This window comes from Sciurus vulgaris (genome assembly GCF_902686455.1).
Source record: "Sciurus vulgaris genome assembly, chromosome: 3".
NCBI lineage: Eukaryota > Metazoa > Chordata > Mammalia > Rodentia > Sciuridae > Sciurus > Sciurus vulgaris.
Window position 1 is genome coordinate 114188496 of NC_136463.1, and position 573807 is coordinate 114762302.

The window sequence follows — 573807 nt, forward strand, 5'->3', positions numbered from 1 at the left end:
TATACCAGGAAATAAATAAGTCAGAATGCTGTTCCTTTTAACTTAGCAGAACAACTAAGAGTAGAGTTTAAGTTCCTTACTTTCCAAAAGTTCTAACAAAGGCTTTCATATAACCTTCTTTAGATAACTTCCAGGCAACTAAACATTTGGACATATAATACTTTAAGATACTAAGTAGCTTAACAAAAACAGAAACCAAGCAAAAAAACAAGAATTTTTCTGTTAAGGAACTTTGGGAAATAGATGAGGCAGAAATACCATATTTGCAGACAAAATTACTCTCTGAATATGATGTGTTCATAGAAAAATATTCATAAAAATTTTATCTACATTTTCAGAAAGTTATTTCTAGGAATTAAGTAGTACATTGTGATGTAGAATATGAATATATAAAATGGATTGTTTTCTTTCGTCACTTTTAACTACCTCTGTAAACAGTCAATTTATTACATCATCAAACAGAAGCCAACTGGTAAGCAAATGCTCTGTGATCTAGTCTGTCATCTGGAACAAGTTTCAGTCTCTCCTATGTACAAGTTTACTTACCTGAAAAATGATGGAATTGAATTAAACTATTTTTCAAGTCCCTGTTAGAATTTTATAAACTTGGTTAAAAAACAACCTCCTGCAAATGAGCAAATAACACACACACAACTTAAAATGATATCTCCAAATATTTACCATGCTAAATTATAGATTTCTGTTAAATCTTTTAAAAATTTACTCTTTTCTTATTTATGCCTCGAGAGACTTGATGATGAGAAAATAATCCAAGTGTAAAGCACTGGTTTTCATACTGCTCAGTAAATAATCTATTCAGAGTATTCTTTTCCATCCAAAGGATTAAGTTTTTCTTTGCAATGCGATATCTGTGGGGAAGAGGTTATCCCCACACATATGAAACAGATATATGAGAATATTAAGGAAAGATTTAACATCTATGGATCAACTAAGCCATGAGCACAATACATGAAGTTAAATATTGACTACACTTAGAAATTTCTACCAAGGACTCAAAGGTTAGAAAGGTAAAAATAGAGACAATGTATGGTTAACTAATTCTTTTATTTGCAAATGCAGGGGCCCCAAAGAACAAGTAAGGACTTAAAGCTTTAACTAAGACACATAAATAAAATTTTAATTGGAATATCTAAGGCAGTTCTGGAAAACAACTGAGACCAATGCATAAGAGACTAAACAAATAAAGCAGAATAGCAGATAAAATTATGTTATTCTATATAAAATATGTAAAAATACTCAGAAGCCCAGAAAACAAAGAGTCTAAGTACTACATAATAAACTGAATAAAAACTCCCCTTTGCTTGGCCAGTGGCACATGCCTGTAATCCCAGCAGCTCAGGAGGGTGAGGCAGGAGGATCACAAGTTCAAAGCAAGCCTCAGCTGCTTAGTGAGGCCCTAAGCAACTCAGCAAGGCCCTGTCTCCAAATAAGGGCTGGGAATGGGGCTCAGTGGTTAAGTGCCCCTGGGTTCAATCCCTATTACAAAAAGAAAAAGAAAAGAAAAAAAGAAAAAAGTTCCATCCTCCCCTTTAATGGGGAAGAAGCAGAACTCACAGAACAGGGAAAACAACATACTTAAAGAAAAAAATGAGGGTAGGAGATTATGGATACCATGTAAAAATAGCTCGTTTTTTCTTTTTTTGTCCTGGTTATCCCAATATTAGGTTTGGTCTTTGGATATTAACTTTCCTGCTCAAAGGTTTTCAAAGGATTTATCTTAGAAATATACTGAAGTATAGAGGTAAAGACATATGTCAAGGATATTTATTTCAACTTTGTAATTGCAAAATACTAAAAATATGTTTCTAATAAGGAATTATTAGATTTTATATTTTCTATTATGCTGTTATGCCGCTGTTAAAAAATAATGAGGTAGATCTATATTAATGTATTAGTTAAGTGAAAAGAACAAGGTGGGAAAGAATATAAACAAGATCTCATTTGTGATTAAAAAATACACACACACACACACGAAACTGGGAACTGGTTTTACGTATTAGGCAAAGGGACCAGGGGAATTATTTTTCACTGTATATCTTTCTGCACCACTTGAATGTTCTGCCATGTGCTTGCGTTAATGTCAGTTAAATCAATAAAAAGGTTTTTAATAGTTTATTATTGCTAGAATTACCCTTGAAAATGCTTCATGGAGTTTCAGGGTAATTTTAAGTACTTCAAAGTAGGGGTACTGGTTCTGGCCCATAAGACTGTCACCTGCTTCCCTCAAAGTCTTCTTTTACATTTTTTACATTACAATTCCATGTGGGATTTTTTGAAAGAGGTCCATGCTTTAAAAAAGTTTGTAAACTAATGATATAGTGGATATCGGTGTCATTCCAATTCTTAATAACTTGCACAGCTGTTCAATGCTACATACCATGACTTCAAAATGTGAGTCTGCACCTTCAAGTATAAGTTACTTTCATTACTTTATTGTCTTTAATTCATAATTTCAAACCAATGTACAACTTACCTTCAAATTAGAATCACCTTCTAGGGGGTGATATATCATATTATCTATCTACTATTCCTTTTTCAATTTCCCTGTGACTGCTCAGTTCTTTCTTTTCTATCTTCACTTTTTAAAAGAATAGAACAAAAAAAGAATAGGAACAAAGTAATTATAGAATTCTTGCCTCTACTGACATTCATAATTAAGAACCTATCTGTGGGGGGGTGCAGGGTAACTAAATGATGAGTTTAAAGCACTATAATAAAACTATTATTTCCCTCACAAAATCTAAAAACTAATGGCATTGTAATCATCCCCTCCTTCCTTCCTTTCTGTTAAAATGGTGGAAGCAGCCTCCTTCATTCCCTCAGACTTATCTTTACACAACTCACAGGGAAGCCTAATTGCATAGCCCATTCCCACTCTTTTTCTCCACCTTCAGACAAATGGATTCTTTTCAGTTATCCCTCATCTTTAAAAACAAGAAAAATCTTGTCTTTGACCACCCATTTTCATCTAGTTATCTTACTTTTTTGTACTCTCATTTTCAACTAAGATGTTTTAAACTGTCTACATATATAGTTCGTACATTTCTATTCTGCTTTCACAATTTCCACTCACTCCAGTGTCTAGCCTTCTAAATTTATTTCCAGCCTTCTAAATTTATTTCTGCAATGCATCATTGTATCACTTTAGGGCTAGGATCCCGCTGCCATAACAAGAATTGAAAATTAAGCAAAATCCAATCAAATGATTATGCGACTCTGCCAGAAAGGAAGTCTATGAAAAGAACAGAGTTCAACTAGGAGGTTAAAAAAAAATTGCTGATACAAGTGGCACTTATCTGAATGGGGGACTGTAAATACCACTAAATGGAAAATTCCATGTAATGGTATCTTTAATCTGGAAGGCAAATCATAAAACTAGCCCCATATGTAAGGTGTGAACTTCAGGTCCCCTACAGGCAGATGAGCATGAGCATGTCCATCCTCCGTCATATATAATACACTGCCAAATCATCAAAATTTTACTTCTACCATAAATCTAAATTGACCCATTTTTCTCCAACTCCATAGTCACCATCGTGATCAATAGTCTATGGGCAGAGTACCTATTTCTGTAAATAAATTGTTTCCTTATATTAGTGGTGACTGCTTTTGCACCTAACAGTAGATTACATGTGTCAGACTATAATGTCTACAAAGACTAAACTATTATCTGATCCTTTAAGAATAAGATTGTCAGTCCTTGCTGTACAGTCCAGGCTGCTGCTAAGGTTCCTAACTGATCTTGTTTACAAATTTGCCCCAGTGTCCCTGTAATCTTTACTAAAATTCATTCTTCTCGAAGTAAACATTATTAAAAGCAAACAATGATACTTTTCCTGATTAAACACTTCAATACTGAAGATGCATTAAGATAAAATATAAAAGCACCAGCAGGATCCACAAGGTCCTTCCACTTACCTCTTTAGAATCATGGATAACACATACAGGCATGTGCTCTTTTAATAGCTCAATAATTCTGGCCAAATGAGATGAACATATCACTTAATGGGAAATTACAGACACACTTTTCATAAGCAAGATAATTGTTTTGCTTGACATTCTTATGAATAAGCTCCAAAAGAACTAAGAAAGTGAAAGATGAGTTTGAAGGTTAAAATGAGAAAGATGTTGGTCCTATTATTCACCCTTTTTTTTGTTTTGTTTTTTCAATGCTGGGGATTGAACCCAGGGCTTCATGCATGCTAAGTAAGCACTCTACCACTGAGCTATGTCCCCAGCCCTTGAATATTTATTTGTACTAAATAAATACAAATTTAAATTTGAATTAAAATATAGTCACCAAATCCAAATTTTCAGTGAAACAATTTTAGTGAAACAATTTTAGTGAAACAATTAAATAATTATTATGGTAGGCAAAATAAAATAAAAAATGAACTAGACATATTAAAAAACTTAATCAGTTCAAAGTTACTCACAGGGTCAAAAGAACAACAAATATAAGAATGATAAAACAACCAAAAAAATATGAATCAGTAGTTAAAAATTTAACATCATTATGGAAAAAACTGACAAAGTGTTTTAAACATGTACTACTAGTATTGGTAGTATTACTGCTGTTTATAACTTCAACTCACTACCACCACTGCCACTACTAATTTATTGAGAACTTCATATTTTTCATACCAAGTACTATGCTAATTATTTTCACTCCACTATTCTAATTATACTAAGTAAACTCCAAGTGTAACTATTATCTTTATCATTATTAATAATTTTCATAAATCAGAAGACAGACATGGAAAGAGTAAGTAACATGCTTTAACTTAAAAGGTGTTATTTGAGACAAAAGTTTGACTTCACTCTCTCCTTTAAAAGAAATCATTTTGTTATAACTTGTGTTAGGAGAGTATTAGAACATTATATTAAATTCTGGACACTGATTTTAAAAACCTTTAAAAATAAAAGGTGAAGCAGACAAGACACTGTGGACAATTAAAATGTGGTTAGTTATTTATATGCAGTGCTGAGAATTGAGTCCAGTGCCTCACACATGCCAGGCAAGTACTCTACCACTGAGTCACAACCCCAGCCCAAAGAAATAAGATTTAATTAAAAAAAAAAATCAGAGAATTTGGAGTGTGGCTCAGTGGTACATGTGCAAGGCCTTAGGTTCAATCCCTGCACACACAAAAATAATAATGAAAATTAAAAAGGGGGAAGGAATGGGAGGAACATAAAAATTCAGTTTCTGATTCCATCTTTTCTTACTTTTTCTAAAATACCATAAAGACCCAGAAAAAGGAAATAACAATATTTAGAAATAAAAGAGCTAAGAACCCATCAAAATCTGGAATAATTTCTATAACCCAACAAACAGGTTGGTTATATAAACTGTAATATTTATTCAAGTGGAGATCATATAACTATTTAAAAACTTACTTTCTAACACAAATACAAGAAAACATTCATGATATAATGTCAAGTAAAAAGGAAAGTACATATAACATAAATATATGATCTAATTTTGTGTAAAAATACAGAATATGAGACACTCCACATAAGAAGAAATATGATTGGTCAACAAATATATGAAAAAATGTTCAACATCTCCAGCAAGTAGAAAAAGGCAAACTAAAGTTATACTGAGATATCATCTCACTTCTGTCAGAATAGCAACTATCAAGAATACAAGAAACAATAAATGTTGACAAGGATGTGGAGAAGAAAAAACACTCATACATTGCTGATAGGACTGCATGTTGGTGCAACCACTCTAGAAAGCAGTGTGGAGATTCCTCAGAAAACTTGGAATGGAACCATCATTTGACCCAGTTATCCCACTCCTTGTCATATACCCAAAGGACTAAAATCAGTCTACTATAGTGAAGTGGACACATCAATATTTATAACAGCTCAATTCATAATAGCTAAGCTATGGAACCAATCTAGGCACCTTCAACAGAAGAATGGATAAAGAAAATACACGATGGAATATTAGCCATAAAGAAGAATGAAATTATGGTATTGGATAGTAAATGGATGGAACTGGACACTATGATGCCAAGTGAAATAAGCCAATCCCTAAAAAGCAGAAACATTCTGTTCTCTCTGATATGCGGATGCTAACTCACAATCAGCAGGGGTTGGCGGGTGGGAGGGAAAAACAAAAGTTCACTGGATTAGACAAAGGAGAATGAAGGGAAGGGAGTTGGGGTGGGAACAGGAAAGACAGAAGAATGAATCAGACATAACTTTCCTATGTTCATATATGAATACACAATCAGTATAACTCCACATCATGTATAACCATAATAGTGGGTTATGTATGTATGTATATATATGTTACGTATATGTCAAAATACATTCTACAGTCATGTATAAGTAAAAAGAATAAAAAATTTAAAAAATGTATGAACATGTATAAAGAAAAGACTTGAAAAAAAGACTGAAATACACTAAAATGTTACCAATGATTATCTCTGAATGGTGAAATTCAATAAATTGCATTTTTATACTTTTCAGTTTATTCCAATTCTTTATTTTTTGTGAAAAATTTGTACAGGGATTGAACCAAGGGGTGCTTAACCACTGAGTCACATCTCCAGTCCTTTCTTATATTTAATTTAGAGACAGGGTGTCACTGAATTGCTTAGGGCCTAGCCAAGTTGCTGAGGCTGGCTTTGAACTTGCGATCCTCCTGTCTCAGTCTCCTGAGCCTCCTATTCCAACGTTTTACGTTAAAAATATTTGCACAAAAATTAAATTCAATAATTTTTTATTTCCTACAAGGGAAATAACTAACCTTGGAATTTAAATTTGGCATATAAAAAATTCTTCATCATAACAAGATAAACAACCAAATAAAACCTGTCCCTGAAGATACTTCAGGAAGATGACTCACAAACATTTGCCAGGATGATCCAAGAAGAGATTAATTAGTCACAAAATCTGGAACTTCATTCCAGTTACCATTAACAGAAAGAATCATAAAATACAAAAAACACTAAAAATAAGTAATTTTTCACTAAAGAATCACATGGATTTTAAGAACCAATCTATTAGAGTTATTGGCTTAGTCTAATTTATTGTTCATTAACCAAAGGCAACAACAAATGATAAAGCCAATTTCCTCCTATCTGTATTTGTCTTCTAATAATGAATGGATAGCTTACTATACTATGGAGAGATTCATATTTCTTGGTTCCTAATATATAATAGGAATGAGTTGCTGATTATTTAAGTTACCATGAACACACTTGTAACAAATGGAAAAACAAAGTCTCAGCTGGGAAACTGAAGTTATAAAGAAGAACTAATGCAGATTTTAGAAATGGAAAATGCAATAAGTAAAATTAAAAACTAGTGAGTGGACAAAATAGTAAAATGAACTTGAAGGTAGATCAATAGAAATTATTCAATCTGAACAACAGAATAAACATTAATAAATAACATCAACTCAGGATCAAGGTCTAGCATTCATGTCAAGAGAATCTTGGAAGGAGAGGACAAAGGGTGTGGTACTGAAAAATTACCTGAAGAAACAATGGCTGAATATTCTCCTTTCCTGGTTAAAGAAACAAAAACCTAAAGATGCAAGAAACGAGAAAACTTCAAGCTGAATTAACTCAAAGAAAAATTTTAATTCTAGACAGCAACGGACAATTTTCATTTAAATATACTGATTTTGCCAAATGGATTCATGTTTTGCCTCTCAGGAACAGAGTTATTACCTTTGGGAAAGAACCAGAGAAATATCAACTGATTTCCTGAAAGTTATCTAAAATTTGGAATTATACTGCATTATTTCTCTCCTATTCTTTCTTTTTAGTGACTGTTAGAAACTGACTTTGTATGTTGTAAATGTTTTCCTAGATTTATGAAAAAACTTCAAAAATACTAGGATTTAAAATAATGTATAACAAAGTCCACATTTTAATTCTTTTTATGAGCATATTTACATATAACTAGGGACCCTCAACTGAGAAAATGTGAATCAAAACAGACAAAATTCATAGATGAAACATGTACAGTAGTCACATCTCCCTTCATTATACTTCTCTGTTCAAGCCTTAGAGAATAGCCTGATATTTTACATAAAAATACTACAGTAGCCCAAAACAGCAATAGAATCTGCCCAAACTTCTGTAAGTTTATTACTTAACATGCAGAATATTTTTTTAAAACTGGTTCTTTTTAGTTATATATGACAGCAGAATTCATTTTGATATAATTATACAAGCATGGAATACATCTTATTCTACTTAAGAGTCCTGTTCTTATGGACATACACAGTGGTGGGATTCACTGGGTACATGGGAAAATTATGTCAGATTTATTCCACTGTCTTTCCTTTGCTTATCCCCCTCTCTCCCCTCCATTCCCCACTGTCTGATCTGTTGCACTTCTAATCTTTTCCTCACTCCCATCCCTTATTGGGGGTTAGCTTCCACCTACCAGATAAAACAATCAACCTTTGGTTTTGGGGTGCTGCCTCACTTCACTTAGCATGATAATCTCCAGATCCATCCATTTGCTGGCAAATGTCCTAAAGTCATTCTTCTTTATGGCTGAACTAAATCCAATCTTACCATAATATAAGTAAAAATTCTCTATTATCTATTATAGCTATCTCTTGCTAAAGATAGCTATTATTAGTAGCTTTTTTCCCATTTTTTCCATACCCTGACTCGTCATCTAAATATTTCTTCTCTCCCCTTGAACTGTCTCTGAAAAAATATTTGTGATAGCACATACTTACTCTCCACTGCCCTTCCTCATATTAACAACAGAATCAATCCTAAACTCCTTAGGTTGAGCTTACAGATTTTTCTCATTTCTCAAAACTTGCTCCTCACATCCCCAACCAATGCTAGAGATTAAACTCATGGTCTCACTCATGCTAGGCTCACTGAGTTATACCCACAGCCCTCAAAATTTACTTTCTCTGTATGCTCTAATCAAACTCAACTAGTCATGATCTGGTTCTTATACTATACTTTCCCAAAACCTAGTCTCAATTTCTGTGGTACTCCTCTCCTTACAATGTTCTTTACCCCTGCCTGACATCTGCATATCAAATTCTACCTGTTCTCCAAACCCCAGGCCAACTTGACACTCCATTAATATTTATCTGATTACCCAAGCTAAAAGTCATAGATTCTAAACCCTTAGCACTGTAACTAATGATGATCTGAAGAAATCAAAAGTTCCAAAATCTTTTAAAAGCATTGTTATCAGTGTCTATTTCATTATACTTATCACACTTTATTCTGTATTTTAATTATGAACTTGTGAAAATATGCCTAACAATCTGTAAGTTTATGGGAATAGAAATCATGTATGCATTATCATATATCTCCCATACAGATCTGAAGGAACACTTCACACAAAGTAGTTGCTTACTGCACATCTGTTGAACAAATAAAAATGTGTAATATTTATGTGCCTTAAACTAAAACATCATATTTTAAAAGAAAAACAATGCCAGGCATGGTGATGCATGCTTATAATCCCAGCAACTCAGGAGGCTGAGGCAGGAGGATCGGAAGTTCAAGGCTAGCTTCAGCAACTCAGTGAGACTCTGTCTCCAAATAAAAACTAAAAAAGATTGGAGATGTAGCTCAGAAGCACCCCTGGGATCAATCCCCAGAATAAAAAGGAAAAAAGAAAAAATGGCAAGAAAAATAGCAGTGCTATTAACTATCAAGTTGAAAAATCCTGATATTGAGGCTAGTATCCTATCAAACCTATTTCAAAATTATCAAATTTTACATGTAAAAGAAAATAATTCAATTTAAAAAATGAATTTTGGGGCCCCACCCTGGCCTTTCCTGAATCTCCGAACCTGCTGTGAAGGAACTGACTGTGACCTGTGCTACCTGAGTAGGGTCTGGCAAGGTAATGGGGTGTTTGCATTCATAATTTAGTGCCTCCATAGAGGTGTGCATGTGTTCCAGGCCAGTTGCTTCTAGTGCCAGCTGCCTTCTTCTGCTCATTCTTCCCACACACACCTCTCCACCTCTGCTTCTCAGGCACTAGAACTCCTGAATACCACTTCTGACACTCTTCCCCCTCTCCCTATAGTCAAGGTTTTGGAACCACCCTTTCTTACAGTCAGATTATTTAAAGAGAGAAAAACAGAAAACATAAATCTGCCAAGCATATTGTAAAAACTGTAAATAACCTCGGAGTATTTTTGCCTTTATATAGAACAAGGTTTTTATTTGTAAAACATGAGTACCATTAGAAAATGCATAGAGCAATCTTAGAATAGTTTTTTTCAATGTTTTACAGAATTACATTTTTTAAAAAAGTTTTTATAATGAAGTTGTTTATTAAAAACTTCAGAAGCTATGTTCAAATGATAAAAACAACTTCTGAATGAAAAATACTAAATTTCATTCTGTAAAAACAAGGGTCATACCAACATTTTCAATTCAAACTCAGAACTACAAAATTTTTATTATATCTTCAATTTTTATATCTATAGTCTTCACTTTTCATCTATCAAAAATCTCAATTTTAACTTTCAGGACTCAACGCAGAATTAATAACTCATTTGATTTATGACATAATATCTAACCAATAACTTCACAAAAACAATAGTAACACTAACAAAACACAGAGTTCTTTCAATTCTCAGAATATAGTCCACTAGAGATATATAATTGAACTAGAATATTGAGAAGTCATTTTAAATAGTTTTTTCTTTGTGGTTAAACCTTCAACTGGATTAAAAAAAAAAATCATGTCGACTCAATACATTTCATACCAGTTTAAGGATCACATGTAACTAGACAGCAAGCAATTCTGATAAAACAAAATTGGTGTACCAAACAATATATAAATCTGCACTGTTCAATAGGGCATCCATTAACCACATGCAGAACCTTAAATTAATTACAACTGAGTAAAATTCCAAGTGCTAAAGAGCACAGCACTACTCTATAAAGTTCTATTGCACTGATGTAAATAATAATACCTTTTCTCACACACTGAAATCTTCTTGCTTAGTGAGGAAACCTGTTATATATTGAGTAACTAGACAGTTAAAACTGTTGAAGTATGAGTTGGTGGCGGTAGGGCAGATACTACCTTACTAAAGGAAGACTGATGTGCAAGAAGTTATCTGAGTCAGCAGTTTCCTCTATGAAGAAACTGAAACTATTTTATGCTGTGTTTTCTTCGATTACTATATTTACCATTACCAAAATACTGGGGATTTCCTTAAATGAATTGGAGATTATGTGAGTTTAAAAACTATTCATTTAAATGATTCACTCGGAAGATAACTTCAAATTATTTGTTAAATCTTTCATCATTTCTCAAAATTTCTCCACCAAAATATCCATCCTACAACTCAAGCCATTTGCAACATTGTAAGTCCAGTTATTATTAGCAGAAAGAGACCAGAAACATATACTTGGTATAAATGCTCAAAAAATTTAGAGAGAAAGAATTTAATAGGAGAAAAGGAAACAGAACATTTTTGCCTGGGTTTCCATTTGCCCTTCCATTATGCTGACGACACTGTATAGGGAGGATCTTTAAGAGTTAAGCTAAAGCCTTGGTATCCCACCCTTAAATAAACAGAACTCATATCAGAATTCTAGAATCTACTATTCATTTGGCAAAGCTAAAATTAATAACATACAGGACACACTGAAATTTTAAGTCCTTTTTATTTATTGAATTCTTTAGTCCCAGTTACAGGAATGTGTTAAAAATTGTGGGCCATGAAATTCACATAAAGAGACCATTTAAAAACTATTGAGATATTTGCTAAAGAAGTTTGAGAAACACCAATCTGTGGCTTCCCAGTAATTTATTTATAAAGAAACAAAGGATTTTACAATTCCTAGTCATTCTAACTGCAATTTTATAATGCTAGCATATGTATGTATACATTACATATATGATTATTACTTTATATTTACACACATAAAGATATACTAGTATATATATGCATACATACACACTAGTATATCTGTACACATTTGTCCACATATTCACATATATACACTACTTTACACTAGCAAAATCCAGGCCTTTTATAAACTTCATGGATGTGAGACCAGCTACACAAAATCTTTATAATTCCTGTAGGATTCAGGGGCCTATATTCTTAAACTTTCAGTCTGACTAAAAAACATAGATATGGGATGTTAAATTAGCTGGGCACCTGGTATGCAACCCAAATGCTAGTCTTTTCCTCTGTATACTCAACTCTCTTAATTAAGGATATTAAAGTTATTTTACCCAGATACTACAAGTACTAATACAATTATACAGAATTTAAGCAATTATGAAAATATCAAATGTCTGATCTTTCAGAAATGTTAGGTACTTGGGATATAATGAAAGTCACCTCAATGGTTTATATAGTAGGTTGGAACCATAGTAGAAACCTAAAAAAAAAAAAAGAAAATTGAACAGATTCTTACTTGCAAGAAATTGAGCTAAGTAACAGTCACCTTGGTACCAGATATTAGAAGATAGCATCAGGAGACAGTGGTCTTTTGAGGGGCTGCATATGTAAATGAGCAAGGAGAAATTAAGAAATTATGTTGGATAAGCAATGGAAAGATATTATATTTATTCCTTATTTTCTTAATGACGGGGTATTTACATTAAAATTTACACATTTTCTTATACTCAAAAAATATAAAAACATGATATGAAAACAATATTTATAAAATTATATTGTCATGTTAGAATACAATATTAAATACACATTTATAATTGTTTTATAATATACATAAATTTTATTCTCTAATGATTATATTTATGATTCATCTATACTTCTAAACATTTTTGCTTTTTTCTATATTTTTCAATTTTAATATCTACAGAGACCACTTGCTCATATTTCACCCCCATCCAGGAAGTAGGAAGTGCCACTATCCATTTTTCTTTCCTTGTTCTTCAATCATGCTTCCCCTTTATATCCCGGCTAATTCAGCACATAGGACTGCTTGTTCCTAATAAAATCCTTATTCCTTAACAGCAGGCCACAATGACCCCATCCCTGTGGTCGAAGATGTCTGAAACATGGGGACTGCTTAGAAGAGGTAATGGGTTCAATCTACAGTATCACACCTGCCTCAAAAAAGCTATCTGAAACAAATTTGATCTTACATATACAGTCAGAAATCTGTGCAATGTCTTATTTGCCTCTAAAAAGATGCTATGATCTAATCAGACTCTTTCTAATATAGACATTTTAACTGACAGAAACAGGGAAAGTTACTGCTGGGCTGGAAGGTCATTAAAGTTGTGGGCCTAAAGAAAAACTGATAGAAAACACATGTATAGGGGCTGGGGAGATAGCTCAGCTGGTAGAGTGTTTGCCTTGCAAGCACAAGGCCCTGAGTTCAATCCCCAGTACCGCGCAAAAACAAAACAAAACAAAAAAAAACACATGTATAGAGAAGCTAAGTAACCTAGACACACAGATCAGAATATAGTTAATCCCAGGCTTTTTTTTCCATTAGACCTGCCTTTTTAATTTTCCTATCTTCTATAAGACTTCTCTGTAAGCTTCCAAAAACCTATCCTTTTACTTGAGTTTTAGTGGGTTACTAAAGTGGGTTTCTACTAGCAACCTAAAGAGACTGGTAGAAAACTTCATTACAAATGTCATGTTTATTCTTGTCTATTCTCATCGTTCATTCTATTTATACTGAGACATATTCTGTTTTTTCTTCCAATAACCCAAATACTATAGTCCTTTAAATATAGACCTAACAGGCACTTTATCCATAAAGTTGTATCTGATGAATCTTAGGTCAGAACTTGCCATCTTTGAATTACAGAGTACTTTAGCTTCTACACAGGAAGCTGTTAATTACACTGACTTTTTATTGCTCTTTATTTGATGAATTCACTGCTTTCAGCACTCAGCCAGTATGTCTGTTGAGCTTTAGTTTCTGAATCAGTAAAATGGGATTAATTAAACTTACTTCTAAGAGTTATTATAAGACAGGGCCTAGCATACTTGCTTCTTGGGTATTTTTGTTCATATGAGTTTGGCCAGGAAACTAAAAATAAGAAAATACCTGTACTTTCCTCAAACTAAAGATACAATGTTGGCAAAATAGCTCAATAAAAGTCAACATTCTTTCAAAAGGTAAATGTTAGCAAAAGGAAGTGTAAAATGTCAAGAGGATTTAAGATTTCAAGCAGATTTCTTCCACAGGTAAACTGGAATTGATGTTTAAATAATATATTAGGCTATCCCCTATCAATCTGGCCCTCCAAAAATGTCATCTTTATTTCAATTTTAAATAAAAATATAATTTGAAGTTTTGTTTTTAGGTAACAGTAACATTTCTATTTTAGTTTTAGGTAACAAATATATTAAAACCATTTTCCCTAGATGTTAACACATGACTTTATATAACCTTCATTACTCAAGAAATTAATTTGTTCAGACTATAACTTCCTTTTCTTCAGTAATTTTGGGATCAATTTTTCTCCTTTTCAATATTAGCAATCTCCTCATATCCACTAATAATCACTACATTCCTTCTACTATTCTCTTAACTATAAAATTTAGTCTTTCAAATATGCCCCATTCATTTTTCTCAGAATCTATTATTTTCTGAATTGCATACATTTTTTCCATATCATACTGTACTGACATGCCCAATTAATCTAATACCCATAGTTTTCATTTGGAATAATTGAGACCCTCTGTGACAATACTCAGAGAGATATTATAATACACGGCCCAAAGTATCCATTCCAAACACGTCTTAACATGATCTCCATTAAATATATGAAAACATCATTTAACAATTAAATACAGTCATATATAGTAAGTATGAACCAGAATAATTCAATAATAAAATCATTCCAAAAATGAACATTGGAATTATAAAAAATAATTGTGTCCTTTACAAATACATTGCTGATTACTAAAAATTTAGTCTAACAATAAAAACAAATAGTAAGCCTACTGAAACTACTTCTCTTTCCTGCAGTCCTCCTCTGTATAGCCATCAGTACTTTAAAAGTTCAAATATTCCACTTCAGTGTTCAAAAGTTAAGAATATGTTGGTTCCTCAGAAGGCTAAACAAAAAGTTACCACATAATATGGCAATTCTATTCCTAAGTATAATTCTATCCCCTACTCTTCATTATATGCCCATGAAAAATGAAAACGTATGTCCACACAAAAATTTGTTTGCAAATGTTCATAGCTATTATAAATGGTAGTCAAAAAGTAGAAATGGCCCAAATGGCTATCTTCTGATGAATGAATAAATGAAATGTGTTACATGCATACAATAAAATATTATGCAACAATAAAAAGAAACGAAGAACTGACACATACTACAATACAGAAGAACTTTGAAAACATGCTAAGCCAAAGAAGTCAGTAAAAATAATCATCTGTTGCATGATTCTATTTATGTGAAATGTCCAGAAAAGAAAAACCTATATGGAACAAAGGTAGATTAGTGGTTGCTTAGAGCTCTGGGTAGGTTGGGGAAAATTGGGAAGTGACTGCCAATGGGTTCAGGGCTACTTTGGGGGATGATGAAATGTTTTAATTGATTATGGTAATGATTACCCAACTCTGTTAATACACTAAAAACTGAACTGTAATTTTTAATGGGCAAATTTTATTACATGATCTATGGAATGTGAATTATATCTCCATAAAACATTTTAAAAATTTTTTTAAAAAGTATTTGCATCTCTGATAAAATGCTACTTGACTTAAATTATCTATTGATTGCTGTTTCTAGACTCTAAATCCAAGACTAAATGTAGAATGTCTCTAGTATGACTTTTCATGTGTTTATATAATAAGATATTATGACAGGAAATCAAATTATTCACAAAACTCTCTCAGACACTCATCTCTATTTAATCTTTCAACTCCATGTTTATATATTTTTCTGTATGTTTATTGTACATAATGGGGGAATTCATTGTTATATATTTGTATATGCACATAATGTAACAATATAATGTACCCAATATTATTTCCCAGTTCCTCCTATCCTTCCCCTTTCCATGCTGTATATAATTTTTAAAAATTTTCTAACGCTATATTCACTTGGTATAGGACTAACAAGTTTGTCCAAAATATAAATACCTAAATTCTGGGTACAGTGGCATATGACTGTAATCCTGGCTACTTAGATGAAGAGGCAGGAAGACTGCAAGTTCAAGGTCAGCCTTGACAATTTAGTAACTCCCTGTTTAAAATAAAAAATAATAACAAAAAGAAGGCTGGGGAAATAGCTCAACAGAGCATCCCTGGGGTCAATCTCCAGTACTTGCCAGACTTGTTCCACAACCTCGTTCCAAAAGTCATGTGACGGACCAGATTTTTATAACAGAGGGACTTAATAAATACGCTTGAGATACTTAACATAAACTATTCACTCTTTCTGTTGATTCTGCTCCTTAACCATCTTCTCTCTATTCCTACAATTACCAAAACACAATCCTAAATCAGTTCTTATTGGAAATACTTTACGAGCCTCCTAAGAGGTGTCTCTACTTCTCTTTCCTGCTGTCTTCCTCTATATAGCTAATACTGATTCTGTTTTTTCAAGAAGGAAAAACCCTTTTAATACAAAAATATGATCCTGCCACTCCCATACTTAAAATCTTTTAGTGACTCTATATTCCAGTTCCTTGCTAAGCATAAAGTTCTTAATAAGTTTCTGACTTCTTTGTTCTCCTTTCCCACTCACTTCTCATATATTAGATGACTAAACTTCTTGTCATCCCCAAATATATTAATTTCCCCTGTATCAAGTTGTATGTTTGGTATATGATGTTCACTCTCTCAGAAGTCCGTCTCTTATTTCCTACCAAACTCCTATTTGTATTTTAGGCCTTATCTCAGGTAACACCTTCTCTCTCGAGAACCATTCTAATTTGTGAAGAAGGCTTAGGTACTTCTTTCCTGTTGCTCTTGTCTATTTCCTAACTAATGGACTTAAAACATTGTATTACATAGCAATTTTGTTTTGATATCTGGCTTCCTATCATACTGTGAGATCCTTGAGAAGTCTTGTAGCCTACAAGATCTTAGTAGAAGTCTTGAAATAAAATGCATGGTAATCATTAACATTTACATGGAACTTTATAATTTGAAAAAAAAAGTATGCACATATATTTTCATTTTATTCTAACAAAAATCACAAAATAGGTCAGGAATTACTACATTGATCTTACAGATGAGGAATTCCTAGTACATGTTTGTCATGGCACTGTTGCCGAAGACAGCAAAAATGACCCACCAATGGAAACAGCTGGCTTCATTGACCACGTGATTATCCTGAACCATCAAGACCAAGTCAGTGCTGATTATGCCCCGGTACGGAACATGCAGCTCACATTACTTGCAAGTCAGTTAAGCAGAAAGAAAAGATTGGTCATTGATAAGAAGCTGGAAAATGAACCTAAATTTTTGAAACCTGGTGATTGTGCTATCATTGACAGTTTTAGGCAAGCCCATGTACGTTGAGGGTTTCTCTGTCTTTCCCTGGTTCATCTTGTTACTAATGATATGAGACAGATAATTGCTATGGGTGTCATCAAAGCAGTAGATCAAAAGGTTGATGGAGCTGGCATGGTGACCAAGTTTACCTAGAAATATCAGGAGGCTAATTGAATCCCCAACACTGACACCTCAGTCTTAAGGAGTGGTGGAGGAACTGTCTCAAAACTGTTTGTCATAACTGATGATTTAATAGAAGTCTGGTTAATGAAAATAACGTATCATAAAACTTTCAGGAGAATGTTTTGTGGGTATTTGGATTTTTGTATCTGTGGCAATTTCATTAGTTTTATTAGTTTTTAAAATCAGTAACAACTTGATCAAAAATCTATCACAGAATTTTGAGATCCATTAAAACAAAGTTTAATGGAAAAAAAAATGTGGGCCAGTTTGGTCCATACATTTCCTTTATTCTCTTATTCCAAACTCAACAATAAATACTAAAGGACCTAGAAGATACACAGACAGGCACTTGGCAACTATAATCCTAATTTTAAATAAACTCTATATCTACTTGATTTTTCCTTCCTTTTGTCATTCCTACTTTTTATTCTTTCTTATTTTTCTAATTTGATGATTCTATTTACTGTTTGTGTATGGTTTTGGCTTTCCTTGATAATTTTTTTTGGGGGATGTGTACTAGAGATTGAACCCACGGAACTTTACCACTGAGCTACATCAGCAGTCCTTTTAATTTTTATGTTGAGGCAATAAATTTGCCTAAATTGCCTAGGCTAGTCTCAAACTTAAGATTCTCCTGATCAGTCTCCTTTATTGCTGGGATTACAGGCATGTGCCACTGTGCTCTGCCCCTTGATAACTCTTCTGATACCCTATGCTAACTTCATTGTTTCTGACTGCTTTGATAAATACCTCCCACATCTTTGTTACAGTTAGTAGAAGGGTGTGTGTGTGATGCTAGGGATCAAACCCAGGCAAATAATTCAATGATTCATAAGTTTGAGGCAGATGACTCTCAAGTTCCAGACCAGCCTCAGCAATTTAGTGAGATCATTCTTCAAAATAACAAATAAAAAGGACTGGGATGTAGCTCAGTGGTAGAGCGCCTTTGGGTTCATTTCCAGTACTGGGGGAAAATTTTTTCTATTTCACTTGGTTTTGGTCCCATAGGCTTTTTTTCTTTCTTTCTTTCTTTTCTTTTTCTTTTTTTTTTTTTTTTTAAACTAGGGATTAAACCCAAGGGCACTTAACAACTGGACCACAATCCCAGGCCATTTTATTTTTTATTTTGAAAAAGGGTCTCACTAAGTTGCTTAAGACCTCACTAAGTTGCTGGGGCTGGTCTCAAACTTGTGATTTTCCTGACTCAGTCTCCCAAGTTGCTGGGATTATAGGTGTGCAGCAACTTGTTCTGCCTGACACCTTACTTTCTTGCCAGATCAGCATTGTCATGATAAAAATGTTTTAAACTATTTTATCTAAATATTTATTTTTATCCAGAATGTCATTCAAAGTATTTAGTCCACCTCAATTCTGTGTTCAATAAACTTTTGAAATTTTACTTTTAACCAAGTGGAAATTTATTTACCAAAAGATTTCTCCAAGTATAACCTGTGGTAATCTCACTTTTGGTTCCTATACAGGTGTAGAAAAACTCTTTGGACTCAAATTCATTTAAGGCAACTTGCCTCAGAAGTTCTTCCTGACCAAAAAAAAAAAAAAAAAAAAAAATTTCATGAGTGTGTCAATATTCACAAAATGGTTAGCAGCTATTTCAAACTGCCTATGTATCAAATATTCTCATGTATACCCATTGATGAGAAATTTTAGAAGAACTTCTAATTTTCTAATTATTCTTTTTATTTCAGAACTTAATCTCTGATGCCCTAAATAATATTCTCATCGGGATGACCCATTATATCTGTCAGTATTGTTCAGTTCCTTATTGAATCCACAAGTATCATTCATTATTGGTTTGTGATATTATATATCTCTTCCAACAAAATTTGTACTGAGGTCAAAAGGCTTCCTTATTCCAATACTGCTCCCCATTTCTTGGATTCTAATGATCTTATCAAGCCAGTGAACCCTGCCTTTTGGCTTAGTGGTCTCACTTATGTATGAAAGCAACACTTTTCTCCTAATTCACACTAAATTCTAGAATTTATACTTTTAAGATTTATCACAAAAACACCAACTGAAATGCCTATAGTCTTCTCCCTTAGACCAAAAATATGAAATATTAACATATATTTAGGAAAATAAATTAATATGAAATAACTAAAGAGTGTACTGGGAATATTTTTCAGTTAGATATAATTGAGTGAATTTACTTTATCGTGCTCTAAAACCTACCAAAAATAAATATATCTTAAAATGAGGAGAATTACATTGTTTCATGAATTAACTGTGGAAACAATGATAATATCCTTCTCTAACAAAGTCTCTAGGGAATAAGATATCCAAATTCAATGATCATGTTCTATAAAATATTACAGCAACACTAGAATTATATATAACCACTTTACAAAGTAACACTTGCCCAGGGCAGTGGCACATGCTTGTAATCCCAGAGATTTGGGAGTCTGAGGCAGGAAGATCCCAAGTTCACAGCCAGCCTCAGCAAGGGCTGGTGATGTAACTCAGTGGTAGAGGGCCTCTAGGTTCAATATCCAGTAATGTACATACACATTCTTACACATAACACATATATCATTCAGCTTTTTCTTTCTTTTAAAAAATAAAATACCTGCTATGTTCTAAGACCAGTATTCATTAAGCTTAACCTTTTACATACTTCATATATTATAATAGAATAAGTTAATGCTTGATTCGACTGTTTTTTAAATTTTTTTTTTTTAGTTGTAGATGGACACAATACCTTTATTTTACTTATTTTTATGTGATGCTGAGAACTGAACCCTAGCCTCACAGGTGCTAGGCAAGAGCTCTACCACTGAGCTACAACCTCAGCCCCTGATTCAACTGTTATGTAAAATAGTTCGATGTTCCTCAAAAAGATAAATATAAACCTGGCATGTTGGTGTATATGTGTTATCCCAGCTACTTGAGAGGCTTGAGAAGGAGGATTGAAAGTTCAAAACCAGCCTGGGTAACTTGGCAAGACCCTGTCTTATAATAAATTTTGAAAAAAAAAGAATAAGGACTGGAGATGCACTCAGTGGCAGAACACTTGCCAAGCAGGTGCACACACTGGGTTCAATCTCCAGTACTACCAAAAAAAAAAAAAAAGGTAGAAACTTGAAAAATACTTAAGGAAGATTGAAAAGAAGCTCACAAACAGATAAATGAATAAATATATGTACATATATTTTGAGCTTTATTTACATATATGTAGTTGAATCATAAAAGGCAATGAAGTTCCAAAACACACAATATGGTTAGAACCTTGAAAACAATGCTAAATGAATTAAGTCTGACCAAGAAAAGGACAATACTGTATCATTTTACTTATGAAAACTCTTATAGGGACAAAAAGTAGATTAGAGGTTACTAGGGCTGGGAGGTAGGGGAAATGGGGAGTCATTGCTTAATGATTACAGATTCTGTCCGGGTGATGAAAAGAATTTGGAAATAGCAGTAATGGTTGCACAACACTGAATATAACTAATGCCACTAAACTGCACGCATAAAAGTGGTCAAAACTGGGGCTGTGGTTATATATAGCTCAGTGGTAGAGCACTTGCCTAGTATATGCAAGACCTTGGGTTTGATCCCCATCACCCTCAACCAAAAGAAGTTGAAATGGCAACTTTTATGTTATATTTTGTCACAACTTTAAATGTGAATTATATCAATCTATCTTTTAAAGTAATACTTGAAGTCCTTCGCTGCTTAAAAATTTTGCACTGGTTCCTTTTCCTTAAAAAAACAAAACAAAACAAAAAAAAACTTCGCCTCCCACTGTTATTCTACTGACCATTCTCTTACTGTCAATTTATAGCATTTTAGTTATTTATATCACTCATTTAACAATTAATCTTATCCTCCTTTTGACATCTCTGGTGTTTTAAAGTTACTGGAACACAATATTTCATTATGCTTTGCTTATAAAACTAGATTAATTGCTCAAATTATCAAATCAACAACCATATTTAATATTTGTTTTTACTTTGTTTGCCAAACTAGTAATAGCTCACATTGACAAATCAGGACTCAGTAGCAACCTACCTCTTCAAATTAACAAATTTTTTTTTTTTTAATTTTATGCTTGCACGAATATGTTAAATAAATTTTTCTAGTTAAGAAATCACATATTCCAAAAAAAATTAATCAGAATACTCATTCTCTGGGCATTCCAATTAATCAAGGATGCAATAGATTTAATTCAGTGTATTTTTAAAGACAGACAATAATGAAATACCTTAAACGAAGAAATTTCTAATTGACCAATCATTTTTCTTTTTGACTAAAGCAAAGAAACTATTCCAATAAATATTTTTAAATAGTGAGTAGTACACAAACATTTAACATACACACTAATATTTTCTATGCCTAAGTAGAAATATTTAGGGTATAAAATTGTAATCCTTAACAAAAAGTAATATGTGAAAATTACAGTTAGTTATAATAAAAATGACCGACTGAATTTTTCTTTTAATTAACTTAATGCTTACAATGACCTTAAAATAAGTTATACTTAAAAGAAGTTTTTAAGGTATGACAATGAAATAGAAGACTTTAGAGAAAATAATAGGAAGAATAAATACACTTTTTTTATTGTTGAAGTTCTTTGAAAAGACAGTATAAAATTTTTAAGGAAATGGCTGGGCACAGTGTTGTACATCTTTAATTCCAGTAATTGAGGCAGGGAGATCACAAGTTCAAAGCCTATCTCAACAATTTAACAAGACCCTCAGTAACTTAGCAAGACCTTGCCTCAAAACAAAAATTTTAAAAAGACTGGGGATGTAGCTTAGTGATAAAGAACCCCTGGGTTTAATCCCTGGTACCCAAAAACTTTTTTTTTTGTTTTTGAGAAATTAATCAAAACGTTGCCTTAAAGTTATATACTTACAGAAACCTAGGTACATAAAGCCTAGATAACTGCCCATTCCCAGAGTAAATGCTTTAAAATGACCTTTTAGAGTCAGACTACTTTAATCTACATCAGAGTTTTGTGTTTTGTATTTTTTTTCATTAGCACCTCTATTTTATAAAGTTTTGGAAAAATATTTCTTAACTGCTGTTGGATTTAAGTATTTTTAAACACATATTATAAATGTAAACGACATTAACTTACATGAAGATTAAGAAAATTATATTTTGATCCAGATGGCAAAAAGTTTTAAATTTTTCAAATATGGCATTGTTACATCAAAAGTAAAATTGCTTTAAAGAAAAACCATATTTATAATTCCTACTATAGAAGAACAACTTACATTCACTTTTACAATGAAAATACCCACTGGCATCTTAGAGATTATTACTTTTCCAGTCAGAAACACGGTTATTCAGCAAGCTCACTAGCCAAGCCAAAAAGGGAAGGAAATAAAAAATGGTCTCCAAGCTAGCAAAACATGAGTTAAGAATTATTATTTATTAGAAAGTTCTTACATGATTTATATTTTAGGTTTTGTAATTTATACATGATTCCAACAAGTTTGGACTGTTATTCCCAAAGTCACAGCATATTAGAAAAGGAATATGATGATGACAGCAACTGTAATTTTTTATAGCATTCGTTAAGCATAATACATTGAGATGGGAGCCAGAGTGGAGAGAATATCTGTACTAGGTAACTATAGTGAAAGCTGTACAAATGACTTGACTCCATGATTAAGAACCTACAGGGCTGGGGCTATGGCTCAGTGGTAGAGCAACTGCCTCACATGTGAGAGGCACTGGGCTCTATCCTCAGCACCAAAGATACTGTGTCCATCTACAACTAAAAAAAAATTAAAAAAAAAAAAAACCTATAAAATTTATGTCCCGAGTATCACTGTGCCACAATGCAGAACAAAAATAAATGTTCAAAAAGACCTCAAACAAAATAATACAAAAATTAACATCACATACCTTTTATATAAGGAACATCATCAATAGAATCTAAAGACATGGATTTAAATCCAGTCGTTAGCTTCACCTTTTTTTATCAATGATGTCAGGCAATTATTAATCCCCCTCACATTCAGTTTCTCTAAATATGAAATGAGAATGCTTATTTACCTTACAGTGCAGTGTTTAGGATCAACATATATAGAAGCACCCAGGTATGAGACTCATGAATATAGCAGTCACTGAAATACTCTGAAAATTGACTATACAGAACAATTATTTCTTTGATATAAACAACTTTTTCACTTTTTAAATCTTAATACTTTTCAAATGCTTAGATGGTACTCTAGTTAGCAAATACGCAAAGCCATGATAATGCAAAGATTCACTTAAGTATTATAGCAAATGCTCCTGAATTCCATTACAAACTATCCCTTTGAGTATATTCAATTCATTCTTCAATCTCAATTTAGACTGTTATCTCCTCTGTAAAACCTTCCTGTATCTCCACTTGCTTATGTACTAGACACTTCAAATTTACCACATCCAAACTGAAGTCCTGTTTCTATATCCTCATTCCAAATATGTTCCACCTGAAAACCAAACATCATCTAAGTTGCTAAGCCAGAACCTTATTCATCCTTTCTCCCTTTTTCTCCATCTCACATCTAGTCGCTTAAGAACTGGTTTGTTTTACCTTAAAAACATCCAGTTATTGGTTGTACTGGGGATTGAACACAGGGTGCCCTACCACTGAGCTACATCCTCAGCTCTTTTTTTAAAATTATTTTTTATTTTAAGACAGGTCCACTAAGTTGCCCAGGCTGGCCTTAAACTTATGATCCTTTTGCCTCAGCCCTCCTGAGTTAGTAGGATTGCAGGTTTGAGCTACTGCTTCCAGATAAATCATCCAAATTTTAACTTCTCCCAAGTCACTACCTTCTCTCACTTAAGATTATCATGAGAACCTTTTAACTAGTGGGCATTGCCTCACTACAGTATATTATCAGCATAGCAACCAAAGTGATCCTTTGTGTCAGTTCAGTTAAAAACATAAACCAGATATACAGAAAGCTATGTAAAGCTTCAGTGGTCTCTAAGATCCTCCCTTGTACTTTCCCTTCTCTCTCACTCTACTTCGAATCACAATGGCCTCCATTCATTCTGGGCGGACATACCAGTCATGCTCCTACCTCATGCTCTCTGCCTGGAAGACTCTTCCTAAGGGCATCTACACAGTTACTTCTTTGGTCCTTGCTCAGTATCACTTTATTTATTGTTTATTTCTACTTCTACTATACATTCCACAAAGGTAGAGGCCTTTGAGAGTTTTATTTACTTATATTTTCCATACACCTAGAAGAGCACACAAAAATGCAAGTATGTAAATAAAACAATACATTGGGTATTTCTCCTTTGTGCCACCATTAGCATTGTGTGCTTACCTCTTGTGTGAGTTATCACATTATACTGCAAGAGTTCTTTAATTTTCTGCCTCTTCGACCATTTTGTTTTGCTTTCTATTGTTATCACCTGTACTTCTTTATAGGGCCCAACACGGAGGTACTCAGCAATTTTTGATAAATTAATGAAAAACTGAAATCATCTAGATCAAAGATGTAAGCACCTTTACTATCTCCAAAATCTAAACACAATGCTTAAAGGTATGACACTGGAGACTGAGTTCTGGATTCTAGATTCTGTTAGTGTTTTTAGTCTGATTCTGGCGTTTATTGGCTAAAGGATCTTGATAGCATTATTTAAATTCTCTACAACCATTACAACCATTTCCTTATCAATAAAAATGGAATAATGGTACCTGCACGTGACATGATTATCATCAATATTAAATGATAGAATTAGCCCAGAAGTTTGCACATAGTAAGCATTCAATACACGGCATCTATTACTTGTTATTACAAATAGGTTACTCTAGTTAGTAAATATGTAAAGCAAAGATAATATGAGGATTATCATTTATTTGATAATTTAACTAAGCTAGAATATTCACTAAACATAATACAATCTCCTTAGAGTAACCAAGAATTTATATTAAAAATTACTTAAGTCACCAAAAATAAACTTGATAAGCATTTTGCAGAAGAAAGTAATTTTCAATGAGAGGGATTCTATTTACATAATCCCAGAATATTTTTAAATATTTTAAGATGTTAGGTTCTATAATGTTCTTCAGTAACTACTTCCAATTTTGAAAAAAATTTAAATGTTTTTTCTCTTATAGAACCAAAACACCTAACACTAGATATTAAAAATTAAAAAGGTACTATTTAGGTCACCTATACACATAGGCCAACAAGATATATATACTCTTCCTTCTACTCTGAACAAGCTCATTTTAAAAAATAAGAGTTTTGAGAAAAAGTTAAAGAATTCTAAGTAGATTTCTGATTTTTACTAAATTACCTCCAAGCTTTCCATTTTCCATTTTAGTCGTGTATCCAACTATATGTTTATTACTTGGATAACGTTTTACTAGGTTAGAGCAACGCTGGGAGTTCGAATTAAAAGGCTAATGTAATAGTGTTTATTTTAAAGCTCTAAAATTTTTCTGTTATTTCTGTTTACTATGGTTCTTAATGTTTTCCTATCTGCAGAATTACTTTTCTATTTTATAAAATACTTGGGAAATTTGTTTTCTTTTCTACTACCACAAGGAAATAGACATGCACATTTTACCTAAGCATTCATATGGGTAGTGGATCAAAAAACTGAGGTAAGCAATTTAAATGATTGTCCCAAGACTACAGATGGAGTGACTGCCAGCTTTAGGATTAAAGCTAAGAAGCTCATTATTACCTTCTTAAATTTTGAATACTTAACATTATTTTTATGTCATGATGATCTCTTAACTAAATTAAGAACAATAATTTAAGATAATAAAATGATTATCAACACATTATGACAATATCTGTAAACAGAATCATGAAATTTATTAAATGACATTACTTTATCCCAGTAGTTGCTGAAAAATATTAATCTGATTTACTCTATAAGTTATTTTGTAAAATTTTGCTTAGAGTGCCAAGAAAGTGGCAGCTTAATATATTTTATCATTCCAGTGTCTTTAAATACAGCTAACTTCTTTAACCAAAATCTATAGTAAGTATATGAGATAGCTGGATTTAAGAAAACAAACAGAAATACTTTTGCATTTTTAAAAAAACCCTACAAACTTAAAAACAGTTGTTTCTACTCTTATTACAAACTTCAACTTCAAGATATATTTGTAAGAGATCTATCTATGAAAAGACATTGATAAAAAGTCAAGAAAACACCAAATACTCTCGCATTCACAGGAGAAAGAGACAGTATAACATTAGCAGCTTACTGTGGAGAGTGGGTTTAATCAGGAAGTAGCCATTATCCTTTCGATTCAGAGCAGTGACAGCACTCCAAAACAACAAGCCGTGATATTCTTTCAGTTAAAAGGCATGAAAGAATACCTACTATTGTGTCCTAGCTTTGCTGACCCCAAAGGTCACCATATGTCTTTTATCAAAAGCTATAATGAAAACATAAACCAGCAAGCATTTACAATGCTCTATTTCTTGAAACACCTAAAATCTACCTAACACAACCTCTCTCTCTGTTACTCACAAAACATGGCTGTCTTATTCAGAGATTAGCAATTATTGTAATGAGATACTGTCGGAGAGGGTCAAATAGTACTTCCTGCAGTTTACACATCTTGATTTCCTGGTAAACAAACTGAAAGGCAGGTGGAGCACTTAGATCACCAGTAAACGTGAATGCTCACGTGACAAAACTGAGGCAGGTAAGGCTGACGTCTCAAGTAATTAATTTTATAAACGTCAAAACCGACAATGAGAAGAATTTTGTGATTCTTCCTTTTTAAAAGAGAGTTTATTCTTGACATGCAGTAACTCACTGTTTAAAATAAGAAATGCTGCTTTCAATAAGCTTTCAATAAGCTGCTTTCAAAAATTAGTTTTAGTAAATAAGCTGAAAAACAAGACAAATGCTAACAAATTGTTTTAAAAAACAAGGATTTTTTTTTTAAAAAACCCTAAAATTTAAAGACATGTCTTTAAATTTTAACTGCTTCAGGAAAGTAAAGAAATTTCTGAGTATTAATGAAAGACCAAAATTGAAATTCTTAGTCAACGTTCTACCTCCAAAATACTTTATAATTTATGTAGCAATCTTTGGAAAAAAAAAAAAACGAACTCAATCATATTAATCAAAAAGTTTACATAACTTGAAGCTATTCCTTGTATCATTTTAAACTTGTATTTCAAAAAGACAATAAAACTAGTTGACAGTGAGCACTTAAAAAAAAAAATGTTAGCTTGAAAACTTTCCTTTTCCTTAGTTTTTCTTCCCAAACTCCTCCTCTTTTGGTTCCCTAAATTTCTAGCATAGTTGAATGAAAGTTGATTTAAATTAATTATAGGTAAAAGACAAATAAAAACCTAATTCCATTACAATGATAAATTAAGTCAGTACTTTTAAACTATGTAGGTGTTTTTAAAAAATTTGTAAAAACTGCATTTCTTAAAAATTCTATATTTACTAACAACACACCTTTGTTTTATTATGAACATAGTATGCTTTCATTTTAATGCAAAGAGCTCTTCGAGACTATTTAACAATATAATCTTATGAAAACATTAAAATTATACTGCTGAGTTTTATAATAATCTGTTTGCAAAATAAAGTTCTAATGCACTAAAATAGAAAATACAACAAAATAGGATAATAATAAAATCAAAAACAAAAAGAACACCCAAGCAGATAAGACTCTGACAAAGGTACAGGATCTCTCATCACAAACACCTAGTTTATAATTTTGGAGGAGTATGCATTCAGGATTATTGATCATTGAAACACAAGTCAAAACAATCACTAATCACCACCTTTACTAAAATGACATGTGAAATAGTGAATTTTGAAAAAAATATGATTAAGGAGTTAATAGGTTCAGCTAAATTTCCTGGTCAAACTAAGTAACTTATATATCCTATAGTTACCTGGAATGCAAAAACACAATGCTTATTTCCACTATAGAAAATTTAAATTATAATTCCTATGATATTTGTTGGTTTGATTATCTAATTCTTATGCAAAAATAAAACAAAAATTTAAATTAGAAAATTATTATTTTGATTAATTCAAAAATCATGATTATCTTAACTTCCTACAATGGGTCAAAATTTAGAGAATGATGAAGGAAATGTAAAGAGGAACAGAAAATAAATATATTTTATTTTATTCAAGGTGGCTTTTATCAAGGGTAGGTGAGTTTGGATATTAAGAATTTATAGTTAAGACAAAAGGGAAGAGGAGTATATATAGCACCCTATGAGTTACAAAAAGACTCCTTCTCTGAGCTGACAAATGAGAAAAAGGAACCTACCCCTTCACCCCAGCCCCTTAGGGTACTTTTCAGGCACTCTTATGTAGAGCACATTGAGCAAAACTAACTGCACCTAATGCTTCTATAAAGGCAAAAAGATTCAGAAAAGATTCTTCTGCTCCCTGGTAAGTTCCAAAACCAAACAGTTAAGTCCTTCAATAACTTTAAAAAAAATAAGTTCACCATGTCAGTTGCTACCATGTCAATTCACATGCATCTGGATTGAACACTATTAAAATTTAACAATGCTTCACACTGAGATAAATAGGTAGTGGAAAATCAAATCTTCATTATAGTTGGGTGAGTTTCCTTTATCTCCCCAAATTGCTAAGCTTGTGTACTCTACCTCTCAGATTATTTTTATGTCGTTTCCTATTGCTTCCACCACACCTCATTATCAGGACAGGTCTCATCACCTGCAGGATGTTGCTTTCACAGAACCTGAATATTTGTGTCCATAAAACTTACTTTCTCTATGTGATTTAGTTTTATATTACTCTATAATAATTTGGGGGTCTCCTTAACTAGATCTTGGAAATTCTTCCTTTATATTACCCATTGTGAGAATAATAAAACGTTCAGTATGTAGCAAACACTCTAAATACAAATTAACAATATATTAATAAACTACTGCACCTGTGTATGTGTGTGTGTGTGTGTGTGTGTGTGTGTACACACATACATTTAACAGCTCGTGTTTGTTCAACACAGCCAAGATATTTATTAGGATTGCATTAAGTGAATCAGAAGGCATTTTTTACCAGACAATTTTTGTACAGTATAAAAATCAACTCACATTTAATCAAAACTTGGGCTATTCGATTTCCAGGCTTGTCAAAAAAAATTTCAAATGCAGGGATAATCTTTGAGAACACTATGAAAAACCAAATTGATTCTGAAAACTATTGTCAGACCTCAAAATGACTTAAATGACAATTGTGTCCAATATTGCTTGATCCATATTTGAACTCATAATAAGAATTATGCAGCCCGTTACTTTTTTTTTGCAATTGAATGAACACTTCCACTGTGTAACCACTGAAATTTGTTATTTCTGAGTTTCCTACTTTGTGAAAACTCAAATTTTTGCAATCTCAACATATATATTTTGCTATTGCAAAAGGTAGCAGTCTTCAGCTTTGCCATATGTACACTTGCTTAACATATTTTCTTGCAATAAGAAAAAACCACTCAACATTTAAAAATGTTAGCATATGCTTAAGTAGCACAAATTATCAGCTTAAATCAATCAAGATTACATTCTATTCATTTAAAAAGTTATAGGGTAATTACCATGCCTACATTATTAACTATCTCTTTTAGATGTTTACTTTAGAGAACAATAGTAGGAAATAAATTTGTGATACAAATTAAAAAGGCTTTTGAAGAAATTTAAACAAAATAATATAATTCAATTTTCCTTCTTTCCCTTAAAAACAATTTGTAAAAGTAAACCGAAGTCAGCTGAATGTATACATTTTCAGTAACTGCAACATAATAGATACAGAGTCTGTGAGAATACAATATTCATTTTGCTGCAGAAGAACAGACATTGCATAACAATGAGATTTGCTAATGAAATCAACCATCAACCTGAAATACATATGTATTAAACCCAAGACCTCAGTGTCATTTTCTTTTTGCATCGCTTGTTCTTTCTTTCATTTTTTCTTGACCTTTTCAGTATTTTTGTCCTTTAGATTTAAGAACTTATTGGTAAATCAGTCAAGACTCTAATATAGTGTGCTGCTTTTTATTCATCACATTTATTTTTAATGTAAATTCCAATTGTTCTGCTTCTATCAGCACTATTAATGTACCTTAAAAAAAAAAAAAAAAAAAATCAATGGATGCTACCAGAAGAAACAAAGGAGGTTTGTTTCTATATACAATTGTTGGACCACATCTGAAAAAATTTTATCAGCATTTGCCATAAATTCCATATGAAAACTCCTGTGAGGTGATTGCTTATTTAATAAGAAATAATAAAATGATAATAAATGTATTTTAAAGTCACTTTTGTAATAATATAAATCCTCCAGCACTTTCTACCACTGATAATTATTAATTGAAATAATGTAGGGATAATATAATAACTATCAACATAAAATTATTTTTTTTAAATAAAATCATATTTTCCCCCCAAAAATGTTTTACTGTCTTGGTCTAATTTCCATTTGTCAAAAACAAACAATTCTGAGAACTTTCTTAAAGATTTATAACCAAGTTATAATTTTCTGTAAAAGCAAAAAGACTTAATCAGTTTTTGATATTTATATTAAAGATAAGTATTAATATCACCCCAAGTCAATTTATATATGTTTAAGTTAACTACAGAGCTAGCTATCCTATTGGTTGTCTATTTACACATTAGATTTTCAATTCACCTGTGCTACAGCTGAAGTTAATAGCCTAACCTCTGCAGTATATAAGTGCAACTAATTCATAATAACAGCTTTACAAAAGAAACAAAAAGCAGTACTTACAACTAAAACAAAGTCAACTAGAAGATGTTTTTTAATTTTATTTTTATAATACATTTATGTCTTAAAAAATATCCTGCTAAACTAACAAAAGGCTAGATGAATTCTAGTTTTGTTAGAAAAGCAATTAAGAGGTTCCTTATTAATTTAAACTCTTTCTAAAGTTGTCACTGACAGTGTCATAGCTGTCAAGGTTATTATAAAAATCTTAGGACTAGAGGTGTTAGCTCAGTGGGAAAGCACTTGCCTAACATGCATGAGGCTTTGGGTCCTATGGGGTATGCTGAATGAATGAATGAATGAATGAATTGATATACTAAAGGATAACTTTAAGCAAAGAATCCCATAATCCCAGAGCAATCATTAATCCATAATCCACATATTCCCTAAAACTCAGAAACTTCTATTAAAATGGTAAAACACAGATCAGACTAGAGAATCAGACTGTTTAAATAAATGTCTACAGCAATACCAAAAATCAACTTTATTAGGACAAAAGATGCAATCCTAAAATTGAAAGGTCATCTAGATTCTTACTACTTAAAGTGACACACCAGCAACACTGAAATTATTTGTTAAAAATGTGAACTCTTAGGCCCCAGTCCAGACCTAATGAATCAGAATCTTTTGCACACTAAAGTTTAAGATGCTCTAACCTAAAAAATTCTTCAATGTACCAAATATCTATACACCAATTCCAGTAATCTCTGATATTCTAATAACTTCTCAAAACTCCATATTAAAACACCGAATCTTCATGGGACACACACACTTTTAATCCCAGCTACACAGAAGGCTGAGAAGGAGGATTGCAAGTTGAAGGCCAGCCTAGGCAATTTAGTGAGACTCCGCCTCAAAATAAAACATTAAAAAAAAAAAAAAGGGGGGGGGATGAAGCTCAATAATAAAGTGCTAAGGGTTCAATCCTCAGTACTGGCAGGGGGGGGTGGGTGGGGGTCAGAATATTCAGCAAACAAACTATTTGTTAAACCCAAAGTGCATTGTTTACCATTTGCTTCATCATTTAAAGTCTCATTCAATGGACTACTGATTTGAATTTAATGGTAATATAAGGAGTAAGAGGGCCAGAATAATACCTTTTTCATAAAAGTTTCATATTAATAGGTAAAACTGAAGTACTTAGTGCTATCTTGGCAAAAATTTCAAATTATTTTAGCATAAGAGTTCTTTCTTCAAACAAAATCTTGTGAAGAAGACCAGTACAGTAAAAAATAAACACAGAGCTGCTCTTTGTGGTTAAGAAAGCACCCAGCCAGCTACCAAGGTAACTCAAGAGAACCAACCAAGCCAGGTGGGGTGGTGCTTGCTTGTTGTTCCAGTTTCTTGGGAAGATGAAAAGCAGGATCCAGAGTATGGTCTGCTTTTAGAAAAGGTAACTACTTAAGAATCAAAAAACAAACAGAAAAGTTGTTCACACTAATCACACTTACTGTGTATTAAAGCAAGTCCTAAAGTTTACTCTGCAGTGTTTTAAGAATACCAAATTAAAATTATGTAATTATTTTTCCTAATTTGAATTTATTTTTAAAAAATAGGTCCAATTGATGAAGTTGGATTTAATTAATAATGTTATCTTTGACTAAATTATTGTAATTATTGAATACAAAGCCTATATTAAGTGTTATAAGACTAATAAGAGTTGAGTGGACAAAGTACTCAATTTCTTGGAAGGATAAGACAAATTCATGTAACATACTAAGTGCCATCAGAATGGTATAATTAAAGTACAATGGGAGCAAAAGGGAATGGAAGATGACAGAAGAGGATTCATGAAAAGGTAACATCTAAAGTAGGCCTTGAAAAGTGTAAGGCATTTGAATGGAAAAGATGGCCAGATGGTGGAACTAGGAAAAGAGATTTCTTAAGTGAAGGGGAAACATATATACCAAAAAAGCACTGAATATATTCAAAGATTAGCTTGCGGTGGTATGCAAGTTCCCTCATAGAAGAATCATGATTTGCACCAACAAAACAATGTCAATATAGCTGCACAGATATACAGCACTATAAGAGGTCATTAAATATCTATTATTTGAATACATCAATCAACAAATAAACAAAAATAATGCAGTCTGGCAAGTACACAGAGCACATGTAAAACTTGGTGGGAGGAAGATATGGCTGAAAAGGTAGCTTAGGATCTTATTGGAAACAACTGTGAATGCCATACTAAGGTTTTCAAAAGTAATGCTTCAAACAATGGTAGACTACTTGCATTAGAAATATTGATCTAGCAGTTTCAAGTGGGATAAGTTGGAGCAGGAAGAGATTTCCAATAAAGATGTTGCAATATTTGGTCTATGAAATAGTTTAAGAGCAAGTTTCTGTACTAAGGTTACACAGAAGAGTCACAAAGAAGAGATGAATATGAAAGCTATGAAAGCCAAAATGAATCATAATTGTTTTTATTTCTTGACTGGTCAAGGTAGAGCAAGAAATAAAGTATATTGTGGGAGTAAAATCTATTAGACATCATAGCAGGTTCTATAGAGGGAGAGAATAGAAAGGCAAAAATTAAACAGATGCCAAACACATCAAGAAATCCTTTTACACTGGTGGTGGAAACTGCTACAATACATGTAGAAAGATGTTAAGCAATATATAAAGTCAAAACTGCATGTAGCCTATATATAAGATAGTAATTCCATTTCTAGATGTCTAACCCAGAAAGAGTCCCATATAATATAAAAGGAGTTATGCATAAGGATGTTAATTGTGGGCTGGGGATATAGCTTAGTGACAGACCACTTCCCTAGCAAGCAAGAGACCCTGGATTTGATTCCCAGCACCATTAAAAGAAAAAGAAAAAGAAAAAAGCCAGGAAATACTAGAGAAAGAAAAAGTAAAACTACTGAGACATGTTTTTATAATGAAATTCTAGGTAGCAATTAAAATTAATGAACTAGAGCTATACATATTAACATGGATGTATCTCTAATATGCCAATACAACTTGAGGGAGGTGTGCGAATGTTTTGTTTGTATTTCTTCTAATCATTTTATTTAGGACAGGACAATCCTATAGATAACAATGAAGTTCACCTGTCAGAAGGAGATAATGACTGTATCTTACAAAAGATCAATGACACAAATCTCAGAATAAAGCAGAAGATGATAAAAATAAAAAAGCATGAAAAAAAAGTCTAAATTTAGTGAGGAAATGAAACTTTTTCACAGAAACGGCTGGGGAGGTAGAAGGAAAAAACCAAATAATACTTTTCTTCCACATTTTATTTTGAAATAACTATATTTTTTTGAGGAAGTTGAAAGAATACTACAATGAAGTCCAAGGTACCTATTAACCCAGTTTTCCCAATGGTTGTACCTTACATAATGATGTAGGTTCAATAATAAAAACCAGTAAACTAATTACAAATGTGTATGTGAGTTCATGTAGTTGTATTACATGTGTACATTCATGTAACCTACAATCAAGAACATCACCAGAAAGATCTCTCTTATGCTACTCTTCATAGTCATACCCCCTTCACCAACTCTAACTTTTAAGTGTGTGTTCAGTTTTGTATATCTTTTTTTAATAAGCTACTGAACTACTTTAAAGAGTGGTTGTACCACTTTATATTCCCGTCAGCAATGTATTAGAGTCTAGTTTCTCCACATCTTTGCCAGGATTTAGTATTGTGATTATTTTTGTTTTATTTTAGTTGTTCTGACAGGTATTTCAATGAACTGATATTTTTTCGTTTGCCTGATGGCTAGTGATAATTAAACATCTTTTCATGAGTTCATTTGACATCTATATATCCTCCTTGATGAAATGGTTCTTCATAGCTTTTGCCCATTTTTCTAATGGGACTGTTTGATTTTAAGTATTGAATTTTGAGAGATATTTTTGTATCCTAAATATGATTCCTTTGTCAGATATGTAGTTTTCAAACACTTCCTCACAATATGTAGTTTGTCCATTTTTCATCTTAATAGGGTCTTTTGCAAAACAAATACCCATTTAACTAATGTTTTTTCTTTTACAGATCACGTTTTTGTGTCACATATAAGAACTCTTCACTAAGTTGGTCTTATAGATTTCCCCATTTTCTCACAAAAATTGTGTAGTTTTACACTTAAATCTATAATCCATAGAGAAAATAGGGAAACTGATTGATCTTTTCAACTACTTACTGAAGTTAATTTGGGTATTCATTTAAGGTATTAGGCACTTAACACAGCTAAGAGGCACAGGATCTGGAGAGTGGAAAAAACACAAATACATATTTTTATTTCATTTTAAAAGTGTTTTTTGATAGATTTATGAGTTATACCCAGGAAGATCTGGAGAGTGTTCTTGAAGAAGATTACATCTGCTCTAAACCTTTAAGAATGGAGAATTAGGCTGCTCACAGAAGGAGGCTATGTCAGGAAGAGCTAACAGCAATGAATAAAGGCAAAAGGACTGTATATCCATTACCTGCTTCAAGTATAAAAGTGGTTTTAAATTTGGAGAGCATTAAGAATGGGAGATTGGGGCATAATTTTAGATGAAGGCAGGGGACAGATTGTGAAAGATTTCATATGCCCTGTAAATGAGATTAATTTTGGAGTGATTGAAAGCTGGTAAAGGATTTGAGTAGGTGAATAACTTAGTTAGATTTGTGATGTCAATTAAATCGTCAATGAGGATGATGAATATGGACAAGACTAGAGGCAGAGAAACCAGTTAGCCAACTACTGTGACAGTCCAGGTAGGACATGATGCAAACCTACATTTAGGCATCATGAATAAAGAAGAACGAATAGATTGGAGACAGAGAGAGAGAGAGAGAGAGAGAGAGAGAGAGAGAGAGAGAGAGAGAGAGAGAGAGAGAGAGAGAGGTGTGTAATCTGTACTGAAAAAGCAGAGAGGAAGAGGTATGTCCTTAATGAAAGTAGATAAAGTTATGGAATAGCTATTGTGGAAAGACCCTTTTAACCTGTAGTTAACCAAAACATGAAAAACACTAGTCTGAGAAGATGCTCTTTGAAGGAAGGATCAAGTAAGTTGGAAATTCACAAAACACATTAGCACATTAAAGGATACTCAGAAAGTTATTAAAACAAAACCTGTTTAACTTTGTTTAACAATAATCCTGTCTTCCAAATGTATTGAACCATGGAATCTTCTTTTCTTTTAATATTCCATATAAACAATGTTCTACCAAAATTACTTTGGGTACCACTGGTTTGACATATGGGCTTTAGTTAAGCTTAGAGAACATGGTTTTTTCAATCTTCTCTTAAAAAAAAAAGACTTAAATGCTGGTTATGTGAAATCTCTCTGGCTTCATTTATAACTTTTGTTCATCACTTACACAACTCCAGTCCAGTCATACTGGTTTCCTTACCATTATTATAATATGCCAAACACAATTTCCTCTCAGTGTGCTGACATTTACTGTTTCCTTGGAAAGAATCTCCACTTGGGTATCTGCATACTTTGCTCCCTATTTCCTTAAGATCTTGGCTAACCTATCATTTTATTAGAGAGGCCTTTGACAACTCTAACGAATGTTAACTTACACCCCCAGCACTCATGATCCTTAATTTACTTTACTTTTTTTCATAGTGTTGGTTGCTATCTAATATATTAAATATTAACTTATTTGTCTCACCTATAGAAGGTAAGCCCTATGAGTGCAGTCTTTTTTTTTATACTTAGTACTTGTGTGTAAATATGAACCTACTAATTAGTTGTTCAATAATTTAGTGATCATCATTTAACCTGTATCAATTAATTTATTCCATGTTAGAGTATTAGAGTAGATAATAGGTGAAATAATTACAAATCAACATATCAATCTGTAAGAATAGTAATTTCATTTATAATACGGTTCATACTTTTCATATCCACATTCTATATAAAATCTGATCAGTTTGGGGCTTTTGGTATTATTTTGTTTTGTTTTTGATACTAGGGATTTAACCCAGAGGCACTCAATCACTGAGCCATATTCCCAGCCCTTTTTTATATTAGAGACAGGGTCTCACTGAATTGCTCAGAGCCTCACTGAGTTGCTGAGGCTGGCTTTGAACTTACAGTCCTCCTGCCACAGCCTCCCAAGCTGCTGGGATTACTGGTGTAAAGCCAACACACCTAGCCAAGATCAGTTTTATTGTTAACCAAAATAACAACAAAAATTTATTTCAGGATTTTGGAAGCTTTCTGCTCTAACTTTCCAAAATTTTCTCTTAATCAAAAACAATCACAAAAATGTTTTGTGATTTTATCTATAGAAAATGCACAGACAACATTTTAGTATAACAATTGTTACAAATTTCTCTTTAACTGTACTTCTTTAGGCACTGGCTGGCAAAAAAACTACAACCTGAAGTAATGAATGTAGCAACCTTCATTCTCTAAAGCAAAGTGTCATCTTCTTCAATGCTGTAATGATTGATTCCTTTCTATAACTTTAGCAACTGTCAAGTGCTTGTAGTAGATTTTAGGAGTGTAATGCTTCCATTTCTAATTTTAGTGATGATGTTGTTCTTTAATAAATGTCAGCTATTCAGTTGAACATACATGATACCATACTCTTATAGGAACATAAAATCCTCTAAAAACGAATTCTGACACATGTAAAAAAATTTCAAAATATCTCAGTATACAATTTGCAACTATTTCTTTAAAAAAAGAAAACAATTAAGAATCAACACAGTATATACAAATGTTCCTAGACTCAATGGGGTTATGTCCCAATATACCCATTGTAGGTAGAAAATGTCATGAATAAAAAATGCATTTAATATACCTGAGCTACCAAATATCATTGCTTAGCAAGACAATACCATAGAGTACTGTTTTTTTATTCTCACGATTGCATGGACTGGGCGCTGTGACTCACTTCCAGCTGCTCAGTATCAAGAGAGTATATTACAATATATCAGTAGCCCAGGAAAAGATCAAACTTAATTTTCTACCGAATGCATGTCATTCTCATACCACTATAAAGTTGAAAAATCATAAGCAGAATCACTGTAAGTCAGGATCATTTATACTTCAATTAGTATTCATAAAATATACTTATTAAGGAATAAAAACAGTTTGGTCATATGTAACTTTATAATCCAAGTAATAAACCCTCCAGCAAAAAAAAAAAAAAAAATTCTATACAGCAGTCTACTGACCAAATTAAAATAAAAACCCTGAATTCTTTCCAATAAAATGATCTGCAATTGTATAGTAACTAAAAGACTAAAATTATCCACTATCATTATGCAGGTGTCATGAATAAGTAGATGTATTCTGTAGTATTCTAAGTTGTATTTAAAGTTAGTTTTACCTTCAAAAGTAAAGATACTTTTTAAGTACAAAAAGCCATAATCTAAAAATCATGAACTAGCTAAGTGGTCACAGTTAACTCATAGCCTCTGAGCCTTGGTCTCTTCTTCTGTAAAATAAGTGGGTTGTTTAGGATTTTTTTACACCCTTCCAAGCTTTAATATTCTGTGATCATAAAACAAATGTTTTCAAACATATATACTCCTGAAAATCAAGAGAAATATTTCTGATATCAAGAAATCCAGGTTCCCTTAAAAGCTTACTTCTCTGAAAATTAGACTATTAAACATATTTATACTTCTTCATAATGAAACACCTCAATTTGTACTAAAATGTGATGACTACTGCTTATCTACTTGAGGTGAATAAAAGCTGAGGACAATTTATTACAGCATAGAAAGGACTCTTGAATACTAGAAGGTCACAGCCTATGTACTGAGCTGCTAGCAAAACATCTATGTGCTCCAAAGCTACCATTTTTCTTCCTTGACAAAGACTCCATCTGCCACTGAGCCATTTACAGCCTCCAAGTCAGAATATCAATGATTTCCAACCATTCTGAAAGCCTGCTTTCACCTTGACATCACCTCTGTAAAACATCTACAGCAGATGATACATATATCCCCAAATATGAGCACGAAGCCCATGCTTTATTTACCTGATAGATATTTAAGCTGCCCTTAATGTAACATTTTTATTAATGCTAAGTTGCAAAAGAACTTTAAATGGTATATATTTCCTACAATTCCTGTTGCTTTACTTACATATTTTAAACCAGGTATATTCATAAAACATTAAAACCTATAAGATTATACAAGGTTTTCAATAGTGGCTTCATAACTAAGACAACAGAATTCTATCATATCTACATTTAATACAATCTGCTACAAAATTATTTTTCTGAAGTGCTGAGAATCAAACCTAGGGTGCAAGCTAGACAAGTGCTCTACCATTTAGATACATCCTCACCCCTCTAAATTATTTTTTATAAAACATTTTATTCCCTTAGAAATTGAAAACATTAAAACAATGAAAAATGTTGAAAAAGTTTCTAGTTTTATACTCTAGTCAGTGTTTTTAACATTGTAAACAAGTGAAACCAATTTCCCTAGCAGTAAAAATACAACCAGAGAATTTTTCAATTATATTTTTATTTCCCACTAATTTTGTTTAACAAAGCCTTGGAAATCAATGTTAACTACCAAGAACTATTAAAAACATATCTTCCATCCCTTTTAAACAAAAAGCAGTGTAATCCTTGGCCATTAATATCTGTACAAATGGAAATAAAATTTTATTTAAAATGTTACTTTTATCTGAAAGTAATTATTCTCTACAAATAAAGAGTGAATTAAGGCCTATTGATGTGTAAAATATTATGGGAAGTACAAAAGAGTAAAACAAGATTTTTGGCTTCAAGCTAGTGAAATAATAAATTTACTCATGAAACATCTAAAAAGACAAGGCACTTCACAGTGAGAGGAAGGGTTACACAAGAAAGAATTCTGGAATTAAGGGGTTAGAAGACTTAGTCGACTTACATTTCTACCCTGAACCCTTCAAATACTTTTAACCCCAGGAAACTACTTATTCAAAAGTAAGGATGAGAATAAATGACATCCAAATTCTTCTCCTCTAGCACTTTATGATAATTGGATACCATGTGTTCAGATGTCAAATGATTACAGATACTACCTGACTCCAGATTTTGCACACTGTACTCCCTTTAGGCCAGTATTGAGAAGAAAATAAGATTTGAGTTGGGTCTTGAAGGATATACATATACATGAAAAGGCAGTGAGAATTTTCCAGAAAAGGAGAATAACATAAACATACTGGTAAGAAAGAAATCATGATTTCAGATATGTTAATGTGGCAATGTTATCCACAATGAGTAAGAGGAGACATGATACTGGATACAAAGAAACTAGTAAGTAAACTAATACAACTATCTAAGCATGAACTGAATAGGATAGTAATGGGAATGAAAGGAAAACAAAGGCTGTAAAAGATATTGAAGACAGATCACGGGCACTTTTAAGTTTTGATTATCTGGAGCCAGAGAAAGACAGTAATCTAAAGTGATGCCAGGAGTTCATATCTTGATGTGGGAAATGGTGATACTATGAAGAGAAAGAAGACTGAAATGTGATCCTGTTTCTAAAACAATAAAAGAAAGGGAGAATACATTAAAAGAAAGTCACCTAATTTTCAGAAACAAACACGGAACTCAATTAGATCCTCATACAAGAGTCTCTACCTTAAACTAGCTGTTTAATACAGACCAAGTCACTCTGAAGTTTGGGTTTTTCAAAATGAAAATATAGGACTTAAGAAGCATTTTAAAATTCTTTTTAGCTTTATATGAACACATTATCTTAATTTTCCCACAAACCTGAAGTTACAATCTTTTAAAATAGTTTTAATCCTGCTGATTTAATGTTTTTATACATATGAAAAGTTGAGAAGTATATAAAGTTCTTTATTATAAAAAATAAGAATGATTACTTTAACCCAACAGATATGAGAAATGATACAACTGTCACAAAACTGAAGGCAGAATCTGCAATTTCAGAATTAACCTTGTACTCCTGATCCTGTGTCGGCCATTAACTGGTCATTCATTAAATATCCTTTAATAAGAACTAGGAAGAAGCCAAAAGAGATACAATTTCCATATTTAAGCATATCAAAACTTATTGGTGAGATAAAAGTGAATGCACATATAAACAATAAAAAAAACTTCCTTTTACTGTAGACCAAGCTACATACCAAGGAAATCATTACTTAACATCATTTCCAAGAAAAGGTAACTCTATACTGACCCAATCTAATTAGATCTAGTCTAATCTAATCTGAAACTGTGGTGAAAAGAAAAATGTATTATGAGGGGGTTTCCTAATTTAAAAAGAGGCCACATTCAAATTAAAAGTGTTCATATTGCATACTATTAATTTCACATAATGTTTCCCCATAATTCCAAATAAAAACTTCCTATGTATTTCTATGGCATCATGTCAAATATAAAGAGGATTTTAAAAGTATGATTCTGGAGGGATGTATAAAGCCAAAAAGGAAACCAATTTTGTTTTACAAAACATTAAATTATAATTTAAATTGTATTCTGAGAAGATTCTTACTCAAAAAATAGTTTTTAAATTAGAAAACAATTCTAATTTTCTATAAAATTCTAATTTTTAACAAACATATAACAGGGAATTTAACTTATGATAATTTATCTTATTTCTTTCATTCAAAAAGTGTGCTGATAATAAATTAAAATCATATGCCAGAGTTTATTACTTTTAATTCTGCAGTCCTAACTTAAAATTAACATTATGTTCAAATAAACACATAATTAAAATGGCACATGTTACAGATACTCAAGCTTGATAAATTCTTATTCTTTGGGAAAAAATATTTCTATGCATTAATGAAATTTTATCTCTAAAATCACTTATTTCATAGTAACATATACTTTTATTTGAAGAATATGATAATAGCAAACTTTATCCAACTAAATAAGTTCAATGTTCCCCATGCAGAACTGGGGTTGTAGCTCAGTGGCACAGTGCTTGCCTAGCATGTGCAATGCACTGGGTTCAATTCTCAGCACCACATATAAATAAGTAAAATAAAGGTCCAATGACAACAAATATTATTTTTTAAAAAAATATTTCCCTTAAAAAAACAATATTCAGCATGTAGAACTGTTATGGTATAGTATTTAAAATAAGACAAATAAAATGGATTAAATGTTTAGTGTTAAGATATGAAAATGCAAATACAACTTCATATAATGAATTCAGCTCTCATTAAAGATACAATATTTTCTATTATTAACATTTAACTAAAGTAAAACCAATTATTTTTCCACCTTTCATAGCAAAACCCTTGTTAAGAAGAGGTCTGGAGTTACTACAATTGTTTGATTCCTTAGCCAGTGTTAACTATAAGGTGGAAGTGGTTTATTGCTGCAATGGTGATTTGGTAATTGATTCCCAAGTCCTCATATATTAGTGACTTATTTTTAAATGGCACATTAGAAAACAATAATTTAAAATAAACTGAATTGCAGTATATAAAAAAATTATACTATACACAAATTTGTGGATCCCATGAGCAACTAACTATAAACACATTAAAAACCCATTCAATTAAACAAATATTTATTTAAACAAGTTTGAGGGCTTAAGTTCCAACCCTGAACAGACATGAAATATAAGGTAGTTTTGTCTACAAGGAGCTCACAATCTGATACTTTAAACAGAAACATCTCAAAGAGTTTCATAAAATGTTTCAAAGTATTCATATTTTTACTAAATGAGGAAATAGTATGTTTAATTTTCATTTTTAATAATAAAAAAGATAATACATTTCTTAGTAATAAACAAAAAACAGGCCTCTGAAGACTATAATGCATATCATGCGTAGTGGTAGCAATCAGATTAGAATACCCAAAGACTGTAAAACACAGGTAAACAATGCTATTAGTTTACATGATAGTTCTGATGTTTTTACATTTTTTAATTTATTGAAGAGTAGAAGCATAAGGTGTATTGACAGAGAAATGAAAGCCACTGAAGGATATAAAACAACAACTCAGCAAATTCACTTCAAGAAAATCTTCATTAAATTCCTCAGCTGTATTTATCCAAAGTTCTTACGTAGCACATTAACATGTCTTTGTTTGGGTTGGGGATATAGCTCAGTTGGTAGTGTGCTTGCCTCACATTCAATCCCCAGCACCACAAAAAAGAAAAAAAAAAAAAAAAAAGATGTCTTTATTCAAAAACCAATCTTAAAAAGAGGAGATGTAATGATAATTTTTATATGAAAAGTCAAATGATGTAATTCTTGAATGAGTATGAAAATAATAAAAACAAACCAGTTTATTTGATGACACTGAAAGAACTTCAAACATAGCATATGAAAGCAGTTTTTAACTTTTAAATGTTGCCATAATGTAAAATTTTAATCTATGCTTAATAAACAAAAGTAAACCATGATTTTAAAATATTGCGATTTTAAAATATTACATAATAGTGAGGAAATGGAAGTAACTCAAGGGTCCATTCAAAACTGAAAACACAAACAAAATTTGGAAAACACATACACACACAGGAATATTATTCAGCCTTAAAGAAATTCTGGTACAAACCTAGATGCCCTTCAACAGATGAATGGATAAAGAAAATGTGGTACATATACACAATGGAATATTACTCAGCCTTAAAGAAGAAGAATAAAATTATGGTATTTGCAGGTGAATAGATGGAACTAGAGAATATCATGCTAAGTGAAATAAGCCAATCCAAAAAACCAAAGGCTGAATGTTTTCTCTGAAAATCAGATGCTGATCCATGATGTTGGGAAGGTGGTTAGGGAAGAATGAAGGAACTTTGGATTGTGCAGAGAGGAGGGGTGGGGCAGTGGGGATGGGAAGGACGTTAGAATGAGACAGACATTATTACCCTATATACATGTATGATCACACTACTGGTGTGACTCAGCACCAAGTACAGAGGAATGAGAAGTTATGCTCCATTTGTATACAATATGTCAAGATGCTTTCTCCTGTCACGTATAACCAATTAGAACAATTTTTTTTTTAAATGAAGAAAATCTAAAAAAAAAAAAAGTAATTCTGGAATATGTTATGTGGATGAACCTTCAGGACATTACACTAAGAGAAATAAACCAGTCACAAAAAGATAATTACTATATGATCTCATTTGCATGAGGTACTTAGAGTGATTAAATTAATAAAAACAGAAAAATAGAGTGGTGGTTGTCAGGATCTAGAGGAGAGAAAGAATGGATGTTATTGTTTGATGGGCACAGATTTTCAGTTTTATAAGATGCAAAGAATTCTGGAGATGAATGACAGTGATGATCACACAACAATGTGAATATACTTAAGATCACCAGACAGGTGTTTCATTTCCCTAAGTCCAAGACTCAGTTTTATGCACTCCAAAGGATAAACTTTAGTCTTCTAGTATATGACTGAGGAACTGCTACCTGACCGTGTTAAAAGTGAAACAGATCTGAGGAAGTTAACTGGGTAAACACACTTTTCTTATTTAATGAATTTTAATAAACATTATAAATTTTCATAAAGTTTTGGTATGTAGAGTTTCACTTACACCAGTAACTAACCCCTTCTCCCCAGAGAGACCTAAAACTGCTCACTGCTGAGAGGTTTCAAAGATGTTAACTGTATTTTTCTTGGTTTGATCACTGTTAGCTGATTATTTAGTTATTTAGTTGTCTCAATCTGGTAAATCAATTAATACTCATTTCTCCAACTTCCAGAGTGTTGTTATTCCTCTCCTTTTTCTTTGATTATACTTACTTAAAAATCTTTTTCTATCAAACTAGCAGGGCCTTAGCAGTTAGTTGAGATAAACATGTACATTAAATCAATCATTTTCATCAGAAGTCTACCGTACTCTCCTTGAATCTCACAAAGGCTTTTCTATTTTGAAAATTTCCTGTAAGAAGAAGCCAGTTTCAGGGAAAAAAGTTCTGCAATTCACTTTAAAGGTTGAATATATATACAGGTTTGCTATCCTCACTTGAAACGATGCTGCAGTTGCTATTGCTGCTGTTATTTTTCTTTTATTGTATCTTTTTTATACTTTTTCTATATTAAATCCTTTGTATAATACCATACTATCCTTTTTACTAAAAATTTATATTAACTGTTAAGAAGGAAATGACCCTTTCTCCTTCAGTTTCTTCAGTTCTTTTAGCATACTTATATCCTAAATTATGTCATATCTTGACATGAGTTCACTCTGCCTTTATTTATAAGTTTGCACTCTCTTGAGGTCTCTGCCTAGAGTTCATACAATTTAACTTTCTAAACTCTTCCCTTTGATTCTCGGTCTATAGATTCATAAAGCACTAAAAACCAATGAATAAACAAATGCATGAATGAGTAACTGAATACAGGCACACCATATATTGATTAAGTTAATGAATAGCTCACAATTTCTATTGAGGGAATTTTTGCCAAGCAGAATCATTGAGAGTAAACAACTTTCCTTTTGATGAGTTGCTTCATGTCTCTTCTCTTAATACTATTAACCAAAGTATACAAGAACAAAAATAATAAGACAGAGATTGGAAGTGTATAAACTGGTTTAAGAATGTCTCTTACAAAATTAACTCAGGGCACACACTGTGTCTTAGTGGATTTTCCACTTCATAATAGAAGAGCACAGACTGGGTAAATTACAAAAAAATTACTCGGATCATGGTTCTGTAGGATGGAATGTACACGATGAAATTGCTGCATCTAATGAGGGTCTTCTTGCTGCATCACAACATGGTGAAGGCATCACGGAGAGAGTATGCATGTGTGTGGAAGAAGAAACAGTGTGGTAGGGGAAACAGTGAAACTCCCTTCTTTATAAATAAATTTCCATGTTAAAGGCCTTAATAAATGATGAGGTCAGTGCCCCATAACATAATCATCTCTTAAAGGTCTGAGTTCTTAATAATGTTACAATAATAATTAAATTTCAACATGAATTTTGGAGGGAACATTTAAACCATAGCACAATGGCTTATTCTTTTATTCCATATTATTTCTATCACATGAACAGCTAGCAAGTATTTATTCAGCATTATTGTTTCTGCTTCAAAATATATCTATCACATCTTGAACACAAAGTAGTTTTATATTCTCTGAGTGCACTACAGTAGAAACAACATGGTTTTTAGTTAGAGAAACATGAATTTGAATCCAAGGGTTATGGTCTAGGGGGTATCTTCCAAAAGCACATGTCTGAGACAATGCAGTAATGTTCAGAGGTAAAATGATTAGATTATGAGAACTGTAACCTAATCAGTTAATTGATCCATTTGATATATTTATAATTTGAAAAGACCACTGTACTAAGCAGTAACTGTAGACAGGTAGGGTATAGCTGGAGGAAGTCACTGGGGCATGCCTTTGCGGTTTATGTTTTGTCTTTGGTACCTTACTTGCTCTTTCTTCCCAGCTGTCATAAGCTGAGCAGCCTTCCTCCACCACAACCTTCCCCCAGAGCAATGAGCTGGCTGACCATGGGCTGAGACCTATGAAACCATATGCCCCAAATACACTTTTCCTCCTTAAATCTGTTGTCAGGGATTTTGGTCATGGTGATGAATCACTGACTAACACACCTAGTTTTGATCCTTATTAATTATGTCAATTTGGAACACAGTCACTGATTGATTGATTGGTACTGAGTGCTCTCCCACTGAGCTACATCTGAGTGCCGACCCCCCCCCCCTCCCCGCCCTGCTTTACTTTTCTTTTTGAGACAGGATTTCACTAAGTTGCTGAGGTTAGCTTTGAACTTTCAATCCTTCTGCCTCAGCCTCCTGAGTTGCTAGGATTACGGAAGCATGCTACTGTACCCAGCTGGACCATAATATTAGTAAGTCTAATAAAATAATACTTGGAAACTACCACATAATTAGCCTTTGTTTTAATTCTTTAGAGGGCAGGAACTGAAAGGTTGAAGAAATCCTAAAAGCAGATAGAATACATCTGTTGTAATAATCACTGTTGATCACTCAGGTTCACTAATTTAACTGAGAAGCAACAAGTCACAAGCAAAGATAAAAAAAATTAATATAATTGACTATATTTACAATGGGTAAAACCATACCCTTCAAACATAGTAGGTATTCAACTAATCATCTGTTGAAATAAAAAATAACTTACAGAAATTTCAAGCTTATGATTTCTTACATATTTTCTAGATTTGTATTTTTTAAGAAATGAGGTGGTCCAGATGTTAAATACGGACATTCTTGAGTCATAATTCTTGTTTTACCATTTACTCACTGTATGACCTTGAGAAAATTCCTAAATCTAAGTTTCAATTAAAGTTAGGAAATTGGGGGCCTAGGTGTAGCTGAGTGGTAGCATGTATATTTATAATGCATAAGACCCTGGGTTCAATACCCAGCATCAAAAAAACAAACAAACAAAAAAAGGCGGGGGTTATTGACAATTTAAACATACTTTTAACATTTCATATTACTGTTAGGGTTAAGAAAACAAAAATTCTTATTTTGGTCCTGTATAGCCTATATCTTCTAGTTACTGAATTCATACCATAATCTTTGCTCTCTGTATTCCAATGACACTGGCTTTGTACTCTTTCCTTCAACATTCTGTGTTTCCTCCATATTTACCTATGTAGTACACTTACTGGAGTTTTTGGTTTCTTCAGATGTCTTACGTTATCATCTACAGTTATTTCATTTTAGCATGAAGAAATCCCATTAGCATTTCTTATAAGGCAAGTCTACTAGTAACAAATTCCCTTTTGAAAATACGTTCAAAAAGCTTAAGGAAACCATAGACAAAGAACAAAAAAAAAAAAAAAGGGAAAGCAATGTATGAATAAGGATATCGGCAAAGAGAAATTTCAAAAGGAAATAAACACAAATTCTGGAGCTAAAGAAAAAATACCATACCTAAATAAAAATTCACTAGAGGGGTTATACAAGATGTGAGCAGGCAGAAAAAAAGAAACAGCCAATTTGAAGAGAGGTCAACTGAGATGATCTAATATAAAGAGCAAAAAGAAAAAAAGAATAAAGAAAAGCAAACGGAGTCCATGGAACCTGTGAGACACAAACAAGTGGGTCAACATGTTTGTTTTCAGTGTGCAGAAATGAGAAGAGACAAAGAAAGAAGCAGAATCAATATCTGAAGAAATAATTGGTGAAAACTTCCCAAATTAGAGGAAAGACATGAATCTACATATTCTGAACATAGTCAACAAACTCCATGTAGGATGAATTCAAAGTGATCCACACCAAGATACATTATAATCAACTGTTGAAAGTCAAAGAAAGAATCTCAAAAGCAGTAAGGGAGAAGAAACAAGGAATGTCCAATATTTATCAGTCAATTTCCACTTGAAATCAAGGCCAAAGGTAGTGGAAGACATATTAACAAGTGTTAAAAAAAAAAAAAAAAAAAAACCTACTAACTAAGAATTCCATACCTGACAAAATCATACTTTACAAATAAGAAATTAAGGTATCACTAGATTAATAAAATGAATGAGATTAATGTTAAAAGCATCTAGCACTATGGCAAAAAAAAGAAGCAGTGTGGCATAAAAGGAAAGATTTAGGCTCCATGTCAAATGTCATAATTTGAACCCAGAACGTCACTGACTGTCACATGACGCTGGGAAAATTGCTGTACTTCTCAATAGCTTTGTTTTCCTACGTGTAAAATGAGGATAATGATTTTACCTCCTCACGAAGTTATTAGGGGGACAAAATATGTTAAAGCAATAAACTCATGAAGGGGTTCCTGACACAATTAAGCACTCAAATGTTGACAATTGCTTATTATTATGTCTATCATCAACATTTTTACACAGTTCTAGAAATGTTAGTTTTTATTTCCTTGAATTTTCCATATTTCTGTAAAGCATACACCAAATACTGAGAAAGTTATGAAACAATAATCAACAATAATGAATTTTTGTATGCTGGAGAAATGTAGATTAGCAAAATCAAGAAAATTTATTTTAGATGTGTTAATTATATTGGCTCTATGTTCTATCACTTCCTTTAGCAAAGTCTCTTTTATCAGAGATGCCGAGTAAAAACAGTGATTTTTTTTTCCCCTTAAGATTGTCTCAGAAGGGCTGCTCAGTGGTACAGTGCTTGCTTAGCATGTGTGAGGCACTGGGTTCAATTCTCAGCCCACATAAAGAGAAAGAAAATAAAGGTATTAAACAAAATGACTGTCTCTGAGAGAGATGCTTATTCTTTACTGGGGTACAGATTTGTTCTTTTTATGTAAAAATCCACACAAAATTATCATCATATATAAAACAATTTGTAACAATTTTTAATACCAAATACATAGTGTACACATTTCTTTATAATATTTTTAATTTGTTTGTTTGTTTAAATTTGAACTCAAGTAAGATCCATACCTTGGAATTGGCTCATGTAACTCTAAAGTCTCTTTTAATCTGTAGGTGCTTCCATCTCAGCCCAATACTAATCTTTTTTTTTTTTTTTTCCTGGTGCTGGAGATTGAGTCCAGGGCCTCATGCATGCTAACCATGTAGAATACCACTGAGATATACCTCTATTTTCTTCCCTTAATTCTTTTATCAAAGACACTAGGTTTTAGAGTCTCCCACAGTTTGAATGTTCCTGATTGATATCCCCCACTACCATATTAAGTGATATCACTTAATATGCTCTTTTATTTATTTCTTGTAAATCAGGCTTGATCATATTTGTTTGTTTTGGTTTCTCTGGATAGCTTCATAATAGTGATATATACTTCTGTTAGCAAAGACATACTGTGTTTCTTAGGCAAAACAGGGACAATGATAATGTCTAACTCGAAATTAAGAGGATTAAATGAACCAAATGTCTAAATCAGTACCACACAAACAGTAAGCATTCCACAAACATAACTTCTTACTATAATCCAACTAGAGAATCAAGAGAATTTTATATAAGATTAGATGGAGTTTTTCACACAGTTGAAGATAACTAATGTTTTGCTTGAGTGGTTAAGTAAATGTTGATATTATTGATCAATATAAGGAATTTATAAAGAAGGAAAGGTTTGTGAGAAATTAAAAGAAAAGGAGTTCAAGTTAGATATGGATATGTTGAATTAAGTTGACTGTGGAATAGCCAGGTACAAATGCCATATAGAGAACTGGAAATAAAAGGTTCTAATCTAAAAGAGAGGTCTGGGAGGCTGCAAAAGGAGATCACAAGTTGAGAGGAAAGGAAGCTTAAGGAAGGCTGTAGCTATCAAAACAGACAAGACCATGAGAAGAATGTGTTGATAGTGGATAAGGAGAGGTAGTAGCACTTAAAGGAAAGGAAATGTATAGAAAAAGACATGCAGACAAAATCATCATCATCTTTGTGGCTGAAAAAAAGTGTTCTCACAGTAAAAAGATGTGTGTTTTAAAGTAAAAGGCAATTAATGTACATAGATAGGACAAGGCTAAAATGGCTCTGAAATTCAGGAATAGGTAATTCAATTTAAGTACAAAATAAGACATTAAAGAAGCCAACAAGACAGGTGATCATTATGTTTTAGAAACATAATACAAAAATCTACCATAACAGAAATAGAAAAGTAGAAAATATACTTGTTATATTATTCTAGAGAATTTTAATTTATGCCCGTTTTACCTCCACTTAATTGTAAAGGAATATTGTTGCCTTTGGGAAATATTCCAGAGGTAGGAGATGGTATCTTTACTTACTTTCCGTATTCCTTTCTGGTTCCTCCTGCCTTTTTCTCCTCTTCCCTGGGATCAATGCCTCTCAAATTGCTTTTAGTACAAAAAGTTACAGTTTTGTAAAATACTGAAAAAAGAAAAAAAAAGTTTCCTGGCTAATATGGGTGGAGTTCATTGTGCTGCAGAACTAGTAATACAAACATAAATGATCACAGATCACTGTAATGGATATAATAATTAAAAAATTAGAAAATATGAATGTGTTACTGATTGCTACTTTGCCATTATTTTCCAATTGCATTTGGGTTTAACATTGCTATAGTCTTGTGTGCCTTGAATGTTTATAGATCCCTACCATTTCTTTCTCTAATTAATATACTTTGATTTAGATCATTCTGATGTCATCAGGTCATCACTTGGTACAAGTGAACCATTTACATAACCAAATCTATCTTTGCCATTTTCTCAATAGACAGAAATAATAAAACAAAATATACCCTGAAAATGCTTAGTAATTGGTTATAAGATGGGCATCCTAGATGATCTAAGAGTATGTTCATGTTAATGTTGAAATTTTAAAATTCTTACCGAAACTCTCTTTCCCACTAAAGAGAATATATTTACACACTTAAGTTCAAAAACCCCAGTGTTGAAGAATATTACTATAACAAAAATATCAAATAGTAGGAAGGGAGAAAATGGTTGGGAAATTACTTCTAACTTTGGGGATCCAGAGGTTTTATGCATTATATTTTAAGTGAATTGTGACATTTGAATTTATTGTCAAATATATACAGTTTCTGAAATTTCCTTTCCATAAAGCTGACACTGAAAATATAAAGCTACTAGGGTAAAACAAAGACACACAGGGATACTCAGTGGTAAGGGCAATGAAGAAACAAAAGTCGTGAATTTCATGAACAAAAGTTGAAGGGTTTCTTTTGAGGCGAAAGGAAATCAAAGAATACAACTGCAAGCATTAGATATGGTATTCTTTGCACACACTAAGATTATACATACTCCCTTGCATTGTGATGGCAATATACTTATCGATGTAATTTTTTAGAATGCATTAAAAATGTATTTATGCCAGATGCGTGGCACACACATGTAATTATAGCTGCTTGGGAGGTTTAAGACAAGAACTGCAACTTTGGAGCAACCTGGGCAAGCTGGCAAGACCCTGTCTTAAAATGAAAGAAAAAAAAATCTGGGGATATAGCTCAGTGACTAAGTACTTGCCTAGCACATGTGAGGCCTGGGTTCAATGCCTAATACGAAAAGAGAAGAGAAGAGAAGGGGAGGGGAGGAGAAAGAGAAGAGGAGAGAAGAGGAGAGGAGAGGAGAGGGAAGGGGAGAGGAGGGGAGAGGAGAGAAGAGGAGGGGAGGGGAGAGGAGGGGAGAAAGGAAAAGAAAAAGAATGTATTCACATAAGGAAGCATCACACTTTTAAAAATATTTTTTAGATATCCATAGACCTTTATTATTAGTCACTTATTTATATGTGGTGCTGAGAATTGAACCCAGTGCCTTACATATGCTAAGCAAGTGTTCTACCACTGAGTTACAACCCCAGCCCCACTTCAGTAAACTTTTGATGCTATATAACGACAAAGAAGTTTTCATTTTTCTCAAAATCCTTTCTTTTCCAGTTATTTTTTTTTGTATATTTATAGAAAAAGAACAAAAATATCAGATATCCCATAGGACAGTCTACAACACCCATTTTCCCATCTCTATAAACAATTTCTGCAGACCACACTTGTGTTTTATCCACTCCTTGACTAACATTTCTATAAATGTATATCTCACAGCAAAAGTGTAAAGTGCACATTGGTGTTCTACAAAGCGTGAGAAGAGAATGATTTACTAGCCAGATTAAATTTCATATAGCCTTAATTTAGAAAATATTCTCCTCTATAAGAGTTTATATATGTGCAAGACTTTGTGCTGATTACAATAAGAGCCATCAAAGCAAAGCAGAGCTGGGTTTTCTTTTATATCCTCTCACACTTCATAATTATTCCTGGACCTGTTAATGTTTCTGTTTAGGGAGATATATTAAGTAGGAATTTATTTAGGATTTCAGATAATAAAATCATGTGACTGTGTAACATTAGACACTTTCACACATTCAAAGAAGTTTAATTTCTTTTGGGATCATTTATATCAGAGACCACTCATATATAAAATATTACATGAGCTAAAACTCCATTAATCATTAGAGGAGATAAGTAGGGGTATATGGAAGGTTTCTTTTATCCAACTAAACATTTTAGGAATAGCAATGTAAAATAAATCTATATAAAGTAATTAAAATGGTTGTTGCATAATTTTGAAGCTATTATTCAAAAAATTCAAAAGCAAAACATTTAAGACATATTTTATAACTTCATTAATATTTTTAATCTTTTTAGATTTATTGGTTTCCATAAAATACAGAAATGTATATGTAGACTTTTACTTTGGGCTTAGGCACTGTTGCTATATTTTGCCTAAGATATTTAAAAATTGACTATAACTTCACATTTGGTATTAGAACAGTAGAAAAATAAAGGTTAGCTAATATAGAATAGACTTGTTCTAGAAATGGTTGACTTTTGTACTTTTCAAATCATGACTTAACTTCCACAGAGAACATATTGGGAAAGACATTTAACCTTGCCAAATCTCAGTTTAGTCACCTAAAAATGTAATACTATGTCTTCAAAAATTGTTAAAGGTTCAAACAGAAAGCACCTAGCATCTTAAGAAGCAGTGAACAAATAAATGTTAGCTTTCTTCTTCCTTTCTCAACACTTGTATCAAAATAATTCTTAAAAATATTTAATGGAAAAACATAAATAATATTAAAATTATTAATATTATAAGAAAACATCACTAGGCACCTAGCACTTACCAAATATCATGGTTTATAAGGGGAAAAAACAAGGGTGTGTACCTCCTTCCTTTAAGGATACTTTCTGAACATTGCACACACACTACTTCTGCTTATATATCTCTAGTCAAAACTTGGTCACATGACAACTAGCTCTAAGAGACTGAAATGATGTTTTTATTCCAGATTGATACATTGGGGAAAAACAGAAGACGGGGGAAAGTCAACAGCATGGGGCAATTATCAGTTATTGTCACTTCTGGTTGTATCTTATCTACTCCTTGACTAACATTTCTATAAATGTACATCTTACAGCAGAAGTGTAAAGTGTACATTGGTGTTCTAAAAAGTGTGAGAAGAGAACGATTTACTAGCCAGATTAAATTTCATATAACCTTAATTTTGAAAATTAAGTAATTGGTAGGTAACTAGCATTTTAAATATACAATCTAACATGGGTATTCCTAATAGTGAGTATACCATACAACTGTATAGTAATTATCTCTAAATCTCAATTATTAAGTTAAATATTTGTATTGGTAAAGAAAAATGTTAAAAATTTATAAAATCTTTACAAAATTAAAGTAATATTTATAATAAAATTATCATGGAGAAAGGGAATTTAATAAAAACATAAAAGACCACTATAATTATAAAGATATTTTTGTAATAGATTATTAAGGATATAGCAAAATATTAAATAAGAACTTTAATTGTAAACAAATGGGATACATGTTGTTTCTCTATTTGTACATGGAGTCAAGGCATATCATTTGTGTAATCATAAATTTACATAGGGTAATGTTGTTTGATTCATTCTGTTATTTTTTTCCCTCCCCCCCACCCCTCCCAACCCTCTTTTCCCTCTATACAGTCCTTCCTTCCTCCATTCAAATAAGAACATTTTAAAAATAATATTACCACAATAGGCACTGTAGTGATGAAATTATATACAAACAAAACTGCATGTAAATAAATTGTATTCATACTTTTAGAGAAAAAGGATTTGAAGAGATTTGAGAAGAAAACTATGAATCACTTCATTATGCTTTCCAATAAATGTTGACTTTCAAAGAAATAAGAAATGATCACAAAATAGAATAGTAAAAATTTTAATACAATAAAGCAAAATGAGGTTCTCAAATTATATAATTATATAATTTTAGGCAAGTGATGATGGTATGATAAAAAAAGAATTCGGTATGTGCCATCCTCTGTAGTAAGTGCTTTATGAACTTTATTTCATTTAGTAAAGTTAAACAGCACTCCTGAGATACAAATATATCCCTCTTTTAGAGAAGAAAAAATCTTGAATCTCAGAATAACTAATTGACACAAGATTATAGCTGCTATACAACAAATAGCAGAGTACAAACGTAAAGACTATTATGCATACCACTACCCCTCTAGACCTTGGTTTTCTCAACCATTTTATAAGGGGAATATGTACAATATGAACTGTTTTAAAGTTCATTCTGGCCTTTCAAGAAGTTGGCACTCTAGTGAGGTCTGAATCCCTTTCCCCAAATAAAATAACATTACAATAGTTCTAATGGCCTCTTTGCTGGAACTTACATAAGTCAATAAAGTTATCACTAGTACATGTAATGTAGAAGGTAAAAATAGATTTACTAAAACTTGTACATGAAAGAACTACAATGTATAAGTATCATAAATTTGGATGTTTAGGAAATATCCCTGATCTTTATGGTTGATTTCATGCTCCTTGATGTATCTATGAAGGAGCAAGCCATAAAGTTTAAGAGTTAAGAGGGAAGAAAGGTAATGAACATTATATTTTAAATCTCATAACAGTCCTTTTAAATATATATAATACATCATTTTATAGGTGAAGATGCTGAGGTACAAAGAGACTGATATGCTTGAATCATATAAGTAGTACATAGTGGTATTAGTACTTAAATTCTATCTGGTTCTAAAAACTATGTTCCTTCCTATTTACTCTGTTTTCTATAGTTCAATCATGGATTTTCCTGTATAAATATCCTCCTCATTTAAATTTTGATACTGGAAAACTAAAGATGCTAATTGATTTAGGACTTTCTGTAGTATTGATGATTATCAACAGGCATTTGTTGAGTACAGTAGGAAGATGTATATTAAAATAAATATCAAAAACACTAGATATTTTTATCAGCAACCAAGAATTAATATAATTTATGTATGAACAAACTATTAGGGAAGAAGAATTATTTCAATTAGGATGATTATTTTACTTTTCAGATAGCATGTCCACAAGTTGCCCAGGCTGATTTCAAACTTGAGATCCTCTTGTTCTACCCCTCTGAGTAGCTGGGACTACAGGCATGCACTACCACACCTGGCTTCATTTAAAAGATTTTAATATTTTTATAGACTGTGACATAGAGGAAAAATAATAGAAATTTTCCTGACTTCCAAAAATTGAGAAAAATATGTATATATTACAGAATATATAAATACCCACTATAGCTTCAGCTCTATAATATCACCCTCTCTAACCACAACATTCTACCCTTAGTATGTCATCTCATTATCATAGCTGATCTCTGACTAGTCCTCTGACAGCTCCATTTTCTTTGAATAAATCAGCCCTTTCCTGGAATCATTTTTCTCTAGACCCATGATCAACATTTGAACAACTCTCATTAGCACCCTTAACCTCAATCTATGTTGAAATTTACCCTCTTTTCTTAACTCAAGGGGCTGGAGAAAGTCTCATAACCCTGCCACTAGTACAAAAATAAAGATTTCTAATATTAGTCATTTATAAACCTCTCAAATGAGTGCAGGCCATATAGCCCATCTCGTAGAGTACCTGCCTCTCATGCCGGAGGTCCGGGTTCGAGTTCCCAGCACTCTGGACTTGTGGAAATAACAAACAAAAAACCCAATCTTCCTGTAAACCTCTCAAATGAATATTCCCTAGACTTTAACTTATTTAATGTCTGATAATACTGAATATCATGTCTCTTCTTGGAATTCTTGGATTTCAAACACTTGCAATGAAATACTTTCCTCATATTACCCTAAAAATAAACTGCAGGAGCCAGCATTTTTAAATTGGAAAAAAAAAACAAACAACAAAAAAAGTTTTCATCTAATGATGACTTAAACGTTTTTGATTGTTAAGCACTAGATGCTAAACAGAAGGTGACTACACAAATATGTTAATATTTTGTTGTAAAATATTCATTAGGACAATGAAATTCTGATTAAGAAAAAACAAAGGCTGGAGTTATGGTTCAGAGGTAGAGTACTTGTTTTCTGGGTTTGACCCCCATCCAGCCTCTCACATAACAAACAAGCAAAGAGCTACAAACCAGAGAAAGACAAAATAACCCTGTAACAAAATAAATGAACATGCTATAAACATCAATGAACAAAATACAACAAAGCCTTTAATAATACTGCGAACATTCTCTCTAATCCTGCAAAATATTAAATTTAATAAAAGTTTTCAAAAGAAATATTTGAAGATAAAAACAAAGATCATCTACATGTGGATTTACACTTCTGATGATTACTGTTTCCATACTTATTGAATAATTAAAACAGGGTTATAGAAGTAGGTTCACTGAATACATAATTTACTCAAAACTTATTCTTCTGTTATATAATAAGATTTTTCAGAGATCCTGTAAAATCTCATGTCTGTAATTCAGAATTTACTAGTTAGAATTCTATAACAGGACTGAGGCCATAGCTCAGTGGTACAGTTTGTGCCCCATATGCTCAAGGCCCTGTATTCAATTCCTAATATTAAAAAAAAATTTTTTTTAAATTTTTTATAAAAAGGAATTTTATAGTAATGTGGATGTAGGCCTTGGAAAAAGTTTATTTTTCGGTAGCATATTTCCTTACACACAATTAAGAACACTTTTAAATAAAATTAAAGCGGAAAAGTATCAGCTACTTAAAGAGAACTACCCTTTATCAAACCACTCTTGGGGTTGGGGATATAGCTCAGTTGGTAGAGTGCTTGCCTTCAATGCACAAGGCCCTGGGTTCCCTCCCCAACACCCCCCCCCCAAAAAAAACACTCTTTATTAGGGAAATGCTTTATAAATCACTTGAATATTGATGAAAACAGAAGCAAGAAGCCTGAGAATTCTTTCAAGGACATGTTTCCATAATTATTTTTACTAACATGATAGTTTCAAGCAATTTTATTTTTATATCTTTTTCCTAATATAGAGTTACCTTACATTTTTGCCACATTTTACTAAAAATGAAAACTAAAAAATTATATGATGTTCAGAGTATGATTCATACTGAAATATACTAATATAATTAGGAATGTAACTTCAGTTATATTTTAAAATAATTTTTACTTTAAAATTTTAAAAATTCTTTTAAAGCAATATTATTGAAATATTTATTTAAAAGTATAAAATATTTCATTGAAAATATAAACATTCAACTGGCTGGTGAAAGAAATAATAATTTCAAGTTGTATATATCTTCTAATTCAATTCTTATTCTCAGAAAAAGAAAATCATCCTTAAAAGTCAAAGAATCATTTTTGGCCTTACTGTGATCAGCGTGGTCAATTTTGTGACATCACTGTTGAGTAACCTGAAACAGGAAGACAGAATTAGCAAAAAGCTGAATCATATTTGAGTAAGTAATTTCATAAACTAAAATGTTTGTTTAGAACTTGACTTTTCTTGGTGCCACACATCATATTTATGTTAATCTAAAAATCAGGAAGCATAATTGGCATAACATGAAATAAGCATAAAATATCTGAGGTTTATTTATAGATCAGTATTTGCTATAGTATAGGATGTTATATTTTTGTTTATAATCTGTGACTCCCTGGAGTGAACACAATATATCTAAAAATAAGCCACAGGATATTTGGGTTACAGATTGTATTTATTTTCAAGTATTTACTAAGAAGAGAATTACTCTATCAAGTATATCACAAATTGAAGATGAGTTTTGTTTGTAAATACATTTATCTCTATAATTAGCTGCTCAGTTTAGAACCAAAATGTCATATACTTAATACAGGAGAACTGGCACATGATAATCCTTATGAATAGATCAAAGACTGAAAATATAATTGAGAATAACCCAGTATACACTATAAACCCAGAGCAAGTTACAAATTAAGCTATTTTCTTAGCTATTAATGACTCCCAGTTTATCCTTGTAAAATGTGGCCTTTTAGAAATTTCTTTCATTTCAGGAAAAGAGATTTTAGTGAGAATTCATGACTTGAACACAAAACTGAGTTCCTTTTGTACCTTATACTTTCTACCCAATTCATTCTGCCAACTATTTTTCCTCACTCTGTCCTTATTTCAAAAACACTTATTATTGCTAGTTATCCTACACTAGTTCAAAATATTGCTATCCTATGTGACTGTTATAGTTTCCCTATTTTCTTTATTTATGGCACCAGGGAGTAAATTCAGGAGCATTAACCACTGAGCCACATCTCCAGCCCTTTTTATTTGTTTTGAGACAGATCTTGCTAAGTCATCTAGGGCCTCACTAAATTGCTGAGCCTGGCTTTGAACTTTCTATCCTCCTGCGTCAGCCTCCCCAGTTGCTGGGATTACAGGTGTGCACCTCACACCCAACGCCATTCTGTTCTTAATGCAGTAGCAGATAAATCCGATCACATCACTCTCTTACTCAGACTTCACAATGGTGTGTGTGTGTATGTGTGTGTGTTGTGTGTGGTGTTTGTTTTTGGTGTTTCTGTTTTGTTTGTGGTGCTGAGGATTGAATTCAGAGCCTCACATATGCTAGACAAACTCTCTACCACTAAGCTATAGATCTCCAGCTACAAAACTACATAATGGTTTTACCCTCACTTAGAATAAACCTCACAATATTTACTCTGGCTTATCAGGCTCTCTATTAGCTGGATGCCTAATTACATTTCCTACCACTCTCTCCATATTGCATGTAAATCAAAATGACCTTGAAAATCCCCAAACATTCCAAACTTGTCCCATTTCAGGGCTTTGACACTTGCTGTTCCTTCTTCTTGGTGCAAATATTATTGATATCTTTAGAAAACTAATTCTATCACTTCAACCAGGTCTTCAAACAAATGCCACCACCTCAGTATTTCCTTTACCACCAGACACTGTTAGCTATAAGTTCTGTAAGAAAAGATCAGAGAAGCACTACTTTAGAACTGGGACCCAATAACTACTCAGTTGATTAGTTGCTGAATGAATGAGTGAACAGGTACTTAGAATTACCCCTGCATCCAGTGCTATGCTCAGAGCTATAAAGGTCTAAGAGTATAAATAAAAAGCAATACTTAATACCTATTCAAGGAAAATAAGCTGTAACAACTTGGTGTACTTTTTATTTTTCAGTATTAGAGAATGAAACTAAAGGCTCACGCATGTTAGGAAAGTGCTCTACCACTGACTTACATTATTTTTATTTTTTAATTTTGAGACAGGGTCAAAATTAAAAGCCTCAAACCTAAGTAGCTGGGATTAGACTCATGCTCCACCACATACTGACAACCTGGTGTACATTTTTAAAAGCCACTACAGGAAAAGTTTAGGAAGCTTTAAAAAAAAAAAAAAAAAAAAAGCAGGAGGTCGTTGGAAAGTGGGGATGTTGAATTACAAATATAAGATAATGAGGGCCTGGATAGTTAAGATGAAGAATTGTAAATGGAATAGGAAATCTAAGACATATCTTAAATGTGGGAAACAAGACCTGATCCTAAATGAAGTATCAAGAACCAGGACAGCAAAGAATGAAAGATTATGTCTAAGATTCTAACATAATGAAAGAAACCTGAAGTGAAATGTTTTGAACAGTAAGGTAGATGTTAAGATTATGTCTAAGATTCTAACACAATGAAACAAAACTGAAGTGAAATGTTTTGAAAAGTAAGGTTGGTGTTACTATATGCCAGTCAAATGGAGATGCTTCCCCAAGCAGACAGAAATTTAGAACAGTTCAATATTTGAAAATAAGTCATGAAAACTATAGTTTAAGTCAAGAGTATGGGCAAGTTTACCAAGGTAACAGAAAGAAAAGAATATCCAGCAAAATTTGGGGGATACTTAAAAATAAGGGAAGTGGCATCACAGGGGTTTTTAAGTCTAAGAAGTAGGAAAATGGAAAATAACACTAATCAAAAGAAAAGATTTTCAAAGAGAATTTGTTGAGTAGCTTTAAATGATGTAGAAAGGAGTCAGAGAAGATAAGACTGCAAACATCTTCTCTAAACTAACTTATAACAAACAAATCAGATCAGAAGTGGCTAAGAAGGTGAAACACATTACTGAACTTTATATCCAAAGAACTGCCTTCAAGGACTACTTACTTGTTGAGCATTATACCCTCCATTTTTATTTATGCAAAGAGTCTTGTGATGGGTAAAGAGTCAGTTCAAGAAGTCTTGTGGGGGTTGGGGTTGTAGCTCAGTGGTAGAGTGCTTCCCTAGCATGTGTGAGGCACTGGGTTCGATCCTCAGCACCACATAAAAAAGATAAATAAAAGTATTGTGTAATCTATAACTAAAAATATTTTTTAAAAAAAGTCTTGTGGAAGAAATGACTATACTTTCTATAAAACTCTACAATTCAAAAAACAGTATTAAAAATTCCATAGTCACATTCAAACAACATTTTTAGCTAAATAAAAAGACAAACGTACCATTTTGCTTTTGATTTAAAAAAAGTAGGATGCTTAATACTAAGTCTAGAGTTAAAAATGTATACTTTACTTAAAGCCCTAAAGCTTGGAGTATAAAAAAATAGTAAAGTCATTCCTTCCTTATGGTAGCAATTTTTACACATGACTTACTGGGTACTGGTAATTGCATGAGGAAAAAAATTCTGATGAAACTGAAATGACTCTAGAGGATAAAGCCAGGTAAATATTAAAGCTTCTCATAAAATATCTAAGTGGTTTTTACAAGCAAAAGGTAATTCTCTAAAATCATGTTAAAACTAGGAAACGTATTCAAATTACATGAATAAAGAGTAATACATTTTATGTAAACGTAACTCAACTAATATATTGGTTATATACTATTTCTCCACAAGTCAGCATTTCAGTAAATACACACAGAGCACCTCAACTATATTTACCCACAGAAAACCCCTACCAATGTTTCCTACCTACAAATGTAGGAAAATAATTTTAAATTATGCTACTGAATCCTAGATATTTTTCTAGGAATTAGCATGTACTATCTTTAATTTTACTCTTACTTTGCCCCCAAACGAGAAAGTCTTTGTGTAATCAATTTTAGTATAGTCAAGTCTTAACCTTTACTTGACAACTCTGTTAAGTACCCATATGTACAAAGTAAGAATATTTAACTCTATCTAATCCACTGAAAAGACTGAAAGAAATGAATACTTTCCTGTTTTCCTCACTATTCAGTATTAACATGGAAAATATGTTAATTAGTCCCAAAATTCATTTAAAGCAATAGTCACTGTATTTGCTATGTTCTAGGCTCTTACGTTGTGGTTATAAAAAGACAAAACACAGGGATGGGAATGTAGTTCAGTGGGTAAAGTGCTTGTCTAGCATATGTAAAGCCCTTGAGTTCAATCTTCAACACCACAAAGCATTTTTTAAAATAATTTTCAAAACTTATATATGAAAAATAATTTCACAAATCATATGCTATTTGTAGGGTTAATAAAATATTGTAATCTTGGATTATGACATGGAAAAAATGTCGCAGACTCACCCCCCTCTCTTTTTTGGTGCTTGGATTGAACCTAGGGTCTCATTATACATGCTAAATAAGCTAGACCCCCAGCCTCATAGGATTTTGCTGCTGCTGCTTTTTTTTTTTTTTTTTTTTCCTCCCCTGTGATACTGGGGATTAAACCCAGGGTCACCATGCCACTGAGCTATAACCCTAGTCCTTTTTATTTTTTTATTCTGGGACAGGGTCTCACTAAGTTGCCCAGACTGATCTCGAACTTGTGATTCTCACGTCTCAGCCTCCCAAGTCACTGATATTACAGCTGTATACCACCACACCCAACTACAGCACACTTTTAATATGAATAATGTGAATAAGGAACTGACTTTTATAAATGCAGTATTTCAATTTAACAGTTACTTGTGGCTATCATATTAGACAGTACAACTATGCACTTTTTTTTTTCTTCCAGTTCTGGGGATCAGCCTTTAGGCATGCATGCTAGGCAAATGTTCTGATCATTGAATTTACACCCTTCAAGTCCCACAGTTACGCATTTCTCAAACAATACCAGTAATGAACTATAAAATGATGTTTCTAAATATTTGAAAAGGTGGGCTGGGGTTATTGCTCAGTGATAGTAGGCTTGCCTAGCATGTGCAAGGCAGTGGGTTTGATTCTCAGCACAGCACATAAATAAATAAAATATAGGTCCATCAACAACTAAAAAATATTTTTTAAAAATTTGAAATTTATTTTCTAGAGGTTGAGGCATAGCTCATTGGTAGAGTATGTGTATATGTGCAAGGCCCTGAGTTCAACTGCCAGCACAACCAAGAAACAAATAAATAAATAAATAAAAGGGAATTGTCTCTATTTTTAACAACTGGAGGGTGGAGGGGAACATCCTCAGCTTTGGTATAATACATTCATTTCATTAAAGTTCCAAATTTGGAGATGAATTTTTATCTTCAAATTACTTTCAGGTTTATGTCTGGCAGGGAAAAAAAAGTTATTTTACCATAGAACTCTTAATATTTATTTAATTGTGCTTATGTCTTGAATTTTGGAGAACTGAGTTTTATAGCTCTTCAGGTTAAATCACTATTGCCTGGTAATTAAATTTCATTTGCTTTACTTTGTTCAGCTCTGTAAGATATGCTTTAACTTCATTTACCGATGTATTGTTAAGAACTAAAACCTCAGCTGAACATAGAAAAAAAAGTAAGTATATTTTATTAATGATTTTAATATTCTTGATCATTGGAAACTTCATTTGCTACCAATTATTTTCCCTTTCTTATTTAATGTTTTAAGGAAAAAAGATGAGCAGCTTTAATAGCAAGACAGTTTTAACTATTTAACATGGTACATAAAAAAGAAGCCTGCTATCTCAGTTTAAAGCAAGCATAAAAATATTAGATCCTGGGGCTTAGGGATATAGCTCAGTGGTAGAGTAAAGGCCCAGTGTTCAATCCCAGCACCAAAATAAGTAAATAAAACTAAAATTAAAAAATAGAAGATATTATGAAACATAAATAGAAGTTTTGTTAATACTATACCAAGCAGTTTTATCAAGTTAGAAACGCACCACTTTAAATACAATGCAACCAAGTAAACAGCAGATCATTTCCGATCTGTATAAACGCTGATTATGTTGGTACCCTGGCTAAAAGTTGTTTACTAATTTCATGAGAAAAACTTCAGACAAAATATATATTTAAGAGTTCTTTGAGGGGCTGGGGATGTGGCTCAGTGGTAGAGCACTTGCCTCACACATGAGGCATTGGGTTCGATCCTCAGCACCACATTAAAAAAAATAATTAATTAAATAATATTTTTAAAAAAGAGTTCTTTGAGCAAAAGTGATTCACGAAGAAAGCTGTACTAAGAACCAGAAGAGGTTCAGACAACTTCATTGATGCAAACTGTATAGGCCAAAAGCGAAAGACAGTACATTTGATCACTGGAGTGGAAAATCCTTAGTTAGAAAGTAGTTGGCAGTGTCAGCAGGTAAAATCTCGAGTTTTGTTCTACAGTTTACATTTGAGCTTTGGTTTGCTAGATAGTAATTTAGAAGTGCTACATTTAAGGAAGGAAGACAAGCAGGTTATAGCTATAGGTTCTAATTCCCAGAAGGATTTTGGTGCATGGCATTCACTAAATGTTTCCTGTCCTTAAATCTTAACCGTCGGTCTAGGCAGGGTACGTGTAAAACATCAGACCAACTTCCCTTTAATGTTCACAGAGGCAACCAAGGCAACGGTTCCAATGATTACTACTACTTCAAATTACTCCCTGCTAAGACACAATGAAACTGATGAAAGAAGTTAGAGCCTGTACTCTTAAAACTGACAACTGACACTCTCATAAAGTTAAATAAAGTGCTCACCTGTAGAACTGACAGGCACCAACAGCCTTGAAAGCCATCAATTTTTAACTTTAACCATTTACAATTTTTATCAAGAAAAGCAAGGTGGGGGTGGGGGGAAGGGAAAAAATAACAGAATGAATCAAACAACATTGCTCTATGTAAATTTATGATTACACAAATGGTATGCCTTTACGCCATGTACAAACAGAGAAACAACATGTATTCCATTTGTTTACAATAAAAAAAAAAAAAAAAGAAAGAAAAGCAAAGTGGTTCTATATAATGGATACTAAATGGCTTTGGTGATTTCACAGGCTTTCTGGGAAGATGAGCACCTCTAATTTAGTACTCGCTGTTGGAGATAATTGAGAAGCTCACTATGTAGTCTAGAGATCCTCAAAATCAGGATTCCACTGTTTCCCAATGAATGTCTAGGAATAAAGTAGATGGCTATTTCTCAATTTTAAAATTCCTTTTTCATATTACAACTTAAAAGCCTAAAATCTTTTTAAAAAAATTTTTTTCACTTGTTGATGGACATTTATTTTATTCATTTATTCATTTATTTATATGTGGGGCTGAGAATTGAACCTAGTGCCTCACACATGTGAGGCAAGTGCTCTACCCCTGAGCCACAACCTCAGCCCCTAAAATCTTATTATTTTCTCCCAAAAGAAAGCTGCCTTAGGTACTAAACAAAATCAAGAGCAAAAACAAGCAGATGCAGCTCTTTTTCCAGCTGGAACCATGGAGGTTGCAGAAGGAAAAGAAGGTTCCTGCTGTACTAGAAACACTTAAGAAAAAGAGAAGGAATTATGCAGAGCTGAAGGTAAAGTGCCTGAGAAAGAAGTTTGTCCAAAAAAATGCTTCAAAAGGCAAGGAGGAAGCTTATCTATGAAAAAGCCAAGCATTACCACAAGGAATATAGGCAGATGTACAGAACGGAGATTCAAATGGCTAAGATGGCAAGAAAAGCTGGCAACTTCTATGTACCTGCAAAACCCAAACAGGCATTTGTCATCAGGATCAGGAGTATCAATGGTGTGAGCAAAAAGTTCATAAGGTGTTACAACTTCTTCACCTCCACCAAACCCTTAAACAGCACTTTCACTAAGCTAAACAAGGCTTCAATTAACATGCTGCAGATCATGGAACCATATATTGCATGGGGGAACCCAAACCTGAAGTCAGTGAATGAACTAATCTACAAGCATGGCTATGGCAAAATCAATAAGAAACAAATTGCCTTGACAGATAACGCTTCGATTATATGATCTCTTAGTAAATACGGCATCATCTACATGGAGGATCTCATTCATGAGATCTACACTGTTGGAAAACGCTTCAAAGAAGCAAATAACTTCCTGTGACCCTTCAAATTATCATCTCCAAGAGGAGGAATGAAGAAAAAGACCACCCATTTTGCAGAAGGTGGAAATGCTGGCAACAGGGAAGACCAGATCAACAGACTTATTAGAAGGATGAACTAAGGTATCTACCATCATATTTTTGTAATCTGGTCAGTTAATAAAACAGTATCTGCTCTCAAAAGAAAAAAAAAAAAGCACATGAAATCTCTTTAAAACTTTTTAAAAAATATTTTTTATAGTTGTCAATGGACCTTTATTTTATTTATATGCAGTGCTGAGAATTGAACTGAGGGCCTCACACATGCTAGACAAGTGCTCCACCACTAAGCCACAACCCCAGCTCTCTCTTTAAAACTTTAAAGAGATGCTTTATCAGGATTCCAATTGTTTGTCATTGGATATAATAAAAATATATTTGGTATCTGTAGTCATTCTTGGCACAGAACTCCTAAAAATTTCCTGAGAAATGGGAATGTCTATTGTTATTTATAACAAGCCTTTAAAATCGTACCTAAACTTATACTAATGAGATGACTTGAGGTCCCCATTCCAAAAACAGCTTTAGGATAGGGCCAATCAATAGAAAGAAGTAAAAGGTTGCAACTTTTAGTCCTACCCACTAATTTAAGGGGGATCAGGAGAGGGACTAGAGATTAAATGCTATAAAAACCAGGGAAGAGCAAGATTTGATGCATTTCCAGGTTGATGCCCGTATCCACGTTAAGAGAATGGCTCACCCCAATTCCATGAAGAAAGAAGCCCTTGTGCTTGGGACCCTTCTGGACATTATCCTAGGTACTTCATCTGGGTATTCATCCCTTATAATAATCTTAGTAAAAACTGGTAAACTTAAAATTTTGTCTCCTCATGTTCTGTAAAACATTCTAGCAAATTACTAAACCAAGGAGGGGGCTGTGGGAACCCCCAGTTAATAACTTGTTGGTCAGAAGTTGGCAGCTGGCACCTGAAGTTGAGGTAGTCCTGTGGGGCAGAGCCAACTTGTCAAATCTGGGATTTGACACTAACTCTAAGTACATTGTGTCCAAATTTGAATTAAATTGCTGGATAACCAGCTGATGTCCAGAAAGTTGAAGAATTACTTAGTGAGGAGAACGAATCTGGTGTCAGAAGTATTGTGAAATGTAGAGAAACAGTGTTTTTCTCAGCCACCTTTTTCGAACTAAACAACTCATTATCTATAGGTAAAACCAGAGAGAATTATAAAAGCACTTCTTATATGGCAATTTCCAAATTACTTAAAATGTATTAATAATTTTACTATGTTAATTGTGAACTAATAATTTTCACTAATTTCCTTTCTATAAAAAAAGACATTATTTCAAAATGTATCATATTCTTCATTTACACACAGAACAACAAGTGTTTTGTCCTTATTGTTCTGTGTGACTAAAACATCTCGAGGAAAACAAGTGTTTTGTCCTTATTGTTCTATGTGACTAAAACATCTCGAGGAAAAAAAGTCATAATTCCCATGGGTTGATTCACAAAATTAACAAAACAAAAGTCTCCTTACATGAAGTTTAATTAGAGCCTGGATGATAGTTTCATTGTTTTGCTGTTGATAAAAAATATGTAAATAAAGCACAACTGGCAGTTAGACTTGGTAAATAAAAAACAAAACAAAACATTTTTTAAGTACATATAAGCTGCCTGTTTTTCCAAACTTTACCACTCTATTACTTCAACACTAATTAGCACTTCTCAAAAATTTGACTCACTTGTTCATAGGTTTCCATTTTAAAGCCATAAATGAGCATTGAGCAGAGGAAGAAGGTTGGCAGCACTGCCAACTAGTGTTAAACATTATTGAGGTTATATCCAAAAATGAGCCAATCACTTAGGTGAAGTAATACAATGAAGTTTCATTTAAGAAAAATTAATGTTGTTTTAACTACAAGTTCCTTAGAGAATCAAATCATATTGTAGCAATACTCAGGACTCTAGGTTAAGATTATAAGAATACTATTAACTAAATTAAAGCATAATATTTGAATATGAGAGATTTTTATATCAAATTAGTTTATCTTAGTTCTGTCAACAAACATCAAATCCACAGATAGTTTGCCAGTCATAAGAATGCCTTAAAAAAAAAAAAAAAAAAAAAACTTGTTTGAACAAGCCAGCATCAAGTCAAACATAAGCTCATAGTCTTATAAAGTTTTTATATACCATAGCTAGGATGATAAAACGATGTTCTTCTAATACAAACCTCCAAAAATCCATTTTACACCATGGCTATGAAGACGATTGACTATTCTGCCATCTAACAATATACAGGTCAAAGAAATAACTAAAGTTATCATCACTAATAACAAACTCTAGATTCCAGATAATTTATACCTTTTCTCTTTTAATATCTCTTTGCTATGAATATTTAGGGATATTAAATAATGATTACTGCTATTTTTTCCCTTAGTTCTCTTAGAACTCTTAGAATGTTTTCATCATAAATGAGAAATCTAGTTGAATGTTTTCTGGTTTAATAAGGAAGTACATAACCCTGGTCCTCACTCAGAATTTTGTCATATATCCATTACGTACTCAGGCAATCTATCAGCACTTCAGTTTGCTATACCATAATTATCAACTTCACAGGGATATTGTGAAGTTGGTTAATTAGACTTATAAAATTTTTTGAAGAACACAGATGAAAGAGAGAGTGGTACGGCATACATACAATTAATTACTATGTACATGATGAAAAATGCCACTTAAAAACATCTAACATCTGAGTGCAATGCAAAATACCTGTAATCCCAGGGACTCATGAGACTAAGGCAGGAGGATCTCAAGTTCAAGGCCAACTGTAACAACTTAGTGAGATTCCCATCTCAAAAGAATAATAAAAAAAAAGAGGCTGGGGGTATACTTTAATGGTAAATCCACCCCTGAGTTCAATCAAAGGTACCAGGGGCAGGGGAAAAAGAAGAAAATCTAACAAAATGGATGAACCTTAAAAACGTTATACTAAGTGAAATAAGCCAGTCATAAAAGATAAATATACCATGATCCCACAAGTATAAGGTACCTGAAGTAAATTCAGAGAGAAAGTAAAAGGATGGTTGCCAGGGGTTGGGATTTAATGGGTACAGAGTTTCAGTTTTGGAAGGTGAAAAAAGTCTTGGGAATCCAATTACTTTGTATAACCATAAAACTCTAATTTAGAAAAAAGAAACAAAGTTCTGGAGATGGATGGTGGGGATGGTTGTACAATGATATGAATATACTTAGTTCCACTTAAATATGCTTTAAAAAGTCTAAAATAGTAAATTAAATGTTACATGTTACCATAATAAAAAAATTTAACAAGTGTGAAAGATTATAAATCATAAGATAATCATAAAACTTTCTTATTCGCTAATGCACTCATTGAAACATTAATCAAATCATTATTTTGTTCATTCAGTAAATATTTATAGAGTGCTTTCTATGTGACAACCACGGTGCTAGAATGGAGAATTAAGCAGTGAACAAGACAAATCTATCATGACAGAATTTACATTCTAGCAATGGGGACCTACAAAACAACCAAAAAGAAAATGTTAGTTTTTGTATAGTAATAAGTATATCATTAACAGGCAAAGAGATGGTGTAAAGGCAACAAAAGCATCCCTAATAAGAAAACTGTCCTGCAATGAGAATGAAAAAGGAAGAATACTCCAGAAAAAGAGAACAGCTAGTGTAAAGGCCCTGAGGTAGAAAGGCTTGGTGTTTTCAAAAAGTGAATGGAAGGTCCAGACCAGGTGCACAGTAAGTTATAACAGTGGGTAGAACAATTAGGAGAAGAACTAGGAGGGCCTGGAAAGTAGATTGGATGTTATTTCACATATGCTGAAAGTCACGTGTGATGTGATCTGACTTAAAGAAAACAACACTCTAGCCACTCGGTAGAAAGTGATCTTGAGTGAGGTGGAGGGAGAAGAAAATCAAACAGAAAAACCAGTTTAGGGACTATCATAACTCAGGTGGAAATAAGGTAACAACACTTCTAGGGAGAAGTTACTGGATATTTGGTTGCTGATAGAGTAAGAGAAAAGGCAGCATAATTAATAATGACTGTAGTATTCATGAGGTCCTGAATTCAATCTGGAGGAAGGAAGTCCTAAGTCCTGGTTAGATTAACTGAGTGTATGATATTGTCAAATATTGAGATTGGGAACACTGGGATAGGAATAGGTTTGGTGGTGGTTCTGGTGGGGTGGGTAAAAAGGAATCAGAGTTTTGGTTTTAGCAAAGTTAAGTACTCAAGTGAAGAGTTTCATGAAAGACAACATGATAAATTTCTGGAAAAACATGGAACCAAAATGCTGAGAAATGACCAGTAAATTTAGAAAGATAAAGTTCACTGGACCATGACAACAATGTTGTCAGTAGAATCATGAGGACAGAAACATGAACAGGGTAAGAAAAGCAGAAAAAGTATGAGAACATAGCTGCAGCATATATGGACAATTCATTCTTTTGCTATGAAGGATGATACAGAAATGGCACTGTAGCCAGGTGTAGTGGTACATACCTGTAATTTCAGCTACTCAGGAGGTTGAGGCAGGAAGATTGAAAGTTCGAGGCCAGCCTCAACAATTTAGTGAGACCCCGTCTCAAAACAGAAAATAAAAAGGGCTGGGGATGCTGGGAATGTATCTCAGTTTGAGTGCCTTAGGTTCAATCTCTAGTTCTGCACTTAAAAAAAAAAAAAAAGGCTGTAGCTACAGCTCCATAGTAGAGTACTTGTGGAGCACACCAAAGATCATGAGTTCAATCCTCGGTACCATTAAAAAAGGTGGAAAGGGGTGTGGAGTATTTAAAGTTTTTTTATATTAAAATGAGAGATAGTATAATACATTTATATGCTGATGAGATGATCTAGAGAAAATGATGATGTAAAAAACAGCAAAGCAAAAATTAATGATTACTAAGCACCTAATAAATGCATAAATCTGTCCTTGATGCTGGAAATGCAAAGATAATTAATAAATATGACATGACTAAATGATTATATGGAAACTATATTGAAAATCATGGGGAAATACCACATATAGATAATTAAATTAAAAATCTTTGGAAACAATAGTATTTTATAATAGAAGCTGTCATGTTGAAAATATTATGCAAAGCAATACTGACATATAATGTGACAGCAATGGCCTTCTAAACTATACACATGCAGCTGCACAGTATAAAAATATTGTCATGCACAGCTTTTATTTGATTACACAGTGGGATTTAAATAGGATCAACATTACACAGAGTAACAACAGCAATTTTAAAAAACATCTCCACTGTACTTTCCTTTTTCCTTCTTTAGTATCGACCCATTTCCACTTCCGGCCTTTTAGCATCACCCTATTCTTTAATTCATTAAGAACAGGAAGCTATTCGCTTATCAATCATTTACACAAATCTTCATCATATCCAAAGTCCCCTTTACTTTAGTTATTATTTCTATCATGTTTTCCTACCTCCCTAAAAAAGTTAAGAATTCGGAAATTATAAAGACTATAGACTAATTACATATTAGTATAGTTTAGATAAATTCCTAAAACACACACTGCATTTTAAACTTTTCCCCTCAAACTATAAGATCCTTTTCCATCTTGTGTATATTTATATCTTGTGCTATTCTAAAATATGAGGTAATTTACTAAGCTACATGTTATGGTGTAGATGTAAGGTATACTCCAAAAGCTCATGTGTGAGACAATGCAAGAAGGTTTAGAGGTGAAATGACTGGGATATGAGAGCCTTAACCCAATGAATTAATTCTCGGTTAGGGATTAACTGAGTAATAACTGTAGGCAGGTAGGGTGCAGCTGGAGGAAGTGGGTCACTGGAGGTGTGCCTTTGGAGTATATATTTTGTGAGCTGAAATGAGCTAATCTTAGCCTCTCTCTGCTTCTTGGTGTAATTTTCTGAGACACTTTCCTCCACTATATTCTTCCAACATGATGTTCTGCCTCATCTTGAGCACCAGGGAATAGAGCTGGCCTTCTATGGAGTGAGACCTCTGAAACTCTAAGCCCCCAAATAAACTTGTCCTCCTCTAATTGTTCTTGTCTTTCAGTCACAGCAGCAAAAAAGCTGACTAAAACAGTATATAATACAAAGAGAGAGAGAGAACTAAAAACTCTGAGTGTGAGAAAACAGTGACACAGGTAAGGCAGCTATCAAAAACACATGCCACAAGAACCTGAAACCTGTGAACCAAATAATGTCTTTTGAGTTTCTTAGTAATGGATGCAAAGAAGAAATAACTGTCATGTGCAGTTTTTATTTTTATATCCTTCATAATATTCATAAGGTAAAAATGTATCTTTTTTTGAAAACAGTAGTTTTTTTTTTTTTTAACTGAAAGCTGAGGAAAGCCATTTTAACTGAATTTTCAAAAATAGTCTAGGAATAAATACAATGAGTTAAATAGGATTATTTATTTGACATCTGTCAGAGATAGCCAGTGGCCTAGTGCTCGAGCATTTCAGCAGCAAAAAAAAAATATGACTCAAGTATGTCAGTACTTTAATTCAAGGATAAGATTTGAAATTTGCAGAGTAGTATTGTACATGTTTATGGTATATTCCTCCCTAAAATATTACAATTTTTAAATCACAATTTTTTGAGATAAAATTCACCATTTTAACCATTGTTAAGGGTACAATTAAGGCAGGCATCAAAAAATTATCTCCCAGATGAATTAAAACCTGGAAATGATCACATTTTTCTTTATGTGCAGATTAGCTAAGTTCTCATTTATGAGAAAGGAAGTCTTCCTATAGACTTTGAAGCTTAACAGCTCTCTTATTTTGAACTTTAAAGGAAATGCTAATTATGTATAACTATAATGCATTAATAAAAACAGTTTTCAAAACAGGAATGCCAGGTGAGGTGGCACACAGCTGTAATCTTAGCTACCCAGGAGGCTAAGGCAGGAGAATCACAAGTTCCAGGCCAGCCTGGTTAACTTAGCAAGACCCTGTCTCAAAATGTAAAAAAAAAAATAGAAAGGGCTGAGAATAAAGCTCAGTGGCAGCACACCCCTGTGTTCAATCCCCAGTACCATTAAAAAAAAAAAAAAAAAGGCAATGCCAGTGGCCAAGGTCATGTGCTTGAATTGCTCTGGAACTGAACAGGTAATGCTCTTTTGAAGTTCTAGGAATAGAAATAGAAGATACTAATACATGTTCAAACTAATTAACCAGATTCAGTCAGCAGCTGAAATGAATGATAAAAATGACAAAAAAAATTTCTGCATTTACCAATTATGATTCTGAAGAGCAGGAATTTAAAACAATAGTACAGAATTTGCTGGTAGAAGAATACAAGATCACAAATGTTGCCAAGCTTAATCACCTGAATAAATGAATTCTACTATATATAATTTTAGTTCTCTAGGTTTAATAGTAAATAAGTTTTAGTGTCCCATTTAGAAATTTTCCCCTTATATTCAGGTGTTCATAACTGATCTCTGTGGGTATGATCTCTGTTCCACCTATAGATGCGTGGGTAACATTAACTAACAGTTAATAAATGTTATCTATTCCATAAGAAATAATGTTGTGATTTATACTTCAATATACATACATTGGTGACATTACTGATGATACATAAGTTTTACATATTTACTTGATTCAGCCATGCTCTCAAGACAATCAAAAAGAGATGATATAAATGAAAAACAGATTATTATTGTTTCAAACAACTAGTGAATTAAACCAGCACAAAAGTGGAATTCTTTGAAGAGAATGGCTGTCTTCAGTTTCTTTAAAAAATAAGAAAAAAAAATGGGAGGTGAACTATTCAAGATGAAACACAACCAGGCTCAATGGCACACCTAAAATCACCAGCTCTGGAGGCTAAGGCAGGAGGATTTTGAGTTCAAAACCAGCCTCCCCAACTTAGTAAGGCTCTGAGCAACTCAGCAAGACCCTATCTCTAAATGAAATATAAAAAAGGGATGGGGATGTGAATCAGTGGTTAAACACCCCAGAGTTCAATCCCCAAAACAAGAAGAAAAACAGAACTAGTGATTGTTTTCGGAGCAATTCAAAAAATATCAATATAGTGCAACATGTATAGACTGCATTCTTCCTTTTCCTATTGTATACAAAGGAAAAACAGGCAAAGAAGTTCCAACAAAAATATAAAAACATTTAAAGCTGAACTTTTACAATTATCCAACTCACCAACTAGCAAGTTCTCTACAACTAAACAGAAATAATATAAATGATGCAAATATCTTTGTTATTTTAAAAAGTTGATTAATTTAGAATTTAAGAAATGATAATACATAAAAAGACTCATTTGTAAATATCTAGTTTTTGATTTCCAAATTTAAAAAGCATTTCAGTTTTCTAACTGCTTCACTGTAATATTTTTAAATGTACATGAATTTAAAAAATGATCATTTCAGCAGTTAATTCTCAGGGAGGTAAAATTTATTATTTTCTACCTTAATCCAAACAAGCCAGCTCAAAACATTAAAATGCCCAAAAAAGAGTTCCATTATAAAATAATATGCCTGTGCATAGTGTCTGACACACAGCAGGTTTTCAACACACATCTGTTAAACTAAATTGTATAAATTATCTGTACCTCACCTTCCTACCTCTGAGGTGTAACACTAGCGTGGATGATAAAGTGGTTTATTTTATTTATTTATTTTTGTATACTGGGGATTGAACCCAGAGGAGCTCTACCCACTGAGCTATACCCCAGCTCTTTCATTTTTATTTTTGAGGTAAGATCTTGATAAAATGCCAAGGCTGGCCTCAAACTATGGATCCTAAATCTCTGGGATTTCTGGCATATGTCCCTATGCTTAGGTGAGAATAAATATTCTTATGCTGGGTCTAGAAATTAAAATGTTCTTTCTCAGAAATCAATTTCACTTTAGAAAATGGATAGTTTCAGCTGGGGCTATAGCTCAGTTGGTAGAGTGCTTGCCTCGCATGCACAAGGCCCTGGGTTCAATATCCAGCACCAAAAAAAAAAAAAGGCAAGTCATACACAGAATAAAATCCATTCCTATACTTACCTATTCACTTTTAAAATAATAATGGTAATAATTATTAAACAATTAATGAGCATTTTTAAAGGATGTATTATACATACAGGACTATTTACTAGGCACTATCCCTGATGGAATTCACAAGGAATATGTTTTACAATGTCACCATTAAACATGCTGAATTTATGCAATACAACTAGTTAGTTAAAAAAAAAAAGAGAGAGAGAGAGTTTAAGAGTTAATTACAACAAATGAAACAAAAGTGGTCACTTAACAATTCAAGTATTCTATAGGATTGTGGCCTGGAATGTGTAAGCTGAATCTAATAGAGGAAACATCAGATAACCCCAAATTAGAAGTATTCTAATAAAAGGCTGGCAGGGGGGATTATTTTCTTCAAAAACATTCATGTCAAAGAAAGGAAAGAAAGGCTTTAGAAAAGTTCCACGTTGAAGGAAATCAAAGAGACATGATTATTAGTTGCAAAACTTGATCCTAGACTAGATCTTATACTAAATGGGGAAAGATACAAAGGACATTATTTGGTCAATTGACAAAAACTGAAATAATGGGCAGGAGATTCGAATTTTACAACAACTTTAAATTTTCTGATGTTGATAACTTATTCTTAATTACACAATGAACTCACAAAGAGTTCAGAACAGCAACAAAAAGTAGGTGAATTTGGGTAAAAGGATAAGTGCTACCCTATGTATTCTATTCTTACTGTAACTTCTATAAGCTTAAAATTATATTTAAATTAATGGTAAAAATTGTGCTTAATTATGTGTAAGCTGCATAAAGAATTCTAATTCATGACACTAAAAAATACAAGAGACTATTAGGATATAACTCTTGCTAAAGACATTTTTTTAACATAGATGTAATTTCAAAGCATTGTTAGCAAAACACACCTAAATTGTGAAGGATGTCAGTTTGATGCCTTTCATGAAACTGGAAAATATAATGAAGTCAGTTATATCAGGGAATTCTATAGCTTGGTCAGTAATTTTTGTTAAAATTCAATACTGGCCAGGCACAGTGACGCACGCCTATAATCCAGTGGCAAATTAAAGTAAAGGCCTGTGATAAAATTCAACATCCCTTTATAATAAAAGTTCTGAGCAAATTAGTTATAAAAAAATAAATAAATAAATAAAAGCTAAATATGAGAAAAGCATATCCAATATCATTCTGAATGGGGAAAAACATGAATGCATTTCCTCTAAGATTAGGAAGAAGCTAGGGTGTCCAGTCTTACTGTCTTATTCCAATACACTACTAGAAAATTGAGCCAGAAGATTAGGTAAGAGAAAGAAGTGAAGGGGGTATAAGTAGGGAAAAAAGAAGTCAAATTATCCCTCTTTGGCGATGATATGATTCTACTAAGAAAGTTGTAAAGGCTATACCACAAGACTCTTAGAACTGATAAAGAAATTTAGTAAAGTAGCAAAATACAAAATCAACATGCTTGTGTCAACAGCTTTCCTATACACCAGTACTGAACTCAAAACACCTAGGAATAAACTTAACCAAGAAGGTAAAAGACCTCTACAATGAAAATTATGAAAAGGTATAGAAAGGAATTTAAGAAGACACTAGAAGAAGGAAAGACGTCCCATGTTCATGAGCTGTGAGAATTAATATTGTGAAAAATAGCCATACTATATACTGAATCAACGTAGTCCCCATCAAATTACCAATGACTTTCTTCACAGATTTAGAAAAAAAATTTAAAAGGTAGCACAAAATACCCCAAACAGACAAAGAAATTCAGAGGAAAAAAAATAAGGATGGAGATACTACCTAATTTCAAAACATATTAGCCCTACAATAACAAAAGTAGCATGGTATTAGCATAAAAATAGGCACAATGGAACAGAACAGAGGACTCAGGAATAAATTCATGCATCAACAGCTAACTGATAGACAAAGGTGCCAAAAACATAAATTGGAGAAAAGACAGTCTCTTCAACAAATGGTGCAACAAAAACTGGATATCCACATATAGTAGACTGAAACTACATCCCTATCTCGCACCCTGTAGAAAAATGAACTCAAAATGGATAAAATACCTTAATGGAAAATCTGAAACTTTGAAACTACTAGAAGAAAGCACAGGGGAATTACTTCAGATATTGGCACAGGCAATGTTTTGGATTCCATTACCTCCATAACAAAACTAAGAACTGACAAATAATATTACATAAAATTTAAAAGCTTCTGTGCAGCACTGGGTATGGTGGTGTGACTCAGGAAGCTGAGGCAGAAGGACCACAAGTTCGAGGCCAGCCTCAGCAACTTAGCAAGGACTTAAGTCACTTTAGTGAGATCCTATCTCAAAACAAAAAATGAAGAGCTTTGGATGTGGCTCAGTGGTTATATACCCTTGAGTTCAAACCCCAGTACTTCCCGCTGCCCCACCCCCCAAAAGGTTCTATGCAATAAAGGAAACAACAGATTGAAGAGATAATCCACAGAATGAGAATCTGCTAGCTAGGCATCTGACAGAGTAATAATGATCAAAATACATAAAGAACTCAAGAAAGTTAAGAATATAAGAAAAAGTAATACAATTAAAAAGCAGGTAAATTGTTTTAGTCTGCTTTTGCATCATTGTGACCAAAATATCTGACAACTTGGAGGAAGAAAAGTTTATTTAAGGCTCAGAGTTTCAGAGGTTTCAGTTTATAGATGGCTGACTCCATTGCTCTGGGCCCAGGTGAGGCAGCACATCATGGGGGACAGGTCCAGAAGAGGAAAGCTGCTTAGCTCATGGAAGGGTCAGGAAGCAGAGAGTAGGAGAGAGGGGTGGGGAAGCAGAGAGTAAGACAAAGGGGTGCACCCTTCCAGGTATGGCCCCAATGACCCATCTCCTCCAGCCACATCCCACCTGTTTACAGTTACCACCAGATAAGAACATTCAAAATAGGATGGATTGATTAGGTTATAACTCTCATAATCCAATCATTGTACTTCTGAATATTTATTAACACAGAAGCTTTTGGGGGGGACACCTTACATTCAAATCATAACATGATTTGAATAGGCACTTGTCAAAAAGTAGAAGTACAAATAACAAATAAATATATGAAAAAAGTGATCAATATCTTCAGTCATCAGGGACATACAAATCAAAACTACAATGAGATTCCATCTCACCCTGGTCTGAATGATTACTGTATTTTTAAAAAATACAAAAAAATAACATGCTGGCAAAGATGTGGAAAAAAAGGAATACTTATATATTGTTGCTGAGAATGTAAATTAGTACAACCACTATAGAAAAAAATATGAAAGTTCCTCAAATAACTAAAAATAGAATTATCATAAGATCAAGCTATTCAACTCCTAGGAACACATCCAAAGAAAATGAGGTCAATATACAAAAGTGATACTTGTCTATTCACATTTAGTACAACACTATTCACAGTAGCTAAGATATGGAATCAGCTTAGGTTTCTGTCAACAGATGAATGAATAAAGTATGATATATATCTGGGTGCAGTGGTACACACCTGTAATCCCAGCAACTCGGGAGGCTCAGGCAGGAGGATCACAAAGACAATGCTAGACTCTAAGCAATTAGCAATTCTCAGCAACTTAGTAAGACCCCATCTTGAAATTAAAAAAAAAGGATAAGGATGTAGAACAATGGAATGATAAAGTACCCCTGGGTTCAACGTACAGTAGGAAAGGAAAAGGAAAAGGAAAGGAAAAAGAAAAAAAAAGAAAGGGAAAAATATGGTATATACAATGGAGTATTATGTAGCCATAAAAAATAAAAACATGTCATTTACAGAAAAATGGATGAAACTGCAGAATTTCATGTTAAACAAAAGTCAGACACAGAAAGACAAGCATTGCACATTTTTCTCATTTTGGGATACTAAAAAAAAAAATGAACAAACCAAAAAATCCTAAAAGTGGAAGAGGGACTATTAGGGAAAAGAATGGGAGGGGAGAGGGAGAGACAAGAAAGGGCAGAAGGAAGGGTATACATGATGAAGGTACAATCTATGCATTTATGGAAATGATACAGTGAAACCCATTAAATTGTACAATTAATATGTATTAACAATAAAAAATAAAATAGAGACAGTATGTGAAAGATTAATGAAGACGACATAGGAAGTAAGAAAAAAAAGGAAGGACAAATCTTTATCTCTGTCAAGAATACATAGCACATTTGAAGGTCATAAGTGCCCCAGGAAAAGTAAAGCAGTGAAGAATATACTTGAGCAATGGTTTGGTTGAAACGAAGTGAAAAATGAGCCATAAGGTTATTTGAAGGAATAGCAAATGCAAGTGTCTGAGGTGTGTCTGAAGTGTGTACAAAAAACAGCAAGGAGACCTGTGTAGTTGGTTCAGAGTGAAATAGAGGAAGTATACTGAGAGATTATGTGAGAGGGATAAGGATCTATGAGGAAGATCGTGAAGGGCCTTGCATGTCAATAACAGGATTCTAAATTATACGGGAGGGTTGAGCAAAGAAGAGATGTGATCTGATTTTGGTTTTAAAACAATCACTTTGGCAGCTATGTTGAGATAGATTCTTGGGAATAGGAGCAAGAAACCATTTAGAAGGTTACTATGAATAATCTAAGTGATGACAGTAACCTGTGCTATGGAGTACTGAATAATGAAGGTAATAAAAAGGGGTGAGAATTTGAATATATTTGGAAGAAGGGTCAATACAATTAGTTGATAGATTGCAAGTGCAATATGATAGCACTCAAAATATGGAAAAGAAGAGTTAATGTGGGAAAGAATCTTGATATGAATAAAAGGTATGAGCTGCCATTGACCAAGATGGGAAAGCCTATGGAAGAGATAGATCCAAGGAGAGTAAACCAAAAGTCTGACATGTTAAATTTGAGATATCTAGTAGACAGGTAAAGAGGAAAAGAGTCTAAATTGAAGGAAAAAAATCTGAGCTGACAAAAGCTTTCCTTTAAAAACATAATTAAGCAAATTTGGCAGTTGTCAGTATTTAGATGTCATCTAAACCCAGCAGATTGCTGTAAAAGAAAGAAGGAAAGAAGAGGGGGAGGGGGAGGAAGAACAACAATAAGAAAAGTAACCAAAAAGAAAAAGAAAAAAAAATTTTGAAAATAAAAGGAAATAGAATGCTTCAAGGAGGACAGAGTGATAAACTGTGCCAAACACTGCTAATTTTGTCAAGAAAGAGGAAAATGAGAACTGATCATGGGATTAAGTTTACTGACATCAACCAGCGACAATGAGAACACTTTTAGTAGAGCTGATATGAAGCAGAAGCATGAAAGAAGCAGAATCAAGAATGGTAGGAAAGGAATTAGAGGGAGTAAATACAATTCTGTTGAATGAAAAACAGAGAATTGGTAATGAGGGGAACAAAAGGACAAGAGAGATTTTTTTTTTTTTTTTTTTTTTTTTTTTTGTTCCTAGCATGTGGAAGGCTAAAATCCAAGAAATGGAAACATAATGATGCAGGAAGGAGAAATTTCATTTTTTTTTTATTGTAAACAAATGGGGTACAACTTGTTTCTCTGGTTGTATGTGAAGTAGAGGCATATAATTTGTGTAATCACACATTTACATAGGGAAATGATGTTTGATTCATTCTGTTATTTTTGGAAGAGGAAATTTTAGTAATATAAAGGGATTAGAGGAAAACACAAAGGATTATATTCATCCAATAAAACCCCAGACTGGAATATGGGGAAGGTAAGGGTGTCAAAGAAGACCAGAATAACTTCAGGGCAGACAGATCTCTTTGATTTGGTTAGATAATGGGTGTGGCACTTTTTAGAGACATAGAACAAAATATTTAATAGTACTTACATATTTCTCTCCCTTTCCAACAGACCATTATATTTTTAATCTCACTAACTGATTTACCTGCCTATTCATGTTTTTCCTTAAATTTATGAAAGCTAGTAGTATTTGACATTGTAATTATATAATTTAATTATTACGTAAACCAATTGAGTACAAAAAAAGAAAGGTTTTCCCTGAAAATTAAATACTTTTGAAAAACTCTAATAGCAGTTCTGTTTAAAATTAAAATTAGTGCATCAAATTATAATCTACTGTCATGTGTAACTAAAAGAATAAAAATTAAAATTACTGTTAAATTAGACATAAAACTATATATGAACAGAAAACATCATAAAAATGCGCACTCTGTACCCAGAAAGTTTTTATAAATAACCAAGTTCTTGTTTCCTCTAAAAAAATCTTATATAAAATTTGTATTTTGGAGGTAGGTATGCAAGAAAGACAATGATTTCCAGTTAGAGAATCTGTCTTCAAAGATTTTACGTGTTTATGTCCTCACCACAAACACATAAAATATAAACAAATGGTAAATCAATGTGAAAGTTTTAGTAAATGTTTACATTTCTATCTATGTGTGTCTTTTTAAAATTATTTCCCATTTTGACCTTTTTGTTTAAATGATTAGCTATTACCTCCAATTGCAATGGATAAGAAGTTCTTTGCTGTACATTTTGCAAATAATGCCTGGAAGCCATTTTTTTTTTTTTTTAATTTGAGAATCCAAACTGGTATCCTAAGTAAACTGGTTAACATAGTTTCTCTTCCTCCTTAAATAAGAGGCCTTTTTCCAGTAATCATCTAATAAAACCAGTCAGATATTTCATACATAATAGTTTTATAACTATAACATAGTGGTGTCCTCACTAAATGACTAGGATTTTGTCGCTGTTAAATGGCACCAGCGAGGCTGCTTTTGATTTTTTCAGTATTCTCTCCTTTTAGACGTCTTGTCACCTGTGATCTGCTGCCTGCCTAATGTTTACTTAAAAATAATATTTTCAAAATTATTAGCTTAAATAAATGACTCTTTTCTTTATATGTCCCCCTTAACCCAAATTTTTGGCAAAAGTCACTCCTAGGTTACTAATTCAAACGTTTCATTTTAATTATGAGTAAGGCAGATTTAATACTCAAAATTTGAGATTTAATAAGTCATTTTATATATGTTAAAAATGCAGATTAGGGCTGGGGTTGTGGTTCAGTACAGTGCTTGCCTAGTAGATGAGAGGCACTGGGTGCGATCCTCAGCACCACATATAAATAAAATAAATGCACTGTGTCCATCTACAAGTAAAAAATATTTTTTAAAAAATGAATATTTTATTATTCTTACCATATTTACCCCACAATATCATATTTAACATAAAACTTTACATTAAACCTAAAAGCGCATTGCTATTTAATAATTAATGGGATCTATATTTTTCATTACTGATATTATTAGAATTTTATACTGGGCACAGCAAAAAAGGATTCAAAAGATTTGTCTCAAGACTATGTTATTACTTAACCCTTGAAAATTAATACTTTTGTGGTGCCAAGGATGTAGCTTAGTATACGCTTAGCACTTAGGGGGAGGTCCTGTATTCATTCCTAGCACCGCCCCCCCCCCCGCCCCCGCAAAAAAAATACCTGCTTTCATTTTGTGATCCAAATAATTTTGTTTGCTTTGTTGTGTTTGTTGGGTTATCTGGAGGGGGGTGGGGGGTTGTTAGGCTACATTTATAAATCTGCCACGTAAAACTAATCAATTCAACCATTTTACATACAACTCAAATTTTCTATTAAGTTTTGCTACCAAGCTACCTTAAAAATGTTGTCAACTAATCTTTAATTGAACCAGTTTATCAACTTCAGGCTTATAATTTTCTTTAAAAAGAATTAAGAGTACACTAACTATTCTTTTTTTATACCCAAACATTACTGGTATAAATGAATCGGTCATTTTGAACATTAAAAACTTAATCAGAAGCTAGGCACCATGGTGCATGCCTGTACAGCAGCTCAGGAGGCTGAGGCAGGAGGATCACCCGTTTAAAGCCAGCCCCAGCAAAAGTGAGGTACTAAGTAATTCAGTGAGACCCTGTATCTAAATAAAACACAAAACAGTGCTGGGGATGCAGCTTAGTGGTCGAATGCCCCTGAGTTCAATTCCTGGTACCAAAAACAAAAAACAAACAAAAACCTTACTCGTATATCACTAAAGAACTATTAAAAATGTATTGAGAGAACACCGGGGCCTGCTCTGAGGAGGATGAGGAGGAACGTGGCCGCGTGGGTTCGGAGTGACTACACAAGAGCTACAGGCGGTTGCCAGAGGAGAAGCTGCGCAGCGAGCTGTTTGGACTCGGAACGACTGCTTCTGAATCCCAGGGCCTGCCCTGAGGACGAGAAGGAGGAAGAGGAGCGCGGCCACTTGGATTCGGAGTGACTATACCAGAGCTACAGGCGGTTGCCAGAGGAGGGGCTGCTTGGCGAGCTGTTTGGACTCGGACCACTTCTGAACACCGGGGCCTGCCTGGAGGAGGAGGAGGAGGAGAAGGAGGAGGAGGAGGAGTGCGGCGGGGCGGGTCGTTTGGACTCGCAGTGACTGCATTAGCGCTCCAGGCGGCTGCTCAGAGGAGAAGGCGAGTGGTGAGTTGTTTGGACTTAAAGTGACAGCTCCTGAACACAGGGGGGCTGCCTGGAGGAGAAGCGTGGTGGGTCGCTTGGTCTTGAGTGGCCGCACCAGAGCTCTGGGCGGTTGCCCAGAGGACCCGTGCAGCGGGTCACGTGGATTCAGAGCCACTCAGAGCGACCGCTCCTGAACACCCGGGGGTTTATCTGGAGAAGGAGGAGGAACGGGGAGGGTCACTTCGACTCGGAGTGATTGATTGCCCAGGGATACGGGCGGTTGGTGGGAGGAGGAGGCACGCAGTGAGTTTCTTGGACTCCTAGTGACCGCACCGGAATAATGGGCGGCTGTCTGGAGGAAGAGGCGTGCGGCCGGTCTCTGGGTCTCAGAGCGATTGTACGGGGCCCCAGGTGGCTGCTCAGAGGAGGGGCCGCATAGCCAGGCGATTAGGTGCAGAGCAGGGTCCCAGGATCTAGGAGGCCTCTTGGTGGAAGAGCCGCACAGAGACAGGCTTAGGGCTGAGCGAAGGTTCCAGACCAGCGGGCAGATTCTCTGAGGAGGGGCAGCCTAAGGAGATTCATCTGCGAAGGGTGAGGCTCCCAGGCCCAGGAGGTAGGGCCGGGGCCCTGGGAACTTTGCAGAGGAAGGCAGCACAGCACAGGCGGTAGCTGTAAATTGAGGGGAACCTCTAGGAAGGAACTGACCAGCGAGACCTCCCCACCGGGTGAGTCTTCACTGCCGGGTGAGGTTTCCCCACAAGGACGGTAAAATCAGAGACTCAGGCCCAGACAGGCCTGGCCTCAGCCCGCGGCCTAGGTCCCCTTTGGATGACCATTGGTTAACAAGTGGAGGCACCTCTGCCCACTAGCAGGGATTATACCCCACCTGAAGGCCACCACTCCTAGAGAGGCAGCTTCCTTGCGTTGCACCGCATTATCAACTTCCTCCAAGACTTCAGCCTACTGAAGGCTAAGGGAGGATATATATAGAAATCTTCAGGGACATTGTAAGTCAATAGAGGAAATCTGCAATATCTCAGCGGTCCACTGAAACCTGAACAATATGAGAAAACAAGGAAAGAAAATGCTGCAAACAAATCAGATGTTACATCAATAAAACCCAATGACAGCATGGCAGAAGAAATGACAGAAAAGGAGTTCAGAATGTACATAATTAAAATGATCAGAGAAGCAAACGATGAGATGAAAGAGCAAATGCAGGCATTGAATGATCGCACCAATCGACAATTAAAAGAGCAAATACAGGAAGCAAAAGATCATTTCAATAAAGAGTTAGAGATATTGAAAAAAAACCAAACAGAAATCCTTGACATGAAGGAAACAATAAACCAAATTAAGAACTCCATAGAAAGCATATCCAGTAGGATAGAACACCTGGAAGACAGAACCTCAGACATTGAAGACAAAATATTTAGCCTTGAAAACAAAGTTGAACAAACAGAGAAGATGGTAAGAAATCATGAACAGAATCTACAAGAACTATGGGATATCATGAAAAGGCCAAATTTAAGAATTATTTGGATTGAGGAAGGCCTAGAGAAACAAGCCAAAGGAATGAACAATTTATTCAATGAAATATTATCAGAAAAATTCCCAAATCTGAAGAATGAAATGGAAAATCAAGTTCAAGAGGCTTATAGGAATCCAAATACACAAAATTACAACAGACCCACACCCAGGCACATTATAATGAAAATACCTAACATACAAAATAAAGACAGAATTTTAAAGGCTGTGAGAGAAAAGAACCAAATTACATTCAGGGGGAAACCAATACGGATATCAGCAGATTTTTCAATCCAGACCCTAAAAGCTAGAAGGGCCTGGAACAACATTTTTCAAGCCCTGAAAGAAAATGGATGCCAACCAAGAATCTTATACCCAGCAAAACTTACCTTGAAATTTGACAATGAAATAAAATCCTTCCATGATAAACAAAAGCTAAAAGAATTTACAAAAAGAAAGCCAGCACTACAGAACATTCTCAGCAAAATATCCATGAGGAAGAGATGAAAAACAAAGAAGCAAATCAGGAAAGGGAGGAATTATCCTAAAGGAATTGTCAAATAAAGGAGGAAACAAGTTGTATCAAACAAATAAATAAATAAAATTTTAAAAATGAACCAAATGACCAGGAAACCAAATCATATCTCAATAATAACCCTGAAAGTTAATGGCCTGAATTCATCAATCAAAAGACATAGACTGGCAGATTGGATTAAAAAGAAAGATCCAACAATATGTTGCCTGCAAGAGACTCACCTCATAGAAAAAGATACCCATAGACTAAAGGTGAAAGGATGGGGAAAAACATACCATGCACATGGACTCAGCAAAAAAGCTGGAGTATCCATCCTCATTTCCGATAATGTGGACTTCAAGCCAAAGTTACTCAGAAGGGATAAAGAAGGTCATTTCATACTGCTAAAGGGAAGCATAAATCAGCAAGATATAACAATCATAAACATCTATGCCCCAAACAGTGGCTCATCCATGTATGTCAAACAAATCCTTCTCAATTTCAGAAACCAAATAGACCATAACACAATAATACTAGGTGATTTTAACACGCCTCTCTCACCACTGGACAGATCTTCCAGACAAAAATTGAACAAAGAAACCATAGATCTCACTAACATAATCAATAATTTAGACTTAACGGACATTTATAGAATATACCATCCAACCAAGAGCGAATACACTTTCTTCTCAGCAGCACATGAATCCTTCTCTAAAATAGACCATATGTTATGCCACAAAGCTAATGTTAGCAAATACAAGAAGATAGAGACACTAGCATGTATTCTATCAGATCATAATGGATTGAAGTTAGAAATAAATGAAAGAGTAAAACACAGAAACTATTCCAACATCTGGAGATTAAACAATATGCTATTATATGATGAATGGATAACAGAAGATATTAGGAAGGAAATTAAAAAATTCTTAGAGGTAAATGAGAACAAAGAAACATCATATCAAAATCTCTGGGACACTATGAAAGCAGTACTTAGAGGGAAATTTATTTCATGGAGCGCATTTAATAAAAGAAGTAAAACTCAACAAATAAACGACCTAACACTACAGCTCAAAGCCCTAGAAAAAGAAGAACAGAACAGCACCAAAAGTAGTAGAAGACAGGAAATAGTTAAACTCAGAGCTGAAATCAACGAAATTGAAACAAAAGAAACAATACAAAAAATTGACAAAATAAATAGTTGGTTCTTCGAAAAAATAAACAAAATTGATAAACCTTTAGCCACACTAATTAAGAGAAGACGAGAGAAAACCCAAATCACTAAAATTCGGAATGAACAAGGAAATATCACAACAGACAGGATTGAAATACAAAACATAATTAGAAGCTATTTTGAAAATCTATACTCCAACAAAATAGAAAATTTCGAAGACATCAACAGGTTTCTAGAGACATATGAATTGCCTAAGCTGAACGAGGAGGACATAAACAATTTAAATAGACCAATTTCAAGTACTGAAATAGAAGAAGTCATCAAAAGCCTACCAACAAAGAAAAGTCCGGGACCAGATGGGTTCTCAGCCGAGTTCTACAAAACCTTTAAAGAAGAGCTCATTCCAATACTTCTCAAAGTATTCCATAAAATAGAAGAGGAGGGAACCCTTCCAAACTCATTCTATGAAGCCAATATCACACTGATACCTAAACCAGACAGAGATTCATCAAGGAAAGAAAATTTCAGACCAATATCCTTAATGAACATCGACGCAAAAATTCTCAACAAAATTTTAGCAAATCGCATACAAAAACATATTAAAAAGATAGTGCACCATGACCAAGTGGGTTTCATCCCAGGGATGCAAGGTTGGTTCAACATCAGGAAATCAATAAATGTAATTCACCATATTAATAGACTTAAAGTCAAGAATCACATGGTTATTTCAATAGATGCAGAAAAAGCATTTGATAAAATACAGCACCCCTTCATGCTCAAAACACTAGAAAAAATAGGGATAGTGGGAACATTCCTTAACATTGTAAAGGCCATTTATGCTAAGCCCATGGCTAATATCATTCTAAATGGTGAAAAACTGAAAGCATTCCCCCTAAAAACTGGAACAAGGCAGGGATGCCCTCTTTCACCACTTCTATTCAACATCGTTCTTGAGACTCTGGCCAGAGCAATTAGACAAACCAAAGAAATTAAAGGGATACAAATTGGAAAAGAAGAACTCAAACTATCCCTGTTCGCTGATGACATGATTATATATTTAGAGGAACCAGGAAATTCCACCAGAAAACTCTTAGAACTCATAAGTGATTTCAGTAAAGTAGCAGGTTACAAGATCAATGCCCATAAATCCAACGCATTTTTATACATAAGTGATGAATCTTCAGAAAGAGAAATTAGGAAAACTACCCCATTCACAATAGCCTCGAAAAAAATAAAATACTTGGGAATCAATCTCACAAAAGAGGTGAAAGACCTCTACAATGAGAACTATACAACACTAAAGAAAGAAATTAAAGAACACCTTAGAAGATGGAAAGATCTTCCATGTTCTTGGATAGGAAGAATTAATATTGTCAAAATGGCCATACTACCTAAAGTGCTATACAAATTCAATGCAATTCCAATTAAAATCCCAATGACGTACCTTACAGAAATAGAGCAAGCAATTATGAAATTCATCTGGAAGAAGAAGAAACCCAGAATAGCTAAAGCAATCCTTAGCAGGAAGAGTGAAACAGGGGGTATTGCAATACCAGATCTTCAACTCTACTACAAAGCAATAGTAACAAAAACGGCATGGTATTGGTACCAAAATAGAAAGGTAGATCAATGGTACAGAATAGAGGACACGGACACAAACCCAAATAAATACAATTTTCTCATACTAGACAAAGGGGCCAAAAATATGCAATGGAGAAAAGATAGCCTCTTCAACAAATGGTGCTGGGAGAATTGGAAATCCATATGCAACAGAATGAAACTAAACCCATATCTCTCACCATGCACGAAACTAAACTCAAAATGGATTAAGGACCTCGGAATCAGACCAGAGACCCTGCAGATTATAGAAGAAAAAGTAGGTCCAAATCTTCACCTTGTTGGTCTAGGATCAGACTTCTTAACAGGACTCCCATAGCACAGGAAATAAAAGCTAGAATCAACCACTGGGATAGATTCAAACTAAAAAGCTTTCTCTCAGCAAAGGAAACTATCAGCAATGCAAAGAAAGAGCCTACAGAGTGGGAGAATATCTTTGCCAATCATACTTCAGATAGAGCACTAATCTCCAGAATCTATAAAGAACTCAAAAAACTCTACTCCAAGAATTCAAATAATCCAGTCGACAAATGGGCTAAGGAAATCAATAGACACTTCACAGAAGAAGATCTACAAGCAATCAACAAACATATGGAAAAATGTTCAACATCTCTAGTAATAAGAGAAATGTAAATCAAAACCACCCTAAGATTCCATCTCACCCCAATTAGAATGGTGATTATCAAGAATACGAGCAACAACAGGTGTTGGCGAGGATGTGGGGAGAAAGGTACACTCATACATTGCTGGTGGGGTTGCAAATTAGTGCAGCCACTCTGGAAAGCAGTGTGGAGATTCCTTAGAAAACTTGGAATGGACCCTCCATTTGACCCAGCTATCCCACTCCGTGGCCTATACCCAAAGGACTTAAAATCAGCATACTACAGAGATACAGCCACATCAATGTTCATAGCTGCTCAATTCACAATAGCCAGACTGTGGAACCAACCTAGATGCCCTTCAATTGATGAGTGGATAAAGAAACTGTGGTATATATATATATATATATATATATATACAATGGAATATTACTCAGCCATAAAGAATGATGAAATTATGGCATTTGCAGGCAAATGGATGAAATTGGAGAATATCATGCTAAGTGAGATAAGCCAATTTCAAAAAGCCAAAGGACGAATGATACTGCTAATAAGTGGAGGATGACACATAATGGTGGGGAGGGAAGGGTTAGTGTTAGGGTTAGAGTTAGGGATAGGGAGGGGGGCAAGTAGGGAGGAAGGAAGCACTGTATAGAGGGTAAAGAGGGGTGGGAGGGGTGGGGGAAGGGAAAAAATAACAGAATGAATCAAACAACATTACCCTATGTAAATTTATAATTACACAAATGGTATGCCTTTACACCATGTACAGAGAAACAACATGTATCCCATTTGTTTACAATAAAAAAAAAAACTATAAAGAAAAAAAAAAACAATAAACCCTTTCGAATTAAAAAAAATGTATTGAGAAATTAAAAATTATTAAATATATGAAAAGTTTTAATTATTCAACACAAAATATGCTTAGGTTTCATAATGTAAACTCTAAAACTAAATAATATAAATTTATGTATAAAAGCATGAATTTAGATTTTTCCATTGCCGTTTTCATCCTACAAGGTCCTGCATGTTTGAAGTTCACTAAGAAATTATAATGTCTGTCTCCTCCCTCAAGTATATCCTCCATAATTCCAACAGATACCTTTCTAAAATCAAAATATCACTAAATCTATTCATGTCTCTCCTCCATTTCAACAATATATAACAAAAATCTTTAATGATATCCCATCACCTGGAAGTTTCTTCATCATCTGCCTTAGCTTCATATTCCAAAATTATTTACTAAAACTTCTCCAATATGTGAACTTTCAGCCTTTCCAACTTTGCCAAACTGGGTATACTTCAATTAACTCTTCAAAATTTTTCTAAAATAACAACTTATGTATCAACAAATATTTATTGACTACAATATAAAACTGAAAACGGCAGTTTTCAGTTTTGTGTTGTAACTCTAAAAAGATGCATTCCCTGCTCTCAAACAGTTTAATAATCTTGATGGTTTTTTAATTTTTTTAATTAGAACTTTATAGTTATATATAGTAGTTGGGTTCATCTTGACAAATTCATATATGCATGGAATTCAATTTCAGTTCATTACCCTCCCCTTTTCCCTCCCATTCTTCCTTCCCTCCTCTGTTCTCCTTCCGTTATGCTACTAGACTTCCTTTCACTTTTGCTAGTCTATTTTTGTATGATTGGTTCTTCTTACTTACGCATAAAAGGGGAATTCTCTGTCGTATATTTATACATGCACATTTTTAAGAATTCATTATGCATTGCTTCCCCTTACGCATCTCTTCATTCTGCTTCTCGATTTCCACTTTCTACATTATTGATCTTCCCTTTATCTTTATGATGTCCTATTCTTCCGTTCCCCTTTCCTTTATTTTACATAGCATGATATTCTCCATTTCCATTCATTTCCTAGCAAATGCTATAATTTCATCCTTTATTATGGCTAAGTAGAACTCCACTGCATATATACACACCATAATTTCTTTTTTTGGGGGAGAGGGAGGTACTGGGGATCGAACCCAGGGACTTGTGCTTGCAAGGAAAGCACTCTACCAAATGAGCTATCTCCCCCGCATAATTTCTTAATCCATTATCTGGCACCTGAGTGAATTGTGTTGCTGGGTCAAACAGTGGTTCCATCCCTAATTCTCCAGTGTTTTCCAGAGTGGCTGCACTAGTCTGAAGCCTCACCAACAATGTATAAGTGTATTCCTGATCATTGCCATTCTGACTAGAATAAGATAAAATCTTAGTGTACTTTTGTTCTGCATTTCCCTGATTGGTAAAGATGTTGAATTTATATATATATTTATATAAAAAACTATTTGTATTTCTTTTTTTTCCTTTTTGTACTGGGGACTAAACCCAGAAGCATTTAACCTCTGAGCCACATCCTTAGCCCTTTTTTTTTTTTTTTTAAATTTTTAGACACAGTCTTATGAAGTTGCTGAGGCTGGCTTTGAACTTGCAATCCTCCTGCTTCAGTCTCCCAAGTCCCTGGGATTTCTTTTTTTTGAGAAGTTTCTGTTTAGTTCTTTTGCCCATTTATTAAATGGGGTTTTGTTTGGTACAAAGTTTTTTGAGTTTTTTATATATTCTGGATATTAATCCCTTATTGGAGGAATAGCTAACCAAGAGTTTCTCCTATTCTGTAGGTTTTCCATGCTCTTAATGGTTTCCTTTGCTGTGAAGAAGCTTTTTAGTTTGATGGCATCTCATTTATTGATTCTTGGTTTTATTTCTTGTACTTTGGAGGTCTTGTTAAGGATGTTGGTTTCCAGAACATATGTGACAGATTGTTGACCCTATGCTTTCTTCTGGCAGTTGCAAGATTTCTAGTCTAATTCCTAAGTCCTTGATTTATTTCAATTTGAGTTTTGTGCGCAATGAGCAATCCTGATGACTTTCTACACCTTACTCCTCTCTTGCTCATTTATATAAATGCTAGGAACACACTTCATGTAGTTAGCGACTGTAGATCAGGGAGATACACAAAAGCATGAGAGACTAAAGGCAGGGTGAAGTAGTAGAGCCCAGAAAGGAAATGTTTGTGAGAATCTAGTCTCTACATGCATATGCCAGAATTGAGCAAAATAATTTCTTCAAAAGTAGAATGGTCATGGTGTTATTTTTTAGAGAAAGAAATCATGGAGTCCAATTTTTTATCAAGATAAAGAAAAATTTTATTATTAGTATTTAATGTGAGGGTTGAGACTGCTACCAGCCATGGCATTGAATGTTAGGCATTTTATACATCACATATATATTCAAGCTATCTAGTGGAAGAGCATGAACTGTACACTGAAGAGAGGTTCAGAGAGGCATCCCAACTCATATGGGCAGCATCTTGCCCCAAATCTCCATTTACTCGTTTATTATAATCTGGATTTTTAAATTATATTAACTATTTTAAATAAACTTTCATAAAAAATGAGGGGCTTTAGAAAGATTCCTTCAAATGGTGAAGTGAGATAGACATCATTACCCTATAGGTACATGTATGACTGCACGAATGTTATGAATCTACACTGTGTACAACCACAGAAACGAAATGATGTGCTCCATTTGTTTACAATGAATCAAAATGCAGCCTGTAAAAAATTTAAAAGATAAATTTAAAAAATTTAAGAAAAGATTCCTTCAAAAAAATGGATTAAAAACACTTCTAGTTAATAGAATCTTAAGAAACAATATGAAATGTCAAAGCTGCTGCTTCTGTTTATCAGCCACACTATGAAGGAAAAAATGATGATTTTAGTAAAATATAATTGTGTATTTAAGAAGAAATTATTTTAATTACAGTAACTATTATTGTTAACCATCAACCTGTGTTCAATATACTTTGAGATACTGACTAGTAAGAATAAAAGGCCTTCAAAATTAGAAGAATATTTCAGGATGTTACTTATGACATCTTCTCTTATTCTGTATTTTCATTTAGATTTATTAGTATATTGCATATCCTCCATAAAATTACGAGTATTAGTAAACGTATAACTCATAAACATACATATATCAGTGATTCATGCTTTAAAATATTTTTACTGTCAAAAAAGCATAATCAAAATAGTTCAAAGACCATTATTATAAAAGACTTGAGTCTAAAAATAACTTAGGGTTGTAGGTGTAGCTCAGCAATAGAATACATGTTTACCATTCAAGAAGTCCTGGGTTAGAAATCCCCAGGACCAAAACAAACAAAAAAAAAACTAAAATAAAATAATAAAAACCATGAAAGAAGAATTTTCCAAAGCTAAGAGTGAACCACATTTAAGGATAACACCTAGCAAGAAATAGCTATTATTAAACCTATTCAAAGAAACATCAAGGCACATTATAAACATATAAAGGTACACAGTAGAGAATGGGTAGTGATTTAATCATTCACAGGAATGAAAAGTTCTTTCCTAATAGCTTCCCAGACAAATGAATACCTCTGAAGCAAATGAAAGTTAAGTTCTAGGTTTTTTGTTTTTGTTTTTAGGTACTGTTCAACAGACTTTACATTGCTGGCTTATTTCCATTAACACAGGAGTTGTAATGGGACATGGCAACTACAGTTTAGAGTTAGAATGCTCTTTAATTTCAGTTGCTGGCTGCTCTGTCAGTTCTCTAGTGCTCTTCTGTTCCTATGGCAACAAAGGTAGGATCAGAAAACAGAAGCGAACACTTAAATAACAGCAAAGTGAGGAGAGCAAATCTACTAAATGGCATATACAACAATTTAGTTTTAAGAAATTAAACCTTATAAAACACAAAAGAAATAATAGTTCATATAATCTTAAAGATTTTGAAAGTGAGAATGATCTTGCATTCCAACATATTTTCCTTTAACTTTTCTGAGAAAATTATTTAAATTTTACTTATAACTTTTTCTTTCTCCCTCTCTCTCTTCCTTCCTTCTTTCTTTTTTCCCCCCAGTGTTAGGGATTAAGCCGAGAGTCTAACACAGGCTAGGCAAGAGCTCTACCACCACTAAGCTAAATCATCAGCAATATTGTTCTAGATTTTGATTCCTAATATGGGTTACCAAAACAAAACAAACCATAACTCAAAAACCACCAAGTGACCAGATTTACTTTTTAGCAAAACTCAAGAGTACTAAAAAGCTTTTGAATATTCTATTTTATGATGCTATCAAGAACTTTATTGTAAAGTCTGACTTTCTTTGAAATAGTTGATTTTAATATGATCTTCAAATCGAGCCAAGCCAAGCAGCTACCTTTAAGAATAAAAACAAACCTTCTGTTAATACTGATATGAATCTTTCATATAGGTTTAACCTTATATCCATGAATTACATATAAGGTGCCTGGAGAGCAATCTTTCTAAATTTACTAAATATTTCTGGGGTTATATTAGGTCTATGAGTATCTAATATCATGGTTTTAACAGACCCTTTAAAATGTTTATTCCTTTTCAAGTTGCTTTATACTCAAAAAAATTTTTTTTCTTCCTCTCTCCCAATATTCTCATTCCAAAAAATTTCTCTGTCTCTTTTCTCATCCTCACTCTGGAGGAAGCAAGCTATAGTATCAGAAGGAGCACCATGAAATGACCATGTGACAAGGCCTCCCACCAACAGCAAGCAAAGAATAGAGTATCTGCCATGAACCATGTGAGCTTGGAAGCAGATACTCCAACCCAGTGGAGCCTTGTAATAATGACTGCTGTCCCAACTGGAAGTTTATTAGCAACCTCATAAGAGACTAAACCAAAACTACCTAAGACATTCTCAGAATCCTGACCCACAAAAAATGAAATAATATTTGTTAAGCTAGTTTTTAAATTACTTAAGTATTTCAATAAACACTTGGGTAATTAACAAAGTTTTCTACTTATTTTTTTATTCCATCCCACCCCAGCTCTAACAGAGTTCCTTCCTTGCCTTGAGTCCATATTTAATAAGTAAATAACATAGTAAAGTATTAAGATTGAGGATGCAAGCTGGGGGCAGTGGCACACACCTGAATCCTGGCAACCTGGGAGATGAGGCAGGAGGATCTCAATTCAAGGCCAGCCTCAGCAATTTTGTGAGGTTCTAAGCAACTTAGTCAGACCCTGTCTCAAAATTTAAAAGGAGCAGGGAAGAGAGGCTGGGGCTATAGCTCAGTAGCAAAGCATCCCTGAGTTCAATTCCTAATAGCACACAAAACAAAAGGTTGGTGATGCAGTTTACCCAAAACTCATACCAAATTGGCTTGCTCTACTTCTGACAGAAACAAAAAGTAAGCTCCCAACTCTGTATGACAAATAATATAATAAAAAGAAAATAAATGTCACTTAATAAAACACATGATGTGCCAATATGTACCATCAGAGAACAAAAAGTATTTCCAAAATCTGTATTTCTGCCTTTATCTATCACTACTTTCCACAGTAAACAAGTAAACTTTGGCTAAATTTCTGCATCTTATGCTTTGCTCACCAGGAATGTATTTCTATTTATTCTACCCCTCTAAAATTTTACTCCTCTTACAAAAATGTTCTCAGAGGAAAAATTATGAAAGACTTTAAAGAAGAAAAAAAAAAGCATAGGTCTTTCACTATTATTTTTTGGTGTGCGGTAAAATATATCTAATAAAAAATTTACCATTTTGCCCGGCGCAGTGGCACATGTCTGTAATTACAGCAGCTCAGGAGGCTGAGGCAGAAGAACCCAAATTTCAAAGTCAGCCTTAGCAGAAAGTGTGGCACTAAGCAACTTAATGAGACCCTGTCTCTAAATAAAATACAAAATAGGGCTAGGGATGTGGCTCAGTAGTCCAGTGCCCCTGAGTTCAATCCCTCGTACCAAAAAAAAAAAATTATTTTAACCATTTCTAATTATACATTTCAGTGACATCTGGTACATATACAATATGCAAACTCTACTACCATCCATTTGTTGTCTTTGAACTAAAGGCCTTTTGTTGTCTTTGAACTAAAATTCCCAGAAATTAAAGAATAAACTTATTTCAAATGTGCATTAAAAAGACAAAAAAAGGGGCAGGGGCTGGGGTCGTGGTTCAGTGGTAGGGCGTTTGCCTGGCATACATGAGGCCCTGGGTTCGATCCTCAACATCACATAAAAAAAAAATAAAGGTATTGTATCCACCTACAACTAAAACAAAATTTAAAAAAAACAACAACAAAAAAATAGGGCTGAGAGGGTAGTTCTGTGGTGGAGTGCTTGTCTAGCATGCATAAAGCCCTGAGTTAGATCCCTGGCACAGGGGGGAAAAACATCTTTTAAGCAACCCACATTTGCATAATAAATGCAAATCTTTGGCAAATGAGACTAATTTAATTAATACAATTTTTTAAAAGTTATAACACAACTGGTCATACATGCTAATGCTAACCCCTACAATGTTTACAATTATGAAACAAATTCCTATGTCCAACTAAATTTAACCATTATGCCGACAAATTTTTCAAACAGTATGTTTTATAGCATGGTAAATTGAAGATAATTTTCATGATCCTTAAGAAACCTAAAATCTTCGACTGACACTGAGTTTAATAATTATTACATACTTAGATAATTTCTAAGATAAATAACATTAATTACTAAACATAATTTTAAATTTATATACTGTTTCTTTTTTTAAATATTTTTAGTTGTAGGTGGACACGATACCTTTTATTTATTTATTTATTTTTATGTGGCACTAAGGATCAAACCCAGAGCCTCACACGTCAGGCGAGCACTCTACCACTGAGCCACAATCCCAGCCCTGTTTCTTACTTTTATATGCTATTGACAATGTATAGTTTTGGTTCATGATAACTTTTGTCACTTTATGAAGAATAAAAGAGGTGTGGGCCAGGTGTGGTGGCACATGCCTATAATCCTAGCGGCTCAAAAGGCTAAGGCAGGAAGATCGCAAGTTCAAAGCCAACCTCAGCAACTTGGCAAGACCATAAGCAACTTAGTGAGATCTGTCTCTAAATAAAATACAAAAAAGGGCTGGAATGTGGCTCAGTGGTTAAGCACCCACGAGTTCAATCCATGGTACAAAAATGAGATAAAGAAAAATGAGGTTAGCTTGGCTATAAAAAGTTGTGTTAGTGTCTTCACGAGCTCTGCCAATTGGCTAAAATGCTAGTATATGACCTGGTACTAAAATACCCACCTCTAACTTTTTTCTGTGAAATGGAAATTAGTTACTTTGACTACAAGTTATAATTAATATGAGTAGTTAAGACTATTCCAGGAGCAAAAGTAACAGAAAAGTACAACTTTGGTAAGTGCATTTCTTTTTTCAAAGAAAAAGAGCAGTTTTATCCTAACGAAGGAATTCTTAGGCTTTTTTTGGTTTCCTGACCTCTTTAGAATCCTAGAATCTGGTGAGGAATCCAAAAGAGTTTTTATTACTAAGAAACATTTTAAATCCTTATTTATAGATTTAATTGAAGATAATTATGATTAATGCATTATTACTACAAACATCTTATTGTTATGAAAACAGTTTTGACCTTGAAGATTCCCTTAAAGAGAATCACCCACCTAATATGAAAGCTGATAATGAAGTACCTAATTTTGGAAAGTATATTTTATTTGTCTAGCTTTTTAGCAGACAACTCTGAAAAAAAGCTATGAAACATTTTAAATTTTAGAGAATTTCATTTACTGTTAATTGGCTTGCTTCCTTAGGATACTGATTAATGCCTTCATCTTCAATATGAAAGGTTATTCTACACCTTCTGCGTAATGTGCCTAAACAGCAGAAATTTTGTGCTTCACCAGAATAATTTCCTGTGCTTTATAGTAACTTCATTATTAACTTGATTATCTAATGAAGAAGATTTACACTGCTGGTAGAATTATAAATTATTAAAACTACTATGGAAATAAGTTATGGAGGTTCCTTGATAGACTAGGTCTGGAATCACCATATGACCCAGCTATATCACTCCTCAGTATTCATCCTAAAGAATTAAAGTCATTATACTATACTGTTACATGCGCATACTCATGTTTATAGCAGCATTTTCACAATATCCAAACTACAGAACCAGTCTAGCTGTCCATTAATGGATGAATGGATAAAGAAAATGTCGTGTATATACACAATGGAGTTTTATTCGGTCATAGAGAAAAATGAAATTATGTCATTTGCAGGAAAACTAATAGAAATTGAGAACACTGTTAAGTAAGTCAAACTCAGAAGGTCAAGGGTTATATGTTTTTCTAATATGTGGAAAGTAGAGTTAAAAAAAAATTAAAAAAGGATCAGGGAGGGAAGAGGAGAGGAAATAGGGAGATACTGAGGAAGGATATTGGCCAAATTATATTCTTATATGGTCTGCATGTACAAATATGTAACAACAAATCCAACCTTATGTAAAACTATAATACACCAATAAAAAATATGGAAAAAATAAAGAATTTTAAAAAATAAAAAGGGGAAAGATTCCTCCAGCCAGGAGGATGCAGTGATGCCACACTTATAATCCCAACTGAAAAGGAGAATGAGGTAGCAGGATCCCTTGAGCCCAGGAATTTGAGGATAACTTAGGTAACATAGGTCATCTCAAAACCAAAATCAAAACCAAAACAAGTATTCTTAATAAAACAGCTAAGGTGTTATCTTCTATATTATTCATTTTTGTTACTTTGATTAAATACATGACCAAGTATTGTGTCTCAGGCACCTATAATTCTATTTTATTTTTATTTTTTGTATTTTTGCAATGCTGGGGATAGAATCCCAGGCCTTGTGCATCCTAGGAAAGTGTTCTACCACTGAGCCACACCCCAAACTTTACTTGGCATGTTATATTAGAGAACAATGCTCATTGAAACAGATGAGAAGCTACTTTTAAGGAACTAATGTTGACTTTGTAAGTCCTCCCTGGAAAACTGGCCCCTGGATTATAGGGTCTCAGTCTTAGAGGTGATAAGGAAGGTCACTACCCGTTAGGCCAAGAATCTTAAGAAATTTGAGGCACATTTAAGGGTACTACTGTAGGTGAAATCTGGTAGTTTCCAGGTTTGCTTTCCTAGTCTGGGGAAAGTGAACAACAATAGTTATTTAAGTGTCCTTGCTAAGATTCCTTCTGATTAGTTGTAAAATTAATTTTGTTGCTTTAATAGTTAGTACAATAGACTCCCTGTGTACAAAAATAAAACATTTTTAAGAGTAAAATGGAAGCTGGGCTCAATTATGCAGTGCTACAATCCCAGCTACTCAGGGAGCTAAGGTATAAGGATCTAAATTCAGGGGGGCTCAGGCAGAAGAATCACAAGTTCAAGGGTTGGGAATGTAGCTGGGGATGTAGCTAAGTAATAAGAGCATTTGCCTAGTATGCAGGAGGCCCTTTGTTTAATTCCCAATAACAGCAACAACAACAACAACAACAATAACAGTTTTTCAAAGTTCAGTGGCCAGTAGTGTAAAATGGTACAACTCTTCTGAGGGTATTTTGAGACTATGTGAAAGGAGCCTGAAAAACATGTTGCCTCTTCCAAATCTACTAAATGAGACAAAAAAGACCAAAACTACTGAGAGAAATGCTATCATCAAAGAAACTAGGGAAAATACCAACACTATAAACAAGACTGATTCTACATGCATATGCCCAAGACTGCAAGGTACAGATTTTAGGACATAAGTGAGACTATTCTGAAACACATAATTTGCAAAGTTAAGATTTAGGGTCATGGACTGACTAGGAGAAAATAGGGATTATAAGCTTGGAGCTTATGTTCACATAGCAAATAAGAACATCAAGAGCTACCTTTTGATTTCATCATTTTGATTTTTCTTAACATGTCATTGGGGTTGAAAAGAAGACAGGTCTTTTTGTTTTTGTTTTAGATGGGATCTCACTATATTGTGTAGACTGGCCTCAAATTTCTGGGCTCCAGTGATCCTCCTAACTCAGCCTCCAAACTAAGCTGGGAATAGAGGTCCAGCAGGAGGCATCTTTGAAGGTATTCAAATATGACTAAGCAATCATAAACTCTGATTCACTATACAAAACTCATAATCCAAGTATTATAGAGGGCCATTATCTCCCTCTTACTACCTACATTCTTAGGTGGGCCAGGTTCAGGAACACTGCTAAAATAAGAGGTCAACCCTCACATATAGGACCATAGAAGCCCCCACAGGAAAGAACATAACAGATTCAGAGAAAACATATCCAAGCTATACTTTCTGTAGCCCAATTCGCCTTCCCACTTGTTCCAGATGTTTAAACCATCAACATCAAAAAAAACCCTCTAGCATAAATCATAAAACAAACATAAAGGTTTGGGAATGTAGCTTAGTGGCAAACTTAGCATGCTCAAGGCTCTTAGTTTAATCCCCAGCACCAACATACAAGCAAACAAAAAAACCCAACAACAAAAAACACAAAACACTTAAATGACACTGAGGTAAACAGAGAAGGCCATCAAGAACTACCATGTTGCCCTTGCATTTAATAAAATTTAACTTCCTTTCCTCACTTAAAAAGTCTTAATGAACTAGAAATAGATATATTATTGTTGTATTGTTGATTATTGTTGTATTGTTGATTATTGTTTAATAAGACTTTTTAAATATGTATAATATATATAACAAAAAAGGCCATATCATAGATAAGATGAAACATCAGTATCATTTCCATAGTCAAGAAAAAGATAAGGATATCCAGTGTTAACACTGCTTTGCAAGTAATAGCCAACTTAATTTTATACTTTACACAGAAGAATAAAGTTACAAATATTGGAAACAAGGAAGTAAATGATCTTTATCTGCATAAGATATGACTAAGGGTTTGAAAAAAAACCTAGAGAACCAACTGAAAAATTACTAGAAAAAATAATTCAACAAATAGCACAAATTAATAATGTTTCTGGAAAAACTAGTCTTTTGGAGAAAAAAAGTTGATCACTTCTTTACTTACACTTAAATTTCATCTATGATAAAGATAAGCAAGACTGCCAAGAGTGGCAGCATATACCTGTAAGTCCCAGCTACTAGGGAGGCTGAGCCAGGAGGTATACTTAAGCCCATGAGTCAGAGACTATCATAGGCAATACAGTGATACACCATCTCTGAAAGAAAAAAAAAAAAAAAAAAAAAAAGATAAAGCAAGACAAACCTAAGAGCCATAAATGAAAAGAATGACATATTGGTTCCCTCCCATCCCCATTCTGGGAACCTAATGAAGGGCTTGGTATAGACTAGGCAAGTACTCTATTACTAAGCTATATCCGTAGTCCACACATTGGTCTTCCATATCCACACTTCTTCCTATATTCAACAACCTGGGGGTAAAAAGAAAAAAATCTACCATATGTATCAAAAATTGGAAGAAGGAATAGGAATAAGAAAAGAAGAGGAGAAGAAAAAATGTGCAAATAATCTATCAGGTCTACTGGAGCTTTGTAATAGTAGCTCCTAAGAGTCAGCAGTTGAATTTTTAGGAATTTTGTAACCTGGTTGTTAAACACAAACATTATTAATTAAATTACAAAATCTTATAAATCATTAAATTATATTTAAGGGGTCTGGAAATGTAGCTCAGTGTTAAGACATATATAACATGCGTGAAGCCCTTGAGTTCAATTCCTAGTGTCACAAAATAAATCAATAAAATAAAGTAATCAACACTTAAAACTCATCACTTTCTAATTATTTTACTATATGTTATTCTTATGTTGTGGAGCTTATGTTATTCTTATGTTGTGGAGCTTATTTTTATCTATTCTATTATAGTAGAAATATCATATAATGGTTGTGCAACTATATTTCTTAACTCTATTCAGTGTTATTGTTATTAGACTAAAATACAGGCCATGTGGGGAGTGTATGCACACAGAAGAGACACTACAAATCAGGTAACATTCAAACACACATAAGCCAATTGTTAATATTTTCCACTGGATATATAAAATATATTCAAATCCTTTGACCCTGAAATTCAACTCTAGGAATAAATGTTAAGGAAATAAATTAGAATGTGCAGAAGGACTTAGGTATATTCCGTGCTATATTAGTCCATTATACAATGATATATGGGTGGGGTGGCACATGCCTGTAGTTCCAGCTACTTGTATTGGAGGCAGGAGGAATGTCAAATTTGAGGCTAGCCTAAGCAACTTAGAAAAGCTTGGTCTCAAAAAAAAAAAAAAAAAAAAAAGAAAAGATAAAATTCAGTAGATTAATAAATTACAATACACTATTTGAAAATTTAAATACATAAAAATGCTTATGACAAAATCCAAATGATATTAAAAAATTTTAAATGCAAAACTACATTACAGCATTTTGTAAAAAAATGAAGAAAGAAAAAAATACATACTATTTACCCAGAAAAAAATAATGAAAAATAAAACTTGTATCATTCAAAAAGCAACGAAGAGCCATTTCTGGGTGAAGAATTTCTGATATCTGGAGTTTGAACTCTCTGATGTGTCTTTCCGTCACAGCTCCAATTTCACCATTTTAAACACCCATTTTCTCAACCCCCCTAGTTACAATGAAAGAAATACCTTTCCTTCTACTTAATGTCAGATCTAACATGGATCTGAAGCCCATTTCTTCCCCCTTATCAGAGAATCTCTACATTATATCCTCTTCCCCTGTATCTTCAATTACTTTTTCTTTTTTTTTCTTTCTTTTTTGGTATGCTGATTGAACCCAGAGGCACTTAATCACTAAGCCCCAGCCCCAGCTCTTTTTTGCATTTTATTTAGAGAGAGGGTCTTGCTGAGTTGCTTAGGGCTTCTAAATTGCCGAGACTGGCTTTGAACTTTTGATCCTCCTGCCTCAGCCTCTTGAACCACTGGGATTACAGGCAGGCAGCACCCAGCTGTATCTTCATTTTCTTTCTTTTTTTTTTTTTCTTTATTCTTTCCTTGGTGTTGGAATCAAGCTCAAGGCAAGCTTTCTACCACTGAGATACATCCTCAGCCCCATTCTCATTTTTTAAGAAAATCATCCTCAAGTTCACATTGCCTTTTTAGAAACTGCCTGATTTCTTTCCCTTCCCCTTACCAAAAACAAAACAAAACAAACTATTTAAATTCCATGTTTCTGTCTTCAGGTTTGTCTCAAACTACTCCACTGAAACTATTAGTGCCAAGGTCACCAATGTTCATATCACTTAATCCAATAGATTATTTATGTTCTTTCTTACCTGATATAATATTTCACCCACACCCATGTCCCTCATTTTCACTTTTTATAAGGGAAGGTTTATGACACTAACCTGCTGTTTCATTTATGTACACTTTCATTTCAATAAATATGCTTCAACACAAAAAACTAGTAATGCATATCAAGACTAAAAATGGAATTTCAGACATCTGAAATTTTATCTCGATGATTTGTTTTTAACAAAAATTATGAGCCTTTATAGTGAAAAATACTTCTGATTAAAAAAAAAACCCTCAAAGGACAATGAACATGATTAACCAAAAGAAGGAATAATTAAATGGAAAGTTGTAAAGCTATATATATGTGCTTTTATCATAAATAAGCAAATAACACAAATATGTTAATATGAAAATTTATTTTTTAAAGTTCCAAGTTATGTTCTCAAATAGTCTCAATTTAAATATCTAAAAGGTAACAGAATCACTGGGATAACCCTACCTTATCAAGGAAGATACATTTTTAGAATGCTCAGTAAATTTAATAAAACTGTAATTTTTAAGAAAGATTTTATCCCAAGAGGTTGAAACAAAACTACCACCAAAAAAAAGTTTTAAAAAGTTGACCTTTACTTATCCAGCTCAGCATTCTTATAATAGCAAGATTGTATACCTTATTGTACAACATAAAACATGAAAATATGGTACAGATAATAAGTCTTGATGGGAAGTTGGGTCTTAACATTGGCAGAAAAGAACATATTTACTAGCAGAAAGGAATTCATATATAAATACCATATAATAGAATAAAAATATGATAACTATGAAAACATAAGAGGGCTTTTTATAATTTTTTTTTTTTTGGTTGTAGATGGACAATACCTTTATTTTAATTTATTTTTAAGTGGTGCTGAGGATCAAACCCAGTGCCTCACACGTCCTGGGCAAGCATTCTACCACTGAGCCATAACTCCAGCCCCAAAAGAGGCATTTTAAGCCTAAAAATAGAAGAAATCATCACATTTCTATATACAGAATGCTAAAAAGCAAAATAACTTATTAAATAATAAAAATATAATAGCAAGTATCATTAATACTTAAATAATTTATATGTGGCTTATTATAAATACACTAAGATTCCAGTGCAAATAACAGGTGAACATCAAAAATAAATCACAAAAAAGAAATATAATAGGCAAGACACTAGAAAAAGCTCACTCTATAGAATGCAAATTAAGATAATCTTTTGGAATTGGCATGGGCTAAAAATGATTAAAATACCCACCCAATCCAATGAAGGTATGGTGAAGTGGTAAAATCGTTATATATTGTTTATGAGATGTAAATTCATACAATCCTTTCAAAAGCTAAGTTGGATATATGTATAAATAGGAAGTTAATTGTACTTCTGGGAATGAATCCTAAGTAAATACCATAGAACAACAACAAATAAATGCATTACAGGGAAAAAAGAAATGTTCACTGAAATAGGGCTGAGGGGTATAGTTCAGTGGTAGAACACATGCCCTGGGTTTAATTCCCAGCAAGCACTCAGCCAAAAAAAATTTCACCCAAGCATAAGGGAAGGAAGAAAGGAAGGAAGGTAGGTAGGTATATGCTCTGTCACTAGCCAGGACTATTGGGGCACAGGAAAGAATTAAGATAGCTCTGTGGGGAGATAGTTGTAAATATCTTACAAAATCAACTCTTCACAATGTTACTGAAAATGAGCAAGGGCTAAGGATGCAGCTGTGTTAGAGCACTTGCCTAGCATGTGTAAAGGCCCTGGGTTTGATCCCTAGCTGCCCAAAAGAAAAAAAGTAATTTTACCAAGCAAAAAGGTAAGTAACACTGGGCATGGGACCACATGCCTGTAATTCCAGCTATTCCAGAGAATAGGCAGGCAAACTGCAAGTTCCAGGCCAGCCATGGCAACTCAGCAAGACTATGTCTTTAAAATAAAAAGGGCTGGGGACTAGTACATATAATTATAATGCACTAATAAAAAAAAAAAATTCCTTCCAATCTTAAAAAAAGGAGGGTAATGCTGGGGATGTAGCTCAGTGATACAACACCTACCTAGCTTGTTCCAGGGCATGTGCCAAGCCTTGGTTTCCACCCCCATTATTCAGCCCCACCTCCAAAAAGGAAAGAAACAAGAATTGCTGACAAGGAACATCGCTTGCAAAATCACTGAGTTTAGCTAGATGGATACCTGTAATCCCAGAGACTCTGGAGGCTGAGTAAGGTAGGATGATAGCAAGTTCTAGGCCAGCCTGGGCAACTTAGCAAGATCCTGTATCCAGGTAAAAAATTTAAAAGTGCTAGGGTGTATCTCAGTGATAGAGCAACCCTGGGTTCAGTCCTGAATCTCTTTCACACACACACAAAATCATAGTCATGAAAATTTATATTCAATGATCCATAACAAGTACGAATCCATAACAAGTAAGGTATGTTCTAATACATTTAGAACATGCTATCTTCTATCACCCCACAGATTTTCAGAAACCAATGTTTGGCACTGGTATACCACAGAAGAACATAATTAGAGCAATTTTCCACAAGTGGAAATGCAAAATTATGCTAGCTGGATGTGCTTATTCATTAATGTGTAATGTGATTTAGTAAGAAAGAATTAGAAGGGTTAAAAAACACAAGACGGACTGGGAATGTAGCTCAGTGGTAGAGCCAGTGCTTTTAGCACACACAAGGCCCTGGGTTCAGTCCCCCTCACAAACATACCATAATAAATGAACAGGTAAGAATTTGCTTTAACCTATCCCCTCATGAGATCATATGATGTATTAGAAAAAAAATCTAACCAGTGGCAAGCAGTAAACTACAACCAATCATTGCAGTTCTCATTTTCATCATCTGAAAAGGCATAAATGTTCAATCACGTCAAATTATTATTACAATCACATGAAATCAATATGAATACAAAGTAACAACAATTTCCTAGCTCCCCAAATTAGCCCAACCCCATTCCTTTAAATTACTATGTCCCTCTCATTTATCCTTCTGAACATTCACACTATTAGCCTGATCATTACCACTTTATACCAAAATTTCTTTAATAAATTACTGGTCTCTTTTAATAACCCTCCTTTTTATACATTCAACATATTTCTTCTAAGCCTTTCTAAAACAACTTTTTAATCATATTGTCCTTATACTTAAAAATCTATTAGTGAATCCAAATTCCCTTTTCTAATTCTATCTTCCACTATTTAGGCACATTTTAGTTTTAGGGCTGAAATGATTGGGTTATAACAACCTTAACCCAAACAGTGAATTCATCCCTCTGATGGAATTAACTGAGTGGTGACTGAAGGCAGGTAGGATGTCGCTGGAGGAGGTGGTTCTTAGAGGTATACATTTGGTGAGCAGAGCTGTCTCTCTGCTTTCTGATCAACATGTGAGCTGCTTCCCTCTGCCCCACTCTTATGCCATGACATTCAGCTTTACCTCAAGTCCCAAGGAATGGAGCCAGCTGTCTATGGACTGAGACCTCTGAAACCAGCAGCCCCCAAATATACTTTTCCTCCTCAACAATTGTTTTGGTCAAGTCTTCTAGTCACAGAAGTGAAAAAGCTGACTAAAACAATAGGTATCCCTATTTCTTCTTTGTTCAGCTAATCTAAGCTAAAATATCTATTTTCTCTAAGGTCCAAGTCAAGTTTTACCATCTTTTTGTACCATTTTAATTGCAAATTAATTTTTTTAAAAATATTTGAGTAATATCAAGAGTAATACTTAAGCACAGAAACTATCCCAAACCAGGCCGTCTTCACATACAGTACAAACTCATCTTCTTAGAGTAAGAGTACATTCTAGTCAGTAGGTAGTGTTAAAATGTGATAAATATTGCATTTGTATCACAGTGGACACCAAATTACTGTCCCTCATATGTCTGACATAGCCAGTTTCACTACCAGCATTGAAAAAGATATGATTTATTAGTTGAGCCCCAAATATCACAAATGGTCTGAATTAGGAGCCATGATATTAAAAAAAAATGCATGCCAAAAAATATTTATAAGACCTGACTACTATACTTAGTGTAATATGCTTATGCTGTGAGATAAACTGTAAGGGAAAAAAAATTCCCTCTATACAAAATAAAATAAAACAATCTAGGGATGTAGCTTAGTGATAGAGCACTCCTGGGTTTAATCCCCAGTACCAGAGAAGGAGGGAGAGAAAGAAAAATAATTGTGGTGTACTTGAGTTTCCCTTGTCCCTACCCGCTCATTTTACACATAGTATAAAAACACTTACACATTCTCTAGAACAATTCTCTTTTGTGAGCTTTGGCAAGTACAACTAAGAATAGGCTTGCTGGAAGGGGAAGGGTAAAGAGAATTTTCACTCAAATGTCCAAAGTTCTCTTTCTGGACTAAACTATTTACTCTTTGCACTGCCCTTCTCTAGTAACCCTTCAACTATATACTTCAAATCCCCAAGGTAAGATTACAGATAAAAGTTATTTTCAAAACAAGCTGCTGGTGATGCACAGGAATTCAATGTTAAGATACTTAGAACACTATGGTCAAAAGTTCTGTAATGGGCTGGGGGCTGTAGCTCAGTGGTACAGCACTTGCCTAGCACGTGTGAGGTACTAGGTTTGATCCTCAGCACTTCACAAAAATAAATAAATAGATAGGTAAATGAATAAAATAAAGGTCCATCAACAACTGAAGAGAAAAAAGTTCTGTAGTAACCCCATTTTTTAAATAAAAAAGAGTTTGGAATCATAACCTCTCTTAGTTATTATTGCTTTACAGACCCTTTCATTAAGCATCTTGAAAGAACAATCCATAAAGGGAGAAAAACATCATCCTGTGACTTACAGGCTACTCCTGACTTTCTCAAATGTTCAAGATGGGTTTTGCTACTTCTTATGTCATCATAATGATTTATTTAAAAATTACATTTTTCCAAAGGAAGATCAGAAGTATATTTCAATAACCATGTCATCAGGGAAACTAGAAAACAGAGGAAGTATGGCTTCTCTGAAAACTTATCCTCATACAAAAGCAGCTGCCCCATCTTTTTGCTATTATTGATACTAGAACAATAAAAGTATATTAAACACCTACAATTCTCCTGTGTGGCACTGAGTCAATTCATTTGTAACAAACAAAATTTCCTAAGTATTTTGTTTTGTTTAGTTACTTATTAAAAATTCAGCCTATTAGCTCATCCTTCCTCTTTTCTAAATAAAATTATTTGTGGTAATCAGAACTAGAAAATATAGACAAAATCCTAAACTTTCTTTGTAGCAAAAAAACAAACAAACAAACAAACAAAAAAACAAAAAAAAAACCTAAGAACAATTCTCTATTTGACCAATCAAGAAGTGGGGAAGACAAGACATTTAGACTTCCTTTTATTTTCTTTGCTTATTCAGTGATGAGATGCTAATGAGTAAGGAAATACCTGAAAAGACAGTTGTCTAAAGGGAGAAAAAAGAAGTGAAAGGAATAAGTCACAAAATGACCAGTGTAACCTCAAATAATGGCAACTTAACTGTATACATAAAATTGTGATCCTGCGCAACTCAAACTGAAACACAACACCTTGTCCTTTAATAACCTTTGAATTTATTATTTTGAAAAAAAGTAAGGCCTACTAACAGTTAGATTAAACTTGGCCATATATTCTGTTATATTACCAACATATTCAGTCAATTGTGAAGCTAACAAAGAGTAAAATACACTCAAAGGACTGGTTCTCAACCTTGAAGTGCTGAGAGATACTTTATCATGCAGCATGGAGACAAACACATGCATGTACATGTGAACCTAACACTATGTTGTGTGAAAAGCTCAATATAAATGCATCATCATAAATCACTCAGGTATCCATTTGTTTTTAACATACACAAATCAAGGTACAGCTCCCTTTGATTCCAAAAAGGATATCTGAAATTGCATTTACCACTTTTTCCTCCCACTTTTATTGAAAACTTGGGAAATAAAGGTTTTCTCCTCTCTCCTGATAATTGCTACTGACAACATGCAGAAAACCAGTACAGCTGAATTAACTTACACATACCTTTTAAATACCACAAGAGGCCCCCAAAAGCAAAAGACTACTCATTAGATTCCTTCTAAAAATTTTAGATAGCTTTAGTATAGCAATATTCTAATCCAATTATAAAGTTCTATCAGTTTGCCTTTCTATCTTGGTTTACATTACTCATAAACGAAAGGTATTATCACTTTTATATATAACATTATTTTACCAGCTCACTAATCACAATCTGTTGTTAATGTTGCTTCTCAGAACTATATATGACTTAAAAAGTATAATATAATTGACAATATTTTCAAACAAGAAAAAATTAAATTTTCCATCTATGGACAAAATCATAAAACATTACTTTTCAAATATTACAAAATACTGTATAATCTAGGGGGTTTTTTTTTGGCTGGTTTTGACCAAGATTAAATATATGATAGATAAGACATGACCTCTTATACCTGTTTCCTTCAAAGCTTCTTCATTTTAATGAGAATTTAGTTTAAATTAACATTTTAAACTGAAGCTGTTCTGTGTTGCAAACACAGCTAAAATGAAGAGCTTCTGTAGCAGCAGTGACCAGATTTTAAATGCAGGTAGATCAATAAAAAAGAAAGAAAAATCACCAACAAGCACAAGCTTCATGTGTGAGTGGAACAGTTTATAATAGCTTGCAAATGACTATGCGCTTGCTGTAACCAGCTGTTCTTAAATTATGAATATGCAACCAATTCATGTTAAAGCCAAATCCCAGCACTATTTCTACAGAGAAATCCCAGTAGTTTTGCTTGTTCTACATGTTAGCTCTGTTAAGGATACAAATAGCAGTAAGCTTCTGAACAAATAGGACCAAACTATTGGCATTTCATGCACTAGGTCCATTATCACAGCAGGGAATGTCAATCACTGGTACATTCCTATAACAGCTCAGGCAATATGACGATGATCTTGTAGGGGAAAAAAAATCAAAATCTCTGCAGCACACTCAAAGTCCTTCTGACAACCTAAGGCTTTCTTACTATAGCCAATCAGATTGTCAGACCTGACCTACTAGAAGACTTGCACTAAGCTTCAAACATTTAAAAACATCAATCATAAAAACAGAGACAGGACACTGAATTATACAGTATTAACCTCCAGGGTTTGCATACAAAGACCATAGATTTATTTATGTCCCAGCGAGTTAAGAGCTTCAGTACACCGTTCTTTACACCAAACTGACTGCCAATTTGATGAACCTCTCTGCCCTCAGCAGGAGTGCACCATCTTTGATTAATGAGTGCATGTTTGTGGGAAAGTGTAAAGAGCAGAAAATAGAAAAAACCACACAATTACATCTACACATAGCTGAAGAACCAATGCAATAATTATCTTCAAACCAAATGCTCTTTTTTCTTACGTACACATGTATACACATGCACAAAGTTAGTAAAGATTTTTACCTACAAATTACTTTATTATTATCCCCAATACCAATTTGTATATAAGCCAAATTAATGCCAAATTTTATAAATTATAAAAAATGATTTTTAAAGCACTAATTTTTTTAAAAAATCTAAACTACACTATATAACAATTTATATATGTGAATGAAAGCTTGTTTTTACCTCTTATTCTTATAAAAGCTTATTAATTTGAAAAAGCTGATGTTTAGCTTACAAATATCTGGACTTTTAAAATATTTTACATCTCAAACTCTATTATAATTTGCCACAAATCAAGTAGAACTCAGATTTAGAAATCATATAAACTCATTTAATTTTCCTGCTTTCAGTAGATATCACCAATATTTTATAATTTCATATATAGTTACAAATGAACTAAAAATATTTATTACCCACGATTTCAAGTTAATATGGTCAACAGAAAAGCTTATTAAGTTAAACTTCGAAATTTCTGTTCAGAATTACCTTCCTATAAGAAACTTAATTCTAAAAATTCCCACTTAAATTGTAGGATATTTATTGGTGCTACTAAATTATCTCTAAAAATAGAATAAGCATTGAGATTTCTTTTAAAAATAGTTTATGTTGAATATGCAACTCAATTTACCATTATTTGATTTATATGAATACCTGCCTTGATACAAATATGCAATGAATAAATATATTTCTTAAAAACCAAATCAGTCTAAGGTAACAGTGATTTTCTTTTTAAGGAGCTGTGTAATTACTATACTAAAAAGGCTTGAGAAAGCATATTATCTGACTATAAATCTTACCTTTAGTCAAAGTAATATATGACCTACTTAAAAGGAAAGTGTCTGCATAAACATGATTTCAGGAAATCATAACTCTGGTATCACTCAGGGATATAAGTGTTAAAAGTTTGTTTATATTATATAGGAAGACATTTTAATAAGATTTGCCTCAGCAAATGACATTTTCTAACCATTAATTTCACCAACTTAAATATCTATTTTTTTAAACAGGCAAATTATTTTAAGTGTTATAAATAATATAAAGAATTATTAAATGCCTAATATACCTAACAATCTAGAATTTTTAAAAAACAATAAGCATTGGGATAGATCAGGTCTCTTAATATAGTAATAAAATACATTATATCATTACATCTTATCAATCTCATTTTTTGTGAATTTTTTAAAAAATGTGTTTTTATCAGTTATTATTACTCTTTATTCTTCCTTTTTCCTCTTTCCCATCTTCCCTCCCACCAACCAAACCATGCAGATAATTAGAAAAAGTACAAAATACTTAGGTACCAGTGGGATAATGACATCATTTTAGTACCACAGTTTCAACTCGAAATAAAAGTTATTAGAACAATAAAATATAATTTTAATTTAAAAGATTAAATTACTAGAATAATTTAGATAAGTGAGAATTTTTAAGTAATATTTTGGCCTCCTTATGAGAGAAAAATTAAAAACAAAATAGCTTATTAATCCAATAATTATTTCTCTTCTGATTATCTTCTACAACAAAAGTTTAAAGGAACACTAAAACAAATTAGTCAACCTTTATTAAATAAACTACAATATTTTTAAGACCTTATAAGATACTTAATTTTATCTAATCAAAAACCTCTTAAAAACCTAACTAGGTAATCTGATTAATCCCTCAGGAAATCAAGTATATTAAAAATCATTAAACCATGATGATAACAATTTCATTTAGGAATCAAAAATTACCCTATTATTTTAAGTTAAATCACATTCTTTCTTTTAGTAGTTCCAACAAGGACTAGTTAAAAATCTCAGAAACTACAACTTAAAATCCCTTTCTTTGGAAAATCTTTAAACCTACAAGTAATCAAGTTCTAACATATGCTTTCACTAATTCAAGGAGATAAGACAGAAATCCTGAACTTTCATGCAACTGTGATATCCTACATTTTGTGTAGTAACACAAAAGTAGCAACAAAGACATTAACAATTGCAGTTCAAGCTGGGAGTGACTGTTCTGTTTCAATTCAATGACACCACTAATGGCTTCTTAGCAGCTCCATGAAATCAACCAGCTGTCAAGTTGATGCATCAGAAGGAACAGTTATGCACTCCCATAAGAAAAAGCAACACATCAGGATGTTTGGCAAAACATCTGCTCCTTTACACTGCAGTTCTATAATAAACATGCAAACAAAGAAATGGGAGAAAGGGCAACAGAATTAAAATTCCAAGATTTTCATTACAGTCTATATGCATTTTAAATGATAGTTAATAAAAAAATAAAAACAAATTTCTACAAAGTTGAATACTTTGTTATTCTAATTTTTTGAAAACACTAAATATAATTAAATGCTCTTTTAGAAAGGCAAAAACTACATAAGACCCTTGCATTTTAAAAATTCAGAGTAAACTATAAAGTAAAATTGGTATCACAAAACTCAAAAATAAAACTAAAATACATCCTTCCTTTCCACTTAGTAAATGGTCCCAACAGCATTCTAACAAATGCATTTCCAAGACTGAACAGTCTAAAAATATTTTATCTTTAAGTGTTTCTAAGAGTAGAGGTTGCTCTAATTCAGTACTAATTTAACTTAAGACAACAATAAGGACACCATTATTTGGATCTTAAAATATGTACCTACTCTTATTTTTCTTTAAACCTTTATATGAACACAATATTAAGTTCTCATAAATAACTTCCTGTTTTCAAAGCATACAATCTGATTTTCTAAAAAGAAAAAAAAAAATCCTGTCATCATAGGCTTAAAATAATTTTACACTCAACCACTCATTGCAAATATTTGTAAAATCTGACTTTTTTCTACTTGAAATAAATATACAAGTGCCTTGATGTTATCTAAATTATTGATTATGAAGCATAGTGACGATAATATGTAGGGTTTACAATAGGTGTGAGACATCCAATGTACTTAACTACCATTTTCTTAAACTGCTTATCCTCTGTTGCTTGCCATTTATAATCTGCCAAATCTTCTAGTCCTTTGTTGCATGTATAATTTAGAACCATCTGTTCTATGTGCTTTTAACTATTTAAACATTTTTCACCTACCTACAATGCACATAAATGGCAGACATTCAATTCAGTCAAGCTTTCTCTATATAGCATTTTACATAAAGCAAATTCCTGGATAAATAGCAGATAACAGAAATTGAAAACATACAGAGATTACAGAAATTAAAAACATAACATTTACAAAGTAAGTTTTTACATTTTGGACCAACCTTTTTAACATATTCAGAATTATTTCTAATAGATTTTTTTTTAAGTTAATTGTAGCCAATGTTTTTCCCCAACCCAGGAGACAAAGAGAATGCAAATTAAATACAGACAGTTTCATGTCCTTGTTAGAAAAGATGTAAATATGCTGACTGAAAATGACTACAGGAGACAGAATTCCACTTTCCCATTCAATTTACAGTGTCTCTTATTTATACACTAGTCAGTGAGTGTATCATTAAGTTTGGTCATGTGACCAGCCCAACTTTTGTGAGGTGAAAAACTATGTTAGACAAGCAAATTAAAACTAGTTTTTACTGTACATCTTTTCATAATGGCTGACAACGAATTCGTAGCTAGGGATTATGAATTATCTTTTAAAATCTATTCTGCCTTTTACATACTAATTTTTGCTGGTGGTTTGACTTAGTATCTACTGAATTTTAAAAGCATTGAGTATCGAGATATTTTCAGTAGTTGTTTTATTTGGCATATAAATAAATATGCCAAAAAAAAACAGAGAACACTTAAGTTACAAAAGGGGAACTAGGTAATCCAGTAATGTATACATAAATATTAACTAAAAAACTAATTGAAATCTATAAGGAGGCAAATAAGAAAGGGAATATGTCGATTATAAAAGCATTTGAAACCTTTATAAAATAAGAAACACGAACACAAAAACTAGGTTAATGACAAAGACAATAAAAGTTTATATCGGTTTTTTGCACATAGTCTTCCACCTGTTACCAAAGAAAATGTGCAGACTTTTTCAGTTCATTTTGAGGGCAAAACACAAAAATAAGCCACACAACTTGTCTGTTAAGTTAAAAGATTCTTTGAAACGGGGAAATTTGAGCAAAAAATTTACTTTTGGGAAAAATTTCTCGATAGTTTACATGACGTCACTGGACCCCTGAACATTTTCTAAACTTTGAGCCTTATCCAGACACAGTTTTTGCTTTTCTAAGGTCTCCTTCCCTTCCTCAAAAATAAAAAAGGGAGAGAGAGAGAGAGAGATTTGGGAATAAAATTGCCCAAGATGGCGAAACGCTTGTTGTTTAGAGGGCAGGAAAAAAAATGGAGGATATTGTAATATACACAAAGGGATAAATTTCAACAACTCGGCCAAGGACTGCAGCTGCTTCTCTCTTTATAAGGAAGCAACACACAAAGATAAATACAGAGGGAGAGAAAAAAGAAAAGACAATCTCTCAAACAGCAGGGCCAGCTCTGGCTTTCAAACACTTCCTTTTCCAAATCCCAATCTGGGGTTCGTGGAACTACTTTAAGGGGAGGGAACCGAAAAAGCGAAAGGGGGGAGGGGGAGCGACAAGAAGATTACAAGAGGGGAGCAGAAGAGTTGAGAGCTGACGGCGGTTCCTGGGGAAGAACTGCTAGATGAGACTGATTCACAGACATTACTGTAGGGAAAGCAATGCTCCTCAAACCTTCTGCGTTCTGACACAGACCTTCCCAGGTATCCAGATCTTCTCCCAGTCCCACCGGCCCCACCCCCCCCTCCACCCCCGCTATTTTCAGTAAACTCCAGAGCCTCAAGCTACACAGGGAGAGAAAAGAGGCCCGAATTGGGGGGTCGAATGGGGGGCAGACGCAGCTAATCGGTACTAAAGGGAAGAAGGGGCGGAGGCAAAAAAGGGCAGCAGTAGGCGGACTGGGGTTGGGGGGGGGGGGGGATCTTGAAACTACCCCGGCAGGGAGTGGGGCAGGCAGTGTATATTCCGGGGTAGCAACGGCGATCGCAACGCTGCCAGAGGTTGTTTTTTAAGAAGCAAAACTGTTGGCGGCGACCTGAGCGCTGGAAGTCGAAGGGGAGGAGGAAGGAGACGCGAAGCCTGGGCGGCCGAGAAGGGCGGTAGGCACAAAGGAGGCGGACTCGCGGCAGCAGCGTCTGCCCCGGCCCGAGGAGCGCGGCCCGCGGCCCTACAAGCCCGAAGTCCCGCACTGGCAGCTAGGAATAAAGTTTACGTTCTCCTGAGACCGCACCCCCCGCCTCGCACCCAGGACCGCACATCTCCGTGTCCTCCTCCCCCAAACTCCACTCGGAACTCCGAGAATCACCCCAGCCTTCCAGCCAGCACAACAAAGAGACACACCGACCGGCGAGGGTAAACAGCGGCGGCAGGGAGCAGGGCGGGCAGGGCGAGCGCCTCCAGATAAGCAACTCCGGAGTCCTCCCTGCTCGCAGGAGCGTAGTTTCTCGTTTTCTGTTTCTGCCGGCTTCAAAACATTTGGAATTTTCAAGCTTCACCCGCACGCACCCTTCGCACCCGAAGATTTTTAACTCACCTTTACTTTCGAACTGAGAGTTGCGGTGGGTGGGATTTTTGCCTTCCCCAGATGGTTGAAGGTTAAGGTTTTTGGAATCCCCACCACCTCCTTATTTCTTTTATAATTTCTGCAAGAAAAGTATAAAGAGAGTTGGAGTGGAGGTGAGATTGGTGATCGGGAAAGCCCTTGACTCCCTCCTTCTCCGTCTTCCGCCTCTCTCTCTCTGATTAGTTCCTATCCAGCAGCAGATTGAAGCAGGAGATGATTCTTCTCAAGGTTTGTTCAGCAGCTTCACTTCTAGGCGAAGGCTTCATGAACCAAGTGACGTCAACCAACAAGGCTTCTCTCTCTCTCTTCTCTCTAACAATGAAAGTTGCTGTTAACAAGGGAAAAAAGAGAGAGAATTGTTTATACCATTTCAGTTCCAATAATAAATGACCTATCAGCTCCTAAAGGAACCAAGGGAGGGAGGGGGTTGCTGCTTCTTTCCTAGAATACTGTAGCTTCAAGTTTGCACCGTTCCTTGTCCCAGGAAAAAGTTTTGCTTTTAAAAGAAGTGAGGCCAGAAAACGGGATTGAAAACTTAATTTATAAAAAACATAAACTGATTAATAGATGGCATAGGTTAATCATCTCCACCTAAACTCTTTATATTCGCAAACTCAGAATTCTATTTAAGTCTACAAAGCCAACTAATTTAATATGCCAAGAATTAGTAGATGTTAGGATTCAAAAAGCAAGAGGCAAGATGGTACCACGGTAAAACGCTACTACCTTTATTTACATTGGCGAGTTAAAACTGGCTGTAATGTTTATGTACTGAGTTAAAATTATAATCAAAGATGTTAAAATAGTAAATTGTTTTAAAGGTTTGTACAAACTGTAAACAGTAATCTCGATCTTTCCCCCCCCAGTTTCTCGAAGTTAAAAAAAAAAAAAGATAGCTAATTGTAGAATTAAACATCTTTTTAAAAATCAGATTATGAGGAAAACTGGTAGCTCATTAACTCCATCTCTTCACTATACACCCGATTGGTCTGATCAGAATCTCCTCCAACTGTTTTTAACCTTCCACTCCCCCCATAATTCCCACATCCTGCAACCAATCAAGTTAAACTAAGGTAGTGCACCCTATTCCCTCCCACAACCCACTCCACAGCTTCCTAAAATTGATTTATTAAAGGAAAAAAAAAAAAAAAAAAAAACCTTACTCAGGGTAACACTTTATTACCCATGAAGGTATGTAAAAAAACTTCATTCATTGAGGTAATGTTTTTCTCTTAACATTAAAATCTCAAAGTTGATATAATTACAAATTGCATAATTTAATTTTCAGGATGAAGAGCAAGTAAAAATTAAGCCATCGGAGAATGATTTGACCATGCACATATATTTTATACATACATATGAGGATAAATGTATCTTAAAAGATGCTATTGTTTTATGTTTTCTCCTGAACCACTGGCTGTGATTTTAATTGTGCTGGAGGATCTTCATTAGTATTAACACATGGGGAGATTTCACAAAGCTGCTTCATTAGGGGGGAAAAAAAAAAGCTGGCAGACTAGGTCTTTTTGCATGCACTGAGAATGTCAGCCTTACCTCGGTCATTTGTAACATAATAAGTGCAAGTACAATGATTGCAATGCAGGAGCACTGGGGGAAGGGCAGAAATACTGCCTGTCTAATAGGGATATCTGAGAAGGAGGCTGTTCATTACATAGTAAAATGTATGCTAAAAATTAGTGAAGATGATGTCTCAGGAGACTGATGCTAAATAAATTAATGTGCTGATATGTTTTTAATTATTATTTTTGTAGTAGTTTATTTCATTCTCAGGATTCACATTGAGCAGCAAAGCTGTGCTACACTTATTGATTTTTTTTCCCTGCCACATTCCCGGAATACAGATTTTAATCATTTCACTACACCACACTCAGTAATTTCATTAAAAACTGGAATCTTCCATCCCCTGAAAAGCATTTAATTTCAATGACATACAATTCTCTTTTAGCAGCAAACTGTCTCTACAGTAAAAGCTGGCCTAAGGTTCAAATGCATAATTTAATCCTGAGTTTTCCATGCTCTGCATTCCTTTCAAGCTATAATTTGAGTAACTACCTAATAACTGTAATAAGGATAATAATTTCCTTATAATATATTATTAACTCATATTTAATTAACTTAGAGGCCAAGCTCTATACATGTATGATTGGGTCAACAGTTCTGCAATCTCAAAATTTACCTATAATGTTCCAGAAGAAAATAGATTAAATGTAAGTAGGAATGCTAACATTAGACTTCCATCCCAAGTCATACAAAAAAGTTCATGTATTATTGTATAATGGTGGTCATTACTCAAGTAATATTTTCAAATATTTGGAAGTAAACAGTGGGTTCAGTGATATTTCTGTAAATAAATAAAGTATTATGGTATTTTTTTTTTTTCTTTTTGTCATACTGGGGATTGAACCCAGTGCTTAGGCAAGTACTCTACCACTGAGCTATGTTCCCAGACCTTTTTTGAAATTTTGAGACAAGGTTTCCTGAAATCGCTGGTACTGATCTCTGACTTGCAATCCTCCTGCATTCAGTCTCCCAAGTAGCTGGGATTACTGGCACACAACCATACCTGTTAATATTTTAACATCCATTACTGATACTTGCTCTAATCATAAGCATTATTGCTGAAAATATTTAATTTTGAAAGAATAAGAAAACAGGGCTGATTTAAAGTCACCTTAATTTGAGTTCTCTTACATTTCTCTTGAAAGTGGCACACTATAACATGTATAACTTAAGAATTTATCTTTTATTTTGTTTAAATATCTCATAAAATATCGTCCAATTTTTTCTTCAAATAATATCTTTAAAAATATTGGTTTACAAGTTGACACATTGGTTTTCCAAACAATGGGTTTTGTCACATATGTAATTTCCATTGCCTGGTTTTTAGAAAAGAAACTGAGTGAAAAAGCTGTACTAAAATTCACTGATTTAAATTGTGGAAATATGCCTAATAACCAGGAAAAAAAAAAACGGCACATATATGAAAGTCATGTTATATAAGAATTTTTATCATTTCTTTGATTTTAGTACTATAGTTCAAATTTTTTTGAGTATATATAATTTTAAGTTGAATCCACCTACAACACAGAATTCTTTTTCTTGATTATATGATGAAATTCCTAATAACAAAATAAGTCTTGTCATTATGAAAAAGGTTGGAATAAAGGATAAAAATAATGGTGAAGAACTGTATTATAAATGTGCATCATTGCACCTGGCTCTTAATGTCCTTTTAAGACATTTGAAAACTATTTTTACTATCATTAAGGCACTTTGTATAGTTACAGTTTTGGAGTTTTTTTTTTAAGTTATAGATGGACACAATATCATCATTTTATTTATTTATTTTGATACTGAAGATTGAGCACATGCTAGGCAAGTACTGTCCCACTGAGTTACAACCCCAATACATGGAGATATTTTTGGTGACATTCTTAAAGGTGAAATAAAGTTAGATGGATATCAATAAATAACAAAACAGTTGATAAATGAAAAATGCACAGATATCTAAAATTCATAATTGAATTTCTGTATTTCAGTAATAAGAAAAGCTACAATTTTATATTAAAATAGCTTCAAAAATAATTTGGTGTTATTTGGTAATTGAAATACATTAATTAACAATTTAATCTATATTTTAAAATTAATTTTTAAAACAACAGTATACTAAAAATTTTTAAATTAGATTACTCCAAATATTTGATAGCCCCTTATTAAGAAATTATATTTAAATTGGTTTTTTTAAAATGATTTCTTCTTTTTTCATATTATCATACTTTATCATTTCAGAAATTAGATTAAAATCAGAGTTGAAGGGAATAATCAGAGTAAATAATTACTATAGTTATAAAATAATTTGGCTCCCATAGTACTCAAGTCTTCTATCCAAAATCATCCAAATCAGCACATCTAAATCATGTACAGAATTGTGAAAGAATTTAATGATCAAGCAGATCTTTTCTAATTTCAGTAATAATTCCATAACATATATGATATATACTTTTTATCCCCCACAATAAGTATGCCACTACTGTAGACTAAATTGTTGCACTTTCTTCTCTAAAGCAGCATCTGATTTTAGGACAAGGTAGATGAGAGATAGAGATGACTATATACCTAATTCATTACCAAGGATATTGTCAATGGTTCCTCAAAGAATAAGGATTTGCCATGCACAGAACAATGTCTTGGGCAGCTGACTGCAAACAAAAACAAATGACAGATCTTAATAGTATAACAAGCTGGCCACTGTCATATCTTGTTTCTGTTTCAATCACTACAGACTAATGAAGCTTTGTTTTCATTCAAAGAACAAACATTTGAATGCTTGCTATATGCTATATACTGTATCAGAGGCTGGAAAAACATAAAAAAATACTCACTTTCTGGTTGCTGTTGAAAGTGTGAAAATTCTAGGAGATTAAAGACAAATATAAATCACATTATAAAAATATTGGTGAGAATAAAGATGGGGGCAACTAATTCTGACTAGGAGAGTAAATAGGCTTTTTGAAAGACGTATCATTTGAACTGCATCTCAAATACGGAAAGCTTACCAGCAAAGAAGTTGGGGGCAGGGTGGGGGCAGAGGGAAGAGAAGTACTCTAAGAGGAAGAAACCCTAAGTGTAAATGTACAAAGTTACTAGGTCCGGTATCCATCCATTAGTGAGAAATTGAGTATAACAGGAATATTTAATGTGAAGGATGATGGGACGACAGACTGTCATGACAGGAATGAAGACCATTAAAGAAGGACGGGACATAAGAGTGAAAGGCCTAATGTGTAAGGTGGTTGAATTTATACTTAAAGCCAACAAAGGTTAGCAAAGGAGTTAACATGATCAACCTTGATTTGAGGGAATAACAACAACATAGGCAGAGAAAATGATAGACTATAGTATCAAAAGATTGCTTAATAGTCCTTTAGAAAGACAGTACAAGACTGGCATTGGAGGTTTAGAACTAGATATTATTTAAGTAACAATTCAACCTGGTGACTAACTGGAAACAGAGAATTCAAAGTGAAGGAGGAATAGAGGAATTTCTAGCTTAAGGAACTGGGCAAGAGCTGACATTGTCAACTAGTCTAGAATATGTAAAGAAAACCAAATCATAATTGTGTTTTATAGGCTTTTTTAAACATGGGATTATCAAAAAGGTCCAGTAGTTTATACCTACAAACCCAGTTAAGCTACTCAGGAGGCTAAGGCAAGAGGATCCCAAGTTTTTTCGTTCTTCCTTCCCTTCTTCTCTCCCTCCCTCCCTTTTAAAGATGCCTCTGATAAACATTTCTGTTTAAGAACACTGCCATGAGCACAAATTGATTATAAAATTTATTGGGAAAATAAAACAAGCACAGAAAGTCTTGAAAAAGAGTTGGGGGGGACAATCACATCAGATATTAAATTGTTATAAAGCCTTTAAAATGTCACTGTTGACAACTGGCACCTAAGCAAAACACCAGTAAAATGATAGAAAATTGAGGTGGTTACAAAAGTTTAACATAAATAAAAATGTAACTCAAAGCAGTGAGAGAGATGAACTTTTTAATAAGTAGTGTTCAGAGAGCTGGGTATTCACAAAGAAAAAGATAAATTGGGATCTGTTCCAAGAATGAATTTCAAAAAGATCACATATTTAAATGTAAAAATGCATCATACAACAAATAGAAGAAATTGTGGGGGAATTCCTCAATAATTAGAGAATGGGGAAAACTTTCCTTACATACTCAAAATCAGATATGATAAAGCTAAGTATTAGTAAATCTCACTACGTGAAGTAAAAGCCTTTTATGGTAAAACAATAGATATGCAAATTTAAAAAGCCACAAGCAAACTATAAGCACAAATGACAAATTATGAAAAAAAATATTTGACATGTAAGACAAATTGTCTTATATATAAAAAGTATTTAAAACTAGAGAAAAAAAAGATCAACCTGATACCAAATTGGCAAGAGATATAAACATATTTAACAGAAAGAAGAATGCAAATAAATGTCCCTTAAATAAAAACATTCATAACCTTACTCATAATAAATGCAAATTAATGATCACTCAGATACTATTTTTCACCCATCGGATTGGCAAAAATCCAAAAGTTCTACAACATAGCCTATTAGTGAAGCTCTTGTGGCAAAAAAGGCTCCCTCAACCTTCTTTTTTGATTTTTCTTTCTTCTTCTTCTTTTTTTTTTTTTTGTTGTTGTTGTTGCTGCTGGCATATAAAATGGAAAACCCTACCATGGGAGAATATAGCAGTATTTAACAAAGTTACACATGTATTTATTTTGTAAGTAGCAAATCTCATTTTAAGAATCTGACCAACACTGACAAAAATATGAAAATAGGTATTTAGAAAGCTATTCATTGAAGCACTGTTTGTTATAGAAAAAGTCCAGAAATAAGCGAAATGTCCATCATAGGGTAGTGGTTGAATTAATCAGAGTGTATCTACATAATAGAGTACTATGCAATTTTTAAGAAAGACTACAGGATGTATATGTATTATGAAGTACTAAATGGTGAACTCCAGAAAACATTGCTAAATGAAAAAAGCTAACTGGAGAAAAACATATATAATATGCACCATTCATCTATATATTTATCTACATTTTAAATGAAAGGATAAATTAAAACCTTCAAAAACATGGTTCCCTATAAAGAGAAAAGGAACAGGGTAGCAAAACTAAGAATAGCATGTGTGTTTATTATCAAATCTGCTTAACAGATATGATTTTAGAACTATATAATATAGCTTATATTATTATAAAATAAAATCATGGTTAAAAGTTACAACAAATTCTGATAAAAATGAAAGCTAAAGGAAATGAACTTAATTGCATATAGAATTTGTGGTATAACCATACAAAAAAGAAATATTCCAAGTAACTTTAAAATACAATAATTAGGCCTGGTTGTGGTAGCACATGCCCATAATTCCATGGACTCAGAAGGCTGAGGCAAGAGGATCCCAAGTTCAAGGTCATCTTCAGCAACTTAGTGAGACCCTGTCTCAAAATAAAAAGTAAAGGACTGGGAATGGAGCTCAGTGGTAAAGGGTCCCTGGGTTCAATCCCTAATACCAAATAAATAAATAAATCACAATAATTGGGGCTGGCGGTTAGCTGAGTGGTAAAGTATGTGCTTGCACGTGTGCAGCCCTAGTTTTGATCCCCAGCACCCAAACACACACACACACACACACACACACACACACTAATTTAACAATATATTCCTCAAAATGTAACCTAAAAAAAGAATTTTAAAGCAACGACAATAAAAGAGCAACTTAAACTGTCATCGGTAACCATATTTTTGTGCTATTATTGGTGGTAGTGGTGAAATACTGTTGCCTGCATAGTCTGAGAAAAAGTACATGAGTAAGCTGGTGTTGGGGTGAAATTAATTGTGTGGGATGAAAGAAAAAATCAATGAGTTACCTAAAAAATTCTGTGATCCAAAAATAGCTGTATTAGAATGAACTGATTACATATTTTATATTTTAAAATGCATATTTCTTAGGTCTGCTCACCATATATGCCTAGAAAAAGGGACCAGTGAAGTAGCAACAAGCACTGGGTATTGGTAGCACCCAGATTACACTCTCTAAATACCATCTGCCTGTGAAAAGAATTCCTTGAATGATTACTGATTACAAGTTTGGGGAAAAAAATCAAGATGAACTTGTCATACCATTAAGCATGAAAACTATCAAAGATTACTGGTGTCATGTCAAAAGGGCTCTGGGAGCCAATCTGAAAAGGATAACATGAAGTGGCTCCCATTGCCCAAGATGAGAAAATTTGGAAATGGTTAAGAAAAACGTTATATTGAAACATAACAAACATTTTTTAGAGTTATGAGTTAATTGTATTTTTTCTTTTTTTATTACAGCATTACAATTATACAGAGCATTTGGGTTCATTTTGACAAAATCATATATGCAAGGGATTTGATTTCAACACTCATTCTTCATCTCCTTTTCCTGCTCTTCACCCTCCCCCTACTAACTCCCTTTCTTGTATACAAAAATAAAGGTGAAATTTCCTTTGGTACCTTTATAGAATAAATGTAACATGGTTTTGTTAAATGCATTCATATTTCTTCCCCTTTGCCTGCCTTCCTCCCTCATCTTCTTCATCTAAGATGATTTTCCCTACAACTTTATAAAATCCAATATCCTTCCTAATGGTCTTCTTTCCCTTATTTTGCTTTAGCTTCGATTATATCAAAGAAAACATTTGACTCTTGATTTTCTGAGTCTGGCTTATTTTATTTAGCATGATTTCCTTCATTTCTATCCATTTACCAGCAAATGCCATTATTTTATTCTTCTTTATGGCTGATTAAACTCCCTTGTGTTTATATACCACAATTTCTTAATCCATTCATTTACAGATGGGCATCTGGGTTGATCCCATAATTTGGGTATTGTGAATTGTGCTGCTATAAACACTGAAGTGGCTGTATCACTACAATATACTGATTTTAGATCTTCTGAATACAAAGGAGTGGAATAGCTGGGTCATGTGGGTTGGTTCCACTCCTAGTTTTTTGAGGATCTCCACACTGCTTCCCAGAGTGGTTGTACTCCCATTGACCAGAGATGAGAAAATTATAACATAATTAAAAATAACTGCAATTAACTGAAACATAACAATTTTTTATTGATTGATTCTTTTTAGTTATAAATGACAGTAGAATCCATTTTGATATAATTATATAAGCAGAGACTATACCTTATTCTAGTTAGGATCCCATTCTTGTGGATGTACATGATGATGGGATTCACTGTAACAAAACAACCATTTTAAAATCTTGTTGTTTATCTTCGAATGATGCTAGGGAACCAATTCATTGTTTTCTTTCTTTTCAGTACTGGCTATCTAATCTAGAGCCTCCAACATGCTGGGCGAGGGCTCTACCACTAAGCCACATGCCTAACCTCAACTAATTTTGAAAACTATAAAGTAAGGAAGTAAATTATTTCCTATCAAATGTTGATGAGAAGTCAAATTTGAAATTGTGTATATGTATATGTATATAAGCATGTGTACGTGTATATATATATATTTAAATATATATAAGATTTCAACATAGTTTTAAGTTTAAAAACATCATTCATGAAAAAGGAAATATCATTAGCCTGCACCAATAATTACACGTAAAATTTAATACAATTTACCTGTGAATGTCAAGGCAGATAAAACAAAGAAGGAATGCGATAACATTCTCCATATCTGGTAAAAACGAAGATTACCAATTCATTAATACAGACTTTAAAAAATGGAGTAACGTATAAGAGAGAGTGATTGAAGTAATTTTACAGCAAGTATAAAGACTTCATGTGTATGGTCTTTCCTAAAGCAATCATCCATGAAAGCCAAGGTCATGGAAATCAAATGTTAAATTTTAGGAATTTTGCAAGATGCTGTCATTACTAAAAAAATAAATATTTTTAAACTTAAAGTATATTAAAACAAATCCTCAGAACTTATCACTTCTTATTTTCTCTCCTATTATCTATTTACTTGAGGTTAATTATGTTCATTGTAGTATAACCAAGGGTAAAAAAAACAAAACTATATAGGGATGTGCTACTGCCTGTTTCTTCCCAATTCTGTGTTCAGTGATGTCATGCAGGTAGCCTGAAATCAGCCATGGTAGGAATACTTACACCATAGAAATGTTTACATTATAATTCACCACATAATATTTTGTTGGTAGTCTAGACTTAAGAAAAAATGGGGAAAATACAAATAATGCAAATTAAAGTCACATGTAAATAGAATAATGAATGGGAAAATAATCTCACAATATTTGAAAACTATTAACAACTTAGCAAGAAGTTGCTCACATCAATGATAAAAAAAAGTGGAGCTCTGACATATACCTTTGTTGTCTCACTGTCACCCTATTCATTTATGTAAATAAAAATGTCAATGAACATTCATGTCAGAACTACTCTCCCTCAAAAACTGCAGTCACAGATTGACTACTGCTAGTACTACAGACAAGAGAGTTTGATAAAAATCAACTAAATATTCTATTTTTTATTTTGAGGCAGGGTCTCACTAAGTTGCTAGGGCTTCACTAAACCTTTGAGGCTGTCCTCAAACTTGCAATCTTCCGGCCACAGCCTCCCAAGTCACTATGATTACAGGTGTGTATACCCACTATGTCCAGCAGAAATGGTATTTTTTAAGAATCATGAAAAAAATATTATATCATATCTGATTTCAAAATTCCACATGACTACCTTCCCTCTTGACAACCAGCATGTTGTGAGTCAGACAAGAAAGCTTTATATTCACTGCCCATTCATTTTCACAGCATTACAAAAATAGACACTATTCAATTTTGCGTACAATTGTCACTACTTTTAACAAGTGAATCAAGATTAGAGTTCCAATGCATGTGATTAGAGCTCCATATTTCATGTGGTATGTTCTTCCTTGTCCTATAGCTAGTGCTCCATTAGTACTACTCCCGGGGCCACACACCATTTTTAGAAAACCTTTAGACTCGTAAGTTGGGGATGCAGCTTAGTGACAGAACATGTGCAAGACCCTGGGTTCAATCCCCAGTACCACCAAAACAAAACAAAAACCAGAACAAGAAGTTATCCAACACTTCTCATCCCTATATGAATTGCACATAGAACAAAATTTCCATAGACTTCCCAAAGATTTACTCCAACTGTAAAGCTATCTATTAGCATCAACACATTAAATACCACTTTAATACTATATGTGATTGATATTGAAATTTCCAAAAGTATAAAGTGTTAAAGAAATTTTTCTAACTTGATTCTGCCTTCACAACAGACATTAATATCTGTTATTTTACTGCTGGTTTAATAAACTTGGCAACCATGGGGTTTTGTATGTTTTTACTTCAAGTACAAAACCGAATAATACTTTCTTAAAGGCTTTAGTGTATTCCCCATCTTTGGAGTAAAAAATACTAGAAAGCATTATTTTTGTGTTTATTCTGAGAGAGATTCTACAACAGTTTTAAAAAGTCACAGAGTTTTATTTGAAAGGGAGTCAGTGACTAAAATATTCCTGGCCTGAATGAATTCAAATTATTTTTTATAACTTGTCTTCCCCTCTATATATTTAAAGAAAAGGGGGAATTCAAAGATAGAAAAATTATCTTTTAAGAAGCAAAACAAATGACAAAAATTCATCTGGCAATAAGGTAATACAAGCTGGACTTTTTAAAATGGCAAAGCCAAATGGCCACATTCTGATCAATTTAATATGTCAAAAGTAAAGTGGCAGGGCAATTGTGCTGGAACTTTGGGGCAAGTTTTATGGGGAGCAGATTTTCTGGGAAGTTCACCCTACTCCAGGGGGGGAATATATCTTTATTTCATAGGTAGGTGACCTTGGAATTTAGATCATTCCCTCAATTCAGGAGTCTACAGGCCTCTGCTTCTGCCAAGAAATCATCCTTAATCCTTTACTTTCCCAATAACTGTTTCTACTTTCACATATAAGAAAAATAAAAATGTAAGGAAACCTCACTATTTCAGATGTATTAATGATGAATATCAAGGCCACAGCTTTTGAGGAGTACATACAACACATCAGCAAATTTTCTCTCTCCTTCGTTTGCTATCATCTATTGAAATTTATAAGATTATATTAAGTTTTCCAGTTTTTTTTTTTCTGTTTTTGCAAAGTTGGGGATGGAACCTAGGACTTCAGGAATGCTAGACAAGTGCTCTATCACTAAGCTATACCCCCAGTTTTCCTACTTCAGTTTCTCTTTTGGTTGCTGCTGTTGAATATTTTGTTTTTTTCCTTTTTTTTCTGGTCTTGCTATTCTTAACTTCTTTTTTCTTTTTAGATTGTCAGAGTTCAAATCATTATGCCTCAAAGGAGGAAAATACTATAGCTTTTTTGTACCATCTTAACACAGAAGAGTCTCTTAATTAAAAACATGCTTAATTGAGCTGGGTTTGAAGGTACATACTAGTAATCCCAGGTACTTTTGAAGCAAAAGCAGAAAGATCACAAGTTTGAAGCCTGGGCAATTTATCAAGATCCTGCCTCTCAAAATATAAAATTTTTCAAAAAACTGGCAGCAGGGTGTGGGACTGGGGTTGTAGTTCAGTGATAGAGCACTTGGCTTAGCATGTGGAAGGCCCTGGGTTCAATCCCCAGTAACATACACAAACCCACAGAGTTTAATTGAAAACATGTTAATGACCTTTTAAGTCACATAATAATAAAACTAATAATCCAGAGAGTTTTTTTGTCCCTAAGATCTGGGCTGGGGAGGTAACTCAGTGGTAGGGTGCTTACTTGGCATGCATGAGGCCCTGCATTCAGTCCCTAGCATCACAATAAAAATTAATTTAAAAAAACCAAAATCCTTTAGTGTATTACAATACTATACCAATGTCCTTTATTTCATTTACTTATTTGTTGCAGAAATACTTACAGAGCATCTGTTATATAACAAGTATAATCCTAGATACTAGGAATGGAAGAGTGAAAAGAAATAACCTGTCCTACAGGGATTACCCTCTAATAAGAAGATATAGACAGTAAGCAAATAAGCAAATATATTGTATATGTTGGGGTCAACAAACATTTTCTGTAAAACAGAGTGAAGATTTTGTTTTGTGGCCTATTAATATTCATTGCAACAGCTCAAAGTTGTCATTAGAGTGAGAAAGCAGCAATATACAACCTTTTAAAAAGTGGGCATATCTGTGTTCCAAGAAAACTACAAAAATAAGTCAGATTTAGCCCACTGGCCACAGTTTGCATACTCCTCGATTATAACAAGTATTACACAGAAAAGGAGTTAAGTCAAAAATGTACAAGAAGTTCTACAGATAGTGAATAAGGGCCTTACTAATAAGATTACATTTGAGCAAAGACTTAAAATGGTGAAAAAAACAGAGACATGGGTACATGGTACAAGACCTTCCAGGCAGAAGAAATAATATGCACAAACATTTTACAACAGGAGCATATTTAGTTTGTTCAAGGAACAGTAAATAGCCTGATGTGATCAAGATGAACATCAATAAAGAAGTCAGTGCCACAGATATTGCCAGATTGCATAAGACTTTTTAGGCCATTATAAAGATTTTGAATCTTTACACAGTAGAAAACCAGAGTGATTTTGAACAAATTAATGATATCATCAGACTTATCTTTGAAAAAGTTCTCTCTGCCTTCAATGTTAAAAATAGACTATATAGTGGAAGGTGTAGCTCAGTGGTATGAGTGCTTGCCTGGCATGCAAGAGGTCCTGTGTTCCACTCCCAGCATTCCCTAATCCATGCAGACACACACACACACACACACACACACACACACACACACACACAGAGAACAGACTATAACAGAACAAGAATATAAGTTAAATCACTTTAAGAGTTACTAAAAAATCAAAACAAGAGAAGCTAGAATGAATGGTAACTATTAGAGTCTGAATGTTTGTGTCTACCAAACTCACTTTGAAAATTCTAACTTCCAAGGCAATGGTATTAAGAAGTGGAAAATTTTGGAATATGATTAGCCCTTATTCATGGGATTATAGTCCTTATAAAATAGGCCCAGGAGAACTCATTTGCCCATGTACCATTGAGCATAGGGTGAGAAGGCACTGTATATGAAACAAGAAATAGGCCCTCACCAGACAATAAATTTGCATATGCATCTTAATATTTGCCAATCTCTAGAACCACAAGAAAGATGCTTATAATTTATTAGCCACTGAGTTTATACTTATAGTATTTTGTTCAAGGAGCACCAAACAGACTAAGTAGTGATGAAAGTAGTGTAAAATGATTAGATAAAATGAATATACTCCGAAAGTAGGGGTAAAAGATTTGTTGAGGGATTAGATATATATAGTAAAAAGAAAGAAAAGAGTGAATGATACTCCATAGGTTTTGTGCTCATGAAGCAGAGGACTAAAACATTTATTTACATAGGGAGACTGCAAAAAGAGCAGCACTGGGTGAAGGAGTTGGGGTCTGTTATAAATTAATAGATTAATTTAGACATATTAGTTGAAAATGCCAACTAAGCATCCATGTGGAGTTGTTAGGCACAAATGCAGGTTATACAAATTAGAGTTAAGGGAAAAGGTTCAGGCTGCAGATTTAAATTTGGAAATTATTTGCTTATAGTATTTAAAGTCACAAAATAGGTGACATCACAAAAGATGAAGTATTGACAGACAAAATCCTTTAGTGCTCCAATATTTAGAATTTGGATATAACAGGAAAAACTAGGAAAGAAAATTGAGAAGCAGTGACCAGTGAAGTGAGTGAAAAATCAAGAACAAAGTTCTAGAAATTAAGTGAAAAAATGTTCAAGAAGGACATAGTGATCTATTGCATTGACTGTCATTGATAAGCTAAGTAAAATGAAGATTGAAAGCTGACAACTGGACATGGTAATACAGTTTGCACAGCTCTTTTAATGAAGTTGCTAAAAAAAAAGTATAAGAATCTTTTAGTTATGAAGTATGCCTTCATTAAGCCTTTTCCACAGAGCTTGAAAAAGATATTTTCCCAGCTCTTAAAAATCTAAAGAGGGCTGGGGATATAGCTCAGTTGGTAGAGTGCTTGCCTTGCAAGCACAAGGCCCTGGGTTCAATCCCTAGCACTGCAAAAAAAAAAAAAAAAAAAAAAAAAAATCTAAGGATATTCTTATATTCCTTTCATATGTGAAAACTCAGCAAATTTTTAAATAATTTTTATACATTAAAATTTTTATTTTAATTATAAATTTACAAATTATAATTGCATGTATTTATAAGGTATAAAGTGATATTTTGATTTATGAAAACAATGTATAAAAATTAAATCAAGCTAATTAACATTTGTGGTGAGAACATTTGAAATTTACCTTGAGTAATTTTGAAATGTACTATTTTTGAGGGGGTGCCGAGGATTGAACTCAGGGCACTTGACCACTGAGGCACAACCCCAGCCCTATTTTGTATTTTATTTAGAGATGGGGTCTCACTGAGTTGCTTTTGCCTCACTTTTGCAGAGGTTGGCTTTGAATGGGCAATCCTCCTGCCTCAGCCTCCCAAGTCACTGGTATTACAGTTGTGCGCCACAGCACCAGACTTGAAATGTCCATTATTTAGTACATTCAGAACACTATGCAATATGTCTTACATAAAAAATAAATCTCATTCCTTTTGTCTGAGGTTTTGTATCCTTTGACCAATATCTCCCCATTCCTCTAAATGCCCTGCTTCTGATAACCACCATTCTACTCTTTGCTTACGTTCAATTGTTATAGATTCTACATATGAGAATGTATGGTATTTGTCTATGCTGGTTTATTTCACTCAGCATAATGTTCTCCAGTTATCAAAATTGTAATAAATAACAAATTTTCTTTCTTTTTAAAGGCTGAATAATATTTCATTACACACATATATGATATTTTCTTTATCCATTAATCCAATGATAGATATTTAGGTTGATTCCATAAACTTGGTTATTGTGAATAGTTCTGCAATGAATGTGGGAATACAGAAATTTTTCCGACATACTGATTTCAAATCTTTTGGGCAAATACCCAGAAGTGGAATGTTGTATATAATATAGTAATACTATTTTTAGGAATTTTTTTTTCAGCACTGGGGATTGAACACAGGGCTTCACTCATGTTAGACAAGTATTCTACCTTGCTACATTCCTAGTCCTTTTTTAAAATTTATTTTGATATAAATAAATATTTTGATATAAATACAGGTATGTACCACCTTTTTTTCTTTTTTTTTTTTGGTAACTTCCAATAAAACCAAATGCCCTTATATTCCTATCAACAATGTACAGGTAGTCCCGTTTCTTTACATCTTCACCAACACTTTATTTTTTTGTCTCTCCCCCCCCCCCCCCCAATGACTGGGGATAGAATCCAGAGCCTAACATATGTGAGGCAAGTTCATCACTATCACTGAACTACATTCTAGCCCTTTTTAAATTTTTTAATTTTGAGATAGGGTTTTGCTAAGTTGCAAAGGCTAGCCTTCAACTTGTGATCATCCTGCCTCAACCTCCTGAGTAACTTGGATTACAAGTGTGCACCCTCAAAAGGTTCTAGGGTCTTTTTGATAATAGCCATTCTGACATGTGTTGTTTTGTTTTATGTAGTACTGGGGATTGAACCCAGTGCCTTGTATATGCTAGGCCAAGTGGTCTACTACTGAGCTATACCCCTTGCCCTTTTAAATTTTTTATTTTGAGACAGTGTCTGGCTAATTTGCCCAGGCTGGCCTTTTATTTTTGATCCTCTGCCTCAACCTCTCAAGTAAATTGGATTGTGTTTTGTTTACTATGGGTTGGGTTTTTTTTGGTTTTGTTTTGTGCTGAAGATCAGACCTACGACCTTGTGCATGATAAGAATATGTTCTACCATTGAGCTATAGCCATTCCCCTATGAGGTGTTATTCTGGAAATTTTTTGCTAGATCACATTTCTTGACACATCTTAGTATTTTTCCTCACAACTGCTTTACTCAATTACATTGACAACATCACCTTCACTAAGTTTCTGACTTAATATCTAGTATGACAACAGAGTTAGTACTCCCATGGTCAGATTTATTTTATTTATTTATTTTTTTTTTTTAGTTATAGATGAACACAATATACCTTTATTTAGTTTATTTATTTGTATGTGGTGCTGAGGATTGAACCCAGTGCCTTATGCGTGCTAGGCAAGCACTCTACCACTGAGTTACAACCACAGACCCCAGACGTTTCTTGTATAACTCCATTTATGATAGATACTAATAACCTTATCAAATTTTGGTTGTTTGCTGCACTTTCATTTTTGTGAATATATATTTCTGCCTCGGTGGCTGCAAGAAAACACCATAAAGCAGGTGACTTAAACAACAGAAATTTATTTCTCACAGTTCTGGAGTCTGAGAAATCCAAAATTTAAGGTGATAGAAAAGTCAGATTGTTCTGAGGCCTTTTCTCTTGGCTTATAGGAAGTTGCTATCTCTCTGCCACTTACATATTAAGAAGTGAGCTCTGTAATGTCACTAATCCTAGGTGAAGTCCCATCCTTATGGTTTCATTTAACCTTAATGACTTCTTTTGAGGTCCCATATTCAAATAGTCACATGAAGGGTTAGGTTTCAACATCTGAGTTTTAGGAGAACACAAACATTCCACCCATGGGCCCCTGAATCTCATATCCTTCTTGCATACATAATACATGCCTAAAAAGTCTTAACTCATTCTAGCACCAACTCAAACATCTAATATTCAAAGTCTCATCTAAATACATCTACATCAGATATGGATAAGACAGGGTACTATTCATCCTGAAACAAAATTTTTCTCCAGCTTTGGAACTGTGACACCAATTAAGTTACATGCTTCAAAAATATGATGGTGGGACAGGCATAGAATAGGTATTCTCATTCCAAAGGGAAAAAGAGGAAAACAAGGAAGAAGTGACAGGCCCCAGGAAGTCCAAAACTTAGCAAGAAAAATGCCATTAAATCTTTAGGCTTGAAAATAATCCTGTTTGGCTTGATGTCCTGCCTTCAAGGACAGGTGAATAGCTCTATAGTCCAATCTTATAGAATGGAGAAATCTGAAAGCCCTTATTCACTCTGTCCTCCATTCCCTCTCCTTAGTTTAAACTGTCAGTGTTTCTCTTGGTATAATCACATCTCTATTCCTAACTTTTGCTGAGATGGCTGAATAAATCCATGAGTTACACTCTAATTTTTTTATCAAATGGTTCTTTAGCCACTTCCTTAGTGTTCTTTATAGAACAAGCTTTCTCATTTTGCACAATTTGGGTAGTCTGAGTATTTTCTAAATCTCCATGTTCCATTTTCTTTTTGCTTACTAACACCATTTCTGTTCTCTCATATTTTCTTATAATCAGTAAGCAGGACCAAGCCATAATTTCAATAGCTTTAAAATTCCCTCTGATAAATGACCAACTTAATTTCTTCAATGTTCTACCTATTAAAAAGCTCTAGGTTAGGTGCGGTGGTGCACGACCGTAATCTCAGGGATTTGGGAAGCTGATCATAAGTGCAAAGCCAGCCCCAGCAACTTAGGGAGGAGGCCCTCAGCAACTCAGCGAGACCTCATCTGTAAATAAAATATTAAAAGGGCTGGGGATGTGGCTCAATGGTTGAGCACCCCTGGGTTCAATCCCAAACAAACAAAACCTCACTCTAGAAAGTAATTCAGGCTAGTTCTTTGCTACTTTATAATGATAATCAGCTTCCTTCCAGTTTCACTAACCCATTCCTTATTTCCATCTGAGACTTTATCAGAAAAGGGGCTTTGAATATCTAGATTTCTATCAACTTTCTGTTCACCATTACTTATGTATTCCATGTGAAGATGGAAGTTTCTTTCTAGGTTTCTTTCTGAACCCTCAACAAAATCATGTTGAATGTTACAACAAAATCATGTTGAATGTTATTTCTGGAATGATAGAACTAAAAACTCTTCCAGTCTCTACATATTACCTATTATTTCTAAAACTACTTTCACATTTTTAGGTATTGTTATAGCAGAGTAGTATCATGGAATCAAAATCTGTATTAGTTAGCATCCTCCTGAAAAACAGAACCAATAGGATGTACATGTATATAGAAAGAGACTTATTATAAGTAATTGGCTCGTGATTATTTAATAGTTTCAAGACCTGCAGCCAGCAAACTGGAGACCCACAGCCAATAGTATAGGTTCTAGTACAAAAGATGGTAGGCCTAAGACCCAAGAAGGTATGTTTTAATGTAAGTCTGAAGGTGGGAAAAAATTATGTCCCAGCTCAATATATTCAGGTAGGAGGTGTTAACTCTTACAGTAAGGTCAACCTTTTGTTTCAGTTAGGCTTTCAAGTGACTGGATGACAGTTATCCACATTAGGTATGATAATCTGCATTATTCACTCTATTAATTCAAATGTAAATCTCAACTAACACCCTCACAAACCCACCTGGAGTAATGACTGAGCAAATATTTGGGTCCCCAATGATTAATCAAATTGATATATAAAATTAAAAATCAGAATCAGAAAATTCCTACTTTTAATTATCTATTTTGGTAAAATGTCACAGACGTTTATCTCTGAAGGAAAAGGAAACATGATTTGCTGTCTGTTCATAAACTGATTGATAGATATGCAATGAAAAATCATCACCAGCATTGAAAAAGTCATGTCACTGGTCACTGATCATGTTATATATCTTATAATGATTTGTGGACTGAAGAGCTAGCAACAAATTTTGTATTGCATGGAATTACAATGAATAGTCTATGTTTTCAGGAGACACAGTGTGGTTTAATTGAACCATACTGACTAAAATTTGTGTATGTTTTAACAATGCAAAATGAAGACTTTTTTGTAACTTGTATGTAATAAATTGTACACATTTAAAGTGTGCAGACTACTTCTGTAATCAATATATATCTATGAAACTATTCATATAATCATCCATTACCTCCAAGTTTCCTTTTATTCCTTTATACAAAATGCTTCCTTTTTTATTCTTCCATGTTACCCAACTCCATGATTCCAAGCAACCAGTGATTTCCTTTTCATCATAATAGTTTTCATTTTCTAGGATTTCATATAAATGGAATTACACAGTATATTCTTTTGTGACTGATTTCTTCCATTTGTAATAATTATTTTCAGATTCTTTCATTTTGCTGCATATTTCAATTATTCATTACTTTTTTTTTTTGCAGTACTGGGGATTGAACTCAAGGACTTGGGCCCACTAGGCAAGCATTCTACCACTGAGCTACATGCCAGGCCTTTTTTTTTTTTTTAATTTTGAGAAAGGGGTATCACTTAGTAGCCCAAGCTATCCTCAAACTTGTGATCCTCCTACCTCAGCCTCCAAGAAGCGAGGATTATAGGTATGTGCCACAACACCCAAGTGTCTTTATTCCCTTTTATTGATAAAAGTGTATTCAACTGGAAATACTGGATTTTAATTATTCTATAGTTGGGTTGCTTCTACTCTTTAACTATTACAAATAACGTTGCTATGAACATTCATGTACAAAATATTATGCAGATGAAAGAAACTATTTTTTGGGGGTATTTACAAAACAACGGAATGCTAGATCATATCTTTTCCTTCATACCTTTTCAATATTTTCTCCTAGGATTGGTTCTGAACAATTCAGTGACGACTTATGTTAATGTAGTCTTCATGTTCCTTGGTTTTGGGTTTCACTGAGCTTCTTTAGTCTCTGAATTTTAAGATTTCATCAAATTTAGAAAAATTCAACCAGTATTTTTTCTCCCATTCCCACCTAATAGCAATTCAATCACAAATATATTAAGTTGTACTTGTAATTTAATACATGTTATTTATAAAGTTATCCCACAGTTTAATAATGTTCTATTCATATTGTAATAATTCACTTTCCTCTAAGCGCTTTCCTTTTAATGATTTCTATCACGTCTTCAAATTCATTAATTTTTTTCTTCTACACCATACAATATGCTGTTAAAACTACATCTTGAGTTTTTCAACTCAGGCATTGTAGTTATTAGGACTAGAAGTTTGCTTTAGCTTTTCTGTGCCTTCCATTTTTCTACTTAACATGTTCAATCTTTCCTTTAGCTTTGTTTTACATGTGGAATACAGTTGTAACAACTTTTGATATCTTCATCTGCTAATTCTCCCATCTGCATTAATCAACTGCATTTAACTGATTCATCTCCTCAAAACTGTGATATTTTCTCACTTCTTTGCATGTCTAACCATTTTTTACTAGGAGTCAGATATGTGAATTTAACCTTGTGAAGTGCTAGCCATTTTTTGATACAAATATTCTTGAGCTTTTCCCTGAAATATGATTGATTAGAAATAATTTGGACTTTTCAGGTCTTTCTTTTAACATTTTTAAAAGCAGAACCACAGAAGTAGTTAAATTTAAGACTAAGTCCTACTGAGGTAATTCTTTTTATTATCATATCCAATGCTCTAAGAATTGTGAGGTTGTGCAGTCTGGCTGGTGGGACCAGGCAGTATTCCTGTTATTTTCAGAACTTAACTGCTCCTTCCTCTTCTCTTTTAATGGCTCTTTCCATAGTCTCAGGTAGTTCCTCAAATTCATCAGCTGAATAGTGCTTTCTTAAAAACTTGAGGGGGGAAACTTTGCAGTAACTCTCATTGCTCCAGTATTCTACCCTGTAAATTTTAGTCATCCTGATCTCAGAAACTATGAGTAATATCTCCTCAAGTGAGGAGTCTCTGTGTTTTCCATTGTTCTTTTTTTGAAGGGGATGCACGCAGAGGAATTGAACCCAAAGCATTGTACAAGGAAGGCAAGTGCTCATGTCACTGACCTACAACCCCAGCCCCAGCCCCCATTCTCCTTTCTTGTGACAGGGCCTGAAAAGTCTTCCAATGCAGAGGAATAGTAGTGCTCACCCTGTTTGATATTCCTCTCAGGGAACAATGCCCTTTGTTACCAAATGCCTGAGGTTTTCAAAACACTTGTTTCACATATTCCTTTTCTTTTTTTTATTTCAGTTATTTCAGATATAAGGGAAAACCTTATCTGTTCATCCATCTTATCTAGGAAAATGTTTTAAAGTCCCTTTAAAAATTATAATAATTATAATCCCAGCACATAAGGCTTATCAAGGTGCTTCCTCATTTATGTGGAGAACCATGTATCAAAGAATGCAACACACTATTCCATCATTGTTCTTACATTATGAAGAGAGAAAAAAATGGGAATGGATTGGGGCAGTTTTATGGCCAACTCAAAAAGCACTAATGGAATGGTAAGAGCTCCTTCTGAATAATATGAACCCTGTCTCCATCAGGAGGATGCTAGGAGCTAAAGAAAAATTCTTTTTTTCTTGGTTTTTTTTTTTTGTTGTTGTTGTTGTTTTTGTTTTTGTTTAAATAACTGAGTCACATCCTCAGTCCTTATTATTTCTTTTTCTTTTTTATTTTATTTTATTTTATTAAAAATCATAAATTTACATAGGGCAATGTTGTTTGATTCATTCTGTTATTTTTTTTCCTTCCCCCCACCCCTCCCACCCCTCTTTTCCCTCTATACAGTCCTTCCTTCCTCCATTTCTTTCCACCCTCCTTATCCCTAACCCTAAACCTAACCCTAACCCTAATACTAACCCCTCCCACCCTCCATTAAGTGTCATCATCCGCTTATCAGCGAGATCATTCGTCCTTTAGTTTTTTGAGATTGGCTTATCTCACTTAGCATGATATCCTCCAATTTCATCCATTTGCCTGCAAATGCCATAATTTTGTCATTCTTCGTGGCAGAGTAATATTCCATTGTATATATATGCCACAGTTTCTTTATCCATTCATCAACTGAAGGGCATCTACGTTGGTTCCACAATCTGGCTATAGTGAATTGAGCAGCTATGAACATTGATGTGGCTGTATCTCTGTAGTATGCTGATTTTAAGTTCTTTGGGTATAGGCCAAGGAGTGGGATAGCTGGGTCAAATGGTGGTTCCATTCCAAGCTTTCTGAGGAATCTCCATACTGCTTTCCAGAGTGGCTGCACTAATTTGCAACCCCACCAACAATGTATGAGTGTACCTTTTTCCCCACATCCTCGCCAACACCTATTGTTGCTTGTGTTCTTGATAATTGCCATTCCAATTGGGGTGAGATGAGATCTTAGGGTAGTTTTGATTTGCATTTCTCTTATTACTAGAAATGTTGAACATTTTTTCATATATCTGTTGATTGCTTGTACATCTTCCTCTGTGAAGTGTCTGTTCATTTCCTTAGCCCATTTGTTGACTGGATTATTTGTATTCTTGGTGTACCTTATTATTTCTTATTATGAGGCAGGTCTCACTAAGTTGCTGAGGCTGGTCTTGAGTTTGTGATCCTCCTGCCTCAGAGTCACTGAGATTACAGATGTGTGTCAGTCACCATGCCCAGTATTACCTTTTTTCTAATGAGTAAAACTATTTTAATTTTATGAGGAGAAGCATGTGATTTTTGGTTTTTTTTTTTTTCCATTCCAACTCTTTCCTTAGAGTTAGGAAAAATACCTGGTACAATATCACAATTACTCTTCCGCCAATCTCCTATCCTACTACTTTGTTTACTCATTGGCCGTAATGCTGGTTTTCTACGTATTGCTGTATCTTCCAAAGTACATTTGTGGGATCAGCTGTGTCAGGTTGGTAGAACATACCATTTTTTGAGGTGCATTTTGTCATTAAAATATAACTGATTTATCCTAAAATTCATTGTTCTAAATTATATAATACAGGGGTTTTTAGTCATAAATTTAAAATTCATTTCCATGGTTTTTTTGATTTCCAGGAAATCAAGTAAGTTTTAGTGAAAGATAATGGGTGACACAAAACATATAAGCTATAATTCTTCCCAACCCTTCTATATATTCTTTTAAAAGAATTATAGAATCTCTGGGTCAACTGTGTATTATCTGAAATTATGTATACATTTAAACAAATTTAAAAAGAGTCTAATATAAATGTTATAGGAATTTTTAAAAACATTAATATCAGTGTTTATTGAGTATTTGTTAGGTAGAATACTTCCGGGAGTTTTAAATAAAGAAGTTAAAAAGAACATTTTAGCCAGATATACGGACATATACCCATTCCAGTTACTTGGGAGGCTGGGATAAGTTCAAGGTCAGCCACAGCAACTTAGCAAGACCATGCCTCAAAGTAAAAATATAAAAAGGGATGGGGCTAGACATGGTAGCACATGCCTGTAACCCCAGAGGCTTGTGAGGCTGAAGCAGAAGGATTCCAACTTCAAAGCTAGTCTCAGAAACTTAGCAGGGCCCTGTTTCAAAATAAAAAATAAAAAGGGCTAGGGATGTGGCTCAGCGGTTGAGTGCCCCTGGAACCAAAAGAAAACCATATGCAAGGTCCTGGGTTTGATCCCCAGCACCATTAAAAGAAAAAAAAAAAGACATCGTGCCTGCTTAATAGCATTACTCATAGAAAACTACAATAAGATGTTGCTTCTTTAGCTGTTGATTAATTTTTGAATGCTGAACCAACCTTGCATGCCTGGGATAAATCATACATGGACGTGGTATATAATTCTCTTGATACACTGTGAAATTTGATTCATTGATATTTTGTTGAAGATTTTTTTTTCATCTATGTTCATGAGTGATAATGATCTATACTTATTTTCTTGTAATGTCTATGTGTGGTTTTAGATTTGGTAAATGCTGTACTCACACAATCTGTCAGGAAGCATTTCTCCTGTTTCTATTTTTCTGCAAGAGACTGGGAAGCCTTGATATAATATCTCCTTTACAGTACTAAAATTTCTATTATTATTTTGTAGTATTATTTTGTAGTAAGACTTTTTTTTTTTGGTACCAGGGATTGAACTCGGGTACTTAACCAGGGAGCCACATCCCCAGCCCTTTTTGTATTTTATTTAGAGAAAGTCTCATTAAGTTGCTGAGGCTGGCTTTGAACTCCTGATCTTACATTAGCCTCCTGAGTCCCGGGGATTACAGGCATGTACCACTGTACCCAGCTCTATAATATGGCTTTGAAGACGTTTCCTCCAATATGGCATAACTCAGTGGTCAGCCAATGATGTGGCCAGATGCTGTGCTCAAATGTAAGCCAATAATACTTTCACCCCTTGACAATTATCAGTACACAGGTTGCACAACCCTCCAAAGTTGGAGCTAATTCTTTAGTTTCCTTTTCTCTTCAGATTTTGCCAGGTAGTCTTGGGTATTCGTTATATGTGTACAGTTTCCTAGTTTGCCAGGGATGTGTGGAACCCCTCTGTAGGTATCTCATTTTCAGGATCTCCCATCAAATATGTGCAGTTCCAAATGGAACTACAACCTCTGATTAACAAAGTTAGAAGTTTCTGCCATCATTTCCACCCCGATTTGACAATTTTAGTTGTCAAAGACATGGATTTTCACTCCCCAATCCTGAGCACCCTGTGACATCAAATGTGATCATTTTCATAGTAAGTCAAAAGCTGGTAAAGCTACTATTTTGGAGTAGGGATACAGGAATAGTTCCAAAGAAGAAAACCTTAGACTGTGATTGACAAAAATTGCAGAAGTTTTTCAGTAATAAATGTTTCTCAAGTGGGCTGGGGTTGTGGCTCAGTGGTAGTGTGCTTACCTAGCATGCGTGAGGCCCTGGGTTTGATCCTGAACACCACATAAAAATAAAATAAAGGTATTGGGTCCAACTACAACTAAAAGAACAAAAAGTTTCTCAATGTGTTGTGTATATACAACACATTGATTTAAGCTGATTTCCAATGCATGTAAATAGTTGTTTTGACAATTTTCTCCACACTTTATACTTATTTGTTTGTGGAAAGGAATTGTTAACCACTTCTAACCAACATAACAAACTCCCCTATACATTAGGCTATAATAATTTTGTATGTTACTTTATTCATTATGATAAAATTAATATAACATCCATTAACCATATTAAACATTTTCAAGTATACAATTCAGTGGCATTAGGCACATTAAAAGTGTTGTATACCTAACACCACTTTCCATTTCCAGGAGTTTTTCAAAATCCTAAAGAGAAACTCTGTATCCATATTCTTGCTTCTGGCATTTGATAACTTTTACTCTACTCTGTATTTCATGCATTTTCCTGTACTATGTATCACATACCTCACATAAAAGTGAACTGAAACAAGATTTGTCCTTTCACATCTAGTTTATTTCACTTAGCATAATGGTTTTTTTGTCTTTGTTTTTGTGGTATAGGGGACTGAACCCAGGGGGGTGCTCTACCACTGAGCTACCTTTCCTAGCCTTTGGTTGTTATTGTTTTTACTCTGAGAGAGGGTCTCACTAGGTTGCCCAGGCTGATCTCAAACTTGCCATCCTCCTGCCTAGCCTCCTAAGTAGCTGGGATTATAGGACTGCACCACCACAACCAGTCAGCATAATGTTTGGAAGAATTAATCATGGACTGTGTATTAGTACTTCATTCTTTTTCATGTCTGAATAATATTTTATTGTATTGATATATCATATTTATCATATCATCTTAATTTGATAGCACGGGGGTTATTTTAACCCTTGGGCTATTAGGAGTGATGCTTCTATAAACACTAGAGTATGTGACTTCTGTGGGAACATGTCTTCCTTTAGCTTGGGCAGCATATATTTAAGTGTAGAATTGATGGATTTTATGGTAACTCCATGTTTAACATGTTTAGGAAATTCCCAAACTGTTTTTGCACATTTTCCACTTCTATAAGCAGTGTATGAGGGTTTCAATTTCTCTGTTGCCTCTCCAATATTGGTTATTTTTAAAACTGTTTTACTGACGTTTACTGTACTGATGTACAATAACTTCCATATATCTCAAGTATACATTCTTTTAAAAACTTTTTTAGCTGTAGATGAGCACAATACCTTTATTTTATTTATTAATTTTTATGTGGTACTGAGGATCGAACCCAGTTCCTCACACATGGTAGGCCTGTGCTCTACCACTGAGCCATTCCAGCCTTCAAGTATACATTTTGATATATGAGTACACTAATCCCCAATCAGGATGTAAATATATGTATCACTTGAAATTTTTCTCATTCCTTTTGTAATCCCTTCTCCCTCCTGTGTCCACATCCTTGTCCTAGGCAACTGCTGATCTACTTATTACCACTACAGATTAGTTTGTATATTTTTAGAATTAAACATAAATGAAATGATACAGTATATATTCCTTTTTGTATGGATTTCTTCACTCAGCAGAATTATTTTGGGCTTCAATTATATTGTGTCAATTCTATACTGCTGAGTAGTATTTCACTGTATTGATAGTCTCACAATCTAATTATTCATTAATATGTGGGTATACATTTTAGCTGTTTCCAATATGAGAAACTAAAAATAAATCTGCTATGTAAATTCTAGAATAGAAGTCCATGTGAACATTTGCTCTTTTTTCCTTGGGCAAAGTGCTGAGAGTAGACTGGCTAAATCATGTTTAACTTTTTAAGTAACTACCAAGATACTTTCCAAGGTGGTTTGATAATTTTATACTTCCACTAGCAGTGAACAAGTGTTCCAGTTCCTCTATAATTATATCAAAACTTGATATGGTCAGGCTTTTAAGTGGTATCCATTTTATATGGTGTTTAAAGGAAACTCAATGTAAGTTTGTGTTCCTTTGCATGTGTTACTGTGAGAATTTACAGAACATAAAATTAACCACTTTAGGACTGGGATATAGCTTAATGCTAGAGTCATACTTAATATGTACAAGGCCTTGGGTTTGATCCCAGCACCACCAAAAAATAAAAGAAAAAAGTAATTGAATTAACAGTTTTAAAGGGAACAATTCAAGGGCATCTTTTACATTCATAATGTTGTGAAGTCACCATTTTATCTAATTGCAAAATATTTTCATTTCCCTGAAATAACACCCTATTCCTATGAAGCAGGTATTCTTTATTCTCTCCTTCCTCCACCAACAAAGCCCAGCTATTAGCAACTACCAATCTACTTTCTGTCTCTAGATTTAACTATTCTAGATATTTCATATAAATGGAATCATATATGTGGCCCTTTGTGTCCGATTTCTTTCACTTAGCATATTATTGAGGCTTATCTGTATTGCAACATGTATCACTACATCATTGCTTTTTGTTGGCTCCGTTGTATCGCTATATCACCATTTGTTTCTATATTCATTCAATAATGGACATTTAGGTTTTTTCTATACCTTCTGGCTACTGTGATTAGTGCTGCTATAAACATTTCTGTGTAAGTATTTAAGTGACTATACTCAATTGTTTTAGGGTAGATACCTGAGTAGAATTCTTGGGTTATATGTTAATTCTGTTTAAATTTTCAAGAACTGCCAAACTATTTCCCACAGTGGCTGAACCATTTTAATTTCCATAAATAACAAGAGAGTTTCCAAAGTTTCTCCATGTCTTCATCAATGCTTGTTTCATTTTCTGTTTGTTTTTGTTTTGCAGATTGAAAGACGGGCCCCATGCTTGCTAGGCAAGTGCTTTACCACCAATTACTTCCCCAGTCCTCAATGCTTGTTTCTTTCTTTCTACTTTCTAAAACCATCCTAGGGACTGGAGGTATAACCCAGGGTTAAGACTGCATGCTTAACATGCTGAGGCCCTCGGGTTCCCTCCCTAGTATGACAAATAACTAAATGAGTGGGAAGTGGTATCTCATTGTAATTTTTCTCTGATGGCTAATGATGTTAACTGTGGATTTTCAAGTAGATACTCTTTATCAAAGAGAACATTTCCACCAACACCTGAGATTTCAATTTCTCATGGAATTTTCATGAATATGTGTTGGATTTTGTCAACTGCTTCTTCTGCATGTTTTGAAATGATCATATAATTTTTCTCTTTTGTTAATGTAGTAAATAAAATTTGATCGTATTGAGGGTTGACTGAACCTTGCATTCCCAGAATAAATCCTATTTGTTTATGATTTTATCCTTTTACATATTATTTAATATGCAGCTGTGTAAATTATCTTTGCATTTATGTTCGTGAGGGATTCTGGTCTGAAATTGTTTTCTAGGTAATGCATTTGTCAGATTTTGGTGTTAAGGCCATTATTACCTAATAAATTGTGTTTAGCAATGTTCTCCTTTCTTCTTTTTTCTGAAATATTTGTAGATATTTTGAGATTTGTCTATTTCTGTGTCAATTTTGATAAGCTGTTCTCTAAAGGAACTTATCCATCTTACCTAATTTGCTGAATTTGATGACAGTAAGTTAAAAATATTCTCCAATATCCTTTTAGTGCCTGTAAAATCTCTTTCATTCCTTATGTCTATGGTTTTCATTTCTCCTTTTTTCTTGCAATACTGGGGACTGAACTCAGAGACGCTTTACCACTGAGCAACATACCCAGTTCTTTTCATTTTTAAATTTGAGACAAGGTACCTTCAATCACCATCCCCCACACACCATATTTTTAAAGTTTTATGTATTTTATATTAGTTTTATTATATATTTAAAAAATAAATACACTAAAAATCCTGAAGGACATTATAATTTTTGCTTAAGTATCATCCATTGATCTTTATACAGAACTTAAAAGGATAAATATATTCTTTTATTTTTATCCAAATATTTACCATTTCTGACGTCCTTCATTTGCTCCAGTAGATCCAACTTTTCTGCTAATATCATTCCTTTTTCACTTGAAGAAGTTCCATTATCATTTCTTGTAGTACAGGTCTGCTGAAGACAAATTTCTCTTAGTTTTCCATTTATAAAACTGTCTTAATTTTGCCATCATTCCTGAAAGACACTTCCACCACTGGACACAGAATTCTAGACTAACTGATTTACTGGTTCAGTTTTTAAGATGATATTATACTGTTCTCTGGTTTCTACATTTTCTGAAGAAAAAACTGCTGGCATTTGAATTATTATTCCTTAGTATGCAAAGCATTACTTTTTTTTTTTTTTTTTTTTTTAAGTACTGAAGATTGCATTCCGGGTGGTTTACCACTCAGCCACATCCCTAACCCTTGTTATTTTTTACACTGAAAAAGGGTGCTGCTGAGTTGCCCAGGTCAGCCTTGAAATTGCCATTCTCTCGCCTCAACCTCCTGAGTAGCTCAGATATAGGCATGTATTGTATCACTAAGCCTGGCTAAGCGTTGCTTTTTTTTTAAAATCTACTTTCCATATTTTTGTCTTTTTCTTAGGTTCAGACTATAATATATCCAGGCCTGCTTTACTAAGAACAGTCCTTAAGTTTTCTTAAGAACAGTCTAAATTGCACCTCAGTATGCTTTATTCCTTCATTTTCTGTCACGTCCAATGTTTCAGTCCTCTATATCTGCCCACCCCTTACTATATACTTTCTTTACTTATAAGCTGTCAACATTAATGTTCAGAATTACTGATTTGTAAGTTAATGTTTTATTGGGCCACTGGAGTTACTTAGCAATACATTAATTCTCCCAAGAGACCATTCCAAATAAAAAATGCAAGACATAGCTACATAGGATTTAACAAACTAACTCTTGGTCAGGTGACCATACCTATAATCCCAGCTATCTGGGGAAGGCAGAAGAATTGAGAGTTTGAGGCCATCCTAGGCAAATGAGAGAGACCCTATCTCAAAATAAAAAAGTGAAAAGGGCTGGGGATGTAGCTTAGTAGCAAAGTAGCTTACTTGTCATGTGCGGGGCCCTGGGTTTGATTCATAGTACTGCAAACAAACAACTCTTTCTAGAAAGTACTACCTCAAATTCCTTAAAAAGGGAATCTAGAGAGGAGATACAGATATAGATATATAGAGATATGTCCAAACATATTTATAAACACACATATATACATATGTTTACTTTTCATTTCATTTTATTTTTATTTTTTGGTGCTGGGTAACATACTCAGGGACTTATATAGTACATACTTTCCCACAGAGCTACACCCCCAGGCCTGAGAGGTACTTTAAAAATGAGTTCAGAGTGTTGGGTGTTGGTGGCACATGCCTGTAATCCCTGTGACAGGAGGCTGAGGCAGGAGAATCCATTGGGACCAGCTTCAGCAATTTAGCTAGAGAGACCCTGCCTCAAAATTAAAAATAAAAAGGTCTGGGGATATGGTTCAGTGGTTAAGCGACTCTGAGTTCAATCCCTGGTACCAAAAACAAAACAAAACAAAAACAAAAAGTTCACACACAAAATTTCCAATTTTAAAAAGAACATACAATATGGTAATTGGCTCTTTCATCAATTAGACAAAAGAAACAAATTGTCTAGCCCTGCTGAACTCCTCAGAACCATGGTCGATCTTCACATTTACTCTCTGCTCAGAGGTATCCAGGTTATTAGTCAAACTAGTAGAAACAAAAGAGTTCACATATTCTTAGTAAATGATCTGATATACTTATGTAATGAATACAAAAGACTGAAGATGCTTATGCTAATAGCCATTCAGATTTAGGAACATGTCTCCCCGCCCCACAATGGCCATTTCTCATGGATACAGAGTTTGTACACAGATCAATAAATTCTTTTATAAAACAACTAATCCAAATTATAATGTTGCTCCACAACTCAGAATGGTTCTCTTGGGAACTGTCCAAGAATAACATCATGCTATCAGACTTCAGAGTGACCTAAAAATTCTTCACCTTATTTTTATCATGTTGGCCCTTTGACATTTTTTCTTTTTGTATATGTGTGATCCTGTTATATTAAACATTATGATTTCATTTTCCACATAAATAGGCATTCTAAATTTTGGTGGACTGCTTTTCTTTCTTTTTTTGGCAGAATAGTTTTCTTATGGTAAGAAAAACAGTAATTTTGCTTTAAAACATAAAACTGCTAATAATGTATAGAAAATATCAGGATTTATGGTATACATTTCAAAAATGTTGAAAAGGAAATGATATAATAATTGTGTATGTACTTAAGAATTATAATTTAACTAATTTATATCATTGTACCACAAAAATACACAAGCTGTGGCCTTGTAATTGCTAAATCCAAAGGATCTCATCCTATATAAACAATTTTCAACAGCTGTCAATATTATCTTTTTCTTTCCAAGTGAGAAAGTAAGCTGAAAACAATTATACAATTTTGATTAAAATAAGAAAGCCAGAAACTAGACAATATTGCTTCCTGAACAGAATCCTGGGGCCTTAGAATCCTTGTGGGAATATAGTAGTCAGAGAGATCCTAATAAAAGTAAAGTTTTTTCCAGGGACAAGTTGTCTCTATTTAACTCTTTGGGAGGTAAGGAAGAGGTATAGATTCCGAACTCCTTCGGTTGCTTGAGACTCTGGGGAATGCTTGCCAACTAATCTTGAAACACACACTAGCATACATTTGGGAGTTTCCTTAGAGCAAGTGGGTTATAAAAAATGTTAAAGCTTGGGGTAGGGGCTGTAGCTTAGTGGTAGAGCTCATGCTTAGCTTGTGTGAGGTCTTGGATTCAATCTCCAGCACCAAAAAAAAAAAAAAAAAAAAAAAAATTAAATTCAAATCTCTAGCTTCCCTGAGCATTTGTTCAAATTAGGTCCCACATGTCCTTGAAACGTCCCTCAAAATTCATGCAAGCTGGGTACAGCTACTCTAGTGGCTAAGGCAAAAGAATTACTTGAGGCCAGCCTGGGCAACAGAAAGACACCCCCACCTCTACCCCAAAACACAAAGCTAGCTGTGGTGGTGCATGCTTACAATCCCAGCTATTCAGGAGGCTGAGGCAGGAGGTCAACCTTGGCAATTTGGTGAGAACCTGTCACAAAATAAAAAATAAAAAGAGCTGGGGATGTGGATGTAGCTTAGAAGTAAAAGCACCCGTTGATTCAATTCCCAGTACCACAAAACAAAGCACTTTTGCACTGGAGAAATTCTTGGACTGAATAGGGTATGATGACCATCATCACAAATCTTTTTCTCTATGGTCTACTCCTTGAAATTTGATAAGTGATTATTTAGCCAGTAACCATGAGGTATATACTTTTCTATTTTTTTGTAACTAGGATCAATTGATTGACTTACATATATAGGTATGATTTTGATGAATGGTTTGCTTGCTCTTTTAGAGCATCAACATGGCTTTTCACAGATTCAAATGATTCCAATTATTATAATAATGGTCCTTCCTCTATGAATCTGAATAGTCTAAATTTGGTCAATAAAAGCTCTTTTAAGTTGGCATTTTTGTCACAATTTTCAGATATCTTGAGAAGTATTCTCTCTGTTTGGGGGAATGGTACTGGTAACTGAACCTAGGGCTACATGTATGCTAGACAACTAAGCCACATCCCCAGTCTGGAAAGTGTTCTTTCTCACACAATAATGTCTTATAGACCAGCCTTATCTTCTCGTACTAGGAATATGGGAATAACTATTCTCTAAAGAACCGTGGCTCCTGTGAGTGTGTCATTTGGAAAAAGCCAAGAAGTAAAAATCTTAAATTCAGAGGATCTCAATTTCATTACCAAAATAAAACCTGCACATGCAATAATCTTTTACCACTTTAAGCTTATAAATCATGTTTTTAAAAAAATTGAAATAGATAACATATAAATTATTCTACTAATTTCCTTATATAATGTTTAGCTTGGATTCAAACAGGGTTGGGGCTGTAGGTCAGTGGTAGGAAGCTTGACTACTAGATTTAAAGCCCTTGGTTAGATCCCCCACACTTCAATAAGCTCACTGCTCTCATGAAAATAAACACCACAGATTAACAATATTAGAAGCCATTGTTTTGTGTGTCAAGCTGTTATCCATGTTCAGTCAGGGAGATATTTTGTCAGATTCTCTGGTAACTGAAGTACAGGGGTCAGACAGATAACCCTCTTCCTGGGCTGGGGATTGAAAGTGAGGTACTTAGCACACACAGGCTTTTAGTTGCTCTCCGGCACCACGGGAAAAAAAAAATACACCTTCTTCCTCTCTGAAACTGCACTTCCCCCAAAAAAGTATGCATCTTAGCCTGGTAGAACTCTCATTTGATGTGGGCTATACACTGCTAATAAGAAAAACTTTTTCTTTTACTTTACGTATTTATTTTACTTTGCTGTTGGAAGATTTTTTTATTCAACCATTGTTTCACTGTGACCTCCATCCAAAAAGTTTCCATCAGAACCCTCACTCCTACATCTTTCCCTATCTCTCCTATGTCAGTGACCCGTTGCAGGAAACAAAAATTTCTCTAGCTGTTTTAAGAGAAAGAATTTTTTTCACTTTGGGGGATTGGGAGGTACTAGGGCTATAACCCAGGGGCAATTTACCACTGAGCTATATCCCCAGCCCTTCTTATTTTTTATTGAGACACAGTTTCACTAAGTTGCTTAGGGCCTTGCTAAGTTGCTAAGGCTGGCCTTGAACTTCCCATTTTCCATGAATTTATCTTGTCATTATTTTTCACCCCTCCCCTCCCCTCCCCCCTTCCCTCCCCAAATACATCTCCAAAAGTGTAAAAATGCATATGTCTAAGTCATGAACTATTTACAAGTTATTATTTATAATTTCAGAACTGGAAAAATATAAATGTTAAAAATTTGGTTGATGAAAATATAGAATACCCATGTACTAAACATCATAAAGCTATAAAAAAAATTATGAGGACTGGGGATATAGCTTAGTGGTAGAGCACTTGCCTAAGATATGCGAGGCCTTGGGATTAGTACCTAGTACCACCACCAAAAAAAGAGATGAAAATCTCTCTGAACTAACAAGAAGTGATTTCCAGGATGTATGAGGTAATTTTTTTAAAAAAAATCTAAAGCATAAAAAATTATATATACTTAGTAACTCATTTCTCTCAAGGAAATAAGAAAAAGTAAGAATAAATAACTATATGGAAAGATATATACCTGATTATTTCTAAAACAAAGCAATACAAAACTATATCAATAAGCAAAGAAACACATATAAAGGCACAGATCGGGCTGGGGAGATAGCTCATTTGGTAGAGTGCCTGCCTTGCAAGCACAAGACCCCGGGTTCAATCCCCAGCACCACAAAAAGAAAAAAAAAAAGGAGGGGGGTCTAAAAGCACAGATGATTTCATTCTTCAGGAGCTTATTTTTCTAGATTACCTCATCTAGATTACCACAACATTTAAAAAGATAAAAACATGTACTTATATGGATTTATTCATGTTTTATTCTCTCTTCTGGGAATTATCCTCAAGGCTTTATCAAGTTACTTTAAAGCAGGAGAGAGACAAATGGTGTATTGTTTACATCCCCACCTAGTGGTCTTTAAATTTCTGTTCTGCATAGTATTAAAAAATGAATACTTCAAAAAATAAAAACTCAAGAAAGTTATTTAGGAACACATAAAATGACCAAACATTTATAGCCAGAGGGATACTATTACCTATTCTTGTACTATTATAATTAGGAAATTAAATGGCATGTCAGGGACTATGTCGAGTCACCAGAAAAATCATGGAGTATTTTCTTGGAGCATCTTCTTAATGCTACATACTTAGAACAGTTTTGTATCAAAGCAAACATTGTGAAATAAAATGCTTTAATTAGAAGTATTTTAGTTTGAGAAGCACAGGGTTCCCCAAACTTCTCAGTCTATAGAAAAATAATCTGATGACCCAAGCAATTAAGTTACTTGATCAAGGTCTCTCAAATAGATACTAATAGAACAGTGTCAATAATGCAGATGGCTTTATACCTGTTCCATTACAAAACACAAATCAAAGTCATGAGACATTAAACACTAAACCCTAATGCCAAAATCACAATCTATTGTTTTCTCTTTCATGTAAGGTTTCTTAGAGCTTTTATTCTAATCCCTAGAATTTTCTTTTCACTCCATATTACAGCATGCTTATAACTTGCAGCTAACTCAAAGTAGTATTCTACATTCTTTTAAAAAATCTGTTCAAAATTACATAACAACATCATGTACATTCGTAAGAATGAGACTCTAAATAGAATAAGATGTATTCCATGTTTGTATAATTATATCAAAATGGATTCTGCTGTCATGTACAACTAAAAAGAATCAATTTTTTTTAAAAAATGATATAACAAAATTGACTTTTGCGGGGATGGTAAATAGTTCTAGGAATTTAAAAACATATAGGGCTTGGAGTGTAGCTTAGTTGTAGAGTGCTTGCCTAGCATGCTCAAAGTCCTAGGTTTGATCCTCAGTACTGAAACAATAAAAACATGAACAGATTCATGTAACTACTACCACAATAAGAATACAGAACATTTCTATCAGCCTCCTTCTGCCCCACCAAATCCTTTGTACTACACTTTTATCACACCATGCCTAAAAACTGGTATCCACTAATCTGTTAAGGTTGGTCTTGCCAAGAATAGCTTATAAATGTAATCATAGTATACAATCTTCTGAGAAAAGGTCCTATTTATTATGCCTCTGAAATTCACTCCAGTTGTTTAAAATATCAATAGTCCATTTCTTTTCATTGCTGAGCAATACTCTATGGTACAGTATGTCATAAAGTATTAAAGTATGATATCTAAGGTTATATATATGTTCAGCCATTGAAGAACATTTGAGTTATTTCCAGTTTGGGGTGATTATGAACAAAAGGATCAATAAGCATTTAGGTCTAGGCTCTTTTCTAATTTTTAAAGGTAGGTGATTTACTATTATATGCCTTTCCTAATTTTGATACTTATATAGAATGTGATATGAAAGTGTGCTTTCATACCAGTAATTTTTTTTTATTTTGAGACAGGGTCTTGCTAATTTGACAAGGCTGGCCTTGAAGTTGAGATCCTCCTGGGTTAACCTCTGAAGTAGCTGGGATTATAGGCATGGGCCATTATGCCTGGATAAGAGGGATAATTTAAATAAAAACTTTCAATAACTAATGTGTTTTATCACTATTCAGGAATTAGCATTAATTATTCCCACTTCTATATGGAAAAAGTGAAATAAGATTGAAAAATCAAACTGCCTTCGCATAGGACATATAATTTACTTAAAAACTTAAGAAGGGAATGACCAATACTTGGGCCACTATTCCCTCTGTGCACAGCAAAAATCAACAACCATTCAAGCTGGGTGTGGTGATGCATTCCTATAATCCCAATGACTCAGGAAGCAGGAGGACTGCAAGTTCAAGGCCAGCCTCAGCAATTTATCAAGACCCTCAGCAACTCGGTGAAACCTTGTTCAGTCGTAAAAAATTAAAAGAACTGGGGTGTAGCTTGGTGGTAGAGTGTCCCTAGGCTCAACCACTGGTACCCAAAAAATAAAAACAAAAATCATTCAAGGCTCACTTTGCTATAAAGCTCAATGTGGCCTCAGAAAGCTCAATGCATAGACCTGCCTAATGCAGCTACTACTACATAATCAGAATTGGGACTTCTACTGTAACACATTTTTCATCCCTGACTTAGGAGAAATTATTCTTAGAAAACTCCAATGTCTATAAAAATTACTGTAGTTCTAGGGGGAAAAAAAAAGAAAAACAGTGTTCTATAGCATTCTTAATCCTGGATCTATTATGTTACAAATATGTGGATTTTTCTCTATTGAGCAAAGAACACTGACAGAAGGTTTAAACAGTAATCAGTCAGAATAAGAACAAAATCCAAAGTATCCAAGGAAAAAGAGTATAATCTTAGAAAAATGAGGACAAAGAGGGGAAGGACAAGAAGAAGGTTGCAACCTATTGAAAAATTTAAAGAAAAAAAATTGTTTTAATGTGCTGGGAAACCAACCCAGGGCTTTGTGCATGGTAGGCAAATTTTTTACCGCTAAGCTATATCCCAATTCATAAAATTCTTTGTTTATCATTTACCATATTAAGCTAACTCTTTGAACTTTCTATCTTGTACTTGCTGATAATAAATCTGTGCTTTTATGCCTTTATACTACCTATTTGTTAAACACCAGGATTCGACTCTAATAAAATAAGTACAAAGACTTACTTCCTGTATTTCAAACAGATAACAATGAAAGATACATTTTAAAGTAGAAAACCAATAGGTACAACTAGGTTCAAAGCTAAAATAAACATGTCTGTATACCAAAAAATGAAGAGTGATACAAATTAACAAATGGGGCTGATACCTTACACATCTTAGTCTCCAATCCAAAAACAGGAGGACATAGTGTAAAATTTAGCTTCTGTGGAATAACTCTCATTAAATATGTTATATGTGCTAATAAGGGACAGATAAAGACTCCCTGAAACTAGACACAGGCATGGAACAAGAATGAGGATATATTGGCTGTTAACCGCTACTCCAAAAGAAAGTTATAAAAATGCATTATAAACCTATTGCCTCAGGCTCCCAAGGAGATAGGAAAACAAAAATATAGTCTCAGGACCATGTCTTGGTGTCAGAACCAGCAATATCATATTCCCAAGTAATATTACAATTTAACAGTCCTATTAAAATGACAATTCAAAACCTATTCCTAGACTTGGCAGAGGCTCAGGTAGAGGTAACCTGAAAATTGCAAGGGAGGGATAGGTGAGCATATATGTAGTGGTTGGGAGAATAAAAACACAAAATCTCCCTCTACTTAAAATAAGCCTACTAAAAATGAAATTTCAAAACCCACAAGAAAATCTTAAGTTTAAAGAGTAACCCATCAAAATTAATCAGAACATTAATTTACTATAAGTAAAATTACTTTTATGTAAATCTGATAAAGACTTTAAACATAAGAATGTTTAAATAAGTGTGTTTAGGGGCTGGGGATATAGCTCAGTTGGGAGAGTGCTTGCCTTGAATGCACAAGGCCCTGGGTTCAATCCCCAGCACCATTGAAAAAAAAAAAAAAGAGGAGAGATCCAAGATGGTGGACTTCAGGGAGGCTGCATTCCTTGTCCCCCCATAACTCGGGTTTCAAGCAGAGGATATCTGTTTCTTGGTGAGGCAGTTTTTGCAGCTTATTGATCCCCTGCTGTTTACCCATTTGTCTACTATGATCACCTGCAGTCTGTCAGCATATCACTACTTTTTGAGTTCAGATTGCTCATTGTCTGGTGCCTACCATTCGCCATTTGCTTGCCTTTTGCCTGTCCATCACCTACCTTTCACCTACCCATCACCCACCAACCGAGGTTCACCTCCCGATCGTCTGACAGTCATCAGCAGACTGACCACAAACTGCCAGGGGAGCACCAGCTGCCTGCTGTTACCTGGAAGTTCACTGTCACAGTACCTGCAGGTTTGGTTACACATGGCTGCCACCATTTTGAGACAACAGCCAAGGCCAGTAGGATCCCTGGCTGGACTGACTAATCCGCCTCTCCAGGATCCCTCAGCCCAACCGATCACTCCTTGCCTCTGGTGCCCTCGCATCAACAAACTGCTCCCCACCACCAGCACCCCGAGACCGACTGCACCCTACCACCAGGACCCCCAGACTGACTGACAACACCCCACCTTCAGGATCTCCAGCCAATCATGCCCACACACTGAGCTCCACTCCCCATTTGCCCACATATTTGGAAGCCAGAGTGGCCATCTTGGATAATCCTAAAAGCCGTATCTCCCATCTTTAGGTAGGGCAAATCTCATTCTGAGACACCTACTGGAGACTTGAAGCTCATTGTCAGAAAAGGTTTTAGAAACATATAGGCTCACTATAAGCCTATAGGGAGGAAACTGCAATACCCCAGTTCTGCACTGCTAGAGGGGAAGATACTTGAACAACATGAAAAAACAAAGGAAGAAAATGATCCAAACAAACTTAGATTCTATATTAATAGAATCCAGTGACAGTATGATAGAAGAAATGTCAGAAAAGGAGTTCAGATTATACATAATTAAAATGATTCGTGAAGCAAAGACAGCAAATGCAGGCAATGAATGATCATACCAATAAGCAGTTGAAAGAGCAACTGCGGGAAGCAAAAGATCATTTCAACAGGGACATAGAAATTCTCAAAAGAAATCATGAACAGAATCTCCAAGAACTATGGGATATCATAAAAAGACCAAATTTAAGAATTATTGGGATTGAGGAAGGCACAGAGAAACAAACAAAAGGGATGAACAACCTATTCACTGAAATAATATCAGAAAATTTCCCAAGCCTGGAGAATGAAATGGAAAATCAAATACAACAGGCTTACAGAACACCAAATGCACAAAATCACAACAGATCCACACCAAGGCACATTATAATGAAAATGCCTAACATTCAAAATAAAGATAGGATTTTGAAGGCTGCGAGAGAAAAGCATCAGATTACATATAGGGGGAAAACAATACAGATTATCAGAAGATTTCTCAGCCCAGACTCTAAAAACTAGAATGGCCTGGAACAATATATTTCAAGCTCTGAAAGAACATGGATGCCAACCAAGAATCCTATACCCAGCAAAACGAACCTTCAGATTTGAAGATGAAATAAAATCATTCCACGATAAACAAAAGTTAAAAGAATTACAAATAGAAAGCCTGCACTACAGAATATTCTCAACAAAATATTCCATGAGGAGGAAATGAAAAACAACAATGTAGGTCAGCAAAGGGAGGAACTACCTTAAAGGAAAAACCATTCAAAGGAGAAATCAAGTTGAAAACCAAAAATAAGCCCAAATGACTGGGAATACAAATCATGTCTCAATAATAACCCTGACTGTTAATGGCCTAAACTCATCAATCAAAAGACATAGACTAGCAGAATGGATTAAAAAGAAAGACCCAACAATATGCTGCCTTCAAGAGACTCATCTCATAGAAAAAGACGTTCACAGACTAAAGGTGAAAGGATGGGAAAAAAAACCTACCACGCACATGGAATCAAAATCTCTGGGACACTATGAAAGAGTACTAAGAGGAAAATTCATTGCATGGAGTGTATTCAAGAAAAGAATAAAATGTCAACAACTAAATGACCTAACATTACATCTCAAAGCCCTAGGAAAAAAAAGAACATAACACCACCAAAAGTATCAGAAGAAAGGAAATAATTAAAATCAGAGCTGAAATCAATGAAATTGAAACAAAAGAAACAATTCAAAAAATTGACAAAACAAAAAGTTGGTTCTTTGAAAAAGTAAACAAAACAGACAAACCCTTAGCCATACTAACAAAGAGGAGAGAGAAAACTCAAATTAACAAAATTCATGTTGAAATATCACAATGGACACCACTGAAATACATAACATAATGAGAAGCTACTTTAAAAATCTATATTCCAAGTATGGGGGAAGGAAGGCATGTATAGAGGGAAAAGAGGGGTGGGAGAGGTGGGGGGAAGGGAAAAAATAACAGACTGAATCAAACAACATTACTCTATGTAAATTTATGATTACACAAATGGTATGCCTTTACAGAAAAAAAAAAAGAAAAAAAAATCTATATTCCAACAAAATAGAAAATACCAAAGACATCGACAAATTTCTAGAGACATATGATCCTCCCAAACTGAACCAGGAGGACATACACAATTTAAACAGATCAATATCAAGCAATGAAATAGAAGAAGCCATCAAAAGCCTACCAACCAAGAAAAGCCCAGGACCAGACGGATTCTCAGTCAAGTTCTACAAGACCTTCAAAGAAGAACTCATTTCAATACTTCTCAAAGTATTCCAGGAAATAGAAAAGGAGGGAACACTACCAAACTCATTCTATGAAGCTAATATCACCCTCATACCCAAACCAAAGACATATCAAGGAAAGAAAAATTTAGACCAATATCCTTGATGAATATAGATGCAAAGATCCTTAACAAAATCCTGGCAAACCATATCCAAAAACATATTAAGAAGATAGTGCACCACAATCAAGTGGGGTTCATCCTGGGAATGCAAGATTGGTTCAACATCCATAAATCAATAAATTTAATCCATTATGTCAACAGACTTAAGAATAAGAATCATATGGTTATTTCAATTGATGCAGAAAAAGCGTTGGACAAAATACAACACCACTTCATGCTCAAAACACTAGAAAAAATAGAGACAGTAGGAGCACACCTCAACACTGTAAAGCCTATTTATCATAAGCCCACAGTCAACATTATTCTTTATTTTTATTTTTATTTATTTTTGCGGTACTGGGGATCGAACTCAGGGCCTTGTGATTGCGAGGCAAGCACTCTACCAGCTGAGCTATCTCCCCAGCCCAACATTATTCTTTTTTTTTTTTTTGCGGTGCTGGGGATTGAACTCAGGGCCTTAGCGCTTGCAAGGTGAGCACTCTACCAACTGAGCTACTCCCCAGTCCCCAACATTATTCTTAATGGAGAAAAACTGAAAGCATTCCCTTTAAAAACTGAAACAAGACAGGGATGACCTCTATCACCACTTCTATTCAACATCATCCTTGAAATACTAGCGAGAGCAATTAGACTAAAGAAATTAAAGGGATACAAATAGGAAAAGAGGAACTCAAGCTGTCACTAATTGCTGATGACATGATCCTATATTTGGAGGATCCAAAAAAACTCCTCCAGAAAACTTCTAGACCTCATAAATGAATTCAGCAAAAGAGCAGGATATAAAATCAACACACATAAATCTAAAGCATTTTTATGCATAAGTGATGAAACATCTGAAAGGGAAATTAGGAAAACAACTTCATTCACAATTGCCTCAAAAAAATTAAAATACTTGGGAATCAATCTAACCAAAGAGGTGAAAGATCTCTACAATGAAAACTATAAAACATTGAAGAAAGAAATTGAGGAAGACCTTAGAAGATGTAAAAATCTCCCATGTTCTTGGATAGGCAGAATTAATAGTATCAAAACAGCCATACTTCCAAAGGTGCTATACAGATTTAATGCAATTCCAATTAAAATCCCTATGACACTTCTCATAGAAACAGAAAAAGCAATCATGAAATTCATCTGGAAGAACAAAAGACCCTGAATAGCCAAAACAATCCTGGGCAGGAAGAGTGATGCAGGAGGTATCACTATACCAGACCTTAAACTCTACTATAGAGCAATAGTAACAAAAACAGCAAGGTATTGGCAGCAAAATAGACAGGTAGATCAATGGTACAGTATAGAAGACACAGAGACATACCCACATAAGTACAGTTATTTCATACTAGACAAAGGTGCCAAAAACTTACAATGGAGAAAAGATAGCCTCTTCAACACATAGTGCTGGGAAAACTGGAAATCCATATTCAGTAAAATGAAATTAAACCCCTATCTCTCATCCTGTACAAAACTAAACTCGAAATGGATCAAGGATCTAGGAATTAGACCTGAGACCCTTCATCAAATAGAAGAAAAAGTAGGCCCAAATCTCCATCATGTTGGCTTAGGACCAGACTTCCTTAACAAGACCCCCATAGAGCAAGAAATAAAAGCAAGAATCAATACATGGGACAGATTCAAACTAAGAAGTTTTTTCTCCACACAAGAAACAATCAATAATGTGAAAAGAGAGCCTACAGAATGGGAGAAAATCTTTTCCACACACACTTCAGACAGAGCGCTCATCTCCAAGGTTTATAAAGAACATAAAAAACTTTATACCCAAAATACAAAGAACCTAATCAATAAATGGGCTAAGGAACTGGGCAGACATTTCACAGAAGAAGATAGACAGATGATCAACAAATAAAGTGCTCATCATCCCCAGTAATTAGAGAAATGCAAATTAAAACCACCCTAAGATTTCATCTCACTCTAATTAGAATGGCTATTATCAAGAACACAAGCAATAGTAAGTATTGGCATGGATGTGGGGAAAAAGGCACACTCATACATTGCCGGCAGAGTTGCAAAGTGGTGCAGCCACTCTGGAAAGCAGTATGGAGATTCCTCAGAAAACTTGGAATGGACCCACTATTTGACCCAGCTATACCACTCCTCAGTTTCTACCCAAAAGACTTAAAATCAGCATACTACAGTGATGTAGCCACATCAATGTTCATAGCAGCTCAATTTACAATAACTAGATTGTGGAACCAACCTTGATACCCTTCAATTGACCAGTGTATAAAGAAACTGTGGTATATATTACTCAGTCATACAGAAGAATAAAATTATGGCATTTGCTGGTAAATGGATGAAGTTGGAGAATATCATGCTAAGTGAAATAGGCCAAGCCCAAAAAACCAAAGGCCGAATGTTTTCTCTGATAAGTACATGACAATATATAATGAGGGGGGATGTTGTGGGGAAGAGAAGAATGAAGGAACTTTGGATGGTATAGAGGAAAATGGGATGGGAGGAGGTGGGGGTGAAAAGACAGTAGAATGAAACATACATTACCTTATGTATACGTATGATTACATGAATGGTGTGACTCTACATTGTGTACAATCATAGAAATGAAAAGATGCCCCCCATTTGTGTACAATGAATCAAAATGTGTGTGTAAAAATAAAAAAGATTTTAATAAAAAAATATATAATAAAAAAAGTTTGCTTAGGAGGTCCCAAGTAGGGGCCAATGGTGTGATTCAGTGGTAGAGTGCCTGTTTAGCATATGTGAGACCCTGGGTTCAATTCCCAGCACCAAAAAAAAAAAAAAAAAAAAAAGGCAAAGTGCAAAGTAATAAAGAAATCACATGTGTCAATAATAATTATAAATTACAAAACAAAATCCATTAGAAATGAAAAAATAGATGGATATGAAAAAGAAATACTTCAAAATGAAAAATATAGCCACTGAAATTAAAACCTTAACTGATCTAATGAATACCAGATTGAAAGAGGGATTTATTATATGGAAAGTTTTATCAGTTTGGATATTATACAGTTAGGGCGCCAGCAATTAAAACATACAGCATACTCAAATTAAGGCAATTTAAGAATGATTTAATAAAGGATGTAGAGAAACCATAAAAAATAATGCAGTTTTCTCAGGATAAATGTATGGGAGAGAACTGTGAAGAAGGGGGCTTTCAGTCAAAAGATGTAGCCAACAAATAATCCTGCAGGAGAGGAACTGGGAAATAAAATATCCCAATCTCACTCACTTTCTTCTCTTTGATCTCTTGCTCAGACTTTTTCTATTGGCCAAAGCACTGGACACCAGAGGGAAAGGCCACTAATGTTCATGCAGGTCAGCCACCACTAAGAGAAGTTACCTGGCACAGAAGTTTTTGGCTACCTATAAGAGAAGTGAGAGCTAAAAAAGAACACTTATTATCTCATATAATAAAGACAGAATTAGAACAGTTCTAATTCGTCTGCTCAATAATGGAATACCAGTTCAACTTTGCAGCAATTCAGTTTTCTTGGCTCCAGCAGTTTCAAAGACTACATTCTCTTGCAATTACTGCAGAAGAGGAACAATGAGGGGCTGTTTCTTCCCAGGCATCTCTCTTATACCTAGAACAACACACATACACACACTTTCTAGTAGTCTTCCCAGCAAATCTTCTCTTAAGCTGTCATCTTTTTGAGGGGTGGGTACTAGAGATTTAACCCAGGGGTGCTTTACCAATGAACTACATTCCCAGTCCTTTGTCAAAAAAAAAAAAATATTTTGAGGCAGGGTCTGTCTATGATTTGCTGGGGCTGGCCTCAAATTTGTGATTCTTCTGCCTCAGTCTCCCAAGTAGCTGGGATTACAGGTGTGTACCACTGCACCTGACCATTATTTTCTTTTTAAGCAAATTTTTACAATTTTTTGACTTACTCCCCATGAAGCATTATTATCTGTGCTCTATATTATTTCATGCTCTATTTATATAGAAGTTGCCATCTGTATTATACTCCTGACAAATATATAGATTTTCATGGGCTGCCTAAGGCACCCACCAGCATTTCTAATTTTGTTTCTAATGGCAGTGTGTTCTGAACAAAACATTTTTTAAGTTAGGTTTATTGAAGTATAACTTACATACAGTAAAATTAAAACTTAAAAATGTACTATTCTAGAAGTTACAACGAATACATATAATCATAACCACCATCAGAACCAAAATACAGAACAGTTCCATCACCTAAAATATTTCCTTGTGCACCTTTGTCGTTGTCTTAATTTTCTGGTTGCTGCTATAACAAACTACCAAACACTTGGAGCCTTCAAACAACACAAATATATAGTTCTCCAGACCAGAAGTGTGAAACAAACTTGATGGGGCTAAAATCAAGGTACCAAAAGGGTTAATTCCTTTTGGAAACTTTAGGAAGAATCCGGTCTGTACTTCTTCCATTTTCTGGAGCCCGCTAGTATTCCTTGATTCCTGGTATTACAGAAATCTACAATTTTGCCACCTTTTCTCCTATTAATCCTTTTGCCTCTCTTACAAGAACCCTTGTGATTACATTTAGGTTTCACTCAGACAAACCTAAATAACTGTCCTATCTTTACTCACATCTGTAAAGTTCTTCTTGGGTATCAGGTAACACTTTCAGGTTTTAGAAATTATGATGTGGATATATTTGGAAAGTCATTATTCATCCTGCCACAGGAGGCAACTCCTCTGTCACACAGATGCTGACCACCACTGCTTCCTTAGTCCCTATAGTTTACCTTTTCCATAATGTCACATAAATGCAGTCATTACAGTAGGGAGCCTTTTGAATCTGGCTTCTTAGCCTGATACACTTGAGATTCATCTACACTGTTGCATTTATGAATACAGCTACCCATTAGTATCTATGGGGGATTGATTCTAAGGATATCAAGATCACTGGATGCTCAAGTCCCTTATGTAAAACAGCAAGGTATTTGCATATAACTGACACATTCTAGTGCACACTTGAAATCATTTCTAGGTTACTTATAATACCTAATACAGTTTAAATGCCATGTAAAGAGTTGTAATACTGTATTGTTTAGGGAATAATGACAAGAAAAAGTTTGTACATGTTCAGCATTGGTGCAATTTATTTTTCCTGAAAAAACTTTTTTTCCAGTCCTAGGGATGTAACCTAGCATTCCACCACTAAACTACATCCCCAGGTCTTTTACTGAATATTTTTGATCTGTGCTTTGTTCAATCCACAGATACAGAATCTTCATGTATAGAGGGCCAATTCCATATGTGTTCATTCCATTGCTGAGAGCATTCCATTGTAAGATGTACCATGTTTTGTTTCACATGTACGCGATGAAGGATATTGGTACCATTTCCACTTTTTAACAAGTAATGGATAAAGCTCATATAAAAACTGATAGCAGTGCTTTATGTAAACATAAAATTATCATTTCTCTCGAACAAATACCTCTGAATAGGATTGTAAGTACATATTTAAGTTTCTAAGAAACCGCCAACTTTGGTCCACTGTGGTTATACCTCATGACTTTACTGAAGCACATGGTTCCCCATAAGCAAACTACATAAGCAAAGAAAAAGTGAGGAAAATACCTTTTGATTGGACAACACTATATACCATAATAAGATGAATTCTCTATAAACAAAAAAGATACAAATACGAAAATGCATTGATTCCAGCAAAAATTATTTTAGAAATAATGTAAAGAAAAGCAGAGGAGGAATACTGAATAGGTAATAGCTGAAATTTTCCAAAACTAAGGAAAAAACCATATATAGAAAATAATACACTCTAAATATCAAATAGAATAGTCATACCTAGATAATTTATGGTGAAAATGTGGATACTAAGAATGAGAGGAAGATCTTAAAACCTACCAGAAAGAACAGAATGAACTTAAGACAGGAGATGTTTCACCTGTAATAGGAAAGGCCAGAAAACAAAGTAATTTTAGAAATCTTCAACTTTTTTTCTGAAATATTGAAACCAGATGCATTTCAGAATTCAGATTTTTTTTTGAGCTATGAACGGTGGCACACACCTGAAAATCCCAAAGGCTCAGGACTCTGAGAAAGGAGGATCTTGAGTTCAAAGCCAGCCTCAGCAACAGTGAGGCTCTAAGCAACTCAGTGAAACCCTATCCCTAAATAAAATACAAAATAAGGCTAGAGATGTGTCTTAGTGGTTGAGTACACCTCATTTCAATCCTGGGCACTAAGAATTCAGATTTTTTGAGAGGAAGAAGGGTTTTAGAAGGAAATTGTAGTTCGACTCCAGAAGTGCCCACAGTGATATGAACAAATAGAAACATCATGGTACAGATGTGACAGAATTATGATAGAGACTGCAAACTACATTACCACTCTCTTGCAGGATTTTGTTAAGTTCTCTAAAGTGTTTGTGAAAAAGAGTATAAAGAAGTTCAAGTTTCTAGAACTTTTTCCTCAAAACTCGTCTCCAGACAAAATTCCCCTTCTTCTTCCAGAGGTCTACTTGGTTTTTAGTTTACTATCCCAATACTGTCTTTTTCAAACATTTTTTATGATTCAGACTCAAAATAAGAAATATAGTCTACATCACAATCCCGAAATCACCTACACTTACTCTCTCACATACATAAACACCTGGAATAAATGTGTAATAATAAGGGGCTAAAGGTAGATCTTCATGGCAGACTGCTTGCTTTGCATGTGCAAGACCCTGCAATTGATCCCCAGCAACACTACCCAATACAAGTTTTAGTACTACTAATTATTATGTACTAAAAAACTCTTGACATTTTTTATGTAACCTGAAAAAATGTTGGCTATTACCTACTAAATTGATTTTATGAACATCAATAAGTAGCAAACTGCAGATTGACAGTGATCTAGAAATTTTCTATGCATGTATAAATATGCATGTTTATCTTTCTATATAAAAATGAGGACTAGCAGTGTAGTTCAATGGAAGAGCACTTGCCTAGCATATATGAGGCCCTGGATTCTATTCCTAGCATCACAATAAGTAAGGGATCAGATCATTTGAACTGTCTTTGTTACACTCCAGCTATCCTTACTCATATTCCCTTTTATGTTATTTGGAAATATACTCTTTTTGTCACTAAAAGTTAAAGTATATTTATGTTCTCATTTACCTACTTTCCTTATTCATTCTTATATTCTAGAAGAAATAATTTACTTTCTACAATGGTTTGGTAGTAACCTTCTCATATGTCATAGATCAAAGAGGTGTTTTCAAAACCTTCCATAAGAAATGCTACATTTTCATACACAGAATTTCCTGCCAAACAGGACAAGCTGTCTACAACATGCTTATTCATGCAAGTGGAATATGAGGAAGTATCATTGCCTCAAAGTCATGGGTTATGTCTAGACCTTCCTTTATACCTCAGCCATACCCTTTTATGTATGCATGTTAAACTGCACTGCTTACTTTTTAATTTGTTATATAAATTTTATGAATTTAATCATAGTCCTCAATACTCTTCATAAGAGCAAAATATGACAAGGAGTTTCTATCTTATATAAAAAGTTACAAATAAAATATACAGAAATGTTCCACTGAGGTTGTAGTGTGATTTTATTATTAACTTCCAGTTATCAAATGAAGTATTAATATAATTTACAAAGAACAAGCATCTATGATTTTATAAAGGTAACATTTGGTAACTGCCATAATAGCTAACTAGAGTAGAACACTTAAGATTAACAAATGGATATGCCTCATACCTTTTAGCTCTTAATTTTTTTTAACTTTTTAATTTGTAATAATTTCAAATTTACATAAAAATACAAAATAGTACAAACCACCAAGTGCAAAGATCTTGGTTTCTAAACATTATTGTCTAATAAAAGGGACAAGGAATTCTTAAAAAATAGCTGATTATAGAACTGGAGCAGGGAAAATACAAGATGAAGCAGAAGCATCTTGTAGTATCAGCAAAGAAATGCTTAAAAAACAAAAGTATAGGTGTATGTCAAAGGACCTTAGAAATCTATCAGAAAGAACTCCCAATGGCCAATACCAGAATAATGTGGTTGTCAAAAGTAGCATATTATAACCCAAAGAGTAAATTAAATATACTCAAGTAATGATATAAATACATTATAGATAAGAAGAATCAAACCTTCCTTATAGGATATATAATATAGCATGTGTAGGAACTACTCCCTTCAGGAGGTGATGTGTAACTGCACTTCTCATTCCCACTCCTGCATTTGAGGATGGGCTGGATGTAGTAACTCCCTTACAAAGAATACAGTGTGGAAATTGGAACTTTATATTACAGAAATATGGTAGATAACTTCCTTAACCAAGATATCAAGGTTTATATCATCAGGATATCCATTTACCCCCAATATGATATTTTGGAAAGGTACTTCACCTATGTAGTAATCTTTCAAATACCTATAACCCCAGTCTACTCTTGAGAAATACATAAGGCAAACTCAAATTGGGAAATATTCTAAAAAATATTACCAGTACTCTCGAAACTGTCAAAGTCAAAAAACCCAAAAGGACTGAGAAATCGTCATAGACTAGAGGAGAGTGAACAGATACAACACCTAAATTCAATGTGGTACCCTGGATTGGATCTTGAAGCAGGAAAGGGATTAAAGGAAAAGTTAGAGAAATAAGGATAAAGTTAGAGTACTTTAGAAGGACATTAATAAAAAAATGGGTAAAATCCAAGTGGTTTGGAGTTTAATTAATAGTAATATAGCAATATTGATTTCTTAGTTTTAGAAAATGAAGCCCAGTAATTTTAAATGATAGCAGGAGAAACTCTAATTGAGTGAAGGATATCCAAAACTCACTGTACTAGTTTTTCTTTTTGTACTGGAGACTGAACACAGGTGTGCTTTACCACTAAGCTACATCCAAGTCACTGGGATCACAGGTGTGCTGCACCATGCCAAGCTACTGTTTTTTTCAGCTGTGACAAATATAACAGTTGGTTTTTGTCCCCAGTTTCTGACAAAGAACTTCTGTGAGGTGAGGGAAGAATTTCTGTTATTCATGGTAAGTCCCTTTCAATTATACTTAAGTTTATGATAATGAGTTTATGGCAATAAGGAGGCTGGTCACCAGAGGAATCAACCATGTGATTACATGACTAGAACTTTCAGTCTACCTCTAGATCTCTGGCAAGAAGTGTTAGACATATCAAAGTCACCTATGAACAATGATTTAATCAATCATACTTATGATTGATTAAAAACCCTAAATGAAGGTGTTCAGAGAACCTGATTATATCTACATGCCAGGAAGGAGGATGTACCCAAATGGTAAGAAGCTCCTGTGCTCAGGACCTGTATATTCAGTGTCCCCCAAAAGCTCATGTGTGAGGCAATGTAAGAACATTCTGAGGTGCAATAATTGGTTTCTGAGAGCCTTAATCCAATCAGTGGATTGATCCTCTGATGAGATTAACTGAGTAGTAACTAAAAGGTTACCACTACCACTACCAGCCTACTATAGGGTATGGCTGGAGGAAGTGGGTCACTGGGGGCATGCCTTTGGATATATATTTTCTATCTGGTGAGTGGAGGTTCTCTCTCTCTGCTATCTGATTATCATGTGAGCTTTTCATTCCTCCACCTTTTTCCACCATTATGTTCTGCCTCACTTTCAATCCTGAAGAATGGAGCTGGCTATGTATAGACTAAGGTCTCTGAAACTTTGATTCCCCCAAATAAACTTTTCCTCCTCTAAAATTGCTCTCATTGGATCTTTTAGTCACAGCAGTGAGAAAGCAGACTGAAATACAGTTTGAAGAAGGAGTCATGAAATCCCCTAATCCGGAGATGTACAGGAAACCTGGAATTTGGGATTAGTGGTTAGAATGGGGAGCAGTCTTGTGGGACTGGGCTATTAACCAGTGGGGACTGGAGCTCATTTTACCTAGCTAGAATCAGAATTGAATTAAATTGTAGGACACATTAGTTGGTGTCCAAAGATAACTGGAAAGCAAGGAATGTTCACTTAGCAGATAGGAGGCCCTGGGTTCAATTTCTAGTATTTAAAATTTTTTTTTTTTTTGTAAAAGAAAACAGAAAAACCAGAAAATTACTTGAAGTGGGAAACCTACATATTCAGTGTAACAAGTGTTGTGAGTATAAAGAAGAGAGGTTTTCTTTTATTGACTTTTCTAAATCATAAATTGTTGCAAAAGAAAATTTTTTTTAAAGTATCAAGAATTTCTGTAGACACTTTATTCAGATTCCCCAGATGTACCCACATCATCAGTCTTCTCCTTCCTCTATAGTTTTTTCTGATTTTAATAATAAACTGCTATTATCATTCCTCATTATTCCTAAAATTTCAATGTATGTTTCCTTTAAAAGTACATTTATTGGGCTGGGGATAAAGCTCAGTTGATACAGTGCTTGCCTTACAAGCATCAAAGGCCTGCCTAGGTTCAATTCCCAGCACTGCAAAAAAAAAAAAAAGTACATATATCAAAATAAGAAAGTTCACATTAATAGAGTATGATCCAATGAACAGATATTCACACATTTTGCCAACTATTCCACTATTGTCTTTTATACTAAAATCAGAAATAATTTTTAAAACTTTAAATTCTTTCTTTCCTGGTCCCTGATCTAATCCACATTCATATGTTGTATTTGCATGTCTCTTTTAGTCTTTTTTGGAGATGTAATAAATACCTCAGTCTTTGTCATAACCTTGACATTTTTGAAAAGTACAAACTGCTTATTTTGTGAAATGTGCCTTAGTTTACATTTGACTAGTTGTTCTTCATGTCTATTTTCAGATCATGCATTCTTGTAGATCTTGCACAACAAGAGAGGTGTGCTCTTCAGAGCCTACCAAAATGTATGAGGTCTATTTATCTCTTTCCTGATGTTAATTCTGACAACTTGGTAAAGGTAGAAAATGTCTAATGTCCTTTTTTTTTTTTTTCCTTTTTGTGATTAGTGAGCATCTTGTGGGAAAAAAAAATTGAGTCTGCAAAAATAACCTCATCATTAATTTTTCATGCATTGTTGTATTTGTTCTCTTCTCCCTGGAACGATTCTGGGTATTCTTACACAAACACACACACACACATACACACACACATATATACATACATATAAATTAATCAGAACTTCATATCAACTTGTCTAGCTCCATAAAAAACCATGTTGGTACTTTTATTCAGGTATTGAAATTATAAATTATCTTTTCCTTGGTTCAAATCTAATTGTGTATTTTGCTAGTGTTTAAAAGTTTTTCTAAAATAACCTATGTATACTCCTTGTTATTCCTAAGTATTTTATCTTCCATTTTGTTAACAGGGTTTTCCCTACCACTATACCCTCTAAATGGTCACTGTTTATATATGTAAAGGATATTGACTTCTAAATCCTAATTTTATAGTCTGCTAGTTACTAATTCTTTTATTGTTTGTGTTGTTTTATCATGGGTTCTATAGGTCAGGAGTATGAACACTTTTTTTTGGTAAAAACACCAGGTAGTAAATCTTTTGCTTTGTAGGCCAAAAAGTTTTTATTTATAACTCTTCAACTTTGCTGGCATAATGCAAAAGCACAGGAAATACAAAAATAAATATACATAGCTAGGTTTAGCTTTTAGTTTGTTGATCCCTGCTCTAGGCTTTTCCAAGTATACTATTGTTTTATCTGCAAATAGAGACAGATTTATTTCTTTGTCTAACATGAAGTATAATTCTAGATAGACTTGCCTTGTTCTTCACCGTAGTAGTAAAAATGTCCCTAGTGTATCCAGTTAAGTAAGAGGATGGATTTAGGACTAAGGTACATATTAGCACATTAAGAAAATATCCATCAAGGCTGATGCTGTGGCTCAGTTGTACAGCACCTGCCTAGCACGTATGAGGCACTGGGTTCAATTCTCAGCACCACGTAAAATGAATAAATAAAGGTTAAAAAATAATATTTAAAAAAAAAAATCCATCAATTCCTATTTTCTAGGAGCATTTTTTCCTACAAGATGTTGACTTTTGTTGAAATAACCATGATTTTCCCTCTTATTTATTAATATGATATATTAATGTGTTTCCTAATTTTGAACAAACCCTTTATTTCTGGAATAAATCCTACATAGTTATAATGTATTATTTTCTTAATATGATGTTAGAATTTGTTAGTTAATACTTTATTTGGCACTTTACATCAATATTTATAACTGATTGGTCTGTAAATATTTTCTTTTTATACACTCTTTAGGAACTGGTATCATTCGCTTTCAATGCTCTGCAACAATTTATGGAGCATTAAGACTATTTGATCTTTGAATGTTTCATGGACTATTGCTGTACAATCATTTAGGCCAGGTGCTTTTTTATGAGGTAGTTACGTGATATTTGCTTCTATTTCTTCTACAGAAATTGAACTATCTCAAATGTGGTCAATTCTTTACTCTCTCTTCTTTTTCTTGTCCTGGGGTACTGGGATTTGAATTCAGGGATGCTTTACCACTGAGCTACATCTCTAGCCCTTTTTATTTTTGAGATAGGGTCTTGTTAAGTTGCTCAGGGTCTAAGTTGCAGAGGCTGGCCTGGAACTTGCAATACTCCTGCTTCAGCCTCCTGAATTGCTGGGATTTACAGATATTTGTTACCTCACCCAGCTCAAATGTAGTCAATTCTGGAAAACTATATTTAGCTTGGAAATTATCTATTTTCATCTAGGTTTTCAAAGTTATTTTCAGAGATGTTTGCAAAGTAGATTCTTTCTTGTTTTTTTTTTTTTTTTCTTTTTTCTTTTTTCAGTGATGGAGGTTGAACCCAGGACCTTAGATGCTAGGCAAGTGCTTTACCGCTGAGCTATATTCCCTGCGTGGTCCTTACATTTTTTAAAATTGAGACATAATTCACATAACCATAAAATTTATCCTTTGAATATGTTATGTTTCAATGTGTTATGTCTCTCCAATCTTCCCTTTCTTAAATTCAAGTGTAGAAATCCCAACCTCTAGTACCTTGGAATATGACTATACTTGGAGATAGGCCTTTTAATAGAAATAATTCAGGCAAAACATTATGTGGTGGGCACTAATCCAATATGCCTAGTGTCCTTATATGAAAAGGAGGTTAAGATGCAGACAACACACCAACTAAAGGGTGATCATGCATGCATACAGCAAGAAGATGGCCATTTACAAGCCAAGTAAGAGGCTTCAGAAGGAAATCAACCTTTTGACATCTTGATCTTGGACTCTGAGCCTCCAGACTGAGAAAACAAATTTCTATTGTTCAAGCCACCAAGTATACAGTACCGTATTTGTTAGAACAGCCTAGCAAATGAAATACACAAATTTAGTGCTTTTCAGTGTATTGGAAAAGCATATTAATATATTCACAAGTTCATGAAATCATCACTACTATCTAGTTGCAGAATATTTTGATCATCCCAAAAAGAAACCCCATACTAATTAACAGTCATTCCTAATTTCTGCTTTTCCCTTTTCCCTGGCAAGCACTATCAGCACTATTTTCTATCTCTATGAATTTGCCAATTATGGATATTTCAAAAAAATGGGATCATGTAATATGTGACCTTTTGTGTCTGCTTCCTTCACTTGTGATAATATTTTCAAGATTCCTCCATGATGCAGCCTGTTATAGAACTTTATTTCTTCTTTTAGCTAAATATTATTGCATTATATGGATATACCACATTTTTGTTGATCCATTCATCTGCCAATGGATGCAGGTTGCTTCCACATTTTGGTTATTACAAATATTCATGTATAGGTTCTTATCTGATATGTGTAAATGACACTACTGAGTCACATGTTAACTATATTTAACTTCTTGAAAAACTGCCAAACTCTTTTCCCAAGTAGCTACACCATCTTATATTCCCAACAAATTTTCACATTCTCAACATGTTACTGTCTCTTTTTTATTATAGCCACATTAGTATGTGTGACCAATTATCTCATTGTGGTTTTGATTTGCATCTCCCTAAATGATTGATGATATTGAGCATCATTTCATGTGTTGATTGGCCATTTTTACATCTTTTGGGGAAAGCTTTATTTAAAATTAGGTTATCTATGGAATGGGAGAAAATCTTTGCTGGTAACTCTTCTGACTTCTGACAGAGGATTACTATCTAGAATATATAAAGAACTCAACAAACTTTATAAGAAAAAAATCAAATAACCCAATTAATAAATGAGTAATGAATTCAAATGGATACTTCTCCAAAGAAGAAATGAAAATGGTCAATTATATATGAAAAAATATTCAACATCATTAGTAATTAGGGAAATGAAAATCAAAACTACACTGAAATTTCATCTTGCACCAGTTAGAATGACAATCATCAAGAATATAAATAACAATAAATGCTGGAGAGGAACACTTACACTGTTGGTGGGATTTTAAATTAGTATAACCATTATGGAAACCCAGTATGGAGTTTCCTCAAAAGGACAGGCATGGAACCAACCACCATATGACCCAGCTATACCACTACTCAGTATTTACCCTTAAGAGTTAAAGTCATACTACATGTTTATAGCAGCACAATTCACAATATCCAAACTATGGGACCAGCCTACATGTCCATCAACAGATGCATGGATAAAGAAAATGTGGTATATATACACAATGGAGTTTCATTCAGTCATAAAGAAAAATGAAATTATGGCATTTACAGGAAAATGGATGGAACTTAAGACCATTAGGCTAAGTGAAATAAGTCAAACTCAGAAGGTTAAGGGTCATATGTTTTCTCTCTTATGCAGAGACGCTAGAGAGGAAAAAGGAAAAGAGAGATGGGGCAGATCTCATGAAAATTAAAGAGAGATCAGTAAAAGAAAGGGACCCGTAAGGTAGACGAGTGGGGAAGGGAGGGTAAAAGTGCTGGTGTGTGATACTGGCCAAATTACTTTGTCTACTGTTTATTATGTATATGTGTGCATATGTAACAACAAATCCCATTAATATATACAACTATAATATACTAATTAAAAATGTGGGAAAGAAATAAAAGAAGGTTATCTCAAATCTGGGAATATAGGTTAATGGTAGAGCACTTGCCTAGAAGGTGTGAGCCCTGGGGTCTATCTGAGCATTGCAAAAATACAAAAATAAAATAAAATTAGGTCTTTTGTTATTTATTTATTTAGGGGTACCAGTGATTAAACTCAGGGACACTTAACCACTGAGCCACTCCTCAGCCTTTTTAAAATTTTGAGACAGGGTCTCACTCAGTTGCTTAGGGTCCCACTAAAATTGCTGAGGCTGACCACATACTTGGGATCCTCCTGCCTCAGTCTCCCACCTAAGATTAAAGGCATGTAGCACCATGCCTGGCCAATCATTTGCACTTTTATTATTGAGTTGTACAAGGTTTTTAATAAATTCTAAATACTAGTCCCTTGTTAGATATAGAATTGGTAAAATTCTTCTTATATCATATGGATTGTCTTTGCTTAATGGTGTCCTTTCTTGATGATGTCCTTTGAAGCACAAGATTTTAATTTTATGAGATTAATTTCGTTTTCTTTCATTTGTTTATGCTTGAAGGTATCATATCTTTAAAAAAACAATGCTGAATATAAGATCAAGATTTATACGTTTTATTCTAAGAGTTTCATAGTGTCAATACTTGCATTTAGATGTTTGAACCACTTTAACTTCAACTTCATTCTTCACATGTCAATTTCCAATTGTCCCACATCATTGTCCCACCACTTTTCTTTCCCTATTAAATTGTCTTGGCATTCGTGTTTAAAATCAACTGACCATTAACATAAGGCTTTATTTCTGGACTCTCAAATCTATTTCATAGATATCCATGTCTATCTTTATGCCTGTTATTTGGGGGCTAGGGCAGCTGTTATAGGTATTTTAATCAAGTGAACTCTTTAGATTCTCATTTTGTACTTTTTTTTAAATCAATTTTTATGAACATGACTGGATATTTAAGGCAGTTTACAAGATTACAGTTCAAGAATGTTCTCTCTGCTTCTTTCCAATAGATAACATTTCCAGAAATAGGGCCAATGTTCCTAATAACTGCTGGACTTTCTGTAGGAAGTGTGGTAAGCACAATCCCACATAAGTTACAGTACAAGAAGGGCAAGGTTTCTCCATCTGCATAGGGAGAGCAGTATTATGATGGGACGCAAAGTGGCTATGGTTAGCAGACTAAGCTGATTTTCTACAAAAAGGCTAAAACTACAAAAAAAGATTGTGCTGAGGCTTCAGCGTGTTGAGCCCAATTGCAGATCTAAGAGATTATTGGCTATTAAGAGAAGCATTTTGAAATAAAAGGAACAAGAAGTCATGTGAGTCAGTTCTAAGCTTAATCTTTTGTTTTATTATGAATGACAATAAAATCTTGAGGTTATACTCATTTATCACTTCATTTAGATGCAGCTGGTCTTTTGGGAGAGATAAACTAGAGCCATCAATAAAATTTCCCTTGAGAAATTTGTGCTTCAAAATAGACAAAACCAGAATGCCCCCTGATTCCAGTAAAGTATGTTTTCATTATTAAATTGGATTTGGGGGCAAGGCACAATAAAAATATTTTTTCCTCTGATTTTTAAAATATGCTTCTATATTTCAGGATCCTAAACTTTTCCCTTTGTTTCCTTTCATTTTTGTTCCCCCACCAAAAGTGGTTAGTTTCCGAAGGGCATTTATTCTTTCCTTTCTTACCCAAAACTGCCTCCTTGAGTTCCACACAAATTTATAAGTCATTTCTCTACATATGCTGTGATCTATCAGTATTTCAAGAGAAACTTCTGTGAACAATTTTAGGTCAATCATAAACCTGTGACTAGCTCCCTTCTCCTGTACAGTTTTTCCCCCAGTTAACTTGTTCTCCACCAAAGCTTGTGCAAGGGACTGAATGGTGGCTGACTAGAATTTGGTATTATTTTTTTATCTACAGATAATTTGAAGTTGGAGAACTCTCTGTATTCTACTTAAGGCATGGTTATGTATAGATTTATTTGTTCTTTACTGTGTTTTAGAGGATGTATGGGGAGATTCCAATTAATGTATTTGCTGTTCCTTTAGCTGCCCAATCTTTTAATATTTTAAAATATTTTTGCAAATATTTTGTTTGTTTTTCCTAGATGAAGAATTGTCAGGTTTTTTTAATGGCATGGGATTTGTCTACTCTACCACTGCAATGGTGATACTATATGTGGATAATACTGATCAGATCATTTGTTAATATAGCATAAGATAAATTCTTTCTGAAGATACTGCACTTAAGTAATTCACAAAAATTATATATCTAATCAGTGATGACTATAGTAGAAACAAAGTTTAGGGTTCTCCATTACAAAAATTGTTTTTGTTTAAGCAGTCAGGTTAACTAAGTAGTTTAATCATTTGAGAGTATTTGATTCACAGTGTACACCAATTTTGCTTTTTTTCTGTTTTTTTGTTTTGTTTTATTTTGTTTTTTGGAGGGGACTGATCTCAAAGGTACTCTACCACTCAGCTAAATAAATCCCCAGTCCTTTCAATTTATTATTTTGAGATAAGATCTCACTAAGTTTTCCATGTTGGCCTCGTACTTATAATCCTCTTGCTTCAGTCTCCAATTTTGGCTGTTTCGATCTTTGCTTACAAGAAGAAAACCTGTGCAAAAAAACTAACAACTGTGATATTAAAAATAAAATATAGAATGAAATTACTATGTTCTTAAATATAAATCTTATATATATTAATCTGTATCTAACTGATTAAATTAAAATACTCATTTTATTGAACATAGTTCTTTATACTGCTGTGATTTTAATATCTTCAGCTTATTCTGGGGGCCACAATAGCATTCCTTAGGTGTCACTACACTGATTTCATTTTATATAGGAGTTAGAATTGATTAATGGAAATATGGAACTACTTGGTTTCCATCAGTTAAATAATATGAGATCTTAGGTAAATAAAGTGCCTCTCTCAGCTATGGTTTCTTCATATAATTAATTTAATCATACACAGCCATCATATATTTTGGAAGGTTTAATCAGTATTTATAAAATACTCTGAAATATCAGAATTGAAAGACTTAACACATATTACCAGAAATTATAATTTTTGCCTAGTATATGTTGCAATGCTAACTACCAGTGGTAGAACACTCATTGTGGTATCTTATGAAGCTCAGAATTCTCCAACAATCTACTCCTTTTCCTCAACATAAAAATATTTTATTATATAAGAAGGGTAGAGGTATAGCTCTGTGGTAGAGCACTTGCCTAGCACATGCAAGGTCTTGGGTTCAATTCCTACCACCACACACACAAAAACATATGTGTGAATATATATATATATATATATATATATATATATATATACACACACACATTTTTTTACTAAAAGGTACTACAATTTCAAATACATAAGACTGCTTACCCTTTCTAGAAAATACTATTTATTTATTTAGTATATAGTTTTACAGTTTGCTTTTCTCAATATAAAAATACTATAAAATGAACTACAGATACTTCATGTATTAAGAATGTTTAGAGTGGGAAAAAAAATGTTTAGAGTGGGGTACGGTGGCATAGTGGTGCACAATTGTGTACTAGGTGCACAACTGTGTACTAGGGACTGAGGAGGATGAGTCAGGAGGACCACAATTTCAAGGTTAAGTCTCAGCAACTTAGCAAGACCCTCTTTCAAAATAAAAAAGGCTGGGGAATGTGGCTCAGTGGTTAAGTGCCCTTGGGTTCATTCTCTGGTACCAAAAAAAAGAATGTTTAGTTCTTCCTATCATATTTTTATATAATAGTGAGTTCATTTTTATTAATCCTCTGAATCAATTCTTTCTTTCTCTTTCTCAATAGTTCTTAGGAGTTAAAACCTATTCATTATTGTATCCAAAGAACTAATAATAACTTTAATATTTCTCATGGCTATAAACATTTCTTACATAAATAGTATCTTGACTGAAGATTTCTTATCAACAAAAAAGTATTTACTCTGCCTTGATGAATATATTAGTGGACATGCAGTATTACTAGATTATTACCATTTAACTTTTTTTGAAAATATTTTTTTAGTTGTTGATGCAACTTTATTTATTAATATGTGGTGCTGAGAATCAAAGCCAGTGCCTCACACATGTGAGGCAAATGCTCTACCACTGAGCAACAACCCCAGCCTACCACTTAACTTTTTAAGCAACTAAAAAACAAACGACAAAACAATAACATGTTTGCTTATTCTGTCAACATTAACTGAATGCCTATACCTTGTAAGGACTGCCCTCTGGTAGTTTCAGACACTAGAAGAAGCATGTGGTGACAAAGCAAGAATATAGAATGGAGTTAATCATGTCCAGTACCCTCACAGGGGCTAATAACATATAACTAAGGACAGCTCAAGCTTCCCTTGTAAAACTGTGATGCCCTTTCATTGAACCATATAACAAATCAATGTCTAAGAGGGTCTAAGCACATCAACACTACTATTAAAAAATTAGAGTTAGACACAGACTCTGAATTTTCTAATTCTGTTCTTCATGAAGCAGGCAATAAATTTCATTGGGTGCATGCTCTCTACTATTTTTCTCTGCACCTTGATAAATCAATTACCCAGAATGTTACTTCTTACCACCATCTGAATTCTACCCCTCCCTTCTAGGCCTAGGTGTAATGCCATGAAGCCTATAATCCCAGGGACTAGGGAGGCTAAACTGGAGGATGGTAAATTTGAGGCCAGTCTCAGCAATTTGGCAACTGAGCAAGACCCTGTCTCAAAATAAAATAAAATGGGCTGGGGTTGTAGCTCAGTGGCACTCCTGGGTTCAATCCCCAGTACAAAACAGCAACAGTAACAGCAATAACAAAACCAAAACCAAAACCAAACAAAAAAAAAAAAAGAAAATAGACAAAACAACAACAACAACAAAAAAAAACAACAACCATACAGAATGTATGTGTTAAAATTATGGAACCACATAACATAGTAAAGGAGGGAATATAGCTCAGTTTGTAGAGCATTTGCCTAACATGTGAGGCCCTGAGTTCAATCTCCAGTACTGAAAAAACAAACATAATAAAGGCACAGAGTTTTCAAAATGTGTCCTACCAACTGAATTAAAATAATGTTTATTTGAATTTATTTTAATTATTTATAAAATTTATCTCAAATTACAAATGTAAGTAATCCCAAAGATACCTATTTGCTTTTTTTTTCCTTTCTTTTTTGCAGTACTGGGGATTGAACCTAGGGGCAATGAACACTAAGCTATATCCCTACTAGTCCTTTTTCTTTTTTCTTTCTTCTTTTCTTTTTCTTTTTCTTTTTTTTTTTTTTTTTTTTTTTTTTTTTTGGTGGTACTGGAGATTTCACCCAGGGGTGCTCTTCCACTGCTATACCCCAAGTCGTTCTTTACTTTTATTTTGAGACAGGGTCCTGCTAACTGCCCAGGCTGTTTTCAAACTTGTGATCCTCCAGCTTTAGCCTTCTGAGTCACTGAGGTTACAGGCATGCACCACCAAGCCCACTTCCTATATTCCTCTTAGACAAATGTTCTTTTAAAAAGCTTTAAGAAGGTTGGGGAGGGGTTGTGTAGTTCAGTGGTACAGTGCTTGCCTAGAATGTGCAAGGACATGGATTTGATCCTTAGCACCACAAGAAAAGAACAAAGAAAAAAGAAATAAAAAGCTTTGAAAATTTGGCATTAATAATCTATTTCTACACCATATTTTTAATATCTATGATTATTTGAGTAAAGTATGTGAAGTTTTATAAATATACTCTAAAAAGTCTGTGTTCTGTATTTTAAATATAAGATTTTTATAAACACTGTGTAACACTACCAAAAAGAAAAAAAAATACAATGCTAAATCTGAAAACATAAATTTGTGATAAAGGTTATTTTAAAGATATTTGAAATATGAAGTATATATTCAACTTAACCATTTAAATGATTTATTTAAAACTGGTATCTATAAAAATGTAGGTGCTATTTTCTTCCTTTTAAATTCAGGAAGATGTCATTTACCTCAACTGCTATTAAAATATTGAGAATAGAGGGGCTGAGGATGTGGCTTAGTGGTAAAGCACTTGCATAGCATGCCCAAAGCCCTGGGTTCAATACCCAGTACAATCAAAAATAAAATAAAAAAACAAAGTATTTAGCATAAAAAATGTTAATCATTTTTTATTTTACTTGTTATTAAAATATACTATGTATTTATAGATGATAGTTTCTATTACACTCGTTTTTTTTGGACACACTACCTTTATTTTTTTGGTACTAAGAATTGAACCCAGTGTGCTTAACCACTAAGCCACATCTCCAGTTCTTTTTTGTATTTTATTTAAAGACAGGGTCTCACTGAGTTAAGTGCCTTGCTAAGTTGCTAAGGCTGGCTTTGAACTTGCGATCCTCCTGCCTCAGCCTCCCAAGAAGCTGGAATTACAGGCATGTGCCACTGCGCCCAGCGACACAATACCTTTATGTTTTCTTTATTTATTTTTCATGTTGCTGAGGATCAAACCCAGTGCCTCACACATGCTAGGCAAGCACTCTACCACTGAGTTATAACTGCGGCCCCCTACTCCATTCATTACTGAAATAAAATCTGATCACTCAAACATACTATTTGATTCTTTTTTTTTTTTTTTTTTTTTTTTTTTTTTTTCAGGGATTGAACTCAGGGGCACTCAACCACTGAGCTACATCCCCAGTCCTATTTGGTATTTTATTTAGAGAAAGGGTCTCACTGACTTGCTTAACACCTTGCTTTTGCTGAGGTTGGCTTGAACTCGGAATTCTCCTGCCTCAGCCTCCTAAGCCGCTGGGATTATACTTGATTCTTATGTTAGTCCAGTTATACTGCTATAACAAAATACAACATGCTGTATAATTTTTAAATAATAGAAACCTATTTCTTATGGTTCTAAAGGCTAGGAAGTCCAAGATCAAATTGTTGGCAAGACCGGTGTCTGGTAAGGGCTGCTCTCTGCTTCCAAGATGGTACCTTGTTGCTGTATCCATGGATGGGGTAAATTGCTATATCCTCCTCACACTGCAAAGCAGAAGAGAGTAAATGTACTCCTTCAACTTCTTTTATAAGGGCTTTGACCCCATCCATGAGGCCTCTGCTCTCATGACTAAATTACCTCCTAAATGCCCTACTTCTTAATATATTACATTGGCCATTAAGTTTCAAAACAAATTTTGGGTGACAATGAGAACATAGTATTTCCCTAATAATATACTCAAAACTTACAAAACAATTATAAGAATAAATTCTGTCTCCTTATAAATTCCACTTAAGAGAATATTTTATACTAATAGAATGAATAATTTCTTATTCTCATAAAGTGTAATCTGTTTCTTAAAGATACTCAAGTAAAATTCACACTAAATTTCTAGTTATATATATTTGATAGTTAAATGTGTGATCTAATTATGCCTAATGTTAAAATTTACTAATGAATATTTTTGATTAAGGAAACTTACAAAACTTACTTTTGCTGTGCTAAATAAGATAATGGTTGGTCTCTAATAAAAAACTACAAAACAAAATTTCTCATCAATTACAGTCAAAAAGAATATTTTATTTTACAAATGAAACCTAAATGTAGTTAATGTCAGTCACCACGCTAAACATCACATTTATTGTAAAATAAAATTTACATACATTTTCCAGTGAAAATTTTAAAACAGAACATTCATTTATAGACACAACATGGACACTTTATTCTTTCTCATTAACTTTTATAAGTAATAACAAAGGCTACTCTCACAAGTTTAAAATATTAATTTTATTTTTAAAAGATATATCCCTTATATATGTATGCCCTTTTAAAATTTTTTGTTGTTGTTGTAGATGGACACAATAACCTGTACACTATTTATTTTTCTATGTGGTGCTGAGGATTGAACCCAGGCTCTCCCACTGAGCCACAATCCCAGTTCTATTTGTCTGTTTGATACAGGTTCTCACTATGTTGCCCAGAACGGTCTTAAACTCCTGTCCCAGTGGTCCTCCTGCCTCAGTCTTCCAAGTAGTTAGGACTTCAGGCACAAACCCTGCTACCTGGCTTGGTCTCCTTCTAAAGAACTGAGAACTTGTTTCTTTTGTTTTTGCTATCATTGTTTAACAAGTAAAGGTAATTTGCTCACTTATCTGTATGAACTGTGGATTGATAAATTAGTGTTATAAAAGATTTCAATGAAAATGGTTTTATACTACTAATTAAAATTTTACAATTGTGTGGGAGCGGACGGGGGTTACCAGGGATTAAAACCAGTGTCTCACACCTTCCATGCTCTACCACTGAATTATATTCCCAGACCTACCAAGTATTTTTCAATAGTTATCTGATTTTAAAAATTCTACTTTATATTCTATTTTTAAAACTGCTTTATCAGTTATTAGCAAGAGAGATTGGTAGCAAGGGACAAGAGAAGCCTAGGATTCATTGTGATCTGGTCTCCCAAGGCTCAAGAAACCAGGCCAGTTGTTAAAAAATAAAAGTACAGCTATCTGATCTTAGTGATTAGAACCATATAAGCAGAAGACAGAAAAAAAGACAAGATTAAAAAGAACAAAGGGCAGGGCAGCCAGAGACCTCTCTAGGCGGCCCTGCCCCCCTCCGGCCTCAGGCTTTTTCCACAGGGTGATCCAAGATGGCGGACTAGAGGGTGACTGCATCTCCAGTCACTCCAGAACCCAGGATTCAAGAAGGGAAGGCACTGAGAGACTCGGACTAAAACAGAACCATGGGGTAAGTCTCCCCCACCAGGTGAAGCTTGGCCAGGCAGCAGACCCGGATTCGGGCAGCTTGTTAGAGTAGGGCAGGGCAGCTAGAGTCTCCCCCAGGCAGCCCTGAGCACTCCGGCGGTGGGCTCCTCCCACAGGGCCAGATTATCTCTCCAGCTTCTCGGAGCAGGCCCCCAGTGACAGCCTTTCTGCACAGAACCCGCTCCAAGTCCCTGAGCCAGCAGCGAGCTCCAGCCCGCCTGCAGGTTGCTTCAGAGAACACAGGGCAGCCAGGGACTTCCCCAAGCAGCCCGGCTCCCTCCGGCGGGAAGCACCGTTCTAGGCTAGCTTCTCGGAGCAGACCACCCAGTGAGAGCCTTTCTACACAGAGCCAGCCACAAGTCCACAAGCCAGCGGAGACCTGCAACCACAAGCAGACTCTGGGACCAGGGCAGGGCAGCCAGAGACTTCTCCAGATCTCTCTCCCTGGAACCAGTAGCAGGCTAGGGGCAGCTTTCTTCGGAAGCACTGCATTATCAAGTTACTCCAAGACTTCAGGCTACTGAAGGCTGAGAGGTGATACCCTGGAAATCTACAGGGGCACTATAAGCCAATACAGGAAATCTGCAATATCTCAGAGTCCCACTGACATCTGACCAATATGAGAAAACAAGGGAAGAAAATGTCCCAAACAAACCTAGATACTATATCAATAAAACCCAATGACAGCACAGCAGAAGAAATGTCAGAAAGGAAGTTCAGAATGTACATAATTAAAACAATCAGGGAAGCAAACGAGGAGATGAAAGAGCAAATGAGGCATTGAAGGAGGAGATGAAAGAGCAAATGCAGGCATTAAATGATTGCACCAATCAACAGTTAAAAGAGCAAATACGGGAAGCAAGCGATCATTTCAATAAAGAGTTAGAGATACTGAAAAAAAAACAAACAAACAGAAATCCTTGAAATGAAGGAAACAATAAACCAAGTTAAAAACTCCATAGAAAGCATAACCAATAGGATAGAACACCTGGAAGACAGAACCTCAGATATTGAAGACAAAATATTTAATCTTGAAAACAAAGTTGACCAAACAGAAAAGATGGTAAGAAATCATGAACAGAATCTACAAGAATTATGGGATATCATGAAAAGGCCAAATCTAAGAATTATTGGGATTGAGGAAGGCTTAGAGAAACAAACCAAAGGAATGAACAATCTATTCAATGAAATAATATCAGAAAATTTCCCAAATCTGAAGAATGAAATGGAAAAACCAAGTACGAGAGGCTTATAGGACTCCAGATATACAAAATTACAACAGACCCACACCAAGGCACATTATTATGAAAATACCTAACATACAAAATAAAGACAGATTTTTAAAGGCTGCGAGAGAAAAGAATCAAATTACATTCAGGGGGAAACCAATAAGAATGTCAGCAGATTTTTCAATCCAGACCCTAAAAGCTAGAAGGGCCTGGAACAACATTTACCAAGCCCTGAAAGAAAATGGATGCCAACCAAGAATCTTATACCCACCAAAACTTACTTTCAGATTTGACAACGAAATAAGATCCTTCCATGATAAATAAAAGCTAAAGGAATTTACAAAAAGAAAGCCAGCACTGCAGAACATTCTCAGCAAAATATTCCACGAGGAAGAGATGAAAAACAACGATGCAAATCAGCAAAGGGAGGAACTAGCCTAAAGGAATAGCCAAATAAAGGGAAAACCAAATCATGTCAAAAAACAAAAATGAGTCAAATGACTGGGAATACAAATCATATTACAATAATAACCTTGAATGTTAATGGTCTGAACTCATCAATCAAAAGACATAGACTGGCAGAATGGATTAAAAAGAAAAATGCAACAATTTGCTGCCTGCAAGAGACTCATCTCATAGAAAGAGATACCCATAGACTAAAGGTGAAAGGATGGGAAAAAACATACCATGCACACGGACACAGCAAAAAAGCTGGAGTATCCATCCTCATTTCAGATAAGGTGCACTTCAAGCCAAAACTAGTCAGAAGGGATAAAGAAGGACATTACATAGTGTGGAAGGGAAGCATAAATCAGCAAGACATAACAATCATAAATATCTATGCCCCAAACATTGGCTCATCCATGTACCTCAAACAAATCCTTCTCAATTCCAGAAATCAAATAGACCACAACACAATAATACTAGGCGATTTTAATATACCTCTCTCACCGCTGGATAGATCGTCCAAACAAAAATTGAATAAAGAAACCATAGATCTCAATAACACAATCAACAATTTAGACTTCACCGACTTATATAGAATATACCATCCAACAAAGAACGAATACACTTTCTTCTCAGCAGCACATGGATCCTTCTCTAAAACAGACCATGTTTTATGCCACAAAGCTACTGTTAGCAAATACAAGAAGATAGAGATACTACCTTGTACTCTATCAGATCATAATGGATTGAAATTAGAAATAAATGACAGAATTAAAAAAAAGAAACTTCTCCAATACCTAGAGATTCAATATACACTATTATATGATAAGTGAATAACAGAAGACGTCAGGAGGGAAATAAAAAAATTCTTAGAAGTAAACGAGAACAAAGACATCATATCAAAATCTCTGGGACACTATGAAAGCAGTACTTAAGAGGAAGCTTTATTTCATGGGGCGCATTCAACAAAAGAAGTAGAAATCAACAAATAAACGACTTAACACTACAGCTCAAAGCCCTAGAAAAAGAAGAGCAGACCAACACCAAAAGTAGTAGAAGACAGGAAATAGTTAAAATCAGAGCCGAAATCAACAAAATTGAAACAAAAGAAACAATCGGAAAAATTAACAAAATAAATAGTTGGTTCTTTGAAAAAATAAACAAAATTGATAAACCCTTAGCCACACTAACAAAGAGAAAGAGGGAGAAAACTCAAATAACTAAAATTCGGAATGAACAAGGAAATATCACAACAGACACGAGTGAAATACAAAACATAATTAGAAGCTATTTTGAAAATCTATACTCCAACAAAACAGAAAACCTCGAAGACATCACCAAGTTTCTAGAGACATATGAATTACCTAAACTGAACGAGGAAGACATACACAACTTAAATAAATCAATTTCAAGCAATGAAATAGAAGAGGTCATCAAAAGCCTACCAACAAAGAAAAGTCCCGGCCCAGATGGGTTTTCAGCCGAGTTCTACAAAACCTTTAAAGAAGAGCTCATTCCAATACTCCTCAAAGTATTCCGTGAAATAGAAGAGGGGGGAACCCTCCCAAACTCATTCTATGAAGCCAATATCACCCTGATAATAAATCAGACAGAGACACATCAAGGAAAGAAAATTTCAGACCAATATCCTTAATGAACATCGACGCAAAAATTCTCAACAAAATTTTAGCAAATCGCATCCAAGAATGTATTAAAAAGATAGTGTACCACAATCAAGTGAGTTTTATCCCAGGGATGCAAAGTTGGTTCAACATCTGGAAATCAATAAACGTCTTTCACCATATTGATAGACTTAAAGTTAAGAATCACATGATTATTTCAAAAGATGCAGAAAAAGCATTCGATAAAATACAGCATCCCTTCATGCTCAAAACACTAGAAAAAATTGGGGTAGTGGGAACACTCCTTAACATTGTAAAGGCCATCTACGCTAAGCCCATGGCCAATATCATTCTAAATGGTGAAAAACTGAAAGCATTCCCCCTAAAAACTGGAACAAGGCAGGGATGCCCTCTTTCACCACTTCTATTCAACATCGTTCTTGAGACTCTAGCCAGAGCAATTAGACAAACCAAAGAAATTAAAGGGATGCGAATTGGAAAAGAAGAACTCAAACTATCCCTGTTCGCTGATGCATGATTATATATTTAGAGGAACCTGGAAATTCCACCAGAAAACTCTTAGAACTCATAACTGAATTCAGTAAAAAGGTTACAAGATCAATGCTCATAAATCCAATGCATTTTTATACATAAGTGATGAATCTTCAGAAAGAGAAATTAGGAAAACTACCCCATTCACAATAGCCTCGAAAAAAATAAAATACTTGGGAATCAATCTCACAAAAGAGGTGAAAGACCTCTACAATGAGAACTACAAAACACTAATGAAAGAAATTAAAGAAAACCTTAGAAGATGGAAAGATCTCCCATGTTCTTGGATAGGCAGAATTAATATTGTCAAAATGGCCATACTACCAAAAGTGCTATACAGATTCAATGCAATTCCAATTAAAATCCCAATGACGTACCTTACAGAAATAGAGCAAGCAATTATGAAATTCATCTGGAAGAATAAGAAACCCAGAATAGCTAAAGCAATCCTCAGTAGAAAGAGCGAAGCAGGTGGTATCGCAATACCGGATCTTCAACTCTATTACAAAGCAATAGTAACAAAAACGGCATGGTATTGGTACCAAAATAGAAAGGTAGATCAATGGTACAGAATAGAGGACATGGACACAAACCCAAATAAATACAATTTTCTCATACTAGACAAAGGTGCCAAAAATATGCAATGGAGAAAAGATAGCCTCTTCAACAAATGGTGCTGGGAAAACTGGAAATCCATATGCAACAGAATGAAACTAAATCCCTATCTCTCACCCTGCACAAAACTCAACTCAAAATGGATCAAGGACCTCGGAATCAGACCAGAGACCCTGCAGATTATAGAAGAAAAAGTAGGTCCAAACCTTCAACTTGTTGGCTTAGGATCAGACTTCCGTAACAGGACTCCTATAGCACAAGAAATAAAAGCTAGAATCAACCACTGGGATAGATTCAAACTAAAAAGCTTTCTCTCAGCAAAGGAAACTATCAGTAATGTGAAGAGAGAGCCTACAGAGTGGGAGAATATCTTTGCCATTCATACTTCAGATAGAGCGCTAATTTCCAGAATCTATAAAGAACTCAAAAAACTCTACACCAAGAATACAAATAATCCAATCAACAAATGGGCTAAGGAAATGAACAGACACTTCGCAGAAGATGTACAAGAAATCAACACATATATGAAAAAATGCTCAACATCTCTAGTAATAAGAGAAATGCAAATCAAAACTACCCTAAGATTTCATCTCACCCCAATTAGAATGGCGATTATCAAGAACACAAGCAACAATAGGTGTTGGCGAGGATGTGGGGAAAAAGGTACACTCATACATTGCTGGTGGGGTTGCAAATTAGTGCAGCCACTCTGGAAAGCAGTATGGAGATTCCTCAGAAAGCTTGGAATGGAACCACCATTTGACCCAGCTATCCCACTCCTTGGCCTATACCCAAAGAACTTAAAATCAGCATACTACAGAGATACAGCCACATCAATGTTCATAGCTGCTCAATTCACTATAGCCAGATTGTGGAACCAACGTAGATGCCCTTCAGTTGATGAATGGATAAAGAAACTGTGGCATATATATACAATGGAATATTACTCTGCCACGAAGAATGACAAAATTATGGCATTTGCAGGCAAATGGATGAAATTGGAGGATATCATGCTAAGTGAGATAAGCCAATCTCAAAAAACTAAAGGACGAATGATCTCGCTGATAAGCGGATGAGGACATATAAGGGGGGGTAGGAGGGGTTAGTGTTAGGGTTAGGGTTAGGTTTAGGGTTAGGGATAAGGAGGGTGGTAAGAATGGAGGAAGGAAGGACTGTAGAGAGGGAAAAGAGGGGTGGGAGGGGTGGGGGGATGGGAAAAAAATAACAGAATGAATCAAACAACATTGCCCTATGTAAATTTATGATTTTTAATAAAAAAAATCTGAAAAAAAAAACTGCTTTATCTGCCTTATATTAATAATTTCATACATTTCTTTCCAACTACACATTCTTTTCCTACATAAAACAAGCTAAGAATCCTGTAAGGGTGATCTGTGCCAATTTTGCTCTGAACAAAGTCTAAAATCCACATTTTGTTCTGCTAGGAAGAAAACAAAAGCCTTCTAAATAAGGCTTGTAAAAAGCTCCCATTCAAAGTCCGAGAGTTGTTTTTATTCCACTTTGGTTGATTTAGAAGCTAGGTGGTGTAATATTCTTACTCTTTTCCACATAATATCTTTTAATAAAAGAATAAATGCTAAGTGTGAATCTATGTAAATTTCTTCCAAGCATAAAGCTAAACACAACAATTTTTATTTCTGAACATTATTCAAGAAGAATTATTAAATTTAACATAAAACTCTTTACCAAAATTATTTTATTTTTTAAAAAAATTTTAAGAGACGTACTCTGCCTATATTCCCCAAGCTAGCCCCTTTATTTGTGTTTTAGTCTCCCAAACAGCTGGGAATACAGGTGCACGCCACTACATGTGGCTTACCCAAACTTTTTCCAGACAGATTTTTATCCACCCAGTTAAAAATTTAATGCTATTATTATTTTTTGGAGCTAGCGATTAATCCCAGGGCCTTGTACACACTAAACACATGCTTTTTCACTAAGCTATACCCTCAGCCCAAATGATACACTATGATTAATGCCTTCTTTATTCAGACTGAAAATTATTAATAAAGCCTATTAAAATTCTGATAAACTTTACAAAAAATTGTATTTTAGAAACTACTCTAGTAATTTGTATTATTAGAAGTAACCATAAAATTGATATAACAAAAAAACTGGTTATTAGTCTGAGAATAAATTCTAACACAAAACACATCAGTACATTTATAAAACTGTTAAAAGTTATGAGGAAATCAAATATTCATTAAAACATCTTTCGTATTTTCATTCATACCCTTGTATGCATATATATGTTTAAACCCTGGGTTCTGTTGTTGTTGTTGTTTTCTAGTACTAGGGACTAAATTCAGGCACTCTACCATTAGGCTACATCTCTAGCCCTTTTTTCAAACTTTTTGAGAGAGGGTCTCAGTAAGTTACTGAAACTGGCCACAAACTTGTCATCCTTCTGTCTCAGTCTTTCAAGTAGTTGGAATTACATGTGGGTACCACTGTGCCTGGCTACTAAACTTTCAATGCAAGTAAGTATTTGAGATAAACACAAGCTTAAAAAAATACTTTAATGGATTTGAAAACAATGAAATAATCAACTTCCCAAGAAAAGTCTTCCCACAAATAGTGCAAAATTAGCCCTAGGCAAAGAAACAAAAATGTACAAAATGGCCAGGAATGGTGAGGCATGCCTATAATCCCAGTGGGTGCAGAGCCTGAGGAAGGAGGATTACAAGTTCAAGGCTAGTCTCGGCAACTTAATGAGACCCTGTATTAAAATAAAAAATAAAAGGGTTGAGAATTTAGCTCAATGGACCTCTGGGTTCAATCTTAGTACCAAAAAAAAAGAAAAAAATTACTAAATGAACAAACTCTAAAAACCGAGAGTTAAAATGTAATTTTTAAAAGTGTAGGCTCTCAGTTTTGCAGAGAACAATATTCAAACCACAACAAATCAACAATCATCACCAAAAAGCTTATGTGTTATGCAAAAGTTAAAACTTATAAACATATTTTATGCTAAATATTTAAAGTATGTCACCACTTCTATACCATTTATGATGTTATAATAGGAAAAAAAAAGTGTGATTTCTTCTATATTGACCATGGTACAAATGCAGATTTGTTGTTAAGAGTGGCTAAAGCTCTATGGTAAAAAACTTAAGAGTTGACTCTGGGACAACAAACAGGGTTGAGAAACAAATTAATTTGATGCATGTGTGAATGCGTACATTTTCAAAAATGATTGTTATATACAAAAGTACTAATGAGGTGTTGTTAAATAACTGAAGTATATTCAATGGCTTTCACAACTTGCTGATGAAGAGAAATAAGAAAAGTGGAAAAAAAGGAATTAAGATAATTTTAGGCAGACTGCATTATTTAATACAAAAACCAGTTAGGCATATTGGGTGATTCTAGAGGACACTTAGTTACCATTGATAGAAAGATGACAGAAATGCAGAACAGTATTAACAAATGAGAAAGAAACAAAAGGTAGTAATTGGGGCTGGAGTTGTAGCTTAGTGATAGACCACTTGCCTGGCATGAGTGAGGCACTGGGTTCAATTCTCAGCACTGCCTATAAATAAATAAAATAAAGGTTCACTGACAACCTAAATTTTTTTTATTTAAAAAAAAGGTAGTAACTGTTTTTTGAATGGTTTAGTGCTTGTAGTATCAAATAATTTCTTTTTCAGAATAAAAAATCCAGAAATAAATTCAGCATAAATTTAAAAATTTAATATATGACAAAGGTGATCTTTCTAATCACAGAGAAATACTGAAGTATTTATAAATGCTACTGACACACCTGGCTAATTTTAGAGAAGACAAAACTAGATCCTATTGTTATTCTATATATAAAAATGAAAAAAAAATTTTATTTGGTTTATTTAGTTTTATGTGGTGCTGGGGATTGAACCCATTGCCTCACATGTACTAGGCAAACATTCTACCATTGAGCCACAACCCCAGCCTCTAAAAATGAAAATTTTTAAATAGCAAGATTAATCTTACCAGGCATGGTGGAGCATATCTGTAATCGCAGCAATTTGGGAGGCTGAGGCAGGAGGATTGCAAATTCAAAGCCAGCTTCAGCAGGTGGCTAATTTAGTGAGGCACTTAGGAACTCAGCAAGACCATGCCTCTAAATAAAATATAAAAAAGGGCTGGGGATGTGGCTCAGTGGATAAGGGGGAGGTTATGTGTTGGAAGTCATCCTTATTTAGCAGAATCAGACTAGGTAGAGACTCATGACATAGAGGTCTGACTTCCAGGAACTGGCAGATAGGGAAGTCTGTCCCAGATGGGGGAGGGGAGGGCCCTATTGTATGTGGCACTGTGAGAATGGTTCCCTGTCTGCTTCTGCAATAGTCCCCCTGAGAAAATGGCTCCTGTAACTCCACCCTATCCTGTTCATCACCGAAGAAGCTCCTCCCATTCAGGGTCCCTTTACCTGTGCATCTATAAATAAAAGAGAGTTGGGCTACTCCATGTTGTTTGAGGCCAGAGCTGGTATGTCCAGAATCATTTAAAAGGAGTATTGGCTCTTGTGTGTTTACTGAGTAGATAAGTTTATGGGGAATTGATTGATAACAGCCAGCATCATCCTCTGGCAGTTAACACTTTTCTCAAACACATGGGACCTGGCTAAGAGACTCCCAAGGGGGGAGGGTTCCGAATTACTTAATCTAGAAAATCAAGGGTACTACATAATATAATTCAGGCATAGTTAAGATTTTTTAAACCTAAACTAGAATCTAGAAGTTACCAAAAAAAAAAAATCACAGCTTTAATGATAAAAGTGTCTTTCTACAGCAAATGACAGTAAATGCAAAATCAACAGAGGTAAGAAAACACCAAGGCAACAGAATGGTAGTAAGAATTGCAAATTGGTATGAAAAGATAAACAACCAATTACAAATAAGCTTTCAGAGAAGAGGTACTATTGAGCAAAAAAAGATGAAGATACATGTTTTTGGTTTTATTTTTTTTCAGTGCTAGAGATAGAACACAGGGCCTCATGTATGCTAAGTGAGTGCTCTACCACTGAGTTGTACCCCAGCCCTAAATATATTTTAAATTTCATATTGTTTATAAATTGTAAAATAATCAATATATCTACATATGCATATTTTCTGTGTATCTATCTATCTATACACACAACATACACATACACACACACACATACACACATACACAAGGTTCTTTTAGGAGTATGTGATCATATAGAGGAAAAAAATGGAGAGATATACAGTAGTCTGTCAATGTACGTAGCAAAGGATCCAAGCAAGAGAGCCAAATTAAAAAGGAAGAGAGGAAAGAAGGAAAGAAAAAAGGAAAAAAAAAAGGAAAAGGACTACAATAAAATAATATGGATAACTGCTTACAACCTCTTTATAAATTTGTGTATTTATGGACACATGAAACAATTTTAAGATAAGAAAGGAGATAAAGAATCTCATTAGGAGTGTCCAAGGAATTTACACTAGTATCCTTTCCTGTTTCCAGTCTCATAAAATGTAGTCTGAAGTGGCCATGGAGGCCAGCTCGTTGTTATTTATTTATTTATTTATTTATTTATTTTTGGTGGGGGATTCTGGGGATTGAACCCAGGGCCATATGCATGCCAGGTAAGCACTCTACCACTCAGTTATACTCCCAGTCAACACAATTCTTGTTTATTATCATTGTGAAATCTCTATGTATATTTGTGTGGGTATGAATAAGTGAGCATGTGTGTGCATATATTTGTCTGGACTCCATTATAAGAAAAGGGGTTTGTTCAATCTGGTTTTATGATTTACTCCAGAAGTCAGCAAATTTTCTATAAAGAACCAAATATTGACTACTTTAGGATTTCTGTGTCATATTGTTTCTGTCACAACTACTCAATTCTTAATTGCAGTGAGAAATCAGTCATAGATGGGTGATGGTTAATTTTATGGGTCAACTTGGAAAGGTTATACTACCCAGTTACACAATCAACACCACTCTAGGTGTTGCTATGAAGATATTTTGTAGCTGTGACCAACATCTACAATCTGCTGATTTTAAGTAAAAGAGATTACTCTCAATAATGTGAATGGGCTTCGTCCAATCAGCGTTAAGAGCAAAAAATTGAGAATTTCCCAGAGAAGAAATTCTGTGGCTGTAGCACTGACTCCTATAAGAGTTTCCAGGCTGCCAGTCTGTCCTATCTATTTTAAATTTGCAAACCACCACAACCAGGTTAGCCATTTCTTACAATAAATCTCTGGAAAGATAATGTATATGATTAATTCTATTTTTTGGAGAACCCTAATCCACAGACAATACATAAGCTAATGAGCATGACTGTGTTCTAATAAAAGTATTTACTGTAACTGGTGCTGGGCCAGATTTGGCCTGAGTACCATAGTTTTCCAAATCCTAGTTTTATTGGTAAGATAGCTGCCTTATTAAACATTTCTTTTAAGGCAGTCTGAAAAGTACTTCACAAACAGAAATACGAACTAGGCCCCATACATTGGGAATTGTTCCTGGCCAGGTCAGATATTCTGGAAAAACTAAGAAATGATCTTCCTACTAACTTGTGAACTATAGACTGAAAGCTTACATAAAAGAAAGATTTCTCAGAGTTTCAATATGGTATTCTTTTCACATTTTTTTTAATCTTTTAGACTATTGTCTTTGAGAACTGAAAGTTTTGCTGCTAACCTACCAGACATTAACCGACAGAATGCTTTGAATGTTCATTTATTTTTATTATATTTATTTTTGCAATACTGGGAATCAAACTCAAGTCCTGGCACATGCTAGGCAAGTTCTCTACCACTGAGCTAGATCCTCAGTCCTGGATGTTCATTAAACAACTTTCAGTAACACTTGATGAGGAAAGTAAAAATTTCAAAAAGCACTAAATAGGGAGTCTATTATTTTTGACAAGAGAAATTCCTTTCATCAAAAATATATAGCAAAAGACTTTTAGGTAATATTTCTTAGAAGTAAGATTCCTCAATTTACCACTGGGATCTATCTAGAAGTTCAAGTAGTAGACTGTTAAGTTAGTTGAAAATATAAGGTTCCCTTCTCTAGGAATTAATAAGATTACCATTTAAGAATTTGGTATTCCTGTTTTCAACTTAGGGATCTCACCATTAGCACTTCTGTCTCATGGGATTTGACCTCCTGTTTCACAAAAGTTTAAAAATAATTTATAATTAAAAATGATACAGTCAGGTGACACACACCTGTCATCCCAGTAACCTGGGAGGCTAAACAGAAGGACAAAAGTTTGAGGCCAGACTCAGCAGTCTCTATGTCAAAATAAAATAAAATGGACTGAGGATATAGCACAGTGGTAGAATGCCTGCCTAGCATGCTCAAAGCCCTGGTTTGATCCCCAGTCCAACCAAAAAAAAAAAAAAAAAAAAGACATGATTTGCAACATAAAGAGTATCTATAGAATGGCCTTTGCCATAGAGAACTTTCTTAGAAGGTTAGTTTATAAAATGATTTTAAAAAGAGGGAAAATTAGAAACTTAAGATTCAATATCTAAATTATAAGTGATCAGATGAGGCAAAAAACGAAAAACTTAAACATAAGACTAAAGGGCTGTTGACCATGCTAAATAATGGACAAGTTTATAAAACAAAAGGGGAACAATTAATAATAGTCAATAGTCAATAACTTAGAATAGAAGCCATGTTCAAAAATGTAAAATAATATGAATGGTACTGGCAAGTGGCGAACAAAGATATTTAGATGGAGAAAGAAGTGCCAGAGTCAGTCATAAAGAATAAAAAGTTTAGCAAAGAAAGGTCAAGTCGGGGAATGTTATAGATGAAAGGTAACCATGGAGTCTAAATTGTTTAGAAAAGTTCTGATTTCAGATACTTTTTTTTTTTTTTTTTGCGGTACTGGGGATTGAAGCCAGGGCCTTGCAAGCACTCTACCAACTGAGCTATCTCCCCAGCCCTGATTTCAGATACTTGACTGTCAAATGATGTCCTGATTTAAAAAAAAATATATGTATATATTTTTTTTTTAGTTGTTGATGGACCTTTATTTATTTACTTACATGTGGTGCTGAGAATCGAACCCAGTGCCTCACACATGCTAAGCAAGCATTCTACCATTGAGCCACAACCCCAGCCCTGTCCTGATTTTAAGTTCAGAAAAAAAGGTCACTGTCATCCCTACTTGTATCCCTAATTCCTAGCAAAATCTCAATTTATAAGTTGATAATAACACAATAACCATTCTTAAAGGATAAAAACACATTAATTAGTGACCTTTACTTACTAGCATCAATAAAAAACTAAAATCTGGAATCCCTAGGGGAAATTGGTGCCACACTCACCTCTAATATTATCATCAGTGCTGGGAGGGGATGAAGCCATTATCTGCCAAAATCTGCAGCATTCTTGCCAGGTTTGGGAGTTCCACAGAAAAGTTCCCACTACCAGGTATGATTGCCATATCTCAGGAAAATGATGCTGACATTTCTCTTAGCGTTGAATAATCTTGAAAAGATGTTTAAGGGACCTATGCAACATTAAGCCCCAGAAACACAATATTAGTGGTAGTTTGGACATGGAATGTAATAGCTAATAATATTGGAATGCTTACTATGTTTTAGAAACTGACAGCACTATCTCATTTAATTCCTTTGACAAACTGTGAGGTATAGGTATTTTTATTAACCCAAATTTCATAGAAAGCTTAATCTTAGCAAGGTTAAAGAACTGCTCAAGATAAAGGTTAGTAAGAGGCATGACTGGGATTTGAACCCATGCAGCCTAATTCTTCAGGGTATGTATTTTTATTTAAACAACCACTGTGCTATATAGGGTCACTCAAACCGGCAAAATAATTTCTGTGTAAGTAACCTGGCAGTAGACATTTAATCTTCATCTCATACCCTAAAAGACTGGAATCTGTGTCAACTTTTAACATAATCAAACAGTAGCCAGGTGCCATGGCACACCCCTGTAATCCCAGGGACTCAGCAAGATGAGGCTGAAGGATGGCAGGTTTGAGTCCAGCCTCAGCAATTTAGCAACTCAGCAAGACCCTGTCAAAATAAAATAAAAAGGGCTGGAGATGAAGCTCAGTGGTACAGCACCCCTGGGTTCAATCCCCAGTACTGGGAAAAAAAAAAAAAATCTTCAAAATTCACAATATTTTAAAATATAGTGAAGGACAGTTAGTCTCCAAGACACAGTAAAATAAGGATGATAGAGCTTCATATTCCATTCCCTTCAGATGAAATGACAAGTACATATAAACATCATATTCCACTTATGGAATTTTTTTTTGGATCCAATAGATTGTTTTTAATAACTTAATAATCCTGCTGCCTTCAGCATGTGTCCAAGTTTCAATAAGTAACTGATCTTTACCATTAAAAAACCCGCTTCACACATTACTCAAAATCCACATATCACCTAAATCCACACGAATTGTGGCTTTTTCCTCTAGCCTATTCCCTCTATGCATCAGTACTTACAAACCTCTTATTTTACATTTACAGCAGTTTTGAAAGTTTCATCTAATACTTACCAACCATTTGTCACAATTTCCCTCCCTTTTTTCTAAATAAGTGAAATTTTACTGCAAAATCTGTAGTTACACTATCAAAGGATAATATGATTTTAAAAGAAACGATTGTGAAAGTACCCCACCACCAAGACTCCATTACCACAATGACACCACCTCGAGTGGACAAACCAAACCCTTCAGGGGTCTCCTTCAAATCAGTCAGGGAGCGCAGGGAGACAGAGGGGAGGAGGGAAGGCTGGAAGAAGCTGTACTTGATTCAATCCAATAAACATTCACTGCGCCACTTGCCAAGCGCTTTAAAAAAAAAAAAAAAAAAAAAAAAGTCAGGCAGTATTTCAAGCTGTGGGCCCCGCAGGTTGGTCCCAGGGACGAGAGTCTGTGGGCGGCGACCCGGGCGCCAGGCAGCGAAGGGGCTGGCTAGGAGCGCCCTGTCAGCCAGGGGAGGACGGCCAACCAGGGCCAGGCCTACAGCGCCCGCTCCGCGCTCCCGGACACACGCCCGCCCAGCCGCCAGCACGCCGGCGGACCAGCCTCAGCCGCTTACCCGTGGCGCCTCGCTGCCTCCCCGGGGGCAGCCTTCAACGGTTGCCGCAGTCAGAGCACCACCCCGCGGTGGGGTACGTCGAGCGCGCCGGCACCTCTCGGATCCCCGCAGCGCCGCCCCTCTCGCGAGAAGCCAGAAAGTACGCGTAGTGGGGCGGGGGGAGAGGAAGGGAGGGGCATTTAACGGTGGCTGCTGGTGCTGCGCCGGATCCGGGCGAGGGGCCGGCGCCATTGTACTTCGTTGCGGAAGACTCTGCCTCGCTCAGAGGCCTGGAACTCGGAGGAGGAAGGCGGCGGTGTGGTCGCTGCCGGCGGGTCGTACCCTGTACGGTTTCAGCTCGGGAGCTGGGTAATACGCTGCGTAGCTTGGGCTTCTCCGGGGGATCCAGTCTGAGGCCAGGCCGCGGGTGGGGGAGGGGAGGCCACCAAGTGCGGGCCTGGGGACCGAGGCTGCCACCTGGCCTGATGAGGGGCAGGACCTGGGTTCGGGCACAGGCCTCCGCCGCCAGTACCCTGTCGTCCGGTGTAGGAGTTTGTGACGGGTGTAGGGTAGGATTGTGCGTCTTTCGTATGGACGCGTGGTGGGCGCGGGGAAGGGGCTGGTGCCCTACTTTGGCCCGGGGCGGCCCTCTCTTCGGCTGGTGTCCGGAGGGTCCAACCGAGCCTTGCGAGTCTGGGGTGTCGCGAGTGAGGTATTCAGCGAGCGCGGTGTTGGCGGGGAGGGTTAGGGCTTAGCCAACCCTGCCTCGAATTGAAGAGACTTTGTCAGTCCCTTGGATTCGGTGAAGAGTCCTTAATTGACAGCGCCACTTGCAGAAAATCGTGACATTTTTTGTGGTAGATCATATATTGTTCAAATTGAAGTACGTGGTGATATGTATGGAAACAGACTTGTTGGCCTAAGAAGTAAAAATATGGAAGGCGCGAGTAGTAGGATACTCTGATTTTGATGAAACTGCGTAGTGAAGATGAACGTAAACACACATCAAGATACTACAGTAATACTTTCTCCTTTGTTCAAAAGTCAATATCAGTATGGGGGGAATCTCACTGTGGGTAATAAATTCATTATGACTGCTGTCTGATACTATTAAGTGTAACATATAAAATTGAATTTAGTAGGGGCCCAATTTTTGTAGGACTTTTTAGGTACTATTCCTTTTTTATAGTTTTAAATCTCCCCATTTCTGACCAGAACTGAAAGGTACGGCCTTTGAGATGAATTTTTTATTTGAGTCAAATAGAAACCATTATGAAGGCAGGTAACTAGTGTGACTAGTTATTTTTATGAGGTAACAAATTTGTTTCAGAAATTGGGTATTTTATTTTATTGCTCTTTCAGCATTTCATGAAACAACAGTGGTACACTAGAGTCAGAAGACCTGGGTTTGAGGCTTGATTTTTGTCATAATTATTTAACCTCTTCAGGTTTCTTCAGGAACATCACAGTTAAATTCAAGGTCTACATTACAAAGGTTTTTTTAGATAAGAACTTTTAATAACTATTCTTTTAACCTAAGTGGTCATCATGCATGTTCTTGGGTTATTTTCAGTGTCATGATGGGTCAGATGTCTTTATCCAATGTAGGATCATGTGCATGCCAAGCACCCACTATACCACAAAGCTTTACTCCTAGCCCAGGGTCAGGTCTTGAATAAGAACTCCTCCTATAATAAATTCAAGTGATGTCTTTTTTTCTGCCATGTTGACAAGAGGGCTTATTTCCCCTATATGTTCTACATGAAGGTGTCAACCTGGACATAAGTCATCAATGACTATTGTAGCCAATTTTTAAGCAGCTACATATCCATCTTTCACACCTCTTCCATCTTGTATATGTTCAAGGGTTGCCCACCTTTTAATATATTTTAGCAAAGTAATTTTATAGTGCAAAATTTATCAAGTAATGTAAAACACTTTGATACTGCGTCATTTATTGTCTGACTACTAGATTAGGGCTTCTTATTACAAGAATGAGTTTGACAGTGCTTCTCTCCACAGCTCACAGTTTAGACATCAGACTAATATATAAAGAACTATTATTATTGTCTTAGTGTACTTTGTAGTACTGTGGTAGCGTAAAGCAGGGGTGCTTAATCTTGGGGGGAAATTTTACAGGAAGTATTACTTGAACTAAGATGTGAAAGATGACTAGGATTTTGATAAGAAAACTGCAAAGTCATAATAGGGTCTGTTTTTAGGGAGTGACAGTTTGCTTCCCATAGCTGAAACCTAAGTTGAATGGGAGGTTAAAGCTTGACGTGAAAAGCTTGACGTGACTTCATTGCCATATTAAAAATTTAGTGCTCTGTGTTGTGGAATAGAAAGCTGCAGTGTCCTTACAACAAATAAAAGTGATTTTTAGATTCTTTGCTGATACATTTTTCTGTGACCACAGATAGTTAAGTACTATAAATAAATTTTTTTTAAAAATGAGAAAAAGTGAAATGCATAGGTTTGCATCAAACTCATTTCTAAACAAATTAAACCCAGTGTACCTTTTAACAGCTAAATAACACATGATTAAAATGAAAATGGAAAAGATTTTTGACTTCTTACCAAGATTACTTGAATTCACTAAAGCACAATTTCATTGTAGGGAATTAATTTGTATAATCACAAATAATTATTTCACAGAAACTTTAGTAAAGTTGCTTATTGTAAGATGAACCCAAAAAGGGTGGGTGTAGGGGAGAAAATGACTTTATAATTGGAGAGTTGGCTGAGTTTGGTTTTCACTGATCTTCATTTCTAATTTTTCTGCTCTGATATGAACTTATTGCCGTCAAAGCAGGTTTTTCTTGTTCTCAAATATATTTCTCTGCGACTGTACCGGTTAAACTAGATAAGTTAACACCTGGTTTTAAAATCACCTATTACTCTACACCGTTTTTGTCAACAGCTTTAAAAGAAGGCAAAATTTGAACCTTAAAAGCTAGTTATCATGTGTTTCTCGCTTTGCAGAAAGAACCCTAAAATGGTTTCCACTTACTGAATGAAGGTTGAAACTTGACACCTACAGAGTAAATTCACTTCAAGAACAGGTTATCTTTTAAAGACAACATCATAGTTGTATTTCCCCTGGGGATTTTGAAACTTTTACCTGATTTTTTTTTTTTAAGATTTGGGCATATTTTATGCCTTATATTTTATCAGCTAAAAATCAGATTTTATTTATTTTTTATTTTTTTTTTTTGTTTTAGTTTTGTGGACCTTTATTTTATTCATTATTATATGTGGTGCTGAGAATCAAACCCAGTGCTTCACACATGCCAGGTAAGTGCTTTCTACCACTGAGCCACAACCCCAGCCCCAGATTGTTTTTTAAGGACCCCCAAAATCCTATGCTTTCAAATTGCTTTCCCTCATTTGGCCAATGTTAGTTTCCGTGTCTCCCTGTTCACTGGGATCGGTAAAATACTAGGATATTTCTCATTAACCCCCCCCCCCCCAAAAAAGTTTTCTCCAAGATTTTTTTTTTTTAACAGAAGGATAAGCAAGTATAGATAAATAATGGAATTGTAACTCTTCTGGAAGAATCTCAGTATTGAAACAAATTAATGTTTTGTGTGAAACTCTGGCCTTTGTGCCACAAGTTTATCATATAGTAGTATTGTGGTCTTGGTAATTCATTAACAAACCTCCCTTGATATTTAAGATAGATTTTGAGTCACAGCTAGTTCAACCAGTAGAATCAGGTTTTTCATAGAGACTGGGCACATCAAGTTATGGTATAGTAATAGGAAGGTAAAAGTTAAACTATTAGGAAGCTTTTGTGCTGTTGATGCATAACAAACCACCTTAAAACCTAATGAATTAAAACAACTGTTTACTGTGTTTTTTACAGTTCTGTGTGCCTATTGGTCAGGTCTGGTTTTGTCTGGGTTCACTCATATACCAGCATTCAGTTGGAAAGTTTCCCCGGCTGGGAGGTCCAAGATGTTGTTATTCATATGTCCGGCAGTTGGTGTTGGTTGACATCTAGGCCTTGCTCCATGTGATCTTTTATGACATGGATGTCTCAGGATAACATCCCAAGAGTAAAAATGGTAGCAATAAAACTTCTCACAACATTTTCAAATTATTTAATAGTATTCACATTACATTGTCTTGATTACAGTGTCTCACAAGGCTAGTTCACATTCAGGGAGATGGGAAAATAAAGACTGCCTTGTCCAGGGCAACCATCAGGGTTGCATTGGCAAAGGTGTTTACTATTATGGTGGAGGGATTTTTTTAGCCATATTTTATGATTTATGGTTACACCATAAATGGTTACACCATTTTAAGGTTAGGGTTTTTGTTTTTTTTCCCTAGGGACTGAACCCAGGGGCACTTAACCGCTGAGCCCATATCCCTACTACTTTTTATTTTTTGAGACAAGGTCTGCCTGAGTTGCTTAGGGCCTTGCTAAATTGCTAAGGCTGGCTTTGAACTTGAGATCCTCCTGCCTTGGCTTCCTGAGTCCCTGGAACTATAGGCATGTGTCACCAACACCCAACAAGACTAGGCATTTATGTAATAAATGGGATTGCTTTAAAATAATATAGGGGGATAGTAAAGTAGACAAGATTGTTCAAGTGTTGATAATTGTTGAAGACTATTGATTGGTATGTGAAAATTCATTAGTTAAGTCATACCCCGGTAATCTAAACCCCACTTCATTAAGTGATTTTAATCTTAGCTCTCATTTGGTCTTTATTAGAACAAAACTAATTTTGATATTTGTGACTTTATGGCGTTTAGATGCCAAGACTGTAAGCCCACAGTTTAAAGACAAAATTATTCTCCTTTTAATACTTTAGAGAGATTTTACTTACTTATTTATTTATATATTCATTTTTGGTATTGGGGATTTAACCCAGAGGATTTTACCACTGAGCTACACTTCTAGCCCTTTTTATTTGAAACAGGGTCTCACTAAGTTGCTCAGGCCTTGCTGAGTTGCTGGGTCTGGTCCTTGAACTTGCAATCCTCCTGTCCTCAGCCTCCTGAGCTGCTGGGATTTTAGGTGTGTGCCCCAGGATCCAGCAAAAAAATGTTTTTGTTTTTTCTTTTATAAGTAACTATTTTTCTTAATTAACAAAGTAAGACAATTACATTAATGAAATTTTGGATGCCAAGTATGAAGAAAACAAAACATACCAATAATGCTGTCACACAGAGATACTGCAAATGTGAATAAAATGGCTGCAATTTCCAGTTTTTAAATGCATATAATTATATATGTAAGCTCTTGGAAGTTTCTTTCCTTGCAGTGACTATGCTGTACATAAATCTGAATGCTTTAAAAGGTCTTTTTATAATGTATTAAAGACAAATTTGAAATAGTGAAAAAGTTAACAATTTCTAAGTCGTTAATATGAAATTCTTAACATTGATGGTATTCCATAATAAACTAGTAATTGCAAAGCAAATGCTGTTTGTCAGCAGAGCACACATTTTACCTATGAAATAGGTGAGGAAATGAAGCATTAGAGTAAACCTAGAGTTATACCAAGTAAGTGGCCTACTTCAAAATTTGCACTCTTAACTATCATATGCTCATATGCTAAAAGTTAGGCAGTTTCTGTTGTACTTCCTGCCAAGCCTCCGTTTCCTATTTTGGAAAAAAATGGGAAATGGATTTTTATTAATGCAATAAATACATTTTTATTAATGAATACATTAAAATATAGGCAAAGACTTAGGAATTAGCATTTGTTAATATGGATAAGTTTGGGGGTTTGATTTTTCTTTTTGTAAAGTTGGTTATTTGGTTTGTGACTTTGACAGCTGAAGAAAAACCATGAGTATAGTAATGGAACAACAGTGATCTTAGAGTGATGAAAGAAGATACTTAAGAAAAGCCTTTGTAAGCTGAAGCAAAGAAAAACTTTTGGGCAATTGCCCTGCTCTTGCTCTCCTTTTAGGAATTCACAGCTTTCCAAATTTTGTAAACTAAAAAATCCAAGCCCTACATGATAAGGAACATTTGGTAGTGCTCAGAGAAAGCTGTACTTGTAGGGTAGGGTAGTAGGTGAAGTTTTGTTCCAAGTATTTTCCTACACTGAAGTTTTTGTTTCCTTTTTCATAGACCCTTAGTTTTACTAATTAGAGAATGACTTGGGAGAAGGGAGTGCTAAGGCTTACCAGATAGAAGGCATAGTACAAGCAAAAGGTAAAGAGGTAGCATATATGTGCCTGGAAATAAGTAAATAGATCAGTATGATTTAAATCTATCAGCCCACTGCTCTGCCACGTTTTCAAACTTTACTTCCAGCATCCTCTGGATTTCTGGCTCTCAGATAGCTCATTCTTTAAAACTAGCTTGTTTCTACTCCCAACCCCCTGGGGGAAAAAAAAGGAAAACATTAAAACGTTTGTTCTTTATCAGTATTTTAAATAGTTACTTCCCTTTCCCCCTAGTTAAAATTCTTTTCTTCTTTAGATGTACAAATTGAATCTGTCTTCTATCCATTTCCACTACTTGGAGCCCTCACATATTTGTATTAGAACCAGTGTTTCTCTTCCTATAAATTGACCAGGATACCAGTTTAGTTTTGGGGTTTTTTGTTTTATTTGTTTTTTAGTTTACCCTGTTTCAGAATGCTTAGTAGGTCCCTTTAGCCTATGGCAATATTTTGTTCTTTATGGTTCTATTAAGGCAGTAAAATTAATTATTGAGTTAGTTTTAGTATTGCAAAAAAATGCAGCAAGTTATATATGAATATATTCTTGAGGGTAGACCAGAACTGGATAATGCTTTGTTGGCATCCTAATTGTTTCTTTTTTGAATGCTGTAGTTGTTTGTCAGAAACATAATTTTTGAAGTCATTAAGGGAGAAAAATAATACCCAAAGCACTGGTGGTAGAGAGCTTCAGAGTCATTACCTTATTAAATTACTGTTGAGCAGAGGGAACAAGCACCTTTACAATTTGGATATAATCTACTTTCTGCATTTATTAGCATCCGTTTCCTGTGCCCTCTTCTGTGCTTTGAATCGCACCCCTTACAGGTATATTGTTTTCTATTTTTAGTTCTTAATCATGCTTTTAGCATTTTTATGCCATCTTGTTTTTCTAGTTTGTTATCAGAGGTCTGCTCAAATGTTACTGCTTCTGAAATCTTCCATCTTGTTGGAACTTTTGACTCCCCATTCAGTGTTTCCATAACATTGAAGGTTTTTTGTTTGTATTTAGTAAAGTGGTGGTTCAGCAGTCTGGTAGGAGTTATTTAAGTGTGAATTGCTAATTATTCTGGTTGGTATTTCTTGGGCTTCCTGACCTTTCATCAGTTTCAGCCAGTATTCCTTCAAACATTTTTTCTGCTGAAGCCTCCTTTCCTTTTGTCACTCCAGTTACATGTACAGTAGACCATCATTCTCTCGTCTTAAACTCTCTCTTCTGTATTTGCCATTGTCCTGTCTGTACTTCATTCTAAACAGTAGACTTAACAGTAGGGGTATCTTTGATCTGGTTCTCTTGGCTGTTTTATCTCTTGATTTTTATTTTTCCTTACATTTTTGTGTGTCTTAAAATTTTTTTGTTGACTAACAAATACTATAAATGAAAGAATAGAAACTGAGAAATAATATTTATGCCTTGATTAAGGTATGCTCTCCTTTTGCTTAGGCATTGTATGATGGGTTGAGTTGGTTTAGTCTGTAGGTAAGCTGTGTCTGAACTTATTAGTGCTTTATTTGCCTTCAGTGTACTCCAGTAAGATTGCCACTGCTCATTGCTTACTGTGAGACCTAGAATCCTGGATGATGTTTTTTTCAGGATGATATAACCCTCAAGGCTATCTGCAGGCCATACCCCACAGAGAGGTCTCTCAAGGGTTGTTGTACCTTCCTGGTCAGTAGACTGTTTTTGGTTCATATTTGAAGCAGAGCTGTGGTGGTGGTGGTGGTGGTGGTAGAGGCAGGGGTTCTTAATTTTATTGATTTTTGTCCAGTCTTGGGAGGCTCTGTGTTCTGATCCCCAGGTGGGATTTGCCAGCATTTCTGCCCTTCTTCCTGCCTTTTTATTTATTCTAGAGTCTAGGGTATAGGCAGTTTGTGCCTTCCCCTTTCCCGTGGCAGCTTATCTCTGCCTGTATCAGTGGTAGACCTTGGGCAGGTTGGTTTTGTAGCTTCTCCCTAGAGGCCACAGACCTGCCTTGTATCAGTACAGAGTTCTTGTAGTAACTGGTTTTCTTAACCTTATAGCAGTAGCTTTCAAAGCCTTGAACTTACTCAGGATATGAAACACGAGATGGGTTCTTCTCCAGGTTCTTAAATGTAGCCAGGTCCTTTGTGGTTAAGCTGCAGAGAGGGAGACTTTGCAGATCTTCTGCCTGCCCCCATTCTTTCTTGTGAGCATTAAGTGAGGGCCTGTAGAAAAAAACTCTCCTTATATTGGTTCAAGAGTTTCTTAACTGTCTCATTAAGAAATCTTTGGGGGCAAGGGTTGTGGTCCAGTTCATTCTCATTATGTTAGAGATGTTTTCTCTTTGACGTTATATAATGCATAGTTGAATCACTTCCCCCAATTTTGTTAGGTAAGTATACAAGATGAGAAATAGGGGAGAATAGTAAATTTAATATCCACATAATGGTTGCCTTTATTTACTAATAAATATTATGACACTGTGAAAATTCATTGCCCATTCCAACTTTCTGTTCTTTTGAACAACATCCAATTGAGATTTATACATTGCATTTGTTTTGTATCTTCAGTCTCAAACTCAGCATACTTACGTATTGTGTGTGTGTGTATGTGGAAGACTTGGACTTTTTGAAGACTTGAGACCAGTTATCTTATGAAATGTCCTCCATTTTGGATGTCTTGTCTTTGTGTTGTCATTTATTTTAATTTTGGTTATTTTATATATATAATATATATTTCACTTATTTTTTTTTGTCCTCTATTAGTAGTGTTCACTTTGAATTTTCCTGTTCCCTGCACATATTTTCAAGCTTCTCTTATTAAATGTAAATCCAGTTATATCTGCCTAAATACTTAATTTGGCACTTAGGCTACTTTTTCTCCCTGTGTGTCTCAATGACATTGTACATAGTGCCTTATTTCAGCATTTACTTAGTCATTCCCTGCTTCTTACTCTTGAAAAATAGTTTGTAGAAATATTTGAAACCTACCATAAAGGCATAGTCCTTCAGCAAATTTGTTGGTAGATTACTAGTTTGGGATTATCTTAAGCCAAATTCAGGTTTGAACTTCCATTTATATAGCAAAGTAACATCAATCTTGTATGCAAATCAGCACAAGAGTTGGTTATTATTGGAATAACTCTTAGTCGGAGGTTGTGGTCCTCTGGAGTCCACTTGCTGTGAGTTAGAGGCCTGTTGAATTTCTTACCTGTTTGTCCTGAGCTTTGACATCCTTCCATGGGACTGGCAAAATGAACATTTAAATCTGGGGCTTCATAAATGCCTTCAGGACAAAAATTGTTCTTGTACGTTCTTATCTATTTGGATTCCCTTTTGCCTTCATTATTGACCTAGTAATTTGTGTGTGTGTGTGTGTGTGTGTGTGTGTGTGTGTGTGTGTGTGTGTGAAGGAGAGATACTGGGAATTGAACTCAAGTGTGCTCAGCCACTGAGCTATATCCTCCAACTCTTTTTTTGCTTTTAGACAGGGTTTTGCTAAATTTCCCAAACTTGTGATCCTCCTGCCTCAACCTCCAATTCACTGGAATTAATAGGCATGTACCACTGTGCCCAACTTGACCAAATTATTCTTTCTTTTCGTCACTTTATTGCTTTTGAGAAAGTTCTTTATTGTTATCTAGTATTTTTCATTGTTTTAAGAAAGGATTGGTTTGAATGATCTGCCATCGTCAAGAACTGACAGTCTGTCTCAATAGCATTTTGTATATCTCTATTAGTCTTTTGTTGTATCATGTTTGTTTGTTTCATATGCTGCTCCCACCTATGAAATACAATTTCATATCATAAATCTTTATTATTACATTCCTAGAGTTGAGCAGCAAAACTCAGTACTGTTAGGTACTCAGTAACTAACTTAGAAGTTGAACTGAAGCTAGGATTTTTTAAGATGCCAATTGGAAATTAAATAGAAAAGGTAGATTGGTGTTCTGGGCTAAAGAATTTGAACTGAAGTCTGTTTGGTACTACTATGATTGGTAAAAATTACTGGGTAATTTTTAAAGAAGAGAGATTTATTTTTTTACAGTTCTGGAGACTGGGAAGTTCAAGGTTCAGGGGCTACATCTGGTTAGAACCTTTTTGCTGCATCTTCTTATAAAAGCAGAAGGGCAAGAGCAATGGATTGAACTGTCTCAAGCCTTCTTGTAATCAGCATTAACCTACTCATGAAGGTGGAGTCCTCAAGATCTAAACCTCTCAGGCCCCACCTCTCAACATTGTAGAATTGGGGAGTAAGTTTGCAGCATATTCTTTTGGGGGGATACATTCAAACCATAGCAGACTTCCATTTTAAGATGATGGAAAGCAAATAAAATTTGCTTGGGAAATACTGCTGTTACTACTTGGATGAAATACAAAAGAAAGTATGTGTTTGTGCATTCCGCTTTAGACATAGCCTAGTATAGGATATATTAGGATGTTTGTTTATCCTGTTATCCATGTAAAATCTTGTGTGATGAAATGGTCTAGGCTTGATACCAGGCCTAGGATAAGTTTGTGAGGTAAAGGTTCTTTAGGTGCAGTTAACATGTGATATTACTTGTTGAGTTGCAAGTAATATCAAGCACAGAACTAATTTCAGAATTCTGCATGTTGGTTAATGATGCAGAATTCCACTTGGCTTTTACCTAGACTCAGAGAAAGTTTAAGGCAAGATAATTTCTACAGAATAGATGCAAATAGATTCAATGCTGTTTATGATTAGAAATTTGTCTATGTATCCTTTGGTGTAGTATTCAACAGGCCACAAAAACATGAACTTGTTTTAAAGAGCTCTGCAGAGCTTTCTAGGATGCTGAATGAAATTACCTGCAAAAAATTAGTCTTTTTAGTAATTAAAGCAAACTACTGGGTGTGGTGGTACATGCCTGTAATCCCAGTAATTTGGGAGGCTGGCTAAAGCAGGAGGATGGAAAATTCAAGGCCGTCAGCAACTTAATGAGACTCTGTCTCAAAATGAGAAAGAGCTGGTTTTGTGGCTTAGTGGTTAAGCACCCCTGGGTTCAATCCCCAGTACCAATAAATTAACAAATCAGCAAACTACATTTGTAAGATGGACACACTATATAAATTGTGAAATTGGAACAAATGCCACTCTTATTGCTTATGTCATGCACTATAAAAATGCCTTAAGGTGAAGGAAATTTATTTTGTCGTGCTGGGGCTCAAACTCAGAGTTTCAAATATCGATCACGAGGTTTTTGTGGCTTTGCAACTCATAGCTATCTTTATGCATTTGAAGCATGTTCTAGAAACTGGAAAGTGTGGCCTCTTGTATTTGTTACTCCCCTTGCTGAGTCATAGACTTGTTCCTGAGGGACATAAGCATAGAATTCCAGTGAACCTATCATGCTGGGAGTTGGGAGTTCAGTGAGACTCAAAGCAAGTACAGGTTAGGTGTGTTAAAGAAGCTGCATAACAATCAGGTGTGCTATATGCAAATTGAGTGGTGAGATATGGTGGAGAGGCACGTAGCCTCTCCTACTGAAGCTCAGATTCCATTGTTTGTCACTTGTAAAACACAAATTCTAAGATAAAATCATAAAGAATTTCAGGATGTTGGGCAGCAGAAATTTTAGTCAAGTACAAGGCGCACCTCTGAAACCACCAGTGGTGATAAATTTTTATCTTGTCACCAAACACAAGGGAGATCTTGACTCTCCAACTCTGGGATCAAATCTGAATTTAAAGCTACATTATATAATAACAGAAGGAAACTTAAGAGATCATTGTGTTGAAAGATTGTACATATGAATGTTTTTTAATTTCTTTTAGTTGTCAGTGAATCTTTTAATTTTATTTATTTATATGTGGTGCTGAGTATTGAACTCAGTGCCTCACACATACCCAGCAAGCACTCTACCACTGAGCCACAACTCCAGCCCCTGAATTTTGTGCTGTGCAGTACTCAAATATTTATTAAAAATATTACATTTGAAATATCTTCCTTTACTATGGTTTCCTCTTTATTCTTCCTTATACCTTTTCTTTATAGTGCTTATAACTATTTAAATTGTGTAATTATTTTTGTAGTTTGTTTTTCACAGGACTACAATTCTTTGTAGATACCATATAATATTTTCAGTGGGACTCCCCCCACCCTCATCCTCTTGTGTAGTATTAGTTAACATTCCTAGCACATAGTAAACATCAAAAAAAAAAAAAAAAACTGTTAAATGAAATCAGCAAACTAAAAAAAATTGCCCTCGTCTGTGAGTCTAACCTCGTTAAGTGGTCTGGTAGAAATTTTTCAAGGACTGCACATTAATATTTATTATATTTTTGTGCTTTTGACCTACAACTTACGCAAACCAAATTATATAAGTTTTCGTTATAACAACCTACATTGTCAAATTCAATCAGTTTTTATGTAGAGGAGTTGCCAAAAATAGTTTCATGTGGTATCAATTAAATCTCTCAGAGGACTCTGCCTCTTTGCCTCCTCCCAAGGGATTTGTTTGAGCAGATTTCCTACTAGGTTAGTTTTCTTCTGCAAGTAGAACTGGGTATAAATATTGTTAATGGGCCTAATTAAGAGCCATTATTGTTTTAAAAGCAACTGTAGACATTTTCCTTTCAAAAGCATTTTGTCTCCCTGTTTAAATCCTCAGATCACAAATAGTCTTTTGTTTTAGTATTTTCATAGCCCTCTTATTAAAATAATGTCTACTCCTTGTTAAATTGTGGACTTTTTCTTTCTTGTAGGCTTTTGAATGTCAGTATTTAACCATGAATATTCTTTCTCCTAATATGTGCCTTCTTTAAATTTCCAAAATTCATCTCTCTTTAAAATGATTTTGTATGGCCTTATCAATATGCACATAACTTATAAAAAAAATTGATGCTAGAAAAGATTTCTAAGTTAGGTGACCACATGCTTTATCTTCCAAACCAGGACACTTGTAAGAGACAAGTGTAGACACTGTTTTAATAATTATCCTGGGTAATGAACATAAATTTGGTACAGGACATAAATTGGGACTATTCTAGGCAAATGCCAAAGTATTGTCATCCTACTTATAAAGAAAATGAAAGTCCTCTGCCCCACCCTTCACCCCACCTAGTTCCACTTTCCAAAGTTTTTTTTCAATGTTTTGCTGTTTCTCCAAGAATTTATTTACCTCCATATTTGCACATGATATGTTTATACTGTTATTTCATGGTTCTTAAATAATTTTAAATTATACTTTTTTTGTTATTTACCATTGTTCTTACTTTCCCTTCTGCCCTCCATCCCACATTGTATTTATAACAAAATCGATTTAGTAGTCTGTGTTCATATTATTATGACTGTAAATTTTTTGAGTTCAACCAATACAGTCATACCTCTGATCTTGAACAATGGCTCTATATTCTAAGATTAAAAAGTTGATTTTGCTCTCGGGTCCTCGCTTCCAAGATGACCAAAAAAAGAAGGAATAATGGTCGTGCCAAAAAGGGCCCGGCCATGTGCAGCCTATTCGTTGCACGAAGCATTGTAGACGCCGCAGCCGTTCAGGGTCATTTCCGAAGCAAGTGTTTCGACGCTTAGTACTTCCCAAAACTCTGTGTGAAGCTGCATTACTGTGTGAGTTGTGCCATTCACAGCAAGGTGGTCAGGAATCGATCTCGTGAAGCCAGGAAGGACCGAACACACCGAACACCCCCCACCCCGTTTTAGACCTGCTGATGCTGCCCCACAACCTCCACCAAAGCCTATGTAAGGAGCTGGGTCCTTAATGAGTGAAGAAAAGCTATCTTTCTGGAAAAAAATAAATGGGAATTATAATTCATATGCATGTTGAGTATATCTATAGGCTTTGTGTTTATACTACATATTCAAGTATGTGGTACCACAGTTTCATGGGGAACCTTAAGTTTTAATTCTTTCTAATTCATTCTTGGTCTTACTAATTTGCATAGCGTATGCAGCATGGAGGGTTTAAGTATATGGTGAGTGTTGAGTTAATTCCACCTGTATAAGTTTAAGTTGGCACCCTGAAATTGAGGAAGCAGCTGGGAGTTGGCATGTATGAGGCCCCTATGTTTGGTTTGATACCCAGAATCAAAGCCTGAGCTCTCAGCAATTTAGTGAACCCTGTCTCTGAATACAAAATGGGAATGTAGCTCAGTGTTGGTGTTCATGGGTTCAATCCCTATTACTGGGGTTCGGGCGTGACATGTTCATAGTCCCTAGTGGATGACTTTATTTGGAAAGTCATGATAAATAGCTTCAAACAAACTTGTGGGGAGTCAGGCATGGTAGTGCACTCCTGTAATTCCATGATTTGGAAGCTGAGGCAGGAGGGTGGCCATTTTAAAATATTAAATATGGGTTGGGGATGTAGCACAATGGTAGAGCCCTATAGTTAAATCCCTAGTACTATATACACATTTTTTGAAACTGGGTCTTGCTAAATTGTTGAGGCTGGTCTTGAACTTGGGAATTCTCCTGCCTTATCCTTCCAAGCTGCTGGGAATACGGGCATGCACCACCACACCCAGTTTACATAAAGCTTTTAAAACTAGCTGGGTGTGGTGGTGTGTATCTAATCCTAGTGACTTGGGAGACTGAAACTAGAGGATGGCAAGTTTGAGTCTAGCTTCAGGAATTCAGCAAGACCTTGTCTCAGAAAATGAAAGATGGGGTGGTAGCTAAGCAACAACCAAAGGTATCCTGAAGTGTCCCTAAGAAACAGCTGTAAACTCATGAGGTTAGGGACAATGTCTAGTTGGCCAATAACATTGTTTGACATTACAACCAGTGCTTACCATTTCTGGGTGAATAAGTAAACTCAGTCTATGGATAAGTCAAGAGATGAATGAATAATCTATGAATAAGAATGACTTGTACCATTTGAACAAAATGCCTAGAGTACTAAAGCCACACCTTCCAAAAAAATGATTCAGATTAGAGTCCAGGAATCTGTGTTTTAACAGCAATGTGACTGCTAAAATGGTCTGTAAATTATACCTTTGAGAAATATTGGGTCTTTTGTATGTATCCCCCAGCCCTGACAAGTCTTGCTTTGAACGTATTTCCTACCTAAGGCTGGAACTACAGGTACACAACACCATGCCTGGCTGTTTACTTTGAAAATACTAAGCAGTTAATCTGGAGAAAAGACTGATTTGTTTACTCTGGATGCAAATATAACATGTAAAATCATTGTGCTATTGCATGTCATGGTTGATTGGTGGTTCAAGTTCAAGGGAGAAGTTGAAAAAAAAAAAGGGGGGGGGGGGTTAGGGATGTGCCTCAGTATTAGGCACCTTGCCTACATGATGCTAGGCCCTGTGTTCTACCCCCAGAAGGGTGGGGGAGAGGCTGACAGGGTCTTGACAAGAAGGGCAAGTTCAGAAGGGTAATGGAAAGTGACTGAGTTTTCTTTTCTTTTTTTTTTTTTAGTGTAAACAAATGGGATACATGTTGTTTCTCTGTTTTGTACATGGCGTAAAGGCGTACATACCATTTGTGTAATCATAAATTTACTAGGGTAAAAAAAAAAAAATTTGATTTTTGAAAACTATCATTTGTTCCTAAGAGTCAGTGTGGTTTTTCCATTTGTACTATCTCTGCCACGTGCCAATGAAATAGTTTCCCCATGATGCAATTTTTTAAAATATTTTATGTACTTTACCATCCTCTTAAACTTTCCTTTTCGTCACTGCTTTCTAGGTTCTTTTACCTGATTATTTCATGATTACACTCCCATTTTCCTAGGACATGCCCTTCATTTAAGTTCCTATGTTGTGGGTCCTCTCACCCTCTTTTTGTGGTGCTGGGATTTTACTGGGCCTCATCCTTGATGTTCTCTACCCCTGAACTATGCCCAGAGCCCTTGTTTTGTTTTTGATTTATTGTGAGAATATGCAATTGTGTCCTGTTCTTTTCCCTCACACTTAGTTGCTAGATTGGAAGTCAAGGTAAACAAACACTTCTCACTACTATAGACAGTGTCTTGAATTTAATATTGTGAAACCATTTTTATTTACTTTAATTTTGTACAGGATCCATTTTTCCACTGGCAATTATAGGACCTTCCCTTTATTCTAGTTTGACATTTTAAAGAGGATGATGGGTTGGGGATATAGCTCAGTTGGTGGAGTGCTTGCCATGCAAGCACAAGGCCCTGGGTTCAAATCCCCCAGCACCGCAAAAAATAAATAAATAAATAAAGAGGATGGTGTTTTAATGTTGAACTTATTTTCTTGGATCTTGCTGAGTAATTTTTGTTGTTCTTTTAGATGTACTTGACAGTAGAGTGTATTTTGACATGTACATACCTGGGAGTATAACATATTCTAATTAGGATCCCATTCTTGTGGTTGTACATGATGTGGACTTTCACTGATGGTACTCCTAAATCATTGTAGAGATAATAACTTTAAATTCTGGAAAGATTCCTTTATTTTTTGATTTTTAAAAATTTAGTCATTAATTTTTAAGTTGTAGACAATTCTCTTAATTTCTACATTTTCTATTTTTTTCCTGCTTTCTGGATGTTTTCCTCAATTTTAATCAATATGTTGAATTTATTTCAGTGTATCTCATTTTAAAAGTATATCACACTTTGAATATCTACAAGGTCTTTTATAGTCTGATTGCATCTCAAGCATCCCTGTTCTTTATATGATTTTGATCTTTTGAAGAATAGTAATTGCCTCCCATCTCCCCAAATTTCTTCTCCCTGAATCATCTGCAAGCTTTTTTTTTTTTGCTTGTTTGGGTGGTGGGTTTTTGTTTTTTGTTGTTTGTTGTGTTGTTTGAACCTGTGTAATTGTTTATTTTGTTTACTTTCTCTTCCCCAAACTAGAATTATATTCATGATGGTATGGAATTTAGCACATTTTGTTCTTTGACACATCCCCAGCACCTGAAATTCTACCTACATCCTCAATAAATTCTACCTACATCATCTGCCCAATGAACAGATGAGTGGCTTTTTTAGAGAGCACTGATGTGATTTAAGGGGGAAAAAGTTGTTTTAAGGTGCACCAGCAGCACATATTGCTGGATGCGGAAGCACAGTCCATGAAAGAACCTAGATGGAAGATAAAGACAATTCCTAGGTTATAAAGCAATATGCATTGAATAGAAATGATAATTTTAGTTTCGAATCTGGATCTTTTCTCAGATTGGTTGTTGTAGTTAGCTTTTTTGCTGCCTCTTTGGTTTTTTATTGAGACTTCCCTTTTATACCCAATGATCTTGATACGTCTCTTATCCACCACAGGCACTGGAAATTGAACCCTGGGGCACTTTACCACTAAACTACATCCTTGGCCCTTTTTTTTTTTTTTTTTTTTTTTTTAAATTTTGAGGCAGGGTCTCACTACTTAGATTTTTTATCCTCCTGCTTCAGCCTCCCAAGTAGCTGGTATTACAGGAGTGTGCCACCATGCTCACCTTGATATTTATTAGAGAGAAGCACTAAACAGCTGATTAGAAATTTTTGGTATCTAGTGGACTTGACTGTGAGATAGGCTGGTCAAGTGGGAACACTCCCATTTCATTTCAAAAAATCTGTCAATGGTTGTTGTTTAATTATCCAAGAGTAGTTACCTTAGTTTCCTGACAACATTATAGAAACAGACCAAGAAAGAGACCTTGGGTCTCAAAATTTTAGTATATAACTTTTCTTTTATTACTTACACTGACCCTTGCCTGAACCCCTGCACAAATTGTGCATTGCAAGGGAGTGGGTTATCTATAATATCTTTTTTTTTCCAGTGAATACTCTGTGCTGGGGAATGGAGCTGGGGAAGAATTGGGATTCTGCTCCAAAATTTAGGTTTTAATCAGCAACTTGCTCTTTATCCCCACACATCATCCCTCCCCCCTCCTCAAATTTTTTTTATGTGATAAAATACATGTAAAATGAAATTTACCACCTTAACTATGGTTAAATATACAGTTCATTGTTTCATTAGATTCATAATAGTGTACAAACATTACCTCTGACCATCATCATATCTTTTTTCTTACATACTTAACATTTTATACTGATTAAACAGTAGCTCCCCACTCCCCTAGACCTTGACAACTTCCATTCTACTTTTTATCTTTGAGTTCACCCCTATAAATATCTCATAGACTCATAGATGGCTTATTTTATTTAATGTTTTCAAGGTTGATCTTTAATGGCATATGTCATATTCTTTCTTTTTCAAGGTCCATTACCACATTTGCTTATCCATTTATCTGTTGATAGACACTTGTAACTATCACCCTCTAATGTGAATAATACTGCTGTGAATATAGGTATACAAATATGTCCTTGAGACCTTATTCTCAGTTCTTTTGGGTATACCCATAAGTGAAATTGCTGGATCATAAGATAACTCTATTTTAAATTTTTTGAGGAGCCATCATACTGTTTTTCATTTTTATCATTTTAAAGCTTAATTCCCTTTTATGGTAGCTTCTATTTCTAAGTCTTGATCCTTTCATGAAACAAGACCAAATGCTTTGCTACCAGTTCTTACCTCTTTCTAGGTACCTACAGTTACATCCTCTCTGCTAAATTACCGTACCTCCCTTTAGATTTCCCAAATATACATTTAAATTTCTGTTTTGTTTTCTTTGGGGGGGAGGCAGGTATTGGGAATTGAACCCAGGGACACTCTACCACTGAGCTGCACCTCCAGATATCTTGTTTTTGAGATAGTATCTCACTAAGTTGCCTAGGCTGCCCTTAAACTTGCTATCCTCCTGCCTCAGCCTCCCAAGTAGCTATTTCGGGAATGTACCATCAAGCTCAACTGCATTTACATTTCTTGCTTTCCGTGTTCCTTTGCATTATTTTTTCTTTTCATGGTTAAAGCTTTCCATTCGTTTTGTGTCGTTTTATATGAACTTTAAGAGGAGTAGGCATCATTGATGCCTAAAGATAACCTGTTATGTTTACCTAGAAGTTTCTGATGAACTTTCTTTGTTCTAATGGTATCCTATAGTGTAACTTTTACTCTAGGTTTCTTCTTAGTTTCATAATTCTAATTGACACTTGGCCTGTGTTCATGTACCTTCCAGTACAGTATGAGCCTTATGTTTTGTTGATGTTTTTGCTTCACTAACCACACCTGCTTTTTTTCCCCTCAGTACTCAGGATCAAACCCTGGGTCTCACGTGTGCTAGACAAGTGCCATCCCGTTTAGTCACGTCCCCAACACTTTCACGTTTTATTTTGAGACAGGGTCTTGCTAAATTGCTCATGCAGGCCCACACATCACTTCCTGCCCCTGCCCCCTATCTTTCTGCCTCAGCCTCCCAGGGCTTGGTGTGTGCCACCATGCCCTACCATGTTCGCCCTTTTTTGGTTATTGACACCATGTTTTTAAGACAAAGATTATGGAAAAAGTAAATCTTCTGTAGTAACTTCAAGGTAGAAAGATGTGATTAATACAAACTTAGTTGATAAATCAATTCAGTTACATGCAGAAAATTATTAATAGATATTTTTAACTTAAGTGTTTTAAATTTGAATGTTTTAATAAGGTAAGTATATATATACTTGATCCAAGATATATATCTGAGAGGCAAAGTGCATCTGTTTGTATTTGCCTGAATTCTAATCTACTGTCAGAACGATGAGGGGATAAATAAGTTTTGACCTTGAAAATGGGTAACTGGGAGAAGTTAGGTTATTTTGATATCCACTTGTTTGTTTTTTGTTTTGTTTTGTTTTTGGTCCTCCTCTTTCTTCTCTCCTGAGTCTAGGCCTGCCTGGTCTCCAGAGGCCTCCTTCTAAATCTGTGTCCCAGAAAGTATTAAAAGTTTTTTTTGTTTGTTTTTGTGATATTGGAGATTAAACCCATTCCTTGCACGTTGCTGCCTAGCTATACCTCCAGCCCTTTAAAAAATTTTATTTTGAAATGATATTAGCACTTGCCCAGGCTGGCCTCCGTCATGAGATCCTCCTGCCTGACCCTCCAGAGCAGCTGGGATGATAGACCTGTGCCACCGTACACAGCAAGTTATTTTAATTTGGAAAGGTAATATCCTTATAGCAGTGCTGTTGGTAATGGCCCAAAACTAGAAATAATCCTTTGTCCAGCACATTAGAATAGGAAAATAATTATGTACACTCAAAAAACAGCAGAACACTTTATGAAAAATTAGTGAATTAACTACAATTATATGCAACAACTTAGAAGAGTCTCACAAGTATAATGATGAGCAAATGAAGCCAGAACCATTGTATGATTCCATTTGTGTATAGTTAAAAAATCAGGCATAGCTAATGGTAACTCTTGTTGTGGGTTGACAAACAGTGAAGAGAACAAATTATTAATCAACAGGGTGAAAGCATTCAATTACACATTCTATATAAATCACGTTTAACATTTTGTTAATTTTCTGAAGGACTTTCTTCCCTTTTTTCTAATTTTTTATATAATTAGAATCAATATCGTGTAATTTTATAGATTTTGTAGTTTTGTAGGTTGAGCTTTTCACTTAAAACATTATCACTTTCCATACTATAATAAACATTCTTTGGAAACATTCCAGGAAAACTTAGCTGTGCAATCATTTGCAAATTACTTAACCTCAGTGCCAGTTTTCTTTAAGTACGAATAATAGAATATCCCCACCCCCAGGGCTGGCTTGCACTAATAAATAACCAGAAGCTCCTTACCCCCAAGATTAGCATATGATACTCAATAGTAATTATCCGCTGTGGTTATTATTATTTGTTATAATAATTAAGAGATCCTGTCAGTGGTAAATAAAAATAAAATATATCATTCATTACAGTTTAGCTTGGTTTTGTGAGTACCAAGCATTGGTTTTATAATAACTTGAAATGATTCTAACCTAGAGAAATTTCATACTTAAACAAAGTACAGTATAAGGTAGTGTGATATCTTAATACAACTATTTACCTACTGGAAACAGAATAAAGATGTTTGTGTTTTAAACTGATGAGGGGGGGAATTGAATGGTGAATGTAGGGGCTTTCCAGGCACGTTAAAAGGCGTTAAGGGATATGAAAATAGTACAATAGGTTTGAGCATTGAACAGTAACCGTGAAGAATGGTAAGAAGGCCATGCCAAATTGATGTAGGACTTTATATGTTGAGTAAAGAGTCTAGACATTGGAAACTGTGTTTCTTAATAAGGTTTCCATGTTTGCTGCATTGTATGGACAGTTAGAAACCTTGGTTGGATCTTAAGATCTCTTGCCTTTAAGAAAAGAGATGGAGATAGTTTGCTTACTTTGTTGTATATATTTATTTTACATGGTTAGTTCTTGATTTGAGCTGATGATTTAAGGAAGATTAAAAAATAAATGCTTGCATGTTTCCAAAGGCAATTACCCCAAATTTGCATTTCACAGGAAACCTGAGGAATGGAGTCTAAACCTTCAAGGATTCCAAGAAGAATTTCTGTTCAGCCCTCCAGTTCCTAAGTGCTAGGATGATGTCTGGAAGCAGAGGAAGTAGTTTAAATGATGCCTATCACTCAAGAGACTCTTCATTTAGACTGGATTCTGAATATCAGGTAACATCTACTTTGGCATATGTGTACACAGTCATTTCCAAAAGTCTTTGAACCACATGTTGATTAATTTTTTTAAAAAGTTGCTGGATCTGATGTATCCTGTAACTGAAACATTATTATAGTACTAGCAAAGTAACTAGTGATTTTCAAACTTTTGGACTTCAGAATTGTGGATAAGAAATTATGACCTTACATAAAATATTTCCCAAAGACTTAGAAAGCTTTGTTAAAGAGCAAAACCTGAATTCTTTTCCTCTACATAGTATACTCATTCATCTAACTTTTTTCTTCATGTACCCAAAGTGGTCATGAAAAAAGGATTCTTATTAAATGTTATTTTCAAGAATACAGCTTTTAAGTATTTTGCTTTTAATGATGGGCAATTGTTTAACGATCTAGGTGGGAGTTTCTTGTCCAATGGTAGAATGTGTGATAGCCCTAGGACCTGGCTTCAATCCCCAAGATGCAAAGGGGTGGGGAATAACAGTCTGTCCTTTTATGAAGATATATGACAGCCTTTTTCATGAATTTTGGATTTTATTTTTGTAATTAATGACGTTTGCATTAAATCATTCATCCCAGTTTCCTTAAGACCAACAGCTTGTTTTTTATTTTAGTATGTTGATTTTTGAAAGGGCTTTTCAGTATTAAAATAGTTGTAATATAAAATGTGTGTAGATCTCGTAAAGCATGGTTTGTAGGTTTAATTCAGTTTATGTTGCTCATCTTTTAAATTTAAGTTCATTGCATTTTGACTGAACAGTATTAAGTAACATGTATTTTGCAAAAGTAATTTTAAGATAACAATCTAAAAAATCCATTAATGAAAAAAAATTTTTAGATGGTGTTTCTGTATTGTGTAGTATATGACGGTCTCATTTAATAAGAAAATTACTGCATAGTGTTCAGAGAAGGAATGAATTCATTTCTTTAAAATGCCCATATCTACTATCCATTTTTAATTGGAACTGTTCATTTGATTTCATTTTAAATATTGCATGATACGGGTATTTATTTTTCATTCTGTTGCTATAGAAGTATAAACCTGCCAGAAGTACAGATTCATATGTTTTGCATTCTGTAGAATGCTGTAGTGACTCATAAAAGGCAAAGTTGATTTTTCCCTGCTTATCTTTTAATAAAATTTTGACTACTCATCTTTAATTTTTTTATATAGATTATTAATGAGGAACACTGACTCTGAAACCAGTATTGAAGTCCTGTCTCATTACTTAGTGTCTGTATGAGCCTGAGGAAGTTAATGTTTTTGTTTTGTTTTCTCATCTTCTATATCATCTGATTGCCTGGTTGCTAACAGTTCAATGAATTAGTATATTGAATGAGACAAGTGCCTGGCACTTGATAAACTGTATAAATGCTAGCTATTAATGCATTTCTTATGTTGATTGGGGTTTTTTGTTTTTGGTTTTTGTTTGTTTGCTTTTTTGTTTTTGCAGGGGGGCTGGGGTGTTTTTGCACCTAGGATTAAACCTAAGGGCAGTTAACCACTGAACCACATTCCCACCCCCCCACCCCCCCTTTTTTTTTTTCTTTTTTTTTTTTTTTTTTTTTATTTGTTCCCAGCCCTTTTAAAAAATATTTAGAGACAGGGCCTTGCTGGGTTACTGAGGCTGACTTTGAACTTGCTGTCCTCCTACCTCAGCCTCTACAGAGCTGCTGGAATAACAAGTGTGTACTACATTAACCAGTAGTAGTAATCTTTATACTATTTTAGGGAGGTAAAGTTTTGAGCATATGTTTTTTAAACCTTTATTTGGTTTATTTAGTTTTATGTGGTGCTGGGATCGAACTCATTGTCTCACACTTGCTAGGCAAACACTCTTACCACTGAACCACAACCCCAGCCCCTGAGCATGTGTTTCTAAGATTTATTTATACTCTTTTTTAAAATTTTTAAACTGTTCTTTCCAGTTTGTTCTCATTGTTGCAGATTATTCCAGAAGTCATGTTTTTCATTTTGTTAAACCATTGTAGGGATATAAAAATTATTTAAATGACATTTAATTACTATAAAATGACCCCACCTAAAACACACTGGTAATGGCCTATTAATGTTGAATTCATCCTGTTCTATAAATGGTCTCAATTCTGCAATTAAAGAACATAGACTGGCAGAATGGATGAATTCATTTTGTTATAGAATTTTTAACCCCTGCTGCTAGTGATTTTGAACCCAGGGTAAGCCCTGTACCACTGAACAATACTCCCAATCCTTCTGTTCCAGAATCTTAATGTTAACAAGTACCAAAATAAAATCCAGAAATTACTTGCAAGCATCCAAAAAAACAAATGAAATAAAACTTTAAAAATGTTTATTAATTCTTAATATTAGTTCAGTAAATTTGGGGGTTTTCATTAATGCTATTTTCAGTTGCTTTAAATTGCTTACAGTCCTTTTCCCACCTCCAGCAAATTGTAGCTGAGCATGGTGACACACACTTTTAATCCCAGCAATCTGGGAAGCTGAAGCAGGAGGAGCACAAAATTAAGGACAGTGTGGACAACTTAGGAGTACTCTGTCACAAAAATAAAATAAAAAGGCCTAGAGACATAGCTCAGTGCTTACCTATCATGTGCTAGGCTTTGGGTTCAATCCCGAGTACCTCAAATAAATAATTACAGGAATAGTTCCAGTAATAAACCAACCCTCTTTATCCTGCTTTGGTTTTTTTTTGGCTTCAATTTAAAAACGCAAATTCTTTTCCTCTGCTATAAACTTGTAGTGAGTGGCTTCTTCATAAGCTATTAAGATTAATTCAAAGAAACAAGACCACAGGCACTTAAAACAGTAGCTCCTGGAACATAGGAAGAACCTCAGACATTACTAGTTATATTTATGATAATTGTTATTTCTATTACAATTGCTTTCTGGCTTTACATTAGTTTTAGTGGATAATATCTCTAGAGAGTAGTATGATATTATCCAAATATTTAAATTACATACCACATATTTTGTTTTCTTTGTCTGAAGATTACTCAGCAAAATTTATTTAATGAATGAGAGACTTTTTAAATGGCAAAGAAATCACTTTTTTAATTGCCAAGGTATTTTAAACAGCTATTCAATGCATAAAACTCCCCTTATCTCAACCACTTAGTGAATCTGAAATTTCAGAAAGGAGGTTCAGGTCTAGGGCATGATAGATCATTTTTAACTATGGGTATCATTTTTAGTTATGGATAGCATACTATGGAAACACTTTATATAGTTCTTGACATTTTATAGAAAAATTTTCACTTAATTTTAAATAGGATGAATATTTTCATTATTTATAAGTAAAGGATCTGAAATCTAGAAAGATAAATAAGTGATTTCCCCTAGTTAGATAATTAATATGTAATATGCTTAAGCTGAAGAATCTAAACCTTTGGGATAGCATTGTGTCTTTGGAGGTTCTAAGTGTAAGGGATCCCACAGAAACCACGCCGGATATGGGAAGTCACATAAGGGAGTTTATTAAGGAAAGAGTGAAATGAGAGGAAAAGAAAAGGAATGAGAAAGGGTGTGCGCTAGAGAGAGTGTGAAAGCTAGGAGGATAGAGAAAGTGAGGAGGAAAGAGAGACGGATGAGAAAAGATGGCAGGGTAGCTTCAGTAAAGCAGTTGAATTCCCCCAGGCTAACAGGGGACCAATAATGGAGAAGGATACTTGCAAGCTGACTGATGAACCAATAGCTAGCTAGGATGTTCACAGACTGACAGTAGTTGGGAGTCAGGGAAAATGGCTGCACCCAAAGGTGGGGGGAGCAGATTTGTGCATTACACTAAGTTCTGAAAAAAATTGGTTTCCTCAATATCTTTTTTTTTTTTTTTTTTTTTTTTTTACGGTACTGGGGATTGAACTCAGGGCCTGGTGCTTGCAAGGCAAGCACTCTACCAGCTGAGCTATCTCCTCAGCCCTTCCTCAATATCTTTCTTTTAGTTCTCAGCCACTTACAAGCTTTGGCTTCACTTGTTATTAATCATACTACTGATATTTTCATTACTACATCTTTAAATTTTTATCACAGTTTGGTTGAAAATTGTGATTATCCTCTCTTCTTCATAACAGAATTGTACATGTTTTGAAAATAAAATTTAATTCCTATAATTCATGTTGTTAAATATAAACATGGAGTATTCTGTGAATATTTAGTTTTGTGTGTTACCTTTATATATTTCTCTGCAACTTAACTGGAGCAACCACTAATGTAGCTGCAATTTCTTGTTTTGCTAAGAGGTTTCTTTAACTTAGAATAAAACAACAGGCTTTTTATGAGATTCTTGGTGTGAGTGTTGCTTTTTTATTTTATTTTATTTTTCTTTCTTTATGCAGTTTGGGGTTTAAACCCAGGGCCTTGATCATCATGCAAGGCAAATGCTCTGCCACTGAGCTATATAGATGCTTTTTAAAATGACTCATATTTCTTTTTAGTCTGTATATCAACTACCATTTGAAAAAAATTACATATTTTTGCATAGTATGTTTTCTCCAGGATTAAATGAACCAGTGGTTTGTATGGGGGGAGGTTGTTTTTTTTTACTCTGCTATATTCAAGTGTAGATTTTAAGGAACTAAATCCATATATATGTATATTATTACATAATATATTATTATAGTTATATATAGTATATATGTAAAATATTATTATATATATTAACAAGAAAATGAAAATCTTTGTGCACTGTGATCAGGAAAAATACCAAGAGTGGTTTAAAGGTTTTTTTAAAATATTTTTTTAGTTGTAGGTGGGCACAATATCTTTATTTATTTTTATGTGGTGCTGAGGATTGAACCCAGTGCCTCACACATGCTAGGCAAGCACTCTACCACTGAGCCAAAACCCCAGCCCCGAGTTAAAGTTTTAACATTGATAAGCATTAAATAAACCCTGCAGTTTTTGTGTTTGCTTGTTGTTTTTGTTCATATTTTTGTTTGGGGTTGTGGGGGATGGAATTTAGGGTGTCCTGCATACTAAGACAGGCTCTCTATCACAGAGCTGCACCCCCAGATATACATGAATGTTTTCAAGTTAAACTTTGAACCAGGATATTGCTCAGTGGTAGAGCACTTCAGTAGTATGTGAGTGGCCCTCAGTTTGATCCCTGGCACTGCCAAAAATTTAAAATTCAAAAAAGGTTAAATCTAATTTTGGGTATCCAGATGATCACAAGAAAATATAGCTAGCTTTATAATGTGTATTGTTCGTAAGGAAAGATATCCCTTCCTTAGAAGAAGCAAAGTTTGGTAATGTGGTCTGAGAGTGCAAAGTCCGATGATACAGTAGATATAGGAATTAGAATTCCTACAGTAAATGCATACTTAGTGAAATAGTTTTTTGGCAAATCTTAGTGTAAGCAAAAGACATGATGACAAAGTAAAATTCAATGAAAATAGTTTTTCTATACATTTTTTTTAGTTGTTGCTGGACCTTCATTTTATTTATATGTGATACAGAGAATTGAATTCAGTGCTTCACACATACTAGGCAAGCACTCTACCACTGAACCACAACTGTAGCCCCTGAAAATAGTTTTGTAAAGAGAAAACAGTGATCAAAATATTTTCCTTTCTGGTAATCTTCTGTGGATCCAGCTATTGTACCTACTTGTGTCTTGACTCCAAGTCCGTCTGTCTAGTGTAAACATGAAGTTTCTTACCTAGGTTTTTTTTTTTTTTTTTTTTTTTTTCATAAAGTTGGACATGAATGGATCCATATATTCTTTTGTGGGGGGTACTAGGGATTGAACTTGGGAACTTGACCACTGAGCCAGGTTCTCACTGAGTTGCTTAGCATCTTGCTTTTGCTGAGGCTGGCTTTGAACAGGCGATCCTCTTGCCTCAGCCACTGGAATTACAGGCGTGTGCCACCACATCCAGTTTGGATCCGTATATTCTTAAATATATTTTTTTACAAAAATTGAGAGAACTACCCATACTAAACAGAAACTAGAATATAGGTTTCTTCCACATTGGTACAGAGATGGATACTTTATCACATGAATTTTTAAAAAATAAAAAGCTCAAAGTTCTTAATTGTTGCTGGTGGATAAGATAATTTTGGTCTGGAAAATTTTCAAAGCAGGATTTATCAGTTGTTAGAGTCTTCATGGAAATGAAGAGCCCAGGAAAAGTATGCCATTCTTTGCTTGCTTCATTTACTGTGTCATTTCATTAAGAATCTTTTTAAAAATTGCTTTACCAAGTTACAATTTCACATTCCATGCATTTCGCCTGTTTAAAGTATACAGTTAAGTGTTTTTTAGTGGATGTACAAGAACACCACACCATCAGCACCACGGTTGGGTTTTTTTTGGGGGGGATGTGGGGGGGTGATGTTTGTTTTGCTTTTGGTAGTGCCAGGGATCTAAGCCAGGTCCTCATGCATGCTAGGTAAATCCTCTAACACTGAGCCACACCCCCAGCCCACCACAGTTAATTTTTGAACTTTTTATATCACCTCAGAAGAAATCCCATAGCCTTTAGCTATTGTTACACTGGGCCCCCTTCTCTTCCGCTAGTACTGAACAGCCATTAATCTAGTTCGTTTCTGTATATTTCCCTATTCTGGACCTCTTTGTACATAAGTAGGAACATATACTATATAGTCTGTGACTGGCTTCTTTTGCTTAGCATGTTTTCAAGTTTCATCTATGTAATAGCATATATCAGTTTTTTTTTTTTTGACTGAATAATATTTCACTGTATGGTTATTCCATATGCTTTGTTTATGAATTCATCTGCTGGTGAACAAGGGGCTTGTTTCTTTCTGGTGACTTATGAATAGTGCTGCTATAGACATTCATGTTCAGGATTCTGTGTGGACTTATATTTCCATTTATCTTGAGTATACACCAAGAGTGGAGTTGTAAGTCTTGTAAAATCTTAGGTTCAGTCATTTGAGCAAGTGCCAGATTATTTTACAAACCAATTGGAATATTTATCTTTCCCATGAGCAGTGTATATGAAGGTGAAGGATGGGATCTCTCCACAACTTCACTGAAACTTATCTTGCTTTTTTAGATTCTAGATCCCTAGTGAGTGTGAAGCAGTAGCTCGTTGTGGTTTTAGTTTGCATTTCCCTGGTGGTTAAAGATGTTGCAAATCTTTTCATAAGCAGTTGGCCTTTTATACATCTTTGGAGAAATGCCTGTTACCTGTTTTGGGCATTTTTAAATTTGGTTGTCTTTTTTATTGAATTGTAAGTGTTCCTTATTTTAGATTCAAGTTCCCTACCTATTATTTATATGATTTGCAAATGCTTTCTCTTTAAGGTTCTTTACTATTGCACTATTTTAAGAGCATTTGTGCTGAGAACATTTTTTTAAATATCCATTGAAGTAATTTTCTAAAGCAAATATTGATTAATACAATAGCAATAGCAAATTTTTTCACTGATTATTCTTCCAATAACCTTCTTGTTGGAAAGGTAACCTGAGTAAGTATTACAAAGGTAAAGATAAAATGTGAATTTCATTTTAGGTAGAAGGTAGATACTCCCTTTTTAATAAAATCTTTATTGAGTTAAAATTCATGTATTATATAAATTAATCTTTCATATCTTAGGTAGTCTTTTGAAGTGGAAGTAACTCATAGAAAAATGTTTACTCCAGGAGTCAAATCTGTTACATATTCTGGGTAAAGCTCAAAATACAGTAAGAAAAAAAGAGAATGCCATGAATCTCAAATGGAAATCTTATTTTTAGTGGGGTTTGTTTGTTTTGCTTTTCTTGTGGTGCTGAGAATCCAACCTGGGACCTTCCACGTTCTAAGACAAATACTCAACCACTGAGCTACGTCCCTAGCCCTCAAATGGAAATTCAATTACCTTCCATTCACTTCTAAATTTCATATGTGTACTCATAGGATGGAGACAGCAAAAGTAAAAAGAGTGGACCTCATCAGAATAAAAAAATTTGTGTGTATCGAACAATACCAAGAGAATGAAAAGACAGCCTACAGAATGAGAGAAAATATTTGCAAAAATGTATCTGTCAGGGATTTGTAACCAGAATAGAACTTTTATGACCAACAGTTAAAAGACAACCCACTTTTCAATTGGTAAAGAGCTTGAATAGACATTTCTCCAAAGAAATAGCCAATAATTATCTGAATAGATAATCACCATCAGTCATTAGGGAAACACAGAACTATAGTGAATACCACTGAATGCTCACTGGAGTGGCTAAAATAGGAAAGATGGACAATAATAAATGTTGGTGACGATAGAAAAATGGGAAACCTCATAAATCGTTGATGAGATTGTCAAATGGTACAGCTACTTTGGAAAATCATTTCATGTGTCCTCAAAATATTAAACATCAAGTTATTGTGTGATCAGTTATTTAACGCGAGAGAATTGAGTGCCATGTCCACCTAAAATCTTGTGCATGAGTGTTCATAGCACCTTTTTTTTATATATATACAGACAACGTGCCTTGTGTAGCCTGTAGTATAGTTCTTTTTTTTCTTGTAATGCAATAATTCATATTCATATATCACTTTAGAAAAATATATTCACCCTTCTCTTGTTTGATGTTAAAGACAATGTTTGAATTTGCCATAGCATCTCTGGATAAATTAGGGAATGGCTATTCTGTGGTTTATTAAAGATTTTGCCTTTGATCTTTTCAGCAAGATTTTCTTTGCAACTTGGGGTTTCAACTGTGATTTTTTTTTGTAATTTGGATTTTTTTTTTAAGAAGGAGATTCTTTTTTTATTTTTACAGACTGCGTTTTGATTCACTGTACACAAATGAGGTACAACTTTTCATTTCTATGGTTGTGCACAATGTAGATTCACAACATTTATGTAATCATACATGTACATATAGGGTAATAATGTCTGTCTCAGTTCATTATCTTTCCTTCCTCCACCCCCTCCCACCCCATTTCCCTGTACACAATCCAGAGTTCCTCCATCTGCCCCTGTAACCCTGGTTATGTGTCATCATCCACTTGTCAAAGAAAACATTCGGCCTTTGGGTTTAGGGACTTTGCTTATTTCACTTAGCATGGTATTCTCCAACTCCATCCATTTACCAGCAAGTGCCATAATTTTATTCTTCTTTATGGCTGAGTAATATTCCATTGTATATATATAAACCACAGTTTCTTTATCCATTCATCAATTGAAGGGCATCTAGGTTGGTTCCACAATCTAGCTATTGTGAATTGAGCTGCTGTAAACATTGATGTGGCTGCTTTACTGTAGTATGCTGATTTTAAGTCCTTTGGGTATAAACCGAGGAGTTGGGATAACTGGGTCAAATGGTGGGTCCATTCCAAGTTTACTGAGGAATCTCCATACTGTTTTCCAGAGTGATTGTACCACTTTGCAACTCCACCAGCAATGTATGAGCGTGCCTTTTTCCCCACATCCATGCCAGCATTTATTATTGCTTGTGTTCTTGATAATAGCCATTCTAATTGAAGTTAGATGAAATCTTAAGGTGATTTTGATTTGCATTTCTCTAATTACTAGAGATAATGAGCACTTTTTCATATATTTGTTGATCAGCTGTATATCTTCTGTGAAATGTCTGCCCAGTTCCTTAGCCCTTTTATTGATTGGGTTCTTTGTGGTTTTGGTGTAAGGTTTTTTAACTTCTTTATAAATTTTGGAGATTAGTGCTCTTTCTGAAGTGTGTGTGGAAAAGATTTTCTCTCGCTCTGTAGGCTCTCTTTTTACATTGTTTCCTTTGCAGAGAAAAAGCTTTTTAGTTTGAATCCATCCCATTTATTGATTCTTGCTTTTATTTCTTGCACTCTGAGAGTCTTGTTAAGGAAGTCTAGTCCTAAGCCAACATGATGGAGATTTGGGCCTCCTTTTTCTTCTATTTGGTGAAGGGTCTCAGGTCTAATTCCTAGGTCCTTGGTCCATTTCGAGTTGAGTTTTGTACAGAGTGAGAGATAGGGGTTTAATTCATTTTACTGCATATGGATTTCCAGTTTTCCCAGCATTATTTGTTGAAGAGGCTGTCTTCATTGTAATTTTTTGGCACCTTTGTCTAGTATGAGATAACTGTACTTATGTGGGTTTGTCTTTGTGTATTCATAGCACCATTGTTCTTTTTTTAATGTTTTTTAAAAATATTTTTATTAGTTGTTGATGAACCTTTATGTATTTATTTGTATGAAGTGCTGAGAATTGAACCTAGTGCCTCACACATGCTAGGCGAACGCTCTACGACTGAGCCACAATTCTGGCCCTGCACCATTATTCTTAACAGCCCCAAATTAGAAACAACCCAAAAGCTACTTTTTTATGCACAAAACAATATACTTTGAAGACATACCCACTGATTTAATTGGGCCTGAATAATTCTAGATAGCAGAAGACAGGAGATTTATTGTTACATGAATTTTCAATATTTTATGTAATTGTTAAAAGGATTTAGAGGGGATCTGGGCAAAGTGTTTACACTCCTGTCATCCCACTGATTCCAGAGACTGAGGCAGGAAGCAAGTTTGAGACCAGCCTCTATAACTAAAGAACTTAGTGAGACCCCCGTCTCAAAATAAAAAGAGAGTGTAGCTCAGATGTAGCAAACTCCTGGGTTTGGTCCCCAATGACACCAAAAAGACAAATAATTGAGGGGGCTATCTAATTACTTCAAGCTGAAAATTTTGAACAGTGAACAAATTTGAATTGGTAGGAACCAGGAAAAGGTTTGATTTTTGAATTTAAACCACTAGCAAAACTGGCCAGGATTTTCTCCCATTTGTGTACTGTAATTTTCTGTGTCTAAATCTATAAGTATAAATGTAGACTTCATAGGCTACCATTTGAGCTGACAGTCATGAAATTGTTTCATAAACAATGATTGTGTCTGTAAGCCTTTAGTGACTTCAGATTTCAAGTATCTGAGATGAAATGTTATTTTATGAAATCTACTCTGCTATAGTCAACATTTTTAATGACTGGCATGGTCACGTATCTCATTAGTAGCCAGTATCAAAAACTATGGAGTGATTTTAGATCCTTAACATTTTCTCAAATTGTCTCTAAAGTCTGATGACTTCTTTACGTATTAAATCTAATGAATGTTTGAATCTTTTATAATTGCTCTGTTCCCGTTACTTTGGTCACTGGGACATATTTCTTGCAATTCTAATGGCTTCCTAATTTGTTTCTTATTATATATTCATTCCACCTATTTCATCTTTTACGTTTCTCTTTTTGTGAAGGAGTTTTCTGATGGTAATCCTTCCTTCCATGATTCCCAAAGCCATGTTTGCCAGAAGTGCTATTCAATAAGTTTGTATAACCCATGCAAAATGAGAAAAATAATGACAATTTATAAAGTTTGCACAAATATATCCAATTTAAAACACCTTTATTCTGAATTTCATCCTTCACATTTTTGTAGTCTATTTAATACCCTTAAAGTTTAGCACAGATATTACCAAAGTGATCTACAGATTTGATGCAGTCACTTTACATAACAATGACATTCCTTACAGAATTCTGAAAAACCTGTCCCAAAATTTATATGGAAGAACAAAAGACCCAAAATAGCCAAAGGAATTCTAAGCAAAAAGAACAATACTGGAGGCATCATAATACCTGATTTTAAATAACACCCAATTGCCTAGCACATATGAAGCACTGGGTTCAATCCTCAGCACACATAAAAATAAGTAAATAAAGGTATTGTGTCCATCTACAACTAGAAATTTTTTTAAAAAAATTAAATAGCTTCTTCATTGCAGAGGAAACAAGTGAAGACAGAAATGGGAGAAATCTTTGCCAACTACTCTTCCGACAGGATTAAACAGATAGCCCATTTAATAAGTGACAAATGAATCAAAACATGTATTTCTCAAAAGAAAAAACTCAAATAACCAATAAATATGATAAAAGGTTCAGCATCCTTAGCAATCAGGCAAATGCAAATCAAAACTACACGGAGATTTCATCTCAAGAGTACGAATAAGTCTAGCCAGTGTCCCAGTCCTGTAATCCTGGTGCCTGGGCTCAGGGGGCGCTGGATGAGGCAGGAGAATGGCAAGTTCAGAGCTAGTCTCAGCAAATTAGCAAGGCCCTAAGCAGCTCAGTGAGACCCTATCTCTAAATAAAATACAAAAAGAACTGGTGCTCAATGGTTAAGTGCCCCTGGGTTCAGTGCTCAGAAACACCCCCCCCCCCCCGAAAAAAAAGAAAGTACAAATAATAAGAAATGCTGGTGGGGATATGGAGAAAAATGAACCCTCTTATACTGTTGGTGAAATTGTAAATTAGTACAACCACATATGGAAATCAGTATGGAGATTCCCCAAAAACTAGGAATGGAGCCACCTCACCACATGACCCAACTATACCAGTCCTCAGTATTTGTCCAAAGAAACTGAAGTCAGCATACCATAACAGCACATGCATACCCATGTTTATAGCAGCACAGTTCATAATAGCTATGTTATGGAATCATCCTAAGTGCCCATGAGTGGATGAATGTGTAATGAAAATGTAGTATATATATACAATGATGTTTTATCCAGCCATAAAGAAAAACAAAATTATGTCATTTTTAGGAACATAGATGGAACTGAAAAGTAGCATGTTAAGTGAAACAAGCCAGACTCAGAATGTTAAGGGTCATATGGTTTCTCATATGTGGAAGGTAGAAATAGGGATTTTCATGAAAAAAGAAAGGAGACCAGTAGAGTAGGGGGATTAGGGTGAGGGAGAAATGGAGGGGAGGTAATAGACAATGAAATTGACCAAATTACAGTGAATCTCTTTTGTATAAATGATAAAACATCAATTTTTTAGAAGTTGGGCAGGATTAGGTAATAGTTCCTTTTTTTTTTTTAAATCTGCCAGTGGCATTCTTTTCAAATTTTAAGTTAAAACCGTTTTAACTTTGATCTGTGACATCCCAAGGTATTAGAAACACTGGCCTAGAGGATATTGACACCTGAAATTATTTGGTTCTGAGATAATGAATTTAATTTCTCATGCCACCTGTAGTTCATTCATTGTGTCTCTGTAGATTCCTTGGTATAGAGGCTTATAGGGCCAAGTTAATGCTAGACTGAAGAGTGTCATAAAAGATTGATGAAATCTCTCCACATTCTTGATCTTTTAGCTTTGCATCTTGTGTTTTTCCATATATGTACAAACTTTATTCTTCATTGTTAACCATGAACTGTGATAGAATGGTTTATAGGTACATTTTCATGTTGTTTGGCTCTAATATCCTTCATTTGCCTGCCCAATAAACTCCAATTTTCACCTTCTCTAAATCCTTCCCTACCTCCAGCAGACACTCTTTTGTAAAACTTTCAACATACTATTTATTATAGTATTTACTTGTTTTTATAATTATTTTTTACTTGTGTGTTATGTGTACTATAGTTTGTGGAGCACATTTAATTAAACTGCTTAACCAGTGAAGTAACTGGAGTATTTGTACATTATGATTAACGTTTGTTACAAGTTTTAATTTGTGTTCACATATTTATATGTTAAAAGAAAAAAGTGAGCTAAGAGTTTTTATGTATGTATTTTCGTTTCTTGGCTCACTGGTGAATAAATTCCAAATGCTAGAATTTTCATATTTAACATAATCATAATTAGTGTTGTCTGACTGTATTCCTGACATTGTGAATCAGATCAAAAATAAAATTTTTGTGTTTTGCTTTATTTCTGCTGGGGATCAAACTCAGGTCCTCAGATGCTAAATGGGAAACTGAGTGTACCCTCAGTTAATAGGTAAGTTTTTCATTACTTGAGAAATCTCATTTTCATAGTAGGGTATTCTTAATCAGTTTATGTCAGTGCCTTTATTAAAGGTATTCTTGTCTGCTTTTATGAAGAAAAAATATTCTCAGAAGATTGAAATATTTAACCAGAAAAAATGGTTGTAAAGTATATGCTCTTCCATGTTTCATAACCAAGTGTGTATATACAATTATAAAGAGAACTTGCTGTAAATGAGATTGATAACCAGCAAAATAACAATTATATTGTAAAGTGATACATGGGTAGAAGGAAATAAAATCTAAGAAAAAAACCATATGGTAAAAAATCGATACTTGTGGAAATAAATTGTCCCTTGGGAATTTATTAGAGCATAGGTTAAATTTAATATTGAATGCAAGCAAATTTTGTTTCTTTAAAACTTCTTAAATTTAACAGTCTACATCAGCATCAGCATCAGCATCACCGTTTCAATCTGCATGGTATAGTGAATCTGAGATAACTCAGGGAGCACGCTCAAGATCACAGAATCAACAACGGGATCATGATTCAAAAAGACCTAAACTTTCATGTACAAACTGTACATCTACCTCAGCTGGGAGAAATGTTGGAAGTGGTTTAAATACAGTATCAGGTAAGAATTACTCAATTTCTGTAAAAGTCACTGTACATATATTTTGAACTAAAACCATTTATTGTTCTTAGGTTTGGAATTAAACAAGAGTTTCATGTAAGACAGTGGTTTAGAAATGTAGTGATCTGCAGTTTTAAATCTGTGCTAGAACTGAGATAACTCTCCATTTTGCATTTTTCTACATTTGGTACAAATGTTAAAGGATATTAACAGATATTAATTCATTGAGCCAATAATCAGATTGGTTAAAAGTGACATGCATGTATGTGCTAGTTTTTATGGGAGATAAATTTTTCAAGTATTATTAGGAAAGCCAAAAGTACTGATACATGTTGAAAATACTTCTGAGGCATATTTTTGGAAATGAGAAACATTATGGTATATGAGGCTTATTTTCAGAAAATATGGAAACTCAGCCAGGTGTAGTGGTGCATCCCTGTGATCCCAGGACTGAGGTAGGAGGGTTGCAAGTACAAGACCACCTTCAACAACTTAGGGAGAATCTCAGCAACTTAGCAAGACTCTCTCAAAATAAAAAACAATAAAAAAATTAAAAGAATGTGGCTCAGTAATGGAGCACCCCAGGTTCAATCCTCCGTACCAGAAAATAAAATAAAATAAAGAAACTGGAAACTCTTTAATTAAAAAATGGAGTTGGTGCTGTCCTAGGAAGAATTCTATACAAGGAATTAGTTCTGATTCTAGCTATCTGACTAGAATGGCATTAGGCAAGTTACTGGGATTTAGATAGTTTGTCCATAAAATTCCATGTCTGATATTTTATACTCTGAGACATATATTTGTTGTATAAATTGATATCTGTTATAGAGAGAACAAAGAGGTTTTCTCCTCATTTATACTCTTTAAATTAAATGTTAGTGCATCAGATTGTTTCAAAGGGAGACAAACTTGTGGTAACATAACTGGAGATAAAATTCGTAAAATGCTCATGTATTGCTAATTGAATGAGTGTGAACGGTTCATTTCTATTTTGATAGGCAGGACTGCCTTGGGAAACACACTGCGCATATGAAGGATATTAAAAGTACTGTATAGGATGGGTAAGAGCAGACTGGCCTTAACTTTATAGAAAAACACCACTGTGCAGAGGTGTATGTTTTCTTCTGCTATGTGAAGGCACAGCATTGTACATAGGACTTTTTCCCTTAATTAAGGCTATTAGGACTAGGAAAGGAAGCCAAAATTTCAAGATAAATAGTGAGATAAGAGGTTTGAGACAATTTTTATTTTAAGTGAAATTATATTGAGTAAAATTTCGAAAATAATTGCAACAATATATTCTTGAAATAAAGAATGAACCAAATGTAGCAATAAAAATATTTGTGGGACTGGGTATATAGCTCAGTAGTAGAGGGCATGCTTAGTATGAGTGAGGCCTTGGGGTTCAACCTCCAGCACCCCCCCTCCCAAATTTTTTTTTCCCTGATAAAATTATATTGTAATCTGTAATTAAATTTGCATGTCAAGATGGCTGTGATTTGATTTTGACAGTTTCCCAACATAATTTTCATTGACTATGAATTTCTGCCATCTTTGGCAGATTTGCCTTTTTTTAGCATGTTTACATTGTAAAATATGTTGAGGAGGTGACTGAGACACTGACATCATGTATAGGGATAGTGTTTTAGTGTTAAGAATGTGTTTATTGTTTACCATGTGCAAGACCATGTGTTCATTGCCCAGCACCAAAAACAAACAAAAAAAGAATGAGTAGGGGGAAAAATTAAGTGATTAGTTCATTAGCGAATAATTTATTTTGCTGAATTTTGTTTCTGGTTGCAACTAGGTAACTGGGGGTTCCCGTAATAATTAACAGTAACCTCCCTCTGTATTACAGAAAACTAACTGTTACCAAAAATCTTGAAAATTTTATCTAAAATAAAACTTGTTCAATTAATTTAAGATTCTTCTTGGAGACATAGTCAAGTTCCCAGATCTTCATCATTGGTACTTGGTTCGTTTGGAACAGACATAATGAGAGAGAGGAGAGATTTGGAGAGAAGAACAGATTCCTCTGTTAATAATCTTATGGATTATAGTCACCGAAGTGGTGATTTCACAGCTTCATCGTGTATGTATAAACTTCCATTGTAAAGTACAGCTTATTTAATAATGTTGTGTTATCCTCTTTATCTATGCCACTTAAAAACAGTACAGAGGAATAAATGAATTAAATTATATGTCCTTGTGTGGATTTCATACAAAATAGTATTATAATGTTCCTTTACTTTTGTGGGAGCAGTGATGGGGATCAAACCCAAAACTTCAAGCATGCCAGGCAAGTAACCACATCCCCAAACCATATAATATATTTTATTGTACTTTATTTGTTGTTTTGCTTTCAAAAATGTAAACAATGTGAGTATTCAGATTTTATCTGCCTTAAGTTTTTTTGCTTAAATTTTTCCTCATAAAAATGTATACGTTAAAAAGTTAACATGAGATAATTTTAGCCAATTTGTAAGATATAACTTAATAAGTAACTATTTGATTAAATTCTGAAATGGCTAAATGTTGAAATCAGCTATTTTTAAATTATTTATAACGAGTATGCCTCTCTTCATTAAATTCCTGTAAAGACATGTACAGTTTCTATCAAAGTTCATAAATACAGCAGACAGAAATGAAGTTTGATTTACATAAAAGAGGAAAATACATTTTGTTTATAAAAGTTTGGGTTATTTTAAGTAATCTTCCTGGGGTGCTTTATTGAAGACAAAAACATCTTTTCATCTGCTTGACTTTGGTGGAAGGATCTGTAATAGACAATATCAACGGCTTCTAAATTTGGGGATTAAAAATAGAGGACTGAAATAGATTTAATTCCTAACAGTTCGTCCTTTTATGAGGCTCCATGTTTAACACAGTAGTAATGGAGCTCTCCTACAGAGTATATAGCTAACTGTTCTTCACAAAGAAAAATTCAAACCTCCAGTTAAAGTACATTTTTTTTTAAAATATAGATGCTGGAACTGTACTGCCTCAGTTCCAAGCAATATTCAAACTTTTTTTCTAATGAACAACCAGACATCCAAACCGTTGCTGTTAACTTAAAAGACAAAAGATTAGAGACATTCTAGTTATTAGCATGGTTTGTCATAGAATTAGAAGGGTGATAATATTTACATAAAGTAATTTTTGTGTTTATTGCATGTGGTAAGAAGAATCTCAAATAATCTCCCTAGAATGATTTTGCTTTTAATCATTTTAAGTGTCATTTAGATTATATTATTTGGTCTATTTAAAATTCCTTATCAGTTTATATATTTAGAGACTTCTACCTTCATTTTCTGGTAATAAATTCAACTGCTTAGTCTTCATACTGCTTTCATTAGCTCATGTATTCTTTCTTTTGAATTTGCAGTGTTGACTTTACATAGGTGGTACTTTATTCTACCAGTATGAATAAGAAGAGAAGTAAGAATAAGAAGAGAAATACAATTTTTTCTCTAGTGTAAAAGCTCTCTAGTTATAAGATAGCAGTATTCAGCTCAAATTTAATGTTTCATTTTGTCAGCAAGTAGTTAATAAATGCAAATTTAATAAGATTATTTCATATAATTGGTTACCTTTCCTTCCTTTCAAAAAATAGATGTTCAAGACAGAGTTCCTTCTTCATATTCACAGGGAGCAAGACCCAAAGAGAACTCATTGAGCACTTTACAGTTGAGTACATCATCCACAAGCCACCAGTTGCCTTCTGAACATCAAACAGTACCAAGTTATAGGGACTCCAGTAGAAATTCTTTAAGAAATTTTTCTCCAAGAGAATCAGAATCTGTTCGAAGCAGTACACATCCTGGATTTTCTTATACTTCAAGCAGAGATGAAACCCCAACCATAAACAGTTCAGAAAGAGTTGGTTCATCTCAAAGATCATTTCAGGAATCTTCTGACAATGAAGGTAGACGCACGACCAGAAGATTGCTGTCACGTATAGCTTCTAGCATGTCATCTACCTTTTTTTCACGAAGATCCAGTCAGGATTCCGTGAATACAAGATCATTGAGTTCTGAAAATTCTTATATTTCTCCAAGAATCCTGACAACTTCACAGTCTCGGAGTAATGCAACATCACCTTCTGAAGTTAATGATAGAGCATCTGAAGCTTCTCAAGGATTTCGATTTCTTAGGCGAAGATGGGGTTTGTCTTCACTTAGCCAGAATCATAGCTCTGAGCCTGATTCAGAAAATTTTAGCCAGGAATCTGAAGGTAGAAATACAGGACCATGGTTATCTTCCTCCTTTAGAAATAGATGCACACCTTTGTTCTCTAGAAGGAGGCGAGAGGGAAGAGATGAATCTTCAAGGATAACTACCTCTGATATACCATCTAGATCTCATGTTTTTAGAAGAGAATCAAATGAAGTAGTTCACCTTGAAGCACAGAGTGATTCTCTTGGGGCTACTGCCAACAGACCACAAGCAGCTGGAGCATCAAGCAGTGCTTCTACAGGTGGCTCCTCATCAGATTCTGCTCAAGGTGGAAGAAATGCAGGAATAGCAGGGATTCTTCCTGGTTCCTTATTCCGATTTGCAGTCCCCCCAGCACTTGGAAGTAATTTGACCGACAACGTCATGATCACTGTAGATATTATTCCTTCAGGTTGGAATTCAGCTGATGGAAAAAGTGAAAAAACTAAAAGTGCACCTTCAAGAGATCCAGAGAGACTACAGAAAATAAAAGAGAGGTAAATCTGAATATTCATCTTAAGCCTATACAGGTAGAGCAAATTAGACAAAGAACTTTTTAATTGTATATGGCTTCTAATAACATTGATAACCTGAAATTCCTTCCCAAGCATTTACATCTATATGATGGTACTGTCTCACTTATAGATAAATGGAGAGAATTAATAATGAGGTGTAGGCACTTGGAGTTGTGAATTACATCAAGAAATAATCTAATGGTTATTTTTAACCAATTTAGGGTATATGTACAAACATATTTAAGAAAACAGCTTAGTCTTTTACCCTCTTTCTTGATTTGACTATTACTAAATGGGATTGGTAAGAGATAATAAATCTGTATTAGCCTTTTTTAAAATATATTTTCTAGTTGCAGGTAAACACAATACCTTTATTTTATTTTTATGTGGTGCTGAGAATTGAACCTACAGCCTCACATGTGCTAGGCACTACTGAGCCACAACCCTACCCCTTAGCCTTTACTAAGTTGATTTTGTTTACCATTTACAGGGAATCAAACCCAGTTGCACGCTACAACTGAGCTATATACCTAACCTCCTGCCTCCCCCGCCTTTTTTTTTTTTTTTTCCTTTTCCTTAAAATAGGGTCTCACAAGTTGCCAAGGCCGACTTTGAACTTGGAAATCAGCTCCGTCTCCCTAATCACTGAGATTGCAGGCATTCACCACTTCACCTAACTTTATTTTTGACGCCCAAGTATATATTGAATATTCTTTACATATTAGGATTTATTCATGCATCAGTTTTGATTCAGATCTTAGTGTTTTTGTACAGAAGAAATTTTCTATACAACTTTTCTCTGTAGCTGTCTTCTGTAGGAATGTAGTAACTATTACAATTTTTGCCCTCAAGATTAGGTTAATTTGAGTGCAATATTGTAAATAGAAGGCAAAGCATTGGTTTAGTGATTGTCTAAGAGAAACCGTTATGGACGTGGAGCTCACCAAGAGACCAGACATCACTCAAGGGTTGTAAACAGTAGAGAGTAGACCCAGATGAGCTAGTGCTCTGAAGTTCTGGGCCCTGAGCTGAGGTTACATGAGGCTTTTATAGGAAATTTGACATCATTTTGCAACCATTACAACATTGGTGGGTTTTAATTCTTGACCTGTATGACCAAAGACCATGCACAGGGAATTTATAGATAAGTAGTACACAGGTACAACACACAGTACAACACTTGTGAGTGTGAAGTAGCCTTCAACACAGCAGTAACTCAAAATAAAACTTGAGTTTACCTCCCTAAGAACTAAGTCTAGGAGGTTAAAGTTTAGACAGCATTTAATGGACCTATTAATTAAACCATGTAGCTATATTTCTAGAGTTCAGAAAGTTATAAAGTTAAAAGTTACAGGCATCTGTTGAATCTCTGGCCTTGGAAGCCTGTCACAGAGATATTTGCATTTCAGGTCCTTAAAGATAGCTATTTACAATCCAGTAGTTCCTGGAAAGAGGCTGGGGGGAGGGGTGGCAGATTAACCCTTTCCCCAGGCATTGGTTCTTCATTATAATGTTCTTATAATTTCATTTTATAATCAGGTCTGATATCTCCACCACAAAACAAATTAGGCCCGTACCATCTTTCTGGTTATATAGTTTGAAAAGAAGCACTTTGCGGTTATTTTACCAGAGAGAGAGAGAGAGAGAGCATTTGTGTGTGTGTTTTCATATTGCCTCATATATGAGAATTTTAAGAATCGATCTCCCAAGTAAAAAATAAACTTAATAGGGAAAAAAGTGAAAGGTAAAACAAGTACCATATTTTCAACCTTTCAAAATAATTTATGCTTGGTTGTTTTCTTTGATAAAGCTAGGGCATGAAAGTTTACCTAAAGGTTGTCTCTTTCCACAAATCTTTTGCCCAATTCATTAGGAGACAATACAATTTAGATTACTTAAATCATTTAAAGATAAGTGGTAGAATACCCTATTTCATCTTTAAAAATATTTGTTAGGTCTGGGGACATAGCGCAGTTCATAGAGTGCCTGCCAAGCACAAGGCCCTGGGTTCTATCCCCAGCACCACAAAAAAAAATTTGTTAGAAATTTTTATTCTCAATGAAATGATTTTTCACGTTGATTACTGTTATTATTGTTGCTGCTTTGTTGTTGTTACCCTTTGCTTTTTTCCACTTAGTGTGAGGAGAATAAGGAGAGTTTAGGATTACATATAATTGAAATGATGTTCTTAGATGAGTTATAGCTCTTTTGGGAAACTGTGCCTTCTTTTCTAGCCTTCTTTTAGAGGACTCTGAAGAAGAAGAAGGTGACTTATGTAGAATTTGTCAGATGGCAGCTGCATCATCATCTAATTTGCTGATAGAGCCATGCAAGTGCACAGGAAGTTTACAGTATGTCCACCAAGAGTGTATGAAAAAGTGGTTACAGGCCAAAATTAACTCTGGTAAGATTTACTCCTTTATGTATTTTATTTTCAATTTTTTTCCAAGAGATACACGTATGTATGCAATTTGGCTAAAAATTTATAATTTATTAATTGTTGAATTAGACTTTCCAAATGTTGGATTTAGACTTTTACCAAATGCTGAATTTAGACTCTTACCAAAAGTATCTTAATTTTTGAAGTCTCAACAAAAGCATTACAGAGCATTTGTTGTACTTCATAAATTTATTTATAGTAATTTTTCTGTTTTGCTACAGAACTATTTCTTCATACATGTATAAAACAATTTGCAATTCCTGATGACCCTTATATCATGTAATACACTCACCATTTACCATCTATCTTTGAGAAAGATTTTTGTTTCTCATGCTTGTTGTAATGCTTAGCAAATTAGAATAATATCCATCACAGGGATTCATTTGTTCATTGAGTACCTGTTGTGGAGCCAGGCATGTTCAGTGTCGGGTATACCTTGGTAAATAAGACCCAATAGGCACCTGCTCTTGTGGTTGTATTGACTGATAAAGGAATACCTTATTTACATGAGGATATTTAAAATGATAGCTGAATAATAAGGAACTAGCTGTTCCAGAATGAGAAGGGCATTTTAGCAGAGAGAACAGCTAGTGCAAAAACTTAAAGGTGGGATAACTTAGGTGTATTGAGAAATTGAAAGATGCTCATTATGACTGGTATATAATTAGTGGATGGTTGGGAGGTGTGATACATCTGCAGTGAGAAAGATCATCAGAGGCTAGGTTGTGCAGGACTTTTAAAGATAAATTCTAAAGCTTAGATTTTTACCTAAGTATGATGGGAAACCATTGAGGGGAGAGGACTAAAATGATATTATTTATATTTGGTCTCTCTTTGGAGAATGGATTTTAGGGGGATCAGGAGTAAAGGCAGGGCAATCACCTAGGAAGCTTTTACAGTAATACTGGCTAGAGTTAGTGAAGGCCATATAGGTGTGGTAGTAGTGACAGTGAAGATAGAAATGGATAGATTTTGGTAGGTTTTTGGAGGTAGAATTGGACTGCAAGGAAGACAGAAATACGAGTTTTGGGGCAGGAAACCAAGAGTTCTGTTTTGGACCTTATGCATTTTGAGTTACTTTTTAGGTAACCATATAAAAATGTCAAGTATTCTATTAAAAATCCTGGCACTTTGGGAGAAATACTCAATGTTACAGTTTAGGAACCACAAGGAAATAAATAACATTTAAAATTTTGAGATTAAATAAAGTCTTCTAGTGAAGGAGTAGATATCGAAGACAGGCCCAGGACAGAGCATTGGGATGCCCAAATATTTAATGAGTGCAGTAGAGATTTGAAGAGCAGCCTCTAGCAGATAGGAAGATTGCTAAGAAAACGTCGTTGTGCTGATGACTTCAGACTCTGGAGTGATTTAGACTCGACTGAGGAGAGAAACGGAAGTTATAAAGAGGAGATAGCAGTGTAGCCTGCTTTCAACAAATGATTGCCAGGGATATTGGAGATGTGCAGCTGGAATTAGAGAATCTTAAGGAGTCACATAGTGTTTCAGGTTGGAGACTTCCAGGTATGTGTTTTAGAATCGAGTGGAGAGGGAAAAGAAATCTCTGAAAAGGAGAAAAAACTGGGATCCAGAGCATAAGTTGTTGAATGGTTACCCTTTGGGAGGAGAAGGGATATTTCATTTCCAGAAAACTATTGTAGATATGGGCATTTATCAGTTTATTGGTTTGGTGGAAAGGGTGCACTACTTCCTTCATAATTGCTTCCAATCTCTTAGGGAAATTAGCTTTTTATCTGATTGTGGGGCAGGTTAGATTTTGAAGTGTGGGGGAAATAGCATTCTAAGGCTCTATGGTAGGTTTTCCAGGTAGCAGTAGTGTCCATAAATATGATTTTAGGGCATGGGGTATGACTCAGCAGTAGAGTGATTGACTGTCATGTGCAAGGCCCTGGGTTTGATCCCCAGTGTTACAGAAACACAAATTTCAAATAAGAGTTTAAAGTGAGACCCATGCGTTTTTTAAAAAGCAGTTTGCAGTTTCTTGGATACAGACATTGATTACAGTTTATTGGGCTTGGGTCTTAACTGGGTAAATATCATGAAGGGAGTTAAGGGTATCATTAAGGACATAATTGTGGTTTGATTGTAGAAATTTAAATCAGGAAATGTGTGAGAATATCAGGAAGTGAATAGAAAATGGTAAAGCCAATGTCTTTGAGTCTCAATATTAAAGAGAACTGTCAGACAAGTTGAAGAGAATTGGAATGATTAAATTGTAGGTATGCAAAATGAGAAGATGTTTGAAATGGAGACCTAGGGGTAGTGCAGTAAATGGTCAGGGTATGACCTTAAATTAGGTACCTGAGGTGGGATCATAATGGAAACAAGGATTTGAGTAAATTAGAATCCAAAGTGAATTGTTCTATGTGGATGTTGAAATAACCAAAAAATAAGTTGATAAAGAAGATAGCAAGCTGGACACAGTGGTACACACCTGTAATCCCAGAGATTTGGGAATCTGAGGCAAGAAGATTGCATGTTCAAAGCCAGCCTCAGCAATTTAGCAAGACCCTGTCTCAAAATAAAAAATTAAGGCTGGGGAGATAGCTCAGTTGGTAGAGTGCTTGCCTTACAAGTATAGGGCCCTGGGTTTCATCCCCAGCACTGCAAAAAATAAAAATAAAACAAAAATAAAATAATTAAAAATTAAAAATACTAGGTAGGTTGCTTAATGGTAGTGCTCTGAGTTCAATCCCCAGTACCAAAAAAGAAGAAAGTAGCAAGCTAGGTGTTAAAAGTCATTCACAAATGAAGTTTGAAAATATATGTCAGGAGGCACTGTGATTTATGCATAAAGGTAAAGAGATCATTCAGAAGAAACTGGTTCTTAAAGGAATTTATTGGTGTTAGACCATGAGTACCAGAAGACATATGGAAGTGACTTGACAGGATGAGAAAACTGGGAAAATGAATCAGATTAATAAATGAACATAAGTATAAGATTAAGGGTCTGTTAAGTATAGCTTGGTGGCATAAATATGTTGTGAAGTTTGATAGCAGTGATGTTAATTTTCACAGTCTTTATAGGTGTTAGAGTACCTATTCAAGATGGGGATTAGGTGCCATTGGAAACTTTTTTCCTGCAAATTCTGAAATGTGGTTTTAAGGAGAGAGCAAAATCCTTCCGAGCATGAGTGGGGAAGTAGTCTTCCTTATATGCTTGTCTGAGTCCCAGGCTCTGGAACAGGGCGTTTCTTTTGTAGCTCTCTCTTCTCTTAGTTGTTTGGTGTTATGATAACCTTTTAGGCTTAATTAGTCACTGCCATGAGGTGTTATTAGGAGTCATTAAAAGATTACACATAAAGTGCTTAGCATGGTTCTTGACACTGAGTAAGGGCCCAGCAATGTTAGGTATTACCATAATGAAGAACTTGATTCAACTTCTGATACATTAGCAATTGGATTGTTAGTGTTGAGTGTGGGGGAAAACACAATACAAGTTTTTTTGTTTAAGAACATTGTCTTTTTGGAGTTAGACTAGACCTTTGTCTTCAACACTCAGCTAGCTATAACCTCTTGAGAATGGTTTATTCATTTGTTTATTTGTTTGTTTATGTTTTTGAGGTACTGAGGATTGAACCAGGGGACTCTCTACCCCTGAGCTACAACCTCAGTGTTTTATCCTGTTCTCCTGTCCTTCCTGTAGAATAGGTTGCTTTTTTGTTATTGTTTGGTTTTGGTTTGTTTTGTTTTCTTATTAAGAGCAACTCTTATTTTGGACCCATAGATCTCCAGCCCTTTTATTTTTAAATATGGTTTTCCTGGACTCAAACTTTAGGGGCATGATAAACAAAACACTAGATTGAATCAAGTATGAGAGAAAATGATGCAATCAAGAGACAAGTAAACATGAGATCTATGAGGCCACTGCCAGTGTAACACACAACATGCCATTTTTATAATAAACTTTTTTGGGGGATGGGTACCAGGGATTAAACTCAGGGGCATTCAATCACTGAACCACATCCCCACCCCTTTTTATGTTTCATTTAGAGACAGGGTCTCACTGAATTGCTTAGCACCTCTCTGTTGCTGAGGCTGGTTTTGAGCTCACAATCCTCCTGCCTCAGCCTCCTGAGCCACTGGGATTATACACAGGCACCACCAAGCCCGGTTTACAATAAACTTTTTTTATAATAAACAAAAGAAGTATATAGCAATATTAAGTATGGTATGGTAAATACATAAAACAGCAGCATAGTTGTTTACTAGCATTTTCAAGTATTATATGCTATACATAATGGTATGTATTATACTTCCATGACTGGTGGTGTAGTAGATTTGTTCACACCAGCATTAGCACGAACTCATTGCCCTCTGTTGGACAGCTATGCTGGATCATAGGAATTTTCCTTCCATCATATTCCTATGTGACCACTATTGTATATCATTCTTCTCATTGACTAAACTACATGACTGTATAGTGAAAATCTGATATTATTTGACTACTCATTTTGAGACATTATCATGTACTTCCTCAGATTGGTATTCACCTTTTAGCTATTTTCTTGAAAATACACGTTATTATTACTGTTGGATTTCATGCCAAAAATTTTCTCTTTAAATATTGCTGCTATTTAAATAACACAGTTATATAAAAGTTTTTTGTACTCCTTGAAGATGGGCTACAGCTTACTTTGTTGAATCTCTAAAACCTCTTACTGCTTGGCATAAAACACTCAAGAAATGTGAATTGAATTTAATTTAAACCTCTTCTCAGTTATTCATGTAACTTACTCTAATTTAGGACATTTTTCATTTGAAACCCTGTTTAAAACAAGAATGGGGGGAAACTACATTTTTAATTAGATTGAACTATCACCTACTAAATTGGATCCAAAAGTTTATAATAATCAACTGTTGAGTGCCTATGAAACAAGTGTTCCCCTCTAATAAAAAGTGGTAAAATAGAAATAAAATTTTCCATTTTGACTATTTTTAAGTGTCCAGTTCAGTTGCATTTATTGTGTAATCATCACCACCATCTATTTTCAAAACATTTTTATCACCCAAGACAGAAACTTATACCCTTATAATAAGCAGTTAATTCCCCACTTCTTGCTTCCCCTCTTCACAGTCCCTGGTAACTTCTACTCTACTTTCTGTCTCTCTGAATTTGCCTAATGTAGATGTCACTTAAGTAGAATCATAAAATATTTGTTGTTTTGTATCTACCTTATTTCATTTAGCATAATGCTTTCAGGTTTCAGCCATAGTGTTAGCATGTATTCTTTTATAGACCAAAGGAACTGGGGTTGGTTGGTTGGTTGGTTGGGTTTGTGGTGCTGGGGATCAAATGCAGGGTACTGCGAATGCTAGGTAGGCACTCCACCATTGAGCTACATTCCCACTCCCAAAGGAGCTGCTGTTATCTGGACATGGAGTGGACCCATATTTTCCCCTCCTAGTCAGCAGGCAGGCATGTTTCTTAGACTCCTCAGGATCTTGAGTATAGGCTATTACCTGAAAAATACTGACCTGACTATAAAAACTAGCTGTTTTAGATGCTGTCATTAAACTGTTTTCATGGCATCATGTCAAGGTACTTAAGGAGGAGGTAGGAAGTACAGGTGACACTCCATTGCCTTTGTCAGCTTCCCACAATCAAAAGGGTATATGAGCATCAAGGAGAAGAAAACAGCAGAGGTATCTGAATAATGGGTGGATGCTTAAATATCATAGAACAGGAACTGACATGCACATTGGGTGTTGCAGATTACTATTTTAAGAGACATTACTAGTTTATTGAAGGAACATAATCTCTCTTCTCTCCCCTTTCCCTTTTCCAGTACCCTTCTTTAGACTTTCTGCATTTTAAACCTAAAAATTAAGAGGGGAAATGTTTTCAAGGTCAGTATAAAATAAGCTTTACTTGTCATTTAATTTTTACCAGGTTCTTCATTAGAGGCTGTAACCACCTGTGAACTTTGTAAAGAGAAGTTGCAGCTTAACCTGGAGGATTTTGATATTCACGAACTACATAGAGCTCATGCAAATGAACAAGTTAGTATATTTTGCCTAATTTGGTAAGTGTCTATTCTATGCTTAAAGGACAGCTCTTGAAGAAAAGATTAAGTCATGGTCAGAAACCCTACATTAAAATAGTAATAATATTCTTAACATAATTCTGCATTAGATATTTATAGTTTTTCCGTAACTTTTAAGTGAAAAACAATCATGGTACAGGTTTTTAACTCATCAAGATAAAATTTGTTATGCTCCCCTAAGTAAGCCTGAAAATAATAAAACCTAGAGAAGTGGTCCCAAAGTAGGCGAGCCAACCTTATTTCCCCAGAACTGTGTTTGAGATGCTTAAGTGATACAGTTAGAATAAAGAGCTCAGTGTCTTTCCCTACTGAAGGAAGACTCTGGGAGCAGAAGGAATGTGTTTAAGATTACAAGGGTGACCCTAAAGCCATACTATCAAAAGTGTGGTTAGTGTATTTGTTATGAAAAGATATATGTTGGCAAGGGAATGTATGAAATGCTCTTTCCTGTCCCCCATTTTATACTGAGGTGAGGTACACACAATATCAAAATCATTTTAAAATGCACAGTTCAATGGTTTTAATACATGTTAAAGTGATGTGCGACCATCATCTGTTTCATTTTGAAATATTTTCATTACTTTAAAAGAAAATCCTGTAGCCATTACCATTTGTTTCTCATTCCATCTCCTAGCCCCTGTTATCTACCAGTCTGTTTAATAAATTTACCTGATCTGGACATTTCATATAAATAAAATTTTACAATATATGAGGTCTTTTGTGACCAGCCTTTAATTTTAAAATAAAATATGGAAATAATGGATACTCTTTAAAAATCTGATTAAAATTATGGATCCTCCTTACAAAATACATAGCGCAGATTCTGTATATAATTTTAAGGAATTCCCAGATCTCTTAAAACTAAAAGTATTTGCTTAAGATCTTTAAAGAATGAAACATTAGTGGTTGATAAAGTATAACTGCTATATCTTATAAGTTTTATTATTTGTTTCTCTAATAAGCCAGTTGTCCAAAGAGAAAATCACTTTCAGCAAGAATCACTTAAATCCCCAAAGAGTCTGTGTATACAGCAGAGCATTTGTATTTTAAAGAATAGGGGAAAGAGTATATAGAAATATGGAAGAATGCAGGGAAAAGAAATAATTTTATCTTTTAAGAATGAGTAGGTTTCCAAAGAATTTTCTCCTACCATCTTCCTTCTTTAGATGTTCATCATTTCTCTTAATACCAATGCTTTGGTTTTTCATTCAAGGATGATTTTTATTGTTTTTGAAGCACTTTAATGACTTGCATTCTTACATAATTTAGAAGTGTTAGGAAATACTAGGTGGAGTCATTAAAAACAGTGGCGGCCTTGATTAAGCTTCCTGGCTTTAATTTGTTTGTTCTGTATGAATCATGGATTCTAGTGACTTGACAACTTCTACCCTCATTTTAAGTGAGTATTTTTATACAATTTATTTCCTCATTTTCTAGTGGCTTCAACTTTTGCAAGGTGATAACCATTTAAAAGCTTTGTAAAAATTTTCTCAATATATGATTTTTTTAAGTTAAAAATTAGCAAAATAATTAAGCATTTAAAGAACCAAAATTTCAAATTTCTTGAATGCTCAGTGGAATCTGATAACCAGTTGCTAAAAACAAATATTAAAAATGCACAATTATTAACTTAACATGATTTAATTGCCCAAAAAAAAAAAAAAAAAAAACAAAAAACAAAAAAAAAACACACAACCTACCTTTTCACTGTTAAAATTATAGGACAAATTAGATTTTTATTGTAGTGCTGGGGATCAAAGCCAAGGCCTCACACATGGCAGAAAATGGCTTTACCACTGAGCCAGATTCCTAGTTCTAGATTTTTAAAAACACTAAATTTATGACTTGTATTTATAGCTTTAAAATAACAACAGGGCTAGGGATATTGCTCAGTGGTAGAACCCTTACCTAGCATATTTGAGGCCTTGGAGTCTGTTGGATACACACACACACACAGAGTTTTAAACCGAAGGACTCTTTTTTATCAATTAAAATTTCTGTACAGATGAGTTACAGTGTTATCCTGTTAGTTTATTCTTATGTTTACTGTGCCTTTAAATTAATTATATTAGCTGGGTGCGGTGGTGCACGCCTATAATCTCAGTGGCTTGGGAGGCTGAGATGGGAAGATCTCAAGTTCAAAGCTAGCCTCGGCAATGGTGAGCCACTAAGCAACTCACAGAGACCCTGTCTCTAAATAAAATACAAAATAGGGCTGGGGATGTGGCTCAGTGGTCAGGTGAGTTCAATCCCCAGTACAAAAAAAAAAAAAAAAATTATATTACACATGAAACATTTAAACTACCAAAACAGGTATTAGTTCATAAGGTATTGCTTTTAGTGTAAATAAAATGTTAACTTGAGCAAACATATATAGCTAATGACTTTTTGTAAAAGGCAGTTTGTTATAAGCTTTATAAAAAAAACAAAGCATTCATTCTACAACGAATTACTTAAAAGTTAAACTTTTATATAAATCATTACATAAAGGAAGACTGAAAATAAAGAAGATATTCACAATTATTTGGACTCATGGAATTAGTAAAATATTAGGAAATTGTGAAGAGCAACTTTTTATTTCTTCTAATAGAATGGCACTGTATGCCTTACCAGAAATTGGATATAAATACATTTCCTCTAGTTTATCAGTGAACCATGACTATCAGTCACATTCTAATTTTTCATTCTCTGTTTTTCTTTTTCTCCTGTTTGCTTCCCTATTGAAGGCTGAGTATGAGTTTATCAGCTCTGGTCTCTACCTAGTTGTGTTATTACACTTGTGTGAACAAAGCTTTTCTGATATGATGGGAAATACAAATGAACCAAGCACACGTGTCCGAGTAAGTAATGTTGGAATGGGGAAGAGGGAGGGTGTGATATAGCAACAAGTATTTATTTGCCTTGGAAAGCAAATTATAAATAAAAGTATTATAGATTTAATGAAAATTGCTGTCTTCCTTACTTCTGCAACAAGCAGCCTAATTTTCTCATAAAGCTATTTAGAGAAAGAAGTAATTTTCTAGCTCTTGACAGTAATTGGAATATATTTCAGGGGACAACAAGGACAGAATTAGAAACACCAAGGGTAAATGTTTTTTAATATTTAAACAAAAAAGGCCCTTGTGTTAGAAACCTAAAATTGAACTCTAAAAGCCAAAAGAAATTAACTTCAATTTGTGTTAGTATACTGTAAAAGATGACTAGTATACTAATTTTTAAGTGTCCATATTTTAAATTAAGATATGAACTAGTTACTGTTAACTGTGTACACTACTAACCTAATAGAACATTTAGACTAGTTGTATGTTAGGTATTTGTAAGTTAACAATGCTGTTTGCCTCAGTGTACTGAAGGAAACATGTACTCTGCTTCCTGGGCCATTTTGTGTAGCAGGGTATGGGGTCTCTACTGTATCTGTTATTACAAAATCATTCTGAACACTTAATATCTTGAAATGTGTTCATAAATATATCTTTCAAACTATTTTTATATAAATGTTTACTGATTAAAAATTTAAATTTCATGTTAAAGTGTAATGTTTTTACTTTAAAAATTTGTATGTAATACTCCTTTAAGTTAAAATGCTTTAAGATAAAATGCTTTTATCATGAATATTATAAAAGTGAGTCCATTGAAAGATTATCATTGAAAAAAAAGAGAATAAACTATCAGAAGCAACATTCAGAATTTGAGCAAAGATCTCTTGACTTCTAAATACTTAGAAATCATGAGCCCTTAAGTTTAGTTAATGCCATTAAATGATTTCTACAAGTGTCTTGAGAATGAATAAATTGTGTAAAGCATATGTTTATAGAATTCATACCTTGAAAAAAGTTAGTATTATTAATACTGTAATAAGATTAAAATGAAAGTCATTGTTAGAATTTTTTGAAGTATAGAGTTAAAATATATCTAGAGCTATCAGATTTAGATAGGCATATTTGAATTCATTTTGTCCAATAGCAAGGTCTTAGGGGGTCCCCCCCACTTCATTTCATAATTTTAAAAAAATATTATATAAGAAGACAATACCACTGGATGAAATTATTTATTGTATCTGCTTCCAGTTCCAAGAAACTGGTTCCTACCTGACTGATAATGATTATATAAAACATTTAATAATAATGCCCTAAAAGTTATAATTTTTGATGTGGGGGGAGAAAGTCCCTCATTTAAAGGATTAAAAATGATGTTTGACTTTTTAAGTAAAAATGAATCTCCTATACTAATTCTTTCTTTAGATCCATTTGCAACATTTAAACTACTGTATTTCTTTCTGCATTGTTTCTAGTTTATTAACCTTGCAAGAACTCTTCAGGCACATATGGAAGATCTCGAAAGTAGGTGGAATTTCCCCTCCCCAGACTTGTTGAATTTACTTTTGCAAATTAAACCCACAGAACAAAACATAAGTATATATACTCTTTTCTACCAAATTAGAGCTTCATTTATAGGTTTCTTAATACCAAAATGATTGATCTTGGAAATATGGGCTGGGCAATTGACATTATTTTTTTAACAGCATAAATTATTTATTTTAAGTTATGGAAGGATGTAATTTTAACCACTAGCATTTTATTTTGAATAAATTGCTTTTGATCACTTCAATTTTAGCACTTGTAATAAAGTCATAAATTTACTAATCAAGGCATATCTCCCCCCGAATTTTTACTTTTTATTCAGCTCCTTTGATTATAAAATGTTTTCCTTAGTGTTGTACTTGGTTCCAGGAAAACAAGGGAGAAAAAAATCCTGATTCTAAGTCTATAACAAAAGCCATAAGGTGTTCTCTTCTTTGTTTAGGTCCTTGTGGACCTTTAATATGTAGGTACCTGCAATCTTTTTGTGTGTGTGTGTGTGTAGATAGACACAATATCTTTATTTTTTTTATGTGTTGCTGAGGATTGAACCCAGTGCCTCACATGTGCACGGCAATTGCTCTACCACTGAGCTACAGCCCCAGCTCCCTCCAGTCTCTTTTAAGACCATACTCCAGCATAAGGGCATAAGGGTTCCCAGGTGAAGGTATATAAACCCCAAATCTTCAAAGACATTTCACAGCCTGTCCTCCTCAAAGTCCTGCAATACCTCCATATTGTTTCATGCCTGGTGGGCACATGGGTATTGGTGTCTCTGGAACAATTCCTAGAAAATCCAAGATTACCCTACCCAGTCCCTGCCTATTTTACTTTTTCATCCAAAGCAAAAGACTCCCTATTCCAATATGCTCTTTGGAGTGACTTTAAGTGTGTATTCTCCATTTGATTACCTTATATACTCATCAAATTCTTGAGTGTTACTTGTATTGTGTAAAAGATTTTTGCCTTTAGACAAAAGTCAGCATCCTTTGAAAATAGTTTGAGAATTTAGTTCTCATTAAAAACCTTTTAATTTCTTGAATACTCTTTAGACATGGATTTTTGTAAGTAAGTATACTAATTTTAAGTTTTAAAAGGATTTGAGATAAAACTGGACAAAAAATTTTTTACCATTTTAATTAGTATATGTGAAAATAAAGGAATCAGTTGGAATTCATTTAATGTAAATTTTTTCTTTTATAACTTCTTAGTTCTGATCCCTTATATTGGCCATTATACAGGTCTCTAGTTTTTTTATTCTTTTAAAAATAATAATTTGTAATCTGTCAGATGTGATGATAAATATGTTTTAGTATGTTTTTCCCAGATTTCTAGTTTTTTTTTTTTTTTTTTTAATTAACCTCTCGTTTAGAATATGGTTTCCTAAAAATAGCAATATCTTTTTCCTACATGTGAGAGAGAAAAAAGAGGTGGAGGTGAAATATTTCCAAATTTAGCTATCAGTGAAAAATGTGGGTACTGATATTAATTACAAAGTACCAAAGTACTAACATTCTGAAGATTCCAACTGAATTTTCTTCTCCTGTGGAATTAAATAGAAAACACAAGAAGTTTTCTGTAAGGCTATTTGGTTTTTTAGTTTGGCATTCCTTTATTGATACAACATAAAATTTAAACAAAACCATAGGGCTGGGTATATGCTTGATGTCATTTATTAAAAAGAGATTTTATCTATAGTTCTTCCATACTTTAACTATGCTTTTCTTTGGATGCCCTTAAATTTTGCAGTATTAATACAAGAAAAGAGTACATTTTCTGCCCTTGATAATAAGAGAGGTGTTAAGTAGATGTTTATTTTTGCAAACTTTCATTTTCCTTCACATGTAAATCAGTTTAAAGAATACATAGTATTTAACTACATGTCCTTCCTAAAGACATTCCAGGATGTTTTATGTTAAATCTTGAGTCACTGATAACTCTTAAATAAACTGAGCTCAGAAATGTTGATAAAGTGATTTAAGTTTCTGACAGTTTAGAGACGTGAATAATCTCAATAGTAGTTCTTTACTGAATCCAAATCTTTTAACTTAGGCTGTGTCTATATAAAGCTTTTGACTTACTGAATACTTTTTTCTTGGCATTGTATAGACATAGCATTGATGTAAATTGCAAGAACACCCATAACCTATTATTCTATGTACATTTTTTTCCATTCTCATCGGATGCATCAAACATGCAGCGGTAATAAGCCAGATTCTACTCAGGTGTGTGAGAGGACTTGCCTTAAATTCACTTTTTCTCTGATATATATATATATATATCATTAGTTACTGTGAACACAAATTTATCTCAGAAACGTTTTAGAAGATACTCTTGAACCACATTTTTAAGCATTTTCATTTTTATAAAAACTGTATAACATCACAAAAGATGTGGGGGTGGGGGCATTGTGGATAGGCATCACTCACAATCAAGCCACCCTAACCCTGTCATGATAACTTACCATTTTGACCAAAACAGTATACTAAATTGGGATTTTAATTTTACAAGTCATTGCTGTTCTGGCTTCATATTTACACCTCCCATTCTCATCCCCCTTAAAATCATTCTTGATCATCCTGTTTTCTTTCAACAGCTTCAGAGGATGATTCTGAAGAAGATGGAGACCATAACAGAACATTTGATATTGCCTAACTTCATTTAAGACAAATGGATGATCTGTGAACAAGTGTTTATTAAAACTGGCAATTAAGTATGATTTAATTTTGTGGGGCGAATGCCTATTAAACATATTGACTATACATAAAATGAATATATACACATACATGTATACATGTACATATATATTCATTCTCAAGTGTTGCTGAATTAAAATTCTGCTGGACATTTTAACACTGGCCAGCAAATTCAATGTTTATAAACTGGTAATCAAAAGAATTTTTCTTTTAGGTGAGTGGGAAAGTATTACCCTTGTTTTCAATATCTAAGCAGTGCTCATCAACCCTTTTTTTGTGTTCTGAGTAGTCATATTTATGAAAAATGGTTTGTGTTTTAGTCTCTTGCTAGTGAGAAGAGTGGGACAAAATATGCTTTTGAAATAAAAATGTCAAATGGCACCTAATTAGTTTTCCTTTTAAAATGCCTTAAATTGCAGTCACATTTTTAATAATCATTTATTTCCAGTGTTTTGAAAAAAAAAAAATTTTTTTTTTAAAGAATGGGAAGGTTATGAAGAGCATTATATTAGGTTTCCAAATTTAATTTGAATTCTAATTCACTTAGCAATAAAACCTAATTTTTAAAAAAAGTATATAAATGAAAGATGTAGAAATGATGGATAAATTTTTGTATTGATTTTCAAAATGCAGATTTATATTTGATAGGCTATAGTATGTATAGTATTCCTTTTAGGAATATTATAGCTGTAAATTATATCAGAATTGCCAGTCAAATGATATTTGGTTAAAAAGAAAAACTGTTGCAATCTCAAGTTAATAGAATATTTTTAAATCCCACATTCGAAGTTTAAAACACTGGTTTTCAACGTGTTTTTTAGTGTTGTCACTTCTTTATAGATAAATATGATATAAATAACCTATTTGGATCCTGATCATTTTTAACTGTTTCTTGGTAATTCTGAGCATTTATTTGATGATTATTAATATTTTTCACTACCTTTGAAATTCAACATGAATATTACCTGTTCAACATGAATTGAGTCTACAGTGTGGTCATGAGTTGTGTGTATACTTCCATAACAATGTCTTTTTCCTCTGTCAACACCCTCAGAATACACTTAAAAATACCTTCAGGTGGTTGCAGATTAAAGTCTGATGTTATGGCAACCAACTACTCTTTTAAAATCTAAATAGAAACCATGTAATTTCTCAAATGTGAATGAACAGTTTGCCCACACTTTGTTGGTTGTATGTAAAACTTTGGCTCGAAATAAAGTGCATACTGATTGATTTTACAGTTTGAACTGTTTCCTTTTAAACTGCTTAAAGAAGACTTAAGACCTTGTAGCCAAGAATTTTATTAAAATTTCACATCCCAGTTCATACAACATGTTTCTAAAACATTTGCTTATCTCTTCCCTTTTGCATTGCCTACTTAAAGTAAAAGCACAAAATTGAAGGATGCCAGTTACAATATATTCTATCAGTCCTTAGAGATGCTTTGGATTCAAATATTATACTTTAAGTAGAATCCATTATGAAAATTGTCTTCTGCTTAATCCACAAAATATTTAAATATTTTACTTGAATGGCAGAACATATTCTATAATTTCCTTCTTATTTTTCATTACTGAAACAGCCAGTGGTTTGAGTCTCATGGTATTTTTGTAGTTCTATAGTACTTAAATATTGTCAGGTTAGCTTCTGCAGCTGTGTAAATTTAACACTAGAGGAATAAAAGAAAAATCTTCACTGGTTATCAGTTTTAAACTGAACAAAAGTAAAGAAATCATACATTCCTACAAATAATGCATATTCCTAAGAAAATGTAGTTTAAAGTTGTTCTTTGTATATTTCTGCCAAGCGTATAATGTTGGGGCTAGAGATCCTTGCCTAGCATGTGGTAGGCCATGGGTTTGATCCCCAGCACCACAAAAAAATAAAAAGTCCTAATCAAGGAGAAAGAAGTCATTGAAGAAAGCAAATGCCATGTTCTGAAAGTTAACAAACTTGCCTGTGTTGTTAATATTAAAAATAAATAAAGGTTTCAGTTATTTCAGTTATCTGCTGACCAATAAATAGATACAAAGACCTGTTAAAGATTACTAATTTTTTTTGGGGGGGGTGGTAAAGGGAATTGAACCCAAAGTACTTACCACTGAATTACATCCCCTCCAAAACTTAACATTTAATCACCAGGGACCTCTAGAAGATGCACTTTTTTGCTGTGCTGGGGATTGAACCCAGGGCCTTGTGCTTGTGAGGCAAGCACTCTACCAACTAAGCTATATCCTCAGCCCTACCAGGGACCTCTAGATTTGTTATAAAATGAAATCAAACATTGAAAATTAAACAGTAATTTAAAATAGCCATTTTTCAAGAGCTGTGTTAAATTGTCAAAATGTGTACAGAAAATAGTTGTATGGAAATTTAGTAGATTTTAGGAGCATCTCTGTTTAGACTTTGTGATGGTGAAAGTGTTCTGCAATATATGCTACCTAGAATTGGTAGCCACTAACCAACCACATGTGATTGGAGAGCTTAAAATTTTTTAAGCATTCTTTTTCTTTTTAACCTTTATTTATTTATTTATTTGTATGTGGTGCTGAGGATTGAATCCAGTGCCTCACACGTGCTAGGCAAACACTCTACTACTGAGCACAACCCCAGCCCCTAAAATGTTTCTTAACTGTAATTGAAGGACTGAATTTTAAACCATGTTTACTTTTAACTTAAGTAGACTCCTGTGGGTAGTGATCTAGAGATAGATCTATAGATCTGAAAGGTTTGGCAGAGGGGTGATAAGATTGGTCTTAGTTCTTAAGGGACTGATAGAATTGGGGTAGGAAGGATTCCTAGCTGATGTTCATTATTAGCACTGTTAATAGCCTATCAGTAATATACTAGATATCGCGATCACGATACACAATCTCATTCTTCTATAGAGCAATAATTATGAACATGTAATGCAACTAGTGTATTGACACTTGCTTTTTTAGTACCATGTATCTACACTATCAATAGTTTTCTGTCACCACTTTGTAGTTATGGAGTCTTATTAACAATAGGGCCATTAATTGTGATGTCATTAATGAGATTAGAGATGCAATGGATCTCCCTGTAAGAAAATCACTCCTTCCAAGATAATTGATCAGGTGAGGGTTATGGAGCGATTACTGGACCTTTCAAGTTAATACAGATAGTAAATACAGTTTCAAGTGAAATCTATACATTCTCTCTTTTTTGATACTATTTTTGAGCTGTAAAAAATGCTAAGGAAAATCACTTGTTTCAGCTTTCTTCTGTTTTTACTTTTGACTCCCAAATGTTTATTTTCGCCTTTGTCCTGAAATGTGCAATAAATGTACTGAAAACTTTATGCATCATCACTACAGTTGTACAGTTTTTTTGTTGTTGTTTTAAGTCTTGGCTTTAATTTTTTATGTCTTTTTTTTTCTCTGAATAGTGGAGGCATGAGTGATTTTTATTATTTCCATAATTTCACATCATTAAAGGATTAAATTTCTAAATGTTTTGGGAGCATAATACCTTGAGTACATAAAGAGTACATAAAGATAGGACAGCAGAAGAAGAATCCTTAAAGGGACACTATGATACCAGTGTTAATCACATTGCCAGCCTTCTCCTTCTCCTCGATTTCCTAGGTATGGCTATAATCTTTTGTTTAAAAAATTTTATAAAACTTTAATCATTTATGACAGTGCTAAATACTATTTGTGGTCCAAAATGATGTATCTGAAAACAATGAAACTGTAAAATTATGTGGAATATGGAGTGTTAGAAGATTTTCTTCATCTAAATCATAAAATACAATAGAGGAATCATCTGCCAAAGTAGCCACTATCAGGAATATTTAAATATATAGAGTCTACTTAAAAATCAGATTGATTCCCCAAATGACATTTATTAATAAAGGAGCAAGATTGTTAAAAACTAAATGGTTCAACTAAATGGAAGGGAAGATAGAGGAGGTAAGGCTGGATTATCAACTTTACTTCTTGGACATTAAGCTTTCCTTCATGTGAAAGTTTTTGCCTTTAAAGAGCTGGTTATAACCTATAAATTAGATTTAAGATCTTTCCTTTTGTAAAACCTTTAATAATGAACTGGAAGGTTAATTCTTGTCCTGATGAGTACATGAAAATATTGTTACTAGGAAAAGGAATTACCATAAAAGTTATAATTTTCAATATCAAGTTGTAAATGAAAATCTTGCCCAGGATTGCTGGGTCAAGGCATTTGATGTCAATCTGTTTGGACATTACCAAAAATTTAGTCAAATCGAACAGCATATTCATTTTCTTCTGCAACTACCAAAACACAGTCGTCGTCATAAGGTGATTGTGGTGTAGTTGAAAAAACTGTGGTGAAACCAGAATCAGAATTTCTTTTGTAGAGGTACCAAATGATAGCTCCCAAAACTGTCAAAATTACTGTGCTAGCAATCACCAAAGTTGATGTTAAAATGTGGTTATCTGAAAAAGAAAAGATAAAGGAATATATGGGAGATCAGGTTGCTGCAAGTACTGTATTTTGGAGAATACAGTGGAATTTAATCATGTAAGTATTGAGAATTTCCCATACTCAGGAGAAAAAAATTACACATTACTGTCAAGATTTAAATATCTTACTGTGAAAATGGCCATACTCAAAATTTCAAGTAAATATTGCAGTTTTCTTTGTACTAACAATGATAAAGTACTCCACAGTCCTGTTTATTTCTTCCTTGGCTTTTATTTTCTGAACTAAGACCTTACAAATTCAGCTACTGCCCTTTTCAGGAATAGTGGTATTTAAATCTCTGTTACATCAGTGGGGTACTTAATGGTTTGCCTTTTGAAGATTTAAGATTTGTTTCACAGATGAAACACCATAAGCTGCAATGTCTTCCACTTTTGTTACCTTGCATGCATCCAAATACTATATATTTGTGTATTCCTGAAGTTCTTTATGTATAACTTTGCTGTTCTTGCCTATTTAGAACCCTTGTAATCTTTCTGTAAGAATTTAGCTCATCAAACTGAGAGGAATTATTTGGTTCACTCGTTAGGAGGGAAATACTTTTGAGAAGATAACTATTATAGAAATGAAGAACTAAAAATGTGAGGAATTTTCAGAATTATTTTCTTTTTGTAGATGTGCCTTTTTGTGGGTGTGGGGGGTGTACTGAGGATTGAACCCAGGGGCACTTAACCACTGTACCACATCCCCAGTCCTTTTATTCTTATATATTTTGCCCTTTTTATTTTTTTCATTTTGAGACTAACTAAATTTCTGAGGCCTCAAACTTGGAATCCTGCTTCAGCATCCTGAATTGCTGGGATTACAGGCATGTTCCACCATACCTAGCTGCTGATGCACTGTTGATTATTTAAATATATGGATACTCATTATTTCAGCTTGTGCTTGTTAAAAGTGGGACCTGACAGAAATAAAATTGGTGAGGTAAATCTGGCCAAATGTCACTATTTTTAAGGTTGGGGAGAGCCTAATTTGTATTTTTAAAGTACTGACAAGATTCATTAAAAACATGGGAAGAGCAAATGTCCCCAACTGAATTATTTTTAATCCTAAAATAAGTGGACACAAATTAGCAGTGTTTGGGGGGTCAGGGTGCTATTATTAGAGGTAATAAAACCAAGAACTCTGTAAACAAAGTTCAAACAGGATTCTTTCATTGTTTTATCAAACTTAACATATCCCATTTTCAGCATAGGGCCCTAACTTCCAATGCAAATACTTTATTTCAATCTAGTAATGAATATACAACTATACATAATAAAGTAATTATACAGTAATTACTTTTGTGATTACATGGTCAGAGAAAACAAAAAGTAAAGGCATCATAATTGAGTGATTTATAGATTCAATCTCTGCTTTAACAAATCTAAAAAGATCTATCATTCTAAGAACTGGACAGCATCCAAGATCTGGTGGACACAGTAAGTCTAATAAAGCATATATTCTTGTATATGTGCTTTGTTTTTTCACATTATTCAAGTGACCAAATTGCCTTCAAGGCTTTTGGAGGAGCTGGAGAGGAGGCTAGCTGCACACTAATGTGGGACAAAGCTAATCTTGGGAAAACATTAGCAGTGTATTTTAAAACCACACACATGCACACATGAATAAAGAAAAGGCTATTTCTACATTAGAAAATCTGTCTACTTCTTAACGAAAGAAAAATTCCATTACTTACTTGACTGAGCCAATTGATATTGTCTAATACCTCACCCTCATTTTAAAAATGTAGCCAGGAAGAGAAATCTTAATTAGCTTTATAAAATTGAGAACTTAATGACAAACATCAGCATTCACTTCACTGTCAATTCTCAAACCCATGTACTCCATCTCAACCTTGCTTCTGAAACTGCTGTGGTACAGGTCACTGGGAATTTATGAAGCATAAATGTGTGGATGCTCCAAGTCAGCCTGGGGTATCTGCAGACTTAGCCATCCACCTTTCTCCTTGCTTGGTTCCCCTGACATTCTCTCACTTTATTTTTCATACTGCTTTTTCCTAATCTTTGTGCACTCAAAATTCTCCATGGTTGACCTCAACCAAGTCTTTTATGTAAATTTACAGGTAAGTGTGTATATAGTCAATGCCTCTAATTGCCCCCAAGCTCATTATTTTATCTTCTGTAAATGCCCACTGCCCAGTCATCCATATTAGGAATGTAGGCTTTATCCTAGACTTCATAAATTAAGGGATCATCATTTTAAGGCTAAAATTTGTCTTTTTAGCCTCTTTTCATGACCATTTGTCTCCTGCCACCTGTGTACCCTGGTTATGGCACTGATCATCCATGGTCCAAACTACATAATCTGCCTCTTAAAACTACATCCTTTTGTTGGATTAACTGTAGGTTTATTGAGTGCCAACCGTGTATATAACATTGAGTGAGTGAGCAGAAAACAACCCTTCACGTTAGTTAATGCTGATAATCCATTAACCTTTCCCATCTAGTGCCTGCTTATCCTTCAAGGTTTAACTCCTGGATCATTTCCAGAAACTTTGATAAACTCAGCTTGAGCAAACCCCTGTCCTTCATGCTCACCATGTGCATCCTAATATAGCCCACTTATTTTTTACATTCTTGCCAGGGAGACTTAATTTGTACTTAATTTGGGAACTCCCTTTTTGCTGTGCTTAACTATTAACTTGTGTCCTTGTTGCTTCAGCTCAGTGGCCCTGTTGCTACTTAGTAATACTTTCAGACTAAACTTAATGCCTATCTGTATGGCAGGCTTTAACTTTCTTTAGGTCTTCATTCTGCTGAAATGTGACCTTATCAGTGAGCTATTTGCTGGACACCCTACAAAAACAAAACTCAACCTCCATTCTCCATGCACTTGCATTCATCCTTAATCCTGCATTTTTAGTTCTACAATATATGTCACCAGCTGACATTCCAAATGGTTTGTTTTACCCTTCCCACTGGAACAAGCTTGAAAGCAAAACTTCTCTGCTTTGTTCATTGCTGTATTCAGTGACTAACTTCATTAGTTTTAAATTATATACACATCTTTAGGTGTATACTGCCAGATCTTTCCAACTATTCCAGACATGATCTTGAGACCCATTAGAGACCTACATGTTCTTCTAAACGTTTCAATTGCATCTTAAAAAAAAAAAAGACTCCATTTATGTATGCCGTATCAAAATGTATAAATGCATTCTTTTTTTCAAAGTATATTTGCACCTAGCTGCAAATTCAATCCTAGAAGATACATAATGAAAAAAATAGCTCCTGCCCTATTGCTCAACTCAATATCCATTTCTTGAAGTTAACTACTATTCTGCCTGTTTATAAATAAAATGATTACACTGCTTTTCTTGAATTTTAAAAAATTAGATTGTGAGATCCATGTAATCAAAGCTACCATCTTAAGTGTACAGTTCTTTAGCATTCAGTATGATTGTGTGCTACCATCCATCTATAGAACTGTAAAACTGAAACGATTTGACCAATTCCTACCTCACTCGACTCTGGCAAATATCATTATCATTTCTGTTTAAATGAGATTACTCGAAGTACCTTGAGAGAATGAAATAACACATTTGTCTTTTTTTTTTTTGTGATTGGTTGTATCATTGTAGCCGAATTCTCTCCAGAACCATGCTTATAGCATGTGTCAGAATTTGTTTCCCTTTTAAGTAAATGTTCATACATTATCTTCTGTTGATGGATCACTTGGATCACTTCCACCTTTTTGGCTATTGTGAATAATGCTGCTATGACATGGGACAAAGTCCCTGCTTTCAAACATCTTGGAATGGAATTGCTGAATCATGATAATTTGATTTTTAAGTTTTTGAGGAGTTGCCATGCTGTTTACCATGGTTGACAGCACCATTTTTACATTTCCACAACAGTGCACAAAGATTCCAGTTTCTGCATCTTCCTTACTAAGTCTTGTCAATTTTTTTTTTTTTGTTTTATCTTTTAATAGTAACCAGCTAATTGGCGTGAAGTGGTTCATTTCTTGACTTTTAAAAATGCTATACTTGAGTTGGCCATGGTGGTGCATGCCTATAAACCCAGTGACTTGGGATGTTGAGGCAGGAGCATTGCAAGTTTGAGGCCAGTCTCAGCAACTTAGTGAGGCCCTGTCTCAAAAAATAAAAGGGGGGCTGGGGAGATAGCTGTCGGTAGAGTGCTTGCCTTGTAAGCACAAGGCCCTGGATTCGATCCCCAGCACCCACCCAAAAAAAAAAAAAAAAAAAAAAATTAAAAATTAAAGGGCAGGAGGTGTAGCTTAGTGGTAAAGTCCCCCCGGGTTCAATCCCCAGTAGGCGCCCCCCCCCCCAAAAAAAAAAACTGTACATAGTCTTCCTATAGATGAACGAGATATAACTTCCATATGCCCACACACTTAACACTTTCCTTCTGCATCACAGCAAGCCCTACAGAGAGGAAATACACGTGGTATTTTTGAATACAAAGGACTAGGGTCCAATATTTTATTAGTTTCTTTTTTTAAAACAATAGTAAAGGCAACCTAATAAAACCTACGGGCAAAACACTTGAATGAGCATTTCACAAAAGAAGACAAAAAGGTGCTCAGCATCAGTATCAAGAAAATGAAAATGCAATAAGAGCATTTTGCTTTGGGGAATATACTCAAATTGGGAATGTATGTCCCCAAGAGGACATGGGAATGTTTGTTTATAAGTGGCTGTATTCATATTATATTAGTTGCAATGTACAAATTCAAATATCTGAAAAGAAAATGGGCAGAATGAAATTTATAAAATACTGTGAAGCATTTTTTAAAATATTGTATATGCTCAACAACAGACAATTCTAGAAAAAGTCCTCAGTGAAAAAAAAAGTCGGAAAAAGGTGCATAAAGAAAATATGTTAAAGTTTAAGAACAAGCAACTAATCTATAATAACAAATCATAACTGCTTAATCACCTCTGGGTTGGAAAGGTAATAATATTGACATTTATTAGGAAGGTAATGAGGGAACTCTGGCGGGCGACACAAATGTTGGTTATTTTTTTGTTTTGTTGTGCTCGGGATCAAATCCAGGGTCTAGCATGTTGGGCAAATACTCTCTATGGCCCTGGCTATATTAGTAATTTTTTTTTCTTTTCTTTTTTTCTTTCAGGACTAGGGATTGAATCCAAGGGCATACTACCACTGAGCTATACCCCCAGCCCTTTTTAATTTTGAGACAGGGTCTCACTAAGTTGCTTGGGACCTCACTAAATTGCTGAGGCTGGCCTCAAACTTGTGATCCTCCTGCCTCTGCCTCACAAGTCACTGGGATTACAGGCATGTGCCACCATGCCTGACTAAATGCTGGGTATCTTAGCTTGTAGTTACACTGATAGTACATAAATATCAAACTGTACATGTGAGAGTTGTGCACTTTACTCAATTATACTTCAAACTGATCATTAAAAACTATCCAATTGATGAAAATCCACACAAGTTTCCTAACAGGTACTCACATTGCTACTGGGAATGCAAAACTACAGCTCCTACAAAGATCAGTAATCATAAAAGTTGGGTTCATTTTTTAATCCAGCAAGTGCATATCAGGGAATCTATAGATAAATGTGTATTTGTGCAAAGTTACTTATTGTAGCATTGTTTATAATTGCAAATGTCTGGAAACAACCAAGTGGAAGTTTGAAGCTGGTTCAATTAGGTATGGAAGCATAGGTAGTTGTAAAGATAGAAGACATCTATTTATAGGTGATGATATGGCAAGGACTCTACATCAAAGGGGCAAAATAAATCATATATCAGTTTGCTTACATTAGCAAACACACACACACACACACACACATAAGAAGGTTAAAGAAGAAACTAAGCAAAATGGTGTCCAATAAAGGTAAAGATATGAGAGGATGGAGGCAGTATTTGCCTTATACATTGGATTTTTGAATCACATATTACTTGTCCCCTTTTTTAAAAGAATATTTAGTAAGCCCTTAATATGGGTGCTTCATGAATTCCAATTACAACTAGGAGTTAAGACATTTTACCAAAAGATGCAGTCATATCCCACAAAAACACACAATGCAGTTCCATGGGAAAATAACAATTTGGTGTTTAAAAAAAAAAGTTCATTTCCTATATAACTTGTGGTTACCATATTTAAAATAGCCACTCTTATTAAGCTAAAATAATTTCTACATTTTTTATAAAATTCTGTTACATAGCTTTTTAAAATCTGTGGGGCTGGGGAGATAGCTCAGTCGTAGAGTGCTTGCCTTGCAAGTACAAGGCCCTGGGTTCGATCCCCAGCACCGCAAAAAAAAAAAAAAAAAAAAAAAGGCGGGGGGGTCTATGATGGTATTTTAACATGCCAGAATTTAATGCCTTTTTAATTATGGGAAAAAAAAGTTTAAGACCAGAATATAACTTACCTGATAAATGTTTCTTGTTATATGGGACTGAAATACAAAAGAAAATTAAAATTAAAAATTTACTATGCTTTATTATAAGATTAACTTTAAACACTTACACAGTGTTAAACATGAACACCATTAGTTTAATATTCCTATTCTACTGCTTTGTCACTGGTCTCTGTTATTAAATGTAGCTCTTAAAGACAGATATAAAGCCCTAAACAAAAGGCATCAACTTGGTTGATGGAAAAAGAATAAGGGAACTTGAGAAGACAGAGGAAGGAAATAAAGAGAATTCTGGTGGAGAGTATAGGAAGAAAAGGTAAAATTAAACACCATGACCTTACCTTGTTAGTATGGATTTGCTATTTCTGATGTTTATCATTTAATTAAAAATTTGTTTTATACATCAGTGCCCTGAAGTACAGTATGTAAAAAGAACTAATTTTAAAAAATCAAATATTTAAATTCTGTGACACTATGACATTTATGTACTTAAAATAAAACTAATTATATTCAAAGACCCTGCTGTAGTACATCAAAAAATGTGTAATTTTATATGTTAAAAAAGGAAATAACCAGAGCCAAATGTCTGAGTTTTGTTTATAGTTAAAGCAGGAGAGAATACTAAGGATGCAAAATGGGGAAATGTCTGTCTTGTGTCATTTTTCAACCATCCCAAATTCATATTTTGGGATTTTAAATTTCTTTACTGAGAAAGGATTTATTCTCCAGAATTTAGAAGCACAAACTTTGTACAATGTTTAACAAATAACATCAGAATATTGTGAAACAGGACAATTTTGTTCACTAAAATTCATTTTAATAAATCAGAAGAAAATTTACTATTTTAATCTAGAATACATCATGAACTATGATGTAATTTCTCTGTTTGCCTAAGTGAAGGGTGTTACTTCTTGTAAAGAATCTAATTCCCTGTAAAGTAACAGAATTCTGCGATTATACACAGTTATCCTTCATCACTGCTTCTCAGTCACCACTGCTGCTCAATCAAATCACACAACAAAATGTTATGGTAATTCTTTTGAAAAACAAGATATTTTTGATCTCTTGGAATCTTTAAGCAGATAGAGTTCAATTGCACCTGGTTTGCATAATCTGGCCCTGCATCTGAAATGTAATATTTAATTTCCAAGCGACTTAAGAACAAACCACCCTACTATATTCTGAATTCTCACCCCATTTATTTAGTGAGTAATACTAATCTCAGAAAAATATTGTCTGAAAACCAACTTTACTTTTCCCACCCCTCTTAGAATGGAAAAAAAGACATTCAATCATACTTACTAGCTGCTTTACAAAGTGTTCCTTCCACAGAAGAAACTTCACAATTTCCTTTCTTCCATTCACCTGTCTTGGTGTGGAGAAAACCACAGGTGTCAACTAGATCCTCAGCATCTCCGTGGTCTTCCCATTTATCAAATGTCATATTTGAACTATCAAACCACTTGAAACTTGCATCTGTCAATTAAGGAACATTTTCAACATTATGACAGTTTAAATATGTATTAAAGCCAAAGAAAAATATTTTGGATTGAAGGAAGAAAGTTATGTAAAGTCAATTTTAGATATTAAATTTTTGGATTAAAAATAGAAAAAGGAGTATATTCTCTATGCAGCCAAATCACCAAAAGTATTTATTTTAAGTAGATTCTGGGAAAGGTTCCATTTTGTAAGGAAAGATACACTGTCATGGGAAATTTTTTAAAGTTAAAATATTAATAGTAACCTTAGTAACTTCATTTCTTTTGAAAATGTTTAACTATGTCCCTTCCAACTTTCTGTAGTGACAAAATATACATTTACATTATATAACATAAGGATAATTTACTCTAACCTTATCCTATTAACTGCTCTCAACTAAAATTAAGTTTTATGACTGCTATATTACAAAAATACTGAGCCTAGAAACATTTTTATCCAGAAAAGAGGATCGACTGTCTCATTTGTCAAACACATCGAGCTACTTAGGAGAATGCTATGGTACAAGTCATAGGTGCACATTGAAAATGCAATACCTGGAGGCCCCAGGAAACATCAACTTAATCTAGAAAACTGAAGAATCAAAAAGCCCTAAGCTTTACTAACATAGAAAAACAGTCACACTTACCATCTGTATCATAAAACATGCCTAGGAGGATGTCATCTGGGCCTTTCCATTGCTTTTTGAAAGTATTCAGTATAAAAGCATTTTCTTCTTCATTATGTATGCTTATCATGTCTGCTCCTGAAATTATTTTAAGGGGGGAGAGCATGCTCAAGAATCAGTAAAAATTACATGAGGTTTAAAAATTATGAGCTGTATTTTTTTCACCATTACATCATTTAAAAGAGGCCTTATGGACAGGGGACAATAAATTTAACTACAGGACAAAAGAAAACTATAGGGCCCCAAGTCAAAACATATTGTTAAAAAGGAAAATCAGAAATTGGAAACCTATAGCTCTATTATGAATATTAAAAAAAATTGCAGGCACCTTAATAAGGAAAAAAAATTGGTCTCAGAGTGTTAAAAAGACAGTTTGCCTTTCTGAAGAGAAATATAACACAAGAAATGTGTGAAAACTCAAAATCTTGTAGGTGTGGAGGCACACACCTGTAATCCCAGCAGCTCAGGAGGCTGAGGCAGGAGGATCTTGAGTTCAAAGCCAGCCTCAGCAACAGCGAGGCACTAAGTAACTCAGTGAGACACCCTGTCTCTAAATAAAATAAAATACAAAATATGGTTGGGATGTGGCTCAGTGGTTGAGTGCTCCTGAGTTCAATCCCCAGTACCCACCATGCCCCCCCCAAAAAAAATACTCAATCTTGCTACTAAAAGATGAAAAAAATAAAATAAGCAGACTTTCATGTTTGCAAATTAAACAGTTCTGGCTTTCATTGTAGAAAAATAGGAACTAAAAGCAGTATCAACTTTTTGGAGACAATTTGGCGATATAGGCCAAAAACTCTAAAACAAGCATATATTTTTTGATCCAGCAAATCTTTAATCAATATATGCTAAGATATTCATTGGCTCCTAAACAAATAGGCAAAATCATTAATCATATGTTCATCAATACACAAATTTTTTTTCACAAATCACAGGCACAATTATTACCTGTTATAACACTGAAAAATCAGAAACAATCTAGAAGGATAGTTACCATAGTCCAGAAGCATAGTTACCAAAATGTTAGCAATGAGTACCTCAGAGTAGTGCAGTTTAGGGTGATTTTTTCCCTTTTTTTTAAAATTATTATTTTTTTAGTTGTCAATGGACCTTTATTCTATTTATGTATATATGGTACTGAGAATCAAACTCAGTGATGCACACATGCTAGGCAAGCAATCTGCCACTGAGCTACAACCCCAGCTCCTAGGGTGATTTTAATTTTTTAAAATTTTCATGTATGTTTTTCTATAATGATCATGTCTTAATTATGTAATCATGAAAAACTTTTAAAAGAAAAATGAGACTGACCTTTAAAATACTTAATACTTTAGACCACAGAATTCAGCAAGATTCTGAGTCAGTTCACCTTTTAAAAACTTGATGACTTTTTTTATCAGCTCTAGCTCCTATGACCTGTCTATTAAATGTCACATAGACTTTAATCTGTTTTACCCTAGTACTTACTGGTGAAATGTGACCAAAACACCACTCAAGAAAAATCCTCAGGAGAAATATTTAACTAGGTAATAGTTTAGGCTTAAGTATCCAGAGAGGAGGAGTTTTTATCCTTTTCTTTGACCTTGTGGCGGCCACTGGAACTTCAGTGATTTTTATGTTGTAATCTAATTAAATGTTGTACATACTTAAATTATGATGTCAGGCAAATAAGACACACTTTCATTTTCTTAAATGACAGCATAAATCCCCAAAGAATGCATGTGCTCAATGCATCACCAGTGACACTATCTACTGAGATGTAATTTGGGTTTTTAATTCTTTTTTATGACATATGACTAAAAGGAAAGAGTGAAAATATAACTTGTTATAAAGATAAACGTTATAAAATAAGATACTTTAGCATCTCACAATTATTTTCCTAAATAATTAATTAATAAAAGAGAGAAAATTAGCACATTGAGTAAAGTAGCACAAAACACTGGGAATAGTATAAATGTAGCTATCTGCAGCCCAAAAAGTAATAAGTGACTTATTTTCCATACTCCCAATGGTAGGTCTAAGAAATGATTTTGTATGACTGTGAAGACTTTTTCCAAATGTAAAGATTTTAGTAGTTTTTTTTTTCTTCATACATAGAGAAAAAACAATTCGTGTTGTGCCGCATTTATTTCCTTCACTCCAACACTTGACACGGTTCTGTTGAAAGATCATCTTCCCTCTTGGGGGCCATAAGCATGGCATGTCTTCATGTGCAGTTGCTTTTAACTAATAATCAATATGTCCTTAGATTCAGATTATAGCGAATACTGGGGAGATTTCATGGTGCTGGGACACAAAATAACATAAAATAAAGTTTAATATTAATACTTAGATGAAATCACAAATAAGCAATTATGATTTGCTCAAATTTGTAAGGAGCCTGTGATTTCTTTATATATAACTCTAAAAGTTATATATAGGTATATGAGAATGTATTCCTCTGAGCTTTGATGTGGTGTTTGGTCTTCATTGCTTGCTTAGTGTTTATGATTAAGCTTAAGGACATTTTTCCCACTTAAAAAAATAAATAGGTTAATCATAAGTACAATTTGTATTCTTCCTATGTCTAGTCCTTTAAAGATCAAAATAGAGTTTTAGTCTGCCATTAAGTACATGAAATAGAATAAATATTAACTATAAACTGATTCCCCTATTTTGTTAGGAATAACAAAAACTTTTCACTGATAATAACTAACATTAGAGTTCTTGGAAAGGGTAACTTCTATAAAAACTTAATGACATATTCTTTCAGGAAAATTAAGACTAAACGCAGCCTGGTGCCCTCTACCTTGATGGGAACTGGGTTTTTTTTTTTTTTTTTTTTTTTTTTTTTTTAAGCTATCATGCAGTAAGAACATGTTTCTTGAAAAAGATCATTAATTATATACTCTTAAAGATTTTTTTACTTAACATTTCATTGTATTAACCATGAAATGATGTAATCGATACCAAAGAAAAAACATACAAAAAGATTCTGTGAATAATAAAGATTCAGATTCAGCCTCAGAACACTTGGTGTCTCTGTGTGCTGTTTCTCCACCTCCCCAAAGCCTCCCATCCACCCAGGACCCCCCACTGCTGCTAGGGCTGGACCCCAGCACTGTTGATCTACTCTACTGTTCTACTAAACAAAACACTATCCTTCTTAAAAATATGTAAGTAATACTAACTAAATTTAGCTAGCTTTCTGATTCATCTATGAAATGTGTATTTCCAGAGTAGAAGTAAATGTATAGGATTATCAAATACACAGAAGGAATATTAGCCACATATGAAGAACTTTAAAAAATCAAAGTATGACAATTTATAATTTTGTGTGCATACTAGAGATTGAACTGAGGGCCTCATGCATGCTAGATAAGTACTCTACCACTACACCACACTTCAGCCCCTAAATTTGTAAACTTTTAAGTAGAAAAAAAAGACAATTTTATTTAAGTATAAGACATTTTATGGGGGCTGGGGAGATGGCTCAGCTGGTAGAGTGCTTGCCTCACAAGCACAAGGCGCTGGGTTCGATCCTCAGTACCACAAAAAAAAAAAAAAAAAAAAAAAAAGACATTTTATGAACAGATTTGTATATACTATGTGAAATTCCTAAATAGCTACCCTGCTATAAGTAGAGTTAATGGACTTTTAAATATAGCAATCAAAACTCAGGCCAAAGAGCTAGGGATATAGCTCATTAGGAGAGTAATTTCCTACCATGTACAAGGCCCTGGCTTCAATTCCTAGCACTGAGAAAGAAAAAAAACAAAATATAAAACACACAACCTTCAGGCCGCAAAGTTATTTGGTGTTTTTAATTCAGTTTTGCTTGGTATGCTAAAACAATAATTATGATCGACTACCTTTGGGTCATAGAGGAAATAAATCAACACATTCATTTTGCTTCAGTATAGTCCAACAGTTACTTAACTAAGACAAATGTTAATGCTGACAATGAACTTTGATCTTCTGGGTCATACAAGCTTATAAGGATATAGGAACATGTTTTCTTGACTCCCAGCCTCAATATGGCTTGTAATTGAAATATATTCTTATGTCTAAATATAACTAATAGAAATTTTAAAAAAATTTTTGTATGTGGTGTTGTGATGAAACCCAGTGCCTCACACATGCCTGCTAGGCAAGTGCTCTACCACTGAGCTACAATCCCAGCCCCATAGAAATTGTTTTTTTACTTATTTTAAATTTTTTTTTATTTTTACAGACCGCATTTTGACTCACTGTACACAAATGGGGTACATCTTTTTGTTTCTGTGGTTGTACATAATGTAGATTCATACCATTCATGAAATCATACATGTACATAGGGTAATGATGTCTGTCTTGTTCCACCATTTTTCATACCCCACCTCTCATTTCCCTCTACGTTATCTAAAGTTCTTCCATTCTTCTCTCACCCCCCCACCTCCACCCCCATTATATATCATCATCCACTTTATCAGGGAAAACATAGAAATTGTTTTTAAAAGAGAAAGGACAAAATAGTTGGAGAGGAAACTTCATTAAAGAAAATCTTGTAAGGGGCTGGGGAGATAGCTCAGTCGATAGAGTGCTTGCCTTGCAACCACAAGGCCCTGGGTTCAATCAAAAAAAAAAAAAAAAATCTTGTAAGACCAGCAAAATTGCTATTTTATTCAGCTGCCTTGAAATAAAGTAATATTGGCAAATTTTATCTTTTTTTCTAAGAGCCTATGCTGTACACCATTTGATAGCTAAGAATTTTCCAAGGGAAAATAATATGTATTAACTATGTGAATTAAAAACTATATTTGCTTTCATTTTCTCCTATAATAAGTATGATTTTAATTAAAGAATCTTTAATACAATTTTTAAAAAAATATTTTAGTTGTTGGTGGACCATTATTTTTCTTTTATTTATATGCAGTGCTGAGAATCGAACCCAGTGCCTCACACGTGCTAGGCAAGCACTCTACCACCCCAGCCCTTTAGTACAATTTGATAGGCCTCTAAAATGTTATATTGGTGAGTTGTTGGAAATTGTGTTTTTTTAGGTAGAGGACACTTCTAAATGCTGGAGTTGTGATTATTATTAAGAAAACACGTAAATGATCAAGAGATTTTAGGTTTCACAGTCATGAAAACTATCTTTAGTAAGACCCAAAGACTCTTGAGTCACCAGATCATATATTTTAGTTGAAAAGATACTTGCTCACAGCATAGTTTTAGTTTGAATTAATGACGGTGCCAAAAGCCAAAAGCCAAAAGCCAAAAAAAAAAACAGGAATTGCCTTCACTCCAAGAACACCTTTAAAAACAGGTCTGGGTATATCAATATAGCTCAATAGTAGAGTGTATGCTTTGCATGTGCATGATCCTGGGTTCAATCTTCAGCACCATAAAAAAAGAATTTTGCCGGTTCTGTGACATGTACCTGTCATCTAGCTACTGGAGAGTATGAGACAAAAGAATCTCAAGCTCAAGGCCAGCCTGAACAACATAGCAAGACCCTGACTCAAAAGAAAAGGGGGGGGGGGCATTTTTTTTATCTAAAATATTTCACAATGTGAAATTGAGTATATATTCTAACTGGCAAATAGCCCTTTTATCTTATTCTTACCAGTCTCACTTTGTGGGCTTATGTAATCTGACTTTTGCCCACATTGCATGCCTCAAACAGCACTCTTGGAATAGAATAACAAAAGTGATGAAGAATTTTAAGCCTAAAATCCAACAGACCTAGGTATATTTTTATAACTCTACAAAATGATAATTTTAACTAATTTACAAATTACGAAAATGAAATTCAGGGAAGACAATTTGCCAAGGTACTGTGTGTCAAACATTAACCTTGCTTTTAGGAATACTGTTTTTACACTGAGTCAAGGCTATCTTTAAATTGTAGGCTAAACCTATGGATTGTGTTATAGGATTTAGATAAATTGATACTATTTCTGCCTGGAGCTTAGCTCTTGCCATTTATCATATATCATCATCCCCCTTCAGATACTTTTGCTCTACTGTTCTTGGATATTTAGCAAGAGATAAGTTATTTGTACTAGTTTTCCTCAATTCCTCTCTTCCTATTTTTTTTTTCTTAAACCCTCTTCACTCAGTATTTTGTTTCAAACACTCCACAGAGATTTCTACAATCCAAATTCTAAATGACATGTAGATGATTGTATCTAGTGATCAGTTCCTTGTTCCCATCCTACTTAACTATCAGCAGCATTTGGCAGAGCTGACTATCTTCTTTTTGAATCACCTTATTCTCTTGGTTTCCAGAGGTTTGTCCTCTTAAGGCCTGGTCTCAAAGGTCCCAGTATGTCACATGAGCTGCATTTAACTGGGTAAAGTAGGTCAAAGACCAACCTAGATTCAAAGAGAGGGTAAACAGATTGCTCATACTATATGAGTGAAGGGGGAGGACTATCTCTGAGGACAGTAGCCTAGACAGATCTTGGGCAGGGAGGGCAGTCCTCTGTGAGAGGGGAGTACCAGCACATGTCCAAGTCCAAGCACCACCCTACGTTTGAAACCTGGCTCATCCTGTTAATGCCTGTGTGGCCTTGAACACATAACTGAACTTAATAAAAGGAAGATAAATAAACTGCTTGACAGTTTTCTTTATGATAGTTAAAGCCAGGTGAAATATGAAGTGCTTAAGTACAATGTATGGCTCAAGGTACACACATAGACACTGATGTTGCTAAGGTTCTGTCACTATTATGGACAGTATCATCCAACAACTGTCCTCTGATTTAAGGATTAAATGTACATTCAATTCCACGACCCATGGTTTGCATGTTGTAGAATAAGAATAGGACGTTAATTCTAGGAACCCAGTGAAAAGTGTGATAGAACCATTTAAAAAAATATTAGTGAATGCTACTAATTTGTGAGAGAGGGGAATAAAAGCCCCTTACCATGGTCAGTACACTGATTTCTGATATCCTCTATACTCTCAACTTTGATGGCTTCTTGAAGAAAAATGTAACAGCTATCTTTGAACTGAACCCAGGCGGATGAAGGACAATCTATGGAAAATAAAGAAAAAAACACTGTTAAATAACTCAAGAATAAGATTTAACAGGAATTCCTGAAGATAAGAATATTAGACAGTTCACGCACACAAAGGCAATTTCCCTTGTTAAATAGTTGTTAAATCAACTAGTGTAACAGAATTTTTTTTCTCTCCATTTATACATATGGAGATAGAGAAGTGTGTCAGTGATTCTCTTCTGACTTGACAAAGCAAAATTATGAGTCTTTAGATTGTTTAGCTATTCAGACATGTAGATAACAGCATTATTACCAAGGCAACAAACTCTCAGGAAGATAACCAGTGAGAATTACAGGCTTCTCCTTAAAGATTATCTTTGCAATGTGTAATAATTTCAAAAGTCTTAAGAGCTTTACAAAATCCTTTTGTTCAAATTATACCTTTAAGAATAGAGAACAAGTGACTAGATTATGAATATTCAGACATTTAGTATTGCACGGGAAAACAAGATTGATGTCCTTATGAATGTTCGTAACTTAACACTTCATCAAAGCAAATTCTTTGATAGTTCTATGAAACATAGCCATATCTTTTTTGCTGTTCCTATAGGGTAGAAGGACATTTCCATCAACTATCTCTGCCTTGGTCTCTTTTTATTCATTATGAAGATGCATATCTTTATGCCCAGGTTGTAGAAAGTCACTAGCTGGCAAAACTTATAAGAAAAGTAAGTCTGAAAGAGCTTGATTTCACAGACTAAAATGGAGGAAGGAGTGGAATTCCTTAATTCTAGTGAATAAAAGGAGCACAAAGCACTCAGTTTCCATATCCTCTTAGGTTTATTTAAAATCACAAAAATTTTACCTATATGGTTTTATTTTTAAATTCTGTGTGCATTATGATTTTAATATTAAAGAGTGGAATCAAGCCTTACTACAAAGATCAGAACTTACCAGTCACCTTAACCTAAATTCAATGCTTGATATTACTGAGCTCGGAATATGGCAGAGGCCATTGGTTGTTCCCAATATTTGATCTCAGCTTCTTACAGCTCAGAGAACTTGCCACCAGGACAGATTATTTCCTAGTCTTCTGGTAACTTCTGGATAATGAGCAAGCACATGTGAAATGTTCAACATACAGATCCTCCCTTCAAAGGTAGGAGTGTGCTCCTCATACCATATTTATTTCCCCTTTTCCGCTTGCTGAGTTGTATTAGCCACCTTTAATTGTGACCAAAGGAAACCCTAGGATAAAAAGGTGGGTTGGGGTTGGAGTTGTGGATTAGTGGTAGGGTGCTTGCCTAGCACGTGTGAGGCATTGGGTTCAAATAAATAAAGATATTGTGTCCATCTACAACTAAAAATATTTTTTTTAAAAAGAAGATGGGTGGGTTGTAGGTGAAGCTGTCATATCACACTCAGATTGTAATGAGAGAGAAGAGAGAAGTAAGCCATTGTTAATTTAGGTCACTCACATATCAACTGGACCAATAACCTAATAGGATAGACTACTTAAAATTACCCCCAAATAAATAAATACATCCAAATTCATAAGATATGAGCTTTTGCTGACTGCATGCTATCTTGCTTAAAAGTTTCATCATCCAAGATTTACTAGCATGAGGATAAGTGTTCCAAGACAGTTTTTTTTTTTTTAATGCAGATAGTGTTCCTTCCTGCTGTTTTATAAGCACTTAGATGACACATGAGTCTACCTTGGCTTGAACTCTGGCAAGAATCTAGAACTCTCTCCCTATGGTGGCTTAAAGATAATTGGAGTGGACATTTTGGCAACAAGCCCTTTTATTTGACAGCATGCTCATCAGGAAAGTTTAAGAAAAAAAGCTGGCTATAAAATTAAATGTACAGCCAGGTGTGGTGATGCACGCTTGCAATTCCAGCAGCTCAGGATGCAGAGGCAGGAGGATGACAAATTCAAAGCCAGCCTCAGCAACAGTGAGGTGCTAAGCAACTCAGTGAGAACCTGTCTGTAAATAAAATGCAAAATAGGGCTGGGGATGTGGCTCACTGGTTGAGTGCCCCCGAGTTCAATTCCCAGAATTCCCCCATACACCGGAAAAAAAAAAAAAAAAAAGAACAAAATTAAATATACAGTATGATCCTAGAATCCAAAGGAAGAAAAACCAGAAAGATTCAGGAGATACCAGACACCATTGTAGGAGGTAGGTTCTGAGGACCTGAAACCAAGGCACTTGGTTGAAAACCTGCTATAGAGCAGCTAGTCCCTTTGATCCTCCTCCTGAGAAATAGCACTTGGCCATCTCAGGTCCACTGTACACCTCTTGCCTCTGCCTCTGAAAGCCCAGGCTTTACTCACTCAGGTGAAAAACTTTTATTTCTTGAAATCAATTTCCAGGCCATCAAATATTATTCTCTGCTCATCCCCAGAGGTCCAGGCCATCTATCTATACCACCTTTTCCAAGATATCATCACTGGAATTTATTTCAACTTTCACTTGCAATCTTACCACACAGTTCTTTCTCTCTTAAGCCACAATCCAAAGGCAGCATAAGGTACCAGAAAGAACAAGGCTTTGAAGTCAGGACAGACCCCAAGATTTTATCTTGGTGGTTATACCTTGGGCAGCTTATCTTTTCTTCTGTATTTTCTTACGAAGAAAAGGGATAAATATCTACTTCATTGAATTGTTATAGTGAACATAGCTAAGGTGCTGCAAAATTGCACAGCACAATGATTAATACAAGGGAAGTGATCAAAATATGTAGCTTTTGACAACCATAATCATTCTTGGTATCTTTCTCACCTAGAATGTGACCACACTGAAAACAGGGACTAAGTGTTAATTAATTTTTGGATCCCCAACACCTCAGATAGCTCTTGGACTATAATAAGGACTTTAAATACTGTACTGGTGAATAAATCCTCGTTTTCCCATCTATGGCTTAACTGATCTTTAAAAACGTGCTTCCCTGTGGATTTATGAAACATGCTAAGTTTCTTATATTTTAAAATATAACTGAACTGACCTTGCTGTCAGTTTTCATGCTTTATTGATGTAATTTTTATTGAAATACAACATGCATACGCACAAACCATAAATACACAACTTGGTGAATTTTTATAAAACATACCCATCTAATCATCAACAAAATGAAAACATTAAACTCTTTTGGCTGATACACCCTTCCAAAAGTAATCATCCTAGCTTCTAATATCATAGATTAGTTTGCCAGTTTTAGAATTTTATAGTAATGAAATAATACATGTTGTACTCTTCTGTTTCTGGCTTCTTTTGATAGACATTACTTCTACAAGATTCATTCATGCTGTAGTGCATATGTCAACCACTGTATCACTGATACTATATCACTGTATGAATTTATCCATTATTTTGTTGATGAATATTCTAGTTTCTGGTCATTACAAGTAATGTCCTTATGAACTTTCTATGCATGCTTTCTCATGGGCATATTTCTAGAGTAAACTGTTGGGTGCTATGGTTTGAATGTCCCCTCCAAAACTCATATTGTAATAGTATTAAAAGGTGATGGGGCTGTGGTTGTGACTCAGTGGTAGAGCCCTTGCCTAGCATTTGTGAGGCAGTGGGTTTGATTCTCAGTACCGCATATAAATAAATGAATAAAATAAAGGTCTATCAATATTTTTTTAAAAAGTGAGACCTTAAAAAAAAAAAAATGTGAGACCTTTACTACTCTATCAACTGAGCTATATCTCCAGCCCAGAAGGTGAGACTTTTTTTTGTATTTTTTAGTTGTAGGTGGACATAATACATTTATTTTTATGTGGTGCTGAGGATCGAATCCAGGATCTTACACATGCTAGGTGAGTACACTGCCACTGAACCACAACCCCAGCCCTGAAGGTGAGACTTTTAAGAGGTGATTGGGTGATGATGGCTCTGTTCTCATGAATGGATTAGTGCTGCAAGAGTGGCTCATTATCAAGTGAAAAGTTTCCTCATAAGAGAATAAGTTTACTGCCCAGTCTTCCACTCTTGGACTTTGGCGTTCTATCATGGGATGACACCACATGAAACCCTCACAGATGCCAGCATCTTGGTCTTGGACTTCTCAGCCTTCAGAACTGTGAGAAAATGAATTTTTGTTCTTTATGAATTACTCCATCTGTGGTATTCTATTACTCCAGCACAACAGACACATTGCGTATACACGTGTCCAGCTTTGGCATATATACCAAACACTTTCCAAGTGTAATTGCCATTCCTAAAAGCAGCAAGTCATTTTTTAAAAATCAAGTTTGACAATTCTTGTCTTTTAATTGAAGGATTTCCATTAATATTTTACAAGTTGCTGATGAATCTGAATGTCTATATACCATCTATTTGGTTTTTTGTTAGTTTGTTTTTGCGGTGCTAAGAATTGAACCCAGGGCCTCATGTTTGCGAGGCAAGCACTCTACCAACTGAGCTATATCCCCAGCCCACCATCTATTTGTTTTTTATTGTTTTATGTTCCTTTTCTCTTTTTGTTTTGTCTTCTTTTTTGAATTATTAAACATTTTTGTATTTCTCTTTTCCTTTTTGTAACTTGTTAAATATATATTCTTTAATTTTCTTTTCTGTAGTGAATACCTTAAAAATTACAATATGCAACTAAAATAATACTTTTACCACTTGCTAGACAGTGCTAGGATCACAAGGGATTTTAACTTCAATGGCCTCCTCCCTTTGTGTTATTGTTTTATTACTGTTTTGCATGGTCAGCATTCCTTTAGCTTTATTTGCTCTCTCTCTCTCTCTAGTTCTTCATGCCTTCTTGTATTTCTTCATTATTGAGTGATTTTTTTCTTCATTACTGATTTTTCATTCACCTGAAGAAATCTCTTGGGTGTTTCTTTAAGTGCAAGTCCTTTAGAAACTCCCTCATTCTTGAAATTCTATAAATGTTTTCATACTGCCTCATGCTTAAAGGTTATTTTTGTAAATAGAGAATTCTAGAAATGATCCTGATCTTTGATTTAAGATGTACTTTTATTCTTTTTGGCTTTTATCATTTCTGTTGAGCAGTCAGCCATCAGTGTCATTGTTGCTGTTTGAACAGTAATGTCCCCTTCCTTCCCCTCTCCCTGCCTTACCCCCGCTGCTTTCAAGATTTTTGTTTGTTTTTGGATTTTAGCAGTTTTACAATGGTATGCCTACTTTTTATTGTTTTAATCCTACTAAGAATTCAATGCATTTCTTGAATCATGGCTTATTTTCCTTGGTCACTTTTGAAAAGTCCTTGGCCATTATCCCTTCAAATAAGCTTCTGCTCTATTTTCTCTCTCCTGTCATTCTGGGACTCAAATTACGTATATGTTAGACTTTTCACTATGTCCCATATCCCTTTTGAACTCCTTGTTTTTTTCTACTTTTGTAATACTTTGGGCTCTCCATACTATAATTAGGGGTGAGGGGTAGTTACTAATCTACTCTTCAGTTATAACCTGACGACAAAGGTAACTTTGGTTACTGATGCTGTTAAACCCATCTACTGAGTTCACGATATCAGTGACTTTTCAGTTATAGAATTGTCATTTTACTTCTTTATTTCTTTATTGATATTGGGGATTGAATCCAAAGATATTTTATCACTGAGCCACATCTCCAGCCCTTGTTTGTTTGTTTGTTTTAATACTTTTTTTTCAATTTTGAGATAGGGTCTTCCTAAGTTGCTGAGATTGGCCTTGAACTTGTGATCCTTCTGCCTCAGCCTCCTGAGTCGCTGGGATTACAGATGCGTGCCCAGCTCATTTGTTTATATTTTTATAGATTCTGGTCTCTAGTAAAATTCTCAATCTTATCACCTATATATTTGAACTTATCATAGAAGTCTACTTTGGATAACTCAATTTCTAGGTCACCTGTCCTCCATCCCTCTAGAACCTCTGTCCTTTGCCCCTTGGGCCTGTTTCTTGTTATACCTGGTAGTTTCATATCAAATGCCATACACTGTGTAGGAAAAACATGTAGTGCCTCTAAATGATGTTTTCTCCTCTAGGAAGGATTCTGTTAGGCATCTGAGTAGCAGAGATCACCGTAATACAATCGGGGACCGAGCTGACCTGAGGAAGTGTTAGAGTTTGTGGGTTTGAAGTGAAATCTGGATATTAACTACAGTTTCTCCTCTTTGGTGGGTTAGAACTCAAATTTTTGTCTCAATACCATGAGACAGTCAAAAACTGCCCTGCTTTTAGCTGTTTTAAAATTTTGGCAGTTCTCCCAAGGGGAAAAGTTACACAGAGTGTTGGACTCAACTCAGTGAACTGACTCAGGAACTCTCTGAGGCCTGCAGATACGATTCTCATGGAATTTTGGCCAGATTTCCTAATTGTTCTTAGCGGGTGTGTTCAACTCCCACTGTATTGTAGCCAGAAGCAGAATTCCCTCTTACACTTTTCAACAAGTTGTCAACAATTGTTCATCTCTATCTGTCCACCATCCATCCAACAAACATGTGCTGAGTAACTCCTATGTGTTGCCAGGATGGAATGTTTAGTGCATGGAGGAGATACGTCCTAAAGCGCTCAGTCTGAGATGACAGAGATGGATATTCATAAGAAGTATGACAAAGGCGTGTTAAATAAGATGCTGTCAGAGTAGAGAAGGAGGAGTATATAACTTTGTGGAATAAGAGAATGTTTCAAAAAGTGGGCAATATTTAAGTTAAATCTCACAGGATAGATAGAAGTTTACCATGCAGAAAAGGAAAAAGAAAAAGTCTAGATAGAAGGAATGCCATAAAAATCACAGAGACAGGCATCTAGTCAATAAATAACTCAATAAATAATTGTTGAATGACTACACAAAAATATAAAGGCAGGACTCTCTTCTTCTCCCTCCCTGTCACCATAGAATGTTACGTATTAGGGCATAACAGAGAAAATAAGCAGTCACTTCCAGAATGAAACTCAAACTTAAAGTCATAATGGTGGCTCTCTGAATTATAAGCTTTAATTATTTATTACTTCTTTTTCCCCCTTATCCTATTTTATTTATTTATTTTTATCCTATTTTACTGTGATTTCTTGGTGCTGCTCTTTTTTCCTGAACTTTGTTGGAATTAAAGAAATTTGAAATGGAAATAGATCCTTTTCACGTTTAATGACACCTGAAGCATCTTTATAAATCATTGGACATTCTAACACTGGTTGAGAAGTGCTCCCTAATGTTATTTCTAGTCAAAACTGTAGACAGTGTTTTCTACTGGTAACAAGTACTTCTAGAATATACCAAAATGAATAATGTTTGAAATATCGTTTATATGAAATAAAGTATATCTAATTATTAGTACACAAAAATATAATCAATGCCCAAGTCAAGCAAAATTTACAATTACTTCTTTTTGTACTTGTGGTTCTTATACTTTATGAATTAAAATGATCTCTAATCATTGGTTAAATATGCTTATTTCAGTGGCAGCTCATGTGTCAGTTCTCCATAAAGTGTCCAACTCTTGCCCTCTTTGTACCTCTGATTATTCTGAACTACTGTAGGACTTTTTACTACACTTTGTATAAGAAGGCTTTTCTGGTTACAAGGACTAAATATGTGTTTGTTATTCGGGATGATACAGATTTATTGTAATAGGACACTATCTCAGCAAACAGACTTCTTCTTTTATTTTTTTTTTTTTCCCCTTTGTGGTGCTAGGGATCGAATCCGGGACCCTGTGCTTGCGGCAAGCACTCTACCAACTGAGCTATCTCCCTAGCCCAGCAAACAGGCTTCTTAGGTTTTGGTTTTTGTTTTTTGGTACCTGAGATTGAAGCCAGGAGTGCTTTACCACTGAACAACATCTCCAGCCCTTTTTATTTTTTTATTTTTGAAGTAAGGTCTTACTAAGTTGCTGAGGGCCTCACTGAGTTGCTGAGGCTGGCCTCGAACTTGTCATCCTCCTATTTCAGCCTCCCAAGTTGATGGGATTACAGGTGTGTGCTACTGTCCCTAGCTCTCTTTAAGAGTTCTTATATCACGTCCCTCTTGGGCTGCCTGCCTAGCTTAGAGTAGTCAACTTTTAATTTAAGAAATTAGCATCATTTTGATTGGTTGTAGCTAGGATACATAATATGGCACATATTGTATACATAATATGGCACAAACCATAGGCATGTATGCATGAGAACCATAGATAGTCATTTTTCTTGGAAAAGGGACTGTGCTACCCTTTGAGAGCCAATACACACCATATGACACTCATCAAATCCTGTTCTATGTGGTAGTTATCTGATACTCATCCTGTTTTCCCAATTTTGTTGTTAAATGCATGACAACAGAGATAATGTCTTAATGATCCCATTAGTACGGTCATTAGTAACTACCCTACTGTCCAGGCTGTCCTTGAACTTGTGATCCTCCTGCCCCAGCCTGCCCAGTGATGCACAACCACATGCAGCTTATCCTACTGTCTTGAACATGCATAGACGTGGGACACTGCAGGTGGTGCACATTAGGCTAGGGGAAAAGTCTGGTTTAGACAGCATGATCTTGGATATGTTATTTAACCTTACTATGCCCTTTATTTTTAAAATGGGGATAACAATACCTGTCTGGGTTGGTAGTTGTGAAAAAGATATTCTGGGTGCTTGGGATTCCACAGTGAACAAAAAGGAAAAAAATTCCTGCCCTCATGTAGCTTATATTCTAGTGAAAGCAGATACATAAGAGCAAGATGAATAAGTAAAATTATAGGTTAGGACTGGGGATGTGGACCAATGATAGAGCACTTGCCTAGAACACATGAGGCCCTGTGTTTGATTCCTAGTGCGTGCACACACACACATACACACACACACACACAAAAGGTGTATTATCAGTCTATTTCTAGCAACAAATCAGCAATTCAAAGCAAGAAACATAGCGGGTACCATGGTACATACCTGGAGTCCCAGCTACTCAGAAGACTAAGGCAGGAGAATCTCAAGTTCAAGGACAGCCAGGGCCACTTAGTGAGACCTTGTCTCATAATTAAAAATAAAAAGCACTGGGAATGTCGCTCAGTGGTTGAGTGCCCTTAGGTTTAATCTCCAATACCGCAATACCTCAAATAAATAAAAGACAAAAAAGAAAAAACAAACAAAAAACAAGAAACTCTCTCTCTCTTTGTATCATGGATTGAACCCAGAGGCACTTAACCACTGAGACACATCCACAGTCCTTTTGTTTTTTATTTTGAGACAGGTTCTTGCAAAGTTGCTGGGGGCTAGTCTCGAACTTGCAATCCTCCTATCTCAGCCCCCTGAGTCACTGGGATTAAAGACGTGTGCCACTAAGCCTGCCAAGAAACATTATCTCACAGTGTCTCTGGGCCAAGAATTCAGAAACAGATGCTTAGTTGGGTGATTCTGGCTTGCGGTTTGTCATAAGGTTGGAGTCAAGATGTTGGCAAGAGGGGATGGGGCTGTAGCTCAGTGGCAGGGTGTTTGCCTAGCATGTGTGAGGCACTGGGTTGGATCCTTAGCACCACATAAAAATAAAGGCATGCTGTTCATCTACAACTACAAAGAAAAAAAAAAAAAGATGTTGGCAAGGGCTGCAATCATCTGAACACTAAACTGTACCTGGAGACACAGCCTCAAGAAAGATCACTCATCTGGATGGTGAACTGGTGCTGGCTGTGGGCAGGAGGCCTCAGCTCCTCACCACGTGGATTTCTCCACAGGGGTGCTGGAGGATCCCCATGATACAGCTTCATATATCTACATATATGATATGTAGATATATGAAGCTGTATGTATGTATATACACACACACATATATATATATGGAAAGAAAGAGAGAGAGAGATGATAGATAGATATGGCAGGTTGGAGAAGTAGGAAAGCTAGTGGTATAATTCAGTCTTAGTCTGAGGCCTGAGAATGGTGGGGGAAATGGTGTAAGTTCTGTCCATATCTAAAAGCCTGAGAACCAGAGATGTCTATATGATGTCTGAAGGCAGAAGATGGATGTCTCAGTCTAGCAGAGAGGGAAATTTGGTTTTATCTGGACCCTCAACAGATAGGATGATGCCTACCCACATTGATAAGGGTAGACTCTCTTTACTTGGTTTTACTGATTCAAATACTATAATCTTCTCCAGAGACATCCTCACAGATGCATCAAGATATGTTATAGCAGCTATCTAGGCATCCTGTAGCTCAATCAAGTTGATACAAAAAATTAAACTCTTACAGTTTTATAAGTCAGCCTTATTCAGTGTTGGAGTGGCTACACAAGCATATGAATATCAAGAGGTAATATCTTTGAGGATCATCTCAGAGGCTGGCAACCACAGATATTGATTAAGTACTAAGGAGAAAGAGGAAGAAAAAAAGAGGAAGGAAGGAAGGAAGGAAGGAAGGGAGGGAGGGAGGGAGGGAGGGAGGGAGGGAGGGAGATCCTGAATGTGGCAGTAAGGGTCTGGGTTGCAATTTTACAAGAGTGTCTAGAAAAGATCACATTATAAAGGTGACAAAGATCTGAATAACCTGAAGGAAAAAGTCATATGGAGATCTAGGTTCGAAGAGCAAAAACAAGGCCCCTGAGATGGGACTAAGTATGATGATGATAATGATAGCTAGTTATGCAAAGATCACTGATGAATAATGAAATAGTATGTGAGAAGATGAGGGGAAAAAAGCTGTACACAGAAAACAGATTATTGACTCACTTCCTCAAAACTTTTAACTGACTTCTTAGGCTCATTCCAGCATTAGCTGTAACTCCAGTTAATTCAACAATGAGTACTTAGCTCAGAATTTGCGCCCCAGAAACAAGCCTTAGGCATTACTCGAGATACATTTTGAGAAGAACAATGTTGAAAAGAGGCTGGAAAACTCCTGTGAGGACAGTTGTTGAGGTTCATGCACCTCACGAGCAGAAGGCTAACCTAAGTAGGTCATCTTCAAAGCTAAGTATTTGTGCTCTAATCCTCTTATGATTAAAGACCTGCCCACCAAGCTCTCTGCGAAGTGATTTTCTATTACTCTTATTTTTTGTAGCCATCCTGAAAGATAGGTGGTTGTTAATAATGACCTAAATGACTCTTTAGGGAGTTTATAATTTTATAATCCTCTCTATTAATTTAATATGTAGAGAAACTTAGGAATGTGATGAAAATTTAAAAGCTATACTTAACTCTAAAAGTTTCCAAAAGATCCTCTGCCTAAAATTATCATGTGCTAAAGGAATAAAATGTCATATCCTGAGGAAATTTTGTATAATCAGTCAAATCTACTAAAATTCTGTTTCCTTATAAACTATTTTTTTTTTTTTTGTTTTTTTGTTTTTGTTTTTAACAGCTGGGCACAGCACAAGAGGAAGTGATCCTTTGGACACGCTTGTTATAAATGTTAACAAGGAGAAAACAAAGATTTTCTTCTCTTTCCTTGTCAGTAAAAAGACTTTTGCTCTTCTTCTATTAAGAGAGAATTGCAAGGGCTGGGGAGATAGCTCAGTTGGTAGAGTGCCTGCCTCGCAAGCACAAGGCCCTGGGTTCACTCCCCAGCACCACAAAAAAAAAAAAAAAAAAAAGAGAGAGAATTGCAGCCTGGCATGGTGGTGCACACCTGTAATTCCGGCAGCTTGCCAGGCTAAGGCAGGAGGATCACAAGTTCAAAGCCAACTTCAGCAACTCAGCAAGACCCTGTCTCAAGTTAAAATAAATAAATAAATAAAAAGGGCTGGGGATGTAGCTCAGTGGCTAAGCACCCATGGTTTCAATCCTTGGTACCAAAAGAGAAAAAAGAAAAAGAATTGTAGCCACTTATCTTCATAAGGGCAGCTTGGCAGGACAGAAGAGAGGGGCTGTTTGTTTAATTTATTTTGAATGGAGGAGGGAGTGGCTGTTCCAAGTCCCTGACTAATCCAGAGGTCCTGTGGCTGTGCTCTAGGCTGCAAGGTCTCTTTGAATCCCAAGGGAGTGGAACTATTCTGACAACCCTTCCCTTCTCCTTGTCTCCCTTCCCAGACTAGCTTCCAAGATGCCCACCTCCATCTTCTCCCTTCATTTCCCAGAAGATCTGTCATGATACTCATTCATAGAAGAGGTGGCCAGTGTTCATCTCTACCTTTCTCATTGGGCATTACTGATCTGCTCTCATAGATTCAGTCTCAAGGTTTGCTTTCAATTTTTTTTCTAAAATAACCCACCCACCAAATCAATGAAATACTTTACATGTACAATGAGAAACTGTGGAAGATAACTCTGTTGCAACATATGATTTTCAACACATAAGCAAATTCTTAAAAGCTCTCAACAATGAAAGAAGTCCTAAAATAATACCTAATTTAAATTCACATTTTCATTGGAAGAGAAATAGTAACATTTTGAAACTTACAAAATATTCTAATATTTCATCTGAGATGAGCTCTCCTGAAACAACTGTGCTACCTACAAGGGTCAGAAAATGGGGCATCAATAGACTGAGGATTTAATGCTTTTCATTCAATTATGAGATGAGTTCATGGCAGAGGTAACATAGTTTGAAAGAAATTGCAATCCGTTTATTCTCTCTACTTTTAAACCATTCACCTCAATTTTTCATTCATTTATTATAAGTTAGAATTAAGTACAGAGATGCAAATCAAAACAAAAATCCACAGGACACTAAAACCCCTGCTGTTCAGGAGCTTCCTTCTAGTAAAACAAGTAATATGCAAAGAGGACAGATGAATAAACAAGATGCACTACAAAGTTCTTTGAAGAAGTTAAAACATCGAGATGGGACAGAAAATGTGGTGTTTATGGAAGGCCTTAGGATGTGACATGAACAGAAATCAATGTGGCGAAGGGAGCAGCCATGCCAAGGACAAGTGGGAAGTATTCTGTGCACAAAGACCAGAGGTGTCAGAGTTCCCAGAAGGTCAGTGTGGCTAAGCAGAGCGAATGTCAGGAAGTGTTGTAATATAAGAGATGACATTAGGGAGAAAGGTTGGGGCTCCTCATCTAAGATTTTATGGTCATGGCAATTCAAAATTAGAAATCTGACACAAGGCTGGGGAAGTAGCTCAGTGGTAGAGCACTTGTTTAGCCTGTTTGAAACCCTGAGTTTTATTCCTAGCACAAAAAAAAAAAAAAATGTTTAGATTCCGATGCACATGATGACCACAGAACGAGCACTTACTTACTCATTCTGCTTATGTTCACTTGTACCATGCCATTCATGGGAAAACGCTGATCCCAAAGACAGATGCTGATCATCTACTGTATGTAAAATGCTATATTCCAGAGCTTTTAAAAAGACATACCATGGAACTTTACTCAGAAATTGAATGTTTGGTCCACTGTGATTTTTTTTTTTTTTTTTTTTTTGAGTGCTAGGGAGCAAACCTAGGGCCTTGCACATGCTAGGCAAGTAATCTACCTCACAATGAACTACATCTCATTGAGATAGATCTCATTGAGATTTCCGAGATAATACTAAGAACAGCATAAGCTTCCTTCACTAAACTCTGAAATAACAGAGAAGAATAACAATGATTCCTATTTCAACATTACATTTAAACTTTAATATTATAAAAGAGTTTTCGGTTAAGATATTGCCATTCAGCTGATTCTGTGATAACCTTGACAAGTTCTTTCTATGCTTAGTTCTCAGCCATTCTAAGTCAGCTATGACTTCTGATCTTGTCTGGATAGATTTGTGAGATACTATGATGAAAAACATCCCTGTTATTCAGCTTTACAACATTATCATGTATGTGAATGTGCTCAGTAACCATAAAATCCAACATGGAGTGGAACTCACATGTTTTCTAGTTGCAATAATTACTCTGCCTTTTTGTTATGAAGTTAGCAAAGGGAAGGAAACCAAGTTTTACCATGTAATAAGCACCAGCCACAGAGTTCTCAGGAGTGCTCACAAGAGCGCTATGAAATAGGTGTTACCTCCATGTTACTGAAGTACAGATAAATTGAGTAACTAACAAGGGCAAAGTTCATGCTCTTTCTAAATTAATCTTTAAAACCTCCTGAGAGCTGATTAATAGCATGAAGTTATTCAGCATGCACTTCTTTCTTCTAAAGCTCGCCAACAGCCTTTTTATCCACACTAGACTTATAAAAGGAAAAGACTAAAACTTGACAAATAAAAGTCTGTTTTCTATTGCTGATCAAAACAGCTTCTCTGAAGAAAAATAACCAAAATCTAGAAACTGATTCTCCTTTGAAATCTGTCAAAAGATTCATTTGTTTTTGACTGAAGTACAAATGTCTGGCACTGCAAAGGGTAGGTTCAGTGGGAGTTCAGATGCGACTGGTTCAGGTACCGAGGATGTACATAAAGAGGACTCAGAAATAGGTCAGCCTTCACAGCATCTCCAGTCCAGCCTGACTTAGACAAAATTAATGTGCATAGGCTGAACAGTGAGAACTGGCACATCTTGCTGTGCTCCTCCAATAGGCAGGGGTGGCATAATTGGTCATAAATGTTTATCCACAAATGCTTTCAGGAGAGGAACTTTGAATTTGTAAGCAAGTTTTGAGCAGCTTACTATATTGCCACTTCCATCTCTGAGGGCCTTTAAAATATTCCTGCCTGTCAGCAGACTTTATAGGAACTTATAAAAAGGCAGTAAAATTGTTGTGAGGGGATCTCTTACATAATCCTTTTGTTCAAGCCAATGCAAGTATTCGTTTAGCTCTTGTTTATTTTGCTGTTTAAATCCTGGAACTGTTAAATCAATAGTGTTTTTGGATGGAAGTCTTCCCCCGAGTTTCCCCATCAACATATCTTTGACATCCCTGTATGGAAAACTTGTTTAAGACACATATTCAACGGAATTGTCTATTTTCCTCAGGACTCATTTTGGAAATGATTAATTGTGCAATTTTTCACATGTCACTTGCACAACAGCAGAACAAATATTTTATTATTTATTTTTTCTGTGGTACTGGGACTCAAACCCAGGGCTTCACACATGCTAGGCAAGCTCTCTGCTATTAAGCCACATCCTAAGCCCTTTTTATTTTGAGACCAGGTCTCACTAAGTGGCCAAGGCAGGCTTCGAACTTCGCATCCTCCTGCCTCAGCCTGCAGTAGTTAGAATTATAGGTAAGTGTCCCCGTGCCTGGCCCCAAATTTTCGTTGTATTTGTCTGATTGTTTTTAAAATCACGATTTAAGTCGAATCCAAGGCTTGTGTGTTCGTGTCCCTCTTCGATCCAGGGGTTATTTGGCTGAACCGTTTTCCTGTTTCAACAACTTGAGCACCAACCAATTGGACAAACAACTGGCGCTGGCTAAAGAGGGCCTACTTCCTCCCAGCACCCGCTATCTGCGCCGCGCGCCAGCTGGGTAAATCTCAGCTGCCAACATTCTTGCTTCTCAAAGATCCAAACGTCCCTGAAAGTACTCGGGTCGTGGGACTAGATCTAAGTCCCTCGCTCCGTGACCAATCAGCCTTGTTGCAGGGTGTGGGGCGGGGTTCCACCCGGGCGGGGTCCCACCCCGCGGAGAAGGGGTCTGCGCTGAGGTCGTAGGCACCAGGGAAGAGGGAGCCCTCGCGATCTCGGGAGACTCACTGAACCCCGAGAGACGAGTACGGAATGACCAGACATCAGGGTCCACCGGGGGCGCCTAGGGTGTGCGTGCAAAAAAGGGCGAGATGTTCCACCCCGGGGCGGGTGGCAGTGGACAGTCTCTGCTGGCTTGCTGTCCTGGCCGCCAGGCCGGGGAGGGGGCGCGGCAAGGGGCAGCTTACCCGCGACGGTGGCAGCGGCGAGGCCCAGCAGTGGCAGTAGGAGCGTGGGCAGCGCTGCCCGGGGCATGACGGCGGCAAGAGCCCGCTGGCGGGCGGCAGGCTACAGTTAGCTGGAGCAGGACGGGGGCGGCGCTTCTCGGAAGTGGAGCTGTGCAGTCCCGACCCCTCCCACCGCCCAGGCCGAGGGTCCCACCTAGCGCTGACCCGGGCTCTCCGGATTGCGCGAAAGGAGCTGGCAAGCTGCCCTATGGAACTTCCCCCTTTTCAAAATACAAAAACAAAACAAAACAAAACCAAAAAACCCAAAACCAAAACTTTTCGTTTGGGATGAAATAATCTCAGACTTTCGAAAATGTTGCAAAAATAGCACAAAGAATTTCTGTAACCCTTCGGGTGGCTTCTCAAAATATTAACCTCTTATGTAACACCGGTAGAAAGATCAAAACCAGGAAATTACCACTGATATACTACTATTGACTGATCTACAGAATTTATCACACTTTGCCAATCGTCTTTCTCTTTAGTGATCTTTTTCTGTTCTAGGATCCAATCCAGGTTCATTGAATCCAGGTTCATGGAGATATCATGTCTCCTTAGTTCCTTTAATCTAGGACAGTCTTCTGTCATTTCGTGTCTTTCCTGATCAAAATCCTCTGTAAGAGTACTGGCAGTCTTCTGTAGAATGGTTCTCGGTTTTCATTTGGCTAATGTTGAGTTGGTGTATTTTTAGCAAGAGTACCACAGAAGTGATGCTACTCAGGAGACACATGACATCATTACATCTCATTACTGGTGAAGTTAAAAACTTTTTCTGTCACCGACTCTTGAATCAAGTCTTGATATTATGCTATAGACTAATGCTATAATGTGTGTATCAAGTGTACAACTATAGCTTGACCCATGAGAGAGTCTCTGGAGCCAAACAACATAAACCAGGGACAAGCATGCTGCTTGGTTCAGCCTCCTGTCATTGGCAAAAGAGTTCTATAAAATCAACCTTAAGCTAAACAATAAGAAAGCAAACAACCCAATTCAAAAATGAACAGGCAGAACAGACATCTCATCAAAGAAGATACTTAGATGACAAATAAGACTAGAAAAAGATACTCAACATCAAATGTCATTAGAGAATTGCAAACTAAAACAGAAATTAAATACAACTGCACATCTGTTAGAATGGCCCAAATCTAGAATGCTGACAACAAATCCCGGTGAAGATGTGGAGCAACAGGAACTCTTATTCATTGCTGGTGGGAATACCAAATGGTACAGCCACTGTGGAAGACAGTTTGGCTGTTTCTTACAAAACTAGACACACTTTTACCATACAATCCAGCAATCACAACTCAATGGCACTTACCCAAATGCATTCCAAACTTACATATGAAAAAACCTGTATACATACTTTTATAGCAGCTTTGTTTGTGATTGCCAAAACCTGGAAGCAACCAAGATGTCTTTCAAGAGGTGAATGGATAAACAAACTGATACATCCATACAACAAAATATTACTCAGTGCCAAAAATAAATGAGCTATCTGGCTAAGACTAGACATGGAGAAACCAGTCTGAATAGGCTATGATTCCAACTATATGACATTTTAGAAAAGGCAACACTATGGACACAGCATAAAGATAAATAGTTTCCAAGGCTTGACAGGGCTGAGAAGAAAGGAATGAATAGGTGGAACACAGAGGATTCTTAGAGCAATGAAACTATTTGGTGTGATACTATAATGGTAGATAATATCAATATATATTTCTCAAAATCCATAGAATTTCAAAAACAAAGATTAACCCAACCATAGTACAGGCTCAAATGGCTACATTTAGGCTCCCTCACTGAGGCTTCCAGCAGGCTATATTTTTAGTATGTAACCAAGGCCATGAACACCCTGAGTCAGCATATGTACTCAAGGTCATAAACATTTGCTCTTGAGCATGTGCCCACTTATGTAACCTACTAGCAATGTGCCTTTCTTGTCTGGCCTGCCTATTTAAAAAGGCCTATGGAAATGGTTCAGGGGGTTAAATGGAATGTTCTGGGGTCAAAATGGGGCTAGAGCTGGAGGCTGGCAGCTACTGCCCGTCTGAATAAAGAATGTCTACTATTCCATATCTTCCACCTTCTGGGATCCTGAATCTGTTTCCCAGGGTCTCAGCCTTCACCAACACCAATGTAAACTGTGGACTTCAGTTAACAATAATGTATCAATATTAGCTCCTTGGTTTTGACAAAGGTACCATGCCTAATGGAAGATGTTAATAACAAGGAAACTGGGTGTATCTGTAAAGAAGTATATGGCAATACATTTTGCAAACCTGATAACTGTTCAAAAGCTAAAGTGTATTAAGAAAATCAAATCTAACCCTGTTCAATTTTTTCTAGCCATTTTTATGCTTTTGATAGTCTAGTCTGAGATGGAATGATTATATCAAGGAAATTTGATCAAAAGGGTCTGTAAGGAGAGTCATAGAGTATTAGACGTAATGCATGCCAACCTCATTTACTGATAAGAAAATTGAGATCAAAGCAAGAACAAGACTTACTCATGGATACATAATGAATACAAAAAATGAACCAGAGCCCAAGCCTCTTGCTAGCTTCTCCCATGATTCCAGGTTCAGCCTGTTTGCCAAATTTTCAAGGTCTTGCAAAACTTTTTACTTCCATTCAAGTTGTCAATAATGGGTCTACATACTAAACCCAAACCGAAAGCAAATCATTTCAAAGTTACTCTGCATTCAAATATTGGAACATCTTGATTCCAACTGAATTCCTGCCCTGCTAACTTGTAAAATGAACAGTTCTACGTATTCATGCAGTTGAAAAGTTCCCTTTTCCATTCCTACCTCATGCCACAAAATATATTTTATTGTTTTATCTATCTATCTATTGACTTATTTTTGGAGCTTTGTAGTTATACGTGGCAGTTCGGTTCATCCCCACAAACTCATACATACATGGAAACAAAATATATTTTATTAATGAGGAGTCACTGTTTTTCATTTTTCTTTCTCAGCTTCTAAACCTTTGAATCTCTTTTCCTACCTCTTCTGGGGGTCGGAGAAAGAAAAACACTTAACCTTCCTTCCACTTCTGACTATGGCCCATCTCTACCCCACTTCCTAAAATATTTCACACTTTCATTTCCACCATACTTCTCAAAATCTAATGTTCCCTATTTCCTAATTTCCCTTTTGGAAATTTCAGCTCATTTCCATTTGGATTGTGACTCCACCATTCTGCTGAATTTCCACTGGCTAAGAACACCAGTGGTTTCCTAAGCTTTGTTTGACTTCACTTCTTAGTTTTTTAGCAATTGGATCAACAACAACTTGATCCAACATTGTATTAAAAAGTTATTTGGACCAGGTGCAGTGGTGCACTCCTGTCAACCCAGTTACTTAGGAGACTGAAGCAGGAGGATTGCAAACTTGAGACCAGCCTGAACAATTTAGCAAGAACTGGTCTCAAAAAAAGCAGAGCAGGGGCTGGGGATATAACTCAGTAGTAGAGCATTTGCCTAGTGTGTACAAGCCCTTGAGTTCAATGCCCAGTATGGGATGAAGGCCAGTTTATTTGGCCAGGGAATTAAACCCCCAGACTCTTCAGAGGACTGATCACCAAACCACATAAGGTCCCTTGGTTTGGCATTGTTGAGCACTCCTTTGGCCTGAGATAATAAGGCATAAGTAACTATTATGGTTTGGATATGAAGTGTCCCCCAAAAGTTCCTGTTAATGCAGGAATGTTCAGAGACAGATTGGATTGTGAGAGTTGTAAGCTAATCAGTTCATACTAGTTTGACTTCTCCTCCTCTAAGTTGTTCACAGTGACACAAAAGCTGACAAAAAGAGTAACTTTAGCCCAAAATAGAGGGCGAGTCCTCCTGTGTATTTCAACCGTGTATTTTCAGTGGGGAAAATCTGATGAAGGGAAAAGGCTGATGGAGACCAGTGAAAAGGCAGGTGCAAATAAACCAGGGCGGAGCTGGGGATAAAGATCTAAAATAATACAGTCGGCAACTGGAGATAACCTGCTTTTTGAGAAGTCCAGTGTTAAATTGAGAAAACTGCTGGCTTAGGAAGATGAGGAAAAGGATCCGAGGATGACTTCTGGGCTTCTAGCTGGGGAGCCCGAATACGCTGTCGTCATATTAACTGAAAGAGGATAGAAGACAAACTGGTTGGAGGAATGGAAAAGAAGTTTCTTGAGTCCTGCTTGTGATTAATATAGTTTGGGGAGAAAAAGAAATACATGTATTCTAAATTTTTTGAGATGTAGACATAGAATATTTTAATTTAGACTATACAGGAAATTATAGATAACTGTACAGATCATGAGGTCTAGTAAAAAAAGCATATTGAGAACTAAATTTGTCTTCTTAAGCAAGATAAAGTTGTTGAACTAATTAAAAACAATTAGGTCTTTGCTTTTCAAGATGGTTTTAGGATTAGATGAGACTAAGATGAAAGTGTGTGAACCTCTGGCTTTCTCTGTAAAAATCTCAGCAGCGTAGTCAGGATTGGGTGTTCCTAAGACTACAGTAGTCCTTTGCGGCACAGAATTGCCCGATAATGAAAATATCTTGAGACAGTCACTTCTTCTCAACTCATGCAGTGCCAGCCTCATCCCTGAGACATGATGGTGAGGGTCGGAGTGAGTAGATTTGGCTGTATTGGTCACCAGGGCTGCTTTCAACTCTGGCAAAGTGGACATTGTTGCCATCAATGACCCCTTCATTGACCTCAATTACATGGTTTACATGTCCAGTATGATTCTACCCTTGATAAATACAATGCTATAGTCAAGGCTGAGAATGGGAAGTTTGTCGTGAATGGAAAGTCCATCTCCATCTTCCAGGAGTGAGATGACACCAACATCAAATGGGGCGATACTGGTGCTGAATATGTTGTGGGATCCACTGGTGTCTTCACTACCATGGAAAAAGCCAGGGCTCATTTGAAGAGCAGTGCCAAAAGGGCACCCTACCCCTTCTGCTGATGCCTCCATGTTTGTGATGGGCGTGAACCATGAGAAGTATGACAACTCCCTCAAGATTTTGAGCAAGGCCTCCTGTACCATCAATGGCTTAGACCCCCTGACCAAGATCATACATGACAACTTTGGCATTGTGGAAGGACTCATGACCACAGTTCACGCCACCATTGCTACTCAGAAGACTATAGATGGCCCTTCTGGGAAACTGTGGCATGATGACTGTGGGGCTGCCCAGAATATCATCCCTGCATCCACTGGAGCTGCCAAGGCTGTGGGCAAGGTCATCCCTGAACTGAATGGGAAGCTCACTGGCATGGCTTTCCGTGTGCCCACCCCCAATATGTCAGTTGTGGATCTGACCTGTCCTCTGGAGAAAGCTGCCAAGTACCATGACATCAAGAAGGTGGTGAAGCAGGCATCAGAGGGGCCCCTCAAGGGCATCCTGGGTTACAGCGAGGGCCAGGTCATTTCCTGTGACTTTAATAATGATACCCACTCTTCCCTCTTTGATGCTGGGGCCGGCATTGCTCTCAATGACCACTCTGTTGAGCTCATTTCCTGGTATGACAATGACTTTGGTTACAGCAATAGGGTGGTGAATGTTATGGTCCACGTGGCCTCCAAGGAATAAGAGCCCCTGGACCACCTACCCCAGCAAGAACACAGAGGAAGAGAGAGGCCTCAGCTGCTGGGGAATCCCTGCCTCTAACTCAGTCCCTCAACACACTGAGAATTTCCCCTTCTCCCAATTTCCATCCCAGAACCCCTGAAGAAAGGGAGGGGCTTAGGGAGCCCTACTGTCACATACCATCAGTAAAGTTCACTGTACACCCCCCCAAAAAAGAAAGAAAGAAAATATCTTGCCCTAGAATCAGGGAAGGGAAATGCTGGGGAGGGGGAAGGTGATTATTAGTGTTACTTTGATATTGGTTCCCCTGTACTCCATTGTTAGGACTACTGACTTGCTTTCTAGGTGCTGGTTTTATGAGACCAATTTTGTCAGACTTTATGTAGTAGTTGGGTTAGTTAGGGAAGACTGGAATGGGTTTCTTTTAGTTCTTTAGAGACACCAGGAACAGCAGAAATGAGGGAAGGAAACCCTTAGGGGCAGTTTTGGACATGTTGAGAAGGATGTTCATGTAACTGTTTCAGGGAGTAACTGAAAATGTGAACCTGGGCTATGTACTGAACGACATGCTAAGAAATGACTCAGGGGAGGCAGTGAACAGGACCTACTCAAGGGAGTGCAAAGAATGGGAAATAAGAAGGAATCCCTGATGATCCTCATAGTTAAGAGACACACCAACAGAGGATTCTTAAAAGGAAACTAAATAAAATCAAACATTCAGAGATGTAGGAATGATTTATTCTTTAAAAAAGTACTCACAAAATCATTAAAGAATGCATTGATTTAAAATAACTGAACATTTTATTTCTCATCATAACTATATTCCTAACATAGGAAAGCCCAAACTAGATGTGTTTTTTTAAAAAAGAATCAACTTCAATACTTTAACTTAAAAGATAAAACAACTTTATTATGCCGTCATCACTATATACAGCTGTACTTTTCACATCAAGTTGGTTTAGTTCTTTTGAGGAAACTTTAAATGACCAAAATTGTATAGATCACATGTCAAGAGAACTAAAATATAAATGATATTTTAATTAAAATATTTAGGACAATTGTAGCTATATTGAAACTGTAATAATTAGAAAATTATTTACAACTTTATGATAGTATAAACACTCTAAATTTAAAATAAAATCTATGTTTTGTACAAAAATACTCAAGTACAAATATAAGTTAAACACTGAATAAAACATTCACTGTATGTAGTGGATGCTAGTATTGTGAGTATATTCTAGGTGGCAAAATTGAAAAAAAAAACACAAATAATGTATCCTTAATCATTCAAAATTTTAAACATTTTAGTAATAATCATAAAGTTTAGAGTTTCACTATAAAATTGTTTTTTCAAATGCAAGTTAAACAATTTCCTTCATAGACTCCTCTGTTAAGCTCATATAAAAAGATAACAAAGTAATAAAAATTCTTAGTCAAAAGTTGACACGCTATGCGAAATATAAATTGTAAAATATTCAGTCTCATCCCTAGCTGAGTCCCTTTAAAAAGGAAAGTCCAATGTACTAAACAGAAAACACAAAACACACTGCTACAGGGTAACTAATCAATCTAACAATAATGTTCTCATGCCTTAGAAAATGTTAAGTATTAAATCTTCTTTAAAATCCATTGTTTTGTGAGTAATTATGAATAGAAGAAACATTTCCATGTAAATCATATTGGTATGAAATATCTTTGGAGTATTATAAGGATCATCTTGCCAACAGGCATCATTTTGCTGTATAAAAACTAAGCACGTTTCACTGTGTAATAATTTTTCCCAAATGCTGCAACTGGCTATTCTGAAACAATGTTGGTATTATTTGCAGTTGGGTTTTTGCTTTGAGGTACTAATTTTGCATTATGTCAGATGCTCTTAAGAAGTAAAGGGTAGATGTGTGACCTGGTAAGGTGCCAGTTTTAATTTTCTAATAAGTTATGTTAAAAATGCCATTAAATTATATACACATCCTAGTTACCAGCTACATCCTTACAGAGATAATTCACATTAGCTAAACTTACTCTGTCAACAATAGTTTGGACTAGTTCCAGCTTCAAGTCCTTTCCATTCTATTAAGCAGAATTTAAAAACACGGCATTTAGTGGACAATTGTGTATATCAGCATTGCAAGGAATCAATTGAAAAAGTATTTAAGACTTCTGTGGAGCAGAGTAAATACTGACACTGGGGAAAATCTAAGTGGCTCATTTTTCTTAACATAGTAGTGCAAATAAGCAAACTTTTAGAAGAATTTACTCATGGAAAGAAGGAAGCATAATCTCCTCTTCATTCACTCCTTGTTCATACCGAACTGATGAGAAGCCTGACCAGTGGAAACGGTTTCTTTGGTAGAGGAACCAAATCAGCCCACTGATGAGAGCTAAGACACTTAGCACCGCAAACGTGATAGCTATTCCTCTGTAATCAGGGCCTGGAATACATTGAAATTGGAAGACAGAATGCACTGTCGATGTTATTATTAATTTTGTTCATTAAGGTGTGAGTCACATACATAAGCCATGTCCAAATTAAAGACACTAAATACCTGATTGTTTTACAGCTTGAACCAAAAATTCAAACTAATCATCAAACATTTAATGCATTCTTTTCAAATTTAAATGTTCACTGAAATTCTTTTTGTTGCTATTGGAATTTTCTTCCAAAGAAATTAAAGCACTGTCATTATTTCCACTTTCCATTACCACCACCTTTTTTTTTTCAGTTACACATAGTAGTCGGTTTCATCCCAACAAACTCATACGTTCATGGAAATCAACTTCAGTTCCTTGGAAATATCACTTCTCATTCATTATCCTCCTTTGATAGCAAATTGCTAAAAACTGTAAATTGTTGTGTTTGACGTAGGGCCAAATAAAGTATTATTTGCTTTAAAAATGATTTAAGCCTCAAGAATGACTTCGTTTAGCCCCTAGCATTCCCCTTCTCTGTGTGCTGCCCATATGGGTTCATTCTGTTCCATGACAATAGAATCCTGTCCCATTCCCATCCCGTGCTAGGGGTGGAACCCTGGGCCTTGTCAGCCATGGCCAGCATTCTGTCATAGCTACACACCCAGTCCTGACCCACAGGTTTAAACACCATCTCCATGTTGACGCCCTGTCTCTCTCATATATTCCACTAGATAATAGAAATCTCCATGTAGCGATCTCTTCCCCATATGGACAACTCGAGGCCGACAAACAAAACTCTTAATTTATAACATCCTATCCCTATCCCATTCTAACTTCCCCTACCCTCCTATGCACACACTCTGCCAATATTCCAATTGCTTCTGACCCTTGCTTCTAAGTCTGTCTGGCCCCTGCTACTTTAAAGCTCTTCCTTGAGCTCTAGGAAGGCTCATTCAGTCTCAGGTGCTCTGCTGCCCTGGTTTTCTGCCTGCTGTGCCTTCCCCTGATCTCTGCTGGGCTGACATTTCAGATTTCAGCTTGTCTCTCCAGCTCTTCCCTGGTAAGCTAATCTAAAGCAGCCATTCACCTAGTCACACGGTTTATAACCATCGGATATTTTCCTCTCTTGCAAAGACTGACCTCCTTGTTTACGTATTTTCTTCCACTAGAATGTAAACTCTGTGAGAAGAGGTACCTGATCTGTCTGTTCCCAGGTGTGCACCAGCATGTAGAGTGAGTCATAACAAAGAGGAGACACTGAATAATTGCTGAATGAATGCATGCATAAAAAGATACCAAGTACTTACAATTGGAGTTTTATCTTTAATATTTATACTCCAAAATGGAAAGTTTTATGCTAGATCTTTTAAAATGTTATTATGAAAAATTTAGTTTTCTCCATAAATGAAGTTAAAATATTTTATAGTTATTTTATCTATTAATTCATGATGAAACTTAACTTCAAATTATGATTTCCTTCAGGTATCTTGAAGAGTTGTAAATATTAAATCTAGTTTTAGATTGTTTTAAAATTAATCATGAGTTTTATGGGAATGGGGAGAAAAGCAGCAAGCAAACTTCAGAAAGAGACCTTTAAGCTTTTATATATTCAACCTAAGGAATAAAATACATCTTAAGAATGTTTTCAAAGAAATTACCTCTCTAATACTTTGGCAGCTTCCGTTTTTCTGAGGAAATAATTAATGTTTAGATTATTTAATAGCTTCCTTTGGGATTCCCTAGATGTCTTATGCATTTACTGTTTATTGCAATCTATTTTTCAGGGAGAAAAGCTCTAAGATTTAATGAAGATCTTTGGATATACTTTATAAATACCTCAGGACCAAGTACAAAAACTTAGTGTATAATTGGACAATACATTTATTTTTTGATCTGTTCTGCTGAATGTTTTCTTAAGGACAGGTTACATACTTACCCAGAGGAACTTTGCAGACAACTCTTCCATAGCCACGTGAACATTCAACCTTTTCCCAAGTTTCATTGGAAGCTAACAAAATACTACATTTGCCATCACTACTCTTACTTTTATTTTCCCATCTGACGAATGTCACTTTGGATCCATCTACCCAATTCCAAGAATGATCTGAAGAATGATATTAAATACAACTATGTTATTGTTACTTAATTACTGGGTTGAAGACATGTGGCTTGAATAACTCATTTACTTAGAATGGTGTAGTCCTATGATAGCCACTACTTAAAAATGAAATCTATTAAAAACGAACAAAAAAATTTAAATAAGATATTTAGTTATACTTGTTGCTAGATTTCAAGAACTCAGTAGCCATCTGGCTGGTGAATACTCTTAGTGAAGAAATAGAATATTTTCATCTTTATAAAAAGTTCTATTGGATACTGATATAGAACATGATGTTTTGATTAATACGCAGGGTGTGTGCACATTTATCATGTGATAGTTTCTAGGGATATCTTCCCTTCTTTAGGAAAACTCATTGAAAAAAGTTATGCTTCTGGAGGAGGACAGGCCCTAGAGGGCTCAGGAATCACACCCCCTGACTCCATGTTTGTTTCCAGCCCAGGTAGCACCACCTTGTGGTGATCCTGTGAACACAGGATCATTACCATCATTTAGAAGGCCAAGTTTGATTCCATTCATGTTTTTGAGAACTATTTAATATTTTAAATTCACATTTAAATTATTTAACACTCAATTTTGCATAAAGTGTGAAACATATTTCTTATTCTACCAAATTTATATGCTTAACTTCTTTTTATCAATTCCAACTTCACTCAAACCCCAAATTATTTCTTATGGAAAAATTCTTCTACATATTCTTTTTAAATCAATTATCTTCAATTTTAGTAAGCTAGGTGGAAAAAAAATCAATATTAAGACTTTTTTGTTTTGTAGTTCTGGGGATAAGACAATTTTGACCCGTGGTAAAATATCCTATGAGGGAAAGGAATAATAAGATAATACATTTCTGAATAACAGAGTTATATATAAGCTGCAAAACTATGGGGTGATAGACACTAGGACTCCAAGGGAAGTAGTCATGGGTTCTTATGGAGATACAGGACACAACATTGCTATAGGAGAATAAAAATATGTCCTGAAGTTGATTCAAGGATCTTAGGAAATAAGCCTCTAGAACAATTCCAGCTGATTCAACCTGATATTCTATTTCATTAAAGTTTTCCATCATTATTAATAAGTTACTTACATATTCATTCAAAATTTAAAAGCTCCAGAACAACCAGCAGACCTAGCTTATTAATCAATGAGAAACACTATAGTAGCCACCATTTGAAATTCTTGAACAGGGCTGATTGGTATTTCGGGCAGGATAGAACCCTCTTGGCACACTGCACACACAAATGTGTCACTTACCGACAGACTGTTGGGATAATCCCAGCCAAACTCTCATGGTGATGTTATTATTTTCCCTTATCAATGTGCTCACAAATTTATTCTCATTTTCATCCTCTAGGGTGACAATAGTTGCAGAATGATCTGTTGAAGGAAAATAAATTGCTTTGTGAAAACTGGCAAGTGTTTTATTCTAAACTAGCCATCCGAATAAAATATCTGTGATGAACAAGATCACTGAAAAATTCCAGCTTTTCACAGAGACTGTTTAAAAAACTCATGTCAAAATTTAAAAAGTATTTTCAAAAATAATAGGAACATTTCTACACTGAAAATTTATATGTAGAAATTTCATGTAGCTTTGAAATATTTATCTGGCAATATTTTTAAATCTTAGGGCTGCCTAAGAAAAATATTTGTATTTGAACAGGAGTCATAATAACTGGGGTTTATGATGATAGAAATATGTGTCAACCTGCAGATTGTTTTTGGGGTGGGTACCAGGGATTGAACTCAGGTATACTCAACCACTGAGCCACATCCCCAGTCCTATTTTTGTATTTTATTTAGAGACACAGTCTCACTGAGTCCTTAGCACCTCACTAAATTGCTGGGGCTGGCTTTGAACTTGTGGTCCTCCTGCCTCAGCCTCCCGAGCCACTGGGATTACAGTTATGCACCACCATGCCCGGCAGATTTTTTGGCATTCTTTCCTCAACAAGCATTTGTACTCAGTTTTAAACACAAATAGGTTTGGGATACTGGGGAACATTATCCTTCCTTTAATAACATCACATATAAATGTTCCTTATCATGCTTATTATAAGTTCCTAAAAATAGCATGGAATTGAATGAATGAGTATTCTTGAAGTGTGATAGGTACCCAAAACCTTCAAAGAAGATTCTGGTTATCACCAGCATTGGGTAAGGAATAGAAATAAATAATAACTACTCTTGGAACTCAACCTCAAATGAAATCAAATAGTCCTCAACAGCAGCAAGCCTATCTGCACTTGAGCTGAAGTATTTCTTTTGTAATGGGTACTGTTTTAAGAGCAGACAAAGGAAAGGCTTCATCCCTTTATTGAACACTGAAATGTGCAGGTGTCTTATATGTTACCTTGTTTAATATTGTACAACCTGGTAGACCATGCTGAAAGGTATTATCACTATTTTACAGACAAGGAAACTGAGACTTCAGGAAATTAAATTGTTAAGGTTTATGCAGCTAGCTAGTTACAGAATTGGAAAGTCAATCTCAATCTTTTAATAATAAGAATAGTCTTGAGAGAGTTCTCTATTTGCAGGGCACTGTGCTACCTCTGCATACATGATCTCCCTCCATGCATTCCTAAGGCCCAAACTATACCACCCTTTGAAGTAAGTACTATTTTCATTCCCACTGTTCAGATGAGAAAAAAGAAACACTTGCATAACTTCCACTATGGAAGTGTGTGGGGGGTGGGATTTGAACCCAGTCATTTCAAAAGCTTAAATGCTTAATCCATACACTCCATTTACATTAAGTCTTTCTATTTTCTCCCTTAGGAGGAAGCAGTTTCTGACTTCCAAAGCATATATACAGCTTACAATAGTTCCCATCATGCACATATATGTGTAACACACAACAGTTCCCACACAAGTTTCCATTATGTAGTTAAGTAGTAACTCGGAGACTTTTTAATTAACCAAGTGTCTTTATAAGAGTTAGCAAATAAATTAGCTAAATATCATCTGCCTGGCTGAATTGCTACCCAAGGAAACAGATAATAATTTCTATCTTTGAAATATTCTAGGTGGTTGCCCTAGAAGTCATTTTACATTATAACTATAGTCTAAATTTATTATGGGAAGGAGCCAATCATTGCTGCTCTTTCTGAAATATCTAAAGATGAGGACAAAAGTCCTGTCACAGGGCTCTGAGGATGTGTGGCAATCCTATTCAGAATGATGGACAGCACATACTTTGATTTTGTTATCCTGGCCAGGCTAAGTGTACTTATTAATAACTAATGGATAATATTTATTTACTACTTAGTCAACTTTTTGAAAAAGTTACCCCTTTTATCTAAGCAAAGCTAGTTATATTAAAACTTTTATTTGTCATCATTTTTACTTAACAGTTTACTTAGTTGTTTTTTTTTTTTGTTGTTGTTGTTGTTTTGTTTTGTACTGAGGATTGAACCCAGGGTCACTTAACTACTGAGCCACATCTCCAGTCCTTTTTAAAAAATTTTCATTTTGAAACAGGGTCTCACTAAGTTACTTTAGGGTCTTGCTAAATTGCTGAGGCTGGCTTTGAACTTGTAATCCTCTGGCCTCAGTCTCCCAAGCCACTGGGATTATAGGTATGTGCCACCCACCCCTTTCTTTTTTTTTTCTTTTTTTTTTTTTTTATGGAAAAGTTTTTCTTTATTTTGTAAAAAATAATGTTTGGCTATGTTTACTTTTTCAAGGCAATGAAGAACAATACTAAGCATCTAAGTAAAAAGTATCCTGCTTTATGAGCTATTATTGTTGAAAACGCTGAAGGCGTACCACTCACTGAAAGTAGAATATGTGATTCAATTACAAAACAGAACATGTAAGAGTAAATGCACAACTGAATAGTCATGAAAAATAGAGATTAATCAAAATATCCTGTTTAAAAATATTAAATTCAAGTTATACAGAAATTTTATGCATAAAAAAATCATACTGTATAATCAGAATGACTCTAATGGTCACTTCTGAAGAACAAATATTAACTTTAGTTAAAAAGTTAAATTTTTAAACTTTTCTTTTTTCAAAGTAATTTCAAAACCGCACTATTCAAATTCAAATATTTTAACAATTCATTCCAAAGACACATTGTGTAGTTCTCATCACTGAAATCTTTCTGTAGTGTATATAAATAAATCTGCTAACGGAAAAGAGTAACAAAAGCCAATTTAGTAAAGAAAATGGCTCAAGTAAGTGAGAGCCAGAGTGTGATCTCAAATTATTGTCTTTTTCCCTCCCCATCATTTCTTTTTGTGATATCTTGAGGCTAAGAGCAATTGCGGGCGGCTTACCTTGATCTACTCTCCCTCTCTGACCTCTACAGGCTATGATACACTGCAGGCAAGTGCTGATCCCACCCTCTCCACTCACCGGACATGACCTGGGCTACAAGAAGTGGCATTACTAAAGTGCCTAGAGTCTACAATGTTTCAGCAACAAAAGAGACCTCTCTAATGATTACTGTGCTGTACTGTCGCCTTAATACCAATTAACCATATAAATAAAGTTAAAAAAAAAAATCAAACTACCCGTAGACAATCCTTTAAAAGTTGGGAAGATGAGAAGTAAATAGTCCTAACCATTCAAAGTCTCCGACTTCACACAATTCATTTTTCCCATAATAATCCTAAGCATAAACATAAGCTTTCCTTTCTATTGCATCAAGAAACAGTGTCACTTATTGGTATCAAAGGTGTTGAAAGCTCTGAGACAAACAGGAAGTGCCAGGTCTACCATTTTTATCCATCAGACTGGTCTTTGTCATTTTCAGTTCCCACATCCAAAGTGCTAGAAGCTTCTGGAGGAGGCGGCTTAGAGGGGCTGGCCTGCTTCGCTGCTGCTGTGGGGATGGGCAGGGAAGGCACTGCAGCACACAGTGGAGTCCTCTTCAGCTTTATCACTCCGTGTGGTGTAGACTTCTTGTCAGGGAGCAGCACCTTTGCTGGAGGCGGGTGTGGAGTTCCATTTTCAGCATTTCTGGCCCCACGCGAAGCCTGTGAGTGGCCAGATGCCCCAGTGCTCACAGGGTTCACAGAGCGCTGAGCTGCCTTTCCAAAGCTGCTACTCTGAGACTGGTTTGCTGGCATCTGAGAGGAGATCTGGATAGCATTGGCTGGAGACACCCTGACTGAAGTGGAGTTTTTCACTTTAATTTGGGTGCTTGTGGAAGGGCCCAAAAATCTGACTGGCTTAGGACCTGACTTACAATTCACACCTTCTTCTTCCTCTTCATTGAGCGTTATCAGTCGCCTCTTTCGAATTGGGGTCATATGCCGCAGACTTCCAAGTAAAGGCCGCTCTTCCAGAGTCCAACATTCTATCAGTTCATGAGGCACCCGCCAGTAGCTAACACCTTTCCCTTCCCAAGCACCAAAGGCATCCATCATTTTCTTCAACTCAGCTACTGAATAATAGCTCCAAATGTACTGAACATTATTTCCTGCCTCCCTTTTAAAAATGCTTTTACTATGAATTCTTCCTCCCAGCTGCTTATCAATAGCATCAGTTCCATCAGTTTTTGTGGCATATACACCAATAATTCTACTCTCACAGCTTGCACCAGATGTGTTAAGATAGTGGAGAACCCAAACTGTTGGCTTATTGCAAACCAAGCCATATGAATCACAGAAGTCTGTTAAAGCCTTTTTAAGTTCTATATTTGACCTTAAAGAATATGTCTCCATTTCATTGGCCAAGTGGTCAGACAGGCTGTATGGGTAAGGTATGCCAAAGTAATCAGCCTCTTCCTGTAGGGCAATACGAGTGTGCTCATCTGTGGGAATCTGAACTTCTCCATGAAGATAATCCAAAAGGTATTTAAATAGATGTCCATCATGGTCAATAACACAAGCTCCTGATTCATCTGTTTTTAAAGGAAAACGACCACTGAACATAGATGCCAGCATAGAGTCTTTAAAACGGCACAAAGACTCACGCCGGGCTGTGTAAATACAGCCACCCACATTCAGTCGAAGAATATCGAGCACCTCTTCTTCTGTCTTGTGGCCTGCCATTGCTCCCTTGGATACTTAAAATTTTGCCTCACACTTTCAAACTTCAAAATAGTAGCAGTCCAGGACCTCCTGAAGCAGCGGTGCATCTGAAGACCTGATGGCTACAGGAAGGCAGCAGCACCCTGAATCCGGGGGCTAAGAGCTCTTCCCCCACTCCCAGGTGGTCTCTCCTAAGGCACAGGACCTCCATTATTTCAAAGCTAGACCTGTGGCGGCATTCCCTAGATGCACCGATTTAGGCCTCCTCCTGTGTGAGAAATGCCTGGCCCAAAGGGGCTGTGTCCCGGATATGCGGTTCTGAGATCACCTGCATCAAAAGCACAGGGACGCTGGCTGAAAATGCAGACTCCCAGGCCACAGCAGAATCTGGTTGTCAGAGAAGGGCTCGGGATCCGCCCTGGGACCATACTTTTAGAAACATTGCTCAAAGGGCTCACACTCTTCCTCGGAGAGGGACGAAATGGGAGGGTTGGAGAACCGGAAAGCCCCGCGGGGGTCTCCAAAGGCCTGTGGACCCCGAATTGGTCAGAAGCCCAAGCCTGCAGCCCGGGGCGCCGGTGTCATCAGCATGGCCCAGGCCTTCCTCGGGGCGCCCCGCCGCCTCCCGGGCCCGCGGCCCACCCGATGCCCGGCTCCTCCACACGGGCGGGGCGCGGCGGCGGCCTCCCGACTGACCTGCGACCGGCCGGGCCCTCGGCGCGGCCGCCGGACGCCGCCGGGCCCGACACGGAAGTCCCCTTTCTAAATTTTATTTTGGAGACAGAGTCCTGATAAGTTGCTGAGACTTGCCTCAAGCTTGTAATCCTCCTGCCTCTGCCTCCCATGTCAACGGGATTACAGATGTGCACCTGGCTCACCTAGCATTTTTTATTTACTTCTCACTTTTATTTTCTGTGTACTTATTTTTACATTGATAATTTAAAGAACTTTTTTTTCTGGCTGCCTTTATTCAGTTTTTTTTTTTTTTTTTTTGCCATTAAAATATACATTAAGGGGGAGGGGTGGGGTGGGTGGGGATGGGAAGGATGGTAGATTGAGACAGACATTATTACCCTATATACATGTATGAAAAAATTTTTTAAAAAGTTTATCACTGTAAAAAATAAATAAATAAAATGCTAAAAAAATATACATTAAGAAATGATGTGATAACTGGAGCTCTAGCTCTTGGTTGTGTGAGATAAGAACAATATCTGAGGGGTGAAGGGAGTTAGGGTCCCTAAAGAAGGTGGAACAAAACCACTATTCTAGCCCTGGACTGACTCTGGACTTCTACAAACAAGAGAACTAAACTCCCAGCTAGTTCAATCCACTATTAATCTGGATCTCAACTGCAGCCAAATATAGATGTTGATTCCCAGTCTTCTATAACAAGAACATCATTTGAAATACACACTGCATTGCAGTCCAATAATGAGACCAAACTGATTTCCCATATATTACCAAAAAGTTGTAAGTTTGAGGTCTCTATTTGAGGTCTTTCATTAAAGATGGGAGTCACATTTTAAGAAGACATTTGCATTCTGTATATAACATATACATAAAGATAAATGCTAATGTTATAAAATTTGTAGAATGTTTATATAATACCAACCAAAAGATTTGTCTAGAGAATATATTCTTATCTGCATGTGAAAATATGTTACGGAAGAGGAAATTCCTGGTTACCATGAAATCTTACACTGATAATTTTTAAAGACTTTCAAAATTGCACTGAGCTTTTTACATCATAAAATACTTGACCATGTCTCTATCCACTGAGCAAATAGTTTATAATGCCATTATAAAATGGTGGATACTTTAAAAATATTGTCCAAAATATAATCATTATTTCAAATTATTTCCTTAAGAAAGATTTCTAAGAATTAAATTATTGAATCAAATAAAATCAATGAAGTTTAACTCACCAAGTTCTGAACACAATTTTTTGGCTTCTGAGAAACTGTGCAAAGCCTGGTCAGCCATGTAACAGTGATCCCTATACTGGATCCACTGTGACCCATTCTCTTTTGCTGTTGGACATCTTGAGGAGTATGGATGAGGGGACAGTTCTTTTGCTGTAAAAATGTTAGACATAGCAGGAATAAAGCAAAGATGAAAGACTGCCTTTCCAAACCTAATTAAATGCCCCTATTTAAAACTGTTGCTTTTGTGAGTAAGAAGCATCTATCTCAATAGGCACACAGCATGATCTATGAGTACACATTCTCCTTAGCTTTTTGTAATACCATTTTTAAAACCTGGACAATAGAGGAGGAAAACACTTAGTTTGTAAGATGATTTTAGACTAAAGTAAAAATAACTAGAAAGGCAAACTGTAAAAAGAAACAAATACAGGTGGGGTAAGCCTGAAACTACCCTGAAGTAATAATTAAAAATTCTTCCTTTCTTTGAATTCCTTTTAATTATGATAATATAAGCCTACATTTACCTAAACTTATAAAAAAAAAACTGTTTTTAGAAGTCATACTCACAAGTAAAAACTTGGTAATTTGGTTTACAAATATATCAGCACAGTAAAATCTAAGTCAAAAGAGTAGGTATGTCTTCTTAGTTCTTAAAATTCCCTTCAATTCCACTTAAAGTATGTGATTTTTAAGTTATGCTAAGTAATACATGAAACCTATACAATGAAGCTGGGCTGTTATTACCTGTTATTAATTCCAACAGAGAAGCATACAAGAACTAAAAAGTAAATTGCCAACATCCCATTGGCTCACCAATTACAGATTATCTGAGTCAAGTATGTACCTGGTTCTAGTCAGTAATCTGACAATTCCTCATTAATGTTGCTGGTGCAAGGAGATAATACTAGTATGTTCTTTCTTCTACCACCTTGTGAAAATAATTGGTTTTCCAAAGGAACGTTATGGATTAATCCATTGTCACACTGGATTAGCTGTGTATTGTTTCATTTGATCCAAATCATGTGGAACCACTGGATACCATGGGATCACTAAGACTGATGGACTTTTCTAAATCTTTTAAAAAATTCATCTCATACTGAGAACGAATAGAGATACCTTATTTTCAAAGTCTGTCTGTTTCTAGTATTGTTTGAAACTGGGCTGCCTTGAGTTGCATACATTGTTTTCGTTTCTTGTTCTTCATGAAGTTTTGCTTCCAATTCTTGACTTTTTTCTTTCTTTCTTTCTTTTTTTTTTTTTTTAACAGGGGCCTATATTGTGTTAGGTTTGTTATGTTCTTTATGTTCTTTTTGTGGTTGTTTGATGCTGGGGATCTAACCTAGAGCCTTGTGATTGTTAGGCAAGTACTCTACCACCTAGCTATGTCCTCAGCTCCTCCGATAGTTCTGTTCAAGAAGATCCAAGTTTTTTTTTTTTTGATTGTGGTAAAATATAGACAACATATAATTTACCATCTTAATTGTTTTTATTCTTATATATACTTTTGGTACTGGCAAAGGAACCCAGGGGTGCTTAACCACTGAGCTACATCCCCAGTTCTTTTTTGTATTTTAAAGAGACAGGTTCTCACGCAGTTGCTTAGTGCCTTGCTAAGTTGCTGAGTCTGGCTTTGACCTGTGATCTTCCTTCCTCAGTCTCCCAAGCTACTGGGATTACAGGCATGTGCCATCATGCCTGGTCCATCTTAACCTTTTTTTTTTTGAGGTACTGGGTATCGAACCCAGGGCCTCGTGCTTGCAAGGCAAGCACTCTACTGACTGAGCTATCTCCCCAGCCTTTAACCATTTTTAAATGTGCAGTTCAGAAGTATTATGTACATTCACATTTCCTGGCAACCATCAACTCTACCCATATCTAGAAGTTTTTCATCTTGCAAAACTGAAACTGTACCCATAAACAATAATTCCCCAGTCTCCATCCTCTCTATATCCTGATAATCTCCATGTTACTTTCTGTGAAATTGAGAACCCTAGGTAGCTCATATAAGTAGAATAATATAATATTTGTTATTTTATGACCAGCTGATTTCACTTAGTATACTGTTTTCAAGGTTAAGTTATAATGTAGCATGTGTAAAGAATTTTTAAGGCTGAATAATATTCCTGTGTGTTATGTGTGTGTGCATCACACTTTGCTTATTCATTGATGAATGGATACACTGAGGGACAGCTGGGTGGCTGCCATCTTTTGGTTAGTTTATGAATTATGTTGCTATCAACATGGTTGTAGAGATACCTATCAGAGTCCCTGTTATTAGTTCCACTGAGTGCATATCCAGAAGTGGAATTGCTGGATCATAAGGTAATCTTTAAGTTTTGAGGAACTGCCATACCATTATCTACAGTGGCTATACCATTCAATATTCCTACTGACAATGCATAAAGTTCCCATTTTTTCCACATCTTCACTACCATGTTATTTTCTGGTTTTTTAAAATTCAGTCTTTAAAGTTGGCTCTTGTATGAGTTTCCAAGGTCTGCTATACTAAATTGCCATAAGCAATTTAGCTTGTGGTTTGACACAACAGAGGTTTATTCACTTATGGTTATGGAGGCTAGAAGTCTGAAATGGAGAAGGTGTTTGAGGTGTTCTTTGCGGAGGTTCTCTGAGAGAATCTGTTTCATGCCTCTGCTGTCTTCTGGTGGATGCTGGCAATCCTTGGCTTGCAGCTCTGTCACTGTCATCACTGCCTCTATCCTCCTGTGGCCTTCTTCCCCGGGTGTCTGTGTTTCCTTATTAGGACAACAGTCAGTGGATTTAGGGCCCACTGTAATCCAGTATGACCTCATTCCAATATGCTACATTTACAAGGACTATTTCTTGAGGGTCACATTCTGAAGTCCTGAGTGGACAGGAATTTGGCGGGGGTTACTATTCAACCCAGAATAGCACAGAACTCTCGTTTGATCATGCTATCATTCTCCTTCATCCTATAAAGTCTACTTCTCTGAGACTAATTTTTCTTCATTTCTCTATGCTTTATCATGTTTCTCAGGTATTCCAATTGTTTTTCTAAAAAATTCCTTTTTTCTGTGTCTAACAAATGAGAAGTCAGTTCTTGATTATACTTTAAAGAAGCATCTCAACCTTTCAAGGAGCATCTCAGCCTTTGAAAAACACTGCTATATGAAACTAGAATTCACAGATTCTAGAGTAAAATTTATTTAGTGATAGAATGAAAGTCTTTGGGAACAAATTCCCTGGGAGGACATATAATATTTGTTTTTATTCACAAAGTATCAAAACTATTTTTATAGAATTTGTGGATAAGCCTTATTTAAAATCTATGAATATTTTCATTGAGTAATTATGTGCATAAATTACGTCATATTTTAGTTAAACAGCTATTTAAAATCAAATCTTACCTTTTGTAGGTTTATAGCAAATGGCACCATCCTTAACAGAGTTGCATTTTTCATGTTTCCAAATTCCTTTTGGATCCAAGACCAAACAATTTCCAGGAGATTTTTGGTCTTCCCATGGGATGTAGTCAAGTACACTGCCATCAGACCATTCAAAACTTGATTCATTTCCCTATTTTAAGAATAATGGAGACAATCTAAGCTCAGATGCATGCCTTAAAAAATGACATAAAGAACAATTTACTTACTTAAAGAAGTATTAGAATGGAATGCAAATTATTTGCTCACAAATATCACTGTTCTGGATATATGTTATAGGTCTAGATGTATTAGATCTGCATAATCAGAAATTTACTTTTGATGCAGTGATTTGGAACTTTTGCTCTGGCACAATTTAAGAAAGAGTTACATTTATGGATTTATTTTTTTAAAGGATGAGTTCTACATAACATTTGAAATTAAATGACATGCAAGTGTCTTCCACTTATCATAATTACATATTTATAATCCCAATCTTCATATTGCTCTGGATATCGTTTTCTGTGTTTTGTGGTTTGTGTGTCTGGCTACAATTTCCACATTACAGAGGCCATCAAGTAGCAGGTCTGGAAAAGGAAACTATTTCCCAAGAAAATCAAAATGGGAAGACTACATTAATTAATAGGATTAAAATAGTGGAACTAATATTCCAGCAGAATATTAATCTTAAGCAGTGCTAATTTCTAGTAGAAAAGTGGGAAAAAAGTGTACATATAAGTCCTACTGTGTTAAAAAATTTACCTGGCAATTTACATAAATTCTTATATTAAAATTTCAATGAAATATTATTACCCTGATTTTACATATGAGGAAATTGGGTTACATTGATTAAATAAGATGCTTATGATCAGCTAGCACAGAAATGGAAGACCAGTTAGTAGTACTGAAATTCAGATTTTTCTGCTTCTATTGCCTTTTCACCGGCTTTGCAATTGGCCAGCCCCATAGTGGCTATAAAAAGTGCTATTGAGAAATGGATTCCTTGGGTACTTGGGATGGCCTGGCCATTTACCCCAGTGCATTTTACAAATACAATTTTTCACTTGTTCCATGATGGAGTTCTAGGACTGAATCTGATACTATGCTTTGAGTTAATATTTATGTACAAGTTTCTAATCTTTGAAGTAACAGATTTAGAAAATTTTTGAAAAACAAAGCAAGACTTACATCATGACTTGAGAGCCCAACCCACAGTGGAAATCCATCACGTTTTGCAATATCTTCCAGAAAGACCTGGCCATTTTCATTATGAACACTTGCCAAATGACCTCCACTTTGAGAACATGTGTTTAATGCTTCATACCATGTTAGCTTTCTCTGAATAATATTATAAATACCATCTTCGTATTGAATAAATTGTGGCAGTGTAGTATTATGTTCTTCCTTGTAGTCAACTATAACATTTAAAATAAATGTTAGTAATTAATTTTTTTTTTTTTTTTGGGTACTGGGGATTGAACTCAGGGACACTCAACCACTGAGACACATCTCCAGTCCTATATTGTGTTTTGTTTAGAGACAGGGTCTCACTAAGTTGCTTAGCACCTCACTTTTGCTGAGGCTGGCTTTAAGATCCTCCTGCCTCACCTCCCGAGTCACTGGGGTTACAGGTGTGTGCCCTGCACCCAGCAGTAATTAAATTTAAATTATTCCCAATACATATTTTGGATAAAACGACATGCAATCATTTACAAATTAAATAAAACTGATTTCATTATACATAAGGGTAGTTGAAGCCTACTTTATTTTTCTTATTTGTCACCGAACACATAATAGGCTCTTATATTGTCTGGTTGATTTTTTTAAAAGGTATAAATATTGCCTTTATATAAGAAGCTCACATAATATCTGGAGACAGAAAGCAGCAATACCTGAAATTATGACAAAACTGCTAACCACTAGGATATGTGAGACTGACTATGAAAGAGAGATTTATCTGCATTCAAGCCTGCTTGGAAAACCAGGTCTGGAGGATCAGGGGAAATTCAGACTAAAGAGAAATAAGTTATCCAAAAAGTAAGGAAGAGCTGAAAACAAGCAATAGACAACAAACCCCCATAACAATGAGGCTATTTCAAAGGGACCCTGCAGCTAAGGGAAAGAGCTCACTGGTCAAAACTGGAACAACTTGAACAAAGCAGTAAGTGATGCAATATATGTTGGATAATAATCCAAAGTATAAAACAAATAACCATGAGTACACCCTAGGACTAGAGGGTCAGGCAAAAGTAAGAATAAAAAGTACGGCAACCAGGAAGTAATAAAACACTAAAAACAAATAAAATACTTGGGAATCAATCTACCAAAAGAGGTGAATGAGAACCTCTACAATGAGAACTAAAAAACACTAGTGAAAGAAATTAAATAAAACCTTAGAAGATGGAAAGATCTCCCATGTTCTTGGATAGGCAGAATTAATATTGTCAAAATGGCCACACTACCAAAAGTGCTATACAGATTCAATGCAATTCCAATTAAAATCCCAATGATGTACCTCACAGAAATAGAGCCAGCAATCATGAAATTCATCTGGAAGAATAAGAAACCCAGAATAGCTAAAGAAATCCTTAGCTGGAAGAGAACCAGAACTTTGACTATACTACAAAGCAATAGTAACAAAAATGGCATGGTATTGGTACCAAAATAGACAGGTAGATCAATGGTACAGAATAGAAGACACGGACACAAACCCAAATAAATACAATTTTCTCATACTAGACAAAGGTGCCAAAAATACGCAATGGAGAAAAGATAGCCTCTTCAACAAATGGTGCTGGGAAAACTGGAAATCCATAGGCAGCAGAATGAAACTCAACCCCTATCTCTCACCCTGCACAAAACTCAACTCAAAATGGATCAAGGACCTTGGAATCAGACCAGAGACCCTGCGTCTTATAGAAGAAAAAGTAGGTCCAAATCTTCAACATGTCAGCTTAGGATCAGACTTCCTTAACAGGACTCCCATAGCACAGGAAATAAAAGCAAGAATCAATAACTGGGATAGATTCAAACTAAAAAGCTTTCTCTCAGCAAAGGAAACTATCAGCAATGTGAAGAGAGAGCATACAGAGTGGGAGAAAATCTTTGCCACTCATACTTCAGATAGAGCACTAGTTTCCAGAATCTATAAAGAACTCAAAAAACTCTACACCAAGAATACAAATAACCCAATCAACAAATAGGCTAAGGAAATGAACAGACACTTCACAGAAGATGTACAAGCAATCAACAGATATATGAAAAAATGTTCAACATCTCTAGTAATAAGAGAAATGCAAATCAAAACTACCCTAAGATTCCATCTCACCCCAATTAGAATGGTGATTATAAGAATACAAGCAATAATAGGTGTTGGCAATTATATGGGGAAAAAGGTACACTCATACATTGCTGGTGGGGTTGCAAATTAGTGCACCACTCTGGAAAGCAGTATGGAGATTCCTTAGAAAATTTGGAATGGAACCACCATTTGACAGCTATTCCACTCCTTGGCCTATACCCAAAGGACTTAAAATCAGCATACTACAGAGATGCAGCCACATCACTGTTCAGAGCTGCTCAATTCACAATAGCCAGATTGTGGAACCAACCTAGATGTCCTTCAACTGATGAATGGATTAAGAAACTGTGGTATATATATACAATGGAATATTACTCCACCATGAAGAATGATAAAATTATGGCATTTATAGGCAAATGGTTGAAATTGGAGACTATCATGCTAAGTGAGATAAGCCAATCTCAAAAAACTAAAGGACGAATGATCTCGCTGATAAGCGGATGATGACACTTAATGGAGGGTGGGAGGGGTTAGTGTTAGGGTTAGGGTTATGTTTAGGGTTAGGGATAAGGAGGGTGGTAAGAATGGAGGAAGGAAGGACTGTATAGAGGGAAAAGAGGGGTGGGAGGGAAGGGAAAAAAATAACAGAATGAATCAAACAACATTGCCCTATGTAAATTTATGATTACACAAATGGTATGCCTTGACTCTATGTACAAATAGAGAAACAACAGTATCCCATTTGTTTACAATAATAAAAAAAATTAAAAATAAAAATATTACAAAAAAAAAAACTTGGAATGGAACCACCATTTGACCCAGCTATCCTACTCCTTGGCCTATACCCAAAGGACTTAAAATCAGCATACTACAGAGATGCAGCCACATCAATGTTCATAGCTGCTCAATTCATAATAGCCAGATTGTGGAACCAACCCAGATGTCCTTCAATTGATGAATGGATAAAGAAACTGTGATATATATATATACACACACACACACACACACACACACACACACACACACACTGGAATATTACTCAGCTGTAAAGAATAATAAAATTATGGTATTTGCAGGCAAATGGATGAAATTGGAGAATATCATGCTAAGTGAGATAAGCCAATCTCAAAAATCCAAAGGATGAATGACCTCCCTGATTAGTAGATGATGACACACAATGGGGGGTGGGAAGGAGGTAAGAATGGAGGAAAGAGGAACTGTGTAGAGAGAAAAGAAGGGTGGGAGGGGAGGGGAGGAAGGAAAATAATAACAGAATGAATCAAACACCATTACCCTATGTAAATGTATGATTACACAAATGGTATGCCTCTACTTCATGTATAAACGAGAAACAAGATGTATGTCATTTGTTTACAATAAAAATAAATTAAAAAACAAATAAACAACAGAAATAAATAAGGTAAAAATAAATGTAAATATATAATATATATAACATAAAATAAAATATAAAATATAAATTAATAAATAATGTACAAATAAATGACCAAATTTTAAATGGAAGAAGACAGACAGATCTTTTATGCAGAATTACAAGTAATTAATATAGATACTCCTCCCTCAGGAAGGTAGAGGATAAGGGTCGATCCTGTAAGTGGGGACTGCGTGCAGTAGCTCCTTTACAAAGAGTGCAGCGTGGAGAGGGGGAAAGAGTTCTGTACCGTAGAGAAACCTCATAAACACTGCCTTGGGCCGAGCCATCAAAGTTCAATCTAGGGGGATTCAAGATGGCGGACTAGAGGGTGGCTGCGTTTCGTGTTGCTCCAGGACTCAGGACTCAAGAAGAGGAGATATAGAGAGCCTTGGGACCAACTCAAAGCAGCCAGGCGAGAGTGTCCCACTGGGCAGGCGTCCCGGACGGGGCAGGCGTCCCGGACGGGGAGGTAGCCCCGAAAGCAGGGATCTTTGCAAAGTAGAGCTGCGGGCGAGACGCCCCTCCCCCGGCCGGAGCAGTGATCGCAGACAGCTGGGAGCATTGGAGAGGTGGCTGTTCACCACAGCGCTTGGACTCGGCGCAACCACCCGGGCTCTGGGAGGCTGCCTAAAGGAGAAGGTGCTTGGTGAGCTGTTTGGACTGAAAGTGACCACCCCTGAACACAGGGGGCTGCCCAGAGGAGAAGGAGAAATACGGGCTCGGCACGTCGCTTGGAATTGGAGCAGCTGCGCCAGGGCTCTGGGCGGCTATCTGGTGGAACAGCGTGGTGAGTGGTTTGGTCCCAGAGCATCCGCTCCTGAACACAGGGAGGTTGTCTGGAGAAGGAGGAGGAGCGCGGCGGGGTGCTTGGGCTCGAAGTGACTGCACCAGGGCTACGGGAGGCAGTCGGGACAAGAAGGTGCACAGTGAGTTCTTGGGACTCGTGACGCACCAGATCTCTGGGTGACTGCCTGGTGGAGAAAGAGGTGCATGGTGGGTCACTTCGTCTTAGAGCGACCGCACGGAACAACAGGTGGCTGCCGGAGGAAAAGGCGTGTGGCGGGTCACTGGGACTCGGAGCGATTGTAAGGGGCTCCAGGTGGCTGCTCAGAGGAGGAGCCGCATAGCCAGGCAAAAAGTGCAGAGCAGGGTCCTAGACGGCTTCTTGGTGGAAGGGCCCCACAGAAAAACTGAGGGGCGGAGCGAAGGCTCCAGGACTGCAGGCAGCTTCTCTGAGGAGAGGCAGCCTAAGGAGATTCGTTTGCGAAGGGTGAGGCTTCCAGGCCCAGGAGGTAGGTCCGGGTCCCTGGGAACATTGCAGAAGAAGGCTGCCCAGCCCAGGCGGTAGTTGTGAATTGAACGGAACCTCTGGGAGGAAAACCGACCAGCGAGACCTCCCCACCGGGTGACTCCTCCCTGTTGGGTGAGGTTCTCCCAAAAGGACTGTAAAATCAGAGACACAGGCCCAAACTGGTCTTGCATCAGCCCACATCCTACTTCCCTTCTGGATGACCATTCATCAGCAAGTGAAGGTACCTCTGCCCACTAGCAGGGAATATACCCCACCGGAAGGCCACCACCCCTAGGGAGTCAGCTCCCTTGTGGAGAACTGCATTATCAACTTCCTCCAAGATTTCAGGCTACTGAAGACTAAGAGGGGATATAATAGAAATCTTCAGGGATATTATAAGACAATAGAGGAAATCTGCAATATCACAGCAGTCAACTGATACCTGAACAATATGAGAAAACAAGGAAAGAAAATGCTGCAAACAAATCTAGATGTTACATCAATGAAACCCAACGACAGCATGGCAGAAGAAATGACAGAAAGGGAGTTCAGAATGTACATAATTAAAATGCTCAGGGAAGCAAATGACGAGATGCAAGAGCAAATGCAGACACTGAATGATCGCACCAATCGACAGTTAAAAGAGCAAATACAGGAAGCAAAAGATCACTTCAATAAAGAGTTAGAGATATTGAAAAAAAAAAAACAAACAGAAATCCTTGAAATGAAGGAAACAATAAACCAAATTAAGAACTCCATAGAAAGCATAACCAATAGAATAGAACACCTGGAAGACAGAACATCAGACATTGAAGATAAAATATTTAACCTTGAAAACAAAGTTGAACAAACAGAGAAGATGGTAAGAAATCATGAACAGAATCTCCAAGAACTATGGGATATCATGAAGAGGCCAAATTTAAGAATTATTGGAATTGAGGAAGGCTTAGAGAAACAGACCAAAGGAATGAACAATCTATTCAATGAAATACTATCAGAAAATTTCCCAAATCTGAAGAATGAAATGGAAGATCAAGTACAAGAGGCTTATAGGACTCCAAATATACAAAATTACAACAGACCCACACCAAGGCACATTATAATGAAAATGCCCAACATACAAAATAAAGACAGAATTTTAAAGGCCGCAAGAGAGAGGAATCAAATTACATTCAGGGGGAAACCAATACGGATATCAGCAGATTTTTCAATTCAGACCCTAAAAGCTAGAAGGGCCTGGAACAACATTTTTCAAGCCCTGAAAGAAAATGGATGCCAACCAAGAATCTTATACCCAGCAAAACTTACCTTCAAATTTGATGATGAAATAAAATCCTTCCATGATAAACAAAAGCTAAAAGAATTTACAAAAAGAAAGCTGGCATTACAGAACATTCTCAGCAAAATATTCCACGAGGAAGAGATGAAAAACAAAGAAACAAATCAGCAATGGGAGGAACTATCCTAAAGGAATTGTCAAATAAAGGAAGAACCAAGTCGTCTCAAAATGAATGAATAAATAAATAAATAAATAAATAAAATGAACCAAATGACCGGGAATACTAATCATATCTCAATAATAACCCTGAATATTAATGGCCTGAACTCATCAATCAAAAGACATAGACTGGCAGATTGGATCAAAAAGAAAGATCCAACAATATGTTGCCTGCAAGAGACTCACCTCGTAGAAAGAGATACCCACAGACTAAAGGTGAAAGGATGGGGGAAAACATATCATGCACATGGACTCAGCAAAAAAGCTGGGGTATCCATCCTCATTTCAGATAATGTGGACTTCAAGTCAAAACTAGTCAAAAGGGATAAAGAAGGACATTACATACTGCTTAAGGGAACCATAAATCAGCAAGACATAACAATCATAAACATCTATGCCCCAAACAGTGGCTCATCCATGTATGTCAAACAAATCCTTCTCAATTTCAGAAACCAAATAGACCATAACACAATAATACTAGGTGATTTTAACACGCCTCTCTCACCACTGGACAGATCTTCCAAACAAAAATTGAACAAAGAAACCATAGATCTCAATAACACAATCAATAATTTAGACTTAACGGACATTTATAGAATATACCATCCAACCAAGAGCGAATACACTTTCTTCTCAGCAGCACATGGATCCTTCTCTAAAATAGACCATATATTATGCCACAAAGCTAATGTAAGCAAATACAAGAAGATAGAGACACTACCTTGTATTCTATCAGATCATAATGGATTGAAGTTAAAAATAAATGAAAGAGTAAAAAACAGAAGCTACTCCAACATCTGGAGATTAAACAATATGCTATTACATGATGAATGGATAACAGAAGATATTAGGAAGGAAATTAAAAAATTCTTAGAGGTAAATGAGAACAAAGAAACATCATATCAAAATCTTTGGGACACTATGAAAGCAGTACTTAGAGGAAAATTTATTTCATGGAGCGCATTCAATAAAAGAAGTAAAAATCAACAAATAAACAACCTAACACTTCAGCTCAAAGCCCTAGAAAAAGAAGAACAGACCAACACCAAAAGTAGTAGAAGACAGGAAATAGTTAAACTCAGAGCTGAAATCAACGAAATTGAAACAAAAGAAACTATACAAAAAATTGACAAAATAAATAGTTGGTTCTTTGAAAAAATAAACAAAATTGATAAACCCTTAGCCACTCTAACAAAGAGAAGACGAGAGAAAACCCAAATCACCAAAATTCGAAATGAACAAGGAAATATCACAACAGACACGATTGAAATACAAAACATAATTAGAAGCTATTTTGAAAATCTATATTCTAACCAAATAGAAAATTTCGAAGACATCAACAGGTTTCTAGAGACATATGAATTGCCTAAATTGAACGAGGAGGACATACACAATTTAAATAGAACAATTTCAAGTAATGAAGTAGAAGAGGTCATCAAAAGCCTACCAACAAAGAAAAGTCCAGGACCAGATGGGTTCTCAGCCGAGTTCTACAAAATCTTTAAAGAAGAGCTCATTCCAATATTTCTCAAAGTATTCCATGAAATAGAAGAGGAGGGTACCCTCCCAAACTCATTCTATGAAACCAATATTACCCTGATACCCAAGCCAGACAGAGATAAATCGAGGAAAGAAAATTTCAGACCGATATCATTAATGAACATTGACGCAAAAATTCTCAATAAAATTTTAGCAAATCGCATACAAAAATATATTAAAAAGATAGTGCACCACGATCAAGTGGGTTTTATCCCAGGGATGCAAGGTTGGTTCAACATCAGGAAATCAATAAATGTAATTCACCATATCAATAGACTTAAAGTCAAGAATCACATGATTATTTCAATAGATGCAGAAAAAGCATTTGATAAAATACAACACCCTTTCATGCTCAAAACACTAGAAAAAATAGGGATAGTGGGAACATTCCTTAACATTGTAAAGGCCATCTATGCTAAGCCCATGGCTAATATCATTCTAAACGGTGAAAAACTGAAAGCATTCCCCCTAAAAACTGGAACAAGACAGGGATGCCCTCTTTCACCACTCCTATTCAATATCGTTCTTGAGACTCTAGCCAGAGCAATTAGACAGACCAAGGAAATTAAAGGAATACGAATAGGAAAAGAAGAACTCAAACTATCCCTATTTGCGGATGATATGATTATATACTTAGAGGAACCAGGAAATTCCACCAGAAAACTGTTAGAACTCATAAGTGAATTCAGTAAAGTGGCAGGTTACAAGATCAATGCTCATAAATCCAATGCATTTTTATACATAAGTGAGGAATCCTCAGAAAGAGAAATTATGAAAACTACCCCATTCACCATAGCATCAAAAAAAATAAAATACTTGGGAATCAATCTCACAAGAGGTAAAAGACCTCTACAATGAGAACTACAGAACACTAAAGAAAGAAATCGAAGAAAACCTTAGAAGATGGAAAGATCTCCCATGTTCTTGGATAGGCCGAATTAATATTGTCAAAATGGCCATACTACCAAAAGTGCTATACAGATTCAATGCAATCCCAATTAAAATCCCAACGACGTACCTTACAGAAATAGAGCAAGCAATCATGAAATTCATCTGGAAGAATAAGAAACCCAGAATAGCTAAAGCAATCCTTCGCAGGAAAAATGAAGCAGGGGGTATCGCAATACCCGAACTTCAACTTTATTACAAAGCAATAGTAACAAAGACGGCATGGTACTGGTACCAAAATAGACAGGTAGATCAATGGTACAGAATAGAGGACACGGACACAAACCCAAATAAATACAACTTTCTAATACTAGACAAAGGCGCCAAAAATATGCAATGGAGAAAAGATAGCCTCTTCAACAAATGGTGCTGGGAGAATTGGAAATCCATATGCAACAGAATGAAACTAAACCCATATCTCTCACCCTGCACAAAACTCAACTCAAAATGGATTAAGGACCTTGGAATCAGACCAGAGACTCTGCAGATTATAGAAGAAAAAGTAGGTCCCGATCTTCAACATGTCGGCCTAGGACCAGACTTCCTCAACAGGACTCCCATAGCACAAGAAATAAAAGCAAGAATCAGTAACTGGGATAGATTCAAACTAAAAAGCTTTCTCTCAGCAAAGGAAACTATCAGTAATGTGAAGAAAGAGCCTACAGAGTGGGAGAATATCTTTGCGAATCATACTTCAGATAGAGCACTAATCTCCAGAATCTATAAAGAACTCAAAAAACTCTACACCAACAATACAAATAATCCAATCGACAAATGGGCTAAGGAAATGAACAGACACTTCACAGAAGAAGATGTACAAGCAATCAATAAACATATGAAAAAATGTTCAACATCTCTAGTAATAAGAGAAATGCAAATCAAAACCACCCTAAGATTCCATCTCACCCCAATTAGAATGGCGATTATCAAAAATACAAGCAACAGGTGTTGGCGAGGATGTGGGGAGAAAGGTACACTCATACATTGCTGGTGGGGCTGCAAATTAGTGCAGCCACTCTGGAAAGCAGTGTGGCGATTCCTTAGAAAACTTGGAATGGACCCTCCATTTGACCCAGATATCCCACTCCTTGGCCTATACCCAAAGGATCTAAAATCAGCATACTACAGAGATACAGCCACATCAATGTTCATAGCTGCTCAATTCACAATAGCCAGACTGTGGAACCAACCTAGATGCCCTTCAATTGATGAGTGGATAAAGAAACTGTGGTATATATACACAATGGAATATTACTCAGCCATAAAGAATGACAAAATTATGGCATTTGCAGGCAAATGGATGAAATTGGAGAATATCATGCTAAGTGAGATAAGCCAATCTCAAAAAGCCAAGGGACGAATGATATCGCTAATAAGTGGAGGATGACACATAAAGGGGGGGAGGGAAGGGTTAATGTTAGGGTTAGAGTTAGGGTTAGGGAGGGGGGCAAGTATGGAGGAAGGAACTACTGTATAGAGGGTAAAGAGGGGTGGGAGGGGTGGGGGGAAGGGAAAAAATAACAGAATGAATCAAATAACATTACTGTATGTGGATTTATGATTACACAAATGGTATGCGTTTACGCCATGTACAAACAGAGAGGCAACATGTATCCCATTTGTTTACAATAAAAAAAAAAAAAGTTCAATCTAGTGATAAGACATATTGCTTGTACCATTCATGATATGATGAAAATAACACCTTACATCTCTGGTCCCCTACTCGCAACTCAAGGCTCCAGTTTAATCATGAGAAAAACATTAGCTAAAGCAGCAGAGGGGTCTTCTACAAAATGCATGACCAGTGCTCCTCAAAACCATGAAGGTTGTCAAAAACAAGAAAACCCGAGGAAACATCACAGACAAGGGGAGGCAAAAGGTATGTGATGACTGACTGCAATGGCCATCCTGGAGAGAATCCTGAACTGAAAAAGGCATTTGGTGAAATCTAAGGAAATAATGTAGAGACTTTAGTTAATAACAATGTATCAATACTGGCTTATTCATTGTGACAGAGGTGCCATGCTAATGTCATCTGGGGAGAGCGGCTGTGGGTACCTGGGAACTGCACTATTTGTGCAACTTTTTATAAAGTTATTTAAAATGAAAACTTTATTAAAAATGAAAAAAGAAGAAAATGGAAAGCTTCTTGTCAGGAAGAAAAAAATAAATAAAGGTACAAATATGAAGCTGGACATAATCTACACAGGGAGACAACTTAAGAAATCAGCCTGAAAAAAAAAATGCTTAATGAGTAAGAATGGGAAACAGATGGGGGCTGGGAGGAGGCCTAGAAATAGGGAGGAGAGGCTGGTTTCCGAAGTCAAAAAAGTTCACAAGGACTCCAGTTAACTGATGATAGGGGATGCCAGGATGCTATGCTGCAGCAGTATGAGGGAGAGGATCAGCCAGGATGAACTGCGATGCACTCTGTAGCAGCAGAGAGCTTAGAGCAGGGTGGTAGTGACAGCCATCTTCAGCTGTGAAGATTTAAACAAGCATTTCACAATGGATTTATTTAAGGATTGATTAGGCACGGTCAAGAGACATTACTTTTGTTTGGAATGTGAAAACTCTCCCCAAACACACCTCCTTACTTTCTTATTATTTCCTTATCCATCCTTTAAGGCCCAGCCCAGTGTCACTTCCTCCTGGAGGCATTCCTTTCTTCCATTATTGCTGTTTTTGTTCAGCTCTTTGGTTTGTACCAAGTACTCTAACACTGTCCTACATATTACAAGCAAGTTCATGGTGTCTCCCCAATTACGTTTTACTCCGGGTGGAGGCCAGGACACGAGGCCCCACCCTGACCAGGGCCTTCTCCTCCTCTGTAACCTCTGCAGCACCCGACGTGGGACTGAATGAAGCACTCAGCACAGCTGCATGATTCCCACCATGAGAGCTTTTGCTTTACATTCTCCTTCCTTGGAAAGGAAATTCATCTTTGCATACTTACCCATTTCAATTTTACAAGCGAGAATGCTGTGCTGGTAAAAATTAAGTGTTTCTTCAATAACATTAAAGGTCAGAATATCCCAGAAGCCGTCAGTACTCAACCCAGCCAAAAACTTGCCATTTTTTACAGTGGGTCTTCCTGCTCGCCAGTGTGTAAAAGACAGCATGGTCTTATCAAACCACATCAGAGAATTATCTAGAGAAGAAACATGTTTTTACTATGCTTAGAGATTAAATCGAAACTTACAGGAACAGGGTTATATTTCAAACAACTGATTTTCTGTCTCCTATTCCTTCCTTCTAAAAGATTTCTTCAAAGATGATATACAAATAGTCAATAAGCACATGTAAAGATACTTAATTAGCCATCAGGGATATACAATAAAAACCCTAAATGAAATATCACTTGAGATCCACTTGGTGGACTGTAATAAAAAAAACAGAAATAAATGTTAGTATAGGTATGAAGAAATTGGAACTCCCATACACTGATAATAGAAATGGAAAAAATACAGATTCTTTTTGAAAACAATCTTCAAAGGGTTAAATAAAAGACCCAGGAATTCTATTAGGAATTATATAACCGAGGTGTAAATCAGGAGAAATAGAAACATGTCCGCACAAAAGCTTACACATGAACGTTCAGAGAAGTATTATTCCTAATAACCAAAAATGTGAAAACAACCTAACTATCCACCAACTGATGAATGGAAATAAAATATGCTGTATCTATAGTTTGGGACATTATTCAGTCACAGAAAGGAATGACATACTGATTGATATATGCTACAGGATGAACCTTGAAAGCTTTATGCTAAAGGGGAAGAAGTCAGTCCCCCAAATATCACATACTGTATGATCCCATTTATATGAACTGTCGAGAATAGATAATTTGTAGAGACAGACAATAGATTGGTGGTTGCTGAAGGCTGGAGTCTAGTAGGAAATGGGGAGGGGCAGGAAGGGAATGCTTATGGGTGTGGTGTTTCTTTTTGAGACAGTGATGGTTGTACAACTCTGTGACTATTAAAATCCATTAAACTGTACATTTTAAGTGACTGGATTGTTTGGTACAGGAATATGTCTCAATAAAGAGTTAAAAATAAAACAGATGTTAAGTCTGTTAAAATTACAAGCTGGAATGAAGAGTGACACCATCTTTATCTACCATACCCACTGCAGTCCTGGTCACTGATTAACATCTCCCAGAGCAATACACCTAAGCATGGGCTGGCACCAATGGCACACCCCAAAGGCTGTGCGTATGACTTGGTTCTTGCTTGCTGCTTTATTCCTGTATGTTTCCCACATCCTTTTTCTTTCTCTGGAACTTTAAAGGTTTCAGTTTTCTGAACAATGCAACGTGCAGTGTTATATTCTAAAGTTGCTGTGACAAAAGTTCACTTTTTTACCTGGCTTGAAGTAGCTCTCAGCTGCCATATTAGCTTAGTAATTTCTATTCAAGTTCCCACTGTTGAAAAGCTAGAAGGTTTTAAAAACCAAAGCTCTTTATATAGGTGCTATATCCCATTTTAAATATTCTGTAAATATTTTAAAGTAACTAAAACAGTGACTTATGGATATAAAATTAAGTAATTAAAACAGTGACTTGTGGATATAAAATTGTCAGTAAAAATTAGATTTAAACCAAATTTAGTGTTTGCTTGAAAAAAAAATCCTTTTATGTCCCTTTATATGTCTTCATGTTTTAGTAAAATTTTTGTTACCTATACATTTTATAAAAGAAATTAAGATAACTTGAAGTCTTCAGATATGAAAATGCTTTTACAGAATGTAGAAGATATTTCTATAAATTACATCAGAGTATCTATTTTCAATCTCTGAATCCTGGGTTTGTTTTCCAATGCTCAAAACAAGATCACTGTTTCTTCCACTTTCAGGGAAAGCCTAGAACTTTCTACCACATTTTTCTCCATTTTTTTTCCTACCCCTAAATTTAAAGGTACTTAAGTGCTGTTGAAGAAAGCCTTGGGTCAATTAAGTCCTACTGTGATGAACTCATCCTCATCTAGCAGTTCAAGTCTTACACATTGCTTCATAGTTTAATCTTCATTAACTCCCTTGCAAGAATAAACATTTAAAGGGGCTGGAGTTGTGGCTCAGTGGTAGAGCATTTGTCTAGCATGCATGAGGCTAGACATACAAATAAATAAAATAAGGGTCCATGGACAACTACAAAAAAAAATATTAAAGAAAACAGTGGCAACTCTAAGCAGCAGCTGGGTGAGCAAAGAAAAAAGCATATTTTTTTAAAATGTCAGATTTGAGTAACTTAGCTTCCTTTTCTACCCTACTTCTGGCTTCTTGTCCTGTGCCCCTTTCTAGGCGGAATGTATGTTTTTCATACCTTATACCCACAGTAAGATTTTCTTTTCTGTAATTTCATAACTTTCACAGGTTTCAGTATGCCTCTGAGTGTCTTCCTAAATTGGTCTTGTGTATATTAGATGCAGTGTTTTTAAAAATTTCATATCAATCACATTTTGGATTAGTGGCATTTAATCCAATTTTCAAATGTTCTATCCCACTGTTAGACCAGGAGTGTTGTTTCCCTGTTGCTTACCCTACACATACCCCAAGCCAGTGTTATAAACCCAAAGGTGAAACATTAGTAATAAAGTGTGATTCTGTTCTCATTCATTGTACATAGTAGAGATATAAAGTAAGTACTGGAGATTTATATGCAAGTGTAATCATTTTTAGTTAGTCTTGAGTTTCTAGAAGGAAGAGTGGAGGGCAGAAATTATTTCCCACTATTTAACTCTCAGCTTGGTGGTAAAGGTATAACAATGGCATTAGCAGAGACATAAAAACTGTCTTGTTATGTGTATAAATTATATTATGTACATAGCTAAACTCTGAAAAAATTTGGCAATATTGGCAATCAAACACAGAGCTTCATACATGCTAAGCAAGGGTTTTACCACAGAGCTATATCTCCAGCCCCTGTATAATTATATTTTTGTATATTGATAAGCATGTACTTTGAAGAACTAGACTTCCACAGTTTGTTAAGAAGGCTATAATGAAGTACTAATATAAACAGAGAAAATTGGCAGATTTACAACTTACTTTCATAAGTTATTCCTAACATGACCCATGAAGCCATATAATTGAAGTGCAGAAGTTGCTCAAGAACAAAGTTATTCTCCTTTTCATCTCGTATACTCAACATATGTGATTTTGAATCTGTTAAATAAGAAGTTGATAATTTTAATAATTAATTATCTGGAACATTTTATTTTGTTTGACAAATTTAGAAAGTTTTATTCCCCAATTTAATATTCTTCAAAACAATACTGGAAAATTAGAAAGACATGTAAACTAAAGCTATCTCTTTATACTATAATGAACAAAATAAGTATTCAAACATTTAAATGTTAAACTGGGTCCTACAGTATAGTGGAAAACTAGTATCCAAGTAAAGAATTTTAGACATTGATTCATTTAACTTTTCCCCATTTAGAGCTCATCATCCAGGTGGCACAAATCCACCTATATTAATGACATACTATCAAAGAATACTCTGTAATAAGAAAAAGTCTCTAAAATGGACTATAAGACACAACTTCTTTTTCTTTAGAGATCACTGCTGGGAGTCATCTATGAACCATGTGCATGAATTGAGCCATGTTCCAGCCATAGGCAGGGAAGTTGCTGTCTTGGAAACTCCCAGGAGGAAATCCCTGGTGTGAGACTGCCCACTTCATGCTGGCATCCTGACCTGCTCACTGTTCAAGTCGTAAGTACAGCCTCCCCGAGGTGGGTGTAGTTTGCCAAATGCCAGTCAACCTGTTACCGCAAGACCCCCGCCACACCAGGAAACAAGCACCAAAACAAAACTCCCACTGAAACCTTATCCCTGCCTTTGATGTGCTCCCCCTTAAATAAAGAATTGGGGCCTTCTTCAGTTGTTTAGTTCCAGTTCCTATCAGGACTGGAAGACCCATCAGGCGTTCCTCTTTTTAAACCCATTCTTTGTCTTTGTCTTTAATCTTTTACTGAATATTTCAGACTTTTCATTTTCTCAGGTGGCTCACACCTCCTAAGCAGGAACCTATTCTGTCAGGGTGCTGGTCACTCCATCAAGTCACTATTATATTAAGATTTAAAAAGTCTAGTATTTCTAAAATGTGTATTTCAGGAAATTAACAAGGGGTTTTCTCAGACTCGATCTGTGCAGGTAAAATGTTGTAAATAGTGGTTAAAACAAAGTTAAACTCGTTCATTGATGCCAGTATTAAAATCAGTTAATGACTTTGAGAATGTTAAAACAAGAGGTTTTGAAGTCTAGTATTTCTCAATCTTTTCTTTGCAGGACATCTCTCAAGACTAGTGTTACATAGAGCCCACTTTGGGGAATAATGGCTTGATATTTTCCAAAGGTACTTCTCACAAAGTTCACAGTTCCAATAGTTCTATCGTATAGAAGTCATAAATCCTCAATGAAGTTCATTGGAATTAGCTCCAGTCTTGAGAGCTAAAAGTGTGAAATATACATTTCTTTTAAGCACAGCTGCTACGCAGTGCTATTTCTAAGCTTTTGACCACTTGAACTAATCTATTTTCACTTTATCCTTTGTCTAGCTTGTTTAGCATCAGTTCTCTGCTCTATAGTGTCATTTCTTTTCCTTTTCAAGATGAGTCTATCTTGTTTACACATACAAAGATTAATTCTCAAATAGATGAATAAAGGAATTAATTTTGTACTTGTCATTTTAACCAAACACAAAATTTTATATATTGTCATTCATAATGTGGAAATAAGGAGATAAATGTTTTTGCAATCAAATTACTAGTGCTACTTAGAAATATTTATAACAGGTTCTTTAAAAAATTAGTATGATACAAAATAAAAGTATAATGACAGTGCAATATACATACTCAGTTTCTGGCACTTAGAATGGACTTCATCCTGTGTTGTTGCCATATGTCTACTCTTTGTTATCATGAAATTGTAGCACGAATTCTGAAATGGTATCCATGGAGTATTTAGAACAGGAGATGGACATTTAACACTTTTGACTTGTTTGACCTCTTTTTCAGTGTCATCTAGAAAAAGAGTTAATGGTAAGAATTCTAATTTCACATGTAATATTAAAACCTGTTCATAGTCATTAGACCTGATTCATAGGAAATATTTAGGAAGTCAAGGAGGAATAGCTTGGTGATGCTTGTTTTTCTGTTTATATTCAAATATTAGGGATTGAAAACTGTCTTTCTGCAGGGAAAAATTTTTATTTCCCCTATTGTGAAATGGAAGAATGTAAAAAATGAGGTATTTTTTAGGTTAAATGTAGTTTCTGTCTTCTTGCATTATGAAACATTAAGTACAAGGGGCCACCTCAGAGAAACTGTACAAAACTCTTAATTAATAGGCACCTCACTATAACTTTAAGAATTCATTTTTAATTTTTTGATTATTGACATCTCTAAATTAATTAATTAATTTTTATTCATTTATTTATTTTTAGTACCAGGGAGCAAACCCAGGGGCACTCAACCATTGAGCCACATCCCTAGCCCTTTTTATTTTTTATTTTGAGACAGGGTCTTGCTAAGTTGCTGAGACCGGCCTTGAATTCGTGAGCTACCTGCCTCAGCCCCCCATGCTGCTGGGGTTACAGGCATGTGCCACTGTGCCTGGCTAAAGGAACAGTTTAATGAAATACTTGATGTTCTAACTAAGTTATTACTTTAACCAAATCAAACAGAAATATCATTTAAAATATGGCCTCTAGAATATCTTTTTTGGGGAGGTTCATTTTATGAAAGGTTGTATACGTAAGAAGATGTAAACATAGATAAGCTCTACTCACAATAAATCAAACTGGTTTAATATGTACTATAGACCATTCAGTATCTTTCCTGCTTCACAATAAATTCTTTTGTCTCTAAAACAGTATGTTCTTCCTACCACAAACCCACAAATATGGGCCCTTGACAGTTGTAAAACTACTTTCCTCTAATTGGGCTGGAGGTTGCATATGTGACTCAGGCTAAGTCCATCAGAGTCTAAGAATTTGAAAAGTAAAATTCAGAAACATTAACTCATCTCCAGTTACATCCATTAAGTGAAAGTCGCTGAGACACCAAGCTCCACGATGTGCAGAGATAAGCAGAAAGTATATGAAGAGCTGAGTGCAGATACACAGAGGAAAAACAGGTAGAAGGGAGCATCTCCGGATTCCTGATCTCCATTCCCCAGGAGGCTCAGCTCTTCCCTTATTCAAGGGCTCTAATTTCCCTCTGCTTTAAGCTAACTTGAGTTTGTCATTGTTACTTGCAGCCAACTGAATCTTAACAGTGGGTCACGAAAGTCATGCTAGTTGTTGATGTTAAGAATTATGAAAGAATTCCAACGAAAGTGGATTTTCTAAAACAACGTGAATTCAAAATACATGCAAAATGCGGCTAAAAATGGGACTTTACATGTCAGTATTAACTGATATAAAAGTGAAGATAAAATGTCTAAAATAAAAACAAATGACTTTTGAATAATTCAATATAAATGCCTTCAATAAAATTTGTTGTAAAAAGGATATTAGTATTATTTCTTCATAATTCCAAAATAAAATTTTACGAAACCACTCAAAATTTTCCTATCAAGGAGATAGATAATTTAAGCATTAAAATATTTAAAATTCACCTACTTCCTGGGTAGTAGCAAATAGCACCTGGTTGCTTATTATTGCAATCAGCCGTTTTCCAGAACCCATCAGTATCTAATATTACACAGTCTTCAAGTTGCCTGTTGTCATCTGCCCAACGACTAAAATGAAGACGTTTCCCATCTGACCAACCAAAGTTGAGCTCATCCTGAAAGGAACAGAAATACATTCCAAGAGATAATACTCATTTTATCCCTTCGGTATTATTTTTACCTTCTAACATTAAAGGAACATTTCAATGAAAGGAACAGAACTACTGTCACACATAACACTTACTATGTCCCAGGTACTTTTCTAAGTGCTTTAAAAATATCAACTTCCTTAAGCCTCATAATGATCATATGAGAGAGGTACTATTATTACCTCCATTTTAAAGATGAGGGAAACTGAGGGTATGTAATGTGTGTAAAGTCACAGAATATATATCACAGTGCTGGAATTTTAATCCAGGTTGTTAGTCCTTAGAGTCTATGGTTCTCACCATGACACTCTGCTGCCTCGCACATCATTGGAACTACTGGTTGTTGGAAACCAGAAAGTTAAATGGAGAGAGGACTGCTGTAAGCAAGGATTAAGTGGTGTAGTGGGAAGAATATGAGCTTTGGAGCTAAGCACATCTGGTTTTGAATCTGGTTTGGTTATTTTCTAGCTTTTGATTTTGAGTCTACCTCTTCAAATTTTCATCCTCTCATCTATTAAATAGGTGTGATAGCTTCATGGGACTAGAATTAATGAGATAATTAATTATTGTTAGGTGTAGAATATATAACCCAATGGTTAGCTGACACACAGAGCTACATAAATGTTAGTTCTCTCTCTCTCTCTTTTTAAAAAAATTTTTTTTAGTTGTCAATGGATCTTTTTTTATTTATTTATATGTGGTGCTGAGAATCGAACCCAGTGCCTCACACAAGCTAGGCAAGCACTCTACCACTGAGCTACAACCCCAGCCCAGTTCCCTTTCTCTTAATTCCTTATGCCTTGTAGATTTCTCACTACTGTTTTAACACTTGTCTGTGGGGCAAAGTTTCCTTGTTTATATAGTCTGGCGAAAGCTAAAAGTCTGGGGACACCTGTCTGTACACCCTGGCAGGGGCCTGACTACCCACCTATCTTGAGAAAGGATTTACAGAGTAGAAGTCCAGGGAATAGGTTGTGGGGTTGTGTCTGAGTTTTCTCAGGGCACTGGGACTTACATAACCAATACTGGCCTAATCAAACCACTGAACCAAGTGTTCCTGAGCCCATTTGCCTCACTAGTTTATTTGGAATCCTGAGCAAAGGGTAGGTTCGGGCTCCTTAGTGAACCATACACAGCAAACACAGTCAAGCCTTAGCACCATTAGCTGCTTCATTTTGAACTGTTCTTGACTATAGTTCCAGTTGTAATCCTGGCAACCAATTCCTAAGCCCCCAAGGCCTCACATGTGGGCTTTCGAGGTGTGACTTGCTACACTCTTACCCATACTGCCTGCCGCCCTTCCCTCGCACTGTTCTGCCCTCAGTCCCAGGCCCTGGGCTTTGGAACCTCCATTCCATCCTAGTAAACCCTCCCACACTCTCAGTCTCCTTACTGAAAACGAGCTGTTCATTAAAATGATAAACATCTCCTTACTGAATTCTTGGCCTCAACTGACCTTCATGCAAAGCTGGCTTTTAAAAGGGAATAACCTTTCAGCTGCCACAAGGGAAGGCTGTTTGTTCTTCCATTCTTAGAGACGGAAAGGCTATGAGAAGGGAGTAGTAGGTATTTTTACCTCCTTGGATCACTTCCTTTAAGGGTTATACTCTTATCACTGAAAACTCTCAGAATTCTTGCCTGTTGCTGACATTCACGGTGGATGTGGATCCCTTGTTCCTTCCTGACATTCACTAAGATGTCCCGAGTCTTGCTCTGTTCTCCTGGCCCAGCCGATGACTTAGAGACATCTTAAATACTTAGTGATCCACTGCTAGGGCCACATGGGCACTATGTAACCCAGAACTGCTACACCTCCAACACCCGTAAACGTGGCTCAGTCAGGCCAGCAGCATATCCTGCATGAGCGCACATAAAACAACTGTCCTTCCCTCTCCAGACTGCTCACTCCTCCTAACCACCCTTCACCACTGTCATTTTTCTTAAGTAAATATCTCATATTGTTACTACTCTCTTTAAAAATCTTCCAATATCTTCCCATTGCTCTCAAACTAAAGTATTATTTATTACTATTGTAAGAAATATTCCCTAAGGGGTTGGGGTTGTGGCTCAGGGGCAGAGCACTTGCCTAGCCTAAAGTGTGTGAGAGGCGCTGGGTTTGATTCTCAGCACCGCATATCAATTAATAAAATAAAATGTCCATTGACAACTAAAAATTTTTTTTAAAAAATATTCCCTAAGATTTAGGGAAGGTTATGAAGATATATGATACACAGCTACACAGAATATGTTAAAATCAAGGGAAAATTAAGGAAAATAAAATCATAAGTGAAGACTGAAAATAGAATAAGAGAAAAAAAAAAAGATCAAAATCATTAAATGAGGTGGGGGGAGAAGTTATAAAACAGTATGACCCCAAATGTTTTAAAAATAAATAGATGCTGACAGAAAAATAACTTGAAGAAAACATCAAAATACTAAATTACATTTCTTTTTAAGTACTTGAATAACAGCAACTTTCCCATGAAATAATGACTTCAATATTCTTGTTTTATTTTATTGTAGTTTACAAATTTTCTCCAGTGACAATATTGCTCAGATTTAAGATGAGAGAAACTGGGAAATGTAGTAACTTATTATCACCTTTTGCAAAAGACACAATGACAGGTTCCACAGAACACTAAACACTGAAAAGACAGTAAGTAAATGTGAAACCCTCAAAGAGTGGACACTGTGAAGCTGGGAAGGCAGCTCTGACTTGATTTGGGGGTGAATTTCAGAATCCTCAGAGGCCCAGAAAGACTATTGCGAAAGCCATTTCTAAATGCTACTTTTAACTGAGCTTCTGGTAACGATTCTGTTTTTTCTATCATTTATCAATTCTATTCTAGGTTTGTTCTAGGACTAAATTGTTTTCAATTATATATTCTCCATGCAGTCCTAGACCTGTATTGGTATAGTGGGGTATAACATGTCCAAGAAGAGAGGCAAATATGCCTACAATGTGGAGAGGAATATGATAGCTTTCTTAAAAAAAAAAAAAAAAAGAAAAAGAAAAAAAAAATATTTGACTGGAGCCAAAGCTTAGCTGCATACCAATCCCTGTTCATGTTGTATGGACATCAATGCTGGGAATCAACAGGAGACCAGCACGCTGCTGGGCTGTGCAACGAATGAGAAGTACCCAAGTCATCTACCCAGGGACTGAACTTGAGATGTGAAACACGACTCTAATCCCTTTTTAGAGTGGCTTAACTTCTCTCTGCCAATTTCAAAACTGATGGAAAGTTTTCTTCAACATCATCCACAGCACTTCCACATTCCCAACCCCATCTGGTTTTTAAATTCTTTCCTTCTTCTCTTTCTGTTGGTTGAAGAGATATGGCAGCTCCTAAATCTAGCTCAGTCTTTGGCTAGAATAAATAAAAAGTGCTGAAGTATTTTATTCACTAGAACAATTTCTTCATCTAAACAATAAACATATATTCATGAAATTTACTGGAGTAAGATTAAAAAAACCTCTGGTTTCTTTTAGTCTATGAGAGATGCAATGCACAATAAAAATGTTGCATCTGTCATCCAATCCTTGCAGCTGGGACTGAAAACTTACATCCTGACTGGAGAGTCCAATCCAGAAGGAAGAGTTCCGTCGGACTGCCTGTACGGCGAGGAACGCCTGCTGGTAGGGGTCAGTGATGCTCACCAGCTGCATGTTCTCCTTCAGACACTCCTTCCTGGCGTCAAGCCATGTCAGTGTCTTCGGGATTATTTTGTACAGGTTATTAAGATACTTTACAGTCTCTGAGGTGTTCTGCAAGGGCTGACTGTCTTCCATTTCTGTAAAAGAAAACAATAATAACAACCATCCCACACACGCACTGCAAGACAGCGGACAGTTTTTCAATTTTTTTCCCTGACAAATCTGCTTTAGGTATTTTAGGGTAAGAGAATTAGGTATGTTTTGCTGTGTACCTTAGGCAAAAGGTCAGAGCTGCGACATTTGGTTTCTAAGATCAAAACAAGATTTTGTTTAGTCGTTCTAATTTAGGAAGAAGAAAGTTATAAATAAAAGTAGTCAGCAATAAATAAATTTCAGTTTGGTGCCAAATACCTCCTTTGTCTGAACTGCTTCACCACGTAAGGTATTTAAAAGTGTCCCCTTACAAAGTACCCTGAAACAATGTACAAAGCAACAGTCATTTGCAAGAGGACATATTTAAATTACTGATTTACAGTATTTATCTGAATAAGGCAAATGGGTAAAGATCAATTTAGCAAAAAAACTGCCAAAGTACAAGAAATATACTTAAGGTTCTCATTGTGTAACCATTTTTCTTTTTGTTCTTAGACGCTTGTTAAAAACTCTTTAGGGTCAATGAGAAGCAGTGTAATATCTTTTTCAAATTATGGATAATTTCCATTTTTAAGTATCTATTTTATTTGTATTTGGATTAGAGGAAGTCATAGTGATCCATTTATAGTACTTTGTATCTTTAAAATCAGTGCTAAAATTAACAGTGAATGTTTATACAGTACTGAATTACATTTAAAATACTGTTTTTTCTTCTCCTTTCCTCAAGATGAAAACTAAAATCTGAAAAATGCCAGAGTAGAAAGAATTCACCCATAACTTATTCTCATTAGACAACTACTATTAACAAATTCCATGATATATATATTTTATTTAGTATGGGAATGCCATTTGAAAAAAAAATCACATTCCATTTGAGATAATCTGTCACACTGAGTCAATACAATTTATCCATGATTATAAATTTATAAGATTTTCATTTATAAGATTTTTGGAAAAAGAACCATATGGATCTAACAGCTTAAAAGTACCTTAGTTATCTGGATAATAATTGATACCTGAATATTTCTGACAGAGAGACACAGAGTAGTATTCACTGCAGGAAGTAAAATTCCATGTCCCAGTAAAAGGTGACTTTGGGAGGTTGAGTATCAGAGCACAGTGGTAGTGGGACTCTTCGTCAAAGAACTAAACAAAAAGGCAAATATGTACATGTAACCATGAAACTAATAGTCTGAAGAACCCAGTAAGAAAATTTTGAATTCCAAATTGTTTTTGTCCCCCTGTAGAGATATCCCATCAAGGCACTTACTATGAAATTTCTATGAAAACTGAGATAAACTTTCAAAGTCTGAGAAAAGGAAAATTAACTTGAGAAATTAAAAAAAATAAAATATTGGCAATATGATAAGTATATCTTCAAACAGATAAAGAAAAACTATTAGAAATAAGATAAAAACAGCTATAATAATACTTAACATTCTATTAGTCTTAACAGTTCAAATAGGCAAAAATATGATTAATTAAATTTATTCAATGTTTATAAGCTTTTTGTAATGGCAAACTCTGTACCACATAATGGAGAACTCACTTTAAAGTTTTGGTCCTATATGAGTCACTACAAGAACCTTCATATATTAAATAAAAGTATATCTAGATTTCATTCTATAATTAATAATTAGAGACATAAAAATTATGCAAAGTATATTGTTCCTATATTTTTCTATGTGTTTGAAACATATCACAAGCAAAAAAATTATGAGTAACCTTATATCAGGAGCAAGAAATTCTAAAAAAAATGCTACTCAATAAATATTAAACCAAAAATTGAAATAAAATAATTATAATAAAGTGCAATTTTTAAAAATCCAAAAAAGGGATATGGGCAGAACTTTTTGTGGAGGCAAATGTGTATTATTAAATGTATTCTATTTTTTTTTTTTTAAAGGAAAAGCAAACTAAAAATTCAATATAAAAAACTAGAAAATGAACAAAAGAGTAACTCCAGGAAAAGCAGGATAGGAAAATGTGGAAGTAGTATGAATAAACAGAGATAAAGCAATAGGTGCAGAGAGTGTTAAGAGTGTGAAAAAACTAATAACATGCATCTGTTTTTCCAAAATCAAAATAAGAAAAAGTAAATGCATTTAAAATAAAATATGAAGATTTACAAATACTGTATACCACTTTATTCTAATTTGTTTGAAAATCTAAATGAAATATATAACTTTTTTGAAAAATACCAATCATAAAGAAAAGCAGAAACTCCAAACTGTGCCAGTAACTTTGGAGAAAATTAGAAATTAATAATAATGGCCATTAAGGAAAAAACTCCTGATGTGTCTGTCAGGTACTGTGCTTTGTAAAACTTTGAAGGAATTCTTCTTATGTAATCCTCACAATGATTCTAGGAGTGGGTGCAATACTACTAAAACTAACAGATGGGAAACTAAGGCTCAGAAAAAATTAAATAAGCTTCCAAAGGCACAGTAAGTGCCTGAATTGGAATTAAAACTAAGCAATCTCACTCTGGAGCTTGGGCCATAACTACTGCACAAAACCCTTTTGTTATTAAAGAATGATGTCTTAAAAGGATTCTGACATTTTTGAATATATAGTTGTTTCAAACTTTCAGGGAAAGAATACCCCTGGCCAGGTCATAATTCCAGAACACAGAAAAAATAGAAAGCTACCTAATTTGTCTTATGAGGCTAACATGATCAGCATGGCTTAAAAAATTAATCCTTTGAACAGAGGTGAAAATATTTTCAAATAAAATTCTTCTGAATCCAATTCAGTAGAAGAATAAAACAATTCATTCCAAACAACTAGATTTTATACTAAGAACATCACATCTATTAATGTTATACCATGTAAGAGGTTTAATGGGTAAAAACTACATGATAATTTCAACCAAAGATGAAAAAAAGTTTTAGAAAATATAATACTTATTCCTGATTAAAAATCTGAAAAAAGCTTGTAATAAAATTATACATAAACATATATATATATATTTTGAGGTGCTAGGCAAGCACTATACCACCAAACTTATCCTTAGTTCTAGAATCTTAAAGAGTCAACATAATATTTAACGACAAAAGACTGTAGGCAGTCCTCTTAAGAGCCAAATCAAATCAAGGGTGACAGATATTATTCCTGTTATTTCCATAGTTGTGGAAGTTCTGGCATATGTAGTGAGGCATGAAATGAAAATGAGAGGGGTAAGTATAGAAATTAGGGTCATTGTTATTTGTAGACCATAATTACCTAATTAAACACCCAAGAAAATCTAGTAAAAAAAAAAAAAAAAACAAACCTGAGAAGAATAAGAGCACTTAGTTAGGTGGATGCCTACAGAAAAAAACACACAAAACCCTAAACAAGAGCTTTCCAAACATCAGTAGAAAATCAAGAACAAAAGGCCATTTTTAATGGCAATAAGGAAGAGACAGAATGCCTATCAAATATCATAGAGTGATCTATGGAAAGACTTGAATAAATGGAGAGAGTAGTACACCACATTCCTGAATTGGAAGATTAACCAAAAAAAATATTAATTTTCCCTCAAATGTAGTCAAATTCTCATTAGGAGTTTAATTGTTGTGGTTCTAAAGTTTATCTGGAAGAATAGACATAACAGCTAAAGACAGTTTTAATGGCATATATAAAGGAAAACTAATCCTATTATACTTTTTTAAAATATGGCAAAATTATAGTATAGTTATGTGCTATATAACAACACTTTTGTCAACCACAAACCATACATGTGACAGTGGTCCCATAAGACTTTATCGCCTAGTGATATTATAGCTGTCTTAGTTTGTGTAAGTATACTCCATGATGCTCTCTCAATAACAAACACCATTCTAACTACAGTCATGTGTTGCTGAAGGGGGAGGACACCTTCTAAAAAATTCACATTAGGTGATTTTGTCACTGAGCAAACATTATAGAGTACATTTGCACAAAACCAAATGGTGTAGTTTAGTACACACCTAGGATATGGTACAGTGTATTGCTACAAACGTGTACAGCATGTTACTGTACTAAATACTGTAGGCAATGATGACATGATAGTATTTGCATAGCTAACTATAGAAGAGGTACAGTAAAAATACTGCTTTTATAAAATATTAAAATTGGTATACTTGTACAGGTCACTACCGTAAATGGAGCTTACAGAACTAGAATTTGCTCCAGGGCAGTCAGTGAGTGAGCAGTGAATGAAGGTGAAGTTCCAGCACATGACTGTACACTATTGCAGACCTTATCAACACTGTGCACTTAAGTTACACTAAAAAAATTTTTTCTTCAATAATAAATTAATATTAGTTTTTACCTCATATACTTAATATTTAAAAACTTTTGAATGATCTCACTGATAAGCGGATGATGACACATAATGGGGGGTGGGAGGGGGGCAAGAATGGAGGAAGGAGGGACTGTATAGAGGGAAAAGAGAGGTGGGAGGGGTGGGGGGGGAAGGAAAAAAATAACGGAATGAATCAAACATCATTACTCTATGTAAATGTATGAATATGCAAATGGTATGCTGTTACTCCATGTACAAACAGAAACAACATGTATCCCATTTATTTACAATTAAAAAAAAAAGTATACATGTTAAGACATATCAGAAATTTAGATTGACAGAATTCAAACAAAAGCTTTTAAAAATCTTATAGTATCTGTAACTAGTTGTGATTTACAAATCTAAATAAAATCCATGAAAAAAAAAAAAAAAAAGAATGGAGGAAGGAGGGACTGTATAGAGGGAAAAGAGGGATGGGAGGGGGGGAAGGAAAAAATAACAGAATGAATCAAACATCATTACCCTATGTAAATGTATGATCATGCAAATGGTATGCTGTTACTCCATGTACAAACAGAAACAACATGTATCCCATTTGTTTACATTTAAAAAAAAACTTTTTTTTTGTAGTAACATTAAACTTAACACACAAACACATTACACAAAATACCTTCTTCCTTTTTATCTTTATTCCTTCAGCATCTTTCTATTTCTAAATATTTTTTTCTGTGCTGGGAATAGAACCTAGAACCTCATACATGCCAGGTAAGCACTCAACCCCTGAGTCACATCTCCAGTTCCCTTTTTTAAATTTAATTTTGAGATAGTGTCCCACTAAGTTGCCCAGGCTGGCTTTGAATTTGCAATACTCCTGCCTCAGACTTCCAAGCAAATGGGACCATAGATGTGTACTACTGCACCTGGCCATTTCTGTCCTTTCATATGAATGGAAGTGTAGTAGGTTTGTTTGCAACAGCAACCACAAAGATGTGAATAGTGTATTGTGCTACAATGTTACCATGGCTACAATATTACTAGGTAAGAATTTTCCAGCTCCATTAAATCTTTTGGGACCACTGTTGTATATGCAATCTAACATGACTGAAAGGTCATTATGTTGCACATGACTGTAATATCTCATATACAAACTTTTAATATATGATAAAGTAGGCATCCTATATGGCTTTCAACAAATGGAAGTATATACAATAAATGCTGCAAGAACAAGTGGCTAAGATTAGGAAAAAGGACTAAGTATTTGCTGACAGTATATAATATATATCAATGTTATAATGTGTTATCAGGAAAAAAAGGCAATTTATAACACAAAACAAGAAGAAAACACAGGTATACATTTAGCTAACATAAACTTTCGAAACTAAAAGCAGGGGAGGGAAAAAGAAGAAAACAGATTTGAACATATTCCAACAAAATTCAAAATGTTCCAGAAGTATTCAGACAAAAAAGAAACCTAGGGAAATATTTGTAATAAATACAAGAAACACAGGGTGAGCATGTTTTTACAAAGGCATAAAATCAATTAGAAATACAGGAAGTCTTTGATAGATAAATTTGCAAAGACTAAAAATATTCACACTTGAAACACAAATTATTATCTAACTTAGGGAAGTTTATTTTTATTTAAAATCAGAGAAATGTCAATGAAAATATGAAATTATTTAAGCTGTAAAATTATTAAGAATTTTAAAAGGCTAATGCTCATTAGAGGCAATATAGTAGAGGGGTAAGAGCCCTGGTTCCACAGAATCTTGGACCTGGATTTAAATTTTGCTTCTGCATGCATAGGTAGCATGATCTCTGGCAAGTGATGACACTCTCTGTATCTGTCTCCATATTTCTAAGATGGGATAGAGATAGCATACCTATTTTACACCTCTTGTGCACATTAAATGAGACAATGTATGTGATGCAGTAGCAGAGTGTCTAGCATATACATGTTAGAAATTATTAAAATGCTTGTGAGGATAGAAGGGAAATCAGAATATATTGCTAACAGGAATATAAACTTATAAACCTTTCTGGAAAGTGACTAGGTAACCAGAATGAGGTGATCTGGATTATAAGTAAAACTTATGCCTGGGATAAAACCCACTTGATCGTGGTGCACTATCTTTTTAATATGTTTTTGTATGCGATTTGCTAAAATTTTGTTGAGAATTTTTGCGTCCATGTTCATTAAGGATAGTGGTCTGAAATTTTCTTTCCTCGATGTGTCTCTGTCTGGTTTAGGTATCAGGGTGATATTGGCTTCATAGAATGAGTTTGGGAGGGTTCCCTCCTCTTCTATTTCATGGAATACTTTGAGGAGTATTGGAATGAGCTCTTCTTTAAAGGTTTTGTAGAACTCAGCTGAGGATCCATCTGGTCCTGGACTTTTCTTTGTTGGTAGGCTTTTGATGACTTCTTCTATTTCATTACTTGAAATTGATCTATTTAAATTGTGTATGTCCTCCTCATTCAGTTTAGGTAATTTATATGTCTCTAGAAACTGGTTGATGTCTTCAAGATTTTTTATTTTGTTGGATTAAAGGTTTTCAAAATAGCTTCTAATTATGTTTTGTATTTCAATTGTGTCTGTCATGATATTTCCTTGTTCATTCCGAATTAAAACTTATGCACAAAGGTGTTCATTGTAGCACTATTTATGAATGTGAAAAATGGAAACAAACTAATACACAGCATTGGTTAGGGAAATAGTGGCATATCAAGAAATAGTGTGCAAACATTAAGATGCTTATAAAGTAGTTTTTTTGTGGGGGGTGGGAGAGTGCTGGAGATCAGACCCTGGCCCTTGCACATTCATTGGTAAGTGCTCTACCACTGAGCCGTATTCCCAGTTCTCAAGTTGATCTCTTAATAACATCTATAATTATTTATGATAGAATACTATATGAGGAAAGTTTAGTGCATTAGTATTTATACTGTGAACTCATCTATACCAGGAAAACAACATGTAGAAACGACACTGAAATACACATTGTGGTTCCCTAGATCAGGGCTCAAATATGGTAAGTCATTTAGTAGGTCATGAAATCAATTCAGTGGATTTTGGCTGGCATTTGTGATAATAAAACAGAACAGGATAGGACAGGATAAGAAAGAAGAGTGGAATGAAGTAGAAGAGAAGAGAAGGGAAATATTAGAATGTACAGTCTCTAAGGGTAATTATTATCTTCTGAAACTTGTGTTTTCATTCAGTCCTATATCTATATCTATGTACTGGATAGTGATTTAAATATAGTTCTTAACATGCGTTATGGCTGGAAGTTTACAAGGCACTGCCCTAAATTTAAGTGGAACCAGGGTTGACTGTGTGTGTGTGTGTGTGTGTGTGTGTATGTGTGTGTGTGTGTGTATGTATGTATGTGTGTTTACCCTTCTGAAACTTCCACATTTTCTTTTATAATCAAGTCTTGTTTTGATATTTACTTTGTACATTGTTAGACAAAATTCAGCATTCCCTTTGCTACCAACGTCAACCTTAAACAAAGTAGCACTGTTAGGAAAATCAATTGATTATTACCTAGGATATATTTTTGAAACTGGACTTTCATGTTAGGTTCTCAACCTTTGTCCTTTGTGAGAACACAGATGGTCTGCACCCAGCATGTAGGAAGAACAGAAGGCACGGGCAACAGTTTCCTGTCAGTGTGACTACTGTCGACACATTGCCCTCTCTCCTTTCCTTGTTTCCCATTAAAGAGATCATCAGCCAGAAATTAAGTCTATGGCTTCTATAGATGTAGTTCTTCAAAAAAATGATCACCAAACATAATTTTTGTCTCAGGAGGCTGAGGTTGAGCATCCACATCCCCCAAATATTTGCTTCTGTTTACAACACACTGCCTGATAGTTTTACATGCTTATTAATCAAGTGCTATGGCATCTGATACTTTGTGAAAAACTAGGCCATCCACCTGAAGGCTAGAGTTATGAGGTGCCTGTTGTCCTCATAACAGCTTTGTTGGGCTATAATTCATACAGGACGCAATTCACCCATTTAAAGTGTACACTCAATAGCGTTCAGTGTACTACAGAGTTGTACAACCACCCTGTCATCAATTTTAGACAATTTTACCACTCTGAAAAGAAGCCCCATACTCCATAGCCATTATCCCCCACCTCTTCCATCCTCCTTAGCCTCTAGCGACCACTCAGTTAGTTTCTTCTATCTTTATCAATTTGTCTATTCTGGAGGTGTAAATAAATGGAATCATACAATAGGTTCCTTGTTCTTTTGTGTGTGTGTATGGTACAGGGTTGAACCCAGGAGTGCCTTACCACTAAGCTACATCCCCAGTCCTTTTTAAAAATTTGAGATAGGGTTTCACTATATTGCTGAGGGTCTTGCTAAGTTGTTGAGGTGGTCTTGAGTTTGCCATCCTTCTGCCTCAGCTCCCTAAATTGCTGAGATTACAGGTGTGCATCCCCACACCTGTCTATGTCCTTGTTCTTAATCCAATAATAGATGACAGACTCAGATGTTTCACAGATTTGAATACAGTATCAATTCAAAAAAGCTTACATTTGTTGGTATACTCAGCATCCGACCAACCAGCAATGGGTGAAAGTTGCTGTATGTCAGCTCTCTATCATCCGTCCATTTGCTTATCCTTTCATAGGCGGTCCAGCGCAAACCAATCCACAAATTAGTTTTCATATCCGGAAGCAATGATGTAATAAAATCTGTTAGAATGAGATTTTTTAAAAAGAATTTGATTTATTGAAATTAAAGATACACCTGTCCTAAAAATGTTAGTGAATATCTTTTGTTTACCTATCAAGATAATCTATTATCTGCTCTGTAAAAATATACTTTAATAATTCTTTTTTTTTTTTTTTTTTTTGTTTAGGGGATGGAACCCCAGGGTGCTTGGCCACTGAGTCACATCCCCAGCCTTACTATTTTTTATTTTAAGGCAGGGTCTTGCTAAGTTGCTTAAGACCTCACTAAGTTGCTGAGACTGGTTTAAACTTTCGATCCTCCTGCCTCCACCTCCCGAGCCACTGGGATTACAGGCGTGAGTCACCATGCCTGGTTAATAAGATTATTTTTATATATTAATTTCCCACAGTCTCCTAAAACTTACTTGATTCCCAGATTAGAATAAAACATGTTTCTCAAAAAATTTCTGGTACCTTGTTCACTCTGGCTCAACACTGAAGGAAGGGTGCCACCATAGGAGTGACAGATATCACTTGCTTGAGAGAATTTAACAGACTTGGGTTTGATCTTTAGAAAGCACTGCAAACAAATACACATATGAAGCATAAGATTGCAGACAAGAAATCTCACACAGGAAGTTAATGCTTCTCTTTTAGGGGGCTGCTGACATTTCATAGGTGAAATATGTAAATTTGCAAAGTAGTACCATAAGGATTCAGGGGTATACTCTTATATAAAGAACTAAAGAGTGGTTTGCAAACTATTTCATTAAAAAAAAAATCTCAAAGGGGAGATATTGTGTTATAGTTAACTTCCCACTTCATCCCCAGCACATCACTCAGTAACTCTGTGTCTTTGAACAAGTCACTTATCCTCTGAGTCTTTGTTACCTCACTTGTAAACCATTGTATAGGATTGTTGTGAATGATTTATAAAGTACTTGATATTGACCAAATTATATTGTTATATCATGTACCACCAATACATAACAATGAATCTCACTATTACATATAACTATAATGTGATCATAAAAATATGGAAAAAAAGAAAAAAAATCTTTCATTTCTTGAGTGCTTCCTATGTGCTAAGCAGTTTTTGTGGTATTATCTCATTTAATTCTTACAACAACTGGGAAAACTGAAGCACAGGAAAGTTAAGCAACTTGACACAAAAGTGAAATAGCCATCAAATGGTAAGTCAGCATTTAGACTCTGTTACATCTGATTTCAAAGTCATTACCTCCCTATATCAAGAAACACATTTGAAAAGAAAGTGTTGGGGGCTGTGCCATGTGGGCTGCGCCGGAATGGCACCTGGCGGCCAGCCAGAGGTTGTTTTGATCACATCGGCAGTGAGGAGGTTGATTAATATAAGCACACCCAGGTGATTTATCATTGGCCGTATTCAATTAAGTCCACACACACAACGCATACAACGCGTGCACAGGTGTTCCCAAGTGCTTCTGCCTGGGCCTGCTCGTTTTTGACCTTTGCTGTGATAGGGCAGCTGGCTCCTTACCTGATCTCAACTGGCTTGGCCCCACCCTCTGCCTCCTGGAGGGAATATAAGTGGGCAGTAGGTAGAAGGAGAAAAGAAGCAACTAGCAGAGAGAAGAAGCAGCCAGCAGAAAGAAGAAGCACCTAGCAGAGAGAAGAAGCAGCTAGCGGAGAAAAGAAGCAGCAAGCAGAAGGAAGCAGCAGTAAGCAGAAGCAGCACTAAGAAGAAGCAGTAGAACTCTAAGAAGAAATAGATCTCTGATAAGCGTAGAAGCCTGTCTTTCTCTAAAACTTTCTCTATAAGCAAAGCCTATCTTTCTCTCAAAGCTTCTCTTCCTCTAAAATCAAGTGAGCCTCTTTTTCCTCAATAAGCTAGGGAATAAGCAAGCAAGCAAGGCAGAAATAGAAGTAGTTTATTTCCAGTCCACCTCTGATAAATACCCGCGCAATTGTTGCTGCAGGCGGTAACAAATATCCACGGGATTGTTGCCGCGGGCGGCGACAAAAGCGTCTCTTTTTCTCTTGTCAGGATATTTTAATTTGATTTTATATCAACTCTGCAAATTAACAGTCCCAGTGCATTGGGGAATTTAACAGATTGCTCTAATTTTTAGAAGTCAGAATACACTGCTAACTTTACTAAAGATGCTTTCAGGTGTCAAATATCTCTTTCTTTTTGACATTCTGATCACTTAGTGTGAGTGTTATGCCCCAAATTATGTTCCTTGCAACATCCTGCAAAAATTATTTTTCAGCTTTCTTATAGACTGGAGTGGCCAATAAAATATAGGCAAAGTCACTCAATCACTTCTAGAAAAGACCCTAGACAGAAAATCTGAACTTAAGCATGAAAGCCGTATATTAAGGATGGCAGAGCAGACACAAAGAAGCCTGAGTTTGAAGACTTCACAGAGTCTCCATACCCACCCAGCTAGTTTACCTTTAAACTTCTTTTATATGAGAGAATAAATGTTTTAACATACTGTAGCAATTTCCTTTTAGCAGCCAAACACATTTCCTCACAGATACGTATACCAAAATGGATTATGCATCTCAAAGAGGCAGATACAGAATGCAGCATTTCCCAAACCTTTTAAATCATAAAACTCCCATTTGGAAGCAAAATCAATGACTAATATTTTGTAGCATATGTGTAGTCTCTGAAGAGTAGTTTGGGAAATGCTGATCTTATTTGATTGTCAGATGTTGCCTGGTTGCTCTCCTTGAGGGGGAAAAGAAAACAGCAGCCAGAAATTCAGTTTCTTATGTGCCATAGAGATAGCCCTGACTAGTAATGTATTACTAACCATTGACAGACCCACTTCAGCAATTTAAGTGTTGGTAGCATCAGAATAGAAGTGCTGCACTTTGAAATACCTGCATGCATGACTAACTTGAGAGTTAACTCTTGATGTCACCCATGGTTTCTGGCAACTGGGAGGATCAGGCAGAATACTGATGCATGCAGAGGTGCTTAGTGAAGATGTCTGATGGGTTGCCCTTCCACCACAAGCCATAAACCAGGATGAAAGCAATCACTGTCTGCACAGTGAAGCAATTCTTTTTTTTTTTACCTTATTCTGAAAAGGAATCCAATCTCCAGAACACTGAACTTTAGCAGGAGAATCTGGGCTGTATTTCTCTAATGAAGATACATTGTATTTTTCACAGATGAAAGGCAATTTGGTAGTGCAGTCTGTTGGTTTATTTAAGTCTGAGAAATAAAAGCAGGATTGCAATGGTGAGAATTTTTCATTTAGCACATTTTAGAAATAAACTTAGTAAACAAAGGCCCCTTTAAATTTTATTTTGTGTTTTTGGTGCTTGGGATTGAACCTGCTCTACCACTGATTGAGCTACATCCCTAGCTGCAAGAAAGGCTCTTTAAATCAGTCTTTCCCAAGTAGTTAGAATATATTCCCTTTATTCTCTAGCCTTCCTTTGTTATTCTTCCATCACCATTTATCTTCCATTATTATTCATATCAGTAGGTTCTAGCACACCAATATTGCCTATAAAAAAGTACACAATTGGTATAACTACCACACCATTCAAAGAATGATGGCAAGAAACAGGAAGAGTTGAAAGGGAAGTTTAATGAGGAGTAAGGGTTATAAATTATATTTTAGAACTACTGTCTACTCATCTTTGTAAATGTGTCTAAATGCTTATCAATTATGAAAGTGTTAAGTTTATTTATAAGTAACTGCTTTAGGATATAGGAAGTTAGAATATTCACAGTGAAAAGTGCCTTTCTGGATTTGGAATTTGGGTTATTGTCATTAACGATAAATCAGAATAAGCTGAAAATACCAAGTACATAATCAAAATGAAAACAAGATTAAGCTAGCAATCAAAACTGAAGTTCACATATGACATAGTCAGCATGGAAGAGTTTGGACTTAACTTTACCCATAAGCCAACTCTTGGCAGACATGTGGAAGCATTCCTCCCCAAATCTCACAGGAAAGTAGTGCCAGGGATGTCGTGAGCTGAAAGTAAATAAGAGATTTGACAACTCATAATGTAATTAGATATTTCATTCTAGCTTTTTACTCTAAGTTATTTTAATTCTAAATTTAATGATAATGCCATTATTTTATGCCACTTTTCTCTTGACACTAATATGCAAAGGGACTTGCTTCTTTAATCTAGGCAGTTTGTGGATTAATATTCAAAACTGTTTATAAAAAGCAATCCATCTAGTCAAGGGCAATCTGGGACTGCAGTAAGTGATAAATTTACAAAGGCAGAATAATGTCACTTACTACATAAAATGACGACCTAGTGGCTGCTCACTAGTTCTCACCCACCACTTCTGTTCATCATTCGATATCTGCAAAACAAACAAACACCCATCCTTAGAGTTGCTGAATTTTCAAGAGTTTTTGTTTTAAATATTTCATCTTATTTTAATCACAAATCACTCCACTTTCTAGACATTCCATTATTTGGTCTCAAAATTACACCAAAAAGTAATTTGGCAGACCCTATTTTGTATATTCACAGGACCTATTGTGGGTCTAAAAATAGGGTTGCTATAATTATAGGCATACATTAATTGGACTAATACATTAATTGAACATACAGTGTCTTATAATTAATGACAAATTTTAAAATATACAAATTATTTCTCTCCCCAAAAGCTATTTTATAAATTTATTAATTAGTAGAAACAGAAATTTAACTGTAAGTTAACTCTTAGTAAAGTAATGAATTAGGATAATTTATATTATTTACTCATGCTCATCTTATAACTGATATTTATTATAAATCTTGCATATTTTAAGACATTAAACAATCTCATTTAACTTTTCAGACATTGAACAATGAATATGTGAGGCAAATTTAATAAGAAATATATTTAAAATGCATTCTTTCAAATTACATTTGCTATTTTGGTTTTGATGGCTTTTAGTCCTGTAAAAGATGTTACAGTAGCAAGAAAGCTGTGATTGCTAGCACAGTACAGGACAGCTTCTTCATAGTTCAAGTGAGGATCAGCAACAAACCAATATTCACTTCCTTCAATTACAACTGGAGGCCCATGAATTCCAGCACGCTCTAAATAAGAAGAAGATTAGAGTTAGAACCATGCCAGCTAAGCTGTCCCCTCTAAGCATGGGTAATGTTTAAAACTATTTACAAATAGTAACTGTCTTGGTTTGGATATGTCTCCCATGGGCCCATGTATTACAGGCTTGATTCCTAGCCCATGATGCTATTGGGAGCTGGTGGAACATCTTCAGAGGCGGTGCCTAGTTGGAAGTCTTCTGGTCATATGGAGGTATGCCCTTGGAAGAGATGTTTGGACCCTGGGGTCTCCCTTTTCTGTCTCTCACTTTTCAGCCACCAGGGATAAACAGCCTGCTCCACCTGCTATGCTTCCTACTATGATGTGCTGTCTTGCCACAGGCCCCAAAACTGTGAGCCTAAACCTTTCCTCTTTTCAAGTTATTCATTTTGTTATAGTAAGGGAAAGCTGATTAACATAATAACTCATCGAGATTACTGGCTCTCTCTGACTGTGGAAGAGCTGACTACAAGGAACTAAGGATTCCTGAGCTAGTGACTCTGCCACTTTTCTCTATTCACAGAGAAGAAAAATCCAGCCGCCTCATTGACTCATTCCACACTACCCACCCACTTTCCTTGCCTGGAGACAATTTATTTCTCTTGAAGACATGATAGAGAAGAAATTGGCACTTAAATAATTAACTATATACATTGTCAAAAAGATACAAGCAGCTTTTGCTGAATTTCAGTTTTCTTAACTCACCTGGATTATACCAGTCTGGTGTTTTTGGAGTGCTACCTGTATAAAGAAGAAAGCAAGTGGCTTGAGTTTAGTATCTGATTGCAGGTCATAGCATACTATAAGTAGGGCCTTTAATGTGACTTCAAAGGGCTCACAGTATTACACTGTTATGGAGGTTTATTCATTTTTGAGCAAATCATTTTACTTCAAGTTATGTCACTTGAGTTAAATTTTGTAGGGCTTGTACTAAAGTTGCTTTAGTGGCAAAAGGCAGATTTGCTAAAAATTAATAAAGTATTCCAAGCAGTCGAGGGCTGGGATGTAGCTCAGTGGTAGAGCACTTGCATAGAACAGGTCATGGGTTGGATCCCCAGCATTGAGGGAAAATATATTTTCAAAAAAATATAAATGCATATGTATAAAAAAATATATAAATGCATATATATATAAAATGTATCATATACACATTTCATATGTATGCATTATTAGCAATCTTTTGCTTTGTATCATGGAAGCCAAAAGGAAGGCTAGATGGATAAAATATAGCTAATAATTAGAAAGTAAAAATAGATAATTGATGAGCTTGTATAATTTACACAGAAGCACTAAGGGATTTGCAGCAAGGTATTCACCCTGTAGGATGAGGCTATTCAGGAATTATTTCTTTATCTAATGGAATTTAAGTAAGTGTACTGTACACTCAGAGCGTTAAGAGTTTACCGACTCCCATGATGCTGTTGGACAAAGAATACAATGATCCAGTATTGAACCTTTAGAGAAAGTGAAATAAAACTGGTTGGAAAATAATAAAAGTCACTGCAGATTCCTGAATGGAAATGGGAAATATGATATGCTACACAGAATAATGGGCTTCAAAGCTGGGTATAGGCCCCCAATATTGCTGAGCTGCTTAACTCCCTGAGCTTTGATTATCTCCTCTGCAAAAACAAGTCTATTCATAAAGAGCATGAAGACCCCTGATGACCCCCAAGCGATACCTGCACAGCCCTACGCACAGAGCAGTCTTTGCAGGATTCTAGTTGCTTCCCTCCCGCTAGGCATCCTGGCCACAGGTCACAGTAGTTTCAACTCAAAGACATACTTCACTTTATCTTAGTAATTACAGGGTAAAACAGCTGTTCTTAGTTTTGTTGTGTTATCGGGGCCTAAGGCATCAGAAGACCCTCCTGAGAGAGGACTGCTTATATATCCAGCATCCTTGGTTTTTCTAAGTTAGTTCTCTTCAGATTGGGTACTTTTCATCAATAGAACTGCAAATCGATTTAAAAATGAACATAGTTTCTTGTCTATAATCTTGTCAAAGTCTTCTGAACATGTGTGTTGAAGAACTGATGCCTAATCTTTAAATATCTTTAAATTAGTGAGAAAAGTAGAATGCAAGGCTTTTTTTCTTTTTTTTTTTTTTACACAAGACTACAAATATATATGTGTATATAAGGTAGCAAGAAGGATGACTGCTGTATTTCAGTAGTGGTAATTTCCCTAAAAACATTTTTATGAGTTTTATTTTTTTATATTTTCCTCAATTAAAAAAAGAGTATTTTAAAAGAATACCTAGTGATTATGGCTACTTAAAATTCATAAGTTCATATCCCTTTTAGAAAGGGGGACTAATTAGAACCAGGTAATAAAAAGGCAAGAAGAGAAGCGGCATGGTGATTTAGGTTAATGAAGAGGAAAATTTCTTTAAGAAAACCAGAAAATGCCAATTAATGCAAGTTGAATAGATTTTGGCTGCTTTGATAACCAAGAAAAATATCCAATCAGGCGAATGCAATACCTTATAACTTAGAAAGTTAGGTTCTGTCAAAGGGGAGTTAATATAACATTTAAATCTTGGATCGAGCAATTACTAATTGCTTTAAATGACTGGTAATGGATTCAAATGATGGGCAGTTATATAGCATTTTATTTTGTTTCTGCATGGAGGCAGAGGGGGGTGCGATTATTTAGAATTGTTTGGTTGATTTAGATTTGCCCAAGACAGTTAATTTCCTTTAAATATAAACAGTTGCATGCTCTTCATGGTATTTCCTGAGGTTACAGATTTGTCATTTCTAAGTTGCCCTGGTTTTCACTCTTGGGTCTGCACCTCTACCCAAAGAGGATGTGGGGGTAGCAACTACCAATGCAGGTGCCTTGGAGGGAGCAAGGGCACTCTGTGGCAGGCTAGTAAATGCCACAAAGGGGAGGCTCAACTGAATGCTTCAAACCAGAGATATTGTCCATATTGGTTGTATATATTAGATATTTCCTAAGGCCTTCCAAACTGGTTTTCCTTTGCTCCTTTTTGAAGTTTAAGCAAATAATCAGGAATAACAAGGCACAGTTTTCCCTTGAGGATGACCACATTGACACACATTCATAGGCACAGAAGAGTTCTTACTATTGGCCTTGGTGAAAGGGACTTGCCAGTTATTGTGCCTGAGGTCACATATGGTGATCCTTTTTAGGAAAATGGGCAAAACAATGACCCAAACCTTGGAGTTCTTAGAGAATCTGTAATAGGATACACCTTTAGTTTCAACTATTACATTCAGTTCAGAAATTCACATTAGAACTTCCTTTGTGTTTTCTACTCTTTAATGTATAAAATGTGTGCTTAGAAAAATAATTTGGGAGGTAAAATCTTCTTAGCATTTTTCTTAATATTTTCTTGTAAAATGCTAAACAAAAAATATCTATTTCTCTCTCTCTTTCTCTTTGTCATCAAAGGCTCTGCTATATATCTAACTGGTTTCTTGGATTTGAATTTACATGGAGTATTAGCAGTTTTGGAGTTCATGGACAATTGTTTGCAAATTTTATAAGAATCTGCCAAGTTTTGATTTTTTTGGTTCCTGCCTAATTCTTCCTCAAATTATCTTCATTTCCTTTTTCATTTTGCATCAAAATGAAAATTGAAATGATTCTCTCTACTACATCTCTCCTATTGTTAAAATAATCTTTCATTCCAAAATCTAATCTCTCTAGATGAGCCTTAAATTTTGTCTTCTATACAAAATCTTCTATGATCAAAGAGTAAGATATTACCAAATTTCTATAAGCTAGATGACTTCTAGGAGTGGAAGTAAGGAAGTGGTGAGATGGCTTAATATATTAATTGCACCTCATGAACTGTAAAGATTACAACTGTGGACTAAACGGCTGTCTTATATACTTCTAACTCAGCATTTACAATGTCAATATGAGAAGATTGTGAAAACAAATAGCTACCACTTACCTTTTGGAATCTGGCACACCCATTCAAGTTTTGTATCACAAGCAAAAGGCCTCAAATAAATGAATTCTCTGTCATCATAGAAATGCCAGCTTCTTCGCCATGGCCTGTGAATGACCTAAAGGAGGAAAAGGATTGCAGAATTTTTTGTTCTTTTGCTCATCAATCCATCTTTTAAAAAAATTTTTAGTTTTAAAATTTGTTCTAATTAGTTATACATGACAGTAGAGTACATTTGTGCATTTTGATAAATCATACATAAATGGAGTATAATTTCTCATTTTTCTGAATGTATATATTGTAGGATCACATAGGTCATGCAGTCATATATGTACATGTGTAATAATGTCTGTTTCACTCTACTATCCTTCCTACCCCACTACCCCTTCCCCTCCCTTCACGCCCCTCTACCTAATCTAAAGTAAATCTATTCTTCCCTGGCAGCCCCCTACCCCTTATTGTGAATTAGCATTCGCATATCAGAGAAAACATTCAGTCTTTTGTTTTTTGGGTTTGGCTTATTTTGCTTAATATGATATTCTCCAACTCTATCCATTTACCAGCAAATTCCATAATATCATTCTTCTTTAAAGCTGAGTAATATGTATAAACATATACCACATTTTCTTTATCCATTCATCCGTTGAAGGACTGTAGAATATTTGGAGGATGCTGCTGCCCTTATGAAACAGTAAACTGTAAGGACTGTGGTCTTGGTCCCTATTTCAGCCTTGGTACTTAAGTTGTCTAAAGAATAAATGATACATGAATGAATGGAATGTTTAAATAGTAACTGCCTGAGAAAGAACTTCCAAGGGGACTGAAATTAACTAGAAGGACATGTTCATGTCCAAAATGCTAATTCCTATCTTTTTTCTTCTTGCTTTTATTGATAAGGAATTATAGAATCCTGTGCTTTTAAAATTTGGGAAAGATCAAGTTATAAAAGAATATTATTTCAGCAGTATTCAAGTACCAGATTGTGACTGGAGCAGATCAGAAGGTGACATAGAAGTCCAGGTTCAGGGGTCACACTCCTTTAGTGTTGCTCTGACATTTCTAGGATGTTGCCCATTGCCACATGGTCCAGGGTGGCTCACTGGGAATTATAATCAGCAATTTCTCTGAAGTTTTTACCTTTTCTATGTTACTTTGGGAATTCTGTTACAATGGCATGATACTTTAAGAGTGTATTACAGGGCTGGGGTTGTGGCTTAATGGTAGAGTGCTTGCCTAGCATGTGTGAGGTGCTGGGTTCGATTCTCAGGACCACATATACATAAATGAATAAAATAAAGGTCTATCAACATCTTTAAAAAATATTTTTTAAAAAGAATGTATTACAAGAAGAGTTACTTTGAAAACAGTGTTTTCCAGTGACTTTATCAATTTTATTGGCCCTAACCTTCCTGTATTATGTCTAATCCTCTTTCTTGGGCTACAAAGTAAAGATACTATCTAGATGTCTCCTTCTTCCTCATCTTCTTTTACTTTATTATTGGCAGTTCCCTGGAATCTACTTCTTGACTGTTTCCTTTTTATAATATTCATTTTTCCCCTTTAATTCCTTCAAAGTTTCTTTGATTTCACATTACTGTAGGACACATCTTATGTCAAGGTTGGATTTAAACTATCTAAATTAAAATACAGCGTATCCTCCACAGACTAGTACCCCTTCCAATCATATTACACAGTGGTTAAGTGTCCTGGACTTGGACATGTTCTTTTAAAATTTTAGTCCTGTTACCATGTAACCTTGAATAAGTTACTCAAAGCTCAAATTTCTTTCTCTACATAATGACTATGGTAACAATACCAATCTCACACAGTTGTGTATTAATGAAATAATATATGCAACATGCCTTACACAGTGCTTGACTTATAAAGGAGTCAGTGTTTGCTGCTGCCACCACTGCCACCATTGCCACCATTACCGTTATTATTCTTTCATGACAACCTTGTTCCTGTGTGTGACCTATATTCTGCCTGTCGTAGCCCCAACCTAATGGTATCACCGCTGCTTGTTTGTCTTTATCTCCTACTAGACTGGAAGTTCCATGAAGACAATGACCATGTTTTGTACCCTGTCACTGTTTTATTCCTTTTTGCAGAACCCCTGGACGTGTCACTTATCAAATGGATAAAGGAATGGATTCTGTAAAGGTAAATGCCTAATGGGCCTTTTATGTCTTCCACTCCTATCTGCTGTAGGATTTATCTTGTCTCATATTCATAAATCTTCCTCATATTCTTGGTTCATGTCACCCTCCATCCTCAGAGACTTTTTAATGTACCCTGTTGCCTATCCAAAAAATGTACAAACACCTTATCCTGGCATTAATCTAATATCCCAATGTCGTTGCCATACAGCATTGAAAACTAACCCCGCCCCCCACTTCCCCATTCTCTCTTTCCTGGAGATCAGGACCAGGACCTCAAATGTGCCAAACATGTGCTCTACCACTGAGTTACCTCCTCAGCCCCTGGATTTATTTATTTACTTTTAATGCGGATTTTCCAGCACTGCACTGACCTTGACAGCAGCGCAGTCTCTGACGTCATAATCCTGCTGAAACTCATTTTCCATGATAATAGTAGATACCTGAAAAGACAAGAGAGCCTTTGAGAATTTAAGAATGATACATAAATATTTGCAATTCAGATGTAATTGGAGCAGCTTTAATAACTAGAGCATGTTCATATGCCACTGAAAGAAAACAGTTTAAAAATCAGGATGCTAAATCATGAGAAGAGTTAGAAAATGTCATAATGTCAAAAGTTTTCAAACAAAGGAAGCCACAGTTTCAGAAGTGGAGGTTAATGATGTAGGAAGTTTACTGCTAGAGTCAGAGAATCGGAGTGCAAAGACTATGACAACAACTACTTCCTCCCCGCCCTCCTCCTCTGTCTTCTCTTTCATGTTTTGCGTATGTTAAAATGCTGGTTATTTGATCAACTAATCTCGAATATGCTCCAATCTGAAAATCCAAGTCAGAAAAAAACGTTAGGAGTCTAACATTGGAAAGAATATAAAGGAAATTAACAGAAAGGTAAGGTGCAGCAAATATTGGATATCTGAAAATTTTGCTATTAGTGTTATTTAAAACCTCTCTCAGGATAATGCAAACATTTAAAATAATATTGGAGAATTTTTTTTTAGGCTCCCGTCAGTGAATCATTTCTCCCAATAAAGATAATTTCTTTTTACATAACTCCTATTTCTAGATAATAAAAACAAAAGTTTCTCATTATTAAAAAAAAACAAACAAACAAAAAAAAAACTAAACCTAGGTGTGGTGGTGCACACCTGTAATCCCAGTGACTTGGGAGGCTGAGGTAGGACAATTCCAAGTTCAAGGCCAGCCTCAGCAACTTAGGAAGGCCCTCAGGAACTTAGCAAGACCCTGTCTTGAAATAAAAAAAAAAAAAAGGTCTGGGGCTGTAGCTTAGTGGTAAGGACCCCTGGGTTAAAACCCCAGTATGGAGGAAAAATTATTAAGAGCAGAACAAAGAAAAGCTTTGGGGGGAAAAATCACTTGTACTAACGAAAGATGATCACCACATCTATGTACCTATATTTTTCATCTTTTATGGACCATATATAAACTATACATTTTTTAAAATAAAAGTAAATTAGCATCTTGTTCCCCCCCACTTCATTTATTTCATATACTGAGTCTGTTTCTATTTCAGTAAAGATGCATCTGCACAATTTTAATGGTAGTTTAGTATGTGGATATATTTTTCTATTTTTTTTAATTGACAAGTAAAATTGTATTTCTTTATCATATACAACATGATGTTTTGAAGCATATGCATTGTAGAATGACTAAATCTAATTTACATATACTTTACCTCACATAGTTATCATTTTGGTGGTGAGAGCACTGAACATCCATTCTCAGCATTATTGTTATTAACTATAATCGCCCTGTTGTACAATAATAGATCTCCTAATGTAATCCTCTTATCAATGTCTGAAATTTTGTATCCTTTGACAAACATCTCCTCAATTCCCATCTACCCTAACCCTAGTAACCATATTCTACTTTCTAATTTTATGAGATCAGCTTTTTTAGATTCCACATGAGTGAGATGATATGGCTTTTGTTTTTCTGTGGCTGGCTTATTTCAATTAACATTTTCACCTCAGGTTCATCCATGTTATTCCAAGTGGCAGGATTTCCTTTTTTGACCAAATATATTCTACTATGTATATATACCACAATTCCTTTATTCATTCATCCACTGATGGATAGTTAGGCTGATTCCATATCTTGGCTATTATGAATAATGCTGCAACAAACATGGAAGTGTAACTATTTCTTCAAAATACTGATTTCATTTCATTGGGATATATATCCAGTAGTGAGATTCCTGAATCATATGGTAGTTCTCTTTTTTCTTCTTTGTGTGTTACTGGATATTGAACCCAAGAGGGTTCTACCTCTGTGTAACATCCCCAGCCCTATTTTCATTTTATTTTGAGAGAGGGTCTTGCTAAGTTGCTTAGGCTGGCTTAAAACTTGCGATCTTCCTGCCTCAGCTTCCCTAATACCTAATATTACAGGTGTGCCCTATGCACCCCCCACTATCTTTTGTCTTTTTCATAATAGCCATCCTAACAGGTGTGAGGTAATATCTCATTGTGTTTTTAGTTTGTATTTCCCTGATGATTAGTAATGTTTAGCATTCTTTCATATATCTGTTGGGTGTCCGAATGTCTTCTTTTGAGAAATGTCTACTCAGATCATTTGCCCATGTTTAATTGGTTTATTGTTCTCTTGCTATTGTTTGAGTTCCTTACATATTTTGGATATTAACTCTTATTAGATAGTTTACAGATAATTTTTCCCATTTGGTAGTTTGTCTGTTGACTTTTTCTTTTCTTTTCTTTTTTTTTTTGTGCAGAACCTTTTCAGTCTGGTGTGATCCCATTTGTCTATTTTTGCTCTTGTTGCCTGTGCTTTTGGGTCATATCCAATAAGTCATTGCCCAGGCCAAAATCATAAAACTTTCCCTCTTATGTTTTATTCTAGCAGTTTGTAGTTTTGGGTCTACATTTAAGTCTTTTAATTAATTTCTAGTTGATTTTATAGATGGAGTGAGATAAGGATCTAATTTCATTCTTCTGCATGTGGGTATCCAGTGTTATCTGTACTACTTATCGAAGGGACTATCTTTTCTTCATTGTCTATTCTTGATTGTCAGAAATCACTTGTGTTTCAATGCATGGATTTTATTTTTCTGAGCATTCTATTTTTTCCATTGGTCTATGTATCTCTTTATGGTACTACCATTTTGTTTTGGTTATCATAGCTATGTAAAACATATTTTGAAGTCCAGAAGTGGGACACCTCCTCCTTTTTGCTCAAGACTATGGTAACTTAGGTTCTTTAGAGATTCCATATGCATTTCAGGTACAGATGTATTATTTAATAATCTACTTACTTCTTGTTGAGACAAACACTCCTTCCATAGTACCCCGACAGACAGTTTTAACTTACTGGTGTACGATCACTCCACTGCCAGGATCCTTGTAGATCTGGGCTCCTTTTATTCAAACCTATCCATAGCCAACGCTGGTCACTACATAAAGAGGAAGGATCAAAAATTTTTTGAGGACACTTGGTGAAAATATTTGCCATTCACATGAGTAAAGGCTTCAGTCCTGTAAGTTTATTCAGATTATCTTGTCACTGTTTGGAAAAACACAACTTCAAGCTATATAAAGATGTCTTTTGAGCTGAGTGTTGTGGTGCACACATCTATAATTCTAGCTACTTAGGAAACGGGAGGATTGCAAGTTTGAGTCCAGCCTGGGCAATGTATAAAGATCTTGTCACAAAATTAAAATTAAAAAAAAAAAAAAAGAACTGGGGGTGTAGTTTAGTAGCAGAGTACTTGTCTAGCTTGTGCAAGGCCCTGGATTTAATCCATAGTGCTGGCAAAAAAAAAAAAAATAATAAAATAAAGAAAAAAAGAAGACTTTTGAAGTGAAACTGAACACTTAATATGGTGTAGCTATAGGAAAAGCACACTTTTAAAAAACTAAATTTTGAGATTTTTTTTGCATGAAAGGCAAAAATCATTCTGCTTTAAAGACAAAAAAACCTGTGATTGTTTCAAAACTGTACTTCAGGGTTTTCATATTAGATAATATTTTCAGATAGAATCAAATACAACAATGGTATTTTAAATAAGCATTTTATAAAGAACAAAATCATTTTGCTAAATTTATACTAAATAAGACTCAAAAAATATTTTAATTTCTACTGCCCATTAAGCTGAAAGTAAACAAATTTGAGTATTTTTGAAGTGCCAAAAAATACGCTAGAGAAATACAATTAAATAATGACTTAAGTGATGATATTTAATATTCACAAGTAGTATGCTTTGATGTACAAAGCCTTGAGCTGTGCACAAGGATGATACAGAGAAGTACAAGCCATAATAGTAAAGTAGTTAGGGAGACAAGGTTTATATAAGAAAATATGATCAAACCATTTATAAGAGTTAGCAAATAAGCTGTATAAATTTATGCACTACCAAAGTTGATGTCGCTGGCTCTTTGCGGTTCCAAAATCCATGGATATTTGTCACCGCCTGCAGCAACAACTTGCACGGGTCTTATGGGTGGTGGAGTGGAAACTGAGGCACTTCTATCTTTCTCTTTAGTGCACTGCTTTCTTGCTTGTTTATAGAGGATAGAGGAAATGAGGTTTACTTGCTTTGAGAGGAGAGAGAGAGACTTTGCTTAAGAGAGATTTTGAAAGAAGGACAGGCTTTTCTTAGAGCTTAGAAGAAGAGAGACCTGCCACGCCTTAAAGTCCTACATCCTGTGAACTAAGGGTACGTCTACCTAAGGTGCCCTAGTGATGCGTCTCAGTTCTCCGTTCTGCGATCTGCCTTCCGCCGCTGCCTGCTAGCTGCCGTCCAGCGTTTCCTAGCTGCTTTCGTGTTTGAGTCTTCTTCTACTACTTTTCTGCTAAGGGCTGCTGTAGCATGTTTTTCCCTCTGGCTGCTGTCCCGCATGTGTCCTTCTTCTCCTGCTTTTCTTCTGCTTATGGCTGCTGTCTCTGTCTCGCTCCGCCTACGCTTATATCACCTCCAGGAGGCGGAGAGCAGGGCCACACCTCTTACGCAAAGATTAGGCGAGACTCACATACATTGTGTGCGTGGACGAGAAAATCACCTGAGTGTGCTTATGTCAATTAACCTCCTCGCTGCCGATGTGATTAGGCGCCATCCCGGCGCCGCCAACAGGGCACAGCCCCCAACAGTTGAGAGGAAGGAGAGGTCAATGTGGACTACAGGAACTAAGGAAACATTTTGACAACGTCAGGAGGTAGCTTCCAAAAATGGCTAATATTTCTTTCTAGCCACAATCTGAAATGTACCATGTGCAGTATTCAGATTGGCCTAGAGGAAAACAGGTATCCCAAGGAATATGCACATTTAAGTGATCCCTTGCCTCGAATAAACTTAAGCTCTAGCCAGGAAATAGATCTGCATAAGTAGAAGTAATACAACTAAAAATTTTCCATCCCTATTTGAAAATACTTTCTAACATTCATTATACTTTTTAAGGCTTAATAGGGCTTTGTGTGTTAGGTGCTAAGATTGAACAAGGTGCCTTCAACATGTTAGCCAAGTACTGCACACTGAGCTACATTCCTGGTCCTACAGTCCATATAATTTAATATTCTGTTGGCACAAGGCATCAGTGGCACATGGATAATTATATACATGTATGCATACAGAATACATATATATATAGTATGAATATAGATACATATTAGAGAAGGGGTAGGATCCAAATCTAAAAACTGTACCTATTCTTAAGTAGAATATATGGAATATATGGACTGTGACAACCACAAGACTACTGGGAAATATAATAGGTCTGCAAATTTTTACAAAATTTTCTAGTGAATCAAAGGCTAGAACAACCTATTTTAAATTACTTTTTCACTTTTTAATAATTGCTTTCCTTTATCTCTTACCGTTGCTCAATATTCTTTCATAGCTTAATATCAATCAGTAGTTTTTCATCATTTTAATCCCAAGTTTTTCAACTTGTTGCAATGGAATATGAAGATAGTCCCTTTTGGTTGTTAGTGTTATATTATTTTCTTTCATAGAGGACAATCACCAATTTGTGGACTTTAGATAAATCCAGGGGAGACAAATAAGTCAGTTTAAATTTAGTAGCTATAAAAGAAATTTGCAGTTTGTGTCTTCAATTAATTAGAGTTCTCTTAACAGCTTCCAAATGTCTCATTCTGTCTGAGTTTTGGATTTCTACACTACAGGTCTAGATAACTACCACATACAGCATAATTAAAGCCAGATGGCTAAAATAAAGAGGTTCAATTTCCTTCCTCATACTTACTTGGCAGACAACTTCATTTCTCCCAAATCGTTGCACAATACGTACTCGGGCCTGCGGAACTAGTGTCGAATTTTGTTTTTCCCGTAATAAACATTCACTATTTTACCTTCTTTATACAATCAACAGTGTAGCTTGGCAGATGATCAAAGGTCAACTGCCCTGCATTCAAGAGGTTCCCCCGAGCAGTCTGCAGAGGTCTGTCCCCAGCTTTCCAGGCTCCTGGTGCCCTCACCCAGTCTCCTCTCAGTCAATGGCTGCCCCTCCTCCCACTTAGAAGCTTCTCTGCTTTCAAGTTCATTTCCGGAGCCTTCACTAAATCTCAGGGGACAGTTTCCTAAAGAAAAAGTGTTTGCCCAATTGTCCAAAAAATATTTAATCTTCACTACTTTCTGAGACTGAACTTCATTTCAACCCAGAAATTTAGTCTTCAGTTTCATTTCAAGGGATTCACTAGTGCATTACAAATACAGAAAACAGTAGGTACTTGTGTTTGTATGTGTGGTCATAAGTGGAAAGTATTTTCTGAATTACAACTTGTTCCAAGTTTGATCTGCTTTAGTTGTAGCCAGATAAAAGTAAGAATAAACTGGAAATCATATGTATCATTGCAAACCCCCAATGTAGACTTCAGAAAACTGGAGGGGAAAAATAGAAGTTATGTATCTGACCATACTAGGGATCAAGTCAAAATAAAATTTTCTCTTTAAATTTCTTGTGCTCCAGGCCAAGTATCCAAACTAAGTATACAGTTTCAAGGCTTTTAGGTAAAGAAGACGTTATATAAAAGGTTAATATGTGTGAGTGTGCTAAAATTCCTATTCTTCAATCAAATTTCCTACTGCATCTGGTTGCTAAGAAAAACAGTATCTCAGCCATAACCCCCAATAAATACTATTTGATGAGGGCTCTTAGTCTGCAAAGCCTTAGATTTATATCTAAATCCATTCATGCCACTTCACAGGAGGCAGTGTACACAGCAGCAATGGCATTGCAAATAAGCCTTTATTCTCTAATCCTATGACTATTTTTGCTCTACAATGGCTTTCCCTGTTGGACTGCCATTAAGAGCTGCAGAGATCTTAGAGCCTTAATGACTTGGTGTGCCATGAATCCTTTTCATTGAAATACAAATAGAGATGTGGAACTTAGATTGTGAGAAGTAGAGCAGTAATTTGACTTAACTCTTTGGCATGCAGTACACAATTTGGGTGGGCAATGGACTTCTTGCTGAGAAAGGTCAATTCCTGCAATAAAAGTTAGTACATTCAAGGAGTAAGCTTTAGAATCATTTTCTAATATGAATGGGTCTGCTTCCTTCCTTTCCTTTAAGCCATGGCTACATTTTTGGTTCTAGAATGTTTTCTTTATAAGTGCAGCACAGGGAAACAATCTCTTTATTAATGGAACACTTATTAAGCAGAAACACGGTCTGTTTAATATGGCATTATGTTGGCTGCTAGGATAAGAATGCAAATAAAATATAATTCCTAAAGAGATTTGTTTTCTTTCCTCTGAGCTTTTATGTTTTCCAATTCCATAAGTATTGTTTTTGATTAGAAAAAAAAATTAAACATAGTAATTCTGTGGACAATAAATTTTGTAAAAGCTACATGTATAGGAATGGAAGAAAATTGAAAGCATTTACACTAAATGTTAACTATGTTCATAACTGGGAACTAGGATTTGAGGTGATTCTTACTTTCTTCATTACCCTTTTAATAGTTTCCAAATTTTACTAATTCTTAAATGGCAAGTGCTTAAGTGTGATAAAACAATAAAGAAAAGTTCTTTAATTATCTTTCATATTAGCTCTGTTTCCTAGTGTAATCCAGCTGGTATATAGAGGCTCTTAGCAGTCATTTCTATTATATGTGCTATTCCAATGTTTTCCATTAATTGACTCCCACAAATATCTACACCTTTACTGCTTAGAACTTACCCATGATTCCCTGTTCCAGTTCGAGTTACTAAGTCTAGAATCTAGAGTTTGTTTGTATATCAGTATTTTACTAAAAACACTTTATCTAGACAGTGTGATATTGTGTTGGTCAAGCTTGAGATCTTGGTGCCATTAGGCTGCTTTGCTCAAAATTCTCACTTCAGGGAGGATCAGCAGTGTTAAAAAGGCCATGCCCCAAAGGCGGCCACCATGGGGATGTGTGTGATCCAAAGCTACACCAGAGGCTATGGTAATTAGCCTCTGCTGAAAGTCAGAAAAGGGTTTATGTCAGTGAAATTAGAAGATTGCTAATTAGCATGATGTCAGAAATGGGCTCTCATTAGTGAAATTTAAATTATTCAAGACATGGGGATTAACTGAAATATTTAGAGATACTCTCATCCTTTATAAAAGGGTTCAAGAATCTTGTAAGACCAATAGTTGTACCTTTAGAAATAACACTGAGGGCCTGATCCCTAACTGGGTCAAGTCATTGTGGGCCTGATGCCAACTATAATGGGAACGAGAATCTGTCATTGGTGCAGAGATGCATTTAATAATACTTTGTCATTAACTGAGATGTGGTTATTGATTTGAGCTACTCTTCTATTTTTAATTTAGTAAGAATTTATATATTAATTGCATTCATTAAATATATTAAGTATATACGTTAAGTCAGAAGAGAATAATGCATTTTTAGCAGCTATCCAGATGATCATGTGACACTTGTAATTATTAACTCATTTGCTATTTGAGTTAATATGGAACAAGCACATATCATAAGGGGGTCATGAAGTAATGAGTTAGGGATGCAGGCAAACTGAACAATGACGTCACATCTCAGTGGATTACCAGTTACTCACAATGGCTTATATACAGTGCAATATGATTCATTGCCAGTTGTTTCAATTTTTAAAGAGATGGGTTTTGATTGAACTGTCTTAACGTTGTAGTACTTTGTATCCCCTTCCTCCCAGGAAAAGAACATCATACTCTGGGTTGCATAGGTTTTTTTTTTTTTTTTTTGTCTCTTATAGCAAATGTAGAGTTGGATATTATTATTGAACAAATTTGAAAACTCTGACTCAATAAACTGATAATAGACAGATTTTGCCAACTTGTTTTATGTTGGATTTGTTCCTTGGTTATTTTATTTCTTTATTCTTGGTTATTTTCTTCTTATCTATATGGGCTCCACCACTACCTATTATACATTCCATTGATCTTCAAGCTTTAAAAATTTATGTAATCAGTGTTTCTGAAATATGATTTCTAGGTAAAATGAGAAATTTATTATGCTTTCATTTTTTTTACAACTATTTTACTTTCTATATTCCAGTATTTATTTATAAACAGTTAAAAACCTGCTGTTGTTAAATTTTCTTATATTTCTCTTTCAAGACACAGAATAGTTTCACTGTATTTATAATTATATATATTATAATTACTTAGACTTGGGGCTTTGTTTTAGTGTTATGTTATTGCTTCTAATTCTTTTATACTGAACTACCTATTCATGTGTTTTTTGATTTCTGTATTCATCTCTTAACTGGAATTTGTCTTTGAATTCTTTTTTCCAGGAAGGGAATATGGGTGGTTAATATCAATTAATATCTTCACAAATGAAATCAATTGGAAACCAAAATTAATACATTATAGGCATTTTCCACCTTAAAACTCTTTAGATATCAGTCTTCAAATACCTTCTCTATTTAAAGTTCCAAAGAAGGCTAGTGAAACTTTTTTTGTGTGTTTTGGCAAACTTTTAAATTTTTGCTATTTTGAGATTTTTGTTGAATTCAAAATGATTGGGAAGATATAATTTATTCTGGTATACCTTGAATTTTTTAAATTTTAAAACAGCTTTGGGTCTTTTTTTCAGTTCAGAAAGTGAGAGAAAATTATTTTGTGGAGTTCAAGACCCTAATATCCATGACTGTGTGCAAAGCTTCAGAGAAATTTTGCTCCCATGATAGCATCGTCTGGCCCATATTTTTCCATATTGTCCTTAAGGACATCAGGAAAATTGACTAGGAAGGCTCCTTCTACCCCAACATTAAGATCACAATGGCTGTAACTCTTCCGTGATCACTTCCGATTTCCCCTTTCTTACTGCCCTTCCTCTATGCAAGTTTCCACCAGGCCAGTTGTAATAGCTTTCTAATTAGTTGGTCTGCATTGACCTACAGAGCCACTCCCCTCTCTGTACGTATGTGTACCTATGTATGCGTTTGTAAGTATGTGCGCATATGTGTGCTTGTGTATACAGGAATATAAGTGGTTTATATCAATTAATCTCTTCACAAATGAAGTTAATTGGCGACTAATTAACTTGTTTGTTTTTTACTTATTGACTTAAAATCAAGCTCATTCTCTGACAAGCAAGGGCATTCCAATTTCATATCCAAATCTTACTTTTTAGCTAAGTTGTATGATTCATTTCTTCTTGCTCATATCTGTACATTCTGTTCTCAGCACCTTGACTTGTGTCCTGTTTTCACTGGCTTCTTCTAGTCTGCCTTTTAAAATATTACCTACCTTCCAAGAATCAGTTTTCCTCATGACATTTCCCCTGATCATACCGGCCAGGAGCACTTCCTCCCTTCTCTGAATTGCCAAGGTCCCCCTCTTACCCATGCTGTAGATTTTTTGACATACTTTTCTTAATGCCGCTGTTGAACTTTACTACGTGAAGGACAGGGACTGTGTCTCCCTCATCTTCGAATCTCTCATGATATCTTGCATAAGTGCTTGATATTGCATGATTGCTAAGCACTGGTTTTTCAAGATAACAAAACATGCTAATCTGAATACTTACAAGATATCACATTTAGCACAGAAGCTCATTCTAGAAATATTACCTGAACTGGTCCCTTAACCATTGAAGGTATTCCTTGATTTCATTCATGTGACTGAAGCTAGGAAGGTGTGCTCCAAGTGCTTGGCAGAATCTTTCAGCTTCTTCCCAGTTCCTCTTTCTCACAATTCTTTCTACGTGGAATGCCTTAACAAAATAAAATGTTAATTTGTTTTCTGGCATAATCATGAAGTATGCATAGTTTTTATAGTTAATGTGTGGACCCCAAAACCAATCCTCGCAGCATAATAAAGGCACAGGGAAATGTGTGTACACTGAGCCAAGGATCCTTCAAGCTCCAAGTGTCAACCGAAGGCCTGTACAGGTGCCCACTATTGTCAGATGGATGATACCATCTGGATGGATGACACCTCAGCTAGGCTGGTAAACTAGATAACAGGTTCTCATGCATTCCCAGGACTTTGAAAGAGAAGATGAACCAACAGTCCAGCTATAAAGGGTACATGTGGAAGCTCTGGGAGAAGAATTCTTCAAAGAAGTGTGCTAACAATATAATTTTGAACACGGGCCACTGAGACCTATGTAAGAATAGGACTATCTTTGGATGAAGAAGCAGCCAAGAAAAGTCTGTACTGATGTGTGGACATTGACAGACGGTAGCAAAACAAAACCTGCCACTGTGGACTGTTTCTTGGGTCAAAGAAATCACCATTATTTCAAAAAAGAAGAAGAAGGGGAAGAGTAGGAAGAGAAAATGCACTGACAGGCCAATTATTGGACCCAATTCTTCAGTTCTCTATAGTCTAATGACATGTTCTTGTCACGGTCTCCTGGTGGGTGGAGTATATTTCTCTGTACTTTGACGTGGGGCCTGACTGTGTGGCTTGCTATGATTGGTGGGATACTAGTGCAGCTGAAGTGAGCAGAGGCCTGAGATGTGCTTATGTGGTTGGGCTTGCCTTCTTGGCTCCAGTGATTTCCCACAAGAAAAACAAGCTCCTGATAGTGGCTGCCCCTTCTGCTTGAGCCCTAGGATGAAGGGCAACAGGCCCCAAGTCATCACAGGGAATCCTGCACAGCTGACCTGCAGCTGGAAGCAGAGTTGACCATTCAAACTAGATCATTCAAATCCTAGCTGACCCCGAGATCTGTGGGCCTGAGACTAAACACTGTCATTGCTACTGAGTTTGGGGGTGGTGTGCCTAATGGTTGGTGGGACTGGTTGACTGACCCATTTTTTTTTTTTCATAATGAGAAGGGATGAACCTCTTAATTTGACATGAAGTAGAGGGCTATGAGAATCACAAGCATGGGGTCAGCATGGTGGCAGCCCACCTGACTCCCAGAAGGAAAGAAGCCAGGCAGAATGCCAGTTCTGGCTCTGGTCCTACTCTTGCAGGGAGAACATATGCAGGGTGTGCGACTAAAACACCTGACACCAGAGGTTCCAAATGTCCTGCCAAGGACTCTGGGCTCCCAAACACTTTTTTTAAGGTTGTATGTCTATGGCAAGGAACATAATTTGTACAAGGACATGAACTAGGATAGTGCAAAGATAACCCCACTGAAAGATCGGGTGAGAATGCTACTTTACCTTGTAACAAGAAGGACTGGAGGGGAAACCATGCCAGCCTTCAGGACAAGGGCCATCAGGCTGGGGGGCTGCTTTCTCAGGCTCCAGTGGTTCACTTATTTTCTTGCAAATTGAAAGTGCTCTGAAACTTCTGCAGTCCTTCACCACCCACCTGCCAAGAAACTTTCCAGTAGACATAGCCACGCACCCACCTGGAGATGCTGGGGTTGAATGGGAAAGTTCAATTACAACTTTAAAGTTCAAGCATTTCCTCTCATTTATTTCTTCTCTTTATTTGAGCCAAGGTAGAGAGAAAGAATAGGAAAATCAATGGAGGAAAAAAAGGAAAGATGATGTTCACAAGGATGATGATGATGATGGTGGTGGTAGTAGGTTTTATAGAGAAGTATTGACTCCCAATCAGATACCATTCTAGGGATTAAGTTAGTTAATTCTTACAACAAACCATAGGGTGGATTCTATTGTCAAAACTGAGGTAAATGAGGATGAGGTGACTTGTCACACTATTAGTAAGCAGTTGACCCAAAGCAGTCTGCTTCCAGCGGTACCCCAAACCACTATGCTGCAGGGAAATGGTTCCAATTAGCTTAAAAAACTTTGAGAAGTTTCTAAGTAGTTCAGTACACTTCTCAGATTCAGATCCAAAGGAAGGGCAGGCACAATAAAAGTAGAAGGAGGCATGTAGAAACATATTTGTTTACTGTTTATGTTATGACAGTCATAATTTTATTTGTTCATAACAGCATTAAAAGATAGTTTGTTTGGAATGGAACCACCATTTGACCCAGTCTTCCCACTCCTAGGTCTATCCCCAAAGGACTTAAGATCAGCAAACTATAGTGATGCAGCCACATCAATGTTTATAGCAGTACAATTCACAATAGCAGTACAATTCACTATGGAATCAACCGAGATACCCTTCAATGGATGAATGTATGAAGAAACTGTGGTATATATACACAAAGGAATATTACTCAGCCTTAAAGAAGAATAAAATTATGACATTTGCCACTAAATGGATGGAACAGGAGAACATTATACTAAGCAAAATAAGCCAATCCCAAAGAACCAAAGACTGAATGTTTTCTCTGATATGTGGATGCTAATTCACAATAAGAGGGGTGGAAAAGAATAAAGGCATTTTGCACTAGACAGAGGAGAGTGAAGGAAAGGGAGGGAGGATGGTGGTAGGAATGGTAGAATGAATCAGACTATGTGCATATATGATTACATGACCTATGTAGCTCTTGATCAAGTACAACCAGACAAATGAGAAATTATACTCCATTTATGGATGATGGGTCAAAATGCATTTAATGTCATATATAACTAATTAGAACAAATAAAAAAAATTAACAATGGGAAGTTTGTATTACCAGTTTTTTTTTTTTTTTTTTTGGTGGTATTAAGGATTGAACCCAGGGCCTTGAACATGCTAAGAAAGTGCCCTACCACTGAGCCACATTCCCTGCCCTCAGATCTACTTTTCAAATGACGACTAAATGACTTGCTCCTACTCACAGTTAGTGAGAAGTAGAGTTGAAATTTGAACTCATGCTATGCTTCCTTTCCATTATATCATGATATTGGTGGTTGTGACCTTATGTCACCAATTTTGTGGGCAGTCCTAATTTCAAATATTGTGTTTAGTTATAAGCTTATATGACCCAATTTCAATGTTATAAAAGATGGTTTAATTATAATTCTGCCTGAGTGGGCAGAATACAAGAAGTGTCGCACGCACTGGAAGTAATGAGGACAACTTCTATACCTCCAAACAGAGAAGCTATATTGCCTCATATTTATATATTGGCAACAAGAGGAACTGAGAAAAATAGTGACCCGCCCCCCTGCAGGGGTGTGCTGCCTCTTCCCTGTTCTGCCCACCCATCCATGGTTTGCTCACGATAGGCCAAAGCTGGAGTTATAAAGGCAAAGAGGGCTAAATGGTAGTCTTTCTGACTATAGAACCAAGGATACCATAGTGGTAGCTACTCCTTGAGCACTCTCCAACCACTGTGGCTTGTCCAGGACAAAGGTGACATTTGTTCTAAGATGGCTGTGACTCCATTAAATAAATCTATGTTTTACTTTCTAGAATATTTCTAATTTAAGTGAAATTCAACCAAAATTGGCATCTGTATCCTCTGTCTTCTGTAAGTAAACAGACAATTTTGTTATTATTAACAACACTCACACTGATGGTCATAACCACGTGTCACACATTTTGTGGGTGTTCTCCATTTTAAATATTGTGTTTAATTATAAGCTTGTGTGCTCCAGTTTCCTGGTTATAAAAAATGGTCTTCATGATCATATTAGACTAACACAAGAAAATAATAAGTAATATGAAGGGAGAAAGGTAGAATGTGTTAGAACCACTGTCTTATTCAAAACTAAAATCCTCTTGAAAAAAAAAAACACTGACTTGGAAATTAGATCTGAATTTGCTAACTGAATAACCAGATAAACTTTTGTCGAGTAAATCACCTTTATAAGCCTTTGTTTCCTTAACTATAAAATCAAAAGGGACTTTAGAGGCCCTTTCTGTGTCAAATCTTCTGACTCCATGGCAAACGTTTAAGGCTGACAGGAGAAAGAGGAACTAATTTACAAAATAAATACTATCTACAATATAGTTCCTTCTTTATTCTTACTCTCTGAGAATAACAAAAATAACACCTTCAGTTTTGGAGAATGAAGTTAAGGGAAGAGATGAAAATGTGAAGTGCTTCACAATGAAGCTTCTAGATTCTGTTTGAGACTTAGAAAAGATAAAACAAACAAACAAACAAACAAAAAACCTCATGCTGGTGGATGGTGGTTCTATCTCTGTGTTGCTGGATGATGGTTTTGGAGAACTGAGTTTTCTAACTTCTTTCACTGGATCATTTCATAGTCTCCAGTCCTGAAGATCATCAGTCCCCTCTCATTTCAAACACAAATGAAGAACATTTGGGAGGAATGCTATTTCACTAGTCATTATTCTACTACTTTTCAGGTTCAGACACTCACCTGGCTCAAGAAAATTCCAGTTGGAAAAGGTTACAGGCTGCTTTATTCCACTAGCAGTTGTCCAACTATATTCTCCACGGGAGTCTACATCTCTCAGGCCAGTCCAGAAGTACTTTGTGAGAGATTTATCATACTTTTTCATCATATCATTTAGGTATTCTTGTTCAAATCTATGAAAGAAGAACCACTTTGCAAATGTTTCACAATCACTGAATTAAAGATGCCCAATTTTCTTAGGCAGATTGTTTAGTACAGAACTCAGAATTAAAAGTTTACTAGTACAGATCTATTGATGACCACACCTGTTAGTGATAGTCAGATTGCAGTTTGTCCCAAAAGGGACTTCATCCTTGTATATCTTGTAACAGTTTTCTCCATGTCTCTTCCAGCCCTAAATTAGAGGAGAAATATTGTCACTTTGTTTCCCAGACTTGATAGTGTCCCCCTCTGACAATCAAGTTCTGCTATATTGATAACATCTTACAACTTGTGGAAACTGAGGACATGGCCAGTGAAGTCATACATGTGATGAGGGTGGGTTGTAACTTCATAAATGACCTCTGTAAGATTGTGCTAGACAGGAGTGGCACAATCTGCTTTACCCCTGGGGCCTGGCTCACCATAAAACAGTTGTTGGTTGAATTATTTCTGAACAGGAATAATATCAGTAGAGGAAGTAAGGATATCAGTATTAATGATAGTAATCATTTACATTTTTATGGAAATTCGCAAATAGGAATATCTTGTTTCCTTGTGTGAGAACACCAATATGTTATGACTCCTGCCTTCTGGCTTGATCTAACGAAAATGAACAGAAGCTATAATTTCTTTATTTTGCAAGTCTAAATTGTTGAGGTCTCAATTACCATCTCTAACCAAGAAGCTGTAATATGAAAATTTACTAAAAGATTTTACATACCTCATCTGGAGGACACATTTTATCAGATCTTGAGTTATTCATTTTTTCTCCTTTTTTCTTACATATATATTTAAGTTTCTCTTCACATGATTGGACTTTCCAGTAACCTAGCTTCAAAATAAAAAGATAAATATATTTACTCATGAAAGAAATTATTTGTCATACATTTAGATCTGAATCCGCAGAGAGAAGGTTCTGGCTCTCAGGCCTGTTACTGCAGCATTGTCCTCTGGTCATAGTGTGAATAAGTTTCATTTTCTTAAAGGCCTAACGATGAAACCACCAAAGGACACAGCCTAGAAATTAAGCTGAGAAAAATGCATCCACAAACAGTTCCAGCACTCTATTCTTCTTTCCTATGATATGGCCAAAGTCTGTGCACAGGTTCAATTTGGGGAGTAATCAGCTAACTTCCAGTCTTCTTTTCCTCAGACACATGATGGTAGTGTTCCAAGAGCTAGTCTTCAAGAATTCCAGAATTAAAAGTTTCTTTCAAGTCTACTTCAGTCTATACTTCAATGTTGTCTCTTGCAAGTGTGCTACTTAAAATTAATTTTGCCTAATTGACCAAGTTACTTTGCTTTCTTGAAGTTAGACTTCAACAGATCATTTGTGCAGAGGGTTTTGAACGCTGGAATGCTGTCTAGGTATGCCTTCCATTCACTTTTGTTTATGCCACTTTTGCTCTGTTTTTGATATTCTTCTAAACGACTTCTTGGATATTCTTTTAAATAGAATACCAGATGTGATGTCTTTCCAAACACATCTTTACTACTAAAACACTTCTGAATAGACATGTCATTTATTGCTTCCACTTAAGTCTCTCTAGATGCCTGGGTGACACGTCATAATCAGTGAGAGAGTTGTCCACAGGAAAGTGATATAAACAAGATGCAGAGGTGCATATGTCCTTTGAAGCACTGTTTTAAGTGCTTAACTAAAGTATGTTCAATAAATATTTAGACAATCCAGAGGAGTAAGATGTTTTTCTGAACAAATTAGTCCTAACTTTTAAAATAAAAATTTTTAAATTCGAATAAATTTTACTTAAAATTAAAACATTTAAAAAGTGTTTTCCACTTCAATCCTTGAACTAGGATTAATATAAAATTTAATCTGAACATGAAAAGATGGAACTTTTCAGGTTAAATTGTGGCTACCTGCCAAATATGACACTGATGGCAGAAAGGCTGATGGAGACCCTGATCTGGGAGATGTGGGTTATCAGAGCCACTCTGGCAGAGAATCTGAGTTACACAGAGATTCTCTAGATCTGCCTCAGGTCACAGTAGATACTTGTAGAATGTGGACTGATGGCTTATTTAGTAACTGCTTTTATTTACCAAGAAAGATGGTCTATAAACCTCTAACTTTTTATTTTCTTAGCTTATACACAAATACTATAACCAAAGCAATCTTAATATTATTATTACATATAACAGTAAGACTATAAAGATACCACAGAGGTTTCCTACCTTTCCGAAATAGGAAACACAGTTGGGAGTCTTATTGTAGGGGATGTTTGGCTCATTCTCATTCCAGTATGTTAAGGTTACTTCAGTACCATCCGACCACTGAAACAAAGTTGGTCTATTTATGTTCCTAAGACCCGTCCATATTTCTTCTTTGGCATCTAAAAGAAAAATGTTTTGTTTGACTTTACTAGATTACATTCTTTAATATGTATATTGCTACTGATTTTTACATTCTGATACAGGTTTTAAGAGCCTTTATGATACTCTTAATTAGCCTATTAAAATGTCGATGAGGCAGGTCGGTGAGGTAATGAGGGATTTCCATGGCACTTATGCAGGGAGAGTACACGGAAAAAACAGCTGTACGACTCTGTAAGCTCTGTTCCTGATCTCTGCTGTAGATAAATTTTACTTTATGGGGATTACTGAACCCCTATAAATATAAGCATAGATAGTCCAATTAGAATAGAAATATTGTCCACCACTAAAAACAATTAGCACCAAGCTGGCACAGAACAGGTATCTACTACTAGGTGCTAGTATTAGAGAATCCTGGGCAGAAGGCATGGTAACAGCAGTCTATTATAGCTTTGTTTACCAGTCTTTAGCTTTCAAATAATTATAAAAGTGAAATAATCATCACTTAGATTTTTGGAGGAACCTAAAGAATTTAGCTTATGAAAAGAGGGAGATTATTCAATCAACCATTTTACTGCCAAATTAGTAGCCACTAGGCATATGTGGTTATATAAACACAAATGTAATAAAATTCAAATTAAATAAAAATAATAATTTTTATTCCTCAGTTGCCCTAGTTATATTTCAAGTATTCGAAAGTCATGTGTGGCTGATGGCTACTGTATTGGACAATGCAGGCTAAAAAAGTTTGATCACCACAGAAAAGCCTGTGGACAGGGTCAAATCGTAAGCTTTTTGTTCCCACCAGGAGTCTGAAAACAGGGATATTTTCAAATGTTTTTTTGAAAAACTTACCCCTATTATGGAGTTTTGTGACAACCACCTCCACATCTGCTAAAGAATGAATGCTGACTAGGTCACTACTGAAGGTATTGCATTTCTTGTGTGCCTCATCCCAGGAACCAGTTTCATTTACCAGCAGATAGCAAAATCCATTATTTGGCAGCCAGTCTGTTTCACAGTGGGTATCTGAATATGTCCAAACATCTAGGAGAAAAGCAGCAATTTATATTCCAGTAAAGATATATCTATTTTGAATCAATAACATTGCAAAAGTTTTAGTTTTGAATCATAAGGCTTCTGGAAAACTAAGCAATGTGTTGGCAGATACTTGAGTGATATGAATTTACATTGTACCTAATGTATACCTGACATAAGAATTCTGGCAGGGATTTAGATAAGGAATCATTATTATCATTATCTGATGTGACCTCAATGTGACAGAAATATACTATATGGCTGGGGATGGACTATTTAAAGGTTTAGATACAATCAAGGGAGAGACTGTCCTGAGTTCTAACAGACAGAAGAAAGGTGTGGGGTAAGCCAGCTGCTCGAATCTTTTTCTGGTTCTGGGATTTGTTAGGTTCCCCTCCAGTCTGTTGTTAAAGATTAGCATGAGGTCAAGCCTTCTTTTCTTGTATGGTCAGCTTAGCAAGTGAATTAAAGCTCACTTTTGAATAAAGGACAGGCAGAGATTTCAGGAATAAAATGAGACATTGGCTCACTCCACACCCAAGAGACAGCAGTAATGGAGGGAAAGGGCCAACAATATCTCGGAACCTCTTCTTTTCCTTCCTCTGCTGGACCAATGGTCCTCATAGAGCGCGATTCTTTTTTTTGCTCATGCTAAAACTCACAAATGAAGGTGTAGTCTTTCTGGAGAAAGAGTCAGGTATAAAGTGATACAAAATACTTCTATCCTTGTTAACAAAACTAGAAAGTAGCTGGTTACTCAGACTTCACTGATTCAGAACCACTTGGAAGGTTTACTGCAAGAAAACACAGCACCTTAAAAAGTTTTTTCCTAAAGGATAAAATTCAGGTTCAACTAGCCTCTCATAATTACAAGATAATTAACTTTAAGCTTCTGAATGGTGTTCATTTATTACGACTGTATTTTACAGTTATTATAAAAGAACAGATGGAAAAATCATACATAATTGAACTTAAAACAATCATTTTCATATTCTAGTCTTTGTATCAATGAATACATATTTTTACAAGACTAAAATGATAAGTAGGCATATCATTTTATTCTGCTCCTCTTTCTATTTCCTGCTGGCACAGTTATAATGAGTGCATATTATTCAGTCATGTGAAAACATCATGATTTACTTAATAATTGCTACTTTGAGACATTTACTTAATCTAATATTAGTTGCTCTAGTTTATTTTCATTTGTGCTGGCTTCTCTGTTATGCTTTTTGTTGTATGGATCACATTGGTTTCTATTAACTTGAAAGATAAATATTCATCCCCCTTATTATCTTAAAACATTTCCCTATATTCTTTATTTTATATGACTATTTTTTTCCTCAAAAAAAAAAAAAAATAGCTCAATGCTCCTTTTTGGATGACAAGAAATTTGATTTTTTCCCCTTCCCCCATAATTCCTTAAAGCAAGACATTTAAACATTCCCTTGTTCCCTCCCAGTTTTGAGTCTGAGTTTTTCTCATTCAGTGAAGAATTAATCAAATATCAGGTGTACACCAGGCCTGTTGCTCCACAGTCTGGGAACTCTTCCTTATTCTTGTAAAATACTCCTCAAACCTCCATTCCTCAAAAACCTCAGCTGTTCTCCTGTCTCTTTCCTCAAACTTCCTTGAAAAAGCCCCTCCTTGTAGATATTTTGTCCTGCACTTATCATTTTTACTGGGTTCTTTCAGTAAAAAGACCTAAAGAACCAGCCTGGCACAGAAGGATGGAGGAGGTCTGGGTGTTGTGGGACAGGGCCTGGGAGACCCTGGAGGTACTCCTGCATCCACAGGTTTTGATTTGTCATAGAGGCATGCAATAGATAAGACCTGTTCCCATAGCAGTGGCTCTCAGACTTGAGCATGCACAGGGTCACCTGGAGGGCTTCTTAAAACATAGATTCCTAGACCCCATGCCTATAGTTTCTGATTCAGTAAATCTGGATGAGCCCTGGGAATGTGCATGTCTAATAGCAAGGGTGATGCCGATGTGCTTGGTCTGGGCACCACATTTGAGAACCACTGCTCTAGAGGAATAAGAGCAACCTGTAAGCAGAAATATACTTCCTATGAAGAATATCTCTGCCATCTAATGGGCATATACATATTTTTACTTGATATTCTTCATTGTCTCACCTTCAGATTTTGCAGTTGATAATATCTAATGACAGGGTAAAAAATTAACTACTCTTCTATATTGGCAGTATCAGATGAAGGAAAGGTGGAAATAGGTATCTGAGATGGATTTACTTGACTTCACAAAACTGCAGTTTTAAGACTTATTTGTAAGAGCAAGTGAGGAAGATACCTGTTAACTCCACAGTATTATTTAATGGTTTCTTGCACACATATGATAGTTGAGCTTCACAGGAAATACTCTGCCACAGACCAGACTCAGCATCCATTCCTGCACAGCTTGATCCACCTATTACTTGTGCCTTTGGCATATCTTAAAAAGCAGGATTTTCAGAGAGTTAGAGGAAGAGGGTTAGAATCAGAGTGGTGGTTAGAAAAAATATTTCACATTTATAATTTTATACTTTCATGGGAATTCATCATTTAGTTAAAACTTTAATTAAATTGAATTGTATACAATGGAAAATAATATACTTAACTATGTCTTTCTTTTAAAATACAAGGGGGAGTAGTGGATACTGACATATTATAGCTTACTTAAAACACAAACTAAAACCAAACTTGTCCCCAAGAATGAAAATTCTTGTCATATATCCTGTGGCTGATAATCTGTAATAAATATTTATTGCTGATCTATAATAAACTTTGTTCTGCTTATCTAAAATAAGTATTTATAAGATGATAAAAATATTAATCTATGATTCTGTAATGCCTTTAAGACCTTAAATTAAAAATTAAATTAAGGATTGGGTGTAACTCAGTGATAGAATGTTTGCCTAGCATATTCAAGGGCCCAGGTTTGATCATCGGCACCAGCAAAAAAAAAAAAAAAAAATTTTAAATTAGGTTTAAAGATTCTATTTACTGAGCTAATAGGGTGTTAATTCATTAGAAATGAGAAAATTTAGTTAAGTAACAGTAGTATTTTATAGTACTTAACCCATTTTTCCATAAGTGTACAGAATACTTTAGTACCAAAATTGATGTTAAGTTTGGGTTTTTCATTTGTCATACTTCCTTTAGGGGGAATTTCTTTCTTTTTTTTCTTTTTCTTTTTTTTTTTTGGTTAAATAGGGTTTTTTTCACTATAAAATTTTCCTTTAGTTATTTACTTGTATAATAAAATATAGCCATTATGCTGTTAATACTTGGGTGTTGGAATGGGGAGACTCCACAGATTTGAAAATAAGGGAATGTTTCTGCTTTAGAGGTAAGTTGCAGATGAATATAACATGGGTAAGTCATAGACAAGTCAAGACCCCTATGGATTGAGAATAATTCCTTGCCATGTGGTGGGGCTTATTCTATTCTTACCTAAAAATGCAAGGCTGTGCTAATGATCAGGACAAATACTCAATTGCTCCAGTTGTGGGTTTGACTTGGCCATAACTGTTAAGAATGGGTTAAAAAAAATTCTTCTGAGAAGCAATCACAAGAGTTGTTAATACCTGAAACTTTTGCAAGATCTCAGTGAGTGGGAAGCCCTTGATTTTCGAAGCTATTGTTCTATGCAAAGTGGTGGGGGAAGAACAGTTACCTGGGTCCCAGTTGAGAAAGTTTAATGGCTTGTGATCTGACCATTCCCAGCCTCTAGCTGAGTATAGCTGATTTAATCCAATCCAGAACATTCTAGCAATGCCTTCTTGTCCTGTAAAAAATTACATAATTTTAAAAAGTGACAAAATTTTTCTCTACTCAGATTAGGTTTCAATAAATAGCAAAACTCCTGAAGGCCTTGATTGTATCAGGAATTCTGGTAGGAGGATATCTAGACAGCAGAGATGGGTGATGTTGGCAGACAACATAGCTTCATACTGTGGAGAAGGCCAAGGACTGGTAAGTTCCTCAATTCTGCTTTCCTGTTATCTTGTCCAGTTCCCTTTCTTCTAAGATAAAAACAGACTTCTCAGAGTAGCTGTTACACCATCTATTTTTAACCCTCTTGTACTGATTTAGAATTCTTATCAAAAGCAGTTTCTCTCTGGGTGCAGTGGCACATGCCTGTAATCCCACTGGCTTCAGAGGCTGAGGCAAGAGGATCTTGAGTTCAAAGCCAGCCTCAGCAAGGTGCTAAAAAATCCAGTGAGACCCTGTCTCTAAATAAAAACAAAATAGGGCTGGGGATGTGGCTCAGGGGTTGAGTGCCTCCCTCCCCGCAAAAAATGTAGTTTCTCTTGTATATCTAGATTTTGAAGATCTGATTTCATTCTAGATTGACAATTTCAGTTCATTCAGTACATATTACTTGCCAGGTATTATTACCCCTATAAAAATTTTAATCTAGGGGAATGAAACATACAGATCCCCCACATGATGAGTCATTCTGGACTGGGTCAGAAATATGTATAGGAGCTATTTCATAGGCAATAGAGTATGTGGCTCTGAAGTCCAAGGGAACATTTAGGCTAGAGAAACACAAGAGTCACACACACACACACACATACACATTTGTGTGTGCATAAGACATTCAAATTTATTATTTGACAACTAGATATCATCAACAAAACCGAGAAAGCATAGTGGGGCCAATTGCTGATAGGCCACTCAATGTACATACACAAAATATAGATGCAATTGTGCTTAATGGGTCCATATGTATTGGAAAAAATGTGTGAATGATTGTAAGGGTTTCCGCCACTATCTAGGAAGCCAACAGCCTTACTCAGAAACCTGGAAAAACTTCATCAATACCATGAAGGAAGACTGAAAAATAAATTGAAGGCCAAGTAGAAGAAATACAGCAAGGGATGAAATGGTCTCCAACAATAAAGAGGATGCCAATAAATAGGAAGAGCTTTATAAAGGTTGGATCTTTATATATTTGTTGAAATATTTTCAACAGTAAACTACTTGCTAGCAGTTTCTTAATTACTCACAGGAAATTGTGTATGATTTGTTACTGTATTATAGATACATGCAATAAATACAATATTGCAATATAGTCTATAAATATTATATATATACATATTATTCACATATATACACAAACATATATATATTATACTGTGTGGTTTGCATATAGAAAACCCATCCACAATGGATTGAATTGGAAAATATCATGCTAAGTGAAATAAACCAATCCCAAAAAACCAAAGGTTGAATGTTTTCCCTGATAAGTGGATGATGATATATAATGGGGCTGGGGGGTGTGGAGTGAGAGAAGAATGGAGGAACTTTAGATTATGTAGAAGGAAATGAAAGGGAGAGGGGCATGAAAAATGGTGGAATGAGACAGACATCATTACCCTATGTACATGTATGATTACATGAGTGGTATGAATCTACATCATGTACAACCATAGAAACAAACTGATGTACCCCATGTGTGTACAATGAATCAAAATGCAGTCTGTAAAAAATTTTTAAAAAAATTAAAAAAAAAGAAAAAAAAATGGACTGGAAGAGCTTTCTTGGATAGAGGAGAAAGAGCAGCAGCAAAGAGGAAGGGGACCAAGAGCAGTAACCCAGATACCAATGCTGAAGGGATGGGAGGAACCTGGGAAGATGGTGGGGAGGACAGAGCCTCAATCATTGCTCTACTGAGGAGCAAATGTGAGATCAGGAGAGAAATACAAACAAGGTTTGGCTCTCTTTTCTCAAGGAAGCAGATGGTTAGGATGTTCTAATATGGAAGGAGAAGGAGGATATAGGGGTAGATGCTTTGAGGAGAAGGCTGAAAGGCTTTGGAGTCATCCTTCTCTTTAACCTTTTCTTTAAGCACATGCAAGGGCTGCCTGCACTGGCCTCTAAAGACTGTGAAGATTTAAACTAATATAAAATTTTCCTTATTAATAAATGCAATGGATTTTCTAGCATTCCTCAGAAGTTCTGGAAACTCTGACATATTTCTGGTACTCCACACTGAATCATAATCCCTGGTATTCTGAATTCCTTTCATTAGTTTCTACTTGGGGCAGTATGGAGGATAAATCCTTCCTACTCATCCCAAATTAAATTCCATGCCTTCCATGAAGTCTGTTCCAATATCTTCCAATAGGAAGCAATCACTCCCTCTGAACACTTCTCCTACTTATCTGCATATGTCAAGGACACTTTTACATCACAGGATCTTATGACACAGAGGTGCTCCTGATCTGCTTCAGTATGGTGCTCTCTTTGTGATTTGTACCGATGACTTCACTGGAATCATAGGATTTTAAAAGTGTGATAGTGTTGGAAAAGATGCATGTTTTTAAGGTGTTTATTGCTCCATACATAAAAATGAGAAATGGATAAATTCTAAAAGTATGGGTAGGGTATTTATAAAGAACTGAGATTTCTCATATGGCTTGGATAATCTGGAGCTAGACTTTTTTGTCCACACATAGTCCAGGTAAGACATTGACTAATTTGAGACTGTGCCTACCCCTACCTTTGCCATTAAAAGTCAGAGTACTAGCATAAAATTCCAGGCCTAATCAAATGGGTGACCCACTGAAGCAGATATTTCTTTTTGCTTCTTTAATTTATTTTTAACTGACACATTCTAATTGTGCATATTTATGGGGTACAATTTTTTTTCTTCTTTTTGTGGTACTGGGATTGAACCCAGGGACACTCTACCACTGAGCTACATCTCCAGCTCTTTTACTTTTTTTATTTTTGAGACAGGGTCTTGTTAAGTTGCTGAGGTTGGCCTCAAAGTTGCAAGTCTCAGCTTCTCAAGTCATTAGGATTTCAGGTGTGTGCCACCATGCCAGGCTCAATGTGATATTTTGATAATCATATCAGGGTAATAGCATATTTGTCACCTTAAACATTTATTTTTTCCTGTGACAAGAACATTCAAAATCCTCTCTACCTATTTTGAAGTAATCAATGCATAACTGTCAACTGCAGTCACTCTACTGTGCAACAGCATACCAGAACTTTTTTCTCCTAACTAACTTTGTACCCATTGACCAATCTCTTCCCTTACCCCTATCTGCCCTGCAGCTCTCATTAGCCTTTGGTAATCACTATTCGTCTCTCAATTTCAGTGAAATGTTTTGAGATTCCACATATGGATGGGAGCATGTGGTATTTGTCTTTCTGTGGCTGACTTACTGCACTTAACACGGTGTTCTACAGGCTCATCCATATTGTCGCAAACAACAGGATTCCATCTTTCTTGTGGCTGAATAGCATTTCACTGTGTATATGGAACATATTTCCTTTACCAATTCCATCCACTGATGGAAATGTAGGTTGATTCCACGCCTTGGCTACTGTAAACAGTGCTGTGATGAGCACAGGAGAGCAGATCTCTCTGTGACATACTGATTTCATTTCCTTTGGCTATATACTCAGCAGTGGGATTGCTAGAGAGTTCTATTTTTAATATTTTGAGGAACTTCCATGCCTTTTATCATAATGGCTATGCTAATTTACATCCCCACTAATAGTGTATAATTATTTTCCTTTTTTTACATCCTCACCAGCATTTGTTATTCTTGGTCTTTTTGATAATAGCCATTGTAACAGATATGAGGTGGTATCGCACTGTGGTTTTGATTTGCATTTGCCTTATGGCTAGTGATGTTGAGCATTTTTAAATATATCTTTTGGCTATTTGTATATCTTTTTTGGATGACTATTTAGGTCTTTTTTTTTTTTTTTTTTTTTTGACGGGATGTCACTAAGTTGCTTAGGGCCTTGTTAAGTTGCTGAGACTGGCTTTGAACTCACAATCCTCCTGCCTCAGTCTCCCAAGTTGCTGGGATTACTGATGTGCGCTACACCATCAAGTTGCTGGGATTACTGATGTGCGCTACACCATGCTTAGCTCTACTAGCTCTTTGGGTCTTTAGACCTTTTTTTTTTTGGCACCTGGATTGAAACCAGGGGTACTTAACCAGTGAGTCACATCCCCAGGTCTTTTTTATTTTTTATTTGAGACAGGGTCTCACTAAGTTGCTTAGAGCCTCATTAAATTGCCGAGGCTGGCATTGAACTCATGGGCCTCCTGCCTCAACCTCCTGAGACACTGGGATTATAGGCATGTGCCACTGCACCTGTCCTTTACCCCATTTTAATCAATTATTTGGGTTTTATGTTTTTCTGTGTGAAGGAGTTGTTCAAACTCCTTATAAGTTCTGAATATCAACCCTTTTTTAAAAATTTTGATTCATTGCCTTTCTGAGATATATAATTTGAAAATATTTCTCTCCCATTCTGTAGATTATAAGGTGGATATTTCTTAACTGTTCCAGAGACCCCTATTCAGACATGACTATACATCTGTCCTTTTCCCACAATGAGAAACTGACCTGATAATATTCATGTATGTTAAAAGAGCCAGAGAAGACCTCTTATAATGCCAGCAGGGGTCCTAAGCTAGAAGGTGGCTCAAGGTGAATAACCCCTGGGGTGGAGGCAAATTAGGAAGAATAGAAGTGTGCTGTTCCTGCTCTGGGAATTTTTGAGTTCTCTTATGTAGCTCTAGGGTAAATAAGCTGGTTATAGATCTGATCAAGGACAGAGCCATAGGAAATCTGAGTCCTAACAAAATCTGATAAGCACAAAGAAACCAAATCTATTATCCCTAGAGAATGTATACTCATAAAATAAAATTTAAAAAAATTAAGTAGGTGCATGGTAGAAAAGTCTTTTAGACTGCATGGGACTTACCTTCAATGGGGCTGCTTCTGCATTTTTTTTCTGGTAGTTGATTCCCTAGTCTCAACCCACCATGACCTACCAAACTTAAAGGTTGTTTGGGAATAACATACTCCATTATGCTACAACTCAAGTAGATCAAGCACTTTGATTATGAAGTCTCTGATTCACTTTTGTTGGCCTCATTACTCCTAGTCCGATGTTAACAAGTGACTATTTGCAGTAAAGGGATTCTTTTTCAAATTTATTTTTATTGGTGTTTTAAAATTACTCATATTAGTGGGATTCATTATGCCATATTCCTATAAGCATATTACATAATATGATCAATCTCATTCCCTAGAACCTTTCCTTTTTCTCCCCTCTTCCCTATAAAAGGATACTTAATAGAAATTACTTTTTGAGTTTTAGATACTTAAGTTTTAGATGTTAAAGCCCAGCTTTCTTGGGTCTTGGGAAACCAGCAACCATAATTAGGCCTATTGATATAACCATTTAGCTCCCACGCTAGAAGAGGAGCTTGGAAAATGAGAAACAGATATAAAGTTATTGTTATGCATAAAACGTGGCAAGTATCTGCTAGTTTGGGGGACATTACGGTGCTTCACAGTACTATTGTATTTCTATGTGTTAGCAAAGAATTCTGATGCATAAAGACTCACAATGTTCCTTGCCCCAACTGCATCATCAGATTACTGTTGGGTAGGATGGTGAGAGTCACTCTTCTTTCACCGAAGTCATCACTTTCCAAAAGTCAATATTCTAGGAAGCTTAAATTCACTAGCCCTTTCCATTCTCAATGATTTTTTTTTTTGCAGTGCTGGGGATCAAACCCAGGGCTTTGAGTTTGCAAGGCAAGCACTCTACCGACTGAGCTATCTCCCCAGCCCTCAATGATATTTTTTGTAAGGTTTAAGTGAAGTCTAGAATAGAATTCCACTGCCAAACACCTAGCCTATTAGGCTTATTTGACAGATTTTCATTCTAAAGTTCTGTTTATTCAACTCCCAGACAATACAAGAACAGGATAAAGTTCTAAGTAAGAAAGGAGGTCTGGATAAAGCTTTAGCCAAAAAACATGAAAAAAGACTAGTGGACTTTTAATGATATAAACATTTGTGAAAGGTGTAAGAAGTATAGCAAAAAACTAAGGGCTCTGTGGATTGACATTCGAATCCTAATTCTGGTATTTCTTAGTTGTGTGACATTGGGTGTGTTATTTCTAAATATCAATTTCCTGATCTGGTGACAAAGACACTTGTGATGGTGAACTGATGATTAATTTCTTTAGAGACAAAACCTTGTTTATAGCTAGCATTTATCAAATATTTATATTCATTATAAAACAGTGGGACAGGATTCACCTGAAATACTCAGTCAATAGGTATTTGTTTACTATATGCCAGTAATGCACAAAGTTTTGTACCAAAGTTAAAAAACGACCTACCTCTGCCTACAAAGAACTTACAGTCCTACAAAAGGTGAATCCAGGTACATGCCCAATACAAATTGTTTTCAAGTCAGACTATTCAGATTTAGGTTGTGTTATGTACTTGTAAGTGACTTCGGACAAAATGTATTTTCTTTATGAGCTTCATATTTCTCATTTGCAAAGTGAGCATAGTAATAATACCAGCCTCAGAGGGTGGTTATATAGCATTAAATGAAGTATTGTATGAAAACAATTTAGTAATCAGTCTAGGATATCATTATCTTATGTTACCACTATTCTTTTTCATTCAGAGAATAAATTATTAAGACTGAGAAACTTAGATTTCTTCTGATTTAAAAACTGATATAAAAATTTCTGTTTATAACCTTTTTTTTTAAAGAGTGTGATAGAAAAATTTACAGAATTTTACTGGGTACATGAAAGAAGACCAAAGTAGAAAAGGTATGCCATTTCTATGGATGAGAAGACTTTCATATAGAGACAGCATTAGAGACATATAGAAAACTTCATGAGAGACAGATTAATTAATCTGATTCAACACAATTCCAATGAAAGTCTTCATAGGGTTTTCACTGAAATTAACAAGGTATTACTGAAATTCATATGAAAGAATAAATGATCTCTTTTAATTTTCTGTTCTCATTTATATGATTTAAATTTTCATAATTAAAAATTTAAAAATTACCACTACTATCCTGCAAACAAAATAAAATTCTATCCATATATCTGTGTTATATTCACTTTAAGATTTTGGAAAACTCTCTTTACTCCTCCTTGAGGACTGTATTTCTTCACTTGAATGTGAAGAATTTTTACTGAGGCCATATAGTAGGACCCAGTCATCTGCTTTACCTTCCTTGAATTCTCTACCTTTCAATGTCAAAGAGCTTAATGTTTACTTTTTCAAATCCTTTTGCTTAGGTTAGTCTAGCAGTTTAATCTTCTACCTTGTTTTCTAAGCATCCATCTCTCTTTAGCCTCCATCACAAGACACATTTTCAATACATGGAATATGTTTATGTTCAGTAGTTTTTTTTTTTTTTTTTTGCTTGTGGGCTTCAGTGTTGAAGTTTAAATTCCCAAAGAAGCCAGAAAAGATACACACAAAACAACATGCCTGGATATGGGAAAGTAGAAGAAGGAAGCACCCTCACACTTTCAACAATTTTCTATGCCACATGCAAGTCAAACCTACCTTGGAGGTAAGTTAATTCAGCAGCACTGCTGATGCTCAGTAAGTCAGCTCCTTGATTTTGACATGAAACATAAGCTTCTTTCCAAGAAAGAGTTGCCTGATTATTAAACTGGTAGCAACTTCCAATCTGTTCGTTCTTTTGCCAATTACCTTCACAGTCATTTTCTGTTGATAAAAAGATTACCTAGTGATCATAAGGTAAAGGCATAAGGTTTTCTATTCCTCAGAATGCTTACAGTACTGCAATTCAATTTGCTTACTCTTAGGATGTGCCAAAGTGGAGGCTGTCATTGTTTGTTTAGACCATATTTTGATTTTTTGGTTACACAATGAAATTGAAGTCACAGGACATAAAATACTCAGGCTGATGAAAGCTGCCACTCTCCCTTAATCCCCTATCAGCTGCAAGGCCACGTTTTCACCTGTGTTCCTGGGTGTCCTCTGCTTGAAGGTGGCAGTCTCAATGTGTACAGGGGTGGAATGCTGAGCTAAGGGAAAATGAGCTCACTGGAACGTGGTAGCAGATGGCAGAGGGTTTGCCCATGGCCTGCAGAGAAACCACCGAGTATTCAAGTGTATATACTGACATGCTATTTAAATGGTTAAGATATGGAACACAGTGACCACCTTATTTTGGAAACCAACTCCAAGATTCTTCTTAATATTTTAGCAGATGATTGAATATATGATATAATTAATATTATGTAATTCACATTATGTATGAAATAATATTATATAATTCATTTTATATATGCACATATATATTACAAATATAAGTAAAGAAATATGTATATATATATATTATAATATATATCTTTAGCAAATATATAAAGTTATGTATAATTTCAGACAAAGAACTTTCAAGCTGTTTTCCAGATAATATATATATATATGCTGAGACTAGTTCAAAAACAGACTCAGAGTCTCTCCTGTACTCCCAACAAGAGGGGAAAAAATAGTGTAGGCTACGCGATGTATGTCCCAGGATCCACTTGGGGGACTTTCTAAAGGGCTTCCCATACTCAATTATATATCAGATGGAGACTCATGCACCTATTTGCTGCAAAGGCCCTTGAGGTCCTCTTGTTGATGCCCTCAAAGACAAAGACCTACAGGTGTTTGTGGCAGAGCTATAACTGGAGCACCAATCCCTTCTGTTGCTCTACTGAATGGCACACTTTGCCTCTTCAGACACTTTCCTATGGACTACATATCAACAAAGGTCATGACATTTGGTGAAAACAAAATAGAACAAATTTGCAGGAACATTGCCTAAAGGTTCATTATTGCCACTGAGGCCCTCTGATTGTAAATATAGAACATGCTGCTAGTGGGATGGTAGTGTGTTTGCTGTGCAATACCACCTCTGTGACTTAGCAATCTTTGGGTTTAAGAAACTCACAATGTTGCTTCTTTCATAAAAGTATCTCTGGAACGCATATGAATTCATTAACAACCCCTCCCACCCACACTACCCATCAGGTTAAGGCACCAAGACACATCCCAGTCAAGGCATCAAATAAAGTGGGATGTATGTGCTGGAGAATGAGGATCAGGAATCCTGGGTTCTGCACCAGGCTCCACATAAATGTGATCTGACCCTGACAGGTCATCCTTCAACCTGCCTCTCACCTGAGAAACAGGGGTTTGCACTAGATAACCTCTAAGCTACCTTTCACATTTGAAATTCCTTCCCCAAACTGCAATAAGAATTAAATGAAATAGTTACATGACTGGACACACTCTGCTTGTTATCAGTTACAACTGGAACAAATATTGGATTTTTATATTTCAGTAGATTCTAGGTGTTGAAAAGCCTGGGGCTTGACCTAGGTAAGTAATTATCAAAGTGTGGTCCACAGATCAAACCCTCAGCATTATCTAGAACTTGGAAACAACACTCTCCTGCTCTGGTATCTTCCAGGACACAGGCTATCTTGGTTGTCTTCTTGACCTGCTTCTGAAAATAAATTCAAAGCTACACTTTGCTCTTCTTTTCCCCTCCAAACATACTCCTTATTTAGCATAATTTTTGTTGCACTTTTGAGTCATCTTGACATCTTCCTTTTCCCTTTTGCCTCCTTCATACAAATGGCACTCTTCTTCCCATACATGAAGTTCAACAGCCCATACATACCTGGTATTAAGCAGAGGCCCCATTTTTGGTCATATTGATAATGTAAGGTGGTAGCACACCATGGCCCACTATGGTCATCATCAAGAATGCAGTCATGATGCCATGTCCCATCAATTAGGAATGGAAATTCACAAGGTCTTCCATAGGAGTTCCCATCTCTGGTATATATCTCTGTGGGTTGGGGAGGAAGTTGAAGAAAGAAGAGTTAAAAACTGGATAATCATCTTTGGTTAGCTAATTTCTAAAATGTTTTCAAAGAAAGGGTTGTTTTCACTTGTGAGAATACAATATCTGTTTGTTGTTGTTGTTGTTGTTGTTATAGGTGCTGGTATACCAGGGATTGAACTCAGGGATACTTGACCACTGAGCCACATCCCCAGCCCTACTTTGTATTTTATTTAGAGACAGGGTCTCGTTGAGTTGCTTAGCACCTTGCTTTTGCTGAGGCTGGCTTTGAACTTGAGATCCTCCTGACAGTCTCCTGAGCTGCTGGGATTACAGGCATGTGCCACTGTGCCCAGCGAGAATAAAATATCTGAATGGGATGCATAGAGAAGAGTGTGGATGCTGACTGTTCAGGTTTGGACTTGAATACTGGGGTCCCCTCTATGGCTGTGGGCAAGCTTAGTTTCTGCATTTGCAAATGCAGGATTTGGTAAAATAATGTTTGTAAGGCTTCTTTTATTGTGGTGTGATAAGCACTAAAAGATCCTGGCTTAAGGATCAACTGACTCTACTGTGGGTGGCAGAGTACTTTATCAAGAGTAACATGACTGAGATACAATTCACCTTCTTTTTCTTTAGTTAAGTGTAGGGCCAGAAAAATATCTTAGCACCATAGAGGGCGTGTATGGACTTTGGAACCACCTACGAAGTTAGAGAGATGGACAAACAGCTCATCGCGTGATAGAATTGAGACTGTGGTTTTCAGGAAGTGAAAGGAAACTGCTCAGTTCCTGAGTAGATTCTTGGGGAGGAGCAAGGCATAGTAATTTATGTCAGAAAAGAAAGAAGAACTGGCTTCAATAGGGAACTCATGAGACCAGCTGGTGGCCAACAAGGTAGCAGATCTAGCTTTGTATTTTAATAATTTTCCCTTGTACTCAGGTACTGAAAAATGATTTCAATCACAAATATGCCTGGAAATTCTACAGGAGGTGCTTATTATTATTATTATTAAGTCAATAATAGTTCTCTTGAAAAAGTATTTCTGTAGGACAGCTAACCCTAGTATCTATTTCTGTCACCTTTTTCTTTTTCTTTTTCTCAATTTGTTTAAAACCCTGTCATTAACAGATCAAATAAAGACTATTAGGTAAAGCATAGTCATCAAATCTCAGTCTATTAGGGTCCCTTGAAATGTCTCACAGATTTGCTTAAAAGTGTGCTTAAGATGTTTCTTGATTCTACATTCCTTATCTTTCATCTGACCAAAGTATGAGACTTTATAAGTTTGGAAGGTATTAAGCAAAAAGATATGAAGAATCTGGGTGCTTTTCTTTGAAAAACAATCTTTTAAGGATCATTGGTTTGTTTTCCTATGTCATATATATGGCTTTGAATAGGTTACTTCTGTTACAGAGTATGTTGACTGTAAGTTTTCTAAGAATCCTGCTTATTACATGGTTTGTTTCTGACCACACCAAAAACTCCCAATAGTGCATAATCCATTTTAACACACAGAGGACAGTTCCTCAACGTAATGACTATGACTTATAGGAGCATATTTTTTTCCCTAAAATCTTTTATATCTGTAATAAAAAGTGCTTTCATATGCATTTCTTTTACTTGCTCTTTATCATAAACGTGGGAGATCAGTATGTGATATTATGCTTGTTTGTGAAATCCCCATTTTTGTGGAGTAGTTTTGAAATGTCCAGTCACCCAGCTGTGAGTGACAGGGATGAGACTGGGCTCTCTGATTAGAGAGACACACAAGGATAATTTCAATACCAAGGTTGTCCTCTCAGGTTTCAAGTCACATATCATAGCTCAAAGCTGGGCTTCATTAAAAAGCTCCCAGTTGGGGCTGGGAATATAGCTCAGTTGGTAGAGTGTTTATCTTGCATGCACAAGGCCCTGGGTTCAATCCCTAGCACCACCAAAAAAAAAAAAAAGCTCTCAGTCACTAAATGCTTTGAAGAAGCAAACATTCACCACCAGTTAATGATGCTCACTATTCATTGAGTTTTATTTCCACATCCTTTGCTATGGCTGGACCTCTTGAATTCCATGGTGTTTCTTAGCAAGAGAGGCTTTCCTGAGAAGAAACTTCTCTGAATGTGTGGCTTTAGGGTGATAGCATCCTTTAGACAACAGCTTATTATGTCAGAGGCACAAATTTGTAAGATGAGGTGTTCACATGGAAAACAAATTTCTTCAGTAATGTGAGACAAAATAGCTTCCATAGTTAAAGAGGTTGGTAGGCTTCTAAGAGTTGCCCAAAAGCTCAGATAGTTCACACAGTTAATTCTCATCTTTGAAATGATTCACCAAACATTCAAAATTTGAAGAATGCTGGTCAGGTCAAGATAGCTTCTGATATAAACACATATCTAAGTGCTAGTCAAAAGCAGTTCACTCAATTTTATACCACTAAAACTTTCTCTGATATGAACATAACTCCAACAGATTAGGGGAAGGAAGAGGCAACCTAAGACACATAGTAAGTAATCTTTATATATCAGAAGTAAAAACTTTTTTAGACTGCAAAAGCCAAGGGAGAAATAAAAACACTATATTTGGGAAATGGAATCCTATTTTTGCTTTTCGTACTGTGGATGGAACTCAGGGACACTTCACCATTAAGCTACGTCCCTTAGCCCCTTTTATTTTTTATTTTGAGACAGGGACTCACTAAGTTGCTGAGGCTGGCTTTGAACTTGTGGTTCTCCCAATCTCAGCCTCCAGAGTCACTGGGATTACAGGTGATAATTGCTTTAAGTTTAGGTAACCACATTTAAGTTAGGAGGAAGCTGGGTAGCAGAAACAGATTTGTTTGACTACTCAAAGGTTGGGGACTAAATAGAAGGAAAACCCTATCTCTAAGTCTGTCTTATTTTTCCATTAATAGAACCAGACATTATCAGAAGATTTTTCTAGATTCTCACTAGGAAATAGAAGTTTCCTAGCAGGAAAGATGGGAACAAAGCTGCTATCCTGAGTCTGTGACTGAATTTAGCTTAAATGAGTTTTAGAGAAAAGGAAAACCTCTGTGAAGCTACATAAATTTTAAAAGAAGGACAAGAGGCGGGTACAGTGGCCAGTGGCTGGGGATGCTAAGACAGGAGAATTTTGAGTTCAAAGCTAGCCTCAGCAAGACTCTATCTCTAAATAAAATATATAAAAAAGGGGTGGTCAAGCACCCCTGGGTTCAATCCCAGGTAACAAACAAACAACAACAAAAAAAATCAATAAAAAATATTTTTAAAAAAGGATAAGAGTAAGATAATAGGATTTAGATCAGATAATTATAAATATATACATATACATTATATACAAATGTATATCAACATTCAATGTAATTTACAGCAACATAATACAAAAAGATTTGCTTGGGTGATAGCTAATTGCACTTAGTTTAAAAAATATACCCTTTTATTCTTTCTAAACTTAGAAATTCTTTTTGAGCAAGTCTAGACTCAGAGCAAAGGCTATGGCAATATTCACATGCTTATTTTTGGAAGGAACCAAGAAAAAAATCTACTCTTAGAATGTTGAATCATAAATATAAACATCAACACATGACAGTCATGCCAAAAATGAAAATAAATACCCACACGAGATTTTTAAAACATTCCCACTATACTGAAACACATAGACAAGGAAAAATACATTTCTTTTTCTTTTTTCACTTACAAGATCAACATTATTAAATTACTTGTCTTTTTACCAGCAGGATTTCCTATCAGTCTAACATTTCCTTTCTCATAGAGTTCAGAATGTCATCATGGGAGGTAAACATGCTCAGACATCACACAGATTTCATATCCCAGGCTGGCCACAACATGGCTATGACCTCTGGCAAGACACTTGACCTCTCCTAGCCTTGCCCATAAAGGGATGGGAGTGGGGCAAATACCACTGACCTCACAGGTGCATGGTAAGAATGAAACCGCACAGCGCCTGGACCTGAGTAGCTTGCTCACTGCCTTTACCAGCATATGACTTCATTTTTACTTGACTGTGCATGTTCAATGTCATGGTTAATAAGCACAACAGCAAAATGGCTCCAAGTCCCTCTCCAGTACTCACCATGGTAAGGCTGATCACAAAGGCTGTCCTCAGAACTTCCTTTCTTCCAGACATCAGATGTATTTGTACTGGCTATGGCATATCCATCCTTCAGAGCCAGCCTGTATTGGGCGGCACCATACAGAGAGTGGTGCTCACATTTCCACCACAGCATGACGTTGGAGTCACAGCTGAACATTTTCAAGGAATCCGTAGGTTTGGTAATATCTAGACCAAGGCACTTCTGGGATTGCAAATGAAAGAGCCGATGCTGGGACACCCACTTCCATAACATGTCCTTAGTTTCATCACAATCTTTTGCTACTATCCAGCCATCTAGTGGCTTGATGCATTTGCCTGTGTTTTCACTGACGATGGTGAATGGATTATTACCTGGATTAAGAAAGACGATTAAAAAAGACACTTCAGGATTTGGAATGATGTGGCCAATGTGCCTTGCTCCCTGCTTGCTGAGGACAGTCTGAGAACTACTGGACTGCACCACCCTACCAACTTGATAAACTGTAATGTCCTACACAAGGAAGAAGGACAATGGTTGCTGCAGAGGCAGCTCAGTGTGCAGTAAGAGCATGGGCTCTACAGCCAGCCTGCATGGGCTCAAATTCTGCCTCTGCTACTACTTATTAGTCATGAGATCAGGACAAATTATTTAATCTGTGCTTCGGTTTTCTCATTTCTAACATTGTATCTACTTCATACTGTAAATATTAATAGATATGGAGAATAAGAAACTCCCAAAATAATGAGGTCTGAGAAAAAGAAGTAAAAATGAAGGCCATGCAGTGACAGCCTTCACCTCCCAGGACAAATGTGTTCCAGGCGCCAGCCAGCTGCAGACAGGGAGGAGGCGTTTTATCATCCTTAAAGGACACAGCCTCTGGGAGGTGTTCATCTCCTCCAAAGTCAATCTTTTCCAGGCACTGTCCTCTTTTGACCCAAAAGGTTCACATTCTTGACTGTCCAAGCAAACTGATATATGTTCATTAGACCACTTCTCAAAATAACATATACAAACCCAGACCCTTTCTTTGATCAGTGGCTCATTTTCTACCAGGAGAGTGTGTTCAAGGGCACCATTTCATCCCCCTGAATAAAGAGCTGAGATGACGCACGAGGTTTGCATCCTGCCTGGTCTTTTTGTGTTAACAAATGTGATAAAAAGAGCTAACACACGTAAAGTACCAAGAGTAGTTTGTATATCTGTTTCTGCTAGTCCATGAAAGAGCCCCCACCCCCACAAGGCTCCTATTTAATAGGATAAAGAAGCTCAGTTTTCATCTTACCTAGACAGGTAGTCTGTGGTCAATGAAAAATATCCTGAATCTATTTGGGACCAAAATTCTGTCTTCTTACACTTTGGCTAGCATGGCAGGGTAAACTAGTAGATGAGAAATCAAAGCTGTGTTCTCACTTTATGATCTTTCCCCAGATCAAGTATGAAGTCAGGCCTCTGTGCTCCTCTGCCATATGGCAAGTTAGTAAGGTCACATGAAAAGAGACTTTGCTTAAAAGCCACCTCCTAGACCTTTTATGGAAGCCTGATTCATCAAGGTGTTTCAGAGGGAAGATTTCTGAGAGGGCAAAATAGTGGGGTAAAGGAGCTGGAGGAAATAAGAGGTCTGCCTTCTGAAGAAGGGGGAATGTGTGGCCAGTCCTATGGTAGAACCTCCAGGAAAGTACCAGAACCTGAAGAGCGGTTGGGGAATCAACTATATGGGTCATCTAGGGAGACTGGACCATGAGCTCCAGGAGTCACCTGAGCCACCAGTTTCAAGTTCAGCATTTCTGGATGAAAGGAAACTGAGAAGTAACCAGTAGGAATTGAAGACTAAGTAGCCTTCCTGAATGTTCCCCTGGTGACTAGCATGAGCTGGGGAAGACCCCAACAATGACAGCAATTAAAGCTCTGACAGCCTGGTGGAAGGAATTGAGTCAAATTTAATTAGATTATCCTGATAAGATAGGAATACATCCTTTCTTACACACCTGAGTTTGTGGAGCAAGATTAACATCTGTTACAACAAACAATAATCGAACAATTTGGTCAGTTTTTTTTTTTTTTTTTTTTTTACAAAGAATAAATTTAAAGTTTTATCACAAATCATTATGTTGATGAGAGTAAAGCTGAAATGTTTTAGACAAGCTTAAACAATCATTGTCAATGGACCAGAGTTCAGCAGAAGGACCTGAAAATTTTGGTTCTCCAAAAGCACTTTCAATTTGATACCTTCTTCACAATCACTGGTTTTATTAACACCAAATGCCTTTTCTGGTAAGAACTCACATGCTTTAGAGTTAAAATTTCGCATACTTTGGGTTGGTAACTTGAGGGGAAATTTCATAATGTAAATAGCAGCTACAAAATTAAATCTGATTACAGTTTGAACTTTGGGTGGAATTTTTTTTGTTCTAAAAAAAGAACAAGAGGAACAACTACCACCAAAACAAAACAACACAAAAAAACCCTTTAAAGTGTTTAATTATTTTTGCTTTCAATTATGAATTTTAAGGCATTGCACAGGGTTGCAATTAGGTATGTTTGTTATAGCAGCATCCATCCTTGCTCTTTTTTTTTTTTTTTGACATCCCTTGGCCATTCTCTCTTTGATGAAGTGGGAGAACAGTCAACGAGAAAAGGAAAATGTACTCTTACGAGATGACCACTCACAATTTCTCTAATGTCCTTCTCCCACATATTCAAGAGCTGCACAGATGCCTGATCTACCTTTTTCCAAACAATTTTCTCTCAACCCTTCAAAATAAATATGGGTTCCAAAGTATAAAAAATTGCCACACACACAAAAAATGTCTGCTCCTCTGGAGGCATGGCCACTACCCTAGCTAGAAACTTCCACTCTCCTGTCCCATAGTCTTGTTCCTCTTTCCTGGGCACTCTGCTCTGACACTTGACCCCAAACAGGTGATACAGGCAAATGGCAGCTTTGCCTTCCTTTGCAGTTTTGAATTCTGTATTTTTCAAGCTGCCTGTGTAGCAGTCAATTGATTAGGTTAAAAAAAAAAAAAAAAGGTTTAGTATAGTGGAAAGGTATTAGAGGTCCTAGATTGAAGACTCACTTTTGCTACCAGTTAGGTGGGAGAATGTGTAGAAACCACTTAATCTCCCAAGGTCTTCACATCTCTAAAAATCAGATGAAAGTAGTGGAGTATAAGATATTTAAGCCACTTCCAGAGCTAATATCCTATGTTTCCACCAGATAACAATGTTCTCATCCTCGTAAGTTTTACTAGCCTTTGCCAAATTCATCACATATTGTTCTTGAACACATGCTGACAATTTTATTATGTAACACTACTGCTAGTGGTACTTGAGGTCATTCTAATATTTATATTGGGCATGTATGATTTGGTGACAGTTTTGCTTTATAAAAATTCTTTGGAAGAGAAAAAAATTTTAATCTTTCCTATCTTCTATACATGTTACTTTTGGGACACCTGCAGATTTAACCTAGTAGAAGCCAGACAACAGAAGAGATGTAGAGTAGTACAGATTAGCAACATCTTAAGAAACAGCAAGATTCTAAACAAATTTAACACCTCTAACGGTAGAAACTTGACTCAGTCCAAAGCTGTTTGAACCAAATTTGTAATCAATATTAACCTTTGACACTTAAAGAGGTCACTGAGCACAGAGAGTCATTATTAATATGTTTTGAGGAAACTTGTTATTAGCCTTCATACGTAGTATATAAGCACTCATATACAATATAGCTAGGGAGAGAACTGTTTGCTCACAAGTTTCCCTATTTTTCTTTCTTTTCTTTTTAATGTGGCAGAGGGTACCAGGGATGGAACTCAGAGGCACTTGATCACTGAGCCACATACCCAGTCCTATTTTAGAGACAAGGTGTCATTTTTTTAGAGACAAGGTGTCACTGAGTTGCTTAGCACCTCACTTATTCTGAGGCTGACTTTGAACTCACGATCCTCCTGTCTTCAGATTCCCGAGCCACTGGGATTACAGGTGTGCACCACCACACCCGGTTCCCCATCTTTCTTTATGGAGCTGTTCAATCTGTGTTAGTCTTGTGACCCTATGGGATGATACGCTGAAGAGTGGGAAAAACTGAGAGAATGTATAACTAATTCCTTGTTTAGAAATTTGTTATATGAAGGCATATAAACTATTTTAGAAATGTATTGCACTTTGAAAAGGTAATTACAGAGCAATTTATAAAACAAATTCTTTATTGATATTTTTCTTGTTCACTTTACAACTTTACATCAGTCTTCAATGGCATTTTCATGTTCCTCTCCAAATACAAGATTGGGACAAATCTAAAAGGCAAGAGGTTGACAAAAAGAAGAGCCATCACACCTAGAAGCACTTTTCATGTGCTACATTTTATATAAATACTCGTGGTATTTGAGAGAAAATGGATAAGTAGCATTATCATAAATTGACAGTGAATTTTTAGTATTTTTATATACATCAAAGAAAAACCATCTCTCTCGACATTTTCTTGTTGTCTGATCACTAAGTAAGTCCTGACTTACAGGCCATAGAACAAAGAGCTCTGCAGATTTGGTAGAGAAGCTGGATATCAACATTTTATAACTGCAGATCAATGGAGAGGGAAATGGCTTGGGATGGCAGGAAGGATAAAGATCATGGCATTGATAATTTCAAGGGAACTTTCCCAGTTCAATGCTAAACATTTTGTGATCTCTGACAAGTATGCAGAGCATACAGGTGCAGTAGGAGAGAATCAGAAGTCTGGGCTTTCTAGATCAAAAACAGGTCCTGAAGTAACATTTGCGTTCATGGCAAAATGTTAGACATCAAAAAGGCATCAAGGCCAGACTCCATGATATGAACTGGTAAGAACCTCAGGAGACCCTGAAGATCAATTTGCGTCAAGCTGTTAGCTCTCCAAAGAGGCAAAAAAAAAAAAAAGCAAACTAAGCTCTTGGCATCTCCTCAAGGACACAAAGTGCTCCTCCAACATTTGGTGACCAAGACCACCTGCCCAAGCCTAGCTGCACACATGTAAATGAGGTGCATACTATCACTAGCATCCTGAAGCTGACACACTGCCAAACCAGCTACCCAAATGGCCAAGTGTTCAACATTCCAGTGTTTCCCCTAATAAGGCCACAAGTCTGGTCTGAAGGTGAGAGAAAGCCATCCAGAGCAGATGCTAGGACTGAGAAAGGATGCAGGGAAACAAACACTTGTGGGGATCTAGTGCAGGGAGAATAGTTAAACCAGGTGCTCTTTGCTATGGGTGGCTTAGACAGAACAGGGACTGTAGATATGGTGTAGATATGGTGAGAATTAAGAAAACCTTGAATTTTGTTGGGGAGACAAAACAGGACTATGGCAGGCATAGACTGAAGCCAAGAGGAGAGCAATTGAAAGGTTAGTGTTTTCAGTTAGTTGCTGCAGTGAGATTTGAATTGTGGGGCAAGCAGAGTAGAATTCTAACAGCAATAAAGGAGAGCATTAGGGCTAGGGCTATAGCTCATTCAGTAGAGTGCTTGCTTTGCCTGCACATAGGCCCTGGGTTCAATCCCCAGCACCACACACACACACACACACACACACACACACACACACACACACACAATGCATTATTCGTGGCTCTTTTGACCTAGAACAGAAGGCTAATGGAGAATGGAGAAGATGTCAGATCAGGGTCCATTGAAAAGGCCCTTGGCGTAGATAGGATGATGCCATTCTGAGAGACCTCTTCCTAAGCCTTTTTGAAGAAAGTTTAAACCAGACAGTAACTTAGCGTGGCTGCAAAGAAAGTAAGAGCCACAGTCAACTTTATGGTTTTAAAAAACTGCCTTGATCATCTTTTCCTTCCTCATAGAAGCAAGACTATAGAAGTGGTGGGTGGGGACTGCCCAAAGAATGCCCATTATGCAGCCTGACCAAGAAACAAAGACCTAGGCACACCTTTTGCCAAGGCAAAGAGAAAGTAAAAGCAAAGTCCAATTGGTACCAAGGGAGATGGTGGGGCTAGCACCACCCTGAGCATTATTAGCAAAGGGCGTCAGTTACCTAGTGAGAGGCAGTGGGTTGATGTGCACTTTAGCAAGGTGCTGTAGGCCTGTGTGGGCGTGGGGTATCATTTGGTGTTGATCAGCCAATTAGAACAAAGGGTCACTACTCCAGATGATGGGGAAGAGCATCACAACAGACTCTTGGTCCTGGGCACTTTTGGAAATGACATCTTAACCCGACTTCCTTTTTGATGAGCACCGTGGGTGGAGTGAAGTCAAGGAATTATTGAGAATCCTTGGGGTGTGGGTGGAACTTCATCTTTGCCACTGAGGGGTTAAGGTGACCAACGGGCGATAACAGGTGGGATAGCGTGTAGGAGAGGGGGAACCCCATGACCCAGGGAAGTAACATTGTAGAGAATAGTAGATGAGAAAGGCAAAGAACCCTCCCAGAAAAGACTGCGCCTCCTCTTGGTGAATCCCGGTACCCTCAACACCAGAAAGACCTTGCCCTTTCACGCCCAGCCGCGCCTTCCTCCCGGCAATGGACATTTTCTCCGCCACACTTCCTCCTCCGCTGACTTGTCGGGCTCCAGACCCCAAGCAAGGCAACGGTGACCTGACTCGGGAGCGCAGGCCTGACTCAGGCGAAGGAAAGTCGGCAGACCTGCAACGTCGAGGCCCCCAGCGGGGTGGTTGCGGACGCGGCTGTGGTTACCTGCGCGGTCAGAAGGCTCCGCAATCCCCAAGCACCGGAGCAGCAGTATGAGGAGCCCCGCCGCGCGGCGAGGGGTCGCCCAGCGCGTCCTCATCCTGAGCGGGCCCAAGCGGTCCCACTCGCTCTTCGGTCGCACGCGGCACCCACTCCTCCCAGTGAGCCCAGCCAGCTTCGGCAGTGCAGTTGCCACGAACCTCCCGGGCGCGCAGGCCCCGCCCCCTCCGCCGTCGGCCAATCAGACCTGCGTCTCCTCTGTCCTGGTGCGCGGAGGGGCAGGTAGGGCGCGGCCTGGAGGGCCAGGGAGGGAGGGGGGATTCCGGGGAGAGAGCTGTTGACACCTGCGAGGGTTGTGACCGCAAGAAGGAGGGAAGTGCGCGTCGAAGAAAAGAGCTTGCGCAGCACGGATCACAGAGGTAGGGGGTCCAGGCCCGTGCTTTCTTCATCAGCAAACTGGAGAGATGCGGCACTCACTGGGAATTGGCACTATCCTGGTGAATGAGTTCGTTCGAACAGTTTAGGAACTTGCCCTCTGTCCTGCGCATTTCAGTCAGTGATGACTTCATTCCAAGGCTGGACTGAAAGGTACCCACATCCCCTCCCAACCCCGACGAGGAAAATGCACACTCGTCGTGTGGCCTCTGTGGCCAAGCCAAAGAATTCAGTTCCTTGGCAACGTCTTGGGTATTTTGATAGTTCAAACAAAGGTGGGATAATATACACTATGGTTTGACCCTGTAATTGTTGATTAAAAGCAAAAGTTAGCCCAGTGACTCTGTGATACTTCCAAGGATGATTTAGGCTTATTAAACACTTAACTTTTGCAAACAAGCTCTTTCCTTAATAATCGCATACAAATCCAATAAAAATGTAAAAGTCTTGCTCTCAACATCTGAAATTGCAGGTCCCAGTACTGTCTCCCTGTGAACACTGCTATTTTAATTAGGCCAAATTCCTAGTGACCTAAGTTGCTTGAAATGTCCTATATTTTTAAATCCCATGTTTACTGAGCATATGATATGTACATGGGATGGTCTCCATCCTGTTCCCCAAAGGTTTCCATGAGGATGTGTCTAGGTTGCCTTTCCTGATTGCAGCTCTGGAGGTTTCAAGCCTACTCTGGCTTTTGCCCTCTCCCCAAGTAGAATAGCCTTTCAGTTTAGTAGATATAGCAAGCACTTACCATCACAGAAACTTGGGCACATCATGAAATCCGAAGATGAGAAAACAACATCCCTTTCCTGTTGAGCTTACTGAGTAGTGGGAGGAGAATGAGACCCATACAGTGACTCAGGGCAAAGCAGGGGGAGATCAAACCAGGTTTCAAGAAAGACACTGTGTCTACTGGGGACCTGAAGAATGGGTAGGAATTTGATCAGGTTCTGTTGATGGGAGAAGAAGTGACAGAACAGAGGCAGGAAATGCAAAGCAGGGTCAGAAGACAATGAAGAGTCTAGTGCAGCTGCCTTGCAGTGTGTGTGTGTGTGTGTGTGTGTGTGTGTGTGTGTGTGAGAGAGAGAGAGAGAGTGAGGAGAGAGAGAGAGAGAGAGAGAGAGAGAGAGAGAGAGAGAGAGAGAGACATACAGACAGGAAGGAAGGTGGTTGTGGTAAGAGACTAAGTGGAAAAGGCAGCATAAAGGCAGTTGTGGCTATTTTGTGAAGGGCCTTGACTATGATCCTGAAGACTGTCCCTTTATTCTCTAAGAAACTGGAAAATTCTGCATAAGAGAAACTGCACTAATACAGCCCCCACTGTATCCATAGCTGCTTGTTTTTCTTTCTGATCCTGTCCACTCTGAACTCCTTGAAGTCAGCGGCCATTTCTTATTCATTATAATGTCCCCAATACAACAGGGCTTGTCCCACAGTAAGCTGTTGATAAATTTTAGTTTAATTAATAAAAGAGTTCCTATAGTCACCACCTTAGCCTGGGGCCATCTGGGCTTCTGCTTGCATTATCCCATATTGCAGTAGTTTCTCAATTGACCTCACTGCCAACAGTCATTATCCTCTCTGGCAAGAGACTCTCTAAACACTTTGCAACATGCCACTGTTCTACTCAAATCCTTTTAGTGCTATTTGTTTATGGCAGGAGTTCCCAACTGGGAGTTCAGGGGAATTGTGGACCCCTGAAGTTGTATGTAGCTTTATAAATGCACTTTTTATTATGAGGAGTAGGGGGTCTAGGCTTGAGAATCTCAAGCCATGATACAAAAAGAAAACTTCATCCGATATAAAGCAAGTCCCTCTATGATCTGACACTTGATTTTTAACTTCATTTCCACACCATTCCTTGGTTCCAGTGACCTGTCTGAACCTGTCTTGCCTTTTTGTACCTCTGCTCAGATACTCATATCAAAAGTTCCTCTTTTCCTCCCTTGTCTTAGTTCTATCTTCCTGTAAGTTTTGGTTCAGATTTCACCTTTTATATAAACCTTTCTCCAAAGGGCCTTAGGGAATATCCCTCCTCCAAACATCTGTATAATATTGTACTTTCTGTTCACTTGGCATTTAATATGTACTCCCTCCTGCTATTTTTTTCTTTAGAGACATGTATGATTATACTCCACTTAGGTTATAGAACCTCAATAATTGTTTGTTGTCAATGGTGACAATAGAAAGCAGTATGCAGAATATCCCTCAGATTTCACCTTGAATGTCAGTCTCTCAGGAAATCTATATTTCTGGACTGCATAGTCTAGGTAAGCTTCCTTTGTAACAGTTGCTCAAAGCATCCCACACGTTTTCCTGGTAGCACCTAGCAAACTGGATTAGATAATTCTGTCCTTGCTCCTTTGTCTCCCTCACTAGGCTGCAGGCTCCATGAAGGCAGTGACTATGTCTGCTTTATTGATTTCTATGTTCCTGGTATTTGGCATATTTGCTGGATGGATAAATAAATAAACAAATAGCAGATGTCTCAAAAATGGCATAGGCAACAGGAGGTCTAGGCATTTAAAGGAGGGGGAGATGGGGTTGAGTGGGAGGGAGGGTCTTCAGGCATGAACTGGATGTCCTTGGATGAGCAGCATTCAGAAGACAGGCAGAGGGAAGACATACCAAGCTAAGGCAATGGTGTGAACAAAGTAACCGACATCTGCAGCTACCAGGTGCCAGGCTATTGTGCTGAGCATTTCTCATGTACTCTCTTGTTTGGCAATCATCCTGTGAAGTAGGTACTACTATTATCCTCATTTTATAGATGTGAAAACTAAGACAGCACAGAGAGGACCAATAACTCAACCAAGTTAATAGTCATATGTGAAAATACCTTGATGGAAATTTCACTAGAGAATTTTCATGAGTGTGTGAGTGGCAGTAATATTTTATTCCCAGAGACAACTAGGGAGGAAGGGAAATGAACTTTTAGGGTCTCTATAGTCATTCTTTTAATTATAAAATATATCATACCCAAAAAATGAGTAGCTATGCTGTAAGCCCCTTCCTGATCATTTCCACTGTATTTCCACACAGAGGTAACCATTTCTCTGAATTATTTATCATTCCTTTTTTTTCTCCCTTGTTGCTGGTGTTTGAAACCAGGGCTTCATGCATGCTGAGCATATGCTCTACCATTAAACTTCCCCCCCCAGCCTATTATCACTTTATTTATACTTTCCCCCATATGATTCATTCCTTAAACAGTGTCTACAATTTTTCATATCTAAAATTTATGTAAATGGAATCCTCTTTAAGTTTTTTTGTGTCATTTGTCTGGGTTTTTTTTTGCCCAAAATTATGCCTGTGACATTCATCTTTGTTGCTGTGTGTAACTATAGTTTGTTTCTTTTATGTAGCATTCCATTATGTGAATAAAACACATGGTTATCCATTCTCCTGTTGGTGGACATTCAAGTAGTTTCCAGCTGGGTAGTTTTCATTTGAGTAGTTTGCTGTCTTTAATAATACTTCTGTGAACATTTTTGTAGCTGTCTCCTGGTACACACTGTTACAGTTTCCTAAGCGTATGTTTCTAGAAATAGAATTCCTGGAGTCCAGGGTATGTTCAGCATCAGCATTATAAGACAACACAAATGTATTTTCCAATATATTTGTAAGCACAAGTATTCTCACTGCTAACCATCTTCATCAACATGTGGCATTTAAAATTTTCTCTGGTTTAGCTGGAAACGGTGGTGCACACCCATAATCTCAGTCACTTAGGAGGCTGAGGCAGGAGGATTTCCTATTCAAAGCTAGACTCAGCAACTTAGCAAGACCCTGTTTCAAAATAAAAAAATAAAAATGTCTGGGGAATGTGGCTCAGTGGTTAAGCACCCCTGGGTTCAATCCCTGGTACAAAAAAAAAAAAATCTGTGATTTAAATTGTATTGTCCTGATTGAAATTGTATTTCCCTGTTTGAACAATTTTCCTGTGTTTATTAGTTATTTGTGTTCCCTTTTCCTGTACTTCTACAGATTATTTGCCTGTTTTCTTGCCCCTTTTACTGTTAAATCCATTCTCTGCCCTTTTCCTGCTTTCAAAGTTTGGGAGACTGCATTTCCCAGACTCTCTTTCTCTTGCCGGTTGCCTACATTACCTACCGATTAGATGCAGACAGTGGGAACTCCTGGCAGGAGATAGGAGTTTGGGAAGGGGAGAAACTGGGGGTACTTCTTTCCCTTCCGCTTTGGGAGCAAGTCATGCCAAGGCTGAGGGTCTACCTCCTGCCTGGAAGTCCTACCCTTTGTGCGCGAGTTCCCACCAGGAACCCCCTTACTTGCCTCTTTCTCCTTTTCTAGCTTCCACCACACAGCCCTGGTCCCAATGCTAATAACATCATCTCTTCCCTACCCCTCAGACTCCATGGATGGCAGTAACTTCTTATTTATTTATTGTACCGGGGAATGAACCCAGGACCTTGCATACACATGATAGGCAAGCACTCAGTTACTGAACTACATCCCTGGTCCTTTTGATTTTTTTTATTTTGACACAGTGTTCAACTAAATTGCCCAGGATGGCCTTGAACTGAGGCCTTCTGCCTCACTTCCCAATTGGCTGGGATTATGGACATTCACCACTTGGAAATAGCTTGGAAGTAGTTTCTTGTAGTTGTTATTTTCTGAGTAGCCTCACTAGCACTTACTTGGAGCTCTTCCAATACTTTTGTACCTAATTATTTCCCCATATCAAATTTCTTCAGTGAAACTACCTAGCATGGATTTTAGTGTCCTTACTGGACCTAATTCAACATATGAAATAATTGGACCTTGAGACAGCATTCTAAATGGAGTGAGACACACACAAGAAAAACTACTCATGAAGCTATTCAATCACATGAGGAGCTGTGCTATAAAGAGAGCCAGTATGGGATGCATTTAAACCACAGTAATGATGGTGCCCATAGATGGTCCCAGGTGTAGTCAGGAGGACTCAGGAGGCTTAGATAAGAGCCTGGTCTAAAAATAAATCTTAAACAATTCCCACTACACCATGATAATAAAGGTCTACTCATATTCTGGGTCATAACTAAACTCTTGAGGACGATAGTCATAGATGTAGGTAGACTCCACAGGGCAAACATAAGGTAGTAATTCAACTACTTAAACAAAAACAAAATTAAACAATTCATTATAATAAGCTGAACTTCTTCCACAGGCTCTAGACTTTAGAACCTCAGTTGAGGAGATGTTATGCTAGGCTATCTACAGAACATTGACATAGGATACTGGACAAGGAATGGATGTGGTTGACCTATTCACCTAATTAGTTTAGAAACCAAGGAACTATAGGATGACAGCTCACAGAGATCTTGGAGTGTGTTCCCTTCCTCTGCCTTTATAGATAGGGAAACTGAGGCTCAGAGCATTGTGTGTGTGAGAAGCATTAGAGAGGTTAGATGGAGACTCCTGAGATTAATGGGAAGAGTCCAGAAATAACTATGAGATCAACTTAGAGCGAGTTATCTGCTTTGGATGGGAACAGAAGTGACATTGGTGTGAATAAGGAAGGGTCACAAGTCAAGAGAAAGCTGATATTGGTAGGAGTATGTTGCAAAGATTAGTTATGTGTTTGGATAGGAATGCATGCTCTCACAACACATGTTAGGAATTCTCTAGGAAACATTTTCATCACATGTACATGCTTTGAAGAATAAGGAAACATTTCTTAGTGGTATGGGTGATTGGATGGGAGAAATGTGATGAAGGGACCACTTTTGACTTTGACAGGGACATTCACTATGTTTTGGCAAAGAGTTAAGCAATGGGGTGATGGATTTGCTTTTTACTTATGTAACTTGAGCTTTTTCCTCAGAATTAACTAAATTCACTGTTGAAACCTGTTCCAAGAAAACAACGGTTAGAATGATAAAATAATCAAATCCCAAGAGTCTTTGCTCCTCAGGGGAAATGATCAGGTTTACACTTTAAAACAAATATTTTCCCAACTTCAGCCAAAGATGCAAAAGGTAAGATTTTCTAGCTTCAGAAATCAGAGCGTGATTTGAACCTCTACTAAAGCTAACTCATAACCTAGGGACAAGGTTTAGGACCATCAAAACTACAAGGAAAGCTTAAATTATTAGATAAACTATTAGATAATAATGCTGAATTCTTGATTTTATAGAAACATTTTAAAGCAAGAGTGCTACTAAAAAATTTTAGCAATCAAAAGTATGATATTACTGTATTTACCATGTTATCATTAATTGACTCTTTGTCAATTCATTAATTTCTCCATGAAGCAGATGATCTAAACCTGTTCCTCTTCAGAACTGTATTGGTCAGTTTTTTGTTGATATAACAAAATACCTGAAGCTGGGTAATATATAAAGAAAAGAGGTATTTAACTGACTATTTTGGAAATTTAAAGGTCCTGATTCCAACATCTGTTGGCTCTAGTGAGTGTCCCTTGGCTGTGTCACATGGTAGATGGCATTATGGCAGGAGCATGTAAGAGGGGGTCATGCAATAGGTAAACAGGAAGACATAAAGGCTAGAGAGAGGCTAAGTCTTGCCCTTTTATAACAACCTTCTCTTGAAAACTAAGCAGGGTCCCATGAAAACTACTTTAATTCCTTCTGAAGGCAATGCCCCCAATGGTTTAATGACTTTCCTCTAGGCCCTCACCTCTTAAATGTCCCACCCTATATATCACCACACTGAGGACCAAGTTTCCAATGCATGAACCTTTGGGGGACACACTCAAAACATATCCCAATCATAGCAAGGACCCAGTTCCATCTCCCCATGGGTTTCTTTCAGGGAAAGGAATGTGTCTCTTTTTTAATTTTTTTTTTTTAGATGTTGATGGACCTTTATTTCATTCATTTATTTATATGTGGTGCTGAGAATTGAACACATGCTAGGAAAGTTCTCTACACTGAACCACAACCCCAACCCCAGGAATGTGCCTCTTATATTACTGATAGACTTAAGTTCACCAGATCTGAGTTCACCATCCCTCTAATTCTCTCTCTCACCTCATCTGTTTCTCAGCCCTGGAAGAAAAACCAGCCCTACTTCTTAGTACAGCTCCCTCTGTACTTGCAATCATGCTCCTTCTCTATCTAACATTTTTTATCACTTCCTATCCATGGACCAGAGGAAGAGGAACCTGAGCATGTTTTCGAATTTTTATTTTTAACTTTTTTACTATGAAACTTAAGAACTACACCAAAAGCAGAGACAATAGTGTCACGAACTTGCTGTTCCCAAAAACTTCCTTCAGCAGTTACCGATTCAGGCCAATTTTGTTTCACCTCTACTTCCACCCATATTCTGTTCTTTACAGATTATTTTGAAGCAAATCTCAGATGTCAGATTTTTCATTTGCAAATACATCAGTAGGCATTGCTAAAAGATAAGGACTTCTAAAAACATAATTATAATACATGATTCACCTAAAAATATTGACAATAATTCCTTAATCCTGCTCAGTATCCAGTCCACATTCACTTTTCCTCAGTCATAGCAGTTTTTTTAAAAGTTTGTTTGAATTTGAATCCAAATAAGGTTTTTACATTGAGACTGCTAGATAGATATATCTCTTTAGTGTGTCTTAATCTCTAGGCACCTCATCTTTCTATTTTTCCCCTTAAAATTGAGTGAGAAAAAACAAGTTTATTTATTTAGCATGTTCCATTAACCCTCATGTCATGTTTCCTATGAGTTAGTACTAACCTTATAAGTTTGAGATTCAATTCTTTCCTAACAGTTCTATTTCATGTGTTGTGCTGTTCTATCATGATGTACATAATGTCATTTTTCTCCTCATTGTTTGGTGATGTTATCAGCCATTGATAATCTATATACATTCATTTATTAAGGATTGGAAAATAAAGATATTCTAATCTCATCATTTTTCATCATTTTTTAGCTGGATTCTTCTTTTGAGAGGAACTTTCCCTTATCATCTCTGGATGTACTACCTAGAAGTACAGATCAGACAGGAAAAGTGGGAAAGTATTTGAGTCTCTCCATTTATTTATACGTTTTGGAAATAAGAAGGTAGTTTCCTAGCATCCTCCAAAGGTGATCAGTGAGATTCTTGTTATTTATTATCATTTAGAAGTACTTGATGCTATGGTTTAGATATGAGATGTTCTCCAAAACTCCTGTGTTCATACAGGAATATTCAGAGGTGAAATGATTAGATTATGAGATATGTAACATAATCAGTCCATCCTAAATTGAATGGAGTAACTGGGTGGTAATCCTAGGCAGGTGGTGCATGGCTGGAGAAAGTAGGTGAAGGGGATGTGCCCTGGAAGTATTCATCTTTCCTGAGATCCCTTCCTCTTCCTTGATCTCTCCTTTATAGCTACCTTGAGTAGAGTATCTTCCCTCTGCCACACCCTTCTACCATGATGTTCTGCCTCATCTTGGGTCCAGAGCAATAGAGTTGGCCAACCATGAACTGAACCTCTAAAAATGTAAGCCAAAATAAACTTTCCTTCCTGTAAGTTGTTCTCGTTGGGTATTTGGACACAGCAATGAAAAGCTGACTAACACACTTGATATGTTTCAAATCCTTTACAGTTACATGTATTAATGCTCCCACTGCTTAATCCTTAGTCAAGAGAGATGTGATTCTAGGAGTCTTTCATAGTTTCCTCATGATCTGGAATGACACCATGTTTCAGGCTCAGCCTGTGTGCTTCCTGTTTGAGACTTGAAATCACCCATTTCTCTGAGTCTTTGCTTTTATTTAGTAGGAAATCATAGTTAGAGATTACAACTGGATATTAGGGATAACCACTCTTGATAATTTGACTATTTGCATCATGGATTTTGAAATCAGACAATTGTGATTTTGGGACCTCATTCCACCACTTGTTAGATGTGTTCATAGGCACAATACTTAATTTGAGTCCTTTTCTCATTTGAAAAAAGAATAGATAACAACACTTGGTTCATAAGATTATTGTAAACCTTAACTGCCCAGCAGAAAGTGATTCATAAGTGATATCTATTAATATTTTATGAATTAATTAACAAAGATGTCCATGTTATCAGAAGGGTCTCAATCTGGCTGAAATAAGGAAATTGAGAATTAGAGAGATTAACAAATTTGTCCAAGGTTAGATGGTTAGCAAATGGCAGAGGTATGACTCAAAGTCAGGTAAGAGTCACTTATAAAGCTTCTGCTTTTGCTTCTGCGTCTACTTCTTCTTCCTCTCCTCTCCTTCTTCTTTCTCTTCCTCTTCCTGATTTGCTTCCTTCCCCTCATCCTCCTCCTCCTTTTTTTTTTTTTTTTTTGTTGGTGGCACTAGGGATTGAACCTAGGGGTGTTCTTCCACTTAGTTACTTTCTCAGTCCTTTTTATTTTGAAACAGGGACTCACTAAGTCACTCAGACTGGCCTTAAACTTGCCATCCTTCTGCCTCAGCCTCTTGAGTTGTTAAGATTATAGGCCTAAACCATCATGACCAGTCAGAGCTTCTTTCATAACTCTAATAATTGTGTGGAGGTCAACTGTGGAGTTCAAAATCCTTTCCCTCATAGGGACCGTGATTCATTCCCCTCCCCTCCACAAGGGTAAGGACTAGAGGAACTCCAAATTAAATAAATAAGTGGACATAAGTTATTACTTGATGAACCATGAGCAAACTAGTGGCCACATAACTTTTTGGCACATGCACAGCTAGAAGGCAAATTGCTAGATACTAAGACATACACATGTAAGAGCAATCTTCTCAATTTTTCACCAAAATCAAACCAATTTAAATTCCCAGTTCCCATTTGTCTACATGGTGTCAAAAATTGATTGCACATCCTGTTTATTGCTTGTGTTTTCTTTTTTGTGAATTGATAGTCAGTGTTTTGCCCATTTAAAATAAACTTTTCAGTGTTCGCTTGTCTTTTTCATGTTTGTTTTCAGTATAATCTGGATATCAAACCTCTGTCAGTTACATGTACTATAAATATATTTTCCAATTTGAGGCTGACTGTTTTCTTTATGGTTCTTTTGTTGTCTGGACATTTTAAGTTTTAATTTGTTCAAAGTATAAATTTCTTCCTTTATGATAAATGTTTTTCACTCTTGTTTAAGAACTCCTTCCCTATTTGAAGATAATAAAATGATTCCCCTATATTTTCTTATAAACATTCTAAATTTTCCTTTGCACATTTAAATCTGCCACCTGCATACATTTGGCTATATACCTGTCAAGAACAACTTAGAAGAGGAAAGATTTATTTTGGTTCATAGTTTCAGAGGTGTTAGTCCATGTTTGGCTGAGTCCCTTGCTCTGGGTCTCAGGTGAGTTAAAACACCATGGTAGAAAGACATGGTGAAGGAATGCTTCTCAGTTCATTGGCAGCCAGCAAGCAGAAAGAGAAAGAAAAAGAAAGGAGCCAGGGACAAGATATAGTCCCCAAGGCATGCCCTTGAAAGAATGGACATTTTTTTAAGCTGTTTTATCTCAACTCCCTAAGGTCTCCCTCCCAGTAATGGGAACAAAGCCCCTAAAGCTGTTCCAAGAAATAGCCCCAAACAGAGAGTAAAAGAGTAAATTGAGCCAGATAACTAGATAGTGCTCAAACAGTAGGATTACCAGAAACTATTGACCAGAATCTACTCCCTGTTGTAAAACATTGTAAAACATGTTGTATGTTATCAGACAACTCAGACCCCCTTTGGAATTTCCCGGCAGCTTTGTTCCCCCATTTTTTCTTTTTTTTCCCTTTTTCTCCCTTTCATGTACGACCCCTCTCGATGTGTGGTTTTCTGCCTTTATAAACTTGTAAGATTTTCTGCTAGGGACTCGACTCCTGGACTCCTGCGTGAGTCATGAGTCGGGTCCCAGCGCGCTGGAATAAACACCTCTTGCGGTTTGCATCAAGTGACGCCTCCTGTGGTTGATTGGGGTTGCCGTCGATCCGAGGGTAGAGTTGGGGTCTCCTTTTTGGAAGTCCTTCACCCTCAATGATCTACTTTCTGCCATCATGCTTCACCTGCCTATAGTTTCCACCACCTTCCAGTTGTCTGTTCAGCTATCAATGGATTCATCCACTTATGAAATCAGAACCCTCATGATTCAATCACTTCCCCCAAATCCCCCAAGCTTTGAGCATTACTACATTAGGGACCCATTCCCCAACATATGAGCTTTGGGGGAACATTCTATATCCAAACCTTAACAGTTACTTACTCTAATATATCCTGTCCAAAAAAAAAAAAAAAAACCATGTACACATCCATAAATTCATGGTATTATAGTGGGTAACTGACCCAGGTCTGGATATAAAGTACATTAAGGACACAGTCTGTAAAAATTAGTGCCTGGAAAAGGGAGAGAGTCCCTTTCATAACTGTAATAATTGTGTGGATATAATCATATATCATTTTTGAAACCTTGTGTACAACTGTGTACTGTTTTAGACCTGAACATTTATGCAGTAGATAGCCTATAAATGTGGAAAAACTGGTAAGGGGCACTCAAAATCTGGAGTGCTGGTCTCCTCTGGCACTGCTGGTGTAAAATAAAGTTTGGTTTCTCCCACTCTTTCAGTGCCATTTGCTGCTTCTTGTCTGATTTCCAGAACAGTATAATATCTGGGCTCCGTATGTAGCTTCATTAAAAAAACAAAAACCAAAAAACAAAACTTTCCTCATCTTTGCACCAAAAGTAGCATTTTTTAATATTTTCTGTATTTAAAATAAGTCTTTGTTTCTGGTAGGGAGAGACAATTTACTTGTTTTTCCTCTTCAAAATTATCTTGCCTATTTTTGCTCTTTTGTTCTTGCCTATGAACTTCAAAATCAGTGTGTCAAGTTTTGTGAAAAAACCCTATTTGCTCTTTCTTTGTAACTACATTTAATTTAAAGGTTAATTTGGAGGGAGATAACATCTTTTTTCTTTTTCTTTCTTTTTTTTTTTTTTTTTTTTTGGTACTTGGGATTGAACTCAGGGGTACTTGACCACTGATCCATATCCCCAGTCCTATTTTGTATTTTATATAGAGACAGGGTCTCACTGAGTTGCTTAGTACCTCGCTTTTGCTGAGGCTGGCTTTGAACTCCTCCTGCCTCAGCCTCCAGAGCCTCTGGGATTAAGGCATGCACCACTGCACCCATGGGGAGATAGCATCTTAACGATGCTGATCTGTCCTTCTTTGTGAACATGGTATGGCTCTTTTTTCACTTTGGCCATCTTTTGCATCTTTGAATGCTTAACTGGGAGATATGTACGGAATCTGGCAGTTGTTCGGGTCTCATTAAAGGTTTTTTGAGTGGAAAGAGTGGCATAATGAGAACCTTGTTTTGATAATATTGGGCTGAAAGTAGAAGCAATTTCATTGGGATTTGGAGATACAGAAATTGATTAGGACCCTTGCCAAGGTCTGAATTTTAGGTAGAAGTGGTAATAGAGCTTGGAGAGACTTTTCAGAAATGAAATAATTACTTCGATTCGTAAGAAAAAGATACCATCAGACTTCTCTTTTTAAAGATGCTTGAATGAGACCTCTGAAAAAGAAAGATGCTAAAACTTAAAGGGATTAATACTTTAACCTGTGGCAGAGAAAAATGCTAATGACCAAAATAAGTCTTTCAAGCATCCTATTCCAGGCTCCTTTCCATACAATGAAAATCATACTGTTCCCTGAAGGCTATTTCAAATAGATGTCTTCCATGAAGCCAATCCTCCTTCCAGCAGTTAGGATGAGGGTGCTGGTGGGTTGCCTTTTGTAATACAACTATGTGCATGCTCATCATCCCATGGTAGCTGGTATTAATTCTTAGATTTTTATTCTGTACTTTCTGTCACAATTCCTTTAAATACAAGGAAAAGATACTGTTAGGCAACAATGAGTGGTAACTTAAGGATAGAAATGAGAACCTTCACTTCTTGCTTGTAAGATATAGGGTTTTCTTTCCTGGACATTGGGTTTAGATCCATATGCTATGTGAGGTCACCATAAGTGAATTTGGGTAGAATCTTTATGGATCTTTATGTCCTTGGTTCCTTCAAAGAACTGGTATGTTTTGTAACTTCATTCATTATTTGGCTATTTATAGCATTACTAGTGTGTTATGACATTTGTGTGTGAGTTACGTGATTGTTGAATTTAAAGTGTTTTCTTTTGCTCATGGCAAAATAATTTAATCTATAAGTCACCTACCAGGGTACTTTGTGCAATTTGCAGATAGAAAGATATCTAACAATTCAAAAATTAAAAACAGAATACAACCATAAATAAATGTGTACCCTTGTTGCCAAATAAATAGTTATAATAGGTTTTTGCCTTATGGGTGGTCAGACTTCTGTGAGTTACTAAGGAGATATTATTAAAGTTCTTAAATATGGCTCAACCTCACATTGCTTTTGGTGAGAAGGGTTGATTTTGTGTGTGTGTGTGTGTGTGCACACGTGGTGGGGTACACAAGCACACAGGTATATATGTGTGTTCTCACTACTGAAGATATACTTCTGGATATGCTTCTTATATCATTGTCTTTCCTATTTTAAGGTACTGCTTCATGATTGTCAACAACATTGTCATTTCCATTTTGAGTACAGAGAGCACTTTTATTTCTTCAATTTGACATACATGGTTCAAAATCATTGCCCGTACTTGCTATCCTTTGTCAGATTTATGCCCAGCAGGCATTAATTACCCAAATGGATATGAATGCATTTTCAGGAGAGGTCTCTGTTTCTTGGCTTGTGCTTCTCATACTCCAAGAGCTGACATGACTCATAGCCAAAGCCCCTGATAACGGGCATGCACACGTTACCATGCACTATTCTACAGGACCCAGCAACTCTGGTCACAGCTTGTTCAGATCAGGAATGGGTCCCTGCTTCAGCGATAAAAAGTTTCTAAGTGGCTTAGCAGCAGTGGCAATGGCCTTTTCTGAGATGGGTTCTCCAGAAGCAGGAAATGGGATGAAGATTTGTGTGAAAGTGCCCTGGTGAAAAGAATCTGCAAATAAAATCCAGGAAGTTTGTTTTGCTGTCATAGGACTTTTGAGGTAGGAAGTATTCCTAAAAACAAACTAGTAGAATGGCAGGGGTTGGGTGGGGTGGAGAACTTGGGATGAGGAAGAGAAGTAGGAGAAACAAATGTGGAATGTCAAGGGAAGTTCCACAGAAGTTAACTTTGTTTCAATACTAGAAGAATGGATCTAGAGACAAATGGGGTACATCACAGACAATGCCATCAGGGATGAGGGAGCTGGGGCATTTATACTTCCATACTTGTCAATCATTGGCTAATGGTTGAACCTAGGGGATATTAATTCCCAGATTCAGTCTACTCTCTGAATATGCAATAAGAGCTGGCCTCATGCAACCTGAGGGCAGCCCTCCAACAGAGAAAGTGAGAGTTATTGAGAGTGAAAGTGTACCATAAGTAAAGGGCACAAGCATCACAACCATCACAGGGGATCTGCATGGAGCCCTGCCATTAGATTCTGCAGGCCTCATATAAGACATGCTCAGCAGGAAGTATAGTGGTGAGTGAAATGAATCAGATCCTTTCTCTTGGAGGTTCTGGATATGAGATACATAGAGAGCTACCAAAAATTCATGAGGCAGGAGAGTCCAGGAGCAAGAATAAGAGGAAGGAGTTGAAAAGAACACAAGCAAAAGTGTACATGTGTGTGTATGTGTGGGTGTGCACTTGTGTACCCAGGTTTTACTCCGCTGCATTTTCTCCTTCCCTTGGGAAGAGGACTTTATTTTTTCACTACTGTTTGTAGTGATAGAATGATGGACAATAGGCATGACTCTTCCCTAAGAACCAGATGGTCAGAATTTTGTGTTTAACTATTTATCCTGCTTTTTTGTAATTTCTCTCTACCTATTTATGTCAGATGAGGTATGGATTTCACTTGAGAGTACTGACCCAATTGTTACTGAGCTCAAGCTTCTGTGATTTTCCATATGGGGTCACCATGTGAATTAGGGTAGAAACTGAAGGTATTGGTTACACTTTCTCACCATCACTGGCAGAGCCAGCTTCATGGTGTGTAGTCAATAACTGCCAGCACACTTTGTGATTTGGCGCCAATTTTTGGACCACTAATACCTCAGCCTCTCTTCTTCCACCATTTATTGTGCATTTCTGTTCGGCATATTAGCGCTATTAAAATGAAAATGTTTTCTGGAAATAACCCATATCAGTTAACAAACTATTTAAGTTCATGTGTTCATGTATGATGGTGTAGCTAAAGAATTACAAAAGTAGTTCCAAAGAATAACTATTTCTTACAAGCTAGTGTAAATCTTAGATCTGTCTCAGTAGTGACTTGCTAGGGAGAAAACTTAAAGCAGATAAACATTAAATCAGCACAAGAACTGCCAACACAGTGGTATGGAGGTTGGCATTCTGTCCCCAGGCCTAGGAACCTTACTTCTGTCTGACATATTAAGAAAATGTACAAGTAGGACTAATATTAACCATCCATGTAGACCATGGTTAGGTGTAGATGAGATTGGGGAAGTGGAAAGTGATTTATAAAGCTAGTACAGTAGCATATGAAAACAAAAATAAAAACAAAGCTATTAATCTCGAAGCCCACTACATACAGAGATTCAGAATGGTACATAATGTAGCTCTTCATAAACCAATGAACTATATTTCTTTCTCTGGATATACCTTACATGCACCAGGAGATCAACTTCCAGTTGTAAGAGTATCTGGGATTTCTCAGGAGTAATGACGATATCATGATGACATTAATATTTTTAAAAAGCAACAATATTCCCTAGCCTTTACAGAACAATTACTCTGTGCCTTACTTTTCTCGTATAAAATTGGAGATAATAATATCTAGTACGTAGTTATTCTGAGACTTAAATGAAGGACGCACTTAGATCAGTACCTGAAATAGTTCTAGTGTTTAATAACTGATATCCTTATTATTAATTATCTATTTAAGTTGGTGTTGGAAATAAAAGAAATGGACAAGATATGGTCTCTTTTTCAAGTAGCTCTGAGGCTAGAAGACAATGAGACACATAAACACATATTTGTGGTTTGGTAGTATTCATTGCAACAATTAAACTGTTTAAAGCCAGGGTCACAGCTTAAAGGAGTGTATGGTTAATTTTGCTGGGTATGTCATGGAAGATTTTCCAGGATAGGAGGTCATGGGGTAGCCTACTGACACTGGGGATGGGGGAGGGTGCCATAAAAGCCCTTCTAGTTGCAATATGCAGTGCCGTGAACACGTGATACAGTGTGATGCATTTAAGAACTATAAGTGGATGAGAACCCAGCAGCGGAGCAAGGTCTGCCTGCTCAGACACAGGCACAGGTGATGCTGGTTGGTGAGATGGAGCCATGGCAAGCAGGGTCCCACATGCAGCATGAAGAAACTTAAACTTCATCCTCTGCACGCTCAGACCATTGAAGGGTTTTGAAAAGATGAAAAGATGACTCTGGCAATTGTGGATAAATTTAAAGTTTATAAAACTGAGAGAGCTATGAAGAAAGTCTTAACAGCTGTTAGGTAAGAAGTGATGGGAGCGTTAACTAGGCCAGTAACAGTGGGACAGGGGAGATAAATGATTATGGAAATCTTACGAGTACATAGAATATAATAAGCTGCTATTGAAAGGGCTAGGGATATGATTGTTATTTATGGTAAAATTAGATCCTCTTATTCTAAAGAAACTTGTCATCTTAATGATTATCCATCCCTGTACAATTGAGATTCTTTGAATTTCTTTTCAAATTACATACTGCACTCAGGGGTTTTCTTATACCTTCTAGTTAAACTTGTTGTCTCCATTTAAATGGTACATATTAAAGAGGAGAATAAAGTCAGTAATCTCTTGTGGGTCATTATAACTTAACTTGCATTTGCCATAATCTATTGTCTCTGGAAGGTATCATAATGAAGAATTTAGAAATACTGTCAAGATAAACATGGAAAATTCTTGAAGTATAGTGGAAAAAATGGAATGATGAAATAGTAATAGGTAAAGATTATACTGATGTAAGTTAATGAATTGCTCTATTGGAATATCAGCACTATTTGGAAAGTTGTCAATGTCATCTCATATTTAAACTATTAAGTGCATATTTAAACTGTGCAAATCACTCACATTCATTTCATGGCTAATCAATCTAGTCTGAAATTGTTTGCCAAATAGTAATGGGATTTTTCTCTAACAGCCAGATACTTAAGTCACCAGACACCAAATTATGGGATAAAAAAAAAAAAATCAATGCAGCATCCCAGGTAATTATAGGCTTAAAACAATATTGTGTTGAGTTCTGGCATATATTCCCTAACAGCAGATGTCTTTGTTTTGGGCCATTTTGATGATCTTGGTAACTCTAGCATGATAAACTAATGATGCAAATTATTTTTTCATTTAAATTTTACATTGTAGATGGAGCTATTGGCCTTTAGCACAACACATTTTATGTTCCAGCCAGAGCTTAAATTAGAACAGTAACAGTAGAAAAGAAGAGCAGGTGACATTCTAGAGCTATTGGAAAGTATTACAATATCTGGAAGTAAAGTGGGGTCGAAAATTTCCAGGGTTCTGAATTGGGCAACTGGTGAATGGTAACACTATTTGCTATGATAAGGGATTCACAGGGAGGGGAAGACAGTGGGGGGAGCAATTCATCTTTTCCATTTGATTAATTTGAAGTATCCATTGTATGAAAGTGGAAAACAATCACTAATCTTTTCAGTCTGGAACGCAGGAGAGATCTACCTTGGAGACAGAGATTTAAGCTTTACCAGTGTACAGGCTATGAAATAACCAGCGTCTCCAAACAATAAAGAATTGGGGAATACTAGCAAGTCAGAGGAAAAATTAAGAGGAGGCATGAAGGCAGACAAGAAGAACAGGTCAGAGTGGAGGAGGAAAACTACGAGAGACTATGACTTACAAGGAGATGGTTCAAATCAGGGTCTCCAATCCTTTTTATTTGTGTAGCCAATCAGTATAGTTTTTTTGAACCATACCTGTATATGTATATTTACTTATGAATAATATGCATATACTATTTTAATCCACATATGTTATAGTTTGGATATGAGATGTCCCCCAAAAGCTCCTATGTTAATGTAAGAATGTTCAGAGATGAAATGATTAACTTATGAGAGCTGTAACCTAATTAAACCATTTGATGGATTAATAATTTGAAAGGACTAAAGTACTGGTCAGTAACCTTAGGCAGGTGTGGCAAGGTTAGAGAAGGTGGGTCACTGGGATGTGTCCTTGGGGATCATATCTTGTCCCCAGGTTCCTGTCTCTCTCTCTGTCTCATTTCCTGGCTACTATGAAGGGACTACTTCTCAGCCATGCTCTTCCACCATGATATTCTATCTCCCCTTGGGCCCAGAGCACTGGAGTCAACTGACCTTGAACTGTACTCTGAAATTGTGAGCCAAAATAAATGTTTCCTCCTCTACATTGTTCTTGTCAGGTGTTTTGGTCATAGAAATGAAAAGCTGACTAATACAATATAGTAAATATTAGTAAAATTTAATTTAAAGATTTTTTTGACCAAAACTAAATATTTAGCTTTTTTTTTTTTTTTTGGTGTTTGGGATTGAATCCAGGACCTTGTGCTTGCAAGGCAAGCACTCTACCAACTGAGCTATATCCCCAGCCCTACTTTACTTACATTAAGATGCATATTTTCTCCATTTCAATATTTGTCCGTCAGGGAGCTGGACATCATCAGTGTCCATGCATGCATACATGAACTAGTCACAATGAATCATATTATCATTATTTGTAAGTTTAAGTACATTTATGTTTAAATAAATTTAAAAGAATTCTTGTAATGAATATTACCTGAGCTCTTAAATGATAAAATAGTTCTACCACATTTAATGTGCAGTGTTTTTCCTTCTTAGTGATACATAAAATACTGATGCACCTTATAATCAGTAGAAGTCATGATATTTCTTCTCAAACCCAAATGAACCATCTTGTGTGCCATACTTTGGAGATTGGGTTTAAGAGGGAGGAGTCAACCTTGAAGATATTAAAAGAAATATTATTTTATTTAATTATTTAATTTTTAAAATTTGTTCCAATTGGTTATATATGACAATAGAATGCATTTTGACACACTGTATATAAATGGAGCATAACTTCTCATTCCTCTGGCTGTACATGGTGCTGAGTCACACCAGTATTATAATCATATATGTATATAGGGTAATAATGTCTGCCCCATTCTACCATTGTTCCCATCCCCACCGCCCCACCCCTCCCCTCACTCCCCTCTGCATAATCCAAAATTCCTTCATTCTTTCCTACCCACTCTGGAGCAGCATCCACTTCTCAGAGAAAACATCTGGCCTTTGGTTTTTTGGAATTGACTTCTCTCACTTAGCATGATATCCTCTAGTTCCATTTGCCTGCAAATGTCATAATTCCATTAAGTCTTTTTTTTTTTTTTTGGTGGTGCTGGGGATCGAACCCAGGGCCTCATGCTTGCAAGGCAAGCACTCTACCGACTGAGCTATCTCCCCAGCCCCTCTTCTTTAAGTTTGAGTAAAATTCATTGTGCATATGTACCACATTTTCTTTATCCATTTTCATCTGTTGAAGGGCATCTAGGTTGCTTCCATAATTTGGCTATTGTGAATTGAGCTGCTATAAACATTGATGTGGCTGCATCACTGAAGTATGCTGATTTTTAGTCCTATGGTGTAAACCAAAGAGTGGGATAGCTGGATCAAATGGTAGTTCCATTCCAAGTTGAAATATTATTTTTAAAAAGTGAAAAAACACTTAGCAGCTTTAACAACTAGGAAGTTACTGGAGGCCTTGGGAGTAGTGCCAACAGTGGAAGGGGCCAGAAGATGGTAGAGGTTCAGGAATAAATAAGAACAGGTAGCATTAATGTACACTTAGTATGTGCCAAACACTGTTCTAAGGACACTTATGTAGCCTAAGAAGTTATGATTATTCCCAATTTAAGATAATAATCAGAGACTTACAGAGTCTTAGTGACTTGTGTTATAGCACACAGCTAAGTACATGCTTCTAGCAGAATGTGAACCCAGCCAGCCCCTCTCAAAAACTAAGCCCTTTAAAAGTATGCTAGCACTCCCAGTGCTAGGTTGCTTAGTGGAGCTGGGAATGAGTGTGGACAACTGTTCTTGCAGGCATCAGGCAACTGGCCTGTGGATGAGGGCAAGACGGAAAGGAAATGGGCATGTAAGGTTAAAGAGGGACCTTCCCCACCTCCCTTTTTGTAAGAATTTTTATAAAAGATGTGTAAGAATTGAACATTCTTATAAGTGAAGGGAATGAGGCAGGAAAGAGCATTCGAGAGGCTGGGGTTGTGGTTTAGTGGTAGAGCACTTGGCTGGCATGTGTGAGGCACTGAGTTCAATTCGCAGCACCAAATATAAATAAATAAATTAATTAAATAAAGGTTCATTGACAACTAAAAAATAAAAATTATATATGTATATGTATATACATATCATATATATAAGAGACTTTGAGGCAGTTAGGCAAGAGAGATGATGGCTGATAAGAAAACCCAAGTGTCAGGAAGTCCTGCCTTAAGCTGGAGGAGGCTGCCTCCTCCACTCTGTTAGGAGAGTGGTAGGATTAGAAGTAGCTACAGGTAAGTATGTAGGTTTTATGTGGGGAGGAGGAAGGACAGATGTGGGGAAGTCCAAGTTTATGTTATTTATTTTCTCTGTGGAGCAGGAGACAGGCCATTACTTAGTGTGCATGTGGGATGGTGAGGAGGTAGGCTAGTCAGATTGATAGGAGTCTTATTAAGCTTTAAACAGTAACTGTGGGAATGTGAGATGTAGCTCTTTTGGGACCTGAAAAGCTACAAACTACTACTCTCACAAATCTGCATGGTGTAGGATTTCTTTTCCCAATGATGCCTGCTAGCCTGGACCTGGGATTTTACATGTTCTAGAGAAGCAATGATCGGAGGACAGGAGGTAAGGGAGTTGAAGATGGCCAGAAAGGTGGACAAAGACTGAAGAAAATCGAGATTACCAAGGTCCTGGAAGTCTCAACGAAGTCATTGGTTTGGCTGATGTAGGGGGAGTGGGAGAGTGAGGGAGTTGTAGGAGAGCAGAGTTGGATCCAGGCATTTTAAACTTTGGAAGGGACCAGTCATCCCCCATCATCCTATGAGCTTCCTTCTAGCCTCTCCCTTACATGACAGGACTGTACATTTGAAAATTACATTTCTCAGACTCCCCTGCCAGCAGTTTTGGTTTAGAATTCTCCAGTGTAGGGCACTCATGGCATTTTCAAGGTAGAAGACAAGCCATTATTCTTCAGCTGCCATTGTGGGTAAACGTGAGCATTGGCAGCTGGCAGACATCCGGTGAGACATGTCCCAGATACTTTGGTGCTGCAGAGAGTAGAGATCTTCAGTAGTGGTTTCTGCAAACCATATATCTCTAAATTTCTTCCAATGGAGGCTTCCCTGACCTTTGTGCCCTAGGCCTTCCAGAGACTTTAATCCTCTAATTTCCTAGGTTAAATCCCTTTTTACTTGACATACTTAGTTTTCTTTTTTCCTATGATAATCTTAGCTAACATATCCCCCCCCCCCCCCCCAGTTCTTCAGTGAAGCTAGATTATGAGTTTTCGTAGGATCATGTGGGTATCAGGATGATCACGTCTGCGTCAGTTGGAATGTTTAGTTGTAAGCAACACAAGTGTTAGGTAGTAGTTAGTAATGGGCAGTGAAATGAACCAATAACAGGGTCACAGGGTTTTTTTGAATTGCCTTTAATGAACCATCAAGTAACTTATAGAACAATAACAGGTTTACTAACCCCGAGAATAACCAAGTGGAAACAAAGGGAGTCCATTACGAAATATGTCAAGAAAGCAAGATCAATGGGACTAACTCTTGGCAGAGTCTACTGAGGTCATTATACCGTTTGGATTGATGGCCATGGGATTCTCAATGTATTTCAGAAGAAAGCTTTCTTTAGCACAGGTGTCTAACAGTGATCCACTTTATGCTTCGAAAGTTGGGTCCTTGTCCCAGATGCCAATCCAATAAAGAGGACACAGTTTTGAGAAAAAGGAAAAAGAAGGTTTATTGCTTTGCTAGCAAAGGAGAAACACAAGGGACTCCTGTCCCAGAGGCTATGATTGTGCCCATCAGCAGGCTTTTATACAGGGGATTCAAAGACTACATTCCACGTATTCTCTGTTGATGTTGTAATTCACTTGTTAATTTGGGAGATGGTCATTTCTGAAATCTTCTGGTACCATCCCCACAGTCTGAATTATTTCCTTTCTATGGTGGGTGTGTACTCAGGGACAGATGACTCTGCCTAAAATGGGGAAGAAAGATAAATCTGTTTCCCTGAGATTAGGGATGGGGAGAGATTAGGGAGGAGGAAAGAGAGAGGAAGAGAATGAAACAAGTCCATTTTAAAAATAAGTTGCAGTGGCAGAGCAGCAAGGGCTATATTCAAAGCATAAAGTGGACCACTCTTACAACAGGATTGACTTGTAGATGAAGCTCCCCGCTCCAGAATAGGACGACCACCATGACAGTTCCAGAGAGGACCAACTAGGGTTGAAAATTGAAAAGTCCCAGCCTGCAGCCTCTGCTGATGGAGGAGATAAACATTGCTAAAGACTGCAGAAGGTGTAACCTGGTTAACATGAAAGCAACATTGTTTCCTTTGTCTTCTCTGCTCAGAGACAACCCCCTCTGTCTCTTGAGAATGCTCGCTGATTGAACCTTATTTTAGTTTCACTTATAATAAATTTCTCTTGCTTGGCTTTTCATGTCTGACTTTAAATTTTCTTTCATCAGAACACAAAAACCAAGGTTTGGAGCTTCAGCTCCTCACTCTCCTATGACAGAAGGAAAATATAACCAATTGATAAAAGCAAGAAATTTACTGAAAGGCTTTTGGGTAGCTTGCAGAATTGCTGGAGGATTGGAGAATCTGGCTCTGAGAAAGAATGTAGTCAGTAGACGAGACAGGGACAAAATCATGGGGTAGCATAGCCCAGAAAGTGCTACTATTGAACCCAGAGGTGTGTGTCTATTTGATAAAATCTGTCTTGTCCCAGTGCCCTGGACTTCAAGATGGCCTGAAAAGTGAACTTCTACCTTCCTGGCTTTTAGAACCTCAAACAAAAGATACAGATGCTGGGAGTCTCACAACTGATAAATATCTACTCCAGGGATAGTTTCCTCTGGCAAATCTTCCAAATGCTTACTGTCCCCATTAAGTCTCCTATCCTTTGGGAGTCAGCTTCTTCCCTGAAACTGAGTAGCTCCTGGATTCTCCTAGCAGTATGTGCCTTGCCTGATCTTATTGATACTTGTAGTTAAAAATATTAAAAGTTCCAGCATATTTAAGGTTGAATGGACATCGAAAGTCATCTAATCTAATGGTCACTAATTCATCAGCTCACTGAAATTGTGACCTATCTTATTCATATTTGTCCACCCCACAATTTCCAGCATATTACTTGCCTGCTAAATACTTCATAAATAGTAATTAAATTGAATTAAAGGAACCACTCCTGGATGTGCTTGTTCTTACTGCTCTTCTCCCTTGGGGCACCCACCACCATCACCATCACTCTTCTTGATCTCCACCCCTCCCTCTTATTTCACTCCTTTTTTTGAATTTTCAATCTCTTTATAAATTCCTGCCCATGGACTTGAAATATGTCCAAACATCCTTGAACAACCTTGTGAATCCTTCCTTTCACCTTCACACTTTTTTACAAGATTAGTTTATATGCACCCTGCATGTTGTCATCTTCCTTTCTGGGGTCTCCTTGTCTTCTCGTCCCCGCCCCACCCCCAAGTCTGGCTTTTACCTTCCTTCCAGTGGACTGACTTTATTTCCTCTTAAAGTGACCCATGACTTCGACTTCTGATCTCAGAAGAGTTTGCCCTTATACTCTTTGGCCTCTGGGTTGTCCGACACTGTGACCACAGGACCACTGCTCTCTCTTCTCCAGATTTCTCTGCTGCCTTTTCTTCCTGGTTGTTTTAGTGAACATTTGTTAATTTCTGGGCCCCGTCCTGTGTCTGTTTGGAGAACCCGTTGGGCAGAGAGGGTGGGGGTGGGGAGGCAGGCAGAACCCAGGGGGTGAGGGTGGAGGCTGTTGCTCTTGTCTCCTCTCCTCCCCTCTCACCCTCTCCTCCCGCCCTCTTCCCTCCTCCTCCTTATCCCTTCTCTTCCTGCTAGGGTGCTGGCACGTGTGACTGGTGCCCTGCGATTCAGAAGCTCCTGTGTGGGACAATCATAAATCATTTCTGGAGGGAGATGGAAGTCGCACTCTAAGTCTCCCACCCAGGCCAGTGGTACTGCATCGGCCCAGGTGAGCGCCCCCTGCAGGCAGCACCATGGTGGCAGTCCCATTAAACCTCACTCCTGTGGCCTGCAGGAGCTCGTCCCAGCTTAGCTTTCTGAACCTTATTCTGTGTGAGCAAGCCTCTGCCCGATCAATAAATGTCTTTTCTGCCAAGGTGAGCCAGGTTACTGTAGTTTGTTCCCAAGATCCCTGGCTAGTTTTCCTTTTCTTCTTCCCTCCACTGCACAAGTAAAGGTACTCCATACATTCTCACTCTTTCTGGGGGAAGCTCATTTGTTTCTCAGGTATCATTCATCATCTTTGTGCTGATTTATCCTGAATCTTTCCTAGGTTCCTCCTTTCTCCTAAACCCTGGTTTAATCTCGTGTTACCAAATCACATCCCCTGCATGGCACTCTGACATTGAAATCAACAAGACCAACTCAGACCCACCAACTTTATCTTGAGAGTAATTCTTTCTCCTTCCTGGCCAGACATTCATACTTGAACATTTCAATCTCCTCCAATCCTGATATCCTCAAACAAACAGTTCCAGGTTCTGTTTATTTTGCTCTGCCCAGTAACCCACATCCTTCCTTTCCTCCTTACTGTCAGATCACTGCTTTGTTCTTGTCTGTGAACAACTGTCTTAAGTCCTACTGAGTTGTCCTATGAATCATCTTCACACACATGTTCAGATTAAATTTCCTAAAACACAGCTCGCCTTACGTGTTTCAGGCTAAAGTGGAAACTTTCCAACTTCACCCTCTACAATCTAATCCTAACCTTAACTTTGATTTATCCTACATGTAGGATTTTTAAAAAACTTATGATTCTCAATCATGTTTCATACTTTCCTACTTATATGCCTTTGCCAGGGGATTTTGTCTATCTGGAGTTTCTTTCTCTGTAGTTCAACCAAAGTCCCAATTCAAGTGCATCTCCTCCATAAAAATCCTCCCACTTGTCCCCTTTTAAAGGGCTTCTCTACCTTTAATATGCACTCAGATTATGGAAACATCTTGTTAAGATGCAGACTCTTATTCGGTAGTTCTCGGTTGAGGTCTGAGATTCTTTCTACCTTTCTAACAAGCTCTTGGGCAACACTGCAGGTCCCTAGACCACAGTTGGAGCAATGAGACCCTAGAGAGAAGAATGATCTTTACTAACCATAGGGCAAGAATTCAGGTAGGAACTTTAAATTATTTGCTTTTAATATTCTACAGTCTTTAAAGTATTCATTTTACATTCGAAAAGACAGGAATTTGGCATGGTTCATCATTATATTGATTGAATGCAGTGACTTGATGGATTTTTTTTTTTGGTACCGGGGATTGAACTCAGGGCTACTCGACCACTGAGCCACATCCCCAGCCCTATTTGTATTTTATTTAGAGACAGGGTCTCACTGAGTTGCTTAATGCCTTGCTTTTGCTGAGGCTGGCTTTGAACTCATGATCCTACTGCCTCAGCCTCCCAAGCTTCTTGGATTACAGGTGTGTACCACTGCACCTGGCTGATGGATTTATTTTAATTGCATTGAATACAATTTCCGTCATCACCTCCTTTTCTTTCCACCCTGTTGTTACCCATCCTTGTCAGTTAAAATGTATTTCACAAGGATAAATATGTGGAAGAAGGGGATGTTCCACTTGTGATCTGCTACAGGTAAGTATGACCTGACATGTTTTATATACTGTAATTATTATAGCCAGTGTTCTGAAGTGTAATAAAGGGAACCCACTCTAGTTCAAGCAGAAAAGTGCTTCATGAAAAAGTGTATTAGGAGCTGGGCGCAGTGGTGTGTGCCTGTAATCCCAGCAGCTCAGGAGGTTGAGATGGAAGGATTGCTAGTTCAAAGCCAGCCTCAGCAAAAGCGAGGCACTAAGCAACTCAGTGAGACCCTGTCTCTAAATAAAATGCAAAATAGGGTTGGGGATGTGGCTCAGTGGTCAACTGCCCCTGAGTTCAATCCCTAGTATTAAAATAAAAAAAAAGTCTATTAGGCATTTCACAGGATTATTGAGAGGATCGGAGACTACACAGCAAAAGCAAAGCACAAATTACATCAGAGCACTCCATGGCCACACAGGGCATAGACTCTGCTCACTGTGAGCCACAAAGTAGTCCTGAAATATCTGTCACTCAGTTTTGTGAAAGCTGTACGTGTCTGCCACCACCTGACTCACCAGGATGGATTCTGTGTGGGGGTTACTTCAGGTTTGTATTAGCTATCAGTATTTATTGTCTCACAATTCAGAAGCCCAAATCAGGTTTCACCAGGAGGAAATCAAGGTATTGGTAGGGCTGTGCTCCCTCTGGAGGCAGAGAGTCCCTTCTTTTTCAGCTCTGGCTTTTATTGACTATGGCTGTGTCTCTAGAATCTTCCAGGTCAGCAACTGCATATCCCTCTCTGTTCTGTCTTCACATTGCCTTTCCTCTGCGTGTGCGTGCTGTCTCCCTTTTAGAAGGATCCATGTGGTGACATGTAGAGTCTACCTGATTAATGCAGGATAACCTCTGCCTTAACTCATTAACTTCATCACATCTGCTAAGATTTTTTCCATATAAATGACACTCACAGATTTCAGAGATTAGGGCCTGAAATCTTTGGGGGCCATTATTCAGACTATGACAATATTGTTTGTTTCTGAATTGAAGTCTTACTTGTACATATCTTATTGGTGGAGTTTAGATCACTTGAGCCCCAAAGAGGCTGGGAAGGGAGCTTCCTGCTAGAAAAGGTGTTTGAAGATATCAACTATGATAGTCACTAAAGCTTCATAAAAAATGAACTTCAATATAATGAACTAGCCAGAATCTTTAAACCAGGAGAAGGTACCGATTGCTGAATGTTTTGGCCACAAATTTCAAGTCTCACAAATATTGACTATATATATCAAGAAAATAGTTTAGTTTGACTTGGGTGTTGAGGGAGGGTGGAAAAAACCAAAAATTTTTAAATGAGATATAGATTTTTTTTTTTTTTTTTTTTTTTTTTTTTGGTGCTGGGGATTGAACTCAGGGGCACTTGACCACTGAACCACATCCCCAGCCCTATTTTGTATTTTACTTAGAGACAGGATCTTACTTAGTTGCTTAGTGCCTCACTTTTGCTGAGGCTGGCTTTGAACTCCCGATCCTCCTGCCTTAGCCTCCCGAGCCACTGGGATTACAGGCATGTGCCATTGTGCCCAGCTGAGGAACAGATTTTGGAGTATGTTCTTCTTTTCATCACAGTAAAAAAATAAAATAAAATAAATTTAAAAATCTCTTTTAGGATGCTTATATGGCCAATTCACTTCGATTCCATTTTTCATTAAGAATAACATTTGGTTATAATGTCATGGTGAATTTCATTTCCTATCTGATCTGATGCATATTGTTCCTGCAGTGCCTAGCACTGACCATACATTTATGGTAATAAGGACGTGGGCAATAGGAAGTGAACAACTGCTGTTTCTTTTGCTCCGTGATATATAATTGTCAAGCAAACCAGAATGATTCTTCTTGTATCTACTTCTTCCCCTGAGTGCATGTGTGCTTTTCCATGTTAGCAGTGAATTTCCCAGCTACTCTCACCTATATACCTGGTAGAAATAGGGGTGCTAACTCTTATTTTCCTAACCAGTCTATTAGAAACAACAAAAACAACAACTAACAAATAATCTTTGTAGATCTGACCTGTCTTAATAATGTTATAAAGGAGGTAAGCATTTTCCTGTATAGTGTTCATAATATTGTGGTGAAACAGTAATTTTACATTTAGGGATGGGTATGTATTTAAGAGAGGGAGAGAACCATGCAAAAGATTATTGAGATTAACGTTTATAGCGGCTACATAGCTATCAGTATAAATACAGTTTGGGCTCTTATGTGTAAATAATCTTCTGAGAACATTGTTTTCATTGTTGACATTTTCCTGCAGGTTTCTGAGACACACTTAAAATTCAATCTGTTCCCTAGAGTGTTTTTGTGAATCTGGCAGCATAATAGAAACTTTCTTTTAGAAGGCCCAGAATCAAAGCAATGAAAAAAAAAATTAAAATAGTGAGGGGGAATGATTTTTTTTTTTTTTTTTTTTTTCTTTAACCTTGGAGGCTTCTTCCTTCTTTCTTGAGAGATTTTTATTCAGTTCGGGACCATAGTAGTATGATGTCACTGACAATGATCCCAGCTTCCCCAAACACTAGCTGAAAGTTTGGGGCAAATTCCTGACCCTTCTGGTGCTCCACTTCTCATTAGAAGATAAGAATAATAGCCAGGTCACTGTCTTATTCCCCAGCACCAGTTACTGTCCCCTTTCTTAGATATGACTGACATTTTTAGGAAAGTATATTTTAGTCCTTAATCTCCTTTTGTTCTTGAGTAGTTATGTGTATATATCCGACACACAAAATTCCCAGAATCCTGATTTGATGTGACCTTTTTGGTTGGGGGAAGAAAGATGAAGGAGAACTGTAGAGGTTTTGGAAGCTTCACTCTATGAATTAATACTTCTGCTTCAGCATAATGTTGGTATTTGATCAAACATAAAAAGCTTCACGCTTTTAATGTCCTGCTGACACCAGTATCAACAAAGCATTGAAGCGGAAGCTTTCTGGCAGCTGATTAGAGGGAGATTTTATTTCACTGGCTCTAAGACTAAGTATACCTTTTAGTAGATCTTTCTCAAGGATAAGCTACATCGTGCATTATAAATCAAATTCAAGAGCTTTATTAAAGGACCCTTGATAATTTGGTAATATATTATCACTGTTTTGGAAAGGCAATAAATGACTGCTTTTTATAGTGTAATTTAAAATAATAATATGGATTACAGTTGTGTTCAGTCATGAAAGTATAATTTAACAGTTTGGGCTTATAATAACCTTTTTTTCCCTCGACAGTGTCCACTCTTATTTTAGCTCAAGAATGGCTTACTGGGGAATGATTTACCATGCTTGCTTTTAGAATCTAGTAGGGCTGAACATGTGTTTAATTGGAATTTTATGTTGCTGTGTTGGAAAAGCTTCATACAAAAATGAAATTGAAAGCTGGAGAATAAAGATGGCTAAACAGCGAACGATTCCAACATCAAAAGTGTGTTCCATGTTTGCAAGCTTGCTGTATCAGGAGGGGCTCTCCAGGAACAGGGTGGCTCACTGGAAGTGGTAATTGGAGAGAGTTTGATAAAGGTGCCAGGAGGTTAAAGGAAGCCAGAAAGGATACTGAAACCCCCAGGGAGTTCCAGGCAGCAGGGAGTCTTTGCTACACAGGCCTGAAGAGGCTAGTGGGTTTGGTGTTTCTGGACCTTGAAAATGCTAGAGCTGTGGAGAGGCAGGTGACAGGCATGGAAGCCCCAGCAGAGAATGTGCAGCAGAGCAGGGAGGAATCTCGCAGGGGGTGGGGAGGGTGTTAAATCCCCAAACTTTTCCATCATTTTTTCCATCTTTGAGCTGGACCTCCCTGAAGCTAGAAGGCTAGCACATCCAGGGATATCATTGCGAATGAGGATAAAATAGGATAGTAAAATGACCAGGCATTCAGGATAATGGGCTCCATTCAACCACACAGAGGTAGACATATTAATGAGTACCTTCGAGGCCTATTCCCAGGCTGGAAAACGGAAGGTGGGGGTGAACCCAGATGGGAGTTACAGGAAGGAGGATGGCTCACAGAAAGGAGGGTGGAAGTGAACCTGAAGTAGCCAGGATGTCTTTTTCAATACTTACTTTACATCGATTTTGCTCGATACTCTGCCCAAAACCACATCCAGACTCCTGAACTGGCACATCAAAATGGATTTTTCTGCTATCAGACCCCCTCCTACATGGCGGAAGTTCTATCTCTTCTTGCTTAAATAAATTCTGCTCTGTTTATTCTACCCTTCTGTGATTGTTCATGGATTTTATTCTTCAAAATTTAAGAGACAAGAACCCAAAGGAAATTAGCAAAGTGGGGAGTCTAGTCTCATCTCAAAACTCTGGTTTCAATTGGAGGTACAAAGCAGCATGCAGAAGGGTGTTTGGATCTGGAGAAAGAGCCAGCAAGCAGATAAGACTGGGAGAAAGGAATGAACAAAACTAATGTTAAAAGCCTTGGCATTTATATTTGATATAAAGGTGATCAATTAGGATCTAAGCTCAGTGATCTTCTCGTTCCCATTTTTCTGTTTTCCAGTCACTATAAATAAAAAGTCTCTCTACAATAATAAAAAAAAAGTCTTCAGTAAAGTTCTCTTTTGACCCAAGGTTATGTGACTTTTTGTTTGTTTTACATCTTCAGTCAGGTTGAAATGTAACTCACTGGCTTTCAGTATCTGAAGGATATGAGCAAATGCCCCAGCAGCTTTCTTTATCTACAGCTGCTCCCTACCTGCCCTCTGCCTGCCCTAAATGAGCCCACCATGCAAATTCCTCCTATGACCTGACCCTGCTAAACCCTATAAGATCCAGACTCTGTTGAAGCTCATCGTCATTTTCCCTCTCGAAAATGTGCCCCTCCCTTGCGTAATAAAACACCATCGATCTGTTGAAGTCTATCTCCACTTCTTTTTCTTTTTGCATTCTCTTTCATTTGCTTTCAGTGTTTAGGACCATAGAATGAAACAGAAACAACCACTTGATTCTAAAACCAAAGGAGGAAGTTTTGCCTTTTCTAGGATCCTTTGAAAAAAACAAATTTTGCTTTTAATTTTGCTTTTAATTTTTTGCCAAGTGCTCCTCTGGGGTTCCCAAATCTCCTGTTCCTCCCCCTCCCCACTTCAACTCCCTGCTCACAGAGTTCTCCAGAAGGCTCTTTCCCCACTTCTCAGGTCTATTTGGATCCTAGAGTATGATTCCAACTGTCTCACCTTGGGTGTCTGAGATAAACGAGGAGCCTGTTTACCCTTCTCTGTTTTTCTGGTTTGTTTCAAAGTCCCTAGTCAATCAACCTCTACTACTCGCGGCTCTATCTTTCTTACAGTGCTCTGGGGTCAGTTATACTGTGGGTGACACAGACTACTGGTAAGCTCAGACCTGGGAATCATGAACTTAGATTCTGATTCCAACTTTGCCATGAGAGCTGCTTTGGAAGTGGCCCTTCAAAGGAAAGGGAGACTGAGTGGAGAGGGGTTGGACCTTGAAGATCATCATTACAATCCCAGTACCTGGCTCATGTTTTTAAACCACAGAAACTCTTTTCTGGGACAAGGAGATGTCATGCCTTGGCTCAGTCTAACTAAATGCCCACAGAAGTTGAGGTAGGTAGCATAGGGCCAGTTTATAACTATTCTACCAGTGAATAAGCACCATGCCCTTTTTCTGGAATCCTGGCGGCAGGACAGATTCCTGGGGTCTAGATCCCCTTTCCAGTGAGACTGCCCACAGCTGTGCACTCTCTACAGTAACATTCCAGAGCTACCACCACTCCAGCAAAGTCACACATGGGAATGGGGAAGACATCAAACGCCAATTTACTAATTTACAATTAGAAATTCAAGACAAAAATACACAATTAGCACCTTTGCTCAAGCTGTATGGGGAATGTAAGCTCAATCACATGCCTTTTCCTTTAGTACCAAAAGTCATTCTTTCTTAGAACCCTATCAGACATTCTCTCAATACTCAGCAGACCTACCCTGAGGACCTAAATCCTAACTAGGATATTTGGTGAGGGTGAATATGGAACAAAGGAAAGCATGCTCATAGCAGAAGAGAGTCTAATAATGTATCCATCTCACTTGAGGGACGTCCTGAGAATCCTAAAATCCTAAATACTCCTAGGAACCTTGCCTTTGGAAGTCCAGGTCTCCTCCGAGACTGCAGAGAGTGTTTTTCTCTGGGCTTGCTTCTGCAAGAGGCTGCCCCTTCTTACCCCTTCCTGGTTACTTTCTTGCCTTCCTCCTTCAGATTTATTTAATCAAGCTACAATTAGGGCAGGTGGCCTGGGGAGCAGCCCTCTATCTTGTTTATTTGTGCTCAGATTTCCTCTGTGGATTTCAGAGTTAAGTTCCTAGGGGAAGAAAACACAGAATTTAACACAGAAGGCAGCCAAGTCATCTGTGGAGTGTGGCCTGACCACCTGCCATGCCCACTGACTCCTTCATACCTTTAACACTAGTTGACTCTTGGTCCTCAAATACACTTATCCCAATTGTACTGGCTATTTTAATTTTACAATTTAATTTAATTCCATAATATAAAACATGAGTATGAACAGAGAATTTTTTTATGAAAACAGCTAAAAGCTTTGCCAAGACTTATATGTGAGTACCCTGTCATTGAGCAAGATTAGTTCCAAATATGGAGGAATATTATATAGATTTAGGACTTGTACTCAGATTGGTTGACAGATATCAATAAAATTTTACCTAATAAATACACTGAAACTAATGATTGTGAACAAGACTAGGGATATATGTTATATGTAAGACTGACTAGCAGGAATATTAAAATGAATGATACTGTCCCTAAATCAAAATATTAGTGGTTAAATGTATATTTATGTGCTCTAGTAGAAAATAAAATGTGTAAACTCAGTATACATCTCTCAATTTGTATGATCCCTTGCTATAACTGAGTTTTTGGATTCCCTTACTGAGGTCCCCACTGAGTCAGATATGAGTGCTTCGAATGCAGTGTAATATCAATATGACAATTACCATAGCTACCATTCATAAAACTACATTTTGTAACAAATACAAGTTATTAAGTGTAACATTAAATTTACTTATTAACATGCAATTGCAGATTATCTTCTAAAACCACACAAACAGGAGGACTTCTTGCTCAGTATGTCTCTTTTTTCCCTACGCTTCCCTTGGGAAGTTCAGTATAAGATACAGTATCAACTCCAGGGATCAACTGAGCTGGTTTTGCCAAGCTCACTGATCCTTCCCTGTAGCCAGGAGGTGCAGATGAACTGTTAGTGTGCAGAGACTGGTTTTCTTTTATACCTTTACGTGTCATCTAGAGTAAAACTGCAGTAAATAATTTCTTGTCTGATTAGAGGAGCTCTTGCCTAAAGACTGTAAGTGGCAATGACTTGGATGAACACTACTTCCATTAAGGCATTCTTTCTTCCTCTCTCTCTCTCTCTCTCTCTCTCTCTCTCTCTCTCTCTCTCTCTCTCTCTCTTTCAAAGTACTGAGATCTAACTTGAATTTCTTAGGGCTTCTCAAATCTTAGGGCAAGTGTCCTACCACCCAGCCCATACTTGGTCTTGAATCGAGTTTCTTCTCAAGCTCCACTGAAGAACATTTTTAATCAGGAACTTCAAAGCCCGTGGTGATTCACTGAGGTGACACTTGCTGTTAAGTCCCCACCCCTCCCGACTCCTTTCTGGGAATCTTTCCTGGTTCTGCTTTCTGTTCTTTACCTTCCCTTCCCCTAGGCAAGAGCCCTGCTCATTCCCACATCCGTGAGCTGGGTTTCCAGCTCCGACCAAGTTCCATCTTCTAAGAAGTTAAAAAGTAAAGTTTAAGTAACCTCTGAGGACACTACCTCATAAATTGGGACTCAAGGAGCTCCAGCTAAATCACAAACCATGTGAAAATAATGATAAAGTCAGAATTTCAAGGTTGGGGGAGAGGCAGGAGAAAACACAGAAATGGTCCTTTAATTTGTCATATTAAATTCAAAATATATTTATTTAAAAAAAATCTAGGAAAATATGCACTGAATCTAATGTAAGTATGAGACATAATGGGGGAAATGGAAAATGGCATTTATATTAATTTTGGAAATTAATTTCCATTAATAAACAGAAACACAGGAAACAAATTGAAAATAGCATAGACCAGGATGTCTTTTTTTAAAAGATATGGTATTGCTGTTCATAATTACAAGAAATGGAAGATAATATTTTAAATGAGTTAACTTTGGTCCATCACACTTACTTCATGGTGTGAAGAAAACAGCACTTGAATGACTTTTTTCCCTTAATTTGTTCTAAATTACAGCAAAGTGCTCTGCAAGAAGCAAGTGCTTGTGTTAATTAACTCTGAGTAAAGAAGGTCACTGGTATACATAGGGCTCATTTTGTGGTTTTAGTTATAGATTTTCTTCTGCAATTAGAATTCATCATTAGGCATTGAAAGCACGTGCAGATTTTCGCTTTTTTATCCAGCACTTCAGAATTGGGCACATTTGTTGATTTTCTTCTAAAAACATTTAAAATGCAACAACAATAATGGAATTGACTTATGGGAAGAAAAAATGTACAACACATTTATAAGTATATCTAAAATACTGACATTTTCTGCAAACCTGAGTATTATAGCTGAATTTTAAAATTGCATATGAATTATATAGTACTTCAAATTTTGCAACATAAAGAATTAACAAATCTGAATTTTAGTCATTTTATATTGAATTGTGAGCACAGAGAAAAAATTATAACGGCTGTAAGTTCTTGTATATAATCCATGATACCAAATATTTAAGCAAGACTTTAGAGAACCATAAGCAGCTAAGTTAATATTTCTAAAATAGATATAATTTTTTTTTTTGTATCAGGGATTGAACTCAGGGACACTCGACTACTGAGTCACATCCCCAGCCCTATTTTGTATTTTATTTAGAGACGGGGTTTCATTGGATTGCTTAGTGCCTTGCTGAGTTGCCAAGGTGGACTTTGAACGCATGATCCTACTGTCTTAGCCTCCGAAGCCACTGGGATTACAGGCATGTGCCACCTCACTTGGCTAGATAGAAATTTTTAATTCTTATTTCTAATTTTTACTTAGTTTTAGTATTTTTAAATGTAAGCCATTATTTTTATGCCTAAGAATTATAAGAGAGAGCCATAATACATGTTAGTTATGTTGCTGATACAACAGGATATAATATAAATAAAAATTGTTTGTGTAAGATACTGTTTGAATATCATGATGATGAACAATCCAGACTTATTTGCCTCTTCTAATTCACTCCAGTATTAACTAGGATTCACTATAAACAAGCTGGCTTAAGTGGATTTAGCCACAGTATAAGGGTGTAAGTGGATTTAGCCACAGTATAAAGGTGAAAAAATGTCAATCAGGTGATCATGTTTTTCCCTGAGAATTCAAAAGTTAACAGCACATAGATTTGGTCCATCTTTTCTTTGTTGTAGGCACTAAATGAAAAAGCTACTTTCTGATTAAAAAAGATACCAAAGAAAGCTGTTTTATCTAAATTTCTTACTACTTCTTAGACTTTGCTTACCCTGTTAAGTCTTTTTCTCTACCTCTGACAGGATTAATCAGTACCTACCCTTTTTTCCCCCCCAGATTCTGTTCCTCCTGTTCTTGTTTGTATTACTTCAGAAGTATCCCACTGTCAAACCAATGAGCCAAATAAGTCAATGTTCATAAAAAGTTGGATTTCATTTTTGAGTTAAAATAAGCATCCTCACTATTCAGAAATCCAACATAGATAAAGCCATGAGCTTTTACCTTGATAGCACACAATGTGAGGCTCTCAGCAATATCTATACTCTCTTCACGTTGTTTCACCAGATAGTCTCTCTAGAAAAACATTCTTAGACAATAGACAGGGGATGGATGAGCTGAGGTCTCAAACGAGGTAGGAAGCACTGCTGCTCTTCCACTGTAGGGCGCATGTCCATTTTTCAACCCAGAGTGTGAACATGAGGGACGGTAACTCATTTCTGACTCATTGCTTCATCCTTAACAGAAAAATGTATGAAGGCAGGGAAAGACAGGAGGCTCTGCACAAAGTTTATGATTTCTTTTTTTTGAAGAAACTTTACTGATACCAATATTTTGCATTTTTTTCTTTCTTTGGTGCCTTAGAGGAGTTTCCAAAGGTAAGCCATCATAGTAAGATTTGGTATGAAATCTATGGTTAAAATTTTTTATATATATATATTTTTAAGGTAGAGAAAAACATTTGTACAAAGAGAGGTGGGAAAGAACCAGAGTGACACTTTTGATCATAGGGTGTTCTCAGGTGAGTCACTTCCTAGGAGGAATAACACAGGAAGGTTAAGAGTCTAGAAATTGAGATCCTTACAAATATCCATACCCCTGTGTTCCTTGGAAATTTTTATGTACCTCTGGTGTGTGTTCTCAGTTTGAAGACTGTTGACTTCATGATTGTATTTTAGTAGTACATGGGGCCTAGTGGTGTAGCTCGGTGGTGGAGCACATGCTTAGCATATGCAAGGCCCTGGGTTCAATCCCCAGTGCAAAAACTAAAACGAGACACAAATAAGCTCATGGAAATGGGCTGGGGTTGTGGCTCAGTAGTAGGGTGCTTGCCTAACACACAGGAAGTACTGGGTTCGATCCTCAGCACCACATTAAAAAATAACTAAAATAAAGGTATTGTGTCCATCTACAACTGAAAATATTTTTTTAAAAAGAGTGAGAAGCTTTAAAAAAAAAAACTCATAGAAACTACATAAATCAATCAATCATAGATCTCCAGTTAACTCTGTTAGCGACAGGTAGGAGATCCATTGGAAGACTCCAAGCACTTAAGAAATGCTGGCCCATTACATAGGAGGAGCCTGCATCCATGAATGACTGCATAAAACGAAGTCCTCCTGCTCATCCATGTAGGTGTGGATAAGAAATAAACCTTTGCTGAGCTCCAATTCCAAGATTTGGGGATTGTTTATTACAGTGTTTAGTCTGTCTTGACTAATCGAGTAACTGATGGTGCTGGATAGGGTTTCTCCATTGCAGGCGTGAGGTGGCCTTGTAGTCAAGCACTGCAGTATCCTGGGAGGGCACTGAATGGGAATCACAGCCTGTTCTCAGGAAATGAGGCAGTGCCAGAAAGAGCCAGGACAGGTCCAAATGCAAGAGAAGAGACTACAAGCTATAAGATCTCCAGGGAGTGCGCCCAGACAGCTGCTCTTAGTGGATACCAGATGACACATGTCAGCAGTCAGTTATGACCTTCTCCTCCCAATACCAGAAGGGAACAGCAAGTTCCCATCTATCCAGCTGCCATTTTAAGGAAGGAAAGAACGCCACAAATGAATGCGCATCTAAAGAGATCATCTAATTCACCCTTGATGGGGCACAGATCCTTCAACAGAAGAAACATTTAACCTGGAAGAATACTGTTGGAAACAGAAGTCAAGATATTCTAACTTGGAAACCCAAGATTCTCCATTATCCAGAGTTTATAAAAATAGGGAAAGACTGACTTTTAAAAGGGGAGAACATATTAATTATGTGTGAGTTTGTGACCCTACTACTTCTTTTTTTCATTTTATGTTGTGACTATAAAATCTAATTCAGATTAAAAATAGATATGGAAAAAGTTTTAAAATATATACATGCATGAGTAAAGGAGAATATTTTGGTACTTTGTATTTCTGAAATTTCAGCAATGGCAAATGATCTGTTTACAGGGACAGTTTCTCTGGAGATGTGGTTTGGTACTTAATAGCAAAATATAGAGCATTGACAAGCAACAGTTTTTTTCTTCTAAAGTACTTTCCTAATGACATACTTTGTCAAATTGTTATGTGTGACTATATCCTTTGTTCGAAAGGCTAATTGATTATAGCTTTTATCAAGTCTGCAGAAAGGAGCAGAATTTTAATTTCACTTGACAGATTGCTAAATTGAGCTTAGTTCTGTTTAGTTCAGATCAATTGTTATTCTTTTGAGTTGTAAATATACACCTTCTGCATTATATATCTTTTAAAAAATGAAGTCCTAAGACAAAAAATTATAAAAGTCAATTGTTCCAGTGTGTAGACTCACAGCCGTAGCAAAAAACTGCTGTTGGAAGTTGTATTTCAGTTGTGTTTCAGTCCACAGCACTCTGTTCTTATATGCTCTTCAAATGTGTTCGTAAAGATGTTGGTTTGCCACTTGGAAATTCATTCATATTTTCTCCGGGAGCTCCCCCTTGTGACTAGTGACCACCAGTGTTGAGGCAGTTGGTTTTAACAAAAAATGCACACTTCCTTTTAAATTTAGAAATTTAGGCCCTGAGATTCCCTGTTTCTATTACAGAACCTTACTTAATTTTCATAACTACCCATTATTTTCTACATATGAACTCTTTACTGGGTGCTATTAGGTTTCCCTTGTTGGAGAATAAATGCCACAAACATTGAGACTCCCTGGCTTGCGCAGCCTGGCACCCCCAGCTGCCAGACTAGCATGTTGTTTTTAATAGGAGCTCAGCAAACACGCAATGAGTGAACTTCTGAATATTGATTTTGGAGTCATTTGTCTTTACAAGAAATTAACAAAGGAAGATCAAACCTGTGATTTTTTTTTTTTTATTGCTGGCAGTAATTATTATTAACCAAGGGAACTAACTAGCCTAACACAAAAGGAGATGGTTCCCAGAAATCAGACATTATTAAGAAGAACATCTAAATCAAGTCATTTATATCATAAAAGGTATCTAGATTATTAGTGGAGGTTAATTTATTTAGTACTTCTCAATGCATCCTCTAGTCTCATTCTTATAGGACTGTAAGTTAGATCCCCAATTTTTCCCCTTTAAGTTCAAGTTTTATTTTTATATCTTCTGGTTGTTGAGAAAGTTATATATTATATATATTTTTAAATAAATTTCATGAATTTTTAATAGTATTCAAATATCAATATATTCCCTTAAGCTTATCTATAAGATATCTTTAAATATCAAACTTGATAATCATTTAGCAGTTTAAGGATTCAAAGTGTTCAAGTCACATTTTAACTATGTGGCTGCTCATAAAACCAACAACTGTACTATTTAAAGAAAGATCATTTTTTCCTCCCTTTCACTTGAGAAGTCATACCTAATTAAAAATTAATATCACTAAATGTTAAGAGTCCAGAACATGTGTTTTAAATTTAGAAATTTAGAAATAAATTAATACTTTTCAAATCTGGCTATTGGAAATGATTGATTTAGAAACAAACAAGAAACCTAAGAAGACTATTTCTCTCCTATGTAAGTATAGAATTTAGAAATTTGTCTTCCTCTTTCTCCCTCTTTTAATGTAATGAGTTTGGGTGAATGTCTGAATAGGTACCAGCTTGGTTTTACAATACCAAAAATTTTTTTTAGTAGGATCAGTGCAAAAGCAATTATTAACATTGGTTTAAGAGTTTTCAATAGGGGTTTCTTTTAATAGCTCCTGTCTTCTGAATAATAATCATTGCATAATTTCCCCTTTTTAAGAATGGATCACAGTTTAGGAAAATGGATAAATCAAGCCCCATTTGATTTGGTTACAATTAAAATCCAGTAATCACCTTAACAATTAGTTAAAATAGTGACACAATTCCATTCTAATGGTATCTAGTTAAAGGGAAATACAGGACTCCCCTTGCTGTTCTCTCTGCTCATCTCCAGAGCTGTGCTAGTCTGACTTCATTATCACTGGTCATTCTTCTCAAGATCAGAAATGAGAATATTTTCTTCTAAATGTGCTGTACTAAGGTTGGTTGCAGGATAGTAAGGATTCCGAAACCCTGTAAGTCTCCAGAAGAAGCCACTATTCTGCTTGTGTATGTAGAACACTGTGACAACCGCTAGGATTATTATCAATATCAGTGCAACTGCAAGAGGAATAATGCTGTGACTCGGTCCTGAAAGAAGATTAAAAAAAAATACAAATTTAAATGACAATGAGGAAATATAGATCTTATCACCTTGTTGCTTTCTATTATATTATTTCTAAGAAAAATCAAAATACTTCCTTCTGCCCCAAACCTACCTTTTCCTGGGTGCTCCTTCACAGCGTGAATATCTAAAATCAAATAAAAATAAGTTGAAATAAATTTTTTTCTTTTAATTCAGCAAAATTATCCCCTTAATTATAGCAGGGATCAGCACACTATGACCCAGGAGTCACCTGTTCTTATAAATAATGTTTTATTGGAGCTCAACCATATTCACTCACTTATATATCATCTGTGACTGTTTTCATGAGGCAATGCCAGTGTTGCAGAGATCCGATGGCCCCCAAAGCACAAAATATTTACTATCTGGCTTTACTGGAAAAACTCAGTGACCCTTCATTTATAGGGATAATTTTATTATTAGCATTACAAATGTATACGCTGCATTCTTTTCTGTGTTCATTTTTTTATTTTTTGCAGGGGATTACCAGGGATTGAACTCAGGGACACTCTTCCCCTGAGCCACATCCCCAGTCCTATTTTGTATTTTATTTAGAGAGGGTCTCACTGAGTTTCTTAGCATCTCTCTTTTGTTGAGGCTGGCTTTGAACCTCTGGAGCTGCTGGGATTACAGGCATGCACCACCTCGCCTGGCTTCACTGTATTCTTTTTTAAGCCAAAGAATCCCCATCCATTGTGAGCCCTGTGCTGCAATGGAAATACAAGTAAAGCACAGTCCCCACACATAAGGAGTTCACAGTTTTTTTTATATCTGATGTGGAGTTTGTCCAGCAAGGATAACCTGTATACCTCTATGCAAGGATTTTACAAGCAGCATCTTCTCACCTTTGTGATCACAAGAGTCTTGGGAAATGAATAAATAGCTCCTCCAGTAAAAAAAAAAAAAAGAAAAAAACTGAGATGGCTAGGTTTTAGGATTTTTACTGTAAACATGTAACTTTTTCAAAATTCAATCCCTGCAATTTTGGACCTAGGTAAAGATTCAAAGGAAAATATAGAGGATGATCCAGAAGATGAGTGAGTGGATCTGTGAGTGGAGGAGGTGCCTTGAGCTCTGCTTCCACCCACTCACTCTGTCAGACTTAGAAGAAACATCATTGTTGTTACCTACAGCAAACTACATTTAAAAAGCCTTGTTTCTCTAATTTAAAAATAATGTCACACAATTTTGCATTAATTATTGAAAACACATTATTTTGTATGGGATACTTCTTTATGAAAGACAGTTAATAGATATTTATTCTCTGGATAAAGGCAGTGGAAGCATAGAAGGAACTCTGAAAATTGGGACTGTAGCCTTTGATGCAGCCTCAATTTGGACAAGGACTTTTCTCATCTGCAAAGTGGGGATTTTTAAAACATGTTCTTTTCAGCTATACATGAAAGAAGAATGTACTTTGGCATATTATACATACATGGAGTATAACTTCCCATGGTTGTACATGATGAGGAGTTACACTGGTCGTGTACTCATGCATGAACATAGGAAAGTTACGTCCAGTTCATTCTATTGTCTTTCTATTCCCCTCTCCTTCCCCTACCCATCATTCCCCTTTGTCTGATCCAATGAACTTCTGTTGTGAAGTCACTGTGAGTCAGCATCTGCATATCAGAGAGAACATTTGACCTTTGGTTTTTTGGGATTGGCTTATTTCACTTAGTATGTAGCTCCAGTTCCATCTAAAGTGGGGATATTTAATTGCTCCACTATTTTACAAAGTTGCTGTGGAGGATAAAAGAGGTGTCATGTATTACTAAAAAAACTTTAAAGTCCTTACAGACATGAAGTACTTCTGATTTTTTCCTTTTTTTTTTATAGGAGATGAACACAATACCTCTGTTTACCTCTATTTTTTAAATTTATTTTTATGTGGTGCTGAGGATCGAACTCAGTGCCTCACACGTTAGGCAAGCACTCCATTATACCACAGCCCCAGCCCCTGATTTGTTCTTGATTCTTAAGTGCTAGTGGTAACTTGGGAACCTATATTATAGCCCTAATCATGTTTCTCATAAAGAATTGATACATTATTGGAGCCTTAAACATTGGTGCCCATAGCCACAGTTTTCTTCTTTTTTCTCAGTGTCTATCAGTCCTGAAGACCTGGTGATTCTGTCTTCCCTTTTCTCCCTTCCTTTTTAATACTGTCACTCAAGTTAAGAATACTTCTCTTTACACCGGATGAGTGCAACCTCATGGCAGGTGTCTACAGTGCACATGGGGTACTTTTCTACTGTGAAGTTCAGCTCTGCAGCCTGCGTTCTCTCTGAATGAATCCTGCTTCACTGGTCAGTTTTCTTTCCATCACTCCCAAACATGAGCCCTCTACTCCAGCGTAAGCTCATTCTCCATTCCTGCTTTTAGTCAGCTGGGACTTTTGTTTAAAATGCCTCTTTCCTCCTCTGTTCCATCTCCTCATAGTCCCTTCATCCTTTGAGATTCTACAGCCTTATCTCTCTGAGGTCTTGTCCAGTAGCTCCAGGTGCACAAATTCCTCCTTCCTGATAAGATTGTCATCTAGAAACTATTCCATTATAGATACCTTTTCACAGTCAATGATCTTTCTTGACATCTTACCTTAAAAATCTTTACTGTTGTTTGCAAATGACTAGAATCCTCTGACTTGATTTCTAAATTAATTTTTGATCACTCTAAACTAAGCAAGTTGCTCAGGATGAAGTTAAATGTGACTTTTAAGACACATCATGTTTGCAACAGAGAATCACTTCTATCTGTTCTCAACAAATATACCAGATATATAGATTGTATTTTCTGAGGCCAAAGACAAACCTTAACCTTCTGAGTAGCATCATTGGAATGCAGTTGACTGGTTTACCTTCTAGTTCTATTTGCTTGTTGGGTTAACAGCCAAGATGACACAAGAAAGTCAGTCTTTGACTGAGTTAGTTTATAATGATTTTTTCCCTTCATATCAGAGAAAGAAGGAGCTGAAATGTTCTCTGACTTGTTTGATGTAGAACAAGATGATAATTCCAGAATCTATCTGAATACTGTCCAAATACTTAGATTTAAAAAATGCGAAAGTGGTGGATCAACATTGTTAGGGTAGAATCAAAATGAAGACTTACTCTCTGATGTACCCACCTGCTTCCATTTTACATATGAACCCCTTTTTTTCTTCACATGGTGATAACTGCCACACTCCTTCAGGGACCCTCAGGGCAACACACTGATGGGACTGGAGGTAGTCCACGTCTGGCTTCAGAATGCCCCAGTTTGATTGGTCTATGGGTGTTCCATCAAACCATTTTATGGTTTCATCTGTGAAAAAATAGCTGACTTATTATAAGTTATGTACATGGTTATCAAACACATGAAGACTGCAATGAACCATAAAAATCAATCCCTAAGTTTAATGAGACTCCTCTGATGCATTAGCTCTGTGAGGACAGTCATGAACTCAACATCAAAGATAGACATTAAAGAATTTGACTTGTGAACAACCCTGTGTTTATTTTAGATATATTGTTGAATTTAGTTCATTTAGAATATCATGTTTATTAATGTAACAGCTTGAATTTTGAAATAGTCTATGTAATTTCTAGCCAATTTCGAGAAATTGAGTAAATGAAGCTAATCAATGTAAGGCCACTCTTTGGGTCCTAATGTCTATGTCTTTACAAAATGGTTTACTTTCTAAAAGAATTTTACAGTGAGTTTCTTTAAACAGCAAGTCAGTCATATGCCATGGGATTAGGGGCAGTGGGAAACCATCCCATATACAGGAGGGGGGCATTGACTGAAAAGAATGTAAAATGGAAACAAAGCATGCTAAAAGTCGATTTGCTTTTTATTATCACCATCTGCTAGAAATTCTATAAGGTTAGTGATTAAAATGCTCCCCTCAAGGGTAGGCTCACCCCCAACCTTGGTTTACCACCATAACAAGCTCTTCATGCTGATGAAAATAATTTTCTTTACAAGTACCTTTCAAGAACCATCAATTACATAAAGAAAAGAATACCAGGCTTCCATTTTATTACAAACCCTGGTTTTTATGAGTAGCAAATAAGAATTCTAATAGCACAATTTATCACTGAAACATTTCCATAACTCTATTGTGCTTTTATAACATTTAGGAACCTGCGGCATTTTCAAGTCAGTCTGGTTTTGGTGTGATATGCTGAAGTCTGTGAATACAGAGTTCCAGCCAAGCTCTTCACAGTAACCATAAAGGTAAACTTGTTGTTGTTCGTTTTTATTTTTGGTATTCTGGGATTATTTCAGAGGATAAGAGGGTATAGAAAAAGGTAGCAATCTTGTTTGTGAAAGAAATGGCTTTAGGATTCATGCTTTTTTTCACCGCAAATGTGTGCAAGGAGATTTTTCTGGCTCACAGATGCCATTATCATTAGCCCTAACAACTGTGTATTTATTTATGCCCTCTCCTCTTCTTTACCCAAATCACTTACTGTTACTATCAAATTGAGCATTCAACCAAACCATCTGGACAGAAGAACCAAATACAAAAAGCTCTTCCAGGAGAAATGAATTTTCAGCCTCATCCTTGATTGTTAAAAGATTAGATCCTATAAAAGAGACAAGTAGCAAAAGAGCAAGTATTTGTGTTTGTACATTTAAAAAAATGTCCTCTATACCATTATTTGTAAAGTTCAGATTTTGAAAAGTAAAAATCTCCATTATGAGTAAAGTAATTTTGATTAAAATGTTTAAGGTAAAAGCACATTTACTGAGATTGCATTTAAAGAGGTTAAAACATAGAATATTAATTTTAGAGAACATTAAAAATTTACAATGCAAATGCATTCAAAAGGAACATTTTTCTTCAGAAAATGCAGTATGCTGAGACATCATCTTAGGTTTTCAAATTCTACACTGCATATATTACCTGTCCCCAGACAAGCAAATTCAATAGTATTTATTGCTTTCAATAGTTTTTGTTGCTCCTAACATCACTAAATAATCAGACAAATGAAGAAAACCACATTGTTTACTGAAATGTCAAGAAGGAGCACATGAAAGAATTTTACCATCACAAAAGAATTACCTTCCTTTTTGCAAAATTCATGAGCAGCCTCAAAACTCGTGCTGTCTAGGACTGTAGAAAAACTGTAGCAATTACTTTTAAATTTTATCCAGGGAATAGATGTTTCTGAGCACAACACTGGGTGTTCAAATGGTTTTGTTTCTATGAAGAAAAACCAGTTATGATTTTAGGGTGGTGACTGGCTCCATTTATTGAGATAAACATTACATTATATTCTATGAAACACCAAGATAAATATATGTAATAAGATTTTCATGGTAATACTCTGAAAGATTGGATTTAGTGTAAATGATTATAAAACTAGGGCCAGTTTCTAGCATTTCGGGCAGAAATAATCTTTACCTAAATATAGCAGGGTATATTAATACATAGCTTTGTAGGCTTAGTTTGAGGGCTGACTGGGTGAGGGTGGCTATCTTTCTTGTTTACAACTGGAATCCTAAAGGTTGGGACATCTGGGGGATATGATTCATAGAAACAGTGACAGCTCAATGATTCCGGCAAAAGGGATTTCCAAATGTACAAAATGTATTTTATGCAGTGCTGAATATCATAGATTTAAAAAATCCTTACTCACTAATAATCCTATGAGAGAAAATAATGCATTCAAAAAAGTATTATAATGTAATATAACATGAAATAAAATAAAAGGGGTAAATTTGAGGGGACTTTACTTCAGAGGGCAAGCGGGAGAGTCAGACACATCCATACTGAGATCTTGGCTCTGCCACTTACTAGATTTGTGACTGTGGTTCCATTATCCACATTGGTTTCTTTATATGTAAAAGGAAACTGACAACAATATCTTTTTACAATCTGAGAATTTAAATTCATTAGAGCTGGACACTTCTAAAGTCTTCAACTGATGCATTGTTCTTGAATAGAGGGATAGCTTTTATGGTGTTTTAGAGGCAGAATTAATTTTTCATATATATTTAAGTATATGTATATTTATTTACATTTAACTCTGAATTATTTTGATTTAAAGTTACATATTGGGCTGGGGATATAGCTCAGTTGGTAGAGTGCTTGCCTCACATGCACAAGGCCCTGGGTTCTAATCCCCAGTACCACACACAAAGTTGCATATGGTGTATACTATTTGATATAGTACCCAGAATATAATTAAATAATGTGCTTTTGTGAAATGAGAGATTTAAAAGGAGACCAGCTAGTGCTATGGAACTCTTTTTTTTTTTTTTAACAAATAACAAATATTTATTGAGGATTTACAGTTTGCTAAAGGTATATCAGCAAAGTACTTGTGACCTTACAGAGCTTATATTTTAGTGAAATATATTTTAGCTACCCTCAAGCTGACTTTTGGCATGAATGTCATCTCTCTAGTTTAGGGAACTCTCTCTAAGCACTATAGTAATAAAGGGAGAGGGGACTTATTCAAATGGGATTAACACACATCAGAGAGTGAGGACATGTGGCTTCTCATCCTGGTCCTATTGATGGACAGCTGAACTCTCAGGAAGTTATATAATGCTGTGAGTTAAGTTTCATCTTTTTTTAAATTTTTAAAATTTTTTTTTGCAGTGCTGGGAATTGAACTCAGGGTCTTTGCATGCAAGGCAAGCACTCTACCAACTGAGCTGTATCCAGCCCAAGTTTCATTTTTAATGTCTTATTACTGCTCATTTATATCCCACCCATTCTTCAAGGCTCATCTTCACTGTCATGCCTTTCTAAAGAAAAAGAAAATTTTAAGGTAAACACAGAAAAGTTTTCTTTTATTGATAGCTCCTTGATAACTTCTTAATAACAGTTGCTACCTCTCTTATCTCATTTGGTACCCATGTTGCAATAGCAGTTACATTTGTCTTTACATCACCGACCCGACCAGAGACTTATTAAGGGCTGAGATTTCTATTAGTCATGCTCATATCTCCTGCTCAGTCTAGTAGGAGCACATGGTGAATTTGTTGAGTTGAATAGAATTGTACCTACCAGTGGGCACATGGCAAATGGCACCTTGCAGAAATGACTCACAGGCTGTGCTATGCCAGCGTCCATTAGTATCAGCAAAAACACAGTCACCAATGAAGGATGACTCCTTGTTTTTCCAAAAAGTGAAGGAGGATTTGGTGCCATCTGACCAGTCAAAATGAAGACCATTCTGTGGAGGGAACGTGAGCCATCACTTCCTTGCCACTACTGCTGTGGCATCACCCACCTAGATCTCCACTTCTATTCTTTTTTTCAGAGGACCTAGAACTACTTATGAAGATAGCCTCACAAAAAGGAATATCTACCACAAATGACATCTTTTTGGAATTTTAAGAACACTTGGCTTCTTGCAACTACAATTTCCTAGTAAGTAATCAGAGAGAAATAGGTTAATACCTTGATTTTAACACTAAGATAAATTCTAGATTGATCAAAGATTCAAACAAAAAGTTGAAAACATTAAAGCATTAATGAAAACTTGGTTAATTTTTAAAATACTTTTGGTGTGGGGAGAATCTTTCTAAGGCATACAAAATCCAGAGACCATAATGCAAAATTGACTACAGAAAGATAAAATATTCAGTAATACAAAAAAAATACAACGAATAATCATAAAATATCACTCTTTTACCCATCCCACTGACACGGTTTAGAATTTTCATAGTAGTGTTAAGGATATTAAAAAAACAGGGTTGGGGGTGTTGATCAATGGTTAAGTGCCCTGGGTTCAATCCTTAATACCGAAAAAAATAAAAAAGAACAAAAAAAAGGATGTAAAAAAAACCAGATGCAATCCTTGGCATGTAAATTGATGCAAACTTGTGAAAGGCAATTTGGCAGTACTTGTTAAAATTTAGTGTATTCAGCAATTTTATTTCTAGGAAATTATCCTACCTGCACATGAATGGTTGTTGTGCATTGTTTGTGATTGTGAAAAACTGAGAAAAAAATCAAATGTCCCATTCACAGGGAATGGTTTAATGAATTGTGGTATATTCTTACATACTGCTGTTCCATGTAAATACATGAGATTTTTTTATGTGCTTACATAGAAGGTTATAAAAACTATACTAAATTAAAAAAGCAAATTTAAGGATAGCAGATACAGTGTGATCTCATTTGTGTTTTAAAAACAAGGTACACATTCACTCATTATAGATGCATACATGTATATCCAAAGAAAATTTCTAGAAACTGCTTACAACATAGGGAGTAGAACTAGGGGTCAAGAGAGAATAGAGTTTTCACTACTTTGAGCATATAATACTTTTATTAAAAAGCAATAAAGCAAAAAAACCTTATTCTCCAAATCACGTTCCTAGAGGAAAACAAAAACAATGGTTACATTACAAGGGGTATTGAATTATTAATCAAGTTTCCAGGCAGGAGGTGGTGAGCCATTTTTCTTGGTGATTCCTTAAATGTAACAAATGACCCAAGTTTAAAATGTGTTCCAGTGTATGGGGTAGGATTCAGATGTGCCTGGAAAATTTCAGAAGGCTATTTATTATGTCTAGAAATTAGGCAAGTGGATATTTATCCTAAAAAGACATACACTCTTGTTTTCTAGTTAGAGGCTGCTCACAAGTTTAGTCTGTTGTTTTACCAATTATTTAAATGTTACATTTACTGTTATTTCTGGGAAATTTTTTTTCTGTGCTAACTTCAGTGATCACATCATGAAGGCGATAGATGTGAAATTTAACTATGTAAAGATGTTCCAAGGGATTTAGGACACTTACATCTGTGGTGAACAGTCCAATCCAATGGGCGTATCCTAGCCGGTTGAGGACAACAGTGAGGAAGGACTGGTGATACTGGTCTGTAATGCTGACCAGCTCTGCCCCGTGCATCAGGCAGGCTTTTATTGCTGCATACCAAGTCATATTTGCCTTAATTATTTTGTATGTTCTGTTTCCATATTCCAAGGTATTGGGGATTGGGTACATATCAGATGTATTCACATCATGTCCAGAAATATCTACAAAAAGAACAACAACAAAATCATTTGTAGCATCTGGATGGGAAAGGAGGAGGCAAAATCCCTGACACAATGATCCATGTTGACCAGAGAGTTTTCTTCCTGAATTGACTGTTTTAAATGAGGCACTACCTGAAAGTATATGGGATGCTAAAAATTAGAAACTTTAGAGAATTTAATGAATGAGTTTCTTCAAACATATAAATATGGATTGAATCAATTTTGAAAGATTTCCCATTTTTGGCCATCCTTTATCAAACGAACCACTTTTAGTAGAGCTGCTAGTAATCTCCTTGGCCAGGTTTCACTAGCTACTCTCTGCCTAACACACTGCCATGGTGGAAAGTCATGCTTCATGATAGAATATCAACATATATTGTGTAGTCTTTAATTGCATTGCAGACCTAATTTTACAAGTATATATTCTCAGATAAAATGCTTGACTACACTTTTGACACTGTATAATGGTCATTATCATATTTAGTCTATAATTTCTAAAAAGAATTTTAAAAACTCAAGTTAACAAATACTGGAGACACGCACTTCCTATAAAAAGTTACTATTACTATGTCAAGATTTATAAATCAGTTAGGGAGGGGGGCAAGTATGGAGGAAGGAACTACTGTATAGAGGGTAAAGAGGGGTGGGAGGGGTGGGGGGAAGGGAAAAAAATAGCAGAATGAATCAAACAACATTGCTCTATGTAAATTTATGATTACACAAATGGTATGCCTTTACGCCATGTACAACCAGAGAAACAACATGTATCCCATTTGTTTACAATAAAAAAAAAAAAAAAAAAAAAAAAAAAAAAAAAAGATTTATAAATCAAAAGGGAAAGTTTCCAGCCTGTGCCATCGCTGCTTGCCTGTGCAGGAGGGGCTGTGATCATGGGAAGGTGAGTCTTGTTTGACCTATAGCTATTTCCTCTTTCGTATGTGCATTTGCTTTTTTGTTTTGCGTTACATTATGTGCTAGCATAGGCTGAGTTTAGATCCACTAAAACATGAAAACAAAGTAAAAGTTTCTGTGCATCCAAAGTGCCTTGAATTTCTCTCTGTGGTTTTACCATACTTGGGGTTAGAAAAGAGTATGGCCAGGAGTGGATAGGTCAGAAGACCTGGGGCTTAATCCCATTCCTGCTCCTTACTGGTTAAGAGACCTTGAGCAAATTGGACTCAGATTTCTGGTCTATGAGCAATTGATATGATCTCCCTTAGAGGAGTGTGGGTAGGATTCTTTGAGATATGCTCATAGGACATATACCATTGTACCTTGCATACATCAGGCACTCAGTCAATGTTGCTTATTGCTCCCCTTTCCTCACCTCTGGCCACAACCCCCACTCTCTACCTGCTGCCTGCCTGTAAAAATGGCTAAGTGGGAAATTGGCTTTTACCTGAAACTATTATCTCAATATAGCAGTAGAACATATTAAAAAATCAAAGTGAAATTAATATATTTACCAACCTGTGAAGGTTTGAATACTATTATCAGTTTATTTATTGCTAGAAGTCTGTTTGCCAGCCTATATGCATCGTCTATGGTTATTTTTATAAAATCAGTATAATACCAAAGTAGCTATTTATAAATGACAACGATTAGTGAAACTAAAGAAACAAATCCTTGTATATGTGACCCAAATACCAATTTGACTTCTCTCCCCACCACTGAATTACATATCTGCATTTTTACATATATGAATTTCTTCCTATGTAATCAATTCCATCAAATTTTTGAAACAGGTGAATTTGAGCAACATGATTTTCCATTCATTCCCCTGAAAAATAAAGATCTATTGGAAGCCAGGTTCCAAATTAGGAGCTTTTAGATCTTTTTGTGGGATTTGTTTGTTTGTTTTGCACTACTGGGAATGAACCCAGGGCCGTGCACGTGCTAGGCAAGTGCTCTACCACTGTGCTGCGTCCTAAGCCCTAAACTGAGGGTCTTGACTTTGCCTTTCTCTTTTTATTCAGATTTATTTGTTCTTTCAGGTAGACAAGTGACTTTAGTCTCAAGCCCAAAGTAAGCACATATTTATAAGGCATATTTATAAGGAAGAAGAGCAGAACTTGTGTATTTATTGTAATTTGCAAGCATCTGTTAAGTCAAATAGCCATAATTGAAAATACTCTATCATTCGTTAAACATGTGCTGAGAACAGTACTAAGTATTATTTATGCATAGAGCATAAATGTTGAAATCAAGGTTTGCAGAAGATAAGTAACTTGACTGAAGCTTGTTTACAGAGGAGGGGTGGGGCACTCCAGGGCCTCTTTTCTCATCCACCACTGCTCTACACTGTCTCCACAAGAAAATCCCAAAATAGCAGAGAGACCTAGTGATCTGAGGTTAAATTTCAAGAAGAGATCAATATTACAGTAGAATAGAAATACCGTATTTAACTGAGAGACACTGATCACCCTCAAGGTTGAGTGCTACTCATTTTTTTCTAAGCCTCATGTTCTTTGTAAAATGGGGAGACTTTGGCCTCTTTCATAGATTTCTTCAGTGTTTTATGACATAATGCTCGTAAACCCAAGGCACAGTGCCAGGTCCATGGTAAGTGTGAAAATCCATAGGGTCCTGATGTCATTTCTTTCCCTACAAGGTGCTTTCTATATCACTCTTGCCATTACTGATCAGTATCTTCTTACATTCCTGACCATTGTGCCTCAGTGATAACTGAGAACCAGAAATGTAGCTTCCCTGGAATTGCTGAGGATGGGTTGACACTTAGTATCATCAGAGAGCTCACAGGTATGCAGGACCAAGAAGTGTAATTCATATTCCTAGTAAGCATTATAGGCTAGGCTGCCCAGAGTTCCACACATCCAGATGCAGTTAACTGCAGCCCTCGAGGGTGCTGTGGTACAGGGACAACCAGTGTTCAGTGAAAGGAAGCTGTTGTTGTTTCCATTTTTATTACTTGAGGTCACTCACAATGCATTCATGTTGCTTCTTGACCCCATTGGCTACATGTATCAGTATGGTGATAGGATTTGGATGCAAAATATCCCAAAGGTCCAAGTGTTAAAGACTTGGTCCCCAGGGTATCACTGTTGGGGGTTGGTGGAACCTTTAAGAGGTAAGGCCTAGTGGAAAGTCTTTAGATCATTGGAGGCACAACCTAGAAGGGGATTGTGGGACCCCAGTAAGTTCTTCTTCCTTTTTTTTTTTTTGCTTCTTGGCTATGAGGTAAGTGGCTTTGCTCTGATGCATGCTTTTGCCATGATGTGCTGCTTTGAAATAGGCCCCAAGCAACAGAGACAATCAATCATGGACTAGAACCACCAAAACTATGTGTGCCAAGATAAAACTTATGTCTTCATAAGTGTATTATCTCAGGTACCTTGTTACACTCATGGAAAGATGACTAACTAACACACATGAATCTGGTATTTTATACCAGAAATCACTGGGTATTCTGCCTATCAGATCTAGAAACATACTACATATCATATTTAGCCACAGAGACCATTGTTAAGGTTCCAAGAGAGGAGTATGTGTTGGTTTATTTCTCTGATTCTTTTCCAACATTTTCTTGGTGACTTTTAAAAAATTATTGGAATAGATACTGCTGTGGTTCACATGTAGTTTGAATGTGTCCCTCAAGGGCCACATGTTGAAGATTAATCCTCATTATGAGGTATTAAGAGGGTGGAGACTTTATGTGACTATGAGGTTTAGAGATGTGGTTATTCGGAGGTGATTAAGATTAGATGAGATCACCAGGGTGAGCCCTCATGATTGAATACTGGTGGCTTTATAAGGAAAGAGACCAGAGGGTACACTTACTCTCCCTGTCTCTTGCCATGTGATGCCCTGTGCAATGAGAATCTGCCAGCAAGAAGGCCATCACCAGGTAGGGACCCTTTACCTGGGACCAGACTGTGGGCCAAAATAGCACTCTTTTCTTTATAAGTTAGTTCTCTAACTTTGCTAATAGTACTTCATTGTAGTATCAGAAAATGGCCTAACACATACATGTAATCCCAGAGCAAAGCAGTAAAATCTTAAAAGGGCAAAAGAGAACGCATAAACTTCCCCATCAGTCAAGTGGCCTCTGCAGTTCTGAGAACACAACTAAAAGGCATAGTCCTAGGGTGCTGGAGATTAAATGACTCTATGCACAGAGAAAGAGTAAATGCCGTATACTATTAACTGTGGAACTGCTATGTGGGTGTGGAAAACAAATATGGAAGATAAGGGGGCTGGGATTAAGGAAATGAATAAAAAAACTATTTTTACATATGGAAAGAAAAGGGATAAAAAACATATTTCTTACCCTGCCTTTTTTCACAGACAAACCCATAGCCTTCTTTTCCACAATCTTCAAAATACCATTTGCCAGTGAAATGAAAATTAGGATTACTTGACAGCAAGGCACAGAGAGGAATGTGTTTTTGAACTTCAGTAGTGTTATGACTTGGAATCTTTAAAAGAATATAAATGATAAATGTTATAAAAATATGGTAATATATAACATTGACATTTTTATTTAGGATGTAATTTTAGAAATTTAAACAGCATTACATCTATTTACATTTTTTTTTTTTTTTTGCAGTACTGGGGATTGAACCCATGGCCTTGCACATGCTAGGTGAGAGCTCTACCACTGAGCTACATTTCCAGCCCCTCCTTATTTGCATTTAATAAGCCAGTTCACAGATCACTTCATAACCTCCAAAATAAACAATCATTGTAATGAGTAAAATAATTACATTTATGAAACACATGAAAAATATGTGAAATTACATTACTAAAAGTTAATATGTTAATAATAAACTACTATAAATTTATACCTACAAAATAAAGGAAGAAAAAAGCTCTGATAAGCAAGTCTTGAATCAGGGTTCTGGCTAAAATGATTTCTAAAAAATAAATCTTAAAACTTACGTTTATTACATCAAATGGAGACCAGTTAGAATATGTCACACGCTTTCCATTTAGCCATTTTTCATAATTGTTATTTTGTAACCCAATCCACACATTAGTGTTATGGCCAAAAAGATTCATAGTGATGAAAGCTGAAAGAGAGGAATATGTTATCTAATTTAATACCATATAAACCATTAGGGTAATCATCGAATTCTGTTTATAACTGTGATTATATTTAAATGACAGCAAAACTTAATTATGAATCAATTGTAGGAATGTGTTACTTTGTCCTTGTTAAGGTAATGCAGTCCCCCCCCCCCCACTTTTGTTTGAGTTTAAATTGACAAAAATTAGCTGGATAACGGGAGATTTTATCATATCATTAACAAAACAATTTCCAGTGTTCATTCAATGCCTTTTTAAACAAAAGAGGATTTATCTATTGTAGTTAAACTACAGTATATAATTACCTAAATGAAAAATAAAAGTGTGTAGTTAAATCTAAAGGGATTTAAAAAAATCATACTGTGCAATTATAGTAGGCTATACTTGAGATAATTTTAGCCATTTTGAAATACAGATCTTATTCTTTCTACTGACTTCAAAACTCAGCCGCTTATGTTATGATCAATGCAGTATGCTGACATTTATAGATGTCATGACACAAAAGCTTATTGGGTAAACTGAAAGTTTATGTATCAGTACAATATTTTAAATGTTGATTTAGAAATGTTAGTATTTTTGGAATATTTTAATTAATACCTGAATAAAAATGATTATTTTGGCCTGGCTGCACACTGAGTACTCTACCTTGTTCCACCTCACTTTCAATGGCAACCAGTGTCCCCCCTGTTTCGATGCAGAAATCTCGAGCACCTGTCCAGTTCTTCAGATCACTTGGGTCTTTGGGGATCCTCACCAAAAGGCACTATCAAAAAACGCCAAAATAAAGTGCTCATTTCTGTAGTTTTATAAATGAATTAAAAATTTCCCAGAGATCAGCCTTGAAAATTACTTGGGCAGAAATAACTCATTTTTCTTTCAGCTGCTCCAAAGGCATTACAGTAACACAAAGGGGAAACAATTTTGGGCCAATGACTTGCCTGTGTGGACATCAGGTAGAAAAGAAGCCAAAGTGTGTTTTGTCTTGTGGGATGTCAGAGCAGTTGGCTCCTCAAACAGAGCCAGTCGGCTTACAAAGTTTGCACTGGCAGATTTAATCTACCAGAAGAAGTCTGGGAGTGGCCAAGAACAGCTCAGCTGGAATTTATTTCCATGCATCCTTCCTCACGTTGAGTGGGAAAGGAATACAGGAAGATGGGGCTACATCAAATGTTTCAATCCACAGAATACTCAGAGTCATTTGGTCAGTAAGTCCATCAGGAGAGCCGGAAAAGAAAAACAATGAGCCCAAGGGGAGGAGAAGTAAGGGCAGGACCAAGGACATCCAGGAAAAAGAGAAAGGAAGGCAAGGGTCAGCCACCAGCATTCAGTGGAACCCGGAAAGGAAGGCTGTGGGATGTGGTCATGAGCGTTCACACCTGTATCACGGCAGAGGTTCCTTATTATGGGATGGGTGAGAAACGGAGGACTGGCCTGGCTGAAGATAAGCTTTTCTTTTTTTCTCCCTAAACCTCAATGAAATTTAAACATGTTGGTAGGACCAACTGTATGTTGGCGAGAGGAGGACACAGAAGAGAAAGGCTGCAACAGAAAAGGCAAAGTTCCAGAGAAATCAGGAGAGACTTTATGCAAAGCCTGGTCCATCTAGAATTTGCTAAGAATTCCTCTCTCGTGCTCAATTTGATCATCAACAAACACAGCAATCCTAGTCATCAGTAGGCCAGATCCCAAGATTGTTACCAAGACATTTTCAGTTATAGGATGATTCCACACTACATAGAAACCCAACTCGAGAGTGCATCCTTCCCTGTCTTACCTTGGAATGACGCCTGTCCTTCCCCATCAGTCTTTACTTTCTAAATTCCGTCAGTTCCCCACCCCTTCCCCACCATCGGAAACTTCTGAAAAGTGGAGAAGTCTTATTCCTCTTTGAGTGTCACACCAGAGGAATGTGACTAATAAACATTTGTGGAACAAAATAAGACAACAGATCCTAAAATGGTTGTCAAGTGACATCCTCAGGCATTTGAGATATAGCACAGCAGTTCTCAAACAGTTTTGCCCCTCGGGGATCTTGTGAAAGTGTCTGAGGGTTGCAATTGATGTTGGCAGTGGAGACCAGAGCTGCTGCTGGACCCTGCAGGACATAGAGCAAGTCACCTGTCCATAACCAGAACCATCCGGCTCAGAGTGCCAACAGTGTGAGATCATCCTTTTCAAAACTCAGTTCTGACACGTCTTTCTTTCTTTCTTTCTTTTTTCTTTTTTTTTTTTAAAGTTTTTGTTTGTTCATTTTGGTCATACATGGCAGCAGAATGTATGTTGACATTACACATACATGGAGTATACCTTCCCATTCTTGTGGTTGTACAGGATGTGGAGTCACACTGACCGTGTGAACATAGGAAAGTAATCTGACATGTCATTCTTGAGTTTAAGCACTTTGGAGGGCTTTCATTGCTCTTAGTATAACAGCCAGAAACCCAGATCGGGCCTGAAGTTGAGTTGCCAACCAAGAGAGGAAGCGCATTTTCAATTCTTCTGGTTCCTTTTGCCTTGTTTGCTTCACAAAGAAACTGAATTGGCTTTAAGGAGTTTAATTTTATAACAACTATCCTTTTATCTATTTCTTTTCATTCTGCCTCTTTCTTCTAATTACAAATTCTGAAGAGTGGCACACACTAATTATTAGGAAGTCTTATCACTTAATGTGAATTCACCTTGTTTTCTGATAGTCACACTATCGAACCATTCACAAATACCAATGAACCTCATTGGTTAAGTTAGTCCAATAAATCTCTCTAGAAAAACACTCCCTCCCTGCTCCCCACATGCTCGCCTCAGCCAAGATTGACTAGCTGCACAGTGCGAGGGTGGCCTTCCCTTTCCACAACTTCATTGTTTCTAAAAATATGACATATTTACTAACACTCTCTGAAATGGTGTCGTTAATAATTAAAGTACAGCAGCAAGATGCGGTACAACATCCTTAACATTGTTTACTGACTCATTTGCAAAATTCGATAGAGTGTAATGCATCTCTGATTATTGCTGTGAATTAGAGAGGTCCTATTGTATTCCCAACAAGTTTCACATATAAAATTATTTTATTTATTTATTTTTGGTCTCAAAATCACTTCTAGCTCAACATTTGAAAATGGAATTCGTGACACTTGGTTGTTTCCCAGTGTTCCTGCTGACCCTGAATGGCACGGTCAGCACACACTGAAGCCTGGAAACTGGTAGGTAGCCCTACAGCTCTACCATTTGGACATTCTGCTTTGCAAAGAACACCCCCTTCCCCTACCCCCACTACCCCATGATCTCGGCCACCCCTCTTAGTCCAAGTTACTAATCTTTTGCCTATACTACTGCAATGGTTACCTAGCTGTTCTTACCTTTCTCACCCTGCCTACCTCCAATCTATCCTTGGCACTGTAGCTTTCTTTAGTTAAAGACCTTTCTGAGTTTTCCCATTGTTTTTAGATAAAAACAGAAACTCTAACATGATATCACTTGCTTACTTCTTTTGTCTCACCTTCTATTAGTCTAGTTCTTTAGTTTCTTAATGGTTACATTTCCCCTCACCACAGGACCTTAGTACATGCCACTCCCTTTACTTATAATTATCTTATGACCACCTCAGTCAGGACCTCCTATTACATACTTTTATAGAACTGCATAACTTTATCGTATACATCATGGTTTTAAATTATATAGTTGTTTTCCTGGCTGACTTACTCAAGTTTGTTCTCCCTCCTGTCTATAATCTCCAAAAAAGAAAGGGGCATTGTGTCTGTTTTTGAATTCCCACTATGCAACATAGTTAAATGAATGAATGGATAAAGTGCGAATAATTTAAATAAATTCCAAGAAGAAAGGGGAGAATATTGTTTAATAAAAATATGTTATACAGGGCTGGGGAGATAGCTCAGTTGGTAGAGTGCTTGCCTTGCAAGCATGAGGCCCTGGGTTCAATCCCCAGCACCGCAAAAAAAAAAAAAAAAAAAAAAAAATATATATATATATATTTATATAATACATAAAATCAAATATTGGCTAATCCCAAACAAAATGGTGTTAAGCAGCCATTACAATGAATCTAGGTCTTGAATAAAATGAATGAGTGGGAGCATGTGAATTAACTGAACACACACACGCTTAGAATTTCTTCCTCATGCAGCTCTACTGGGACAAGCATGTCAAATGTTCTCTTCCGGGGAAACCCCTGGTTAAGCCTCTTTTACCTAGCTAAACTACGTTATCAGTCATGGAGAAAAGTAGTCATGAGACATTGGAAAAGTTACTTGTCAACTGAGTAGGTTTTTTTAAAAAATTATTTTTTCATTTTTCAGACTGCATTTTATTTCATTGTACACAAATGGGGTACATCATTTCAATTCTATGGTTGTACACGATGTAGATTCATACCATCCGTGTAATCATACATGTACACAGGGTAATGATGTCTGTCTCATTCCACCATTTTTCATACCCCCTTCCCCTCCCCCCTCTCATTTCCCTCTACATAATCTAAAGATCCTCCATTCATCTCTTACCCCCCACCCCCAACCCCCATTATATATCATCATCCACTTATCAGGGAAAACATTTGGCCTTTGGTTTTTGGGGATTGGCTTATTTCACTTGATAACATAAAAATTAGTCCTAAGAAATTGACCAAGAAGAAACAGTTTGATGGGACATAATACATTGAATTCATCCAGAATCATGAAGTAAGGTCTGTCATCATTCCTTCCAGTACTACTCCTTGTAGCTTTGTTTATTAATCAGGAGAAACCACTCCACCTGGGCTCTCCACCCTTCTCAGCTGTCAATGCTCCTAGTACCAATTCTTCTAATAATCTGATAAACCCATGTACACTAGTCCCCTCTTATTCATGGCTTTGGTTTTAGTAGTTTCAGTTACTCATAGTCAGAAAAAGAAAAAAAGGACAGGTACAGCACAAGATATTAGAGAGAGAGAGAGAGAGAGAGAGAGAGAGAGAGAGAGAGAGAGAGAGAAGGACATTCATATGACTTTGTTACAGTACACTGCTATAATTGTTTTGTTTTACTGTTAGTGTTGTTAATATCTTAATGTGCTTAATTTAAAAATGAAACTTTTGTGCCCCAATATAATGAATAAATATAATACACTAATAAAAGCATAAAAAAAAAAGAATGATAGGTATCTTTTTTGTTTGTTTCCTATAAAGACTTCATTACTTCCTGGGCTGAGGGAATGTATTTTTGGAAACTCAAAGGTAGTCAAGACTCTTAAGGGTGAAAAATTTCATGAAAAGATTCTTCTTGTGTGTACGTGCACTTTTTTTTTTTTTTTTTTTTTTCTTTTAGGAAAAAGGAACTTTTTGCCAGATATGTATATATAGGAGAAAATACAGTATGTACAGGTGCTATGGCTTGGATGAGTGTCCTGTCAGAGGTCTTTATGTGAAGTTTTGGTCCCCTGGGTGGTTGTATAGGAGGGTGCTGTGAATCTTTAAAGAAGTGGGGCCTTGTTGTGGGGATCCCTAGGTCACTGAGGGTGTCCCTTGAAAAGGACTGTGGGAGCCCAGTCTCTTCCTCTCTCTCTGCTCCTGGTTCAAGATGTCCTCACTCTCCTGCTCCCAGCATGCACTCCTGTCATTGCCATCTGCACCACGAGGGATGCAGCCAAGGGGCCGCCCCTGCCAAGCCCACACCACTGTGGACTCTGAACCTCCAACACTGTGAGCTCATACATCGTTTGATATGTTAATCACCTCGGGTATTCAATTGGAATAATGAAAAGCTAATCCAACAGGACTCAACACTGTGTGGTTTCAGTCATCCACAGAGGGTCTTGGAATGCATCCCTGTAAATGAGAGAGGACTCCTGTATGCCAAGGTGTAGATGACAGATGAGGAACTCTCTGGAATATTTCCCATTGGAAAATAAGGGAGAATTTTAAGGGAATACAGATCCAGAGGCGGAATTTAGCCATTCATGGGCAGAAGATGGCACCCTGTGTGGGACACAGGCACTATGACACTGCTTTAGTGAAGGGTCATCTTCTCATAGAGCCTGCTGTGACAGTATCCTCAGTAATCGAATCCTCCAATGGCTTGATGAAGTTGAGGAACCATGACTGTTGAGTTACCAGGCAAATATCGGCTGCGTATTCCAATAATTGATGGAGTTTTAAAAACCAGATCAGTTAAATCCAAATTTTCAGGATGCCACTCACATCTTGATATCTTTAAAAAGTTCTGCTGATGATTCTAAATATTTGATGGCAGCTGGGAACTATTGATGAACTGCTAGTTATCAATAATATATTTTTTTTATAACCTTGAGCTGCATGAGGGTGTTTTCACATGCTTCATGGCTAGCTTTAGAAGACTCTTCTACTCTCACAGTAGTCAAAAGGTGGAAATAACCAAAGTGTCCACCCACAGATAAATGGATAGACAAAATACAGTAATTCATAGAATATGCAAGGAGATATTATTCAACCACCAAAAGGAAGGCAGTTTTGATATATGCAAAAGCATGAATGAAGTTTGAAAGCACCATGCTACGTGAAATAAGTCAGACAACACAGTTCAAATTCATAGAGACGCAACATAGGTTAGAGTATTTGGGTATGGTGGCACACACAATAAAAATGCTTTAAAAACTAACTGTTGAAAATTTTAGGTTGGGGATGTAGCTCAGTTGGTAGAGTGCTTGACTTGCATGCACAAGGCCCTGGGTTTAATCTCCAGCACTACACACACACACACACACACACACACACACACACACACACAAATTTAGTAAAAGTGTCTTATTGAATATAAGTGATGCAATTTTCATAATAGAATGTAAAATTTACAACTGGTAGAAAGATTCTAAGTTTGAGAAAATGGGAAGTAATAGAAAGTACTAGCTATTAAAAATAGTATACTTCAATACTATAGTAAAACTTTAGAGAATAATTGTAGTATTCTAGAAAATATTGCAAAGTGCCACCAGGCTGATTTTATCAAGGGACTAAGCTGATGTGGCAATTCTTTTTATTATTATTATTATTGTTGTTGTTGAAGACATTATTTTTTAAAGAGCAGTTTTAGTTTCAGAACAAGATTAAGAGGAAGGTACAAAGATTCCCCATATGACCTCACTTCTGCACATGCAGAGTGGCACATTTGTCACAAGTGATAAGCCTACACTGATCAGTCATTATCATCCAAAGTCCACAGTTTTCATTGGGGGTCACTCTTGGTTTTGTTTGTTGTACAAGTTTGGACAAATGTATAATGAGATGTATCCCTCATTGAATGTCGAATAGAGTATTCCAGAGCCTAAAACCCCCTTTGTGCTATGCCTATTCATTTTTCCTCTCCCCTCAACCCATGGCAATCACTGATTTTTAAATTGTATTTATATAGTTTACTTTTCTAGAATGTCATATAGTGGGAATAATATATTGCTGTAGTACTTTCAGATTGACTTCTTTCACTTAGTAATATGCATTTAAGTTTCTTTCATGTCTTTTCATGGCTCTGTAGCTTCTTTTCAGCACTGAATGATAGTACATTGTCTGAATGTACCATAGTTTTTATTTGTTCTTTCAGCTACTGCAGGATATCTTGGTTTCTAAATTTGGTAATTATGAATAAAACTACTATAAATATCCATATGCAGGTTTTCATATAGATGTTATTTTCAACTCCATTAGGTCATGGTCAAGGAGTGTGGTTGTGGAATGTATGGTAAGAATATAATTGGTTTTGCAAGAACATTCCAGCTGTTTCCCTTGGGGGCTGTACCCTTTTGTGTTTCCAACAGGAATGAATGAGAGTTCTGGTTGCTTCACATCCTCATCAGCATTTGGTGGTGTCAGTGTACTAGGTTTTGGCCATTCTAACAGAAAGACTGAGTCCTACTGTTGTTCTAAGTTACATTTTGGAGAGCAATCCTTAAGTTCTAATACAAAGTGAATAGTATAGGAAAGGGTAGGACTATCAGATTCAGGACAGAAATGTGAGGTTAATTTTTGGTCTAATGCTTGTTTACTGTGAACTTTCAGAAAGGTCACATAATTTTATTCAATATGCAAATTGTGAATAGTAACCGTAGCTTTTAAAAATTCAATAAAATGAGAAATACATATGAAATCATCCAAGAAAGTCAGATAGTTAAGAGGTGGAAGCAATCTAAATGTCCACCAGTGAGTGATGAATGAATAAACAAAATGTTGTACATACATATGATGGAATATTATTCAGACTTAAAAAATCACTTATTTCAACTTGGACAAAACTTGAAGACATTATGCTAAGTGAAACTTGCCAGTTACAAAACAATAAATATTGTATGCTTCTATTTATGTAAGGTACCTAAAATAGTCAAATCTATAGAGACACAGAGAATAGTTGTTGTCTGGGGCCTTGGTAGGGTCAGGGAAAAGAATAGGAAGTTATTATTTAATGGCTGTAGAGTTTTTAGTTCTGCAGATCAAAAGCATCTGGAGACTCCTTGCACAATAATGTCAACGTACTTAACACTAGTGAACTGTACTTAAAAGTGGTTAAGATGGTAAATTCTATGTTATATGTATTTTACCACAGATTAAAACAATTTTAAAATCAGTGTGAAATATAGAGAGAGTGCTAAATAATTGTGTATAAAATCCAAGTGACTTTATGTTACAAATTAACAACGAGAGGTAAGTCACAAAGGAGAGAATGCCCTGCCAATGTAACTGAACACGCAGATTGAAAATTGGCTATCCACAATTGAAGACCAATTTCATATTAGCATATGAAATTATGACACAGTTTGGGTTTTTTAATTCTCTAGGAGTTAAACAATTATAATTTGGGATGCATTTTAATTACTTCCACCTAAGGCCTATAAAGTTATTTTATTACAAAACATAAGGAGTGGAAGGAAAGTCTAGGCCTTAATTGAAGGCAGTATCAGAAATAATAAATCTGGTTTACAATATCCCCACTGGCAATTTTTTTTTAAAATTCAATTCTGCATGGAAACATCGACTTTATGAGGCTCAAGATGACATTGACCAAGCTAAGTTATTAGTTCATCAATTTGCAGGTGCATAGAGCTCTTTGCTGATTCCAGGCAGGGAAGACACAAAAGGGGAAAATGGAGTCGTGGAGTCTGGAGTTCACAGCTCATTTGGGAGCAGATCCTAGACACACAGGCAAGCAGGCACATGTGTACACAGACATGCACGCGTGCGTGCACACACACACATCCTGCACATGAGCACATACTCAGGTGCACACACATACACCACATATACACATACATATGCATACACACCACATATGCATACACACCACATATGCACACACAATACACACACATCACATATCACATATGCACACACATGCATCGCCCTTGATGAAACATTCAGTATACTGAAGGGCTGTGCCGGCAGGAAGAACTGGACTGAGCATACAATGAGGAGTGGTGTCAAGGCTGTTTTCCTCAAAACCTTTTTGTTCTAAAAGATTTGTTCCTAAGTGGAAAGCTTCTCCAACTTCTTGAAACTTGGACAAGAGCGTTTCAGATCTTTGAATACCTAATATTTATATATATAACTATATAACTATATATATATATATATATATAGTTGTCAATGGACCTTTATTCACTAATTTATATGTGGTGCTGAGAATTGAGACCAGTGCCTCACACATGCTAGACAAGTGCTCTACCACTGAGTCACAACCCCAGCCTCTAACATGGTTTTTAAAAGTCACCCCAACCTTTTGATTACTTTCCAAAGTGAAAACCTACAACAGAGAAACTAAGGCGGCACTTGAAAACAATTTTACCTTAGAGTTAAAATATAGCCATCCTTTGGGACATGTTCCATGTTCTTTTGGTGTATCTTTCTCTTTCTCAATGATCCAAAACTTGGTTCGTTTACAAATACTAGGCATAGAGACTGAACAATCAGCACCACCCCAGAGTCCTGGAGGAGAGAGGGTTAGAAAGGGCTTAGAAACAGTGGGGACTCTTTGTAGGCACCCTCTATGCTATGCGACTGCTATGGTTTCTTTAAATCTAGAAATGGAATTGAATTTAATTACTGAGTACAGTGACAATGGCTAACTGGGAAAGGTGCTAAATCAGTAATTCTTAAGAATGTTAAAATTTTTGAATGCAAAAAAACAAAAGTAACTCAACTGAAATCCATAACTGATTAAAATCCTAAGCATATTTGACTTGTGTAGTATAATAATACTTAATACAGTAAGATTTTTGTTTTAAGATACTCAGCTTCAATGAACAGAGAAAAAAAGATTCTGAAACAACAAATGATCATTTCTACTTTTTTTTTTTTTGGAGAAAATGCAGGTTGAACATTCTCAATCCATAAATCTGAAATTGAAAACTTTTAAAACAATGACATAATGCTCAATAAGTTTCAGGTTTTGAAACTTCAGATTTCAGATTTTTGACTTATGGATGCTCACCTGGCAAAACCTATTCAAATATTCCAAATATATAAAACTCTGAAATCTTAAATATTTCTGGTCCCAAGCATTTCATGTAAGGGATGCCAACCTATATAATAATTTAGAAAATTAATTCAGGAACTTCTAAGAAATTAATAGTTCTCTAGTACTGACCCTTAACAAAAACAGACTCATGTCCACTGTAAGATATATCCTCAAGTCCTTATCCTCCTGAAAACTGATTTTTTTTTTTTTTAATTTACAAAAGTTGTTTTCAGAGTAAGTGTTATGGAGTGCATTTTATTAGCATTCAAGTAATAAATTCCAGAATAGGGCAGAATGCATGCAAATTGCAAGAGCAAGTTCAGGATTCTAGTATCAGAAATATAAGACAAAAAGATCCTGGAATGCTATTTTCAATGCAGATGAGCTGCTAGTCTCCCAGACTCACAAAACAGTCTTTTTCTGTAGGCTGTTGTGACACCTGCTGGCAAAAGCAAGCTGATTAACCACATGGTTTTTTCTTTTCCTAACTCTCTACAGAGGCCCTCCCACTAAGGATTGCTTTCCACGGTTTTTCCCTCTCCTGACTTGGGGCACAGGTTAGTTATGAATCTATTAGATTTGGGGATATCATGATTTTTAATTAGAAAGTGTGGGTGAGCAGGAGTGGAAAAGCAACCCAAGAAAAACCCCCAAAGCACTGTACTGATGAAAATAAGCCAGTCTTCAGCATCAATGTGGTTTTCAATCTAACTTGTAAACACTTGCTCTCCCAAAGCATGCTTGGTCAATGCCGGGTATTTAAAAAAAAAAAAAAAAAAAAAAAAAAAAAGCAAAAGATTGTGAATTGAATCAAAATTTTTGCTAAATGGGAAAATAGAAGTAAATTTCACCGAGGTTCAAGTTCTGAACAATTTTAGATTAGATACTAGAAATAGATAAAAAATGGTTCTACACTGAAATTTCATACAGAATCAGATTTACCAGGCACATTTTGTAACAGTCTCAGTGGGCCCATTTTGGTGCTGTTTTGGTTCATGAGGAGGGACTTATCCTCATGTAAATTATTTTCAAGGACATGGATTAAACAGAAGGAATGTCATTAAGCTTAATATTGATGAAATTAAACACAGCCAACTGAAAAGAAAAGTAACCAAACTCCTCACTGAACTGATGCAATCAAAAGGAGATTTCAAGCTTCCAGAAAAGTCTGTATTATAAACAGAATCAAGACTAAATAAAATAACCTGTTATGGAAGAAATGAAGCCACATCTCTGGCTCTGATTATTCACAGATATTTCTCTTTCTTTGTCCCAGTTCTGGTATATTATTGGTGATCCATCTCTCCAACTGTAGGAAAATTAAAGATTTTAAGCGCTTTTCATCTTGCATGTTTAATCTCCAACACCAGTTCTGGAGTTCTGTGGTATGAATTGAAGGTATAATATTTTATTAAATTTAGAAAAATACTCTTGTACAGTGAAGCATCTATAGTTAACAACACACTGTATTGTATAAACATTTTTTAAGAGGGTAGATTTTATGTTAAGTGTTCTTATCACAAAAATAAGCAAAGAAATAGGACGTGACAAAACTTTTGAAGGTGATGAATATGTTTATGGCATAGAATGAGGTGATGGTTTCATGGGTGTAGACTTTAAAAAATACTCACGTCTTTGCCTAGGGAAATGAAAATTTATAAGTTAAAGATAATGTTTGAAGGTTATTCAACAAATTGATCACTAAGATCTAGTCTAATCATTCTGTACATAAAACTTGTCAAACTAAATTAAGTGCAAATTAATCTAGGTTCATACTGAAATTCATCGTTGCCTCTTCCTTCTTGAAGTCCAATCCACCAATTTGCACCATACTTTGATAGCTATTAAAAAAAAGAAATAAAGAAAATGTCAGTATTTATTCTCCTTGTTTTCCCCTTTCACTAGTAAGATTAATGGAGTTGTGGCTAATAGCTTTCTATTCTTCAGTACTTCACCCAATTATCTAAGAAGGAGGATTTTTTGTAAGGTCTATGATCTTGAGAAAGCCTGAAACTTCATTATTCTAAAATATTCTCTCCTCATTATGAAGGAAAATTGGAATCAAACATTGAAATCATTTTAGTTTCGTACAACATGAAAAATAAATTTTCTAACTATAAAAGGGATTTAAAAAGTTTATTGTGAAGTAAAATAGAAGATGGATTCTTTTCCTGACTAAAAAATTAGTGTTTTTTTTTTTTTTTTTTTTCTTAGTGAATTTTAGAAGTTCATTGCAGGTGTCACATTTATTTGAAAAACAATTCAAGATAAAAAGACATCAATAGAATAAAGATTTTGAATATTAGGTGTTAGTCTCATTGTTAAGCTTTAAACAATATTAGCATTCAAACAGAGAGACAAAATACAGGACAAAAGAATATTACAGAATTCCAGTGTTTGACAACTAGAAAATTATCCATTATATATTTTATTTATTTTATGCTAGTTGTAATCACTCAGGCCTAAGCACAAAAAAGTATAAAATCAAAACAATCTACATGCATGTGTTTTTGCACACATAAACACACATTAGAGCTGATCAGAGAATTATAATTTCTTCTTTATCTACAAGAGAGAAAGAGGGAGTTTCTCTGAGCTCTTTAGTCAGTATTTTTATGGTGTGTGGGCTGTAGGTTTGTGTTGAAATGGAACTTAATTTTATAAGCTAAAAATCTGTTTATTTGAAGACATTACATATTTAAGTCTGCACTTATTTCTTTTGTAAAGATGGGAATAAATTTTAAGATATATTATTTTTTCATATGAATTTCAGGTCATCAAACAACAAAACCTAATAGCTTGCTAACATTCTGGTTTATAAATAGGTATATGTACTCCTTAAACAGTGTGGCTGTCTGCCATATCAGCAATTTGAGAATAATGCAAGGTGGAACAACTGTAATTTTGGATCCCTGAGGTGTTGTTTCATGGACATGTTCTTACATGCTGAATTTAGATTCCCATTGTCAGACTTGGGAATGGGTCCATTGAGACTGATGGGAACTTAGTGGGAGAACCACAACATGTTCTATCTAAACAGGTCTCCTATGCCACAATAGTGCAAATAGTCATGGCCTGACTGTACACTCCTCCAATTAAGGATATCTAAAGGGAAATGATAACTACTGCATCTTAAGTGGCATATTGATTACTATCTCAATTATGATAGGGTAATCTCCCACACAGCATATCATGGCCTGTTGAGATATGGCACAAAGTTTCACAGGACAAGCTAGAAGATACCCAGATGGAAAAATCCCCATGAAAAATGGATCTTTTATATTTTATCTTAGGTATAAGACCATGACAATAGAAACATTATTAATAAAAGTTTGTGAAAAGAAATGTGATATGATATGATCATGGATTTTATAAGATCAATTATGTTTTGTTGTACACAGGTAGGGTCATGTGGGAAGAATTTACCACAAAGATATAAAACACAACAGTCAATATATTTAATCTACTAAGAGATATAAGGAGTAACAACCTGTAATCTTTTAAAATATTTCCATAAAAAATGGCAAAACCAAGTCATCTTAAGAGTTTAAAACTAGGTTTTGGAGGAGGACTAATGGATTCAATATATAGTTTTATTTTAATTTTTTTTTTAAATACCTTTAGTTTGTCTGTTTAGTTTTTTTTATGTGGTGCTGGGGATTGAACCCAGTGCCTCACATGTGCTAGGCAAGGGCTCTACCCCTGAGCCATAACCCCAGACCCATTAATATATATTTTTAGATATTAGAAATAAAGTTTAAAAAATAATGGTAATAGATTGTTTTCATTTTGAAATGCAAATATCGCATAATATAATATAAAAATGTTAACTAAGTGAACTGATGCTAGGTGTTCATATCTAACAACTCTTAAGTCCTTGCTGCTTTTTACATATGGCATTAATCTAATTATCAAGATGACTCAACAAAGAAATACTCAAAATTCACTCTGATGGTGTCCTGTGGTCTTCTACTATTCAAAAAGTCTGGGAGAAAGCACTGACTTATTTCTTCCACGAGATGGAAAGATTTTGTTAACTTTTTTTCTTCAGATTTTAAAAACAGTACTAGGTTTCTGGTTCATAATTCTTTTAAACTCCAACTAAACATTATTTTTTTTTACAGCTCTAATCATAACTCTTCATAGGGAAACTATATAGAACACATTTGTAATTTAAAAAGCATTTAATTATTTACTCCAGTTCTTCCTACATTTATAGGATGGATGTGCCACATAGGCAGGTGGTGTGATCTCTACAAGTCTGGCTCCTTGTCCTTGAATAAAATAATTTCTCCTGGGTTGACTCATCGCAGTAGGACATTCTTAGGTATGGGATTTCTTACTTATACGTCAACAATTGCCATCAATACTACCATCACCTCCACCAAGACAAAGTGGCTAACATAGCAGACATAAGAATTGCTTGGAAATCTACAACTTTCATTTTTCTAATTTGATACTCTTTCCTCTTGGCCCCGGCTATAGGCTGAAGGTTTGTGTCCCCCAGGTTTACAGGCTTTAAGCCTAACCCTCCAAGGCCTTTGGGAAGATGGTTAGGGAATGAGGGTGGAGTACTGAGGAATGGGATTAGTGCCCTGATAAAAGGGACTCGAGAGATTGAACTCATTTTTGTCATGTGAAGACACAGTGAGAAAACAGCTATCTTTGGATCAGGAAGCAAGTCCTCAGCAGTCACTGAATTTGCCAGTTCCTGGATCTTAGTTTCCCTGCCTCCAGAAATGTGAGAAATAAAATTTTGTTGTCTCTGAGTCTCCTGCCTCAAGTCTATGGCAGTTCCTTATAACAGCCCAAATGGACTAAGACAGTCCTTGTTCCCCTTTCTTAGTCTCTACACTGTATGTCTTCCAATAAGTTTCTTTTGTGGCACAGCAGGCTATCCACATAGGGGTAGTTCCCCTCTAACATCGACGGGGCACTCTATATTCACATGGGCGTAGGTGGGGTGATAATTTTGCTGAATAAGGCACTGCAAGGTTTGTCTTAGATCAGAATCCTCAATGACATCATGGCACTGGCCGTCACTTCTCAAACTGCTAAACCCATGTGGCCTTGCATTCTCTTCTATGAGAGGTATCAACTTTGCTATCTCTGCTGCCTTTCTACCTCCTAAAGATTAGGAGATGAATTAAGAGGAAAGTCGAACAGGGAAGACCTACAGAGGTATCCAGGAGAGCTCAGCTCTGTTGGAAAAAACCCTTCACTCTTCATGTCTGAGACATAGCTGACAACCACATTTGGGGAGGGATTTTATAATGAGCATTTTAATATAGTGTAGACATTGTACTTTTATTCACCCTGGACACTACTGTTTTGTGGTCATAGGCAGCACAGTGTACAGTTTTTAAGTGATCTTGTAAGTCAGATGGTCTGGGTTCCTTTCCAAATGCCACTGTTTAGTTGCTGTGTATCCAAGTTGCTTAGGTTCTTTGGAGTCTTAGCTTCCTCATCTGTAAAATATACTAATAACAGACTTTCCACAGAAAGATTCAGTGGGATTAAATGTTAGTACTTAGCCCAGTGCCTGGCTCTGTTTGGTAAGTATTGCCAAATCACAACTTTTTGGAATGTGTACTTCGCTTGTTGATGGACTGGTTTTCAGCCATTCACCTGATTTCCTGTTATCACCACCTGGAGCTAAAATCTGGTATCTGGTTAAAGAAAGATGAATTTTCTGACATCATGGTATGTGTTGTGTTGATATTGAACATTACTGCTTTGTACTGTGCAGAGGTGGCAAAACAGTATATGAACCAATAATGGGAGCGTCCTGGCAGTAGGGGTTGTTCTGCTACTGAGTCTGTTAGGGACCAAGTGGTTGTCATCTAATCTCTGTATCTTGGCTTTTCCCTCATAAGGAGGTAGAAGTCCCAACTTGCCTGTACCTTGCTTGCTGCATGTGCAACACAAAGGATAAAGAAATGGAAAATCCCCATGAGCTATAGGAAAAGACATTTTCCTACAAGCTTAGGATGCTTTCATGTTTCATTTTAACAGTCAATTTATGAAGACATGAAAAGATTATTACAAGACTTAGGGAGATTATGAAATATAGTTAAATAAAAAAAAAAAAAAAAAAAAAAAAAAAAAAAAACGACTGGCTTTGTTTTCAAATGTTTCTTAGGGAGATTTAGGAGGGAGGTTTGCCCTCCTTGGAGCCGCCATGGTATTGTGCCCATTGTTCCCTTTTTTACTTACTGCATTCTCATTTTCAGCATCTTATTTTTATTTTTTTAATTTTGGAAAAAATTGTCAGATTAAGTTTGTGTATTTACCATGTGTAACATGATGTTTTGAGGTATATATGTATATATTTTCTATTTGTGTGTATGTGTTATCTCCAGCTTCTTTGAAAACAGACTGTCTCCTACATTTTTATGTCATGGACAAATCTCATAGTGCCTGGAACATGCTTGATGCTTAGAAACAAAAAATACTGCAGATATGCATTGAAAAACTATTCTATTCCTTGACAGTTTATTTTATTATTTATCAGGTCAGTTCTTGTATGTTCCTAGTTCCTCAAAGGATTCAGGCTAGTCTTTATCTTATGTTGAAAACCGTAATTTTCTGTATGTTGAATCTTTACAAATTTAAAAGTCATATATTCATGTAAGATTTGAAACTTCAAAATTGTTATCCCTCCCACCAAACCAGGGATTCCTCCTCTCTCATTTGAGCTTTATTTTCCTTCATTGCATTTATCCATTTATGTTTTTCTAATGTACCGTGTAATTCTGTTTACTTGTATTGGTTATGGTTTTTCTTCCCGGACTAGACTATAAACTCTATAAAGGCAGGAATTTTGGTCAGTTTAAATCTCCACTGGAATCTTAGTCCCTAGAGAGCACTCAATAAGTATGTATTAAATAATCAGTGTACTCACAAAAAACAAACTTTACTTTTTCCTTAATGTTGCTAATGAATAATGAGATGTGAAATGATTAAGCAACATAGTAAATCTCTCTATATTATTTTCTCTTAATCTCTATAACTGGAAGAAAAACAGTTCTCAAAATCCATGGCTTTTACTGAAATTTAAATGAATTTCTGAAGTCAAATTTAAAAAAAAATCCTGCACAAGGACAGAAGAAGGTGCTAATGAGAAATTCTCTAGGTGAATTATATTCAAGTACCATTCTTATTTTGCTGTGGATGAATTCTTGCTCATGTGCAGAATGAATTGTGAGAAGATCACTGCGTAACCAGCCACAGACAAACTCAAAGGAGGACCACTCTGAGGCATAGGTATGAAAAAGGTACTCTGCATTCTGATAAAAGAGCCAGGGCGCATCTGAAAGAAAAATCAACCATACAAACGGTGCCAAATCTGTTGAGGGATGTAATGCACATGTAACAGGGGTATGCTATGATTGACCCCAAATCTGCAATTTGGTCAGGGTATACACACACACACACAAACATAATCACAGACATGCACACATATAGATACATACATGATTTGCTTTTTTTTGGTCCACATAATACAAGAAACTTACACTAGTATTCAAAGGTCAGGGATGGATGATATTTTAAAGTCATGTGTTATGAAAATGGGATAAAGTTATGATATTAGTCTTCAATCATATTTAATGACAATTAATTTATTAATTATTGACTTATTAATTTGAACAAATTAGCTCTAGATTAGCATAAGAAAAGAGAGACTCAATGGGAGGAATGTGATATTATAGTAAAGGTACATAATAGCACTTAGATGGTTTATAATTAGAAATTTGAGAAATGCCAGGGTAGTTCTTACCATACTGGTACCAGGGTGGAATCTTGGGTCTCACATCTGCAAAGTGAAAGCAAACCACCTTGACTGACCTTTCTTCACAGGTATCTCTGACTCACTTCAGCTCTACACATACTATATTTCACTTCACCTTTAAAAAAAAAATCATGTAAAAACCAGGTGCTTTGTGCTGTTTGGAATATATGATCAGTGCAAGTTACATCTTGAATAGGAGTCTCCAGAGAGGTTTCTTTCTTTTTTTTTTTTTTTTTCCAGAGAGGTTTCTGATTCAAGAAGAAAGGACATGAACATTTGCCAAGAGCCTACTGTGTATCACATGCTGTTCTAGGTGCTTCTACTCACTCATGGTCCAATTAATCCTATTTGCTTGTAATATCAGAGTGATATTTCTTTCCAACCATGCATGCATAATAAATATTCTGCAATATTGGTTGTTTGCCTTAATTCCCAAGGGACTAATGGCATAGAGCTCTGGTGATATCTTTCATCAGTTCCCTGTGATATAGTATTTATTAAAATAGTGCAACTTGCTTCATTGTGCAGGTCATTGGCATTGTGGTTCAGCATGCTTAGATTTTTGAATCTCTGTATCTCTTCACTTGGGGAAGTGCCATACACATTATTAGCTCAAACATAAAGTAAAGATCTTATTAATATTTTACCTCTTGGGATTTTGCAGATCCATTCATGTCGGGAACCACAGTGTGAGGGCAGCAATGTTTTGTTTGCTTTATACACAGCACAATTTCTTGCATCTTCTTCAAAATAAATATTGTCTAAAAATGAAGAGACAACCTGCAGCAGATGAAGTTTGTTATTCCTTAATGATGGAAGTTTCAAAAGATCAAAAAAGAATACCGTGCACATAATCATCATAGATTTCTAGAGGAAACTTCAGAAATGTTTGCATGTCATTCCAGTTAAGAGTTGTTCCACATTTGTGAAGAACAAGCTAATTAATGTTTAGCAGTTTTTCTTAAAGATGCTTTTTCTTAAAAAGAGGCATGCTACTCCTTTCTCTAGAAGGAAGAAATCTGGTGCAGGCTTTGTTCAGAGCCTGCACTATTTTCTAACTGGCGGGATGGATTAGTCTCACCCTGGGATCCTGGGTAAACTTCTTAGAGGCTCAGGGATGGGTCAGATCTGGGCATCACCTTTGATGTTGGCTCCTTTGTGTATATGCTAAGCTTTAAGTCTTTCATAACTATATTCTAAGCCATAGCTAGCTTTTCAATCAGAAAACTACCCAAAATTTCCATGAGTGACCACATAAGTCACATAATTCCCAAAATTAGGTTTAAATATTCAACCTTCTCAACTATTTAATGCTTACCTGAGAGAAGAGTGAATGGACCACAAGTAAAATTGGGATAAAAAACTGGAAAAATAGAGGATGTTTTTAAACCATTTATACTCCTCCTCAAATATGTACACAGCCATGCAACAATTTACCTAACATATATATGTATCTATCCTCAGGTGCAGAGACTGTTGTGAATTCATTCCGTCCAGCAGGAAGTGATGAGGAGGCTCAGTCTACAGTTTCATGGCCTTTTTCTCATTTTTTTTCCTTGACCAAATAGTCTTTTCTCTTCCTATTACTAATGAATTTGTTTTATTAAAATAAAACAAACTATTCTCAACCTCTATGTAGCATGCTTGTTTTTTAAAAAAATTATTTATTTATTTTTAAAATTTTTTGCAGACTGCATTTTGATTCATTGTACACAAATGGGGTACATCATTTTGTTTCTATGGTTGTACACGATGTAGACTCATACCATTCATGTAATCATACATGTACAAAGGGTAATGATGTCTGTCTCATTCCACCATTTTTCATACCCCCACTCCCTCTTGCATGTTTAGTTTTTAAAGTGCTGTATTGTTTTTAATGCCTTTTCATTTCGGGTCTCAGTTTCTTTGTTAACAAATTGATGGGTGCAGCTGGGTGAGCTCTAAGATGTCTTTTCACTCTTGTTCTGATGCACTTTCCAAAGAAGCAACATTGGAGTGTGTTATGGTTTGGATGTGAGGTGTCCCCCAAAAGCTCACATGTGAGACAGTGCAAGAAAGTTCAGAGGAGAGATGATTGGGTTGTGAGAGTCTTAATCCAATCAGTGATTTAATCCCCCTGATAGAGATTAACCGAGTGGTAGCTGAAGTGGTGGGGTGTGACTGGAGGAGCTGGGAATTGGCCCGTGGCTTTGGGTGTATATTTTATATTTGGCCAGTGGAGTCTCTCTCTGCTGTCTGATCATCATGTGAGCTGCTTCCCTCTGCCACACTCATCTGCCATGATGTCCTGCCTCATCTCGAGCCCCAAGGAATGGAGCCTGCTTGTCTATGGACTGAGACCTCTGAAGCTATGAGGCCTTAAATAAACTTTTCCTCCTCTATAGTTGTTCTGATTGGGTCCTGTTAGAGCAGTGAAAAAGCTGATTGAAAAAGAGCAGAAATATTATTATTATTATTGTTTTTTTAATTAGCATGCCTCTATCATTTTTTTCCAATTAGAAGCACAGATTTTTTTTTTTTAATAAATTCCTTCCTAATTACAAATTTGAGTCCCAACTATGTAGTGGACTTTTTTCTATTGGTCTTTACTATTTCAAAGTTTGGCAGCTGATATTTTGCCAACCAGGAAATATCATAATATTGTGACTTTGGAGTCAAACCACCTATATGCAAATCCTGACTCTCCTCTGCATTATTTTGGGCAACCTACTCATCCTTTGTTGCCTACTGCAGCGAGCCATTGTAAGGATGAAATGAGATCATGTCGGAGTACATTCCGCTCAGTATGTGAAACACTGTGGAGGCTCAATAAACAGCAGTAGCATTAAACGTTCACTGCAGGCTCCTTGTTTCTCAGGTGAAACTGAATAACTTGATTTTGCACGTGCCCTAGGATGGATCCATTTTGGTCTCAGATATTATATGCTTCAGTATTTCCACTGCCTTGGGGGAAAATGTGAGAATTCCTCATTGCACTTGAGGAAAGAACTCAGTGATGAATTCTCCCTCTCCTTCGCATAGGTTTGCAAGTAATGAGACTGACTGAATAGCAATACTTTTTTTTCCCCCCCTTCTGGAACAATTTGTTTCAGCTGAGAAGGAGGTGGTATTTCTAAGGCTAACATTTCTGTCATTTTAGAGTGAGTGTGTTAGTGTCAGCTTTTCATCTCTGTGACCAAAGTACCTGACCAGAACAACTTAGAGGAGGGAAAGTTTATTTTGGTTTTCAGTTTCAGAGACAAGTCCATGGTGGGCTGAATCCATTGCTGTGGGCCCAAGGTGAGGTGGAAGAGCATGGCAGCAGGTAGCTGCTTAGGACATGGCAACCAGGAAGCAGAGAGAGAAAGAGAGAGAAGGAGGAGAAAGGGCCATAGGAAAAATGCAAACTTCCAGGGCAGGACCCCTAGTGACCCTCCTCCTTCAGCTTCACCCACCTGCCTCAATTACCTAGTCAGTCCCCTCAAAGTAGGATGGACTGGTTAAGTTGCAGCTCTGACCATTTAATCATTTCACGGCTGAATATTCCTGCATTAACAGAGGAGGACATTGGGGACACTTCATATCAAAACCATAACTGTGAGATAAACTAAAAATGGTTCTCCAAAATAGTCTCCTTTTCATTGTGACATGACAAGGATCCCATGCTGACAGTCAGGCACTATGCAGGCTAGGAGGGGTAGGGTAAAGGAAGTCTGGCATTACTTTTGGGAGATTTTGTTTTCAGAATGAGAAACTATAGGCATCTCAGAACAATCTGGTTAGTGAAGGTTTCCCAGGACCTTGACAAAATAATTCTTTTGGTACCATGGTCCAGTGCAGTGTGTCATGGGAGATAAGGGTCATTATTTGTAGGAATCACTTAGAAAACTGACCAAGTTTACCAAGTGGTTTCAGGGCCACTTGTTTTGAATTCAACTCCTTTTGCTCAGTTCGGGAAGACTTACAGGAGTTCCATCAGACCATTCCCATGAACCAGCACTTAGTGGGTTTCTTTTATTAAATCCAATCCAGAACTGCCTTTCTTCTGTCCTAGGAAGAGAAGAAACAAAACGTTGCCTTTCTGATCAAATTTACATTATGTAAAAGGTTCAAAAATCTTTTAAAAAAATATTTATGTGTGCAAGAAACAACTGATGTTACTGGCAGGACTGATTCAGTCAACAAAAACTTATTGAATATTTTTAATGGCAAATCCTGTGCTACAAAATGAGCTGATTAAGATTTAGAGTCACATCCTATTTCTCTTGGTTTGTGTGGCTTATTCACTGGTGATATGCAGGTGGAGGAAAGTCAGTGCATATTGAGAACATGGGTTTCTCATCAGAAATGGTGATGCCTCTTCAGTCAGGATGAGGACACACGAAAGCATGTTGGGAAGAAATTTTGGAAAATCTTTTTCCTAGAGGACTTTTTACTACTTTACTCCACTTACTACTTCACTATTTATACTAATTTTCTATGCTTTGATTTGTTGCTCTTTTGTCAAATTTTCATGTATTCTCTGAAAGTTAATCACCATCATTCCACTTAATAAAAGGTACACAGTAGGCTTTTTTTTTTTTTTTTTTTTTTTTAAGATTTCAACATAAATAATTGTATAGCAAATCAGCCTGGGCCATGGTAGATTAGCTTCAGCAGTTACCACTGGTTTAGACTTGGCAAGAAGCTCCACAGAGAATCATCTTCCCTCCTATTAGGCAGAGTACAAATATGTCAAATCTCAGAGTACTCAATAAATCAAGCAATAAAGCCTAATTGTACAATGAACCATCTCACTAAGATAATTTTCTGAGAATAATTTTGAAGAATTAAAGATTTAAAAGATTCAGAAGTCATGACAGATGCTTTATTTTCCTTAGGGCAGAGAAGCAAGCCTATTCTGAAGCACTGCTTCTCAGATATTTGAGTTACTCTGCCTGAATGATACAAATTAAAGTCCAATGCAACTTAGAAAGTCTGAGCCATCATTGTGCCTATTGAGGTGACACAGTGTATCCAAGGTTGTAAGAAGGTGAGAATGACTGCCCTAGGGTTAAGCCAAGTCCATTAATCACCAAACAGGCTGGAAATCCACAACATTCTCCCCAGGCTGAGAACTCTTGTTTTCTTTCCTCACTGAATTCAGAGTTCTTCATTTTTCTTGCTATATCTTTGCTCAGAGAAGACAAGTTGATATGTACTTTCTCTTCATAAATTCCCCAACACTGTATAATTTAAAAGCAAATACTATGTACAGGATTTGACTGAAATCCCTGGATAATCTGTACAAAAATTAATTAAAACATACATTATATAGTTTTTATGATTAGTTGCTGAAGATCAATGATTTGATAGATGCTTGGCTACTAGAAATTACAAGTGTGAGAATTTATGTAAACAGAAATGACATAATGATATTTAATTTTAAGATAGGCCGTTTGCATGTGTTTGTTTTATCTAGCAAACCTCTCCAAAATCAAAGGGTAGAATATGCAAGTATGTTTTATAAGGAACTAAAGTAGCAAAGCATGGCACAATTCATCACCCATCCCTTGTATCTGTGACCCCACACCTGTAATCCCAGCAACTGGGAGGCTGAAGCAGGAGGATCACAAGTTCAAAGTCAGCCTCAGTAATTTAGCGAGGCCCAAAGAAACTTACAAAGACCCTGTCTCAAAATAAAAAGTAAGAAGGGCTGGAGTGTGACTCAGTCATTAAGCACCCCTGGGTTCAGAATCTAGAAAAAAAATCCAGTTAACCAGGAAGTTTCTTAAACATTAGCCTCAGAAAGTCTGAGTTGGCACCTCTGATATGGGACCAAAGTGTGGTGATTGGCCAGGCTCTGGAACCACAACTGTTAGGGACTAGCAGTTTTGGTGGGATGTTAATAAATGTTTTCAAAAAAAGGGATTTTGCACTGGGGCACAGTGGCACTGCCTGTAATTTCATCCACTGATGAGGCCGACGTGGGAGGATTGCAAGTCAATGCCAGCCTGGGCAATTTAGTGGGATTCTTCCTGGAAATAAGAAAGTAAAAAGGGTTGGAGATGTATGCAGCTCAGTGCTCAGTGGTATGTGTTGAAATCCTGGGTACAATCCTGGGTACCACACCAAAAAAAAAAAGAAAAAAAAAAAAAAAAAAGGAAAAGTTTCAACAGAGGAAATGCTTCTTTCTAAAATCTTAGTAATAATATACATAGCAAAACAATAATACATGTAGCAAATTTCCAAGATTGCACATTGTTTTGCAATCATATTTAACCACATAACACCTTTTCCCCATGGAATACTACATCAAACTACATGGGGGAGGTCATCAAAACTCCCATCTTTAGGACTGAGAATGTGGTTCAGTGCTTACCTAGCATGCACAAGTCTCTGGGTTCAATCTAATGATAATAAGATTAATAAGATTATGTCTGTCCTGTATTCCCTTACCATTAAAAACACACAAACTCCCACTTTAAGGTGATTTTTGTAAATGCTGAAGATGAACAATTCCATAGATGCTTCATGGGATTGTCCTGCAAGGAAACTTATGGGGAAGGACAGAATTTTCCTCAAAAAGTAGTTCTGTGTTAACCCAAGACCATTAGTTTTTTTTTTTTTTTTTTCAGTTCAAAATAATTGAGTTTCTCACTCCATGAAATTCAAGATTGTATGAAGTTACAAATAGACACCAATAAGTGAATGCCTCTTTCCTCAAATTAAGAAATAGGGGTTGGATTGGATTTTTTAAAAAATACTAGTTCTTCCCCCCACCCCCAAAATCTTAAGTAAACTCCTTTTATATAGAAAATAATTAGCAATGGAGTTGACTGGAGCTGCTCTGGTGGGTCAGTTAGCAAGGACCTAGAGCTCTGTCCATTTGGGCCTTTCTGTTTTTTGGGTCTGGGACCCTTGGGGTACTTCGACACTTTGAAAATCACTAAGCTGGATATCTACAAACCTGATTTGAGGTACACAGAAAACATTTCAAATATCAAAACTGTCATGACTTTGTTCTTTGTTTTATGGAATGTGAGCTTGATACAATATAAATATAAAACTGTGTGTGTGTAGACTTTTTTTCACAACTAGTGACTAGTTGGTTTTAGGCTTGAAACAAATACTGGAATTTTGAACAATTATTTGGGATACTCACCCCTAAAATGCCATTACTAGGAGATGGTCTATTCAACTGTAATTTTTCAAAATTAACAAATACTTGCCGATTAAATTTTGAATGTAAAAGTTCATTCACAAAATTTTCTTCCTCAATATGGGCAAAGCTTGCAAGATGAGCTCCAAATTCTTCACAAAATGCCTCAGCTTCTCTCCATGTTCTTTTCATCAGAACTTTTTCAATGTGAAATACCTGCATAATAAAAGAAAATTGTTAACACTGTGGTGGATTGGGTGTGGCAATTTGCTTCTGCTTAAGGAAATAATAGTAGTATATTTTTTATTGTTCTTTTCCTTTTGTGATACTGGGAAGGAACTCAGGTCTTCTCCCATATTAAGGAAACCCCTACGTTATTATTTATTGAAAGCTTGACCTTTCATGGAAAGGAAATAGAAATATCATTTATTGAAATAGAATGTGCATAGTCATTGTAAAACTATTGGCTCATTTTATCCTTACAACCATTCATTAGGAGAATATGAATAAAGCTCAGTTTTATAAATGAACTCATTGAAGATTTTTATAAAAAAATAAACCCTTAATCTCCTATAACTTACATATATGACTGTCTGGCAAAAGATTAGAAAGGTTGGGCTAAGAAAGGTTAAGAATTTCAGGTCACACAGCTACAAATGGGCAGAGCTAGGATTAGCCCCATGACTCCTTGCTTCCTGAATCCATGAATTTCTATCCCAGTAGATCGCCTTCTGACAAATTAGAATTAGCAGAATGTTATGGAATATTCCCCAAATGTGTTGAAGGCTTGGTTTCTAGCTGGGGATACTGTTGGGAGGTGGTGGAAACTTCAGGAAATGGGGCCTAATTGGAAAAGGTGGGCCACTCTGAACATGCCTTTAAAGGGTATATTTTGTCCCTGGGTGCTTCCCCCCACCCCTCTATCTGCTTCCTGGTAGATTTGTTCTGCTATTCCCTCCCTGCCATGATGTTCTGCCTCACCACAGATGTAGAATTAAGGAGGCCAAGTGACCATGGACTGAAACCTCTGAAATAATGAGCCAAAATAAATTCTTCCTTTTAAAAAGTGGTTTATTTCAGGTATTTTGTCACAGCAACAAAAAGCTGATTAACATTCTGAATGATCATGAATCTCGCTGACCCATGGCAAGAAATGAGACACAAGGCCTGGGGCCCAGGGCAGGTATATTTATAGGGTCTTTGGGTCTTTGCTGAACTGGCAGGATGCAGTGGTTTGGTTATGTCTAAATTATCTGCTATTTCTCTGCTATCTTCATAGTATCAGGAAGAAACTGGTTGAAGGGAGGGTCTGCTTTTGACTTTAAGATCAGGGTGAGGGACTAAAGACCCAGAGCTTCTGATTCTGGGCCTCTGCATCCTCCCAATTTTTAAATGCCTAGTACTAAGCCTGAACCTCTGATGTCAGGCAGATACACCCTGCAGCCAGCCTTCACCAGGCTCTGATTTGCTGAGACCAGAATGAATAGCTTTCCAAGTCCTGTGGACCACAGCACAGCCTTTCCATCTTTTAAATTATATGTCAAAACTTGCCTCCTCTGGGAACATCTTCCTGAATCACTCTAAATTCATAAATCCTACCACCATGCACATCAAGCACACCATGCATTTGTTGACACATCAGGATGATAGATAGTAGAAAAAGTGCTGGACCAGGAATCTGAAGACCAGGGATTTATTCCAACTCTGTCAATAAATAATTGTGATCTTGTGCAAATCACTTCATCTCACTAGCCTCAGTTTACTCATTTCTAAGGTTTACCTTATTGCTCTATGAGGTCATGTATGGGCCTCTTATTCTATGATTTCAGTGTAGGATTTTGCATGTGTACATTTAAACAGAGTGCATTCACAGGTGTTTCCTGCAACCTATGAGCTACAGTATCTGTGGAATTAGAGTCTGTCTGCATCCTCTCTGCATGTGCCCAGCTACTGGAGAACTTTCTTCCAGGATTTGGGGAATTTCTATTTATAGAACAAGTCAAGACAAAAGTACCAAACATCATGTTTCAAAAAATGTATTTTTGATAAGAAAATTTCAGGAACTGATTTAAAGCTAGGATCTAAAGCTGATTTGCAAATAGACATATTTAAATATACATTTGTATATAAATATATAAAAATATAAATATAAATATATTTGAGCATTCTTAATCTGAAATTCTCTAAAATCAAAACATTTTGTGATAGTGACAGCTTTGCTTTCTTACAATTCAATGTCCACAACATTTGTTTCATGCACAAAATTACTAAAAATACTATATAAAATTACCTTTGGCCTATGTGTATAAGTTGTATATGAAACAAATGAATTATGTGTTCAGATGTAAGTCTCATCTCATTATATATATGCAAATATTCATATGTAAGATATCTCATTATGAATATGCGAATATCCCCAAATCCAAAATCCCAAACGCTTCTGGTCCCAAGCATTTCCAATAATGAACACACACACACACACATACACACACACACACACAGTCTTTTTCTCCAAATACACACACACATACCTGCACACACACACAGTCTCTTCAAACACACACACAAATAAATGCACACGTGCATGCACCCATACACACAAACACAGGTATATATTAACTGAATCTATAAATTTGTTTTATCTTTGGTACATGGAAAGCTTCAAAAGCTATTCTTAGTGGCAGAATTGTATTATTCCATAATAATTATTTTATTTACATTTTTACAAAAAATATAGTATTGCATTAATTTTAATACCCAGTGAGAATTGACCTCCATCATTTGGTATATGCTTGGCAATAAGAGCAATGACAGCGGTCTCAGTATTATACAGGTCCTGAAATGACCTTGGCTAACCCAGATCTTCCACCTCTTGATAGCAATTTCAGGGCAGAATGTACTAAGAATGCAACATCCTGAGGGAAGGAGGAAGTGTCCTTATTCCTTTTAGAACAGGATGTCTTGTAATGCTAACCCAGTGACACAAGTAGTGCCTGAGGTCTAAACCCACAGAGGAGTGCCTCTGTGAATATCCCAGTGCAAAGTAGGGCAATTTTCCTGAGGTTTGGGAGTTGGGCTTGCTAGGGAGCCTAGGTTTCTGTTGTTTCTTTCAGTCCATCTGTGAATAATGAAGTCGCTTTGCCTGACTTGTTGTGTGAGTGTTCTATCTCAGTGGACTCAGACTCTGGCAGCTGAGTTTGTGCAAAATCTCCTGCCAGAGAAAGGAACCTTACTAGAAATTCATCGGGTGTTTAGAGTCCTCCCCCAGGATTGATAACCAGTGCATGGAGTTCCCCCTCCCTGGCATTAACACTGGTGCATGTATTTCAACTGAGGAGGCCTTCAATGTCACCAGGAATATGCCAATTTTTACTTAAAAATTATTTGAATATAAGTGAAAAGAGAGACAAGCAACAAATATTGATTAAGTACCTGCTGTGTGCCAGGCACTGTTCTGGAAAAAAAATGCTGGAATAAAGGAATTTGTGATACATGGATCAAATTGAAATAATGGTCCTGGGAATGCCCAAGTAACCTTGGTATCACCTTGAAGCAACTGGCCAGGCCAGGCTCTGATTCCCAGTCCAAATAGCAGGGGTGAAAGGGCCATCTTTCTTCACGCTCAGTTTTGTCCCGATTTTCGATTGGCTGCTTGCACAAGGACATCGCCTTGAACTGTCTACAGTCCTTCACTTCCCAGCGACCAAGAGGACTACTGCCTCGCATGACAACACAGCCACCCCCGGAGCCTGTAAGCAGAGAACAAGAACTTTAAATACCAGACAATGAAAACATTTTGCGCTCAAAAAGACAGCTCTTCAGAGTGTTGAATAATTGACATCTCATAATGAAGCACCCAGACAAGAACAATAAAGATTAAAAAGGATGCTTTATTGGCATGATTATCTCATTTCTCTTCATCTCTGGAGAAAAGAAGCCAGAAAAAAAGAGAGAAAAGAGGCTGTGAAGCCTGAAATTTGGACATTGTCTACTTTCAGCTCAGACGGCAAATCATGGGAAACTAGGAGCCATTCCTACAGGGAACGGCACTATCCCCCATAGCTCAATGCTGTGCTTTGAAATCCCATTGTAAAAAATCAACAAATCAAAGTGTATAATGCTCATTCTCTGAGAACTAGATTCAACAGGGTAAAATATGTAAATAATGGATTCAAGGTAGACTACAAAGTACACAACAAAGAAACAAACAGTCAGCCATAAACCATGAGAGAATGGAGGGGATGAGATAAATTCTTGCAATGGGAAAAAGTTTTGGGGGCAGAATAGGGGGCAGACATCAGCAAAAGCAGGAGCGGGTGGTGGCCTTTAAATGAGAAGGAAAATTCAGAGATCTACCACCCTTTGCAAAGTTTGTGTGAAACGTTGGGAAAAGTGATAGATTAGTTAGTTATGGCCTAAACTTCACTGTTTTTCTTTTATGTTTGTGGAATGTTTTATCACAAGAACTATATTTTTGCATAGAAACAATTTACAAATTGGGTTAAAATTCTTAAGTTTATCAGAAAAACCTTATAAGACTACTTAAAAAAAAATCCTTCAAATTTCAGTGAAGAGGAGTAGAAAATGTTTCTACTCTAAAAATAGAAAAAAAATTGAATAAGAATGAGCTTATTTTTCTTTTTCTTTGAATCCAGGGTGACCATTCTATGAACTAAATCAACATTCAGTAACCACAGAAAAGTATGTATACTGGCTAGAAGGGCGACAGATCAAGACAAGAGCTAGCTCTTAGTGTGAGATAAAGATGAATAAACAATGGCAATAGTCATCCAGGTGGAGGCTGCAGAAGGCCAGGGCAAGAAGAGGCAGCAGTGTTGGATTCTGATTGTGACTGAGTCCCCAACTCCTGAAATATGCAGCCCTGGGCAAGAGTCCTAGGCAAGAACACCATGGTAAAGTGGGGTGGGAGGCTTCTGAGGGGTGATGGAGCTGCCAGGAGGGATCCGTAAAGTATATGTGGAAAGTGACATTTGAGATGAGTTTTTTTAGTACTGGGGATTGAATCTAGGGCCTCAAAGATGCTAGGCTAGCTCTCTACCACTGTGCTACACCCTGAGCCTTTGAACTGAGTTTTGAAGGATGAAAAAGAACAGTCTTCAAGGTGAACTTGAAAATAGCAAGCCATAACCGAGGAAGCATCTGAAGACTTGTGATGATTCTGGACCTAAAAGCACTTAAAAAAATGTAGTCACTTGGTACTAGATATTTATCTTGCTGAATTTCCCTTCAGAAGTAATGGATTCAATTTTTTTAAGCTATTAGGTAACTGGCATTATCCTTGTCAAGCATGTTTTGATTGTTTTATGTTCACAAAAAGATTAAAGATAGAGAAAATGAAGAATGAGAGTGAGAAGAAAGAAGATGTAGAGGGAAATGTACAAAGAAACTCTCCTGGAGGAAGGGAACAGAGTTTAATGGAAGAGAGGACAGAATAATGAACTAAAGAATAGATGCTTATGTCTTCGACAATCTGGGGTGCACACCATGCCATAGGCATCAGGCATCATGGTGACAAGATAGTCTACAAGATGTTCACAGACCTGTGGGTGTCTGTCCTGATGCATCAAAGAGACCCACAAAGGTGAAAATGGCCAGACATAACAGAGGGAACATGCTAAGCATGGCTTGATGAAAGAAGTTGAGAAAGTCAGTCCAGACAAAGGCATCATTCTCTCCATTGGCCCAGAAGAACTAGCTAGAACTAAAGATGGAGAGTTGAGAGGTAGGCAAGGAAGAGAGGTTATAGTATGTCATTGTCTCTGCCACAAATGGAACTTCACAGGCCTACTGAGTATAATTTTGGAAGGTAGCTCCATAGCCCAGCTATGGAGCAATAGGGGAAATGCTGCATGCTTTGTGCAATGAACCTGAACTGTGGAGATCCCTATGGAAGTCCCATAGGTGCTGTGTGGAATTGTTCTAGTCGAAAAAGGAAGGAAAATATGCATCCTGCCTGACTCCCTTGTCCTTCCTTTGAGACATCCTAGTAGAACATCCATTTATTGTATAACATAGGTAGAAAACCTCCTAGCAAGAATTTCTCACTTGGAACCTGAGGTCTGGGGTTCTAGTCCCAGCACAAACAGTAACTTGAAACTTGGGCAGATTAATTAATCACAACAAGCCTTGTCTAAAACTTAAGGACAATAATTTCTTTTTTAAAAATGGGTTTTCATGAAGATCATACAGCACTCTGTAAGATAGGAATAGCCCCAAACACCCTAAGATGTTACTATTCTTCTTATGGCCATTTTCATTACAAAAGCTGGGATTTTGTGGCATGAGTTCTGCCTGCATGTTCAGAGAATTTTTAAAAAGTTTGAATCAGCAACTTTAAAATGTAATATACTTTTTTGTTGGTCTTGCATTTCGTCTCACTTCCCCACATCAGACAATGATTAAATAGCTTTGGTTTTAGATGCTATAGATATTCAACTCGTCTTCATTAGTGAAGAAGGAGATGTTTGTGAACCACCACAAAGACGAAAAGTGCTGCAGGCGTGTTATTGGTATTCTAAAGCGGTTAACTTAATGGAACATTTGACCCAAATTTTAGAGTCTCAGCCCCAAAGAAGCAGTAAAATGGTGTAATAAAGGGAGGCTAGGCTAAGGGAGATATAAACCAAATTTATAAGCCAATTCGTGGGGATGCTTGCAAAGCCAAATCATAAGGGGAGGGATGTGGGAAAGAGCGGAGGTGGTTTTTCTCCCAGAGAAATTGTTCTCACATTTGATAGCTCTTCTCATTGGAGAAAAACTATCACTGCTTTTCTCAGTGGTGAATCTCACATTTCAATAGACTCTCCTTACTTGCTTTAGTCCCATTCTTGTTCACGTGAATGGGAAAACATTCTATAATTAAGGAATTCTAATTTGCTATTCTAGTCTCTTCCATTATTCTCCACCTCTGGTGTCTCTGGTCAAATACCTAAATATAAACCAACCAACCAAGCCAACCTGTGGCCTCAGGGCAGCAGGAAACGATGTCAGGTCTCTGTGCCTCTGGATGAATATTTTACTTGAATCTGTCTAGTTATTTTTCCCTTCCCGGCAATAACCCTCTCAAGTCCTCTGCCATCCCTCACCTTCCCCTTCCCTCCTTCTCTCCTTATCCACAGAAAAAAGTAGAACCCTGCAGGCAGGGAAGTTGAGCGTTCATGGCTCCGTACCTCTTCCAGGCACCATGTTATGCATTTATAGGGTCTTTCCCCTATCTTCAGAAGCTCACTGAGGCAGCAGTTAGCATCTGCATTTTGCAGATAGAAAAATTGAGGCCCAAAGGTTAGTAACTTGCCAAGGCCACATAGTTAATGAGAATTTGATCCAGGATTTGAAATCAGATTTACTTGAGTCTATTGTGAGACAGTGTCAAGGTGGGGGGGGGGGCATTCAATAAAGGGTAGCTGAACAAATGAATGAATGAATGAATTCTGCTCAAATTATGTCCCTCCTTTTCCATGGAGCTCTCTTTCATTTCCCTGGTCATGTTTCTCTCTCTTGTGTGGTCACAGAATTTCTTTGAAGATCTTCTATCACATTTTTACTTGTATGGCAATTACTTGTAAGATTGTGAAAAGACATGGACATGTCTGAAAGGTGCTCAGAAACAAGGCTGAGTTGGTCACCTTTGTGTGGATCTTCTCAGAATTCTGATGAGCCTTCGAATGGATCATCAGTCTAGCTGCATCTGCTGACCTGATGTAGTCTCGGTCCTCACTATGTATAGGGCATTCTCAGGAGAACAAATCTGACTTGCTCTGCTAGGATCCCATTTTCCTTGCCCCTGGCAGATTTCCATTGCCTTGGAACAACTGGGGCAAGTGCCCTGAAGTTGTCTTCTGCAGCCTCTAAATCTAGGAAGGGAACTTTGTCACAGGGCCTCAGTTATGGATGGCCTTAAAACAGCATTCAAGCATTTCTTTTCCTGTTAAGATTCCTATGGAGCTCTCAGGTAATCTGGAAAAACTTTTTAATATCTTAACAAGTATGTCACCTATTTTCTTTCCCATAGAGTGGCTTCTACTTATAATGGCATCTTTAATCTAAGTACAAAGTACATTTCAGTTTTGACCCATTAGCTTCTCCCTGAATAGAAAATATCTTATCATCTTTCCCTTTAATCAGTGGCAATGGTAGTGAGCATCAAAACCATTTTTCCTGCTTTACCTGAATATTTTACTTCTCTCAAAATAGCAAGGACCATAGAGTGCCTTTGTTGTTGTTTAAAAAAAATACCAGAATTTCCTGATTTTTTGAGAAAGGAGAGTTTTGGAGCAAAAGAAAGGAAATATAGACAAAGGTTAAAAATCTTGTAGGCCTGAATTTGAATTGAAAGTATCACTTATCAGTTTGAACTAGAAAAGTATTTCATCACACACACACACACACACACACACACACACACACACACACACGTCCCTTACTTTCTAGATCTGTCCTTGAAAATGGCCTAGAAATAAGAACAAACCCGCAAACATTTAATGAGTGCCTGTATGCTTAGATTGCATATGGAAATAATACCACTTCCCATCAAAATGACCCAGGTTCCCTAATGACCTGGATGATTCTAGGTCTGAGGCAGAAATTTACATCTTGTCATATCAGATAGCAAGAATGCTATCAGAGACAGTTAGCCTCACATCAAGAGGGCTCAGATAGTAGTCCTTGAAGAGATTCCCATCACAAAGATGGGGCAACCTCAGCATTAAAAAAGTATAATTGAAGTGGACTAAAATATATCAAATATGTTTTAAAATGCTTACTTGTTAATACTTTTAAACTGGAACAAGACAGAAATGCCCTCTTTTACCACATTTGTTCAATATAGTTCTTGAAACCCTAACCAGAGCAATTAGACAAAAGAAAGAAATTAAAGAGATATGAATTAGAAAAGAAGAGTTCAAACTATCTCTATTTGCTAACAACATGATTCTATATTTGGAAGACCCAAATAAACTCTACCAGAAAGCTTCTAGAATTCATAAACAAATTTAGCTAAGTAGCAGGATATAAAATTAACACCCATAAATCAGTTGTGTTCCTATATGCCAAAGACGAATCAGCTGAAAGAGAAACCAGGAAAATTATTTCATTCCCAGTAGCTTCAAAAGAAAATTGAGACTCAATCTAACAAAAGAGGTGAAAGATAATGAAAACTATAGAGCACTAGAAAAAGAAATTGAAGAAGACCTTAGAAGATGGAAAGCTCTCCCATGTTCTTGGATAAGCAGAATTAGAATTGTCAAAATGCCCATACTGTCAAAAGTGCTATACAGATTTAATACAATTGCTACTAAAATTCCAATAACATTCCTTATGGAAATAGAAAAAGCAGTCATGAAATTCATTTGGAAAAATAAGAGACCCAGAATAGTCAAAGCAATCCTTAGAGAGAAAAGTGATGCAGAAGGCATTACAATACCAAGCCTTAAATCATAACACAGAACTATAGTAAGAAAAATGGCATGGTATTGGCACCAAAACAGACGTAGAGACCAATGGTACAGAACAGAAGACACAGAGGCATACCCACATAAGTACAATTATCTCATGCTAGACAAAGGCACCATAAACATTTGGTGGAGAAAAGATAGCTTCTTTAACAAATGATGCTGGGAAAACTGGAAGTCCATATGTAGTAGAGTGAAATTGAACCCTCATCTCTCACCCTGCACAAAACTCAACTCAGAGTGGATTAAGGACCTAGGCATTAGACTAGAGACTGTATCTATTAGAAAAATAATAGACCCACTGTCTACCATGTCTGCTTAGGAACAGACTTCCTTAGTAAAGCTCCTAAAGTTCAAGAAGTTAAATCAAGGGCTGGGGATGTAGCTCAGGGTAGAGTGCTTGCCTAGTATATGGGAGGCCCTGGGTTCGATCCTCGTACCACATAAAAATAAATAAATAAAATATTGTGACCACCTATAACTAAAAAAATTTTAAAAAAAGAAGTAGAATCAAGAATCAATAAATGGGATGATATCACACTAAAAAGTTTCTTCACAGCAAAGGAGACAACCAAGAATGTGAAGAGAGAGCCTATAGACTGAGAGAAAAACTTAACCATCTCTACTTCAGATATATCTGCAGGATCTATGAAGAACTCAAAAAACTCAACACCAAAAAACAAATAACCTAATCAGTAAATGGGCTAAGGATGGGCTAATAAATAGGCTAATATGTGTATATGTGTGTGTGTGTTTTAAGAAAGTCCAGTTCTCACAAATATTAACCAGTTTTTAAAAATGCTACTCATTCTTGAACCAGGTACAGAGTAAATTTAGAAAAATAACAAAGGTAGGGCTTAGACCCTGAGAAAAATTTACCAGTGGGTTCATTTGTTCTTTTGGATCGAAAACTTGGTTTTGCTTTTGGTGCAGTACTAGGAGAGTTCTGGAAGATGATGTCATTTTTAACTTTAAAATGAGAATCTGATGTTTCTGTATTTTATCATTATCAATAAAACTTCTTAAGAGTTTTGGAAAAAAAACAAAACAAAACCAGGCCCTTCACAGAAGAAAAAATACAAATGGTCAAAAATACATGAAAAAAATGTTCAACATCTCTAGCAATTACAGAAATGCAAGTTAAAATGACACTGAGATTTCATCTCACTCCAGTCAGAATGGCAATTATTAAGAACACAAGTAACAATAAATGTTGGCAAGGATGTGGGGGAAAAGGTTCATTCATACATTGTTGTGGGACTGAAAATTGGTGCAACCTCTCTGGAAAGCAGTATGGAGATTCCTTGGAAAACTTAGAATGGAACCACCATTTGACCCAGCTATCCCACTCCTCAGTATACATCCAAAGGACTTGAAATCAGCAGACTATAGTGATGCAGCCACATCAATGTTTATAGTAGCTCAACTCACAATAGCCCAGCTATGGAACCAACCTAGGTGACCTTCAACGGTTTAATGGATAAAGGAAATGTTGTGTATACACACAATGGAATATTGCTCAGACATAGGGAAGAATGAAATTATGGTGTTTGGCAGTAAATGGATGGAACTAGAGACAGTCATGCTAAGTGAAATAAGCCAGTTCCAAAGAACCAAAGGCCGAAGAATCTCTCTTATATGTGGATGCTAATGAACAACAAGGGAGGGTAGGGAGGGAAGAATAGAAGTCATTGGATTAGACAAAGGGGAATGAAGGGAAGGGAGGGGGGATGGGAAAGACAGTAGAATGAATTGGACATAACTTCTCTATGCTCACATATGAATACGTGACCAGTATAGCTCCACCTCATGTACAAGAATGGAATCCTAATTGGAATAAATTATATCTGTGAATGTATAATATGTCAAAATACACTGAACTGTCATGTATATCTAAAAAGAACCCATAAAAATATTTTAAAAACTGCTAATAACATAAAAAGAAAGAAAACTGGACAGCATGTGGCTCCAGACAAAACATGCGAGTGTGTGAGCAATGGTGTTCCAAAATAAAATTAAACAAAACCTGATTTTGATCAGGTCTCTAATTCTGTTTATGAACAAAAATGTTGATTTTTTAATGAAAAATAAAGAGGATAGAGTAACACATTAGACAATATGTGCTAGACAATAAAGCATAAACTTTAGGAAAATTTAAGACATACAATTCATTTGCATCATCAAAAAATTCTAAGAAAAATAAAGGATGGGTGGGGGAAGTTGGAAACAGATGTTAGGAAACTTGTTAATCAATTGCAATGTGTGAACTTACTTGAGTCTTCATTCAAACAAACTGTGAAATATGCCATATAATATTTATGGGTCACTTAGAAATGTGAGCATTAACTGAAGATTTATGATGTTACAATAGAATTATAGTTAATTATTTTGGGGTTTGATAATTGTATTATATCATGTTTTTATAAAAGATACACCTTTATTTTTTGGAAACAATTCTGAAATACTTGTGGGTGAAATAATATGATGTCTTGGATTTGCTATGAGAAAATACAGAAAGTGGTTGGGGGTATAGCTGAGATGAGATTGGCCATGGGTTGGTCATTGCTGATGCTTGGTGAGGGGTACGTGGCGGTATGTGCTACTATTTGATGAACATAATAGAAAATTGATAAAAAATAGCCAAACTGTGATTCTAGCACAGATGGCATATTTTGCTGGTATGACATCAGGACAGAGTCTTGGCTGAGTTCATAAAAAGCTGCAGGCTTCCTGTTCAGTGGTCAGTTCATATAGTCAGTTTATGCTGGATTAAGATTCTGATATGAGGCCCAAGATAATGGATTCTTTTGTGACAGGCGGTAAAGAAAAAGTGATTTAGGGTGGTGTTTCTACAAGCTGTAATTTAAAAGAAAAAAGGGGAACACAGGAGCTTTTATATTGCTATTTTCTTCAAAAAAGATTTACATTTTCATCTTATTCAGAGACAATTTACTCAATGTCAATCAGCATGAGCAGCCAAACTGAGCATCACGGCATTATTTTTGCTTCAGGGAAAAGAGAAAAAGAGTAGTGCCACTCAAATAAATTATAGCAGAAACTTATGAATGACAAGGAGCTCTGCTTTAGTTCCAGACTTTAGACATCTAAATATGCCCCAAGGAAGTTAACATTAAAACCCCAAAATTTTGTCTTCTCAAAATGTATTAATTTATTTTGACAGGTATATTCCCAACAAAATTCCAAAGTGTATAGAAATGATACCTGAGCTTTAATTTTTTTTGTCGTATGGTGTGACATGGAACTTCACAGCTCTCTGCAATTTAATAATACAGAGTTGCAGAACAAGAAGGTTGTTCTCTTGAGTGAATTGTGATGTTTCTCATTTTGAGCTATGGGAAGTCACCAGTTTCTATACAATTTCCTAACTGATGCTTTCTTCTTTTTTTGTGGGTGATACTTGGGATTGAACGAAGGTACACCTACAATCCTCTTAACTTTTTGTTTTGAGACAGGCTCTCACTAATTTGCTGAGGGTCTTGCTAAGTTGCTGAGGCTGGCCTCAAACTTGTCATCCTCTTGCCTCAGTCTCCTGTGTTGCTGCGATTACAGGTGTATACCTTATACACACACACACAAAAAAAAACCCTAATTTGTCTTGATTTCACCTTGCTTGTATCTTTAAAATGTACAATGTTTGAAAAAATAAATATTTTCACAGCAGTTTTAGGTTCACAGCAAAAAGCTGTGGAGCACAGGGAGTTCCCCTATCATCTTCTCCCTTGCCTTTTACACAATCTCCCTCACAATTGACAGCACATATCACAGTGGCACATTTGTTACAATTGAAGCTACACTGACACATCACAACCACCCAAAGTCCCTCCTATCTCTGTCATTTGTTTCATTTACACAGAAGCAAATACCTGATAGTTACTTGGTATGTGTATATATTATTTGGAACATATATTAGGTCAATTAAGAATAAGAAAAACAAAAGTATTCATTTTATCTTCACTTATTGATTCCTCAATAGACCTCAGTTTCTATATCATTTTCCTTCTCTCTAAAGAAGTTCATTTAATATTTCTTGCAAGTCCAGCCTATGGCAACACATTCCCTCAATTTTTTTTTGTGATAACATCATAAAATATTTAAATTCGCCTTCACTTTTAAAGGATAATTTCAAGGGGTGGGAAGGGTGGGGGGAAGGAAAAATAACAGAATGAGACAAACATCATTATCCTGTGTACATGTATGATTACACAAATGGTATGACTCTACTTCATGTACAACCAGAGAAACAAGTTGTACCCCATTTGTTTAAAATGATCAAAATAAATAAATTATAAAAAAGGATAATTTCACAATTATAGAATTTTTTTTTTTTTCTTTCTTCAACACTTTATAAATTTCATGCTATTCTCTTTGGCTTACGTAATTTCTGAGGAGCAGTCAGATTTAATTTTCCTCTTTGCTCCTCTATAGGTAAGGTGTTTGCCCCCCTTCTGGCTTCTTACAAGACTTCATTATATTTTTATTTTCTCAAGTTTGAATCTGATTTGTATAGGTGTAGTTGTTCTGGGGCAACTATTCTAGTTGGTGTTCTCCGAGCTTCCTGGATTAGTGGTTTGGTAACGACACTGGTTTTGGAAAAATTCTTAGTTACTGTTGCTTTAAGTATTGCTTGTGTTCCTTTCTGTTTTTCTTCTCTGTCTGATAACCCTATTACAAGTATTTTGTAGTTGGCCCACAATTCTTGAATATTCTGTTCCATTTCTTTCAATCTTTTTTTTTTTCTTTTAGTCCTGAAAGCTTCTATTGTCATATCCTCAAGCTCGAAGATTCTTTCCTCAGTCATTGTACTCACAAGTCCACTAAGGCATTCTTCTATTCTCATATATACATATATTTATATATAGCATTTCTTCTTGACCTTTTTCTTAGAATGTCCATCTCTTCTGCTTTTTAGTGTGCCTTTTGTTGAAGGGTGGACATAAGGTACTTGGAAAAAGGAATTGCAGGAAACGGCCCTCTACTAAGGTGGTGGGAAGGGTGTGTGGTGGGGGCAGTGTCCGCATCCTATGATTGGGCCTCAGTCTTTTAAAGATCCATCTTGTGCCCCTGGACTGTGGCTCTCATCAGTGAGAGCTCCTCAGGTGTCCCTCTGCTGCGTATGACAGAACAGCTGGAGAGTGCTGGAGCTGAGTAGCTCCTTCCTTCAGGTAGCCTATACTCTGATTAAACTCAAGCTGGTCAAGCTCTGGTGAGACTCCGTTAAGAACAGAATGTTGTGGTGTATTTAAAAATGGCTCCTCTCCCTCTCCTACTGAAAGCATGAGGAAAATTTTCTCTGATCCTCACTGTGAGGACCTGTTAGAGTTTCAAGAGGGAGAACTTGTGAAAATGTGGGAGCCTTCTATGACCGTGTCCCCCGGGAGTTTTACTCTCAGAGTTGTCTGCAATGAGCCTCCAGCAGTTTCTTCCATTGCAGTTCAAGTTTTCTAAACCCAGTACTGGATCAAGTGGAGGTGTCTGCTTGTGAGATTCTGTTCCAGAAAGTTGTCATCTCTGTATCCTCTGTCTCTCTTTGCTTTGCGGGCAGTGGTTTGCTCTGTAATCTCATGTCTCTGGTGGATCTAAGAGTTTTGGTTTCTCAGTTTGTTCGGCTTTTTGCTTGTTTAGGATGGTGTGGCAACTTCTAAGTTTCTTACATGCAGAAGAGAATTGAAAGTCTTCAAAAAGTATTTAAATCATGTGTTCAACAGAGAGAATGTAAATGGACTTTCTTTGATCTCTCTTTCATTTCTTCTAAGTTCAGGAAGTCTAGGGAATCTTTTTTAAACAGTTAAATCTGGTTCATAAGTGTTGAGGAAATGTAAGAGTGTAGACAACAATCAGACCCTCCTGTAGGGTCCTATGATTTTTCAGGGTGCTCACCTTGGTGGCTGGTCCAGCACAGAGGAGGTTCCACATCTTAGACTGTATGGGTGAGGAATCCTGACAGGCTAACCATGATATTATATTCTATGTAGCTTTAAAAAATTTTTTTACACATTCTTTCTGTGCTGTATGTAGAGCTAGTAATTATGATTTACAATGCAGCAGGAACTGTGTAATATGTCATTTAGTCCTCACAGTAATCCTGTGAGGTAGATACTTTTGCTATCCTTACTAATGAGGAAACATATGGAGAGATTAAGTGACTTCCCCAAATCATACAGCTGCCTGTGGACTGTACTTTAGAAACTGATAGCAACTATATGTTACCTCCTGCAAACTATGTGATCATTTTAGTTAACATAGGCAGTAAGAAAACATTAAGGAGGGAATCAAAGGAGGTGACCAAGGGGTGGAAGGGATTTAGAATCAATAAAAGAGAAGTAAAAAGTGAGGGAGAGTAGGTGTTATAGCCCTGTCTACTCACGGGGTTGATGTGCATTCCAGTAAGTGTATTGCACCGGCTCAGACTTCTGTCCTGTGGTCTTCCAAGTGTATTCTCCTGTATCATTTTGGTCTTGCAGAGCAATCCAAAGATAACTGTCCTTTGTTTTCACCACACTACTGATCAAACTGGTAATAAAAGCCTGTTCAAATCTTGAAAAGGGAAAAAGGAAATGGTTAGATTACGTTTCTGGGCAATAAAAGATGTCATTGAAACATAATTAAGTGCACAGAATGGCACCAGAGTAAGCATTTCTTGGCTAATTCTTTAGAACATGGAGCAGAAAAAATACACAAAGACCCTGAATGTCAGTGTAATTTCCAGAAATGCATAAGTGAGGAGAATTTCATTCTTATAGACTTTTATAACTGTGTGTTAGTCAGCTTTTTGTCACTGTGACCAAAATCAACAACCACCATAACTTAGAGGTATAAAAGTTTATTTTAGCTTATGGTTTCAGAGGTTTAGTCCATGGTCGATTGACTCCATTGCTCTGGGTCCCAGGTGAGGTAGAATATCATGGCAGAGGCGTGATGGAGGAGTACTGCTCTGTTCATGATGGCCAGGAAGCAGAGAAGAAGGAGGAGGGGGCCACGGAGAGTGAACCCTCCCAGCACACTCTTCTTCCCAGTGACCCACCTCCTCAAACCATGCCCCACCCTCCTATAGTTACCACCTAGTCAGTTCATTCAAACTAGCATAGATTGATTAGGTTCTAGCTCTCAAAATTCAATCCTTTTACCTACTGCATTAAACATAGGAGCTTTTGGGGGACACCTCATATTCAAACTGTAACAAAGTGTTTCAAGGAACAGAGTTTGGCTTTGGTTTCAGGAGTGTAGGGGAGAAAGTACAGGTAGACAACCATAAATTTCTTTTTTTTTTAAAAGCATTTTTATTAGTTATAGATGGACACAATACCTTTATTTTATTTGTTCATTTTTTATGTGGTGCTGAGAATTGAACCCAGTGCTCACACATGCTAGGCGAGCACTCTACCACTGAGCCACACCCCAGCCCCACAACCATACATTTCTTAGAGTAAGATGGGGCCTATTTTGTATTTAGGCCATGTGCCACATACCATGCCATAATGTGCAGGGCAGGTAGGGGCTGGCAGGAGGGAGGAACAAGAAAAATACATTTTTTTGAATGAGCATTTAACACTACAGAGTTCACACACACCCACTCACCACACTTGCTTGGTGAGAAAAGAATTGGAGTAGTAACTGTGTGTTTCCCTAATCAATTTGTTTACGGGCACATGGACTTCTTGGCTTATTCAAATGTGCATTTTCACTGAAGATAAATTTAAGCTGAAGGAGCTAATACAAGGCAGTACATCCATTAGCGTTGAATGAATTAGTGTTCAATGATTGGTGGCAATGCTTCCTTTCCAACATGAATACATCCAAACAGAATCTAGAAAACTCCACATGCATACCTGATAAGAAATTCGTGTTAAAACTTAACTAGCATTGAATTTAAAGCTAAATTTGAAACTATCTTGAGAAATCTATTTTCAAGATATATAAAGTTAGAAGAAATTTCAAACAGTGGTGAGTTCTGGCCAGATCTGTTGAGTTGATGGGAAATGAAGTCATAATTACCTAGGAATCCAATGAGAAAGCAAATGAGACTTTTAAAATACTATTTGGATTTAAAAAATTGCCATGCATTCTTAACTTGCTAAGGGAAAAGCAATGGAATAATTTGAAAACAGGTGTCACAAAGGAAATAAGAGAGGGGGAAAAAAGTGAAATTTTAAGTGCTGTAGGGACACCACTAGCGATGCTTAGTGACTGAAGGCATCCATGGCATGCATCTTTGCAGAGTTTATGAATTTTCATCATGCTTTAGTAAATATTTTCTGCAAATACTCTGTTAACAGTCTAAATCGCACACATTTGAAATTAGAAAAGTTCTTTTGTAATCACACACAGGGGCAGAACCTTACATAAATGTGCTTCAGAAAGAAGGTATATCAAGTTGAATGCTGCCTAGATGCTAGTGTAATTTTCCTTATACTTTGTTGGTTCACATGTCATAACATAAGGTTTGCTTTCCTGATCCCCTCTGAGGCAATGTGGCATGGTTATTGTCCCCACATGGTGCCTGAAATTGCTGTGTTAGAGGCCAGCAAGGCACCATGCACCACAGGTGTGATGATCAGGCACTACTTATGCCAGCGCTCAGTCTGGAGGTATTGCTGGTTTTCCCATTACTTTCTACTAAGACATTTATCAGCTAATGCAGGGAAATGACCTTGTCTGTGAACTTGGCCTTGGGTATCATTATTCATGACAACATATTGCTTTTGTCCCCTGTTGGCTGTAGATTTATTTAGTCCATTTTGATTTGGTATTTTTATTTCTATTTATCATTACTTGAAACAATAGAATCCTTTGACTCTTTGAACTGGCAAGTGTATTTTTTAAGTAGTGTATATAATACTCGTATGTTAAATCCTAAAGCCTTCCAGTCAAAATAAGACTGGTTTTCTTGACCTAGTTTTAAAAGGTAAAGAAAGTTGACAAATGTATCTTTCTTCTAAACGATCTAAAAATATGTGTGTGTGTATATATATATATATATATATATATATATATATATATATAATACTTCTTTCTTCTAAACAATCTAAATATATTGTCTGAATAATAGCCTGTAATGTCTTGAGTATCTGTTTCTAGGTAGTAAAGAAGCAAGAGGACATGTTCTTTACCACTCATTATTTCAAACACTGATAGGGTAAGAAAGCTCTGACTTACAGTAATACAGAAGATGATCTTTCAGAGGCTTTTCTAGCCCTGTGTTTTAGAATTATTCATTGAAGAACATTCCAGAATTTTATATTACCTGGGCTTTTTGTCTGATTTACTGAGATTGTTTAATTCAAATGTTGTTAGGAGAAAACAAAAATAACCTAATACAATGTACATTCTTCTGTATTATTATTTGAGCCAGGATAGCATACTATCTCTAGGAATTTAATAAAGTAAAAACTATTCATTATCTTTAAAAAAGTGGTAAATATTTGCTCACGTGCACTAACTTACAAAATTAAACATTCTAGAAGAATAATTCTTGCAATCAGAAAGAAATTCATTTTCAATTAATGCCTTAGAAAAAGTTAAGAAATCACTTGTGTTTTCAATGTAAACAAGAAAAATAAATCTTGAACTTTCATTAGTTAGCAAAAAATTGCTCATGGTGCTAAATATTAAATTTTAATTTAGAAATGCAACATATTTTTAATATGCATTGATAATTTTTTTCATTTTAGAAAAAGCATTTTGTACTTCAAAAGTACATACTTTAAGAGGAGGCACTTTATACTTAATATCTAGGTGAACATTATGTTTCTTCATCAGTTTAGCAAGTGATGGCTAACTGGAAAAAAGTTAGCATGTAACTGGATAAAAAGCTTCTTGTTTATGAACAACATAGCACAGAGCAGATAGCAGCACTATAAGGATTGTGTTTGTATTATCCAAAACAAATTGAAAACAAACGTTGTAACACATGGAAAGTAGCTTTACTTGTTAGCAAGTGAAATTTAAAAAACAGTGGTTGTGTGTGTGAAGATGTTGATTCCATTAAGACTTGGTTTTTAACTGAGTAGCTGCAATTCGCTTTCTCCCAATTACACGATTATCAACATTTTCCATGTCATTTGAAATAACAGTCTTTGTTGTTGAAAAATATAAAAATGATCAGCTTCTTTCTCCTTCTTGTAAATGAAGAATGGAAATAGAATATCAATAGTTTTAAGATGGAGACGCATAACATGATCATCATTGTCACGTTTCTGGTGGCCTCCTGTAATAACCAGGAATGTTAATTATTTTTTTATTTTTACAGACTACATTTTGATTCATTGTACACAAATGGGGTACATCATTTTGTTTCTCTGGTTGTGCACGATGTAGATTCATACCATTTATGTAATCATACATGTACATAGGGAAATGATGTCTGTCTCATTCCACCATTTTTCATACCCACCTCCCTCTCATTTCCCTCTACATTATCTAAAGTTCCTCCATTCTTCTCTCAAAATTGTTTCTTGCAAACTATTAGAAAACAAATGTAGACTTAGAAAGTATACTTAAAATAGAAGAAATAAGCACAGAAGAAAAAATTCCAAGCTGTTAGTGATGGTTCTCTTTGGGGATTAAAAGGGAAAGAACAGTAGGTGAAGGGGCACTGTCACTTTTTAGTCTATATTCTTGTTGTTAACTTGAATTTTTACTAATGAGAGTATTTTTATTATATTATTTTAAAGTGGATAACTAAAATGTGCTTTTAAAAAGATAGTTAACTGCTTTTTTGTACACACATAAAAACTATTTGAACTAATAAATGAATTCAGCAACATTGCAGGATATAAGATCAACACACAAATGTTAGCTGTATTCTAAAACAATGGACAATCCAAAAGAGGAAATTAGGAAAACGAATGTATTTACAATAGCACCAAAAAGAATGACATACTTTAGAATAAGGTTAAGCCAAGGAGGCGAGAGACTCGTACACTGAAAATTAAAAAGCTAATGAAAGTAACTAAAAACACAAATAAATGGGAAGACATACCCATGTTCATGGCTTGGAAAGATTACTATTATTACTATGTCTATACTGTCCCAAATGATCTATGTATTCAATGCAATCCCTATCAAAATCCCAATGATATATCATCATTAGTTATATAATTAACACATAATATATATCATATTATATGATATTATATCATTATAATATAAATAATGATATAGATATAGAACTAATTCTAAATTTCATATGGAATTTTCAGGGAACTTGAATAGCTGAAACAATAAAAAAGAACAAAGTTGGAGGACTCACATTTTTTGATTTCAAAACTTATTACAATTAGAATCCAGATAAAATCTATACGATATTTTAAAAAACTTACTACAAAGTTCAGTAATCAAAAGTGGGGTACTGACATAAAGATTGACATATAGGTCAATGGAATTTTAAAAAGCCAAAAACTCTAGGTCAAATGATTTTCAGCAAGGGTTCCAAGACCATTCACTGTGGGAAGGTCAGTCTTTTTAACCAATAGTGTGGGAAAATTGGATATACACCTGCAAAGGAATGAAGTTGGGTTCTTATACTATGAAAAAAAAATGAACTCAAAGTAGATAAAAAACTTAAATATAAAATTTAAAATTCAAAAACTCTTAGAAGAAAATATGGGGAAAAGCTTTGTGATATTGGATTTGTCAATGATACCTTGGCTATGACATCAAAAGTGTAGAAAATAAAATAAGATACAGATAAATCAGGCTTCATCGAAATGAAAAACTTTCATGCACTAAAGGGCACTCTAGAGTGAAAAGGTCACCCACAAAATGGGAGAAAATATTTTCAAACATATATGATAAGGGATTAATATAAACAATATATAGAGAACTTCCATAATTGAAAGACAGAAAAACAAATACCCCAATTAAGAAGTGGGCAAAGTACTTGAATAGAAATTTCTCTAAATAAGATATGCAGATGGTCAATAAGCACATGAAAAGATGCTCATTCAGGGAAATGCAACCAAAGGCCCCATAAAATAGCATGGGATATCTAGTAGGATGGCTATTATCAAAATAACCAAACACCCAAACAAAGAAGCAACAAAACAACCAAAAAATAACAAATTGGCCAGAGTGGAGACTTTGGAACCCTTGTGCACTGTTGGTGGGAATGCAAAATGGTAGTGCCACTATGGAAAACAGTATGGCACTTCCTCAAAAATTAAAAAATGGAATTACTATATGACCTGGCAATTTTACTTCTGAGTATATACTCAACAAAGTCAAAGTGGGGACTTGAATTTGTATATTTATGTTCAAGGTAGCATTATTATTATTATTATTATTATTATTTTGTGGTGCTGGGGATTGAACCCAGGGCCTTGTGCATACAAGGCAAGCACTCTACCAACTGAGCTATATCCCCAGCCCAAGGTAGCATTATTTGTAATTGTCAGATGGCGAAAGGAACCCAAGTAACTATTCATGGACAAATGGGTCAACGAAATGTATATACATACTATGCTATCTTAACCTTAAAAACAAAGGAAATTCTGATGTACGCTGCAACATGAAAAAACTATGAAGGCATTATTCTCAGTGAAATAAGCCAGGCTCAAAAGGAAAAATAATCTATAATTTCATTTACATGAGCTATCTAGAGTGGTCAAACTTACTGAGATAGAAAATAGAATGGTAGTTGTCAGGAGCTGGTGGTAAGAGGGAAATGAGAGTTTGTTTAATGAGTACAGAGTTTCACTATGAGAAGATGCAAAAACTTCTGGAGGTGGATGATGGTGGTAGGTGCACAACAGTGTGAATGCACTTAAAGCCATTGAATGATACACTTAAAATGGTTTAAATGGCAAATTTTATGCTATGTGTATTTTACCACGCACACAAAAAAGTTAACTGCCAAAGTGTTTTGGGATTTGGCACTTGCAGGGAAATGGCAAAGCTTTAAAAATACAAGTAGAATGCATATTTAAACAGAAAAAAAAAGATATTGCAGGATTTCTCTCTGGGTAAACTTCACAAAATCAAATGTCATTTGTATTATTATTTTTTTGCCAACTATTTCATAGCCTATTGATCAAGATTTCAACATACATATACCTAGACATTATCCATGATAAATTTGGAACTGGAGTTTTCCATTTCTGCTCTGATTGGAAGCAAAAGTTACTGGGCCTGAAAAGGTTTTGTAACAGTAGGCCAGTAAATAAAAATCTGTTACTTAGTAATAAGGGTCTATTTTTCTTCCTTTCTCTATTCCTCAAAGTGTTAAAAAGTCCTAGAGCAAGAGTGGTTGCTGGATAACAAAAGAAATAAGTAATTTGTAGCAGGTGGTTCTAATTGTGCCCATCAAACCTGTCACTCAATTGTGCAGAAGAGTGGAAAATCAATTAGCAACTACAAGCCTGGGTGCTGGAGAGTGACAGGAGTGTCTTAACTCAAACAGGAAATCAGTAATGGAAGAAAATGATTACCAAGGCTGGTGGATGCCCCTGGGTCTGAGGAGGCTTTCCATCTACCGTCCAGCCTTTTCAGACAGAAGATGCTGCTGGAGAACATTCCAACATGTGTGTTACTCAAAGAGCAGTTTCTTGCCTCATGGGGTTTGAGTGGATAAAAACCAAGAGCCCAGGTTTTTCCCTTTTTCAACTTCCTGCTTTGGATATGGTCTTGTTTTCCACGTAGTGTTCATGTTGCTAACTGACCTGGAGGGGCTACATTTGCTCAGAGGTGGTCCTGCAGGCCTGGTTAGCAAATGGGCTGGTGGTCAGTACAAGGCAACCTGGACAGGCCTAGGTAGCTGAAACTGGGATTAATAACAAATTTACCTATGCCACAATTTTGCTTCAGAGTTGGAACACACTTGAGTGTTAGCTACTGAATGAAGTTAAGCAAAGAAAAAATTTTGTGTTCACAACATATATTTGTATCCAGTTTGGAGAAATAAAACAGATTTTCCCCCCAGATGCTTTTTATCATTTGTATGAGGTCCCCAAATCATTGGTATAATATGAAGCATCTGAACGCTAAGGGCAGAATCTTTGGCACTGTGAACAATCTATAATGTGACTTTGAGTTTATCACTTTGTCCTGTTACTCCACTGTCTTCATTTGTTCCATGTGTCTCTCTGTTCAGCTGTTGTACTGCCAAAGACACTAGACAGTTATACCATTTATTTATTTACTACCATGTCAGTGTTTAATATAGTACCTCTCACAAAACAGGCATTCAGTAAATAATTTTCTAATAAACTCTTGACTATTAATTTTTTGCATGGTCAGATAACATATGAAAAGTAATTAACACTGTGCCAGGTATGCGACAGGTCCTCAATGAACATTAAACAAACAAACAAAAAAATTAAAAAAAAGAAAAGAAAGGAGACATAAAAATAGATGAAATAATTATACTTATTTTCTTCAGTACAGAATAATTAAGTTATAATGAATAGAGGACCCTCGTTTTATTTGGTCAAGCTTCTGTAATGTCCAGTGTTAATTTGCTGATTGAGGACTTCTGACTCAAGGTGCTTGTGGAAGCTTTGAGGGGGCCTAGCTAGTTGAGGGGATAAAGGCTTCCTTCTGCCTGGTAGCTATACCTGGGATGGTGCGGGGTGTGTGTGTGTGCGGAGGTGGGCAGGGAGGCAGAACTAAAAACAATGCTGAGATACATCAAAGGTAGTGCTACACCCTGAGGAAGATCATTTAGTGTGCCACATGATATCAGTCCATTTCCCTGTGTGTGATCATCCATTCCTCTGCACACAAGTGCGTGCACATTCCTGTGCATTTTTTGGAGGAAATACCAGAAAAGTTTCAGGATAGGTGGAAGGAGTGAAGAAAGAAAGAGGGTGAGAGATGAGAGAAAACACTGGTGGCTAAGAATGTTTACTTCCAAATCAAGGGAGATCAGAGAAAGCATACAGGGTCCTTCTAGAAATCAGACAGATGCATGAAGGGTCTTTAGATAAAACCACAGCACCAGTTCTATTTTCTAGAAGTCATTGGATTTTTTTTTTTTTTTCATACTGGCTCTCAGTATGTTGCTCAGATTGGTCTTGCTCAGGTAATCTTCCAACTTCAGTCTCCCAAGTAGCTGGGGGCTACAGAATGTACCACCACACATAGTTTTCAGTGGATATTTTCAAAGGTGGTGGCTAGGCACAAAAGTGAGAGATTGTTTTGCAGGTGTATTTCCTGTGGAAACACGGAAGAGTTCTATTCTCCTTCTGTTTTAGGAATGGAGGACCCTGGTTTCATTGGTCAAGTTTCTGTAATGTCCAGTGTTGACTTGCTGATTGGGGACTTCTGACCCAAGGTGCTTGCAGAAGGTTTAAGGGGGCCTAGCAGTGATCTTCCAGCACTCACTGTTCTTGACATTGATTGTGACAGGAGGTCACCTTTGTTATGGCACTTTTATACCGAGCAGCATGCTGCAAATGATATGAAGTGTATGTAAAAAGGCACAGCCCTCTGCAGGATCAGGAAGACATCTGTGCACGGAGAAGTTTAAGTTTAAACAAAATAGACCTGAGAAGCAATGGTGAGGTATTTGAATATCTTCCACATTTTCATTACACTTCCTTTTCTGCTTAAGGAAGACCCAATGCAGCTCACACATATTATGTTGAAAAAAATACTTGTTAAATATTTGTTTTCCATGATAAGCATTTAGAAAATAAAAACCTAAATATGACCAAATATATTAGCAAAGCTAGTAATGAATAAATCTTTGTGGAAAGTACAAGTCATCTTAAATTTTACTATTTGTCATTTGAAAAATCAATTTAGGAATAACATCGGAAGATTTAAATTCACCTCCATAAATGCTATAGATGATTTAATACCCTACTGTACAGCACAATTTAGATTTTTGAGAAGTGCTGATTATGGTTAGATTTTATCATTCCAAGAGCCCTCATGTCAACGCATAGTCATGTTTCTGCTAGAAAATTTTTATTTTACCTGTTTGTAATGGTTGCAAGTGCCGGAGGACAGTAGTAACCACTGGAAGCATGGTCGAAGGTTCGGAGGACGGTGTCAATTTTATAACAGAATCCACCATGTCTCTCCCATCCCTTAAACAAGAAAAGGGAAAATCAACAACACATTCTGATTTAGTTAAATACCAATAGATCTTTTTTGCATATTCTTACATACATAACTTTTTTTCTTAGACTCACTCAAATCGCCTTGAATTTTGTCTGGCTATCTTCATATTTCTTCTCTCTGGTGGTGCCATTAGCTACAGCCATTTCTATACACTTTCTAAATTATCTGAACAAACTAGAAGTTTTAATTAACTTAATAATGCAAAAAATCAAACACAAATGAAAACAAAGGGGACAACAGAGCAAACAAAACAAAACAAAAGACCCTCAAACTAAAAAGAAAATAAAGGAATGCTCACTCAAGATCTCTCATTCAAGATATCCCCCTTCCTGTCCACAGTTTCACACAAATGGCCTTTACATTAGAGTAGAAATTAAGCATGTTGGCTCTGGAGTTAGAAGGCATGTTTGAATTCTGGTTCTACCATTGTGTGACTTTATCTATTAATATTGAATGAAGTTTGATAAACTTAATGTCTCCACACCTAGTCTTCTTATCTGTAAAATGGAATAGTATAATATTCATGGGGCTATTGTAAACCAAAGAGTCAATGAAGGCAGAGAGATCTTAGAGGAAGGGAATCAGTATGAGCAAAGAAGAAAAGTGTGTCTAGATAATATTGGAGTTTTTATTTTCAACTTTCTTTCATATTGATTATTTCATGTTATCTCATTGAGCTTAGGGACTTAAATAAAATCACCAACTAGTGGACCAGCTGAGCCTTGAACCCAATTCTACTGCAATTGAGGGTGGTCTTAGTTTGATTATGATACTTCCAAATAGAGAGTGGTCAAAAAGTATATACACACATAGATGGCAAAGATTATTCCTAAATTAACTGGCTGGACTTTTAGAGAAGAAGAAAGCAAATTCTGGTACTCAGACAAAAATGACATATATGCTGCTTTATGGCTTAGCCCTAGGAGCAAGGTAGGGCTGCTCTTTTTGTAAAAATCACATGGTACAGGAAACATACATTCATTATATTTCAACTGAGTAATTTAGTTATCTTTGTTTCAGTATTATTAAACTACACCACTTATATGTCCCTTTTTTTCTTTCTACTTTGCATCATGCCAATGCTTACCTTCTTTTGATTGGGCATAAAATGCTTTCTAGAATATTTCTTGGAAAAGGTCTCAGTCTTGTGGTCAATTAAAGAAACTCTTAATTTTAAAATCTGATATTTTGGTTCAAAACATTTCATGAAATGACGTGGATCCCAGAGCTGCCACATCCAGCCGTGCAGGGTCTGCTCTGAACTCACTGCCCTCTACCTCCACTCCCAGTCCTCTCTGTGTAACTGAAGCTCCTGGCAGACCCCTGTGAGCGTCACTCCGGGGCCGGGCAGGAGGTTAGACTGCTTTTGTGCCTGGAAGGACAGGTGGAGGGAGGCTGACAATTTGACCCTCCTAACAAACGATTCCTTCTTCATTAGCCGTTTTTGGATCATGGACAGCTTAGCAAAACAAAAATCCAAGAACTGAAGATCCTCAAGAAAAGGGAGGGCAAAAAGAAGTGGCTTAGTAGTGATCGGGAGAACAAAACCTCTGCAGTGCAAGGCCTTGTCCACGTAACGGAAGAGTGGAGAGAGAGTGAGTGGACAGTCACCCTTTGTATGATAGCTAAATAAAAGGATGAGGGTAACAATACTGAAGCAATTGTTTATACTGTCCAATCCCCAAAAAGTGACTCAGAGGAAAAAAAAATTACTTTGTTTTTTGGCTTTGAATAAGACTGATTTTATAAATTGATTTTGCAAGGGGACACTGTTTAGAGAGTTCCATTAAAGCAAATGGATAAAAGAAAGGAATCTTTGGAAACTATATTCAGAGGCTGATGTAAAGCAAAAATTATCAGGATTTTTCCCATACAACTAAAGAACTAGATTCAGAATCTTGAAATACTGGTAATTCTAGACGGGAAAAAGAAGCAGTAAACAGAAGTTCAAAAAGAGCATTCCGCCTTTGCTGTAGAAGAAGTTAATTGCTCTTTCAAAAAAATAAAACATGTGGAGTTGTCTTGAAAGTCACATAAGGTAGAGATTAGGTCAGTGAATTAATCTATAATTAATTCAGAAACTGGAATCCTTAGGTAAAATGTTTGGCGAAGGGTCAGCTATGGCTCATCGCGTGTCCAGCTGGAGTTTGAAGCTATAGTTCCTGTGTTTATGCATTGATTAACAAATGAAACATAGTTTTGCAGAGATGGATCACTGTTTAGTTTGAACATAAATAATTGGATTAAAGAAGAAAAGAATTAAAGTGGAGTTACATAAAAACCAGTCTGGGAAATTTTTGAGAATAACACACAGCATAAAAATTTCCAGTGAAAAAGAGGGCGAAGGCTGGGGTCATGGCTCAGGGGTAGAACGCTTGCCTCTCAGGTGTGAGGCACTGGGTTCGATCCTCAGCACAGAATATAAAGAAACGAATAAAATAAAGGTCCAGCAACAACTAAAAAATATTGTAAAAAAGAAGAGAGGGAGAGGGGGAGGGAGAGAGGACATGAGTCCATGTGCTGGGGACACTGATAGGTAGATTTTTAAAAATGTAATTTTATTTGGGGGCAGTAACTATTCAAGAAAATTTAAAGAGAGAATTTTCTCCCTTTTAGGTTTAAATTTAAAGTATTACTTTTTTTAAATTTAAACTATCTAAATTCCTTTGGTACTTATATTAAATTTAAAGTATCTTTATTATCCCTTTCCCAAATAAAGTATACATGGGAAGCATGCTCTTCTCTCCATTATTTTATTCTGTTCTGATATTTAAGTCTCAGAAGGGGAAGCTGAAGGCGAGAAGCCGGGTGCAGAAGCTCACCCTGACTCCCAGGAACACGTCTGCATTTCTCTGACAAGCCCATTTGAGAACTACGAAAGCATGTGTGAGGCGAGGCATCATGCCACAGCCATTGTTTGTACAGATGGTGCAACAGGATCATTTACACTTTTTATTAAAAAAAAAAAAAAGAGTAGTCTTGGGTCAAAGAGCACAGCGAGACAACCATCTTTCTCAGGGCTGAAAGTCCTTCAGGTGATTGTTTGGTTTGTAAAACGTAGCCCACATTCAGGAAAAAACAAAAAAACAAAAAATGAGAGAGGAAGGAGAGGAGGAATGGAGAGGGAGGAAAGAGAGGGAAGAGAAAGCAAAGGTGGGGAGGGCAGAGATTTACTTTAAATTGGGGGCAGATATATTATTCTACCTTTGTAGACCCTGTACCTAAATTTCAGTGTTAACTGTACTTACCGCTTGACATCCTGATTCGGCATCAGAAAGAACATGGCCTGCTTTTTTACAAATGTAAAAATAGGTTTCTTCACAATTTTTAACTTTCCAATGTCCCTCCTGTCGGGGGAAATGTTATAAGATGAATGAATACTCTATGCTGATGCTTGTGGGCAACACCCCTTATTATGACCCAACATCTGATCAATAGAAAGTGTTTCCAGTGGGGCAATGTTTCAGGACCCTGGTTAGTCACGGAAAGGGCTGTAGCCTCTCCAAGGATGGCAAGGTCCCCTATCTCTCCAGCATGAGACAGTTCTGAGGCCTGTAATCTAGAATCAGTGGGCAGGAGGGAGAAAACAACTGACATTTCTTGGTTGCTGCTGTGTGCTAGGCTTAATGTTGGGTGATTTTCATGAATTTCATTGTTCCTAACAGGTAACAATTATTCTATTTTGAAGATTAGGTTTAATGCTTTGCACAAAGTTCTACAGTCGGTAAACAATTAGAGCAAGGATTGATAGCAGGGTCAGTCTGGTTTTGCATGAAGCTGCTCTCAAATTTCCTTTTAAAAAGATGGGATGGAGTAGTGGTTCAAAATCATTAGTGTGTACCAGAATCACCTGGAGGGGCTCCTGAAACACTGATGGCTGTAGTCTTTGACCAGATGTTTCATTCAGTGGTCCTGGTGGGACCTGAGAATTTGCTATTGTAATGAGGCTTCAGGTGACGGTACGCTGCTGGGTTTAGGTCATGCCTGAGAACCACTTGGATGGAGTCATTCCTCTGATTGATTGAGAGTGCTGCTTCCTCTTTCCAACCACTTCTAAGTACTAAATCAAAGACTTTGCTGCTTTCATGAATAAACTTGATGCTGGGGAAATACCTGGAAGCCACTGTGAATCATCCTAGATAACACTGGCATGGTTGAAAATCATGTTCAACCCCAAAGTCCTTCTTCATCACTGAGTTTTCAGAGCATCACCCAGCTCTTTACATAAGAGGCAGATACCTTCATGTCTTCTCCTAGCTCTACCAATGGCTATTCTCAGACTCCTCATGAACAATAATATAATATCTGCCAGCATATTAAAATTTTAATTTCCCAAATGATTTTTAAATTTTAAATCAAATCAGAACCTAAGACTAAAATCACACAATTCAAATTTCAGTTGGTATTTCAGGTATACAGAATTTTAAGGGAATATGGAGTCCTTCCATGACCCTCAGAAACACTGTCAAGGTCTGACATCTTTATCTGTAAGGGAAGCACTGTCCCTTCCATAAAGTCAGTAAATCATCCAATCAGTCTCACCATAGTTGCTTGATAACTGTTGGATGGATGGATGGATGAATGAGTGGTTTCCTAGGCTTTCATATTCAAATTTAGGTGTTAAATATAATTAAGTAACTTGTTAACTATAACAAGTATTTTATATTAAGGCTTATTTGAGGAAAATAAGTGTTGATTTTTATATATCTCTACTTAAGAAGCTAAGATGCCAAAAAGTGGGCTACAAAATATACCATTAGAGGAGAATACCTGCCTTCCTCTCTTAAAGCCATCCTATCCAAATGTTGGCTCCTGTTCTATAAAAATGCTAAGCGAAATCTTCCTGTCAGTCAATAGGAAATGAAGGTCATTATAATTATATCAAAACCAATTAGTCAATAGGTCTTTGACTATAGTAGCTGTGGTAGATTTCAACAGAGTTAGACCCATGACAAAAATTTAGGAGGTCACTGTTTCTTCCTCCCCTAAAGGAACTCAGAGGCACTGCATTAGCATGTATAATTGTGACTGCACATGTTATGCAGGCTGTAAGACATACAACAATAAAGGTGTCACAGAACTAAGTGTCTTGGTCTCTGTTGTGGCCCAAATCCTTGGTAAAGGTGGTCTTCAACACAGGTCCAATAAAAGACTGAAAAAAAATGAATCAACTTACAGATTGCTCTGCTGAGACACATAACTGGCTTCTATTTGGAAGAATTTGGGGCTCCAGTGTGTGCCAATTTGTAAAGATGACTGAGGAGCCATTGGACCATTCAAAGGAAACTGGAATTTTATTGCTGCTCAAACCAATCCATGTTTCAGATGCATTTTCTGTAAGAGACAATTGTAAATTACTTAAGAGATTCTATTATTTGCAAAGGTGATAATGCACTGAGATTATTACTAAAGCATACTACTTTGCATGTTATTGCTTCATGTGAGGAAACCTGTTTAAGTCTCAGTATAAGTATCTGTCTAAACTTTTCCCTCCTACAATATTCAGATCTGCTTCAAGACATTTTAAGTGAGACAGAGTGTGTGCTAAAGCCACCCCAATGAGAAAACTGAAGCAAGTCAGATTCCTGGGACTCTATCTCCTATTACAGTATGTAAAATAGATCTGAAAAGTCTGGTTTTGCTTCTGCCTAGAAAAAGGAAAAAATGGGAAGGTTTATTGGACTGTGAAAAGGGCACTTTTAAAAGAAAAAACACTTGTAAAGCTATCTAGTTTTAATATTTTTTCCTTTTTCACCCCCTCCCCACACACCAAGGAGAAAAGGAACAGAAGTCCTTAAATTAATTAATTTGGCCAAATTATATTGTTATATCATTGTGCATGTATAAATATGTAACAACAAATCCCACCATTATGTATGATTATAACTCACCAATAAGAGATATGGAAAAAAAAAATGGGAGCAATGGATTTCCAGAAAAGTAACAAAGAGTGACAGTCTGGGTAGGGTCAGGAGAACCGAGGTGGCTAAGAGATGTGTAAGTGCCCTTGTGGGCACAGAGGCAGTCTTAGACAGAAAGTGACAGGAAGATTTGTGTTTTCACTCCAAACCATAATCTAGCATTAAAAAGGTCATCGAAGTAGAGTCCTGGGTATTTTTTGGTTTGTTTTCATTTTAAAACACTGAAAAATGAATGATTTCAATGTCTTCCAGCAGGATTCCTGTCAACTACGTGAGGCAGGGAGGAGCAGACTGGCCCTGTGCCTGAAAATCACCATGCCAGATAAATGACCTCTTTTCACTGGCTCAAGTTATTTCATTTAATTCTTTGCTTGAGGAATTCCCTTTACATGACCAGCACACAACTGCTATATAATGGCCATAAAACTAATTCATAGGTTAAGGTTTTGTGTTAGTTTCAGGAAATGACATTTACTCCTTAAAACAATTAAAAGACATATAGTACATATGGCATATGTAGAGGTGTTACAATGTTTCTGAACCTACATTTAGTAAAAATCCAATGAATTTGCATTCCTGAATATTATTTAGAAAATCTAAATAAATAATCACTTTTAGACAGCTTAAATTTCTTTTCAACTCCACTAATAAAACAGTTACTGCATCATGTTTCATGCTTCTTAAACCAAAGGCAAAGGTACTTACCATCTGTAAGCAGGTTTACAAGGAACTCCACCTCTGCTAATGAAGCTATGTCTATTAATGTGCTGTTATCAGACTGGCAAGAGTGCAAAGCTTCATTCCAGGCCTTTTCTTCTTTCTGAAGTTTGTAGCAATTACGATTGTAGGGATTCCATCCAGGCTCACAGTGGGTAGCATGGTATTTCCAAGCATCTTTATCTTTTTTCCACAAAAAACAATGTAATTTCCCACAGTTATTTTAACATTACTCATTACTCTTTATATGAATGACCATCAATATGATGACTTTGAAAATGTGGAAAACAAGACAAATGAAATGATGTATAAATCATGGAATTGAGAAGGGTCTAGTCTCTGATCTAGATCTAGATCTAAGGTCTAATGAATCCAGCTCTTCATTTTTCAGATGAGAAATCGAAGGCACGAAATAATAGGAGACTTTACAAAGATCATACAATGAAAACTGAAAGTCAGGGCTAGCTAATAGGGTTAGGTATGATTTCACTACTATTTGGGGAAGACAAAAGTCTTTTAAAATTGCTTCTTGGACTCTGATGACAATTAGAATATGGTCGAAGAATGTAGAACATTTAGATATCATCCAATGGTTTTCAAACTGGGAAACAAAGCCCCAGAACCCTTTTAAAACATGGAATTTTAAACCACAGTCTAAAGGTAAGATAGGTAAAAAGGTGAAGGAGGAGCTTTTTCTTATGGAAGCAAGAGCAGAGTCAAGCAAGAACCTGGTGAGGTGGAGAAGGTGGTGGTTAAGAGCTGGGATGCAGCTCATGGGTAAAGTCTTGAGCTTACTACCCTCTCCTTGTGGGAGGCCCTGGGTCCTTCCCCAGCATGCTCGCTCTCCTCTACACACACACACCAACACAAACACACACACATCAACACACACACACACACACACACTCTCTCTCTCTCTTTCTCTCTCTCTCTCTCACAGATAGCAGCTGAGTAAGAGCCTCCAGTGATGTCTCCCCAAAGAGCACCAAGTTGAACTGCCTTCACAAGAGCCAAGGAAATCAGATAAGAGATTATAGGACCTGCTTTCAGTATAACAAAATAAAAAGACATACAGAAGAAGGCAGGAAGGAAAGTGTCACCCCTTCTCCAACTTCAAGGTGTCCAGCACATAAGTCCTCCCTTGGGGGAGGGAGAGAGAACTGAGTTAAAGGCCTTAGACTTGAAGCCCCCTGCCAGACCCACCATGGTGAAATCCAGTGCTAGGAAAAGCCCTGTGACCCCTACTGCCAGACCAATACCCGTGGACAGGAATTGTTAGGCCAGGTGGCTGACCGCCTCCATCAAATTTCCTCCAATCTCTAGCAGCACAGCTGGGAGCAGGGCATGAAAGCCAGCACAGGGCTGTGTTGGAGCCCCAGTGCCTATTAGAAACTGAAGACCTCATTCACAGGCCAGAGTTCATAGATAGAGCCTCTACACCAGCCCCAGCATCAGGTGGAAATATGTTCACTAGAGAATAGACTTCAATTTTTGCCTGCATCATCTCTAGCTGTAGAATGGAACTGGGGCACACCTACCCTCTTCCTGAGACTGTGCAGGCTGCTGCAGCTATGAGAGTCAGGTACAAACTAGCTTAGAGTCAACCTTGGTGTCCTCCACCACCAGTCTCAGACAGCCAGCTATCGTCTGAGGCCAGTGCTCTAAGATACGTTCTATAACTGCTCCTGAACTCGACAGACCTGCATCCCACTGGTACAGACATGTTTTGGCCTGTTTCACTGCCCTCTATGGTGTGGGCCTCCAAACACCCCTGATACTGTGCAGGTCTTTGCAACTGAGACTTACGTGTGTTACCTGCTTAGTGTCAGTCTTGGTGGTCAAAGGACTGCCTTCACAAAACGACCTCAACCTTGGGCAGCACAGCATGGTGCAAGATGCCATTCACTGTGGGTAGGAGAGGGTAGTAAGCTCAAGACTTTGCCCTGGAACTTAGTGCTAATTTGGTGAACCTTAACACCAGGCAGATCCTGGTGGGTTCATCCCCAGGCCTGTCTGAAGATGCAGCCTTGGGAACAGTACCAGTGCCAGGGGAAGATACATGGCCTCAGTCTATTGTATTTCTATTCTAGCTAACAGCAGATTAGGCCATAAATCCATCTCAGTAATAGGCAGCCCATAGTGAGCCTTTCTCCTACTCATGTTGCGTTGGTCTTAGTGGGCTGTGGGCTCAGGATGTGACACAGTTTGGGGGCATGGGTGGCCACAGGTATGATAAAGAAACCTGGGGTGGTCCATCCGTCTACCCAGGGCCAGGTAAAATCCTTCAGTGTGACCACCAGCCAGTAATGGTGATGAGGCATCTGGGGTTATTGGTGTTCAAGAAGCACTTGAAAATGCTGAAGGGGTAAAAAGCTTACTCAAAGAAATAATAACATGAAGTTTCTCAAGCCCAGAGAAGGATACAAATATCCAAGTACAAGAACGTCAAAGGTACCCGATTTAACTTACACCAGGTCTAGCCCAAGATATTTTATGATCAAGCTCTAAAAGGTGGAAGATGAAGAGAAGATTCTCAAAACTGCAAGAGAAAAGAGACAAATAGCACATTGGGGTCTCCCAATTCACCTGAAAGTAGACTTCTTAGCAGAGACCTGATAAACCAGGAGAGAGTGGCCTGAGATTTTCATAGTAACAAAGGAAAAAGAAACAAAAATCTACTGAGGATACTATACCCAGAAAAACTAGCCTTTAGAAATAAAGAAGAGGGTTTTTTCAAGATGGCAGACTAGATGGTGGCTGCATTTCATGTTGCTCCAGGACTCAGGATTCAAAAGAGGAGATATTGAGAGACTTGAGACCAACTCAAAGCAGCCGGGTGAGTCTCTCCTGTTGGGGAGGTGTCCCGGATGGGGTGGTAGTCCCAGAACACAGGGAACTTTGTGAAGTAGAGCTGCCCAGCGAGACACCCCTTCCCCTGCTGAAGCAGTGAACTCGGACAACTGGAAGCATCATAGAGGCCGCTCAGCACAGCGCTTGGACTCGGAGCAACCACTGGGGCTCCGGGCAGCTGCCCAGAGAAGGAGCTGGGAGGAGAGCTGTTTGGACTCAGAGCGACCACTCCTGAACACCGGGGCCAGCCCGGAGGAGGAGGAGGAGCACGGCGGGTCGCTTGGACTTGGAGTGACTGCATCAGAGCTCCAGGTGGCTGCTCAGAGGAGGAGGCGAGGGGTGAGTTGTTTGAACTCAAAGCGACCGCTCCTGAACACTGGGGGGCTGCCCGGAGGAGGAGCGCGGTGGGTCGCTTGGTCTCGGAGAGGCCGCACCAGAGCTCCGGGCAGCTGCCTGGAGGAGGCATGCAGTGGGTCACTTGGACTCAGAGTGACCGCTCCTGAACACCCGGGGGGCTACCCAGAGGAGGAGGAGGAATGGGGCGGGTCACGTGGAATCGGAGTGACTGCCCAGGGTTATGGGCAGTTTGTGGGAGGAGGAGACACGCAGTGAGTTGCTTGGACTCCTAGTGACCACACTGGAACACCAGGCGGCTGTCTGGAGGAAGAGGCAGGCGGCGGGTCACTGGGACTCGGAGCGATTGTACGGGGCTCCAGGTGGCTGCTCAGAGGAGGGGCCACATAGCCAGGCGATTAGGTGCAGAGCAGGGTCCCAGGACCTAGAAGGCTTCTTGATGGAAGAGCCACACAGAGACATGCTTAGAGGCGGAGCAAAGGTTCCAGGACTGCGTGAGCTTCTCTGAGGAGAGGCAGCCTAAAGAGACTCGTCTGCAAAGGGTGAGGCTCCCAGGCCCAGGAGGTAGGTCCGGGCCCCTGGGAACTTTGCAGAGGAAGGCAGCCCAGCCCAGGTGGTAGCTGTAGATTGAGGGGACCCTCTAGGAGGGGAACTGACCAGCGAGACCTCCCCACCAGGTGAGTCTTCCCTGCCGGGTGAGGTTTTCCCAAAAGGACGGTAAAATCAGAGACACAGGCCCAAATAGGCCTTGCCTCAGCCCGCAGCCTAGTTCCCCTTTGGATGACCATTGGTCAACAAGTGGAGGCACCTCTGCCCACTAGCACCTGAAGACCACCACCCCTAGAGACGCAGCTTCCTTGTGGAGCACCGCGCTATCAACTTCCTCCAAGACTTCAGCCTACTGAAGGCTAAGAGGAAAGATACTAGAAATCTTCAGGGACATTATAAGTCAATAGAGGAAATCTGCAATATCTCAGCGGTCCACTGATACCTGAACAATATGAGAAAACAAGGAAAGAAAATGCCACAAACAAATCTAGATGTTACATCAATAAAACCCAATGACAGCATGACAGAAGAAATGACAGAAAAGGAGTTCAGAATGTACATAATTAAAATGATCAGAGAAGCAAACGATGAGATGAAAGAGCAAATGCACGCACTGAATGATGAGATGAAAGAGCAAATGCAGGCATTGAATGATCGCACCAATCGACAGTTAAAAGAGCAAATGCAGGAAGCAAAAGATCATTTCAATAAAGAGTAAGAGATATTGAAAAAAACAAACAGAAATCCTTGAAATGAAGGAAACAATAAACCAAATTAAGAACTCCATAGAAAGCATATCCAATAGGATAGAACACCTGGAAGACAGAACCTCAGACATTGAAGACAAAATATTTAACCTTGAAAACAAAGTTGAACAAACAGAGAAGATGGTAAGAAATCATGAACAGAATCTCCAAGAACTATGGGATATCATGAAAAGGCCAAATTTAAGAATTATTGAGATTGAGGAAGGCCTAGAGAAACAAGCCAAAGGAATCAACAATTTATTCAATGAAATAATATCAGAAAATTTCCCAAATCTGAAGAATGAAATGGAAAATCAAGTTCAAGAGGCTTATAGGACTCCAAATACACAAAATTACAACAGACCCACACCAAGGCACATTATAATGAAAATACCTAACATACAAAATAAAGACAGAATTTTAAAGGTTGTGAGAGAAAAGACCAAATTACATTCAGGGGGAAACCAATACGGATATCAGCAGATTTTTCAATCCAGACCCTAAAAGCTAGAAGGGCCTGGAACAACATTTTTCAAGCCCTGAAAGAAAATGGATGCCAACCAAGAATCTTATACCCAGCAAAACTTACCTTCAAATTTGACGATGAAATAAAATCCTTCCATGATAAACAAAAGCTAAAAGAATTTACAAAAAGAAAGCTGGCATTACAGAACATTCTCAGCAAAATATTCCATGAGGAAGAGATGAAAAACAAAGAAGCAAATCAGCAAAGGGAGGAATTATCCTAAAGGAATTGTCAAATAAAGGAGGAACCAAGTCGTGTCCAATCAATCAATCAATCAATCAATAAAATTTAAAAAAATGAACCAAATGACTGGGAACCCAAATCATATCTCTATAATAACCCTGAATGTTAATGGCCTGAATTCATCAGTCAAAAGACACAGACTGGCAGATTGGATTAAAAAGAAAGATCCAACAATATGTTGCCTGCAAGAGACTCACCTCATAGAAAAAGATACCCATAGACTAAAGGTGAAAGGATGGGGAAAAACATACCATGCACATGGACTCAGCAAAAAAGCTGGAGTATCCATCCTCATTTCCGATAATGTGGACTTTAAGCCAAAGTTAGTCAGAAGGGATAAAGAAGGTCATTTCATACTGCTTAAGGGAAGCATAAATCAGCAAGATATAACAATCATAAACATCTATGCCCCAAACAGTGGTTCATCCATGTATGTTAAACAAATCCTTCTGAATTTCAGAGACCAAATAGACCATAACACAATAATACTAGGTGATTTTAACATGCCTCTCTCACCACTGGACAGATCTTCCAAACAAAAATTGAATAAAGAAACCATAGATCTCAATAACACAATCAATAATTTAGACTTAACGGACATTTATAGACTATACCATCCAATCAAGAGCGAATACACTTCCTTCTCAGCAGCACATGGATCCTTATCTACAATAGACCATATATTATGCCACAAATTTAATGTTAGCAAATACAAGAAGATAGAGACACTACCTTGTATTCTATCAGATCATAATGGATTGAAGTTAGAAATAAGTGAAAGAGTAAAAAACAGAAACTATTCCAACACCTGGAGATTAAACAATATGCTATTATATGATGAATGGATAACAGAAGATATTAGGAAGGAAATTAAAAAATTCTTAGAAGTAAATGAGAACAAAGAAACATCATATCAAAATCTCTGGGACACTATGAAAGCAGTACTTAGAGGGAAATTTATTTCATGGAGCTCATTTAATAAAAGAAGTAAAACTCAACAAATAAACGACCTAACACTATAGCTCAAGGCCCTAGAAAAAGAAGAACAGAACAGCACCAAAAGTAGTAGAAGACAGGAAATAGTTAAACTCAGAGCTGAAATCAATGAAATTGAAACAAAAGAAACAATACAAAAAATTGACAAAATAAATAGTTGGTTCTTTGAAAAAATAAACAAAATTGATAAACCTTTAGCCACTAACAAAGAGAAGACGAGAGAAAACCCAAATCACTAAAATTCGGAATGAACAAGGAAATATCACAACAGACAGGACTGAAATACAAAACATAATTAGAAGCTATTTTGAAAATCTATACTCCAACAAAATAGAAAATTTTGAAGACATCAACAGGTTTCTAGAGACATATGAATTGCCTAAACTGAACGAGGAGGACATACACAATTTAAGTAGACCAATTTCAAGTACTGAAATAGAAGAGGTCATCAAAAGCCTACCAACAAAGAAAAGTCCGGGACCAGATGGGTTCTCAGCCGAGTTCTACAAAACCTTTAAAGAAGAGCTCATTCCAATACTTCTCAAAATATTCCATAAAATAGAAGAGGAGGGAACCCTCCCAAACTCATTCTATGAAGCTAATATCACCCTGGTACCTAACCAGACAGAGACACATCAAGGAAAGAAAATTTCAGACCAATATCCTTAATGAACATCGACGCAAAAATTCTCAACAAAATTTTAGCAAATCGCATACAAAAACATATTAAAAAGATAGTGCACCATGATGAAGTGGGTTTCATCCCAGGGATGCAAGGTTGGTTCAACATCAGGAAATCAATAAATGGAAATCACCATATCAATAGACTTAAAGTCAAGAATCACATGATTATCTCAATAGATGCAGAAAAAGCATTTGATAAAATACAGCACCCCTTCATGCTCAAAACATTAGAAAAAATAGGGATAGTGGGAACATTCCTTAACATTGTAAAGGCCATTTATGCTAAGCCCATGGCTAAATCATTCTAAATGGTGAAAAACTGAAAGCATTCCCCCTAAAAACTGGAACAAGGCAGGGATGCCCTCTTTCACCACTTCTATTCAATATCGTCCTTGAAACTCTAGCCAGAGCAATTAGACAGACCAAAGAAATTAAAGGGATACGAATAGGAAAAGAAGAACTCAAACTATCCCTATTTGCTGATGATATGATTATATACTTAGAGGAACCTGGAAATTCCACCAGAAAACTCTTAGAACTCATTGGTGAATTCAGTAAATTAGCGGGATATAAGATCAGTGCACATAAATCTAATGCATTTTTATACATAAGTGATGAATCTTTGGAAAGAATAATCAGGAAAACTACCCCATTCCCAATAGCATCGAAAAAAATAAAATACTTGGGAATCAATCTCACAAAAGAGGTGAAAGACCTCTACAATGAGAACTACAGTACACTAAAGAAAGAAATTAAAGAAAACCTTAGAAGATGGAAAGATCTCCCATGTTCTTGGATAGGCAGAATTAATATTGTCAAAATGGCCATACTACCAAAAGTGCTATACAAATTCAATGCAATTCCAATTAAAATCCCAATGACGTACCTTACAGAAATAGAGCAAGCAATTATGAAATTCATCTGGAAGAATAAGAAACCCAGAATAGCTAAAGCAATCCTTAGCAGGAAGAGTGAAACAGGGGGTATTGCAATACCAGATCTTCAACTCTACTACAAAGCAATAGTAACAAAAACAGCATGGTATTGGTACCAAAATAGACAGGTAGATCAATGGTACAGAATAGAGGACACGGACACAAACCCAAATAAATACAATTTTCTCATACTAGACAAAGGTGCCAAAAATATGCAATGGAGAAAAGATAGCCCATTCAACAAATGGTGCTGGGAGAATTGGAAATCCATATGCAACAGAATGAAACTAAACCCATATCTCTCACCATGCACGAAACTAAACTCAAAATGGATTAAGGACCTCGGAATCAGACCAGAGACCCTGCAGATTATAGAAGAAAAAGTAGGTCCAGATCTTCAACATGTCGGCTTAGGACCAGACTTCCTTAACAGGACTCCCATAGCACAAGAAATAAAAGCAAGAATCAATAACTGGGATAGATTCAAACTAAAAAGCTTTCTCTCAGCAAAGGAAACTGTCAGCAATGTGAAGAAAGAGCCTACAGAGTGGTAGAAAATCTTTGCCAATAATACTTCAGATAGAGCACTAATCTCCAGAATCTATAAAGAACTCAAAAAACTCTGCAGCAAGAATGCAAATAATCCAATCGACAAATGGGCTAAGGAAATGAATAGACACTTCACAGAAGAAGATCTACAAGCAATCAACAAACATATGGAAAAATGTTCAACATCTCTAGTAATAAGAGAAATGCAAATCAAAACCACCCTAAGATTCTATCTCACCCCAAGTAGAATGGCGATTATCAAGAATACAAGCAACAACAGGTGTTGGCGAGGATGTGGGGAGAAAGGTACACTCATACATTGCTGGTGGTGTTGCAAATTAGTGCAGCCACTCTGGAAAGCAGTGTGGAGATTCCTTAGAAAACTTGGAACGGAACCACCATTTGACCCAGCTATCCCACTCCTTGACCTATACCCAAAGGACTTAAAATCAGCATACTACAGAGATACAGCCACATCAATGTTCATAGCTGCTCAATTCACAATAGCCAGATTGTGGAACCCACCTAGATGTCCTTCAATTGATGAGTGGATAAAGAAACTGTGGTATGCATATATATATATATATACACAATGGAATATTACTCAGCCATAATGAATGATAAAATTATGGCATTTGCAGGCAAATGGATGAAATTGGAGAGTATCATGCTAAGTGAGATAAGCCAATCTCAAAAAACCAAAGGATGAATGATATCACTAATAAGTGGATGATGACACATAATGGGGGGAGGGAGAGTTTAGTGTTAGGGTTAGAGTTAGGGTTAGGGAGGGGGGCAAGAATGGAGGAAGGAAGGACTGTATAGCGGGATAAGAGGGGTGGGAGGGGTGAGGGGAAGGGAAAAAATAACAGAATGAATCAAACAACATTACCCTATGTAAAGTTATGATTACACAAATGGTAAGCCTTTACACCATGTACAAACAGAGACACGATATGTATCCCATTTGTTTACAATTAAAAAAAAGGAAAAAAAAAAGAAATAAAGAAGAGATAAAGACAAATGAAATCTTGAGAAAATACATCATTACCATTACCAGATCTGTTATACAAGAAATGCTAAAGAAAGTTCTTAAAACTGAAAGACATCGGGCGGCTGCCCAGGGGAGGAGTGGCGAGGAGAGCTGTTTGGACTCAGAACGACTGCTTCTGAACACCGGGGCCTGCCCTGAGGACGAAGAGGAGGAAGAGGAGCGCGGTCGCTTGGATTCAGAGTGACTACACCGGAGCTACAGGCGGTTGACAGAGGAGGGGCTGCGTGGCGAGCTGTTTGGACTCAGACCACTTCTGAACCCCGGGGCCTGCCCTGAGGAGTAGGAGTAGGAGTAGGAGGAGCGCGGCAGGTCGTGTGGACTCGCAGTGACTGCATTAGTGCTCCAGGCGGCTGCTCAGAGGAGAAGGCGAGTGGTGAGTTGTTTGGACTTAAAGCGACCGCTCCTGATCACAGGGGGGCTTCCTGGAGGAGGAGCGCGGTGGGTCGCTTGGTCTCCAGTGGCCGCACCAGAGCTCCGGGCGGCTGCCCAGAGGAAGCGTGCAGCGGGTCACGTGGTTTCAGAGCCACTCAGAGCGACCGCTCCTGAACAGCCGGGGGGTTATCTGGAGAAGGAGGAGGAACGGGGAGGATCACTTCGACTCGGAGTGATTGGTTGCCCAGGGCTATGGGTGGTTGGTGGGAGGAGGAGGCACGCAGTGAGTTGCTTGGACTCCTAGTGACCGCACCGGAATACTGGGCGGCTGTCTGGAGGAAGAGGCGTGTGGCGGGTCTCTGGGACTCAGAGCGATTGCACGGGGCCCCAGGTGGCTGCTCAGAGGAGGGGCCGCATAGCCAGGCGATTAGGTGCAGAGCAGGGTCCCAGGATCTAGGAGGCTTCTGGGTGGAAGAGCCGCACAAAGACAGGCTTAGGGGCGGAGCGAAGGTTCCAGGCCTGCGGGCAGATTCTCTGAGGAGGGGCAGCCTAAGGAGATTCATCTGTGAAGGGTGAGTCTCCCAGGCCCAGGAGGTAGGGCCGGGCCCCTGGGAACTTTGCAGAGGAAGGCAGCCCAGCCCAGGCAGTAGCTGTAAATTGAGGGGAACCTCTAGGAGGGAACTGACTAGCGAGACCTCCCCACCGGGTGAGTCTTCCCTGCCGGGTGAGGTTTCCCCACAAGGACGGTAAAACCAGAGACTCAGGACCAAACAGGCCTTGCCTCAGCCCGCAGCCTAGTGCCCCTTTGGATGACCATTGGTCAACAAGTGGAGGCACCTTTGCCCACTAGGAGGGATTATACCCCACCTGAAGGCCACCACTCCTAGAGAGGCAGCTTCCTTGTGGAGCACTGCATTATCAACTTCCTCCAAGACTTCAGCCTACTGAAGGCTAAGGGGGGATATATATAGAAATCTTCAGGGACATTGTAAGTCAATAGAGGAAATCTGCAATATCTCAGCGGTTCACTGATACCTGAACAATATGAGAAAACAAGGAAAGAAAATGCCACAAACAAATCTAGATGTTACATCAATAAAACCCAATGACAGCATGGCAGAAGAAATGACAGAAAAGGAGTTCAGAATGTACATAATTAAAATGATCAGAGAAGCAAACGATGAGATGAAAGAGCAAATGCACGCACTGAATGATGAGATGAAAGAGCAAATGCAGGCATTGAATGATCGCACCAATCAACAATTAAAAGAGCAAATACAGGAAGCAAAAGATCATTTCAATAATGAGTTAGAGATATTGAAAAAAAACAAACAAACAGAAATCCTTGAAATGACGGAAACAATAAACCAAATTAAGAACTCCATAGAAAGCATACCCAGTAGGATAGAACACCTGGAAGACAGAATCTCAGACACTGAAGACAAAATATTTAACCTTGAAAACAAAGTTGAACAAACAGAGAAGATGGTAAGAAATCATGAACAGAATCTCCAAGAACTATGGGATATCATGAAAAGGCCAAATTTAAGAATTATTGAGATTGAGGAAGGCCTAGAGAAACAAGCCAAAGGAATCAACAATTTATTCAATGAAATAATATCAGAAAATTTCCCAAATCTGAAGAATGAAATGGAAAATCAAGTTCAAGAGGCTTATAGGACTCCAAATACACAAAATTACAACAGACCCACACCAAGGCACATTATAATGAAAATACCTAACATACAAAATAAAGACAGAATTTTAAAGGCTGTGAGAGAAAAGACCAAATTACATTCAGGGGGAAACCAATACGGATATCAGCAGATTTTTCAATCCAGATCCTAAAAGCTAGAAGGGCCTGGAACAACATTTTTCAAGCCCTGAAAGAAAATGGATGCCAACCAAGAATCTTATACCTTCAAATTTGACGATGAAATAAAATCCTTCCATGATAAACAAAAGCTAAAAGAATTTACAAAAAGAAAGCTGGCATTACAGAACATTCTCAGCAAAATATTCCATGAGGAAGAGATGAAAAACAAAGAAGCAAATCAGCAAAGGGAGGAATTATCCTAAAGGAATTGTCAAATAAAGGAGGAAACAAGTTGTGTCAAACAAATAAATAAATAAAATTTAAAAAATGAACCAAATGACTGGGAAACCAAATCATATCTCAATAATAACCCTGAATGTTAATGGCCTGAATTCATCAATTAAAAGACATAGACTGGCGGATTGGATTAAAAAGAAAGATCCAACAATATGTTGCCTGCAAGAGACTCACCTCATAGAAAAAGATACCCATAGACTAAAAGTGAAAGGATGGGGAAAAACATACCATGCACATGGACTCAGCAAAACAGCTGGAGTATCCATCCTCATTTCTGATAATGTGGACTTCAAGCCAAAGTTACTCAGAAGGGATAAAGAAGGTCATTTCATACTGCTAAAGGGAAGCATAAATCAGCAAGATATAACAATCATAAACATCTATGCCCCAAACAGTGGCTCATCCATGTATGTCAAACAAATCCTTCTCAATTTCAGAAACCAAATAGACCATAACACCATAATACTAGGTGATTTTAACACGCCTCTCTCACCACTGGACAGATCTTCCAGACAAAAATTGAATAAAGAAACCATAGATCTCAATAACACAATCAATAATTTAGACTTAACGGACATTTATAGAATATACCATCCAACCAAGTGCGAATACACTTCCTTCTCAGCAGCACATGGATCCTTCTCTACAATAGACCATATACTATGCCACAAAGCTAATGTTAGCAAATACAAGAAGATAGAGACACTACCATGTATTCTATCAGATCATAATGGATTGAAGTTAGAAATAAATGAAAGAGTAAAACACAGAAACTATTCCAACACCTGGAGATTAAACAATATGCTATTATATGATGAATGGATAACAGAAGATATTAGGAAGGAAATTAAAAAATTCTTAGAAGTAAATGAGAACAAAGAAATATCATATCAAAATCTCTGGGACACTATGAAAGCAGTACTTAGAGGAAAATTTATTTCATGGAGCGCATTCAATAAAAGAAGTAAAACTCAACAAATAAACGACCTAACACTACAGCTCAAAGCCCTAGAAAAAGAAGAACAGAACAGCACCAAAAATAGTAGAAGACAGGAAATAGTTAAACTCAGAGCTGAAATCAATGAAATTGAAACAAAAGAAACAATACAAAAAATTGACAAAATAAATAGTTGGTTCTTTGAAAAAATAAACAAAATTGATAAACCTTTAGCCACACTAATTAAGAGAAGACGAGAGAAAACCCAAATCACTAAAATTCGGAATGAACAAGGAAATATCACAACAGACAGGACTGAAATACAAAACATAATTAGAAGCTATTTTGAAAATCAATACTCCAACAAAATAGAAAATTTTGAAGACATCAACAGGTTTCTAGAGACATATGAATTGCCTAAACTGAACGAGGAGGACATAAACAATTTAAATAGACCAATTTCAAGTACTGAAATAGAAGAAGTCATCAAAAGCCTACCAACAAAGAAAAGTCCGGGACCAGATGGGTTCTCAGCCGAGTTCTACAAAACCTTTAAAGAAGAGCTCATTCCAATACTTCTCAAAGTATTCCATAAAATAGAAGAGGAGGGAACCCTCCCAAACTCATTCTATGAAGCCAATATCACACTGATACCTAAACCAGACAGAGACTCATCAAGGAAAGAAAATTTCAGACCAATATCCTTAATGAACATCGACGCAAAAATTCTCAACAAAATTTTAGCAAATCGCATACAAAAACATATTAAAAAGATAGTGCACCATGATGAAGTGGGTTTCATCCCAGGGATGCAAGGTTGGTTCAACATCAGGAAATCAATAAACATAATTCAGCATAATAGACTTTAATAGACTTAAAGTCAAGAATCACATGATTATTTCAATAGATGCAGAAAAAGCATTTGATAAAATACAGCACCCCTTCATGCTCAAAACACTAGAAAAAATAGGGATAGTGGGAACATTCCTTAACATTGTAAAGGCCATTTATGCTAAGCCCATGGCTAATATCATTCTAAATGGAGAAAAACTGAAAGCATTCCCCCTAAAAACTGGAACAAGGCAGGGATGCCCTCTTTCACCACTTCTATTCAACATCGTTCTTGAGACTCTGGCCAGAGCAATTAGACAAACCAAAGAGATTAAAGGGATATGAATTGGGAAAGAAGAACTCAAACTATCCCTGTTCGCTGATGACATGATTATATATTTAGAGGAACCTGGAAATTCCACCAGAAAACTCTTAGAACTCATAAGTGAATTCAGTAAAGTAGCAGGTTACAAGATCAATGCCCATAAATCTAACGCATTTTTATACATAAGTGATGAATCTTCAGAAAGAGAAATTAGGAAAACTACCCCATTCACAATAGCCTCGAAAAATATAAAATACTTGGGAATCAATCTCACAAAAGAGGTGAAAGACCTCTACAATGAGAACTATATAACACTAATGAAAGAAATTAAAGAACACCTTAGATGATGGAAAGATCTTCCATGTTCTTGGATAGGAAGAATTAATATTGTCAAAATGGCCATACTACCTAAAGTGCTATACAAATTCAATGCAATTCCAATTAAAATCCCAATGACGTACCTTACAGAAATAGAGCAAGCAATTATGAAATTCATCTGGAAGAATAAGAAACCCAGAATAGCTAAAGCAATCCTTAGCAGGAAGAGTGAAACAGGGGGTATTGCAATACCAGATCTTCAACTCTACTACAAAGCAATAGTAACAAAAACAGCATGGTATTGGTACCAAAATAGAAAGGTAGATCAATGGTATAGAATAGAGGACACGGACACAAACCCAAATAAATACAATTTTCTCATACTAGACAAAGGTGCCAAAAATATGCAATGGAGAAAAGATAGCCCATTCAACAAATGGTGCTGGGAGAATTGGAAATCCATATGCAACAGAATGAAACTAAACCCATATCTCTCACCATGCACGAAACTAAACTCCAAATGGATTAAGGACCTCGGAATCAGACCAGAGACCCTGCAAATTATAGAAGAAAAAGTAGGTCCAGATCTTCAACATGTCGGCTTAGGACCAGACTTCCTTAACAGGACTCCCATAGCACAAGAAATAAAAGCAAGAATCAATAACTGGGATAGATTCAAACTAAAAAGCTTTCTCTCAGCAAAGGAAACTATCAGTAATGTGAAGAAAGAGCCTACAGAGTGGGAGAATATCTTTGCCAATCATACTTCAGATAGAGCACTAATCTCCAGAATCTATAAAGAACTCAAAAAATTCTACACCAACAATACAAATAATCCAATTGACAAATGGGCTAAGGAAATGAACACACACTTCACAGAAGAAGATGTACAAGCAATCAATAAACATATGAAAAAATGTTCAACATCTCTAGTATAAGAGAAATGCCAAATCAAAACCACCCTAAGGTTCCATCTCACCCCAATTAGAATGGCGATTATCAAAATACAAGCACTAGCTGTTGGCGAGGAGTGGGGAGAAAGGTACACTCATACTTGCTGGGGGGGCTGCAAATTAGTGCAGCTACTCTGGAAAGCAATTGTGGCGATTCCTTAGCAAACTTGGAATGGACCCTCCATTTGACCCAGCTATCCCACTCCTGGCCTATACCCAAAGGATCTAAAATCAGCATACTACAGAGATACAGCCACATCAATGTTCATAGCTGCTCAATTCACAATAGCCAGACTGTGGAACCAACCTAGATGCCCTTCAATTGATGAGTGGATTAAAGAAAACTGTGGTATATATATATAATGGAATAATTACTCAGCCATAAAGAATGATAAAATTATGGCATTTGCAGGCAAATGGATGAAATTGGAGAATATCATGCTAAGTGAGATAAGCCAATCTCAAAAAAACCAAAGGACGAATTGATATCGCTAATAAGTGGAGGATGACAACATAATGGGGGGGAGGGAAGGTTAGTGTTAGGGTTAAAGTTAGGGTTAGGGAGGGGGGCAAGTATGGAGGAAGGAAGGACGTATAGATGGAAAAGAGGGGTGGGAGGGTGGGGGAAGGGAAAAAATAACAGAATGAATCAAACAAACATTGCCCTATGTAAATTATGATTACACAAATGTATGCCTTTACGCCATGTACCAACAGAGAACCAACATGTATCCCATTTGTTTACAATAAAATAAAAAGGAAAAAAAAAAAAAAAGAAATAAAGAAGAGATAAAGACATTCCCAAGTGAAATCTTGAGAAAATACATCACTACCAGATGTGTTATACAAGAAATGCTAAAGAAAGTTCTTAAAATTGAAAGACATCAGTGAGTAAGAATAAAGTAGTGGGAAGGTGTAAAACCCCCTAGTAAGTGTACACAAAACAAATTCAGAATGATCTCATATTGTAAGCATTGGTGTGTAAAGCATTCATATCTTTAATATGAAAACTAAAAACTAATATGATGAAAAATAATAACTATGTTAATATGTTAAGAGACGGGCAATATAGAAAGATATAAAATGGACTATCAAAAAATTCAAATATGCCAGGTGCAGTGGTGCATGCCAGTAATTCCAGTGGTTTGTGAGGCTGAGGCAGGAGGATTGCAAAGCCAGCTTCAGCAAAAACAAGGTGGTAAGCAACTCAGCAAGACCCTAACTCTTAAAAAAAAAAAAAATGCTGGGGATGTGGCTCAGTGGCTGAGTGCTCCTGAGTTCAATCCCTGGTACCCCCCTCCAAAAAAAAAATTAAATGTGTCCTTAGGGAGGAACTGAAGTATATGTTCTCTTGTTCTTTTGTGTTTGATTTGGTTCTGTGTCTTTAAGTTGGGATTAATTAAAAATAACTTTTGTAATCAAAAGTTGTGTTTTGTAAGCCTCATGGTGACCACAAAGCAAAAAAAATCTATAATAGACAAAACAAAAATAAAAAGCAAGGAATCGAACACACGGACAGAATAAGTCGCTTAACCACAAAGGAAGATTGTAATAGAGGGAGAGAGAAAGAAGAACAATACTAGAAAACAAGTTTAAAGTTGTTACAGTAAGACCTTAGGCACCAATAATTACCCTCAAATGTAAATGGATTAAATTCTCCAAATAAAGACAGAATGATTGGATAAAAATCAAGACCCAACACAAGAAACTCACTTTACCTCTAAGGATACATACAGACCGAAAGTGAAGAGACGGAATAAGATATGTCATGTAAATAGAATCCAAATGAAAGCAGGAGTAGCCATACTTATGTCAAATAAAATAGACTTTAAGTCAAAAGCAGTAAACAGAGACAAAGGAGGACATTATATAATAATAAGGGGTAGCCAGGCACAGTGGCACACAACTAATTCCAGCAGCTCAGTAGGGTGAGGCAGGAGGATCACAAGTTTGAGGCCGGCCTCTGCAACTTAGCAAGACCCTGACTTAAAATAAAAAAGGACTGAGGATGCGGCTCATCATTATATGGAATGTGGAAAAACTGAAAGTTGTCTGTTTAAGATCTACAACAAGACAAAGGTGTCCAATTTCAGCACTTTCAGCCAGTATAGTCTTGGAAGTCCTAGCCAGAGCAAACAGGCTAGAGAAAGAAATAAAGAGCAACCAAACTAGAAAAAAAGAAGTCAAATTGTCAGTTTGCAGATGATGTGATCTTAACCAAACAACTTTTACAAATAATAAATGAATTCAACAAAGTTGTAAGATAGAAAATCAATATATAAAAATAAGTGATGTTGCTTTATGCCAATAACAAATTGTTTGAAATAGAAATCAAGACAGCTGAGTGAAACCAAGAAAGCAGATAGGCAGCTTCTCAGCAAGATGGTGAACAAAAAAGAGGGGGGCTTTACTGGGATTTAAAACTGGACATTCATAGCAGATTGAGGACTCAGGAGGTTGGATATAATAAAATAAGGAAGAAGTCCCCAGTGGCACAGCCTCTGCTGCAGCCAGGTCTGAAGTTCCAGCCAGAGTGTTCCTTCCATGAACATAGTGGAGGGATAAGGGAATTAAAAGAACCCACATTTTTGGGAGGCCCAAGGTGTGTTTGGGTAAGGACATTGCCTGGCAAATCTGAAAGACATGATGTACAATATCCATGTGCAGGGAAAGAAGCCCCACCTCTTCAGGTGGCTTGTGGAGGACAAAGGAAGGAACCATTTTGTAGCCATGGCATAGGGTCAGCTGAGGGGGCTAATTCCTGGCCAACCTGAGTTTGGCCTGAAATACAGGCCCAGTAAACACACTCTGCACAACATAGAGTGTGCTTAAGTGACCAGGAGACAATCAAATATGGAGACAGGTTTACACAGGGGACAAGTGGTTGTGGAAACCCACCCAGCTCTACCCCTCCCCCTCCAAGCTGACTGCTTGCAGGATCGACTGGGAGAGACATATCTGACTGGTAACTCAGAAGAGTGGGGGTAGGAGAAATTGTTAAGATTGAATCCAAGATCAGGAAATGTGGAGTCTGAAGATGATGTAGGAGACCAAGAATTGAGTCCCCCACCACATGAGTGAAACCCAGGGGAGATTCCTAGGGTATAGTCTTCCGCCGAGGACCAGCAATGCTGGGTGCTGGAGGTGTGCTGATTTAAAATCTCAAGACTAATTGGCATTTAGTCAAGAGCCTAGAGCCTGCCTAAGCCTAAATCCTGCCTCCAGGATTCCACCTATGGGATTATTTCTCTCATTCTAGCAATTCAGAGGGTAGAGCATCATATTCCAGATGACCCCACCCGAAACTACTGAGAAGAGAAGGTGAGAATCTTTTGAATTCCAACAGAAAGATTACTTTAACTTTTCATCAAAAATTTTAAAAATTATTTTTCTCTGTTTAATTATGACCTTAGTGGTACATGGACATTTATACATATTCATATTTGCTTTTTTCTCGTTTTTAGCATTTTTGAAGACAGTTATTTTTCATGGATTAGTTTTTGAAACTATGATGTTTGATTAGTTTTGTTTTGTGTTTTTATTTTATTTTTAATTTGTTTTTTAATTTTTACTTTATATATGTGTATTTTTTCTTCCTACCTGTTTTCCTTGATTCTCTTTTCTTTTGCTAACAATCTCTATTGTTTTCTCTTTCATTCTTCCTTTATATTTTTACTTCTTATTTTCCCCTCCTCCCTCATAATCTTCACATCCTATATCACTTTTGTTCTCTCCCTGTCCACCATCTAAAATTATATAAACGCTTTGGCAAATTTGCTGTTTTTATTGTAGGCTTAACTGATCTTATCATTTCTATTTACTGTGATAATTAACAATACAGATGTCATGGTAGGAACTATTTGGTTTAATGCTATATATTTGTTCACATTCATTGTTTTTATTATTTGTCTCTCCCTAAAGAGTAAGGTACTGGAAACCTTCAGGGACACTATAAATCCACAGGGTAGAAACTCTACTGCCTCAAGTCCATACTGTTAGATGAATAGACACACAAACAACATGAAAAAGCAAGGGAATATACTGCCCCAAACAAACCAAGATACTCCAATAACAAAATCCATCAACCCCATAATAGAAGAAATGTTAGAGAAGGAGTTTAGAATGTGTGTAATTAAACTGATCTACAAAGTAAAGGATGATGTAAGAGAGCAAATAAAGGTAGCAAAAGATCACTTCAATAAAGAGATAGAGATTCTGAAAAAAAAAAAGAAGAAAACCAGAAATCCTTGAAATGAAGGAAACAATAAACCAAATTAAAAATTCAATCAAAAGCTTCACTAACAGACTATACCATTTGGAAAACAGAACCTCAGGCAATGAAGACAAAATATATAATCTTGAAAATAGAGTTGACCACGGAGAGAAGATGTTAAGAAACCATGAACAGAACTTCCAAGAACCATGGGTAATATGAAAAGACTGAAAATTTACTGGGATAGATGAAGGTGTAGAGATACAAACCAAAGTAATGCACAATTTTTTTCAATAAAATAATATCAGAAAATTTCCCAAACCTAAAGAATGAAATGGAAAATCAAATACAAGAGACTTACAGGATCCCAAATGTACACAGTTACAACAGATCCACATGAAGGCACATTATAATGCCTAACATACGGAATAAGGATAGAATTTTAAAAACTCCAAGAGAAAAAATATCATATTTCATATAGAGGGAAACTAATTCAGATCACAGTTGATTTCTCAAACCAGACTCTCAAAGCTGGGAGGTCCTGGAACAATATATACCAAGCTCTGAAAGAAAATGGATGTCAACCAAGAATCTAAATCCAGCAAAATTTAAGCTTCAGATTTGAAGGTGAAATAAAAGCCTCCCATGATAAACAAAAGTTAAAAGAATGTGCAACTAGAAAGCCTGCACTACAGAATATTTTCAGCAAAATATTCCATGGGAAGGAAATGAGGAAAAAAAAAAAAAAGTGAAAACCAGCAAAGGGAGGAACTATACTAAGAAATAGTCAGTCAAAGGAGAAACTAATTCAAATTAAAAACCAGGATTAAATCCAAATGACTGGGAACACAAACCATATCTCAGTAATAAACTTGAACATTAATGGTCTAAACTCATCAATCAAAAGACACAGACTGGCAGATTGGATTTAAAAAAAGGCCCACTGGCAAACACATCCATAGAATGGAGGTGAAAGGATGGGAAAAAAACATCTCTCTTCCATGGATCACATAAACAAGCAGGGGTTTCTATCTTTATATCAAATAAAGTGAACTTTAAGCCAAAGTTAATCAGAAGGGACAAAGAAAACCATTTCATACTACTTAAGGAAATTTAACATCAACAAGACATAACAATCATAAATATTTATGCCCCAAACAATGAAGCATCTATGTACATCAAACAGACCCTTCTCAATCTCAAGAATCAAATAGACCACAACACAATAATACTGGTAACTTTAACATGCCTCTGTCTCCACTGGGTATATCCTCCAAATGAAAACTAAATAAAGAAGCTATAGAAGTAAAAAATACAATTGATAATTTAGACTTAATGAACATACATAGAATATTTCATCTATCAATGAATATACTCTCTTCTCAGCAGTACACAGATCCTTTTCTAATATAGACCATATTATGTAAGCTATCACATATGTTGGCATACAATTGTAATATTAACTTAATATGTTTTTAGCATCTGTAAGGTTATTTTGATCACTTCCTTTCCATTGACATTAATTTTTGTGTTCTTGCTGTTTTCATGATTAGACTTGTTGATTTTTATCAAATTATAACTATACTATTTCTTCTCTATCTCATATATTTCTGCTCCTACTCTTATTTTTTACTTCCTACTACATAATTTGAAAATAATTTGATTGTTATTCTAGCTTATTTCTGATACAAGTATTTTAAGTTATAAATGTTTATATCTGAGTACTGTTTCAAAAAAAAAAATCAAGACAGCAATCTCATTTTCAATAGCTACCAAAAAAATCTTGAAATAAATTTAGCCAAAGAGATGAAAGATATCTACAATGAAAATTTAAAAACATCGATTAAAGAAATTAAAGAGGATACAAAAAAGTGGAAAGACACCCTGTGTTCATGGGTTAGAAGAATCACTGTTTTAAAAATGTCTATACTACATGAAATGATTTACAGATTCAGTGTAATTCCTATCAAAATACCAATAACATTCTTCAGAAAACTAGAGAAAACAGTCCTAAAATTAGCATGAAAACAAGCAAACAGAACTCCAAATAGCTAAAGTCATCTTGAGCAAAAGGAACAAATCGGAGGCATTATACTGCCTGGCTTCAAAACACACTACAAAGCTATAACAATCAAAACAGCATGGTTTTGGCATAAAAACAGATCCATAGACCAGTGGAACAGAAAAGAGAACCTAGAAATCTACCCATGCTTCTGTAGCCAACTGATTTTTGACAAAGGGGCTAAGAACACACATTGGAGAAAGGACAGTCTTTTCAATAAATGGTGCTGGAAAAACTGGATATCTACATGCAGAAAACTGAAACTAGACCCCTATCTCTCACCAGTTACAAAAATTAACAATAATGGATTAACTACTTAAATGTAGGACTGAAACTATGAAAGTACTTGAAGAAAAAAGGAGGATACTTCAGTACTTTGTATTGGACAAGGATTTTTTGGTGGAGACCCCAAAAGCATAGGCAACAACAACAACAACAAAATGGGATTGACATCAAACTCAAAAGCTTCTGTTCAGTAAAGGAATCAATCAACAGAGCACAGAGAGAATCTACAGAAAGGGAAAAAGATTTGCAAACTGCACATCTGACAAGGGATTAATATCCAGAATATAAAAGGAACTCCAAAAATTCAATAGGATAAAACAAATAACATGATTAAAAAGTGGGCAATAGATCTAAATAGACATTTCTCAACTGAAGATACACCAGTGGTCAACAGATATGAAAAATGCTTTATATCACTAGTCATCAGGAAAATGCAAATCAAACCACAATGAGATATCACCTCACTCCAATAAGAATGGCTGTTATAATAAAGACTAACCATAATCAATACTGGCAAGGATGTGGAGAAAAGGGCACCCTTGCATACTGTTGGTATGAATGTAATTAGTATAGCCATTAAGGAAAACAATATGGAAGTTTCTCAAGAATAACTATATAACTGTAACTATATGACCCAGCAATCCCATTACTGGCTGTATATTCAAAGGAATGAAATCAGTATGTCAAAGACACATGTGTATTCCCATGTTCATTGCTGCACTTTTCATATGAGCCAAGAAATGGAAACAACCTAAGTTTCCACCAACTGGTGAATGGGTAAAGACTGGTGAAGGAATAGAAATACTAGTCAGACAAAAAAAGGATGAAATCCTATCATTTGCAGCAACATGGATGGAACTGGAGATCTCCCTCATATGTGGAATATAACGAAGTTGATCTCATAGAAGTGAAAAAAAGAAAGGTGGTTACCAGAGACTACGGAGAATAGGTGGGGAGGGATGGTGAAAGACTGGCCAATGGGTGTTGAGTTACAGTTAGATTGGCTTGGGGGGAACTGGGTGTTATTGCACCATGAGGTAACTGTAGTTAACAATGATGTACTGTGCGTTTTGAGAAGCTGCAAGTAAGAATTTTGAAAGTTTTATTGGGAAATGAAATTGACCAAATTATGTTGTGTGCATATATGAATAAATAACAATGAATTCTACTAATAAAACTATAACACACCAATAAAAAAAGAAATGATGTCTAAGGAGGTAGACATTTTAACCTGATATAAAAATAAACATTGTACAACATGTACATGTATCAAAACATTACATGGTACCCAGTTAATATGTAAATTTCTTATGTTTTTATGTGTCAATTAAAACAAACAAACAAACAAAAACCCCTGGAATTCCAGAAGCATAGTGCAAGGACACTGGACTGAATCATCAGAAGAATTTGTTGAACTCAAAGCAACAGCATATACTTCAAACAAATCTAACACCACTATTTTTCATTTCTGGTCTTCTAGCCTCAATTAGAGATAAGAAAAACAAAACAAGAAAGGAGGCAGGAGAGAATGCAGAAGGGCATAAAAAATAATGAAAGATGAAGAAGGAAGACATGAACAAAGAGAGGTGAAAGAAGGAGGAGACAGGGAAAAGGACGATAACAGTTGGTAGCATTTTTAGCAAATTCTTGAAATAATGAAAAAATTCCTATGGGGGAAAAAACTACAGGCTGCTTCTCTCCCTATTCTACATTATTCGCAGACTGAGCTGTTTAAAAGAGAATAACAGTTAAAACCTGATTGTAAGGGGCAATATTTAAACATGACATTTGAGTCTTTTTAAAATGTAGAGTTGTTTCTAATTATTCTTGTAATGTTTCTTTTAAAAATGGTTATGTTTTTATCTCTACTTTTGAGTTAAGACATTAATTCCCACAAGAACTAAAAGAGGTAATAGACCTTAAAGACAGAAACAATTGGACTATATTGTAATTTGGTATTATTTAAGTCTTAATTATACCAATTTTTTTTTGGTTGTTATTGTAGTGGGAGGGTGTTACTAACAAGAGATACAGAATGTGATACAAAATCAAGAAGGGTGTAAAGTTATAATTAAATAGGGGTTCTGCTGCAGAATAGGGTGACTACAGTTAAAAATAATGTGTTGTATATTTCAAAATAGCCAGAAGAGGGATTTTGAATGTTCTTACTGCAAAGAAATGATAAGCATTTGAAATAAAGGATAAACTAATTATCCCAATCTGCTCATTATGCAATGCATACATGTATTGAAACGTAACATCCTATCTCATAAATATGTATAATTATTAAGTAGCAATTAAAAATTAACAAAAAAGAAAATTAATGAAGCAAATAATTTTATAAAATTATTTTCTTGTATGTTTAATTTCCAGGGGAACCATAAATAAAACTCAAATCTAGAGTAGCAAAGGGAGCACACATCTAATGCAGAATGATAATGAAGGCAAATTTTTAAAAAAGAGGAAGAAAATGTTTGCAGTGCTCTGGTTGTTTCAGCTTTTAGTGAAAACCTAAATACATCTGTTAGATTCATTGTGCTTTTAGAATTACAGATATTACCTAGTTATGCATTTTTATTCATATAAATATAGAGCAGCTTTAGTTAAATTTAAATTATGAATTAGCAAAAATAGAGGAATTTGAATGTATTTAGAGGACGAGTTAACAACATGTAAGAACAACTTAAAACACTTACCAACTATTTCATGATCAGTGTGGTTTAGATATTTTTTACATATGTAAGGCAAGGTGAACTCACAGTCCCTACTCCTCCAGGCATTTGACATAAATGCATTAAATACTCCACAGCGATATTCAACGAATGGATCAACATTTGTCTCTGAAAATACAATGTGTGTGTGTGTCAAGTGAGTTTAATACACACTGAAATGCAATTTTAGCATCAGGGGATACTTCTCACAGATAGCAAAGCCTATTAGATGTTATGATTTTGCAGTTAAAGTTCACACATGACAATTAAGTGATTTCCCAATGATGGCAGAAGAGCCAATTTTACTTTAAAGTAAGTTTTAGAGTAATTGGTTTTGCAGTGTTGTTATTTCTAAAACAGCAGATGGAACCTTGGCTCTGACCCACAGTCTTCTGCAGCCTTAGCTGGCCTCTACTTGTCTGGAAAAGCTTGCATTAGAGGATATTTAGTCCGGCTAAAAAATATTTATAAACCACTTTGAGAATAAAGTCTTAGATCTACATGGGAAATGCTCCTGTTTAAGGCCCCAGAATGATGTCACATGACAAAGGTAAGTAAACCCTGTGGGTACCTGTGTTCCAGTTCAGATAGGTGAGTGGGGTTCCATCAGACCACTGCCAGCCAGCGTTTTCATCCAGCTGATTCAAACCTGTCCATATTTCTATGGCTTTACCACTCATGTGCTCTGAAAAGAAAATTATGGAATTAAAAAAGCTTTTACTGTTCCACTTCTTTCTGATTTTCCCATTCCTGGTTCATGGAGTCATCAATCAATCTTAGTTAATAGGAAGGGGTTTAGGTGCTACTAAAACCCACTCTGATGCTTCCACTGTCTGCAGAAACCTAGCAAACTCCTAAGGTGCACTGACAGCTAAGAAGACCTCTTCTTAGCTGTCAGTGCTTCATTCAAGCATCCAAAAATGTTGGCCTTCAAAGGTTGTCAATGTGCACTATTAAGAATCTGAAGCCATCTTATTTTCATGGGCTCATACACTTAAGACTTTTAGAGGGTAGGGGAGGAAGTGTTCAGGGCCACTCCCAGAAAGGCAATGGAGGCAAGTTTTTAAATTTAAAAAGGTGTGCTGAAGCACAGCAGGGCAGAGAGAGCCAATCAGAAATGTGTGGCCAAAAGAAACAGCAAAATCCAAGGGACCAGAGAGCATCCAGAGAGATCTCCAGCAGGTGTGGACTAAAGCCATGTGGAAGAGCTTATGTATGAGACAGTGCAAGAAAGTTTAGAGGCGAAATGATTGGGTTATGAGAGCCTTAAACTAATCAGTGCATTAATTCCTGATAAGGATTAACTGGGTGGTAGTCTAGGCAGGGAGGGTGTGGCTGGAGGAGGTGGGTCCCTGGGGGCATGCCTTTTGGGTATATATTGTGTCCTGGTTGAGCACAGCTCTCTCTCTGCTTCCTGGAGCCATGTCCCCAGCTGCTTTCCTCTGCCACACCCTTCCACCATGATGTTCTTCTTCACTTTGAGCTCTGAGGAATGGAGTCAGTCATCTGTAGACTGGGACCTCTGAAACGGCGAGCCCCCAAATAAACTTTTCCTCCCAAAATTGTTCTTGTCAGGTCCTTTGGTCACAGCATCAAAAAAGCTGACTAAAACACAGTATAAACTTGAGGCTGCTCTCACTACCTAGGCCAGAGACAGTTTTATGGCAGGCTGACTCTGTGGCTCCTGTGGCTGACCTCTGCACACAGCAACTCATGGCTTATAATTATCCAAGTTATGAGGTCAGGGTATTCACATAGCAAGTCTGCAGCATCCTCAGTGATTGGAAATGGAATCTCTTCCTAATGCTGATTTAATTATTCCTTTCAATAGTACTCTATGACCATTAACAGGTCTTAACAGGTTTCATGATGACAAGAAGTGAATTGAAAGATGCACGGCTAAACTGGGAGAAATTTCCATAATTTATATCCAAGTAAATGCCAAGTGATATTTTAAAATAATCAAATTAAAATATTAATCATTCTTAGGCTTATTTTGAATATCCATTGTGTAATTGCTTTATCAACACACACAAAATCATTGTGCAATTTATGATCTATGTTTAAAGTTCAAAAAACCTGTCTATTCATCTTTACAACTAAATTGACCCTCAATATTATAATAATAAACTCAAACCTAAACTCCTGTGGATATTGCTTGGCATACATGACAGCTTGATAATTCCTTATTACCATAGTTAATATTCACCTGTGACTGGCAAGAAACATTAGATTATTCTGATCATTAAAAAATAGGTTAATTAGAATGAATTTCTGTCATTATGAATAGACTTCTGTTTTCCTAAACAATTTCCAAAGTCTCATTGTAGGATTGAGGTATATAAATCAAAGACCCTGACATTTTATTTCCAAAAATTGTTATTCAAGTTCAATGCATAAGTTCAAATCTTCTCACGAGAGATTCTTGCAGTTAAGATAGATAACAACTGTAATTCATAAATGGTGTGCAAGTTTTTACATAAAAAACAGTGCAGGTTAGTAATGATTTTGGAAATTGGTGTTTTCACTCAAATCTGGGGGAAGGACAGGCATGCACTGTTTATCCATGTGTTACAATTCTTCTGGAAAATGTTACTGACTTTCAAAAGCTTTTAAGTGTGTCTCCTCTTCCATTCAGGGAACCTACTTCTATAAACTTACAGAGAAATAATTGTGGAACTATGAACAATGGAATATGCAGGAATGGTTTATAATTGCAACAAATAAGTAAATAAATAAAATAATTTTTCTATTCCTAAGAGGAGATTACATCAATATATTACTGCTAATCTACACTACTAGGTAATCATTAAAAATTATGATGTATATTCTATGTATTTATAGACATGGACACATGTTTAGTACAGGCAGGCAAATAAAAAAGGCAGATTACCCAACTGTGTGCAGAGTTGTTAAATGGTTAACCTACATTGAGTATTTGTTATGCATGCCAGGCACTTTTCTAAGACTTCACCTGCATGATAAGATGTAAACTACACCAAGAAGTAGGTACTACTATTATTTCCTCTAGATAGGGGGGGAATTGAGGCACAGGGCAGTTAAACGAGTTGCTTGGGTAACTTTGTTAGTAAGTAGTAGAGGCAGGATTCAATCCCAGGTAGGTGGCTCTCTGGTCCCTTCACCTATACACTGTGCAATAACTGCCCCATATTTTCATACAATGCCATTTTTTCATATATGCTATGTCTATCACATGCATTTATATATTTTTGCAAAAGAACGTGGTTAACTCTGGTTTGTAGAACTACAGCAATTTTTCATTTGCTTTTCTTTTTGTATAGCTGATTTAAAAAAATTATTTTCATTGTCGTACATGTGTAATAAAATTTGAGAAAGAAGTGTCAAAAACTTTTAATGAAAGTGACTAATTTTGCCACACTTTTTAATGTTTCCAAACATTTTTAAAGCGTTTCCCAAACACATTTAATCTATAAAAAAGTAAAAATATGGTTTATGGAATGGGTGAAATACAGTCTCAGCTTGTTATTACAATTCTTTTGACATTTTATATTGTTGTCTTTCTTATACTGTTAGTTCACATGTATGTGCTTTTGGTTTTCCCACTAAAATGTAAATAAAAGAACTTATTCTTTGGCATCTACCAGAAAGCCTAGGTTGTACCTGCATGCAGTGTGTGATAGATAAACTGTTATTAGACTGCTTAATAATTTATAAATGAAAATTGAATGACTAATTGAAAGAGCAAGAATTGATAGTAGTTGCTCTATTCACTTGTTAGAGCCGCAACTCTTCTGGGTCCTTTGCTGTGGTCTTAAATTCTCTTCTTCATGGGGTAAATATAAGAAAGACATTACTGGGTGCCAAATGGAATGGCCCAACATTCATGTAAAAATTCTGGTTGAGAATTTGGTCTTCATCATGAAAATAAAACATTTTTTAAGAAACTTTTTTTCAGATCATATTCCCTCATATATGAATATAACTTAACAATAGTCATTTTACCATACCCATAACAATGTGCATCATCCACCTACTTACTTCTTATGAAATTTTCTTCACTTTCATCCACAATACTTAATAAAGCACCTCCTTGCATCTGGCATGAAGAATGTGCCTCACTCCAAGAGAGAAATGAAAGCAGGTTGAATTGGTAGCAAATATGTGAATTGAGGTCCTTCTCCAAGACAGCATCACAACCTATCTGTGCAGAGGCTGGAAAAAAAAGTTCATTTAAAACACTCACTACAATCTTATTTTATCTATACAGACATATATTTCTAAGATGCTTTTGAATGGAATGTTTTCAACTTGCAACCTCTAAAACTTCAGTGCCTTATCTATTCTTGATTAGGTCCGTATGCTGAAGATCTGCGTGGCTATTTCATTGATGTCTTCTAGTTAAACTTGTTCAAGATTTACCTAAGGAAACTCAAGAAATTATCAGTAGAGAAGCTCTGATACTTTCAAGGAAAATAATAGAAACTAGTTTTAAGAAAAGGAAATAAAAGTGAAACATTGGTAAAAATAACACCTGTTTTCTTTGGTAAGTAGTTATTTACAGCATTACATCAAAAGCTGTGTGAATTTAAACGTGTATTGGAAACAGACACAAATGTTATTTCAAAAACTTTTCTCCCTAAATACCAAAGCGCTAATTGGAACAAAGAGAATAAAGTGTTTACATGAGCCAATAGTGAACACAAATTTTCAAATAAACATCACGCACAGGAACATTGATATTTGAATAGTTATTTCAGTCAAGAGGAATACAAGCAAAATCCACTTGTAAGATATTGGTCAAACATTGCATAGTATGCTTGCAAGTAAATTTCATGAAGTATGAAATGTGGATCTGAAATCTGAAGTTCCTTGAAATAACAGAAAACGAAGACCACTTTTGCTAAAATGTTAAATTAAGCCCCAAGTTGGAGTAAGCAGCCAAAGAATTTTAGAATGTAGAAAATGTGATCCATTCTATAGCATGAATGTAGCTGATGGACCGGCTACCTGCTACAATCTAGAACATTCTTTCCCAAAGTTGGTCCTCAAAGTAAGATACTTCAGGAGGCTCCCCAAGTAGATCCAGGCCATAATGCACATCAGCATCCCTGGGAAATTCCCAGTGTATATCAGCATGTTAAAGACTGAAAAGTGTTATAGTTAAGAGTAATTTTAATTCAGTATTCTTCAAACTTATTTGATGGTGAAAGTCTTTTAGTTTCTTTTTCCCATCCTTAGTTAGGTGGTTCCCTTGGGGAATGTAGAAAGTTTGTTTTCACGTTTGGTGACAACACACATTCCCCAGAAATAACTGAGTTAATCTGAAGTTATTAAATCACATATAAATCTCAGGTTGTCTTTAGCATTTCCTGACTGATACATGAATTTATGGAAGGGTCCAAGACTGAGGTGGGCAGAAGGCAAGGCTATCACAAAACAAGATAGAAAAAAGGAAAGGAAAAGAGGGAGGGAAATTTCAGTAACCACCTTGCCCTGGTGGTTGAAATTTCCCCGTCGAGATGGAATCCTTAGAGACTGTCTTCAGTTAAAATGCGAGGCCTTCCCTGAGATGCACAACACCCTCAGCATTTTTTAGAGCTTAGTTCCGCTATGTTCATCCAGCGCGTCAGCTGAGACCATGAAGGGTGAGCAGGGAAGTGTTTACAGTTTTAGGATGCAGAAGATTCATGTAGCCAGATTTTTTTTTTTTTTTTTTTTAAATGTAGATTGTTAGTCTCAGAGATGCTGAATCAGTTGGTCTAGGGCAGGATTTAGGAACATTCCTTTAAAACATGTCCCTGGTTTCCAAGGCAGATGTTCTATGAAGCAAACATTAGGAAACACTGTCTTAAAGGAAAAAATTCAAAACCCTTCCCAAGGAGGGCAGGTTCAAGTGGTTGAATGTTAGAAAGGGAGATCTGAGAAGAGAGGAGGGTCAATCCTGGGAGTGGGTATCTGCCTCTCATCTGTTGCCATGGAGAAAGACTTGGCAATAAATCCTGATTATAAGCCTCAGGCCACAGCCAAATACATGACAAGAAAAAGTCTGCAGGGCACTTCAGTTGATCTCATTTCCATTTTTTCCCCCCAAGTGTTAGTCTTGCCCTTTCAATATGGCCTTTTGTAGTAACCTGCCTGGACTTACATATTCAACATATTTAATGTTAAAGGCTTGCAGGTGATCGTGTCTGTGTTGCACATCATATGGCTCAGTTGATGTTAGGCTTTCCTCAGTTTTGGATTATCTGTGCCAATTCTCAAAGTTATTGGATAGAGAAACTTGAGTCAAAATATTTGCAATAGATTGGTTTCTCTCCTTTTCTCCCATCACCTAATCCAACAGTGTGCTTTATATCTCTAAAAGGGCCAGTCTATGCATCCTTGATCTAGACTCTACTTCTTTCTGTCTTCTGAAAGACCACATGGCCTCCCCGTCACCCACTTTCGTGTACTTTAAACCTCTTTATAGATTATTTACAGATGCATTCATAGATGGTTCAGCATCTCTCATCTTTAAAAAGCAGGAAACAAACAACAACTACAAAAATCTCCTTACCTTGACCTCCCTATCCCAGTCACTGCCTTTTCTCTGTCTCCACCAGTCACATACTTTAATACACATTTGATCTACAATTCTTTATTTCCCATTTATCTAAAAACATTTTTATCAAAATATAATTCATATACCATATAATTCACCCATTAGAACTTTACAATTGGGAGACAGGGGATATAGCTCAGTTGGTAGAGTGCTTTACTAGCATGCACAAGGCCCTGGGTTCAATCAAAACAAACAAAAAACACTTTATAATCCATTGCATTTTTTTGTATATTCAAAGCATTGTACAACCATAAACTCCATCAATTCTATTTATTTATTTATTTATTTTTGCTGTACTGGGGATTGAACTCAGGGCCTCATGCAGGCTGGACAAGCACTGTACCACTGAGCTACATCCCCAGCCCAACACCATCAATTTTAGACCAACTTCATCATGTCAAAAAGAAACCCAGTACCCATTGGCAGTCACTCCCACCTCCCATTCAATCTTCCTCTATACCCCCAGCCCCACAACAACCATGAATCTAGTTTGTCTCTATAGGTTTGACTATTTTGGACAATTCGTATAATGGAATTATACAATATGTGGTCTTTGTGACTGATTTCAGTCACTTAGCATAATATTTCAAGAGTCATCTTCATTGTAACATGTACCAGTACTTCTTTTCTTTTACTGCCCAGTAATATTCCACCATATGGCTATATCATACTATATTTATGTGTTCATCAGTTGGCAGACATTTGTACTGGTTCTACTTTGTGGTTATTATGAATACTGCTGCTATGAGCATCTAAGTACAAGCTTTGTGTGGGCATGTTTTCATTTCTCCTGATTATATACCTAGTACTGAAATCACAGAGTCATAGGTAACTTTATATTTTCTCTTCATGGAATATTTTGCTGAGAATGTTCTGTAATGCCGGCTTTCTTTTTGTAAATTCTTTTAGCTATTGTTTATCATGGAGGAATTTTATTTCATCGTCAAATCTGAAGGTAAGTTTTGCTGGGTATAAGATTCTTGGTTGGCATCCGTTTTCTTTCAGGGCTTGAAAAATGTTGTTCCAGGCCTTTCTAGCTTGTAGGGTCTGGATTGAAAAATCTGCTGATATCCTTATTGGTTTCCCCCTGAATGTAATTTGATTCTTTTCTCTCACAGCCTTTAAAATTCTGTCTTTATTTTGTATGTTAGGTATTTTCATTATAATGTGCCTTGGTGTGGGTCTGCTGTAATTTTGTGTATTTGGAGTCCTATAAGCCTCTTGAACTTGATTTTCCATTTCATTCTTCAGATTTGGGAAATTTTCTGATATTATTTCATTGAATAAATTGTTGATTCCTTTGGCTTGTTTCTCTAGGCCTTCCTCAATCTCAATAATTCTTAAATTTGGCCTTTTCATGATATCCCATAGTTCTTGGAGATTCTGTTCATGATTTCTTACCATCTTCTCTGTTTGGTCAACTTTGTTTTCAAGATTAAATATTTTGTCTTCAATATCTGAGGTTCTGTCTTCCAGGTGTTCTGTCTTTTGGTTATGCTTTCTATGGAGTTTTTAATTTGGTTTATTGTTTCCTTCATTTCAAGGATTTCTGTTTGGATTTTTTCAATATCTCTAACTCTTTATTGAAATGATCTTTCGCTTCCTGTATTTGCTCTTTTAACTGTCGATTGGTGCAATCATTCAATGCCTGCATTTGCTCTTTCATCTCTTCCTTCAATGCCTGCATTTGCTCTTTCATCTCATCGTTTGCTTCCCTGATCGTAATAATTATGTACATTCTGAACTCCCTTTCTGACATTTCTTCTGCCATGCTGTCATTGGATTTTATTCCTATACCATCTAGTTTTGTTTGGGACATTTTCTTTCCTTGTTTTCTCATATTGCTCAGGTATCTACCCCTCTAGTAGTGGAACTCTGGGATATTGCAGATTTCCTCTATTGACTAATATTGTCTCTGTAGACCTCTTAGCCTTCAGTAGCCTGGAGTCCTGGAGGAACTTGATAATGCGGTGCTCCACTAGGAAGCTGCCCCTCTAGGGGTGGTGGCCTTCAGGTGGGGTATATTCCCTGTCAATGGGCAGAGGCGCCTCCACTTGTTGACTGATGGTCAGCCAAAGGGGTCCTAGACTGCAGCCTAGGGCATGTCTGGTCTGGGCCTGTGTCTCTGGTTCTACTGCCCTGGTGGGAAAGCCTCACCCAGCGGGGAAGACTCACCTGGTGGGGAAGTTTCACTGGGCAGCTCTCCTCGGAGCAGTTCCCTTTGGTCCAGAACTACCACCTGGACTGGGAAGCCCTCCTCTTCGATGTTCCCAGGGGTCCTGACCTACCACCTGGGCTGGGGAGCCTGGCCCTGCGAGGGACTCCCTCTCTGAGCAGCCCTCCTCTGCTATGTTCCCTGGGGACTGGAGCTAACGCCTGGGCCTTGGACCCTCACTCTGTGTCGAAGCCTCTCGCTGTGCGGCCCTCCTCTGCAATGCTCCTGGTTGACTGGGTTCTCTGCTCCAGCAGGGGAGTCTCACTGGGCCACTCTACTCCACGAAGTTCCCTGTGTTTGGGGAGCCCGACCAGTGGGAGAGACTCACCCAGTGGTTCTGAGTTGGTCCTGAGTCTCTCAATACCTCCTCTTCTTGATTCCTGGGTCTTGTCAAAGGTCCTCTAGCCTCCTGTAGTTGTCTCAGGAAGGGAGCTGCCCTTCCGATGATAATGGCCACGCCCTCAGGAATAATTGGAAATGCTTGCACCAGCCTGTGCAGAAGCCTCTGGCTAGCTCCGATGCAGGCGGGCTGGCTCTTCTGCCAGCTTGCTCCGCGATGGCGACATACCTCAGTGTGGTGGCTCAGTGATGGTGTCTGTCTTCAGCCTGGTGGCTGGGCGGGTTGGCTGCCTGCCACCTAGCTCTGCAAGGCAGGCGGGTTGGGTGCCCACCGGCTACCTCCGCGGTGCAGGCGGCCTGACTCACCCACCAGCTCGCTATGCTACTGCGACCAACCAGTGATCTATATTTTCTCTTTGGAGGAATTTATAGGTTGTGTTACAAAAAGCTATATCCTTTACAATACTACCAGAAGTGGATAAGGTTCCAATTTTTCCACATCTTCACTAGCATTTGTTATTATCTCTTTTTGATTGTAGTCATCCTAGTGGGTGTGAAATGGTGTCTCACTTTGGTTTGTATTTGAATTTTCCTGATAGCTAGTGATGTTGAGTATCTTTTCATGTGTTTATTAGCCATTTTTAAATCTTTGGAAAAGTGCCCATCCAGATACTTTACCTATTTTAAAATGGAATTATTTGTTTTTATTTTTATTGTTAACTTATTATAATTCTTTTTATATTCTAGATATAAGTTCCTTGTAAGACACATAATATTTGCAAATATTTTCCATAGGAAATATTTTCCATTTCTTCTATGAAAATATTTGCAAATATTTTCTCCCCTTCTGTGGGCTACCATCTAATTTTCCTCTTTTAGTTTTTCAGTGCTGGGAATGGAACTCAGGGCCTTGAGCATGCTAGACAAGTGCTTTACCACTGAGCCACATCCCCAGCCCTTCTTTCAAGAGTCTTGATAGTGTCCTTGAAGTGCAAAAGTTTTTCACTTTGATGGAGAGAAACATAATAGCTTTGCTGGTCTATATTGAAGGCTCAGGTGAAGTTGGCAATTATACACTGATATTGGTACCAATGTGCTCTGTATGCCATTCAAGTTACTCGTCACAATTATATCAACTGAATAAAGTTCAAGGGCAATCAGATCATTCTGGAGGTTGGAATTCTAAAAATATCTCAAACTATGACGCTCCAGCTGTGTAGGGCGTGTAACCCCAAGAGAACAAGCATGACCCCAAATGAATCTGAACAAACCCAGAGAGATTCCTAGGCATCATGCTTATTCCTGGGAAGGTATTTAATCACATCCTTCACTGTGAGGTATGTGTGTGTATGAGAGAGAGAATGTGTGTGTTTAGTATTAAATTTATTTTAAATTTAAAGCACTTACAATCAACTTTTTCTAAAGGCAGCATCATTAAAAAAAAAAAAAAAAAAAGATTTCACGTGAGAAATGTGAGATGAAATCCAGAAGGATGAACCTTTATTCCTTTTCTCTCTGTCCCATCCACTTGTTGACCCCACGGAAAGAGCTACCAGCTTGCTCAGATTTCAGTCTCTGACACATCATTTTGAGTTATGTTATGTTAGCCACCAGGAACCAAAAGTAAGAAGAAAGGAAGAAAACTGGGACTGCAGTTCAGCACTACAAATAAACATGCTCTCTGGTGGTTGTGGTAAAGGTTGGGAGAGCTGGAATCTGGCAGTCTGTCAAGTGGAGGAAGGTTCTGGGCTGTAGGAAGCTGAGCAAATAGTCTGGGGAATGGAAAACCCTGAGCCCCACAAAACCCAGGCTCCTACTGGGGAAGTTGTAATTGGTTCTAAGTGACAGAGGGTGGTGGCAGGGCTCTTCTGAGAACCTTAAAGAGAATACTATAGTTCTTCTTTTTTTAAAGTCCCCACTATTATGTCCATGTGAAATATGTGTTAATTGTATTAGTATTGGTTTGTTTATTTGGTTTTAATGACATCTACTGGAGGTAGAAATAGAGAAGATAATGCAGGTAATGTGATGTTTAGTTCAGGAATCCAGAATGTGCAGGGATTACTTGCATATACATCTATGTATCCACATTTAGATTCAGATGGAGAAGGCTGGTGATCTGACACTTATTAAATGATGAAATGATGTATGCTTGTTGAATAGCTACTGTCCTAAGCACCCTGCTACTCCAGACTTCACTGCACCTCTTCATTCACATCAGCAGCTAGGGGGTTAATACCAGCAGCGGGCTTCTGGAACTTCTAACCCCACACTAAGATCTCCACTTGGATTTGTTTAATAGCCTATACCATATTGGTTGTTAACACTCCTAATGTCACCTGTTCATAGATGTGTGTTGCATGGAATTACCTGCCTACTGTGAATTGTCTGATGATGAATTACCTGCTTCAGGATCACCTGAGGCACCTGTCAAAAATGCAGATACTTGAGTCCTGCATCCTGGACGCACTGCATCTCTGGGAGAAGAGCAAGCACTTGCATTTTTAACTATATCTCAGGTGATTCTAGAGCATCATATCAAATACAGTCTGCATTTTCTGGCATAGAGCCAACCTGTCTATCATGCCTTGGGTCTAGATGCCAAGGTCAGTGAAGAGAGGATCCAAAGTTCTAAAACTCTTGGTATTCACCACCATGCCTAGCCTAGTGCTTGTTGATGGGCAATAAAGAGGAAAAACCAGTACGCTGAAAAGATAAATTAAGTTTGATAATGATGGTGGCAGGAGTGGCAGCCAATCCCTATGAGTGCTTACTGTGTGCCAGGTACTGTAAATCCCTCAGGTAGATCAACTAATTGAATCCATACAGTAACTCTAATAGGTAGTGCTATTATCTCCATTTTATGACCAAGGAATCTGAAACTCAGAGAGACAGAGGGAGCTTCTCAAAATCTCACTGTTGGGAGGAAATAGGACTCCAGTCTTGGCTTATGAGACTTCAAAGCCTATACTCTTTCTTATTTACTAAGCGGTACTGGCTCTTAGAATAGAAAACAATTCTACAGATAATTTGTAAATCAGATTCTTTGGACTTAATCTCTTCAATTTGCTTTCATTTTAAATTTGTTTGTTTCATTTCATTATGGAGGGGAAGGAGGCATGAAATATGAAGAGGTTGTAAAGATTATACTCTGACTTGCAGGAGCAAAAATGGAAGAAATGAAATACAGAAAGCAGAAGGTGTATATAAATATTTTCCAATATGTAGGAACAACTAGAAACCTTTATGTTAAATAAAAATAAGATAAAAATAATAAAGCACTAATTGAAAAAAAAGAACATTGCATCCGTCACTGGAACTTGAAAGTCAAGTTAAGAAGAGAAAAAGATTTTGAGCTATAGTTAGAGAGTAAATAGTAAGGAAAGGGAGTCAAGATGAGAACTCACTGTGAAGAAAGAATGAGGGAACTGTGATTTTCTTGTAAAGATCACCAAGGGACCAGTTGATGCCTGGACTTGACAATGGCCAAGACAAGCTGTATGGATGTGAGGAAATTAGGGCAGCTCAGAAGAGGAAGTGGTTTGAAAGGATAACTGGGTTTTCCATGTATTCCCGTTTGTTTTGAAGGATCCTGCTGGGAAGCTGGGATTAATGAGATCACAGAGTATTATAATTTGATTCCGGTGAAAGCATCCTAATTCACTGAGCTTAATGAAGAATGGCTAATTAACATCTTTTTGAATGTGAGGGGGGAAAAGGGATATACATCTGAATTTTTTTTTCAAGGTAAAAACAAACCTCAAATTAAGATCTGGATTAATGGCATCAGGATGCTTATTCAGACTTCAATACACCAACGCTGGTGTTTTTCTTTAGATACACATGCTTTCTAATCATCCTCGATTCGTTCATGACATGCAGAGAAGACTAGATTTATTCTTACTGGGATCTGGGCAGAATCCCCACTTCTCATCTCTTTCATATCGGCTGGTGGTGGCACACCACAGCAAGTCGTCTTCCCGGCCTTCCCGGGTGCATTCATGAAACCACTGATGGTTATACTGGAAGGGAAACATGCAGGGCATCCCATGGGCGTTCCCTTTGATTGTATACAAGTCTAGGAGAAAAAAAAATTACAACGTCAGATCAGCATCATCTTCACAAACTGTCATCTGGTTTTGCATTTTTATCAACTGAAATCCTTCTAGGGGCAGGCACTCACGAAACCTCCTGAGGTCCCTGGTCCTCACTGTATAGTGACTGTAGAAGGACTAGTTCCAGGGCTGGGTTCAGAGAAAACACTGTTAAATGGTTTGCTTGTACATTCATCTACTTGTTTATTTACTACCGTGGGTTGCCATAGTAGCACCCAACTTGTGAATGGATGAAAAGGAAAACTGAATGAAAGATTTCACTTCAAAGTATCCTCCAGTTCCCAATACACCAGTGTTGGTATTTAAACCTCCATGGTTTCATAGGATTTTATTAATTTATTCATTCAATAAATATTTGGTGAGCATTTAATGTACCCTGCACTGGGGATATCATAATGAACAAATCAGAAAAATTCCTTTTCATGAGGAGCTTCTGCTTTAGTGGGGAGAGACGAAGGGAAAGCAAAGAAACAAACATATAATAATTTCAGGTTGTGGTAAGTGCCATGAAGATAAATAATATGGGGTAAGAAGAATGTGCTAGCATGTGCAAGTGTGCATGTGTGCACCAGCGTCAAGTCTCTCTGAATGAGAACTGGGTAAAATGGGGTGTTGCTCTTGGAAAAAGAGTTGTTCCAGCAGAAGGAGCACCATGTGTAAAGGACTGGAGAGAGGACTGTGTGGGTGAATGAAGAAGAGCGAGGTGGCTCAGGGAAAGGCGGATCAGGGAAGCACCTTGCTCCCATAGGACCATGTCTGTCATGTTGCTAAGGACTTTGCCTTTCACTCTGAGGGTGGTGGGAGTTTGGTGGAAGATCACCAGCAGGTTTTGAAAGGAAAAGTAACAAGATCATGTTTACTTTTTTTTTTTTTTTTTCCTTTTTATGGTACAGGGGATTGAACCCAGGAGCACTTAACCACTGAGTCACATCTCCAACCCCCCTTTTTTTGGTATTTTATTTAGAGACAGGGTCTTCTAAGTTGCTTAGGGCCTTGCTAATTTGCTAGGGCTAGCTCTAAACTCAAGGTCCTCCTGCCTCAGTCTCCTAAGCTGCTGGGATAGATTTCCATTTTTAAAGAATCTCTGGGTACAGTGTGGCAAACAGCCTAAATGGAGAGAGTGATGGAGGCTCATTGACTAGTAAGATGACCATACAGAGGTGGTCTGCTGGCTGTGTTCTCAGAGTACCACAATCATCCATCATCCTTTGAGTTAAGAAGGAATCAACAAAAACTTCATGACCCAGCTGGGGCTTTCTATGGTAAAGGGTGATTAGGGCCATCCTCAATTCAGTGAACCAGGCCTGGACAAAAGGTCAGCTGTAGAGATTTCCATCCCTTTCGCACAGTTGTCAGGGGCTGAACTGAGTTCACGGCACACCAGGAGCCTTAGCAGTTACGTCTGTTAGGAGCCAGAGCATTTCAGGACATGTGCTTCTCTTTCAATCCCCTTCCTTTTACTCAGAAGCATATATTGCTAGTCTTCCCCCGTGTGCCCTGCGAGTGTGGGTATATGGCTAAAAAGTTAAAGCAAAATAACGAGTTCTTCTTTATAATGATAAAGTTTTGAGTACTGGTTTGCAGTACTTGCTTTATTGTAGCGAGCCCTGAAAATGTCTTGCTCTTAGCTCTGTTTACTCATTCTTTGCAGTCCAGGGGAAGATCTTGCCTTGGGCCTTAGGAATTACTTTCTCTGCTTCCAAGGATGTTCTAGAGTCCTTAGGAGGACATGCTCTTATTCAGGCATAATTCTGCAGAGTACCATGAGAGGAGGGACTTCATCTGCCTTGTTGGCTTTTATAAACCAGGTGCCTAACACTGTGATGAAGAATAGGTAGCAATTAATAAGTGTGTACAGGTTAGATGGATGGAGAAAGCTACACAACAAACCTTCAGGGAAATAACTAGGTTTTTAGAATTTAACTATGTGACTTTTTGTTTTCTGTTTTAAAATGCCAAAGATAATAGAGCTGTAGAAAATATAAGTCCCCTTATAAACTGTGCCCCACACACCATGCTTGGTACACACCAAATATTACATTATTTATCATCCAGTACCTTTAGCATGACCATGGCACGGATGCCAGCCAGGCATTAGGAGTCATCTGAGTGCCACTCAGACACACCTCCACAGGTCGACTGATTCTCTGCAGTAAGACAAGTGGCAGGAGGCTTATATTTGTCATGACAAAAGCCTTTACCTCAAAGATCGTTTCTTCACTTTCCTTTTTTTTTTTTCTCCCTTTTGTTTTTTCTTCTCTTTTCTATTGATTTCCAAAGCTAAGTTAAGTGTTTTTTTCCTTCAATATCTTTAAATTGTGAGAAGTTCTGCCTTTTTACCAGAATTTGGCACATGCACTCCAAGACCTTAGTAATCTTTTTACCATAATTGTAATCATAATCAAGGAAGCCACTAAAATAGATTTGCTACGAGTCCCTTGGCATTGCAGACTGCAAATATCTACTTTTTCTAAACACTGTGTACTATTCCCATGTGTGCTCTGATTTAAAGTAACTCTACCTTTGTGAAGATGTTCACAAATGTCTCCATCACCCGACATATAGGAAATCCACTTATGAAGATGTTTCCTTGAGGCCACAACCATGTCGTCCTGCTTCACCTGCACCATGTACTGGAGTGGGCCCGTGATCATCTTCCTGTTACAGCGCCACCTCAAGGAAACGAGGGGGGAGTCACATTCATATATGCTTAGTGGCTGCTCTGGATTAGATAAATTCAGGCCCAGGCAACCGCTGCCTCCTACGTTGAAGAGGTGGTAGTTTGAAACCCATTTCCACAGCATGTACTTGTTTGGCTGTTTGCAGTTCTCCAGGGTCAGTGCAGATTTACCTGCTTGGATACATTTCTTGAGACTCTCACTTTGGATAATGAATATTCCTTTATCTGTAACAAAAAATAAAAGATGTGGTATGCAACTTCCTGATGTAATTAACTAGTGCCATGAGGATCCTGTGCACATATCTAAGCTGGGCTAGGTCATAGCTGCCAGACATTTTAGATAGAACTGGAGCAGATGGGTAGGCTGTACTTGAAGGGCTTCCTTTGTATAAAACAGAAGTATTTGGGGGAAATATAAAAGGACTTAGTAGAGATAATGGAGACCTCTGATCTAAGATTCCCTTGGCCATAGAGAAACAAAACTACCTGTCAATCATTTGGTGGTATTGATGAGAGAAAGCACTTAACCCAACTGGAGAGAGAGTGATGATACTCAGCACAAGGGGGAAGGGCGTTGGGGGTCCAGGAATGTGGTGATACTTTAAGTTTTATTCAAACAAATGCCTGGATGTTAGGAACATGACAGCTGAGCTACTGAAATGAAAATCTCTACCACCAAGAGGATATAGTAAAGTGCTGGACAATTTCCCATGCTGGCAAAAAAAAATAATCCTTCTCCACTTTTGCTCACTGTGCTGAATCCATCAGGAGTAGGAAGGTGGCAACATTTTCTTTTTCAGGAGTAGCCTGGTTGCATGGGACTGGCGGCAGCAGGTGAATGCAGGACACTAGCTAACGCCCTCACAACTAGATAAAAGATAGGTGCTGGAGCATCATGACAGTGGTAGAAACCAGAGTACACATAGGCATGTGGAGGAAGCAGGCATTTTGTGACATATTCCTGAACTCTTCCCTCTGGAGCCAGAAGAAGGAATCTGGGTGAGTTTCCTGTGCAAAAGCTAGTGGGGCCCAGCCAGGGAATATGCTATCTTCCTGCCAGTTACCTGACTTTACCTCAAGCTGGTGACTGGAAGTCATCTATTGCACAATAATTATGACTGTGTTTTCTCACAGGTTTTTTGAAGATAATAATCATGTCTTCATTTTTTGAAGAAGATAATCATGACTTTGAAGATGACAATCATGTCCAAGCACAGAGTATCCTGAACACAATGTCCAAGCTCAGTAAGTGCTCATTGTTGACTGAAATTTCCAGTAGTTGCTGTTGAGGCCCATGGTTGCTGAAGCTCCCCTCTGCTCTGAAAGTCTGGTCAGGGCCGAGAGCTCTTTTGCTCTCTCCTTAGCTAGGCTCCCATCTTAGATTCTATTTCAGAGCTCCCAAGGCACATAATCAGGTTCCCTTACAATGGCCAGGGTTTAGGGAGGGTCTTGTCATGCCAGGAGCAAGATACGTCTTTAAAGAGATTTGGAATAGTGCAGAATGAACCTCCTCATGTTTGGGTGTTAGGGAAAAATGCTTCACTTTTGGTAAACTTCTTTGGTTTCTCCAAAGTTAATCTGGCCAAGGAGAATGGATTTATGGTAACCAAAATCACTTAAGACACCATTAAAAAAATTTGTCAATGTATTAATGAAAGCCATACCTCATTTAATAATTGATAACCTTTCTTATAGTCATGTGTTTGAGAAGTTAAATTAGTTGTCAGAAAATTGCTTTGATCACCATACATCAAAGCAAAAGAGAAGGGAGTGGCAGTGGTGGGGGGGAGTTAGAGAATGAATGGTTTTAGGGAGATTTCATTTAGATCAGGAAATTTGTTTTCCTAATGAAGGCCACGTCTATATGGTTATTAGTAATAGTCACTCAAAATCTAATCCACCTTTCATCAATGTGATCTGGACTCTGATAATTAACCTTCCTTCCAACCCTCCTTTTCACCTTTTCATGCCTGGGTAGAATGTTAACTTTAATTTCTGTTGTAATCTACTAATTACTTTCTAGCTAGCTCAGAGTTCCATTAATTTTTCATTAAAGGATAATTATTTTACTATGATGGTACTGTAGCTTAGCTTTTACTTAATATATACTTTCAAATATATCCAGATCTGGGCTTCAGTTAATATACCTAACACAGATAGGTAGAATAGCTGGCCCAGTGGCTAAGAGCTCTGGAGAACAGAAGTGGGCAGATTGCTTGATCTCTGAGAGCAACACCTTTCCAAAGCAGAAGATATCAGACAAACCCAGTCCATGCTGCTTGATATTGGGGTACCATTACATGCCCATGTCAGCTGCCTATAGGATGTAGCTCTGAAAAAGTTCTACAAAGTGTTTCATGAACAAGTACCTGGGGATCACTTATAAAAGTAAACATGCTACCTCCAAATATATTAAGCTAATAAATGACCTGATCCCATTTTCCCATTAAGTTATAATAAAATCTGAGTCTAAGCACTCCATAAATCCACTAAAGAGAAAACTGTTTCAAACAGACTGTGAGGAAACCCACTATAAGTATCAATATTCTGATTATTACTATGTGCACATGAGTTGTCTCTAACAAAACTATAATGTGGAAATGGGCTGCTAATCCTTAGTGTGCATAGTTGCTGGATTTCCAAAAGGATGAAAATCAAATGTGGGAGGAATCAAGATTGATTATATATGTCAAGGACATCAGTTCTGCTTGAACACTGATTAAGTGATTAATGAAGTACTGCCAGAATTACTAAATCTCTTTGCAGGAAAATGTTATTATGCTTCCCTTCATAATTATAAGTTTAGGAGGAGAAGAAGAAGGATTAATTTACTAGAAGTAACTTATAAGCTAATTTCCATCCTTTAAAAAAAAGTCCATGGGAGACAGTTTTTCTACTTTCTACTTCTGACTTCCTTCTAGGAGGATAGGGATTTTAGGACCCATTTTTGGATGCCATCAGATAACATGTACTCTTTTAAGGAGTGGGCTGAGAATGTTTCTTTGATCAACTGTTAAACTTAAATTTGGGAAATTTCTTTCATGACATATTATTTCAATAAAATATTTCATTCATTCATTAATTCAATAAGCATTCACTATATGTGATGCTAGAGATAGAGAAATTATTTGCCTAAATATCTGTCCTTTGAAACTGTATCTGTTTATTCTGAAACCATGGAAATTTTCCTAGTTAATAAATAGAAAGAAGTTCCATTAGTTCTAAAGGAAACACTATAATCGCACTCAATATAAGCCCTTTAAAAACAAGTGATAAAAGTCATGAACAAGAAAACAGACCAAAATTAAAGACATCTTACTGGATCCTCAACTGATGTCACGTAAGAGGTGGGGGTAAGAGATGTCACATTTTTCAGGGGTGACAAAACAGAACAGTGCTGCAGGAATATGGGTGTGGAGAGGAGACTAACTTTACCCAGAAGCTCACAAAACCATGAGCTTCAGAGCTGGATGGGACTCTAAGGATTACTTGATTGAACAATTCTTTTACTGTCCCCACCAAATCTATTTTGTCTTAGAAGTTTTAGGCCCCTATAACCAATGAGGACCATATTCAGTCTAGACATAGCTGTATTTACACGCATTTATTTGTAACCTAGAAACGTAGAAGGAAGAAAATGAACTGGTGTAGATTGTTGCTGAACTTTTTGAAGTAGGTCTCTGGAAATTTCAAACAACCAACGTGTGTGGGGTGCCTAATCCTGCATGTGCTAGACCCCAGCAGGTGGGGATGGTGCTATGTCACAGTGCTGGTCCTCTAGCCACCCATATGCTCCTTGGCAATCACTGAAATGGGTGGAAGTAATTATAAGTAATTATAACTCAATGCCAAAATATATTTAGACCTAAGAGATGAGAGCACAATGGGGAGGAAGTCAAGGGGAAAAGGCAGTGGTTGAGTGTAGAAGATCGGAGAGTCGACCAACCCCCTTGCATTTTCAACCCACAAACACTTATTAGGGACCTGATGTTTGTAACAGTAGGGGTACACTCACGAACAAGACAGGCAAAGATTCTTGTCCTTGTCACAGTGGTCAGGAGAGGGGGGAGCATCAATATATAGATGGAGAGGCAAGAGATCATGCAGAGGGGACGTTCTGGAGAGAGAATGTCACCAAAGCTCATAGATGATGGAAATAATCAGCTCCAGGGTGATGACAGTCTGGGGAATGAAGGGAAGGGAGGGGGCGTGGGAACAGAAGGGACAGTGGAGTGAATCTGACACGACTTTCCTACGTACATATGTGAACATAGTGAATCTCCACATCATGTACAACCACGAGACTGGGGTCCTAATTAGAATAAGATGTACTCCATGTTTGCATAAATACATCAAAATATATTCTTCTGTCATGTATATCTAAAATAAATAAAAAATACAATTTAAAAAAGATACTGACAGTAGTAGAATGTGAGGTTAGAAAGAGGTAGTTTGGGGCCATTTTATGAAGAACTTGAGTTTTATTCAAAAGTTTGAATATTATTCTTCAGATGAAAGGCAGCTTTAGGACAAGACATGACTGAGGCTGTGGTGTAAAAGATGAATCAGGGTGGCGAATCATTCAGCAAAAACATTTACAGAGCACCTACTATGTGCCCAGAATTGTTTTAGGTGCCAAGGCAATCAAAGAAAAATGACCAAGCTCCTGTCCCAGAGTTCTCCCTTAGTTGGGAGGAGATGGTACCTGAGTACACTTGAGAAAGAGTCTGGAGACTACTGATGTGATCCAATGGTGATGCAAAGGACAAGAGGAAGCAGTGAGACCTAGCCAACAGGGAGACACTGCATACCGGGAAGAAGTAAGTGGATTAGGTGATGGATGGAACGTGCTGTGCTACGGTTGGACATGGTTTGAGTGTGTCCCCCAAAGATTCATGTGTTGGGAGCTTGGTTCTCAGTGTGGCAATGTGGTCGAATTTTTAAGACACGGGACCTAGTAGGAAGTAATGAAGTCACTGAGGGTGCTGTCCTTGGAAAGAACTGATGCAGTTCTCATGGGATTCTGGTTGGTTCTGGTGAGAGGATTGTTTAGAAAAGGAACAAAACTGCCTCCTCCCTTCTCTCTGGCTTCCATTCTTGCCATGGGGGATCTCCCTCCCGCATGCATTTTGGCCAAGATGCCATCTACCATGAGATACTTCACAGAGCTGAATCAATGCCAGCACCATACCCTTGAACCTGCAGAACAGTGAGCTAAATCTATTTTCTTTATGAAGTCCAAGTCTTAGTTATTTCATTATAGTAACAGAAAACTGACTAATACACGAAGATTCTGGAAAGGTAGTTGTAAAGAATCATTTTTTTGACTTCAAGTATTCAAAGGACAGTCAGAGGCCTGCCAATCCCTACAGTGCCAAGATGTCAGAGGCCAAAGCCCAGGGCTGAGAGTACAGTTTGATATGTACAGTGCCAACTGGAGGTTCCTATAGGAAGTGACCTTAGGACCCCTTCCAATACCTCTACCTGCCTTTGATACTGTCTTTGACTTGAGACAACTCTTCTTTTAGCACTGGCTGAGTGAAGGTTTGGAGCGTTAAGTGACTAGGATGAGGTTTGAACTGGTAGACCTCAATGAAGTGTCTGCACTTTTAACAAAAACACTTGAAACAATAAAATAAAATTCCTAAAGAAATACTATTTTTTTATGGTGGCATTTTAAGAAAGCAAAGAGCTTCCTGGTATTCAATAAATTTCACTATGACAGAGTTCACTGAATCCAACTACACACATACAGCTGGCCCCTGTGCTGCTCTGTGTTAAGAGAACTGGAAGGAAAAGTTCAAGTATATGGTTCACGTCAAGTGCAATGTTTAAGACAAGCTATTAGGAAGCCACAGCCTGCAAGCTGCAACCCAATTTCAATCTCCTAGCCCAGTCCCCTGGGCTCAACCTCTTCTACTCCATTTGCCCACGCAGCTCATGCTGGACTCACGCACTTCCTGCCTGCAGCCTCTCTCGAGTTGGTCGGTTTTCTTGCTGTTCCTATAGCATTTCTGTTTTGGCAGGGATGGGGCCCAGAAGTTAATGGGGAGGGCATCTCTCTGTAACCAGAAGGTGGGCAGCTTCTTCTGGAGATGTGTCCGCCTTTTCCAGCATCACAGATTTGGGTTTGTCATGTCCCCTTCAGTGAACAATAAAGGGATGTTGTAAGCTGCTCACTGCTGAGCAATATGAGAAATCTGGGTTCTTCGCATGACTTTCTAAACCAGGAAGTGAGGAATTTCCCATGCCGGCAGCAAGGGGCACATGTAAAGTTCTTGAAAGAACAGATTCACTGGACCATGTGAAAAGTGTGCCCACTCTTCTGACCCCTTTCTGCATGAAAATGTGCATTTTAGGTCAAATCATCCAAGTTTTGGTGTATGTCTTTGAACAATCTGAAGTCTTTGGGTTTTTGTCAATTGCCTTCTATTAACTCAAAAGTTACATAAGTACCTAAAAAAAAAAAAAAAAAAAAAAAAAAAAAAAAAAAAAAAAACTTCTTGAATTGGGAGGCTGAGGCAAGAGGACTACAAGTTCCAGGTCAGCCTTAGCAACTTAGCAAAACCTTGTATCAGAATTAAAAAGGGCTGGGATTTAGCTCAATGGTAGAGTGCCCCTGGGTTCAATCCCCAGGTCCACAAAAAGCAAGCAAGCAAATAAAAACAAAAACAAAAGCAAGACAGCCACCTTCGCTCCTCCTGTTGCAGGACATCCTTCTCTTTTCCTGTCCTAGCATTGTCCTTGACTCTGAGCCTTCTTTATTCTCCTGCAGCTTCTGAACCTGGATAATCAGCAGCTCCACAGGCCCTTGGGACCCCTCTTGCTAAATCTTTTTACATATTCTCTTCCCCTCTCTCTCTAATCTCCCCAAATTGCTGCTCCAAGTTCCAAGAAGAACACAATACTCTCTCACATGTGGGAAAAATGAAACCCAGCTTAATCAGCTCCGCTGGGCTGCACTTTTGTGAGGCTTCAAATTGCCTGTTACCAACCACTGTGGGAGGGTTAACCCATTCACAGGGCCCTTGCGGTTCTTGCTCCCATTCTCTCAGTTCCACTCTCTTTGTCCTGGCTCTTTGCTACAACTCGCTATCTTAGCAATGCATTTTTAAACTAAGTTGAAAACATTTTTCTTCCTTTTAGCTTATGGTCTATTCCCCCATCACTTGGCCTTTATTTAACTGCAAAGTACCCAAAAGACATTGCTGGTATAAAAACCATTATTCACAGTGGCTTTGTTATTATCCTATAGATGGTGTTGCAAACATATCATCTCAGTCACCAGGGAGCTTTGGAGTTATGGCTCGAAAGGAGAAGACAGACATTGTTCAACTTTCCTCACAGATGCCTGCATGTTAAAGCCCTGGGGGAAATGACACAAAGACTAGGTCACCAAAGCAAACGAAAACAGAAAATAGCTCCACCATCAACCAAAACAAGTCTGGAAATAATATGACATTACTGAAGGCAAAAGTGTTTACACTGAGCTATCCATCTTAACTGCTTTAAGAATATGCCTATTTCATACTATATTTATATTATATGCCTATTTCACACACACACACACACACACACACACACACACACACACACACACATATATTTACTTAAGTTCAAGGTAGAAATTAAAACCAAAAAAAGCAAAACAAACTTTTAATGGTAGACATATTATTAATCTCTATATTAGTTTGCTAGGGTTACCCTAAAAAAGTACCATGAACTATGTGGCTTCAATGACAAAAATTAATTTCCTCACTCTTCTGAAGGCTGAATGTAAGATGAAGGTGTGGTGCCCTTGGTTGCCTCTGATGGCTGAGGAAAGGATCTGCTCCAGGCCTCTCTCCTTGACTATCTTCTTCCTATGTCTCTTCATAGAATCTACTTTCCATGCATATTTCTGTGTTCAAGTTTCCCCTTCTGATAAGGATGCCAGTCATGTGAATTAGAGCACTCTAATCACCCCCTTTTTTTTTTATGGTACCAGGGATTGAACTCAGGGGCACTAGATCACTGAGTCACACCCCCGGCCCTATTTTGTATTTTATTTAGAGACAGGGTCTCACTGAGTTGCTTAGTGTCTCACTTTTTGCTGAGGTTGGCTTTGAACTCTCTATCCTCCTGCCTCAGCCTCCAGAGCTGCTGGGATTACAGGTGTGCACCATGGCGCCCAGCTCTAATCACCCCATTTTAACTTGTTTACCTCTATAAGGACCCTATCTGCAAATAAGATCTCATTCCAAAACCATATGTTTGGGGGTGACTGTCCCCATCCCTTTTATTCAGGCTGGCTACATGATTCACAGGGTTCAGGGTAAGTTGAAAATGCATGGCACTGGCTGGACATGGGGAAGTCAAATCAATTTCTCCTTTCCAAGGGCCCACAAGGGATTACAACATCCGTGAGTGCTGTGCTTGGCACACACTCAGTACCTGGATGGAACACAGGTGATGGTTCCCACACAGTCCTCACAGAACATGAAATGGGACTGCCAGCTCAGGGGGTGCAGCAGCTGCTTTGTCCTGCCCTGCGATACCACAGAGTGTCCAATCCCAGGCCCCAGGCCCAAGGTCTCTGGCCCCCAAACCTCAAGGCAATGTAGTTGCCACTTCGGGTGGAAGGCAGCAGCGACAGTTGAGCAGGAGTGGTAACTGAGAACCCATCCTGGGAAGTTTCACCAGGTGGAACTGAGCCCCTTCACACAAGGCACAAAAATTCAAAAGTTAAGGAACCAGGAGCCCAAACTACAGAGCACCAAACCTAAGCAAACCTGAGCATGGGACTCTGGGTGACTGTACCGGGTTCATGCCCATGAAGCCTGCTCTGTTCTTATTTGAAAACAGTTAACACTGTGGAAACAAAACAAAACAAAACAAAACAAAACAAAACTTTGACAAACTACAGAGCCCTTCTCTTAGGGTAGATCTGTTTGAAGCTAGAAGATTAGCTTGGTTTCTCCATCTACAAATAAGGTTCCTATCAGTACTGGCAACATGGGATTTAATTTTATTTTATTTTTGTACTGGGGATTGAACCCTGAGGCACTTAACCACTAAGCCACATCCCCAGTCCTTTTTATTTTTTATTTGGAGACAGGTTCTTGCTAAGTTGCTTAGGGCTTCACTAAGTTGCTAAACTGGCTTTGAACTTGCAATCCTCCTGCCTCAGCCTTCTGAACCACTGGGCTTATAGTCTTGCGCCACTGTTCCTAGCTGGTGTCCTGGTATCTTGATAAGATGGCCTCAGTTCTTCAGTGGTAATGAGAATAAAAGCAAACTGAGATTGAACATGGATGGTACCAAAGAGCAGCAAAATAAGATCATGTTTACAGTTAAATAATCACTTTGAATTTCCTGTTTATAGTTTCATCATTGAAAAGTTCTCAAGAGCAGAAAGCAGAAAGTAAGAAATAGCAAAACTTTTTAAACACATTTCTTTGAAACTATGGTAGTCTGGAAAGTATCATAAATTGAAAAGTCATATGGTCACACATGAAAGTAGAAACCTCTTGTTTTGTTTGGCTCTGTATCACAGAATCCACATTATAGAAATCCTAATTATAATCCTCTACTTTTTCGATGGGTTTATAAAATATTTTTCCCTAAATGTCTTGAGACAGTATTTATAAGGTGCTCTTTTGTAATTTTATAAACAATAATATTTCTTTTCATTTTGATCAATTCGAGCTATAAAATTTATGTTCCTAGCTGTGTATTGGAATATCTCCTAAAAAGCTTCCATGAATAAGTTATGAAAACAAATTGAGAGAGTGTCTATAAATGCCTTAAATATTTTACTTTGATAGATTATATGAGGATTTGCCACATAGGGATGTGTTCAGAAGAGGCAACACAAAGACACTGTTGCTTCAGAAAACCTGAGATAAATAAGCACATTGTTAGGTCAAGGAAGAGGAGTGGAGGGAACATGTGGGCTATCCCTGCAGCTCAACCTTTCTGGGCATTGGTAGGAATGTGCACTGTGTAGTGTCAGTTACTGTGACAACACCAATGGGAAAAGAGGTTAAAGGATTAATGAGAAAGCATAAATAGGACCAGGAAAGTTGGAAATCTATTCTGATATGCAAAAGCTCACAAGGAAAGGAGCCCATTTGAGAAGGCAGGATATAAAACCAGAAAGTGGAGAGATGCTGAAAGATGATGGACAGAGACAGCAGAAACTATGTCCAGATGGCTGGAGTGATTCACCAACAGGAAGGGCAGCTAGACCACTCTCTGATCATGCTTTTACTTAAATTTCAAATCTCCAGATTAAGGGAATGGCTCATTGCCTAGGGACATAGGAATTGCCTAGCACAATAAATAAATCAATAGCTTTGCACATTTCTGCTTTATGAAAATATTCACTCCCACATGTGGAACTAGTGGTTTGGAAAGGGAGGAGTTGCAGAAAGCAAGGAACTAACCTCCTGCTCCTCCTGCAGCAAGTTCAAATTGCATGTTCCTGCCTTGCAGCAGGATACAGAGTGAACTAGGTCATGGGGTCACATAGCTATGTCTAGGGGTCCTCTGAACTAGCAAGTGCCTGAAGGATTCAGGACATATTCTTTTACAGATGAAGAAAGGTTAGGTAACTTATGCCAATGGGAATGTGCCTAAGTTACTTAACTCTGCTTCATCTGCAAAAGGGTTGGTATTAATACCACCTACCTCATTGCTGTGAGGCTTCTATGTGGGGATGTACGTAAAACAGCACAGAGTAACTACTCCCCAAGGGTTAGGAAATATTAGGAGCAAAGAAGAGGGGCAATTTTACCTTTGTGCTAGAAATGGAAGCTCTGGGGAAATTGTGGGGCCACAGCTGCTCCCCACTGCTGTCTCCAGGAAGTGGCTCTCAGAAACTTTCCCCACGTGGTAATTCCTCTTCCTTTTCTTGCCACTTGGCCCCACTGTCCTGAACCACTCTTTTCCACATTTGCTATGACTTTGATAGCAGCACACCCCCATTACCTTCCCACCCCATGGTCTTTAACTTTCCCATGGATGACCCAGCACTCTGGCCAAGTGCATTGTGTCATGACCAGCATGACAAAACAAAACAGAATGGAATCAACTAGAAAAGAGGCAGCAGGTCACACTAGGTAAGGATTTTTTTTTAAAGGAAATTTTTGTTTCAGGTATGTATAGGGGTGTGTGTGTGTGTGTGTGTGTGTGTGTGTGTGTGTGTGTATTGCAGGTTGTGATGTAAGATATATTGCTTTGGGGGGCTATGGGGCACTTTACCACTGGGCTACATCATCCAGCTCCTTTTATTCTTTATTTTGGAACAGAGTCTCACAGCCTTGCTAAGTTGCTGCTCCCCCTGTCTCAGCCTCATGAGTTGCTGGGATTACAAGCATGTGCCACTGTGCCTGGTGCAAAGTACACTTCTTATTGTGTCTCACCAATAAGAGAGTTCTGAGCTCTTGACTCCAGATTTAATACTGCTCTAGATGTTTGGTTCCTTGACCTTCTTTGCTGTGAGGACCTTTTTTCTCCACTTTTGTGACCACTTCTACAACCACACCTTATATATGGTCACTACCCAGAATGGACCCCTCTCCAAAACCTGGAATTTCCATTGAATTACCAGTACTCTTCCTATTCTGCAACATCTTTATTACCTTTTTATTTTTAAACCTTATTTCTTGAATCTGAACTTCTAACGCCTCAACATTCCTGCTAGAATTGACTCAGCTGAATTTGAACTTTCTAGGCGATCTCTTTGCTGCTCTCCACAATTACCCTTTTCACGTCTCAAACTGACCATGGCATCCCTAAACCTAAAAGTGTGATCTAGTTCCCCTTTGTCCAATATGAGGTTCTCCTCTGCTGTACCCAATTTACTCACCCAGATTTTATTTCCAGCAAGAATGACTCCAACTAAACTCTTTACTTCTTCATTTCTCTCATGCTTCCAAATATAGACACATCACAGCTTCTTGTCCTGATTTTGACCCTACCCTGGGGATCTACCCTATCCATAGGCCCTGATGACGCAGTACCCCTGTGTGCAGCTCACATCCCTACCATGGCCAATTAGCCATGGGAAGGCCTTCAATTCAGTATTAGAGCACAGGGACTGGCCAGCATGCTGGGAACAGTGTGACTAGCCTCCTCCTAGGAAGTCGAGGGACTCTTCCCAGGAAGCTGTGGGAGCTACACATGAGAGTCTTGCAAGTAGAAGCAGAAGAAACCAGACAACAGAAAGAACCAGCAGGAGCCACCATGTAGCTCCTGAGAGCAAAACAGGAAGTAGCTGGTTCATTCCAGTGACCAATTCCCAGGTCCTAGGAGGCCTGGCTGCATAGGAAAACCTATTCCTGGGTCCTCTTGAGATCCTGGGGCCTTTACAACTCCAGTGACCTTCTGTGGACTTTTCCCCTTGCATCTAAAAGAGCTCAGATAGGATCTTTCAGCTCACTAAACTTTCACTGTTGCTAATACATGATTCTGTTTTTCCCATAAAATATGCTTTACCAGGAATGTTCTCTCATATTTCCTCCCATATGGCAGCTACCTCCTCAGCCTTTAGGAAAACAAATGCCCCTTTGTGAGTGTCCAGTTCCCAGGCCAGTCCCTCCTCTGCATCCCTTCTGCACTTTGCTTGTTGCTGTTATCATAACACCTACGGGTCTGTTTTGTAATAATTTGTGTTTCTGCTTCTGTCTCTGGACTCTCGGCTTCTTGGGGAACTGTGTCATAGCCTATGCACGATTTTCTCTCTCCAACATGGAGAGTCTAGCAGGTTCTGTTGGTTCAGGACTCACACCCCTACCCTGGAGCTCACTCTCCTACAGGCATGTACTGCAGCTCACTTTGTGACTTTTTTCTAAGAGTGTTTCAGGCAGACCAGAAACCTGGTGACTTACGTGCCAGGAGTGACCCTCATTCAATGAGAGCAGGATTGGGGGGGTATACACCTCAGTTTCCTGCCCCTCAGGGGGCTACTGGGATCTACACAGGGCACCAGAGAGTTTTTTATGAAATCGAGCCCCAGTTGCCTGTAGAGACTTCCTTTCTCTGCTTCCTTTCCTCGATACTTACTGTACTTTCTAGAATCACCTCCCAAATAAACTACTTGTGTTCCAATGAGTACATATCTCAGCAACTGCTTTTGGACGAGACCAAACCAAGACAACAAAGGCACATAATGCTTAACAGGGAAGGAAGACAGAGGCCTCTAGTCACTTGTCTCTCTTCACATTGGCAGAGATGTCAAGAGATGCCATCCCTTCCATTTCACTTTCTCTCTTTACATAGCACCCCATGGCCAAGCAAGCTGACCTCATGCTCATCTGCACCTTCTCTCCCCTTCCTCACTGGTTGTTCAGAAGAGCCTACCCTACCTGTTCCCAGGCCTGATAGAGCCTGGGGCTCCTCACACTCCTGCCGCTGGGAAGCTGAGCACTGCTGGAGGAAACTCCTTCTGTCTTGGTTGGGGCCAGTTCACATTTATGATAGTCAATCCCCAACAAGGCTTCAAAATTTTTTCTTGTACTCAGGTCATTTCCTGTAGCAATGACTATGCCTACCTTTCACCAGGATGCTCTGACCAGTCTTCATTCTGCTTATCAAGTTTTAGCCCTTGTTAGAAGAATGGACCAGATTCTGGGTAAAGGGAAACAAACACAATACAGTCCCTTGGTATAGCCAACTAGAGGTAGGAGACAGGCTCCAGACATACCAAGTACAGGACTGTACTTGTATTCAGAATGGTGAATAATTGGTACAGGGTTGTCAATTTGTCAGAATGGTTTGAACTGGCCAGAGGACAGAGGTGCCATAGTGACAGTGCAACAAAGTGACAATGCTTGGGTAAATATTATTATTACCTCTGTTTTTACAAAAGAGGAGACTGAGGCACAGAGCAGCTAAGTAACTTACTCAAGGTCACACAGCTGGTAAGTGGCACAGCTGGGGTTGAATTTAGAATCTGGCTCTGAAATGCATGAACTTAACTACTATTTGACATTCTATCTATTGATTTTTGAATACAAAATTATTGACAAATGATTGAAAAGTCAGCACAATAAAATCCATCATTTGTCTCCCAAGGCTGGTATACTTATAATACATACCTGATCAATCAACAGTACATATCAGATATAACATACCAAATAATTCAGATTAAAAATATTATATGTAAAATCTGATGTGAGTTATTATATATTCATTATTAGCAGATATGAGAAAAATGAGTGCATTTTTCTTTCAGTTGCTCTGCGGATATCAATCGTGGCTAAAGATGAATTGATGTAGTATATGAACACAACGGTAAACTGAGGCGCCCCCAAAAAGGCTAACTACATGGTAGCCGCACCCTCAGCTTCTGCATCTAAAGAATGTATGGTTGGAGTGTACGTGTTAGTTCCTTTCCAACACTAAGATTTTACTTTTCTCTCTTTGTATAGATAAAATCTTGATTTCAAACTTGTCTAGAGTACACTTGAAATTCCACTAATGCAGGTGACTACAGTCTGGGAGATCAGCCTGGGTGAGGATTACTACACACTCTGCTCTTTGGGACACCAGTAGCAGCATTTTCATAGCGAAGAATATCTACTTTGACTGTGCAGAACTCCTTCAGATCTGCAAACTGTACTAGGTAGGTACCGGAGGTAGCAGAGTACTGATTTCAGAGTGCCCCTGAGTACTAAAAAGAAGGCACTCAGTAACCATCTCAGGCCAGGATTTGGATCTGCCACATATAGAAAGGATTAGCCCATCATGCTAACTCTGGCTCAGAGGATCACCAGCACCTGCTCTCTGTGTGGCCCAGTTCCAGTTTCTGTCATATGAGCTGCAGCCCTGACCTACCACGGAGTGCTCAGGGAAATCCCACATGTCAAAATGAAAAGAGATAACCACTGCATGGCAGACTCTTCATTGGGATGGACTATACCTATGAGGTCTTATGTGCATGCACAGGAACAGTTTTTACTGAACTGACCAAGAAGGTAAGACTATTTCTGACCTTTGGCCACTTTCGAATGAGTGGTGTTGTTCAACCTGTCCTGATATAGCCTCTGGGAAGTGTTAGGAAGTTCAGTACAGAAAAGAATATCTCAAAACAAACAAACAAACAAACAAAAAACACCTATGTTGATAAGGCACAAAGAAAAATGCAGACATTGATCACAACTTGTTTTACCCGGCTGCTCCAAACTTCTACACAAAGGCAGAGAGGATGAGGTTTCCAAGAGGTTCCTCCTGGTTTAACTACCCCTAACTCCTCTAAACACAGACTTTTGCTCTGGAATGCAGTTTTCTCCACCTTAGAGGTGGCCTGTTCCTGAATGAGAGACCTCGCAGGTCAGAAACCTCTCTTTAGGGCTCCTTACGCATCCCTTTTAAAAACCTTACTGGTAGGTACGTGCTCAATAAATGTTTGCTGAATTGATCCCTGTGTGCACGTGAATGTTTTGGGGGTAACAATCTTCAGTGGTCCATGGATACTACAGACCCTAATATTCCACTTACAGAAACTAAGGAGCAAAGAGTAAACTTGTGCAAGCTCATATAATTCATCTGGACCACAGAGCTTCTCTCTCCTACCTGGTCTGAGAAGTGTTAATAAAATTGAAGTCCCCCCATCCCAACCAAAGGGTAGAGCAGAAAGGCCTGCTTGGGGCTACTCGGTATGGGGCGGGGCATACTTTCCGGGCTTGCTTTGGGAGGGGACGAAGTAAACTTTTCCTGCCTTCTAATCCCAGGCCTGTCTGAATGCCTGAGACCCTCTCAAAGTTGAGTCAAAGGGTTCCAGGCCCCGCCCCTCGCCGCGCCCTGGGGTCAGGAACCTGGATGATGCGCGAACCTGGGAGCCAGGTGCCCCCCGCGCTGAGTGGGCAGAGGGACCACTTGGTCTTCAGAGCCTTGGGACCGCAGCCAAGCAGCCACCACTCAAACCCGCTGCCCTTGCCCGCCCCCAGCTTTTCCCCTTTCACTTCCCCTTTGACCATTACTCGCTCCTGGGGGTCGATCTGCTTCCCCGGCCCTGGGGACACTCACCCTGCCACTCGGGGAGCGCCGTCGCCAAACCCGCGGCGTAGGCCAGCGGGGTCCTCAGCAGCGGCAGCAGTAGCGAGGGTAGCAGCAGCGGCAGCAGCATCGCTAACCACTGGCCTCACTGAGCGCTCTTTGAGGCTCCTGCTGGGGCCAGAGCTGCGCCCGCAGCGCCCTGCTGCGATGCGGGAGGCGGGACCTCAGCCTCCTCCGCGCTCCACTCTTCCGCTGGCTTCACCACCCCTGCACCCCCTCTGCCACCCCTTGTTGCCGCAGTGTGCAGGCACTTGGGGCTCTGGGCTGGGAGACGCGAACGTCGCGGGTTTCCCCCGCCCTACCCACTCTGGCTTGGGGAAGGAGGAGGAAGAGGGAGTGGACCATCTGCCCATCCCAGAAATTCCTGCCTTTGGGGTGGGGAGAGCGGAGGGGTGAGGCTGCTGGGTGCTCGCTTCGTCGGTTCCTAGCCGCGTTCTCTTTTTGCCCGGAGACCCAAAAGGACTTGGGAGTAAACGAACTGAGAATCTCCGGGAACAGGAAGTCTGACATCTGGCTTTGCAAAGCCTGGGGTTCGGGTAAACATTGAGGTTTTCGGCGGCGGACAGCTGAGATTAAATCGAGCTGCTTGGTGAACGCAGGCGCTTTGGGAGGCTTTGAACTCCTCCGGAATGTGGAGCACTGGAGACCCCTGGGGGCCCGTGCTGGTCTCCATCCTTCTCGCTCCGGAGTAAACTGGAGGTTTTTCCATTGTTGACCTTCTTTCTGTTTTAAAATAGTCTCCCTCCCGCTTCTATCTCCTTGGATCCCTATATTATCCAGAAAAATATCCCACCCTATAGTTGAGAAACTGCGCCCAGAAAGGTGAAGTGATTTGCTCTAGGTTAGTCCTTAAACCAACGAGAGTTAGTCCCTAAACTACTAGTAAGTAGGACGACCCTGAATATGGTCCAAACTGCAGCCCTTCAGATAACCAGAACACTGAAAGTATTTAATACTCTTGGGAACAGACTAAAATAACATCTATCCTAAACAGGACCTTGACAGTAGTCATTAAAACATTAGGGGAGGGAGGAAAGCAAAAGGGGGCTGAAGAAAGAAAGAAGAAAAAAAGAAAGAAAGAAAGAAAAAAAGAAAAAAAGAAAGAAAAAAAAAAAGAAAGAAAGAAAAAAAGAAAGAAAGAAAGGAAGGAAGGAAGGAAGGAAGGAAGGAGGGAGGGAGAAGAAAAGAAAGAAGGAAGGGAGGGAGGGAAGGAAGGAAGGAAGAAAGGAAGAAAGGAAGGAAGGAAGGAAAGGTAAGGTAAGGTAGTGGGATCTTAGAGGAACTGTCTGTCTCAGCTGCTGACTGGCCATTACTAAACCAATGTTTTCAAGTAGAGCTGACCCAGTCTCAGTAAATGTGCCAAGAAAAGTTCAACCCTGGAGGAAATGCCCAGCAAGGACCAGGATTGAAGGTCAGAGTGAAATAGGAAAGACATGAAGATGATCGCCTTGGCTCAGTCCTGTAGGAACCTTTGAGACCCTCAGAAATGAGGACAAGAGGGATAACATTTGCCTGTAGATTCATGATTCCCATTGGTTAAGGAGATCCTAGGGTTGTTAATTCCCCAGCATACTTTTGCAGCATGGATGGACTTGAGAAGTGCTGGGACTGGAGGCAACAGGTGCCTGGCATGGCAAAAGGTGAGGCCCAGTCAGGTTACTTCCAGGCAGTTTGGGCGGGGCATGGGGATCACTGGAGGAAACCTCATATACAGAAGGTTGGAGCCAGAGGTGGGCTAAGAGAAAATTCCAATGTGTGTGCTCAGTCTTTAGCACGTAATTATATGTAGAAATCAGCCTTCCTGCCTGAAGACATGCAGAAAGGCGATATTTTTAGCATACCAGACCATACTGATTTCAATCACAAGCTATGTCCGTCTTCCCTACAGCCTCATGACTACATTGTTTTGGGAATATCTCCAGAGTGCTTGAGCTGGCCAGCATCGATTGCAGGTAACAGAGTGTGATAACGATATCAATCTCTGATGAGGGGCAGGACAGTGAGAATAAAGGAGAGACTGGGAGGAACTTGAGTAGGCATGGAAGGTCAAATATGTGCAGATAGGGTGGTGGATATTGAGAGGAAAAGGCTGCCTGGGATAGGAAGAAACTGTGAGAAAAACCATAAAGGTTAGAATGAGAAACACTATGGAGGCAGGGAGGAGGCATGCCTGGCTGGAACAAAGGGCAGACACTGGGACGCCCCAGAAAATGAGGCCAATCACTGGGACATTGGGCTACTTCCCACTGGCTGGGGGACCCGGGTAAGTTGTTCAGTTGCTGTGGACTTCAGTTTTATCCTCTGCATAACCAGAGGAAGAGGGGAAAGCCTTCCCTGACCCGTGGCAGATAGTATGAAATAGCAGAGCTCGAACCAAGTAGGCTAAGAAAGGGGAAACAGGTCACATTTCATTTTCAGAGCAATTAGTGTAATGAAGAGAGGTATGGACAGCGTTCTGGCCCACCCATACTGACCCTGCATCTCCTATTCAACAGTAGAAGACTCAGACAAGAGCTACCATCTTTCATGTCTTCCTGACGCACTGCAGCTTTGAGGTGGGTGGAAATCTGTGGTAGAGAACTTTTTAGGCTCCCAGACACTGAGAATTACTTTATTCCACTCTTGAGTTATGTTTCAAGTTTATAAGGCCATGTAGTGGCATAATTAAAAGAGGCCATTCAGCCATTTACCAGCAGGTTTCTTAGTCTTGCCTGGCCTTCATCTCCTATAATGTAAAATGGAGAGGATAATATTTGCCAATTTTTGAAAATATTTAGTGTTGTATTAAATGAGATAATGCATGCCTGGTGTGCGGCACAGAATCTGGCTTGTTATAAATGTTCACTTCTGTGAGCGTGCAGGGTGGGAGTGGGGTAGTGAGAACGAGAGCAAAGGAGAGCTCAGAAGCAAGACTGCAGAGCACTATGCCACCGGCAATTGTATCTCCTGCTCTCAGCCAGGAGAACACTGGGCAGGGCTCTGCCCTTGCAGGCCTCTGTACCTCTTCCATCGCCCTATTTATCTTTCAAGTTAGAGCTAGCTATTTAGTTATCTTCTCTCCTGATTGTGCTGTGCTTGAGGAACCATCTCTTACTTCTCTTTCAATCTCCAGGTCAGGACACATCCTGGCCCTTAGCTCTTGAAGAATCTCTGCAGCTTGAGTGAGGGAAGTGAGGAAGGAAATAAATAAGTTGAAATGAATATAGTGTTTGAAACTTGAGAAAAATATTAGAAGCCTGAATTGTGTTGAATGAGAATGGTGGAGAATACAGGGATATAAAACTCACTTAAGGCATAGTTTGTGGTTAAGGTCAAAATGAACAGTTTGTTTTGAGTAGGAATTGGGGTCTCAGCAAGAAGGAGCAAGACTCTAGTTCATAGTGGAGGATTACATAAGGGACTATTCACAAAAATATGGGAAAAGTGAAAGGATAGTGGATCACCAAGTTTCTGGCAAATGCTGGAAGCTATCACTACTATACCTCAGCCTGAAGGAACAAGGGCAGGAAGGGATTACAGAAGCCTAGTGTGTGTTGTGCTCTTGGGACAGGAGACATCCAATAGAACAGGACCACCAACTAAAGGCTGGCAGGGAGGAGGCTAACAGAATAAATATCCCATCTTTCTTCTCCTGCCCTCTAATTATTTCCCATTGAGTCCACAGAAGTCAGCTTCCCAGACCACAGAGCAGACTGACAAGCTACAAGCAGAAAGTTTGAAGAGGTAAATGAAGAATATCCAACACAAGCACCTGCTGTCCGTCTTTGTGCTGATGCAGAAGATACCACAAAGAACAGGGTCAAATGAGTCCTTGCCTGTTTTCATAGAGGTTGGAGTCCAGGGGGAGGAACAAACAGTGAACCAAGCAGTGTAGTAGAGGACAATGTATGTCAGGATGTGAGAATATATTTGAAGCTCTACATGTGCTTTGAAGGGCTCAAGGCTCAGAGAAGTCTTCCAAGAAAAAGTAGCATCCGCACTGGCACCAGGAATACTTAGCTGCCTTCAAAAGTTAGTTAAGACAATGAAAAGAAAAGCTACCAATTGGGAAAAAATATTTGCAAATCCTATATCTGATAAGGAATTTGTATCTAGAATATATAATTTTCAAACTCAACAATAAGAAAATACACAATCCAAATAACAAATGGCAAAAGAACTTTCACTCTCGAAGATGCACAGATGTCAGATAAATCCACGAAATGATTGTCAAGGCAACTGGTCATCAGGAACATGCAGATTTAAATTATACTGAAATACTACTCTATACCTACTTGAATGGTTAAAATTGAAAAGATTGGCCATACTAAGTACTGGCAAGGCTATGGAGAAACTGACTCTTACATGCTGCTGTTGGGAATATAAAATGGGGCAATCACTTTAGAAAATAGTTTGGCACTTTCTTAAAAGGACAAAAACATAACTACCTTTTCATATACCTGTTAGCTTCTCAAGTTATCAGGGAAATGCAAATGAAAACCACACTGAGGGCATGTGGTTTGATCTGAGTTTGATCTCCAGCACTACAAACCCAAACCCAAACCCAAAACCACAATGAGATATTTCATACCAGTTAGAGTGCTTATTGAGAGAGAGAGAGAGAGAGAGAGAGAGAGAGAGAGAGAGAGAGAGAGAGAGAGAGAGAGAGAGAGAGAGAGAAGTGTTGGCAACGTGGAGAAAAATGAACTCTTGTATGCTATTTGGGGGAATGTAAGCTGATATAGCCTTCCTGCAAACCATTATGGGGGATCTTCAGATATTTAAAAACAGAACAATCATATGATTCAGCAATCCTTCTTCTGAGTATATGCCCAAAGGAAATGAAATCAGTATCTCACAGAGATATATGTGCTCCATGTTTCTTGTATCATTATTCACAACAAGCAAGATATGGAAACAACCTAAGTGTCCATTGATGGAGAGTCAGATAAAGAAATGGCAGTGTACATACACACATACATATATGCACACACATGCTCATACACACATGATGAAATATTATTCATCCTCGAAGGAGATAAGACCATTTGCAACAGCATGGATAAATCTGGAGGACATTATACCAAGTGAAATAAGCCAGACACAAAAAGAAAAATACTGTATGGTTTTATATATATATGGAATCTTAAAAAGTTGAACAAATAGAAACAGAGTAGAATAGTGATTACTAGGATGAGGGGGTAGAAATAGGGATAAACAGGTCAAAGGATACAAATTGAATTGGGTAGGATGAAATCTAGACATCTAATATACAACAGCTTAAGGGTGATAGTTAATATTGTATTACATATTGAAAGTCTGCTAAGAGAGTAGGTTTTAGGTCCTCACTATACACACACTATGGAAGGTAATGATAGGTTAATTTGTGGCTACCATTTCACTATGTATATTTATGTCAAAACATCATGTCCTATACCTTAAATATATGCAATAAAAATAAACCAAAAGCTTCCCCAAACATACAACTACTATACTAATTTCCTAGGGATGCTATAACAAAGTGCCACAAACCAGATGGCATTAAGCAACAGGAATTCATTCACAGTTTTGCATGCCAGAAGTCAGAAATAAGGCTTGATTCCTTCCCAAGGATGGAGGAGACCTGGCCCAGCCTCTCTCCCAGCTTCTGGTGGTTTCTGGCAATCTTTGGCATTACTCAGTTTGTGGCTGCATCATCACAGTCTCTGCCTCTGTTGTCACATGGCCTTCTTCCCTGTGTTTCTCTGTGTCATGACCTTCTGATAAGGATGTAGGTCATTGGATTTAGGACTCACCCCTAATTTAATATATATGATCTCATCTCTACATCTGCAAAGATTATTTCCAAATAAAGTCACATTCTGAAGTTCAGGTGGACATGAATTTCGGGGGAACTCTATTCAATTTAGTACAATTACCATATGATCTAGCCACTCCTCTCCTAAGTATTCACCCAAGAAAAAGAAAGGCATGCAGACATACAATTTGCAGCTTTATTTTTAGTAGTCAAAAGCTGGAAACAATCCAAATGCCCACCAAGAGATGAATGAATAAATAGTGGCACAGTCATTGTTAGCTTCACAATGGGATAGGTTCTGAGAAACATGTCATTAGTCAATTTTGTCATTATGTGAACATCATAGAGTATTTTTAGACTGAGATGGTTATGACATCACTAGGAATATCTTAGGGGACCACCATCATAAGGGTGGTCTGTCATTGACCATCCTTTATGGATGCATAATTGTGTATCTATACAACAGAATATTACTCAACAATAAAAAGGAATGGGCTATGGATGCATGCAACAATATGGTTAGACCTCAAAATAATTATTCTGAGTGAAAGAAACTAGACAAAGAAAAGAAGAAATTTCATGATCCTATTCATGTAAAATTCTAGAAAATGTAAGCTAACATATGGTGACAGAAAACAGATTAGTAGTTGCCTGGGAATGGGAATAGGGAACTAGTAGGAGGAGAGACTTAGCTGAGGCAACAGGAATTGTACAACTGCCCCAGACAGAAGAAATAGAGGTGAGAGTGCACATAAGGTGCTCGAGGCACTTTTTTAGCAGAGAGATTGTGTATTGCATTGGGATATTCCAGGAACATTGAGGCTAAATAGGAAAGCTGGTACCAGGTCCAAAATCATGTCAAGAACTTTATGCTAAAGCCAACAGGAAGCCATTGAAGGGTTTCATTGTGACCATGCTTATATTCTACATTTTAGAAAGAACATTCTTGCTGTAGTATGGAGAATGGATGGGAGTGAGACATTCCTTGTGGTTTGGAGGCTGCTTCATGAGTCTGATAAAGAGATGGCAGTTGTCTGGACTAGGAAGCAGGCAGGGGAAGAGAAAGAAGTATGAACACATAGTTCATTTTATTTAAAATAAAGGGTCATCAAGTTATATTGGAGTGAGAGAAGGAGTAGTCAAGAATGATGTCCCATTTCATGGTCAACTTAGTGGCTCTGCCCACTGAGAAACAGTTCTGAGTGAAGAGGGCGGTTTCAGTTTGGGATATGTGAGAGGCTTATGGGTCACGAAGGTAGAGGTTTCCAGGGGCAGTTGCATTTATGGATGTCATAGTAAAAAACAGGCTAGGAACATGGACGTGGGCTTACTGGTGGTTCATAACTAAAACCATGGCTTAGATGAGTTGCCTAGGTAGTATGATTGAGAGAGAAGAATCACAGAAAACAAAATTTGAAGGACAGCTAGAGAAGCACACTAAGATGGAGTTAGAGAGTGGGAATATGAAGGCAAACTGTACAGTTCCATAAGCTGGAGGAAGAGTGTTTCAAGGAAAGAACTTTCAGTAGTTTATAGGCTCAGGAGAGGCCAAAGGATTTGTGCCCTGAATTTTGGGACAAGTAGTTAAGACCCTGGGGAGAGTGCTTTTAAAGGTCAAAGATAGAAGTCAGATTGGTGGTTTGAGGATTACTAGGAACAGAGACAACAGGGTAAGCAACTCTTTCAAGTAGTTGTAGGGAGAAGGAGAAAGACACTATGAGTGTGGGTGGAGAAGAGGGAGAATGTCCAGAGGCAGTTCCTTATGTGAGTATCAAAGTTAGAAACAGACTGGGAGCATAGAAAGTTGCTGTTACTGTTGTTCTTATTATGTTACTGTTGTTTATTGGTGCTAGGGATGGAACCCAGGGCCTCATGTGTGCTAGGCAAGAGCTCTACCACTGAGCTCCATTATATCAAGACTTCAGCATGTCTGAATGTTGACGGGAAAGGTCCAGTAGAGAGCAAAGAGTCAAAGATACTTCTGGAAAATTCGTTGACTCAGGTTCTTTAGGCAGAGTTGTCTGGAACAAAAAGTAAAAGGATTCACTTTAGAAAGGAAGGTGGCGTCTCCCATTCAGCAGAAATGAAGGAAATAAGTTATGGATAGAGGTAGTAGGTCTGTAAACTATGGGTAGAGCTGAGAAATCACACAACTGCTAGCTTCTACCTCCTCTGTGAAGCAGCAGGGAAGTTTATCTGCTGGCTAAGGTTGGCTCCAACATGGAACAGCATAGACGGCTACTTAGAAACCTAGCTGGAAATAATGGAATCACCCTAATGAGGTGAATTTATAGTGGCTTTTCTTACCACTGTTCAGCAGCTCAGGTATAGGCAGGAGGAAGGTGGACCTTGGGCTTCAAGTAGCTTGATCCGATCAGGATGTTCACATGAGGGAGCTGAAGCCTGGGCAGGGAAAAGGTTGTGGGGGTGGGTTCTCCAGGAGTCAGCTGTGCCATCACAGATGACAAATGGTGTGAAGCCAAGGGAATGTGGGGTCCAGACTGCCAATTTCAGGTCCTGGCTTTGTCATTCACTAGTTATGTGACTTGGCAAGTTGTTCAACCTCCTTGTGTCTTCATTGCCTCATCTGCAAAACTGTGATCACAATAACAGTACCCTTCTCCTTGGGTTGCTATGGAGATTAAATGAGTTAATACCTGAAAAGCTCTTAGAACAGTGACTGACATAGTAGATACTCACTAGATGTAGTTTTCACCACTGGAAACAAACAAAAGTATCTCATGGGCAAATCAAGAATGAGTATTGATTTGGTTTGTTGTGAGGTGGAGAGAAAAGCCATCTGCTGTTGCCCTGGTCCTTCTAAGGGCTACCATCTGGGGAGTGCTTGGCACGTGGCAGTCTTTACGTAGATCATGCTCACATGCAGTGGTTAGGCGCTTAAGCTGCCTGGGTGGGAATCTGCTCCGTGACAAGCAAAATCTCTGCACCTTGCCCAGTCTCAGTTTCCTTCCTGTAAAATGGGGTAATAGAGTATTCACCACGTAACAATACATGGAAAGCACTTGTAACCTGGAAAATCGTGCTGATGAGGTGTAACTGTGATTATCAGATGACACCCACAACAGTGACACCAGGAAGTACAGATTATTAAAGTCATTATGCACTGATACAGACACTTCAAAAGGTTAAGTGACGTGTTGTCAAAGTCATGCCCTGAGCT

The 573807-nt window shown here is 36.4% G+C and overlaps 5 protein-coding genes, 1 long non-coding RNA gene and 3 pseudogenes across 17 annotated transcripts; 5 read left to right on the top strand and 4 right to left on the bottom strand.

The window, feature by feature from the left end:
* The first annotated feature begins 65575 nt into the window (after nt 1-65575).
* LOC306656782 (large ribosomal subunit protein uL30-like) lies at nt 65576-67571 on the top strand (annotated as a pseudogene). The gene has a single exon. The product of its transcript is annotated as a large ribosomal subunit protein uL30-like (transcript).
* A 45180-nt stretch (nt 67572-112751) lies between these two features.
* On the top strand, nt 112752-125271 carry LOC306656543. Its single transcript, XR_013762561.1, has 2 exons — nt 112752-115308; nt 125066-125271. It is a non-coding gene; the product is annotated as an uncharacterized lncRNA (long non-coding RNA).
* LOC306656528 (uncharacterized protein) lies at nt 116190-195731 on the bottom strand. Of its 3 annotated transcripts, none has more exons than XM_079131848.1 (6): nt 195207-195731; nt 193852-194036; nt 179296-179343; nt 145319-145421; nt 120318-120388; nt 116190-116496 (listed from the first exon to the last, which is right to left on the bottom strand). In XM_079131848.1, the coding sequence occupies exons 2-6, from the start codon at nt 193864-193866 to the stop codon at nt 116431-116433; spliced, it is 303 nt and encodes a 100-aa protein (XP_078987974.1). In that variant the 5' UTR covers nt 193867-194036; nt 195207-195731; the 3' UTR covers nt 116190-116430. The 3 variants fall into 3 exon arrangements, with proteins under 3 accessions (XP_078987974.1, XP_078987975.1, XP_078987973.1); XM_079131849.1 differs by having other exon boundaries at nt 120306-120388; XM_079131847.1 differs by lacking the exon at nt 120318-120388.
* A 13417-nt stretch (nt 195732-209148) lies between these two features.
* Nucleotides 209149-209584, top strand: LOC306658141 (small ribosomal subunit protein eS26-like; annotated as a pseudogene). The gene has a single exon. The product of its transcript is annotated as a small ribosomal subunit protein eS26-like (transcript).
* Nucleotides 209585-217081: 7497 nt separating this feature from the next.
* MARCHF7 (membrane associated ring-CH-type finger 7) lies at nt 217082-255753 on the top strand (the record flags this gene model as incomplete). Its single annotated transcript, XM_079131787.1, is given in 10 exon segments — nt 217082-217133; nt 217136-217233; nt 231377-231572; nt 233497-233664; nt 235186-236284; nt 238537-238706; nt 244657-244766; nt 247537-247650; nt 249102-249150; nt 251765-255753. Coding segments are annotated over 10 exon segments (2115 nt in total). The 3' UTR covers nt 251824-255753.
* Nucleotides 252323-396924, bottom strand: LOC306656497 (CD302 antigen). 6 transcript variants are annotated; one of them, XM_079131751.1, is made up of 39 exons: nt 396402-396884; nt 389714-390085; nt 385460-385630; nt 383323-383487; nt 375615-375725; nt 374250-374390; nt 371759-371950; nt 370766-370923; nt 369291-369401; nt 368674-368762; nt 368372-368541; nt 365357-365556; nt 363806-363948; nt 356118-356199; nt 353144-353212; nt 350614-350728; nt 347391-347426; nt 346500-346675; nt 345880-345947; nt 345524-345603; nt 344686-344825; nt 342089-342194; nt 341475-341635; nt 333675-333804; nt 332416-332642; nt 328649-328814; nt 326880-327047; nt 325068-325184; nt 321976-322170; nt 310199-310425; nt 308996-309164; nt 305610-305759; nt 298949-299071; nt 297512-297679; nt 271768-271878; nt 264833-264949; nt 264010-264183; nt 262720-262746; nt 255211-256303 (listed from the first exon to the last, which is right to left on the bottom strand). In XM_079131751.1, the coding sequence occupies exons 1-39, from the start codon at nt 396493-396495 to the stop codon at nt 256101-256103; spliced, it is 5622 nt and encodes a 1873-aa protein (XP_078987877.1). In that variant the 5' UTR covers nt 396496-396884; the 3' UTR covers nt 255211-256100. The 6 variants fall into 6 exon arrangements, with proteins under 6 accessions (XP_078987874.1, XP_078987877.1, XP_078987873.1 ...); XM_079131746.1 differs by lacking the exons at nt 255211-256303; nt 262720-262746; nt 264010-264183; nt 264833-264949; nt 271768-271878 and adding an exon at nt 294053-295595 and having other exon boundaries at nt 396402-396924; XM_079131748.1 differs by lacking the exons at nt 297512-297679; nt 298949-299071; nt 305610-305759; ... (29 more) ...; nt 389714-390085; nt 396402-396884 and adding exons at nt 252323-253533; nt 287532-287756 and having other exon boundaries at nt 256094-256303.
* On the top strand, nt 292179-293723 carry LOC306656405 (glyceraldehyde-3-phosphate dehydrogenase-like; annotated as a pseudogene). The gene has a single exon. The product of its transcript is annotated as a glyceraldehyde-3-phosphate dehydrogenase-like (transcript).
* LOC306656511 (BTB/POZ domain-containing protein KCTD18-like) lies at nt 302286-303702 on the bottom strand (the record flags this gene model as incomplete). Of its 2 annotated transcripts, XM_079131812.1 has the most annotated exons (2): nt 302286-303136; nt 303353-303702. In XM_079131812.1, 2 exons carry the CDS (start codon nt 303700-303702, stop codon nt 302428-302430), a joined length of 1059 nt encoding a protein of 352 aa, XP_078987938.1. In that variant the 3' UTR covers nt 302286-302427. The 2 variants fall into 2 exon arrangements, with proteins under 2 accessions (XP_078987938.1, XP_078987937.1); XM_079131811.1 differs by having other exon boundaries at nt 302286-303702.
* Nucleotides 396925-423178: 26254 nt separating the features above from the next.
* On the bottom strand, nt 423179-565261 carry PLA2R1 (phospholipase A2 receptor 1). The gene is given in 31 exon segments (XM_079131752.1): nt 423179-436430; nt 436432-436634; nt 436763-436795; nt 439795-439971; nt 441123-441239; nt 441719-441859; nt 443675-443843; nt 445417-445655; nt 449944-450091; nt 450555-450685; nt 451347-451464; nt 460494-460633; nt 462371-462474; nt 462942-463006; nt 468320-468477; nt 468946-468981; nt 469605-469737; nt 472905-472989; nt 476151-476296; nt 479627-479829; nt 491936-492105; nt 501487-501599; nt 504882-504980; nt 506810-506967; nt 508260-508454; nt 532863-533006; nt 533449-533562; nt 536898-537071; nt 545919-546092; nt 548651-549034; nt 564821-565261. Coding segments are annotated over 31 exon segments (4413 nt in total). The 5' UTR covers nt 564921-565261; the 3' UTR covers nt 423179-436388.
* Nucleotides 565262-573807: the final 8546 nt, after the last annotated feature.

Bases quoted from the DNA above. Each gene is read 5' to 3' on its own strand.
- LOC306656528 (XM_079131847.1), bottom strand. The intron at 145,422-179,295 runs GTACCATCTTGG...TGTCTTCAGCAG, and splicing joins TCCATGGATACAGCAACAAG to ACCTGTACTACAAGAAATGA. The intron at 116,497-145,318 runs GTAAATATTTGG...CCTTGTTAACAG, and splicing joins AATGAAGGACGTCAGAAATG to CAACTTTCATTGTTAGAGAG.
- LOC306656497 (XM_079131751.1), bottom strand. From the start codon at position 396,495: ATGAGGACGCGCTGGGCGACCCCTCGCCGCGCGGCGGGGCTCCTCATA. The intron at 341,636-342,088 runs GTACCAGAAATT...TCATTCTAACAG, and splicing joins GTTGAGCCAGAGTGAACAAG to ATTTTATTACATCATTGCTT. The intron at 327,048-328,648 runs GTAGGTGAATTT...CTCTTTTTCTAG, and splicing joins TATTTGCTACTACCCAGGAA to ATGACACTGAAAAAGAGGTC.